The 494,775-nt window shown below is 46.1% G+C and overlaps 9 protein-coding genes and 1 long non-coding RNA gene across 17 annotated transcripts; 3 read left to right on the top strand and 7 right to left on the bottom strand.

Annotated features, from left to right (window-relative positions):
* Positions 1-7,054: 7,054 nt before the first annotated feature.
* SKIL (SKI like proto-oncogene) lies at positions 7,055-23,018 on the top strand. 2 transcript variants are annotated; one of them, XM_076341375.1, is made up of 7 exons: positions 7,055-7,161; positions 7,965-9,904; positions 14,854-14,951; positions 16,383-16,621; positions 16,833-17,074; positions 18,176-18,400; positions 21,404-23,018. In XM_076341375.1, exons 2-7 carry the CDS (start codon positions 8,798-8,800, stop codon positions 21,563-21,565), a joined length of 2,073 nt encoding a protein of 690 aa, XP_076197490.1. In that variant the 5' UTR covers positions 7,055-7,161; positions 7,965-8,797; the 3' UTR covers positions 21,566-23,018. The 2 variants fall into 2 exon arrangements, with proteins under 2 accessions (XP_076197490.1, XP_076197491.1); XM_076341376.1 differs by lacking the exon at positions 7,055-7,161 and adding an exon at positions 7,538-7,552.
* Positions 23,019-30,513: 7,495 nt separating this feature from the next.
* On the top strand, positions 30,514-41,275 carry CLDN11 (claudin 11). The gene is made up of 3 exons (XM_076340666.1): positions 30,514-30,932; positions 33,736-33,900; positions 40,094-41,275. Exons 1-3 carry the CDS (start codon positions 30,707-30,709, stop codon positions 40,324-40,326), a joined length of 624 nt encoding a protein of 207 aa, XP_076196781.1. The 5' UTR covers positions 30,514-30,706; the 3' UTR covers positions 40,327-41,275.
* A 2,807-nt stretch (positions 41,276-44,082) lies between these two features.
* On the bottom strand, positions 44,083-77,671 carry SLC7A14 (solute carrier family 7 member 14). The gene is made up of 8 exons (XM_076341374.1): positions 77,610-77,671; positions 63,025-63,424; positions 56,441-56,677; positions 55,446-55,663; positions 53,357-53,503; positions 52,107-52,315; positions 50,679-51,556; positions 44,083-48,188 (listed from the first exon to the last, which is right to left on the bottom strand). Exons 2-8 carry the CDS (start codon positions 63,326-63,328, stop codon positions 47,866-47,868), a joined length of 2,316 nt encoding a protein of 771 aa, XP_076197489.1. The 5' UTR covers positions 63,329-63,424; positions 77,610-77,671; the 3' UTR covers positions 44,083-47,865.
* Positions 77,672-132,234: 54,563 nt separating this feature from the next.
* RPL22L1 (ribosomal protein L22 like 1) lies at positions 132,235-134,333 on the bottom strand. The gene is made up of 4 exons (XM_076341373.1): positions 134,283-134,333; positions 133,788-133,880; positions 133,266-133,387; positions 132,235-132,482 (listed from the first exon to the last, which is right to left on the bottom strand). The coding sequence occupies exons 1-4, from the start codon at positions 134,289-134,291 to the stop codon at positions 132,338-132,340; spliced, it is 369 nt and encodes a 122-aa protein (XP_076197488.1). The 5' UTR covers positions 134,292-134,333; the 3' UTR covers positions 132,235-132,337.
* A 420-nt stretch (positions 134,334-134,753) lies between these two features.
* On the bottom strand, positions 134,754-143,013 carry EIF5A2 (eukaryotic translation initiation factor 5A2). The gene is made up of 4 exons (XM_076341372.1): positions 142,744-143,013; positions 141,134-141,238; positions 139,416-139,547; positions 134,754-138,737 (listed from the first exon to the last, which is right to left on the bottom strand). Exons 1-4 carry the CDS (start codon positions 142,906-142,908, stop codon positions 138,678-138,680), a joined length of 462 nt encoding a protein of 153 aa, XP_076197487.1. The 5' UTR covers positions 142,909-143,013; the 3' UTR covers positions 134,754-138,677.
* A 6,481-nt stretch (positions 143,014-149,494) lies between these two features.
* SLC2A2 (solute carrier family 2 member 2) lies at positions 149,495-161,998 on the bottom strand. Its single transcript, XM_076341370.1, has 11 exons — positions 161,869-161,998; positions 161,092-161,187; positions 160,287-160,555; positions 159,651-159,775; positions 158,765-158,880; positions 157,381-157,543; positions 156,326-156,513; positions 155,119-155,223; positions 153,093-153,194; positions 151,996-152,199; positions 149,495-151,788 (listed from the first exon to the last, which is right to left on the bottom strand). Exons 1-11 carry the CDS (start codon positions 161,899-161,901, stop codon positions 151,597-151,599), a joined length of 1,593 nt encoding a protein of 530 aa, XP_076197485.1. The 5' UTR covers positions 161,902-161,998; the 3' UTR covers positions 149,495-151,596.
* Positions 161,999-168,036: 6,038 nt separating this feature from the next.
* Positions 168,037-333,431, bottom strand: TNIK (TRAF2 and NCK interacting kinase). 6 transcript variants are annotated; one of them, XM_076341364.1, is made up of 32 exons: positions 333,249-333,431; positions 305,295-305,360; positions 245,758-245,814; positions 240,762-240,887; positions 232,226-232,336; positions 230,011-230,101; positions 228,516-228,646; positions 223,842-223,896; positions 223,071-223,149; positions 218,753-218,928; positions 217,066-217,132; positions 216,016-216,220; positions 207,201-207,311; positions 206,631-206,717; positions 205,230-205,430; positions 200,387-200,551; positions 198,319-198,558; positions 195,876-195,982; positions 192,977-193,140; positions 191,536-191,633; positions 187,098-187,282; positions 183,784-183,910; positions 181,347-181,511; positions 177,711-177,825; positions 176,900-177,070; positions 176,460-176,603; positions 175,661-175,795; positions 175,300-175,400; positions 173,633-173,782; positions 172,208-172,367; positions 171,451-171,590; positions 168,037-169,586 (listed from the first exon to the last, which is right to left on the bottom strand). In XM_076341364.1, exons 1-32 carry the CDS (start codon positions 333,303-333,305, stop codon positions 169,503-169,505), a joined length of 4,071 nt encoding a protein of 1,356 aa, XP_076197479.1. In that variant the 5' UTR covers positions 333,306-333,431; the 3' UTR covers positions 168,037-169,502. The 6 variants fall into 6 exon arrangements, with proteins under 6 accessions (XP_076197479.1, XP_076197480.1, XP_076197481.1 ...); XM_076341365.1 differs by having other exon boundaries at positions 207,201-207,308; XM_076341366.1 differs by lacking the exon at positions 206,631-206,717.
* Positions 333,432-349,810: 16,379 nt separating this feature from the next.
* PLD1 (phospholipase D1) lies at positions 349,811-416,458 on the bottom strand. Of its 2 annotated transcripts, XM_076341362.1 has the most exons (27): positions 416,332-416,458; positions 398,554-398,739; positions 398,083-398,210; positions 397,642-397,787; positions 396,736-396,844; positions 395,079-395,144; positions 388,799-388,857; positions 388,181-388,273; positions 385,376-385,528; positions 384,453-384,602; positions 383,042-383,125; positions 381,248-381,329; positions 378,069-378,179; positions 376,525-376,731; positions 375,611-375,827; positions 374,537-374,650; positions 372,324-372,452; positions 371,857-371,975; positions 371,585-371,698; positions 365,481-365,591; positions 364,662-364,750; positions 361,459-361,572; positions 359,927-359,976; positions 358,756-358,890; positions 356,174-356,327; positions 355,414-355,528; positions 349,811-354,846 (listed from the first exon to the last, which is right to left on the bottom strand). In XM_076341362.1, exons 2-27 carry the CDS (start codon positions 398,705-398,707, stop codon positions 354,622-354,624), a joined length of 3,228 nt encoding a protein of 1,075 aa, XP_076197477.1. In that variant the 5' UTR covers positions 398,708-398,739; positions 416,332-416,458; the 3' UTR covers positions 349,811-354,621. The 2 variants fall into 2 exon arrangements, with proteins under 2 accessions (XP_076197477.1, XP_076197478.1); XM_076341363.1 differs by lacking the exon at positions 374,537-374,650.
* Positions 416,459-427,645: 11,187 nt separating this feature from the next.
* LOC143161581 (uncharacterized) lies at positions 427,646-428,202 on the bottom strand. The gene is made up of 2 exons (XR_012995558.1): positions 428,071-428,202; positions 427,646-427,965 (listed from the first exon to the last, which is right to left on the bottom strand). It is a non-coding gene; the product is annotated as an uncharacterized LOC143161581 (long non-coding RNA).
* Positions 428,203-440,442: 12,240 nt separating this feature from the next.
* Positions 440,443-446,280, top strand: TMEM212 (transmembrane protein 212). Its single transcript, XM_076343289.1, is given in 2 exon segments — positions 440,443-440,610; positions 445,981-446,280. Coding segments are annotated over 2 exon segments (468 nt in total).
* Positions 446,281-494,775: the final 48,495 nt, after the last annotated feature.

Genomic DNA, 494,775 nt, shown 5'->3' with positions numbered 1-494,775 from the left:
CTCTCCAACGCAGTTCGCCAGCCTTGCATTCATCGTGCCCTATGGAGAAAAAGCATCCTTGTAAGGCTCTGTCTTTCGTTCCAACGCCGGTGATGAAACAAAAGTAAGTAGTGAGGCTTCAGTCAGCTGTGCAGATACAGAAAGCTTCAAGCAAAATATAAAATGCAATTCTAGCTTTCTTGACCAAGGACCTCTTTCAGCTGGAACTTCTAAGACGTCATCTCAGCTGCCAGAGCTGGGGATTTGGAGTTTAGAGCAACACTCATCTGCTGCGCTTGATTCTGCATGGTTTCTTTCTTTGTTTCTTCAACTCCTCCCCCGCATTCTCTTAGATTTCTGATACGGAGGGCAAGGCCACTTACCTCACACCCTGCTACAGATGCAGTACTTTAATATATCTGTATTTCAATGTCCGTGTATATGTATTTTAAAAGAGAGATCCTTTCGCAATCTGGCTTGTTATTAAAAGTATGTATTGGCAGTCCTAGGCACACACTACAGATGGTTGCGTATCTTAAATGCTTAACCTCCCCCCATGCGCGCTTCTTGTTTCCGTTCAGTTTGGTGGCCAGCTGCTCTCAGCTCAGTCTGAGCAATTGTTTATGCTAAGACACTCTATAAAAGAAATGAATAGCTTGTATAATGAGGTTCAACAAGGCCAAGTGCCGGGTCCTGCACTTGGGCCACAACAACCCCATGCAGCGCTACAGGCTTGGGGAAGAGTGGCTGGAAAGCTGCCCAGCAGAGAAGGACCTGGGGGTGTTGGTCGACAGCCGGCTGAACATGAGCCGGCAGTGTGCCCAGGCGGCCAAGAAGGCCAATGGCATCCTGGCCTGGATCAGAAATAGTGTGGCCAGTAGGAGTAGGGAAGTGATCGTGCCCCTGTACTCGGCACTGGTGAGGCCGCACCTCGAATACTGTGTTCAGTTTTGGGCCCCTCACTACAAGAAGGACGTTGAGGTGCTGGAGCGTGTCCAGAGAAGGGCAACGATGCTGGTGAGGGGTCTGGAGAACAAGTCTTATGAGGAGCGGCTGAGGGAACTGGGGTTGTTCAGCCTGGAGAAAAGGAGGCTGAGGGGAGACCTCATCGCTCTCTACGACTACCTGAAAGGAGGTTGTAGCGAGGTGGGTGTTGGTCTTTTCTCCGAAGTAACAAGCGATAGGACGAGAGGAAATGGCCTCAAGTTGCGGCAGGGGAGGTTTAGATTGGATGTAAGGAAAAATTTCTTTACTGAAAGAGTGGTGAAACATTGGAACAGGCTGCCCCGGGAAGTGGTGGAGTCCCCATCCCTGGAGGTATTTAAAAGACGTGTAGATGAGGCGCTTAGGGACATGGTTTAGTGGGCCTGGTGGTGTTGGGTTGATGGTTGGACTCGATGATCTTAGAGGTCTTTTCCAACCTCAATGATTCTATGATTCTATAATCTATATATACTTGATACTTGAACCGCTAAGCGTGAATCCTCACTTCATGATGGACGGCATAAGCAGTTTAAGCAAGAAAGGTACCTGAAATTGCCTATAGATTGATGATGTTTTCCTGGGAAGAGGGAGTTGGGGGTTGGAACCTCTTTCAGGAAAAGGGGATTTTACCCTATCTTGCATTTTCTTGAGAAGAGCTCAGTTAGGGTGTTGGGGTTTTTTTAAGACTTTTTTTTTTTTCCTGCTTATGATAAAGGGATCTGAACTGCATATTTGAAATGTCCAATCTTACCGTTATGTATTTAATTACCAGTGATTAAAGGCAGAGAAGCGTCTACCTCCTGGATCTGTTTGGCTTTTGCGGGAGGTGGGCTTTTTCAGGCATAAATAGAACCAGAAATCTGTTGCGGCTGCGTTTTGAGTTCTAACCTTGAACAAAGTGTCTGGGCTTATATCTCTCTTAACGTTGGGTCATGAAGCATCTAGCTGAACAGCTGAATTTTGACCATGAGTTCAGATGTAGAAACTAAGTCATAGTTCAAGTTCTTTATTAGCTGTAGTGTTTTGTACAGAACTGTTTCCAAAGTAACTTGTCCTGTAAGATGTGGTGCATGCTAAAATCTATCAACTTTCTGTGCTTATGATAAGATCTGTAATAGGGTATCTAATACGGTATCTTGTCTATGTTACTTAATCTGTCATAGGGGGTTTCACGAGAATGGTCTTAAGTATTAAAACTTACCATTAAAAATCGCCACTAAAATGATTTTTTTCTTCAAAATGCGCAAGCTAGTATCTTCAGAGAAAAAATGCACACTTTTTGTTCTCTGTTCAGTGTTAAATCGTGCTCTTTAGCATCTTTAGAGACTCTATATATGGAAACACTTTTTTAAAAAATACTTCTGTCTTTCTGTAGAAACCCCCTTGTTCATAAATATGCAACTTGAATCTTATGTACAAAACTGTGACAAAGTTCTTTACACACTTAGCAGTTTGACAAACAACTTTGTATGTTAACCAGCTCAATTGAAAGATCATTTTATTTTGTTTTAATATGGTACTGTTACTTCACTTTATATGCAGTAGTTCAAAGGATTTATTTTTATTTGCACTTAGAAATGCAGATTAGTTCGTCTCACTTGCCCCTCTTCCTAGTGTGCGAGTGGAAGAGGTATCGACCCCAGCAACTGTCAAAGATGGCCTGCAAGGAATTTAAAGGGGCATGTGTGTGGGGAGGATGGGACTTAGTCTTTTTTTAAACACCCTTTTTTTGCTTCATGGTATTTTGGAGGTCTGTATTTTTGAGTGTGTCCTGCTTGGTATTATCTTAGAAATGTATGAAAGAAAAATGGTATACTTTATAGGGAGCCTCTTGGTTTCCCGTATATTATTATATATCCCTCATTTTTTACTGTATCTGAAAAGGAAACTTTTACAGTCACTGTTTAAATTGTAAAGTAAGAAATTATTTTTTAAATAATAACTTTTCTTCCTTAGAGCTCACTTAGAGTAAAAACAAAAATTCTGTACAGGCTGCCTCAGTGTTAAACCTAAGGTGTTGAAACCAAGCAGTGAAGGTGCTACTTGTAAATTACATTTTTAAGACAACCTTAAATGTTAATTTTGTAAGCTTCCAAAGACCTTCAGCACTTCCTGAAAATTCAGAGGAGTTAATAATAAAAGAAAGATTCCTCCTATGCTCTTAGTGCGATTTATTACATCTTGCAAAGGTCTGTAACTCTGGTATTAGTTGCACAGTGTCTTTGGAACTGCTTTTCACAGTCTACAGTAGAAGTTGTAAACAGAGTTGACTTTTTTTTTTTAGACAATCCTCTACCTACAAACTTTGTCTTACACTGCCTGATTATTGTAGCTCTATAGCAACACTATCATTACAGCACAATGGTTACCAGAATTTGCAATCTGAAATGGAAAATGTGCAGCAGAACTTGAAAAACCCAAATTAAACAATGTCACTGAATTCCTAAGCTTCCATGACATCAATAGGTCTAATAAAAGATGTAATATCTTCCTACATATGTTGCTTTCCTTACATCCATAGATCAGTCCAGCTCTGGTGCAAATCTTGCATTTTCTGCAGTAAATTTAAAATGGAAACATGACGTAGTGCATTTCACTGATTGGTATTTGAAGATAATTTTTTTTTTATCAGATCCTGAACTCCTAGAGGGTGGACAAGACAGGAATGTCTGGCATGTCTGGACAATTGTATCACAGGTCCATGTCTTTCAGGATCAGCTCCAAAAGCTGGTAGATTGAGAAATCTTGTTCTGTTCTGCTATATTGTTGTGGCTTTTAAGCAAACCTTGTATCTGCTTAAGCAAAACTTGTATCTAACACACAAGTACAGTGTGTTAGTATTCTTCACAAATGTGTTTACCTTTTCATAAAGCTCTTTGTCCTACACTCAAATGTTTTATTGCAGAAGAGTAAAGCATTTAAACAGACAATGGAGATCAAACACGAAAGCACTTTTTTTGCATGTTCTCTATCACTTTCCCAATCTCCCTGCCCTGCACAAAAGCAGTTCACGTTTTTGTCCTGCAACTGCTTTGTCTTCTGTTGTTTGCTTAACTGTAAATGGAGGAAAAATACCAATATTTATAAAATCCTTCTGCAGGATCATTACATGAAGCAATCTTCTTTCCTATCTAAGGCTGGAAATGCTGCAGAAACATTTGATGTAGCAGCCTGAGTGAGACGATGCTTGTACAGTCCTATGTAGTTGTGTTGCTGCAGGCTAAAGAATAGCGTTTATGAAAAACACGGGGGTACTACACGTTGCTGCACAATGCTGGAATTCATTTAAACATGTTTATAATACTTCCCTGCTTTGAAAAGTACAAACAACAAGCCTAGATATAAAACTGCATATTGAGGTGGAATGACCAATATCTATTAACCACTGTGTGTTGCTAAATTACATCAAATGCTGTTGGGTGCAAAGATGAGCCAAGAGTAGGTTTATGGTCTAACACCCATGAAATTTCCTTAAATACACAAATCCTATTTGTGGTGAATCTCAAGTGGCTGGAAAGTACAGAGGTGTCAGTCCTGATCATCCTTCAGTTCATGAAACTCAACACATAGAGCCTGATATTTTTGTACCTATACGCGGAGGAGTCTGCTGCTGTGGAGGAGTTACACAGATGAAGTCTGGCAAAAGGAGCTAGAAAGTAGCAGGGTAAATGTAAGTAAGGAGAAATGCCCTCCCCATAATGGTAGTAGTTATTATGATAAATGCTCCCTGAGGAAAGACTGAGTCAATCTCTAGTGATTTACAATAAAAATAGAGAAACAAAATGACAATGGAAAAGGATAAATAGTAGAGTATTAAAGGGGGAAAAAAAATTGCATTTCTCCAATACTTGTGTTCTTCCCCAAGATTAAATCTTGGTTCCAATTTTTGGGAAGCTTTTATCTCTGCTTTGGCCTACATGGAATGGAAGGAATTTATGCCTTCCCTTCCTTCTCTGTTTTCTCTAGCCTGTGAAAAGAGAAGTTTCTGTAGGCATTCTATAAAATATCTATTTCAAGCAGCTGCAAGAAAGAGCACACTTAATTTCATTTGGAGGTTTACATCCCTCAGCAAAATGAAGGTTTCTTTCTGGTACCCCTTCGTTTGTAGGAAAGCCTTCTGCCCAAGTGTGCTGCAATATGGCAACAGTAAAACAATGATCCTTGTTGTTACAACACCTTCTGCTGAATATAAAAATTGAGGTCATGCTCTACTTCAGTTTTACGATTCCTTCATCTGTACCTGAATTCTTTAATGACAGAAAGGTCAAGTGGTTTTCTTTAGGTTTTAAAAAATAAATATAACTATTATCTTTGTGATCACAGAGTTATTGTTAAAAGCCCAGGCACTGCTATTTATATAGTTATTCTAAACCCTATTCTACTACTTAAACTGTCAGCAATTTATTATTTTTGCAATATAAAGCACCACGGGTCCCAAAGATTGCACTAGCTGCCGTGCAAACATAGAGTAGGATAGCTCCTACCTACAGATGTGACCATCTAAGGTTAGCAACAAGGGCAAAACCTGCACACAAAATAACATCAATAATCCCAGATCACTCTTTGCCCAGCCATCACGAGGAGGAATTGTTGTAGATATTGCAACTGATGTGGTGTTTTAAAAAAGAGTTACAAGGTGACTCAGGAAGCAGCTTTGCAGTGATTCTCAAGGCCCCCTACATCAATAAGCCCTGCCAGCCCAGAGGAAATCTGAGCGTATCAGAGGTGCAAAGTCAAGGATTAAAGTGTATCAAACCCCTCTGTTGATCAGCTGCTGAGCAGTGACAGGTTTTGTTTGCTCTGTGCTAATTCTTCTGGCGTGGCATTAGATGACACAGAATGGAGCCCGCTCACCGTGGGCAGTGCTGGCCAGTGTTAAGCGGTGCCTGGTGATTGTGCAACTGCCCCATTTTCATATGCTGTGCTTTTATACTCACTTTGCATCAAAATATGTAACTGTACGGGATGAAAGGCAATGGCAAATTGGGTTGTGCCTTAATCTCAGCTGAAGCGCTGTCTTTACAAAGGAGAGATGTAAACCAAAAAGCTTTAGGCTCCTTGCAGACAGAAGAAACTTGTAATACATAAACTAGTTGTGCAAAGACTAAGCAGTTCCTGAAGAGCATCTTCCCTTTCCAGCAACAAGCCTGAAGTGGGAGAAGCCCCTCACGTAAACCCCTCTCCGCAGAGCTGATCGTACCGCTTCCCAGCCGGGCTCCGCGACCGACTTTGAAACCTTCTCCCGCGCTTCGGGGTCTCTTTGCTCCTGGTGCCGCATGATGAGCCCGCCACTGGAAGGAGAGGTCTGTGAAGCCGCTTTGGGGACAGACACCATCATGCTCTCCTGCCTTCCCCACGTCTCCCCGTCCCCCAGTAGTGAGGTGTTAGAGCTGAGCCCACCTCGCGTGGGGACCCTCGCTGAGGGACAGTCGCTAAGGGAGGCTCGCTGAGGGACGCTCGCTGCTGGCCGCCGCCCCTCAGGGGAGCGGTACGCCTGACAGCTCCCTGTCAGCGTCCGGGCCTCGTCCCTCCTCTCCCGCCTTGGCTGCTGCCTGCGCGCTTGGCTCCTTCTCCCTTTCTGCCATGGCTGCTGTCGGCCCCCCCCCGCCTCCCCGCCCCAGCTGCCGCTCCAGGCCCCGGCCCTCAGCGCCTCGCCGGCCCCAGCAGCGGCGCCGCCCGGGCGCTCCCCGCCGCTGCGGGCCGCCTCCCCCGGCCCCGCACGCCCTCTCGGGCTCTAACGGCGGAGAAAAGGCGGCGGGGCGGCCCGGGGCTGGGTCTGACCCGGGTGGGCTGAAGGGAGGCGGCGAGAAGACGTGCGAACGCCAGTCAGAGATAACACTTTTTTTTTCCTGTGGGTCTGAATTTTTCCTCCTCCTTTTCCTGTCGGCGGGGGGGGCTGGGGGAGGGTTTCCCGGCGCTGAGGCGGCGGCGGCGGGCGGGGGAGGGGCGGCCGCTCCCGCCGCTGCCCCAGACAGTGGGCGGGGCTGCGGCGGCAGGAGGAGGAGGGGGAGGGGGCGGCGCGCGCCGCCTGCGGGTTCGTGCCCGCGCGCCGCCGCCGCCGTCTCCGCGGCTGTCTCCGCCGCCGTCGCCGTCGCCGTCTCCGTCTCCGTCTCCGTCTCCGCAGTGAGGTCACGGGTGGGCGGTGCGTGCGCGGCGCCTGTTCCGCTCCCCGGGCTGCCGGAGCCCCCGCGGCGCCGGGTGAGGAGCCGGGGAAGTTACCGGGGGGTGGGGGACGAAGAAGGCTTGTGGGGGAGGGGGCGCGGCCGGCCCCGCGGTGGGGGAGGGGCAGGAGCGCCGGAGGGGGATGGGGCTGAGCCGGGGGGAGGGGCGCGCCGTCCCCGGGGGGAGGGAGCGGCGGCGGCGGGCTGGGGGAAGGGGAAGGGGGGTGCGGGCGGGCGTAGCGCGGGGGTGACCGGGAGACGGGGACGGGGAGGGACCGAGGCGGCGGAGCGTCGCGGGTACGGCGGCGGGCTGCGCCCCCGGGGAGCCGGGCAGGGCGGAGCGGCGAGACCGGCGGCGGCGGGCATGGGAGGGGGAGGGGGAGGGGGTGAGGGTGAGCCCTGCCCGGAGCGGTGCCGGCGGGGCGGAGGTGAGTCACGGCGCGGGAGGGAGGGAGGGTGGCGCGAGCGGCGGGATGCGGCGTCCCGGGCCCTTCCGGGAAGGGGCTGCGGGGCGAGGGGCCGGTTCCCGGGCGGAGGAGATGGGGAGCGGCCCTCCTCTCTCCGGAGACCCCGTCCTTCCAGCGTGGGTACGCCGTGAGAGAGCCGCTCCGGTGCCGCCCCCAGCCTGCCCGCGGCTCGCCGGGCGGTGAATGCAGCGCTTCGGGAGTTGTCTGCTGCTGCCAGCTTCACCCATCTGCCAGCGGTTGTAATGGGGCTTACGGTCTTAAAGGAAAGCTCTCTGCGCGCTGATGTCTTGTAATTAATTGGGAAACGTATCCCTCCTTTGACATAGCAAACTCACATTTTGGGATTGCTTATGACCTCTTTCTCTTTTCACAGGTTATCTGGAAGGACTGACAGAACGCTGTTAGCACGAGGCATGAAATTAGCCGATGGCCTGGATCTTACCTCTATTACTAATATCTTAGGGTGGGAAAATTCTGACACACACCAGTGACATCTGTGCGAAAGGTGACTCTCTAGGGACGTTTAGTTTTGGCCGGCGATCTGGATCAGCCTTTAATTTGGGGATTTATTTGTGAACTGCCATAGTAACTCTCGTGATGGTGGTGAAATCATAAAGTTGGCAGCACAATAAAGCAAGCCCTTAAGATTGTGTTTGATATCCAGGAACTGAAAGTGCTGAATAAAATTTTCATACAACTCAAACTAAATTTTGGATCGGTTGCATTAAGATCAGCGTTCTTCAAACTGAGACCATTTTTCTATTTTAATATTTAAATAGAGACTTATTTGAAAAGACAGTATTTTTTTGAAGGAAAAAAATGATTGAGGTTGGACACTCTTGCATCCACTCATCGTTTTTTACTAAGTTGCTGTACAAGACTACTGTGTAAAATAGTGGGTAGGATATGAAGAAAAGCCTTTTGTATACATACCGTGGCAGGTTTTTTTATAGGAGAAAATTGAACAAATAACTATAAAACTAAAAGATAAATTTGTGTAATGTCTCCATTATTAATTTTATGGTATTACATGCAAAATGGGTTACAGTTTTTACTGCTGGAGGCTGAAGAAGTAACATTTTACTGAAAGGAGTGCAAGACTTGGTGTGCCTGAGGTAATCGAGATCACTTGAAATTGTTTTTCATATGAACAAGGAGGAAAATGCACACTCAAGACTCATTTAATTAAAGTTCTGGTGTTTAGCAATGGAAAGCCCACAAATAAACTTCCCTCTAGGTCTAGTTTCAGACCAAAAAAGGAGTGGGATCCAAGAGGATGGGAGTCCTCCATTAAAAAAAGCAATGACAGAAATGCATGTAAATAGCAAAGTACGAGTTGTAATAAATAAATTGCCAACAATAAAGAAGGAAAACCTGGATGAATATGATGAAACTCCTGTGGAGGCTGATGGGGAAACCGCCAAGCCAAACAATACTTCACTATCTGAGCCTTTGAATTTAAATCCAGGTTTGAAACACACGTTGGCACAGTTCCACTTAAGCAGCCAGAGTTCACTGGGTGGACCGGCAGCTTTTTCAGCTCGTTATTCCCAGGAAAGTATGTCACCCACTGTCTTCTTGCCTCTTCCATCGCCGCAAATACTTTCTGGTCCGCTGCTCATTCCTCCGGACAGCTCTACAGAACTCACCCAGACTATACTGGAGGGGGAATCTATCTCTTGTTTTAAAGTCGGAGGAGAAAAAAGACTTTGCCTGCCTCAAGTGTTGAATTCAGTTCTCCGAGACTTTTCATTGCAACAGATCAATACGGTGTGTGACGAACTGTATATATACTGCTCAAGGTGTACTTCTGACCAGCTTCATATTCTGAAGGTTTTGGGAATTCTTCCATTTAATGCTCCGTCCTGTGGGCTAATTACACTGACCGATGCTCAGAGACTATGCAATGCTTTACTACGTCCTCGCACTTTTCCACAAAATGGCAGTTTTCTCCCTGGTAAGAACACCTTGGCCCAATTGAAAGAGACTGGCAGTGCCTTTGAAGTAGAGCATGAATGCCTGGGCAAGTGCCAGGGGTTGTTTGCACCTCAGTTCTACCTTGCGCCGGATGACCCGTGTATCCAGTGTTTGGAGTGCTACGGGATGTTCTCACCCCAGACGTTTGTGATGCATTCACACAGATCCCCAGACAAGAGGACCTGCCACTGGGGATTTGAATCGGCCAAGTGGCACTGCTACCTGCATATTAACCAAAAATACCTAGGAACGTCAGAGGAGCGGGAACTGAAGCATCTCTTGGAGGAAATGAAGGAGAAATTTAGCGAGAAAAATCAGAAAAGAACTCAGTCCAAAGTAAGTTCACCTACTCTTGTAAAACTCCCAAATCTCTGTGCTCACATGTAAATACTTGTTTTGGAAGCGCGTTGCTTGCCTTTTGTGAATGGGAATGCTTGTTAAATCAAGCCTAAGTTAAATTTGTGAGAGCGCTTTACCATGGAAATACATTTCTCATTAAAAGGTGTGGTAATTTCTTTCCTATTTGGACTGTAAGTAACTTCATTCAAGCTGGTTTGGCTTTGTTGGTTCTTGTTCTATTCTGAGGTATGCAGTCTCTGGAAAATTCAGAGCTATTGTGGAAATTCTCATTCTCCCATTTGACCTTTGAGTATGTTTTATGCAGTGTGTGTTGCAGCAGCTGAGCAAAGCAGGAAGGAGCTTGAAAATCAAGTATTACGAATTAATTTTTCATTTGTTATCTTTACTCCAGCATGCACACGTGCAGTGTATGGCGACCTAGCTTGCTAACCACCCACCTCATGACTTTGCGTGTAGGGTAATGGTGCATTGATAAGTTGCTATTTAGAAGCCCAAAGTCTGCTTGTTCAGCAATAGCTTTCTGTTTAAACCACTTGCATAGAGAAATATGCCAAAAAGAGGGGGTTTTAAGCAGCCCAAGTAATGAGCTGTAGGCCAGTATCTTGACAATGGTTAATAATAGATGTAGTATTTTTTCCTAAAGTACTGCTGCAAGTCTGCGCTGTGGTTCAAAAATACAGAGCTTATTTTTCCCTTAGAGAGCTTCTACTTCAAATAATAAGACAAGCACCAGATAAGTATTGAACATCACAGATGTTTCCATTCGTAGAAGGTACAATTTTTTGGGTATAAGTTAAACTTCAGAGGTTTTTAAATGGTTCCTGCCCCATGACTATGTTTCTTTTCAGTGTATTTGGCATTTATATGTCTGTTTGATGGCTACTGGTTTGATTATATATCCATTTTGCCTGTTGGATGTTTTGTGGTGGATTTCAAAATAGCAGCAAGAGCAGTCCAGATGATTGAGCCCAAAAAGTTGTGCTATCAGTTGACACCTTTCAGCATAAACTTCGGAAAAGTGAGTATTGCAGAAAGGCTTACTGTAGTAACAGGTATTTTTACAGTTGTGCCAGTCTACAGTAAGGGATTTTGGCAGAAAATTTCCATGAAAGTCTGCAATATGGCATGCTTCCACGTGCTGAATTAGTTGAAGATGCATGTAAGTTCATAGCAAGGAGACTTTGCTTTTCATCCGATAAAGACATGGCAGTCTTTATCCTTGCAACGCCAGTGTAGGTAATAAACTACAGTATGGTGGGTGCATCAGTGGAAATAGTCTTCCATATTGATACCTATAATACTGCTTCCCTTTTCACAGTAGCAGATTTCAGACCACAAGATCTTTCAGTTTCATGTGTACAGATATAAAAAACAGCTGAAATTAGCAGTAACAGTAATTTGGGCTGGACCGGTGCAAATGAAATACAAAAACTTTGTGGAGTCTTCCGTTGCAGACCTGTGTAGTTCTTTCTTACAAAGCAGCATATGAAATCAGAATGAGAGAGAAACTGTGAAAACTTGAACAAAGATAAAATGGTGGGGGAGGGTTCTTTTTCTTTCTTTTGTCTCATGGATATTCGCCTGGAAAGTACAAAAGATTAAAAGAGTTTTATAGGGGAGTGTTGGAGCACAGCCTCCGTTTCCTTGTCCTGGGGAAGCTTGGGCTGCTTCAGTCGTCTTTTCTTTCCCTCATTTCTGTGGTGGGAGAGAGAGGTATTAGGTACAACGTGTAGACATTCCCTTTTCTTACACTCCTAGGGAAATTTATTTACAGGATGCTCCATTTGCTATTCTGTCACCTTACCACCTTTGCTGAGTCAGTCCTCGGAAGTGCCAGCGCATCTTTGAGGTTATCTTGGAGGGCCCAGGAAGAACAGTTGCCCTTGGCTAGGTCTTTGTCCATCCAGTAAAAATAAATTATTAATTAAATCCCATAGTCTTTGAAGCATCCTAGATACTGTGCGTTGCCTTTCTCCTTAGCCTTTTCACTCTGAGTTTACTTGCCTCACAGTGCAAGTATGCTTTTCCTTTCAATATTTCAAGAGCAGACAATGTAGACCCTCACCTGCTGTACTCACAAGCTTAATTCTTTTCTGTTCTTTGTGCTAATAAGAAAGCTGTAAACTGTGTGTTTGATTGTCACCGAGTTTCTCATTTTCTGTTGGGTTCTAGACCGCAGTGTAACATCCACTTGCTCTTCATGGGAACAGCTGTCACTAAGTCTCTGCTGCTGGTCTCTGCACTGTCAGATCCTCATTCCCTTTGACTTTGCGACAGTTTCTGATAATTGCTCTGCACTAAAACTTTGTCTTGCTTCTCAAACCAATTCCTTGAGTTCATCACCATGTGTGGGGAAAAGCTCGCAATGTGGAGAGTTAACATTTCTTCTGAGTATTTTTATAAATCCCATCTCTGCTAAAACAACTGGCTTAATGATTAGGCTGAAACCACTACTTATTTATATTTTTTTTCTTAACAGCTTTGTACAGCTAGCTTTAGAAGAAAAATAAGACATCCTTTTCATGTAGCCCTTTCAAACAGTTTATGTAGAAGTCATTCAATTTTAAATTTACTTGGATATATTGTGTTTATAGAATTTAGGAGCATCTAAACTAAACAGATTGTTAGGTAATGAAATACATGTGTATATATTGAAGTAGATGCTTTGTCTCTGTTTTATTAACCTAGATGATGAAGAAGGAATCGTGTTAGAAAAAGACTTCATGTTTATTTACGATTACCTTTCGTTTTCTTTCCTAAGTAAAAATTTGATCACAAGTTATGTAATTCATTTGCAAAGCGCACACTAATGGGTAGACAGTACAGTTGTTTTGCATTTGAAATAGGTGGGAATATAAAAATCTGACCTAATAACTTGAAAATACAGATTACCTGATATATAATTTCATATGTAAATATATAAACATGTTAAAATGTGAGTCCTAGAACATGGACAAGATGTGATTCAGAAGTTAAAATTGGATTACTGTGTACTAGCTGTAATGTAAGTAGAAGAATATATGTACATTATTTAAATTATTAGAATGATCTGAATAAGTAGAAAAAACTTGACAAGTGTCAGGGGATGAGGCCATTTTTCTAGAGATTATTTGCTGTATTTCAAATCTTTCTTATTTAAAGGCTTGATTATGAGTTTACTATTCTGAAGCTTAGCTTCCTTGTGCCCTCCCTCCTTTCTATCTGTGTTGGAACTGATTTGAGGAACTGCAGGGGTGGAGTTAAATTTCGGTTTCGTTGCTAGAGCTGAATTTAGTGGGCTGGAAGTTTTGACCAGAATATTGTAGATGGGATTTGGTCTCTCTCATGGTCAAGTGGCATTTGATTCTGCAGACCTTGGTACAAGCCGCACGTGTATAACTGGGTACTCTCTTGACTGCCAGAGATGAATTTCTGTGACAGTTTATTTCAGGGTGTGTAAATATAAACTTTTCTGATAATGTATCTTGTACCCAAGAAATGGTGAAGATGTTGGAACGCTAGATGAAGCCTTTGGTGCAGTAGGATTTTTTTTTTTAGCTTTATAGGCTTCTTTTTAATTGAGCAGCTTTCCAAAGGTACTGGGTCTGGCTGGAATGGTTAACTTTCTTCGTCGCAGTCTGTATGGTGCTGTGCTTTGGATTTGTGACTAAAACAGTGTTGGTAACACACCAGCGTTTTGGCTGCTGCTGAACAGTGCTTCTGCAGTGTCAAGGCTTTCTCTGTTTCATGCTCAGCCTCTGCAGCGAGTAGGCTGGGGGTGGGCAAGAGGCTGGCAGGGGCCAAAGAGATACTCGGTACTTTATAATGTCATGCTCAGCAATAAAAACTGGGATAGAAGGGAGAAGAAAGGGGGTTTTGTCATCCAAGGTGGACCTTGTTTGGAGACTGGCTGGGCATCAGTGCGCCTGTGGGGGGTGGTGAGTGATATCCTTTGCTTCACTTGCTTTTTTCTCTTTCCTTCACCTATTAAACTGTCTTTATCTTGACCCAGGAGCTTTCCTGCTTTTGCCCCCATCCCCCTGTGGCTGGTGGTGAGGGAGTGGCTGCTTGGGTGCTTGGCTGCTGGTTGGGGTCAACCACCCACGCCTTACCTGAAAGCCCGCTTCCCAAGGCTGTTTTAATACAATGAAATTAAGAATCAATTTCTTAGCTACGAGTCTTGTTTAAATATATGACAAGACACCTTTCACTTGAAATTAATAGTAACTTTGCAGTGGAGCACAAAGAATTACCGGTAACTTTGACTAAAGAGTAATTCCAAAAATGTTTCTTGAGACAAACAGAACAAGAATTGCTATCCAAATACAAAATGCACAGAAGTGTTTTAAGATTATATATGCTGATGCACCTGAGTTAATTTTGTTTGTTACTGCAAAGGGAATGGAGTTGTCATGTTACTGCAGCAGCTTTGCCCACTTCTGTAATAAAAATTCGTGACGACTAAAGAAAGTTCTGTCTCTGGAACACCAGTAATTGTTCCATTTTATTGACAGGTTTTATTTTGTAATAAAGTGTCTGACAGGTGCTTACTATGATGTGGATACTTTATTGCAAAAGGCTCCTACAGCCTTTTGGGAATCCTAGTTTCTGCTTTCTGTTCCTCCCAAGCGTTTGCAGCACGCCTCTGGCAGAGTTCTGGAAACTCGACAGAGCTTTTATATAGGTTTGTAAAGAGATTTTCTTTTAATTTCATTCCTACTTTGCCCATAATAGGAAATTGGAGATCGAAGAAACTTCTGTTGCTTGCATCGCCCCGTATCTCTGCCAAAGACTCTCCATTTTCCAGTACCCCGGTTTGTCTGGTGCTATGCACCTTTGTGTGTATGCATTAGTGGTGTAAATGCCATTCCACTGAGGAGTGTTTATGAAAATGTGAATAACATGTACCTGTCTTCCAAGTACCGATTTATTACCTTTTTTTTTAGGCAGATTCGCAGCAGAGCCTGGAATTATCGCAGTGGTATCCAGTTATCAAGCAAGAAGCAGAAACTGATCCTCAGCCGCCCTCCTTTTTCCATCCCAGGTAACTGAATTTCCTGTGCAGAACTATGAGTACCATATGTACAAGTTAAATACTTTCGGCTATTTAAAGATAATTTCAACTGGAAAAAAAGTACCTGAAACCTGAACTGTTAGGAAAACTCCAAGGGATTGCACAAGAATAATTGAACCCTAACTTTTTATGCATTTCTTGGTGTAAATATTGATGAACTGCTTATGAGTGATTTTTGGTACGGGACTCAAGCTGTGATCTGTGAGTGTTCTTCAGTAGCAATACAATTGAAATGTAATTACAATTTCCCTTTTCAGAGTAGCAGTGACAGAATGTAATTTTTAATCTTTCCTATTATAACATAATGCATGCATGTGGAAAGCTGCATAGTGCCTATTTACCATGAGTGCAACTTAATTTCCTTTCAAAAAAGACTTGTAAAAGGCATTTGAAGGCTTTATTCCACACTTGGACAATGGCTACAGCTGAATTGTCTGTTGATTAGTTTCCTAGTTTTAGAAACCAAGTGCATTTCCTTAATGTAGTACAAAGTTTGTCATCTGCATCAATGAGGGAAACAATTTTTCTTGACGTACCTCTTACCCTCATCCCCGTGTGGTTATGCATTTACCGTGTATGGGTGAGATCGGACTCTTTTGGCTAGCAGCATGCACCAAAGCAACACACACACATCAAACTAGTTCCCACGCAAACACGTGAATGGTGGAACTTCTGTGATAGTCCCTTGGTTTGCTGTTTCTATCGGTGCCTTCCTTCAGAACTAGGAGAAAGGAAAGTGTTGAAAACGGCAGTGTTGACTCCAGCATTGTGACACTGATTATCTTGGCACTGACCTTAACACATTTGTCACTCTTTTCCCTCTGTACTAGACAAAAGCTGAGTGGCTAAGGTTAGGGCGGTACAGAAGGATGCTCCCAGGAGTCCAGGAGCTGTGAAAATCCAGACGGATTGGTCAATATATGTGGGAAAGAAGGTCCAACATTGGTCTCAGACATGCCCCAGCACTGTCAGTACACAGCTTTGTTATTTAAAGAGTGATATGCTCGTTCCTACTACACTGATCACTTCCCCCATCCTCCATTGCCAACATAAGGATTATGAAAATGCTGGAGAGTCTGGATTCAGTGGCATTCTAATTTCACTCTTTGCGTTTAAATGAAGACTTCATATGATTTTCTGTATGATTTTTTTAATCAGCCATGTTTGGAAAATGCTCTTGTTTGATAGCCTCAAAACCTTATCTAGATAATCTACTCAGTAAAGATTAAGTGGATCATTACGATTTCCTTTTGCATAGGAAAAATTTAAAAAGGACGTGCTTATTTTTCATCTAAGCTTTTACAGTTTGAAATCACGTTAAATTAAACTTACTGCTCTCTACCAGTCATCATTTATTATGCCTTACCTTTCATTCTTAATTTTACTGTTCTACTGTTTCAGTTACTACCTTTTTATGTGTGATAAAGTGGTTGCCCCAAATGTATCTCTTGCATCACAATATAAGGATGTTGCAAAAACAGCAGTCAAAGCTTCAGAAGTAATTAAATCCTCACCTGGACAGTCAGAGAAGAAGCTCAGTAGTGGAAAGCACAAAAAAGCTGCCTCCTATCCAGAGCTTTCTCTTGAAGAACAGGAAAAAATTGACTTGAAAACTGGCGTGGAGCAGCATAAACGTTTAGGTGAGTAGTGAAAATTACGTTGAAATCTTTTCAATTTTTACACCATATAATTTTGGAAAGCTCAACACCAGGCTAGTATTTTGTGATGTCATTTCAGTTTTCCAAAAATTCTTTTTGACCTTTTTATGATCTTCAGTTTTCTTTGCATTTTTTTCACTCTGGAAGTTTAATTTTCTGTGATGATTATGCTGTGTTCTTCTTTTCTCTATAGATCTACCTGTGTCAGCTCGTTCTGCAAGGGGTGGAAAATCTGAACGTGTTTCTTCCAAAATCACTAGAGACTCTAGCCGTGTTGAAGTAGGTAATGATGTGCGAACCTTGTCCCCCACTCTTATGAAAGATATCAGTTGTGAAGATGACAAGGGAAGGATCATGGAAGAAGTAATGAAAACCTACGTTAAACAGCAAGAAAAGCTAAATACTATTTTGCGGAGGAAACAGCAGCTTCAAATGGTACAGTGCCAATCTGAGTGCATTTCACTTTTGACATCAGAAAACTGATGTTAGCTTGTTGGTTCGAGAATCAATATCACAGATTATATTCATTTAGAAAAACTGAAACACACAGGTAATTTTCCCCCCAGCTTGAATCCAGGCACCAAATCTTTAATATCCCTTATGCTCATTAGGTTTGAGTCTGCTAATAATTGGTGTCTTTTCAGTTTGCAACTACTGTGTTCAAGCAGCTCCTTCTTTTATTTTATCCAAATGAAAACTACTTTTTTCACTTTAAAATGTTTCCCAAACATTTAAGTATTTTGGCAAATATAGTTTAAGTCCTCTAAAATGTCTCAGTTTTCAGGATTTTAAAGATGCAGACATCAGTATTCTAGGATTGGTCTTATCACTGCTTTGTATAAAAAAGAATACCACCTTCCTGTTTCTATTTGATAAGTCCTTGGTTTTTGGAGGGATTTTGTTAGTCTTTTCTAATAATGGATGACATTAGAAGCTGGTGTTCATTTGTGATTTTGCCTCATTTCTGTTTTCTGAATTAAAGTAAATAACTGTCTTTGCTTCTTACATTCATAGAGCAGATCTAATAGTTTAGTTTAGTTTATTTAATGTTAAGCTCAGAATCTATGAGCTCAGATAGGGCCCTAGAGTTGCTACTTTTAAGTTGTTCTGCTGTTGTAGATAAAGCTTGTAGATAAGTTAAAAAAAAAATAAGACTTTAAAAAATGTCAAAATACTAGTGGAAAAAGAAATCAAACACATTTATTCTGTTTTCTGATGATGCACTCCTTACATCTTCAAAGTATATTTTAGTAAATCAGTGCTGCTGCTTTCTGAGGTTCACTGCTGGAAGTTGTGAATCTGTTTCTGGAAGCTCTGTGTACTTGGAAGTATAAATAATTTCTTAAAAACTAAATGCTTGCTACAGAATTCCAGGCTGTCATTGATAAGTAGATAAATACCATTATCAGGCTATTGTTATCAGTAGATAAATGTGCTCTTTTTGGCCTCATTGTTTCCAGGTACACATTTAAATTCAGTTGTTTACTTTTCTGCTCTTAGAACCAAGGTGTATGTGATCCTGATTTTTCTTTGCAGGAAGTGGAAATGTTAAGCAACTCTAAAGCTATGAAGGAACTAACTGAAGAGCAGCAGAATTTACAAAAAGAACTTGAATGTTTGCAAGCAGAGCATGCTCAAAGAATGGAAGAATTTTATTTTGAGCAGAGGGACTTGGAGAAGAAACTGGACCAAGTGATGAAGCAAAAGTGTAGCTGTGACTCCAATTTAGAAAAAGACAAAGAAGCTGAATATGCAGCACAGGTGAGAAGGGAAAGTTCATTTCAAACCAAACCATATTTAGTATATCAGGAAATTGTGAAGCTATTGCTCAGCCACTTTAAAGTTTCATCTTCTCCATGTGCTCTGGTACCACAGACGAATACCAAAATAGGTCACAGTGACAGCAATGTTTATTTCCCTGTTCCTTGATTGAAACTGAGGTAGAATGCAACTTACAGAAACATATGATGTTATTGATGAAACATTAGTCTTAAACATAAGGTCTGTTACATCCTCATTTAAAACAAATTGTGTTTTTAATGTATATAGGCTTGCCCGTGTTACAGAATTAAACATTCTCATTTTAGTTATAGAAATAAGCTATTCCTCTTTTTCTTCCTTTCATGTTAAAAAAAAAAAAATCAAAGCGCTCAACCACCTTTTTGTCAGATTAGTAGCATACCTTGCTGCTCTTTCTGTTCCTTGGTGGTAGAATCTTCTGCGCTATCTGATGAGACCCCCTTCTATGCTCTGTCAAAGCATTTGGTCAAGACTTCTTTTGGAAATGAAAATCATATTTTTGTCTCTTGTTGCTGCCACTTCAGTTCATATGTCAAAACCTATGGAGATTTTTTTTTTCCTTTCGCTTTCCTTTTAACTTTTACTATTGCTTCTTTATGTTGGAGGTTATTCATATCATTCTAATGGGAAAAATAATAGTTAATGCCAAAGGGAGCCTTGGAATGCCCCTTTTCAAAATCAGTTGCAGTTATGATTAAATGTAGAGTGATGTATTTTGTACTGTGTCACAGAAAACTAGTCTTCACAGGTTTTTTTTAAAGTAAACAAAATCTAAAACTTAAGCTCAGTAAAGCTTTGTGGTCATTTGATCATAGCTGTGTATATTTCCTGTTCTTACTGTATCAAACTTGCTGTACTTGAGAGACAGGGTTTGTATTTTTAGGGAGTAGGGCAGAGACTAGCATCATAAATCCTTCTCATGAATTTAATTTCGTGACATCCCACTCCACAGATCCCTAGCCTTTGCTGCCAGAAATAATCCTGTCTGACTAAGGTCTGATTTACTAAACATCTGGTACAAGCCCTCTTACTGCAAGTAACAACATGTTCTAATGTATGAAGATAATCATGTACAGCGTGTTTTATATGGCTGGTGTGGCTTACTTTTTTTAGAGGGTAAAAACCATAGATTGTTCCCCAAGGAGATTGGTTGATTGTTTCTTTTGAAGTTAGACTTTGAAAACTAAATACGTTCCTTGCATGAAAGTTTACTGTTATTACCTGTGTGGTAGAGCTATTCGCAACATATAATTTGAACCTTTTTCTCCATTTATCACATCTTACAATAGATTTTGGACCCTAGGTTCCAAGCAGTTGTCAGAAGTACCCGAGTTAAACAGAGGTCCTGGCAACAGGTAACTTCCCCAAGCTGTGTATACAGCATTTAAGAAAAGCCTTAATCTGATGTCGTCTTGAAGCAGTTGCCCAGGCTGCCCTTTCTCTCTGAGAACTGTGGACTGGGAGGAACCCTCTTTGTACATGAAACAAAATCAGTAATTTGGGTTTAGGAACTTGTTTAAATGTCTGTTGTTCTTTCTAGGCCTGCCTGAAGATGCACTAAGTGTCTTCTCCCCCTTTTTGACTTCTTTATTGAATTGTCTAGTTTAATTGTTGCTTTACCCTGTCAATCACAATAGGGCAGTATAACCAGTACTGGAACCTTTCCTTGGACCTGGAAATCAAAACTCAATCAGAGATGTGCTTATGTAGTACGTGCTGTAACATGCAGGCAAGTGGGCATTATCGTACTGCAACAGTTTACTTAAAGCAGTGGAGTCAGACGACTTGCATTAACAGCCTATTGCTGTCTAAGAACTGCTTAAATATTTCTGATTGTACTAAGAACCGTTTAAATATTTCCAATTATACAAGTGGAGATGAAAGTCCACTGAACGTGGTGTTTCTCTAAAATCAGCACAGCGGTTCCTTTGCCCAGTGCTTTTTACAGCAGTTGGTGAACACCAGTGGTCCTGTATGCTCCTGCTTCTTTCATTCTCATGAGCTGTCTTCCTCATTTTCAGTGAGATGTATGCTTAGCGATGATTTAGATGAGATAGATACCTATCATCATAAAGGCAGATGGATTTTTTAGATTCAGTGAGGTCTTTTTGTAAGAAATAACCCCTTAAATTAATGGTAGAGAAGATAACTGGTTTCTAGTCTCCTCCCTGTTTTAACTGCTGGTAGCATACCTATAAGCAATTTGACAGTAACTTTCCCACACTTGAAAAATTCATCAGACGTTTCCAGATCTCACTGTAAATAAGTTTTGATGATATTCTAGCAAGTTTGAGGTTTACTGTACTCCAAAGATGAAAAAATTATTTAATTTCTGTGTTTAAACACAAAATGTTTCACAAAAAAATTTGGGTAGACTCATGTTTAAATTTGAACACACACATAAATGCACAGGCAGTTATGTTCAAGATTTTCTGAATGTAATTTCTAGTAATTCTGTTTCATTTATGCTAAAGGGTATCAGAAAACAGTATTCTGTTTGTTCTAGAAATGCATTAAGGCTTTGAAATAAGTAATATTTTGTCAGGTAAGAGAAATGAACCTGGGAAATGAAAAAGTGCTGTTTATTCTGGGATTTGTGAAACATCTGATGCAGACATCATCACAATCTTCCTAACAGATTCTATGTATTATTGACATGGTCTAGTGTGACAGTTCATATAACTACAATTTATATGTATTTAAAAATCAGACTTTTCCATTTTTTTATAATACTATGAAGTCTATGCAACTTTCCATATTGATGTCATTTGCTAATGGTGTAGTAGGTAACTGCATAACTCTTGATAACTGTGGAAGATGAGCTGATGAATACTGGTGAACAGAAATATTTTTATCTGATGCATACGGTGGTCATCAGTGGCATCTTGAAATGAATACCTGACGTTTACCAATAAGTTTGCTAAAATTCGCTCTGCCTCTCTGTCTCTTCTCTCTATTTTACAGCTAGCAGAATTGAGACAGAGATTGGATCACGCAGAGGCAGATAGACAAGAGCTTCAAGATGAACTGAGACAAGAACGAGAGGCAAGGGAAAAGTTAGAGATGATGATAAAGGAATTGAAGCTACAGATCTTGAAATCTTCAAAAAATGGAAAAGGAAAATAGAAATTGGAAGAGGAAACAACTGCACCTTCAAACAGGGTGTTTTGGTTTTTAATGAAATGTTAGTAGTTTCTGTGTGATAAGAAAAAGTATTCTCTACAGATTTCTATTTCCCAGACAAGGCCAGATGAAGATATACATATATATAAATAAATAGAGATAGATAGGTATACATTTTTAGATTTTCCTAACCAATGAAAATCTGCATTTATTTGTACTGGTATTTTTCTCAAACAATGAAAAATATGAAACTCTTGATTTAGAGTGACCAGTTTCTGTCTATTTCTAATGCAGTCTTGAGGACTCTATACCTTTTAACATTGTCTGTTAAAATATATGTGGTGATCTTTATTTTGCTATCAGTTGCACATCCAGTTATAAAAGTACATTAAAAAGATTCTGAATTCTTCAAGGTCAAAAATAGTTTGGGTTTCAGTGAGAATTATGTGTTCTCGAACTGGGGAAAGTAACAGCAGCTTTTCATCTGTAAGGTAATAACTCAAAATTGCCACGATGATAGATGATTGATCATCGAAAGTGATTTACCAGCGTGAATTTTTCCCATCATTTCATTGTGTGAAGTCAAGCTGATATTTTCAGTATTTTCTATTTAACAACTCGTTATCAATCTAAAGAGTTTTAGAGCCAGAAGAAAACGTTAAGGGTTTTTTGTAAATTAAAAAAATTAACAATTACAATGGAATCTTTGGAAATTAAAAATTCACATATTTTCTTCTGTTTTCTTCTATATAGTAGATATGAAAGAAACGTTAATAAAAGGCTTAAAGGTGGGGCTTTTCCTTCTAGAAACTGAGAAAGCTTGACTTAACTGGTTTTCAGATACTAATGCTTTCAAGAAAAATAATATTTATTAAAAAATATGTATTAGTTTCTTTAGTACCCTAAGCCTCCACACTTCGAGCTTCTTGCCAACTTGTGGATTTTTCTTTCATTACATAGGACAGGCCTTAACTGACATTGCTATAACAGCTTAAAAAATAGAATTCTGAGATATGGCACTTTGAAAATCATTTTGATAGTCTCTGTATTTGAATGGCATGGTAATGTTACCATGAATTAAGAAATACAGCATGTTTGTTAAGCTATAACATTTGAAAATGTGTAATTGTACAGAATTACTGTTTTATGTGTATATAATGTTTGAGTACTTCAGAAGTCTGGTTCCTAGTGGATTAAACGCATGACTACAAAGTTGGATGAAGAAATACTTTTTTGCACTTCTCTCCAGAAAGTTTGATACAGCTGACAGATGTTAGCTGATTATGTCAGTGACTAGGAATATTTTAGTAGTTCTAGTATTTCACTACATAATTTTAACCTGTGCTTTAGCTTCTGTTTTTGAGGTACTTAAGTTTATTATTCTCTTAATAATTCAGTTAATTTTGGATGAAACCACTAGTAAAAGCCTACATTGATTTATTCCCCCCCCCCCCCCCCCCCCGAACTAGTGAAACTGAAAACTTTTGAGTTCTTTTTTGTTTCTCTTTTAGTGGTATAACAGGACTGAATATCACAGAGAAAGATAAAATTGCACATATCTTTAAATTGAATGAGAAATGAGGTGGTAAATTAAATGTCATGGAGTCATAGGATGATTCTTTTATAGCTGTGTATAATTTTGTTTATGAACTCTGTGTCATATTTACACTGACAATTAAAGCAGGTTAGATGAAAAAATACCAAACAATTTTCTTCGTCAGTGTTGATCAGCAAAGAAGACCCGGATTACATTTTTCCCTTCTTCAACTCCATCTCCAAATTTTTGCTTTAAAAAATAGGAAAAGGAAAAAGCCTGTCTTTGCAGCATGGTTTGGAAGGAAAGGTGCTGACTATAAACGATTCTAGTTGCGTATGCACCACTTGCTCTAAAAACACAATGTTTTATTGTAACAAGCACCAGAAACATGGCTACAGGGAGAGCAGGCAGGAATATTGGTAAAAATGTGATTATTAGACACTGGAGCTTGAAGTAGTCCAACTTGATTGGCAGAACCTACGTTGGATTAGCTAGATGGGCAAGTAAGAAAACACCATCCTGGGAAACTGAAAAGTTTCATCCGGGTATTATTAAAGGATCAGAAGATACCATTTCTAGTTGCTTTTCAGTATCGGTGTTTTGAACCAGACTTGTTGGATTGTCAGTGTAGATGAGGATTGTCAGTGTAGATGAGGCCATACAGACTCGTTTAATACAGCTGCAGTAACTAATTTACCACAGTATTTATAGCTTAGCCGTTGAATGTAGGGAATCCTGATGGGATTATTATATTAGAATACTGTATATTCCGTTTTCATTCAGGTCTTGTCTATGTTATGTGACTTCTGCTCAAATTTCCCCTTTTGCCGCCGGTTGATCTTCAGCAGTGGCAATTGCAGTGGAGCACTGGTATAGCCCGGGTTCCTGTGCCTCAGCCAGCACTTCAGCCATCTCTCAACCAGCTGTTAGCTGGCTTGTGCTGTAGGCTATTGAAATGCTGGTGGCCATAGTGTGTAATAATATTTTCACTGTTGCAAGAACTCAAGCAGCTATATGAAGTTTTAGCAATTCCAGCTGCAAGCAAGGCCTCCTGAGTGTTTTAAAACATCTGGCTGAAAAAGCTAATGGAACATTTATTAAAATGACTTTAAAAGTAGGTTTGTAAATATTCCATTTAGTTAATCTAAAGTTAGAATGCATTTTAAATTATTGTAATCCTCTTAAAATTCTTAAATATTACTTTCAGGCTCTTTACATAACATAAATAATTTTCATATGTGTAGATTTAATTTTATACTGATTTTAAGTAATAATGTACACATAAATGTGCCATAGATTTTGTGTGTTCACAGTCTTTGAAAGATAGTTTTTTAGTACATTGTAAATAATACTGTATAAGTTCTAGAACAAATATATGTTGACCTTTTTTCATTACTTTATACTAGTTACATCGAATGGTTTGTTTTACAGCCTAATATAGGAACTTGGAATGCACACTTAAGGGCCCTCACTCAAGTGCACACTTAATGGTGGAAACTAATTCTGTCATTAGGTCCTCGCTTTTAGTCATAGCATGCTCATTTTCTGTATTATTATTTGTTTTGCCTTCAGTTCTTGCTTGCTGATCTTTCAGGCAGGACGCCACTTTCCCAGATAGTTGACATGAAGCCTTTAGGAAAAAAAATCCTAAAATTGTCCATAATTTTGAAAGTTGCATTATTAAACACCGAGACCAAGTTCAAAGTTGCCTAGTGCGCCTTTTGGAACAAAGTAAGTAGGATTCAAGGTGAATATCTAGTTTGCTCCTATGCTTTTTTAGAAGAGGACTTTCACATGCTTTGTGTACTCTAATGAACGAGAAAATATATGAGCTTAGAGAGTAAAACTCCTGTAATTGCGGCAGTCTGAAAGCACCCTCGTTCGCCATGTAGCCATGGCGTAGCCTAGACGAAAGAGATTTTTATCTAAATCTCCAAACTTAACTAAGTCTATGTTTTAGTTTTTGTAAAGCATATCATTTAGCTTGAGTATTTAGATAAATGTAGTTATATTTCACATTCTTAAACTAATTTTATTCTATATTTAATATATTAATAGCTTAAGTGTAAAATCATTTGTATATAGTAAAGACATAATGCAATTAGTGAAGTAGGAAAAGTTGAATGGGAGCATAAAGCTACTGGTGGCCTGAAAAAACAAGGCCTGTATTTTAGAAGTCACGACGTTTTATTCATACATTCTTGTTTTATATCAGGGGAGGGGATAGCTAGAATGTGTTATGAAATTTTTTGAAAACTTTCCTAGCATTAGTCGTGAAGTTGGCCTTGAAATGCTGTCATGGTCAGCTTCCTAGAATTCACTTGTTTGTAGAGTATATATTTTGATTGTCAGTAAAGATAACAACTTTGTATTTTTTCTGCACTTAATTCGTGTAATTAATCCACACAACAGAGTTTTCTATAACATGGTGAAGTCGGCAAAAGATGTAATTACAGCTACCTGTTAATCTGTGCTTGCAATATTTCAGTAATTTTATTTAAGCTTTTGCTAGTAAGCAGCAGAAAGCTGCAAATTTCAGTTTTCTTTTTGCTCATTATATTTGTAGTGTGAGTATTCATCAGTTTTCATTACAGAAAGCTTGTAGAATTTTCTATTTGTTACATATTTCTGTTTCAAAAAGACATCCATTTTTTAGCTTTTGTGAAAGCAGTTACTGCTTACAAATTGTACGACAATTTTGTAGTGTGTCTCCATTAATTAGAAAATTGGGTTTTTTTCAGGGTTAGTGGTTCAGTTGGAAAATGCTTGAAAAATGAGTTTTAAGCACTTCATCAAGCACAGCAAACAAATGGTATAAAATTTTGCTATTTGAAAATTGATTAAATGTAACAATATCAATTGAAATTTTTTTCTTCAAATATAGATACCTCACTTAAAGGAAAGCACAGCTGTACTGTATTTAAACTAATTCTAGGAAATAATAAAAAGTTGGTCTAAAATATTTTGTTGCCATTTTGTTGCTTTCTGTGATTGACGAAATCTGTTTTTGTGTTTTCATACTCACTCTCGAAAGTATTTATTGATGTTGACATGCCAGTATAATTATCTTAATAAATTACAGAAAGTAGCTGCAAAACAACGGAGTCCGTGTTAGCTCAAGGCAACAGGTTGAATGACTATTCTGAAACCATAGTAAAAGCCTGTGAAAAACGATCAGTGCATTCAACCATTTTTAATACTTTGCCAATGATGTACAGTCTTATTGTTGGAGTTGCTGTGGTTGCATTACATGACACACAAAACTGTCCTCTACCTCACGTGAGATTTAACAGATATTTTATATGGTTTTAGTAAACAAGATGCATCTATCTGGTCACTTAGTTTACAAATTTTGAATTATATTTATTGACACATGACATACTGTGCTCTTAGCTTATACCTCAACTGTATTTTGTGCTGTTACCCATTTTCATGCCTTGTAAATACCTGTATAGATTGTGGATTCAAAAACAAATAAAGAACTGTAATGTCAGAACACTTGTCTTCGCATTATTTTTGAACACTGACTTCTAAACTTGACTTTTTGAAAGGTGTTTAACAGCAGTGCTTTTCTAAGGAGGACAGAGTCTTCCTTGCTTTGATTACAGTGAATTAAAACCCGATTATACTGAAACTTGACAGCAGAACTCCCAGTGCCTGCAGCAGGTCCCCGGTTTTCTAAAGGGCATTTTTAGCAAAATCTACAAGATGAATAGCCCTCCCTCACCGTGAGTCCATTTTCTAAACCTCTTACGGCTCTGTGAAGATATTACTGACACTGAGATTTCTATGTATCTTGACCTAAAGTTGGTGTTTGTATGTGTAAAATTTGGCATGTTCTCTGGTGCACAGCTTTTGTTGCTAGTTGACTACTCGAGCAGTGTTTGAGTTGTTCACACCTCTCCTTAATAGCTTAGTAATGAACAAGATAAAAATCGCACATCACCGTATAAAATGCTGAGATTTATAAGAAGTTAAAATCAGAAGTGAGAATTATACTTTATTTGCTGATGGAAAATATGCCCTACAGTGACTCTCAGGAGTTCTTCGTTGCTGTAAATCACATGATTATGTTGCTTAACATTTTTGTCTGCCATCGGGGAGCTTAAATAGCAGAAAATTCAGAAGAGAAGAGAGGAAGGAGGCAAGAAGAAAAGAGGGAGCTGTTCCTGTAAGCTATATATGAATGGGTTTTCTGTTTAGGTTGAACTTCCCCCACTTATAACAATAGGCTATATTCTGTTGGTCACTTAAAAAAATCAAGGTTGTAGTAGAAAAATACAACTTGTACTACAAATAATATTTTGGAGATTTTCTAGGTGATTTTATTCATACTATGGGTTTGGGATTTTTTGACAGATAAGCAAGTGCAGTCCCATACACACACAGATATTTTTCCTTCCCCTCAAATCAGAGCAAAAATGCTTTGTCCTTGTTTTAAGGTACTGGTCTTGCATATAGGAAATCCTGATTGTTTCAGATTATTGCAAACCCTTAATGCTACGATGTACTTGCCTGTATTTTACAGCTGAAGAGAGAAGTGAGCGGTATTAAGCAGGATGAAGATGAAATTGGTAGTATTTTGATGAGCTCACCTTTTAGTATGGAAGAAAATGAACAACTAGCTGTACCTCTTAAAGAGTTAACCCTGTTTATTTCTGCATCCCGTGTTATATTTTTATACTGCTGTATTTCTAAGCAAGGGAGAAGCTATGGGGCTGAAAACCCTGCAAATAAAAAGTTCAAGGTGAGTAATTTGTATGAGAAAAAGCCATAGGGTGTTGGTAGCTTGTGCAAGTATGACTAATTGCAACGCATGTCATTTGTCAGAGAAAACAATGCTGATTAAGGAAAAACTGCTTGAGTGACAGGGTAAAAAGATTGATTTTTAAGGTGTTCACACTGTTGCTGAAATAAATGCTTGTGTAGCACTTGCTTTAAAAATGGCAAATTTTAAGAATATTGCCCTAAGTGTATCAGTTTATTTAGCATATAGCTGGGAAGTCATTCTTCTTTGTTTCTTATTTTACTGATCTTGTGAATCATTGTTCACTTGTAGCATACTAACTTATATTCACTGAAATATCGGTGGTGTTATTTATAACACTGACAAAACAGTCCATGTTTCCTGTCTCTATTGTCATTAATGAAATAATTCAAACTGTACCCTACGGGCACCAGATGGAGTACTGTTGAATAGTACCGGTTGCTGAAGTGTAAAATTTACTTCTTGCCTGTGGAACTGCTGCACGCTCTTCGACATACACATTTGTGAAGGAAGACGTGGCAGTGTAAGACGCTTTTGTGGTTAAGGAAACCATAACTGTAGGAGACTGAATTACAGTAGGATGTATCCACAGCCTGCAAATTCATATCTCGCAGCATTTAAAAAAGTCTTTTTTTTGTGCATTAGGATGTGCCTGCACTATCACCATGTAAAACGCTTCTAATCTCAGCTTTGGGATGAAATGGGATATCAAGATGTTGCAAAATTTTCTGGTATTTTGAAGAAAAACAAAATACTTTGAAGTATATTAGATATCTAAGTATTAGCGTGATTTAGAGAATATGCATGGTTTTTAAACTCCAAAGGACTGTGTGGTGACAGTACCGTTAGACGACAGAGGTTGGGATCAGTCATCCCAAAGTGGTTAAGTATCCTTATGCCTGGTATTAATCAAAAAGCAGTATTAAGCTGTGTGCATTTATACTTGATACAAACAGATCAGATGCTTAATTTACAGAATGATTTAAAGTTAGATGGATGAAATGCTAGACTGAAAAAATGCAAACTGAGTCAGCGAAGGGGAGAAGCAGGAACGTGTTCATTTGTCAGCTCGTCTCCTTCCAAATTCAGGAGGTGACGCAATTGCGTGGTCCAAGAAGTGGAACAACACTTGTGCCACTCAAGAGATGACAAGTTTATCTTCTGAATAATAAATAAGCAGGAATATTGTTTGGGGAAAGATTAAATCCATCTAGAACTGAACCCTAGACAACATGAAAATGGTGGTTGGATATAGGTAACAGCTTGTTCCACCTGAAGTGGGTGCAGTAGAAGAATAAGCTATGTAGAAAGGTGGAATCGCATCAGGAAAGTCAGTGGCAGCATGGCTTCACAAAAATAACACAAACCAGGTACAGGAAAAAACCAAAGAGTAACCAACAATATAAAACAAATGTGAAAACAACTATTAAATTTCTATTTATTATAAAAGCTCATCTTCAGAGGTAATTTTCAACCGTTTATGTAGTAAGCCCAGTGTTCAGATGAAGCTTTGACAAAACAAAACTCTGGCCTCGTGTCCTTGAATTTTGAATCTAAGGAACATGTGACAAATGAAGCTTAGGATGGTCTTGTTCATGTTTTTAATTTTACTTGCTAAAGAATGGGAAAAAATACTGTTGGATGAGGAGCAGGGTATATTTCATTCCCGGCACCTTGATCTTGGAGTGTAGCTTCCAATATTTCTTTTTCACTAACAGCTCTAGGAATGAAGCAAATTCATTGTTCTGTCATTTTCTTGTCCAATTTTTCCCTTCCCTCGTGCAATGTGGACAGCTCTCCGCTAGTGGTCTCTCCAGGCATGTTTTATCTGTGTAGATCCAAACCTTCCCTTTGCAAAATTAGAAGCACTGGAAGACGCACAATGATGAAATTTCATTAGGAATGTGTTGGCACCCGATAACATATGTATGTGTTTGTGAAAATACAAAGTAAAGTTAGGAAAATATCCTGCCTGCCTATTTCTCCTGATGCAGAACGGGCTGTGATTTTTGTCTTCTTTTGGCACTTTGAAGTGGGCTGTTCCTTGTTCTATTAAGTAGACTAAAATTTACACCCATAATGAGTCTGAGTAAAAAGCTGCTCATTTTAATTTTAGCATTCAAAAGTGGAAATAAGGTGCTGTTAAACGCATATTTAAGACTCTGTGAGTGTTAGTTAATACTTCTGAAAACCCAGGCACAAGCAGAGAATGCAGTGATGGGTCTCTTACTTTTTTGCAGCTACTGAAAACATCAGGAAAGACCCAAGACTGATTTTGTCCTTCTGCTGCAGCCGCGCTGACACTTTTGATGAGATGATCAATTCCACCTCTTGAGTATCTCTGTCCACCATGTTTCTTGCCCTGTCTTTCCATGAAGAGGTACCAGTGTGATCATTTGTCTTCAGCTCGAAAACACTGCCTTAATTTTTCTGCCTTAATGCTAAATTTTGAATAGTCAGGCTGTTTGCATTTGAATAAAGCAGTCTGGTTTGTTTTTCAAGCATGGGTGGGTGTAATTCTGCGTCTCCTCCTCTCCACACCCTCCTTCCCCTCTGAGTCTCTTGATGAACTGGCAGAAGTTGGGGCTCCCTGCTCGCTCCTCCCATGCGTTATGGGGCTGGAGGCAGCCCTAACCCCTCCCAGGGAGGGAGCTGGGCAGAGGCAGCCGAGTGCCTGCAGCAGCACTCAGGGACCTCTTCCTACCAAACTCCCGTCCCTCCTGCTCGCAGCTCGCAGTAGGTCCCAGCAGCGGGGACCCGCAGCAGGGAGGTCGCCAGCCGGCTTTGCTGAACCCCTGTGGGCGCTCTCCTGTCCAGCTTGCCCCACCAAGGGATCGACATGGTGGCCACCTGCCTGCACCTGGCCGGATTTGTCTGCAGTTTTATAGGGTGGATCGGGGTGGTTGTGGCAACGGCCACCAATGACTGGGTGGTGACTTGCGGCTACACCATTACCACCTGCAGGAAAATGGATGAGCTGGGATCCAAGGGGCTGTGGGCAGACTGTGTCATGGCGACAGGTCTTTATCACTGCAAGCCCCTCGTGGACATCCTCATACTGCCAGGTACGTGTGCCCCGTCCTCCCCCTTCCCACCTGGAGGTGAGGAGTGAAGCCTTGCTCTGAGCAGTGCAGGTCCTGCTGCCGGAGGAATTGATGGTGAAGCTCCTTCAACTTCATGAGCGCAGGAGATGGTCCATTAAATACGCTAAAGAATGTGTATGGTAGTTTTTAACATGATTCTCATTAAATTATACCTGGTTTTAATCATACCGAGGTATCGTGTTATCTGTGGCGATTAAAGTCCAGTTAATGTTTAATCATTGCTCTTAGTAAATGCTTGCTGTTCCTTTCGCATCTCGTATCCAGATTGCATTGCAAAACATATATAGCATATTGAGGTATAATAGAGTACTTTGAGATATAAAAGAGTATTTTGAGTTTTGCTTTGAGATGATGATGAACTATGACAAATGTTAAGGTTCTATGCCTTAAAATGATTTTGAGTACAATGAATCTTCCAGCGTCTATTATTAATGCTGCTATGGCTTTTAATCTTTTGGAAGATTGTCATTAGTCTTGATGGTCTTGTGCTTCCCACATGTTCTAAGGCGAGACAGAACTTTTACATGGCAAACATGTAACTGCATTTAACTTGTCTTGATATTTTCTAATTTTATAGTAATTTTCATCTAGTTTACTGCAAAGCAGAAATTAAGCAAGGTGTTTCATCAGTATTAATACAACTTTTGAGCTGATTAAACCTGCCAAAGTCTTGTGTGGTCTTGACCTTGTAAGTTTAGTTAATGATCTTACCTGTTTCAATCACTGTTAGCTCTGTAGCGCTTCTTCATTCTGCTATGTTTTAGATTGCACCTCCTCTAGCATTTCAGAGATGCCTCTTCCAAAGCTGACAGGGTAGAAATAACCATTCCTTGTAGTTTTCTTTCATGTTTCCTTACTTATTTGTTTAAACTGTTGTGAAAATAATTTCACAAGAGGTTAGAAAGATTATTCCCAAATTTCTCTGTTACAGAGCGTAGTCTATATCACATATTGCTTAGCAATATTGAATTTCTCAGACTAGCTCCTATTCTCCCTTTCTCTGTGTATGTATACTTTTATTTTAGTAGGTTTACCTTCCTTATTGCTACTATTGTTCAATATGATCCGGCACAGAAGAACAAGAAAAGGCTTGCCCTGAAGAAACATTATTGAATGAAATTTAATAAATAGGTAAATAGGTCTTTCAGCAGCGGAAAGCAATGCTTCTCTCCAGCAGAAACAAATCACAAAGCAAGATGCTTCTGCTTGTAACCCATTTGATACCCACAGCTTTCCATGGGAGAAAAATTTATCCTGGTGTGCCTGATAGTTGAAATCTATTTAGAGTCTTTCATTGCCTGAGTCAAGTCTTTAAAACCAATGTGTGTGTGTGTATTCTTGTTTAATCGGGATTGATTGCGCAGAAACCACACTGGGCACTGCCAGCTCCTTTGTTTAGGGTCTCATTTTTTCCCCTGGACTCCTCAGGTAACTTCTTTTGTTAAGTTTCCTCCTGAAAAAATCAAGCAAATATACACAGAGTCTGCATTTCCAGGAACAGTAAAATCCTCATTCCTGGTGTCTTACCTGTACGTCAGCGGGACTTGCTTGAGGCCCGTTTGCTGATACTGTTTGAGGCATCACAAAACTCCATGTCTGCATGTGGCAGCCTCATTTCGTTGATAAGGGGGGAAAGAGAGCCAGCATACTCACTCTGCTGAGACTGTCCCAAAAGCTGGTGGAGAGTCACCAGGCCCTGGATCAAATCTGACACTGATTCTTCTTCTTTTGCATGCAAGTAATGACCTGTTTTTATTTACCTGTATTTTATATATAAATTATATATATAAACATATATAAAAATTATATATTAAAATTATATATACATAATCTATATATAAATATAAAAAGATTGATACAGTATTATACAAAGTTCCTCACAGACTGGTAGAAATAGCACGTCCCTGCCCAGCATGCCCACAGTCCCCGTCCCCTGTTGTTCCTCACTGCCTTGTGTTAGGCTGCTGCTGCACAGGGGCAGGCAGGAGAGGGGTGGTAACTGATGAAATGCCAGGGGATCCCGTGATGTCCGTAGGGACCCAGAGGAATAACGTGGCCCTTGGTTATGGCAGCTCAAGCAACTCTGCAAGGTGCAGTCATTTCGTCTCCTTAAGGAAGAGCTGTGCCAGTGGTCAGCTCGAGCCATGGGACCCCTCTGAAACCCCACTAGCAGGCTGGACTCCTGAGGTGCAGCATCAGGACGTGGCTGTGGTTGGTGAGCGTCCCTCCTCCTCCCAGGTCAACAGTCCTCAGCTCCTCAGGGCAGCTGGTGGTAGTATCTTATGGACCTGCATGTTTCAGTAGTGGGTCTTCGACTATTCAGCCCTCCTCTGGGTGACTCTGGACCTCCTCTGCTCGCAGCAAGCTGTTCTTTAAGACTTTAAATTCTTATTATTTAACCAAGGCTGTCTTTGTGAAGATATAGGAAAACTCCTTCCCAGCTGTTTCTCTTACTTTCCCTTCCCATATTTCCCAGCTCCATGATTTCTCAGTGTCTTGCTGGGAAGAGCTTGTGTTTTCCAGGCAGTGCTATTTGTTCGTTGGAAAATTTTGAGCTTGCACATCCCGTGTTCATGCACTAGCCACTGTACAGCAGTCTCACTGTCTTATGCCTGGTGAAGATTTAATTGTTTACACAAAGGATTGAACCTGTCTCCCGTACTCCATGCAAGTCTTGGGAGCTAATCAAACAGAGGCCTTTGTCCAAAGGTCTCCTTCTCTTGTGCCGAATAATCAAAAGCCTCTTTCCTTGCCTTGCCAACAGGGTATGTCCAAGCATGTCGAGCACTGATGATTGCCGCCTCTGTCCTGGGTCTTCCTGCTATCTTCTTGCTGATAACGGTCTTGCCCTGCATCCGGATGGGCCACGAGCCTGGAGCTGCCAAGTACCGGCGGTCCCAGCTGGGAGGGATCCTCATCATCCTCCTGGGTAAGGCGCCTGCCGGCCCCGCGTGTGTGCAGAGCTGGAGGTCGTCTTCTGCTCCAGGATGGTGTGGTGCAAGCTGGTTGCACATGTTCACCTGAAAGCATGGTTGTCCAGGCTGGGCTGACCCTGAAGCTCTCCAGCATCGCTGCAGTCTGTGGGGCAAACAAAAGGCAAGAGCAGGAGTGGGAGGACAGGCAGGAGGCAGGGAGCAAAGTAGAGAGAAGAGGGGAGGGCTGCGAAACCCTACTTGCATTGTCTTGTGGAGTCCTCGAGCACGGCCACCTCCTGTGCCTGTGGGAGGGCGACAGCCGTCGCAAACAGGCAGCTGCCTGCGGGCACTGGTTTTGCTGGTTCGCTGTGGAAGCGATGTTATTTTTGGAAAAGGGTCTAAACTCCCAAGCTGCTTACAGGGAAAGGATAGCCTCCGAATTTTCCCTGGGCATTGCAGATACAGCTGGGTCAAAGTAAGCTGAGGTGTTTGGTGAGGAAAGCCCGCGGCTGAGGGGGTGCTGGTGCTGTGGGGACAGCGGGGGAGGGAGCAAGGAGGTGGCATGGACCTGGGAAGAGGGCTGGCATGTCCCCTGTGCCTCCCAACCCCCTCTAGCCAGCCTTGCCCTTGGCCTCCAAGTTCCCCTGGGAATTTCTTGCCATCCTCAGTGCCTGCGGAGGAGATTGTTTTGAGCAGCACAAACTGTGGAGCTCATTGTCCCCAATGCAACACCTGCATGTTCTTGAAGCCTCGTCATCTCAGCAACAGGCTGCGGTGCCTTGTTTTCACCCGTCTGTGTGGCAGAGGAGGAGGGGTGAGGGAAAGTGGCCTCTTTGTGTGGCTCTGCTGGTCGCTGGCGGCCAGCGCTGACATCATGCCCGTCTTCTTTCTTCTTCTTCTTATTTTTTTTCAAGTGGGCACTGGATATAGCTGCACGCTCGGAGGGGCTGTCCTCTGGATGCTCCTTCCTTGCAAGCAGTCCCTCCTCTGGTGCCTTGGTGAGAAGCAGTTAGTACAAGTCAGTACATCTGAAATTTAAGGGACTGAGACCAAGGAGCTCTTTCCATGCCTGTGGGGTTTAAGGGCATGTTGCCACAGCTGGAAGTGCTGAAATCAGCTTTATAGGGCCTGTTTAGGACATCCTGATCATGAACGGCTGTGTCAGAGAGCTCTTGGAATGTGACGTTCATCCCTGTCCCGAAACCTTGAGTCACGTATTTGGGCTTGGGAAAGTGAAAGAAAAAGATTTTTCTGCCTGTGAATGAAATTTTAGTGCCAGAGGGGTCTGCTCTGCCGGATTTCCCCGGCGCAGGATGAGGGAGGCCTAGCAGAGCTGTACTTTGTCACAAACAAAAGTGACTTTTCGGTTCCAGCTGAGGAGAACCATGCTGTAGATCAGCCCCGTTTGCATGGCTGCAGACGTGGAGGCAAGAATATTGCCCTTAAATCTGCTTTGCCGAAGGGCATCAGGATTACAGGACCAGCACATGCGGCAAACAAATTGCAGTGGCAGTATTGGGTAACGCTGCATTAGAACAAGTGAAATCTCATATCTTGCAGTGTTGCACCAGCGGTTTGGGGTCTAGTGTGCCACTCTCCTATCCTGGTCTTGCTGTGGTATAACACCAGGGAGGAGAATAGATGTAAGAGGACGGAGGAGAGGGGTTGCAGTGCTCCATAAGCCAGGCTCCTCTCCGCCTCAGAACATGGTTTTCCCACTAAGTAGATCCTGTGAGGAAAGGAAATGTGTATTTACACAGACATTGGCAGACAAATGCTCTTTGGGTTGGATTTGGACTTACTGATTTTTACCCCTGTGAGTTTTGAAGCATCTGCAGGTGAAGTGGTTTGCCCATGTCACTGATGTCCTGAACGATCTGGGCTGGGAACAACAGCCTGGTCACAATGTTTTAGTCACAATTACAATAATGCTCTTTTTGTCAGATCACAAATGAAGAAAAAATAAGCTCCTTTTGCTCTTAAGTTTGTTCTTCTTTTAAAAAAAAACCAAACCAACCCACATTTATTTTTACAAATCCCAAATTTTTCCAGGCTGATCAGCAAGACAGTCCCTTTGGAAGAAGAATAATGTACAGAGCTTGGGACTTTGACATTATTTAAGCTGATTAATGATCTGTTATTTGCAAAATGAGGTGTTACCATTCCAGAGCATTTAATAAGCATGAATCAGGCCTCGAAAGTCATAATACTGACTTAAAATTAATTATATTATAGAAGTAATATGCCCTGGACTGTTCTTATTTACCCTCTGGCCACTGAACTCTCGTTCGTGGTTTTCCCCAACCGCATGGGTTCCAGCCTTTTCCTCTCAGTGGAGACCAACTCCCAGAGCTCTGGTTAAAAGAAAACAAACCCCAAAACGCTCACTAACATAGCAGAAGTAGAGAGTGGAGATGTGATCAGGAAAGCTGGCCCCATGGCAAACTTCACTTGCTGCTCGGGGAAGGGATGGCAATTTGTAACTGAAATTTATTAAAAAGGAAAACAGGGGTTGAAACAGTGTGGAAAAAAAAACCCAACCAAACAAAAAAAAGTTGAAAACTTGCCAGGAAAACAATGGGCTCAGATATTCCATTGATTTTTCTGTCTGCTGATAATAGCAGGCTGCAGAGTGCAACCGGTGTGCACACCCTCCTATCCTGCCTGCTGATGTATTTATGTCTTTGCTTGATCCTATCTGTCCAAGAGAATTGATTTATTGCCGAAAACACCCATCAGCAGAGGTTTGCTCTGAGCCAGTATGAAAACATTTCATACGCTAGTGTTGATGGAAAAACCCTGGCCCATCCTGTGCTGTTGATACTAATTCGGGGGACCCCGTGCTGGTAACCAAGCGGGCATTTTCCTAATGGAGGTGAGGGATTCAAGACACTGGAAAGCACAGATGAAAAATACATTAGTTATTGGCAATTACTACTGCAAAATGACCCTATTAGCTATTGTATACTAAATAAAGGATATTAGTAAGTTTTTCTGAACATTGCATGAGATTTACTTGTAAAACCATAGATATCAAGATAAAAAGATTGCCTTGAACATGAAAAAAAAAAATCATGGATATCTATTATTTCAACTAAATGCTTTGAAAGAGAAATCTGTGTGACTTTGAGCCAGCAACTCAGAATGATTAAATTTAGCTGCGAAAGAGAAGTATTCTTTCTTCTGCAGAAAGCCTTTAACTTACTGTTAAGGAATTTGGCAGGGACTCACTGTCCCTTGAGTTAGAGTAATCCTGCTCTATCTCCCCCACCTCTCCAAGCACCTTCTGTGCTTCTTGTCTATGTGTACTTCCATCTGATTAAAATATGCCTGTAATGTAGAATATTAAGAGTTTCAGCTCAACGGATTGAGCCACTGCAAATCTATAGTCAAAAAGGACTTAGAAATGCTGGGAGCCTGGGATGTGTCCCTATGGATTCACAGTGGTCTGACGGAGCAAGGACAACCATACCATCTATTACTGAGATGACTTTCACAGGTAGAGGCAGTGGCTTGTACAGGACTGCCTACTCTAGCTGCAAAAAGCAGGCAAGCTTTCTCATATGTGTGTGCCCCAAAACATGCCTGTTTTTCCAGCTAACATAGTTGGTCTAATAGAAAATATTCCTTCTGTTTGCAGACTTTCTTTTACTTTTCGGCTAGACTATATTGACTACAGCAGCTCTACTATCTGAAGACATTCATATTTAGGGAGAGGCAAAGGGTCTCTCAGTATCAGCACAAAAGAAAAGGAGTAATAATTTCTATTCAAAGAGTTCGCCCTTGTAGACAGCTATTTTAGTACTTGAAACTTGCCCTAAAATGCCTTTTCCAATCCCTTTGGGTTTCTTGGCAAATCAACTTTTTTTCAGCCTTCCTCTGTGATACAGCTAGACCAAAATTTGAGTTCACCAAGAAATGTTGCAATTGCAGACCGTCCTTTTCACATCTTCTCGGAGGATTTACAACCCAATCTAATCTATGCAGGGCGATGAAATCCAGTCCTGTTTCAGGGCGTTCCTCTTGCTGAGCAACGGGGTCACTGGTGACTGACGGCAGCTGGTAGCCTCCAAAGGCAGAGAGGTCAAACTAACCCGTGCAAAGTCCTTGGCCTGTGTTTCACAGCTTTCTAGTATTGTCAGCACTAAAATAAGGTGGTTTTACATGTAGTTGAGCCACATGCACAAGAGATGCCATTGTGTTAGCGTCCCTGAGAGCTCTTCTCACCCCAGCGCAAGTGTTTTCTTCGGTCCTGTGTTGTGGGGGAGGGTGTGGATAGATAAGGCTCTTATAGTCTATGGACATAAATATATATATATATATATATACTTACTGCTGACAGGAAAAGAAAAGATGATTGTGTTTTTTCGGACAACAAAGAAGCTTTTTCTCCAGAGCCCATTAGAATGCTTTGTGGATTCCCAACTGATACATTTTTGTTTTAAAGCATTAGAGGCTCGTGAGCTGTTTGCAGGACTGATCCACACACAGGAGAAATGCTGTTCTTCCCTCCCTGCCTTCTCCAAAAATTCCTTCCAAAGCCGCAGGGTCCTTACTTTGAGGAGGCCCAAAATTATTACTGGCTTTATTAGCATCCTTCAAATGTTCTTCTCTTTTCCATAAGAAAATATTTTCTCTCACAATAACTGCAGCTATTGGGGATGGGTTTTCTGCTGTACTGGCCAGGAGCCTATGGTTTGTTCTCCATTTTAACTAAACAATTTTATTTTTAATCTCACCCCCTTTTTTTTTCCTCTTGCAACCTTAACTTTTTGACACTGCCTCCAGATACCTTTTAACGCGGTCAGTGGAAATCTGTAATGCTGCCACGGTCCTGTTATTGTTTTGCTCTGATTCTCTGATAGCCACAAGGATGGAGTCTTGCACAGCTTGTCCCAGAGGCAAGTAAATATTGACAGATTAATTCTTCTCAGATGTACAGGCCATAAAGGGGTATTGTTTTAGGACCTGCTCCTGTGAGGTGATTAATACCATCAACTCCCGTTGCACTCAGTCCATGTGGGGACTTTGCAGGATGGAGGTAGGACCCTTAGTGAGGGTAGTGAGTATGACCTTGTGTAGCACAAGGAGAATGCAGGGCATGTGTTTTCTCCCTGCTTGGAGCAAACCGTGTGTGTGTACTGCACACTGAAAACATTGTGATCTCTAGCCTGGCTGCCCGCAAAGTGCTGAATTTGAACCTGCTTTACTGTCCTGAGGGTATCTACTTCACACGTTACCTGCCTAGCAGTCCTTGCAGCACCACCGTGGCAGCCTTCCTGCTTTTCATGGAAAAAAACTATGGAGTTTCAAGCAAAATTTGAAGTCCTCAGTCATTTTTTTACCCACTGTAGACTCTAGTTAAATACAGTTTTCCCTTCAGATGAGGTCCCATTTCTATTCAATTCAATAGGCTTCTGGAGAGCCCTGCTGGGTTTGTCCCCATCACTTGATATAGAGAATTTTCCATAGGGAAGTGGAATCTGCTTTCCAGAGTTTTGAGACACTTCCCTCTCCATAAAAACCCCCCAGCAATGCTGTACTGCTGCTTATTTTGTCTCTGCCCATTTTCTGCTTGTATTTTATAAACCTTACTCTGTCTTGCTAACTGCTGGGATATTTCGTTAATGTTTATGTGACCATTCAGTAGAGCAACTGCAGTGATGCTGGTTGACATGGGCTGAGGACATAGCACGTGAGTTCATGCAGAAATAGTGATTTAAACCAGTTGACTCTGGGCCACCGATTTTACTGTCTCACCAATGCATATGGCTTCCGTGGTCTTGCTTCATATCTAATCTATTCCTAATTCTGCAGCTCGCCAGAGCATCAATTTCAGGGATGACTTTCATTCTTCCCCCTTAAAGATCTTTCTAGGGAACAAATCTGTTTCCCTTGTAATAAATGTATCAGACTGTGTCAAGCAGCAGCTGGTTTTCCTTTTTGTTTCTTGGTGCCTGAGAGAGATGGCTGTTCTCTCTTGATCTCTCTCCCTGTGAGGCTCCCATGCTGCCTCCTGCTCGGAGATCTCTTGGACCAAGCCCTGATGCTGATGCTCCTGGGCCCCACCGTGGGACTGCAAGGGAGAAGGGATGGGCTTCCTCTCTGTCCCCTGTCCTGCAGAGCCTTCCCTCCCCTTTGGTGTGCTTTGTGTCCCCGTGGTGGGGTTACATGCTGGAGTTACCTTTCCTTTCCGTCTGTCCCCAGCCATGTGTGGCGTCGTTGCAACAATCTGGTTTCCCGTGTGCGCCCACCGTGAGACCACCATTATGAGCTTCGGCTACTCCCTGTACACGGGCTGGATCGGCTCTGCCCTCTGCCTCTTCGGCGGCTGCGTCATTGTCTGCTGCTCGGGGGATGCCCAGACATTTGGTGAAAACCGTTTCTACTACGCCTCAGGATCCAGTTCCCCTACCCACGCGAAGAGCGCTCATGTGTAAGCATCCTGGGGACGTCCCACAGCTGCCGTTGGATGCTTTGGCTGGTGGGTTTGTGTGCCCTGGGTTTGCTTCTACTGACACACACTGCTGTCAGGCTCCCAGGGGAAGATTTAGAAAAGCAGCGCAAATGTCTGGTAGTTTGAAGCATTATCCTCCCCATCTGTTCCCCCCTTCTCTAGAAAGAAAGCTCCAGCCGGCCCTACCTCTTGGTCCTCCCCATTTTGTCCTGACCACCTGCCCCATCTTCTTGCAGCCAGGATGACTCGGATGGTTTGGGGTTGTCATGTGGGTTTTAGGGTTTTTATTTTATTTTCTAGCTCCCCTGATTATAGGAGAGTTTAAAGCAATAAAACAGAAATGAGAGAGACACTTTCCCGTTGTTAGAAGGACTCTGGCAGCTTCTCCCACCATGTCACTATTTGCTTTCCCCTGTTCAAGGTCACTGCTTTGGCGCGGTTTGGGCAAGAGGGTAGGGAGGAAGGCTGTACTCTCCAACTGGGCAAATGTTTCTCTTTTGGAACAAGAGTAGGGGAATTTTTTCTGCCTTTCTCTGTAAATACTTTTGTATGAGTTTGATCATTTTAGTAACAGTATTTCCCCCACCCCCACAGTCATCAGTATGAAGGAAACAGAACCCAAGGGTCCTAATTACACGGTAGATAACAGTGCCTTTTTATATAGTTTTAAATGACTTCGGGGGCTCTAATCCCTGCACTCTGGTTTGGTTTCCTTTTTTCCTTTGTACAGATCAGTTACTAAAAATGTATTTTTACATTTTTTTAAACTCCTTGCTTTCTTCCTCTAAATTTGTGTTCTGTCTTGCATCATTAAAGTAGTACATATTAACATGCAGTATAATGTACCTGTTACAATACAATTCTGGTGAATACTGATGATGCCTTTGTACTTTCAGTGAAATACTGTACAATAAATAACAGAGTACCTGCAACCACTGGCTTCTTTTTTTCCTTCCTTCCTGTGTGTTTCCATAGCTAGCTTTTCCATGACAGGGGTTTCCCAATGATTTTGAAGAATTTTTTTCTTATAGCAGTTCAGGATGAGAGATTCTGCTCTGCTGTGGAATTAAGTGGACCTTTTGTTTTTTGGGGGAATGTTTAAAATATGAGTAATCTTCCTGCATGGTACTGACTGCTGTCTTATCCATTCGTTCTTTCAATGTTCCTGACAGCAGCTTGCCCCAGAGGTACCAACTCGTGGTACTCTTCATATCGGGGAGACTTAGAAACCCACTGAGGTGGTGGAGATACACCCCCAGCACTGCTTGGGTGTGCTGAAGTTGAGAAGTCATGTTGCTGGAAGTGCTCTCAACTAAAATAAGAGTCTGATCTGGGGTCATTGCTCAGATTAAAACCACGTAAGATCAAGATCTAACTCTGTCCTTACCAGAGGCTGTAGCAATTTAATTATGTCAATACAAAATCCCATCTGTTCCCGGAGATGTTAACTCAGTTCAAATAATTTGTGCAAGCCAGGCTTCAGGAGCAGGAAAAGATGAATAGCCACTGTTCAAGCATGGAAAAAGGGGAGACCCCAGGTAGTGTTGCATGTAGGAGGAGAGGGCACTGAGCAAGCAGAGGAGAGGACCAACCAAATTGTTTGGGATGATGGGGAAGAATTTGAAAACAAGGCTGCTGGTCAAGTCTCGGTGGATTAGGGACTGTCCTTTCATCTTGGTCTACTTCAGTTGGAGAATCCAAACTGGGTGACACAGCCATGGGCAAGGATGCTGCAGTTCCCACAACTTGCCTCCTCCATGTGGGAAGCCAAGGTGGGAACATTTAAAAGGAGTGAATAAGGAGGCTCCAGGAGGGGCTGGTCATGTCCCAGGCTGCCTGTGCATCACCTTCCAGCTCCGACACGCAACACCAGCATCTGCCTTTAAGGCCGAGCAGTCTTGAACATGTCTCTGTTGTGCAGGCTTTGCATCGCTGCCATCCTATACAATGTACCCGAGGTGGGCAGTGGCGCGGGACTGGCAGCAGGACACTTGTGCCCATTACATCACAGGCAGGGCACAGGCAGTTGTTGTATGCGCTGGAGAGACGCTATAAGTGCTGCCATTGATGTGCGGGTGCCACGGGCGAAGGGGTGGTGCACAGACGTGCCAGCTTGTGCAGGCTGCCCGGGGATTGTGGATTGTGCGCCGCTGCCTGTGGCTTTAGCCGAGCGGTAGCTCTGTCCGGTTAACCCCAGGGCCGACGGTGGCGTGGGAGACCTCAGAGCAGAAAGCTGCTGGAACGCTGCCCTGCAAATGGCCCTGGAGCAAAATGGGAGGGAAAAGCACAGGAAAACCTGTCTGGGATGCTTGAGGGGGGGTTTTGGCAAGGTGTTGGTGTTGCTGGAGGGGCCCGGGCAGCGGTGCATGACCCAATAAGGAATGAGCACTGCCAGGCAGCGCTTATGGGTTTTTTACTGCGCACACCATCGGGCTGCAACTTGACATCTTCAGCCACGCGGGGCTCAGGACCCTCGGCAAGGGCTGGTGCTGGGGCTCTGCTCGCCCTGCCCATGGTCACAGGTTACTGGTGGCCAATCCCAGATCCAGCCCTTAGAAGGCCCTGGGCAAGCTGCTCAGAGGAAGGAAGAAGCTTTATTTCAGGGAAGAGAAGAAAAATCCAAACAAAGCAAAACAACCCCGGAGCAGCTGCGGGGAAAACGGACATCTGCAACCGTGGGGCGTGAGGAGATGGGGCCAAGTATGGGACAGGATATTAGTGCTGGCACTGCAGAGGGGAAGTGTTTGGAGGAAGCACAAAGAACATTAAACTTTTCTAGTTTTCAAAGGATCGGAGCTGAAATACCTGCTTTACGCCCTCCCAAAACGCCCCAATCCCCTGTGGGGTTCTCCCAGGCTGGGTTGACCACAGCGCTGTTGGCTCTTGGAGGCTTTTGGTGCTCCTTTGCTGACCCGAAGCCTCAAAATAGAGTCAAATATAATTCTCCTGAATGGAAAAACTGCTCCACGCCATGCCTAATATCAGCTATGGAGTGGTGTGTGTGAGCTCTGGTGGTCACCCCGGTGTGGTGGTCCCCGATGCCCCAGTGGAGCCCTTCCCAGCTCCACCAGGACCAGCTATAGCTCCCCCTCACGGGGAGCATACCTGGCAGCCTCCCCATTCCTGAATAACAGGAATAACAGCAGGGAGCCCATGGGGGGACACTGGTGGCCCTGAGCACCCCAAAGGGGAGAGGTGACTGTGGTCCTGCGAGCAATGCCTGCCTCCCAGCAGCCTCGGTGCCCATGCAGGGGGGTGACGGTGCTGTGACACCCCAGTAACCCCAGGGAAAGGTGGGTGCCTGCAGCACCCTGAGCAGATGGGAAGACATCGATGCTCCCCGGGGCTTCACCCTGCAATAGTCAACCTGCGGTCATTTGCTTTAGGTTTTTTTCTTTTTTTTTTTTACTGTGATTACCATTTTTTTTTCACAACAGTGCAGGTAAATACCAAAGTCAGCCCATTGAAATGGATCTTCTACAAAGGAAATTTTGAAGCACTTACTTAAGGCAAGATTTGTTCATCTCTAGCTTCAATTTAGCACTGAAAAAATGTCAGACCTTCAGGTACTGTTTGGCTTAACAAAATTTATATGGGATTTTTTTTATTATTTTTTGATTTAGTCTTTCATTTGAAAGATTTACATTACTATGGAAACTGATACTAAGACACATTTGTCTCTGGCTTTCTTTAAAAATCCATTAGTTCCTGTTAGATTTTTAAATGTAAAGGCACACAATAAAGCTTTATGCATTTATTAAAATATACAGATTTTGGTAAATTTAGATTTGTTTCTTGGTATCTTGATAATATATATATATTATATGTATAGTTGTCAACAACACAATCATTTGAAAATAAAAATCACTCCATAACGTATCTGCAATTTTTTTTCTTTCTCATGACACACTACAAGATCCCATTGTACAATGCACCAATGGGCTTTTGGAAACCACAAAAAAAAAATTAATAGAACAAACTTTTTTTAACAAATACACCAATTTCATACCAGAACTGCAGAGAATTGTTACACCAGAAAGTACCATCTGCAAAAAATGCAAGATATACATCAGAAAGACCAAACAAAACAAAGTGAAGATCATTTACAAGCTGGATTTACAACATCCCATGTCGTTCGGGGCGTGATTTCTCTGCCACGTGGATGCCGGCGTGCTGGGCCTTGTAACCAAGTGGTCGTAACCGTGCGGAGTGAATTTGTGGAGGGACTGAGATCTTATATAGTCCGTCTGGAAGATTTGAGGTATTTACGCTCCGTCTGTATCACGCACCCGGGGGTGCGTGCCCTGCGGAGGGCTGTCAGGCGTAGGGGGGCTGTGTGCCTCTCACCGGCAGTGGGAGCAGCGTGGTACTGCTCTGCCTGTGTCCTCCTGATGGGTCAGGGGTGTGAGAACCTCCCTGAGGGGCACCCAGGGGGAAATTTGGATTTTGGGGTTACAGGAAAACAAGCACTTGCACCTCCTCCCAGCATCAGAAACCGCCCCTGGGGCCAGCGGTGCCCAGAGGTGATGGACACACCTGAACATTTTGGCCTTTGCAGCTTTTGTTTGTGCCCACTGAAGACTCCAACACCCGCTACAAGGGAAAGCGCCCGAGCTTCCAAACGGAGGCTGAACCCATGTGTCCCCCACACACTGCCGCTCGGAGCAGGGTGGGGATATCCAGGCAAGCCCCAGCCTGCGACTTGGCTGCCTTCTCCTTACACTCCAATGCTAGGTGGGATGTGGTGGGCTCAGGAGGAGGGAACAGCTCCCACCCCCTGCCACGGCAAAGGCTGACAGCAGCCCATCCACACCAGACAGTGCTGTGGCATCAAATGCTGTTTCCTGGTGGTCCTGGGGACATGGCACAGCCGTCCTGTCCTGGCACTTCCCTGGGAAGGGGAAGGAGGATGGGTGAACAGGAACAAGAGCAGCCGAAGGGCTTCACTCAATGCATGGGTCCAATGGAGAGGTTCCTACAGGCGCCAAAGAGCAAGGGATCAAGCCCTTGTCAAATTATACAGCATAACTAGAGCGGACATGACGACAGACACTGGTACTGGTAACTGCTCTGTAGCAAGAGATTAAGGCTGCAAAAGGAATAACGGGCTTCGATTTGACAGGGTACTTGGGCACAAGTTTGTGGTTCAGCAGATGCCTAAATACCATGTGGAAGCAGGACGAAGACGACTCCCTTGGATATGGTATAGTACAAGAGCTGGTAGGAAAATAGCATCAATCTTTCTCCCTGAAAATGTAAAGCCAGACCTGCGAGGTGCCATCTCTCTTGGGTACTTCTAAGGCATCGAGGACGAGAGCAGCCAAGCATGAGAGGTGACCTTTGCGAGAGGTGCTTGGCACCGCCAGAAAGGTTTCCCGAGCTGGCCCGTGAGTGGTGCACACATTGCAAACAGCTTTTCGGTGGGACATGCTCAGGATTTCTGCTTGTAGAAGCGTGGTAGGGGTGGGCAGTGGGAGGGGATGCCAGAGCGAAGCTTATGGGTCCTTTTGCCAAATCCTCGTTCCCATCCTGAAGTCCTCGTGGAGGCCAAACTTCTCTTGGTTTTCCTGGGGTGCTCCAGGTTAAAATCTGCAGAATAGGATGCTCTTCTCCACTGGGAAAAGGACTGTAGTTTGTGACTGTTTGAGACAGGAGCTGCAGGTGGGAAACTTTTGCAGCCATGGCCAGAGCCTCTCCATCGAGCCCTTGAGCCCCAGGAGCGATGGGGACGGGTGTGGGTCCAGGTACCCTCTGCATCTGACAGCCCCCTTGCCCACAAAGGGTGCCAGGCAGGCTCTGTGAGGTGTTTCAGGGGGCTGAGCCTCATCCAGTGAACCAAAGTGTTAATGGTTCTCAGCATCACATGTTGGAAATTCTGCCTCATGCCACTGCCTATGTTAAATTGTCTGCTGGGATGCCAGCAGCAGCCCCTGATACTGGGGGTTGGTTTGGGCTGATCCAGGGGAGCCCCAGGGATGGATCCGGCTGCAGCCTTCAGCAGCCGGCAGGAGGATGGGTGTCACTGTCTGATGGGGTGCTTCCTTGCTTATTATTTTTCAAAAAGATGTTCCTCTGTTGCAGTGTTTTAAACTAAGCATGTTGGTGATGGGCTCCAGAACTGGACCTGTTGCTAATTGCTGACTCAGCAGTGCAGCTGCCGTCTGTGCTGGGGGAGACGGTGGCTGCAACCAAACTCCATCACCACCGATAGTGCTGAGGAGACGCTGGCAGCAGGGAACCTGATGGCACTGCTGGGGGTCATGGCCATGCTTGGGCTGTACCGGAGAGTTTAACTACGAGAAATGTCCACCTGCAGACCACCTCTGCCCTGTGAGCCACCAGGTCTGTTTGGTTTCAAACTGAAATACAGACATTTATAGAATGAGCAGCGTTTTAGTATTTTTTCATACAGCATCCACCAAGCCAGGGTCAGAAACAGAGAAAATGGTACAAGGTGGAGACGGCAGGAGGGGAAGAGATTTCAGCAGCTGAGTCCTCGGCACTTGCCACATGTGGCCCAGCCCTGCCAAGACATGGCTGACCCATGGACGTTGCTATTTTGCAGGGGCACGGACACATCCCTGAAACACCGAGGCCAGAGCGAGCGCTGAAATGTGCCCACCACAATGAAGGAATTACAACGTAGTCATTTTTGTAAAAGACACAACGTGATGAAAACAGCGCTCAGCCTCAGACCGGTGATGCTCAGAGAAATGGCATGTGGTCCCCATTGACCATTCGCACAAGGTGGGTTGAGCCCTCACTGTGACCAGAAATGGGACCAGGCTCCCAACCGCAGATTTGGGATGTTCAGCCATGCTGGGATTTCAAGGTTTGATTGAGACACGGACTCATTTTGAATCACAGTATTTGGGATGCTTGGATTTGGGGTGTGGGGATGGACACGGGGGTAGCACTGCTGTGTGCACCGAGTGCCTTTGCTCCAGAACGGGCCACAGAAACGCTGTGTGATGGGACCAACATCCCTGGATCCACCTCTGAGCTACTCCCTTGAAAGGGGTTTGTCCATCTCCATTTTGTACCTACCTACCCATCTGTCCCTCTGGCTCAGCTATTACTTCTAAGGTGGTTCAAAGAAAAAAACCACACATGCTAAGAAAGTGCCAAAAATGTAAGAGTGGCATCTCACTGCTGTGGCCCTAGGGTGGACATTCCCTGGGCACAACTCGTCTCGTCCCCTCATGCGGCTCCTTCCACCTCTCAATGCCCTCCCAGTTTGGCACATCTCCCACTCCACCACCTCCGCTGGTGCAGCTGGTGCCAGGAGATCAACCGGTGCCGGGGCATCAGCTGGCATTCACCAAAGTGGGACCCGACCGGTGGAGCCGGGATGGGCCACGGGTGTGTTTGGTTCGTGGTCAACGGCAGTCGCAGAGCGTGTCCCGAGGACCGGAGGTGAGCGGGGTGGTGGTGGAGGACCCAGGGAGGATGGGACAGGACGGGGGAGCCGTGGGGACCCTTCCTCATCAGCTGGGCGCGCGGCGCCCCGCTGCCCGCCCCACTACTCGGGTGAGTAGTCCAACTCGTCGTTGGCGATGAGAGCCTCTGACGGCGGTTTGTGCCTTCCTTTGCTTTTCGACCTGCTACTCGTCCGATGGCTTTCCTTTGCTCCTGCCATTTGCTGGTACGAGAAGCCCTTGTCCTCAGAGGGACCCCAGCCCGGGTAGCCCTCACTCTCAGTGGCGTTGGAGAAGCCGTCGTCCATGGAGAAGGGGTCTACGTCCACATCGTAGCGTTGGTAGGTGCTCTGGTGGAGGGCCTCCTCCCTGGCACTGATCTCCAGCGTGCTGTTCCACATCCCATAGCCGAAGTAGATGAGCAGACCTGCAGTGGGTGAGAGGGAGAGGGTTGGACCCCAGCCACCCGCACCAGCACCGCGGCCCCTGGATAAAACATTGCTATAAACATGCCATGCCCCAAAATGGCACCTGCCCCCCAAAGCCCACGTCAGGGGTGGGTCGGGGATCCAACCTGTCTCACCGCCAGCCTCCTCCCACCCAGCGCTGGGCTGGCTCCAGCTGATGAGGGTTAAGCATAAGTAAATATACCTATATATTTTAAGCTAGTGTATGTTGTAGTTGATGTCTGTTCTTTGAAGCTGTCAGGGCTGTGTTTTCGGGTTGCCAGCTGTGACCTGAGGGCTGTATGTTTTAAACATCAGCTGGGATTGCTGCTGGCCACGTGATTGTGCCATCTGCAGCTTTGGTGGGACGGCAGCTCCCAGCAGACGTGTGGAGGCTCCCAAGTGCCGACAACCGGCATCTCCACCCTCTTACCCTCCCAGCTACCCTTTTCTCTCTGGAATTTTCTCATGCTCTCAGTCTCTGTCCTGCTGGTGCTCACAGCCACATGTGCTGCAGGGTTGTCAGGATGAGTGTATTGGGTATTAAAACAGCTCTGAAATCCTGTCCTCCTCCCCTCAAGAGTTTCATTTCATCTTCTCCCTCTAGCCCTACCTGTTCTCACCTTCCTGCACCAATGCTTTGCCCACAAGCAAATGTATCTGGAGATCTAATTTCCAGTGGATCCTGGGATTAACCTGCCCCAGACGTGTGCATAGAGAAACGCAGACTTCTCCATGTGCCATGGACTGGCCATGAGGGACTGCTTGTGAGGTTAAATCCAGAGTCTGTGTGGCAGGACTGTACATCTCCATCAGAAAAACAAATGGAATGTGCCTCCCCAACAGTCGAGCAGCCATGGATGGGGCTGGTGGAGTCCATCACACCTTAATAGAGTGGCTTAATTGACTTGTTGCCATTGCTGGCAGCTGAAGATGTATTAGATGTACCCACAGGGGAAAGTATTTAATCACAGCGGATTAAATTGGTGCTTTGGAGCCATCTTTGCTTCCAGGTAGAAGGGCTTTCCCTGGATTTGCAGCTTCACCTATTGCCTTTGAGGGCCAAAAAAACCACCAAGCATGTCTTCTCCAGCCCAAAGAGTGCATGTGGCAGCTACCGCCCAACAGCTCAGCTTGGGGTAAGTGGATTCTCAGAGATAGAGCTTTGCTATGGGACCTCAGTCGTGCAGGACTGACCCAGGATAACTGCAGTCCTCACCCCAAAGCAAAAGAGGGAATAGCAAAATGGGGGAAAAACGTGGTAACAGCCTCTCCCAAAAGGGTGGAAACCATGAGAATATTCTAAACTCTCTGAGACACCAGGGGGAGATCCAAGGTCTGTTCATGTCATCTCCTGGCTCTGACAACTGAGTTCAAACATCTACAAATGTCAGGAGGCACCTGAGAAAAGCACGAAGGCTGGTGAGCCTGGTGTGGTGGACTGTGCCTGCCCGCCCCTCCTTCAGGAGGGGTGATTCCTGCCTTTATGGGAGGTGGCAGCTGACTATGACCTTTGCATCAATCCTCATTCTCTTTCCCCACAACTTTCTCCCTCTCAACCCAGGACCCTCAACCCTGCTCCCAAAGGGGAGGGCTGCTGGTGGGATACTTGGCCAGGGATAGTCTTTTTGGGTGCTGGCACTATGCTCAGAGTCTGTTGTCTGCAACTGGGGCTCCTCTGGGCTGCTGCAATATATATGTTTACCCATAGGCTTATTATTTCTCTGTAAAGAGTCCTTGGCTTTGATATTGTCTTGTTGTTCCAGTTCTCTATAGTCCAGACTTGGGAGCCTTCAGGAGGAGCTATGAGAGCTGCTCTTTTTCTCCTGGGTTTGTGGAGTAAGTGGGTTGCAGTGTAAAGCAAGGGAAACTATGGACATGCCAGGCTCCTGGCTATGTGCCAGGAAGACTAAATTTGGCAAAAAAGGTCCACAACAGAGCCTGTGAATCCCGAGATCCCCCTGCCACAAAGTTAAGGACTTAGATGAAGAAAAGGAGATACAATCCACAGATCCCTTGGCTCTCTCTCTCCCAGGGCTGTTGGGGCTGGGCAGCTCTGGGCTTTGGAAACACAGTGCTGAGATTTTGGTGTGGGCTGCTGAAGAGCTCAAGTGGGTGAAATAGCAAGAAAGCAGGCAGATTTCTGTAGGAAACCTGCCTGCAAGGCAATTTCCAGAACCCACCTACTTTGCATCAAACGACTCATCAAAATAGTCACCTTTGCATGGAGCAGTTTACTTCCATCAAACTGACATTTTCTGGAGGTGTACTTTTCCATTTAGCTATGGTTTGGGGGCTTGATTAACTGAGGTTTCTAAGAACTTCAGGCTGACAAGGGGCAAATGCAAAGGACTAGGTATGTCAGAGCTGAAGAAGCATCAGCCTAAGCACTCTAATTAGGGAAGTTATTACTAACATCCTTTCAAAAAAGTGTCAGTTAAAAAATTAAAATAAATGAATCTGAGACTCACCCACAAAGCACCAGACGGCAAATCGGATCCACGTAACTGTGGAGAGCTTCAGCATGAGATAGATATTCACCAGCATAGCAAAGGCAGGGACGAAGGGGAGACAAGGTGCCATGTAGGGCAGCTTCTTGGGGTTTTCTGGCTGCTGCAAGATCACAAACACCAGCACGATGATGAGCAGGATCATCAGCACGACGAGGAGGACAGCCCACCAGCTCTGCTCATAGATGTAGTCTGCCCCAAAAATGATGAAGGAGCAGAAGATGAACATCAGGACGAAGAGCAGGAGCACACAGGTGGTCACTGTGTGGCCGGTGGCTGCCGTGGGGCGGTCCATTTTCCCCGGCAGTCCAAGGTGGATCCTCATTGTGTAGTAGCGAGGGCCAATCAACTTCTTCAGCTTGATGAGGTAGATGTTCTCAGACTCATCTGCCTCTATCCCTGAGGTCATGTCGACCGTGCCATAATTGGGGTGATTCACATTGTAGGTGGATTTATCAGATTTCCCAATTAGCATCTCGTTATCCCCCAGCGACGGCAGATTTTTTGCCCCGCATGTGTTGGTCGGTGGGCCAGTGAACTCTTCTCCTTCGCTCCCTGGGGAGCAAGCTTCCTTCTCGCAGTCAGCCAGGATGCCCTCCTTCTTCTTGGTGTGCTCCTCGGAGAGGAATTTGACAAAGCCATCGATGTCGCTCTCAGGCTGGTATCGGAGGAGCAGGACACAGACGGAGACCAATGTGTAGGCGAGCAGTGTGCCGATGGACATCATTTCTATCAGGTCCCTCAGGCTGACCAGCAAGGAGAGCAGTGCTGCAAGGAATCCGGAGACGATACAAGCCACTACGGGAGTTTCCGTGTAAGAACTGATGTGGGACAAAAATCTGGAGTGCAAAACAGTTGCAGAAGGTTAAATTGCAGATGGCAGTGGTTCCGTCACAATAACTCTTACTCGGCTAGAGGGGCCAGGCTCAGAGCTGTGATCCCTTCAGCTCTTGATGCTTTTTGGTGCTTAGACTCTGGACAGCTGGGGACTGGAAATACTGCTGAGACTGGCTCTGGGGTTAGATCTAGGTCTAACCAGATCTGAAATGGGCACTTGGACACTTGCAAATAAGCGCCAAGATTTTATGCATATAAGCTGCTCTCCTTTGCAAGTAACTCTTGAATTAAATGCTTATCCTCCCATAAGCTGAATCTCTAGGTACCAGCACCAAATGAGAAACTTTTCCGTAGATCTATCCTGATTTTTTTCCCCAGGATTTTGCTTTGGTGTGTGCCCTGTTCTGCAAGCACTGAGTCTGTGCATGCCTGCTGCTCCCTGCAGTCATGGCACCAGGCTGTCAGGGTGCAGGACAGTCCCTGTCCCTCCCAGTATACTTCCCTTTAGGTCCCAAGGGGGAAAAAATAAATGCCAGCACGGGCATGACTGACCTGAAGAGCAGCCCATCACCAGCCATGGCATAAATGACTCTCGGCATTGGGAAGAGGGAGCCCAGCAAGCTGACGGTCAGGCCAGCCACAGACCCGATGGCAACAATGAACTTGGCTGCGTAGAAGCCATGGGCCACAAACATTTCCATCAGTGGGGACTCGGTGTCGATGGCATCATAGGGCACCATGAGCGTGAGGATGATGCTCACCTGGGGAAGGCGAGAGGAACAGGACGTGGGTGTCAGCTGGGGACTCGCAGGGCACAGGGGCTGCTTCTCAAGGGTGGAAAGCCAAAAAATTTCAAGTCTGATTGAGATTATATCCCTATGTCCCCTGTGGAGGGGATGTAAAATGGTAGAGGTAAGGCCTCCGACGGCAACAAGGCGACACCTTGAGCCTTGCTGCAGTGGTGATGCAGAAGGCTGGTGGGACTCGGTGGGGTTAGTAACACTCGCATTGCCCATGTTCCTGTGTGGGGACAGCGCTGCCTGAGTCATGCCCTCCCCATGGGACAGACCCAAAACCCAAGATAGCACTGCCTGGGGCAACGCTCTAATCCTATTTGAGCCAAAGAGAAATTGGTTTCGAGGCAAGCCCACCACGCTGCAGGAGAGGCAGTGGGTGAGTTTCTTTGAAATGATCAGAACAATATTTTTTCTCCTTTGTGACTCAATTTTGCTCTTTTACAGGGAAAATCCCTGAGTACAGACATGCATTTATTGGGGTGCAGAGCAGCTGGATATCTCTTGCATGGCCATCCCTGCCCATCCTCCCCCTCACTTGGGCCCTCTCCCGTATCTCCAGCAGAGGCAGTGCTGCTTTTCCCAAAAACACGGAGAAAGGTTGCTGCAGTGCTGCTGCTCCTTCCGCTTTGCTGCACTCCTGAATGCAAAAATAGCTGCGGATGGGGATGAGGCGTGAGGAAAAAAACAGCCGCCACCATCTCCCTGCAGCTGGCAGAGGGATCTCGGCAGGGTGACAGGAGCCTGGGGACAAACTGGGCTGGGGCCGAGGGGAGCCTCGGCAGGACACTGCAGTCACACGGAAACACAGCTGTCTCAGTTCCCACCAAAGAAAGGGCCCTTGTCCGAGGGTCAGACTGGAACCCTGGCTCATGGGGAGGGGAGCCACACAGATGCCCAGAAGGGACACACTATATATATAGCGACACATGTATATTTTTGTGTGTGTGTATATATATGCATACATATATATTTATGTACATTTACGTATGTATAGCTAGTACTTACGGACACATATGCTGTCAAGCACGTGACAAGTGAGGCTGTGATGGCATAGGGGATGGAGGTGTTGGGACTCTTTGCTTCTTCTCCCGTGGTAGCAATGATGTCGAAGCCAATGAAGGCATAGAAACACGTCGCGGCCCCTTTGAGCACCTGTGTGGAGGATTGAGCATCTGAGTGCCAGGAGGAAGGCTGGCACCCAACCAAGGAGAGGGAACTGAGCAGAAATGAAGGAGCCCAGTTCTGCCTTGTCTGAGCTAAAGGGTGAGTGGGGCAGATCAGGGGTTGCACACGTCGAGTTGGGTGTTCCCATCTGGGGACTGACCCTGGGAACACCCATAACCCAGTGATCTGGACTAGGGAAAAGATTTCAACGTGCGGCCTGAGTCACTGGAGGCGTCTGCAGCTCACTCGTGGTGCACCACAAACCTGTGCCCGCGCAGTGCCCAAATCTGCTGGGAGATCCTGGCAGCGACAGAGGAGACAATTAACTAATTTCAGGTTTGCTTTCACAATACTCCGCCCCAAATCCATTTATATTAGTAGGGATTTGGAGCATGTTTACACATTCCATCTTAGCAAGATGTCTCATGTGGCAGCAAGATCTGCTAGCAGAGGAAGCAGAAGAGAGCAGCAACAGTCAGATGTGTGCCGCTTTCCAAACAACCTCTGTTTTGCTTGGAAGCTGCAGACAGGTTAGGAGCACACGTTGGAGCACTTGGATGAGGAATTATTTGTACTGTTTAGTTATTTTTTAATGTGATTTTAAAAAATATACAGTATTAGCAAGGTCATTTCTAGGGAAGAAACGCTGAAGCAGGCTAAAGACTGTGTGGCCGTAAGGAGTGAGATGATTTGCAGTTGTAAAACTCTCGCATACATCTAGCTAGCTAGCTGGGTACCACGTGTCCATCACATCTCTGTCATCTCAGCTGTCTAGTGATGGAGCAGACAGTAAAATTCACCTATTTCAGGGGACTACCTGTAATTACCTTTTTAAAGTATCCCCTATGCTCCTGGGGATCTCATGCTTGTGCTATGGCGGATTTACTTTTACAAACAATTTGGGAGTCAACCAACCAGCTGAAAATGATGGGAAGACCCTATTGATGTTGATGTGCTTCGGATTTGTATCTTTTAAAACTATGTATTTTTGCCAGGAGATATTTGGTGGATTGTACTAGAGCAAAGCAGCTATTTTCTATTTGCTCTTTTTCATTCCTATTGTATGGCATAAGACGCCAAGCACAATCCAAAGGTAAATATGACCTCTGCTCTCAAATGGGCCTCAGTGCTCTTCTCCTCACTGTTGTCCTCTGGCAGAGGTACTGATTTACTGAAGGGAGGTGCAGGGACTTTATGGCAGCTTGGGATCCTTTCAGTAATCAAGACTCTTGGTTTACTTTACTTTCTTGCTTATTTTTCTGCACAAAACCCCGATGGAGTCGAGCAGTGTAAATCTGAGAAATTATCTTGGGTTTAGGCCAGCTGAGATATTTTCAGTCTCTGTTCATCCTTGGATAAAAACCAGTGCAAGCAAGCTAAAAAAACCAAATATGTCCAAATTCTCAGTAAGCTTTGAGGGAACATCCATAAAATAAGTACTGGCAGGTGGCATTATGAAGTGCTCAAAACAAATGCTTGAGAACATTGTTGTTGAAAACCAGCCAACACAAGTATCTCCCCCTCCGCAGAGGCTGAGCCAGCTCCTCCTGAGCGCCCTGTCTCGGATGGCCACTGCATTTTGCTCCATTGCCTGGCAATTAGTGGCATTTCCTGGTGTATACTTTCACGTAGAGTTTGGCTCTCCAGAAGGGTATTTTGGAAAAGTTCTGAGTTTATTCTAAGAGCTGGCAGGAGATACAGGCAAAGCTTTGCCATACCATTTGGGTGTGGTGGAGCAAGGAGGTCTGGATCCAAGCCTGCAGTGGTGGAAGTTGGAGGTCCCTGGCCAAAGCGCAGGTGGGTTTGGCAGGGTTGAGATTTGGAGAGTACAGTGGAAGTAGGGTGTGTATAACATGAGCAAAGCTGAGCGTGTGGCAGGTGGGTGGCATCGCTTAGGTGCTGCATGTCCCTCCATGTGCCCAGGACTTACCCCCGGCCATCCGAACGGCAGGAATTGCCCTTCAGACCAGTTGTCACCTTTGACATAGAAGAGACCAGCAATCATGATGAAGATCCAGACTGCCAGGTTAATGACATTGAGCACGTTGTTCAGCCCCACCGAGTTCTTCACCCCCATGGCCACGATGATGGTGACAATGACAGCAATGACCAGAGCAAGAAGGTCAGGGTATGACTCTTCTCCTTTCCCTGGGTAAGAGAAAAGAGGTGTGTAACTCTCCATCCATAGCTGTGGACAGCATCTCCAGAAACTCTGTGGGGGCTTTTAAAAATGCTTCTTCAGACCCTGAGGCTTTGCAGAACTTGATCTCATTGCAAAGGTGGTCTCCAGATGCCCCTGCCTCTGCTAGCTAAAGCTGTTTTATTAAAGTGATAAATCCTGATGCCTCAAGACACTGTTAGGAGTTTTGGGAGAGCAGCAAACAAATGATCAGGTCCCATTTTGCATAACATGTATCTGCCAAGTACTAATTAAAACTCAATCAAACATTAAGTTTTCATGACACAGGTACAGGACAGCTAGCTGTTTTACTTACTGGTAGGAACCATGGACTGTTGCTGGAACTGCTGGTCATACAGCACCATCACAGCCCCGAGTTTCTACATGGCAGTGCTGCAGACACCAGCTTGTACTCTCTAACAAGGCTCTGCGTGTGCCTTAATGGGATCAAGCAGAGTGCTTGCACGGGGTGAAGTGCTCCTGCGCTGTCATTAGCCTCTGACATTCGACTAATTTTTCTGGGTGCTTATTCTGCTAAATGCCAGCTCATCCCAAAGGGGCTCAAAGTATCATGTATCCCATCCTCCCGAATCCCGTCTGTGAACCAGACTGCAAAGGCAATGTACCAGAGGCAGATGGATGGTAAATAATGAATGAAGCCTAATATCCACATCTGACTTCTGATGAGCTTCCAATTACTTTTCAGGCCCTAGTTAATGTGGGTAGCTATGCACGGCGTGACGCACCTAGTCCGTTCAACGTCCCGACACTGTTGATCATCCAGTGGCTGATGGTGTGGTTGGCCAGCGAGTCGAACATGCTGCTGAGGGCGCTGGCGCCCGCAGCCGTGCCAATAAGGTACTCCAGGATGAGGTTCCAGCCGATGAAGAATGCCACAAACTCCCCCACCGTCACGTAGCTGTAGGTGTAGGCAGAGCCTGTGGTCTTGGGGACCCGCACGCCAAACTCAGCGTAGCAAACGCCTGTTTAGAAAAATACGAAGCAACATAAAGAAAACGTGCTTGGAAAAGGAGAAAGTAAAACTGCCTTGGTCCCACCTGCCTGGAGATGCCAGGAGGTGCAGGCTGTAGTCAGCATCAGAATGCTGGCTGTAGTCAGCATCAGAAGGAGCCCAGAGACATCACAGGGGGCCGTGGTGACCCTCCCTCCCCAGTTGCTTGGCTTAAAAAGCAGCCCATTTTCCCATTAAAATCAAGCTGTGATGGAACATTTTTGAGGATACACAGTTCAAACTACCCAAATGTTTACAGCCTGTTGTAGAAGAGCCTTCTCACAGGTGTGTGTCCCTGATGTGGGACCCTCCGACACGGCCAGCTACAGCCCCCACAGACATACAACCGAAGCTGGGGGGAAATCCAGGCACAAGGAGCAGAACTGGGCAGTACTGGTGGTGCAGTCCTTGCAGCACCGCTTCCCTGCAGGAGCTTTGATGGTGATAGATACCTCTTCTTCCCCATCCAACAGTGACACCATAATATGATTTTTGCCAAGAATGTTTCTCTCAAATGTTTTATTCGTGGTACCTATATACTGACAAGCTCCCAGTGCTTTTGGCTGCAGAAAACATCATAGCCCTGGGAAAGGTGGTCACAGTGAGACCTGCCAGAGGACAGTGTTTGGCCACAAGGAGCTCAGGGATGGTTATAGCCACTGCATGAGATCCTGGACCAGTCTTGCCCAGCCTCATCCTAGAGCAAGATGCCACAGGAGGGGTCACACAAGGCTACACCTCTCCCTGCCCCGACTGTGCAATCTCCAAACACTTATCTTGGGCTATTGCTATGCAGATCCAGGCACTAGCACTGCCCTGATCATCCCTGCTCTCATCTGTACCCATGCAGGAGGAGTTTGAAGCCATCTTACATAGAGAATGTAAGTTATTTTAACACTTAAAAATGTTACATGTAAGTCTCATTCTGAAGAATAATTGCAAAACTAACTTTGTAGAAGAAAAGAAAAGCAAAAAGAAGTATTTAACTGCAACTGTTTGGGAGGAGATTTCAGTGGACTTTAATACTTTCCAAACTCCTTGTGTACTTACTATGTCAGGATACTTTTCAACAAATCCTGACCCTGACACATTGCTGTCTTAAAACAACCATTAGCTTTTATTTAAAAGGAATGGATGGATTTAGTCATAAATTCCCCAAATATTAGTCAGAACAAGTGCTGGAAGGCCACACTGCATCCTGCATGTTTAACACTGATTAAGCCCCTGCCCTGAAGACCCGAGTTCAGCTCATATGGGTTAACAGGTTAGTGCTGCTGCTATCGTTGTGTAAACACGTAGTAATTATCGAGTTCTTTATCAACTACTTTTCTCTATTTAGAAGATAATAATTGCTTCAAAACTGCAATCAGTTCAGTATAGATAGAAGAATGAATAATTTATAAAAATGTTATGAGGTCGCTGCTCTTACTGTAAGTGCAGTTTTTACGTAGTACAAACACAGAATTATTGAATCCCTAAGCTGAATTTGGTGGTGCTTCTTTTCTAGGTATTGGAGGATTTTTATATTCCATTCGCTGTTTAACTTGCATGCATGATTCTGGCAGTGCTTTTCAACGGGACTCTTCAAAACTCCATTTCTGTAAAGCAGGCCCAACTGCAGGAGCAGCAAGACATCCCCATCATCCAGCCCTACAGACAGTCATTATTCAAAGCTGATGAAAAAATGCATGCACGCGGCAAAGGTAAGACATTCACAGATAACTACAGGCCTGAATGATTTATGAAGCAGGTGCTCTGATGGGGACAAGTATCTAGTTTCTCTCTTTGATGGCCTTAAAAATCATATCATCTTTCTTGGAGGCAGCTCTACTTTTAGCCAATGATAAGATAAGGCTTAAAGAGGATTGTTATTGATACTGAATGATAATGGCAAAGCAAAGATATTAATATGTATAAAATGTTTGAGTTTTCAATTACTCTACTAGGATCCCAAAATAGAAGAGTAATCTTTCACTGTGCATTGTATACAGCAACATGTTGTGGATATCTCCATTAGGTATCAGCATATATTAAGAAAATAAACTATTTTTTATCATAGCATGAAGTATCCAGTCTGGGGGACATGCGATGCAAGATTTGCCATCCATCCCTGATTGCCACTGGCCGTATTGGATGGCATTAATCAAATCACTTTGCTTTGTGGTGCTGTAGGTCCTCCATCAGAAACAGGGTTCACAGCACTTCCCTCTTTGCTTAAAAAGGAAGATAATATCATAGTTTATTAGGGTGCAGATTTTATCTCACTAATCTCTGCTGCATCAGTAGTGTATTATTATTATTATTATTATTATTGTAATACAACTGCATAATAAAACTGTGTTACTCAGTTACTCAGTTGCTCGTTGGCAGCCCCGGCTATTTGGCACCTTGTCCGCCAGTACCCGGAGAGATGCAGCTCTCCTGGTGCCCCTGCACAGCCAGCCCAGCTCCGGGAGTGCAGGCTGAGGCTGGGCACGCTCTCCCCACCACGACTCTTTGAATTTGGAGACAGATTCCTTTTTTCCCCCCCAATCAAGAGTGATTGCAAGTTTCTGCAGAAAACAAACCAACACAATGGTTGTTTGGAAGAGCAGCCTTTTTGCAGAAAACCACTCCTTTTCCTTGAATATCAGCTACGCTGTGTAATTGGTGTGACAGTCATTATGCTGGTGTAATTATACAGTTATTGACATTATTCAGAAGGACATAAACACAGCTGAGCAGTTTGGTCCATGACATTGTCCCTTCCAAGATCCCATCTACAACACCCCATTTTTCAGGTTTAATTGACCTCTTCATTCTCTGATTTATCTTGTTTGGGGGTAGGAGGTGAGGCAGCCAGCAGCTTTCTATACAGCGCATGTATACGGGTTAGGTGTTTTTGTGTTAGCAGTGGCTTGGGGTCACACTGGGCATCCTGATCTGCCTGGTGGGGACTTCTGCTGGTGAGCAGTGCCTTGGCAGGGCAGGAGGAGGGACCACTAAGTCCGTGCTAGCTTCAACCTCAAACTCCAGTGCTGCAACAGCCGCTGGGCAGCACAACCCGTGGTACAAGGGGCTGGTGCAAGCGCCACAGCTCAGTGCACCCTCTTGGCTGCTGCCTTGCTTTCGGTGTGCTGGGGCAGTGGTGGCCGTGGTGTGGATGCTGACCATCCCACTGCCGCCTGGCATGAGGACACACAGGGACCATGAGACATCCCACAGGTTACTGGCACAATGGGAATGATGTTTCAGGTGAAACAAGCCTTTGGGGAGGGGCCTTTCAGCAGTTCTGGAGGTAACACCAATTAATTCATGCTACCACGCAACAAATCCAGAGGGACCATCCTTTGTTAAACAAGAACAGCCAATTTATCGCGGCAGGTATATGGCAAAATCCTATTTTCAGCAAGCCACTGAGCCTGTCCATTGTGTTTCATGATCACTGTGTGCAGATATATAAAAGGCAGCTCCACAAAGAAAGCTTCCTTAGAAAAAGAACTCCCAGTTCTCCAGCACTGCCCAAGCAGCTCATGATTAGCTGCAGCTGGAGCCCTCTGATCCCAGCCCTTGTCCTGCAGCCAGGCAGCACCTGAGGCATATGCTCAGCTGTCCCCTGCTCCATTGTGTACCCTGGCTGTCACTGAGCCTGCTCCCACATGGGTACCAGGTAAGAGCATGGCAAAGTGCTCCAAAACTGTGTGGCTTGGTGCTTGAAATCCCCATCCAGGGTTGCTGGGGTTGCAGAGCAGTTTCCGTGGGAGAGAGAGTCTCTTTGTTTCTTGCACAGCCTGGCACCAAAGCCTGCGGGGTTGTGTGGCAGGGAAAGCTATCCCACACTGGTAACCATCATGGGGGAGGACCTGACCCTTGCCTGCGCTCAAAGGAAGGAGTTTGCAAAATGTGATCAACAAGGTTGTTCTACTTTAGGAAAGGAGACCACTAAAAGGACAAGCAGCAGCTGGTGGAAAAGGCTGTGGAGAGGGTAATGGAGTTGGGTAAGATGCAAACTGCTGACTTCTGCCAAGAAGGGCTTTTGGTTAGAGACGGGAGTGAGAGTGGAGAAATCCCGGTGGTTGCAGCTGATGGAGGGAGCCTGCAGTGTCCCCTGTGCTAGAGGCTTTGTGGAGGGAAGTTGGGCAAACGTTTCTGTTTGAGACCTGAATAAAAGGCCTTCCAGTGAGAGGATGAAAGAGATATTGATTTAATTTATCAGTTTAATCAATGATGTCTGTAAGTACCTTGGCGGGGCACATGTTGCTTAAACCTAAGGGAAGTCATAACTGGAATTTGTCTGGTAGATGAAATTGGAAAAATCCCTATCTGAAACCGTGTTAAACAGCACGGAGGGATTTAGGGATTTCCCACTGGTGGGACCTGCCTGGCAGGGCTTCCCCGTGGCTGTTGCCCAGGGGAGCTTTCTGGAAGGGGCTTTTTTAACCAAAACCCTCCTGGGCTCACTTTGCAGGCAGTGGGATCTGACTCTGTGTTCTTCAATACATTATGGAAAAGCAGGTGATCTAGTGGTCCCATCTGGCCTTAAAACTGTGAGAAACTCCTTAAAATCTGTCTGTGCACACTTGCCCGAGCTCAGTGCCCGGTACACCGGGACTGACGCATGAGCTGAAATCACTTCCCCTGTAAGCCTGATAGCCCATCCGGCTCCTGAGCCCTTGCTCAGATTTGCCAAAATGTGTTGCTGTTATAAACAACAGCAGCGTCAACGATGAAGTGAGGAAGCAGCCAAGGAGACTATCAGAACACTGCATCATTTGCAAAACACCTTTCCAGGGCTACAAAAGCAAGCGGAGATGAAAGCTGAGCGGGAAGCAGTGCGCGCTTCTGTGGGCGAAGGCGGGAGGAGCTCCCTGCTGCGGGGCAGGGCTTGCGTCTGGGGTGAAAAAGCCCCTTTTGGAGGACAGTGTGGGTTTGGTTTTTTTTTAGGTGAGACCCACCCAGGATCTGTTTGCTCTTGGTTTGCATCATGGCCAGCGAAACCCCCACAGAGGAGAGAAAGTGGGCAGTGGGAAAGGATAAAGACACTGATGCTATCTACCACCTGGGTTAAAAAATGGGTGGTTTGGTTCATTTGTTGTGTTGGGATCTCAAATGAGCATTGGATCTCATCGCATGCTCTCAGCTCTTGTTCTGGACTGAACCAGTGGTAAATGGGTCTGAGCTGCCTTGTCACTGAGGGTCTAACTGGGGAGCAGGGAGGCAGGACTGTCAGTGTGGCGGTCCCCAGCCAGCTGTGCTGGGATCTTTTGCTGGCATGGCTTTGGGGAGAGCGTGACACGCATCCCCGTGCTGCGCCAGGGTTGTGCCTCTGGGCTGCAGGGGTGTAGGGGGTTCAAATTTGCATGGACTTTGGTGGGATCTCCATGGAGCAGCACTGTAACCTCCAGGGAAAGAGCATGATGTGCTTCCACCTTCCCCTACAAAAATCCAGACACCTGAAAAGCTGAGCCGGGTCATTTTGTTGTGTTTGCTGTTCCTGTCTTCTATCAAAGCTCTTTGCCATTTACTCAAGTTTCCTTATCCAACCCGCGGATAAAAGCTGGCTACCAGACTGACACAGCATGCAAAGTCCTCTGAGCAGGGCGAGCAGGAACATCACATCATCGTGTTAGCACTGATCTGGAAAGGACAAATGCCAGCAGTACTGCCTTCATGTGGAAACCACAGCTCGAGCCATATGCTCAGCTGGGTTCCTATGGAGGAGATGGAATTCACCGGCTTTTCACTGAAATACATAATTCCTCTCTCTCCGCACATTTGTTTGTTGGGGTTTTGTCTGGAAATTCAAAGAGCGATCCTGCATGAATAGGAGCCAATAAAATCAACTCCAAAACTAATTGAGGAATTTTTTAACTGTTAGCAATGTCCACAATAAAAGAAGCTGGCCCCGGTGCTACCCAAGCCACCGATATCCTTCCTGTTGAAGCAGGGTTTCCCACAAGCCACGTTGTGCTCTTGTTCCAGTGCTGTGGCTTGGCCACGCTCTCTGCTTGGGACACGTGCTGCAAAACTCTCAAATGTTTCAAAATGTATTGACCACAGGCTCCATCCTTGGGGAAGCCATCAGCAGCTCGTCGTGGTAATTATGCTTGGGCTGCTGGCTCCCGGTACAAGGTTTGGTCTGATATTTGGGAAATGAGAGACAGTGCACCTTGTGAGCTGGATAAGCCCAGTGTGAAAGGGTTTTTTAGTCTATGGGGAAGTTGCTACTCCTCATAGCTTGTGCTGCTGAGTATGGGTCCTGCCAGGCGTCCACCCATGAATGGAGCCAGAGAATGCACGAGATGGCACGTTACTCAAAAATCCACCCACACGACTCACCCGACAAGATGGAGGCAACAGCAGCGATGATGAAGGAAACGATGACCCCGGGCCCCGCCATCTCCTTGGCCACCAGGCCGGACACCACGTACATGCCAGTGCCCACGCAGCTCCCGACACCAAGGGAGATGAGGTCAAGGGTGGTGAGGACCTTGGCCAGCCTGGCACCCTGGGCGGTGGCAGTCCCCGTGCCCTCCAGCATTGACTCCACGGGCTTGGTGCGCAGGATGCGTGTGCGCAGGGCGTGGCCTGCCGCCCCCCACGGCACCCGCCGTGGGTCCAGGCGTGAGAAGAAGCTGCTCATGGCTGATGCTGGGTTTAGTGGAGGTGGGTCACGGATGGTTTCGGCAGCACCCGCTCAGGTCTGTGGCTGCATCTCTCTCCTGTGCTGGTGGCCTGGCTGCAAGAGAGAGGAACACAGTTTTTAACTGAAATAGCAAAGAAAGAGGGATGTGCTCCACAGGAACTGAAAGGGGCCCCTGAGCCAGTTTCTGGCTGGGCTCCAGTGCTGGGAGAGCCCTGGGGGCCGAGGGGAGCTTTGCTTTCACCAATGCTGCTGCTCCGGAGAAATCTCCTTTCTCCATCCCAATTGTTTTGTACAATAGAGATGCTCTGCCCCCCTTTGTGTTTGTCTGCATGGTTTTAGCCCCAGTTATTAATACAGCCCCATAAGCAGCAGGAACCTGATACTCTCCAAGTGCCCATTACATGGCTTAATTGCTACCAAAAGCGATGATGGCTATGTATAACCGCGAGGTGCTGGTGGCCACCGTGGCACCTTAGGTCCCGGTGGCGACCAAGCCCGGCCCCAAGCTTAGCAGCACCACAGTGTGTCCTGGGAGTGGGGATTCTCCTGTGGGCACCATGTGTCAGCCCACCATCGCTGTGCCCATCCACATGGGACCTTCTGTGGGACATTGCTGTGCTCCATCTGCACTGCAAAAAAAAGAGAGTCTGGGACCGTAGCTTTGCTCCTATATCCAGCGTGTTGAGACTGCTGCCTGCCTGTGTGCCAGACTGTGGCTGGCTACAGGGCTTGATCACCATGAATTGGCCCTTACAGTGACGGGTGATTTTTTTGGTACTATAAAAGTTGACTCTTACAGCTCTCTGGCTATTCCAGTTGGTTTTTATTTTTGCATGCTACCATTGTCCTGGTGAACCCTAAAGGGGAAAGTTTTAAAGGGTGCTGCTTGTTCAGGTCCCAGTGAATTGTGCGGTTAAAGAGAGTCCTTGGTGTGGTTTCTTCATTGAATTTATCACTTCATTTTTGTAGTTATTTAAATACTCTTTTAGGAACACTTTTTTTTTTTTTAATTAAGAGATGTTGTTTTTCTGGAGTAACTGCAATAAGCTTTGGGGTCTGGCTTCTGCATGGTTAAGGCAAGCTGAGAAAGTCGGCAGAAGATTTAAGACTGTCTTAAAATTGTCTTATGATTCCAAATCATGAGATTGTCTTAAAAATCATGACATTATCTTGTTCTGCTCTTTCTCTGTGTTTTTTTCATCTTAAGTCATATTTTCAAGAACTATTCAGCAACTGCCATTTCCCACTCTCTTTTCAGCTGTTTTTTAGCAAACTGCGTAGTTCTCAGGCAAGCTCCTAATACCAGCAGTAATGACTTCCTAGTGACACGTGATGACTTCTTGACTTTGAGGAAAATAACAAGAATTGACAATCTCTGAATGCTAATATAAGGGAACAGAAAAAATAGTTTATTAAATATGAATTTTAGCCTGGCAGCTTCCTTTCTATTAATACAGAAATCTTTTTTTTTTTTAATTGCCTTGAAGAAAAACAATTATTTCTCCACCTTTACATCCAAAACAAATTACATTTTGTCTACCAGGCAGCCTTGTGTTGCTGGAGTTTATTAAATAAAACACAGCATTCATTTTATGTTTTGATTGATCACAGTTCAAATTGTGCTGATTTTTTACCTTGAGCAACCACAAGCTGAAAGGCTGGATGTTCTAGCTAAGAATAATAATAAGAAAAAATTGTTACCGCTCTTGAGCAAATGTGCATCTTCGGGTTGAGAATAAAATCTGGGTTTGGCTTTTGGGTTGCTCAAGGAGTCAGCTGGTTTGCGGCATGGGCTGGATCTCAGGGTAGGTTTTACTTTCTGGTTTAAATGAAGGTTTGTGTTGGAAGGGGGCAGCTGAGCCAGAGCTCAGTGGGTCTGCGCCAGCTGAGACGAGGCAGAGCAGCCCTCGGGGCAGCGTGCCCACGTGCTGGTGCCTCCAGGGTGGCTCTGCTTTGCCAGGGCTGTGTTTCGGCCATGGAGGAAATAACTCCTCTAACCAAAGTGATCACCACCCAAAATTCATCCTCCTTTTATCCAAAGCACAGCATCTCTGAAGCACAGGCTGACAAAGAGGTCTTGCTGCACTTCACCCAACCACTTCCCATCCTTTAATTAATTATTTTCCTTACTGGGACTTTATGGATGCTCCTAGTTAAGTTTGAAAGACTGAGGTTGCTATGCTTAGGTTTGCACCAAATTGACTTAAACTAGCCAAGAAGCTGGGCAGAAGTATCCATCTGGTTTTTGAACCGTTACAATCTAGATGCCCTTATCTCTGTGCAATTTTCTCATGTAGTTTGTACAGTAAGAAAACATCTTGTCCAAGTGAGCCCGTCCTTGGTTTACTCATTGCAAAAACCTGTTGCAAGGTGAAAATAATAGATACTGAAGAGTCAGCTCTTAACTCTTCTAAGGAAAAGCATAACGAGAATCAATGGCTGGAAGTTGAGGCTGGACAAATAAAAGTTGGGTGATTAACTATGGGAAGAGATAAACAGTGGGAAGAGCCAATTTGTGTCTCTTGATGTCTTTATACCATTTCTGGATGCTTTTGTGAAGGCTGTGCTCATCACAGAGGAGCTGCTGGGCCACCAGAAGAGGTGGGATGGCATAGGATGGAGGTGCCAAGGCTGCAGGCTGGTCCTTGGTCCCATCACCAGCTTTGTGCTTTGGCATGGGCAGATCTGCCCTGTGTTTTAAGGGGGTTGGGACTGATGTGGTTTGAGATCAGCAGGTTTTCATCATCTTGCCTGTGGTGTCCATGGGTGGCTGATCAAGGGTTTGGGAAGGGTGGCATATGCTCAGGTCTCGCTGGAGGGATCCACATCCACACCAGAAAAATTAGTGCATCTCCCAAACTGAAGAAAGTTGAGCATGACTGATTCAGACATCCCAGTTCACTCTCAAGGCGCATCAGGGTACAGAAATTACTCTCACTTTTTGCAAAGAACCTCAAGGGAAGACATGGCAGTCTTGTCCAGGAATAATTTTCAACTGCTAAAATAATGAAAAACTTAAATATTTTAAATGGTTTAAATTTAAAGGAGGAACTGGCTGATGGATCTGTGATGTGCTCAGATTTAGGCTGCTGAGCTGTTCCAGTCGCCCGGGGCCAGGCTGGGACTGGGTCCTCCTGCATGGCTGCCCATTGTCATGGGGCAGCCCAACGTAGCCCTGGGATTCATACAACCCCTCCTAAGTCACCAAGGGGAAAAAACCTCCAAAACATCTGAAACAAAATAACTTTATAATTGCCGCTATATTCAATTAAAGCAATCATTCAAAACTATTCCAGATGTTTAAGTGAGATCAGCATATTGCTGCTCTGTAGCTTGGAAAACATCCTTTCACTCCACTTAAAGCCATAAAAAAAAAAATCTCTTGGATGGCAACCATTTACATGGGGCAGAGACGGTTTGTTTCTGCTCTGCTCCACTAACCTTGGCTAGCTAGAAGCACACAGCGAGAGGGAAGGAGAGCTTTTACTTGTGGTTTTTATTTGCTCTCTTCATTATAAACCTGGGAAGCTTAAGGGAGCTGTGGCTCAGAGGAGGCAAGCCCGACTCAGGGAGCTGCAGCTGGGTTTCGGAGCTGTGCAGCTCTCCATCATCAGGCAGTCTGGGTTGGTTTTCCCCGGCTGGCGCTTGCTGCTGCCACCGCGTGCTTGTTAGCAACCGCTGTTTGTACCGAAACACTCTTTTTCATTAGGGTAAATTAACTAAAACAGCAATCAAGTCGGAAGGAGAGGCCTAGGTACTTACAGGCATGGATCTTCCTTAGCGTCTGGTTTGGTGCTGAATGATTTCTGATGTAAAGCTGCTTTCTGCTGGCTACCCTGTGCCGGTGAGATGCAGCGCGGTGCCGCTCGGCCCACAGCATTGCCCATCCTTGTCACCCCCCGCAGCTCCAGCTTCCCCACGTGAGCTTCCCCATACCTTATCTGTGCTTTGGGATGGCTTATTTGATTTTTCTGTTAATGACTCCCCTCCATCCAGGAGTCCATAGGGGTATCCTTAAGCAAAGACCTCTGTTAAAAAATGCTGGGAATGCAACAAGAAACAGAACGTTGATGGTGATAAATGAAAAAGGAGAGCTCCTGTTGGTGTATTGATAGAAAGCCAGGCAGGGGCACTCACTAAGAGGAAAAGGTTGGATTTCCTCTGGTTTTCATGGCTCACAAAATTAATAATTATAGAGAAAACTTGCTGTTGTCCTGGCAGCAGCTGGGTGGGGATGGCCCCAACATGGGGCACAGCAGCGCCCAGTTTGCTGCAGGGGTTTTTATGGGGAAACCCCCTTCCTCCTTGCCCAGGGCAGATGTGCCCCAGATATGCAGGATTGAAGCAGGTTCCTATCAAACGCCGAGGCGGTGCCTGCTGTGGACCTCAGAAATAGTAATACAGATGTTTACAGTGCAGGAGCAACAGCCCTCAGACCTCCTGCCCGCTCTGCATAGAGGCTGCATGCAGAGCTGGGCTGCAGCATTGCCCCTGGGGAAAGGGAGCCCCAAAGGCTCAAGGGGATGCAAGAGGTGGCTCCTGGCAGCAAACCCGCTGCGGTCCCAGACGAAGGACAAAAGAAAGAGGAAGAAACGTGCTAGCCTGACTTCCCTGTTTCCCCCCCCCTTTTTATTTTAATTACTGGCTCAGTAGCAGTGAGGCAGACTTGTATGAAGACACACAAGATACTGAATTTCATTACAGCTCCTCCAGCAGGCAGAGAAATGATGTCAGCAGTGCGATGTGGTGCGGCGGGAGTCAGGCAACAGCTCCGGCGGCCGCCAACCAAAGGGATGCTGCTCGTCATGTTAATGTTTTCATTGCGAATGCAATTTGATTTGGAGTTTTATGTGCTTGTTTTTACAGTGTTGATCCCCAGCTGGCTGCCACTGTAAAAGCTGTCTCTGTCTCCATCATCAGCTCTCCTTAAAGGGATTTAAAAGCCAGGCACAGAGCCGGAACGAGGGCTGGTCCCTGCCAGTCCCAGTGCTGCTCATGCAGGTCCAGCTTCAGTGATCTGGCCTTGTGCCTTTGCTGTTAATTTTGGGCTCTTTTATTTTTAATCTTTCCATTTTTACCTCTACTTGAGCAATTCAAGTGGAGCTGTGGTTAATTTAAATTAAAATTCTCGCTAAATTAAACTAGTGGTATATTTCAGGCTTAAGACCAACTTTCTATGTTGTATCAACTCAAAAAATAGGTTCAGGGATTTTTTTTTTGTGTCTTCATAGTAAAATGGAAGTGGAGGGGTTGGACAGCACTTTTCTGTGTTACTTACATCTCTGTTACTTTAAGTGCTTTACCAACGTTAGTTCTGCTGTAAAATGGCTAAACATCATTATCTTCTTTGCACAAATAAGCAAAATAAAAGAGGAAATATTTAACTTGACCAAAGACATAAGGCAAGGGTGCCATGTATCCAGAGCCAGCCCCCAGGAGTCCTTAAACTTTGTATTCTAGTCTCTAGTGCAAGAAAGAGTCAAAAGAGCATAGACATGTAATCCAGTAAAATAATTAGCATGTACATAGGGATTACCCTTCTTGCCCCTCTCCAGTCTTCAGAGGGGTGATACAGTGTGCTGGTTTACCCACTGCCGTCTCTGGGGAGACACTGGGCTGCCTGAATAATCGGGAAAAAGGCGGAGGGAAGGACGGGAGACATGTCAAATCTCCTTTCTGTCTTGCAACTGGTGGGTCCCAATTCCTAAGCTAAATAGCTAATTCAGTATTTGAGCATCGATCTTTGGGCACCGTGTCCATGAAGGTGAGCAATGGGGAGGTTTAGGTGGCTGAGTGCTCATCTTCCTGCCTGTATGAGGAATAGGTGGGAGCTGAAGTAACACATTCAGAGATGAAATTGGAGCCAGTCACGGTGAAGGCCAGCAGATCCCTTGATATTGGGTTGTTCTAAACTTTGCCAGGGTTAATTACATGCCAACCTCACAAGCAGTTGGTCCAGGCTGTCAGGGTCCCTTGGGATTCTCTGGAGCATTAGGCTAGTGAGAAACAGCTCTGAGGCTGGAGGGATCGGTGTTTTCCTCCTTCCTAGGGGCTGGATGCATTTGGAGGTAGCACTTATAGCTCTCACCTATAGCCTGCAGGGGTTGGAAACCCAAAGGCACTGTTCTCCCTTTCAGAGATGCTCATGGGCATCCCTGCAGGTGCATCCCATCCCCTTAGGCAGTAAATCCACCTCCCCAAGACATCAGATTTTCTGCTGTCCTTCTCCCTTGTGCCTGTAGAAGGCAGTACTACGCCTGGCATTTTGGGTTTCCACTTGTTTTCTGCCCTTTTTGTATGGGTACCAACGATTCCTCATGGTGCAGAGTGGCGTAGGACTGAGTGCAGGGTGCTTATGACAGATACAACAGTCTGTGAGTGCCGAGCTGTAAGTAATGCAATATGCATGAAGTGCTCCATTTGTGTTTGCAAAAAAGCTATTTAATCACCAGAAGAGAGAAAAAAAAAGAAAGAATTACGGAGAAAGAGGTATAATCAATTTGCACATTTTCAAAAAGGTCTAGTTTGTCATTGTTGTCTTGAGATGGCAAAGTAAAAGCCTTAAAAAATGTAACAATACTGCTAATGCAGGGAAATGACAAATCAATAGATGAGTGAGCTGAGCAGGAGATGCGGAACCAGGAACTTCTTGGAGCTGCTCTGACAGGCTCCCTCTATGAGAGTGATGAAACCACATGAAATTAGTAAATTTGTTCCTCCATCAGTAAAATGGAGAAAGTAGCTACCTTACAGAAGTGCATGAGTAGTTAATTCAGTTGGGTTTTCTAAGGAAGTGGAAGAGAAACCATGTTAAAAACTATTAATGCTCCCCTAGCCGTACCTTGTTGAAAACAATATTGCTTTTGTACCTGCCCATGGTTATCTGCAGAAGGAGCCCTGTGGCTCTATGCACCTTCAAGCACTCATTTGTGGCAGCTGTGTGATTTTGCATTTGAAGTGCAGGTATTTATACCAATGCTCATGGCTATCAGATACTGCCTCCCCCATCCTTTTACAGTCACGAGTCACGGCATGATCGAACAAATGAAACTCCTAAAGGAAGCTGTGCTCACAGGTCTGGGTGCTCAGACTGCCTCAAGGACTAATGTGTTGACCTCTGAAATCCAGGCGTTTAAAACACTGTGAGGCGGGTGCCCAGGAACCAAGATTTGTCTCATGTGCTGGCACGTACTTCTGCAACCTTCCCTCTGGTTTTGACAGTAGCAGCTCCAGACCCTGAGCTCTCACAAGGGGAAAAAGGGGTCTTCCTGCTAGTATGGCATCTTCTCCGGATGACAGTGAGTTGCCTGTTTGCAATGCTAGGTAGATACTGTTCTAGCAGTACGATTGCTGTTGGCATCAGCAGAGTGGTTGCCTTGCGTTTGCAGCTCTGGGCTTTTTCCTGTTTTTGGGTAATGGGTTCTACTTTCAGTAATTATTACTGCTTTGATGAGATACACGTTTTCTGTAACGAATCTCACTGTCAGAGTGGACAAGGGCTGCCTTTGTATCACTGAGATGTTTAGACCCGGGTTACCAGACAGTGTCTTCTAGAATTATACTCGTTTAAAAACTGTCTTTGCTTTAACAACATGCAGGAGGAAATCTCTGTAGTTACTGGGTTGTGCTTTCTTTTTCTTTCCCCTGTGGATCCGTACTTTTACACTGCAGAATGAAAGTCATTATGGTTTGCTCCAGGCCAGCCATGAGAGCTTTTTTCATTTGACATAATTCACAGACCAGGTTATTTATTAATGTGTGAGGCGGTCTAAACAAAATGGATTTTTACTGTTGCGAGACTCAGGCTGATGCATCATTATGACAACTTATTTCATTTCTGGGTAGCATTCTGAATTTCAGTGGCAAAAACACAAATTAAATTTTTCAGTAAAGTACTGATTTAACACTTTGGCTTTGTCGTCCAAACCAGAAGAAAAAAGACCTGCATATCAAATACAGGACATGAAAAATCACTATTTTTAAGCCTCTCTTTTTATTTTGAAGATTGCTGTTTTTATAGAGGTTCCTTTATTCCCCACTAAGAAAACGGGTTTTTTCCTCTCAACACTGACTCTTGCTTACCAGCAGTCTTTCCGGCTTTCTGTAATAATTTAGTAGGAGTCTGAACTGGTCTTTTATGCTGTAAACACATCAGGCTTACAAACACAGTTCAGCTCTTGCTGGCTTTCAAATGCATTTCTCTTTTGTATGTGCACACGGTCTCATTAATTAGTTATCGTGTTCCATCAGCGGTTATACAAGTGTAATTGATTATGCCTCGCTGCCCCCTTTCCATGACTTTGTCTGTCAACTAATTAATGCAGGAGAGGTTCTCAAAGAAATACTTTCCTCAGAAGGAGCTGGAAAGACACATTCTTCAATCCCGAGCCTACTAAACGCTTCAGAAGAAGCAATAGCAGTATATGCAAATCAATGGGGTTTTGTTGCATGTGAAAAAGGGAGCCTAGAGCTGCAGGGTAATTTGGCTGGTTGTAGCCTGTGTCACTAAATTCCTCAACAGAAGTGTGAGGTAGATTCAACGCACTTCCAAGGAAGTGGAAGCATATATAAAGTGGAAGCATAAATAAAAGCAGCTCCTCCTGCTTTTATTACATGTTTGGCTGCTTATTCTTATTATTCACTAGGACAAAAAATCCTTGCCTTACATGAGTAATCCTCCTGCATTTCAACACAACCGATTATATGAGTAATGTGAGCACAAGTTGATCAAAGAAGATGATTTAGAATAGAGTTTCTGTGTTTAGTCATTTATCATCATCAGTCAGGCAAATGCACTGCAACACCTAAGCGGCGTGTAGTGTGAGTAATACCTGGCGTTGTAGCATGAGGGCTTTTTGACATTTCCCAGTAAGTGAGTTACAAATGCACATCTAAGACTAAATCAGCATCTAGGATGGTACTAGTGAAGCAGAATTAAATGAAGAATGATGTGTTCTTAAAAATGCTAATAGCATAAAAATTAGGGTATTATAGTATTCCTGAGTGATGTGCACACACTGACTGGAGATGTTCTTGTGTAGCAAGGGAATCAGCACAAGCCAACGTGATAACCTTTAGCTTAAAATTTGCTTGCCATTTAAGCCCTGGTAGTTAATTGCATATTTGCTCTTAGCATCCTTTACCAGCGAGACCCCAAAACCCAACATCTTTCACTAAGGCAACACATTTTTTTCTCCCAGCTACAGTAAGTAGAGTCTCCCCATGGTGCGCTGCCCTGCCTGGCAAATGTAACTCGACTGGTGTGCCTGCACACAATTAAGGGCAGAGAGTAGAGTTGCTGAAATATTATTGCTGTAGTTCTTGTTTGTGCTGGAGCTCTCAGCCAAAGGAACTTGACATATTCCTTCTTTTCTGTCTTAATTTACTTTGTGCAGAGCTGGTGACCCTAGTTATTAATTGCACATCTCCTGGTCCCTGTTGCTTCCGCAGCTGGTTAATGAGTGGAACACACCTGCTGTTGCCCATGTGCCTTTGACAAGGCACTGGTGTACCCAGATGCTTCCTGAGCACCTCACTGCGGGGCTGGAGCGGCGCAAGACCTGTCACCAATGCTTTCTGCCTGTTCCCAGCCAAGGACGAAGGACAGGCAGCAGAAGCATACATATCCTTCACTACCAGACTAGGGTGTCCAAATCCACGCTGGAGGCCACCCTGGCATTGCTGAGCACCACAGAGCAGTTGCTCATTTAGTACAGCTCAACAGGTCCATCATTAAGACCTGGTTCAATAATGCTCAAGCACACATTTAAAGCTAAGTTTTAATTGTACTGCTGTGGATGGAACATGCCCAGATGTGCAAGTGGTGTCTCAGCACAAGGGGGTGTCTCCAACCTCAGGTTTAAAAAACTTTGTTGTGTAAGACCCAGCCTGTACTGAGGGAACTGAGGACCTGCAGGAGGAGTGGACCAAACCACCAACTCAGGTCACGGTCACCAACGAGCAAGAGTCAGTGGCTGCTGAGATGGGCTGCCCCCAAACCCACATATCTGGTTTTATAGACGTTTACCTAAAGTTTTGACACAGATACTGGCAGCAAACCACTTGATCCTGTAACTCTGTCCTCTCAGAATTAGGATGTGGTGCTTAAAAAACCTGTGCCGCAAAAGCTCTTCTTCTGTTCACCTGCCAGGTGGATTTAATTTACAGTATCACGTATTTCCGTAAATTATTGATACAGTTGCCATGCAGAGGAACAGAAACAATAGAGTCACGTGCTGTGTGGCTCCACCTCACTGGTTTTGTTTCATAAGTGCCTGGGCTTCACTCTGACAGTTTTATTGTGGGAAAAAATAGTTTTCTCCTAGGGATGTTCCAGCCTGGTGACAGAAAGGGAAGGGCTGTGGTGGCAGTGTCAATACTAGCTGGAGCACCCAGCCCCGTGCCAATGACTGCCTAGTCTAGAGGCAGGGCCACTATTCCATGAGCCAAGGAAACATATACAAGAGAAAAATTGCTCAGTACTAGAAGGCAGTTCCCAGTTGACAACCACAGCTTAGCTACATCTCATCGCTTGTAAATGAAAAATGTTTTAGGAATCTCTGTGGCTCATTGTCGTGGTTTAACCACCACCGAAACCAGGACACTCATGGATCTAAGTTAGAATCTGCTCCCATTTACACCGTGGGTGGCTTAATGAGTTCAGCAGACTCACCCTGGACCGAGGTGAGACTCTGGCCAGGTTTTCATATCCATAGGAAGTAGCTTAAAAATGCCTACTATATTTCTTGACTCTGGATCCTTTTGCATCCCTAAATCTACTGTCTCTCACAAGAATGACAAGTTCAGGCCCAACCATGGCTTTACATTTTATAGAGAGTGCTGATCTAGGAGTGATTTTTTTTTTTATTATTTTTTTTTAATCAATGTGAAAGACACAAATGTTACCCACCTGCTAATGTTTTTTTGTGTGTGTGTGACATAGGGATCCCACTACCACACACAGATGAAGAAGTATTTGATTCTTTTTTACATTCTTACATTCTTATTTTTAAAACATCTTAATAATCCAAACAACAACATGTTGCTTAAACATATATATTAAGACGATCTTAATGGCTCAGGTGCTCCGAAAGCAAAGTTTCGATTATTTGGGGGCTAAGAAGTCTGAGGGACTAAGTATATTCTGCTACAGACTACTCTGTTATCATCTTTATTTTTCATGAAGAGCCTAGGATTGTATTTATGTTTGTGTAAGTTCTTACCATCCTATTTGCTTGAATGTTGCAGGGCTTCACAAGAAAACCATTAATTTAGCCATTGAGAGGTTATCCTGTTCTCATTGAATTTTCTAGAAAAACTCCTGTTGCCTTCAAGGGAAGATGGATGAAATCTTCTTATATGTGTGTGATTTCAGAACTGAGAAAACAGACTGTCTTGTGCTCAAGAAGGAAGTAGTGTCAAGTCAGCCTATAAATATATTCTTTAAAATATTTTGGGCTGGAATCCTTTCTGATATGATCCCAACTGAGACTCTGAAGTTTCATAAAGAATGAATTTTCATCATTTTCATATGATCCTAAAAAATTAGAGAAGGGTAAGATATGTCTTGACTTGGGAGTCATGACTGACTCCCTAAGGAGAACGATTTACGTTTTAAATTGCTTCACTTTCCTGCAATATGCACAAAGAAAGAGATTCTTTTTAGGGGGAGTTAATTAGTGAAACAAGTTGGAAAATTGGGGGATTCAAAATATAAGTTGGTCAGTCATTTGTTCTGTTTTTGGTATGTCGTCAGAAATCCCACCTGCTGGGAATGTTGTACTTGTCTAGAGGGGAGGCTGGGGCACCTGGGAGCAAAGTTGTACATCTCTGTGCCTAACTTGGGGAATTAAGGATCAAAGGTACCATTAAGTCCACTGAGTTCATTTTGTCTGAATTGCAGGCCATTAGCTTCCAGGCAATTACTCCTGCAGGGAGCCCAATGACTTGCTTTGGCTAAGTTGCATCTTTTGGGAGGACATCAAGTCTTGACATAAACAGATGGAGAATCCAGCAGGTTTTCTGATAGCTCCTTCATCAGGTCATCAGCCCTCCACTGTTCAAAAATGTGATCCCTCACTTAAATCAGAATGTTTTGGCTTTAGCATCTCGGCACTAGTTCATGTTGTGCCTTTCCTTGGCAGATGGAGGAATAACTCAGTGCCTAGTAATTTCTTTCTGTAGAGGCTCTTAGATTCAAGAATCAAGTCACCTCCCACCCTTCTTTTTAATGAAGTGAGTTGCTCAGGTGCTGTAGTCCCTCCATTGTAAGGGCCTTTGTCTGGTCCTTGACAGGCTTTGGCTTTTCTTTCTTTCTTTTTTTTTTTTTTTACTTCCAATTTTATTGTCATTTTTGTTGATGTCTACTGTATTCTAGCAGTCTCAGTTTCCAAGGGCTGAGGTAAAATTTCCTTCCTACATCTCCCCTTACTGAGCAGCAATTGAATGAGGCTTTTTTTTCCTTGGTCTTGTTCAACGGCTTGTCCTATTGCAGATATTGCCTCCATCCTGTCTTCTCAGATATTTACTGTACATTTGACTTTACTTTGAGAGGACCCAAGATTCTTTATTGGCATCATTTACTATTCATCAGTCTCTGTTTTGCTGGCAAAGTTCAGCACCTTTGATGGATGAAAATGGGAAATAGCACTTGGGCCTTGGATCCCTGCAAGAACCCCTTACTTCTCTGTTCTCATGCGACAAGGATTCCCCATGGAGCAGTACGTTTTAAGAAGAGATAATTAGTCAGTTTAATCTAGGTAACTTTTCACTCTAGTATTGTTTTTGGCTTGTTTGAGGGTTTTTTGTTTGTTTACAATATGTTGTTCAACTATGGTAAGTCATATGCCTTAGCAACATGTACCAATAAAATGAACACATGTAAATATCTTTAGCAATCAGACTTTCAGTCTCATAACAGTTTTTGGGCAACTAAACAAATGCCTTGGCACGCTAAAATGTACTTGCCTACTACTTAGGGACACTGGGAGGATTAATTAGTTAATATGCTAGATTAAATCAGTCATGGCCCTTTTGAGCCAAAAGTCTTCTCCGGGGTTGACCAGAGTAATACTGCTTCCTACTCCTCCCCAGAGTCTGAGTTGATTTAAGAAGCCCTATATTAGAGCTCTCTAGGTACAGCCTGTGACAGGAAGGCACTAAGTCGATCTGCATAAACTAGTATTTAATAGGCCACAAAACCTGAGCCGGAAAGCAATTCTGAGAAAAGAGATTAGGAGTTTCAATACAGCGATGCTGAAGCGCACCTACCCGGGGCTGAGGCGGGCAGACGGTTGATATTAGGTAGTTTGCAAATACCCGTGTGGAATCAATAAACAGCACCGAGTCGGGGGTGACGTAAAAAGGAAGCTAACTCCATTACCAGCCTCTAAGTCAGAGGGAGTTTTGCAGGCGCCGGCGGGAGGACGGAGCCGTCAATCGGGTCCGTGTGCGTGGGCCAGCCGCGTCCGTGGGGGGAGGCCTCGGCGGGGCCGGGGGCCGCCCGCGCCCGGGGGCGCCCCGTCGGGGCTTCAGCACCGCGGACAGCGCCCGCCCGCCCGGCGCTGCCCGGCCCCACGCGCGATCCGGCTCCAGCCCGCGGCCCCCGCCCGCCACCAGCACCCTCCCGTGCCGGCCCCCCGGCGGGTCTAACCTCCCCTCGCGTCTTTGCCCACCTCCCTCTCGGTTTCTCTTCCGCTCGGATTTCTTTTCTGCCTGTTGCCCCCCTGCCCGTAGCGTCCCGACCTTCCCCTCGCGTGTTTTGTGCGGTAACCTGTAGCGAAGAGCTGTCGCTTCGGTCAGGCCAGCCGGTATTTCTCCTCTCACTCTGTTTTTCCCTGTGTCCTATAAATCCTGTGCCGTCAGCCCTGACGCCCCCACCTCCTCCCCTCCGGTGAGTGCCCCGACACTTTGTAAACACGGGGCCGCAGCCTGGCCGGGGCAGTGGGACGCCCAAGCGGGTTGCGGTCCCCCGGCGTCGGTCCCCCGCGGCCCGGAGGAGCCGAGGCGCTCCCCTTGCCGCGCCGGCCCCGAGCGGGGCAGGAGCCGGCCCTGTGTGCGGTGGGGGGGGGGGGGGGGGCGCCTCGGCCGCTCTCACCCTCCCCCGCGGGGCGCCGGGCCAGACCTCTCCCGGGCTCGGAGCCGGGCCCCCGTGCACCCCGCACCCCGAGAGGCTCCGAGCCGCTGCCCCCGGGCAGGAGGGTGGCAGCGCGGGGAAGCGCCTTCCCCCCCTCCCTCCATCCCCCATCCCTTCCCCTCCCCGGTGGTTCGGGGCACTCACCGCCGGACGCAGAGGGCAGCGGGCGGGCGATGCTGCGGAGCCGCCGCGGGCGCGCACCCCGGCGGGGGCGGCTGCGCTGCTGCAGCCGGCGGGGGGGCTGCGCTGGGCACCGCCGGCCCCGGCTCCCGGCCGCGCACGCAGGGCGGAGGGAGGAGGCAGGGAGGGAGGAGGGAGGGAGGAGGGCGCTGCAGCTCCTCAATTATTCAGCGCTTCCCCCTCTCTGCGCTCTCCCCGCCTGCCGCAAGTGACCGCCCGGCAATACCCACGGATCGAGCCGAGCCGGGCTCCCTGCACGGGTCTGCCGCCCCCACGGCCACGTCCCCACCCATCGAGTCCTCTCTGCCTACTCAGGTGTCCTGAGGGCTGCGGGCGGCCCCCCCCAAATTGCCTGGCTGCTGAAAAATAACTCTCCGGGCTGCCTCCTCCAGAGCAGGGTTTTCCTCGCCCCAGGGAAAGAGGGTGGGGAACCCCCCCTTTGTTTTCTGCTTGAGCAGCACTGTGAGATTTGGGTGCTAATACTGTAATCCTGGAACAGGCAGAATTAGGACTAAAATAATGCCTCATGTATTGCAGCATGCCGTGTTGTCCAGCCCTCTGCATGGCCTGGCTGGGAGGAGTTAGATATCAGCTGCAGGATATATTTTATATTTTATATCCATAGCTGCTTTTTGAGGGTAGCTGGAATTCATGTTCAAGTTTATTCCTTATTTTTCCTTATCACATTTTTATTTCTTGATTCTTGCTATTTGGTTCCTTCTAGAAACACTCCCTCTCTGTACCCGTATTCTTACCATTTTGACATCAAATCCAAAATGGTTTCATCTCCAGTGATGTCTGGTGAAGATCAGATTTCAGTCTCCGTTACAGCTTCATGCTATAACTTCTAACAGGACCCATTCCCGGATGCGGGGTGTGCCTCAAGTGGAGAGAAGCTATTCATTCTCTAAACACTGAAATAGAAGTCTGCTGGTAAAAATGAAAGGTGTGATCCTTCAGCTTTGGGTCAGTTCGGGAAGCCAATGTTTGCCTAATGTGAGTGACCCCGACAGGAACCGCATCAATGGCAGTGACCTTCTGGGGACCTACAGACAGCCACACTGCACAGACAAACCTAGCCAGGATGTCCACAATCCTGCCTTTGCACAGGATAGAGGACCACATGTCATCTCTGATTTCCTTTCCAGCCCTGATTTCTGTGGTATTTTTTGTGGCTTTCTGGACAAGTGCCATCATTTTCCCAGTTTCTTACTAGGCTCCTTCCTCTCTCCAGCTTAGCTTTACCTCCCTCTCTTACCTCCCTCCCAGCAGTCTCTTTGCAGCCCCTCTCTTCCCAAACAAGAACAGAAAAGACCCCTCCCAGGTTATTGCTGGTCAGCAGAAGGTGTCATCACAGGATGACATGATACTCCGTTCCCTTCCTGCCGCTCTGGCCAGCACACAGCAGAAAAAGCCTCGCTGGAGCTAAAGTGCAGCCAGCTGATTACCCTCCTCACAACCAGCAGTTTTGAAACCCTGTTCTTATTCTTGTCCTTATTCTTCGATTGCCTGAAAGCAACACTCAGAGCTGCAGCTGCTCTCCTGTCTCTGTCTGTAGCCCCATGCTTCCCATTTGGTTGTTGTTTCTCTTCTCATTCGCTGGCTTCCCCCAGCTGCTTTTGCTCAGTCCATGGACACAAGATGCAGCTGTGGATGGCCGATCTCGGGAGCTTCCCTTTGACTAAATCTGAGCAAAAGAGAAAAGCTTCTCCATTTGCTATTGCATCTTGTTTTTGCAGTGAATGGAAGGAGTGTGTGAGTAAAGGACACGAGATGGGGTGTTTCTGAAATTATTGTCAGTGTGGCCAAGTTTTAATGGGACTTATGTGCGTGTGTGGGTCCAGAGTCATTCGACTCATACTTACTCCTTGGGGCTGGCGTACCTTCTTTATTTACTTCTCTCATAATCCCCTCGTACTTGTCTCATCCGTAACTAATTAATTGTGCCATTTAAATACCATGGTTCCTGCAGTTTTCTGGGCTATTTCTTTGTCTACAGATCATCTTATTAGGACAGTCAAGACACCCTTGGCCTGCTGGCATCCAAGTCCCTCTAGGGCTTCCAGCAACCTCGTGGGCCCTCTTTCCCACGGAAAGGCTCATCTCTAATTCCTTTATTTTGCTGAGTTTTCCTTAGTGCCATTTTTCAAAATGTTTTGACATCATCAAAACTGACTAATGGGCTGTTGAAGAGAAACAGCTTGGGTTCCCTTTGGATTTACATTGGGCTCCCAACCTGTGTGCTTGGTCATCCCATCACATTTTTGTTGGTTTTGCAAAGATGCACTGATTGGGTTATGTTTCCAAACAAAAACATATTTGAAACAAATGCAGTTGTAGAAGAAAAACTAGTTTGGAATAAAATAAAATTCCAGTCAGAAATTGCATTTGAAATTGGCATGAGAATTGAAAAATACTATGTATTTTCAAATGTTTGCTCCCGAACTCCACGGGGCATTAACAGGGAGAAGCCGTGGCATTTTTGCCTTGCCATTTCCATGTCCGTGTGCACTGGCTGCGGTTCCTCCAGCAGCTCCTGTTAGATGAGCAGGGCTGAAGGCACAGTCCTCATCACACACTTATCATTTGGCGAAGGCGGTTAGAGAGTGTCAGCTGGCTCTTAGGGAAGTTTGTTATTTCATAGAAAAGCGCTACTTTGGTCTGCAAGCACCAGGCTGCTTACAGGGACATCCTATTAAGCAGCTGCTGGGATGCAGTGATGGGAGCTGGTTAGACCTCCACCTGCTTACTCTGCATGTCCGATAATTCATGTCCATGGCTTTGGCAAGCATTCTCGCTCCCATTTGGTCTGGGGCATCACAAGATAACTCACTGAACAGCAGTAGCTCCTGGACATCCAGTGCAAAGTTCATTTGGCGGTGTCTCTGAGCAGAGACCAGATGGAGCCCTGCAGAAGTGCCGGTATTTTTAGAAATGTGGGCAGAATGCTTGGCCGCTTTTTTTCTTACTTTTCCATCAGTTGGAACCTCAGTGAGTACCCTATAGGGGTCAAAGTGATGGAGGCATTAATATAGGAGGATAAGAAGAGAGATTAATCTTGCTGTCTCATCTCCTGTTGATGACTGGTGGTACAATGAATATCAATGTGAGGAAGGATAGTCCTGTAATTAAAGCCCCAACTCAAGACTTAGAAAACCTCACTCAAGTTACCGACTCTGCGACAGGTTTCCTGGGTGAGCTTCGTTGTTCTTTGCAGTCCTAATGCTGAGAAATGACAGTGAAAATATTGTCCCGTCTCAGTGGATGTGTTGGCTGCATAGGCTGTAATTTCTTTGGGTGAGGGACTGTCTCTATGTTCTTTATGGGACCCTGACCTCACTGGGGCAACTCAGCTGGGCAGATGCAATTAGCTGGGCAGATGAAAGAAAGCACCTGGAGTAGCAAGCTGTACCTCCCTCCTCCCTGACCCCATGAGGTCTTACCCTGATGCACAGGGACTGCAGCCCTGATACAGCTGGGCAGGGAATGAGCCCAGTGCTCATGGGGCACTCTCTTCATTAAGTTACTTGTCTGTAGTGGAACTGGCCATGGGCTTAATCTCTACTTAGGGCAATGGAAAGGGTTATTCTGCCCTGCTAAGTGGCATCTTGGACAGGTTAAAAGAAAACAGCCTTGTGGACGTTTCTCATAAACCCGTATCAGGGCGCTTCCACGCTGTGTGGGAGGGGAACCTCAATGGTGTGTGGGTATAAACAGAAATTGGAGTAAAATCCCAGCACAGCGAAGCCTGGGGATGCTTTGCCATTTGATTTTATCCAGCTAAGATTTCTCCCAGCCTCTTCCTTTCTTGCTCCACATCCTCCATGCAAGGTTGAGTGGAGAAGACAGCAATGCATCCATCAGACACGTTCCCCGTTCAGATAGAGATGGGGTGACGTAGCATTAAAGAAGTCCTTTGCAGAGCTGTATGCGAATGTACAGCTCAAGTCTAGCTCCAGAATGAGCTGTGGCCTCTCCCCTGGCTGGAGGCTGTCACTGGTGCCTGCAAAAGAAGCGATGCCCTTTGGTTGTGCCATCACCGTCCTCAACACAGAGCTCCCACTGGCACCACAACAGCTGCATTAACCTCGGCCACGGGCAGATAAAAACCCATGTGATGAGGTCAGGGGCTGCATGGGGTGGGGGATACATGTGGGGACACCCCACCTTGCGGACAGGGAGCTGCAGTCCCCAGTGGGGCTCCCCTTCCCATGCTGGGACAGAGGCTGCAGCAGGGCTGCAGACGTGCCTTTGGGGAGGCTGGGTTAAAGCAGCCGCCAGCGAGAGCGGATTAAATGATTCAGTGTTTCGAGGCTGCTGCGTTATTTAAAGGACCACACACTATTTTTTCTTATCCAGAGAAGACTGCTTTTAACAACAAACCAGGCAGAAGCATGTTTGTTGCCTTCTCATTTTCTTCATCCCATGGTTTAACATTAATGCTTTGGGCCACTGTGTAGCTGATAAGTGCAACCTGTCCATCCAGGTCACACCATGTACGCCATGATGATTATGTCTTAATCAAGTGAAACTTGATACATTGCTGAATATCATTTCCCACTGTCCTACAGGTGGGTTTAGCTCTTCTGGATTTCAGTTAAAGTAACGGGTGCAGCTGGTGGCAGGATTTGGTCTTAGTTATCTGTTCCAAGAGCGACAGATAAAGTACCATAGCACAAAAATTATTCCAGTGCAGGGACGTTTGAATGATTTATTGGCAGATCATATGCAGGATGTGACTCTGGATGTAGAGTCACCACTGGGTAACATCTCTGTGTTAGGAATGAGTTTGACTCCCGTTGGGTACTCCCCAGAAGAGCAGCACCTACTTGATGTCTTTAAGCTCTCCAAAAGCTGTCAGCCACCTTGGGTTTGATGCGATGTACAACACGTAGTCTGTATCTGTTGGCACTGCCCTGTTCTGGAGGTTCAGTGCTTACTCCGGAGTGGTGTGTCGCCGTGTTTGCCACCCCTCACATGCCCTGTAAAGAGATGCCTCTCAAGCTGAAGAGGATTGCTTGGTGTAGCCATCTATTCACCTCAATAAAGCTGTGCTTCTAGCAGGAGCCATGCTGGGCTAGTTTTAGGCAGAAACTCACTGCATCAGTAAAGAGCTCAGAGAGAACATTTTTTCTTTGGTATAGGAGCAGATGCTGTAAATGGTTTTGTTAAAAGTGTGCTAATGCTTTGAGGGCAAGGCTTTGGCAAGAGGATGCATCTCATAGCCTGGTTCACCTGTAATGAGCAGGGGGCAGGAAAAGATGTGTTGCTGCAAGGGCTTCTTGTTCTGGGAGGGGCTGACTTGCTCTGCTGTGATGTTGCACACACCAGGCTGTTTGATCTCCATCGCTTTCCCCTGTTGCCTCTCATGGCTCCCATCCTGGACTCACTGCAGCTCCCTATCACCTTAATCTTGCTGTACATGGCTGGCAGAGCCAGGCTCTAGGTGGGCGGAGGTACCCCCGCGTGCTGCACACAGGGCTGGGGAGCATCCATTAGCCGTCTGTCCCCACTGCAACACGCTACGGTGACAGGTCCAGCTTACTCTCTGCTAGGCTGCCCACGCACAGGAGAAGCTGTTTCTGTTGTCCAGTAAAAATAGCGTTAGGCCACAGTATTTGTTTTGGGTTTGTACACAAATAGCTTACACGCTACTGCTGAGAAAGCCAGGTTAAGATTAGTGGTCTTCAGAGTATTTTAGCATTTACTTGCCAAATTTTAACCAGAGACTGAACTATTTCTGCTTGAATAAAGAAAAAAAAACCACAAACATTTTTTTCTGGAGGGAAAAAAAAGAAAAAGATGTGAATGCTTCCTTGGCATTTTACCTGGCTGCTTGATTTGTCCATCTTGCTGCTAATAATGGACAAGGCTTTGCCCATCCCGGGGTTTGAAGAGAGGCTGCTGTTTGTGCAAGTGCATTCGCTTTGCATGCAAATAAGAGGGTTTATTGTCTGTTGTTTGTTTTTCATAGAAGTGTAGCTTTTTGCATGTCCAGAATAACTGCTGTCGTCCCAGGAGCAGGCCTTGCAGGAAAGGAAAGGTTTATGAACATCCCACAGACTGAAACTAAGTGGCATCAGCTATTCAGCAGGAGAGCACTGCATGTCTGCTCTGAAACTGGCAGCACTGCAGGAAAAAAGAGGACTATATTGATCTGATAGTTTGTTGTCATTGATGTTTCTATTGATCTACTATTCCTGATGATTTCTTAATGCTAAAGCCAAAGGGCAGTGTTGGGAAGGGTCAGCACTGAAGGTGAAAACCTTACCCAAATGAAACCATAGTGCAGTTTTCCTTGGAGTAAACGCAATTTCTCAGTTGAAGTTCAGCCAAGATATTTCAGCTAGGTCATTCCAGGTCTGTTCAACCTGATTTGTACCTCAGCTGAAGGACGATGAGCCAAAGCCTACACCTCTGAAGTCACCATGGATTTAATATTGTAATGCAGCCTTGGCTGAGTGCTGCTTGAAAGAGCACAGTGGCACGGATTGAATTACCTGCAGCATATTAGTTGAAACCTCCTATTCAAGAACCGCAGGGCCTGATGCAGCTCAGCTTTCAGGGGAGGTTGATAAGATCATAGCCTGTGGTAGTATAGTTTTAGGTTTTAATTTGGTATTCATTATATCATTATCAGCGATCAGGGTCCCGGCTCGCTTATGAGCTGCTAATGGGATCTCGAGCCACACGGCTGCTGGCTCCGCTGGCTTTGGTGCAATGACTTGCCGCATGTCACGTCTCTGGTGTAGGTACCCGTGGCATGGGGCAACCATCCTTCAGTGACCCTCCTTTGATACATGGGGTGTGCTGTCCATAAGAGTACGCCAAAGATGCTTTAAAAATAAGTTAAAAGGAGGAACATGAACAAGATGGCTTCTCTAGAAAATGAAGATTGGATTTTTGGTTAGTTTGTGTATCTTCTAGTAACTTAAAATAGCCTCCTTTCTGTTTGTTGAGGCAAATAAGACAAGACATTAATACGCACATCCTAGCAGTAAACAGGTTTCGAGCAAGCTTCTGCAGTGCTGGGGAGGATATTAGGACAGCATGTTTTTCATCACTGATGTGCCAGCTAGTGTGCAGAAAGATTCTGCTCTTATAACACAGGGAAAGGATTGGAAAATTGAGGAAAAAAATGAGGTTTTCCACTAGTATGTCGACAGAAGAAAAGGTTGATCCAGAATGCAAACCAATAGTAGTATTGCTTCTAATTCAGTTAGATCTAATGCTAAAAAATACACATTTTGAGGAATGGTTTTTGGAGTGGGCCAGGTATAGAGATAATGTAGCCCTTGAAATCAGGTGGATTGTACATAAATGAAATACTGTTTACGTTGACACATTCTGCTTTTTTTTTTTTATTATTTTCCTGGCCCTTAACTTTGCACATTTATAAAGACAGGCTTTTAAAAATTACATCTCATGAAAAAATCCACTGGGCTTTTCCACAGAGGAGTTAATGGCTTTTATGAAAAGGTTTACCTAATCTGAGGTGATGTTTTCTGTCTCATGAAACCAGCACTGAATGGAGCTGGAAACGAGTGCTGAAGAAGGAGCTGGTGCCATCTCCTCTGTGCAGAACACACAGGAAAATGAAGAGTTTTGCTTTGTTTCCTGCTTTTGGGTACAGAAAGGTAGATTTCAATTAAAAACCAGGAGGAGTGAATGAGTAACTTCTTAATGTATCCAGTCAGCAAAAGAGAAATGAAGACATCAATTAGACAAACCAGATTGATGCTAGGTGTGTCCTCACTGTCCACATAAAGTATTGACAGCCTGGCTTCTGCTAAAATATACCCTGATAAACCCAGGCAATAACTGATCTATATTTACCTTCTTGATTTATGAGAACAGAGATTAGCAAGGACTCTGAAGCATATGATTCAATCACGTTTCTCATGGCTTATACAACTGCTGGTTAGAAAATTATTCCTATTGCAGGTAGGGGAGGAGGTGAGGGAAAGCCCTCCCCTTCAATCCCCACTCCAGCTTCTCAAGGAGGGTGTAAGTCTTCAGTGGTCCTCACCACCCAGTGCTGGAGATGGCATTTACCTCCTGGATCCACCGAGTGCAGTCACCTTCATCCACAGTCTTCTTGTTTGGGTATTGCGTTTGACTTGGCCTGTGAAAAATACAATATTTGAACTACATTTTGATGACCTGCATCGAGCCATGAGCCAGGGCTGCGGGCTCACTGCATTTGCTGCAGGAAAAGGAGATATGCCACAGCTCAATGGCCTCCCTTGGGGACAACAGGGACCCCAGGTGCCCCAGCCAGGCTCAGGACACACAGCATGTGCTGAGGACTTCATGGGGTGGGCAAAGCTAATGGCAGGCAGTTTTTAACCAAACAGGAGCATGAGAAAACAAGCAAACAAACCTAAGCAGCGGAGGAATCATGTAGCACTACAAAGGGAAGAAGGAAAAGCCCTCTGCTTAGCGTTCATCATCATCTCATACATACACAGTATCACAAGCAATTAAAACATGCTAGTGCTTCAGTATTTTCCCACCGGTCTAATAAAAATGGTTTTAATCCCAGTTTCTTATTGCCATTGCTTTTACGCTGGTTGACAGCTAGGTGCTGAACTGTTGGGTGCAGTGCTGAGTTTTCTGCAGCCCAGATAACTGGGGCTGGCCACTAAGTCCTTCCCGCTGGGAAGCATCAAGCTGAGGGACTGGGGGCAGGGGGTGAAAGCTGCTCTGTGCTTTGTGGAAATGGCAACCGGTTGCTGCTGACCCAGAAGCTGCTCCTGTACAGTGCCACCGGTCACCCCATGGGACAGCGGGGACCTGCCCGGCTTTCACTGCTACCCGCTGCCTGCACAGAAGCAGCCTCACAGTGGGGCTGAGCTCGGGCAGGAGGAACAGGAGTACCAATTTCAGCAGAAGGGATTAAAACCAATATGCTTTTCAGAGCAGATCGATGCTTTAAGGAGAAATTAAAATTGGTCTTCTATTAACAACTTTACTGTGCTGATATAGGATTATTTCTAGTTCGAGATCTGAATGGAGACTTGGCTGCTAATTTTAGCATTACAGAATTTCCTGGGGTGTTTTTATTGCACAGATAGGAGTAAGGAGAGTTATGCATATTGAAATTTTGCTGTAGGATAGCACATATTATAGTGTGTAACAGTTATTTAACCCCCCCTCCCACCCTGCTGACTAACATGCATAAACAGTCTTCACCCAGCCTGAATTCCCACTTTCCTTTCCCATTCACTGGGGAGCACAAGCTGCCTGACGCTCTGTGCCGCACATGGGGCACGTGGTGCCCGACAACACTGGTTCCTTAAATACATTATAGATGTGCACGCCTGCAGGCAATTTGTATCATCCTGTGCCCACACCAAACCACAAAGCCAGTTCATCCTGGGGTTTCTATGAAGTTTCTGGTGTTGAAGCATGCAGGAGGGGATGCAGGAAGATGTGGTTTACTGGGTGTTTCACTCTTTCCACTTTCTGATCTGGAAATACCTGTTTAGCAGAGTAATTTCCCTTTTCCTGCTGGGGATGAGTCTGGAGGTGTGTTACGCTTCAACACAGTTGCTGTGGAGCATCACCAGCCATTGGTAGGTGACTCGTCCCAGGTCGCTCTCCACCAGCTGGTGTTTGGAGAGGGCGACGGTGAACAGGGCACTGGCATTGGCTTCACAACATGTGTATTTTCCTTTTTTTTTTTTTCAGCAAGAAACCCCAGTGTTTTGTTGACACAGAGCGTAACAGTTCATTTGCAATTCCCCACGTGAAGCTGAATTACTCTGAATAAATTTAATGTTAAAGCAACATCTGAGCAAACCCAATCTCCTGATGGATGGTTTAGTCCTACTTGGAAATGCAGACGTTCAGCCTAACGGGTTTCTCAAAGATAACCAGCGACAGCCCTCCCCCCCCCAAGTCCCTATTCATAGCACTTATCCAAGTCTATCCTCCATTTTTTCTGGGTTTTTCCATGACTTATAAAATATTATTTCCTGCTGGCAGTGGATTGTCTGAATATTTCCATGTCTGAGTATATTCCCAAGTGGAATACTACCAGTTGGTCTCCTTGCACAGCGGCGCGGCAGCTCAGGTCTGGATGATGAAAACAAATGAACGCTTAAATTGAAGAGTCATTTGACATTGTGCAGTTAAAGGAGATGTTCTTCCTTATGATAATGATTTTGAAGGCAGGCAGCAAGGGACGGGCAGCCCAGGTTGCTGTTGGCAGGGGAGAGCAGGAGGGGAGCAATGGCCCTGGCAGGCTGTGGCTGGCCAGGGAACCCATCGTGGGCCCCTCTCTGCGGGAGAAGCAGTAGACATCTGTGGGGAGGGAAGAAATTCATACCCAACACTGAAGTAAAACTCTACAGCCAGAGCCATGCCATCTCTAAGGAAATTTGTGATTTTGCCTCTGGTAGGAAGGACCGCTGGGTAATATATAGCTGTCAGTGGGTGCCAAGTGGCCAAATCCAGCAGCGGAGCCATATTAAATCAGAGCTGAATTTGCCCTGCTTGTTCTGCTTTATTGGTGCCCTTTCCCGACATTTCCCCCTGTTGAGGTTGTAATTTTCTGTCAAAATGTAACTGCAGAGCTGTGCATTTTAAGCCTGTGTAATTACAGTCCTTGGGAACTCAGTCATCCCCTGCATCACACAACCACCGTCCCCCCTTGCCCCTGCAGAAGCAGATTGAAGTGCTATTACAGGAGGCAGCTGAAAGGGGGGTCTTGTTCTCAGAGGCCTTTCTCGTTCCTCCCACTATTATTTTTAGAGCTCTGACTCGAGGTTAACTGCGGCAGAGACAACCTCCTCCCCGGCACTCCCTCCTGAGGCGGGGAGGGGGTGACACAAAAGCCACCCCACTCCTACCTTCAAAGCAGATGTGACTCAGCCTGCAGTTTGGGGGCTCTTTGTTTATTTCGGAAGAGGATGAGTCACAGGAGGCGAAGGCAGAGGCTCAGCTGGCAGGAATCAGCTGACGGCCTCACAAGTCGGCTCAGCTGGGCTGATTCACGCCGGTGGAGGGTCCGCTGCTTCCTACAGCAATCCCACCCACCCACTGCTTGGGCTGGGTAAACACCATAAATATGGCAGCTGATCTGAGAGGTACGTATTATCATCAAGTTGATTGTGGTGGAAAGAAATTTAAAAAATCTTCCTGCTCAATTTAAAGGACTGGGAAAAACAGTTCTCTGTTAACAAAACCCTCGTCAGCTTTCTGCAGCAGGGGCACGGGGGTATTTCCAGGCAGCATCAGGGAAAAAGCAAACGCGCTGCATGCAAGCACACAGCCTGCAGCCCAATAGCTCTGACCTGCAATTTTTCAAATCAAGCCAGTGAAACAGGATTTGGCCTGATCAGCACTTAAATGAGGCTCACATGAAAGCAATAGCCTGATTAGACTTTGTGCTTTGTGGCTGGCTGCCTTGGTGCTAGCTGGGGTCACACCTTACCCCATCAGGAGGTGATGCTTCACCCAGTTGTAGGTACCACCCCAGGAGATGTGTGTGGGGGACAACCAAGTCCTGGGGAAGCAGCAGAGGAAACCTCCCTGTGTACAGCTGCAGACTGGTGCTGTCCCAGCAGGATGTGGAGAGTCCCGCTTGTCCAGCAGCATGGTAGGTGTGGGCCTGTGAGGGCTTGCAGCAAGTCTCTCCTTCCTGTGTTTCAATTCTAAATGTCTTGCTTTAGAGGAACAAAAATGCTATGTATAAGATTTATTTTCTTTACAAGCATTAAAGATGAGGATAGCAGTCAGAAATGTGGGGAAAAAAACAAGTAAAAACCTAGGTCTAAACCTAATTGTTTTATTGAGAGCATAAAGAGGATTTTTATTTTATTTATTTTTGTCTCCAGTGTTGCTGTTGGTTTCCAGTTCATTCAGTGTATTTAGTCCACTCACATCTTAATTTTCCTTGCTCTTTCAGCTGGGTGTTGTATTCTCCCTCTTCTCTAAATCATGTTAGATTGCTTCATCCCACAGATGATGCAACTCAGAGTCAATAATCCTCTTGTGGAGAAATTTCTTCGAATAGGATGGAGACCCTACGAAACAAAAGGCACCTAGGGAGTAGTGTGCTTTCCTTTGGGCTGGGCTCATAGCACTTTCCTGTATGGGAGGTGGGATGTGACTCAGAAGGCGACTCCTGAATGAGCTGTCCAAAAACTATCACTGATGAAAAACAATTTTTGTACGCTAATATAGAAGCAGAATCGCCATTAGTTTTGTATCGGGTTGGTTGTCAAACAGGGGCCACTTGGCTGCTGATGGGAAATGGTCTCGGTCCTGTTCCCATCCTGAACTGAATACCGAGGCTCTTTTGTGGAGGGAGCACAAGGAGAGTAGAACTATTGAATAATATATCCAATGGATCAATTGTCATTGCGTAACATGGTATACAAAATAGCTTCATGTATACCTGCCACTAGTGGTAACTACTCTTGTCAACCATCTGCTTATAGAACCTTAATTAAAAACTGTGTTATTTATAGAACAGATTGCAACAGGGCACCCCATAAAACCAAAATAAGTCAATTTGGCATCGTGATAAACATTGCTATTGGGTTTTGTGGACAGTAGACATGCAACAAAACCAACCTTTTTCATAATGAAAATACTGAAAGATAAGTACCTACGTGGAAGTGATGTTGGTTTGAAGCATGCAAAATGGCCATGTTCTTGCTCTTTCACCTTGACCTACCTTAGCAAAGATTTAATGGGAAATGCACGTGCGCTATTGTCCAAAAGTCCTGGGTGTAAGCAGGATGAGAAAGCCCAGGTTGTGTGGATGGGTGCAGAAGAGCCCAATGGGTTTTGACAGAGCGGGATCAGGATGAGACCCTCTTGCTCTGAGCCAGGATGGGCTTTGGCTCAGAGGAGCCAGACGGAGCGTTTCCATTAGCTTTACCAAAGCTTCAGGTCAGGATCTTTCTTGGCATGTCTCTGCTGTTGTGGCTCAAAGGTGAGTGACTCCTCCTTGCATAGTCTTAGTTTCCTGCAGCTTTTTGAGCAGAAAGGCTGTTGTGCTTGTAGACATCTTCTCCATAACATCTTCATTCCTGTGGAAAATTAATGTTTTAGAAAAGACTGATTTTAGCCGTTAATCAGGTTTTGATGGAAGACTTTGTTGTAGCTGTGAAAGACCTTACAAAAGAAAGTTGCAAGCATAATTGTTGGCTTTTTGAGCAAGGATAAAAGTTTAAAATACATGGCACAGAGTGAATAAAAACAAACCAAGAGCAGTCCTGCTGTCAAGTGTCCTGTGTATGCAGGAGCAAGGCGAGAGCCCATGGCGAATGCAGCACATTGCTGGCAGACTTCTCTTGTTGGGTCTGTAAATTCTTGTCCAAAGCCCAGAAAAATCAAGGGGCTCCTATTGAGTTCCTTGACCTTGGGACTAGGCAGGATGTAAAATAGGAGGACACGGATAGTGATAACATGTTTTGAAAAAGTTATGCAAATGATGTTAAAATACACGATTTAAAATATTAGCTCTGGCAGGGAAAGACTGCTGAAGATTCAGTCAAGGGGAACAAATATTCAGTAAATTAAAAAGTCAGGAGTTGGCTTTAAAACAATTGCTTTGTAAACAAATATTCCCTTTTGTGGTCGGCATGAAATGTGCTACAGGAAGGGATACAGCTCAGCTACTTTCTTAGGGGATAGATATTGCCATCATCAAATCTGCCTGAAGAAATAGCTCAAGTTTGCACTTTTGTTGGCATTCAGGAACCTGACAGAGGTTCAGCAAGTCTTTTTTTTTTTTTTTTTTTTTTCCTCTTTTAATAGAGGGGATCTTCCCAGAAAGGAGCTGGGGTCCATTTGTAACTGTAGGAGAAAAAACTGCATCATTACAGCCGGGTCAGAGTCCCCTCAGTGCCAGCCCAGTGCTATCATGAGCAAGGGCTGACTCGTGTTTTAAAATTAAAAGCCATATCTAGTCCAAGATGTAAATTTTTTTTTTAAAGCTCACTTTTTTTTTTAATGCTGTAAATATGCATGTCTCTGATGGTTTCAAGGCAAAGTCTAGAGTGTATAACACTATTTTCTGTGATGATTTCAATTATCCAGTAAATCTGCAGTGCTTTTATCCACCGTGGCTTTGTTTCTCTGGGAGAAAAGAGGTCACAGATTACAGAGGGAGCTGGCAAAAACAAGTCAATTTTAGGCGGCACAAGTAACACTTAATGGCAAGGAGCAAATTTATAAAATTTAAAAAAAAACCCAACAAACATGCTAGTCAGTGGTAAATTGCTTCTGGGCAGAACAGTGTTGGTTCAGTTTGTTTCTTCCCCTCCCAGGTTCAGCATTTCCAGCATCTTGCACAGTTTCTTTTCTTTTTTTTGATGTTTAATGAATGCTGTCCCTGAACTCTCACCTGAGGACCCAGTGGACAAGCTAAGGGGAAGGTAGGTCCAAACCATGCGCTTGAGATATACCCTAAAAATGCTATGCCAAAGTTTTTGAGTATGCAAAATCTTGACCCGGACCTGGATGCATTTTTTTCCACTGCCTTGCTTATCCCTGACAGGCTGATCCGTGGTCCAGAGAGAGTAAACTTCAGCCAAATAGCGGGCAGAAATTAAGGAAGGAGAAGCAATAAGTACAGATTGGAAATAATAAATAAATAAACCCAAACCCAGAGTTAAATTACCACATTGCTTAGTTAATTTGATTAAGTAGCTTTTTAAAATCTCTTCTTGCTTTTCCCTAAGCTGAACATACCTGCTCCCTGCCCACAGTCTGTGGCTGGCAGGGGGTACCACTCCAACAGCAAAAGCAACCAGCACATCCTTGCATCAGTATCGGCAAGGAACAAGTGAATGGTCAACACTTCGTTCTGGGGATGCACAACACTTCTGAGGTCCAGACCAGAACCCACTTTGACCCCAGACCTTCAGGTCTGTTCCACTATCTTTATAATTACCTGCCTTTATGACTAACCTTTTACTCAATTACTTCCAAGAGGCTTTTGGAGATGAACTCAGTAATGCTTACGGAGTGATACCGATGTACTGAGACCCTCTGGTCTTTCAAACATTTACAAGAAAAGCAAGATACGTGTTAAAGTCTTCACTTTTGTTTTGAAATTATTGAAACAACATTGGAGTAGGAGAAATTAGCCTTATATTGCTGAAGAACACTGAATTTGATTAGTCCATGCTCTACTTTTCTTTTGGCTGAAAAAAAACCCAAACTATTTCTCTTGCAGAAACAGTTTATTTGCACTGTCTAATAGCAGAGCACTGGGACATGCTTTGTCCCATTTTCAGGTTTTGTGTTAGGGAGTAACAACTTCATGTTGCTTTTTCTTGCCTGGATCTTTAACGCTCATGTTCCTCTGTGATTTCTGCCAGCTGTGTTTTTTCAACTGAGCATTTCTGTACTAGAAGGAGATCACTGGCCTCCTGTCTCATGCGCAGGGCTCTGACTGTAACCCTGGAGCCTGATGCTGACGGGACTCCACCTTGCTCACAGAGGTGCAGACAGTGACTTCAGGTGATCGTGCAGTGATGACCATCCCTTGGGTTGTGCTGACCTGGCCATGGGGAGACTGGCAGCTCTGAGTGATTGCAAAGCCTGCTGTGAAACCTCATGGAGACTTACCCTGTTCCTTCCTGAAAGGTCAAGGCAAACGAGGAGCAAGCTCGGTGACAATCAGCTCTGTTTAACAGCAGGAAGATGCTAATGATGACCTTGTCCATCACAGCTCTCAAGAGCAAAAGAAAATTCTACAGAATTTCTTCTGGAGATATTGCTAAGGTGCTAACCCATCACTCATCCACAGTGTCTCCCTGCAGTTACTTTTTTTTTTTTTAGTGCACTAAAAAAATAAGAAAAATTTCTGTCTTTCTTGTCTAATGCAGTTGCTTTACTTCCTGTCCATGTTCAATTCTGTGCTTGATGAATCCCTCAGCCTGTCAGGGCTCTGCTGAGAGTCACTTCATGCAGGTAAAGGGGCCTTGCTGGGTAGCACTGGAGCTGGAGTCTCGTGAAGTGTCCCTCCTTGGGACAGGAGGACTGGGTGGCATTTTTCAAGGATGACTCTGAGTGAAAAGACTATGTGCCTGTCACCTGGTGAGTGTCCCCTAAAGCTTTCCTGCAAGCAGGTACCACTGACTGCTAGCTCTCCAGAAGAACAAAACCCCTGACAAATAAAGCACTGCAGTTCCTGCTGGTGGTGGCAGGGTTATCTGCTGCATCGCTCGGCTGATTATTGTGACCATCCTGTGGGCTTTGGCAAAGGCTACTCTGGACAGACTATAGCATGGGGCTACAGGGACAACAAATGTAAAGTGATCAGAAGAGCAACGCGGTGGGTTTGTTGTCCCAAGAAGAACTCTAAAGAACTGAAAATTGGTAAAGGAGGAGAGAATGAACCATCTTCTCATAACTAACAGCATCAGCATGGGGTCAGAAATTGTTACTCACGGCTCTCCAAGCCCAGCCTGCTGCTCCATAATGTTTTTTTTTTTTTTCCTTAAGTTTGAAAAGAACTGGGTGTAGATTAGTTTCTCATTTTAATGCTGAAGTTGCAGCACACACTGTGTAATCTCATGGTGGTGTCTGGGGGTGAGGGATTGAACTGCTGCTCTTCATGCCCCAGCCATGGAGCAGCCTTCACTTGCAGAGCTGACAGCATGGGGGAAACAGCACATCAGCTTTGATAAATTGGGATATTGGGACCCTTGTTATCCCAAACTACCACAGCCATTTCCCTGCCTCCATTTTCTGTACTCTGGCCAAATCACAATGGAGCCGCAGTCTCGTCCCTGCAGCAAGCTCATTCCAATGGACACCTCTGCCTGGTGAAGGCATGTGTGTTCCCTGTGTTTTCCCATTTTGTTTGTGCTGCAGATCAGAATGTACAAGTGCAGCAAACAAAGGGAAAATTAATCTCTGTCCAAAAGAGATCTGTGCAGTCGGCCTTCCTGGTCCCTGCAGGATGCACAGAGCTGTGCTATGCGCAGGGCATGTGCTCACGGGCTACATGGGAGGGCAGTGAACACGTGTGAAGCCATGGCTTAATGCACCTGCATACAATTTCCAGCTCCTCTGAGGCTGCTGCAGCAGTGCTTGTGGGTTAAATGTCTTCAGGAACTGGGAAACAGCTCAGCACACAAGAGAAACCCAATTCGTTGTACAATAGCCTGGAAATTTTTCTTTGATCAAGTGGTTTCACTTTCATATCATCCTAAACTCTGTAGAAATACAAACTGTGGGTTACTGGATGTTTTTTTCCATTGCTCCATTTAATTTAATAGCCTTTCCTTGGGTATATCAGTGCTCTCTGCCTCTCTTTCCCTGAATGTGAAATGCAGATGGTACAATACTGTCTGTATCACATGGACGATAGAAGTTATTTAATGGTTTTTTAAGTACTTCGAGCAATAGAGAAGAAAAGCCATCGTCTGAGGTTTTGAGACATCCTTTAACATAGTGCTTGGCCTGGAGAAGTAATGGACTAGATGAGTAAGATGAGAACCAGAAGAAAGGTGCTAAATAGAGGTTATGTTGCAAAACACAGCTCTGGGTCCGTGTTTAACGCTCCCCTTGGTGGTGTTGTGAGAGCTCTGAATGGAGCAGATGCTGGAGCAAGCAGTGAATACTTTGAAATAATTGATTTAAATTAAAGGTGCTGTCTTGAACAGGACTGCGGTGCCCTTCAGGGAGGATGACTTCTGAGCCACCAGCAAGAAGCTGATGACTGGTGATGAGCCCCAGAGTCCCTCTAGCTTTGGCTGTCCTTCTCACGTCTTCAGTACAGGTTCTCCCTGTTCAGATTCAAATATAAATCTCCATTGCAGTATAGAGAATGTAAAGCCATATTAAAGAAATTGAATGTTGCATTAGTCATTCCTTACACAAAAGCTGTGCCTGAGGAGGAGGAGGCAAGCGGAGCAAGGCGTCACACCAAGGTTTCTGTGCAGTGCCAAGGCAGCCAAAGCCCAGATATATCCCTCGCTGCTGCTGCTCAGGGGCAGCAATGTGTTCAATACTGAACATATTGAATCAGCTGGATTATTTCACAACATTGTTTTGTCAATAGTCAGTGTGAATTTATCCTACTCTGTTCATGCTTCCTCTTGCTGTTATCCATGAGGGATTAAGTGAAGAAATAGAGTAATGTGGTGGATCGTACAAGAATTAATCATGTTTTCCTATCAACTGCATCAAGAAAGTATTATGACTGGAAAACTTTGCAAGTTCAAGCTTCCAAGATTAACCCAAAGAGTGTAATATTTTGCTAAACTCAGAAGCTTTGGCTCACTTTTTGCATTTGGATTCAATGATAGTTTCCCTGATTAAGGACCATGCAAATTTAGCAACAAGTGTTGATCCAAGTTGGACTTTGAGGCTACATTTGTGCTCGTGTTCAAGGAGTTTGGAGTCACGTTCCCTGGTGCAGGAGGTCAGTCCTTGATACCATTCAGATGTTAGATCCGTCCATGGCACACTTTTGGCCCGTGCCAGGCAGCACTCCCTGGGTATGGTGCAGAAGTCAGTATGGGTCAACCCTTCTGGTAGGCAATTTGCACACAACCTTTTTGTTTTGCAGGTTGAGAGAGTTAAGCATTATGGACATGGGTCATCCTATGCCAGCCGGCCAATAACTGAGAGAATGGTCCCACGCGTATTTAATTTATTAGCAGAGAGGTAGCCTGATTGAATTGACAGTTTGCTTATGGGGGACTGAGGATTCGTTCAAGATTTGGTCATTTAGAGGCAATGAATCTTTACCTCAATAAAGACTTCTGGATTTGACCCAAAGTAAATTAGTTCAGATGAGCCAAAAAGCCAAACAAAAAAGGCTCAGAGGGCCTCATACAAATCGTAAGTTGTGTATGAAGGGTTATGAAGGCAGCCTCTTCAGTGTCCTCTTTCTTTTGGTGTTCCAGGGAATACATTGGGCAAATACCATGGGAACAAAGGAAATATTTTTGTCAACAGAAAATCCACAGATAGTCTCAAAAGGGCAACCCTGCTAACAAATTTGTTGAGGGTATGTTCTGCCTTGGGCAGAAACTGCTGAGTGTTATGTACAGTGCTTAAACTTGATTACTTCATGTTGTGCAACTCTAATAACTTCAGTGTTAATGTATGTGAATTAGGAACAGGATTAAAATTATTCTTGGGAGTGAAATGTGTTCTTTCTGATGAAGAATAAAATTAGTTTTCTCTCAGTAAGGGCCCAGTTGAACTGTTGTTTATAGGGGTTTCTTTCAGAATTGGGGCATTGATGGTTTGAGTCCAGATTTTATTGAAAAAAAGAAAATATTTGTAATATGTTCAGGACCACTGTGTGATGTTTTGCTTGCTGACGGTGATGTTGCTTGCTGCAAGATAACACCAAGTTATCCTGGGGTTTCTTCTCCACTGTTGCTTAACTTACAATGGGCATCTCTTTCCAGGTAGAGAACAGTCTCCCTTGTTAAGGAAGGTGAGAAACTGTATGATTTGAAAAAACAATTTAAATAAGGCAGCTGCTGTGCAGGCAGTCCAAGAGGAGAGCACGAAGGCACACAGACTGTGGGCATGAGAAGCAGGATAACAGGACTAAAGTGGCCGTGCTTAAACGCAAGGGAAACACTAGGGCAGAGTAAGAAACCACTCTGTATTGCCCCCCTGCCTCTGATTGTCATGCTTGTATGGATAAATGAGTCAGGCTTTGTTTCAAAGATACTGTACATTGTCACCGCATTTTCCGAAACAAGAAAATCTGTAGGGAAGCGTCAAAGCTAGTAACCATCCTTAGAAAGACGCCTGTTTCGTTTCATTCAAAATGACCTTCACGTTAACTTTTACCACATAGGCTATGACCAGTATAATCATTTAAGAGCTGAGTCACTAGACACTTATGTTTAGGTACCTGAATCACCCCATGAGTCATGTCTAATCCAAGATATTGCTGTGGGATCCCTGGAGCTCATGCCAGTGTAGGGCAGATGGCTGGGGCAGGTGAGATGCATTGTCCTCAGGAAGTGCTACCATCCCTCTGTTGGCTGCAGAGAACCTGGCTGAGGTCTTAGACTAGACAGGAACCTTTCAGGCAGCCATGTCTTGTAGTGTTATGATATGAAGCACCCTACATCTGCCCTTTGCCCAAGCAGAGATGAACACAGTGACAGGGCTGGGAGTGATGCTTGGGGCAAGTGTACTGAAATCCAAAGACCACCTAGGCAGCAGTAATGTGCTGCTGGAGGACTACCAGAGTACAGGCACCTCCTCTTCCAAATGCTCTGACAATGGTACATTTTATGACCGCTGTTCTCAGTAAGTTCCCAGCTGAACGTACTTATGATCTACAGCAGCTCTGTTAATTCCTGCTTTTGTAGTTGTGCTGCAGCTCAGCGTGCAATGACTAGGTGTAGCCTCTCAGGAACGTGTGCCAGTGGCATTAGTGCACACTGCTCAGCTATTGTAGGGAATGGGTAGTTTTCACAATGGGGTTTGCAATTTTATACTAAAATTTAATGTTTAGAAAATAAGTGGTTTGCAGTTTTAATCCAAGTATCTCTACGCAGGTAAGGTTTGCATTGTAAAGATTGATAAGGTTGAGCCCTTAGGTAGATTAGCGCTTTAGGAACAACTAGAAGAGGTTCACAGGTCAGAGGCTGATTAGTGCCCCTTGGTGGGGTTACTGCCTCCGTGGCCAGGTCACCACTGCTGCGTGGGCACACATGGTTTCTTCTGCACAAAGTCAGCTGGTTAATTTACCCTCCAGAGCAGAGATCAAACACTTCTTGTGAGTCTGAGTGGGTCTGTGAGTATCCTGTGCTCAAAGTCTGTAGGAAGAGGTTGTCTTATTTTTGTGATAACTACAGGTTGGAGCTACTGGGCATTAACTTGTGTGATGCTGCTGTAAGAGAGTGAAAAGTCATGAGAGCCTGCTCAGAGGATTTACGGATGAGCCAAAGGTCTTAGGGCAGTGAGGAACTGAACACGCAGTTCCTGGCATCCTCATCATTCTCCAAACGCAGAGCATTGTATTCCTTTCTGTTCATTTAGAAATGTTTTATGAGTTCAAAACCATATTCAGGTGGTCATCTGAGCCTGTAGGCTGCCATTTTCTCATGTGAGTCATTTGTTTTGGCATTAGGTTTAGTCTGCAGCTCAGGCTGCAATAAGGAATAGAGAGATTCACCATAAAGAGATCACCAGTTAGTGTAAACCCAAGGCCCTTGCAAGCAGCCTCCAACTAGCCCACTGGGCTGGTCTGCAGTGTCAGCATCATTAAAGCTCCATGATAGCATCTAAAATTGCTCCAAATAACCCCAAATCAACATTTTTCCCAGATGAATGAAGGGTGTTTGGGGTTATAACTTTGTTTTATGGATGCTGTCCTGTCTTCCAGTTCTTTGTGTTTTTTTGTTGTTTTTTTTTAATCGAGAGATAACCAGCTTATTCAAAGGGTGGAGGAGACTTGCCAGAGATAACACTGTTGGTTTAATTTCCTTCTATGTAATCACTTCTGTACTCATCTTTCATTAAAATTTATTTCCATTTCATCTTCCCCAAACCAAATGTATCTTTTTGAAGATATGCCAGGACAACAAAAAGAACACCGCAAGGCCACAGCGATGTCACATATGGACTTCATCGGCCATTTACAACGGAAATATCTGTGACAGCATTAGATTGGCATTCCAGGGGCTAAACTGGACTTCCAGGGGCTGGCGTACTTTCAGCTGCATGTTACTCTCTTCTGTCTGTCACCAGAGTGGTCAGGTTTTAATTGCAGTTCCATGTCATGCAAAGTTGGACATGGTGTTTAATACCAAATAATGGAAGTTTAGCTATTCTTTTGTAACTTTAGAAAAAAAATCCTAGTTATAATGCCTGGCAAAGAAGCTTGAAACTTGACTCTGTATGGTGGGTCTTCATGGATCGTGGGGACCACGAATCTCACTGAGAGGGTGAGCTGCTCTGTTCATCTCCATGAGAAACTGTTAAGAAGCTCAGACAAAAGGATGAGGACGCCCCTATCTGCATTTAAATGTCTTTTTGCTTTCATCCACCACTGGTCTGTGTAGTGGTTGCTGCTGGAAGGAGTCGAGGCTTGCCAAGGATTAGACAACGAATGCTAAACCTCTGCTGAAACACTATATCTCAAAGTAGGGACGAAGAACGCTGGAAGCCCAAACTGTCTCTGCTGCTAAAGTTGAAGTTGCCTCTTATACAGTGTGACTTAAGTCCTCACTCATCCAGTTTCTAGCTGTGGAGTAAATAAGAAGTGGTGTAGTTAGGCACACAGTTAAGAACAACATTGGATTTAATATTCCCAGTATGTCCAAACAAGAAAACTTTCCATAGCAGTTACTCTCAATTAGAAACAAAGAAATAAAGATCTTAAAATACACCGAGGACAGATTTAATTCAAGAAGGGCTTTCTGTACTTCAGTTTACTGGAAGCCATACAAAAATGCTGTGGTGTTGAATCTAGCTTCACAGTGAAGCAGCTTGAAATCCAGCTTTCTGAATGACCCCGCCTTCGCTGTTACCACCATGGAGGGGAATGAGCAGCTTAATTCAGCCCTCTAGCCAAAGTCCTTTTACTGGCTGGGTTCTCTGTTCACAAGGACAAACACCTGCTTCCAGCCTCCCAGCTCTTACCCGATGGCCACATCAACCAGCAGTAGGAAACCCGCTTTCTGTGCAAAACGCCCTTCAGTGCCCAGAGGAAGGCTGCTCTTCCAGATCCGACTTTCCCTGCTAAACTTCCTTTTTTGCTCTGACTCGAGCGGTAACACTCCTAGAGCTGCTCCGATCCCTGTCACCTTACAGGAGAGATTGAATCCTGTGTTTGCCTTCACCTGCAGCAGGCTGGGGCAGCCACGATCATCGCAAAGGTAAAGCTGGGAGTGAGCCCTGCACCCTCCCTCTGGAAGCGCTAAGGGGGCAACGCAAAATCCAAAATGCAAACCCTTTGGACAAAGGTGGAAAGGATTAGATGCACTGGTTTAGATCTTTGAGCTCTTCTAATAGGAACTCAAATTTTGCAATTTCAGGAAGCATGAGTTTTGTACAGCCTCTAATAAACTGGAGGTTTGATGCCTTGCAAGGCATAGGTGACAAATACTATGTCCAGCTGAAATCACCTGGGAAACAGGTGGCCACGTTCAAATCCACCCCTCACCATCATTCAGAAGAGGACACCAGGGTCTTCTCTTAAAAACTGCCTCTCTAGAAAATAAACCAGACCATTCATCCCAACTTTCTGGCACCAGCTCTGAATGCAAATTTCAGGTTGCACAGCCTGCCCTTCTCTGCCTTGCATGCTCCAAACTGGGAGTCTTTTTGTGTGCAATGCCTCCTGCAGCTGGCAAGTCCCCATTTTGTACTAGACAAACACTGACAGCTTTATTTCTTGTTTGTTCGGTCGCAAAGATCCTCAGCATCCTGGTTTGAATTGAGTATTGTGGTTCCTCGCTAGCAGAAATGTAAATAACAAAGAAATTTCATGTATTTAAAACAGACGCCTTCAGGTAATTAAATCTGGTGAATCCTCTTCTGTGATAAAAGTAACATTGCTATGGGAACCCTATCTTACAGGAAAGGTAGTACCAGTCTGCATGTAAACAATTAGGAAATTGGTGCAGTGAAGGGATTTTTCAGGCACTTGGCATAGAACTGACTTCACAGTGAAAGTTTAGACCGGTGTTATGTTTTCATATGTGTACGTATGAGTGAGAGAGGCATAGATTTAACTGGGAGGATCCCCTTCAGGCATCTTGGAAGTGCACGTAAATGTTTCTCCCATATATTCACCAAAATACAGCCCACTGCCACCAGCAGCGCATTTATATACTGTGACTCTCTCATCAGTATTTATTAAGTGCTTTATCTCGGTAACGTGTAAGTCTGCTCAGGAGTGAGACACGCACTGAATTAAGCCCTGAAAGCTAAATCCTACCCAGTAACATACTTGTGCATCTCTGATGCAGGCAAAGAGCCATATCGGAGCCCTGAGAGCAGAGCCGGGAGTGTGGGTCCCCTCTCGGTCACCCCCAACAGTGGTTGGTGTGACACCAGCTCCTGCCATGGTTTTGGCTGGAATTTGCAGGTCAAGAGTTTAGTACCTGGATATGGTCCTGTTTGTCTTTAAATCACCAAATCTCTTTGCTTTGTGTAAAGCCTCCAAAGACAGCAGTGCTGCCCAGCTGGGCACGTGCCTGCTGGCAGGTCCCCGACGGGCAGGACGGGCATCCTCTGCCTTGCCTGGAGCTCTGCTCTCTCATCCCAGCCTGCGGGTAGCATTTGTGCCAGAGCTGCGTCATGAAAGGGTTTATTCATTTACCAATTGGATGTGCTGATAAGAGCCCTGCGATAACTGGCAATAAAACAATAATGACAATATGTTTCAATATATTAGCAAATTTTCCATGCTATGAAATCTTTTTCCCTTTTCTTAGATTAAAAGGAACTGACTACAAGGATATTTCTCATTTTAGTTCACTTAAGTACATAATATTCAGTATATGTCTACTACATTTTAGGATAGACCTGGTTTATGAGGAACTTGCTTTCCTCCAAGGCAATCCTTATGCCCTGTGTGCTGGTCCAGACCACTATTGAAAAGGATGCTCCCGTTATAAGTTTGGAAGAGATATTGAGTCACTCTCAAGTCTGGCATGCAAAGGCAGGGGAAAAGATGAAATGTGCTATTCACTAAATACTTCTAAATTAATTAAATTCACTACACACTAAAGAGAACTCATTGTTTGCCCTATAACTGTATAGTGATCACTGAAAAACAAGTAAACTTTGTTTCAGAAACTGAAAAACTATATATCAATCTACGCCATGTACTGCTCATCCACAGTGATGGGTAACATACTTCTGTCTCATCGCATGTCAATAATAGAGTTTCCATGGACAACGTTTCCATGAGGAATTGTAAATTTTTGTCAACCAAGTATTTAGTCTGCAAAGAAAACCCTTGTAGAGGCAACCATAAGATATATATGCTGCATAAATACATTTGTTTTACAGATTATTATTTCAGTCAACACTGTCAATGTGCTGACATGATTTGAATACAATTATTACTTTAATATAGGGTGAGATTTGTAATAACTGAATAGAAATGCTTGAACTTTTCCTACAAGCTTGACTGCCAAGAAAGGGACATTCAGAAGGAAACTCCAACACCTGAGGTAACATCAGCGATTTTTTTCAGAGACTGCTCCGGGTAGGAGCATCTTGTGGACCAGTTTCAGTATAAGGTTTCAGTGATCTTATGGATTTTATCCAGCCTGAACAACTAGATGATCATATTGTAATAAATTGAGTCTCAAAATTCATAATCAGGTTCATGGAAAATCACCTCACTACCCCAACTATTTCAGTTTGAACCTGCATCATTGCAAACAACATTAAGGACAATTAGCTGTTGTTCACGTTGTGCAGGTAATCTCCAAATGCCCTTGTCTGAGATGGTGATTTGGGGAGAAGGGGCGGGGAGGGGAGAGGCAGCGCACTGGGAGCATCTGATTCCTGGGCATAAAAATATTGCAAAACATGTTTTGGTACTGCAGTATTAGGTTAAATTAGAGTCGTGTTCCTGACATAGCTCCTTCCCAGCCAGATGTGAATCATTTGTACAAAAACAATTTCCTAATTATCTTTCCATTGCAACGTAATGCAATGAATTTTGTAAAGCTGTAATTTTATCCTGGTTTATTTCCATGTCCTCTATTTTCTCTAGAGACATGCTCTGTTCTCTTCTGAGGTTATTTCTGACGTGATCTTTGGCAGCAGGAAAGGTGGTGGTGTGTGGATGAATTCATTGTCAGCTGCTTTCCCAAATTCCCGGGGAAGTCTCACTGGGAATGTATAAACTTGTACGGGTGTTGGATGGTCTCTAGCCAAGCAAATAATCTGCCTTAATGGTTGAATTGATCTTCATGGCGGATAATAGGAACACTTTTGTAGCTGACCTGCCATAGCATGCTACAGGTATTTTTAGGTGGTTTATATAAAACATTTAAAAAACACAACAGAGGACCAAGTTAGGAGGAGGTTCCTGAAAAGTCTTTGTGTTAATAGACATTTCTTTCAGTACCTGTAGATACTGGAAAGGTTAATTAATGGAATTTGTGAAAAAAACCTGAAGGAGGAAAGTGTTGAAGCAGGTACTTCTGGCACTCCTCACCCTCTGAAAGCATGGACATTCCTGTGCTCACTTGCACAGGGCTACATTGGTTGGGTTCAAAAACACGTCCTCTCTATAGAAAAAGGGGAAAGACCTCAAACTTACGTGTTGGAAAGCAAGCAACATACCATCGCCCTTGCCTGCCCGTGGGCAAGCTGTGGGCCAGTGTGGGTCTGTGTGAGCTGCAGCCACGTTGCCAGAGATGACCCTGCCACTTCGTCTGTGGAGGAAAATAAATGTGTTGGCACCATCCCGGGAGGGGAAGCATGGGAGAGTCCCCAGCTCCACTTAGTGGGCAAAGCATAAACAACATGTAACAGCTCAGCAACAACAATTGAAGCCAACTGAATAGTATGTTTAAAACCTTCAGCTAAGCCGTGCGTAGGAAAAGGCTTTATTTGGCCTTGAAAGACCATCCTGAAGCCCTGGGTCCCCAGAGGAGGACCCATAGGAAGTGTCACCACACGGACTCATCTGCAGCATCTGGGTTTCTTTTGGAGTTACAGAGGGATGCGGTGGAGCGGTCATGTTCCTGCTTAGGCAGATATTACTTAATTAACCATGGTCAGATTTTCTAATGTTTTTTCTTCAAAGCTCCTGTGATACGTACCCACAAGGAACATCAGGAAACAAATCTTCCGAAGGCAAAGCTTCACCCTGGCAGCAAGGGTCAGCCTGCCCAGCAGTGTGGCAGTCTCCAAGGAACAAGAAGGAAGTTTGGTCCTTCAGGCTGCAGGGGCCGCTGCACGGGGATTTCCAGGAGGTCATCAGAGCCAGGAGAAAAGAAAAATCAGGATTTTTGTGCAATCATCTTTTCTGCTTGCAGATATGTCAGTAGCTCTGTTGATGAGTTAAGGGCAGTTCATTAAGTGATTTCCATTGGGTAGACGACATACATCTCGCCTGAATCACTTGCTTCATTATCTAGTGCTCCAACTTTTGGCATTTCATCAAGAAGACCTTTTTAGGGATATGGCTTAATTAAAAGCATCCCCCAGCCTGGCTGCAGCTCTCCCCGAAATGCTCCTCAAGCAACAGCACTTTGTGTGCCATTAGCTACCCCAACCCCTCTCCTCTCCTGGTGACCAAGTCCAGTTAAGATGATAAAACAGAAAATTAACACAAATCATACAAATGTGGCACATTTTGAGGGGCCATTTGCCATTGCACATTTTCCTGTACTCCACAGGGATTTGGTGTGTGTTTCCTATACTCCCACAGGGATCTTGTTATTGAACGGTCCCTTGCATCAGAAATAAAGAATCCTGGACCAGGGTTTCAGGATTACTTGCACAGACAGGACGGCTCTCGTGGCATATAAAGTTTCATATAAACAAGTGTTTCCCTCTTTCACCATGTCAGGGCCTGCCGGCACATTGGAGAGGAGGGGGAACTAAAAGTGCTTTAGCAAAGAGGGAGAGCATCTGATACTGTTTTTTCTTTATTCATTTTTAAGAAAAAGGGTTGCAGGGGAATCAGAAAAAAATGGAAGTGGTGCCCCCTGCATTTGGAGAGGATGCAAAGAGAGGATAACACTTGGTGGGTTTGGGTTGCACTCTACTTTGGATGTCCAATTTTTATATATATGTATATAGATATATTTTTTTTTATCCTTTCCTGTGAAATTCAGGTTAGAGACACTCCCAAGCCGCTAGTGTTTCCAAAAGTTGCTGGATTTTTTTTTCCCATCCTCTCTGTATCTCTGCTGCTGCTCCACCCCTACTGCAATCACCCTGGGAAGCTGATGAGCACTGAGGTAGCTGCACAGCAGATACTGGATCCTCAGTATAATTTTCAGCAGTTAATTAGCAGCTCTGCTACTTGCATCAAAAAAATTGAAAGCTTTAATTAGTCTCACAAAGGGACTGTGAAAAACGAGCTGGCAAGTAGCCCCTCTGTGGTTGGGTACGTGAGGGACTGACACTGAAACGTAGCTGTGCTTGTAACCTCTGCAGCTCTCAGAGGAAACAATTTTATTAGAGAAAAAGGAGAAAAGGGGGTGGAAAAGTTTTTTCTGTTTACAGTCAGAAGTGTGTTTTCTCTACTCGGTGCCCTACACTGGCTCCAAACGTAGTCTTACCTGTCACTATTCTGTACCCACTGTCAGGGAGTGTCCGCTGCTGCTCCTGCTCTTGCTTCATTTTTTTGCATGGGATGTAACTCTTTGTCCTCTCTGGTGATCTTTGCTCATTTCAGTGTCTCTCGACACTGGCAGCTTTCAGGTTTCCTTTTCAATTTTGTGTCTGAACAATGCGTGCCTGCTTTGAAGATCAGAAGTAGAACACATCAGTCTTGTGTCGTGATGGGCCCCAATTAAAATGAAAAGCTGGATGGTGTTTGGGGAGGGGAAATATGGGAGGGTCTTAACAGCAGTTTGCGTAGTCTTAAGTTCTATGCTGATGCCAATATCTACTGTAGAAAGGTTTTGTTTTGAGATTGGAAAAGAATTATTGCTTTGGGAATCCAGACTAGGACACTGCCTTACAGCTTACATTTAAAATATATTATTACTCCATTGTATGATTTAATTAGTTTATGCATTTAACAGTTTTGAATAATGCTGTTACTAGTATTTTCAGAGTCTCTCTAAGGTATTATTTGCTTGCCTTGAAGCCTTTAGCAATCCTCTGGCCTTAAACCGGACGAGCCATTTCAAGCCTGAGGCAATGTGAAGGGTGAAACACAGATCCAGCTCTTGCACAGCCTTGTTCGAAGGGCAGCCAGGGTGCAGGGTCTGCATTTGGGCTCTCCATGTGTAGGTAATGCTGTGATGCTGAAATATCCTGTGTGCTCAGGGTTTGTTTCATGCTCTTCATCCTGCTGGAGTTTACTCAATTTGCAGTAATTTAAAATAAATTCATCAGTGCAAAGGATTTCCATTATATATTGTCTGCCATCAAGCAGATGAGCCAAGGCTGAACAAGGGAGGCAGCTCCTGGCTCACTGTGCTGCAGAGGGGCAGGGGACCCCCACCTGAGGGTGCAGGATCGAGGGAGCGGGGATCACTGACACTCCCCATGCGCCTCCAGCCTCCTGGGCTGGGCTCTGCCGGCTTCCCCACCAGTCCCGTGGCACTGAAGGAAACTTTGCTTTTTCCTTCTGCTGTTTGGGTGGCTGGTTCAGCCTGCAAAATCCACTTAGCTGCTGTGCATCTGCCAGTGCTCTGCTCGAGAGAGACATTATTACATTAAGCTGCAGATCGGAGAGATTGCAGTAATATTTTTACACTAAAAGATGTGTTGTCCCAAGATGCCCCTGATGGCGGGGGACCGACGGCCACCATGCATATTTATCTCCTGCCCTAATTACTTTTGAGCTGAGCATTTGCAGCCATGCATTGCTGGCAAAGCTTGTTATTTTGGAAAGCAGAGTGAAGCTGCGGGACAGGGAACAACCCCAGAAGCAGGATGAATGCTTTTTGTCTCTCTCCAAAATCAAAACCTATTTTTGGACCAGTCATTGAGAGGATTACAATTTTATTAGCTGAAATAACCACAAACTGCAGCTACTCACCAAATGGCTGCAGCTTTCTACCTGCATTTTGGCCTCCTTCTCTAGGGGTTAGTGTTTGCAACCTGGAACAGGCTGTGACCTGTTGCTCGCTGCCAGCCGGGACAATGCGGTCACTGCTGCAAGGTACATGCACACAGTTAGGTAAGCCCATATGGGGGTTTAATGTTGTGCTGCTCCTCATCTTCTTTAGACTCCACATGCAAAAATAAAATAGAAAAAAAGACAAAGAAGGATGCCATTTAAAGGAGAAAGGGCTAATGGCTTTATTTCCGTTATTTTCCTCTGTTCTACTATCTCCAGATGCCAGCTATACTTGAGTATCAGTGGGAGGTGGGTACCGAACTCCTTCTTGTATCCCCTGAGAGTCCTTTCTCTTACCTTCATCTTCAAAACAGCTCTGTGATATAGACAAGAAGCTGGTGTTACAGGTTGACAGAAACAAGAAAACCAAGTCATTTGCCCCAAATTGTACAACTAGATCCTGCCTAGGAATCACTCCCCACTAAATGATGGTGCAGGTCAAGGCTGGGCAGGGAAGCACCAGCAGCTGTTCATGTGTGGCTGTCCTGCTGAGGGTCCCCACTGTGCTGCCGAGTCCCCCCCCACCACCCTTTTGTGTTATGGGCTGATTTTAACGCCACAGTGGAGCCAGATCACATGCAGAAAGGAAATGTCTAGCTTTAATCACTCAAGTCATGCAATGCTGGGCTGTGTGGAAGCTCCCAGTGTTATTTTATCAACCGTGTGCCACTGGTTTTGCATTAAACAAGCAATTACTGCGCAGCCTGGCACAGGCTCCAGCATGGTGCTGAGGCTACCCAGCCTGGAGCAGGGTCACACAACCCAGCCGGGACGGCAGTGCTGGGGTAGCTCATGCTCTCTTGATGCCATGACCTTCCTGCCCAGGAAAGTTAGGCTTCATCTACCACATCCCTGTGGGTTTCAGGCAGGGTCATTCAAAAAGAAGTAGAGTTTGTTTGTTTGTTTTTATCTGTCTCAGTACAATAAAATATTAGCAATAGCTTTGTGTGCAAACTCTGAGCTTCAGAGAAGTCCAGAGTCTCAGGATGGAGATGATCTGTTTCAGGGTGTCTTCATGTTTCAGAGGACCCTAGATCCATCCTGAAATTCAGCATTTGGTCTGTCTGGAGCCATGATTGTCCCCTCCACACATGTTCACCTGCAGGCCACCTAAATAAGATGTACATCGCTATACGGACTCCTTAACTCAGTAGCTGAGGGACCAGCACTCATAATCTGCCTTTGCCCATGAAGATACCACACTTTTGACCAGCAGCATACAGATAAATTCGCCTGTAGCTTGTGAAGTGCAGGGTTTAGCAGACATCTCCTGATGTTTATGTTGTTTATGAGGCTGCAGTTCTGTCCTCAGGCTGGGGCAAAGATTTTGTAAAACGGTATAGCAAGTTGGGAAGCCAGGGGAGGCTTTGTCTGCTCTGCAGCCTGCGATATTCTACAGTGACTCAGAAAGGGAAATTTTCTGCCTGAGGAATCTGGCAAGATGCTACAAGCCATGAAAAGGGACTTGTCATTGTGGTGGTGGCGAGGAAGGTGAAAGAGAGATTGGTGCAGGAGCTGAAATATTCCTCTGGCATGAGAAGGCATGAGACGTTTGAAACCTCTGAATATTAGATTGCAGTCTGAGTGGCTCTTTGCAGTTAATGATCTGACCAGAAGCACACCTTGACGGAATAAATCCATGTAATTAGAGGCATCTTCTACTTTTCCTTCTGTTTTGGATGACAGTCTCTTCTCACACAATTCTCCAGCATAATTTGCATGTACATGTTAATTAATTCCTGCTGTAGCATGGAAAAATGTAGGAGCCCATGTGGCGGTCTATACTGCAGACCTTCCTTGGAGGTGGAAGACCTGCTGCATGCACTGCAGGGCTGCTCTCCCAGTGCCTAGGGCTGGGTGGGGGCATCAGACAGAGCAATCTCATTTTGCAACCCACAATTCTACCAGCAAGGGAGCAAGGCATTTTGGCATTTAGTACTCAAACAATTTTTAAAAATTATAAGAAGGCTTAGATAGGTCATGATGGAGTGATGCAAAGGAAGAGCCTTACAGGAGCGTGGAGCCTTTTGGGTCCTTTGGGACAGGGGAGCTGCGCTGGCTGCCCAGAAGCATCCTGCAGGTCCACACTCACGGCAAGGAGAGCAGGGAACATGCTGACCTGCAGAGACCGTGGTCCCTGCCCAGAGCTTTTGAATTGCTGCCACTTGCTGTTCCTCATGGGAAGAAGCAGCACGGGAAGAGCTGGGAAAAAAAAAAAGAAAAGAAAATCCCAGCATAGTTATTAGGATGAACTGCTTGGAGTTTTTGATAACAAGAAATGAGTTGCTAAGCAATGCTCAGGGAAAATGATTTGGAGAGAAAGACACAGTGTGCGATACCTAAGGAGCATCCACGAGCCAACGTTGATCTGCGGGAGGGAACACGTGTTTTAGCAGAAAGTGTGTTCAGGTACAATAGCCCAGCAAACCGGGCGCTGGGGCCATTTCGGAGATGTAATGCAGCATTTTGCTCTATGGATTATTACTTTTATTGTTTACTGCTTTATTGTTCATTCCTTGACGGGTTCTGGAATTTGCAAATTTTGAGTTTGCAGAGGAGCTCATCTTGAAGATTGCAACCTCACTCTTCTGTCCTCAGATCCACACAAATATATTTACTCCTTAGTTAAACACATTTTTGTTGTCCTCAAAACCTGTCAAAACCATTTAGCTATGAAAAATCACTAACCAGTACAGATATCTTCAGAAGGAGGATGTATTTATGGCACTAATTAGCTCCTATCAACATGTCATGTACGCCTTTTCTCTACCTACTCCAGTGTGCAAGTTTCTAACCCTTCAATCCCAAACCTGAGAGACACCGGCCAGCATCAGGTCACTATGGGCTTGGAGGGGGATGAGATCTCTGCTGTGCAGTTTATGGTTCCCTGGCTGCCCACACTTGAAGTGGAAACAATTTAAGGATTTTTGTGTCCAGATCCAGCCCTTGGTACAGACCAAGCTGCAAAGTAGTTAATCAGCAATAGCCTTATCAGTAAAATTGAAACTCTTTTTCTCCTGGCATTTATCCATGGCATCTATTTGCAACCCCTTGTCTCTTTAGCCCAAGCAAAAATATGAGTAGTAGCTAATGACTCAGGGAGCATTTATGATATCATTGTGCTTGGCTTTTCTTCTCCCGCCATCCACTGTGCATCTGCAGCCCGTCCTTGGTGCCTTTTCCTTAGATAAACTCTGCGTGGAGCGATACAAAACGCTGACTCCCTGCAGCCTCGCTTGTCCTGCACACTGGGAAAGCAAGCCTGGCCCACGCCGCCTCGTATCAAATAATCAGCGACATTGGTTTGAATGGCCACAAACAGCAGCTCCCCCATGTGAGACCCTCTCTCCCATCAGCAGATTTCCCAGGGAACAGAGGTGGGTGTATCTGTGTTATCTCCGGGCTGGAATTGCCTCTCCCAGACACATCGCCTGGCTTGCACAGAAATGTTTCTTGTTTAGGCAAGAGAGACAGAAAGCACTGTGAAGAGTGTCCTTGTTCATAAGGGATATGCTGGGCTAAGCAAGCCTGGCATTTCTACAGGCCAAGTCCTCCATCGAGGTGGATGAAGGCGATTCTGCCAAGCTCATGCTTAACGGGCACCGGCTGACCCCAGACAGGGGCTGATCCGTAGCAGCTCGTTAAAGGATGATCTGCGTGTGCAGGGAGGGATTTGTCATCAGTGAAAGTTCTGTGGTCAAACATCAGCACTTCATCTGCTGAGTGACATGTGGAAGTGGGAATGTGCCCTGAAGCCCTTACCCTTCTGGGTTTCGGGTGGCTAAGGGAGAAAAGATTTGGGATGGCTGTAAAGAAATCTGGTCATGCCATGTTTTCTGTGTGGAGAAGCTGGTGGGCTTATCTGGGGGGATCTGGTTTTAAAGGGGAGCTTGGGGTGGTGGTAAGGAGGGGAGTGTATGCCCGGGGGAACCCCAGGTCCTTAGGGACACCCAAAGGGTCACCATTACTCGTTAGGACCAAACCAGGAGCTGGTTGTTAGAACTTGTTAGGACCAAACCACCTTGGAAAGAGATACTGCGAGCTCCAAACCTTTCCAGCTGGGTTTTCCCATCCTATGTTGCACCTTTGCCTTTTGCAATGACCCACTGTGAAGCAGGGTGATGGGTGGGAGCTGCAGGCCGTGGTTCTGGGTATCCACAAGCTGGCGGCACAGCAAAGTCCGGCGATCGGCACTTTGCCGGAGAACAGACTTCCAGGCCTAGCCTGGTGTGGTTTTGCATTTTTTTGCTATAAAATAGCAATGCAACTGATCTGAGGCAGGGCAGGGCTCCTTCGGCCGAGCCGTGACATACCCTGTGCTAATCAGTTAATCTCCGCCTGCTTCGCTTTCTCTGGGTGTAACAGCCTTATGAGGGCTTTGTGAGAATTAATGTCTAAAAACTGCTTTGATGACTGCTACAATTAAAGATGCTTTGTAAGTTCAAGGAATTACAATCAACCAGCTTGGGAATATATTGCAGGTTGCTGGCGGTTGTCCCTCAGGTGCTGTATTTTCTGAAGAGCAAAGGGAGATTTATCTATTAATCCCTCCGGTAGGATCCAGACCCCTGAGAGCTAGGGGACTGCCTTCAAGCCCACTGCCACCGGGAGGGGACAACGTCATGCCCGCAGCACTATAGCAGAAGGGATGTTGCTCAAAACCACCCTCTGCTTGCCAATTATGCTTATTTTTTGCTTTCTAGGAATCTTTTCTGGTCAGAAGATCACAGGTCACCAGCATTGCCTGCTTTCAGGACAGCGAGAGCGAGATAATACTAATGAACCCTTCATTCCCAAGAACTTTCTTCCAATTTTGGCATTTAAATTAGCCTCAGACTGCAGTTGGCCACCCCAATCTTTCCCGTGCCCTGACCCTGCTTTTAGATGAGGGCCACAGTGCTGTCTTATTAAAGTTTCACGGAGACATTTCATAAGGAACAGTTTAAGAAAATAATAGTTTATTTAATGAACCTATTTTTACTCTGACTATGCTGTGATTTGCCCCCAGACCATCCTACAAAATGCCTGAGGATCCTTAATGACAGTGATAAAGAAATCATAAAGTAAGAGGAGCCAAGGATGTTGGCCATTTCTTCCCCAAGACTGTTCGTTAGTCCGTAGTTTGTGTATTTGTGTGTCGGGCCGTGCTCGTGTACTTGCTGCCTTGTATAAACAGGCTTTTACTCTGCTGCTGCTGCCATTCACTGCCAGACCGTGCTGGGGTCTGATCCTGCCTGGGGCATTCGCTGCTGTGCTGGGGGTCCGGCCACCCTTGGAACTCAAAGGGGGAGGCTGGGGGCTCGGATGCGTTAATGATTTGGCTCTTGGTGGACTGAGCTGCCATCAAAATAGGGACCTGCTCGAGAAACATTAGAGGTGTCCAAGTCTCCTTTGTGCTGTGTGACAGCTTGTTTTGTCTTAAATAGCTGCATTACTGCATTGGGGAGCTTTGCTTGCCAGAGTAGAGGACAAATTACAGAAAAGCCTGAGCCAAAAGTTTAGACCCTGATTTACATACAAAAGGTAGAGGTGCAAACTCATTTCCACTGCTAGCCTGGGCCCTTCATAGTAAAACACAATGTCAACTCAAGGGACGGTAAAATTGGGACGGAAAAGGGAAATAAAAGAAATGCCAGGACATATATTGTAAAACACATATAAATATTTCCCAGCTCCTGTTTATTGGCAAAGGGTCTTCAGTTGTTTAACCTAAAGAAAGCAATGCAGGTGCGTGCCTTTCAGTGTCTTTGAAAGCTTTCAGAATGAAATTTCAATAATTTTTCACTCTCCAGCTGGTACCTGCGCCGATGTGGCTGCCCCTTCCCAGGAAGGGACCCCAGCGCTGCACCCTGCCTTCGCTAATGCAGATGAGGCTGAGATGGGACCGGGGTGTCTCCGGGGTATGTCCTCCTCTGGTGCTCAGCAACTTGGGAGGAGGCATTCAGGTCATGGCTTGAAAATATAACAACCCTCCCATGATATTTTAGACTAATTGGAGGCAAGAATTGATGTTTTTCTGGAGATTTCCTTTAATGGTGTGAACCTTCTTCTTATTTCCATCCTGAATTATTTATGGCCGGCTCATTCCCACTAGTTCTTGTGGTGTTAGCTTAATTATTTTCTTTTCCTGCTGTTACTCCTTATATACTTATAAACAGTAATTATATCCTTTTTCAACCTATTTTTTTTTCAGCTAAATAAGCCAAACTTCTCTAATCGCCTCATAAAGTTGTGCTCTCTTATTTCAGGCAATAAAATGATTAAACCCATAAATGAAGAACCTGATCATCACCTGTCCCAGTTTATCTCTGCTCAGTGGGTGAAATGGTGACGCGTGGAGCTGCTGAGCAAACCTCCACTGGTTTTAACTTGACCACGATTTCCCTTGCCAAATGTAAGTGCTTGTAAAGTCAAACAGAAAAGCTTAAATAAATAAACTGCTTTCTAAATGTGGGGTTATATATGTATAACCACAGAAAGGAGGTTAGGCCATTGATTATCTGCAGAGCAGTTGCAAAGAAGAGCCATCTGCATTGCTGATGTCCAAGCCTGACTTTCAAAGGTTAGAGGTCTTTCAGGTTGCATTTCTGACTAATTTTCACTGATGAAACTAATTTACGTTAAATTGTATGACACCAGAGGGATTTTTGTGAGAGCTACTTCTACAGTGCCTTTCACAGAAGGCATTTCCTTCTAAAGAGGTAAGAGGTTCCACCAAACCTTCTTAGTTGTGTCATGAGGTCTGCATTTAGCATATTGCAAAATTTAGCATTTGCAGGTGTTTTCCTGAGCCTTAGAGCAGAGTGGTTTGGTTTGTTGGCATCAGGAGCATGGCTGTGCATGGGAACCATGTCATGATACTTCATCCAGTTTTGGATTCTCCTGTTCTCTTTCCTGGAGTTATCCATATTTCATATTTGGAGCTATAAATGGATCATTTCAGAAAAGAAAATGCAACTAAAACTCAGGGAGAACACGTATTTGGCATCCATCTCCGACATGTTAGGTCTGTGCAAAATCTGCCGCTTTCCTTTGAGGCACCAAGACAATGTCCCCATTTTCTCTAGCAGCCGTCAGCAGGCACTGAGCACTTCAGAAATCTGATCTATTTTCTTCTGAAAATCTGATGGAGTGTTTGAAATACATTTTGAGAAATTGTGCTAGGTGGTCTTACTTGCTCTCTGAAATAATTTGAAAACACCAGTTTTAGGAAAACAAACCACAACCGTAGCAGAAAGATTAATTCACCTGTTTTCTTAAGGAAAAATAATTACTATGGATCTTTCAAAGCTTACAAGGAGTAAGCAGTAAAACCTTCCCCAGAGCTGTCATCTGTGACTGCAGATCTGGCTGTGATACTGCAAAATCAATCATTCCTCTTCACTGGGGCCAGTGATTGGGAGGAGGCACCTCTGCGCTGGCATCTGGACAGTCAAAGCTGCTGCTGAGGCTTTCCCTTCGCTGAATATGTTGAGAGATGCAGCATCTGCTGTGGTTGGTGGCTATGAATATATATGAGGGAGATGGTTTTCATTTAAAATATGCTAGTTCTTCATTACTGGAGGTGCGTGATACCCGGATGGAGGATGCCCAAAGGGGAAGTGAAGCTCAGCACTGGTGGTGGTGGTCCCTGGTGCCTGGCAGTGGGCGGGTGGGTGCACAGGGTGGGTGGGAAATTAAGCATTTTGCATCTGAGTGAAACTACTGGGAAAATTGAATCAAACAGTGGTGGCAAAGAGCGGCGGGGAAACAACCTGGAGAAAAGCCTTGCAGGAAAGCTGGGCGCAGAGCAGGGCATTAGTGCTGGGGCTTCAGAGAGCTCAGAGACACCTCGGAGCACTGCAGGGTGATGAGGATGCTCCTGATGGAGATGTGACAGATGCTGGCAGGGAAGAGCCTGATGGGACTTGAATAGCTATCAGAATGCTCGTATAAAATATAAGTCCTCCTGGGAGGTGAGCCCTGGGCAAATGCAAATAAGAAGAAGAAAAGAAAAAAAAAAAAGCCTCTCTGGAGGGCATTGAGTGTTTAGAAGAGAGGGGGAGGCAGCAGAGCTGGGCTGGGTGGCTGAGCATCATGGCACTCAGCTCACCTCCACCTGCTGCAAAGCCTGTGGCCCTGCTCCGGGGTGGGTGGGATGGCTTGTTGGCAGGGACTGAATTTCTTGAGTTGCTTTCCCACTGAAAAAGACATTTTTCCACTTCACATTTTCACAGGAAAATGTCAGTTCCCAAAAAAAAGAAAAAAAGAAATTCTTGTTTTTATTGTTATCTGCTGTCAGTTTTTCCTTTAGGCTCTCCCTTTCCTCACTGTAAGCTCTCCAGGCAGGGATTTATTCACCATTTTCAAAAGACTGGCTTGAAGGTACCATGCCAGCAGAAATAAATATCCATAATGATATGAATTACCATCTTATTTTGATATTTTCCTTTTGGAAAGAGCTGAAAAAACTTAAAAACCAAAATGCAAATTGCTTTTGAATTAATTTAAAACTTCTTTTTAATTGGTTGGTTTCAAACTTTTTTTGGGGGAAGCATATTGTTTCTACCAAAAACCTGTAAGCAAGGATTTTTCACCAGGCATGTTGTCATGTGAATTTTATCAGGTCTCCAGACAGCAAAGTTTTGCCAAACAAAAAGGTCAGGTAAGTGACAGCGGAGGTGGGAGTGACTCTTTTGCTCAAGGAGATCTCATCTTTGCAGCTTTGAAGATCTTTCTGGTTTTGAAGAAGACCTCACATGTTTCTTCTTCCTAATTCTCAGCTCGCAGCTTCTTGCTTGTTGAGAGATGTTGGACATTTGGAGCTCTTTGGCCGCTAAACCTTCAGGAAAATCAATTTGCCTGCAGCCAGGAGAAAGGAGATTACAGCTCCTCTTTTAGGTATTTGTGAAATCATCATGTTACTCCTCTGAGTTTTTGTTCAAAGCCCTTGAAAATAAATTGTTCTGTGAGCAGCCGAGCTGACAGCTTGTGGTTTGCCTGGTCCCCCAGGTCCCCTGTCCTGCCCTGCCGCCTCTCCCTCCCCAGGTCCCCATGGGTCTCCATGGGTCTCTATGGGTCCCCAGTGCTCCTGCCATGTCCCCTGGTGCCATTGGGCCAGGCTGGCCAGGAGGTGCTCTCACCTCTCCCCATTTTCCTTCTTGGTTTAGTCACCGCTTTCTTGAAATGTGAGCAAATGCAACACGCTGGGAGCACTACTGCCACGCCAAATTTGGAACAACACTGGCAAATAGGTTCAAAACCCGTTAGGAGAAGCGCAGCGGGGAGGTGGACAGGTCAAGGCAGGGGAGTATCCTGCCCTGCTTGGCACACTGGAGGACATCTGCGTTCATCTGTCTGGATGGCTGCTGCATCCCTTCATTTGCAGAGCACAGCACAGACGTTCCCGAGCACAGTCCTGCTGCCTCCGAGAGCCTGCATGCTCCAGCGTATCCCCGTCCCTGCTCGGCACAAGGGCTTGGGGTCGCCTTTGTAGTGGGTTTGTTCAACGATTAACAGAGAAGCGTGGGGGATATTCTGTTTGTGTTGGCATCCACTGTTTTGTTAAAAAAAAGGTTTAATTGTGTGGGTGGTAGATGGAGGTGATAAGTGCTGACTTCAAAGGCTGCTCCGGCTCTGGTGGTGTTGACACGGTCCACTTCGTCATACAGCTGTTTAATTACAACGGTATGATGATGTTGGAAGCATGCCCATCGGGTCCACTGGGCTCTCTGGATAACAATCCCAGCAGCTCTTTAACATGGTGACTGTGAGAGGCCTGAGCCAAAGCTGTGGAGCTGATTCTCCTGGGAGTTTAGGGTTGTTTGGAACCAAAACATAGCTGGGACCTGACCACGGAGCCAGATCGTGTCCCAGCTTTGGCTGTGTCCCAGATAGATGTATAGCCACCTATGTTTAGTGACTTACACCAGTGTCTGAGTAGACCTTGGAGTAGCAGGACTTCCTAATTTGCTTGAAAAGCAGAATTAAGCATGATGAGTGATTTCTTGGCAGGAATATCAAGTATTGCCGAGGCCATGGAAACAAAACTCTTCTACTAGCAAGAAGGCTTTAAAGTCCCAGATCCTCTTCACCCATCCCACTCCTACTGCCCATGCCCATTGTTGGTGGATCTTGGTGGTCCCTGAACCTCCAAAACCTTGCTCAGGTGTTGCGGTGATGGAGCACAGTCCATCTGGGGGCACACACAGCTCCCCACCCAGGGCAATGGCCCCGCATCTCTGACAATGTCCAGGCTGCATGTGCCTGTCCTCATGCAGTCTTGGGTCTGACTGGCCCTTGGGTAGATCTGCAGGAACCTGAGCAGGTCCCAAGGACCGATGCTGCTCATTGCATCTACAGCTGCTGAGTATCCTGCAGGAGGGCGATGGGACGTTGCTAAGCCACAGCCACAACTCGCTTTCCCCAATTCTTTTCCTTCTGCCTCCCCACTCCTGCCTCTGTGAGCAGCAGAGCGTGTGGCACCCTCTCCTTCATGACTCAATGCCACTGCAGATTCAGTCTCCACATCTCCGCTTAGAGTCTGCAAATGGAAATAAAAAAGCCTCTGAAAGAAACTGTAAGTAATTTCTAACGATCCTTTCCAGGACATTTTAAAAAATGAAAAACCCCTCTGCTCTGTCTGTAGTTAACCAAGGTCCTTTGGAGCCAGGAGACTACTGAATATTTTAAGAGCAACGTTATTTTGCAGCAGCTCATAGCTAATGAATTCCCAATTCATATTTCGCTGTAGGTGAAGAAGAAAAGAAAAATCCATTTTCATCACAGCTGCAATGTATTTTCCAGTCGCTTGTGGAACAGATTGTGCTCAGACCTTCAGCTTTAACCACTGACATGGCTGAGACGGGGATGGAGGTGGTGGAGACTGTGCTAAAGATGCTCTCCTGCCTCCGGCACAGTGTGGTGTGTCCAGATTGCTGCAAATTTTGTCTTTCTTGTGGGTTTTTATAGCTCATTTCACTCCAAAGCATTTGAGTGCTCACTGCAGCTCAGGTGCTGCAGTTGGGTGGTGGTTGATGTGCTGGAGGTGTCTCTGGTGGGCTCCTGGCTTGCGGTCGGCCAAGGAGGTTACTCCTGCCACAGGACCCTCCATTCCCTGGGGATATCACAGTGCAAAGCTGCCCTCACCAGTGGTGCATGTGGCTGTTGTCATCTGGGCTGGCTAAGCCCCGGATGCTGGCTGTCCAGGACACTGCAGGCACAAGGAGATGAGCTGCAGCTGGCACCGTCGGGGAAGTCGGGCACGGCGGGTCAGCTCCTGGCTGCACAGCCTGTCCAAGAGCAATCTGTCCAAATACATCCCACACAGATTAAGCTATTTTGGAGCAAGCCATTTTTTGAGAAAGGGTTTTGATCAGAATGGCTGTTAAGTAATAATTCCACCTGCAGGCAAGCCCTCGTGCCCAGGTGGACGCATTTTCCCAAACTCGATGGGCTCAGACATCGGGCATTGAGAGCTGGCTGGCTCCAGACCAACGTGAGTATTCCCAACACCAGGGCTGGCAATGGAGAAGGAGCTTCAGCCATGGGACAGGTTCCCCTGGGGACGCATGGCACCAGGGATGGGTTGCGTGCAGGTGACCACAGGAGAGCTCCCTTATGGCACCGGGCACAGTTTGCTGCTGGCTGCTGGCAGAGGGTGTTCATCTTTGCCCTTTGGTTCTGCATTGCACTCCCTGGCTAGAAGATGAGATAAGAAGTGCAGACACATCGGTACTTCTCTCAAAGCATAAAAAAACACAGCTAGAGTTTGGCTACTTCAGGACCAGGGTCCATCATCCACTCCATGCTCTAATTGTATTAAAAGTGTGCATCTCAGAGGCTGCCAGAGGCTCCATTTTCATATTATTTTGCTGGGTGCTCTCCCCATTTCTCCCATTTCTGCTTTTGTTAAGTGCCTGCAAAACAAATTACAGCAAATATTCCCTCATCAGGGCAACGTTTCTTAATTCACGGTGCATTTTTGTTTGTACATGTTAATGTATCCACCTAAATCGTGCTGGCAGAGACCTTGAAGGGAGTCACAGAAGTACAATGGTCATTAGGAAATTTCATCTGCTGGGTGATCAACCATCTTTCATTCATCCTGGTCCCTCAGATTCAGGATGAAAGGAGAGAGGCGTAATCACCTCTTTCAGTGGTGAGCGCATAGGTTAGAGAAACAGATTTAATATATTCTGTCTCTAGCAATGAAACCTGTGTATGACTGGATATGGGCTGCTGCTATATCCAGGTGTATATGTGGGTATCACATAGACCTTTCCATGCCACACTTTACCTTCCTGTGATGGGGCCCAACCAGGCTTGGGAAGTTCATTCAGGGAAAGGGTTAACCAACTTAAGTTCATTATGATATTTTAAATATCCCTACTGTAAACAAAAGCTGGCGTTTAACTATTTCCCAGCAAAAAGTCAAGGAGGTTTCTTGGTGCATCTTGGAAGCTCCAGGCATGGAGCTGGATGTGATGACCTTTGCTGGACACGGCTCGTCCTGCACGACCGCAGGGCCATGTGAGGAACCCTCTGCACTGCGTTGGAAGGACTGGGCTCAGGACATGCGAACCTGACCTTGGGTATCTCGGCAAAGCAAGTGTGTGCTGCCCTCGAGGCTGCTGCCCACCAGAGTCAGAGGGGCTTGCTGCCACTGTAGTGTGACACTGCAGCATTGTGTTGGTCCCGTATGCTGGGCTGCGGCAGTGAACAGATGGCAGGGACACAAGAACTGCCTATCAGTAGATGATGAAGCAACTTTTGGCATCTGCGCTCGCTCTTAGGCAGCAGCCGGCACAGAATGGCACACGGGCAAGGGGTCTCTGCTGGTGAGGTGGCAAACAGAGCTGGTGTGACCTGATTGTGGCTGCATGGCTTTTTCAAGGTATTTAATTAGTCTGTCAAACACGACAACAAAACTCCTGTGTGTTATTCTGGCTGGGTATTTGAGGCTAGTGGACTGCCGGGATGCAGCCAGACTCAGACCAGCCTCTCCAGGTCACAGTCCTTCCCTTGCCTCCTCTTTGTCCCCAGGAGCTGCCTTGGGAAGACTCCTGTGTCTGCTGGGTGCTTAAAAATTTAGGAAAAATATTAGTTTCCAATCAATCAGTGAGATAAACTGCCCAGAGAAATAGATATGGGAGGAAACCTCCCCAATTTCTGTAAACATTTCACCAAAATTGAGGAGTTTCCAAGGAATGTTTTGATTTTGGTCAATCAACCAAGAAATAGTCTGTCAACAATTCCCCCCAGCTCTTGGTCCTGGAGATCCATTGTTTGCTCTTGGGCTGTGCTAAAGCGCTTTCCCATAAATGCAATACTTTTGGGCAGCTACTTCAGCAAGTGAGTTGGAGCATCGCATCAGCTTATTCTCAGTAAGCATTTTGCTCGGATCTAGACTATGAGTTTCCAACTTCACTTGGGATCTAGCTTTACCATATCTTATCTCTTCCATGTGATTCTGGATTTTAAAGGCTTGGCATAAAGTAATTGTAGTTCTGCCTGTGCCAGTCTGGGCTGTCACAGTTAATAGACAAACATCCCATGATGTGGATGTTAACTCACATCCTAGCTCTGCTTCTCACTTGCCTATTGTTTTCATTCGGTCATTATTTTTGCATCTGCAATGAATCAAAGTGTGATCTCATTAATAGTAGGATCTTGAAGCATTTTAGCATCAATATTTGGGCTTCAAGGTATTGTAAATAATACCTAGATGGTGAAATCAATGCACTTCCTTAGAAATAGGAGCAAAGGAGGAATCTGAAAGTACATGCATGTGCACACCAACATGTTAATTCTTGAAGTTAGTTGAGAAAAATGCCCAGGGAAATGTAAAATTGGTTATGGATAATGCACGCAGCTGAAAAAGTATATTGTGCACGTCTGGAATATTGTGCACCAGCTGGGCAAGTAGCTCTTTTCCATAATCCTGGATTCACCTTAGAACTTTTAATTACTAAACGCAAATTTCAAATTATTTGCAAGGCAGTGTTGCAGAACCTAAAATAATCCTGTTGCATGTAACCCAGCAGAACACCTGCCTTGAGAGCTGTAAACACTCCTAGCTATGGCTCCGCACCATGCAGGCGCTGCAAGAGGTGTAATAACATCTAAAACTCATAGAGCTGATTGCTAAAGGACCAAGAAGAGCCTTCAGTGGTTACTTAGGTCAGGGTGCGTTGGCACAGCCTTGTAAGCTTCTTTCCTTGCGTGCCCATGTGCCTTGGTTTTAATCCAAGCACTCACTGCAAGCGTCAGTTCAGAGTTTTCCCCAGACACCACGCATGGACATTAGCATGGCGTTCATCGTACTACTCCTTGCTGCAAGACCTAGATCTTTTCCCTGGCTTTTCATTTTATTGTTAAAAGTCTAGAGTGATCAGTCATGAGTGATGCTTAAAACCTGGGCAGGCAGCTGGCACAGTGGTGCTGCACTCGTTTCCTAGCCAAGGACCTTCTCCCTCTGCTGACTCTCTGGCACGTGGTCAAGTGGATCTGAGCACAGAAGCTCATGTTACTATGATGCTTTACACAGAGACTCTCCAATAAGGCATGAGCCTTATTATTATAGTTTATTTGTAGGCCAGTTTTAGTTAAAATGAAAAAAGGTTTCCAAATTATCATCAAATTCCAAATATCCGCATCAATCAATCCATTTTGGAATGTATTGCCCATTGTCTGAGTTGCAATTGCAGGTGAACATGCCATGGGAAACCCGGGCACCTTTCTGTGCTCATTGGCAAGACATTGTCACACCCCTGCACTTTCTAGATGACACTTAGGATCTGAAAAAGGAGAGAAATTTTCATTTAGGTTGATCAAGCCCTGTTTTTTTAGTACTGATCTACCCAATCCACCAGTTACCTGAGAATAACCAATTTAATTGTAATTACTCTTGATCAGTGCAGGGAGCTTCCTGGTGCATGTGCTGTTATTATGAACGATACTTTATTGCTGGTCAAACCTCTGCTTTCTGTAGTTTCATTTTCCTGGGCTGATTTCAGATTGTTCCTGCACATTTCAAGCCCACCCTGTGCTTTTGGTAGATTTGATGGCAGAACATGAGAGCAACTGCGCTCAGCTGGACCCAAGTGTCGCAGTCAGTGTCTCATCTCCATCAGTGTCCCGGTATGACCCGAGACGATATTTTGGTGCAGCTGAGTAGCAACATGAGTGAGGACAAGGTGTCCTGGATCTCAGCTGCTGGTGGGGCCAAGCCTGGACCATCAGCCCATGGCTGCTGTTGCCCATCCAGGCTGGAGCCGGGTGATTTGGGTCATCTCCTGCCTACAGTGGGGGGTCCTGGGCAGGTCACGGCTGCAGGTATTTGGGGCAAAATGTGATCTTCCCCCTGTGCAGCTGAGATGGAGTTTGCTGCTGCATTTTACATTTCGGAAGTGAGCTCTCCTGTTATCACACCCTGACATGAGCAATGGATCAGATACGTTGTCACACCCTGGGGAAGGTTTATGAAAAATGAGTGCAGCGTTGCTTAACCTCTACTTCCAAGTTCAGATAAACACTCGTGCAATGAATTTCAAATTAAAAGATAAACCACAGAGCTGTCCCAAATATCAAGCTAAGTAATGAATTAACAGTCCTTGTTGCCTCATATGGACTGCCCATTGCAACTCCCTAAGTGCATTGCTTTAATATTATTCACTCAAGCATTTTGGCAACTAACTCTTGCTCCACGGGTTGTTTGTGACCAGTTCACCATCAGCTTGCTCGGTTTGCAGCCCAGACCGGGGTTACGCTGCTCAGCGCGGGCAACCAGCCCTGCCACCCCTGCCCCTGGCTTCCAGCAAGGCATTTTCCTGCAAACCAGCAAGCACGTCTTCAAGCACTGTGCCTTAAACCTTGGTGGCTCGGGGAGCTGTCTGGTAAGGAGAAGAGCAATGGGCAAACTGGGGCGGGGGGACGACGACACACCTTACCTGCACCCCCATGTTCACTCATCCCTCCGTCACCCAGATCCTAGTGTAAAAGATCAGCACTTACGCTGCAAACACTGCTCCTACCTTCCCTCTTTCCCCAGGGCAGAGTAATGGTGCCAGCTGTACCTGCCCTGGCGGACTCAGTTTTTGAGCTCATATGTGTAAAGTCCATTTGCAAAACTATCATCTTGGGGGTGGGGGTGGGGTGTGTGCGGAGGATGTGGCACCGGCATGCTATTTGTTTTAAAGGGAATTAGGCATCCCAGCTGCTTCTGGGGCTTAGCAAAGCTCAGTATAATATACATAAATATTCTTATAATCATGACCCTCTTTACTTTGCTGTGTACAACATGAGAGACCCAAAGGAATTAGGCAAGCGACAGCAATAACTTTTCAATGAGCAAGCAGAGCTCTCCCCAGAGGTTTTGTGTAAGGCAGCAAAATGCCCTTTCTACACCGGGTCCCAGCAATCCCACCCCGGCAAAGAGTGTCCGAGCTGTGGGGAGGGAGGCAGCCCATGCTGCGCACCCCTCCCAGGGCACCCCTGCTAATAGCATTGCTTTGTAAAGCGCTTCAGAGAAGCCCCCCCAAAATGTGCTGGAACAAAAGCTCGGGTTTTTTGTCCGGTTTCTAATTTCATGGGCTTTATTGATTTTTTGATCACTGGGCTGATGTTAGAAACAGGCTCCTGCTAAAGGTGAGCAGAAAAGTTGCAGCTTTATATCACAATCTCTGCAGTTTGCTCTCCCAACAGATAATTCTGCACCTGCAAAAACATCGGTCGCTTTGTGCCTCTTTATTATGTTTGAGGGAAGAGGAAAAGAGCCCTCCTGAGCTTCCCAGGGTGGATTTGAAGGTCAGAAGTCAGTGAGAAAAAGCAGATTTCCTCTGCTTACTAACCTCCAAGTGCATACTGCTCGTCCCGGACCCAAGGTACCTCCAGACTCCAGCTGTGGTGCTCAGGATTGCCACCAAATACATGGTTATACTTCTATGGCCACAGCGTGTAATTACGGAGATACCCTGACGGTGTTTGGAGCCGTGCGGTGGCCCGGTGCTCATTGCAAGCTCGAATGCAGCGCAGTGCTGTCAGCACCCTGCTGCTGTCATCCCTGTCTGCTGAGAGTCACTTTCCCTGGGGTTATACATATAATATACATACATATATTTTTATTTATACATTATCTATATATATTTTTATATATTATGTTACTATAAATAATAGCTATTATATAGAATAACTATGTAAAATATATTTGTGGTTTTTATATAGCTGTGCCATGGTCACGTTCATGCCCAGTGCTGGGCTCTGCGCATGCACTTGGGCTTGGATTGATCCTGTGCAAAAATTAATTAATTAAGGGCTTTTTCCTCCAAAGAGCCAAGTGGGCTGCAGCAGGTGGGAGGTGGGCAAACCAACCCATTTTGTGCCTGAATTGGGGCACTCATTTTAATTCTCCTTTAATGAATGGATGTGTTTTTGCCCATGGAGAAGGAGCAGAGGAATGCAGTTGGAGCCAGCAATGCTCAGGCAGATAACCCTCCTCCCTGGTCATCCCTCCTTCCCTAGGAGAGCAGCGCTCATCTCTGCTTCAGAACATGCCTGCTTTATTTGGCTCCATCTTCTGCTGGGTTGGCAGATATACTCCTGCTTTTGTATAACTGCAAGCCTGGCAATAACTGGTGTTTGGAGAAATAATTGGACAAATTTATGGTAGGAAAGGAATCTAGCGATGGTTATTGAACACACAGATACCAGTTCTGGCTTGGAAAGTCCCTAAGTACGAGCTGCTGCAATCTGGTGGGTATGGCTGATGCTGCCTCCTATTCCTGACCCCTGCTGAAGGGAGGGCACTGGGGTCCAGGACCTTCGGTCAGACCCACTACAACTTTTTCCGTCTATTTAGGTTAAAACTTCAGCCCTTGGCATCACACGATTTCCTGAAGCTTTCCTTTAAAAAGCAAATTAATTTCTAACTCTCCTGCCAAGAAGAGTTGGGAAATACTACTCCTCGAACTCCAGAAGAGTAGAAAATAATTCATTATTCAACCTCATAACTTTTAAGCCAATACCACAAATTTTGGTGCCCTTCTATGTTTCTCGACTACTTTGCTGCTGCAGTGTTGCTAGCAAAGACCTCCTGGCACAGAGCTGTAACCTGTCAGCCGGGTCAGCGGGGTCTGGCAGGCCTGAAAGCAAACACCAGGGCAATCTAAATTTAACAGCAAAGCTGGCGTAATGAGTGGGCTCCTGTGTTTGGTTTTCATTAGTATTTTTCAGCTCCAATATAGTTTCTCACGGAAACACCCATATGTCACAGCAGTGTGGAAGCACACCTGTCACCTCCAGAGGGTTAATGCTCCCTGGGATGCTCTACAGCAGCATCCCCGGTCCTGCGTTCCTGAGGCTATCCAGAGAAAAGAAGACGATCCCTGCTGCCAGCATATACCCATTTGCCCCAAAAACCTGCGTGTGGGGAAAAAACGTGGGTCCCTGGAGCATGTGGTGGGTGCTGCACAGCCAGGAGCGATGGCAGGACCCTCCTGCTTTGGGCTTCGCACTGATCAACCTGGTTGAGCTGCCCCTTGCTGACCAGGCTCTGCAAGTTATTTCTGCCAGCCCCACGCCATGCCCCATTGCAGCTGGGTGCCATGGGGAGGGTCTTTACCCCACCCCAGGGGTCTCAGCATCCCAGGCTGGGGCAGGAGAAAGAGCCCTGAAACGACTACTGGGGAGAAGCGTGGAAGCTTTACAGGTCCCAGCCCGCTGTGTCAGCAAAACTACCCCTATCTCAGGGCTGTTATCATCCAACAGTGTAAATATTTTCTAAATGAGCTGTAAGGAGGAGGACTGACAAATGCAGTTTTGCTGGAAAATGTTACCGAGTTGGGAACAGGGATGGCTGAACACCCCCCTTATCCCTTATCTGTCCTGGCCGAAGAGCAGGGGGCAGCTGGGGGCTCCCCCTCCAGAGCCAGTGGCAGCACTGCACACAGAAGCATCTTGCCTTTCTGCATCAAACTGAAGCACTTTAGTTATTTGCTTTCAGTTCTGCTGTTTGTGCACCTTGCTGTATTTATCATTCAGTGCTGTCTTTCTTCTCCCTGCCCCGTGCACCAGCGACTAAGAAGATGCTGATGCCATTGCTGGCTTTGGCACCCAGAGGTTTGGCTCAGAGCATCCCGTCAGCATGTGGGGAACATCGGTGCAGCGATCAAGTCACTCTGTGGGCAGTGGGCCACTGAAAAAAATGCCCGTTGTCCCACATCCCCATTTAAAATCCCTACCAAAACCCTAACCTGATGGCAAGAACATTATAACAAAGCTGAGACTTAAATCATGCTTAATATCTGCTGTTGTGGGGATGGGGGTGTTTGAATTGCCTTGCCAAGCTAAACTACTTCATAAAACAAAAAAAATGTTAATAGACTATTAAAGCATTGCTCTTTTAATTGCTTGTTAAAATCCAGCATGGATGGACAGCAACAGAAAATCCTTTGCAGCTGGTGGCTCGCTCTTTGGTACTTTGTGAATTTATTAGTCCCTGGAGCAAAGGGATTCAGGTGCAAAAAGCTGCTAAGGGCAGTTTCCAGGCTCAGAGGGGTCATGGAAACACTCCCTTGGACACCACCCCCACCCCCCCACCCCCCCACCCCCAACCCCCTTCGTGAGAGCTTCATAGGATCCTGCCTGAAAGGTGTTTGGGGCATGTTTTAGCCACCTGGCCCGGTTATCCCCTGGCCACTCCTCCCACCTATGGTTTGTGCTCTGCAACAGCATTTCTCTCGAGCAGCAGCTTGAGACTGAGTTAGGACTCAAATAGCAGCTGCAGTGCCAAGGCAAACCTAAAAGTGGTTCTATGCCAGCATCCTGCCAAAAATGTACGTGCCATGGGAATTTAGAAATTCATGTGTCCGTGGGACAGCTGGCAGCGATCCGGAGGGTAGCAGAAGGACGTGCCTGGTGGATTTAGACAGTGAAAGAGGATGGTGCTTACACAAGTCCCTGCCGAGCCCTGCAGCCCCGTGCCACCCCCTGGGCTGGTGGCCACACCGTGCCCCTCGGGGTTACCCTGTCAGCATGGCCTGGGGCAGCCCCAGCACCTTCCCTGGAGGACCTGCCATCGCAGGCCGTAACATGCTGCTGGCTGAAATGTTCTTCCCAGCCAGCCCTGCCTAGGGGGGTGCACATCTGCTCCAGTTGTGTGACATCTCCTTCTTCCACTTCTTCAACCTTGGGGTCTTTCTGTATTGAGTTATGGCTTCTGTGCCTATGAATCTCTTCTCTATTGCTCAGAGAGCGGTTCTTGCGACAGGCATCAGCAAGAATAAAGTCTTAACCTGCTAAAGGGACTCGCAGCCCCTTACTCATGGGATTGGGATCATGCCAGGACACTTCACCTGACGTAGCTATTAAAGGCCATGGGACAAAGACTCTACTTTCAATTTCAAGCATATCCATATAAAATAAACCATATTTTATTGCCCTAAGTGGGAAGCATGGGCTGTGAGAATTAATTACAACAGTGGGAAGGTGGAAAAGGCCTCCAAAGGCCACGGATGCCCACCTCGCTGCCCACCTTCCTGCTGCTGCGGGATGCAGGGCACCATCTTGGAGCATCGTCAGGAAAACCATTGGCTTCCACGCGGGCCGAGCACTTTTCAAACTGATATTTGTGTGCTGCTGCAAGGGCTGACAGGCTGGTCGGGGAACTGGGACACTGGGATGGGGCGAGGCGGAAACTCGATGGGGCATCACGACACGGACAGGGCACGGAGGCATTCGATCCCTTCTGATCTGCCCGATAAGAAGTCTTCGTTTTGGTTTTGTCTTTAAAAAGAAACACAATTTTTCCTTATTTTTATCTCTATTTGGTGTAATCAGATCACTCCCACCACTGAAGCTCATTTCCTGCTGTTGGGTACATTGAAGCTATTATTATTATTTTTCCATGGGCCTCTCTGTTTCTAATTACTCTGTGGTGATTTTATGTGAATATGTTGAGTCTGTGCCTCCTTTAATACCTGCCTCATGCTGGGTCTATTGTATACGTTAGTACCCCGACACATTTTTCAGATATTTCCTGCTATTATTTACCTCTTTATTTCTGATCTTACTACTTTTGGGTATATGATAAAGCTGTTTTCTGATGGGGCCAGAAGGGCAAGCAGACAGAAAGCATACGGCTACGCAAGGCCATTTAGAAGTAACTCTTACTAGTGGTGGTTATGATTGATGAAATCCTGTGGGATCTGTTGTTCTTTTTTTTAATGGAAGTGAGAGTTTTGCTGCAGTAGAGGCGATAGAGACTGATTTTGCAGAAATATAATCTCTCTGTATGCTCACACATAAATAGCCTATGTGGTGCTGCTACTGCTGCTCTGGCAACAGCCGTGTAGCTCTTGTGCTTATAAATCACTGCTTCTTTTTTTTTATTTGCCAGACATTGAAATTTTCCATGTGTGGGAGGTCTCTCATAAACTGATTTTATTTGGAAGAGAGCAGCAAAAATGTTTTTTGAGACATGAAGGGGAGAAACATTTATTGGAAAATGAAAGGGGGGAGAATACATATATATCAATTTTTGGCTATATTAAAGCCTTGTAAGATTTATGGTGCCATTGCCCTCCTGAGCCCCGAGCTCACAGGCGCGGGCCCTGGCCCATCTGCTGCACTACCAGTGCAACTGGTGCTTTGCAGAGATTATTCCACTTCCCAAATTAAACTTCTGTCTTGATGAACCGGGGCTCTCAGCTGGGTGGAGGCAAAGCGGTGCTCTGAAAGCACTCACTCCTGCTGGATTTTATGCTTATCCCTTCTGAAAATCCTAAAGCACCCCGAGCATTGTCCGAGACCTGAGCATGTTACTGTGGGGCCACGGGGACCAAACTTGGCAGCAGCCCTGGTCACCTGCGAAACTTTCATGCTGTGGGTGCATTATTTTTCCCAGCAGCTTCATCGCCTGACTGACGCAGGAGAGTGCGTCTCTGCAGCTGCGAGGAGAGCCTGTCCCTCCCTCGAGCAGGGCTTTTCTGGGCTCTTGTCCAGCACTAAATATGGAAAATTCCAACAATCCTGTCCATTTTCAAGCTGTTCGGGATCTTTTAACTTGCAAAACAAAGATAAATGAAACTGGTTATTTTACAGCAGATTCTAGTTGGAAAAAAACAACTGCCATGCCAGATGCCCCGATGAAGGTACCTGGTAGCTCCTGGCACAGCAGAGCTGCCATCTCAGTGAGTTAGACCCCACCAAAGACCAGAGATACGCTGACCTGTGGCTTTTAAAAAAGCTCCCTTTGATTCTAATCTGGATAATTTGTGAACAGTAACAGGCCGTTTCCTGCCTGTCACCTGCATTACACCTGGCCTCTTCAGCTGTGAGATATGTGAAATTATGAAAGAATCACCCTTTTTCTGAAGCTTTGTCTGAGGTCAGCTTCTCATTTGTGTACTCCAGCTATTTTTCTCCATGAAACTTTAACAATCTTATTGTAAACACTCCATTTAGGTTTACCCCCCCCGCCTTTGTAGTTTCTACGTGTAACACGCATATATGCACTTTGACTGATCCCGCTGACCCGATAACGCTCATAACTGCACGAGAAAGCTCTAACAGCCCACAGGCTCCAAAGAGCAGAGCTGGACAGGAGGCTCTGGGTATGGCCAGCAGAGCTTGGGCAGCAATGCAGGTATATAACAGAAATTTCTGGCTGGTATGTAAAGGAAGGAAGATTTTCCTAAATATATTAAGCACTCTAGAGCCACACTTATCAGAAATTCGGAGTTTTGTTTTTTCAAAGTTTAACATGTTTTCAAGAATTGGGGAAAGGAATTCCTAGATTCCATGCTCGCTGCAGTGAAGCTCAGCAAGTAACACAACTCACACGAGCACTTTGGCAGTTTTCCTCCAAACCCAGCTATGAAGTAAGTTGCTTCGCTCGAAATCCCAGGCCTTGTTTTCCTGTCTTTTGACTAATGACAATCTGCATCTGCTAGGCTATACAGCTACACATGTAGCTGCCAGCCTGCTTTAAAAGGAATGATAACAAGGCAGCATGATCCTATTAGCTCTGATTGTGTTTGTGCTTGTTCCATTTAATCAGAACAGTTTTGTTGTGTCAGTCTAGTGTAAAGGATATATCGTCACATAGAAGCGCAACTCTGAAAAAACAGGTGGGGATGTATTTTGAAATACAACTGTTAGCCATGCCCTTTGCTTAACTTAGTGCAGCAAAGAAAACAGACCAGAGGTTTTCAAATATTTGCAGCTTTACTGTGTGTTGCTTGTTCAACACAGTATTAACTACCAATACTGTAACTACTTTAAGAAAGCATTAGCAACCTTTTGGATTTCCAGAAAAGGAAGAACCCAGCCACCTTTAATTGTTGCTTCAAAACTGCCTGATTTTTCTCAAATAGGAAATTCCAAGGCAGCACTCTGGCATTATCTAGTGCCCCAGATCAGGGGACAGGGCTTCAGGTGTTACTTCCACAGAAGCATATAAAGCTCAACATACATGAGCTAGGAAATAATCCTTAGCCTTGGAGCCAGTTACACACGCTGCTCCCTTCCTTTTGCTGGTTCTGAAACAGCAAAATGCAACAAATCAATAAGGCAGAGATTACACAAGTAGCTGTTTGTTCCACTGCTGCTTCCTCTCATCTCCCTGGGCCACGCTTCAGGAACAGCTGCTCAAGCAAACTGAAAAATGAAAAACGAGACCCCAAGGCTGCTGACAACATTCATCTCCCCTTCTGTACTTTTCATTTAGATTTAGGGGGTGTCATGCAACTGTTAATGCATTGCTTTGTGTTTGGCAACTCTCTTAACAGTCTGTCTCAGAGGTTTGCCAGCAAAAACAATGCTGAAATAATAAAAAAATCATCAGGAAATTAAACAATTTAGTAGGCACACTTCAGCCTAAACTAGCAGATTTGTTCAAGCACAAAAAGTTCAGTATCAGAGCCTACGTGCATCCCTGTTTTATGATATTAAACAAATACGGCATTACGAATTCCAGAGTTCACCATTGCACTGGAACTGGAGAGTAAATATTCTACTTAATCACATGCAGAGCATACTACCAGTTTGATAGAATACGGTACTGAAATGCATATGCACGCAATAGTTACTGCAACTGCGGGCTCACACATACCACTTTTTCATAGCAAAAACTCATCAAATTTCTCTTGATATTACATGAACAGAACTAGTTTACAGGATCTGGATTGATTCGTGTTTCAATGAAGAACCCACCACTTGTACTAAAGAAATACTTCGTTTAAAGGAATAATCCCAGAAGTCAAATACAAGAACCATAAATAAAAGCGGGACCACCACCATAAGAGCAGGAACATCTGTATGGATTTAGTGGAATTCAGTCACTGTCAACATTAAAGCACATCTCACTGCTTCCTTTAAGTTGCTGTAGCTGGATGCTGGCAATGAGATTCATCTCTACCTCCTTACTTGTCAATCTAATATAAACCTGGCTAACAAATCTTTATTTGCTATGCTCCAGTTTGACTTGTGGTCAAAGGAATACTACATACACAGGAATACTACAACCAATTAATGATTTAGATAAATCACACAGAAGTAAAATCTTTCTCTTTTAAAATATGTGAGCCTGTTTTTTAACCAAAATAATTAAAAGTAAACTTTTTAAATATTTTGTCATTAGCTCCACATAAATTAGCAGAAGGAGCTAGTACTTTTCACCACAAAAAGCTCTAGCATTATTCGTAAAAATATAATTAAACGCCAGTGTAACTGTTCTACATATGTACTGGGCAAAGGGCTCAGTTCTTTTCTACTTGGACTTTCTAGCAATGGAAGAAAAACTGCAGATCAAATGATTCCCTGTGATGGTTTTTAATTAGAATTTAAGAAAAAGGCTAGAAAACTAACCACGCTCTGTTAAACAGGGTACAAAATCTTTATTCACCAATAAGTTAAGTGTTCTTATAAATAGATGTTCTAGTCTTTTGTACACTGTATTGAGTATAAAGCTAAGCTTCAATTATTCCTCAGACTCTGATCCTTCTTCATCTTGACTGATTTGGAAGTAGCGTAGTTCGTATGTCTCCTTGTCAGATGCGACGACACGAAGCCAGTCACGCAGATTGTTCTTCTTGAGGTACTTCTTTGTGAGGTATTTTAGGTACCTTAAAACCAGTAATTATGCATTAGAACCTTCTCATTTAACCCTTACTGCTGTCTGTGCTCCACCCAAGACATGGTCCTTGCAGGGCAACAACACACTAATTATATCCAGAAATGAAAAAATATCTTCTATAACAGATAATAAACATGTATTTTCATTCCAGATACATAAGAATTTATTATTTGATACTTTTTGACTACATAGCACAACGTCAGTAACTCAAAAGCATTGAGTACTGGTTCTAAACCTTGGTCTAACACAATAGATATCGGTGCACCTGTATCAGTGAAATGAAGGGGGGGATGCAGGGAAGGAACCGTACCTCTAACCAGTGCACTCGCCTGTTGTGTGCCCTAACGCACTAAGCAGTTTAAGGCTTCGTTCGACTTAAGGGGTTCTTTTGCAACAACAAGTATTGCGTACACATACATTATAATACAGCCAATTAAGTAACAAAACAGCCACTCGTGACATGAATTCAGTATGACTTCTAAAAGCACCTCTTTCCTTGATATACTTCTAACGACCTACATAAAGCATCGCTGCGTTACGATGTTTATACTAGAGGAAGCATTAATTTGCAATCAAGTCCCGTCTTTTAAAAAGCAGTTTTTAAAATATCTAATATTATAAATTTATTTGAATTACATCTTTCACTAATATTTATAAGCGCTATGAAGGTTAGCGCTAACCTTCTCTGCACGTATCAGAAGTGTGTCACGTTCAACATATGACTGTTCAAAATCCACTGTTGCAAGTACCACAAAAGGAAACCTGTGCCAACCTTTTAGAAAATTGTTTCTCGGATGTCACTGTGATCTTGTTCTTCAGACGTTCAATGTGAACTGTGTTGCCCAAGTTTCCAGTTTTTCCATTGACCTTAACCTTCTCCTTGAGGAACTGTTCCTGTTTCAACATTAAAGAAATAGAACACTAGGGAATGGCACCCTAGGTATGAACTAGGGAAGGGACCCTAGCCATATGGCAATATTAAAAATCACCGTTTACTTATGTCCTGATAGCAAGTACTTACAATGCAGTAAGATTTTACAGTGTGTAATCAATCACCCCCGTGTTAAAACAGGATTCAATTTAAAGTAGTTCTATTCATGGATAGGTATGAACCATCTTGTCTGTAAGAGACATCTAAACCCAAGAAACTTTCAAAAAGTGACAATAATTTAAAGAACAGCTACTGATTTTACTAGCTTAAAATGTAACTTTTCAGTTGTAATTCAGTTGTTGTACTGTATGTACTAAGGCTGTTATACTGTGCACGAGAATTACGAGCAAAACAACGACTTACAAAATTCCCAGAATCAAAAATTCCATCTTCCACAGGATGGGTCAAGTCAAGGCAGAACTTCCAGGTTGACTTTTTAGATTTTCTGTCCTTTTGCTACAACACAAAAACCCCCGACGTTAGCGGTTAACAACCCACACCCGAAAAACGCCTGTAAGAGCGATGGGGGACACGGCAGAGGGTGCCCCCGCGGCGGCGGCGGGCACCGGCCCAGGCCGACACCGCCTGGAGAGCGGTGCTCACTGCAGCCAGCTCGGCCAGGCCCCGGCCCCGGCCCCGTCCCCGTCCCCGGCCGCCACCCACTCGAGGCCCTCTCGGGGGAGGCCCGCTCGTCACCGGCAGCGGGAAGGCCGGCAGCTCCCCACCAGCCGCAGCCGCTTCACAGATCCCCCAAGCCCCCGCCTCGTCGCAGCCCCCGCCGCGCCCGGGAGGCGCCCCACGGCCGCCAGACAACCGCCCCTCCGCGGGGGCGACGCGGCCCGCGGCCCCCGCCCTCACCGGCGGCATGCTGCCGGCCCGCCGCGCTCGCAGAAAGGGAGAGGCGCCCCCCCACGCCACGCTTTTATTCCCCGGCCGGTGACGTCATCACGCAGGCGCGCGGGGTGGGGCGGCGCGCCTGCGCGGCAAGGGGCATGCCGGGAGGCGGCGGGCCCTCGCGAGGCCCCCGTTTTCTCCGAGGCAGGAAGAGGCGCCGCGCGTCTTTAGCACGAATGAGTCACCGTTTTATTCATTTTCTGATTTTTATTTCTGTCGGACAGGAACGCAAGCGTTTCTCTTGCTCTCGTACAAGTGGCAGGCCGCGCCGCTCTAGCGGCGAAGCGTTTCTCCTCCGGGGAGCCGAGGGCGCCGGCCGACGGCAGGGGACCGAGCACCGCGAGAAGAGACTGTCCTCGCTGCACCGAAGTCGGAGCTGGAGCTTGCGGGTCCATTCAACAACTCCACCGAAGCGTTAAAGACTCTCCAGCGGTCCCCGTGATCTCAGCCAGCACCCTGCTCCCCGCAGCACTGGCATCTTTATTGTTTCTGGAGCAAAACACACGTTTACATCTTTCCCCCCCGGATCGTTTGCATGGTGTCAAAACCAATACAGCTTCCAAAACGGATACACGTCTCAACCGCAAGGACTACCGTTCCCGGTTTGCACGATTTACAGGGTTTGGGTTTTGCTATGATCAGTAAAATGAATCGGCGCCATCATTCCTCTTTCCCCATTTTGAAAGCCACACCGAACAATAGCGACGCTTACAATATACAGCACAGGACAACTGAGAACAGGGGGTTTCTGCAACACAGCGCTACACAGCAAACATTTCGTTTTAAGTTCACAAACCAAGTTACTCTCAGATGCCAGATACTGTGGGACCAGACGGCAGATGCTGGAGACTTCCGATGCTCTCGGCGTACCGTGCTGAACGCTCCACCACAACGCCTCCATTAACATTCTCAGCATACAAGCGAGATACTCAAAATATCCTTAACAAGGCCTTTTTTTTTTTTCTTCCTGAAGTTTGGTTCTACTGTAACAAACTACATTCTAATTACTCAACCAAAAAAGTGGGGTTTATTGAATTTTGAATTCTGTGAGACTGACCTGCAGTAACCATAGGAGTTTGAACTGTCAACAAATTTGACTTCTTTACAGATTATGTAAAATTACCTGTACTGTGAAACTACAGACTGTGCACCATTTCTGGGTACATCGTGGATTAGAAAAACCTGCAGGAGGCTTGAAAGCAGTTACGTTAAAACAATGAAATTCAGCTAACTTCTTAAAAAAAACAGCCCTGAGAACATGGCTCAACTAGCAAGAGCCTAGTTGAAAAACCACCATTATAAGCAAAAATTAGAAGGATCTATTGAAATCTTAAAGTATTATTTGCCAACATTTGAAGGCAGGAAACACTGCAGTCTTTCCAACTCTGTAAAGTAGTACGAGAAACTCAATGAATTGGAGCCATAAAAAAAAAAATGCATTATTTGGAGTGGAAATACATTTCTTCACCTGTTTTTTTCACAGCCTTTACTCTAAGCAATTGCTTCAGCTATTACAAGTTTATAGTTTTCAGTTTTGACACACTTTAAGTATTAAGACAGTACTACAGAACAAGTACATTGGTAAGATTTGTTTTAAAGTAAAGCTATGAAAGGATAATTTCCCTAAGCATTTGGTTAGGGATCTTAAAAATACACATCTATATGGACTATTTATCACAAACAAAGTTTGTTGCAAACGATTCTGACAGTAAACTGAAACATCTTACTTTGGAAAAAATGCCTCAAATACATGTTCTAATTTAGAAGCAACTTTTAACCTTACTGAAACTTGGAGATTATGCTTAAGACTCATGCTTATGTATCACCTATGGGAAACTTCATGCATGACGAGCCAATGCTCTGCACTTCCATAGTGTTTGAAGTGCTTCACAAAAGACAACTAAGTATATAAGAACAAACCTATAATGAAGTACTTAATCATTTAAATCTTGCAGAACTGAAGGTTGCGATAGGAGGACATCCATATGTCCCAAGGAGGGCTCTTCCAGCCAGCTGGAGGTCATAAAACCTCTATCTTTAGATTGCTGTAGTACCTGAAAACTCCAGTCAGACCAGGACCCCACCTGTAGGAACAGGACAAAAACCAGCCCTCGTCCCGGAGAGCTTAGAGTCTAAGTAAATGCTCAGATTGTGGGCCAGGGACATCAAGTGCCTGTCTTCCTTCCAACAAGGTTTTAGAGGACAGATAGGCACCTGAAAGTAGTCTAAAGCACTACCAGAACAAGGACAAATCCAAGTCTTGTAGTTATCAAGCATATTAGAAGCATTCATAATGCGGTGATAGCATTAGAATTTGTATTAGTTTGACATAGCAACCTATGACTTCCCATTTGACATCACACAGCTCAGCTTGCTTGCAAGACCATCATCAATGGTTTCACAGTCACCTCCAAAGCCAACAAAGCCTGTCTTTCAGGTACCAGTTCGATGGAGAGGCAGAAAGGAGCACAGTGCAGACTAGCTTGAACTATTAAGCATGCACTTCAAAACTATTCGGAATGCATTTCAATCTCTTGCATCTACAGCTTTTTTTTTTTATAAGCGGTTTTGCTGTTTCAGTCAAGGTGCTATTTATGGAGTTCACCTGCAATGTGTACTGTGCTAGGCAAGAGCGTGTGGCAGTATCCTACTTCTGCCAGGTGTCCCAGGTAACTGTGCTTTATTACCAGAGTATATTTATTGCTGTCTTTACCTTCACTGTACTGCTCTCCCTGTCATGAGAAGTCGGTTTTGCCATCTACGTTAGACCTCCAAGATTTGCTAAGCCCTGCCACAGTATGTACAAGGGCAGTTCAGGACAGTTGCCATGAGCCCTTTGGGGATTAGAGAGTACATACTACTAAGCTGAAAACATTTTAAGCAGTTAACAGCAGTGTGAAGTCTGACTCTCACTGCCAATAGAGTGTGAACTGTGCGTGCTGTCCAGGGCAGCATGCCATGTGTTTACAAGTTGTCCTCCATTAGCCAACAGCCACTGAAGCTTAAGGCAAGTTCATGAAACAATTTAGCAACTGCAAAGAGAGGTCTGAGCCACGGACTAAGGAAGTTTCCCACTCATGAAGAGTCACCAAGTCTTAGAATTCAAGTTGAACGCCTTAAACAGGAGCAGGCTAGTTATCCTTCCATGACTAGTTCTGTGAAGCCCTGTGTTTGCCTGTTAAGCTACTAAATAGTTAGAGGCACGTATGCATGTTTCAGTGACTCAGAACTCCCTTGGAGAGGAGCTAGCTTTCATAACTATGTAGCAATTTATTTACTTTTATAGTTAAGCCATGGTTGTTCAGTATTGTCTGTCAAGTCTATAATTTGAAAATACAATAGTTGTATTTTTTTAAAAAGAATCATGCATTTAGTTTAGGCTCAATGCTACAGTTTGTCCCACTTTTTGAAAAACATGTGGTCTCTGTGCTACAAAAATATGGTCTGAACCTGAAGATTAAAACCTAAAGCTGGAAGCACTGCAACAGATTCCCATGGAGTTTGTGACCCTTTTATAGTTTAAGATAAATACAATAAAGGAAAGCAATTGAACTGCATTTTTCTATTTTATTTTTCAAGTCTGACAAAGGCCTCGAGTGAAAGTCTATAGCTTTAACATCCATTCTCACCTTTGTGTCCCCTTGACCTATCTATGTCTTATCTACCCAATATTCCAACTGCCTGCCTAAACCACAGGTAGGCTTTGACACCATTTTATCCTTACATTAAGCCAACAAGTTGGCAAAGAAGAATACAGAGGTAATACAGTTAAGTTGCACATGGCCACTGGGGGCTTGGTCAAGCCAGCTGGCATTTTTGATCACTTGAGTTTCTTGGTCTAAAAGTTGCGATTGGCACCTACAGTTCTGCAAGAGTCCCAATCCACAAAATAGTTAAGCTTTAAAAAAAAAAAAAAAATGCTACTTTTATTGTCAGTTCTACCTAAACATGTCAAGAAAAATACTATTTGTGCTCTAGGTCACTTTATAATCCTAGATACCTACCAGCTTATCTAAAAGCCCCTGAATACTGTATTTTGTCTGTTCATACAGACAAACACTGTTTTGCTCAAGCAAATAAAAATATATCCACTAGTAACACCTGATTGGTTTCTAAGATCCATAGCTGAAACCCACAGGAATGTTAAAATAGTTACAATTAAGGAATTAAAATCTCAGTGATTTTGAAAACTGCCAGTTAGCCTGCAACACTAATCCAGAATCCAGCACTGCTTTTTAACAATTCAAAAAAGAAATGAGGTTGCTTGTGAAGGCCAGAGCTTTGGTGACAATAAGAACCAAATTTATAGATCTGTGGTTTGTCCAGACCTGAGCAGTTGCCCGAGCCTGGTGATCCTCTTTATTTGCAAGGCTTTATGGCTACAGCACATTCTTCGTTCATTGCACTTATGACGGATATCTGGAAGAAAAGACAGATGGTGAGCTCCAACCCATGCCAGAGGAAGCGCTCCTAGAAGTTATAGACTTTCACATTTTAATATGTAACCCATCTCTCTTGAGAAGAAAAAAGGAAGTTGAAGCTAGTAAAATTCAGTCATTAGAAGAATTTTCACAACATCTGCCCTTCCCACCAGTTTGCTCTTCTGCTGCCTTCTCTTTGCCATATCGCCTTGGCTGACAGCGTGAGGTTCATACAACAGAGGAAGATGAACAAGCTCCTGCAATAGAGCCAAACTAGCAACTGGTGTGGCCCAGTATAGACTACAGTCTGCAGAGCTCCTTGCAGACAGGTTTGCTAACATAGCAAATTAGACTACTCAGACTACATCACAAAACTCTACGCTTGGTCCCTATTAAGAAAGCCTGGAGGCTCCAATCCACACCGTGCAGACAGCACTGTTATGGTTTATCTAGACATTTGAGAGACACCCATATCACCTCACTGTCAACTGAGCTGGGCCTCAGTGCCATATTGAGTGCTCCAGTACAAAAGTCCTACATCTCAAAGGACCAATTCCCGTGCTTCTAACCTGCTCTTCACGGAGAGATACAAATGGTCAATATCAGAATAAGACTTCTTCATTGTATAATCAAGTGGAATTAACCATAACTCTTCTTGTCTGCCCTCTATACTTACCTGCACATCTTCATTGGCATTGAATTTTCCTTCTATTTCTTTGCCAAGATCCCCTTCTGGCAACTTTAGATCCTCACGAACTTCACCACTTTCTGTCAGCAGGGAGAGATACCCATCCTGAATACCTATCAGCTGTGAAGAGAAGTTCACTTTTAGAAAGTTTAACATCAGTCGTCACTAGTAGGCAGCAGCTGAAGATAAGTAGAAGGCAGTGAACTCTACCTGTTAATTAATTCTTTAGAACTGTGTTTGTAACAGTTAAGAACCTAATTTAAGTCAATTTTTAACAACAGTTTAGATGGCTGAGTCAGGCCAACTGTAGCAAAAGCCAGTCTGCTATCAAGGACCGCCAGAACCCTGCTGGTTACTTCCTAGTATGTGGGGCACTGCAAAACCCATCCTTATGATTTAGAAAATGTACTGCTTCCAGGTCACTGGTTCAGCTTTTTACATGGGTGAGTTAGAAACACTAACTGGAACGGTGTTCACTGAACAGCACTGCTTTTATAAAGTGTACAAAGTACACGACGGTTGAACTGTACACTTCTATACCTTCATTTGTACAATGACATACTACCATTTACATTAAAGGCTAATGAACGAATTAGGAAACATCCACCAAGCTCTGGACCACTTTTATAATGCTGTTTTCAGCCTAACCGAAAGCCTGAACTAAGGGGAACGGCTATTTTGACAGAGCAGGTTAGGGAACTTAGAACACGTAACAGTAAACCTAAAAGGCAGCCCTAGCAAGTCTGATAAACAGCAAGAATTTCAGTAGCAATAAGAACCCAAGAGAAAGATCACCAAGAAAACAGTAAGAATCTCTTGGAAGGTCTGAGCCCTAAGACAGGCTAGTCACACTTTATTCAAACAGCTTCAGCTGTCCTGAAGTGTTGCTAACACTCTGAACTTTGGCTTTGTCAAGCAATTGCAGCTTTCCAACTGACGTGGATGAATCAGTTCCTGACCAGAACTACTCCCAAGACAACGGGAAGACAGCCGACATTACAACTCAGAACCTGAGTTGTGCTGCTTTCAAGAGTTCACTATCCATATCACAGAAGGCATTACAGAAGTTACAGAAGTCTGCCAAGTTCCCTCCATACATCTATTTCAGAGCAGAGCTCAGGAGCACCAAAATTACTCGAGATCAACTAAAGCCAGCATCCACACAAGGAGCAGAAAGCACTGTAGCAAGTTAGAATTGGCATCAGATGCAGTTTAAGACTGTCTTGTTGATTCATCTACCCTATGTAAGGGTGAAATTATAAATGACAATATATACTTAGATTCAAATTTACTTGAAGTGAGATCCTGATATCTTTTAACTAATAATAACTTGCAGCAGGGATAACCTCTCTCCAGATTCTAAAGGATGCCAGTATGACAAAGAATAAAGAAGTGACCTTACAACATGAGCTAGAAAAAACATGGTTCTGAATTATGTCTATTACCTGCCATTTCTAAAGATTGCTACTATAACATGAGGTTGTTAGTACAGTAAGGAGCTCTCCCTCAGTGAGCTCCGACAGTTTTAACAATTCAGTAAATGCTATGAGTTCAGCAATGTCATGTCTAGACAGGCAAATTCCATTAATTCTGACAACAGGACTTTATTAATTGAGAGGCAAGTTTTGGGATGAAGAGAGTTTACGTGTGCTATTAGGAGTATAAAGCCTCTTAATGTGTGGAGGACACAGTGACTGTTCACTCACCTGGTAATCATTCCTCTTGATATTTGGAACATCCATGTTATGAGTTGATGGGCAAATATCTTCGTATTTTTTACCAGTGAAGATATCAATACCAACCAAGTGGACCTATAAGAGAAGAAAAATAACATCAGTTACTGTTGGTCCTAGAGAAGCAAGATGGTATTGCTGGTTCCACGAAGAGATCACGTGTAATACCAGATTCTGCCTAGACCCTTTTGCTTGCAGTATGAAAGCAGCCCAAGGACCGAAAAAAGGCCTCTCTCACCCTTTCATAGCACACTATGGAAACACTACATGAGAACAAAGATCAGCCACTGTTATCTTCCATAGCCATAGCCTTCTGTAGTTTTACAGCAGCAAGCTGGAGCTCAGGGTATGCAGCTGTTAAGAAAACGTTTACTTCAAGTTCTAGCTGTTCTGAGAAACAACCGTGTCGGTGACAACGTGAAGGTTAAGAGGAAAAGAAGAGGTGGTCGTGCACAGAAATTAAAGCAGCTCCCACTTCCCTTTTTGCTAGCAGCAGCTATCCACTGCAGCTAGCACTTGGATTACCAGTTCATAGCCTGCTCTTCTCAGATCCTTTCACTCTCACAACTGTTTCAGTATTTAAGAAAACTGGATCTGTCTAATAAAACAAGCCATAAAAAAAGCAAGGGAAGGGAAAAAGGAAAAAAAACTGGCAAGGGCTTGGTATACTCTAGCTTTGACAAATCCTAAATACTTTACCCACCTACATGTATTGTACAAGGTTGTGGAAACTGACAACTCTAATTAGTCTATGCTTGTAACAGATCTGTCTCTAAACTTTAATATACCCACCATGAAGTGTTGTTGAATGAACGAAGGGGCGTTCAGCCTTGGTCCAAGCTCTGGACAGCTGCATAAGCCAACTGCTTAGGCAGCAGGCCTGCAGCCTCAGACAGCAGCCTAAGAATATCCCTGCTGGGACGCAGGAGGGGGAAGGTACTCCTCACTCAGTGCTGAAAAAAGCAAAGAAGCAGCGAGGCAAGCTAGCAAAATAGGGCCAGAGCAGGCCCACAGAGGTAACGATTGTCCGCTGAGCTCTTCTAGATTATGTAACAGAACGTGGGCAATTCTAGTAAGCGCTTAAGTCGAGCGCTGCAATAGTGAAAGTCTGCTAGCACAGGCAGACACAAAAGTGCTTTGGTGGGTAGCGACAGCACAATCCAACCACGCCCTAGTGATTTCATCAGCCCCCCCTTCCAGAACTTACTCTACCCTCACTACAGAAACAGGTTTTATCGCTACCAGCGGTAAAGCTTTTTAACAAGTTGGGAGAAAAAAAACCAACCCAACCCCCTGTCCTCAATCCTTCCTCCTTTACATTACTGGAAATCCTTGAGCTAACTGTAGACTGAAGAGACTCACGAGACACTGCTGCAAGAAAAGCAAAGGCAGGATACAGAACACTCTGCCAAATGAAATGCTACACCCTTCCTTCTCGGCCAGCCACGCAACGAGACAGCGATACTGTTCGACAGCGATGCCACTCGACAGCAATGCCGCTTGGAGGGCCGGGAGCCGCAGGAGCACAGACTGCGGGCTGTGCAACAGACTGGGGCTTGCAGAGCCTGCCTGGGGCCGCTCACCTTGGCGTGGCCGTGCTTGCCCGTCTTGGAGGTGGACATCTCCACGATCTTGCAGGGGCGCCCCTTGAGCACCACGAAGCCGTTCTTCCGCAGCGCCGAGCACTGCATGGGGTAGGTGAAGGAGGCGCCGGCATCGCCCGTGGTGAAGTCGAGCTCGTCGGCCATGGCGGTGGGGGGCTGGCGGCGGGGGGGGCTGCACGCAAGCGAGAGCGTCGGTTCGGAGCCCCGGCGGCGGGCAGGGCCGGGCTGGGGAGGAAGACGGGGGAACCCAACCACCTCACCCCGCCGGGGGCAGCGCGATGGCGGCGCCCCGGGGCGGGGAGGGCGGACCGCGCCCGCCTCGCTCCGCCACACGTGCCCGGCGGGCGGAGAGCCGCCGCGCGCCCCGCCACGTGCCAAGGCCCCCCAGCCTCTCCCCCCGCAGCCTCTTCCCCTCCCCCTCCCCCGCTGGCGGCGGCGCCCGCCCCCGGGCTTGCCTCGCCCTCCCTCCCCCGTCCCCTCAGCGCCGCGGCCCAACCGCCAACCGCGCGCAGCTCCGGGCTCTGGCCCCGCGGCCCCTCTTACCTCGCGAGGACGGTCGGGGAGGCCGGGCGGGCGGGGGCCGGGCCGAGCCGGGGCGGGGCGGGGCGGGGGCACGGCGGGGCACGGCGCCGCGCACACGCGCCCGACCACTGCGGCGGGCGGCGGGAAGGGGCGGCGGGCGGCGGGGAGCGCGCGCACCGCACCCCGCCCAGCCCCGCCCTCCCGCTTCCGCCGGCCGCCGCGCTCATTGGCCCGTGCCCCCTCGAGGGGGCGGGGCCGGCCTCCTCGCCCCCTGCCCCCCCGCCCGCCGGCTGACCACGTGCTGGAGGCGCTTCCCGCGTTCGCCCACCCAGCGCGTTCACCCCGCCCCCCGCCGGCGCCTACGGAGAGCGGTTGGGCTCAGCGCGCCCTCTCGCCAATCGCGCGGCGCCGGCGCCATTGCTACCGAGGCGACCCCTCCGCCCCCGCCACCCCGGCTGGCGCAGGCGCGGGGCGGCCCCTCGGCCGCCAGGCGGCGCCGCGCGCCTCATCCCGAGCGCCTCCCCCCCCCCCCCCCCCCCCCCGCCATCTTGGCGATAGGGTGGCTCTGGCGGCCGCTTCCTCGGGAGGGCCGTCAGGTGGCTCCCGGCGTCAAAAGTAGGTTTTAAGCGAATTGGAGAAGAAGTGGGTGTTGCTACGGCCCGGCGGGATAAGGCTGCCTCGTGAGATGTGGTTAACTGTCAATACAAAACTAATTTGTCCACTTAATGTTTCCCCTTTTGGAGTAATCAGAAACGAGCGTTTTGCAAGTGCACAGTAATCAATCAAAAGGGCCTGAAACCGCCTGGAAGCCATGGTGAAAGCTTGTTTTCGTTAATGGACATGGGACTCGGATGGCTCCATGCCCTACCCCTTAGCTGCAACGCTAATGGCGCAGCCCTCGTTAGCCTCCGGCATCCACCCCCCGCGCTGAGGAGAGGTGTGTGGTGATGAACGTAGCCACCAGGCCAGACAGATGGATCCCGAGCAAAATGAGGCCAAATGGTTATTTCTGTTAAAACTCTTCAAGTCAGATGCCATAATACCTTCAGCTGTTTGACCAAATTCACCGAATTCACCTGAAGACCATTCTGTGGAGCTGCCAGTGGATGGGGCCTGGCCCTGCCCGGTGCCATGCAGATCACCTACTTTAAACACCAGACAAACGGTAAAATGCAGAAATTTGGAGGTGTGTGCGGCAGCACTGTCAGAGCTGGCCTCTGCTGTCAGCACTGTGGGCTGCAGCGTGCTGTCCTATGTTTTCTGCCCCAAGATCCTGAGTTTATTGTCTCTGTTCCAATGGGTGGCTACAGGAGCCAGTTTTAAAGTCAAATCTTAAATTGGTTTCTAAGGGATCTTTTATTTAATTCATGTTAATCTGTGTGATCTGTTTGCCTGTGGTCCTGCCCTTGGTTACATAGATCCCACTCCAAATTGCACAGCATGTACCAAGGAGATAGGTTTGGCTTTCATTTACACGGGACCCCTTTATAATGCTCCAGCAGGTCGAGATGCTGGCTCTCTTCTGTTACAGGGGTTTTCAGTGGATGCTGCCTCACCCAGCCCACCCTAGAGATGATATGCATTACCCTGGGGAACTTGCCCATTTTTCTTCTGTGTCAGTTGATAAGCAGAGTCTGGGCCATTCTGTTAAGTGTTTTTACATGTGCAGTGTGTGTTTGTTTATCTACAAGTGCATGACTAGTTGCACATGCTCTGTGGCTTTTTTCTTTTAATAAAATACTTTGCAAGAGAACTACCAACTGTTCTGAGCCCAAACCAGGGCAGCCTGGGGCTAAGCACTAGTGATAATTTCTTGTCTCAAGTATCAGATAATAAATTTGGTTGATTTTCCACAATTAACAGATTCATTTTGGATGACTTGAGAGATCTTCTGTACTACACCAAGTCTTGCTGAAGTGCAGCTGTAGATGATATTTATTTCTGAGACACAAAACAAATATTCCAAGGCAGCCTTTATCAGAGATTCGGTAAAAACTTGGAAATCAGCTCCGTCAGTCATTGCTTGCAGGCATCATTCCTTTGTCTGGATCAACATTTATTTTCTAAAACATGTTTCTTGATAATACTAATGTGATTATCCCACTTTTCTATACAACAAAAGCAATTTGATTTCAAAGCATATTTGTAAATGCCATGGCCTTTCACATTTAAATGTATTTCCTTTTATTCATGTGTGTGTAGAGTGTTGCACAGCTGGATCACACACACATCTTTTCTTTTGAGTAGACTCAGTATGTTATCAAGCTTTGGTTCTGCTATCGAAGTCTTCATATGAATTGCTTTGCAGAAATGGTTGGAGTTAGAAAACTTTTGGAAGGTTTAAAGTGAGCAAGTTGTATCTGTTCTCAGTTATGTTCTGGAGAAATGTCTGATGCCTTAAAACACCTCATTAAAGCCTTGCCTCGAGAGTATGCATTTCAGCCAGCACTGGGGTAAACATCCCACCTTGTTTCCAGCAAACCCACCAGAATGCAGGAGGTGGTGTTTACACCAACATAAGCCGTGGGTGCAGCCTAGCTTACGCTGCCTCCTCACTCCAGCTACTTGCCTGGTGCATCGCTAGCTTCTGGGAGAAATCTCTCTGGGGAACATCAAGGAGGGCAGCACTGTCCTGGGACATCAAAGGTGGAGGCCTCGGTGCTCGGAAGACAGAAGAGGGTGCTGAAGGAAAGCCCTTCAGGCTAGCTGAGAGAGGGCCAGTTGCAGAGCGGCGGTGAGCAGTTTACGCAGCCTTGCTCCCCTCGACGCTGGGTGAGCACCACAGGAAAGTAGAGGGAGGCTCATTCAGCACGACTTGGTTCAGGTCACAAGATTAGAAATAATGGGTCACGAGCAAAGCAGTGTAAACAAACCTATTCCAACTTGAGCAAGCGTCTCTCAACTGCTGAGCTGTCTTACCTGGGATCCCACCGACGTGTCCTGACTGTTGGGGGTGAGGGTTCACACTGGCTTCTGGGCACAGCCTTGAGCAGCAGGACATAAGAGAGGCTGGGGACCGATGATCCCCACCTCCACAGGCCAGTGCCGTGCCTAGCAGACCCTCTGAGCTCCTGCATACAATCTCTCCATGTAGCGTGAACCCAGTAGTGACTTTGCCATAGGCACCCACTCTGCTCCAGGCACTGCTTTAACCCTGTTGTTCACCGTCTGGCTCCTACGAAGAATGAATGCAGTGCCAGTGACTCACCTTGCATTTGCATCGGCCTTGAGAAAGGGATGCTGGGATGCTGGATGGTTCCTACAATTATTAGGGGCTAAATGCCCCAGGACGCTTAAAAACTACCACAGTACTGCCTCTGCCTGCTCCGTGGTCACCCTTACCTCTTCGGTGGTCCACACAACAGCCCAGCCAGACAAATGTGCTCAAATGAGGTGTGCGCAGACAGCCGCACTGTCTGAATTATCCAGGGAATTACCCTGGGCCCACACCGGAGATCAGAGGCAAGCGGTGACAGTGCAGGGACATTGAGCTAGTGGGAGCCACCTGTAACTCCCACTAGGAAGAGAGAAAGCACATAGTAACTCTGGCTGTTCCCTCCTCCTGGGGCTGCAATGGTGCTAGAACAGTGATATCCCACCCATGACCTGGGGGGCCCTGATGCTTTTCATAGTCACGAGAGCCGCTCTCTGCTGAACAGAATACAGGGGGGCGAAACCACAAGGCACTGCCCAAGCCTCAGGTCTGCAGTTATACCTACAGCCTGTAAAATTTAGGGACTGCTGATCTACAGCCAGGATCTATTGCTACTCTGCTGGGGAGGAGATTCTTTCCCTTTCAGCACAGCTGTTCAGGCTGTGCCTCTGGGTAAAATTTGCCAGTGTTGCTTCAGGATTTAGTGAAACACTTGAGCATAGGCTCAGTTACCTTAAATTAAATCTCATGCTTACATGTGCTGCTGGATCCAGACCTGACATCCTGCCTTGTAATCCCTCAGGTCCCATAGATTTCAGTGAAAGATAAGGACATTGAGCACCTCAGAAAATGCATCATACCTCAAAGGCTTGGTCCCTGCATATGTAGTACTTGATTCAGCTTCATCCTCATCAGCTGTTTGACTCAGGAGATGGAGGGTAGCACTTCTCAGTGATGAAAAACAAGTTGAAGTGAGGCAGAAAAATCTGTGATAAATTAGTGTGGAAAGTGTTAATGGGGCCAAATGTCCTGAGTTTATTGGATTAGGGAAGTCAAACTAATTTTAAAATTATGCCTAGAGAGTGGGAAACTAGATATCGTTAGCCATTTATCTGACACAACAGAAAAGTCTTAATGGCTGTCATCTCAGCACATTAGGAAAACACTGTCAAAGCTCTGGCTGACAAGATGCTTTCTCAGGGATTATTAATTATATAGCATTATTAGCCAGCCACAGTATGGGAACATATTTCCCATGTTAACTAAAGTGTAACGACCATTTAGCTAATAAGTATGACTCAGCCTTTTAAATTTTCTTAATGATTAGCAACTTAGTAAAACTGTAACACTGAGAGATAAAAATAATGATTCAACTAGCTGTGTCTCAAGAACAAGTTTTAACTGGAACTTGCATGTAGCAAGGACAGATAAAGTGTACAGTTCTAATTACCAGCCTGATGTGACAAGACAAAAGTAAACATATCTGCAAATTTAACCAACTCGTATGACCCCTTCCTGCATCATCATACATGCTAAAAGTGTACTTGTGGTAGTTCAGCGCAGCGTATCAGCTTGATCCTTCCACCGCAGCTCTGGTGAGGACAGGGGTTGCTGCAGCCTTCAGCAGCGCCGAGCTCTGCACATCCTGTCCCAGGCTGCAGCCTGCCCCACTGCAACCATTAGCAGAATTGATTTGAAACATCCCAGGATGAGCGAGGCATCATCTCCAGGGGAATATAAAATACATGAAATGATAGTAGTAAAATGCATGAAGGCACGTTGTCCAGTTACGGCCTAAGAAGGTCAGAGAGGGTCCCAACCTGGAAGGAGAAGACTGACTTCCCTTATATGCAGCAGCTGCTGCAAGGAAGCACAACCTGAAACTCGGCACTGACCAAGTGCAGGGTGTGCCTTGTTAGCCAGCAGGATTCACAGCATGCTGGCAGCAGACCGGGGAAAAAAAATCAATTATTGGCATGTGAAGTCTGCTGGCTCTGAGACTCCTGCTTCAAGCTACGTGGTCTTTACTATAGCTCAGCCAAAAGCTTCACAGAGGTGTGGGATGAAATGAGGAGAGAAAGTCTGATTAAATGTACACATAGCTTTCAGCTGACAACTGTTTTTACAGAGTCATTTTATTTAAGGGCCTCTAAACCCCCAGGTAGATCTTCTGGGAAGTTCAGGAATATAACTATGGGTAATGTTAGTGTTGTGGGCTTTGTTAAACTAATGTATGTGCTGTACTAAAGTAATTGGATCAGGCTTTCTATTATCATTCACCTAGTAACACACAGGAAAACAAAGACTGGCTGCTCAGAGTGTTGCTAAATAAATGACCCCTCACTGCTGAGTTACTGACAGTGTCACTGGCTGGTGCCCCTCAGGCATTAGGATGAAGCTCAGCAGAAGTTTAGCGAAGCAGTTTTGAACAGCCTTTCTCATGTTAAACCACCTGTACAGCTGTTGTGCAGCCATAGTTCGAGCTGTTCTGTTTGTACAGACTGGCCGGCTCAGAATGACCGAGTGGGGATGTCCAGGACCCTGGTACCAGCACCCTCACTGCCACCCTGCCTCTGCTGTCTCATCCTCCTGTTCCTGGAGGGAACCTAGCCTGGCTCTGCCCTCAGAGCAGGGACAAATCTGCTTCAAACCCCATGGCGCCCCAAATGCTCCTCCTGCCTATCGTGCCTAGAGAGGCCCCAGCACCAAGTTTTGAGCTGCATGAGCGTCCATGCAAGCAGAGGTGTGCTTTACAGTGGGCTTTTACAGGTGGGTGGTGGGGACAGCTGGGGTTAGATGCTGGCACACCTCCAGTGAGGGTTCATCCCAACACAGAGCCAGCTCCCACCGGCTCCAGGGCTGCTTCCCAACCCTGCAGTCTCACCTCTGGACCATCCATTTCAAAGGGATTTAGCTGAGGGCTTGCACAGCAATTACCACCCATGGAGCAAATGTGCCCTGCCAGGAAAATACCTCCCATCTGGAGTTGGACATACGTCCGAGATGTACAGAGGGAAAAAAAAAACAACAGCGCAAGCCAACACATGCCGTAGATGTTGTTCATTGTCACCTTTATGTAACAGACATTGATAACATTACTGAAAGCAAGAACCCATCTCTTTTTTTTTTTTTCCTTTTTTTTACATTCAGACAATCCATTATAATATTTAACTAACTGCAGTAGACACCATGGAGAGCTTCTGAGCCTGCCGTCTTAGCTAGTCTCACCTGGGGAGACCTGTTTGCAGCACACAGACTGACGGTTCGACCCAGAGCCTGCGCCCCAGCTCTGCTGCTCTCTTCTGTGCACTGCAGCCTGGGCCCTGGTTCCCACCCGCCCTGCATGCCCCATGTCAGTCCCAGGTCCCCTGCTGCTGTAGCACATGACAGCATTGACCCAGTTCTCCTCTAGTTAAATCCCAGCAGTCACTCCAGGAAAGCCTTTGGTGCAATCTTACTGCTTCAGTGCATATACCAGGGCCAGACACTTGTCCCAGTGCACCTCATGGCTACACTTCCAGCCACTTGGAACGGACCAGCATTTGCTTTAAGGTCTTAATACCAAGAGAGTAAAGTCTACAAAGGAAAGAAGTTCAGGCACATGGAAAGGAGCACGAACCTTCCCTAAAACCAAACCCATAGCAGCAGCCTATGATCCTCCTTGGCCCATCTATTCTCATGCTTTTCATTATGCTTGATCCTCTGTTACGTTACGGTCACTGTTTCACTGGCAGTTGCGATGAGCTTGCAGTGACCAAGCAGTGCTGGTGTTTCATCTCTAAATAAATAATGGGTTTCTATCCTGAGAAAGTTGCTAGAAAGTAACCTGGTATCACGACAAGGAACATGCAAATCTTAAAAGTCAAGCAAACGAGAGCAGGCTTTTACAATGATTCCAACATATCCCCCCAAAAAGGAAGAAAAATCCTTGCAGTTTGATTTTGTCACATAAAAGTATCTCATAAAGAAGGAAAACGAGCACAAACAAGGCTATAGAAACAACACAACCTCCTGCTTGCACACTATCTTGGCTGAAGCACATTCAGCCAGCAAAACCCTAAGTGGCGCAAAGTGTGGGTCAGATCAGTGGGGCACCTTCCAGTTAATGCTGCAATACCCATTTCCCCTCTGGGTTATCATTAACTGTTACGGTACGGGCAGCCTGAGGCCTCAGCTGAAGCTGGAGCCTGTGGGTCTAAGCATTGTACAAAAGGAAGGGAAGGCAGACACAGAGGGTGGGGAAGGAGGAGCAGTGAGGGGGGTGACCTGGTGATGGTCACACCATGGGCGGGATGGCAGCAGGACTTGAGTCTCCTGACCTGGGGGCCCGGAGTGCCTGGGCCCATTGTGTGGTCAATGATGTGCTGTATCTTGTGCTGCAGCAGGGATAAAGGAGGGAGGAAAGGCTTCCTAGGAGGAAAGAGGAGGTAAATAGTCTGGCTGAAACAAAAGAAGAAAAATGCACATCAGCCCAGCCAGAGTTTCTAAGATTCTCTTAAAAAATGTTGTGACTTAGAGAAATCCTTTTGAGATTGGACAGCATTTCCATAATGCACGGATAGCAAAGCAAGCCAGGTGCATCCCAACCGATTCAGGTGGGATCCACCTTCTTCCTCTACACAGGCAAGAGTAAGGGGGAGTTTGCTCAGTCTGTTTTCCTTAGCACCTCAGGCGATCAGTGCTGTGTGCTGGTGGCACAACTGCATTCTCAAGTCATGAGATCACTCAGCAGAAGGAAGCAGCAAGCATGGGACAAAAAGGTGAAAACATGAGACTACAGCATCAGCCAACCCCTCTTTCCTTCATTCCAGCTGAGTGATGACCCTGCTCAATGTAATGCTTTGCCAACTAGTAAGATCGTTGTCCCACCGGGCTTTTCCAGTGGGGCACGGAGACACACATGTAACATATTCCTCCTGTCCTTCCCTGGCTTTTCCTGCAGCCCAGTTGTACCGAGTATTTCAGAGTAAAATGCCAGGTTAGCACCTGTGGCTTGGAGGTGTGAGCCTCAGCAGCCAGAAGGCACCTGACAAATGGGTCCTTCTGGTCTGCCAGCTGCAAGGTTTTTGTGAAATTAGACTTTTGCTCAACGTTCTTCCTGCAGTGCCTGAAGGAGGTCCATGCTCAGTCCCTCCTTTCTGGGTGCGTGGCGATGTCTATGCCTCCTCACTGCCTCGCAGGTTTTCCAGCTCAGTCATGGCTTTGTGCAGGAGCTTCTTGCGGCGGAATACAGCCGCGATCTCCTCAAAGGACTTTCCTTTCGTCTCCGGTACTTTGAAGTATGCAAACAGAAAGAAGACTAGAAGCAGAGCCGCAAAGATCACAAACACGTATGGTCCACACAGATCCTGCAGTGGGGGAAGCGAGAACAGGGGACACCACCATCAGCACCACAGGGATGGCTTCCCCTTCTTACCCTGGGTGGCTGAGGTGCCCAGTGGGGCTTGGGGATGGAAATCTGGGAGGCATGTCCACATCCCGCTGGGTTGCTTCGGGAGCCCAGCAGTGAGGTTGTGCCAGTCACTTATTTGTATGGTTTTAGAGGGATTTCTTACCGCTATGTACTGGAAACACATTCCCACGATGAAGTTGCAGGCCCAGTTGCAGAAACCGGCGACGGCAATGGCGGCGGGGCGCGGGCCTTGGCTGAACAGTTCGGCTACGATAAACCAGGGGATGGGCCCGGGCCCAACTTCAAAGAAGATGACGAAGAGGAAGATCGCGACCATGCTGACATAGCTCATCCAGGCAAACTGGCTCTGCAAGAGGGTGCACTCGGTGTTACAGTCCCAACATGACTCTCATTAATTATCTCTAATTACTTTAATTAGCCTTCTTTTTCAGAAATTTCTTTCTATTCAGACAAGCGGAGGCTGGACATGAATAATTAAAGCTTTAAACTCTTGTGTCGGGTGCTGGCTGGGTGTGTGGTGCCAGCGTTGCTGCTTGCAGAGAGATGTTTGAGCTCACAGTTATCAGCTCAGCTGTACCCTTGAGCCCTCTCCTTGCCTGCAGCATGGCCAGGAAGAGGCAGGATGGTGTTGTCTTTAATAACCAGGGTGTTCAGTAAAGGAGGCCACCCCTTATTTGGTTTTACATCTTGACAGGGGCTTGCACCAGTGGTTTGGACTGAATTTGATGGGGGCTGGCTCCATCCTCTGCCTGTTTTGCCCCTTGTCTCACAGCCTGACCCCTCTCCTGGGTGTCAGAAGAATAATTTGTCCCTTTTTTTATGACAAGATGCTAGTCTAGCATCCCTGCACCGAGCCAGGGAGATGCAGGTTGAGGGTTTAGGGCACACACTGCGCGTGGAGGTATGCCCTGGGTTTTCTTAGCAGCCATGGGATTATGCCGTGGGAATAGCGCAGTTGCTGTGTAAGGAGCTGAGGTTGTCAGCAGGCTCAGGGAGAGGACAGGGGACACACGTCCTTTCTAGCAGCATTGGGGTATCTCAGGGGCCAAAAAGTGCAATGTCCTCAGGCACTGCTGTAACCAGAGGTGGCTCCAGCTATGGCCACTTTGAAGTGTCCCTTCTAAGGACAAATGTTTTCTGAACTTCTTTGAGATGAAAATGCAAAACATTCACTTTAAAGGGTGGTTTGTCTTCTCTTGTTTGCAAACCATGGAGAAAAAAATGGGGAGAAATCCTTACCAGGAGCACAAGTCCAACTGTCATGGCCACGGCGCTTATTAACATGCCCATCAAACCAGCCAGGAACAGGGACCGCCTGCCCGCCTTCTCTACCAGAAAGACCTGTAGAAACACGTGCAGCAGCTCAGTCTCCAGCACTGAAGCTCTCAGGAGGTTTGATCAGGTCCATTAGCAATGAGCAACCTGTTACCACTACAACACCACACTCCTGCTCTTTTAGGTCTCATGGTAGAGATTTATGTGCTGGTTTCCAAGTGTCAGAAACTGCTGGTGGCTGTTAGGGGGCTAGACTGAGCAGCCACCCTGCCGAGGGCAAGGCAAAACCACATATACTCAGAGCTCATGCATTTCCAAGCTCTCAAGACTTCCCACCACTCCTACGCATGTATTGCTATGGACTTTTTTCCGTTCTTTTTTTTGTTCTTTTTTTTTTCAGGAAGAATAAACTTACTAGGTCTGCATTAGTTTGGAAGCAGCCTTCAAAATGTAGCATGATTCAAGTCACATCACAGGCCATTGCACCTTGCCTGTCTTAGGGGAGGGATAGTTGTGTCGCAGCTGGAGTCAGGATTTTTCCTCCAGTTGCTCTCAGACTCCTTTTGCTTCCCTGGTAGCCACAAGGCTTAGTTTGCTCCTTCTCAACTTCTCTTGGTGGACTCCAGTCATCTCACCCAACTTTTGACATCTAAGTCTGTACCAATCACTTCACGCAATGGGGAGATGTAGGTAACTCCAGAGGACAGTGCATCTGGCCTGCCCTAAGATACCATGCACTAGCCTCTGAGGCTGCCTGCTCCTTCCCCTCTGCTCGGAAGGACACTTTGGCCATCAGCTCAACTTTTCCTGCCATTACAACAAGTGATTTATGCTTCCAAGAGACCATCTCTTTTGCTGGAGGCAGTTCATCCTGCTAACTCATGAAGTTGCAGAGGGTGAGCCTCTGTGCTCCCTTCTCCCCTTGCCAAGGTCCACCCAGCTGTCAGTGCTTCTGCCTTTTGATCGGGGTCTGTCATTTATTGACAAATGCAGGTAATTTTTAAGTGCTCATGGTTCATGGCCAAAAGAAGCAAAGAGCAAATGCCCGAGGCTGCAAGTACCACAGCCCTGGGGTGGAGATCGAATTGCAGGAGAGCCTCCAAGCTGGAGAAAGACCTCTTTCAGCCGCATGCCTTCGTGCCTTATTTCACAATAAACATCACGTTTTCTCCTCTGTACGGGACCTGTGATGGCAGGTTCACCCCAAGACCTCCTCTCTCATGCATGCTGGACTAAGATCTCTTAGGGCTGTGTATTTCTACCTTGCAGCTAGTCCTGCTTTGTGGTGGGTGGAAGTCCTTTGCTCCCTAAGTCTCTCTAGAGATGTGAGGGAAATGGGCTTGGCATTTCCTGATCTTCTTATATTAATGGCCACATTAAAAAAATAATTGCCTGCTGATAGGAATTGTGTTAATACTCTCAGGAGAGAGACAAATGAAAGGAAAGGCTGTGAAAACAGAACCATCCTTTTATTGCTGCGGAGTACTGCATAGATACCATGAGGATAGGTGCTAGATTACTTTTATTACTGTGGAATAGCCTTTGGATATCACTCATGCTGGTGCTATGTACATGCAGAAAACAATTTGAAAGATAACAGGTAAGAGGGAGATTGTGAGCTGCTGGCGTCCCCATCACAACCCCAATCCCTTGCCTTCTCCCCGAGGGGAACAGGACCCACAGGATTTCAATCTCAAAGGCAACTTTTATTCTGGGGGGAAATACTGAGCTGCCAGAGCTTCCCTGAACCCGGTGATGCAGTTTTCACTCATGAGGCATTTAGCAGTGCTGTTTGATAGCAACGGGCTGTATTTCAAGGCTTGATTTTTCAAATGACACTTGCCCAGGGAATGATTTTTCCTGTAAGGTGGGCAGGGTCAGCCCTGCAAAACTGCAAATCCCAGCCCCAGCTCCAGGATAAACTCATGTTTCAAAACCACATTGTGGCTTACGTGTTTTTGTAGTCTAGGGGGCAGAAATATTTACTTACAGAGATAACAGTGAAGACTGTGTTCACCACTCCAACACCAATGGTTGCGTAAACTGGTTGGTCAACTCCAGCTCTCTCAAAAATGTTTGTAGAGTAGTAAAATATCTATCAAAATACATTAGGATGAAGGATTAGGCAACAGGGCTGGTGGAACTTTTTGTTCTCTTGAGGGAAGAGTTGCACTTGCTTGGCTGAGATGTGAAGTAATTTAATTATGATTAGTTTTTCAACTTTTAATGGCTTGTTATAATAATTAAAGCTGAAACTTTCAAAGGAGCCCGAGGGAGTTAAAAATCCCATTGAAATTCCCCTCCTGAGCTACTGCATTTGCACATTTAAAACTGTTTTCTTCCATGTAGTCCCGTGTTTAATCTTGAAAACCAGATCACCAGCACTGAGCGCTGGAGACAAATACCTTAATATGACCGAGTTTTACATGAATTTTAAAATATTCTTGCTATGCTGGAATGACTCAAATTTCTCCCTTCTCTCCAAGAATAAGGCAATTCCTACCTGGTGGAAGTTAAGGGCAGGAGGTAAATGGGTGGCTGACCCCGTGGCTGGTGGATGGGGCTGGGCATGGCCTCGAGCCACGGCAGCTGGGCTCCATGGGGCTGCTCATCCCCAGCTCAGCCCCACGAGGCTGGGCATCCCCGCGTGCTGCTCCACCTTGCAATGCAGAAATGCTCTTAGAGTTTTGAAAGCCGGTAGGACAGAGGCCTCAACCTTTTTAAAGTTGCCACCAGACTTTCAAGAATTTGAGTCTTAGCCGATTTTGAAAAGGAAGCTCTATGGTCCTGGGTGTAAATGGTGATTTCTGGTATCCCAGGAGGTGATGCAAAAACTGTTTAGCGAAAAATAGCTAGAAGATAGTGATTCTGCGGTTCCTGGGGTGAGCATGTAGTGATTAAAGAGAACAAACTGCTGACGAACTCAGGTAGGCGGAGGGTCACGGGAGAGCTCAGCATGGACCCACCGTACCAGCTGGTTTTGTGCTGAACTCCCTCGCACCCTTCTCCGCTCCTGCCCTCCCGCAGCCCGGCTTGGTGGTGAGGTCCACCTTCAATACCAATGACGGTGGCCTAGGAGCCTACTGCACTCACGGGAAAGCCTTCTCTTCACCTCTGCATGGCTTGGACAGAGCCAGCATTGCCTTTTCATGGTCAGTGTGGATTTCTTTAAAGACAAATGTTTTTGGGAGACTCACCGCGTTGATTCCTGAGAACTGTTGAGATACTTGCACCATCAGCGCCACGATGACAGCCTGCCTGTACTTTGAAGAGGTGAAAAGCTGTCTTATGGAGACTTTCTTTTCACTAGCAGCTTCTTGCTTTTCCTTTTCCATCTCAGCAATCTCTTTCATCGGGTCACAGTTTCCTCTGAGCCTTTTCAAACCTTAAGAAAAAAAAGATTGACATTTTATTTTCAATGGTAGATAAGGAGTAGAGTAAGGACAAGAATCTCTCTAGCCAAAACTCAGGGTAAGCCAACCACATGGACAGTAGTGTCCTCTTGCTCTGAGAACTCCTATGGCACATCAAGGATCAAAGGTGTGTCTGCTTGGCAAGGGGCAGCAGCACATTAGTTCTACGAAAGCTCTGAGACACCACGCTCAAGCCTCATCCCTCAGCAATGCTTATTAGTCCCATGCAAACATATCTCAATAGTTTCTGGTCCAGAGCTAATTTATACTTCAGCAGCTCAGAGCATGGGCATGCAACTCTGCCCCCAAGCATGTGGACGTACTCTGTTTTACTCGATCCTGGGTTCTCACCTCAGTTTCAGCTGTGTCCTATCATTGACTGCTCTTACTCCTTGTAGAGACGGCTGGAACCAACTAAGGAGGGCCACGCTGGAAGATGTATAAGCGGTTGCAGTAACTGCTATGGGTTTGCTGTGTAGTTGCAAATAGCACCACGGATAGAGAGGTCAGCTGTCTCCCAGAAGATGTCATTTTTACACCTGGTTGAAATTCCTTCCAACTGAATGGGCTTTTGGGGGTGGCATCTGCTAGATGCAATCTCTCTGATGGAAAGGAGTAACATGCTAAGGCTCACACCACCCGCAACAACGTAGAAGCAAGCATGCCTTAGGCAGTGACTATATGCAGGTATCCAAAATCCCTCGTGCAAATGTGCTGCGTGGGATGGAGCAACTATACCCAGTTACATGTGTGAGCCCTCAGCCGGGCTTTTCCTTCTGTGTTTAATACTATGTATAGTATAAAAACAATTCCAGACAAGACCAGAACGTGTGTCTTACTTTTTTTAGCTTCTTCCACCTTCCCCAGTTTGATGTAAAGGTATCGGGGGCTCTCGGGGCACAGTAAGAGCAGGAAGAACTGCAGGAGGGCAGCCACACCGGACAGACCGAGGAGCAGGGGCCACATCTCGTCGTTGCCCAGGAGGAAGTCTAGTCCGAGGACCTGGAATAATTGAGGCATGTTTGAATGGCTTATTTTGCACCCTAGAAAAAGAAAGTGATTGACCACTATGGCATTTCGAAGCAACAACCTGGAGGAAAACTAGAAGCAAATACCAATTCTCAGTCCTAACAATTTGATTTCTTTAGTTATGATGCACATTTACAAGGAGGGAATGAACAGATGGCGTAAAAATGTCATGAGCAAGACTTTGGCTTACAGGTGCTGTGGGACAAACCTCTGCAAGCCTGTTCCCCACTCTGGGGTGACTCAGTCCTCCTTGGGATGTGCCACCAGCAGGAGACCTGTGCCTGGCCAGAACCATTGCGTAAACAGCTCAGCAAATACACATATGCCAATGAAATGTTTTCTCCTCAGACCTTGCTCTCCTGGGTTTTTAGGGTATGGGTTTTTATGGGCATATGTGTCCTAAGCAGTCCCACAAAGGTGCAGAGCTTGGATGGAGGTCCACACAGTGTGGGATGCCCCAGCTGCCTGGCTGCTAACCAGCAGAGTCTGAGCACCGGGGCCGCAGTGCAGCGAGAGGCTCAGCAAATAGGCTGACTTGAGCTTTGCTTCAGTGTGTGATTATGGCATTGAAAAAGATGTTCCAGAGGGGTTGTGAGTACTTGCAACTTTTTTCCTTCCACAATTTGCAAAGCATTTTTTGTGCTCCCGCAGCCAGTGAAGCTGGCAGGACCTACCTTGTGAGCTTTTTTCCCCCATGGTCTGTCCGTAGTCTTTGGCTAAGTCAGATTAGATGAACTTTGTGGTTACGTTAAGTTTTTCTGGATGTGTTGGTTCTCAGTACATTTATATGTCAGCCTGTCATGTAGCTGGGACTCCTGCCATGGTGGGAAATGCTGATGGGGATGTTGGACTCCCTGCTTCTCTGATGAAGCCATTTTTGAGCACCTGAATATCAGGGATCTCATGTTCAGGATCCAGCCTGACTCTGATGAGATGCGTACAAAAACTTCACAGGGGAGGGGAGAAATTGTTTGCAGTAGTACTTTTTAGTTCATGAGAAGTCATGAAAAAGTCATAAGTCCTTAACAAAGTCATCTTTGTTAAGGACACCTCTGACTCAAGGTAGGAGTTTAAGCCCATTAGAGCAGATTGCTTCACACTCTCCCTCAGTTTTGGAGTGACACCCCAGTCTATCACTGGGGTATCCCTAATCTCTGAAGTACCCTCTCTGGACTTGTGCACTTTCCTTCTTACCTGGCTGATGAGGATACCTGTGACGATAGCAAGCTGGTGCAACGTTCCCAGCGCTCCTCGAAGGGCCGTGGGAGAGACCTCGCTGACGTACATGGGCACGAGTCCGGAGGAGAGCCCTGCACCAAGCATATGTGGGCATCACCTCTTCTAGACCACAGCTCAGCAACCAGCAGAAACCGCTTCCCGAACGGGAAAGGAGGATGGAGCCCATGTGCTGCATCCCACATCCCACCAAGTCCCTTGTGCCTGGCTGGGAACCACCCGCATCCTGCAAAGGTGCTCGGATATCCCCGGATTCAGAGCCCCGAGCCAGGAAGCCTTTACACTTGAACACCTACATATGAGCATGGAGCTGGGAGAAGTTATCACAGAGTAAAGAGCTTTATTAAAACTTGCCTTGAACCTTCAGAGTGGAGTATTGTATTTGCATACCAGTAATAGTGATCATGAGCTGTTATTTCTAAGCTAATTCTAATGTAATTCCATATTATTTGCCTACTATCTTATCCTCTCTATGTACAGTGCTGCTATACTATCTGCTAGATACTACTGTTGTCTAGGGAACCTGTTAAACAGCATGGCTACTAACATACTGTTACAACAGCCACCACCAAGATCGAGCCTTGAGATACAGAGGAGGGACTCGCTCCTTTCTAGGATACGTAAAATAATCTGACTTCATGATAGAGCCAAACTAAATACTTCTGGGAAAGATCCTTGATTGAGAAGGACAGACATAGGGAGAAGAGGGAAACTCCCACCTGTGAAACCGCTTCTGAACTAAAAAAAAGATTAAAAAAATATAGGAAACTTTTAACTGCAGCCTTGGAGCACCCAGCACCCACCAAGGGGCTGGTTCGCAGTGCTTGACCCTGCTTGGACTTACCGCAGTACAGCCCCGTGACTGCTCTCCCAGTGATGATGAGCATGTGAGACGGCCCGAATTTCGCCAGCCCCATGAGGAGGTTCCCAGCGATGGAGAGGACGTTCACCACCAGCATGGCTTTCACTCTGCAAGGCAGCAGCAGCACAGCTCGTTCTGGCACCTCTCTCAGCCAAAGCAGCCATCGCAACATACAATCAGAGCTACTAAGTGACTTAATCAGCACTACAGGTGAAAAAATAATGATCGTAGGCACTGAAAAATATCAGGCAGGGGTGCAATCACAGTAGCTAAAAGTATATTATACATCCTCTGCAAACTCCATTCAGATGCCCTCCTCTCCCTTTTGCCATGGAAAGAAAGGGGGGAATTCAGAACTTAGTCAAGGCTGCTCATCAGCTGCTTGTCTGAAGCACTAAAAGTTGCAATAAAACATCTGATTTATAATTGAGGATTTTAATAAGCCAGACCTCTGTGGTCGTTGGAACAGTATTTTGGAGGTTTGAGGGTTTTTTTTCATTAAATTGGGGAAAATAACACAAATTGTATTTCTACGGGGAGGAAATGGTTCAAGGGGAAAAATCAAACAAAAAGGCTTGGGCTGTGGCAGGCGACTCACAGCACACAAGGTCCTCTCACCTCCCCAGCTGGTCGCCGATCCACCCCACGGTGAAGGAGGAGACCATGCCGCCGACGGCAAACATGGAGACGGAGAGGGACCAGTACATGGTGAGGATGTGCGGGGAGGTGGCGAGGTCCTCGCCGTTGTCAGCTGAGGGTGTGAGCGTGCCCTCGGTGCCACCCCAGGGCTCCATGCTGGGGACGGTGCCATCCTCCCCAGAGGCGTTGGTGGCATGTCTGTCCAGGGGGGCAATGCCCAACACATGCCCGTAGTGGGCTTCTATCACCTGTGATGGGCAAAGAGGAAAAACGCCATCAGCTCAAATGTATAAACACCTCCAACCCCTGTTTTGGGCTTTTTTCTGCCCCAGGACAAGCTTTGCATCACAGGCTCCACAGGGGTGAAATTTTGGGGTTCCCCACAGCTCCCAAGCACCCACACCCCCAGCAGGGAGGGACCACGAGGGCAGGCGCAGAGCATCCCCCCTCATCCAATGCTGCCTCCTGGGGATGGGGTGAGCATGGTGTCCGGATTCAGCACCTGCAGAGAGGTGCTATCCCTTGGTCTGGGCACAGGGACTGTGTTGCAGTGGGGATGGCACCATGATGTGCGGAGCCCCGTGCCTTTCACTGCGGGGGTGGCAGCAGGGGGCCCTCACTGTTGTCTTACCCTACTACCTTATCATGGGGGCTTTGTACTGCAGGAGATAGTGCCTGGGAAGGGACAGAGCCCTCCTGAGGGCTTCTGCAAGGGACAAACCAGCCATAGCTGCCCTGAAGCCCTCGTCCCTTGGCTGTGCATGGCTTGGGGGGCTTGGCTTACCTTCTGGGGGGCGTTAATGACACCCAGGCTGTAGCCGTACTGGAAGAAGCCCAATACCGCAGTGAAGACAGAGAGGACCAGTGTTCCCGTGAGGTGCTGGGGGAGGAAGCAGAGAACAGCCTCACCCCACTGTCCTAGCCCTGCCCAAACCTGGGGGGCTGCACCCCATCCCTGTCTCAAGGGACCCCGCTGCCCAGCTGGCCGGGACAGTGGCACCCAGGGATGCTGCTGCAGCAGCACAGGCACTTTGGCTGTCTCCAAAGGAGAAGGGAAAGCCCTTGGGGGCAGGCAGGATCAGGCCCCCGGGGAAGAATGGCGTTGCCCCACAAACAGCAATGTGTGCTGGGGGTCTCCCTGCTGCGCTGCCCGTCCCCGCCCCGGTACTCGCAGCGAGCGGGAGCTCTGCCTGGTACAGCAGCGCAGGCAGCAGCAGCAACGTGCCCTTCCCCATCCCCAGTGCACGGTCAGCACCACCGCTGAAGCAGAACAGCTAGGAAAAAATGACCAAAACGCTGTTTTTCACAGCAATGCTGTTTCAAGCATTATTTCCTTCTGTCACAGTTAAAATTATCTGATGAGCTGATGGAGCTCTTAAAAATAAAAAATAATCCCTTGACCCCTTTGCCCCTGTGCTCAGTACGCAGACATCAAAGAGCAATTAATTAGGGGAGGGGATTTTTTTTTTTGGTTTTGGTCTTGGCAAGCAATAAATGCCATTGCTCAGTGCTGGGCTCCTGCAGAAATTCTAGTGCAAAAATACCACCGAGCCATGGTTACCTTCTCTGCTTGCATTTTGCTTTTCTTGTCCATCCCGCAGCTCCTCCGCTGTCCTCCCGGGAGCGGTCACTGTCCTGGGCTGCAGAGCGAGGTGAGAGCTTGGGCAGGGAAGGAGGGACAGCAGGGCTGGGATGGAGGCAGCAAAACTGGCTGGTGCTCCGAGAGATGGGACTATATCAACTCTGGAGTTAATGAGAAACCCAAGCCTTCCATGTGTTATTTGGCCACTGCTTGGCTCAGAGCAGCCACTACCAATCCCTGTATTTGGGGGGACAAACAAAACAACGGGAGACCTGCAAAGACATAGAGTGGACCTGGGAAATTGAAATGATCCAGCTGAAAGGCTGATTTGGGGCTGTCCCTCAGTTGAACAGTCTGATGTGACATGCCAGGGACTTGGGTACATGCTACAGCCTATTTCGAGATGTTCAACACCTTTCTTGGCTTCTGTGCTGGGTTTATGTGCTACATTACAAATCTCTTGCTGAATTAGCAAGAAGAAACCTTTCCAGCATATGTAGCAAAGAAGCTAGAAAATGACTAAGAGTGTTTTATTTAGATAGCACTTGGCATCTGCTTTAGAATATATTTATGATGTGAGTATATATAACATACACAGCCAAACATACATAAATACGGATGTATACAGGTCTCTCTCTCTCTATGTACATACATACCTGCACGCACACAGCCCCCTCAACACGTAGCTGTAATGCTAGTACACACCTGTACATATGCATCCCGAGCATTCAGAGGAGACGGCTGTATGTGTATGTGGAGATATAACACAGCAAAATTACCCAGAATATTACAATAACCTATGTTTTCGTTAAAAAGCCCACAATGGCCTGAATGCTGAGCCTTTCAGCACCACCAGCCGATTGCTGCGCTGTCAAATACTGCTGATGCTGCCAAATATTGCAGCCCTTTGGCTTGGCTCACTCGGTAGTCACGAACTTTGCACATCTGCAAAAGCTGGTCTGAGCTGGTCTCGCTCGGGCTTGGGCTTTGCTGTCCTTGACGTTGTCAGCGAGAGGAGCTGCAGGGCCAGGGCGGATGGCAGCATCCATAGCAGACATGCCAAAGTCTGAATCAGCTGAGAAGGTGATTAATGCTGATTAATGCCTTTACCTTCCAGATAAGCCCCGGATGGATCCAGCAGCCAAGTTACGGCGACTCTTTGGATGATGCTCTCAGTCAGCCAGGCTTCACATGGGCACAAAATGTACTTTCTACAGAGGAAGGGGAAAAAAAAAAAAAAAAAAAAAAAAAAAAAAAAAAAAAGAGGAGCGTAAGACCACTAATCTTTGCACTGGTCTCCTCCAGTAAAGTAAAACTTTAACTGGAGGAGAAAAGTTCATTGCATTAATGCAGGCATTGATTCCAGCCGCAGCACCTGCATTCCCCTCTTGGGCTGGTGTAGCTGCAAGGGGGAGGGCCTCGAGGCTGAGCTTTTTGAAGTTTTCCCCAATATTTGTCCTTCCAGCTGAGATCTTTGTCCATCGTGTTTGTTTGCTTGCTGTGTGTGGATACCCAGGCATTTACAAGCACTGTTTCTTTGCATTGTGGTTAAATGCCTCCACAATGGGGGCTGGCAGGATTAGACAATTAACAGGCTGCTCAAGTTTGAATCAGAAAACAAATGAGAGCCCTGACCCAATATCCCAAATTGAAACCCTCAGGCACTGTGAAACTCCTGGCCAGGACCAATGTCCCCCTCCAGGATCCCCATCCCGTTGTGGGTCCCCGGCCAAGGGAGGATGATGCTTTTATCCCCCTACTCTTCCCAGCCTGCTGGAGGCAGTTTGAGGGGGCAAAGGCCATCTACATACCGAAAGGAGAGAGCCAGGTGGCCTTTCCGTGGCTTGTAGCCTGTCGTGTCCTCCCCGCTGCTGCTTACAGAGCGGAACCCTGCCTTAATCCGGCTTCCCAGGGAGGGGGTGCGGAGTGGCTGGTGCAGCAGTGGGGAGGCATGGGTGAGCATCAGTCACCTCCCCAGGAGCAGCCCGGTGACTTCCATGGAAACCTTGGATGCCAAAGGCTGGAAGCCCCACGGCCACCAGCCTCCCTTGGCCAGGTCTGCTGGCAAAAGGCATGAAGTTATCCCAGGGCTCTCCCATCCCTTCCTGGCCCCTCTTAGCCTCCCTGCTGGGCTGGATGCTGCAAGCCAGTGCCCAGGGCTGCCTCGCCAGCTGGGCTGTAATACACTCCTCCAGAGCCTTGCCCCTGGGCAGTTTAAGCACATATTTAGGTCTCAGTGACACTAACGGATTCAGGCCCCTCTGTTTTTCCGAACGGGTGTCTGGATGTGGATGTGCCAGTTAGCAGAGGCCAGCTCGAGGCTGGTCCCAAGGCTCACGGATGGGAAAGGTCAGTGTGTAAATCTGCCTCCCACTGCAGTCACTTCCCAAAGGGGCTGTCAGAGCATCACACCTTGACTGCTAGCTTGGAAAACTGAAGCACAACGCTCCTACATGCTAGAGCACCACACCCGACTCCACCAGGATGATCAGCCCGTCCATCTCTTTCATGTTTGACAGCTGGTTGTGGGACCGCAGGCTGTAGGATATAGGTTTCAACACAGCACAGCTCAGGAGCAATACTGACCCACCCCATGGCTGGCGAGCCATGCCAGGCAGCAGTTAAGTGATTTGACCAAGGGCACAGAGATCGAAAGGGCAAAGGGGAAATGGCAGCTGGCCCACGGGCATCTTCCTGGTGGGGCCAGCCTGGCCATCCTCATCTTCATTGCTAGGACCCCAGCTTTGCCAACCTGGAGCTTGTTTGTACTTTCTCTTGTCCACGTTCAGATGATCTTTGAATATGTCTGAGGGTAACAAGGGCATGTGTGTTTCATGCGGCTTGTAAACACAGGGCTTTCCTTGCCAGGGCAAACAGAGCAGCTCAGCCAGATAGATTCATCCCACAGTTATCCAGGGAACGTGGTGTGATGCAGAGGTGAAACATGCAGATGACAGATGTGTCTCCACGTGCGTGGCTGAGCACCGCCGTGGGTCCAGGCAACTCTCAGCCTGAAGGCATCACTGCTGTTCCCAGGTAAAGCACTCTAGAAATACCAATTTCACTGTTTTCCGGACAGCAGCACACGCCGCACCCTTGTTAGTGCTTTGGGGGTGTGCTGTAGTGCCGCAGGGTTTTGTGGCTTTTCTCCAGGGCTCCTGGCAAGAAGCTGCTCCAAACTGCTCTCGTAGCTTCTCATTACCTGAGTGTGCAAAATAGGTAAATGCCAGGAATCCTAAACACAGCATCCAGCCCCTCAACCCTGGGTGACTGCACCTTGTAGCATGAATCTTAACGTTTTGTGATGGGCATCATTTACATTATTTGCAAACATTGCTTGCATTATTGCTAAGTATGTTACTTATTAATGAAGTGTAAGAACTATGTATAATGCTACTGTCATACAGAATTGCCGTGCTTATTGCCTACTATATGTCGCGTTTACTATAATTGGTGGTGTTACTAAATTTAATGCTATGTGATAAAAGCGATGGGTTAAAGTTTATGGTCGGGCTTTGCTTTTGAACAACTGAACGTGCCATCACATCAGTGGAAGTAATTTAAAGACTCGATAAGGACAGTGAGGCTTTCTCTGTGGCTGGGGTAATTTGCACACCTGTTTTACTGCCTTTGGGTCATCCAGAGGCAGTTTTGATGTTAAAAAAAAAGGAAAAAAGCAAAACATTAACCAAAACAAAAAGGAAAAAAAAGGAAGATCCAGACCATAAGGTTGTGGCTCTCCAGGTAAGAGCAGGCTGATGGGGCACATCAGAGGTTGGCACAAAAAGAACACGATATATGTTCATTTTTTTTCTATATATGTGCAGCAGCTGGGGCAGGCAGCAGTGCTGGGGTCACCCGCAGGACAGGGGCTTCAGGCTGACAAAACACATTGGAGAGGGAGAATTTGGTGCATTTACAGCACAGTTGTAAAGATCTCGGTGTGTTGGCCTTGTACCCTTCCAGCAAAAACTAGTGGCATTAAAGCAGGGGAGTTCAATGGGGCCCTTCCCACTCCCCTAGCTCTAGGTGGTGCAGCATCTGCCAGAAAAGAAAAATTGGGAAGCAAACCCAGCAAACATCTGCAGTAGTTCGCGACAGCCAAGATGGGAAGCAGCAGCTCTGCAGCAGGGCAGTAAACAGATGCCGCAGGGGTGCAGTGGTTGCAACAGGCATCCTATGCCTTGAACTGCATCCTTATTGCTGAGGACATCTCTGCTGGATCTCCTTAGAGGAGCCGTGTCCCCCAGGCAGGTGGCTTATCATCCTGGGCACAGGCACGGTATGGTATGGAGGTCCACCCCACACCTTCAGGAACAAGAAGATTCAGTCCCTGCTGCTGCTCACTGCTGGCCTATGTGATGCTCACGTTGGCCCCAGTTACGGAGCGTCACTGCACAAATTGTGCAGCAATGGACCTGCGTGGGCTCAGGTCGAGACAAGAAATTGCAGCACAGCAACGTCAGCTGTACCAGCAACCAGCCCAGCTCTGGGGCCGAGGCCAGGGTCACCTCAAGCATCCCCATTCTGTCCCAAAATACTTATATGATCAACCCCAAAATCATCTCGCAACAAGAAAAATGCCATTTGATAATAATTCTGAAACAGGTTTGAAAACACATTCAGTTCCCGTAAGTAGCTGCTACAGCCTTACCTCTGAGCATCCTTTACCTTGGGAATGGTACCCAGCATCTCCCCGGTGTCCGCAGCATGCTGGGGGGTAGCCCCGTGGCCAAGCACGGCCTCACGCCAGCTCTCGGGGCTTTTATTTCATTTACCGCGGAGGGTATGACTTGTCGCTGAAGTTCATGCAGTATTTCACAGCAACTCTGTAAATAATTGAATCTGCAACGGGCTCAAGTGACTCCTGCATGCACGGACGTTATTTCTCTCTTTCCTCCTCCAGCACTGCTCAGCTGAACGAGTAAGTTTCCTTTCCCGGGTAAAAACTCCCAGAAACAGGCTGTTAAAAAGAGCCCCAGGTTTTATTTCTTTAAACACTAAAATTAAGTAGCTTCTGATAGCATTGATCAACCACAAGCGTATTTTACTTACAACAAAAGACAAGCAAACCAAAGCTAGGAATATTTCGAGGGGAAAGCATATCTCTATAATAATCATGGGTTGATTTTGTGGAAGAGCAGAAGTTTTCAGGTGGTGATGGTCCATCGAGACATCCCTCAGCCACTGCTCATTGCCGGGCAGCATCGCAGAGGACATGCCCTGTCCCCCTGCACTCATCCTGCCCAACATGCCCTGTCCCCCTGCACTCATCCTGCCCAAAACCACCGCTTTCCTGAGACCCTCCAGGCAAAGGGACTTGGAGCCCTGAAAAGCCGCTTTACCTCCGTGACCTGCTAATGGTTAACACCCCAGGTTTTATTTACAAAAATAGAAAAGGCATGGCTTAACGTTGAATTTTTGTGTTTTATTGGCACCAGAAACGCGTTTGCTCTATGTCCATGTACACACTCTGTAGACAAAGACCGTGTTAATACTGGTTTCTTACGCTTTTTGTTTCAAATGACTCTAAGATTTTAAAAAATACATTCACTAACTACCTTATGTTTAAACACAACGATTCCCTTCTATTTTGTCACTGTACCCAAAAACCCACAATAAAAAAAATAACCATCCAAAGCTGTGTATTTGTCACTTGAAGGGGAGTTAAAAAAAAAAAAAAGTTATCAGTTTGCAGCATAACTTAATAAAAAGCTCTGGTTTTTATTTTATTCATATTTTAACCAGTGAAGAGCTGGTGGCAATCAGTGTCTGTGATGGGACTTGCATGGGGTTTTAACTCCAGTATTGTGGTCTTATGGCTGTCCCTACACTCTGCAGGGCGCTTGGCCAGGCGCTGGGCAGGCTGCACTGGACCAGTGGGAAGGTGCCCGATGCCCGGTGGGTGAAGAAGGCACCTGCAAAGCGCCTCTTGCCCGTGCTCCTCTGGATGCCGCGTCCCGCTGGGAGACCCGCAGCTGGCAATCCCTGCCAGTACCAAACCGTGACGCCCGGCCCGCGCGGGTACCGCTGCTGCACAGCCCTGCCCGCAGGATGCTTCAGGCGAGGGTGGCCCATCCCATCCTGTCCCCGCCACCCCGCATTGCCTCTTACCCTTGATAAAGATTCAAGTTTGACCAAGTCCTGTTGATTTAATCATTTTTTAATAAAGCCATCGTTACTGAGTACACCAAGATTGCCAGTTAAGCTCTCTATATGTCGCTGGAGGTAACAGCGCTGTGATCGACAGCGGAACGGGGAAAAAAAAAAAAAAACAAACCAAAAAACAAACCCCAACCGAAACGAGGTAGGTTAAAACCAGCAACACAGACCTTGTTATGCGACACCCCAACACCACAGGCAGCCATGCTTGCAGCTACTGAGAAAGAAAACCCCAGATACGCACTGAAAACTGAAATCAACTGAGCAGAGTTTATAAGGACCACGATTCAACCTGAACTAAACACACACACACACACACGGTTCGGCACAGATGTTGTCTTTCACTGTATGTTGGGTAATTCCTAGGGAGTGGAGGGGGCGGAAAACGACTAGAGATTCAGACCCTTGGCCGAAGAAACCACACACATATATATATTTTTTAAGCTCTTTACAAGCCCAATCCAGCAACGCAGGGGATGGGCAGCTCGTTTCGTGGTCCCCGTCCCTGCACCGGCTGCCTCTGCACGCCAGTGCCCGGCTCCGGGCTCAGGGGGGACGAACGCCCACAGCTCGCACCAGCTTCGGCATCGGGGTCTGGTGCCTGCGGCATCCCAGGAGCTGTCTGCGGCCGCAAATCCCACCTCGGGGGCGAGCGCGGGGCTCCTCCGACCGCTCCGCTGTCCTCTCCTCCTCTGATCCCCTGTCCCGGCACCCACAGCCAAGCCCCGGGGCAGGCGGGCACCTCCGGAGCAACAACAAATGGCACCTCTGTCCCTATCAAGACACACCATTATGTGAAGATCCATATAGAAATATGGATTGACAGACTTGACAAAAATGGTAGCTGATTTTTATTAGTCTAAGGCTAGTAGTTTAGCCATTTAAAATCCATTTCCCAAAAGAGGGGAAAAAAACCTATTATTTTTTCTCTTCTTTAAAAATCCGTTAAGCCGTTGCTGCCAAAAGCAACATGTAAATGTTGGTGAAGGCAAAAGATTTCTAAAATTACCCAGCTATACGGTTATGGCCTTCATCACAAAGATAAAAGGTACATTTATTGTGCTGTCTCTCACCAGATTTAATTGGTAACTTTACAACATACTATATATTTGATGCTAGCAGGCAGACAGAATTAAAAACAGACTTTTTGACACAGTTTCTTTCCCCGTTCTTACAAAGTAGGGGACAAAGAAAAAGTAAAATAAAAAAAAAAAAAAAAGGAAAACTTATAACCCACTATAACACAGCGTAATCAGGAGACCTTGCGGGGTCCAAGCATGAAAGTCCATCCCTGCCCGCAGCCCCTGCCCCAGGGCTGACGGCACCGGGGGAGTGTGGGGAGCGGTGTTCCTTGGGGCCCTCCGCATCTGCCTCTACAGTGTTAGTCCATGTGTTTAATGTCCTTTAAATTAGAAATAATGCCATGGCGGTGAGTGCCAAATGCTCCTCTGTTACCAGTTCATCATGGAGTTTCTGTTGAGGGTCATGAAAAACACTTGGCTGCTTCCTCCGGACCTCACCGATGCAAAAAATACCTGTTTGGAAGCAAGAAAACTTTATTAATAGTTTTTATTATTATAAGAAAAAGTCTGTTAATTGTCTTAGTGAGCGAGGAAAGCGGGAGCTGCCCCTCACCCCGTGGTTTCCTCTGCCTAAACCTCCCTCCCTGCTCCTTTTCTCCAGTTGACAGCAGAAATTTTACGCAGACCCATTGCCCGGTTCTCAGTTTTCTGCGAGCGCAGGGGCCGGAGCTAACCCACACAAGACTCGGATCAAATCAAACCACTTATTAGTAAACATGGTAGTGACACCTCCCTCACTATCCCTACCAAAGAGAGCAAGGTTTGGAACGCCTTAAAAATACCAAGTTTATCACATTTTACTGCCACGGCACCATTTATTATGCAGTATTAATAAGACTGCTGTCAGTGGTTTGGATCTTGCTAAAGGTTAACCATTTGGGTCAATATCCTGCATGGGAGTTTGAAATGGTTTTCTTCGGAAAAGTTAGTCCCGGTATTTCAGCTGTTTCTGAAAATAAAGCTCTGGAAAACTACTTTCCTTCAATACGCTCAAAGCACAGAAACGTATCAGGACTCTCTGTGAAGAACACACCTTTTGGTGCTTCTGTCAGGATCCACCAGCATTTGACCCCAATGGAAGTAAGTTGTAAGTTGCAAATATTTAAGGGGACAATCTGAAGCTTCTGTCTTTTTTAAAACCAAAAAATTATTCAGTCTTCACACAACTTTAATTGTTAACCATTTCTCCAGAAAGAGAAACATCTGCAGTATTTCAAACCCACCAGCGATCAGTTGGTTCCAGTATTTTAGAAAGATTGAGGTGGGTTTTGTTCCAGTTTTCTTAGAAAAGGAAAGAAACTCAATAGGAGCAAACCAGAAGAACAACCCTTTAAAAACAGTATAAAACCTGCAGAGTCAAGTACTCAAAAGTTAGAAAAAAGCAAACTAGGGGTATTTGAGCAACTTAAACTCAGCTTCTTGGGCAGCTTCCCACGGTATACTCAGTTGCAAGGTTAGGATACATTTTTTCTGCAGAGCTCCAGCCTAACTCCATGCAACAGGTAGGGCAATGCTCAACTAATGAGCAGCTGTTCAATAAACCGATCGTGGCCTCAAACCTTATTTATTGCATGTTATTAACCCTGCTCTGGGGATAGAGCAACCAGTTTCTTCACGTGTTTCATGATCGTGCTCATTACGAAAGAACTCCCTGCTGCATGGTCCTGATTTATCTCAGTGAAACCTTGTGAGATGAGGAAATACCAATAGCGGAAACAGACCTCGGCATTCATCCACCTTCCATGCAAATACTCCTTTTCCTCCAGCAATTTCTCCTTCCCTCATTCCCTGCACCCCTTGCCCATCAGCAACACCCGCGGCAGGGGTCATCTACATGACAGCCGCATTCCCCGTGCAACTCTGGTGCTCCTCCAGAGCAGTATTTATCAATGTCCACAGAAATAGATGGGGCTCCACGGAGAAAATGGTTTTAAGATCACAGAACTAAAAATGCACCAAAATGTTTCTGCACCAGAGCTCAAATCAGGGTCACTTACACATCCTTAGCGCTACCATTTCTCAGCTTTTGCAGAGTTTACTTGGCAGCCTCAATAGTTAATGTTCAGATGCAAGACTTGGGAGAAAGGCAAGCCAAGTCAACGGAGATCTCAGCTTGAGGTGGAAGAGATCTTGCAGATCTTCCCACCACAAGCTGAGGTCTGCATCCACTGGAGAGAATTAATCGGGAGTGGGTTTATTAAAACCCTGCTTATTAAACAGGACCTTCAGATTAATTATGAACCTCAAGATAAACCAAAGTCTAAGTAGCAGCTGGCTGTAGCTTAAAGCATGGATGCAAGCTTTGAAGTGGACTTACCTTATCATTTCTTTCACATAGAAACTTTAACCTTTGAGCTCGCTTGTGCATAAATACTCCATCCAAATGTCCCGTCTCCACTGATCGGATTTCAATAGCTTTCTCTCCCCAGCCCATTATTTGATTGGAATGAATGTAGGCTGTCAAAAGGAAGCATTTGGTAGGTGTTACAACGTGTGTTGAGCTAAATATTACGCAACAGGCAGAAAAGCTCTCATCAGCTGTTTTTCAAAGCTTATGTAGATCAATGGCAGAGTTCTGACTGCCGGAGGCACAGGCGGCCAGGCGTGTGCCCGCAGGGATAATAGCCTCTGCATAGCACTTTTCATCCAGAAATTGCTGAGTAATTTAAACAGAAGTAGTATAACTTCTTCCGATTTCTGTGGGCGAGGAGCTGGGCAGTGGCTTGCCTCCATGGGCTGTGGAGCTGAGCAACAGCAGAGCCAGAAGATCAACCCAAGCGCTCCCAGCTCCACACTCAGCCCCTCTTCCACTCAACACAGTATCCCACCAGTGCAACAGCTTATATTATCTTACACTTATCTTATACTTAAGATGAACCAGAGCTCAAATCTTCAAGATTTGCTCTTATTGCACAGGACCAAATCGTAGAAATTTAGCAATTGCATCTCTTATGTGGCTGAGAGAAATCTCCTTTGATAAACAAAAGCCCAAATGACTCCATCTCAGCATCCTCGACTCCTCATCTTACTTGTCATTTGTATTTTATGCAGGTGAAGAGGAAGGGTTGACCTACCCACGGAAGTAGGCATTTCTCCCCACTGGAGCACCACATCTTTAGTTATCCGTCCATAGGTGTTCACATATACGCCTTCATCCTCATAGCACACAAGCATCTCCATCCCATCTGTTTTAGGCAGGATGACAATGGCGTGAGGAGTAATATTGCCCTGAATCTGCAGTTAAAATAAACGCTAAAAGTCAGAATTACACTGAAAGGAGAAAGGGGTAGGGGGAAGGAGCAGAGCCTTAGAAACACAAAACCCCAAACCAACCTGAGGACAAAACCCTCCCTCGATTCAACAAACAGGCATTGGCTTTCAGAGATAAGCTGGAAGGGGAATAAACTGTCATGTTTACCCTACCATCAAAGCTGTCTGATACGTCAAGGATAAACAGGTTCAGCAATTACAGAGAGATCCCAACACAAGCCCCCGAGACTGACGGCTGACACTTGGCTGTAACACAAATAAGTGACTGCTGAATCCATCTCTTATTCAAATTAAGGCAAATAAACCCAGAATTTTACAGGCAGCCCTAGGGAGTAAATATTCCCATTTTTTTTAGCAATCAGTCTCTAGCTCCAAGGGCAGCTACAGTGACTTTCCACCCATGTCTGCCTTTCCATAGCTAAGACAACAAAACCATCCCAAACCGCCCCAGTATTTCTCCCTACAATTCTTGCCAGCTCTCACAGAGGAAGCTCTGCGGCTCAGATCAGATTCAGCAGTCCCTGGATTTGATTAGTGCCCCCGTTTCTCCTAGACCAGTTTCTCATGCTGCTTGGGCCAACAGCATGGATGGAGCTTAAATAAGCCAACAAGAAAATCCTCATCTACAGTATTTTTTGTAGCACTGGCTCTCTCTTGAAATAGCTGATGGAGCTGAGAGAGGTCCTGTGGTGAGTCCCTGCTGTCAGGGAGTTTGGGAGTTTTGAGCAGCAGGCTTACTGAGATTTGGGCTACCTTAATCCTGCAACCCTTGCCTGGGCAAACTATACTGCCTCAGCAGGAACAAGTAAGCGCTGGTGAGCACATCTGGGACACCGTGCAATGGGACAGTGCGCTGGGCATCCAGCTCTTGGTGGGGCTATGTGGTCCAACAACCAAGAACCAGGTTTCATGTTACCTTGCCCTACAGAGAGCTCCATTACCACTCCACGCAGCCTATGGACAGATTTTCCTTTCTGTGGGACATGGCAACCTTAAGCCTGATTGCTTGGGCTCGAGGACAGAAATAGCCTGTGCGAATAATGAACATGAAGTATGTGATACCTCCGAGTCCTCTTTAAGCAAGTATCAATGAAGATGGCACCGGATAATGTCATACCCATGGCAAGATGTCACCTGACTGGTCACCATTTCTAAGACCACCAAGGGCCCATCCAAACCTTGCTGGTGACCGGCATTAGCCATGCAGCAGCACTCCCCTGTGTACTCACGTGAGATGGTATGTAGATATCATAAGAGTTCCCAGAATCTACATCAATCACATGGAAACCAGTGTGTGATCCAAAGATAACCTTGAGTCTCTGACCCTCTTCTACAGTGAGATCCACGAGCAACGGCTTGTGCTGGAGATCTGCAAAAGACTTTTATAATCCCTTCAGTGAGTATCACAGAAAACCAACAAATCCCCATAGCAGCAGCGTTACACGGTTTTGAAATCATGTTTGTTTGACTGTTTCTCCTACTAAATATGTGGTTATTTATGTTCCTGTCTCTCTGTTCCTATGTCAGATGCCTCAGAGGGTATTACCCACTCGCTCCAGCCATCCCAACAGATAAGCGCTCACCCTTGCCAAGCACAGCTCTTTTCCCCCAGGAGCCCAAGGCCAGCCTGAGGATTTGGACTCTAAAGGAAGGTGACAGCTCAATTTTACATGAGCACGCGTGCAGCCAGCGTGCGGGGACTGCCTGATGCTGGTGCTGCTCAGGGTAACAAGATCAAAGTCTGCAGAGAGCTGTGACCACCCACCTCCTCTCTCGGCAGGGATCACCGCTCTGGTTTGGGCAGCTGAAATGAGTTACATTAGCAAAGACCTACTTATTCCTGTTCAATCTAACCTGCTGGATGCAGGCTGGGACCAGCTCCCTGGCATGGACCGATCCAGGACAGAGTATCTCTCCATGGCTTAGGTCCTCAGCAGGAGGGTGAACACCCCCAGGGAGAGAAAAGGGCTCCTGGCTCTCTGTGCAAGGACCACTCTGACTCCTGACAGGGAAAATCAGTGAGTGGTATTTCCCACCATCCTGACAGATCCCTGCCTACAAGGCAAGTAAAGGATGCTCAGCCCCCCGAGACTGGAGGAGCAGCACCAGGAGCACTAACCAGCGCCCTCACCAGAGCCGGCGGAGGCTGGATCCCAGGCTATTTTAATGATGCTGAGCTCTCCATGCTACTGAGCCCATTTATTCTGGCTTTTGTTCAGAAAAAACAAATGTGACCTAATACTGAATAAGCCCATTTGTGCTGGAAGGGTGCAAAATGAGATTACTCGGCATGAATGTCTCCAGAAGGCATTGCGCCTTGTGACTTGTCTCTGCACAGAGCTTAGGATGAAAAGAGCTTTAAAGTACTAAGTACAAAATACCCGTTGGCAGGTTATAGAGGAGAAAGGTCTCACTGAAGGAAACTGAGGTAGATGAAAAGAGAGAGAAAAAGAGAAAGAGTGGGTCATTCTCCTGGACTTTCTGTCTTGAAACAGAATCCACATTGCAGAAGGGGAGAGGACCTTGCAAAATAAAAATGGAAAATAATGCCAACCTGTTTTCATACTATATGTGAAAAATTAGTCAGAAGTTAACCCCCCACCCCCCCCACCCCCCCAAAAAAAAACCCAACTCAATTTTACTCATGGACACTTGGTCAGCTTTCTGCAAACTTTCCAAGTAAAGCCTGCCAACATAAGCTAATATTAACGCTTAATTGCTAGCCATAAGCAGAATGTATCCCATCTCTTCAGCCAGAATGTATCCCATCTCCCATGCCTGTCAGGTATCCCGAGGAGCTCAGCTACGTAAGCAAGATGCTTTCCTGCTCTGCATAGTACAGAAATCTCATGTATTTACAATTACAAAGTGTATTCTGGTTAAAAGATAAACATACCTTAAATGCCATAAACTTATGATATGGTTTAGGAGCCCAAGCGTAGATCTCTACAGCATTCTTTAAGGCAATCACCAAGAACTTGATTCTTTCATATTTCACTAAAATAAAAATAAAACCAATTTTTAAAACATTCACTTTCTTTCCAACAAGACTGAACAACTTATCTCCAGGAACAGCTTCTCAGGCTATCTGTTGGTTCTCATTTGGTAAAGTGTCCACCTAATACATATAGATGAGTATCAAATTTCTTTGTGGCTGTGGTCTACCCATACTTTTAAGAGAAACTGTCAGGTCAGATCTAAGACTAGAGAACAAAAATGCATCCTTCCAGACATTTTTTTCTGGAGAGGCCACTCACCGACTTTGTAGTGGATGCATCCCTCCAGGTCCCCAACTGTGATCCAGCCCTGCTTCTTCTCCACTTCAGGGTCATTGTGTAAAATCCTGTTTCTCAGCCAGGAGAGATAGTACACGCGCAGCTTGTTCTTCTTTCCTGTTGGCAAAGGAAACTTCCCTGTCAGAGCAGTGCACGTGTGCATGGAACATCTTGAGATTTCAGTGCTTATTTTTGCTCACAAGATGATAAAGTTTGTTTCACAATGAAGTTGAAAATAGCAATTCAATTGTTTTTTTTTTTTTCCTTGGGAAAAAAGGAATGGAAAGCAGAGCCCAGAAATCACCCCATGAGCCTGATTCAAGAGCTCCGGAGCTCCTGGCTGAGCCCGGGGACAGTGACAAGCCCATGGCCCTCACGATGCTCGGGGGACCCCGAGCACAGCCATGGTCTGAGCTGCAGCCCTGAAGCCATGGTTCATGGCTTCCTTGGCTAGAGCCGAAGAGACCCAAAAGCAGAGCTCACTGCCCCCTCAAGCCGTGACTACCCACCTTGCCGGGGTACCTGCCTGTATTTTGCACCTTTCGTTCCCTGCTGAAGGAGGATGGAGTGTTGCAGATGAAGCGGAGCTGGCAGGCAACAGGAGCAAATTGCTCTCAGAGGCATTCTTGCAGACCTAACGCCTTTGATTCTGGAATAAACCACCTCCAACCTCCCCTGGGAGCTTCCCTCTGACAGCGGTGCGCAGGTTTTGTCTGAGCTGGAACTGCTCAAGAATATGGCCAAGAAGGTTAACGATGAGGTGAGAGCACGAGAGGCGTACCTGATATTGTCACAAGGACGTTAAGACCCTCGAGTACGTCCATCTGTTGAAATCGCCTTCTGTTGATCAGGTTGTAGACCTTCCCTTGTCCGCTTCGATCCAGCAGCATCAGGCCATTTTCTGTGCCCACTAGCAGATTCACACCTGAAGAGGAGAGGGCAATGGGCACCGGGAGCCATGGCTGCTCCCAAGGACAACACCCCGAGCTCGTCTCTGCCACCACCGAGAGAGTGACTGATCCCAGCTAAGGCTGTGATCTTCCCATGAACATGAAGAGTCACTCTTACAGCGCAGGGACTCGGGGACATTAGCCTTGCCCAGGATGGAGAAGGGGACAACCAGAGGCAGGGGCTCGGTTCTGTGATAACACATTCATGTTTCATCGCCAGCCACACGCTCTGGAGAGCTTTGCTGAGGGCATGGTGTGATAAGGGGCTTACCCCACAAAGCAGCACAAAGTATCTCCGAGTTGAAGCGCTTCTTGTATTTCCTGATCTCCGGGGTGTCGCTGTGGGGACGGATGTTGGTGGGGTTGACGTTCACCACCGAGATCTTCCGGGCTTCGTTCAGCTTGGCCTGCTCCTGTCTGAGCAGCTCGCTGGTGAACAGGGCTTGCAAGCAAACACAACAAAACAGTGAGGTGTGATGGATTAATTGTATGTACCTCTTTCTGTCAGGTTTTTTTTTGGAATAGGAAGACAATACTTGGTTTATTTTCTGATGTCATTACTATGTTACGAGCTATTAGTTTGAAGAGGGATCATCTATTAGTTTGAAGAGGGATCATCTATTAGTTTGAAGAGGGATCATCAGGATTTTCTTGTGGGTTGGAACCACCACCAAACCCGTCAGCAGGTGATGACCCCAGACCTCTAGCCCTGCCTACTGAGCTGACTAGCACTATTTGCTGCCCGCCTGCCCACATCCAGCCATTTTCAATGGCTTCTGAGCAACTGCCAGCTTTTTGGAGCGATTACCACCTCCCAGTTCTGCCAAGAGCGTTTCTCCCGGCTGCCCAGGCAGACAGGTGGGTGGATTTCTGCTGTTCTCTGTTTTCTCCTGGACCTTTCTGGTGGCGTTTCACTGCTGGGGGAGAAGAAGTTGGAAACTGGAGAGCACAAGGATGCAGACACGAGCAATGTTAGGACAAGAGTAAGTGAAATGTAGAAGAGGTTCAGCGGGGTTATTCAGGCTCCATGACCTGGTTTCCATGAGGCCCTCCCCTCTCAAACTGGCCCCATTGCCTCCTACCAGTAGCAGATGACTCTTCGTCCTCATCTTCATCTTCATCAGTAGGTGAGGTCTGATACACTCTGGTGTCCACAAAGGGGGTGAAAGAGGCTTTGGTGCTACTTCCCATACCATACTGGAAAATAAACAGCAAAGAGGGAGCTCAGAGCACTGAAATAACAATAATTTTGTGTATGTGTGTGTATGTAAGACTTTCTAATTAGCAGACCCAGTGCCTGCCCCTGCGATGCCCTTTTTGAGCCCTCTATGAACATTTGCTCCTCCTCCCCCATAACTAATCAGGAAAAACATTAAATTGGATTTGTGAGTGTCCATGAGCAACAGAAAATGAGAGGAGCAGGGCCCGGCTCTGCTCTCGTCTCGCAGGCAGAAGCACAGCACAGCCATGAGACTGGTTAGCGGAGAAGCCGCAGGGCCAGAGGCAAAAGTCAACGCAGGTAAAAACCAACTTGTCTGCACGTAACACACCTGTCTTAAAAGCCCGCTCTGCGATGTCAGGCAGGTGAGAGTTTGCTTTTCCCACTCTCCCACCTTGCAGCTGAGCTTGGCAGGATGGCGCTGGGAGCCCCCGGAAAGCCCTGGCATGGGGCAGCTGACACAGACCAGCGACCACCGGAGTAATTCAGAGCTGGAAAAGGTGGGACTGTTGCTTTCCTTGTGCCAAAGCCAAACGCTAACTAGCACAGTCTGAGCAAAGATTTTATTTCAACAGGTCATGGAAATCTATTTTAGGACCTGTAAAGCATAGGCAGGAGAGCTCGTACGGCCGTAATACCGCTCTACTTTTGCTGCCCGTTATCTAGGGGTTCGTTGGGCTAAGCCCAAAACATTGATGCCCCTGGGAAAGTGGGTGAAGTCAGCTCTTCAGCAAAATGTCTACTTTTCGTTCTGCTGGGCTGTTATCGCTGGTCCTCACACCTATCGCTGAGGCAGGACCCAGCAATGCCCCTCAGTATGCCTGGCTGCTCCTGTTTTAGGAGGATCTGAAGTGCTGGAGATGGGGAAGGCTTGGGGTGAGCTATGCAATGCTTTAAGGAAAGCTTTTGAACAGGGGGTGTTTGGAAATGCCTCGGATACTCAAGCTCATCTGAAGATGGCATCTCCCACATTGCTCCATCCCCGCCAAAGTCTGGTCTTCAGCACACCTCATGGGGGCATCACACACAGGTCGCTTGCAATTTCAGTAAAGTGTTTTAAATTATCTACAGCATTTCAGGTGGGACTGCAGAAAGGGCCGTTTCTAAGCTACCAAAACCTAACCTGAAGGTATCACAGGGAATGTCAGAGCCAATACTTTGCCAAGGGAATTTGGAGAGGAACAAACTGCAACATCGCATTGCTTTCTTTTTAAAGCCATTGCTTTGTTAAGGCAGAAAACAGGGCTAAGACCTTCTCCCAGGAAAAAGGAAATCCCTGCCTTGGGAATCAAAGTGATGTGATTTTCCCCCCACGTTGAGCAGCTTATTTTTCCTACTCCAGTATTTACCCAGGATATGCTTTATGTATGACCTCTGTTACGAGCTGTAACAGCAGCAAAACCCAAGTCCTTCTGCAGCAACAGTACTGCTCACACTTTTCTTCCTCAGGACATTTTCCTTCCCTGAAATAAATCTTTCTCAGCTTTCACATCACCGAGTCACCAGAGCCCAGGCTGCTCCCTGCGCCCAATGCCACTGCCACAGCCCCTGGATGGACAACTACCATGGGGACAAGCCCGTGCCGCAGGAACACGTGCCATGGGGAACACCACCACCCCGGCACATCTGTACCGAAACTGGGCTGGGCTCGTACCTGTCCTCCGGTGGGTGACGAAAAGGTTTAGGAGCAAAAACTTTCCAAGCGTTTTGGGGCTGGCATCCATGGGCGAGCTGGCATCCATGCCCTGCGCCTGCCAAAACCATGCTGCGCATCCCGCTTCCCTCCCGTCTCTATATCCCTGAGAACCCGCCTGTTTCCATAGAAATGGGATGGATTTCCAGAAAGTACATAGTAACCGAGACCCATGGAAGGAGTTAACAGCCTGAGGCAGGGAAGGCTGCAGGAACAGATATCACATTTACATACACGGTACGCCATGATATTTGTGTGTGCATGTAAGATAAACTCATTACTTTATGCTTCTTTCACATCCAAGAAATACGCATTTCTTTTCCTGCACTGGATGCCTTTTCCATAAAGCACCAACAATTCAAGGAGGGGAAAAATTCAGTATTTACAGGGATGCCTTCCAGCTGAGGGGCAGGTGCTTTCCGACAAATGCATTACGAAGAAACACCTCATTCCAATGCACCGAGCATTTCTTTTCTTTGCTCAGATTCAGCTATTCTCCTAAGAAGCTGGCACTTTAACAACTTCCAAGTCCCTTATTTAAATGTTAAGACCTCATCTTCCTCCAGGTCCTGGAGGAAATCTCCGTGGTGGCCTACAGAGACAGCATCAAGCTGCAGGGTGAGGTCGTGCTTGCTCCCTTCTTTTTGTTCGCAGCACCATGAGTCACCTGGAAGCCTGAGAACTAAATCCCCAAGTTTCCACTTACACCCACTCCCGGCTCAGTCAGCCCTAAAAATGCAGTTTTAGAAATGGAAAAGATCATCTTGGTTGGTATTCTATAAATGAATATATTTAAACCCAATCTTTGCATACTGTCTGCCTGTGTTTAAGCAGTCCCAGGATGACCGTGGAAGGTGCTACTTTCAGGATCAACTCTCTCATCACTGCTTTTAAAGGCAATGAGGAAACAGATAAAACCTTGAGGTCAAGTCACGCACCATCTGTTTTTACGTTTTATCAATGCCCAATTGCAAGCAATTTTTATTTTTATACTGCTAGTAAAAGTAAACTGTAAAATGAGTACATCATTTCTATGAAAGAGAATATGATGACAGAACTTTTGATGTATAACCAACAAAATGAAAAGAAAAAACTAAATAAAATAGCTTATTTAGCACCAAATGGGCTGATTTTTCACGGGGAAAAAAGCGAATTGTGCCTGATTCCCACAGCTGGTGATAGTAAGCAAGAAACACCAATTCCCTTGTCTTATGTGTCACATCTTGTACTTTCTAGACTTTTTACACCTTATACAATGTTAATGTTCAATCGTGTCCCTGTAAAACAGCTGCCAGGGAGAAATACTTTGCCATGACTGGAAACACACAATTTTAAAGGTGTGCAGATTTTTGCTAGTGTGAAGAACTATCCAGAATTTTGTTGACTTTGGTTTTTGCTAACCTTTTGAGTCATGTTAAGTATCAGAGATCTCACAGGTGGAAGCTGGGCCCAATTGAAGTTAATGGCATCTCTGGCTCTCATAATTTTCTCTTATTTCCAAGTGCAAAAAAAACCCCAATGGGGACTTTCACATCAGTTGGCAGCATTCAAGCCATCACCACCAAAACTCCAGCTGGTGGGCTTGAGAGAAGACCTAATATAAATTTCTACCATCAGCCACAGGAATAACCCATCAGATTCCCTTGTATTTCATTTCCACTACACTCACCCACATGGACCAGAAACAAAGAGAGAGAAGAGCCAAGAAAGCCAGGGAGGAAAGCAGGAAAGCCCTTTTATGGGGCAGAGATGTTAATACTTGTTTAAAGCGATGCAAAGGAGAAAGAGGAGCCCCCCAGCACCTACTTCAGGCACCGAGTCCATGTCCTGCGCATGCGTGGAGACTCGCCCCAGGGCCTCGGTCGGTGTGCCCGCAGGCGAGTGGCTTTGCTGCACCAGGTCAGGTAGATTGATGTGACCTGCAAAGCCATTGCTGGCTGCGTGGCCAGAACGCTTTTTTTCACCAGAGGTCTGCAGAGACACAAGGCATGAAGAAGAAAGAGAAGGGGGGAAAAAAGAGAGAAAGGAGAGAAAAAAACCAAACAAAACCAAGTCGTTGGCAGTCCCCCAGTTCCCAGAGCCAGCGCAGGAGAAGGATCCTCTCTGTTTCCATCCCCATGCAATCCGGCAAGCAGCAAACCAACCCCCCCGCCCCAGGAGAATTTAAAGACAGGATTAATCACAAAGTCAATACAGAGTCATTAGCCACGTTACAGCGAGAGAAGCCTGATCACCATTGTTTTGAGACAAGGAACATAGGGCAGATTCTGCTCTTGCCACCATGGGTGCAAACCCCATGGCCAGCTCTCCTCCCCTGCAGCCACCAACCATAGTGACAGCAGAATCTGACCCCTCGATCAGCATTAGCCGTAACAGCTTTGCACAGCTACGGCGGTGAGTAGCCTGACTGCAAATGCCAACACAGCCCCCGTTGCATGTTTCTGTAACCCAAAACAGCAGTGAACAGCGGCAGCATCGGCAGAACAATTGGCATCTTGCTCTGCGCACAAGGTTCCCGGGGCTTCCCCGGGGCTCCCCTTCCTCTCCATCCCCAGCTTGTGCAAGGCAGGTGCTGGGAAGTTTCTCCCTTCCCTACCTATCGTTTTGAGGTATTTGCCATTTTGATGAATCCCACCTACCTGGAGCACATCAACGAGATCGTTACAGAGACTTGCCCAATTACTGGGATTAGTGGAAGACTCCTTCTGAATAGGCTCACCAAGTTTCTGATCAGTCCTGACAACATTTGTCTTTTGATCACTCGTTACCATCACCTTGAACCACCTTGCCATCCCGCCAACGAGTGAAAAGCCCATTGCCCAAAGCCCACTGACCTCAGTGAGTCTGTCCTCTGATGGCTACGGTGGTGGTGGTGAGCAAACAATAGCACTCAGCAAGAGGCTGCAGTTTGGGTTTCTTATCACGCTCCCTCCTCCCAAAGGAGTTTCCCAGCTGCTTGTCTCACCTGTGGCTTTTAAACCCTTCTGCATCACTGTGTTCTCAAACGGCCTTGCTGGTGTGGCATGTGTTCTACAGTTGTGATGCTTAACACCAAGCTCATTTCAGAAATGGCTGCCTGTTATAGCAGTGACTTGTTCTCCTGCTCAACCGCATCACCCTCACTGCTACAAGGATGCGCAGAGGGCTGCCCAGGCTGTGGGGATCCCTGCTCTGAACAGCTCCATGTCAGTGATGGGTTAGGTGGGCTATGCATTGCTGCCCAGCTCCAAAACTTGTGGAGGAAGGCAGCAAATATGCTGCAACTTCTTTTGCTAACTCCTTCCTCTCTTTCAAAGTTGTATTCTTTTTTTTCCCCCTTCATATATGAGTATTTTATATAAATTGAATTAATAATTAAAATGCTGCTCAAGCCTAGTTTGCATTTGATCTAAACATTCCTCCTTTATGATTGCTGACTCCAACCTTCCCTCCCTCCTCCTCCTCTCCCATCCACCTCCTTTACATGCTGGCAGGAGAGTGACTCCCCTGTTTTACTAACTGCCAGAGCCTCCTGCCCCCTCACCAGGAGACCTGCTACCCGTCTGCATTTCCAGCAGCATCGCCAGCATGTTCCAGCAACCAGGAAACTGAGAAACACCGGGGGAGATCTTCCACAGCCAACTGAACGTGCCTCCTCTGCCTCACTCCTGCAGTACCATCAATCAGGATTGCTCCCACTGCAGTCTTACCTCCGCAAGGCCAGAGCTGGGGACGGGGGCTCACATCCATGTGGGATGCCCAGTGCACCCTGCAGTTGGCTCCTGGGCGAGCGCAGGACGGCTGGCTGCTGGGGAGGAGGGCTGGGCCCTCCCCGAGCAGGACCAGCCCCTGGTAAAAGCCTCCAAATGCTATACAAACACTGCACGCCTCTGACGGTTACACGGTGGCAAAGGTTGGGAAGAAGAGGGGAAACTTTGGGCCAGGTTCCAAGTGTATCAGCTAAATGCTGTAAACTGAAGATAACTTCTGTTGCCTGGAGCTATTGTGGGATTACGGCAGAGTAATTTGTACGAGCATCCTCCCCGCCATGCCCTGGCATTACTATTCACTGCTGTTTGTAGTTCTGAGAAACATTTGCACTTGTCACATTTGCTCCGAGTGTAAATTGTATTAACGAGAGCGCTAAGGAGCACAATTTACTCAGTCATTTTGTGTTCCGAACACACAGCACTGTTAGTTTTTGTGCTTACATGGGCAAAACCTCCTGAAGATGCTCCATGGAAATACTTGTTTTACAACTTACCTCCCTCACCATTAAAGTCCCTTCCCTTGAAATATTGCTAAACGTATCTGCATGGGAAGTCTCTAGCCCGTGGGTTGTCACCATTCCCAGGTTGTACGGCTCATTGCTTCCAGGAATTCCTGTTGGTCTGAGGACAGAACGGAAAAGCATTAATGATGAGTACTTCCTTTGCTAAACTAGATGAAAAATCCTCTAATACAGTATTATTTCAATAAGGGTAAGGCTTTGTATCTCACAGGAAGAAAAATTAGAAAATATATCCACTTAAATGTATGGGGAAATTATTTATGTTGTCAAATACAGCAGCAGGGTCAGGTTGATACACTACAGATAGAACATGGAGACCAAAGAGAAGGGCCTTTCTCGTCCCAAGGTGCCCTAAGAGGAGCACTGCCGAACAGGTAACGAGGAGTTGCAGTCCTGCTCTACCTCACATCATTTTTTCTACTTAAGAAAGTTTGGGTGGAAAAAAAAAAAAATTCACTCCCTTTATTCCCCATCTCAACCCCTGAAAAGGGAACAGTGCATCAGAGCATCTGATGACAAAAGACAACAAGGGAGGGGATGGGGTTTGGAGGAGGTGCGGGCAGGAGTACAAGTTATGTCCTGTAGCTCTCTGCTGTTTCCCAGGTGAAAATGTAGCCCTAATCCACGATTTCACCTTGAGTTTATTTCTGTGCTCCTATGTCAAGAGAGAGGCTGGAATTTATTCTTAAACACATTAAATTTTAGGACTCCCTGAGAGTGGATGTCACAGGTGGTGAGGAGCCACCATTACTTTATTATTACATTCTTAGCAGACCAGTTGCTTAAATATAACTCAAACAAATCCAAAAGCAAATGGCGAAGTGCCTCTGAATTACCGAGCCCTGCCTGTACGCCAGAAAATGTCAATGGTGGTTATGAAGATGTTGCTGATGAGACCTGTTACTTTGCATTTAAAAGCCATACGGACTGGTTGCTTTCCATCAATATGAAGTAATTCACTCTTTAACACGTCATCCCCATGCACACCTACTTGTCAATGCCCAGAGGCTCACAAGGGAGCCTGGTAATGTGAAAAGCCAAAGGAAGCCTGCATTGATCCAACGTGAGATGTGAGCCCCGGGGACCCCAAGGTGGGACTGGCTCGATGATGGATCCTCGCCTGCATCGTATCAAACGTACGACTGCACAGGCATCACCAAAGCACTCCAAACAACAGCATGCCATACTTCTGCCGTACCTTTCACATGAGGAGCTCACACCTCCTTTCCTACCATTAGGGCTTCAACACCGCCAAAGGATGGGAAAATAACACAATTATTCCAGTTTTAGAAATAATAAACCAGAGGCAAAGGAGGTTATGTTAATTCTGAGACCATACAGCAAGTGAATGAATGGCTGTGGTAGCCCCGAGGTCCCAAATTTCAGTGTCAGCCTGCAAAAAGTCCCTGGACATGAGCAAGAGCTGGCTCATATAGCCCAGAGAAGAGGGAGGTGAAGGGAGTCATCATAGTCTTCAGATGCAGAAAAGGTATCTGTAGAGATGGAAGGAGTAATCGGTCCCTCCTATCCACTGGGACACAAAGCGATGGATGGGCTTACCCCACAGCAGGAGAGACCTGGACAGAGTTGGAATGAAGAGCAGCCCAGTGCTCAGGGAGGATGCCCAGGGAAGTTTAAAAATAGGTTATACAAAGATCACTCGGAAGGTGCAGGAGAAGATGAGATGATCTCTCTCGGTCCCAGTTTCTAATGGAAAAACACTGAACATATGAAAAATAAAGTTTGACAGAAAAATGCCCAACTACATCTAGTCTGAACTTGAGTTAAGGTTCCTTTTGTGAAACAAGGTTGTAAAGCCAAGTATTCGCTTTCTTTTTACCCAGACACACAGCGGCGCAGCCATGCCCGCAGATACCCATGAAGGCTTAGATACGGACAGAGCTCCTGCCACCTCACTGTGACACCAAGGGTTCGCACCTCAACGTTCAGTCTCGGGGGCACGTTCATGGACAGGATGTTACAGAGCAAGCAGTGTTCGGCTGGCAGTGGGTTTGGGGCATCCGTCTCACCACCATGCCTGTCGTCCGACACATCTGGCTGCAAAGCATTCAGCGAGGTATTTTATCCACTGAAAAGTGCTGTGTCAAACACAAGGTGTTTGGTGGAAAGATGTCAGCACAGATTAACCACTCCTGATTAAAATCCTCTTCTGCGAGCAGTCTGAGACCTCTTCTTGCACGCATGACTGCCCATCTGACTGCTGCATATTCATAGCCATCCCTCCATCTCCTGACTTTCTCCAACAAATTCCAAGAGCTCTGATTTTTCTTCTTCTGCTGGAAGGAAGCTCCAACCCAGGAGCTTAGTCTCCTTGGGGTCTCCTTGCCACCCGGAGGGCTTCCCTACTGCTCCACGCCCCACCAGTATGAAGCCAGGTATACCTATATTGACTAATAATTCATTTAGCAGGAAGAATGGAAATGAACTCATTAAAATGCAAATAATCCCCTAAAGCCTTCCCACAACTCCTCTACGAATTCAAAGGGGCAGGAGTCAGGCCCCACTGCCAGGCGGAGAGCTCCCAGAAACGCCCCTGCAGTGCTAGTGCTGCAAAGCACTGGGTAGGGAGGCTGGGAAGGGATGCTCCATGAGCTCATTCTGCATGATGACAGCTGTTTTGTGTGTGTTGAAGCTATGCTGCCCTCCTCCCTCATCTAGAGATATTCAAAAGCACAAGTGTCCCACGACCTATAATGGGGACGCAATAGTATAGTCTGCTGACTTTTTTGTTTCAACATTTTAGCCCACCATGTTTTGCTGCCTGCACAGTGACTGAGCCAAGGACAAAAATCAAAGACAAAGATTCAGGATTATTATAATCCTAGGTCTAACAGTTGGCACTGGGCAGGCCAACAAGTACTGCGCTTCTGCATGGCTTGATTTGGGGCAAGACCAGGCTCAAGAGCAGGCAGAGCTTTAACACGCCAACCCTGTGGGCAGGACCCAAGGTGTGGATGAAGTCAGGTGCGTCCACTCTGGCCAAAAACCTGCCTTGCTCATCAGCAGGAACAGGTCCATCAGCTTGGAGTCCAAGTTCACTGAACGTGCAGTGGAAATAATTCAGTTTTCCCATTAAGTATCTCTAGTTTGGACCAGGAAAAAGACCCATCTGAATAAATTATCCCTTGCAACCATGATGCCATTCCCAGTGCCAGCCACCGAACACCGACGTGCTTCAGACATGTCCCATATCACAGCTACAGCTCCTCCAGACCAAGACATGCTGTGCTTTCACGGTTTGCCCCCCAAAAGAAAGCGTTTCTTACATAAGCCGTGGGATGTCACTGACAGGCACGGTCCCATCATGTGTCTCGTTTTCCCCATCCTCCTCCTCCTCCTCGCTGCTTTCTGACTCCTCGCTGGAGGAGGAGTAGTCCGTCACCTTCTTCAGGGGGCGATTGGTTTCTTCGATGCGCAGCTCCCTCAACTCTTTGGCTAAGGCCGTCAGATCCTAAAGGGCATGGGGGCAAGAAAACAAGGAGGTGATGGTTATTATATTTAAAGCGAGGAGAATGTCACATACATCTCTTCAAAAGCCAATGCTAACAGCACAAGCAACAAGAAATAGCTTTACAGAGTCGTTACAAACATGAGACGAACGTAAGACAATGTTTGTAGCATGTAGCATTTATTAAACAAAACAAAACTGATTTATGCTCACTGAAAAATCAATAGCCAACCTCTTTTGTTTCCTGTTTGGAACGTGTATGTGCATATATATACACACACATATGTATATACACGACAAAGTTATATTTGTTGGAAAAGGTGAAGTTCAGTCACCATCATAGTAAACTGGAAAACAACGTCATTTCAAAGATTGGCTCAGAGAATTTCTCCTGCAGGGTTTTCTCTTCTTTCAAACTTTGCAAAGAAACCCTGTAATTGTATTTATTCTGTAATAAATGCATTTGGGAGGGAAGCAATGACAGCATCTCCCATGGAGTGGTGCAATCCCCACGTCAAGAGCTGCTTCTGTGGTGAGTCTCCGCCGTCGGGCAGCTGCCAAGAGGCGGTGAGGAGCACAAGGAGAAGCGCCCAGCTCAGCCAGACTTTGGAGTCACAGCTCTGAGTCAGCCACACAATCAAAAAAAAAAAAAAAAAAAAAAAAAAAATCCCTCAGCGGGACCCATTAAGCACTTTATGTGAAATGTGGCAGCCTACAAGCTAAGGGAAAAAAGAAAAAAAAAAAAAGCCTTGAAACAAGAAAAAAAGATAGGAGGAGTCCCAAAGCCTAGTAATAATTTTTCAGTTTACCATGACTTTGATGAGGCCTCAGACCCGACAGTCATATAAAATAGACACTGCTATTTCAAAACAAGGAACATGGCAGGCACCGTGTAGAAAAGAGACTTTTTGTTATCTTACATGCTTTTATAGCAATGCAGGGGGAAGCAGTAGGGCAGAAAAGCATGAGAGCTCGAATTAGAATGGGTTAGAGAACTCTGTTGCACAAGACATGCACATGACGAACAAAGCATCGCAATTGTCAGTCTTACCATTTCTCCCTATATTAGTGACCGAGGTAGGCATCAGTGCATTCGGTCAGAGATAAAGGATTAGGGAGAAAGAAACTCATTGAAAAAGACTAAATTCCACAATTGTCTTACGGCCATACTCTCATTTACTGCATTTCCAGTTTACCGTTCCAGCAGGGCGACTACAGCAATATTAATTATGGTTGCAAAGGGAGCTCTTAAAATCTATCCCGTCGACACGTGAAGAAAACAATGGAAAACTTCTATGGCTGAGATGCAAACCCAGTTTATTTTTTTAATTGTGAAGCAGGAGTATTTTGCAAGCAATTTGTACTTTGGTTGTTGGTGACCCACACCTCCCGGCGGGCTCCCACCGGTGGACAGCCACACATTCTGCTCCCAGGTCTGCCCTCCCTGCCCTGCCTGCCTGGCCTCTGACGTAGGGCAGAGACTCCCACGGACATCAGAGGGCTTTGCATCAGACCCGTAAATATTAGTATACCAAAAAAAGCTAGTTTTTTAACAAAAGGATCAATCCCTGCTTCCCAGCAGGTACCTGTGATGGGTATTACAGATCCGTCTCCAAATCCAAACGCTCTCTGTACCTTTAAAGAAAGGCTCCTTATCATGGTTAAAGAGAGAATGTGGTATTACAAGAGTTTATTTTTGATGCCAACATGTTTGGAATTGAAATGCAGTCAAATTTGCAGTCATGACAACAAATGATTTTAATTAGTGCTGCAGCAGCTTCTATGATATGATTGTTTCTTTTCCTAAGTAAGAATCAATGAAAATTTGAACAGCTTAACAATGCTTTCCATTTAGAGTATAAAATACGCTCTTTATTGAGCACTTGCCTTTGAGTTGGATTAGAGCTTTCTCAACTTTGAAAAGGACTTTAGGACTGCATAAAAGCCTCTTAAAATTGCAGCTGAAATTCCTGCAGTGCAGGACTAGCACTAAACCCTTCACTATCACAGCAATGGACCGTGAAAATTACTTCTTTTTGGCACCTTCCATTTCTAACGTGCTTCAAGGCACCCTATCAGCCTTCTTTGGTCATCACTAGAAGATAGTCAAGTATTTTAAAAATCAGCTTGATTAGTTTTTAATAACTAATTTGGAAGTTATAACAGCAATAATACTCCCAGACAATATCATCAGATAACTTGTATTTCCTAGTTAAAGCTTTGCCTCGGGATGGTTAATTCTTTGATGCTATCATTTTCTCTAAGTAATGAGCACTTTGTAGGATTAAACGGCTTCACTGAGTTGCTCTTGGACCAAAAACAATCTGACAACTAGAAAGAACGTGCTCTGTAGTTCCACATGTGTTTGAAATGTTATTACTGAGGGTGACATAATACATAAGTTAGCAGTATCAGTGCTCTTTAATTACTTTTAATTACAAAGACTTCTTGAGATTTAATATTTGCTGGAATCAAGTCAGATTGGTTTCCAAAATCACACAGCTCATTGAACTTGAATTAAGCACACATGCTGCCTCTATTTAGACACTGATTTATGTGCTTTTTTCTTAACAAAGCACCTCATTAAACAAAATGCATTGCTCATGTTTTATCCAAGAGAACAAGTTAACTAACCAGCACATCTTCCTTCTTTCGTATCTTTTATTTTTAGAGGAAAGAGGCTGCAGGAGAGGCTGCTGGTACAAGTGCTTTCCATTACAGCCCCGCAGTTACCAGTATGAGCAGTGTGTGCACAGCAATGCATGTGTGAGGCAAGTTAAATGCTAAATCAGGAATGTTTGGTCTCTTCCCATGAAATTTAAACATTCACCATTGCCAGATGCACACACTTTTAAAATATTATCATATGGTGAAGAAGGTGTAATTCAGGACTCTTATTTTTTTAAGAAGATGGATGAAGACTACCATTGCCCGTCAACATGCAAGACGGCTCCGCTGACTCTGGCTTTACAGCTCATGGTTTGGTCCCTGAGAATGAATTACCCACTGTATTCCACTGCTCTGTTTTCCTTTATTTGCCAAGTGCCTTCGTTCCAATTAGGCTTAAAATGCATTTCAAATAGTGTTCGATGGCCCCTCTGAAATCAGTGGGTGGCCAGGGGCTGTAGCTGAGAGCAGAATGTGGTGAGCGGTGCAGGCTGCCTGGACCACCGCCACAAGAAACCTCCGCTCTCTCTCTTTCAAATACGCCCAACAACGGCAGCACCCTTTGCTCCACGCATGAAAGTTGGAGTGCTTCTTGCCACGGCCTCCATGCAAGTGGTCTGGCCAGCAGGTTTCAGGCAGCCCACGGCTGAGCAGAACACACCGGCAGTGCCGCTCCCCTCCCCGCGGGCAGGCTCCCTACGCCGAAACGCAATCGTTTGGTCTCCCATCTGACCCAAGATTGCATCGCCACCTTTTTCAATGTCAGCACCAAGAAAACCCGGTTCGATATTAAGCGCTAACTAGTCAACCTTGCATAGGCATGACCCACTGAGAAAAGATATCACTAACCTCATCTATAGCTTTCTTATAGCTCTGTGGGTAAAGGAAGAATAATCAGCATCAGAGGAAACAGATCGGGACAGGAAAAAGCCAGAGGAAGGGCAAGCAGGTTAGAAATAAAATTAGAATTGTTAGCTCAATGCTGTGGAGTGTAGAGAAAAAAAACATCAACAAAACATTAATACACATTAAAAAAGAGAAGCAGTGGAAATTCATTTTGTTATTAGGCCGACTCTGCAGTTTTAAAATACAAATGTCAACAGCATTAAACCAGGAGGAAACACTTCGGATGAGATTTTGCTCAGAATAATAAAAAGGGAGCGTACAGAAACCACTACCAGCTTTGGTTTTAAGCTGTGAAGGCTGTCGGGGGCCAGTCGCCCAGCCTTCCCGAGCAGAGCATCCCTCCGCCGGGCTGCTGTGGGGGGACATGCAGCACGGAACACAACAATGTGCCATCGGCAACCACCGCGCCCAAGTTAGCAAAGCCCTTAAGCATCTGCTTCACATGAAAACACAGGCTTAAGTGCTTTCCCCTAGACTTGGGCTCCTGATAAAAACTCATGCACTCTCTTAAGCATCCAAATCTCCCACGGGCTCTCACCGTACCACCGCTTTCCAGTCTCTCCGCTGGAGGAGCAATGGTACTAGCCTCTTTTTTGGGGTCCCCACGGTTGTGCTACTGCACCGAAGGGAAATGTGGCCAAGCCAGCTAGGAATGTTCCCACGGAAAATAATTTAAGACTCACAGCGGGTCGGCTTGGTCGCGTCACGTCCCTGTTGTCTTCCTGCTTTACCTTGGCGGGCTCGTGGGAGAGCACAGGGGACCCTTCGGGCTTGGCGTTCCCTGGGTGAAAGGTAAGCAGAGAGAGTGGGAATTAAAACACTGCCGAAAGCCATCACTGCATCCCATCGCCTGGGATGGGTGGGTGTGGGGGGCTTCACTGTCCTCCTCCTTGTGCCGAGGCACTGGCAGCCCCTTCCCCAGCTGTTTGCCCATGAAGCGCAGGAAGATGGTGGTGAAAGCAGACAAGGACATCTCAGGCTCAGGACTGGATGCCCTGTAAATAGGTAATTTTTGTCCAACTAAAAGTTTCACTACGTTTTGCTTCTGTTGTCTCGAAAAATACTCCTGGCTCCTCTCTACCTAACTGTATGGAGTGTCCCTCCACAGAGCGACAGAAACCATAATCCAGCCCAGCCTCCACTGACAGCCTTCTTGCAGCGTGACTGCCCTTTTTTCTACTAAAGAAACAAATTCACTCTGCAAAAGAGCAGGGCATGTGATAAATTAAAAGCTCTGCAGCATCTGACATTGCTAGGACATTATTTGTCACAGGATTCCTCATTAGTAAAAAACAAAACCAAACCAAAAAGGACAATTAGCGATAAACTGCTTTTATTGACTACCTAGAGAAGTGATGATTTCAACAACAGACATGTCATCTTACGGCCAAGTCATAAAAAATTCAAAGCATGGAGGCAGTATTTGTTTTAATGCGCTTCAGCCCTGGGGATTTATACTGCGGGGCTGTACTAGAAATGCAGATGTATGGCCTGTATGTGCTTTAGCAACTCCTACTGCGATTAAACGGGGGAATGGAATATCTTTAGGAGTTGCTCTAAGATGAGAGGAAACAATTCGGCTAGGAACATAAACCCAGTGTAAGCACGGCTGCCTGGTGAAAGCATTTCAGAGAAAGCTTCTTACGGGCTAATTCACTCCTCTGCTCCCATCTCAGGCTTTGCACAAAGATGAAGCTCAAAAAAAAAAAAAAGGAAAAAAAGAGATACCCACCCAAAGTGAAACACAATCCCAAAGCAACCATCACAGAAGTAGTGAGCTGGGGTCAATGAAGATAGGAAGCACGCTGGTATTCCTTTTTTTTTTTTTACCCTACAGCATAACCCCCATCTCCTTTTGTCTAAGTTACTTGGCACTGCGATGCTTCAGTAGAGTGCAGGAAAAGCGCAGGCTGCCATCGGCATCCTACATCAGCATCCAGGCAAAAGGGAGTGTCGGCATCTCTGTTTGCAAGGAGGCCAGCTGGTCACAGAAGTACATCAGAAATGATGAATCCTTTGATTTTTTGAAAAGCATACGTGAGATCACAGACCTCTTGTCCTTCCTGCTATCAAACAAGCCTCAGAAAGCACACCCGGTGCCAAGGGACATTTTCAAGAACTCACCTCTGACTCTGTTGCGCTCGCTGGAGCCAGCCTGAGAGCCGGGCTGGGACCCGCCCTGGGAGCTGGGCTGGGAGCTGGGAGTGCTGGAGCTGGAGGAGCTGCCGCTGCTGGTCCTCTGCAGCGGGCTCTCCACGATGGGCTCCGTCCTCCTCAGGTCCGGGTTGCTGCGGGAGCACAAAACAGAGGGACACTGTCAGATGGTGCTGCGTGTACCTCCGGGGCTTCAGATCCTTCCCACACTGACAGGGACAGTTGGAAGGTGAGGAGACACCTCCTCTGCTGGAGAAGACAGGGCTGAGGTCTTCTCTTCTGAAGCTATTGAGCCTGCAAGCCCCACTGAAATCCATGGGAGGTGAATTCGGCACTCAACATCTTTATGGAGGTGGACCAAAACCATGATGAAAAATTGGCTAGAGGAGCTTTCTACTCTTATTTTGCCAAATTCAGCAAAAATTAAAAGGTTCTTTGCTCAGAACTCCCCTTCAGCCTGTAGATGTGCAATGCTGGCGATATCTGTATTAATCACCAATACTCATCATAAAAGCAGGAATTGGCAAATCGCTGTTAGAGAAATAAATATTTCAGCGAAGAAAGGATCTCAAGTTTGCAACAAGGCTGCAGATCACTTTTGCCACTTAATCACGTCCCCAATTTTCATGGCTTCACTTTAAACTCGCTTAAGATACCCACTTTTCTTCCTTGATTTTTTTCACCCTTGTGAACATACACAACTCTAGAATAAAAAGCATCCTGGACACACGAAGAGTGAATAATAACTCTTAGAGTATCAGATGCCTTTAGGAAATTAATTCTTATTTGGCACTGAAATGACATCAGAAGACATGTTCAATGCAGAGTTATGCAATTTGGTTTTATACAATATTCCTGTTAAGTGATCTTATTCAAAGTCCCGTTAAAAATTTATAGAAAGCTTTCTCCATTGAGTCCAATTAGGACCATGCGTATGTAAAAATGCGGTAATACTGCCACATGACATAATGCAATTGGAGGGTGTGCACATGAAGTGCAAGGTGTGCGGACTGTGCATGCCCTTGGAGAATGACCAGAATTGTGTAAATTGTGCAGAGGCCCATTGCCGTAATGGCGTTGTTGGCAGAATCGTTTGGACACTGCTTAGCATGGATATTATATAAAATGACTGCCCAGTGGTATCTTGCATTGACACAGGTGGGTATTAAAATGATGAGAGCAAGACAGTAACTTTCTGTGTGCAAGGAAATATCCCCTCATTTGTTACAATAGGGTAATAAATAAAAGAAAGCATATTTTAATAATATTTAAATTTATGCATGGGAGGAATCAAGAACCAATAGGAGAGGTGGTTAAAAAGGAAAATTGGAGAAACGCTACATTACTGTGAGAGAAATGAAATGTGAAACTGTTTCACTGAATACTTAGTTTAATGGACATGGTAGCATCCTAGTCATTTCGAATTTTCATCAGACTGAAGGCCTCCAGCTCATGCTGTACAGCTGACATGTCCTTAGCTAAATTAATTCATGAAACGTATTTGAATAAAACAATACTAGTGTATTTACCTGTACTGACCAGGACTGGGACCGGGAGGCTGAAGGAAACACTGGGCAACCTTCAACTTGAATCCCACAGACTCCCATTATCCTTTTTACTTTCAATACTATCACTTACTAGGACCATGCAGTCCAACACCCCTCCGCATTTTAAATTGTCCTTCAAGCAACAGCTAATTAAAAGAACATTTTCAAGAATTCAAAGTGCTTCAGCCTTAAGCAATAAAGAGGAACCAACCATGATATGCATGTTTTTTGTCTAATTTAAACAACAACAACAACAAAAAAGATTCCTCCTCCTTCTGCTACCCCTGCCAGCTACTCTAAGCTGCTGCCCGCTGTACAGGAGTTTGCTGATGCATGGTGGGGCACTGAGCTGGAAAGAAAGGCGTATGCTGAAAACCGGTGACAGCACATGGCTACAAACATCCCAGTGTTCGCTTTTTGACCTCACCCTAAAAGGACAAAGCAGGAAGAAGAAACCAAGGAGCTCCACCACGCAAGGCTATGTGGAACACGTATTTACCCTGAGATCTGCCTGTCTGAGGTCCAGATCTGCCCATGATGCTCTGCAAACCAGAGACAAGCTCTCGCATGACTAAGCCACATTTTTTCCATCCGGCTCGGAGCAGAGCCTGTCAACTCCCTGCTTGTTTTAAACACGCCCAGGGATAGCTCTGGCATGGCAGATGTCAGATGCGGTGCAACATCCTTCGTTGGGGTGCTACAAGCACGCCCTGCACACCACTGTGCTGGAGAGCTCGATCCGGCTAAGCTAAAGGCCCTAGTCCTAGGAAGCTGAAAGGAATTTAATCCTTGATCTACAACTAAGGAAGATCTCACCAAGCTGTATCGGTGTCTGTCCCCTGGCACATTCCTCGGTCATTATCTGTGAAAAGCTGCTCTGACGGTAGGAAATGTATGGTATGTATCACTGAGATCTCTCCACTGGCTTATATGGATCCCCTTATATGCAAGAGGTGACACTGGAAGAACCAGAACCTAATTCCACTAAAGGGAGTGTCCAAATTCCGATTTGACCCCATAGCAGCAGATGCAGCATCCACCTCCAAACCCTGCAATGCCCAGGAACGTATTCAGCCCAGGGAGCAAAAGCTCCAGGGATCCAAGCGCTCATGGCCTTTGCTGTTTTTACAAAATACTAACGAATGCAAAACTAGTTCATCCCAGTGATAAGAGAAGCATTGCAAATCTCATGTTGTTACCAGTGAGCAAAAGCAGGGCTAGACCCCAGCCCATGTTCGGGCTCCCCAGCTGGGCGATGCCAGGAGAAGCGCAGGCAGTAGCACACTGGGATCACTCCTGCTTGTCCCCCCTGGTGTCCGTACCTTGCCCGAATGGGCTGGGAGCCCAGCCGGGGCCCCAGGGCGCTACCATTCCCTGGGGAGTTCTTCCTCGCCAGAGCAGGGGATATGGAAGTGGTTCGTTGAGGCACCTGGAAAGGAATGGAGATGTTCACCGTCACCGAGTCTGCCCCACCATGTCAGGCAGCCGTTGGCACATCTGAGAGATCACCTTTCAGCACTGCCTTAAGACTTGATTTACAGTTGATTTCCCACTGAGAGATACGCAATATTTATAGCAATTATAAAACACAAAGCTCTCAGCTTTTAGAAGGAATCACCTTAGAGTGAGAGAGAAACGAGCTGCAAAGGTGCAGTCAGGGATGCTCCTGGCAGAGAAGCCCTGAGCAGCACACAGAGCAGCCCGGCTACCATCAAACAGGGCATTTACTTTTTCAAAAGCTGAATGTACACACACACGTATATAATCTAAATCCAACAAACCCCAGAAAAGTAATTTATAAGGTAAAATTCAGACTGAAGTGCATTTCAGCAGCTACGGTGGAGCTTTTAGCATCTCTAGTTCAGATACAACATGCACCAGCCGAGAGAAGGTGTTGACTGGTGGACAAACAAGAGGATTGACAGTGGAAAGATCCAGATTGAACCACCTAACACTCTCAATTAAACCCTGTGGCCTTTGCTGAGCTTTGGATGCTGCTGCCAAAACCCCGCTGCCGGCAGGACAGCTCACCACCAACACCGCCAGCAGAAACCCAAAGCCAACCACAATCTACAGGTGCTATGGCAGGTAACCCCAGAGGCCTGCCTCTTCCTGTGGGAGCATGGGCATCGCCATGTGGCCACAGGCGTGGTGGTCTCATCCCCCCCAGCAGCGCAGGCTGACGTGGAGAGGCACAATGATACTCACCATGCAATACCTTGCACCAGATAACAGAGAGGCCAAGGGCTTGGCGGGATTAGCAAAAAAAGAATTAGGCATTTTTTTCGAGAATAAACACGCAGTTATGTTAGGCAAGATAAAAAGATTTAGAAAGTGAGCGAGCTTTATATTCTGCGACATCGCTAGCTACAGCTTGTCTCATTGAAAAACAACATCCCCTCCGGGTAGGGTAGTCTGCAGTCGGGACCTGGGGAGTTTTTTACCTTCCTCTGAAGCATCCAGCCATAAGCACTGGCAGAAACAAGACCCTGGACCACAGAGACAGCCGGCCCTGCCTCACGGGGCAGTCCTTTCGTTCCCGCTTACAAACACATCAAACGCACTTTGGGCAGTAAAATGTGGTCAGACTCCTCATGGGTACTACTGCCGACACGACAGCCTTCAATGTGATCTGGTGGGGACCCCTTCCACAGCTCATGTTCCCCCAGTTGAGGGGGAGAATACTCCATAGTGCTGGAAAACAGCTTTTCTCCAAGGAGCAGGTGCTGTGGTCTCACCGCGTAGCACATTAGTGCAGTTAAGAGATGCTCTTCTCAAAGGACTCAAGGGAAAAGCCAACCTTAAATTGCAAGGGGTTTCTCAAAACTGGGTTAAAACCAGGCAGCCACCCTTCTGCACTACTGAGGAACAAAGCACACGAACAACTCCAGGAGCTGTTGGCTTGCTTTTCCTCTTAAGTAAGCACCAATGTCTCTTATCACTTGGTGGTAGGAGAAATAGGAATATTATTAACATATGTGACATGCCACCATAGATCCCTTGCACAGGGAGGCTTACCTCGTAGCTGATAATTTGGTCTTAAAAAGGCAAGTCACTTACTTTGTTAACACACAGAAATACTGCCTCTCAATCAGGGACAAATACTGCCTCACTGTCACTAATCAATTTGTAATCATTTTTTCTCTGTAAAAATCCTCCCAGGCTGAGCACTGATTCACTCTAAGAGGAGCTTCAATGGCCAAGTTATAACTTTTCCAAAATGAAGGTGTATAAACAATGCGATCGAAATACTGGTCCAGAAGAGTCTTAATTAAAGAGGTACTGCCAGATGCTGCCAAAATGTCAATGAAGGTATAAAGCTGCTGGAGCCTTTACAAGTCTTCCATCAAATATTGATTGCAACTGGAGGCACTGTACCTGACTAAAAAGGACCCGTCTCATTGAGTATGACAAATTTTATGTTCCTATAATTCTATTTAAACAGAAGGTTGTTTTTTATCCTAGGGAAAAGAGAAATTAATTTGCTTTGGCCTCTGTCCAGGCTCAAGAACTTTCTTTGCTGGAGGGCAACACTATTTTGCAGCCCTGTGTGTGCACCTGAGAGCAGCTCCCAGCATCTCGAGCAAAACCTGCCGTGGGAAATGCAGCCCCCTGGCAGGTCGGTACCCACTGTGGAGCCACAGCGGTGGGCTCAGTCTTGCCCTCTCTGCTTTGCTGGAGGTGCTGAGCACAGCACCGTCCCGCGGAGACTTAGCTCTGGGATTGCCTCTTTGACGTGCTGAAAGTGAGGAGCGATAGTGTTACCTTTGGTGGAATGTCTTCCTCCTGCCGTAACCAAGAACTTCGGTCAAACTTTTCAATGCGAGGGGGCAGAGGAGGGTTTTCTGAGGTGGGGTCCGAGTTCTGCCTTGGCATCTCAGTGCGGTGAGAGGTCACCGTCAGAGCCTCCTGAAACCCAGCCAGTCCCTTTGCAGGCTGTTCATGCAGTGACTGAGACCCAGACAAGGAGCTTCCTTGGGATTTCACAGTGACCAGATGTGGAATCTAAGCACCAAGTCAAAACAGAACTATCAGTACAAAATGGAAAAAAAAAAAAGGAATAAAAAAAAATATTTAAAAATTTGATTTAAAAAAAAAGTTGATTAGCACTTTGGATGCACTAAAAAGCCCCCTCGGTTTGAGATCAGCACTGCCTTGGTTTCAGGAACTTCTGACTTCAGTGCAAGATCTATTAAAAATCATGCTCGCACAGCTCAGCCTTTTAAAATCAGGCAATGTCATGCTTCAGTCCTGACCGCTCCTGCATGTGCACGCTGATACGGCTCGTACCGACAGCCCCGCACCATTCTGTGAGTACCACCCCAGGAGCAGGGGCAGGCTGCTCCCTCCTGCCAGCTCCCGCACACTCCATGCCCACCCCAGGCTCTGCCTGCCGCTGGCCGCATTTCCAGCTCCTACGCCTGCACCTCTAAGGTTGTGCTAATGAGGTTTGGCATGGATTTTCCTTGTTAAAAATGAAAAAAGAAGGAAACGATAATAAATAATAATTAATAAAAAAAATTGTCAGGAATTCTGAGGCCTAAATGGCTTAAAAAAAAATAATCTTGAGGCATGAGTTTCTATACGTCTAGGTAGCCCATATCCCATGGATCAGCCCTATAGATCTAAAGGTTACAAGTGAAAGGAATACTGACATCCGTTTTGGGAAATCTGAGAAATTCACAAAGTTAAGAGTTTGTGAAATCAGAGCTTCTTCCCACGACCCTGTGAAGCTGCACTTCCTTGATACAGGGGGGTTGTAACTTTTATTTGACATTTCTACATACATGTTTATGTACACGTACTTATAGCATGTGTATATGTGTATGCATGCATACATTTACATGGGTCTCTGGGTTTCAAACAACCTTTTCATTAGTATTTTATTGCCAAACAAAAGTCTTTGTAGCTGTTGACAATATAGGTTGTCAAACAGGTCACTGAAAAGTATTTGGTCAATCAGAGAGATTACGGTGAAGTGGGATTTTACCCATTTCCCAACATATATAGACCATGTACATTGGGGAAAAATGAACTGTATGTTTAAGGGCTTTCCTGCATGTATTTTGTTTAAAGCTGGCATCGTACTGCTGACCTAGAGGTGCGCATACCACACGTGGATGGCACTTAGTTGGCACATTTTCCCATAGGAAGCCCACATGGACAGGGAGCAAAGGCTTTGTGCTTCCCTCTGAAATCTCCGCTGGAGTCTGTGGATCTGTGGGAGCACTTCCAGGGGCTGGACCAGAGCCAGCACTGACACTCGGTGCAGAGCTTTCGGTGGCAGAGTACTTACAGACCTCGCGGCTGGGAGGAATTTTTAGATGGTCATGGTGATCTATGCCCTCTCCAGATGTGTTTGTGACTGATGTCAGCTCAATGGAAAACCAAAACAAAACCTTGAATTAAAGCGGCAAAGAAAGCAAAATCTCCTTCTGATGATCCTCAGCATCAAAGCGTCCCCGGTCTTTTGTACCAGGTACTGTGTTTTTTTAGTCCTTTACATAAACCAGATCCAAAGAGGAACAGAGCAACTGCCGCACTGGACCAGACCAGCGGTTCCTCTCGGTCCTCCAGCTTGTTTCTGGCAGTAACCAGTACGTGATGCTTCAAAGGAAGGTATAAACCAGCGTGATGTTTCTAACACATGGAGGCGACAAGAGGAATCCACTCATGAATGTAAATGCTGCTCTTACTTACGAATACGCTTAAGGCTGAGAAACCAGGGAGCAAGGCACTATTTCCCTCTAATCCGCTCTTTTTCTTGTTACCTTACCAGCACCCCCAGCATCCTGGCTCCGGTAGGTGAGCCTGCCGGGGGAAGCACCATTACCTGCGGGTCCACAGGTCGGAGCAGGGGTGGGGTCCGGGCCGGCTGCACACTGCTAATGCTGAAAGACTCCGACCGAGGAGGCAGGTTGGGGTCAGAAATCCTGTTGGCCACCTTATGGGGCATGGCCGGCGAGCTCTGGCGATTGAGCCGGGAGCGCTCCTCCACCTGTGGCGAGACAGGGAGAATGGGTGAATGCTCCATAAAAAGCCATTTCCAATTGAAAAGCAAGGTATGCATATATATAGGAAGCTCTTTTCTCTTTCTCTTTCTCTCTCTCATATATTGTATGATCATGGAATCCAGGTTACCAGCAGATTGTGCAATAAATGCATTTTAAAGACACTGAAAGGACTATCTGTATTTATGTACATAATAAATTTCTGAATATGAAATGGAAAAATAAAGAAAAGGCAACATGCCTCAGAGGTGTTTCTAGAAGATGACTCCTGAGAAACTCTTGCTTCTTCTCAAATGTATCTTTAAGCAAGGGGACCCTTTTCCTTCACTACTATAAACACCACGAGGACTGCTTTTGTTTGATCTGAATAAAAGAATAAACATGGCAGCCAGAAAATGGCTGGCTTTGATCTAGATTTAGTGAGTCTGGCACCTTGTCATGTATGGAAGGGGATAAGCCTCTATTACTGATAGAGAAATAAACCCAAAGCCCACTGCTTTCAATTACCCTTGATCGAAACACAGTGCTTTCAGCTAATCCAGACATATGTGCAATCTGGGTGCTCCTGCAGTTAGACTCTATGCATTGATATTCATGCAGCATATGCTATGCAGAATTTTTGATACCTCGAGATCTGACGTATATTTTCATTTACGTATCATTAACATGTTAAATACCCTTAGCGTGTCTTGATTCCATTATGTACAATGTCATGTTAAAAGGCAATCTTTAAAACAGGTTTGCCTGGAAAGAACCACAGCTCTTCTTTAAGTAAATAAATACTCATGAAACAAAAGAGCCATTATATTAATAAAAATGGATCTTTTCCTCTTTCAGGTACTGCGCAGGAGTCAGAGTAAAATTTAGATAAGAGATTTGTTTATGGACTCTTTCCTTTCTAGTTCATGAGGAACCACCCGGGCCACTGCTGTGTCCCAAGAGGTCATCACAACTTCCCTAGGCACTGCCCACCAGCTAGTAGAGGCCATGCAGAGCTCTGTTCAGTGATGTCCACGACAGCGGAAGCAAGGATGGAGAGCAGGGCAGGAAGGAGACCTCGCTCTGAACAAGGGAGCAGCAGCCAAGCCTTGGCACAAACGACAGCAGGCAGAGACAGTGCCGCCACCGCATCCTCCGACTGTTTGCAGGTGCTCTCCGGCACGCTGCCAAGCCGTAATGCACGGCTGATTACGGAGGACTTCAAAGCTTGCATGGAGGAGAAGACAGGAGAGTGATGAAATGGGGATGTCTGTGTACTGGGAAGGAGAAAGGGGCTTGGTTTTCCCACTGCCAGCATCTCCTCACTAGCACTTTGTTGCACCAGCACAGCAGAGGATGCTCTTGGGACTCTCCAGCTGTATTTCATAGAGCCTTACTGACTCCACCATTAAGCAGAGAGGGGGAAAAAGCAGCAAAACCCTGCAGGAATTCATCATCGCTCCAGTTCCAGCCATCTCTAATTGAACTCAAGATTCCCCTCAAATAGGAAACATCCCTAGCAGCTTCTGTGCAGGTCCCAGTGGAAGGCTGCTAATGTTTAAAACATCACTTCAAAGCAAGAGATGGATAAAAGCCATGGGGACTGAAGGAGGAGCTGATGTGCGCATTGGCTGCTGCAGAGAACAGCACAGCTCGTGACGCACAGCCGAGCCCCAAGCACCTGGGAAGCTCTGAGCTGCGGGAAAGCACCACAGGGCCCAGCCACCACGTGGAAAACATCCAATTAAACCTGTCCTCTCCTTTATGCATGGTCATGTATGACATATACCTGCCCAAACCCATCCTTCAGCTGACCAAGCTTCTTTGTCACTGAGAAGTTAGACCTGGCTATCTGCATCACTTTGTTTAGCAAATACTGGTCCATAACAGAAGAATCAGTAACGGAGAGAGCTGCTAATTACAGTACTACTGCTTAGAGTGCTAATGCCACGTCCCTGGCTGGATCATCAGGGGGTCCCAACATGATGTCCGAAAAGGCCCAGCTAGTCCTTGATTATAAGAACAGATGTGCCTGGGTAAACAGGGCAGGTCTGGGACAGCACCCAGGCTACATCCCAAGTTAACTTCCAGTGGATAACCCTTCACTCTCAAGAAGATGAGTAGAACAGACAGCAGATGGGGATGTGCATCCATGCATGTTGGTAGGACTATTTGATCAGACTGTTTTGTTTAGCATAAAAAAAAAGATAAATCCTTGACTGTGCTTTGGGAAAGCTATGAAAGATGCGGTACAGCCTGGTTCCTAAGCCAGAGCTTTGTCTTCACCAACAGGCCAGTCCTCCCCCCGGAGACGCAGGGACACAACTGCAATGGGAGTGGCCACAGCCTCACCTTTATGCTTCACCCCATGTCTGCAGGATCTTGCAGTCACCATGTGAAGATGAGTGAGGTGGGAAAATAAGTGCATAAAGGAGAGCTATGAAAAGCAGAGAGGGGCATGGCACCAGGAGAACTCAGCTGTGGTGATCAAGCTCCTGAGAGAGAAGACTTGAGACCAAAGAGCATAAAAACAAGGATGGTATGGGATATAATGCAAAATCCTCTGGAAATATCCCAATAAGCTCTGCAGAGCCTCCAGAAGTTGTAGGCTGAGCACCAGACTTGTCTCTTCCTTGTTCCCAAAGGAAAACAAAGTCTCAATATTTCTGTTAAATTAGCATTCATGGGTTGCGTATGGAAATTTCTAAACTACAGCAAGAACCATGGTAGGCTGATTAAGTATCAGCACAAGTCTATCTGTATAGCCAGCAAGGATGGTACTTCAATATACGCAAAGTAGCTGAATTGTTCTAAAAGTGGGACTATGCAGTAGATAAAACAGAGGATGGAGGCAAGAGGAGTAGTTTTGGGAAGTTCCCAAGGGTGTTGTGTCAAGGCAGTACATCAAACTACTGCTCTCGAGAGGATAAAGGTGCCACAGTTGCTGCTTTGAGCATTTCATTAGAAAGCAGACAGAGTGACACAGGTAAAGAATAAATGGTTTGAAGAGCTAATTGGTGGAAGCTGGAGATGTTCCCCAACAACAGGAAACCTCACCTTCCCTATGATTTCAGCAAAGGGTATGAGGCCACATTCTGCTGCTCTTATTCACATTGTACAGTTCCCAACGCCCTGCTTCCAGTGACGGCATCAAAAAAAGACGCCTCCCCCACGGAATAGAAGAAATGGGCCTTTGAGTTTGAAATGGAAAGCTAAATCCAGCACTTTTCTCCTTCACCCCAGATATGTAAAAAGTAATCTTATTCTTTATCTTTGTTATAGTTTTGAAGACAGTGCCAGAGGTACTTTAGCAACGTTCTACAGGATTTATTTAAAACCAGACAATGAAAGACAGAGTTTACTCCCTTTTTCAGGCCTGCTACCTACTCTCAGCACTTCTGCAGATGGAAAGTGGAGACCCAGTTCTGCAGAAAGCCGCAGAGACACCACCCAGGTGGAGGCCTCTCCTGTCAAAGGTGGCTCAGCACATCTGGAACATCTCGTCTACAGACCTACCTACCAAACCTCCCCTTCCACTGGAAGGGCTGGAGAATGATACTGCAACTCCATGAAAATACGTTGTCTGGTGCATCACCACCAAAAGACTGAAGACTAAATTGGAAAGGAAAGAAGGAGAAACCCAAGGGAGTATAAAGAGGTGAAAAGAGTTTTTGACACGCACACCTCTCTCTGGACTGTTTGTATTATTGGCCTTTGCTTAGCAATGGATAGCTGATTGAATTTCTTGAGCATTTGATGCTTGCAGGTATTGTGGATGCAGCTGAGGGTTGTCAAGAGGAAAGACCAGGAGACAGCTACGTGTTGGATGCACATTGCATCTCTGCCAGGACTAAAGGGTACCAGACATTTGGCAGCAGAGCGATTATCCTGTTTAGTTGGAAGAATAGGTGAGTTATTAAAAGATCTTTCTGCCCAGGAGTAGGGTTACAAAATTAAACCAACTAAACACAAAGAACTTTAGAAAAATTAATAGCAAGAGTGGGCACCAGTCTTACTGGAGCCACCACAAAGAGATTAAGGGGAAAGAGTTTGCACATGATCCTGAAACCTCACTGCAGACAATGCATACCTTCATCTTTTCAAGACTATTCAGCCAGGCAATAATTAATATTCAAGATCTCACAATTGTTACAGTATTTCCCTCTTTTTGCTGGAGATAAAGAAAATTGGCAATATGGCTTGCCTTCCTGAAAATCATGAAAGAAGAGCCACTCCAAGAGATACAGTCCCGAGCACGGGCGGAAAAGCTGTCTGGTCCCCGTTTGATTATGGGGAACTGAATTAGTGCCCAGCAAGGAACCCTGTACAACCACCCTCTGCATTTGCCCCTGACCCCAGCAGACTTGTAAACGTGCCAGGAAGGAGCATCAGGAGCTCCTGGCATGTCCACAAGTCCCCAGCTATGGCTGAACCCCTCCAGGAGGGATCCATCCTCCTCCTTGTACGCCCTCAGGGAAAAACCTCTTTCCTCCACTTTGCCTGCACAAACATATGGAGACGCACACATATTGCATTGAACTGGGAGTGTTTCCAGCACAGCTAATGGCATCTGCTGGAGGCTGACCCAGCAGAGCACAATCATCTGACGTATGTATTTTGGACCAACCTGCATGCCCAGCCCTGCAGATGCAGACAAGCATCACCACGCTCCTCGCTCTCACCTACCTCCTTGGCCCACGCTGGTTTCTCGCTGGCATTTATCCCTTCTTTGTAATGGTAGAGGGGTTTCTTCTCTGCCGGCCTCTGGTCTTGCCGCTGTTGCTGCTGCTGCTGCTGCAGGGAGACCAGGTAGTCACGCTCCTGCTGGAGCTGCCTCTGCAGCCTCTCTGCTTGCCGCTGCTCCTCCAGCTGCTTGCGCTTATACTCCTACCCAGAAGAAAACACAGTGACACGGGTGCCCGGCCAGCCTGTAAATGCAGGGCTGCAAACTGCAGGTTTATCTGTTTGGGTGGAAAATTGGGCCTGAGTATCTGAAAGGCTGTTTTCTGGCAAAGCTCATTGATTTGAAGGACTTTGGGGACTGAGCTGTAAAGCATCCTGGAAGAGAGACAGTTGGGAGGACAAAGCCAGCAAATTCAGAGTTGTGACCCTGGCGCCGGCACTTTGCGGCTGTTGAACTGCACTGTCTGCTGGGATAGGGGTGTGCCAGCGCTGCCTCACCAGGGAAACACTGTGAGACCCCCTGAGGGCTCAGACATTCCCTTATGAGTTACCATTGACTTTGCCCAGATTTTTCTGGATGGGAAGAACAAAGCCTCAATCCAATGAGGTGCCAAACACCACCGGGTCAGACAAAACCCAAATGAAGCCAAGTCCTCTGTAGGACGAATTTATTGTTTGTGAGAAGGGCCGCACAGCAGAGCCAACTGTATGATCTTTCTGAATCCCTACGGCTCTATGAGGTTTAATGAGTAAATAATTTTGAAAGGGCCTTTTTAAAAGGCCAGGGCTTGTGTGAGGGCTTTTCTTTTCCCTAAATAAAATTAATAGCAAGAGAGAAAAAGAATAATCCCTGGGGATTAAAAGAAAATGCAGCGAGAGTAACAGCTACCAGCATTAAAAAAGGATAACTCAAAAGTAAATTAAATAAAAAAAGAGGACATCTAGAACGCAAACAGCACAAGAGGGAATATACAGTGTTCCTGTGAGGAAATTAAAACAAAAGCCTTCACTCAGAATATGAAAACCCGCATGGCAGGGTAGGTTTGCCGGGTGCAGGCACGCGAGAGCTCGACCATGCTCCAACATGCTGCCAACAGCCTTCAAAGTTACGTGGCAACAAAAAGGGCTGCTCCTCTCATGAAGGCATAAGTATACCGATGCCGCGGAAGGGATGCAACGAGCGAGGCGTGCACCGTGAGGGGACCCAGCCCAAAGCGGTGGTGGGGGAATCGAGGCATGCTCATGGCCATGGAGCGAGACAGGAGGCTCCGGGTCTGGCAGTGACAGCGGCGTCTCCCATGTCTCGGCACAGCAGGAGGCACTCGGGGGACATGGGTACACGTGGGCACATGCGGACGCAACACGGGCAGAAAGCAGCAAGCGTGGCCGGGGCCTCCCATTTACCAGAAGTAGCGCTTGCTCCTGCAACAACTGCTGCTGCAGGATCTCTAACTGTCTCTGCTCCTCCTCTAACTGTCGCCTGATGTACTCCTGGAGGCATGGGCAGCAAGGATCAAAGGAAAAAGAGAGAGAAGGTAAAAGAGACAGTATTTCCCAAGAGGAAGGAAAATGAGGTGGGCACCCACATCCATCCCGCCCGAGAGCCGACACTGATCAATCAGCCTGGGCACCCTCCATCCCAGCCCAAAGAGTCTGGGGCATCCATCACTCTACAAGGGACCTCTGAGGGTAAAGGGTGAAAACCACTGGGAAATGGCAAACATTAACTGGGAATACCACAGAATCCCACCCCAGGAACCAGCGGGTGGGAAAAACCTGCATCAAGTGTCTCCACACCTGCAGGCCAGCAAGTGGATCCATGATAAATGATGGCGGTGGAAAGCGACACACGTGGTGTTAGCAATTAAGCAATTTGCTCTCAAGTGGCAAAAAACGAGAGTTTATGCGAAAAATCTCTGATTAGAGGAAGAGGAATCCGTGCTGAAGGTGATAGCCCTGCTCCTGCTGGGTTACCTGCTCGTGCTCCGCACGCCGCCGCTCCTCCTCCCGCCGCATCTGCTCCTCATAGTGCCGCCGCTGCTCCCGCTCCTGCTGCTTCCGCAGCTCCTTCTCCCGCCTCTGCTGCTGTGGGGGCAGGAGGCACAGGTCAGCACCCCCACTCCTCTCCCTGGAAGCTCAAAGTCCTTTTTCCTCACAGTTTTTGGGGAGCCACCTCACCCAGTGATCCGCAATGCTCCTGCCCACCCGAGGAGATGCCCTGCCAGCAGGCAGGTCTGTTTGGCAAGGTAGAGGGGCCTGTCGATCCCACCTCATCCTCATGTGCTCTGGTGCCCGGCACCGGCTACAGAGAACCCACAGCATCCTCCCGGCCAGCACCGGACCATGCAGGCAACCCCATTTCTTCTCCCACTTGCAGGTGAAGCCACGTGGGCAGTGCATGGTCCCCACTTACCAGTGTGCCCAACTGGTGGGTTAATCAGGCCCCAGGGGCAGGGTGGGGGCTCACCCCAGGAGCCGCGTGAGCCCATTGCTTACGGGGAACTCATGTCTCAGCCCCAAACCCACCCACGAGGATGAGAAAGGGTGCTGGGGGAGCTACTGCCTGCCGACAGGGGTACGTGTCCCTCTTATGTTTGCTGAGACCAGAAGCTAACACAGAAGACCCAAAATCCGAGGGTTTTTCCCTTTTGAAACACAAAACGAGCGGAGTGGAGGGGCTTCCCTTGCTGTCCTCAGGCCACCCCTGCCCTCTGCCTCCTGGGCCACATCCCTGCTTGCTCGGCTCTGTAGCATCTTTGCCAACAGCAACCCATGGGATTTTGGGGTGATGACGACCTACAGCCTGCTGTGAGCCATCCAGGGTGCACCCCGGTGACACCCGCAGCCCCCACACCCCCTGCTTTTAACCCAGCATAACTCCTCCAGCTACCCGAACCACCCTGCTCTCCCACCCTGGGGAGCAGGGGCTCACAGCGAACTGCTGCAATACTCTGCCATGAAGCAGAGGGGCCGCAGGCTGCTCTGCACCGCAGTCCCGCAGCCGGCGCATCAGCAGAGGGCACTCAAATGCCAATATTGGCTACTGGGGCTCTGCAGCCTGCCGTAACTCCATCATGCGCTGGGTGCAGCAAAATGCGTGCAGCACTAACGGGGAGGCAACCCACTGAAGCATACACCTGGTCCTTTTTTCTCCCTTTTTTTCCCTTTTTTTTTTTTTCCCCGTTGCCAACACGCAGCGGCTGAGCAGACTGCAGTGGCGAGGCAGGCACCGGAGGGGCTGGCAACGCCATGTGTTCACTAAATCACGTGGAGGTCTGGAGCTGGCAGCTGACTATGGTGGCTCTGCCCAAGGAGCTGGCTGAGCCATACGGAGACAAAGATGCATCCACTTTAAACTCCTGCTCTGCAGTAAAGCTGCACTGTATATACAGATGAATTTGATATCTATATCTATCTACAGATATATATCTATATAGGTATCTTCTATATAGATATCTATCTATAGAGATACTATATAGATATTATATAGATCTATCTCTATAATAGATATCTCATACAATAGATCCATCTCTAATATATATATTTATAATAGGTATCTATCTAATAGATAGATCTACTCTATTAGATATCTATTATAGATATTATAATTCTATTATGTATCTATTCTATATTCTACTCTATATTCTATTACATATCTCTATATATCTCCCTAGAGATAGATATCTACAGGTATCTTTATAGATAGATGCCTATAAAGATAGATATATCTATAGATATTTTAAAAAACATTTAAAGACACCCCCACATTTCAATATAGGGAGGAGCCATTGCCTGATTTGCTGCTATCTCCTCATCCACAGGTAACAACCACAGCCGTGCTGCACAGGGATTCTGCTGATTTCCTCTAGCTTAACGTTTGAGCTGCAGCACAGCTTTAGTGCCACCTATAGCCATATTTATCAGTGCTGTTCCACTCGCCTCAGGGAAGGAAAATCGCATCCAACCTGAAATAACCTGCCAGCTCCAGACTCCGGCGTGTCCCATGCCAGGCGCAGTCACTCGCACTGCCCACGTAAGCTGAGGATGCATGTGTTACTCTGCGCGTACGCCTATCCTCACTGAGCGCAACGCAAACATAGGGCTGTTTGTATTTTTTTGAACTCTATACCAGAAATTGCAGGGGATACACCACCGGGACGTGGCAACTCAGCAGTAACGGTAATACATCGGATTTCTTGGCTTCACCAGTGCTCCCTGACCTCCTTAGGCAAGTGCTGTTGGTGATGGTCACTGCTCCCGTGCACTCAGGAGCATGGATCTTTTGACTAATGGGTTGAATACACATTACCCTGAGCTTCCAGTCATAGTATGTATCACTCTGGGTTTGTGGTGGGTTTTAATGTTGTTTTTTTTAGTTAAAATAGCACGCTGCTGAATAAAGCTCATAATGCTTGTGTAGGCTGGGTTTGGCTGGCAGGAGGGGAGGCCCTGAATACCACAGCTATTTCTTAACTAAAAATCACCCAATTGCCAATCTGGCAGACGAACAAAGCCAAACCCCTCCAAGGAAGGAGACAAAAGCATTGTTCCCAGGGAGGGAGCCGCACACCTCCATCCTTCCAGGGGACCACCCAGCCAGCAGCCCATTTCCACACCAAAAAGCCTATTTAACACCAGGAGCTGGGAACTGAGCCCCCCAGGCACAGTTTTCTTTCGAAGCCAGGCCTGATGCTCTTCTGGATATTTAAAGGACCTCTGCACCCTGCCGCAGCCAGGCTCTTCGAGCTGAGGCTGTGAGCAGCATGAAATAAATACATTTATCGAGGCCAGAAGTACAGAGCTTCCCTCCAGCTCAACAGCGTTTTTGTCAGGTCACATTATAAGCAAGTAATTTGACATGGTCTTATTACGAGCACCTTCAGCTAAACACTGCACTGCCATCTCAGCAGAGCGGGGCTGAATTGGCAGCGGCACAGCCTCCCGGCGCACTCAGCTGCCTTCCTCGTACGGCCCCGCTTCGGCAGCTGGCAAACATCTGGAGAGGACCTGGCACTGCAGTGGGCGAAGCCTCCAGCAATGCACCCATCTCCCCTCTACCTCTGCTTGCGCTGGTGCCAAGCAGCGCCGGGGTGACGGGGACCCTGTTTAAAGCAGGGATTGGGCTCAGTGAGATGCAGCCGAAAACTGCATGTGGAAAGTGCATGTAGAAAGGAGGAAAAAAAAAAAAAAAAAGGGAGAGATTCAAAGATCTCTCTGTATTTGCCTCCTTTTCTCCCTGTTTTCTGCCCTCCCTCTCTCACTGCAAATGCATACTTCCCATGTTTCTCCAAGCCTGAAACTGCTGTGTGTATTTACACTATCCAGACCTATTATTCATGCAAGGCAAGAGCGCCAATTAATTAGGACTGCATTTATATAACTCTGCAGGTAAAGCTATATGTAGCTGCTTGTAAGCCAGAATGGGACCTTATTTGTGCTGCACTAGAAATGACAGGCTTTAAATATTGATGAGGGAAGACACACGAAGGCAAAACCTCTGGTGGGAAGGCCCTTGGAGGCCTGGCATGAAACAAGGACTTCAAAGAGCAAACTCACTTTGTTAGATCAGACACATTCAGGACTACAAGCAATCAGCGAGCTGGAGCTGCCCCGTGACCCTGGCAAGCTCGGAGAGGTACCAACACTTGCAAGAAGAGGCTCCTGGAAACCTTGGCTGCTGCTCCCAAACACAAGCATGACCCAGCAAAGTGGAAGGGGAATTCCAAGTGACAAATGAAAACTAATATTCTAGATGGTTGCGTTGTTGTGACAGACTCATTTATCTGAGCCACCAGGGAAAGAGTGACTGTGGCTGGAACATCATCTTTCCTGACACACCAAGCACTGGAGCATGAAGAGGTGTTTCCCACTGGTAGAGAAACTGGGTCAGAACTTCCCACCATGGCAAACGGGGATCTGATATGCTCTGAACCGTCGCAGGAGCTTTTAGTCAGGATCATCGTGAAGGGATGCTCCATGCAGGAAAAGGCTCATGCTTCAGAATCTGAGTTCTACATGCTTTCTAACCAAAGAAAAACTAGAGAGATGTAAGGCTTACCACATACGTGTACTACAGGAGCTGCTGTAACGCAGCGCTCCTTGGAAATGGGTACAGGACTGCTGCCAGGACCACTGCAGTACCCCCATGTACCATACTACTGCGAGGGGGCTGTCGTCTTCATGAAAATGTTTCTAAAAGCTACATGACACCTGCATATGCAGAAGAAAATAACAACCACCATTTTAGCTAACCTACGTTTATCTACAATTAATTGCTGGAATTTTTTTGCACTGCTTTATAAGAGCTTCCAGTAGACGGTCTTCTGCTGGTTAACATATAAAGGAGCTGCAGCAATTTTTTATCCCCTGAACATCCAGCTCTATAACTGCACTGAATGAAACCTCACATGCAAACAGCAAGATGCTTAGATTTGCCTTGTACATTCCCTGTGAAGATCTGACCTTCATTTTATACCTAGAAAGGACAAAAATCCACAACATGGCAAAAAAATGAGGTTATGTAAACCCCTCCCTGACTACATCTGCCCACTGCTGCCAAGGGGTCTGGCACAGAGATTTGTCTCGCAGGATCCCTAATGCTCCTGACCAGGAGATGTGTTATTCCTACAGCTCAGCTGGAGTTTTGGTGGTTAAACTGGTGCATCAAGGCTCATTCTGTGCCAGCAACAAATGGAGGGTTTCTTAGGGAACTATGTATCTCTAATATATGTATATATAGGGAAAAATTAAAATATATTCAAGCCTATTCACCTTTCTGCATTACACAGATATTTTCCTTAGTGCTATTTGATCTATTGATCTTTAATTCTCTAATTTGGGGTTTTTTTCAGTTAGTTCTGGTGCACGTTTTGAATTCATGAGACCAACTTTCTGCACGAGGGAAAACAAAGCTGCAACTCTACTCCCATGAAAGTCCCGGTTTCAAAGCTAGCTTGGGGATTTTTACTTTCACCACAATTAAAGACAGCTGCAAATCTAAATCTCTCTGGCTGCCTGGAAGAAGATTCAGCCTTAAAGAAGGAAATTGGTCAGCTGTTGAAAAAGGAGACTCAGGTGTCTGACAGATGCAAGGAGGCATGCTAAGGATGGCAGCAGGTCTCAGGGGCAGCATGAGGTGCACCAGGTGACCACTAGCAGACTTCCTTACTTGACTTTTTTATATACGCATTTAGTGTTATTGCCAGAGCAACATTAGGAGATGGTGGATTTCCCCAAAAAGGCCCTAAAATGAGAGGTACTTTGTGGGAGGTTCAGAAATCCTGGTTTAGGAAGATCAAGATGACAGAAAAAATGGGATTCCTTCATTATGAGCTCTGCTGCGTGAGGGAACAGAAATGGTGGGAGCTCTATCCCTGGCAGTATTTAAAAATGAGATTGGAAAACAACAAGAAAATATTCTGAAGGTCTGCTCTGACAGAGGAATGGACCAGTTATCCCACTAACAGCCTTTCTCCAGCTCTTTTGCTGTGCATCTCCAGTACAAATTAACTCCAGGCATTTTTGAGCTTGGCATCCTCTGAAGTCAATCCTTTTGGTGCTGTGCTGGGGCCCAGCTGATGCGCTCGCTCAGCCTGGCCACCTTCACGGCGTCTTATTATGAGTCAGAGCTCTTTCTATAAACACAGTAATATGCCTGGCAGTACTAAACAGTCTGACTTAGGAGCCCCAAAAGCCACCAGTTCCAAGTGTTTATTTGTCCCGGATGCTCTACTGGGTTTTAAAGGTCAACTTTATTTTGAAAATACAGTAATCTGAGTCTTCCACTCATCTCTCCTCCCAGAGATCTGCTAGTACAGTGCTGCCTATTGGAGGCACACCCCGTCTTAGTCAGACCATAAAGAAGCATGGAAGAAACCATGTTCCCATTAACCAAAATAAATCCAGAGCCAAGAGTCAACAACTGAAGTTAGTGCAAAGCTAGCGTAAGAAAACACTGAGAGGCCAAAAGGCCTGGCTTCTGCTGAAGGGTTTGGGTGCCGTTGTGATGGGTAGGAGAGCTGGAGCAGCGTTGCTCTCTGGAGCAAAACTGCAGCAACATAGAAGGAGTGTGCTGGGAGCCGCCAGGCAGTACTAGCAAACTCGGCACAGCTGTGACAGCCGCTGTTTGGTACCTCTGTCTGGCCATCAGATGCTTCCTGCCCCAAAATACATGGGAAGAACACAAAGACCAAACTATATCCACTACTGGCTGGCTGTGCTAGAAATAGTGGGTCAGCCTGAGGGTACAAACCCCTTCCCATGTCCCTGGGCAGAGGGAGCATCCCTCCCCAGGGCGGACACTAGAACTCCTCCATGAGCAGGAAGCTCAAGGGGAAGATGCTCAAAGCTGCTTGTGCAGCTCCTCTATCCCACTCCCTGCAGAAGCGACAAAACTTTCTGTTTGCTAATCTCTGCCTCTATTTTTCTGGTTTTCCTACAGCAGCCCACGGCAGATACATGACACCTTGCAGCTGGCAAAGCCACAGCCAGCCGCGCTGGGGAGCATCCCCTCCTAACTGCTGCCACAACCCACCGCATTTGCAACAGAAAGTTTGTACCTCTTCAAGGACTCCTGCTTTAATCCTCATCATAGCAACTCAGCTATGTTTCTTGCTCGCCACACAAATGGTGTCTAACAGAGAGGAGAGCTCATTTTACTCCGTGGCTGGAGATGCAGGTGAGGCTAAACCTAGCTAGATCTGAGGTAGGCACCTGAGAAGATGCTGGGGACACCGCAGCCACCTGTGAGCAGCTGCCTGCTCTGCCCTAATCCTGGCTGAACCCACAGGGCTGATCACGCCAGTGGCCCCACACCGGGGTGGACAGAGGATGCCCCTCAGTTACAGTCCCACTGTCTTTCCCCACTTCTCCAACACGGCAAGAGCATGAAAATGCCTCTTCACCGGCTTTGCCCCAGCAGATCTCTCTCTCTCAATTTAGGTCCAAAAATTGTAAGGCAGCTGGGAAGAAGGCAATGGGTGAAGAGCCCAGGGGGGCTGTTAGAGCCACCAGAAACAGAGGCATTGATTTTAAATCCTGGCTATGGTGGCATTAGCTTTTAATGACATGGGGTAAAGCATGGGGGGATCAGCAGAGCCTGGGAGGGCTGCGCACAGCCGGGCCCTGCAAGGCAGCGCCTCTGTAGCTCAGGGCAGAGCTCACCAGCTTAGCAAGGGGATTAGTCCTCCATTCAAAACCTGCCTGGGAAGCGGCAAAGAGAGAGAACAATTTTCTTCTATGTGAAGAGAACGTATTAATACTGCAGCAAGCATTGTATTCATTACAGGATTGCAGCTAATCTGGTGTCTGCTTTTATTCTGCTGTTGTTCTGCTCCTGTACCGCTTGCAGCAAGCAGACTGGGACAAAGGCAGAGCCAGGCTTCCTTACAACAGTCCTCAGATCTACTGGGGCAGGGGACTTCGGGGTGCGTCTACGTGCAAACCCCATCCTCTCTCAAAGCAGCTCTCCAGCTTTGGGAAGGGTGCAGGACGCAAGCAAAACCTGACCTACAATGTATTGAACGCGCAATGCTCTGTGCTCTGACAACACAACAGACCTACATATTTACCAGACTGAAAAAATGCTTTGCCTGGGATTTGCCTGTTGTTTTTTGCCCTGGCGGGGCTCAGAGGACCACCTCGAAGAGAGGCTGTACTATCCCCATCATCATCACCATCAGCTGCCTGAAATTCCTTCCTGTCTGTGCCCCTGGTCTGGGGGTATCACCCACCACACCAAGAGTCAGGTTAAATGTAAGAGACACTCTGGCTTGTGCAAATTAAGGGGGTGACTGCTCTAATAGCCCATTTACTCCAAGTCCTTTTTTTCAGATATATCAGTGACCTCTTTGGAAAGCTAATTTAATTACCCTTAATGTATGAGCTCTTCAACGAGACACTTGGGATGAGTTCAGTGCGAGGCAATGGGTTTCTTTGTGCAAAACCACATCAAAACCCCCAAAACAGGAGAAACTGCCCCTTATTCTTTGGTGGACTTCTGCAATCCAGGAAACTGAGAGCTAAACCAAAAGTGAGCACTTCATACAGAGAATGCAGCTGGGCTGTGCAAATCAGACACCCAAAGTCACCCGGTCAAATCCTGCAGCTGGATTTTAAATGGGGTGGATAATTTTATGACCGATCGCATTTGTAGCTGGTATGTTAAGACAAGGGTAGTGAAATCTTATGCTTCAGGGCACATATGGATCATTGCACAAGTCAGGCAGGCATCTGCCCCTCCCTTGCAAGAGAAATTGTAATTGGCAGGGACTGGAAGGACTAAAGTTGAAATTGGGGATTAAAAGGGACACAAGTGGCACATGGATCTGGGGAAAGGGCAAACGGAGCTATTCAGCAGCTTCTCAACTGTAACAGTCCACAGCAGCAAATAACGATAACGAACTTGATGCCTGGACCAGTAAGAGTTTTGCCCACCTTGACTGAATAAGCTATCACCCCAACAATGGGCTAACTCTGCTCAGTAGTTCCAGGGATCCTTTTAAGTTTGGTATTTCAAGGGTTTATTTATAGCAAACCAGCTCTATTACCTTCACAGGAGTTGGCAACACTTAACTATGGTGAGGAGGGTGGCTGAAGGCTGGTATGCAAAAAGCATGAGTGGAGTGTTTGTCCAGCGTAACAAAACATTTGGGGTTACCAACTAGAGAGGTTAGGGCATGATCATCTTAAACCAGGCTGAGAACAGTCACTTGGGACCTGCTACCAGAAATCCCGCTGTTCCACCCAAAACCAGCCTTTGCCAGCCCACTGCTCAGCTCTGGCCAGTTACCTCCTCCAGCCTTCGCCTCTGCTCCTTCTGCTCCTCAATCCGCTTCTGCCGCTCAGCCAGCAACTGCCGCTTGTGCTCCTCATTCTCCCGCTGCTGCTGCTCCAGCTGCTGCCGGCGCAGCGCCTCCGACCGCTCCTTGTTCGCCAGCTGCAGCCTCAAGAAATCCCGTCTCAGCGTTGACTCCCCAGGCAGGTTTAGGATGGAGCTGCATAGGAGAGAAGCATCAGAGAAGATTCCCACCTCGCATCCTTAAACCTCTTGCCAGGTGAAGTTCTGTGTGATTTTCTGCTGTGGCTCCTCTCCCCTTCATCCCGACAGCATCTCAACACCCGACAGAGCTTAGGCAGCAGCGGATGGAGGGATGGGGGGACCACAAATGTCAGGGCAGGGCAGCAGACACAGCGCTCTGTTCACAGCTGACCAGCAATTTATTTGCTAAAGGTTTCCTTTACGTTAAGTTTCTAACCAAAGCCTCTTGTGCTGCAGTGGCACACACTATATTTAGCTGTTCACAAAGCACATCTAGCATGAATCATTGCCAGCTATTAAAATACTACATTATCTCAGTGAAATAATGGAATAACCTGATACTAATTACAACGGGTCTGAAAAGTGTCACCAAAGAAAGTTCCAGCCCTACCGCGCTTGCAGCAGCACCGGGGAGGTTTCATGGCGAAAAGTTACACGAAAATAGGGAGTTACACTTGGATGTACGGAAGTACATTTTAAAGAGTCTTCTTTAATTTCACCTCACATTTTTACCACATCTGAATACCCATATTCCCATGACAGCACCACACCGCGCTGCAGATCCCACAGGCAATGGGGTACCCGGGTCTTCTTCCCCAGCTTTTGGCCAAGGTGACCTGTAGCATCATTTTATACCCACGCACCATCTAGCAGAGGGAATATACTCTGTTCTGCCAGGGAACGGGACTGAGTGCTCAAACTGTCCTTTTTCCATCTCTAGTTCATACGAGCCTGTAATCCAAGCCTATTTTATACAGAGTTAGAGAGATGTAAGGGCAGAAATGAAATGCTGATTCTTACCTGGGCTCTCCAGAGTCATTTTCCTCCTCCTCCTCCTCACTTCCACTGTACTCATACTCTGTCTCATCTAGGAACAGAATTGCTCATCAGTGTCCTTTGCTGGACTCATTTGTTTTTCCAGTGGTTGAAAACCCCAGAGCTCTGAAGGCAGAACAGACAACTCTGTCCTTCTCGCGTGACAAGGAATAAGCAGCATTATTTCTCTCCATTTTCTGTTTTTATGGGGGGCTGCAAGGCCAGGGAAGCATGGGTGGTCTCCCTGGGTGCTGGCACCTTGCACGCCTGTGCTGGCCAGGAAGAGGGCTGCAGTCCTGGCCGGAGCACCATGGGCAGCACCAGCACAGTGGGCAACAGCCCCAACCACTGAAGACATTCGATGTAAAGATGGGCGGTGTCCATAAAATAAGAATTTATCCCCTTATGACAGTGAGTGACCCTCTTCTTCAGGAGGGTTCTTCAAAGGGAGGCGCACCACAAGCTATTGAAGCCACAGGCACTGGAAGGTGGGATTTAACTATGGCTCTGAAGGCACCAACTCCTCTCTCTCTAAGCATATGCTCTTCCTATGCAAATCCATGTATTTTCCAGGCAACGAAGACATCTACATAAAAGCCCAACTGCAATGTTGCGCTACATACTGTGATTTCTGTTGGGATATCATCTTTATCAGATGAAGCAAATGATAGTAAAAGAAAGGCTTGCTCTTATCCAATTACTCTCCATCTCTAGGGTCCAACCTTCATTTGCCAGACTAAACACATTTAATACTTCAGTGGGATCCCATTTTGTTGTTTTGATTGTAGTGAAATCTATTACAAGGGGCTGGAAGGTACACATGAAAAATTAATACCGCGACCAATAAGAAGAGAAATAGCAACGTATTAATTTGCTGGATTATACAAATGAGCTTTCAGTTAAAACTCAGTTCACAAGCAGCTGAATACTTTAACAAGTTTCTTCGCCTATCTGATCTTCCTTTCAGAAGACTTTGATAGGGCCTGGAGAGTTCACTGAAAACATTCAGTTTAATAGGTTATTCCTGGTCAACAGAATAGCTTTGGGGCAAGGGCCTTATCTAGATCTTCATTTGCACAACTCTGCTCACGCTGGTGCAGCATGAATGTCACGTAGATCAACAGACTTGGCATGAGACGTGAGCTGGGAAAAATTCAGCTTAGCAGTTTCTCCCTCCCACATGCCAGTACGTATATATGCAGATGTAAATTTTATACACACATTTTAATGAATCAAAGCTTAAATGTTCCATGTGGAAATTACCACTTGGACAAAAAAGACACCATTTTTCACCAGAAAAAGAAAAGATTTAAAAACACTGCTTAGCTCCGATGACAATCACCTGTAGATTTTGTATGAACACCTATTGTTTTGTAATGGATATTTATTTTTGTTTCAGTGACTGAGAAGAATCAAATCAAACCAAATAATCTGACCTCAAAACCATAAGAAGCGTGGTCACACAGAAGGACCGCACCTATTTAATTCAACCAGTTTGTGAACAAACTTAGTCATCTGAATAAGGGAAACTGAGACCATGAGCAAGCCAGTCCTCTTTGCCTTCCTTCTACCCGTATGTTTCGCCCTCACAGATGCGCCTTGGTCTACCCTAGGGATCTCCAAGCACATGGCAGAGGTCAAGGATTGCCCAGAGCACTGCTTCTCCACTAACCTTTCTCGCCTCGCTTCTTTTTAGTCCTGTCGATGTGGTCCTTGAGCTGGATGCGGACCTGCCTTTCGTTGGGCTGGTCTCGGATGAAGGGGTGCTTCATCAGCTGCTCTGTGGTTGGTCTCTGGCTGTGGTTCTTCACTAGGCAGCTCTCAATGAAGGACTGAAACTTTTTAGACCTGGCCCAAGAAACAAAAGGAAGGTATTGAAAAAACAGGTAACTATATTGATTCTTGTATTAGAAAGTGAGAAACTTGTGGGCATTTGAGATCGTTTGGCTGCTACACAGTTCTTGCTCAGATGCAGCCTTCCAAGCGGATTCACATGACTTCTCTGTTGATGCTTAGCACGGTCTCAAAGCAGGACCATCACATGTGCCCTCTCTCACTTTATCCTCTCCTACCCTTTCCATGCATGCTCCTATCTATGCCTTCCTGGTGCAACTAGGGGAAATCACCATTCTGCTGAGTCTGGAGAAAGCTGGGAACCATCAGTATGACTGGGGAATCACCAAAGCCAGATGTCATCAATGGCAACCAAGAAGATGCAAGGAAGTGTTCCTCCTCCCTTCCCTTTGCCCTGTGAAAGTGCAGGTAGAAACAAGAGACACCACATACAGATATAAATGCAATTCCTTAATGGATTGTTTCCATATTTTGTGGCCACGGGTGGTGTTTCAAGAGATGTACCTTTCTGAAGATGAGTGGAACAAGCTAGGTTGATGGTTTTTTTTAGATTTAACCACCCAACATTACATGTCTTGTTAAAGATCAGACAACCTCTGGGCGATGCTCGCTGCATGCAGCCCTTCCCTGCTCTCTCAGGGTGAGCCCCAGCAGCATTACTGACCCACCAAGTCCTGGGGGCCACCATGTCCCGGTCTCCCCAATCACAAACCCAGGCAAATGAGATGTGCTCTTCGGGCAGCACAGCTTGGGCAGAGGTGGGAACGCGGCTGTGGGTGGCAGAGCCCAGTCCCTCCTCAACAGCTTGCCTTCCCGGAAACAGTTAAATCCAATCTTAGCTAAAACAATTTCAGCCAAATCTTTAATAAACAAATTTCTCTTAGTCTCAAGTGTTGCATATCAAAAGTTTTCCTGCAACTAATTTCACTACATTATAAACCCAAGAGAACAGGGATTTACAAGAAAGAAAGATGTTGACAGGCCACTCTACTCTATGTTGCTATAGCAAATAGAAAAATGAGTGTAAATTAATGTCAGAAGCCAATAGATACTACAGAATTGCATTAGAAGTAAAACAATAAGCTTTCAGGGATTTTACTTTTAAGCTGTCAGACTAAAAGTGATTTATCTTTTAAGTGCTAATCCATACAAATTGAGATGCAAAAATAAAATAAGCTACTAGATCCAATTAAATCCTCCCTCCAGCTTTATTAATGAACAAATCTTCCTTCCCCACCTTGCCTCAAGAAACAAATATGGTCAAGCTAAAGTAGCTAAAAAGTTATCCTCCAGTAAGTGATGGGTTTGCCCATCTCTTGGGGATGGGGGTCCCAGAGCCCTGCGATGCCCTAAGACACCTTTGCATCCCCGAGCTGGCTGAGCAGCTATGGAGAGGGACCAGCTCACGCCTCTGGTTTTCCTGAAATCTTCCTCTCCAAAAAAGCAAGCCTGTCCAGTGTGGCACAGTTCAGCCCTCACCAGGGCTGGAGCAGAAGACAAGGGCTTTCTCCCTGGCTCTGATCCAGGAGGACACCATCACACGTCTCATCCCCTCCCCGGGCGCAGGTCAGTTCATCTTCATGAACCACGAGCTTCTTCGGCTCCTGGGGTTTGTAAAGCTTAAATCAATGTTTGCAAAGTCTTTGCAGCTGCTGGGATGAAAAGTGGTATCATAGTGCAAATATCACCTCATTAACACAGAGGTTTTGCCATCTTATACAAGGCAGGGCTGAGGATTGTTTGTGGGAATAACATCACTAAAGTTCGTTTTATCTGTGAAACGCGGGAAGAAGAAAATAAAGCTTTGTTGCTGGCTGGTTTTAATTGGGAAAGAAAACGATACCAAAGACACTTTAATTTTCATAGGAACACAGCACTATTTTAAAAGCTAGTTCAAGGATTTAGTATACAGCAAAAGTATCTTCCTCTCTGGGACTTTCGATTCGGGCCAGCTCCCATGCATGCTTTCCCTCTCGGCTTTCTGTGACTTACCCTCAAAGGTGCTGGAGTCACTTCGCTATTTCTTTCACATAAGGAAAAAGATGGTCTACCCACTTGGTGTACTTTCATGTGTTGTTGCACACAGAAGCAAGGATGAACTCAAGGTTCAAGTTGAACCTTTCTTTATTTTGTTTTTCTCTTGTGATCTGTGCTTGTGAAAACCACTGACTGCCAGAGAGCCACTGTGAAAGCCTGGTTAAACACCTCCAGTCTTCTTGGGTCAGGCTTGCAGAGCTCCGGGACCCATTCTGGCCGGGCCCAAAACCTCCAGCTGAGAAATGAGCCAAGGACAGCAAGTTTGCCTGATGTCCCACTGAAAATGCTGAAAAAAAAATTGCTCTTAAGGAATCGGTGGAGTCGTACTGGCTTGGAGCTTCATCTGGGTCCTATGGAGTTTCTCATTGCAATGAAAGCTTGGAAGATGAATATAGGTTTGAGCTGCCCAGGGTACACGTGTCCCAGCTCTGCTGGAGACCAGAGATCCCTGCTTGCTCATGGAGGGGCAGCAGAGGCCAGGTGAGCACCACGCTCCCCTGGAGGTGTTCAAAGCTGGAGTTTCATTAAACTATGAGTTCCAAAGTGATCCCTTTCTCAAAGCAGCTGGGATGCAGTCCCTAGCATGGGCAGAGCACAGCCCTGGATGGACCAGCTGACCCTGGACAGACACCACCATGGTTCATCACCACAAGATGTGCAAACCTGAGACAGCCACCGGCCATGCGAGGGGAAGGTGGTGCCAAGCAACACCCTGGCTTGCACAAAGCACATCCCGGTATCTCAGAGCAGGCACTAAAATACAACTTCCACCCCAGCTCAGCTTTTACTTTAAGGAGATGCGGAAATGTTCTGCTCAAAACCTTCTTTCATCAGCTCCCTTCTGCCTGGAGGCTGAGGAAGCCTTTGCTGAATAAATAGCACTTTTGTATGAAAAATAAACCCTAAATTCTGACAATCCATTTTGTGCTGTAGCAGTGAGGATAATGAAGTAGGAGACTGGTGATCTGGCAGAAAACAAGTGTATAAACTGTTTTCTCAGCTGACTAATGGTATCCTCAAAAGGCTGTGCAAGGAGAGTGAGCACCTTTGACACCCTCGGCAGAACCAGCCGGGAAAGGTCTCTCTCCTCCTGGTTTGGTTCTAGAGCAGCTGATGATCAGGCTGACAAAATTAACATGCCTCCTGTCAAAGCCTCGGTGAGTTTTTATGGGGCTGGTCCTAAAACCCCAACACCATGCATCTGATGCAGAGGACTCCAAGCCCCTGTCGCTCCTCTCCCAGCAACAAAATATCTGCTGCTTTGGCACAAAGTGTTTTCAATACTTAGCAATTACTCTTCTCCTTTTTTTTGTGTGTCTTAAATAAGATAATAAGCATAATTTCAAGGAGTAAGGCAAACCTTCCCTCTGTGAGCTCAGCCTATCTAGGACCAATGGGCAGTGCTGTCTCTCTAACATCTGGTAGGTCTTTCCTGACCAAACCACTGCTGAACCTGGGGCAGGCAAACAGCACGAACCAAAGATGAGTGTTTTTAAGGACTCCAGCTCCATCAGTACAGAACATACAGTAACAAAACAACATCTGCTGGGCTTCAGGAATATTTTTCCTACGGGTTTTTATTGGCGTGCCCTGCCTTTTTTTTTTTTTCTTCCTTCAAAACAGTGATGTATTTTTTCCTGCAAAATTGTAAAATAAAGCCCAACTAAGTACAAATCCCCGCATTCCTGGGCCTTCAAGATAAACTATCCTTTTTTTGGCACAGATACACGTTTCCACTTGAAAAGGGAACCTGACTGGAAAGATTCGGGAGCCAAGCAAAGTGTCATCTGGCTTCAGGCTGCACGAACTGCCTTGGAAAAGCTGACTCCGTGCTGTGCAATGGCAGCATTAGAGCGCGTTCCCCTCTCTGCCTACCTAGGAAGCCCTCCATCCCATGGTACATGACTCCTTCAGACCAAACTGCCTCTCCGTAGGCGATCAAGACCCAAACTTGCACTCACCGGAGTGATGCTGGAGACCATCACTGACCCTCGAAGCTATATAAATGTAAACACCAAATCCCCAGCGTGCCCGGGCTGCAGAAACAAGTTGCTCCAGAGACATTTTTACAGCCATTGAAGATTCAGAAAGAGACTCACCACTTCTTTGATTTCAACCTCGGGGCTGGGTTGCGGGGGATGAGGAAGAGGGCTCTCATGGGATGCATGTCACAGAGAGCTGCAATGTGCAAGAATAGGCATTAAATATGGCACAGCATCTTGCAGACCCCCCGGGCTTCCTAAAAAGTCTACACGCCCAACTGGGGAGACCCAAGTTTCCTCTGAAGCTACAAGACCTGCAGGACAGGAGGATTTGCAGTGACAACCCCCTGCAGACCCTGGCCCAGCAGCAGCCTGGAGCTTAGGTGAAAGCCAACGTCCTCAGTCAACTGGCGTGTGTGTCCCCAGCACGGCTGGGCTCAGCAGCAGGGGTTGGCTGGGGACACCTGCACTCCTGCAGCTGCGTGTCCCCAGCACCCTGCCAGGTGCTGACAGCAACGGGCCCACATGCCACTACGCTCTGCTTTATTTACTTGCATTTACCAGCACGCAAGGACGGTCCCAGGATAACACTGAAAAACCATGGCAGTATGCAGAGGCACCAGCTGAACCCAGTGTGCCACTATCTGTGTCACCGTGGAGGTCAGCAAAACACCAGCGCTGAGGAGCAGTGTTTTACTTGCTTCCAGTCCTCCACCTCTTCTTCATATGTATTTTATTTGAGGAAACTGAGTCCCAGAGTGCTTAAGTGGCATGACAGGAGTCACTGCACAGTGTTTCTTGCACAGAACCGAGCGCTGGCTGGTGCTCAGCAAAACCCAGCATGTTACAACCCAGGGTTAATTAAAGCAGAGCAATGCATCTACTTACGGGGAGCGCCTTCCGCCATCTCGATGGCCGTTATCCCCAAAGACCACAAGTCGCTCTGTAAAAGAATGCAGAGGGACATACGTGATGCAGGGGATCATTCTCACAGAAGTGGGCACTGGGCGAGGGGGAAAGCATGGCTCTCCCCAGCCCGGGGGGCTCAGCCCTGTGAGCCGGGTGTCCATGTCCTCTGTAAACCCCTGGACCCGCACCTGAGGAGCTTGTCTCATCCTCCTGCCATGTGTTGGGGCTTTAGAAGAGGCTCCCAACCCTGCTGTTTATCCCAAGATTCATTTCAAAACCTTCAAGGTGTTTTCAGCGTGGGACATGGTCACCTCACTGGAGCACTGCTCCCAGTAGCTGTGGTGAGGACACTGCCCGGGGAGATGCTGAGGACCTGAAGGTCCCCCAGTGGAGGCATCTTAACGAGCCCTGTGCACTAATGAATGAATCCCCAGCTCCTAGATGAGCTGGTGACCAACTACTGCCCAGCTTCACATCTGGGGTAAGCAGCAAACCTGGCTGCCGGCTCCCTGCTTAAAGCTGGGTGATACATCCAGGGATTTGATATAGCTCCACAAAAACCAGGCTGCCTGGAATAGATTAAAAACATGAAGTATCTTGAGATACCTCAGGAGACTCTTGTATCATGGACTGCTCCTTAAATGGAAGCCTGACAAGTGGTGTTTCACCAGTGGAAGGAGAAATGCGCACTTTTATTTACCCTCTTCCCAAGCCCTGCTCAGCCCACATGGTTGGTTGAGTCTCCTGAATGATCAGAGCACAGAGTATGCACCTATTTGGAAAACTCTCTGATTTCATACTTGTATCACTTTTCCTTCCATTTTCTCCCTTGCAAATAGAGACATTTATATCCCCAGCTCCCTGCCAGAGAGCAGTGGTGAGCTCCCCTCCAGCGCCTCCTCCCCACCCCAACATCACTAATGAGCTGCGGCTGCACCTCTCAATCTGGTAACGAGCCCCAAAGGATGGCTTGGCTCTCCCGGACAGCAGCAGAGGCACAGACACTACGTGCCCAGAGAGAAAAAACGAGCACCTTCCCTAGCGGCACTGCTGCAACTTGGTTTTTGGCAGAAGGCGGCTAATTTATTAATCTGGACACCATGTATAGGGTTGCTAATGATTCATAACTCAGCACCCGATGCAGCAGGAACAGGACCCGGACTAATTTTGGTGCCTTCACCTGAAGCATGCATGGGCAGAGAGCTGCACTCTCCGCGGGTCTCATGGAGATGGCTTTGCACCCCAGTCCTTGTCCACCTGCAGACCTCACTGACCACATCTGCTCAGCTCCCTGCAACAAGCCGCAACCTCAGGCTTCTCCGGGAGGTCGGTGCAAAAGCTGTAACGCTGAAGTCATGGTCCATTCCATGCTGATGATGAGTAAGAGGACTTACTCTGCCTACACCAGGAGACCTGCCTGAGATGGGAGAGCGGCAAGGGCAGAAGCCACAGGTGCACAAGGGACTAGACCAAGCCTGATGCTACGCAGCTGCAGCTGATGTTTGCTGGAGACCAGCTAGCACATCACAACCAGTAAATGTTGTAAACAGGTATACCCCAGGGTAGAAAGGGTGGACTCTGCCTTCCATCCTTCCTCCTGTACCTCCAGCTCTTGCATCATGCTCTTCCTTTGCCCTGCTCTCTGCCACATCCCTGCAGTCCCTCTTCATTTCTGCTCTTCCTTTCAAGAGCTGGCCTTTCCGAACCACCTCAAGCCTCTAAACCTGCAATTTAGTGAGTAAATCCCAGAAAGGTTGTTCTTCCCAGCACAGACCTCCAAAAGCTCAGCCAGAGCTAGAGAGAGCGTCTAGGGACCACAAGCACCTTTTCACATACACCATCCAGGAAAGACAACTTGGCCTTTCAATTTCAAGGCACTTTTCCTCCTTTTTAACTCAAGTTCTCCCTTAACAAATGCTGTCCTTGCTATGCATCTTTGTACCTGCTTAAAAATTCTCTCTCAAATCTTATTTCCAGCCCTTTCACAGGACAGTCTCATCCATTCTTTGTTTCTGGTCAGCTGGGATTTCTGCTGCATACTTAATTATCACAGTCTTTCCACATGATTCAGCACATATGACCCCTTCCCTTTGGGTTGCTGCTGAACTCCTTCCAAATTCCTAGTGTGTCTTTCCATATTGAGGTGCCCAGTATTATACGCAAGATGCCAAGTGATCTTAAAGCTGGAGCAATATAGAAAGGGATTATCACCTCCCTAAGTCTCCCAGAGAAAGCAGAAAACTCAGTGGGAAGCACACATTTTATAATGATCTGGAATTCAGGGTTTTTTTTGTGTGGAGTTTTTATTTTTGAGTCTGAAAACCTTTTCAGTCTACCCAGCAAAAAGATGCCGTGCTAATATATTTGCACTGTCTTGACTTGGGAAGGGAAGCAAGCTTCCTATTTTTCCCTGCTTTTGATTCTAAGCTTATTGACAAGATATCTCTAAAGAAAAAAGGAAAACCGGCTGGGGGAAAAACCAACAAATAACCTCAACAATGTGGGGTTTCTATTTGTTCTTTTTTAAAGTGGTTTATTTTTGTGAGGAGATATTTACTGCCTCCTTCCATAGATTACACAGGCATCTCTTTCTGGCTAAGAAAACAGTGAGATCAGAGGCTTTTTGTCCAACAGATTAAGCCTGCGAGGACTCTTTTTCACCCTATAAATCTCATCTTTTGTATTTGCTATTTTAAGCCAGTCAGCTAAACCTGAGAGCATCTGATTTGCATCCCTTTAAAAAAAAAAAATCATTTACATTCCCCCCACACACACTTCAAAGCAAGAGCATCAGGTGCAGGGATGTGATTTGGGGTACGGACTAATGTCCAGTGGCTCCCACATCACCATGAGCTCCGAAAACAGCCTGCAGTGAGTGTGTCGGCAGCAATCAGCTTTCTGTTTCACACCCCCAGCCAAGGGAAAATGGTCAATGCCAACTTCAGAGATGCAAGCGCCCGACTCGCTACGAGCGTTTGATCCTCAGGGACAATAGAGGGATTCTGGTCCTGGCGCTTGTGCATCAGTCAACGGCATATTAAGTGCCCTAGTTATTCTGGAAAGAGAAAAAACATCAGGGATTTCTGAGGGTAGAAAGTAGCCTATGAAGATATCAGTCCTTTTTTAAAAAAAAATAATAATAAAAAGCTGTGATTAATTAGAGCGTTGCACCGTCAGAGCCAGGCAGCTGTCAGCGGAGAAACAGCAAGAGCAGCTAGCGCAGGCTGCAGCCCTGCTACAAAGCGCTGCCATCAGCAGAGTTGAGGAAACGCCTGTTGTAATTGGTTAATCAAAGAGAATTAAGTAATTGCAGATTAAACTATTTCTACATGTCCTTATCATTAACGATTTATGTAACCCGGAGTCTGAACTCAGACTGGAGAGCTGCTCTCTGGAAAACCATCAGTTCAAAAGTTGACATGCACTTAAATAGCTGCAATACCAAAGCATTGCTTGGTTACTTAAAATCCTTCATCTCTCAAAAATTTCTCTGAGTGATTGGTAATTGCACCCCAAATCGTACCACGATGGTGGGCTGTTGCACTATTATGTTGTAGTGTCCTACTGTTAGAAAGCAGCTACCTAGCTCCACACCACAGGATCTCAAAGCCCTTTTTAAACATTACCTTGTAAAGTGACCTCTCAGCATGCACATGAACAGAGGTACAGCAAGCTTTATATATGTCTCAGCTTCTCCCCCAAAAGCCCACGTCACTGTCTTGCTCTGCTCCCTGGACACAGTCTGTGGACCTTAGGGGGTTTGGAGCTAGGAATTCAAGTTCTGGATGCTTCAAAAAACCAAGGGACAAAAACCAAGGGACATTTCTACAGATGTGTGTCCAGAAACTTGCAGTAAGGCAGAAACAGGATAAAATATATTAAGCTCTCCTTGCTTTAAACATCAGACCTTGCAGTAGTTTGAATGGGCAGGTGGGACTCATAACCCTCCTGCTGACCTGTTGCGTGGCATGGGGCTTTGTGCCACATTGTAACTCAGCAGCAACATTGTGCTGCCACCCATCCAAAAATAAACTTCAAACAGGCAAGAGAGACAGTGAAAAGTAGGTCAGCCCCCCAAACGTCTGATTGTGTGGCAGCCTTCAGATCTCCCTGCGAATACCAGCCTGCAGGCCAGAAGATGTGATTTTGCCCTTTCTAAACCCGACCTGACTTCTCTCCGGAGTAAATAGAGCAAATACAGCATGTTTGACTGTAGTATTTAAACATGCATCACTGAAAAGCAGGCTAGCAGGTAGGAAGCCTCCGTCTGACACCTTTCCCAGCATGGGGAAAAACATCTTCACAGTAAATTTGGATACGTGAACAGCACAACAAAGATTCATGTTGGACCTGAACTGGCATCTCAAAATTCACAGCCAGAAAGCAGGAGGAGACTACGCCGCCTGTCAACATATTCTGCAAAGCTGCAAGAATATAATAAATTCCTGAGTGCTCAAGTTCATGGTACTGGGGCATAAAATCTGAGATCATACCAAGCACCTTCTTCAGATGTTTATGATCACAACTCTCACTGCAAGCACTGATAAGTGCTGCTTTCATTCTTTGCCTACGTTATTTGTGAACGTGATAGACTTTGCAAATATTATATCTGTAATGACATATAAAAGAGTAGGAAGATGCTCGTTTAGGTACCTTGAAGTCATAAGTGGCATCGGGATTTTCATCGCAGGCAATAACCTCAGGGGCCATCCAGTAAGGCGTTCCAATGAAGGTGTTTCTCCTGCCCACTGTTCTGTCCAGCTGAGCGCTGACACCAAAATCCACTGTGGATCAGAGAGACAACAGGGCATCGTAAGGCCGGAGAAAAACCAAGCAACTCTTCTGTTGACTGTAAAACATTAAATTCATTCAGACCAACTTCTCCACACAGTCAGGAGAGAAAGACGGAGCCAGAGACATTCCTGTTTGATCTCTGCTGGGGTCAACAGAGGTCAATCAAGGACAAACCTGATCATCTGATGTCCAGGTTTTGTAAGAAACCCTGTGCCTTTTCCTCCTTGCCAGGAGGCAATGAAAAGAAATCACAGCTCCTCATACTAATGAGGAACAGGGCTAGCAACATGAATAAGCAGCAGCCTTTGTTCTACGCTTTCTCATTTGAATTAAAGCCTGCCAAATATTGGTAGAAGCCTCATTTTTCTACCTAAATTCTTGCTGGAAATGGCAGAAATGCAAAAGACTTAAGGAATTAAGGGCCAAGGACAAAGGCCCATAGCAAAATGTCAAGCAGAGCGCTGCAAAATGAAGCAAAAACAGATGAAATCAAATCAATGAGAGAATACTCTATGGTCCACTAAGTTCACTTTGCGCAACATAGTGGTTGGAGATTTGCCCTGGAGAATTTCCCCTTGGAGGGGAATCTTCACCAGCATAAAGCCAAACGAGCTGGTGGTGCCATCTGTTAAGCTGGGGTTTTATTCTGCTGTAAAGAGAGAGGAGAGACATGGGAAAAAGAAGGCTTGCACCTCACTTTACCAGTGTAAGGAATCTTTCATCACTAGCATAAATTAAAACGCACAAAGACAGCCTTAACATTGGTGCTGGACAACTGAGGATATCAGCACATCGTCTCTGCTGATCTGCTGTCTTCCAGATGATCTTCACGTGAACACCTGGTCTTCTCCAGGGTGACTAACATCGCATATGAAATTCAGAGTAGTTCTTGCAAATTAAGCTCTCTCCAACAGATTGGCTTGGTAAAAAAATCTGGATTATGTGACACTAAATTGACTGGACTATGATCCTGTAGGACACTACTATGGAGGTGTGAGGGAACAGCCTTCAATAATGGCTGGTGATGCACAGAGACCAGTTTTCAATCCAGGGCATGAAAAAGTGGTCTTGATTGCTTAACCTGTATCTGATGGCAGAGCTGCCCAAACTACCTGTCTGAACAGAAACACAACTGCAAGTACATCTTTGCATGCAGAACTTGGCCATCAACCACCGGCAGTTTAGTGCACGGCACTTGGTCAACACCCAAGGTCATGTTATTGAGGCTGGCACAAGAAAAAACAGAGTAGCTCTTAGTATCCATCCCCTTTCTCCAAGTCATGTACAAGTCTGTTTTGCTGCTTCTCTCCAGCCAGCCCACTTGCAGTTTCCAAGAGCTCTAACCCACTCTTACCTAGTTTAACTTCTGCATTTTCTGTCAGCAATACATTCTGTCCCTTGATGTCTCGATGAATTACTTTGTGCTGGTGTAGATGACTCAAGCCCTAGAGAATTCAGAGAAAGGTTAGAGGAATCCAAGTTCAAAGCATATTATTTTCTGACATTCCTCCTCAACCAATTATGCTCCAGAAATGAAAGATTCACAGTTGGAGTTAAGCACTTGAGAACACTTTTGTTTATCATGTGTTCAAAATACTGTTCCATGTCACATGCTGGGAGGACATGCCCGGCAAGCGAGATGCCCACCGACGGGCTGTATGTGTTGCAGTGGGTGTTCTCCATAGCAAGAGACAGGAACCATCAATTCTATAGGGATTAAATCCAATATTTCAGTTTCTGCAGGAACCCATATTAACCCAAATTCCTCCGTATCTCTAGACGTATTTTCCCCCATGTGCTCTCTTGCCTTAGGGAGCCATTTCTGTGGCAGAAACAATAGAATGGTTTTGTCTCCTTTCTGTGTTTCCATCATCCAGAAACTGAAGAAAACAATTCTCTTGTTATATCGGTCCAATAAACGGGACTTCAATACACTGATAAGCTTGTATTAAAAAAGCTACCATGCAAATACAAATGTTATAACTTGCACGTATCCCTAATGGAGATATAGCTCAAATTAAAAGCCTGTCTCAAAGGCTAAAGGTAAACTAGTTTTTCTGTTGTGCTTTTTTATTAGCTCATTAATTTCTTTTTGCAACCTACATTTTTATTTCATTCACTTATTATTTGAAAGTAACATCCACCTATATTTCCAGCTCAGTAAAAACATGGATTACTTCAAAAACTAATTTTGCATTAGGTTTACATTTCACATTAAACATTCATATCTGAGAAAGAAAATAATTTCTGCTATCACTACTGGTAGTTATCAGTCATTTTACACTCATTACCTTGGGACAACACCATGGAATAGATTATATCTGTATGGGACCCCTTTTTTAGCCATGTTATACCCAGTTAGAGGCACCTTTGTGCACTGGAGGCAAAGCAAAAATTTCATTGAATTTCAGAAAATCCTTTAACAACGCAGGATCGAGCCTCATGTTAGAATTACAACCAGTCCTCAACGTCTGAACCAAGAATGAGCCACCTTCTGCAGCATGAAAGGTGGGAGCCTTTCATCACCTGAAACCCTATGGAGGTCACCAACCAACCGCCCCGACGCGTGGCCAAAACGCGAGTGATGACACGTGATGGTGGCCCTGGGACATGAGTCAGTCGCTGTGTTCTGACTCACTGCCAGGGTCTGTTTTAAGAAGTAGGCTCATAGAGCTCAGACATTTAAAATAAGCCCGTGTAACTGTCGTTTCCTGGCACCAAAAGCAGTGTCTGTACAAGTGATTAGCTACAGCGCCAGCGTCTTCTGTACATCGTGTTGATGCGGACGGTGGCATTCAGGGTCAACAGAGAAGTGCTGTGTCACCCCTGGACACCAGCAGCAGCCTCAGTGGCAGTGTCAGACACCGCATTTTGGAGCAGTCATTTTGCATTGTTTTCTTTTAATGGCTCTTTTACAGTTTTCCTTCACATGCTCAGTATTTCTGTTTCCTCCTGAACAAAATCTTGGTTCACGGAGTGATAAATTTTAATGTCGAAGCAACTGTTATGATCACATCATCTGACCTCAGTTGTGCAAAATGCAAGCAAGCCTTTGCTGAAGCTGCCATCTCCCAGTACATGAAACTCTGGAGCAGCCCATTTTAAGACATTCCAGTCAAACATTTACCTTGTGGGTATAAAAGCTGCAGCATCCTCATTAAAGCCAGAGACATGTGGATTTAATAAAACCTGGGGTGCTTTTTAATCATGAAGAATCTTTCCACCGACTTTATTAAAGTCCTCACCTTTCTGTTAATTGAAAATGTAATTCTAATGTAAATAAATCTTTGCCCTATTAATACTAAAGAAAATTATGTTTTTGTTGAAGGAAAAAGAGGGTTAAAAGTCAGGGAACTAACAGAGCTAAAGGGCATTAAATAGGGCTTATTTATTATGCATCATACAAGCACATGAATCATTCATGCCTACTGGCACTGAAGAGGCTCCAGCCCATGGCAGCGTGGCAGCCACAAAGCCTGCCGAGCCAAAGGCTTTACTTATCCCCCGAGCACCGAGTGAGATACTCCAACAGCTCCCAACATTTAGCTCCCTCTGGACACGACACGTACCCGTAAAATCTCTCTGCAGATGTAGGCAATCCACTCCTCCTTCAAGGTGTTCCCCTTCGTGTTCTTGATGAGGTCGGTGACGGAGCCCGCGCCACAGAACTCCATCACCAGCTGCCAAACGGAACAAAAATGCAATTACTGCAATGACACCAACAGCATCCTCTGGGCTGCCCGACTCCAGGGTAGGACCCCGAGGCTGGCAATGCAGCTGTGGGGCCACCACAGCGCTACGCAGAGCCACCAGGATATAATCTTGAACCTATCAGCTTTTAATCATGTGGTTTTTGTTATAAAAATGAAACGATAAAAGGCTGGAAGGCTTGAAAGGCTTGTTGCTCTCCAGAAGGATGGGAACAAGAAACAGGATCAGTCCAGTGCTGAAAATCAGCAGAGGAAATTGGAAACCTTGAAATCTCAGACCCCACCGCTACACACCCTACTTTATACTTATGATCAACCTTTAGTATCAACAGCAATACAAGCAAAACTCTACCTCTTACATGTAAGTTCTTCAACTCTGAAAATGTGAAGGCAACAAGACAGATGTTTGAAAGCTTCCTACAACCTTAAAAACCAGGTATACTTTTCAATTTTTTTTTTACCAGGAAGTCTTTGCTTTTGAGCACTTTTTTGAGCAGGAAACCTTTCTCGAGGGCAAGCTTGCCGTGCAGCTGCAGGCTCTCCGGGAGAGAGCTGGTGTCCTCCTGCTCAGGTTGGTTCAAATGAGACTGGGCACCACTGCTTGTACCACTTCCAAAGTTTCATAATATCAAAGTACAAGGATCTAACCTGGGCCTGAACTTAATCTTGTCATGGAGCAACTGTGAAATAAACCTTCTAAAAATAGCACGGGATGCAAGTCTGCCTCCCAGGGACATCACGGATCCCCAGGGCGTGCAGGAGCTGTCAGCGTGCTCCAGAAAGCGAGCACAGCCCGTGTATGCAACAAGCCTCCTCCAAGACCTGTAGAAGTGTTTCTCTCAGGTGTGAAACCATGTTTTCCAATTAGATCAGCTTGCTACTAAAAGATACTCCCTTGTAAGTCGTGCCTTGCCAGATTCTTCAATGTGCATGTTTAAAGTTTCTTATCACATGAAGCTTACATGGCATTTAATGTTCTCCAAGCAAGTGACGTGACTTTATTAAAAGCATGGGCCAAGAGGAGAAGAGAAAGAAACAGCAGAAGGGTTACTTCCAACCAAATTGCTCAAACGCAATGATTTAAAAGACTATCATAAATAATCACTCATAAAATCCAGACAGAGTACTGCTATAAACCTTCATGTTAAATAAAATACTTGAGCGGACTATACCTTAGTTGGCTTTGACCCTGCTCCTATCTTTAGTTTTGGTATTAAGTTTCTCTTCTCTTTCTAAACTGACAGCTGAAAAATTCTTTGTATACCCCTGTTACGTCAGGAAACTGGCTTCAAGAAAGAGATGCGTGACTGGCCAAAGCCTGTCCTGTGCAAAGGCAAAGAACACTGCTGCAGCACTTGCAGCTCTTCCACCCCAGCAGGAGACCAGCAATCCAGCTGGGTCACTGGGACATCATGGCCTAAGTCATGGGTTACACATTGCTCACTGCATGGGGAATAATGGAACAACTGGTTTCAAAGTCGCTTTTCCTCTCTTTCTTCCCTTTGGACGATTGACACGTGTAAGTGTCTGCACGTGTTTCTGATTAAATGAACGTTTGGGATACCACAGCAGCAAGCATGGAAATGAAAACCCTGGATAGCTGAACCAGCCACAAACACTTTCCAGCCCAAAAGCCTGACCCTCTCCAGTCCCTTTCCATGGAAATTCATCCACAGGCTCTCACCAGGGTTTGGAGCAGGAGGAAGAGGAAGGGCATGCTATGCTATGTGCGGCAATCACAATGCTTAAAAGAAGATGGAAGAAATCCCATTAAAAGTACACAATGCATCCATTAATTTGCCAGATTATCTTTATGGAGCTGGCAGTTCACTCGATCCTCTAACCTGTCCTTGAATTTCCATAGAGCAAAGATTTATTTTGCACCAGGAGGTGAATAATATGGCCACCTGCTGATGTATCCCAAATCTGTAATTGTGAAATCTCCTGGAGATTAAAGAAAAAAAAACAGAGAGAGGGAAAGAGAAACTCCCACAAGGAGTGTTCCAACTCGGCTTTTTAAGAGCTGCACAGTCCCGTAACATCCATAGGAAAATATCCAGCACCAGCTGGATATCTCTGGCAGTACCAGCAGGCTCCAGGTCCAGTTGGGCAGGGGCCAAGGGGCCTCAGCAGCGCACACGTGCTGCTAACAGCAAGGCTCTTCCCAAAAGCTCTGCCACGAGTTCTCCAAGAAAACGAGCAACAGAAAGACAACAAAGCTGTCTGAGTATCCCTGTCTGCAATGGAGAGCTGATGGACATCCAATGTGAAAAAACACTGTTTCCAGAAGGTTTGGATGGAATGGGAGGAAAGTTGGCAGCACACTGCTGTGGCACTTAGCGGCACTGCAATCCCCTTTGATCCTCAGATGGAAGGATGCTACAAAAGTCCCAACTACAGCTCACACAGTGGAGCCTCCAAAGAGAGGAGAAACAGGTGATGGCTAAGGATTCACACCAACAGGCCAGGTGAGACCTCACCCACAGCACTGCGTGTCCTGCTGGGTGATAGAGCCCAAGAACGAGAAACACACACTGGAGCAGGTACAGGAAGATGAATAGGTCTTCTCAGAGGACCTGAGGACTTTTTCAGCCAGCCAGGGGATGGATGGCTATGGGATATGAGTGTATACTGTCAACAGTACAGACAGGTAAGCACCAGAGAGGGAGAAGAACAAGGTAGATACTGGCATAATATCCATATATCAACACCCTATGGGTATATTTAGGTTGGAAATCAACAAACAGCCTTCCAGGAGAAAAGAAAAGGGAACAAAAGTTTCAGCTGATTTTAGGACAGAGCTTAGTATACTCAGGAAAGGCTTCAAATGGCACTTATACTAAGATACTTTCTTGCCAGTCCCATGTCTCTAGGTGAGAGTTTTGCCCTGCACACACTTGCATCATTACCAATCTTGTTAAAGGATGAAGTCATGATGGGGTAAGACAATAAACTTGAAATGCAGATTGAATTTGTATTAACCATAATTAAAATTATCATCAAGATGGGCTAAAGGTAAGATCATCTTCTGAAATTTAATTTGCAAGGCCATTTATTGAGGAAGTATTTTTAAATACAGTTCACTTAGCATTTACTTAGCTCTTCATATCAGAGTGACAGCAAACTTCAGAAGCAAGGCAAATTCAGAAGCAGCAGCTGTAAATCTCTGTGTCCTGCTGTCTCACAAATTTTTTGTTTGAAGAGCCTTCGCAGCTTCCAAATCAACCACCACCTTCCCCAGTCTGGGAATGGCCAGTAAGACCTCTGTTCCCATTGCCACTGTACATTACCTGGAAGGGCTCAAACCTGAGCATCCCCAGCACAGAAACCCCAATCCAGCTGATGGTGAACCGCTTCAGCCTGTCAAGAGGAACCCCCCAAAATCATCGAACTCCTTTATTCTGCAAGCCAAATCCTTCTGTGTTCCTATTCCTCACCCCACAAACAATTCGACTTCTCTTTTACAGAAAAGAAGCACACAACATCCCCAGGCTAAATGCTGCTGGAAATCCTTCTTCCTGCTGTGTGTGTAAACAGAACCCGGGTGCAATGCAATCCTGTATGCCCAGGCCACCCAAGCCTCTCATCTCACCCCACAGCCTGGCTCCCTTGCAAAAGGGTCCCTCATCACACACATCGTGGCACCTGGAGCCAGTGATGGAGCATTAAAAAAAAAAAAAAAAAAAAAAAAAAAAAATGCAGAGACCTTCACTGGGTGGATCAGCAAAGCTGATGCCCATTTCAGAAACAGAAATATTGATTGAATTGGTGTTAAGCAATGACTAAAATATTCTGTAGCAAGATAAGCACAGGTTTTAATTGCCTGTGTCGGTGCTACAGCAGGAGCAGGCTGCTATGCTGTAGCAGCACATCTGGGTCGGAGCAGCGGGGCCAGCGCTGCTACGCTCTCCCCTCTCCGACGGCAGCATCAAACTGCTCTTGCACATGTTCATAAATAAACGACTCGCCTGGCTGCGCCCTGCCCGCACCTCCCTACACTTTGAGGCCAGCCAAGCAATCCCTGCCCCGAGGGAGCCGGCGGGCAGCTGCTGCCATGGGTCCTGAGCAGGCTGAAAGCTTTGGGCTTCGGGACAGCAGTGAAAGGAGCTGGGCTCACAGCCTTGCAGTGTTTACAGCACTGACATCACTTTGAAGAGGAGTGAGAATGAAATAGCGTTGGCTTACTCAGCCAGACAGCAGCAGAAAGCCTCTCTGCTAACGCCGGGCTCTCAGTCAGGGGCCAGAAGAGCAGCCCTGCTCCCCCCGCACTCTCCCGGGACTGCAGGGCTTGGAGGGACGAGAGAGAATTACAGCTCAACCGAAAACTGTCCCCTCTCAAATGTTTAATGATTTAGTTCCTGTGATGCAAGGTATCAGCAACTGCCAAAAAATATTCTTCAGTGCCTACAAGCAGATTAAGAGCAATCCTGCTCTGAGCTGCACAGGTACAACCCAGTGCTTCGATGGCTTGTGCTCCATTTTCAATGGAGTCTCGCTGCCCCCATTTTTGCTCTCCAGATCCCTGGTGTGACCCTGTTTGTACCACCCTGCAGCAATTCAATGGGCCCCTACGGCTGGACATGGTGAAAAAGCGCATTACAACTACACGGCGACAGCCCTGAGTGTTGCGTAGCTGCAGCGGTGCTATCCTGACATAGCCTCTGGCCCTAAATCACCCGAATTCCTTCTTCCCCAAAACTGCCCCAGATTACCCGCTGCAGAGGATGCACCGGAGGCTGCCCCACTGGCTCTGTCCCCAAGGGGTCCCTGTCCGTGCTCACCACGAGCAGGTATTTGGCAACCTGCCTGTTAGCAATTTTCCCCCCTTCATGACAGATGCAGCTCCGGGCACAGGCATGGTTGCCATGGCAACCCTGCCTTCAGCAGCCAGCGCTGCTGCCCCCCGGGGACCCCAGCGCGGGCTCTGCCCTAGGTGGGCTCTGCCCTGGGCTGCTGCCAGCCGCCGCTCAGCCCCCGCTCTCTGCAAACCCCCCTCTGCCCACCACCCCAAACCTGGTGCCACTGCCCACGCATGGCGCGACTTCTCCGTTAATGGTTTCAGTGCACCATGGCCGGCAAGGGCAGATGACAAACACCCAGCACAGTGGCATCCCTATTGCCCTGCGGATGTATACAGTGTGTTAATGTATGGGAACGAAGCAGAAAGCCTGCAACTTCCAGCAGCCATCGGGGCAGGCGATGTGCTGGGGAGGGGGTCCTTTGGGATGGGGTCACCTCCGCCATCAAGTTTGTGCTTCCTAATGAATGCCCCATCTTCCACCACCAAAAAAAACCCCCAAAATCTCAAAACGTGCCCCCCCCACCCCCCTGGGTTATGCGCAGCCTGGTAACCTATACCTTAGGTCTGAGATGTGCAAGGGGAATTTAATGAGTTTAACTCCGAGAAGCAGCAGTTAACTGATTAACTGGGTCCTCACTGTCCCCTGGGTCATTTCCCCAGTTTCTGCAGCCCACCCTCTCTTTAGCCCCTTGCACCACAGGCTCCCCCGGCCACAACCCCCTTGTCTCAGTTAGAGATGAGCACAATCCCTCTCAAAGGACCATGGCACCCCCAGAAAGCAACACTTTATCCAACACAGGAATAAGCCTACCTCCTATTTTTAATTTTTTTTTAAAATGTTCCCTAAAGGTTGTCCCTATGACTTTTACTTACTTTTTTTCCTTATGTATAAGATTTGTGATACACAACTCCATTGTCATCTGCTAAAATATCCTCCATGCAGCTCTTAAATTTCAGGAAAACTCACTTGTTTAGTAAGCTCGTCTTTCAGGGCAAGTGGCTGCTATCGAATGGAGCAGCAGCACCTTAAGACCTGCTCATCATGCGGCAGAAATGATGACAATACTTCATGTCAGAAGCCTGCCGTGTTTCTGAGAGATCTTAATCTCCACTGAAAGAGCGCTCTGTTTTTTATTTCCGTATCAGCCTCCTGAATGTCGATAAAAAGAATTACTTGGGCATTATCAGAAACCGTTTTATTTCAACAAAGGGCCAATGAAAAATAAACAAGCCTTTATCTGTGCAGCAAGACTGATAGAGTTCGCACAAGTCCTAATTCAATCAGATCCTGAAACAACAGCTATTTAACACAGCAACACCAGCACACCTCTCCTCCACTCCAGGGAGCTTTCCCATGAATACCTCCACCAGCCCCAGCACTGGGCATAGACTTAAAAAAACCCTCACACCCCAGCACTCTTCAGTGCAAGGAAAGCAGCTTTTGCAACAATTTTTTTCACTAGCCCATGAGAAAGGCCCCAAAATTGAGAGGAGAGGTAGCTGGTCTGGAAGGGAATTTAGATTATCTAGTCTGCCTTTCCCATGGGGCAAGAGACAAGCAGCACAGCTAGGTGATGAACACCTTCCCTTGCACGGCTGGGTGACCCGCCGGGGGAAAGCCCAGGTTCTCCTCCTGACTTTGGCCATCTGAAGGTGATACAGCATGTACAGCATCCTCTGCTGTTTCATGATGATGGGAATGGATGAAAGGGCCTCTCTTAATCCAAGGAGTTTTCTACTGAGCTTTTCTTGTTGGAAGTTTGGGCTGCTCTGGATGGGCAAATCATTTAAAAAACCCCACATTATTTTATTAACACTTGTATACGCCAATAGCTCTTTGCACTGGAGCTAGAGGAAAGAAAAAACCCCTCTCTTCCCTGGTCAGACTGTGCTAACCCCAGATCCAAGCAGCGTAAAGGCACTGGGCAGAGCCCAGCTCCGGGGAGGGCTTCTCTCACTATTGAGGGCTTTGGCACACAGTTGGTGGGGCTTTTTTCCCCTAGGCACTCCAGCAGCACAAGGGGAAATGCTGTGGGTTGGTTTTCTATTTTATTTGGTTTTTTTAAACAGATTATAAACCAGCTAAAGCCAAATGGAATTTCATGGGATGAAAAGGCATTTCTCAGCTTGACAGCTTTCTCCTCACTGAATCCCAGGTCAGCTGTAAAGAACATGTTTTTTAAGAGTTCCCACCAAAAATAACCCCAACACCCAAGTAAGAAAAGCCCCTGGAGTCCAAGCCCCCAAGTCTTCCCAATAATTCAGTGTACCACAAAGTCTTGGGTAGCAAAGCAGTGCAGAAGCCCATCAGCTCCATTTTTGTCCCAGGAGGAATGTCCTCTGAAACCCCCTGGTTCCCACAACCCCCAGATGCTCTGGCATGTGGACACAGGGGCAAACAGCTGAAGCCACTGAACCTTTTGCTAAAATAAAGCCTAGGTTATACAGAAAGTAAAGGAAAGGACGTTCTGCTGCCCTCCAGCATCTCCATGGCCTCCTGGCTGAACCATGGATATTTGTTACCCCTGAAAAATTAGTCTCTAGCAATCTTGTGCAGGCACAGAAAACCTTTGGAAACCACCTGTGGATAACCTAGAACTGACTGGATTTACAAGACTGTGAGGAAATAAATGCTATTTAGATCACAAGACAACATCCAGGTCATTACATTTAAGATAACTCAAATGTAGCCTTCTCTTCAACGCTGCCCTAACGAAAGCAGGGTCTCAAACTGCTGGTCAGACACCCACGGGCACTGCAGACTGCTGCTCCACAGACTTAGATCAGCACAGCTGAGCTCAGAATACAGCACAGTAACTTTAGTTAATTTTTCACCCTGCTTATGGCAGTGCCCGGAGCCCCGACCCGCAGTGCCTGCTGCCCTGCCCAGCCCCTGAGAGCATCAGCTGCCAGCGAGGAGGTGGGCTCCAACGCTCCAGCTGCCTCCGGAGATAGACGGTGGATTTAAACTCTATCCTCTGTGGTCTGGGAATGCTGAATTATTAACCGAGAAGCCACTGACAAGGGAAGCAGCGGGAGGAGGCAGGCAAGGATTTATGGAGAGGCAAAGCAGCTTGCAGCCCTTCAGCAAGACGAGGCGATCTTCACCGAAATGCCTGAACAGCCATAGACCTTCCTGCCTGCCCTTCACTGTCCCCCTCCTCTTTATTCACCTACACTGGCTCTGTGAAACATTAAGCATGAGAAGCAGTGCCGAGAGCTGGCAGGAATCATGCGTGCCCAGCATCCCTTGTCCAGCCTCTGTCTTCCCAGTAACACTCCCGGCTCCCTCCAACTGATTTTTTTGATGCATTTATTTTCATAGGACGGAATCATTTTCAATTAAATTTTGTAACAAAGATGTTGTTAATGACAATTCAGAATAAAAATGGTTTTATCATCAGTCTGCAAAGATTTTATGGCAAAATGGAGAAGCATTTTGCAGCGCAGGAAGAGCCTTTTCAAAGCCATGACTTCAAAAAAGATGGATGCAAAATAAGGCTTTTGTGCAATATAGGTCGTGGTAAGAGGACAACATGGAGTAAATCATTTGTGTCAAACCCCAGTTAATTTAGAGAAAAGAAAGCAACTTACCCAGAGCTGATCATCCATTCCTGGTGGGTTCTTTTTAATAAAAGCACCATAATACGTAGCGATATTTCGGTGGTGAGAATACTTCTTCAGCATGTTAATTTCTTGTTTGATCTCTTCCTCTTCATCCTGGGATGAGGCGAAAAGAAAAAGAAAACCAGAGACACTAAGAGGATGCACTTCACAGGTTCCTGTTTCCCTTTGTACATGGGTGAACTTCCACGCACCCCATTTCTGACCAACCTCACCTGTTTCCTTGCATCATTTTTTACAGCCGCTTTTTGCACCATGGAACTGATACCAGAGCCCTGGGAGCCTGCAGCCTGGACTGAAGACTAATGGGTTAAACTAAAAAAAAACAACTAATGGGTTAAACTAAAAAGCTAAGATGACCGGAACTGGAGAAAACACATGCTTTGCCACATTGCCCACTGCATTTCTGAACCCTGAACTGGACAAATCTTCAGGTGGTGCAGAAATCAGGTGGTTTACAAATGGTTCAGATCATGCTGTCTCCTCCAGAACGGGATCCTGAAGGTGCTGGCAGAGTTTAAGGGTGGGCAGCAGCCCTCTCACATGGGTTAATGACCCACCATCCCTGTGCACTGCTTCAAACCTCGTGGCACGAGTGGGAGCGGAGACCCCAGGAACCTCCTGAGGAGCCAAATAAATACCTGCACATGCCACAGGTGTAAACTGGGCTGGCCAAGGGCACTGATCTGCAGGGTGGGAGCAAGGCAAGGTCTGGCCAGGAACTGAGCCCTCTCATGGAGACATGCTCTACATCCAGAGGGCCACCAGTGCCGAACTTTGGCATCACAGCCAAATTACATGTTTTCAGCAGTTTAGACATTCCTCCACCTTTTAAACTCATTCCTTTAATAATTCATATCATAATTTACATCAGTATCGCATTGCTCTGAAGCTTAACAATACTTGTGTTACGCCAGTAATGCATCAGCACACCCTCCCAGACCCATCAAAGGCCCAAGAGGATGGTTTTCTAGAAACCACTGCACAGCAGAAGTGCTCCTGCACTGTGCATCCCAGCCGTGTGACACACCGCTCCTGCCCTCTCTGGAAGCAGCACAAGACATTTGGGGACACCAGGTGTCATTGGTGGTGCAGTGGCACCATGCAGGGAGCAGGCAGATGCTGCCTGTCCACAAACTCTCTGCCAGACTAACTCAGTCCTGGTGACAAGCATCATTCCCGTGGACTGTCACGGCCCCTCTCCGTCCCATCCGCAAAGCTGCAACAGCTGAAGCACCTGAGGCAGGGGAACTGCACCAATACCTGTTTTGATGTCCTACCTCTTTGCTTTCACGACCACCAAACATGCCCTGGTTTTATTTTAAGCTGACCGAATTCCAGCCCACTGTAATTCCACGGGCTGTGGAGCAGCAGTTAGTGCCTTGCTGTCGATGAGCTTTATTATAAAAGGACCAGCAGGGCTGTTACTTCTTTCTTACCCTTGTGTCCCTCACCTGCTTCATCCTGACTTCAGTTTTACAAATCAGCAAGGGACAAGACACCCTGGTGAACAGCGAAGCTGCAGGAGCAGCTCTTCTTGAAGATGCTCCCTGACCAGGTGTCACGCAACACGGACAGAAACACAGCTTTCTTCCCAAACTACCACAGAAAGCGATTTAATGACTACAGTCTTCCAGAGAGAATTCAGGGAAGAACAGTGAAGATGAGGACAGGAGGAACAAATAAAAGAAGTAGCTAGGTGGAGCTTGTATAAATAACCTCCAATTTTATCTTTGGTAAGAACATGGAGAGCATAAGCACCAAAGAGGATGAGGAATGGGCCCAAATGTTACAAGGAAAACCCATTCTGGAAGACCTTTATCACCTCTTTCCTTTAAGCAATTGACACAACTTTGCTTGTTTTCATTTGCCCAGGAAACCACGGAATAGAACACTTAGTTTATCAGGCCCCAGAGATTTTTTTTTTTTAATTGAAGCCCTTTGCAACAAAAAAAGCAGCTGGATGCTCAGTGGTGCTGGGAACAAGGAGGAACGGTCAGTGCAAAACCCCACCAGCTCCCTGAGTACCACTAGCCAGCTCTTCAGTCATCCCCTGCCTCATACCCGGCTCTCTAGGAAAAATGGAGATAAGCCACAGAGTACACTTGATCTAAGGTTTTATCTTGAGTCCCTCTTTAGGTTGAAGTATTCAAAATGGGGGAGGGGAACAAAACAAAAAATCAGAGCTGTGGATGGCACCTGAGGACATCTGCATGGTCAGGCTCAGGGGTCTCCAGCCCAACCTCCTGCTCCAAGCAGGACTATCACCAGTGATCACCACCAGCAAATCCAGCGAGGGAGGGAAGAAAAAATGAACTATCATAGCGAGCTGCTGTAACTACTTCAACCCCAAAACCAACAAAACCCAAAGACCAGGTTTTGCTGCCACACTTTGCCTCCATCCATCAATTCTTTTACATCCATCACTGGAAGTAGGGCATGCAGCAGGACCAGCCCCTGGAAAATGAATCCAAATCCTTAATTCAGAGATAGTGGCTGCCCAAACTGATCAAGTGCTGTAATTTGAGGGCCTCTATGCTGCCATCTTCCCTAACAGATAATTAGGGAATATATAATAATCTATGCAAGAGCATAGATGAGTTAAAGCATCGTTGTCAGGAGTCTTTGAGGGTTTAGTGCAAGGCACGTGGTCGGGATGAGATGCTGGCTGGGAGCTCACTTAGCATGTGGGGGCTTTACACTCTAAAAACTTCCTCCATGAAACTGCAGATGGCTATGGTTGGGATGACCGCACTAGTTTGGTTCTCTGTAGGCTTCTGAAAGACATGTTGTCATCAGGGACATCCCAGAAAAAAAAAAATGGGATGGAAGAACTGGATAAAACCAAGCAGCGGCAACACTGAAATCAGTGTGTGTCAGGACGTGGTAAAGGGCTGGAGTGGACATGTTTGGGTTTTCACCAGCAGCCTTCGCACTGAGCCTGGACCAGGTGCCAAATGTGGCTGTAGGCATAATTCAGGGACCAGCTTTAGAGATTACTCCAGAAGTGACTCCCAGGACCATTCCTGCGGTGGCTGGAGGACATGGTTCTAGATCTGACTTCAGCATCAACAGCTATGAAGCACAGTCAGTCCCCTACCACATCACAGGTTTGCTGTGTCTTCACTGTGGTCATTGCCTGTCCTGCCCAAGCCTGGTCCTGTTCCCTGAGCAGCCTTCTTTCAGTGACTAAGGGCCGGTGGCATCCCTTCAGAGGACATGGAGGTCTTACCTCTGCACCTTAGCTGATCGTGCTACTGCCTGCTAGATAGCTGCTTCTCCACTCATGCAATATTGGTGTCACCCAAGGCTGAGAAGCCACCACACAGGGTATTCAGTGGGGTAGGGAGAAGTAGAAGAGAGCAGAAGTTCGGTTAGGGGTTTTTTTTAGAGGACTGACTTAAAAAATCTGCGCATTATATATTAAAAGAAAAATAACCTATGTGTTTTAATATGGCTAAAAGCAGCTTAAGGGAAAAATAATTAAATATCCAAATAACACATCCCACACCAAATATCTGATTTACTACCTTGGACGTTCAGAGACCCTACCTGAGACCCTACTTTGGAAGGTAAAGGTTTAGATCTGGGATATCTACTTAAAGACGTGGCTGAAAATATTAGTTATTGGGCAGGATCATATTTGGGCTACTTTTCTCCAACATCTTTGCTTGGAAGTGATGATATTTTAAAACCACAGAACTAACCGTGGACTCAAATTTAAGCCCCTGTTTGGCTTAAAATATTCTGATTTCTCAGCTTAAATTTGTTGTGACCTCAGACTTCATCCATGGGAATCTCACTGCCATTTATGCCATGGGATTACGTTTGGTGGGTCTACCTATTCCCTTACAGCCTGCTTCCTACAAGAACTAGATAAACGGCACTCGTAGATGTTGCAAGTAAACAAAACCAAACATGATTCACATTTACAGACTTATTTCCATGCATCATTTCACCTGTTAGCACAAAAAAAGAACCTGAATGAAGGTCCTGTAGAAATTAATACCACACCGCAACATCTAAGGTATTTCAAAACATACTCCTGAGGCCAGCTGACTGCTTTCACAGCAAGTCAATTCTGTATGTGCTGAACTCCTGAAAGCTAATTAAAAGCATTAATTCAAAAAAATAAGGTGGGTAGATTGGGATAAAGTCCTAAATTTTGAAATGTGTTATTTCAGTAAAAAACCCCACCACAATAAAACACATTCTTCTTCCCAAACCTGGTCGTGTTTATGTAAGCAGGAACTTTGGGAGGTATAATACTGCACTTAAAAAAAATTATTCAAGAAAAAGCAGGGTCACAATTTCATGTGACCCTCCTAAATGCATCTGTTAGGTTTATAGGGATCATAGCAGTTCCACTCACTTTTTCTTCCATGGCCGTTGGGAAATGGTGAAACCATTTTTTCCCCTAAATCCTGTTATTCATTTAATAATTTGTAAATTCTTGGTTTTCTTAGTCTGATACAAGTTTCCAAAGAGCCACGTTTCTGAGACCAGGGTGGTGCATTCTTTCCTCTGTATCAGCAGGATGCACAGGAGTAATTTAACTTGCCTAGTAAAGTTATTCATAACAATACCTGCACATAGTTTTGGTGAACAAAAGCTTTTTCAGTGAAAAACATGGATTTGGAAAAACCGAAATGTGTTATGAATACATGATTCTGTTGCTCCAATTTTCTTCAGATTTTATTAACACATTCAAAAGAGCCACTGCTGGAACTGGATGCTGCTTTGTTTCAGCATAAAATTACTTAATCTCCAAAACTCTTCCAGATTTATTTTTCTCTCACACATTTATTAAAACCAAAACCTCTTAATGGCACATTTCACATTAAGGCAAAGGGGATCTGATTCCCAGAAATACAAGGCTTCCACCAACCCCCACACGTTATCACACCCCATCCCCTTTCCCCTCTTATCTATAATTTAAGGATGCAGGAGGAGGAGGATACATTACCCCGGTGACGTCCATAACCTTAATAGCAGCAAGCTGGCCTGTTTTAACATGACGACCCTGCAAAAGAAAAGCGAGAAGTTTGTTTGTTTTTGCTCAGTGGCAGTGTTTTCCTTGCAGTGAACAATATTCTTCAACAACCTCCTCACCCTGGCAGCATCCACACATATTTTTGCTTTTTCAAGAGCATCTTCACAGCAGCCATGATGGGAAAGCAATTCCCTCCCCTTCCTCCTGCCATTACAATTAATTAGTAAAGGGCCTTCGATGCATTTTCCTGGCAAACAAGTGCTGGAAATATCTTTTAATGCTCAGCCATGCAAAAAACCAGCTCGGGGCCTCTCCTGAGCACAGAGCATGACTCAGCTGGAAATGGTCTGCTGGAGCTGTGATGATGAGTATGTGCTGACTGGAGTACCCACACGGCACTTACTTCGGTCCCCTCGTGTTCGAGACCCAGCTCTCATGGTCCTGGGGACACCCAAGGGACTCCAAGCCTGCAGGACACCATTATACACTCTGTCCACTAATTTATTTATTTTGCAAATGCCTCGGTTAGCAGGCTAGAGCGGTTTTTAAAATCAGATTTGCTTCTTGGCTATGGAAGTGACCCCATCTTCAGCGCTGGCACAAGCAGGGAGCGTGCATCTAGAGGAGATGCTCGAGAGCCAGCGCGGAAACAGAAGCTCCTTGACACATACGGCCTCCTCCGTTTTCAGCAACTGAAAAATTAGCAAATTACTGCAATAAACTGCTTGTTGCACAGTGCTTGACTACATTAATCCTAATAGAAAAATGCCTGGAAGTGATGGGGAAAACTATAAAAGGGCCCAAACTGTTGATGGGGTCTTAAAACCAGCATAACTGCTATCAAGCAAGCCAATTCCCAGCCATTCCTCCTCTCCCAAGAAATGGATCACCCAACATCGTATCAAAATTGCTCATACCAAATCATTTCCCCCCCCTCCATTTGAGGGCACATGCTCTGCTTACAAACCGGGCAGAGCCAGAGGAAAAGATGCTGCTTCTCCAGAAAAAACAGCAGGCGCTGATCCCGGCAGGAGAGCCAGGAGGCAAAGGGAAGCATCCCTGTTTCCCAGTCACTTCTTCCTATGGGAGCAGCCCAAGGCCCCATCACATGAGATACGGTGTGGAGGACACACAGGGAACAGCAGCTCCTGCCCTGCAGCATTGATAATTAACGCACCAAGGACACAACAAGGAGCAGAGGCTGAGAGGGGACAAGCCACAGTATGGCAGAAACAGGGAAAAATATGAGCATTTCCTAAATTGCAGGCTCCTCCGCCCCCCCCCCAGGGTGCTTGCTGATGAGCTGGGGTTTCTGCCCAGGTTTCCCAGCCCTCCTGCAGGCTGGAGATGGTCTTTCATACCATCTCACCTCCAGCAGGAACGCCAAATTACCAGACACAGGGACCTCTCCCCGGCCCCTTGGGTTTCCAGGCACAGCATTGGGAAGCAAACCCACGTGCCGGCTGCAGAGCAAGGCAGCATCATCCTCTCCAAATTTATGACTTCACCAGGAAGCCAAGTCACCCACCAGGGCTCCTCACTCATTTATTAACACAATTTATATGTCCTGAGCAATCGCATGGTCTAACAACAGGAAAAAAAAGCTTTATTTTAAAATGTGCAACATAAAAAGTAATAGAATAAAGCACAGCCCAGCAGCATCAGGCTGTGGCTGAAGCACCCCCTGGATGTGGCTGTCGGGAAGGAGAGGCACATTGCTAGACACAACAGAGCTCAGGGGATAGCCTCAGACACAACCATGGCACACTGCATCCTCCATGAAATGGAGGGAGATGGGGAAGCAGGTTGGGGCATTTCAAGCCATGTATTTGCTAGTTATAGCCGCCTTCATCTGACATATCACCACCTCATTTTGTATTTTAAGGAAATGCCCCAGCCTTGCTGTGGTGGAGTGCTGCAGCCTACCTCTGATACTGGCCAAGGGCAAAAAGGAGCCCTGTGTGCCCACACCATCTTTCTCTCAGGGATCTGCCACCACCCCGTATACCTCCCAAGTATTTACAAATGAAGGTAAGATCTTAATATTGTGTGAACATTTACCAAAACAAAATAAACCGCTTTGAAATGTATGTTAATGTAAGCCGTGAGGGACACTTAGTCATGCAAAAGCCAGGCAAAGTAGTACCAATAAGTATTTAGCCTTGGAACTTTAGAACAAAGATTTGCTTTTCATATAGTTTGTTTGCAGTGATGGATCGTTGAGCTTCATCCTGGCAGACTTCCACCTCTGTCCAGGGAAACCAGGGGTTTCCTCACCAGTTAACTGTCCCTTTTAATTCAACATACCTAAGCGCTCAGCATTGATATTTGCAGTGAAACCATCATATATAGTTTAGAAAACCAGTTGATTTTCACCCTACTGCAGGCATCCTTGGTTTCGCAATACAGATACAGACAGGCTGAAGAAAGACACTGAGAACTGAAAGCAATAGATGCAATACAGGAATAAAATTAGCATCTGACCTGTACATGTTAAAAGATGTCAAGGCAGCAACAAGCCCTTTTGATGGCATTAGCCACCAACTGCCTCCTGCACATTGGCCATGCAGAAGTCAGTGCCTGTGCCCAAAGGCTGGAAGCGGGACTGGGAGCGCCCATATCCCTGCAGCCTTTCCAAAGGAACCAGCCTGGACCAGGCAGCAGAGCCATTTCTGCCAAAGCCAAGGCAAGCTGAAATTGTTCATTAATGAGTGGTAAGCGCTAAATTCTCCAGTGTGAACCTTGCACTGCTGTTAAGAAGATACAAAAGGAGAATGGGGTAGCAAGACCAAGAAAAGCACCAGAAAGCCCCTGTTGCAATATGCTTTTACATCTTGTGTGTCCTCCACCCATCAAAACTTGTTGGCTTTTTCCTTTAAACCATTGCCAGAGCAGGGACCTCCACTACAAAACCACACAACAACCGAGCCCAACTCCTGCTCCTGGGGTTGCCTCTGATCCCCCAACAGCAAAAGATGTGGGTCAAAACAGGTAAGACTGCAGGTGCCTACACAGAATTTCAACAGAAATTCTCTGCTTTTTCAAAATTCCTGCTTTTTGGTGCCCCTGTACTTGGGAGCTCACCCTGGGGATGCTGGAGAGGGTGCAGATGCCCAGAGGCAAAGCATTCATGAGGATGAGACCCTTCCAGGTAAGACAGTCACTTCTAAGCCTTCAGACCACACCACTACCGACGTTTTTGGCAACGGGAGCAAAGGAAGCCAGAGGGGAGCAGCAATGCTTGCAGCCACCCTTGCTCCCCGCGCCCTCCTCGCCTCCTGTCTGCTTAATAATCTATGCCAACAGCCCTCAGTTGTCTGTCTGCCTGCGGAAAAGGAGTTGATCTGCTTTTTAGCGATCTGTAACATTTTGTCTTCTCGCCTTCTTTGTCTCCTGGCATTGTTCGGGATTTTTCCGCTTGTTGGTGGTGGGTGAGCTGCTTCCAGCTGCTTGTACATAAGAGTGAGAGGTGTAAGAGGACCGGCATCCTCCCAAAGCCCAAGCTGCCACGATATCCCAGCATCCGAAATGTGGTACCACCAGCCCCATCCTGCTGTGGGACTCAAGCTCCTGCATGTCATTGCCTTTGCTTTGGACATAAGCATGGGTTTACCCTCCTCTTCCTCCCCGCTCACACAGGGCAGTGACTGAATCCCCCAGAAGTTCAAGGAGATGGAGGAGAAGAGATTTCCAGGAGGCACTTTCACCGCCCCATGTTGGCTGTTCACAGTAAGCACTGCAAGGTTTGAAGGACCACCGCCAGCATCACCTGGAGTACGGCTCCCGGAGGTCTCAAATACACAAGTATCCTCCATCCCTGCTCCTTTCCCCGAAGCAGGTTTTACATCTGGCTACGTGATGTCCTGGCTGAACTGCAAGTTCTGCTTTCATCTTCATAAATTCAGCACCGTTACAGATGCTGTGATGGCTCTGACAGCGTAAAACAAATAGGAGGAAATCGGAGCTACTAAAGCATTTTTCCCCATCTCCAGATTTGCTGTCAAGGTTCACTTGGGTATAAACCCACATTTCAGCCTCAAGATTGTTCAAGCATGAACTTCAAAACTGCCACAGTTTTTAATTAAACATCCATCTGAGCATAAATTCATGCTCCTAATTACTCTTAAAATGTTATATCAACTATCACTAACTTGATAATGTCAAGTATTAAGACTAATTTCTGCAAATGAAGCAGGCACCACAAGTTTTTCTTCAAAGGTTGTGGTCCTCACACTCCATAAAGCATAATGGACCGGCACATGATGGGAACATTGGTAAATGCCTTTAAACATCAATTGATGCATTCAAGCATTATATATATTTACTAAATAAATAAACCCTGGCCTCAATATCAGCCTTTGTATACAAAACCTGCATATTCTGGCCCAAAATTAAAGTCCACATTTTAAGGACAGAAAGAAGATGATTGATTGTTGCTTTTTAAAATTTTGCTTGCACAAGCATGACTTTCACCTTTAAGCAAAAACTGCAATTTCTGTACCCAGAAATGTATCCCACCACATTTACTTAACTTCTGCTGTCTGCTCCTATTTGTTCAACAAAATACATGACCCACCACCTGCTGCAACCAGCAGGACACAACCAGAACTGTCACTCTTTTGAGCAAGGCAGAGGTCCCATTTCCTTCAGCCGGGCAGAGCATCGTCTCTTAAACCTCCCAACCAGAGCACCCCCCCATGCATACATAACCCCCATAGCAGGCATTTAATGGAGTAACCCTGTTGCAGGTCTGATACTTTAAAGCAAAACACTTGGGATCCAGCCATTTTGCAATGCCCTTAGTCATGTGACAGGTAAATATTAAATAAGTGGAATTAGGGTGCTCTTGCAAGGCACTGCAGAAATTTCGACTCAGACAGCTTTGCTGGGACCAGACCACAATGCCACCCCTCACTGCTGAGAAAGTATAACCTGAGGAACACTCCATTTCATACAGAAATCTCAGTAAACTCACACAAATAACAAAGTCTCATAAAAGTCTGAATATTACCACTTTGGCAGGACAGAAGCCTCCTAACTAATTTTCTTCCATTACATTTTTGTTGCAGTTAAAATACCAAGCTGATGCCAGCAACCCAACAACTGCCCTTTCTACTGGCCAACTCCTGCCTCTAAACCATGCCATTAGACAGCATGTCCTTGACACCACCAACTCCAGCACACACATAATCTTCCTACAGCAGAAACGGCGTGGGGCACTAGAGGTTTTGCCAGGTGAGAAATCATCAGTTCATTTTTCTACATTAACATATAATTTGCTACCCATGACAAACTCTTTGTCAAGCCTTACTTCTGCAGACACATCGTAGGTGTTCACAGGTGAGTCTCATCTCCTCCAGACTCCATTTCTGCATCCTAGACCTTCTGCAACAGAGATCTCCTGGGGTGGGCCAGAACTTCACACAGGTCCCTGGTCCAGGTCCTGCTAGCTCCTTGTTTTCCTGTAGTTCAAGGCAATTTAGAGACTCGGTCCAAGATTTTTAGCATGAAGGCACTTTAGCACTAATGCACCGAAAATTGCATCCAATTTTTCCTGGTAGAAGGAACTTTGCCTTCCAACAGGAGCTGTGCATCCGAACTGCCACCCTGCAGTAAATTAGACCATTTATAGCAGCCAGTGTGACTCGTCCTCAGCTTTTACAGAGTATAGGCACGTTTATGTACTTCATTTCCCATTGAAAACAATCTTGAGGGTGCCAAAAAAATCCCTTCCAATTAGTTTAAAGGGACTAAAATACTTATTGATGGAAAAACAGGCTTATCCTAGTGTGGAAATTCAGCAATCTCCAAAAGAAGCTGTTTTTATAAACGACGTACTCTAGCTTTGCACTTGGTTTACACATCTCTTCAAACATATCTGAAATAAATCCATGTCTCTGAGAAGGTAATTAAAACATCAGATACTCTAAATATCAGGTCAGCGTAAGAAAAAGTGAGTCATAGAACAGGATGGGAAAAATGTTTACTTTAACAAAGAGTAAAATACCTGTTTGATTAAAACACAGTGATCATGGGCCAAACCGTATTGTTCCTGCCTGCACTTAATCCCAGCTACTGGCAGGGGGATTTCAAGCCAGTGGGGACTCAGGACAACCCTGCAGACTGGGGACCACGTCCTCACCCTGGCCAGGACTCAGCCCCATGTCTCTGCCTTTCGGCCAAACACTGCAGCAAAACCTCTGCCCTTTACAGCGGGAGCTTGTGCTGCCCTTTCTGAGAGAAATAGCATGACCATGACACCAGTGCATTTCCCTCCAACGGCACACATCTCCACCTCTCCATCATCTTTTGGGTTCACAAACAGCTTTGCGAGAGCTTCAAAGTGACCCCACTGCCCCAAGGAACTAAAGGACACGACTGACTTGAAGCGGTTTCTTTCCACTTCGGGCAAATTTCACTTGTTTATGGGGCTACCTAAAACACCCTCTGTTCCCCCCAGGCTTCAACACACTCTCTGCAAATGGCATCCTCCCATATACACAGCATGCCTGAAATTCCAATGCTTTGACACCAGAAATGGAAAATCTATGAAAAAGATAGAAAGGTGGATCCAATTATTTGACATCTCATTTGCTGGCCACGTGACATTTCCAGAGTTGCTCCTCTGTCCTCCTGAGCTCTCCTGCAGAAAGCTGGTTGCTCGCTCAGGCACAGCTCTTTCCCTTGGGGTGCTTTCAGAGAGCAGAAGACCTTCACTGAGCAGGACAAGCACAAGTTTTACTTATAGCCAATCCTCCCTCACATCTGTCATCTTTTCCAACATTTTAAGAAGTAAAACCCTGGAAAACATTCAAAAAACTCAGAGAGAAACAAAAATAAATAGAGTGGAATTTTTTTTTGGGGGGGTTCTCCTCAGCTGATCATTTTTATTAATACTTCAGTTTGGATTGAACAACCAGAGCTTCCCCTTGGAAAGGCGTAAATCCTCTCCCAGCACAGACGTCTAACTGCTCAGGGCCAAGCTAATACTCTGTGTTGACTGAACAAAGCCGACCTTTGGACTGAAATATTTCTAATCCTCTCTATCAATCCAAGCTCTGATCGGGGCCGTACAGCTGGCAGAGCTGCAATTCCATTACTGCAGCTCACAATAGGTCTGACATTAAGTAAAGAAGGCAGGATTATTAGATTAACAAGCTAAATTGTTAAATTAGCATATTATTCATCTCCAGAAATAACACTCACTATAGCACATAGGTGAGCAAGACTACAATCTTATATTCCCTTATATATAAGGGAAACACATCCCTTACACCAATGCTTGCACCTATGCCATCCCCCATCTCTCTTGTAGTTCAAAGGACAGTGGAGACAGCAGCCCTCCTCCAGCTCAGGAAGAACTGAGAGGTTTCCCTCTTCCATGGATAAAACCGCCGGCGTAAGAGGTCCTAAGTCAGCATCAGAGATCCCACATCCTTCCAGAAGTTTCTGTAGACAGTTCCTCTAGATGTGGCTTGCACCCCTTCTAATTCCCACCCAAGGAAAACCACTGGTTAGAAAGTGCTTCCCCCCTCTCTGCAGCATTGCCACCATTTAACACCAGCAAACTGGCAATGGGGGGTTGTGTATCTGCTTCACGCTCACAGAAAGGACTGTGTACAGATTTTGTCCACAAGTGTTTGAAGCTGTAGGTTTTGAAGAGCTGTGCCTCACGGTCACAGAAAACCTTGCAGCAGACCAGATTTCAAGATGTTTCTGCATCTGGCACGGCCTTCCCAGGACACAGGAACAAACACCACTCTCCTAAAGGGAGGTCAAAGCCTCAACAGGGGCAGGTCTAGGCTGGAAGATGAGTGGACCAAGCATAACAGCATAGAGCAGACAGAGATAGAGATAAATAACAGACAGCAAATACACCAAAAGTGGGTTTAAGGAGCAGCCTACGGAAACCTGAGGCACCAGAGGACTAAGGAGAGATGTTCCTGACAAAGAGCAATGTATTAAAAAAAAAAAAAAAAAAAAAAAAAAAAGAGGACAAACAGTACCTTAGGAAAACATTCTCAGAGCTGGTCCCACACTGAAGGCAGCAAGATTCAAAGGAGCACCAGTGGGATGGAGGAGGAAAGGGATGCCACCGGTTACTGCTGGACCCCTTGCAACTTTCCCAGCCCCTCTGCGAGCTTTGCTCTTTGCTCTGGCACCCCCAGCACATGCAGGTCCGACACTGCAGCTCCCAGCGTGGGGGCAATCCCCACGGTGCTCTGCCAAGGGGAGCAGCCCATCGCCTGCAGCTCCCCAGGGCAGGGAGTGGCAGCGGACGGTCCCTGGGGGTCCTCCTTCCCCTCCCGCACAGCTCATCCTCCCTTTGCCCCCGGCACCTCTGCTTCTCTGCAAATACACGTTTTTGCAGCTGAAAGAAGGCAGTACAGTCTGTTCCCAATAACATTAGTTCATGACAGCCATGTTATTACCACCCTTTAACACCCCCACTGTGCTTCTGTTTCACATCACTGCCTATTCAACACTGCAGTATTCATAACTAAAATTAAATCTCCGTTTAGGAGACCCACAAGGCACCCTTTCACACACAGGCCACGTCTCTGATAGCAGCACCAGGTTGCTCCTTCCAGCGGGAAGCACTAAGCCATGGAGGGAACGAGGCTGCCCACATGTGCCGGGACCACACAGTCTTCTGAAGGGAGATGCTTGGGTCTCAAGGGTGGCCCAAGAAAGACACAGCCTCCTCCAATGAGCCAGGCTATCCCACAGGCTGACACCTTCCTCCAGACCCTTGCTGCTTGACGTGTAGCAGGGGACCACCACAAACCTGGCCAGGTCTGGACCGCAGCAGGGATCTTTCGCATCTGCAAACACCAGACAGACCCCAATTTCCATGTGCTTTTGCTGTATGCAACCCAGTTTGCCTCACAGCCAACCTTTTCTGCATGGTCGCAGGGCACCTTGGCTTTATCGTGGCCACAACCACACCGGTTTCAACGTTCAAACCCAAACTCCAGGATGAGCTCACCAGCTTCAGGGCACCAGCTCCCATCACAGGTGAAGCTGGCTCTGTGTGGGATACAGGAACGGACGTCCCAGGGCATGAGGGAGCTCTCTAAGCCCTTCCCTGTAATTACTGGGGCTGCTCATGACCTCAGACCATATGCTTCGGGATGAGAGCAAGCTGCTGTGTCCAGAGCTCAGGGGCACCAGCACGGTCTCCACCACGCAATGTGCTCTGGTAGAGCTGCTGCTGTTTCTTCTGTATTTGTAGAAAAAATGGTCCCTTCAAAACAGATTGCTTCTAACGTGCTCCATGCTGCAGGGCAGACAGGGCTTAATACCTGCAAATGCGTGCTGTTGCCTCCCATGGCAATTCATCCCAGAACACTGGACAGACGTAGGCACCCCTCAGTCTCCTCAGGCTTTTGGTACCCCATTTATCTGTACCACACATTAAGTAGCTGCATTTCAACACGTGAAGTTTCACTGGCTCTTTAACCCATGCTCCAAATCAGTAACTGTCTTGCAAACTGCAGCTGAGTTAAAAAAATGGCCCTTGCGGAAAAAACACTTCACATGCTGATGGAAATGTGGCTTCCTGAAACACCTCTTCAGTGCCATCTGCTTGACTTCGGCTCTAGTTTCATAGTAGCAAGATCCAATTTTGGAGGTGGCATGTAAAGTGCAAGGTGGTTGTTCAACCAACAAGCAGCGGGGAGAACCACCTCCCGCAAACCTGAGTGCTCAGAATCCTCTCCGGCAGTGAGGACGGACAGCACTGGTGGCAGGACACAGCCACAGGGAAGTCAGGTAACACTGAGGTATCTGTTATCTAAAGCTGATTGAGATATTTTTATATTTTTTTTGTCCCTGTGTAAGGAAAACTGCGTATGAAGGAAAGCCCAAATCTCTTCTCAGTGATTTCCCAACCATTTAATCCAGGAAATTCAGCTCTATGGCTGTTGATGGTTTTCCATGAAGGGCTTCCATTGCCTTTCATTGAATTGCCAATGGCATAAACCGACCGTGTCCATGTCCACATGAATTACCCAAGCTGACTGAGCAGCCCAGCCTGCTTTTCCAGCCCAAGTCTTTCCTGTTCCCTCTGTTTCTCCATGTTACTGCAGGGCAGTATTTCTTTTATCTCAGCTCACAGCATGGTATAGCTGCATATGCTGCCCCACATCCCCCCATGGCCCTATGTTTCTCTGCAGACACGATGACCCAGGATGAGCTCCTGGGGTCCCACCTTGAATCTCTCTGGATATCATAACCAGACACTTCAGCAGTGGTTATCAAGGCAGTTAAATGGGGCTCTCGCGTCTTTCACCCCCACCTGCCCCACATCTCTCAGCTCACAGAAAGGAGCCTGAACACAAACCCAACGAGTTCTTCTGTGCACCAACCCTAACACCCCAAATCCAGGAGAAATTTGGGCTGAACTTCTGATGTCCAGTCCCACTGCTGGCAATGGCTGAACCTGCACAGCAGGAGCGAGGACATTTGCCCGGTACCTTGAACCAATTTCTAAGCAAGCCATCCTTACAACCCTTCCACTGCCTCACTCCTTGAGTCTCTCCAATCCTGCTAACACTTGGATCAGTTCAGGTCTAGCCACCTTGATTCCTGACCACGTGGCAAGGCTGACTGGCATCTGAGCCAATTCATACGTCCAGGCTCCACACATTCATCACTGTAAGCAAGACTCCAAGTCCCTGTCTCAGAGTGGTAGAAATAACAGAAGCAAGCTGATAAAGATACTTCTGTTTCAGGAGGCTTAGGATAAAATGCCAGAGCTGCCAGAAGCTTTCACGTGTATCTCTTGGGGTGACTCAGGTCTTAGCATTAGGAAAATAAGCATAAGAATGACATAAGTAACCCCACATCTAGTGCTATGGAGGGCTGAGGTGCTCCCCTAAGCCCAATGACTTGTAACTCAAGATACTGCAGACCCCGTGTTGCACAATTCTATCTATGTCAGCTCAAATATAAATTTTAGACCTCACATACTTGAAGGCAGATGGGCATCACACTGTCTTTTATCCAGAGTTGCCTCCAGGGTTTTTGTCTGCCCTGAGCAGCCTTGACAACTTACTGTCCATCCTACCCTACTCCAAGTCACTTACTGTCAGTAGTCAATAAACATTTTGCAATGCCTGTGTTCTACTGATTTAAAAGACTCAGCCATGCCTAGAGCAATACTATGTGATATACATACTAATTTGGCTGTACACAGCTACATCAAGACTTTCATGTTGTCTGCTGCTTTAAGCAAGTCAGGTATTGGGTAGCAAGTTTTTAGAACTGCTTATTGGAAAAGGGAGTCCGAGAAATGACATGTAGACCCTTTATCCTTATATTTGCTTTATGTATGTCATACGTGCATTTTGCTGCTTTGTCTGGGATAAAGATGGGATTTCCGACTCTGCTGCTGAACAGCCCCACTGTGGCTCACCTTCTGAGCCAGCCTTGCAGGTTAGGATCAACAGAGTTTATCAGCAGATTAAATTTCATTGCTTTCATAGCTTCTCACTTTCCAAGCCTCCCCTCTCAAGCAGGAATTTCCTACCCTTACACTGGCTAGGCAAAGCTCTTCTATTAAGAAATAAGGCAGCCAGATCACTACCTTTCCCTGCCTTCCCCAACAGACCTGCAAAATGGACCTCACTGCACCCAAGGGCAATGCCATGCTGCCCTTGCTTGGCAGAGAACCCTCCTTCCCAGGACACCCAGTGCTCAGTGGTTCTCATTTCTCCGCAAAATGGATAAACTGGGGTGCAAGGGCTCCTCTAGGAAAGGAGGGAGCCCTAAAAGACCCCACAAAGCAAAAGATCCCCCCCAGCCCTGCACGCGATCCCTATCCAGCCTCACAGCAAGCAGCACAGCCGAAGGGGGTGCTTTAGCCAGAGATTTGAAAGCAGTGAGGAGAGGAGGAGGATTTGGGATTAGCAGGGGAAGGTTAAACAGATACCAGGGATTGCATGGGAACAGTACCAGGGATTGCACAGGAACAATACGGCTCAGGAATGAGTGGGAGGAGGCCAAAAAGGACTCAGTGTCCCTGCTACCTTCGGCACTCTGGGACACAAGGGACCAGCCCAGCACTGGCGCAGCATGTTGCTATTTGGTAATTAAGGGACTCCAGCCACTGCAGCCACTGCCTGAAGTGGTTATCATCGCAGGAGGGCTATCTAGCCATTAAGGGTCCTATTTACACAGAAATAACATGTATAGACACAAATCGATGCTGTACAGTTTAAAGGAACCATCTGAAGGCTACGGATTTTACTCGCTGTTATTTGCAAAGTGAAACAAAGCAGACAAAAAAGCTCTCAAAGCAGCCTGAAAAGCTGCCTGCAGGCAGGGCGCCTGCCGGAACGTGGGCAGCTCAGAGGCTGCCTGCAGCTTTGCAGGGAGAACACATATGGGCAGGGGGTGATGGCCTTTTATTCCACTGGATAAAGATCTTAGTGGAAATCTGAAGGGCTCAGTGTGAAACCTCATCCACAGCTAATCCAAACCTCACATGGACTATGCCACGCTATAGGCGTGTCAGGAAGGATCCAAGGCCAGGTGCTGCATCGAATCAAACCGCAAACCTGCAATTTCGGCTGTACTAAGAAAAAGATGATATGATATTGCTTTATAAGCGTCCCTCCAGACCAGCTGCTTCCTTCTCCTACCTAAAGGCAGCTCAGGCCACCCACTCGCCCTATCCCCTATGGCCAGGACAACATGCCACCCCTCCGGGGCTTTTAACCCTTTTCCAGCAGCATCAATGCTGGCTAAACACTAAAAGCCACTGATATACAGGCAGATTCATATTAGAAATTCAAGATCTTTCCCAGCAATGAGAGCTGGCTGCAGGACAGAACCACAGTTTGGTTTTGCTGCTTGGTATTCAGGGTCTGCGCATCTGTAACAGAGCAGGCAAAGGCAGTATGTAAAAGTCCACCACTGCACAGGAACAGGGAGAGACCTCCCTGCAATTTTCCGGGGGGGCGAACCAATGAAAAAACAACCCTGCCAATTTGCCCACTCCTTTGAACCCGCACAGCTGGGGGTAAGTTTTGATACACTTAACAGGATGTATAAATTCCCTTTATAGTAGAGCCTTGATTAAGTTAATGTTGATTTTTAAGTACACTGCTGAGTCGTAAACTCCAAGGAAGGAGAGAAAGCACAGCCAGCGATGTGCGGCGTGGGCCGATTTCCCGGGAAGCGGGGCCAAGGCCGTGCCGAGCAGCTGGGTGCTATTCCTGGATCCCCACCAACTGCACTCGACCTTGGGCGAGAGACCGGGCTCTTTGCTGCTCAACTTTGTCCCCCAATAAAAGGGGTAAAGTAATACTGCAGCTACCCCATAAAGATGATGCAAGGCTTGGTGCTATATTGCAAAAAGCCTCCAAAGCCTTGCCTAGACGTAGAAGCATGTTTGAGAATAAAAAGGAGTTGTTCCTCATGCAGCCATAGTCTACATTAGGGCCCTGATTTGCACCTTCAAACAATAGTGCTCTATAAATTCTTAATTATTTGTTTTTCTATAGCAGAGGGCTTTCGTTTTCCCAGCAGCCTTAAAAAAAAAAAAAAATAGCACAATTTCTTTATATTTGTAATTCAAATGCTCCTACACAGCATTTCCACAAGACTGCTTAAAAAGTGCACTGGAAATTGTAATTAAAAGCTGATCTTCTTTATGAGATGACTCAGGCTTCTGCAGGCTTCAGCCCTGGCCTCAGACAGCTCTGCCAGCGGAGCACTGTTTGAGCATAGTGAGCTGCCAGCATTTATTGAAGATTAGGGGAAGGTTTGCTTAAAAATGAAGGGCAAAAGATAAAATGAAGTTATTATCACCTAATTTCTGGGCGGCATTGGAGGGGAAACGAGCAGCCCATGAGAGCAAAGGATCAAACCCTTCTCTAGTGCTGGAGGAGGTGGCTCTGCAAATAGGGAAACTATGTTTTTGCTAATGATTTTAATCAGAGAAGCCTTGTCACAGAGTGAAAGGATTTTCCCACAGTACCTGGCAAGGGTCAGATTAAAACCCTCAATGCAAACAGCCGGCGAGCCCAGCGAGGGTGCCAGCACCGCAGTGAATGCAAGAGACTTGGCTCCCTCCTGTTTAGACACAAGGATTGGCTGGTCTTCAGCATCTCCAAAGAAACCACCGAGCAAGGGCTCCTGCCTGCAGAAGGGATCAGAAAGGCTGAGTTGGAGGCAGAGAGGGGATCGGGGAGGGGTAAATCCAGGGCATCTTCATTTCCAGGGTCCTTCCCCAAACCCAAGGGGATCCCAAGATCAACTCAAGCCAATTGCAAAAGATGAGAAGAGATGGGAACAACCTCGCAACCCACCAGCGAACCACTGCTGAGGACCTGGCTCTCCTCTCCAGTTTCTCCATCTTTTACAGCAGCCCAAATGCTGCCTTGTATGAATCTCATTCGCTTTCCTCAATGGCCTCACCCTCCACCTGACCACCCCTGCGTGAGCCGAGGGGGCTGGTGCTGACACGGCGCTGAGGAAGATGCGAGGGCTCCATCGCTCATCCCACGCTCCCTGGCATAGTGTGCAGTGCCAAGCCCAGACAGAGATGCAGAGAGGGCTCAGGAGATGACAAGGGCTCATCTACCAGATCAAAGGCAGCATTGCCATACAGAGACCAAGGAAAGCCCCTCTCCTCCGAGCCACCTCCTCGCAACCCAACCCATAACCAAGGCGTTCATTTACTATTGGTCTACCCCATGGGAAACCATAAGGCAGGGGGTTAGCCACACCGAAATGGGGTGTTGAAGCCCCCTGAACCACCAAGGGAAGGAGGAAGGGCAGGTGACGGCAGCACCCCAGGCAGCAAGAGGCAACGCTGAGCCACCCCGCATCCCTGCTCCCCCAGGGCCGGCAGCAGCAATCCAGTCCTTCACAGACAGAGGGTTTTATGGCTGTGTGCTGCGTGTTAACTGGCAGAAGGCAACAGATTATTTTCCACACGCTCTCCCTGGTCTTCAGGCACTAAACCACCATGTCAGCTGTAACCAAACTGGCATGCCCTTAAAAACAACCAGAAACTGAACTGTGCTGTTAGCCTTTAAAACCGGCATTAAAATGCCCATAAAAATAATGTAAAGCCCATCAACACGTGTTTTTCTGTATAAATACCATCATCAGTGTTAACCTGCCCCTTTGCCTTCAGAGCAAAAAACTGACTTGTCAAACTGCCTGGTATTTCTCACCCCTCCCACCGCTGTAGCTCAGCAGGACACATTGGCCACAGGAATATCACCCTGGAATTTAATTTCTAATATTTCCACAGGCATCACATTTCCCTGAGGGAGCTACAAGATGTGCCTGGCCCTTTTTTTTTCTGTTGTTTCAGTAATGACGTGGGTGAGGAGCAGAGATGAGGCAGAGATGGTGCGTCCTGGTGCTCCTCACAGTGATGGCTTCTGCAAGAGGGGAACCTCTGATGGGGACTCCCAGGCAGGCAAAGGTAGCTTGGAGACTCCAAGAGGGTAATGAAATGCCAGGGCTGCATTTGTTCAGACAGGAGCAGTGCTGTGAGAAGCAGAGGACATTTACAGCAAAGGCACCAGGCGGCTACGAACTTAAACCTCTGGATGTGTCTCTACATCGGGTCATTCTTCTCCCGTTCTCCAGGGTGCATTTGTACAAGCTGGGTCCTCGTGAGAGGTGAAAGACGTTCCTTCCCTCAAATCACAAAAGAGCATACAGATCCCTTTGAACAGAACAGCTCTTCCAAAAGACTCATTCAAAGATGAGTCCATGCTGAATAGGAATACACCTTTTTAACATGCGAAGTGCAGCACAGGCAAATGGGCAGAGAGGCAGAGTTCTGTCACGGTACAAGTACTGCAGAGCTGTGTCTGAAGAGAGTCAGACCCAAGTGCTGTTCAAGTATCAGACTTGCAAGATAGAACCCGTGTTCAGGGTACGGTAGAGAAGGTCAACATAACCCTGAAATGTATCTGCCATTCAATTAATCACACAAAACCAGAAGAAGATTAGACAGTGGAGGACACAGACAACAAAACAAATGTGACAGATCATTTTTGTTCCCTCCCAGCACCCAACTTGTCTGCATTCAGGTCACCACCCTCAAGAGGCAAGACACCAGGAGGAAGACTTCTCAATCGAGCGTTTCCTGATGGAAATCAAGACCACAGCAAATGGGAAGCACGCATTGAGCAGGAACCAGCCCCCCTACCAAGCACTGGGTCTTCACACCTATTCCTCAGACTGACAGCTCGCAGGTCAGTACAGATTAGATTAACGCCACTGCAAAGTTATGGGCCACTTTCTGCGTGGGTGATGTAGCAGCCTCCTCACCTGCAGACGTTCATGGTACCACCATCACTGTCCCTAAACAAAACGGCTTTCAAAGTCCCCCCGGGATAGATGTAAGCGCTCCTCAACACTTGGCTTGGGACCCGCCAGTCTGGCCTTTAAACCTCGTCCCTCCCCCTCCCACTATTTGGGGATTTAAAAGTTGCATAAGCTAATTCTCACAAATGAAACATGGAAGTGCGGAGAGAATCTTTTAGCTGGGAAAAAGCACACCTAGGACAGACATTTCCCCTAATTCAGGCCCTCCTTTCCAGCCCTCTGCTCCTGCCTTTCACTCGGGTAGGCTTGCTGACCCCAGTGTAATTTCTCTAGATGTTGCCTCCAACCAAGCTAACTCCAGAGAGCCTGCAACACCGTTACAAATCCATCCTGGCTATTTAATTACAAGGAATAGTTGTGGTTAATGCTCACAGCGGTGATGCGACTGAAGAGTGAAGTCACTGGCAATACCAGCAGCACCAGCGACTGCACAGGAGATGACTGCAGAACCCACAGCTCATCAGCGCTGCCTAGAAGCCGTGAGCCTCCAGCACTTTAAACAAAGGAGGAAGATGAGTAATTTCAGACAAAAGAATGAGCCCTCATCAAAACTTCTGAAATACAAATCCCTGGACTGGATTAGGTACCTGTGCTACAACTCTTTCTTTTTTTCTTCTTTTTTAAGCTTTTCACATTTTGTTTCCCTCCTCCAGATTTCCAAATTCCTACCCATCTCTGAAAGAGGTAAGCTGAAGTATTCCCTGAAGACTGCTGTTCCCAGTACCTTTCAGATCAAGAAGAACGAGAGATTTCAATAAATCTAGTTCCTATTCACCCCACATGCATCCCCTAAAATTTCTGTTGCAATATCTTTCCTTGTCTCCATGGGATCTCAAAGCATTAATGTGATAGACCAGAAAGAAATGGGACTCAGCAAGTAAAAACTACCCTGAACATAAATGGCAATACAGAGGGGATAAACCACCTCCGTGTAGATGTAGATCCACCTGAAGAGATTGGTCACCACTAAGTTGACCTGAATGATGGCCAAGTCAGGCTGTTCCCTGCAGGAAAGGCTGACGGGCAGTTGGGTTTCATGGTCGTGGAGGATAGTTGTTAAGAATAAGAGATTTCAGCAGCACTTGAAGACTGGGAAAAGCTCCTTACACCTGCTCAGGACATACCATCTGTAGCAGCCTCTTAACGTGTTCTGAAACAATGGTCCTGTCCCTCCTGAAAAGGCTTATGCTGATGATAAATGAAACTCATCCTCGTAGTCCTGTCTTAAATGCTAATGGGGGAAGAGTTTTTTTTAAAAGCGCTCTTAAAACCTGCCTCAACAAAACTATCAGTAACGCACAATGTTGTTATTTAATGTAAATGTGTCCCAGTTCTGCTAAAAAATAAGTCAGAAAGAAGAAGTGAAAAACACCCGATGCGACAACAGAAAAGATGATCTTGGTCTCCCTTGAAACTCCTGGACAGCTTGAAATCACTTCGAGGAAATCTGAAATCATTTCTCCTTCTGAAAGCTTAGTGAACAGGTCACAAATACAGCTGTCCTTCCAAACATGACAAACACCCTGTTTTCCTGAACAATTTTATGCAAATCGGATTAACCACCCGTTGCTCTTCTGCTCTGAGCTGAGAGCTGGTTGAAATGCAAACATTGACTTAGGAACATAAAGGAAAGATCTTCTGAGATACAGCAAACCTGGTCCTGGGTCAGGAAGCTGCCGATTTGGTAAGTCACTATTAAACAACTGACTGAATGAACTAGTTTTCTGGGAGATGGGCTGGGTCCTTGCCCACCCCATGCAGTACGTGGTGGCTCCCCGGCTCATGTGCCACCTTGAAATGCTCCGCTGCGCTGAGGACGAGTGCCAGGAGTGATGGGGTGGGAGGATGCTAATGCCTCGTACTCTGCAAAATGCTGAGGTTGGGAGGAAGGAAAACGGAAGTGAAACAAAGCCTAGCAGAACAGGCAGCAGGAAGAGCAGTCATTTCTCACCCTCTTCCCCCAAACCCATTATTTACAGTAAAGTATAAAACCAAGTGTCCCTAAAAATACAAGTTCAGGCTTCCTGTGGCATTGTCTGACAGCTGCTTGTCTCCAGCTTTCGAAGCCCCGTGAGACCACGCTGCCTCCTTGCTACCTTCCTCCTCTCTCCCCTTTATTTTCGTTCTTTCCATTTTCCTCCCCTTCTCGCACCCCACTTTTCCCCATTTCCTCTTCCACTGCTGTCCTGGTAGGGATGGTGAGGTATCCATCCGATACCAGGTATCCACCTGGTAAGGTATCTATCTGATAAGGATGCCGGAGGACTTGGTCAAAGCCACTCACCCCGCAGTTTCGTCTCAAGGGGGGTGCAGGGACAGGGCTGATGGGATGATTCCTCCTTTCCCCCCACCCATACTTCTCTGATTGTGGCACCTGGACACAACAGAAACTAAAACTAAAAGCACCTAAAGGCAGGCAGAGTAAATCAGAAAATTCAGAAAAGGAACAGTACATCTAATTTAGTTAATGAGAAATGAACAAATGGCAATTCCAAGGGTGCAAAATTACCCCGTCCTGTAGAAGAACATCTATACCTTTAAGAAAGGGCAAAAAGGTGGGCTGAGAACATTTTCTATTTATGCAATTACTTTTGTAGGACCAGGCCGTGCTGCCATACCAGTATTAAGCAATTCCCTCGTCTTGCCATATACACAAATATAAAGATTCACATTTCTCAGGTAACTCACCTTTCACTGCAGTCCTAAGGTTGTCTCCACACCCTTGTGTTGTTTTTTTGTTTGTTTTTAATAAAGAAAAAGGTTAATTGAGCATTGTTGCCACCTCTTAAGCCAGAGCATTATATGCACATGGGTATCTGCCATGCAAGGTCTCGATTTTCCAATCTCTTCTAAACCACCAAGCCTGACCCAGCATTTCAGACTGAAGATTGATTGCCAGCAAGAATTACAATCATTCCAGGATTTTTGTAACATACGGAGGAATACCTCACACCACCCTTCAACCTACTAACTTGCCTTCTTGACCCTACTACAGGACATAGTCCCCACAGCCTTGTATCATGCACGCTTCTACTGAAAGCTCTTGCAATGCTCCTCGGGGTAAGGGCTCCCGAAATGCACATCAAGACCCCGTATGGTCCAACGTGGAGAGACCCAGGAGGCTCAGCTTGGAGGATCTCCTGCTCAGAGGGCGTCGCTCTTTCTCAGGTGGGGACGAGGGCAGCGGGGCTTACAAACGAAGCGCATTCCAGGGGGCTATGAGACACTTTATTCCTACTGATGTCTATGCTGTGGCACTCTCAGAGAAGCAACTTTGCTTTCACACGGGCTCAACTGCCGCCCGCCTGCCCCGAAATCAGTAAGGTTTACCCTGGCACTCAGGCACTTGATTTTCAAGGCACAGCCTGATTTTCTGGGTACAGACCATATTTGGGAAGCTGGTGCTTACACAAAAAACCCCCAGCGTTCACTTGTAAGCTGATTTCCCTTACATACAGTACTACTAAAGCACAAGTGCACAAAGCACCATGCCATTTCACAACTGCCAAACCACACTTTAACGTGCTGACCGTACACATTCTTCGCCTTCCGAAGCAAAAGCGCGCAACCCAGAATCTTCAGCGCTTGGCTTGGACTAAAAAGACACCATCCCTCCACCATTTTATCCCAGCTTCCTTGGCAACAAGCTGACCCAGAGATCCAACTCACGTGGGTGCATGCATGCATGCTTGTGAGTTTTAACGCTATTAGGTAGCTTCAAAGACATCAAAGATAATTATTTTCTACCAACTTCATGGAAACAGGCAGCTGGGTAGCAATGGATGCTGGACGCAGCCATTCACGAGGTTTATCTCCAACAGCTTTTAATCCTGTCGGCCCCTTTCTCCAGTCAATTATAGCAGCCTCTATGTTGCCAGAAAAGTAATGGGAGGGAAAGACTATAGGTATAAGCAGACATAATAGAATCCTAATTTAATTAGGGAAGTACTCAATCAACCAAGAGACATAAATACAAAGGAAACCAGGTTTATTAGTTCTGGTGCTTGCAGAAATGCCCATTTGGTTCCTGATTACTGGGGGAGGAATAAAAAAAAAAACCCACAGTAATCTTAATAGCACAGTCCTAGTTTGCTCTTTCAGAAAAAGTTAATAACAAAAACAACCAAAACTCAAGAGTTTCTAGAAACACGGCACGCATGATGGACAAGTAACTGAGCTCATTACAGGGGGAGCCTGGTTCTGGTTTAACTGCGGTTACAAAATACAAATTACAGCTTGGCCAGCCTCAAGGGAAGAAGTTTTTGACCCTGGTTCTCAGGTCTGATTTACACCAGTGCTCCTCAGTGACTCTGACACCTCACTTTTCCCCAGGGAAGAGGAAAGTCAGGATCACCGCATCTAACAGCACACACCAACAGGCTTTGAGAAGGAGAAGGTGAAGCCGCCAACTCCCCACGGCAGTGCTGAGCCCACTGAGGGTCATTTCATCTGCAGAAAGCTCCATCCTTTGCCACCCCATCCTTCTTTGGGGTCTGCAGGTTCAGAGCCAGCTTAGCGAAACAGCGGGCGTATTTAACATTCATGCTTTAATGCCTGGATAAAGGTTTTGCTGAGAACGTAATAGCACAAAGTGACTAACAAGGGGCTGGGGAACTATTTGCAGATTAACTAACTGATTTCGTGTTATGAAAGGGCAGGTTGTAATTTTAGGATTAGAAATCCGTATTTTGGATGTCAATACCTTGCACAAGAAAAGGGCCAGGAGCAGTGGCAGGGCAAGCGGAGAATGAGCCATCCATGCCAAGAAACTCTAAAAAAATATAATGAAACTGCTGCAAACACCACTTTCTTCTCCAGTAAAATGGTCCCTCACTGGGGAAGCTAACATGCACCGTCATGCAGACTCCCACTGCCTCCGTTGGGATTCTCCAGCTACAGCCACAAGATTTGAGCGCCTACTCAGCGATGTGGCAGGGTCCAGCCTACCGTCAGATGGGTCCAAGAGGAGTCCTCCACTGGCCAACCATCCCCACCTCTCCCTGCAGCCCTCCAGGTACTACTGACAGCACTCACAGGTGCCCCCCAAAATATAATTAAATGCCAGAGAGAGAAAAAAACCTATATATGCAAAGCCATGTGGTAAGACTGTCTGAGCATCCCATTCTGGCACTAATTTAGTGAGACTGAAACCACGCAACCGCACCGTTATTCTTCCATCCCTGCCTCAGTTTAAAGGAGATACTTAACAAGCCCCAAAGGGCTCTGACCTTCTGACATCCCAAGAAGTCCAGCTTCAGTGTGCCCTTTGGGTTTATCCATCCAGGATAAGGAAGAACCCTTCGCTACATCATGGCGAAGTACTCAGCACCCTGCACGGGTGCATCTCCACCAGCTCAGCCTTCTCTAGTCTCCAGTAAAAACCAGCGGTTCCCCATTACCCCAGTAAAGCTGCAGGGCAGCAGTGGATCACTCTCGACACTCACTATGCATATACAGACATATATACCCACACATATATGTGCATATATATAATATACAAAGTGCTGAACCAGCACTGCACATCCTACCTGCTTTCCATCAGTGCCATCACAGCTGCTGGCTCATCAGGATAACCCCCAGAGGGGTCAGGGGTGAAGTTTGATAAAACCATGACTATTTAAGCAGAAAAACGGTCCTCTCTGCAGTATCCAGGGCACTGTCTGAAGGTACGTTAAACACAGTATTTATCTTACCAGGCGCTTAGTGCTTTGTTTTGAGATTTTTTAGCTTCCAGTTAGAGAGAATTTTGCAGGCTCATAAAAAGAAAAAACTCACTGTAATGCGGACATAACTTACCGACATATCTGTCATTTAATTTGGTTCATTTTTCCTCCTTCCTTCCTATTTTCATCCAGATTTTCCTCTTTCTCCCCACCTCCTCCAGTTTAGGTTACTTAAAATTTACAAAGTTTGAAACAAATAAAGCCAGACTGAAAATACACAGGAAGTCTTCAACACAGCAGAGGTAAAAATAGGCTTTAAACCAGCTAATGTCAGCATCAGCATAAAAGAAAGGACACCCTGACAGCTCTAATTATTACATTCTCTTGTTTTGCACTTGTGAAGAGCAGCAATTAAATCTCTGCTTGGGCTTATAAGGAAAAAGTAAAGTGCTCTGCACCTGCAAAACGGATTCTGTTCCATCGGAGGATTTCAGCTCCCCAAAGCACATTATCCAGGGCAGCCTGCAGAACAAAACCCATCCTCCCCTTTCCAGCAACTGAGGATTTTGCAGCCGGTTCACGGGGAAGAACACCAATAATGGCAACCCCTCCTCTTCTGCCTTTGCTAGACAGATTTATTTAAGAGAAAGCTCACCACTTCTGGACAAAATGGTCGCAGACTATGTACGTGTGCAATGCCTGAAACTGCCATATGGTGATAAAAGTATTTTTATTCATAATCATTTTTATTGCAGTAGCCTCCGGGGACTTGAAATAGGTCACTTTCCCATCAAGGCTCACTACAAGCCGTTAAATAAGTGGTGCACGCAGGGTCCTTTAAGCATCTTTTATAAACGAGTGATTCTATTCATTAAAAAGGTAAAGAGAAACAAGCATCACAGTTTATGAAACCTATTTTCTGCCACTCATAAATATAAATTCTTTGATGTTCAATAACCTAATTGAGTTTAGTATTTGCAGCTGTTCCCTCAGAAGCATCGGGGGCCTCTCGTTTATTCTGATTACCTGTCCTTGGGAAATCTGCTGGAACTGCCCATCTCAGAGACGTCTACTCTTTTGTCAAATCTGGCTGGGATCAGACAGGAGGCTGGAAATCTCTCTGACTTGGAGACGGAGTCTCACTGATAGCCATGCAAATTGCAGCAGCTTCATTTCTTTAGGAAATTCAGCGAAAAACCGTATCATCGCTTTCATGCTCAATTCCAGGCTGGCACCAAATAAAGATGGCTTAAAAAACCCCCCAAAACATAAAACCAAAAGAAACCCCAAACAAAACTTTCCTGCAGATTCATTTCCCCAAAAAATTTAAATCCTGGAACATTTCACTAAAAATATTCAGAATATTTCACTCTGGAGGCACGGGCAGGGTGCTGCAGGGAGCCAGGGGCCAGGTGTCCATCCTCCCTGGTGGGCTGAGGGACATGTCTCACCAGGGTGGCACCTATAGGCTCTGGGTTTTGGCTGCACACACTCACTCCCCACCCTCCCTTCCCAGAAACTACATGAAAACGAAGTCAAGCCTCTCCATGGAAAACAAACTTTTAATTTGCATAAAAGTGTATTTTATTTTTTTTTCTAATGCAAACCAGTTTTGACCAAGAGTATCTGAGCAGCCCCTATCAGTGACGAAGGGAGGACTTGGTATGCACAGGAAGGGCAGGCACCAGCTGGGACGCCAGGAGAAGAAAGGCACAGTGTTTCTATAAAGCCAGTGGGGAAAAAAAAAAAAAAGCTGGGAACATTTTTCTGGCAGAAAACATTCACTCATGGAAGCGAACCACTGATAGCCAAGGAGAAAGCTAAGCTCGCTGAGCCAGCTCTCCCCTTCCCAGGGACACCTGCAAGTGGTCTGCTGTGGGAGCAGCTGGATGGGGATGTAAATAAGGCTGCCCGTGCTCCGTCCCCAAACCCAAGCGACCACTAACACCTTCCAATTGATCTCAGTGGGTTTCACATCAGCCATTAATCCAAAGATCTCATATGTCCTGATGGAGGTAGATAAATGCCATCCATCCTGTGTAGAGTGGGAAAGGTTGGTCCATCTCTAACTGAATCACCCCCCTGGGACACTGATTTAGATCCTGCCTAACGCAGTCAGCAGTCTGCTTAAAATATTTTCATCGTCTTTTTCCAGACTGAGGAAAAGACTGAGCATGCCCTAAAGCTCAGGCAGCTTCTCCAGCTCTGCCGGCTGTTCTAATAAAAGACATTACCTCTTGCTACAAACCTGGCTTTTCTTCTGTCCCTGATTCATGGCTACAACAAACACTACTTTCAAATGTTTTGCTTATTAAGTACACAAAAAGATTACATAGAAAAGCTACCTCTGTTCCAGACATTTTTAATTTACTCCTCATTTTACAGGTCTTGAAAACTTTTAATGCAACTTATCAGTCGGGGGGGGGGAAGAGTTATCCCTATTAAGCTCACTGAGCAATACAAAAATGCCGTATCCCTCTGCAGCCCTCTATTGCTGTCCTTATAATGGAGCAAAACGCTGTGATAACGTCCTTGCAAGGTACTTCATCACAGCAATAATGTCATACAAGATAACTCAAGGGTGTGCTTCTGGTGTTTGTCTTTACCCTGTAAGTCACCAGTTTATCTTCTGGTTGCAAGGGCCAAGAATAAAAGAGCATATTTGAAGGTGCGCGTCATGCTCAGCCCCGCTCGCTGGGGAAGCCTCGCATTCCTCATGTCACAGACTGCTCTGCAGTTGCTGCTGGGCTGTGGCACACAGCGGGGCAGGCAGCAAACACCCGCTGCCTGCATGTCCCCCCAGAGCTCCCACCGCTCAGCAGTACCTGGGACCACTTCAAAGCATTGCCAGGTCTCAGAAAGCTGAAGAGCATCACCGAACAACTCATGAAACAACTCATGATTTTAACTCATGAAGCTGAGGGAAGCACAGGTGAAAAAAACCCCAACCCCACGAACATAAGAGCCAGCAGCTCTACCTGTCCTTGCACCAGGACCCTGGATTTTCCGAATGAGAAGAGCAGTGGAAGGCTGTGCACCTTCCAGCCATGCACGAAGCACTAATAACCCCAATGCAAATACAGCTGCCGTAATTTGTCCCTAAATGATGAGAAGTACCTTAGACTTGCTTAGTACTAGTACTAAGTACCAAAAATTTAGTACTTAGATTTTTCTGGGTGTAAAACACCTGCTTTATTTTTTAAGCCTGATGTTTGCCCTGACAGAGCTCCTCTAATACTTCTGAAATATTTTTCATACCTCACAGATTGTTACAAAAGCCTTATTGACCCTACACAGTATCACTTATCAATTCCAGGTAGATCGCTCTCGTGTCGAGACAGGGCTGGAAGTTAAAATAAGTCCTGAAAGATGTTCTTTTTTTGGCAGGTCTTAGGAGCCAGCTCAGCACATTCCCATGTCCTGCTTCATCTAAAAATAATAAACCCTCCAAAGTGAGCAGTCGGGATGATCTGTGCTGAGCGCAGGCATGTGGCATGCCCAGTCAGCTCTGCTGCTCCCGCCTCCAGCCCTGCCCAGGAAACACCAGCAGCTTGAACCGGGGCCGGTGGCCAGCCAGCACTGCCAGCAAAAGGTCATGGTGCTAGGCATGACATGGAGATCTTCCCTTCGCTTCCCGGTGGCTGGCCATTGTCCATAGGTGAAGGGGTGGCGAGGGGAACGTGCACCACATCCCGCGGTACTGATGGTGCAGAAATGGGACATTCACCTGGCTGTCGGATTCACCCACTCCCTGGGCCTGCTGGTTGGGATGTCATCTGGTAACCCACCTCAGATGTGGGGATAGTCAGAAATCAGAGTTAAAACAAGACTTTCTGTGCTCACCTGGAGTTACTCATATCTTCTGAGTTCACTGACAAAACCAGTGTCCTCACTTTTTTCTTTTTTAAACATATAAGGGTATAGGTTGGAAGGGACCTCCATCTGGTCCAACCCGCAACACAAGGCAGGGCCACCGTGGACCATGACTGCCCAGGTGCCAGAGCAGACCCATGGGAGGGAGCAGGGCTCTGTCCCAACTCCAGCTAGTCAGAAGGAAGCTCAACTGCTGTCAGAGACAAAAACTCCTCCACACAGTGATCCCTCAAGGATCATTACGGATTTTATTTTTCCTTTTTTCAAGTCCTTTGGAGTGGGGATGATATCTTTGAATGGGGGCTGCAAAAAGCCAAATGCAACAGAAGTACTGATCCACAGCTACACACCAAAGGCTCCTACGTGCCACACCACCATGAAGAGGTCCTTGTATCATCATAAGCATCAGCAGAGACTTGGTTAAAGCCATGTGTGTTGCTCTTCATTTTTAACTGATCTACAGAAGAAAAAGCACTGAGCACCAACAAGACCGTACTTCCAAAGGTACGATGGCCTGTACGATCCCCTCAGTTAGGGGCAAGGCTCTCCTCAAGTGTGATCCTGGCCCTCATGTTTGGATGCTGCGCCTCAAAGCCCCTCACGGCATCTCCAGGTCAAAGGCTATGTCAAACAGCCCCAACACACAAGTGACGAGGATGCCAAGCAAAGCTGAGAGATTCAGCTGCATAAGAAGAGGGAAGCGCCCTTCATGATGCACAACATGATGAATTAAAGGTCAAAACTCAAAAAGTGGTTGGGATTTTACCATCAGTAACTCACTTAAGAAGCCATCCCTCCTCGCTGAAGGACAGAGACCTCCAGCCAAAAGGCAATAGCAGTTCCACCCCGAGCTGCTCCATCAGCACCAGCAGAGCCTTGGGCAGCACCAGCACACACAAGTGCATGGCACTGCTCTGCAAACGCAGCACACAAGCCGCTGCAGCACAGAGACGCTGGTGGACGCTCTACCAGCCTCCACCACCTCCACCAGGTCACCAGCATGCTCCCGTAACTAGCTGTAAATTCAGACTTTCAATAAAACCAAGAGCTATCGAGTTTTAATGCTCTATTATTGGCACAACTGTATCTAAATTCCAGGAGGCATTCTCCAGGCTGGTAAACCTAATCTACCCACGACTTCTCAATTTGCTGCTGTAATATAGGTGCATCCTGCTTCTCTGAACAGCAAGTACGAGGTTGCTCTCTCCTTCGGGGTGATATAAGAGCACCCGTCCCACTTACAGTCCCTTCTGCCCATCCATTCCTTGCAAATACACAACTGAACACACTCTGGGATTCTCCTATAACAGTGTGTGAGAACATGCTGGTTCATTAGAGGGATTTTTTTCATTATAGTAGTTTGCTCCCTGACTCCTGCAGCGGTTAGTGTACATGTACAGTGCTCAGAAGAGAAAGTGGTCTCAATCTTTTAGGACGTTCTTGTTTGAACCTCGATCCTGAGACTGATGCCATTCATTCCCAAGGTATTAAGAAGAAAACAAGTATTAAGGGATTAAGAAGGACAAGAAAACACCACAGGCAGGGCTTTGCAACTTGCACAGGGCATGGGCACCAGCAATGCACAGGGTCCACCAGGTCCTTCTGTGATCGTCACTTGTCTATTAGAGAAGTCACTCATTCATCTCTTCACATTGCTGCTGCCTTTTTGTTCTCAAGAGACACCGTCCCTTGCTGTTCTCAAAGTGGGCAGAAAAAGCAAAGCTGACTGGGTAAAATGCTGTTTATTTAGGAGGCACAAATGAACCCTCATGCTACGCTGAGCTCAGCTGACCTGACACATCAAAGCCTTTGATTGCTTTCCAAGCGCTGACAGCAAGGACCCCACCACAGCAATGCTGTCAGCACTTGGAGAGGCACCACGACGTACAACGTTACTAACAACCCTACAGTTACGGATGAGAAGGAAAAAAACCCACGAAGAGCGATGCTTACCAAAGAAGAGGATGCTTTTGGCACAAGAGGAGCACTACAATGCTGTGATGGTCTTCCCTGAGGTCACCATCAGTTCTTCCTGGTTCAAAAGCAACCAGTTTGGCAGCAAAAGCAGGAGAGCAGGACGTATAATAAAAAAAAAAAAAAAAAAAAGTGTTTTGGGTGATACCTTACCTGTCCATAGCTGAACCCACCCGTGGGTCAGGGCATGGTACCTGTTGGGTTTTGCTGCTTACTGGAGAAAAAGGACCAGCAGTCCTGCTGCTTCTACAGCAAACCCATACTACGGTGTATGCTCTCTCCAGAAAATAACATGCCCCTGGACATTTGGGAGAGGAAGGAGCAGCACAATTCAGTCGTTCATCCCAACAGAGGGAATGTGTTTTAAGCAAACAGTCAAGGAAGCAAAGGGGGGATGAGGGGAGGGATGCAAAACAGTTGCCTCAGAGTTTAGTCTTTAATTAAAAGGGTCAAGCAGAATGTTTCAAACACCACGTGGGTATAATTTAAAGAGCCGTTTGTAAGATGAGTTTTCATCTTCAGCGTGGGTTTTCATGTATTAGCAATAAATAGAATTTTCATATTATTTCCATGAACTCCAGCCTTTGTAAAAATCACAGCTTTTTTATAGTGGCACAGCCAAGGTTGACATCAAACCATCCATACAAAAGTCATTCTTTGAAGATCACAGATAAGTCCTGGGTATTCGGTCAGAAAAATAGCATCTCTCAGTGCCACACTGAAAAAGGACTCTGTTTTCCTTACAGTAAGAAGCCTGTGCTGCAGACAGGTACGAATGGAGCAGGATCCGGCCTGGTGACACACATAGGCCACAAACTGCAGAGGGCACAGGGACAGCTCTGACCCTGCTGGCCCCACTTCGTTTAAAACTGCCACAAAGCTTTTCTATCCACACCAGTATTTTTTAAAGGGTGCTTCACAGATCACCTCCAGCTAAATTCACTGTGCTCCTACTGCAGTCATCTATTACCTGCTCATCCTCTCCTGCGCTCTCCCTGCGGGGCCGCAGTGAGGCTGAGTAATGTGGTCCCTAATAGAGTATTACATATTGTAATTAGTGCAACACCAGCACCCAGATCAAGATGTTTTATCACAGAGACCTACCCTTTCCTTTACGGGATGGCTCACAGAAGAGCACGAGGCTGCTCCTGTAACCAAGCATATTCCCAAACAACAAACTGCCACGCTGCCCAGGTTTTAAAACCTGTTCCCGTGGTGGGGCATGTGCCATAAGTTCATGGAAGCAAGAGCAGCCTCTGCTCCCTCCCAGGAACAAGTACACTCGCTCGCTAGACCCGACCCTTCCATCTGCATAGGTAAAAATGGGTCCATGACTGAGTCTTCTCCATGGGAGATGTGATCTCCCCCAAATGCTACTGAAATGTGGACCCAGAGCCAGAGCTCAGAGCTGTCGACACCCCCATGAAGGCTGTGGAGCTCCTTCTCAGCTACAGGCACATTGCTCTGCACCGATGCACATCTGCAGGGACCGATGCCTGTGGGGACTGATGCCCACGGAGCCCTCCTGCAGCTGAGGACCCGGGTCCCCCATGACCCCCTTCTGAACCAGACCCTACATACTACACCAAGGACCCACCCAGAGCTTCGCAAGGCTGACAAGCCCATTCAGCAACTCCCTGGGGAGACAGGAGGACAGACTAGAAAATGCGGTTTTGGCAACAATTACCCAAGAAATGTAATAAAGTGAGCAATGTCCCCACTGGGCTGACGGTACCAATGAGCCAAGGGAGGCACAGAAAGGTCAACAGCCCATCATACCGAAAACACGTGGCACCACAGAAACATTCAGCTCTTCAATCTTAGTCCTGTGCTTTAACCACATACATCTGCCCCTTTTCAAGCTGTAGCCCCACTGGGCATTATCTGACGAATCCTGCAGCAAGGAAAACCCAAAAGCTCCCTTTTCCACAAACGAAAGTTTCTCACCACAGTTCAATGACTTAAACAGCAAAAAAAGTCACAAGGAGACACTATTGAAAGCCTTTCAGAAAGATGCCCAGTTAATTACCAAACCACCACAGAGCCCAAAGTCATCCCAAATGCATCAACATGGCAAGAGATGAGTCATCTCAGGAAATGCCAGGAGCTCCTCTGTCACCAGCCACAAAGGCAAGGCCAGTTTTTGCTCCAGACAGGAAGAAAAACACTGGATAACATGAAATGGACCACATCAGTCACTGGACACAAGGTAGCAGAACATTAGGATGGCCTACAAAATTTGTTCCTGTCACTGAAAAAGTAGTGGAGATGTTTTTCAATGTGCTGCTGTGTAGGAGAAGCGTCCTACTTCCTTCCTTATCATCGCTTCGGAGAGCACACAAAGAATGCTCCTCCAAGAGTAAATTATTTAGGCAGTCATCTCAGCAAGTTATTTCCGCTCATTTCCAAGGAACAATACAGCTCAACCTGGGATTTAAACCAGCAGTAATGAAATGGTACCCAGTTGACTCCACCTCCAGAAAACAACCAGAGGACAGACACAGAGCACCATGAAGCCACCACTAATACTGGAAGATGCAGCATAGACTTGATGTGGCTTAAACACAGGCATGCAACTAGAGGAGCTCTGGCTCTCCAGCAAAACCTGCTCCATATTCTGCACAGCTTTCCTCCTAGAAGACAGCTGGGTTTTCTACTTTCACGTGAATTACTCTAATCTTGTTGTGACAGTCTAGAGCAACCAGAGGATGCTGCAAGTTAAACGTCATTATTTGTCTGCAAGTTTTAAGAGGGAATAGGGCTGCCAAATCAGAGCACTGCAAAGCTAGAGTATGACAGCTGTAACTAGGGCAATTTCAGTTTAGGGAAAGATAAAAATAAATATATAAAGGAAAAAAGAAAAAACAGAGAAACTATACACTACAAGAGGAGAGGGAAGCAAGAAATGCAGCTACTATTAAAGACAAAAGTTGGATATTTGCCTATTTTGATGCTCTCATCAAACCAATATTGTGTTCCTTGTGTGCCCACTGCACAGCTGTTTAAGAGCAGCCTGGAAGAGAGGCAACAGAAGAGAGAAAATCCCAGGGTCAAAACACAGCATCTGGTTGCCCGATTACAGTCTTTTTAAACGTTACAGAACCACAGAGAAGACTCCACCAAAGCCCCCAGCAGCACTGATGGAGGCTCACACATCTCCCAGTGTTTATTGAAATGGTTTCAAGTCTCAAGCACGTGAACCATGCACGGAAAAAGTCTGTGCTACGACGTGACAGCCAAAGCAGGCAACAACCTCATACCCCGATTCACTCTGAATTCTAGATGACTCAAAGAGGCTCCGTAATTAATGAGACTACAAGAAAATCAGATCTACCTAAGCCTTCTCCAAAACAGAGGCCAAGCCTCTCTGCTGCCACCAAACTCCCGCGGGATTATAAAACATTAAGCCAGAGGGAAAAAGAAATAAAATAAAATAATTTCAGAATTGTCAGTAAATTCAGATCTGCTGCCATCTAAATAAGGTTGCAATTCTTTTCAAGAAATATTTTCTTAAGAACCAGTTTTGAGAATTAAAAATAGATGCAGACACCATCTAGCTCCTTCCCTTTATCCTTCTATCTTTCTCAGCATTAAACCCAGAGTCCAGCTCAGGCAAGCAGTCACCGAGGCTGGCCCCCATCTGCCCAGCCAAAACAATCCCACCACAGAGGCCCCTGTTCTTCAGGGTACCTGGCTGAGCATCCAAGAGGGACTCGCTGCTGCACAGCTCATCTTTCAAATATTCTACTTGGGAAGAAGTTCTCTATAAATCCTTTCTGGTTTTATGTTCATCTCAAAGGCATGTACATTCAGGAGTCAAAGATTAGAAGCATTCTGAGTCCAGAAATACTCTTTTCTTTTTTTTCCTTCCAAAAAGAGGAATCCAGTTTTAAAGCCAGAGAGCCCTTGGTGTATGCGGATGGTTTGGAAACGGGGCTGAAGCCTGGTGGTGAAGAAGTGTATTTTTAAAACCTGCACTTTGCAAGGTTTTGGCAACATTTCTTTTTCATCCAGACCTTGTCACAATTATTTTTCTGTTTCTGCTCAAGACCAGCTCATCACAACAGTCTCTGTCAGGAACTAACCCTGAAGACAACTTTTGGAAGCGTCAAGCAGTGTCATGGGAGAACTGCTGTCTCTCAAGGAAAGAGGGAGGGGACCCTCCCCAGTGCCCAGCACAGCTCGCGGCCTGGACACAGACTGCATGAATAAGAGTGATTGAAAAAAGTAATTTATCCAATGTAGTGTATTAAAATCGCAGACACCCAGTAGCAGAAGCCCTTCTACGGCATGTTCAGAAGTTCAGCTCTCAGCTGTTACTACAGAGAGACAGTCACATTGGGCTGATTCCCTGACACTCGGCTGACAACACTCAGTTGTCCTGCTAGGTCCATGATATCTAGACTCAAGATCTCTTGTAACCAGCAACCAAATACATACCAACATGCGGCAGAGCCGTCATCCCCAGGGATGGCTTGGGCAACAGAGTTGAAGCCTCCAGCTGTAGGTCCTATGCCAGAGAAACTTCACGTTTGCCTTCCAGCAACATCCATGTTAGCCCTAATGAAGATGTATATTGAAGACGATTCCTTTCTGATGTCCTCATCTGCTACACGTACCAATCCCCATTGTAAGACAGCTGGTGCCCATCAGGATTGAAAGGGAACGGCAGTCGAACGTGACCTTGAGCTGCCTCCAGGCACTGTAGCTGAACCCACAGGCAGGCTCCCCGTAGCAGGCAGCAGTGAAGCCTCTGAGCTGCCCACGCTTCCCCGTGACCCAGTTCCACGCTGCAAAACTGGATTACGGCTCCCATTGATCCACTTGGTTTTCCACTTCGATTTTGCTGGTGAAGCAGTGAAAGAGGTCATCCCTCTCTGCTGCGACTGCTGAGGCAGCTTCCTACCTACTGAAGAGTGGAGCTTATCTCCTTGGAACTCCTTGCTAGTAACCAAGAGCCAGACAGCAAAAATATCTTGGAACTGTTAAAAAAAGAAAGTGCGACAAACAAGACATGTTCCTGGATACACAGAGCACCATCTCAATCTGTACTCACAAGGCTTAAAAAAAAAAAAAAAAAAAAAAGGGGCTGCCAGTACGTACTACAGACAGTATTTTATATTATCTCTACAGTGTAGTCCACACCAGCATTCATCACCATGATACTGATGATGTACTGAAGGATAGACATTTATTGTCAGCAGGAGATACCCATCGCAGCTGAAGATTCTGTAATTACTGTTTCTTAGAGAAAATGAAAGATTTATTATTCACATAATAGTCAATGAAGGTCTTTTCTGGACTAGAATAGTGGTTTACTTACAGGTCTTCGTCTGTATGTCACATTGTATTATGCAAGATTAAACAGTTTAATTTTTTCAAGCTGTGATTTTAGGTAATGTGTGGATTCTCCAGCAGTAATTAAAAGGACAGAGGCTACTTTTAGTCTCTGCTGTGCCCTCCCCAGGCAGCCTGGTACGGGGTACCAGTGGGGACTCTTCTCCTCCTACCCAGTTAGTTCCTGGCTTTATTTCTTTAAATTATGAAACCAGAGGTAGAGAAGACTTATATTCTGTCATTGGATAAAGGTCTTCAGCTGAGATCAAAGCAGTTAGCTATAATTGCAAAGAGAAGGTTGCAAAACAAATCCTAATTTATCAGTAGGGATTTTTCACCCCCTTAAAGTACGTACCATTTACAGCAGGCAGAAGAGATAGGAAGGCAGGAAAAAAAAAAAAATCATCAATCATTAGTGAAGCTGCCCTCATTCACAGTTTTGCCATTAGCTATGACAGAAATCCTAAACACAAGATAAAATCTCAGTGCTGTATGTTATTACATGTCTCCCTTAAAAAAGTCTTTTAAATTAAAAACACCGCATGCACAAAGCCATGGGATCCCACCGCTGCAACGCTTCTCCCTTCTCTCCATTCTCTTCCTCCCAGCTTCTTGCTAAAGCTGAGACCAGATTGTTTAACCCCAGCAGAAACTTCAGGAGAAATCACAATACCAGAAAGAGGCAGAACATGGCAGACAAAGACCACAAGATCATCCAATGACTACAAACTGAAGACAGACAAAGTCTAATGGGAAATAAAGTGCATAATTTTTAAGTGAGAGTAATTAATCACCAGCAGGGACTGATGGAGGAGCAGTGGAACCGCTGATGCTTGAAGGCTTTACACCAAAATTAAGTTTGATCTGAATAAGGTGCCCGACCTGCAGTTGTGCCCACGTCGTAGAAATTAACAGGTGGAGTCCATCATCTGCCAGATGACGAGGTAGGTCTGACCGCCCCGAAATCCAGGATTTCACAAAACCAGAAAACTATTTCGCAAGGAGGGAACCCCGCTGCCAGAGAGCTCTCACACCTTCGTGTTTTAAGCACTGAGCTCCCCAGCCGCAGGATGGCAGACAGGCGCTACCCAGTGCGACTGCCCTCGCTTACAGCAGGTGAACATCTGGCCTACAGTTCCCTTTTATTCCTTTCCCACCAGAAAAGCATCCTCCCTGCGTGCAGTAAGTCATGTCAAAAGAAGCTGCTGCAAGCTGTAACCAAATGGTCAAATGAACTTAAGAAGCTGCACCCCCTTGTTTACACTCCCAAATCCTAATTAGTGCATTTACTTCTCAGTTAAAAAGCCCAGGAGGCATCCTGCACTAGCACTGGAGGCTAAGACCTACCTCATCTCATCTCCTCTGCAGTATCTCAGGGCTACAACATCCATCACGTCATTAAAGTCTTCCGTCATCATCGTTAAAATATGGAAACTAATTCCAACCTTATAAAAAAGGATAGAAATGATCAGCATAGCCAGCCCCAAGCCCTGCCAGCGATGGGTATCAAGCACAGAGTCACTGTCCTCACTGCCCCTTGTTCACCACCAGCCTTGGCCATTCAAACCCATCCCTCATGTTCTCCAAGATGTATTGCATGTCATCTCAAATGCTGGCCGAGTCTGTTGAAGAATGAGTTACTATGCTGTGGTTTTCACTCCCGCTCTCAGCGCATCCCAAAGACACCCCAATTTAAGTACCTCCCACTGAAGAGTTTCACCAGACCTCCTGCCTTGGTCCATGAGTGTTCCCACCCAGTCACGTCTCAGGAGCAACAGCCCCATGGCAGTAAGGACAGGGACTGGACCAGCTGGGCTGTTTGGGAAGGAATCTGACCAGTTCATCCTGAGTACAAGTATCTAACCTGCAGCATGCTAACAAAGCTCAATAGTCATGGCTCTGGTGCTTGGATGCTGGAAATCCTCCCCGCCACATCCCCCCTTTTCCAGCCTGACTCCTGTCCCTCCCTTCTCCATGCACCACCATGGGAACGTGGTTCAAACTCCCCAAATTTGGAAATCCAGGGGTTGGTGCTAGATCATTTAGAAATATCAGATCTAGATGTTTCCAGGATTTATTTGCCATTTTATTTGCTACTTTATGTACGTATCCTGTCAACTGGCCTTGTAGAAAGTCCTTCTGAAGTCATCTAAATGGGGTCTGAGCTACAGTGACTCACTTGTGGGTCCCACAGTCACACTTGTATGTGGTTATCCCACCCACATTACCTGTTAGCCTTGGACTGCTCTGCAGTAAGCCAACCACACTGACTTACATTTAACATTACAAATAGAAGATAATTCATCTGATCACGTGGCTATGAGACAGAGGGCACAGAAGTTACCTGAAACCCCCATGCACACACCTCCCACACCAAGCCTGCACCCAGCCAGGTTTGTCCTATCAACAGTACAGGGACAGTGACAGCAGTCAATCCAAACCCCAGCCAGATTGGTCTAAAAGTCCAATATTTTAGCAAAATCAATAAAGCGTTGCTCCTAACATTCCCAAATATTCAGCTATTCAGTGCCCAAAACCACCTACTCCCCCCTGCCCCGTTCTCAGAGATTTCTGGGAAGTAGCATGCTGTTGCTGCAGCCCCACACTGCCAAAACAAACAAACAGGGGCTAAATTAGTGATAGCATAATAAATGCAACCCAAATATGAATTAAAAACTCCAGGTTAACTCTCAGGATTGCAACAGGCTGCTGTGTTGGTGATGAAACCTTCACAAATGTGGCTGCACAGCTGGGTCCCTCTTCCTCCCTTGCATACAGCAGAGTCCAACCTGCAGCTCTATAAAACAAGCTTCTACAAGGATTTTCATTTGTGCTTCTTCTCAGATAACTGAAGTGAATCTCATAAATGAGGGGCAACAAGAAAATCTTCCTTTTGAAAAAACCTGACACCCTCTGGACCTGTGAATGTCCCCCACAGCCCACCTCAGCACAGCCATCCAGGATCCTCTCAACATTACAGCACAATAAACAGGGTTGGAGACCCCAAACATCATTGGTCCAAGTGTGTTTCCTCGGTTCAGTGGGGCACTAAGGAGGAGATGCAGTGCAATCCATCTGCCTGCAGACACGCACCACACCACCACTTCAACCCTTCATGGAAGTTTTAGGAAGAATTTAGGTGTTGCATAAACTTTTGGGACCAGGCTGAATTCCCACTTGTGAACGTACTATGGGAGTTTGATCATCACTTAAGCAGTTCTTCAGTGCAGGAGAATAAAAGAATAAACAAACAGTAAGGGCATCCATCATACACTCGACTACCTCAAACAGGCAAGCTAAAAGGGAGGGGATAAAGAACAGTATTTCCCCTTTTTACCTCAGCCTAGCATTAACAAGACAAGATACATTCCTAACTATAAGCCTCTATGAGTGAAAAACTGGCAGAGTCAATAAAATGTGAAGTAAACTTAATTCATTTTTACTATATGACCTACTTTCAGCAGGTTTTGATTCACACGAGCAACTAGAGATTCAAGGTGGTGATTCGGCAAGGTCTGTTCATTAAAGTCATTCTTTTCTTTATGGCTTTCAGCTTCAAGGGACAAGAAAATACATTTCTGTCAGAGGCATTCTCCAAAAAGGCCCCCTCGGCACAAATCTCGCAGCAGCCGGGGAAAAAAAATGGATACAAATGCAAATGCTGCTTCAGAACTGAAAGAAGATGGGAGTGAAGAAAGTCTTAATTGCTAGAGGTAATACCCCCTCTGCCACCCTCAAACACCTGCTGGGTCCCACCTGAAGCCCTGTGGGGCGGGCAGGGATGCTCTGGCAGGGATGAGCGTGACGGTCCCTGCTCTCCAAGCATCCCCTCACTGCAGCCGTGACTCAGCTGCCGGCCTCACAGATGCCCAGTCACCACGGATCCCTGCCTGCCCTACAAAGGAACAACAATGTCAGTGCCTGTTTGCTCTGACAGGCCAGGATGCGACCCCAGAGCACAGGGCCAGGACCCCTGTAACACCACCCTGGCAGTAGCAAACCCCTTGGGGTTTCCACACAGCACTCCCTCCCGCCTTCTCACTCTTTGGTAATTGATACAGCCCTGACAGCTTAAAAGTGACATTTTTTTTTCCCCCTCCTGTCTCCAGAATAAAAAAGGAATTTGAAATAATCCGCTGGCTTTTAGTTCTTCACCACACTCAACTAGTCCTGGAGCAGTAACTGGGACTGGATCTTAGATAAGATGCTGTGGAAAGTAATTTTCCATTTTGACTCGAGCATCCTCTTCTCCCTGCGCTGCAGCAGGGGCGTTTGCAGGGTCTCCTTGGCCACCACCTCTGCCAAAGGAGGCGGCTTTCTTCTTTGTGGTGCATCTATACCTGTCTGTCCCTGGCTTATATACCCATGCAGTCTCACAGGAGAAAAACATAATATAATTTTATCTCCTGACCATGTGAGGGACAATAAAATAAAGGGGAGCACAGTTAACTTGGATGAGGCTCACAAAACACTTCCCCAGTATTCACCCTTATACACCCAAGCAGCCCCATTTGATTTCAAAAGGGTTGTTCATATGCTTGAGCTGAGCATGTAAATAACCATATTAGGAACTAATACGGATGAGATCGAGCCAGTCATCATTAAATAACTAGAGGTGATCTCCTTTCCTTACTGCAACACCAAGCAAGCTGGGTGCCTCGCCTCTACACAGCCCAAAATTTGTGAACCTGTGCGGAGCTCAAGTTAACCAACAAAAGTTGTTTGCTTTGCAAGCAGATACCCCATTCTGTTCAAAATAATATGTTTCAACATTTTTCACAGGCTAACCCTGACATCAGGGTAGCTATTCCAGAGGGTGCATGTAGCATCCCTATTCCCTGTGCTGCCTGGGGCAGCCGGGGATCCCACGGGGCAGGGAAGAATGGATGAACACACGGATCCCTCCACTGCAGTTTTCACTGGCTGCTCAGTCCCAGCTTCATTACCTCCAACAGCATTACACAAATTAGCAAGAAACAGTATTTTGATAAAGGCTGTGAACGCCGTACCGGGACAACGTGGCTCTGCAGCCGAGGCTGGAGTGAGCCACCGCTCACCAAAGTCACTGCGGCAGAGATCGGTTACAGGTCCTTCAGAAGAATCTGCCCAAATAATAGTAATTAGAAAATAAATGGTTCACTTCTGTGCTCTCATGCCACTGGCTAACAGCTTTGCTCCGTCTGGCAGACGAAGGGCACTGTCACCTCCGCAGCCACTGCCAATTAGCTGCTCCTGCAAAGGGCGCTCCTGCGTTCCTCGAGGAGCAGAGATGCTTAACCTCGGGCCAGGGCGCAGAGGCAGGAAAAGGCATTTGGTGAGAAAGGGGAGCCTTGGAAGACCTCTCATTAACTGTCTCCATGTCGAGCAAGGAGAGAGAGCTGGAACTGCAGCAGCTCCCGCTGCAGAGACACATTAAAAACAAAGTAAAACCCCAGAATGGGGACCAAAGCTCAAAAATAGTGCACGTTTCCCAGACAGGTATTGCACTATACACACATTTTGGGACAAGCCAAAAAAAAAAAAGCAAAGCAAAAAAAAAAGAAGTTAAGTTCCTTACTACCAGGAAACCATCATTTGAATATTTTGGATTAGAAGAGTTTCCCTCCCCCATCACCAGAGCCAAGGATCTGGGAGAAAATGTCCTTTCTGCAAAAAGGGGAAAAATAATTTCTGGGTTGAGCCCTGAGAATGAAGCAATAAACCCTGTAAAGCTCAACTGAATGAAATGCCATGTGAGCTTTTAGGGGGAGCCAACACTGACCTTCAAGCATGGCCTGGCTAACCATAGCCTTCTCATAAGGGAGATTAAATAAAAATAAAAAATCATGCCCTGTGCCTTGGTGTTCTGATGGACACAAATACCCTTCTGGCATCAGCCCTGCATTGCCAACAGTCAGTACATTTAAGACTTAACTTACTTTTGTCACCTTGAAGCAAAATACGCATTTATACAAGAGTATATTTTTTCATATTTTGAATGCAATTGGGAGATTATTCAAAAATAAGTTGCTATCGGCCTCCTAGGAGCCATGAAAAGGTCGTAGAGCAGGCTGCAGAATATTTTCCCAGCCTTCCTCAAAAATATTTAAACCTACATGATTTCTCTATTTTAAGGCCTTGTTTGGGACTTTTTCCAAAAGTTCTAAAAAATAATCAATTAAAGTGAAAGCGCTTCACAAAAGGAGGATGCGTAAGGACAGCAAGTATCGGCAGGAAAACAGATTTCGGTACTTCTATGAACTCTGGCAGCAAAGACACAGGCAGATGGAAGAAGCAGCGAGGGAGCTCAGCTCAGCTTATCGTGTGCCTGAACCCAGCAGGAGGGTATCTGTGCCACCCAGCACCGGGCATCTTGCTTCGGCGCCACAATTACCATTCCTCGATCTCACCGCTCTCCGCAGCCGGAGCAAAGAGCAACCTCTGTGCGCAGGCAGGGGCTGATCTGGGCATCGTCTAGAGGCAGACCTGCAGTGCCTGCGCTGCAGGCAGGAGACACGGGGCTGGAAACAAGAGTGGAGGAGGGATGAAGGGGACGGGGAAAGCGGCACAGCCCTCCGGCCTTGCTGCCTCCCCGGCTGCCAGGAAGCTGCCAAGCCCATCAGCGGAGATGCTGCAGTATTGCGTTCGCTTGGCTCGGCACACGTCAGGAGCGGAGCTGCCTCTGAGTCACAGCTCTGCACCACTTGCTGCCCGCTTCCCTCCCCTTCTAACTGGCTTGAGTATTACTTTTATTATTATTCCTCTCTCCTTTCTTTGTTTTTTTTCCTCCTCCTTTTTTGACTCACTGGCTGTTTCACTGCTAGCCAAAATATCTTCTGCTCAAGGGAGGGAGCTGCGGAGAGCGAAAGGCAGGGCTGATGGGGGAGCCTGCCAGCCCCAGCCCCAGCAAGCCCCCCACGGCCGCAGTGGAGAAGCATGTGGGATGTAGACTTTTATTTTCCACTCATTCAATCACAGAAACTCCTTGAAGGAGATTTGCTAGTTCTGTTAAAGCTGCAATAACAAAGCAGGTTTTCAGCGTTTGATTCACGACACTGACTCAGGCTCTAAAAGCCTCTAATTTTTCCATTAGCTCCCGGCTAACGGGATGTCTCCAATCTCGCCAGTGGGTTCCTTTGTGCAGGGACTCAAGTAACCTCTGGCACAGGCTGAAGACATTCTTTTTCTTCTCCTTACACCTTAATTATTATAGGGGTTTTGGTTTGTTTGTTTGGGTTTTTTTAATATTAAACCGAGTTCACAGAGCCAGGAAGACTAAGTGCCCCCGCTGTGGCACTCCTGCTGATACCTATGGGAATGTGCCTACCCAGAAGTTGATGGGAACAGGTTCACAGCGCTGCCCTCCAGATACCATAGCTCAGTGCAAATCTTTGTCCTATGAGATCATTTTTCAGGATGACATTTGATGAAGATGCAGGCTGGGGACGTGCTCCAGCTGGGACACGGTAGACCAAGCGACAGCTAACATGGCCATTGGTGTTGCGGTTGGATGCACAAACGTGCCGGGGTTTGAAAGGGCAAAGGCAAGTACATCATCCATGTTCAGTGTTTGCATAGGACCCGCCATGTGCCAGCTTATCGAAAGAGCTCATGGATGGTACCAAAAGGTAAGCGTTCATCGTGAACACACCATAAAAAGAGGTATTTGAAGCTATTTGAAAAGAGCAGATGCCACCCATCTTTGAACATCTGATGGACACAGCCTAGGCAAACACACACAAATGCTTTAGGTCTAACCACCAGCCGACAGACAGCATCTAAAGTCAATTGGGTACTTCAGTCTTGTCTCCCCATCTTGGCTGCTGGCAGAGGGGTTGATGAGTTACTTTCAGAAAAAGAGGTTTGTCCCATTCCAACAGCCTATACAGGCCACAGACACAGAGACAAAGATGCCACCAGCAGAGCAGAGTCAGGCCAGGCTCTGCAGAAAGAGGTTTGCTGCTCTGACTGGCAGCTACGGTTTCCATGGTTAAGCTTTCATCCAGACGTCAAAGCTACCTGCATACAAAGTGAACTAAATCAGTTTTAAACAGTGAACCCCATAGCACTACACAGTCACCTTCATCTTTAGAAAAACGCTGCTCTCCACAGATGCCTTCTGCTTGTTGAGATCTAAGACATGTTTGCATCCTCCATAAGAGACCACAGCCAGTGCCAGGCCCTGCGAATGCACAGATTGTGTGTGACGCCACCAGAAACCATCCCGGGTCCAGGTAATCTGTGTCCACAGCTGCCCTCTCACTCAGCTCCTTTTTATTAATTCTTCAAAGTATCCCCCAATTCTGTTAAATGTGACCTCGTTCCTATACCGAGCAAGTCAAAATACAATTTGTTAGCATCAATTCTGCACTGGAGCAGGCTTTCTCCTCCACTGCTGAAGACAGACCAACATCTCTGTAGGAACTCAAGTCCTGCAGGGACCACAGCCAAATCTGCAGCTACCGGAAGGGCCTCCTTCCTTTGCACTATTTGCACCAGCAAAGGCTCTTTAGAGGACGGAGCAACTGCAAAGCTCATCCCCTCCAGCTAACAGCCTACTCTATACTGAATGTTGAACCAAAGATGTGCTGAGACTCATCTTTTTTTCACCAGCAGTTTCCCCTCAATACTGACCCCAAAGCCAGTTTCTCCTTCCTTGAGGATTCAGGGTCAGTCAGACCTTGGGAGAGGCAGAGGGTATCTTCTGTAGGATGGTTTGTGCACATACAGGGCACGTATCTCAGGTGAACAGAGTAATCTGGATACTTTAGTAAATGAGTTGGTGCTTACCCGAACATATCCTACAACCCTCATGCCTCTTAACCTAGTTGCTAAATACAGCGTTTTCTGCTTCAGTTGCACCTCTGCTTTTTCCTCTGGGTGAATCTTTTCTTTCACAGTATTTTCCGCACTTCCATTCCTTTTGCTAAAATCGGTAGTATATCTTTTGGTAGCCCCCAACGGTGGGCATCAATAAAACATGACCAGCCTTCCAAGTCTTTTGTTTTCCAGTGAAACATATATTTGCTTTCTCCCTTTCAGTACTATTTTCCTCTAGCACTGGCTCAGCTGGGGGACTTCTGCATCACCGCTGCTGGGCTGACATCATTCAGACGGATGTTGTGGGACCGGTCACCCCTGAGAGCTGCCTTACTCCTCCATCATTTGGAGGTGCACATCTACTACAAACATTTCCCTTCACATTTTCCTTCGCCACTCTAACAAAATATTAACATCCCTATCAGATGCATTATATTTGCTACACATTCTTAGGTAACTCTGCTCCACGCTATTTTATTAGAAGCCTTTGTACCCATTAACGCCTGAAAGAATGAGTGCCAATGGCCTTTTGTAGGTTAATCCACAAGAGATCAAAAAAAGTGCAAGACATTCTGTCTATTCAAATTACTCATTTTACAGTATAAGAGTATGAATATTAATATTGTCCATTGAAAAAGTGTGTTAATTAGGATGCTGGCAGTTTTCTGGACCACTGCCACCTAAAGTAAGCACTCAGGAGTATGTGACTATTCAAGCCGAGGTCCCGAATCACTGTTAATGACAGCAGCATGCTCAGTTCCACCACAAGAGCCAAATAACCGAAATAATTAATGAGGGAACAACCTACAGAGGGTTAATGTTACTTATTTTTCCTCTACTAATTTCTGTTATTCCCCTTCCTAGAAAAACAGTATTTAACCAGACCACAAATAATTTGCATAGTGCACATGTGCTAGCTGCTGGGAGGTTTTTAAGCAAATAGAACAAATGCCTCATTAATAACTAAGCACCAAGAAATGCTGAAAGAATTTTGTACCAGACTACCGAAAACCATAGTAGCTTATTCTTCTGACGCTTGCCTCAGATTAAACACTATCCTCCTTTGATAAGACTAGTTCGGGCACATGAGAAAATGGAGAAGGCAAGGTCCACGTATGTACAAGAAGGACACATACCTGGGACGTCATTATAGTTCATACACAATTTATGCAGGTAAAGCTTCCACAAGCTCAGGATGAGACCTGGTCACTGGTACGTTAATAGCACATAGATGATCTTTAACAGCTACGATACGCTCCCTTTCCAGTTTCTGCATCTGTTTTAATCCTATAGCATGGGTGTGCAGTCTTCACTGTAGTCTCCTGATCTCAAGGTTAATCCTCATTTTCTGCTAGCAAAATGAAAGGTCAGCTACAGACCAGACACCAGTAAGGCCTCCCAGACGTCTGGGTATTTACAGCCCTGATGAATCGGGTGTCAGTAAGCATCTTGCCACAGAGGAAGCAAGCAGACGTGCGGTTCTGGGTACCGCTGACCCTAGGACACCACCACCAGTTCCCCAAAATGCTTGAGATTTGCATTTTTCTTTCACTACAGAATAAACCCCAAACCTTTTGGAATTTTTTGCAAGAATAAGATTTGCATTGAAGGGTCCGATTTGAATGAAAAACCCGTAAGTTCTGTTTGGCTGTGGTGTTTTCCCAAGGTGCAGGAAAAGCACATTACATCCCTTGGACTTTGCTTGTTCTGCTTCAGGGGAGGTATTTTCCTTTGGGATCACTAAGTTGGGAACACGAATCCAAGTCTCCCACCTGTGAAGCCACTGACATGGTTATAAACGGTTGAGTCCTTCTACTCCTCGAAGAGGTTGTAGCCAAAACCTATTTTCACAAACTGGGGTTTCTCAGCATGGTGGGACTGACAAAACTTACAGTATCACCCTCTTCAACATATTAAGAAATGCTAATTTCGGCTCATATCCATCAGTCAAGAGATCCAGTTTCTCTTGCAGGACCTTTAGCAAAGCTTTCTAGCCCCATTTACCAAAGCAGAAACTTGAAAACATCTGTCAAGACATGAGGACTTCATTTTCAGAAGCTCTCAGCGCCCTGACCCGCAACGTATGCCAACAAAAGAAAGAGGTCTACCAGCATAGCTGAAGGTCAGGTCCCTTTTTGCCTCAATGTAAACTAAGGCGTCTGAAATTAAAGCAGAATTCTGCAAGCATGGATGACCAGGGCCTCTGGTTTTTGGATTCCCAGCCTGACATATGGGGCTGCAGATGAGATTTTTGCATGTGCATGTACACACATAGGCACGGGGTGAGAGAGAGGTTCAAACACAAAGAATTTCAGGCTGTTGAAGACCATCAGTTGGTAGTGGCTGCAGAAACCTCTGATAATTCCCCAGGTTACTGAGCACTTTGCTGCTTAAATCTCTCCCTGGCCAGAGCTATCGCTTGTCACCCACCAAAAGCTAATCCTCTTTTTTCCCCGATTTCGCCTCTATCTTCTCTTTTTCCCTCCCTCTCCGTACGAGTGCAAAGCACCTTTAATCTTAATTTCAGATGTACTTTCCATGATGCTGCAGATGTGTTATCTGCAATTGACAGTATTCGCCACCTATTTCTCCTTAAGGACACTGCTTGACCTTGTAACAGCTTCCATGCCTCCAGCTTTAGAGGCTGAGCCTTTCTATTTGAATGGATCACAAGTAATCACTTTTCTGTATCCATTATTACCAGTGAACCAGCTACCCAGAGAGCTCCTGCTTTAGGTTTTTTTCCCCTCTGAATGCAGCATTTTTCCCAGGCAGAGACATATTATGGCAATTCAGACATTGACAACTGTGTAAATCACATCCAGGCAAAAGTTATTGATGACCTCATTCCAGCAAAGTATGAGATGATCAGACTGCCCCACGGTATTTTGATCATCTGAGAACCCTGAAATTGAAAGTCGCAGGCTCCATTTTGCTTGGAAGTCTAACAAAAGGCATTAACTGTGACAAAAGGCACTTAGAGCATTTCTCTTAAATTATCTCATTTCACACCAGCAGTAACAAATACTCATTTTCCTTTATTAATACACTCTCCTTGCCCATAACTGTTCTCATTTTTCTAATTTTGAATTAGAATGCTTTCAAGTTATTGATCCCTTCTGCTAGAAATCTTTTCTTCTGCTTTTATTAGGCTGTGTACAAGAACTAATTTTAACGATATGAACAGTGCATCCAACACAACCACCTTTTTGGCAGACCTGTCTCCCGGGAGTCGACACGATTAATCTCTCCCGTGAAACACAAGTCACGTTCTACAGCCCCAGCTCCTCCAACATTGCCAGCGTGCTTAGATTGGTACTCTCACATCTTTTATTAAATTATGTAATTAGCTTATTTCTTCTCAAGTGCCTTCCCAAATAGGTTGTGAACAGTCACCAATAAGGGAACAAAAAAAAAAACCCCAATGCTCGGAGTGTATGCTGGAGCTTTTAAGAGCATGTGCTCTTCCCCACCATTGGGTTTCTCCCCATGCCACCTCATCCGCAGGCTCACGCAGCCCAAGCGCTATTCCCTAGTATCAGAATAGGGCTGAAGGCAGTAACCAGCAGAGGCTAAGGCGCACACTGCCGTAGCTCTGCCAGGAGCCGCATCCCCTCCCCAGGGATGCATGCTGCCCTTGCAGCCCGGCCGGGGCTTCCTGGACCCTCACTGGCGGGCACATCCCACTGCTGGGGGCTCAGCCAGCACAAGGGATGGGGCTCACACACTGCCCACGCACCAGCCTCTTCCCCCACTGTATTTAAATCCAACTGGTGACATGCTGAGTCCTCGCTAAACACAACCCCAGGCACTGTATTACAGGTTTAGGGCTTTTTCTAGAAGAAAGGCGACAGATTTGGAAGAAGGCGGCTCATCGTTGTCACATGGGCTAGTCCAAAATTGTGCTTTTACCGTCAGCCCTTTGACTAATCCATGTCCCTTGCTACATGCCCTTGCTGGCTGCTGGCACCACTGTGCATGCAAGCCTGTATCTGCTGCAGAACAGCATGGGAAAGGCACCAATTTTCCTTGGCTGTGCCAAGTTTCAGCTAATACCAGCAAATGAAAAAAAAAAAAACCAAAAAACCAAAAACACCAAGTTAGCCATAAGGAAGAAAAAGGCTGCAAGGCGGAGGTGCAGCCCTGGCACAGTGCTGTACTGTTTAACCCTCATGAACAAATAGGCTGTACATACTCTGCAGCAAAGGTAAATGCAAATGATTCGCAGAGCCCAAGTCAACCCGGCCAAAGACACATGCATAACTTGAGAGCAAGCCTCTCCCTGCCCCTGGTGCCCTTCCTCAAGCAGAAAGCTGTAACCTGAATCTTCTGTGCCCTGCACAACCCGGCACGCCAGCACAGCAGCACGCATGCAAATCCATTTACAGTCCGAGGAGTTACATGGCAGCTAGCGTGAAGGAACAACCCACCCCGTCAATGCTGGCTTTTAAAGGCTAGACAGCGACAGACCTCCAATCCAACTGTTCCCATGGGAGTTGAACTCTGCAGGCAGTGGTCACTGCTCAGGGTGGGGAGCATGTCCTGGACCACCCCCAGCCAAGCAGCTCCCCTGCAGTACCCACTGCCCCCCTAAACCCCCAACTCTGTGCAGATGGTAAAGGCAGAGTACCCCAAACCATGCCACGACTGCCATGGCTCTTCTATCCCAACAGGTGCTGTTCTTTGTCAATTAAAAAAAATAAAAGATACTGGAGGAGCCCTTTTAGTTCAAGGGACCAGCTTGCTGCTCGAGTACTATAGGATTTTAAGCAGATGCTGAGCGTTTTCTGCATGACTGGGAGGATTCACCCCCTGGATGCTGCCCTTCAGCACCAGGTATCAAGACTTTATTATTCTGCATTTTGGGCAGTTTCATGACTACAGCAAACATTATTTTTTTGAAGTCCAAAAGTGCAGTTTTACATTGCGTTTCAGAAGCCTGCTCCTCTAACACAAGATTTCCATTTTCTTTTGCAAACTACCCTTCGCGTTAGCCCTACTGGCATTCGGATACACAATTCTCAATTCATCTGGAACAGGCTATTTACAGAAATTCTGCTGAATTGGCTGTCTTTCTATTAGTTACATAGAGAAGAAAAGCTTTGGCCTCGATCCTGGACCTGCTGAATTAAAGTGTGAAAGAGAAAATCTCTGAAGCACAGGAACGCGAAGGCATTTCCACTGTGCACCAGCAGTACTGCCGACTTCGGCTATAACCGTAATTGCTCTAACAAAACAAGAGACTAATGGCAAATCCAGTGGTATTTGCAATTTTTCCTAAGCCCTGATAGCTGCTTACATGTGAATTTCTACTTCCATAAAACATAAAGATGCGTTTCCAGCCTTTCATGTTGTCTGTAAGAACTTCAAACTCTAAAGAGGTTTTTATGTGCCAGGCAGGGAGGGAGGAGGTTGGCTGGAGACTTCTGAATCCTCAAGTTAGATACTTAATGAGACATCATATTCCCAACTAATGGTTTTGCTCAGGGACAAATTGCAACACCAAGGAAAGTATTAGCATAAAGACTTATCAACTGCAAGATGTGCCAGAGCAGAAACATCCCATCTTTTCAAAAGGGGATGCAAAGCAGGAAAAGAGAGTAAACTGGAAGGATTAAATGGCTCCCTGTCTGCATCTCACCGCTGCCAACATGGGGCTGACCCCAGAGACACTGGCAGGAGAGATGATGGTCTCTCCCAGCACATCCCCTCCGCTTGCTGGACCTCAGCCCCAGCACCAGCAGCGTGCCGGAGCCCAGGGATGCCGGTGCCAGAGCCCAGGGACAGCACGCTGTGCTGCTGACTCCCACGGATGCCACCAGCTGCTCACCACTTGGAAGACCACACCACAAATTGAACGCTCAACTCCTCACTACGCTTCGTAGGGATTTTTCCTTTGTCATACAGAAGTGGTGAAATATTAGGATTAAACCTAGTAGGTCTGAATGTGAATATATAGGTGTCAGAAAACGTGGGCAGAGACCTGAGCAATTCATGAAAAATGGGACTGCTACCATGAATGTCCCACTGCAGTGACTTGCTTTTCTTTCTGCTCCTTGGTGTGAAGCAAACCAGCTTAATTCACAGCAGAGATAAGTGCAGTACTGCTCGCCGTGGCCGTGCCTCAGTCCTGGCTCTGCGGGGACAGATCCATCATGTGGAGTTTAAAAGAAAAAAGTTGAAAAATCTGCTTAAATTTGTTTTCTTTGTCATTGAGGTTAACATGTTCAACCTTCCTCAGCAACAGTCACCTATAAGTTTGGGGATTTTTTAAATGCAAACCAGCACTGCCACACACGACACTGACCCACCTGCAGGCACACAGCCCCGCCAGCCCAGCGCCCTGGCTGTTACACCCTCACTGGGAAAATCAAGGATAAATGGACAGGGGGAAGGGGAGGCCTTGGAACAAGCTCCAGGCTTTCCTTTCCAACCCTCTGTCTGGCACGCCAACCACTACTTACCATCACAACAGGGTTTCTGGAGGAGGAGCTTGGATGAGAGCTCAGCAGCAGAGGCTCCCATCCCACCATCTTGGGGCCTCCACCAGGAATCCCTGCAGACACCCCAGGGTTGCTTGCCCAGATGGAGGAACCACCCTGAAGTTCACACACCAACAGTTATTTCAAGGAAAACACAATGCCAGCCTGTGAGGAGTGAACCACACCTTTTAACTAATCAGGAGGCATCCACGAGTTAATTTTTTTTTAATATAGCTGTTTTACTACGTAAGCCTGATGTCATTTGATCTAGATACCATGCAGGCAAACATAAAATACATTTCTTCACACTGACCTTGTTAATAACTATTTCTTGAGGGAGAAGAACTGTAACGAGCTAACACTGTTTATTTGGAACTCAATAACTAGACTTATTGAAAGAATATCCCCACCCAGCACTAGCTGGAAAAAACATTAAAAATTACATCAAGCTAAGGCAACATCCACTGAAATGCAATCAGACGGGAACGCGGTGCATCGCCCATTCCCTGCAGCCAAGGTTAAGCATCAGCTCCAGTGCAAGAAGCATGTTGTACTAATGGGCCTGCCCAGATAAGGTGCTTCTGCCTCTAGATCTCCTGTGGACAGCTAACAAAGCCAGCACAGCTTCCAGACTGGGCTTGTGGGCAGCGTTGTAAAATTAGCTATGGACATCTGAAATCCAATTCTCTGTCATTTATGCAACTCCCTCCCCTCCCCAACTCTCATTTTTAAACACATTGGGGCAGATCACCTCCCTGTCCTTCCTTCCCCTGCACACCCAGGTCATTTCAAGTATCATTTGCCATCAGGTTCAGCTTTACAGTGGATTAAAAAAAATAATAATGACCTGCAGAAGGCTATTAATTTTGGAAACTCACTGCCACAGGCTGCAAGCGCAGCTATAAAACTGGGGCAGAGCAGCATCCCTCCCACTCCGGGGTGCTCCTGCTGCTGATCCTATTATGGCCCTTGATGAAACCCCCCCAAACCCCACAACTGATGTAAATCCAACAACCCAGGAGGTTCCTACAGCCCCTGAGTCCAACCGCCACACTCAAGCAGAGATTCACACCAAGAGAAAGCCCACCAGCCCCAACCCAGCACCTGGATTTCTCATCCTCTTGCAGACCTGCGAGCCACAGCTGAGTCTCCTGGATGCATCCTATACTTCATGTCTTCTCTGCTGGGAAAACTAAAGCAACGCATGAAGAAGGAGCATGTACCAATGCTACTTCTTTAAGAGCACTGCCCTGCCCCAGTGGAGAGCAAAAAATCTTGGGGGGGGGGGGGGGGGGGGGAGTTTGAGAATACAAGTAATCCCTGGGACATCAACACACAGGTCTGTAGCTCAGCCCAGCCCAAGGTAGATGACCACTGGCAGGGACCAGTGAGCCCCAAGACGTGTGGAGGTGAGCCCACAGGCAGCGATGCTGTGCACCCACAGGCAGGCGCCAAGCCCTGCATCTCCACTGGGGCACAGGGAGAGGAGCAGCCGTGGCATCTCACCATGCTCCTGGTACCACACAGGACTCCCTGGGCTGGATCACCACAGCTCGTGCTAACGAAGGCTCAAGTTCCCCCACATCCCTCTCCAGCTGATTGCAGTGCAGTCTGAAGCCCTAATTGACCTCCTTCTCAGCCACCTACGCAAGGAGCCAAGGGAGACAGGGGCTGGGAGACAAGGGCTGCGTGGTGGGGACATGGGGATGGAGCTGGGCTCCTAGCCACACGCTTCCATAAGCACATTCAAACACAAGAATTTAGAGACCTAAGCACACAAAAAAATTTAAAGACCTAAACAAAAAAAAAATATTATGCCAATCTGCCATTCTTATGTGAGGGGAGGAAAAAAAGCCCACAACATTTGGAAGCAGGCTGTGTTTGCTTGGCACTTTCCATCTTTAGGTAATTAGTGTAAAGGGCTTCCCAGGTAAACCTAAGAATAAACTGTAGATTTCAAGAAAGACACACTTCTTGCTGCAGCGAGCCTTCAAAGCGTAACCAGGAGAAGATGTAGAGCTCCAACCAACTCCCCATAGGCATTGCCTGCCTTCAAGTCTTCAGAGTCAGCTGCAAGTCAAGCTGCATCACAATTTGAAAAGGTATAAAAAATGACAAGCAAGAAACGTCTCTGAAGACAAACACTCCGGCAACCGTGAACGCCTTGAATGCACAGCCTGGACCAATGTTCACAGGCTACTGCTCCCCCCATCCCCTTCTCTAAACCTTCCAAAAAGTCCTCTCTTGCCTTCTTAGCTGAGAGTGGCACCTTCAGAGCCAGGAGGAACAAAATACTTCCTAGCTCTGAAACCCACTTTTCAGTGCTTCTTTAGATTGTTTTGCTCGGCTAACCTACTAACAGCTAACCGCTGTTGTACTTTGCTCCTCTGGGAACCAGCCTCACTCCCAACCTTTTGTTATCAAAATGTTGGTGCAGGGGCACCTAGCGCACCATCTCCTCATAGATGGCTTTCCAATGCTGGTACCACCAAGCAGCTCCCAGCTCTGCCCCCAGACCATCCTGGCATTGCCCTGTTTCTGATTTTATGGGGAGAGGGGTGAGGACAGGGATGGAAAAGGAGGAGAGGAATCATTCAGCAAAGGTCACCAAAGAAGTCCGCAACAGTGGGGACTTGGCCCTAGGCTTCCTGTACACTGCATTAGGCTCCAGTTCACTAGACTAACCCAATACTCCTTAAGTAGTATAAACAAGTCAACAACAAAAATCAGCAGGTACCAACTTCTACTTAGAGCAAGATGCTCCTAATCTGCTGCCTTGCAGCCCAGGGTTACCATTAGATCGATATATCCTAACAGCAAATGCTTTTTATAATCCACCCAAGCCTTACAGCATCTATACCTCACCCGCTGGCCATGACCACACCCTTGTAACATACTACATACTATTGTAAGATATTACAGTGAGCAGAGCAATGAAAACTTCAGTAGGACAAGAAGCTGCACCTCCCAAAAGGGAGAGCGATGCTTTCACATGGAATAACCCCGATTCTGAAGAGTTGGCTATTTTCTCAACAGCTCCCCCCCGCACTCCCATCTCTCAGGTCGAGCAATGCAGATGGTAGCTGGATGCCCAAGTACATCATCATGAACAGACCCAAAGAGGCTGACCAAACTCAAGGGACTTAGAGCAACCTCAAGAGCAGCCGCACAAGCACAGACCAGCCCAACAACTCACGTGGACCAATTTCTCCTGGGGAGCTTGAAGACCTCTAGGCAGCAAGTCTTCTCAGATCTCAGTATTAAGTATAACTACGTGCATCCACATCCTCGTCTTCTCAGACTGTTCTGCTGCACCTCCACTTGCATAAAACAGGCCACACATCCAGCAGCACTGGTACACAACCATGAAACCTATGGATACTGAGGCTGGACAGCCAACCAGTGAATTGGCCCACCTTAAGTGTCCCCACAGAAAACCTGAGAAGAGACAGGTCCGAGTTCCTAGTCCAGTCATTCCTATGGGATAGAAGGTGGCACTGGAAACGGTGCTTGCTCTGCAGACCTCTGCAGAGCAGGTGCTTGCACAGAGCATCTTCTAACCCTCACAAGTCACGGAGAGGGCTCTCCCTCCATCCCTATCCATGCCTGGCACCCACACAAAGAGCGTTGCAAGACCCACCACCACATTCCCCATGCTCTGCAGCACGCCATTGACTTTACTTAGCATCTTCAAAGGTAGCTTTTTTCCCCCTATGCCATTGCAGATATTTTTTTGTCCTGCAAAATTGTGCATTATTTACAGAAGCAGAGTACCCAGCAACACAAATGAGAGTGGACAAATGTCACTTCACAGATGCATCGGTCTGCTCCTGACCTTCACCCTGCTCTTTCCCATCACAAACTCCGGAGGCGGGGAAAGGGAACAGAGATTAAAAGGGAGGCAATACAGGAACATTTTTAATCACCTTTTATAACCTGCATTCTATAGGATTGAAATGTAAAAAGCACCTTTCCCTTATATTATTCAGAAAGCAGCGAAGTTAATGTGACATATTGGTGCGTAGGTGTGTGTGGGCTGGTTTCTTGGGAGGAGGGAGGGAGGGAGGGCTTAGGGCTCTCTGTGTTTCAGAGAAATGAAGCAGCACAAGATGTACCAGTTGCTCTGGTAACAAAGCTTTTTCTTTTTTTTTGCCCTCCCCCCCCCCTTTTTTTTTTTCCAAAAAGAGTGGAACATCATTTTAAGCATTTTCCAGTTAAGACTTCCTTGCCTACATGGCAAAAACAAGTCCCCGTTTCAGAAACACACACACCTCATTTGAGTCAGCAAGGAAAGGACCTTCTCTTCTAGAGATATTTTAACATCGTAGGGAAAATGATAAATTGAGGTCACCCGTTTTCCTTCTGATAAAGCCAGCACATGTTATCACATATCAGTATGCCAGCCCAGCCCCTTCCTGCAACCCAATAAGAGCTGATAAAAAGCCCAGCACCACCTGTGAGCTGGAGCCTATGGGAGCAGCAAGCATCCTCGCACGATGGCACTGCCGTCCTCGCCACCAGCACAGGGAGCCATCCCAGTGGAAACAATGGCTTAATATTTAACACTGTGCTTGTAATATGGAAGGATTATAAAGCAGCTTGTTAAGTCTCGTAAATCCATTCACATTCGCACGGCCCTTACGCAACCTTGAAGATGCCGGGCGGCCGGTGACTGCCCACGCGGGTCAGTATCTGGATGTGGATGTGAGTGGTCCCAGCCACCACCAAAACCATCCCAGTGGAAAGAAGAGCCCGGGATGGGGCATGTCAGCTCGGCACTGGTTAACTGCTCTGCTGCCCCAGCAGGGTAGAGGCAAGGTGCTTCCCTGTCTCAGCCCTATGGAGCAGGCTCTTAGCGCAGCACCAAATCATGGGGAAAGCCGAGGACTACCCAAATCAGAGGGTACCAACCCCTCATGTGTTTGCCTCAGTCTGCAGCAACCGTCAGACCATGACGAGGGATGGCTATATGCATACATGCGCATGCGGTTACACTCAGCCCGCCCTGCCATGCAGCAAAAGCTCTCTCTGAAGAGGCTGAAAACAAAAAGAAGGACCCAAAGCCAAGGATACAACGCTAGAAGAACCTATCTGGCTCAAGTCACACCCAGCCTCACAACACCACAGTTCATTTTATAAACAACAAGAAGGTGGGAAAAGGGAAATGCTTACAATGCACCTTCAAATGCAATAGCTGGCTGTCTAGGGTTAGAGCTGTTTAGACTGCAAGACGATGGAGCTCTGAATTCCTTCAGTGACCCGTGAAAGCGAGCACCAGGTGCCCTTGGCATGCTCAGGACCACCACATAGCAGCCGCCACCACCGCAGGATGGGTGTTTGGACAAAGGGTGGCCAGCAGCATGACCCAGTCTGCAGGCAGTGCGCATGGTTTGCATGCGTTCAGCCCAGTCTCTCAAGCAAGGCACAGCAGTCAGTCTTCAGCTATAAAAGCTGTGTATATAAACTAAGATTAATTCTTTACAGCAACAATCCCCAGGAAATATTAATTGTGTGCAGCATGGTAACTTCTTCCACACGGCTAAAAGCAACAGTGACTAATTATCAAACTATTGACCATCAGCGTTTCGGAAAGAGAGACAATAAAACAACTGATTATGAAAAACAATTAATGTCATTCTTGACTCAGGCTAATTATCTGAACTGCTAATAATGACCCAGGAACCTGCAGAATCTCTGTTCTCACCAGGGCTGATGCAAGGACCCAGCACTTGATCAGTGGCAGCCGGGCTGAACCAGACTTTGGGCGGACTAAACATGGCACAGACTACACATTAGTTATTTTCTCATACCTCCCCTCCAAAAAAAATGTAAAAGAAAAAAAAATCTTCTGAAAGCCTTTATTTAGCGTATTCACCTGCTACCCCATCAGCCTGCAGCAGTGAGATGCCCAGGGGTACCACGAGGAAGGATGCCGCTGTGCAGGGGAGCGCACGAACAGCAGCCAGGAGGGCAGGACACGCGTTATCCCTCCTCATTTGGCATCTGCAAACTCCAGGACAATGCTACCGAGAACAGGCTTGTGCCCGGAACATTCTCAGGGGTTTGACTCGGGGACCAAAGTGTCCCAGCAGCCCTGCTGCTCCCAGCTCTCCAGAAACAGGTGACCTTGGATTTCAAATGCTTTATTCACTTTCTCATACCCACACACCTCAACATCTTCATCTACTGGCTCAAACCTGGGGGTTTGCCTCCAGGCGGATCAGTCCTGGCCTCTGGCAAATGCCAGCTGGGTAATAAATAAATAAACCCTAACAAAAGACCTTGGGATGCATTTCTTCATCCTTTTCCCCCATGTATTGTACCCCAGACAGACACAACATAGTGCAACAAAGAGCAATTGCAAAAACCATGTCCTCTTCAAATGGCTGCCTAACTTGGCCTGGCAGGGGATAGGGACAGCCCGTGGCCAGGCGCCCTGCCTGGAGGTGGCTGGTGGCAGCCCAAGGTGGCTCCTGGGGGTGAACCCTGCTCTGCCCCATCGTGTCATAATGGTGGAGGAGCTCCCTGGGGAGCCACAGCTGTGAGACTTGCAGCTTGCAGAACCCACATGCTCTAAATTAGAGCACAGAATAATGCTGCATAGTGGCTTAGCGATTATATGGCATTTACCAGCTAATTAAACAATCAATAGTTATTGTGCAGTTATGGAGTTAGCCCACAGTATTGTATCTTGTACCCTGTAAAATAAAGTCTTGCTAAAGCTGTAAATGGACAGCCACATCCCCAGGGCACTCAGCAAAGCAGCACTTGACATTAATGATCGTTGTCCTCCTGGTACGGTTGGGAAGAAGCATGTGAGTATGTAATCTCACATCATTCGTTTCCCTGTTCAATGTTGTAAAACTATAAGGTGAGAGAGGCAAAGGTTACCATCCGACCTATTTACTGATTTTTTTCACTATTGCAAAGGCTTGCATCAAAATCCTGCTTTGGTGATGCTATGCACAGGCCAGCATGTGAACACCCATGGCTAAACAGGTCTAAAAAGACCAGGGGATTGCTTTGGTTTTTAACATACTCAGTGCACAATAAGTAGCCCACTGCATGTCTTCCCCCAGCTTTGTAACGATCTGTTGGAAGGTATTTTTGAGTAACCTAGTGTACCTTTTACTTTCAACCTGCGTATTTGTTGGTGTGTGACACACCAACAGTTGTGGCCCTGATGCTGTGATTTATCCAGGCAATCTAAGCATACACAGTATTTTAAGGACTTTTTGCTTGCTCTCCAATGCAAAGTAGAGACAAGCAGCAATAATAATGTTCTGGAACATAAAAGCAGCATTTCCTCACACTTTAGATAATGCTCTAAAGGGTCTTAGTGATTTTTACGTTTACAGTTTTGCTTTCAGCCATCAGCTACCTGCTAAAAAACACTGAGGCAATGGCTCAATTCCCCAAGTCCAAATCACTGTATTCCTGTTAGCCATTTCTTTAAACACCTTAAATAAAAAAAAAAAAAAAATCTAAGGACACAAAAATCCCCTACTGCAACAGTGTCTGACACAGGAGCTAGCAAGCTCTCAGTCTTTTATCAAAAAGAGTTTACAATCTGTAACATTAGATGCAGGATTATTAGAAAATAAAGAAAAGCTTCTGATTCAATTAGAGAGATAAACCATCACCAGCGCGGTCCCTCATGAAAATAAAAATCAAGCTATTCACAAGAGATTGTTAACAAGGAATGTTATTTCTCTCTGCAATTATCCAAAGTGAAGAGCTTATGGTTGGGGTTAGAGGAGAGCAAGCAGAGCAGGTCGCTGCTGAGGGCTCCTGCAGCGTTCAGGTGCCCCTGGGGTATGGCCAGAGCTGGGAAGCACCACAGCAACATTTTAACCTGCAGTCCTGAGCAAAGAAAGGCCTTTACTTAAAAATACAGAGATCAATCCGAACAAGTTACCTTTGCCTCTGGAGCAGAAGCCTCAGAGAACAAGGCTTTGATTTACAGAAGCATTGTATACCACCTGAAAGGGATCTTCAAATCATGACCCAGAAAGCAGGACCAAAGCAACTTGCACAGCGAGCTTCATCCCAGTGCCCACGCTTCGGCAGAGGGGTGCACTCCCTTTGGGAGCTCTTAATGTGCACCAGACTTGGCCAATGTATCTTTTCTCCTACAAGCAAGGAGAAGGCATGTGCTGTGGCAGGGGCTCCCAACGCAGCAGATCCTGAGGTTGGCTCCATGAACCACTGCTCTCTGATGGCTCCTGTTACTGTGGTACAACCAGATATTTCTCAGGCTCCCCACCCTGTCAGGCTGCGATACCATTCAGTTGTCAGAACAACGTAACCGTGCACTTTATCCCATGGGATCAATGGGAGGTTTGCACCTTGCACATGTCCCTCCAAGTCCTGGGCAGGCCAACTGGTTACCACCAGGACACTTGTAGTCTCCAACACAAATATGGCCACGCGGCAGTATTAGAGCTGGCTGCTACATCAGGTTTTCAGGGGGAAACATCAGGGCTGCAATCCTGTTTCGGCAGTCTTGCAGCACACAAACATAAGATGCTCTCCCCTGACTGGTATAAGCATTTCACTTCTGCTTCTTCCCAACGGGAGAGCTGCTCTACTCACTTCAGAGAGGGACCAGTCGTGCGAAGGGGAGGTGGTGCTCACCAGGTGACTGCTCCTAGCAGAGAGCACAGGGGTTGGACCTGCAAAGCCCAGGCTAGGAAGCCAGCACCAGAGCAGGCACCACAATGAATTACTCCTTCCACATCTAAAAATATAACTTGAGACACACACAGCCTCTAAGACGTCAGCAATGGTGCACCTCGGGTAGCACCAGCACAGAGGGGTGGGAAAACCCCAGCCCCACCTGAGATGGGTTTGAAATGGCAGTGGAACAAACATCTGATTACAGAGGACACTGCTCCTAGGTATGGACCACTTCTAAAGGCTGTTTTAGAAGGGAGCCAGAAGATCTGTGTGTTATGAAAGTTGATCCATTTGTTTTGCTGCAAGACATAAATACAGCAGTGGTATCTGGAGGAAAAGAATCACAGAGATCTTATTTCCGCGCTAGGTTTTAGGGTGGGACACCATAAACAGTTATGTATGCTTTATATCAAAGTCTCCTTTTGTTTATAGAGTGGCTGCTACTCCAAGACTTCAGTTTAAGAGAGCTCTGAAGTCAGTCTTAACCTGAACTCATACCTCATTACTTACTAGTTTGGTTTGGACAGCAGCATTCCGCCCCCCCCCGGTACCACCCTGTCTGGCACTGGTACCAAGTGAATCACACCAAGGACAGTCCGATTACTCCAGCAAGTTAAGAACAGTTAAGAGGAGGATTTTTTCTTGTACATCAGGAGAAAAAGGGAACACAGAAGTGCTCACCTCCCAGAAAGCCTACACTTGGACGTTTCTGCATGGTTTTCCCCCACTTTGAGGTAACACACAGACGCACTGAAAGAATCAAAGACAGCAAGAGGAAACCTGATCAGCAGAGCCCTGCAACCAGCAGTGCCAGCACCAGCTAGCTTATTTCCCTTTTCTGCTCTCCACAAAAACATGACGCTTTCAAAAGGCCATTAAAGGCGCATAGTTTCCACTGATTGTTAGAAATATGCACCAGTTAAAATTAGGTCACCCTCTACCATTATTTTAGCAACTGAGAAGAAAAACAGTTCAGAAGGGAGCTCCCGTGGCGGGGAGTGCACGGTGGAAAAACAACCAGTACCAGAGGAGAAGGCTCCCTGGAATATAACCTTGATAAGAACAGTTTTGGTGTGGCTTTGGGTTTTTTTTCCTTTGTTTTTGTTTGTTTTTTGTTTTTTTTTTTTAAACTTACTCCAGTTCAAAAATTCACACATTTGAAACTCCAGAAGTTCCAGTTCATCTTCAGTTCACTTCAATCCCTCTATCCTTGTACTGATGGGATTAGCCTACAGCAGTGGGAGGAGGGGGAAACCAGAATTCAGAACAAATATTTCCTGACAGGTAGCTTTTTAAGCATCCTTCTCTTCTCTTCAGCAGGGACAGCTCGCTGTCTTTTACCGCGTGACAGGCAAGAGCTGTGCCTTCCAAGCAACCAAGTAAGAACACATGAATATATTCTTTTCTACAGTCAAAAGAGAATATGGGCACGATAGGTAAACAGGATCTCTGTGTGCACACACACATATACGAGTACACATACATACAGAACTTATGCCCACGCATACAGAAGTTTTTGGAGAATGGGGCCCAGGGGAACTATTGTCTCCCAGCAGACCCGAAATATTTGGCAAATTCCTCATGCAATCATGCCGAGAAACATCTCCCCACCAAAATATTCAGTGCAGATAAACCCAGACTTTGAAATAATTCAATCCCTCCCCAACCCCACAAAAATCATCCACAAAAAAACCCCACCGAGACGACAAATTCTGGAAATCCCCCAAGCTAAGGTGTTTGGGACAGGTGATGTAACTTAGCAGAGGGTGGACATTTTAAACATTTCTGTAAAGAAGTTAATGGGTTTAAAATTCTGTTCTCCACAATCCCCTCACTATTCTCATCCGGAAAGCTGCTTCCAGATGTTTACAGAAATTTAAAGCAAGCCTACTGACTGTTGTGTTTTTTCTCCTGCAGCAGGTTTCTGCCAGTGGAAAGGGTGGCAGCCAGCCCGTGTCCGAGCAGAGCACTGGACTGTAGCAAACTCATTTGGCAGCCTATTGCAGCTGTAAACTCAGCTCTTTAGAAGAGATCGAGGTTTATCTATTAAAGTGCAGACTTTTCACTCCCTCCTCATCATATAATCAATAAAAAGCAACTGGGGGGAGAGAAAAAAAAAGTTATTTATTTTCTAGTGACAGTTTCAGAACTAATATGAATTGCTTATTATAAGAGCTCTGTGTACTACACCGTACTTGCACACAAGACCAAAAAGCCGGAACTCAGCCAGGCTTCTTGTTAGGCCAGAAACAGGTCAAACCCAGCCAAGATGATGTGCTGGGATGCTCCATGTTCAACACAAGGCCAAGGCAAACGGGATCGCTTCAGGTGGAGCCCTTACCTTATAGACCTGCCCATAGGTACCATTGCCAACAAGCTCCACCAGTTCAAAGATTCCTGCAGGATCCTAGGAGAAACGGAAGAAAAAAAGATACATTTAATAAGCAATACTTACAGATTTCTGCAAAAATAAACATTCAACAAAGATCAACATTTCACTGACAAATGTTTTGAGTGTTTTAAGCTTTTTAGGCTGCCCAGGGACTAGCACTACAGTGACAATAAGCAGAAGCGTGGCACTGCCCAGTGGCAGCCCTGCCGAGCCCTGCCGGCGCGGGCAGCTGCAGCACTGCTGGCAGCACGGCTCTGCCCAGCGCTGCCCACCTCCAGCACCTGGGCTGGGAGATACCAGGCTGGTGCCTGTGAATGAGCACTGACCTGTTTGACTGTCATCTGCTTGAAATGGGAACCCTCAGTGTACATTTTAAATGCAATAGCAATTATTTGCTATTAAAACTTAGGTTTTCTTATGCATCCACTTTGGAATAAAACAAGCTAAGTGGCAGGATGTCACCTTTGGGCTCAAAACAGGATTTTCCAGGTCTATTCCTGAGGTCAGCAGCATTAGCGTTACTTGGCCTAAATGTCTTTTTTGGTTTGGTGCATCGTGGCCGCTGACGTTCTGGTTTGTCAACTGAGATGAGCAGATCTAGGGCAGCGCTACATGAGGACACAATGACTTGGAAGGTGGCACCAAAGCACCAGAACCCGTCCCCAGACCCCCCTCCACCCAGTGCGTGCCCACTAGGGGAAGGGCAGTCGCACACAAGCGCACACATGTGCAGAAGCCGGAGCACACCCGCCGGCACAGTTAAAAGACGATACAAGCCGAGAGGTACGAGGGAGGGTGGGGAGAGAATAAACTGGCGCCGCTATTTTCTCCTCTTCGTGGGTTTTCCCCTCCAGAAGCTTTATTTATATTTTTCCGCTCCTCCTCCTTCTCCCATACTCATCACTCCAATTTCAGATAGCGCGGTCCCCCTGGAAGCCGGTGGATGCAGAGTCATCCAGCACCCCAGGGGTCTGTGCACCCCTGTGACCATCCAGCCCACCCACCCACGGCACAGGCGACCCCAGCACCACCCATCCTCACTGCTGGATTTTGAGTCACTTGAGCTATCGAACAACTTGGCATCCCAGTGAGCAAAGGGCTGCCAGCTGCGATCCGAGAGGATGCAGACGAGTCAATTAACGGCTCTAACAGGCAAATGAGGATCAGCCAGCAGCATTCCTTGGGAGACAGGAGAGGGACACCCACCACCGCGTTATGGACAGAGGTTTCATTCATTACAAAGCCTGCATCAGTTCAAGATGACTTCTGGGTCCAAAAGTCAAACACTGGGTCTTTGTGAGCAGCTGAGAAGCAAGGTTCAACATATTAGTAACACCGCAAGTCAATTAATCCAAGTCTTGACGTGACTGAGGCACCTTTCCACCCAGCCCAGAACATGCGCTGCCATATACTTGCTGAGGTTCGGCATGCCTCCATGCCAGGGTCACAGCAACCCCTCTGATCACCCCATACATTTAGAAATGCCACATCCCGCTTCTGCCTGTTTCTCCATCATATGTGCAGCTTCCTCGGGCTGCCGCGTGGAAAGCCCCAGGGAGCCCAAGCTCAGCCTTTGGTGGTACCATCTGCAGCAAAGGCTGGGGAAGCTACTCTGGCAGAAGGTTTGGAGACCACTGAGGACACGTCTGCCCTGATGCAAATATACCCCAACAAACCTTCAACCAGACACTCAGGCAACATGGGTGAAGCTGCGGCACAACAGGTTTCTAGCACCCAGCATCTCGTCCGGGTGCAGACATCCCATGGCTTTACTGCCTTGGTACCAGGCAGGGAAATGCCATCAACGGATGGGAAAGGGAACCAGTGGTGCACTGGGTTTCCACAAACTGGGTGAGAAAGGAGGGGGGAAACATGGCAGCAGCTACTGTTTATTTTTTGAGTTTCTTTCCTAAGGGTTGCTCTCTGCAGTGCTGAAACAACTCTGAAAGAGGCTCTTCCAGTGCTACAAGTGTATCTGGTTTTGAATATTCACTAGGAGATTAAGGGAGAAGAAAGCTGTGCCTAGGGCAGATGATCAGGAGGTTTGAAGAAACATCCAGGGAAACAGCTGGCCATTTCCGATAAAGAGAACTGCTCTTCACAATATGTTTTCCAACCTCTTTCCACAAATCCTCAAACCAAAGAGTACCCCCTCCCACCATCCCAGGTCACTTCTCACTCCTCTAGCATGTGCAAACATCAGGTGTGCTGTGGCTCCACCAGATTTATCCAAGTCCACCCACCACTTGGTTGCAGACCCGCCAGCCCCGTGTCTGCCTCTGCTGCCACCACCCCACTTTGGCCAGGGCAGGTTTATGCTAGCCAGGGGCAGCTCATGCACCAGGAGGGCTTTCCCCCACTGCTCCCACCATCCACAGCTCCCACTCCAGCTCCCACCCGCCAAGCAATTTCTCTGCTGCAAGTCTCCCCTCCATCCCCTCTCCTCTCCACATTTTTCCAGAAGCATCGCCAAGGTAACTGGGCATCTTGCAGCATGGTGCTGAGTGACACTTCTCCCCTGACTGCTGGCACAAGCTGCCCCATCTCAGCACAGCCATGGCAACACACTGGGAATGCCGGCAACGTGCTGGCTGCAAGCTCAGTGCAGGGGCTGATCTCTCCTCCCAGCCATGCTGCCCTCCTCGGCCCATGCAGCAGGGAGTCGGAGGGACAATGTTTCTCCCCAACAGCCACTCTTCGTGCCCAGGAGTAATGTGGTGTTAATGGCCTTTCCAGAAAATACACAGCAGAGGATGGGGCGGGCAGGGGGGAAAAAGAAATCCCTCTTTCCACTCCTGGACTGGCTCCTACGTGGAGATGAGCTTTGCATCTTAATGGCTGCTGGGGAATAGGCTGTCCCTGGTACCGGGGGGTGGGACATCTTGCACCTTGCACCCTGCGAAGCCCCAGCTGAGATGCTTCAGGAGGGTACCAGCGAGCAGCGACAGCAGCTCAGGCAGGCTGGAGTGGGCAGCAAGGGAAGAAAATATGGAGGCACACTGCATGGGGGCTTTTACGTTAGCTAGGGGAGAAAAAAATCCACCCTGCAGAGCCCTGACAGGGACCAATCCAGGCCAAGCAGGGTGTAATCTCGGACCAAATATAGCCTGCGCTGCAGATCAGGGCTCACAGCAGCGTGCTGCGTTGCACTTGGCTGGGGGTGGCCTCAAAGCTCATTACACACAGCTGCTTCCAGCCTGGCGCCTACCACCTTCTGCCGATGCCCTCTCCCCCATTGAATAGAGACACACAGTCGACGAGGCTGCGACCCTCCTGCTACAGCAGCCTCCTCTTCCCACACCTCAGACTGCCTTCACAAACTGTATTTATTTTTCTTTAACTGAAAACATCTGGACTAAATAACAAGCCCATAAATAAAGGGAAAAAAATTGAGGTGATCTGTTTGTTTAGGAAAAGAAGATGCACTGTTTAAAATGGGGGAAAAGAACCAGCATTTAAGACAAACCCACAAACAATTTTCAGCTCTACATTAGCTTCAGGCAGAAAGAGATTTGTATGGTTGTAGTAGCACTAGGGCTCTGCCAAGAGCCCTTGTACCAAGGTAGTATCCCTCCCTCCTCCCCTGTCAGCCTGCCTGAACAAAGGAGGGGAGCAGAAAGGCAGGCAGGAGCAAGGGCAGAGCCAAAACGCAGCGCCAGCCGGGGCTGTGCTCGGGAGACCCCGACACCCAGGCACCGCGGCAAGGCAGGGCTGGTTTCAGCCCACATTAACCTCATCCTGGCTCCGTAGGGGCCAGCAGCACCCACCGCCCCGCATGCCAGCTCCAGGAGGGGCGGACAGGGCAGGGGCAGCCGCACAGGCCCAGGCAGGGCTTCCAGAGCTGCAGGGATGCCGGCGGACATTTGCACATCACCCACTACCAGCTATTCCCGTTTTAGACCTGCAGTGATGCACAGCTCGACCGTTTCCTGCTAAGGAAAGAAAGAGCTTATTTTTAGTTTTAAAAAGTAAGCTTTCTGGGATGGTGCAGGCTCAGCACCCGGCTCCCAGAAGAGCCCAGCTGTAGCTTTCTCCAAACGAAGGTGCCACCAGCCCCGGCACAGCCACTCACCCGCCATGGCACACAAAGCCTCGAGGAGGACGAGTTACTCGGAATTTGTGCCAGAAGACACAGGAGCAAACTCAGGCATGGGGCTCTTCATAAAGCAGCGGAACACTCAACAAGAGGTTCTTTCAGTTGCTCGTGAGATGGGAAATGCTTTACTTAGTGGCACCCGTGGCAAGAGCCGCGCAGACCCGGTGGTCCTTCCACCAGGAACAGGCTGGCACCCGAACTCTCCCGTGCTGGGATCTGACCCTGCTTCCACAGCTGCAGGCAGGACAGGCTCAAATTCATGTGGGAAATTGTAATGCTCCTCACCCATCTCCCAGGAAAATCAGCGGTACTAAAGTCTCAGTGGCTAAAACCGTTCTGTGTCTCAGACTAAGGCAAGAGCATCGTCTTTTCCAGCTATATCATGGAAAAAAAAAAGTCCACTTTATTTTGATAAACAGTATATTTAAAACTGCTGCATTATCAGAAAAGGGACTTCTGTACATGGATGATAAAGCAGGATGTATCCGAATTTCAGCAACAAAACAGGCATCCCTTTTGAAGGACTTATCAGTGTGGAGCACACAGCAGCGGGGCTCGCAGCAAAAGCATGCCCCTGGTTAAAACCGCTCTGCTCTGCCTAACCCAGACCCCGCAAAATTAAAGCTGAAAAACGTCCTTGCCTACACCACGATGTCTCAACGAGTCCAAGGCACAAAAGAGCCAACACTTTGCTTGAGGAGACTATTTAGAGAGTAATATCACTATCCAGGGCTAAGTCAGCTAAGGGTTGAGGGCTGCAGGTGGGTATCGGTGTTGGCCACGGTGACCACTGAGTTAGCAGATCACCAGTTAGCTGTCCTTAAATATGGCCATGCAGATGTCCACAAACACAAGAAGCATTTATACACAGCCTGTACACCAAGCTTGCTTGTTTTCCTTGACGGAGCCTCATTTTTCTCCCTTCTAGCCCACACAAAAAGTATGTAACAGAAAGGGTTACATAAGGAGTCAGTGGAGAGATGCTTGGAGGAACCAAGGGGCACACCAATTAAACCATGATTGCCATGAATGCACGGGAGGGGAAATGAGAGATCAGAGCCTCTATAATCATTGTGCACTTAGTCCCCCAATTCTGAGCAGCTAATGACAACTTCCAGCCAAAAAATCATGGAGATAACCAGTCATTAAGCAAATGTTATAACCCTAGAGAAGGAAAACACACTGCATAACTGGAGGCAGCACAGTTATGGGTCAGTAACAGAGGAGCATCCCCAGGCACTAGTTAGCGGAAGCAACTCCATGGCACTAGGAGAGTTTTTTTAATCTCCACTAAGAATAAAGCCTGTGCAACTAATGTTCTCAAACATCAGGATTTTATGAGCCTCTGCCTTACAGCTCCATAATAAAACAGCCTCAACAGGAGATCCCATTAAACTGATCAGGCATCCTCAAGAACCAAAGCAGGCTTACAAAGCCATTTACTCACCACCCTCAATACTAGACCCAGTAAGCTCTGTCTGTGCACAGGTGCCTCTGCTTAGACAAGTCCTGGCAGTCATAAGGAGAGATTTTGACACTGGGAAGCACCAAAGGGTCATTCTTCCCAAACAGTTGGCTCTTGTAAATTAAGGGCAATGCCACGGCACACAGACAGCACAGGAGAGCCGTAATCCCACCCAGCATCACACAGCTTGGCATGACGGCAATGGGCACCACTCTCAACACAAGTGGTTGTCTTGAGATGTAGTGTATGTACACAACTGCCTGGAGAAAGTCAAGTCTTCTAACCCCACCAAGCTCCAACCAGGAAAGGAAGATCATTAATTCAGAGTGTGAGAAAGGCTTTGCAAGGAATGCAGGAGAGACAGAAAAGCCCTTCAGCAGTACAGTTCGATACGTAAAATTGTCATCAGGGTAATGTATTTCTCATTATGCAAAACATCACTATGAGGAACAAGTATAAGGATCAAACCTTTAGTTCACATACTATATACTTGTCCAGATTTTGTTTCCCAAGGCCAAATGCCTGAGCTGGGCCATGCTCTGCGAAGCCATCCTTCATGTTAGCAAAGTCAGAAGCTCTGTAGACATCCATGCATATCTCCCAAGCATCAGGACCCAAGTAACCTCAAGCTCTACGAAGTTAACTGCCATGCCTTCTGAAGACACATGAACTCACCCCCATTTTTCCATACTTTTTCCACTGGCTTCTACAGCAGGAATTGAAGCACTTGTATGATTTGACAAAATGAGGTCTGGATCACCTTGGGGAAGCTACCCCAAATGGCATGTAGTTTGGAGAAAAGTGGAGGGGTTTGAAGAGTACTTGAAGACACAGTTGCTTTTTAGTAATCAACTAGTTGTCTCCATCTCCAAGGCACTTCTATTTAACAGCCCTGTGAGTAATATGAAGATGGACTGCACAAGCCAGGAGAGGACTGCTTATTAGCTACAGACAACAGCAAGCAAAGCACAACGGCAGAGGCCAAGGCAACAAAATATTGATCGAGTTACCGAGAGCTTCCAGAAAAAGAGGTTGGGGACATTACCTTTTTGAGCTTCAAACACTGCCTTCCCATCACACAGGCATAGCCCTAAGCCTGCCCATTAATTAAAGCAGTGCAAAAAACCTCAACAGGCTGCATAGGTATTTTTGAGATATTTTGCTTCAGTTATAAGCCAAGTAATGAAGCAGAACCATGCTGGGCTACTGGGTGCTATTCAGCCCTCACAGGGATTGCTTAATCTCACATCTTCTCCTCCTAGCTTTGGTACTTTTCCCCTCCTTCGCCCACCCATCCAGAGACTCACAAGACAAGCTATCATCAATGCCATCTACCACTGCACCTCCTGCCTACTCAAGCAATACAAGCTGCTCTACTTGGAAGAGTAATAAGGAACTCGCCGAGGGTTTTGTTTTCATTTTGAAGAAGTAGTTTGTCCTCCCTCACCCCCAAACACCCAGCTCCGTATCTTAAACGAAGATGTTAGTCAAGAAACAACACTCCTATACAGCATAAGAAAAACTGTTGTCAAGGCTAAGTATTAACAGAAGAAAAATTTCTCCACTTGACAGCTGAGAAAAGCCTGTTTACAAATCTATTTGAACCATTCCTCTTCAGTATCTCACGAGGAGCCATTCCTCCAGCCCCTACTGAGAGCCACTTCTGCGCTCTGCCCATCTCCTCTTCCTAAACCATAAATCAGCTCTCCCAGGTCTCCAACACTCCTCTCCCTAGCTTCATGCTGCAGTAAAGCTCCAGTCACCACACATGCATCTCCTTCCTTTCCAAAATGTTAAGACCTGCCAATAGTTGGCAACAGCAAAATTAAATAAGAACTAATCACCACATTGGGCTTTTCAGTCAGTAAAGCTGGATTACTTCTTCAACTATTATCTGTTCAATTTAAGACGTAAGTGTGGATTTGTCGCCACCAGCCAGCAAAGGTATAGCCAACACCACTACTGAAGGAAGTAAGAAAAAAAAAACCCATGCACATACGCAGTCCACTCCCACTTGGTCCTGCTGAGGGCAAGCCACTGAAGCTACAATATATTGACCTATTCCAGATTTCCTGCTCACAGACTAGCACTTGCACACACAAAGTTAGAGTTCTTCTGACCTAGTTTCTCCTTCCTACCATGTCAATAGAAAAAGCAGCCATTCTGTCCACCCTCCACAAATACAAAACATGGGAGCTCCAAGGCAGTAAGGAACACGTATAGACCTGGAAACAAAGATTTTCCAAACCAAGACGATGCATTTGTACCACTGCAGACAGTGGGTCCCACAGCCCAAGATGCAGTAGTGATACCAGGAGAGGACAACAATGACTACACTGACATATATAAAGTTAACCTTCCCCCAACAGGGCACGCTGGAGCAGCCCAGTCTAAGGAAGCGCCATCCACAAGCTACACACTTACACTAATCAAAACAAGGGTCCAAACCTCCTCTCCCTTCCTTCAAATGCCTGACCTAAACATCGCTAGCAACAAGGTGACTCCATCTCATCCTGATGTCACTCAAGCAAGAGGCAACAAGTTTTGACTTGAAGCTAATGAAGATCAACATCTAGCCTCCATGAGTCTCGCCATGGTAAGAAGATGCTGACTGAGATATTCAGCATCTATCAGCATATATCTCAGATATATAAGACAATACAATTCTACTTATTCTTCATTTGAAGTTGGACTCCCTCCAAATCAGACAATCCTCTCTCATTTTTAAAGCTCTACAGCACATCCCATAGATCCCCAGGATGGACTCTACAAATTGTTTGCAGTTGTATGATAAGCCCTCCTTCCAGTTCACAGAAGACTGTTCATCTAGAAGAGTTAGAAATCAATCAGTCCAGAAGCACCAGCAAAAGCACTACTGCTAAGTGAACCCTGAGGTTTTCAATGCTGTGTTAGATGAATGCAGCCTCAGTACCATCAGCCACTTCAACATATGCCTAATTCAAGCATACAACTTCAACGGGACAGTATATAAAAGCTCAGTGTCTCTAAAAAGCTACAGTGCCAATTATAAATCATATCTATAGTCCCCAGAAGATCTAAAGTCGCTACTAGTATTGTAACCACACTTCTTCCGATGCAGACATCAATTAGAGCATAGCAGCTGGACACTCTCCTCACTGGAAGTCACTCATCCGCAGTTTCAAACCAATAAGATATTATTCCTAAATGTTTAGATCTCATTCCTCTGAGAAATAGAGTTTCACCTCGGCCAGCAAATGTTTGCATCAAGCTGAAATTGCTACCTACTAGTAAATGCTGTCAAAGGTTTATGGGGTCTCAGAGGAGTTGGTTTAATTACTTACCAAAGCAGCTGTTTCGGGAACTACAGCCTCTTAACATACCACTCCTAGAGGCACACTTTGAAAAGCAAGGTTGCTGCCAAGCTCACACCAAAAGTAGAGAGCCCTCTCTCGCATGCAGGCAAAAATTCAGTCTCCAACAGCAGGTCACATTTATGGTTTGGCCTGTGGGTGTCTGCAGCGGTGACAGCTCAGAAACCAGTTTGCACCTTTCCAAGTCACTGCAGACTGGACATCCCAGCTTCTGCAGCCCTCACAGGAGACTGCTGAGGTCAGCCATCTGGGATTGCCTTTGTCAAGAAAAGACAGCCTTGCTCCTTCCTTGTAGTGAGAGGAATGCCTTAAAATGGGAGAATGTCTCACTTCCAGATGCATTTAGGAACAAAAAAAGCAAAGCAATCTTAAAACCCTTTGCTTTTTAAAAGTAGGATGGTTTTGCACCTCTGTGTCTGTTTTTAAGTTATGGTTGAGGATGTGGGCTGAGCTGACCAGGGAAAAGTTGACAGGGATGAAACAGTTGTGTTATTGTGGCACCAACAACCTACAGGCTACAGCCTTCAACAGCAGGGATCTGTGCAACAAACAACATACAGGCCGGGCATGTATGCATGCACGCCAAGGAGCCTCAGGGAGACTTAAAGCCAAGGGAGAGCTGAGAAGGCATCTGGGCCAGAGCTGTGATCATTCATGTTCACCCAGCAGCAGCAGATGAGTGTTACAGCCAAAGATACCGCACCTGGGAGGGCTTGGTCTTGTGGAGTTGCTGGGAACCCTTCATGCCATCTGAACATAGCAGGAGTCAGTTACACATTGGTCTTAAGAGAGACAACGTGGGTGGAGAGCCTTACCCATCAGAAATCACTACATCCCAGTTTAAAGCGATTGCCATTACTTTTTAGTGTTTTGTTGAAAACAAGGCAGAGTCCCTATATATGTGTCTGGAGAAATATCACCTCCCTGCTAGATTCAGTCAAATTTCTCACACCAGTCCAATTTTCACAGATTATCTTGAAATGGAGTTACCTGCTGGTTTTTCAGCTTTTTTCAAAGAGTTTACCCACTGCCTGTCACTTTTCATCAGCTCCTTACAGTTGGTTCTGCAAGGGCTGGTTAGCAGGAGAGGATCAGGTAACTCTCCAGTAGCAATAGTTTCAAAAAAGGACAATATGGGGAGCAAATCACATCAAATTATTGAGCATTCAACTGTTGCAGAACTCCGCAAGATGCAGCCAACGGACTGTAAAAAACAACTAACTCAACAAGCTCCCAAAACCGCACATTATAAACATGTATTTTCATAGAATTGTCTTGACAAAGCAGCAAAATTATTTAAAAGAATATCAAATACATGTTAATTTGTATGTTTCATATCTGGAAAAACCTTTCTCACCCAAGAGTTAACAAGTTGCAGGGAAGGGGAAGAGAAGGCTTCTCACCTTTTTCCTGTATTTCACAGGCTGCCTCGAGTAATGCCAGACTTGGCAGGGAGTCTGAGGGTTTGGTCTTGACAGACACTCACTTAAACTGGGGAGGAAACAAGGTCCCACAGCAAAAAGCAAGCTCCTGCCTGATGCATGCCAAAAAAACGGCCTGAAAGTCAGAGACACAGTCGCTGAAATGATTTGCGATAATTTTTTGCCAGGTCGTAAAGTATTTCCCATAGCGAGACTTCTGCATTTCTTGGTGGCTTCTTACATTGTGAAATGCTCTTGTAAATTCAGGAAGATGCTTTTTATTTCAAATCCCAATGCCCCAAGTTACTAAACTTGGGGTGGGGGCAAGGATTATTTAGTTTAGTTCATTTGAGATATGCATTACAATAGTACTTCAGCCAAGACAAAGCAGAGGGACCCTTCTCACACAGGTATCCTAGGAAGATGCACTTGCTTTGCAAGACACCATGACACCCCGTAAATCCAACCACTACCTTTTGCTTTACGGGATTAGTTGAGCTCCCTGTCAAATTACAGCCTCGTGACATCCCCCTGCCTTGGGAGCTCTCTGCTAGCTCTGGTCCCTGGAGCCAGCCGTGACATTATCTGGCCTCTGCCTAGCAAAACGCTCTTGCTAGAGCTCCAGTTTTATCAGCTCTCACAAACAGGCTGGAAAACACTAACACAACATGCACACAGCAGCAAAGCAAGCCCTGTAAGACCACAGGTACCAGCCTGCTGAAGACCAGTACAAAATGGGAAAACAAAGCAGGCGGAGAAGTCCATAATACTCAGATTTTCAACAGAGAAATCCCATCCAGCAGCAGACCAAGCCCTCCTGCAGGCACAAGGTGCCCCAGGAGCCCAGCATCCACCAGCTGCCTATCTCACCCCTGCCCATGGTCCTTTCCCATGCTCAGGCATGGAGGAAGCTCTTCAGGTCCACCTTCTCCAACCCAAAAAGAGACAACTGCACATCCCCAAGCAGGATTTGGCCCACAGTCATAAGTGATTAGATTAATCATGAACGTGTAGGGATGTGAAAAGGGGATGGGAAACATTCGTAACTGCTTGTAAATTACTTGCCATTATTGTTATTTGATTTGCTAAACCCTCCAGGGCTAGATTTTATTTTAGAAAACTATGAACATATCAGATTAATGAACTTAAAATAAATGGGCTCGATTTATTTATTTCTGCTGTATCTACTCCTCTTTAAGCTTGGCAAATCACTGCATTCTTTCCACCCTGTGAAAGAAAGAGAACAGGAGGTTTGATTTATTATTATTTTAAAAGAACCTCTACAAAGCTTTGCGAGTTTAAATCACGGCAAAGGTATGCTGTGAAGGAGGACAACTGCAAGGCTGGAGCTGGTTTCCATATGCCGCAGACACTGCCTCTGTGCTGGGAGCCCACCAGGAGAGTCTCCACACACAGTCCAAGCAAATCAGATCTATTCACCAATATTTTAAGACATCCAGAGAGCGGAAAGATACCTTACCACACAGCAAAGCCCGATGAGCAAACACAACAGGGACCATCCCAGTGCAAGACAACTAGTCCCAGCCATACTTCTTGCAGAAAAGTCCTGCCAGTGAGGGAGAAGTTTAATCTTCTCTAGACAGATTTCATTGTTCCTGAATCCTCTAGAAGTTGGGTCAGCATCCTTCTCCCTCCTAATCCCCTGCCCTCAGCTTTAGCAATGCAGTGATGCCTCTGCCAGCAAACTAAAAAGAAAAGCCCTCACATATATTATGCCGAAGAAAATTAATCTTGTGTTCCACAGAATATTAAGTGGATTACATCTACTGCCTCCAAGGAGAAAAATGTTGATTTCCATGTATCTTGTGCTATTATTCACTTCTATTAGCTTTTCTACCAGCATAACATTAGTCATGATAATTTCCCATTATTCAGTGCAGAGCTCAACTGGCTCAACAGACCAAGCAACGAGAGCAAGAGTGGGACCTCTCAGTGGCCACAAGAAAGATCAAACCACTGTGGCATTGTTGCTGCACAGGACAACGTTCAAGGTGAAGAACAAAGCCAGCTTTTTTTTTTTTTTTCTTTATGATTTCATGGCGGGATCACCCTTGAACATCAATTGTCTCCTTGTAAAGGTAATAGCATAGCACAGATCCTTTAAAAGAGAATTGCTAACATCAGTTGAAGCCTGCGATTAAACTAGATACAGCAAATATGGTGAGATGGACATTTCTGACCCCTGGGGAATCATGGGGGTCGGTGCGGGGGAACACCAATAAAAACTCGAGGTACCAGATCTCACACCCAGAAGGGAGCCCCGGCCCCCAGCCGAAGGACAACACCACCTCCCGAGGGTGATCCCTGCCATGCATGGGAGCACCAGCTCCCCACCTGTGGGCACTGCAGCCACCACCAGCACCCTTCCTAAACACCCTCACCAGCGCGGGAAGCCCAGCCCGCTGTTCCCCACATTCCGGGTAACCATTCAAACCATTGCAAAGTGCCAGCCACCAGCTGACTTACTAGAGTTTTACACTTTCTTTGCAGAGGTGTTAATGACTCTAAAAAAGCACAAGACTCAGATAAGCAGCTTTAATACCATTTAAATGCTTACCATTAGGAGAAACTGAGAGAGCTTGCAAGGGCCAGACTCTCAGAGGGCGGCATATCCATTGAAGCTGCTGCTCATGTGAGAGGAGTGTAAATTACTCAGCACGGAGTAAGCAAGATCAAAGCCACTCCGAAAGGATGCAACCCACTGCCAGTGATGCAAACTCAGCCCAAGCTTTTCTGAATATTTCACAAGCAGGCTGATGAGTTTAAAAGGCCAAAAGGAATGTTTTGATGATGCTGCACAAAGGAAGGAAAGCAAAAGAAATATCAGATGTGCTTCTTTCTAGACATGATACACGACCAAGAACTCAGCCCCAGCTTGATGCATGGAGAGACTCATACTTTCCATTTACATCTCGCTGGTCCGCGCAGGGAAGAGGAACAACTTCTCAGCTGTAACTCCCAGGCTCCATCCCCTTTTTTATAGTTCCTAGAATAATTTGAATTCTACACAATAAACGTCAGAGCTGATAAGAAAAGCCTTATCGGATGAAGTGACTTACAGCTTCCCACATGGGCAAGACAAAGAGCTAATGGCTACAGAAGCAGATAAGGGTGCTCATAACCAGAAATCAAATCCATGCAAGAGTTTCAGCAACACCACACTGTCTCAGAAAGTAAAACAAATAGCACAACAAACTCTGCCCGGTCACACTAAATCCTCAGAGAGCTGTCTGCGGCACCCAGCATCACCTCACCCCACCTAGCAGACCTGACTGGCCCATCACCGTCTCTCCTGGTCAGAGGGGAGGGCAGCTGCAGCAGTTTTATTGTGAGCCACTGTGGTGCGTGCTCAGCTGAGCTCCGATCCACCTTGCAGCCTCAGGCTGCAGCGAGGAAGACAAATTACTAGAGACCAAGATGCCCTTGTAATCCTTTCCTCCTCTGAAGACCTGACATATTGGAAAGGAATATTTCATTATGCTGGGAAACCAGTTCAGCCATCAGTGTTTCCCCAGACTGCAAGTGCTCTGAAGCCAGGACGGAGTTTTTGGTCAGGGTGACACGGAGTACCGTGCTGCTACAATTCACACTAAGAAAATTCAGAGTTCTGCAACTGGATCCATCAAGAACCCCAACATTCAGACATAAACTTAACCCTGTTAACTTTAGCATCTATCCCGGGGCCCAAACAATCTCCAGCACCGTGTCTTGCCATTGCCAGAGATCCAGATTGTTCAGTAATATTGAAAGTCATGGCAGGCTGCCAGCAGCACGGTCGCACCTTGGGTTCCCCACATCCCTTACTCTAAAGCAGAGATGCAGGATGCGATCCTCACCACTGAGTTCATCAAAGAACTCTAACCTGTTGGGTATTATCTCTCCATCTGATTTTCCTCCTGAAAATTGACACCTGCAAGTTATTTCCCTTCCCTCATGTCCCAAATCTCACTCTGTATTGGCAAAAATACAAGAAAAGCATTTATTCAAAGGAATTTGCTCATCAAGTCTTGCAGACACCAAAACCACATTATCTAATCTTAGGAGAGCGTAGCTTAATGGCTACAGCACAGGATGAGAGGCCAGAGGGTTTGACTTCTACTCCCAACTCTGCCAGGGCTGCATCGCCTGTAAGTGAATCTAGAGAAGATGCTTGACCCCTCCTCACCTTGATTTCCCCTGCTATGAGACTATCCTAGCATTCCTTTCCTCACAGGGGATCTTATCTACAAACTCCTCATTAGCATCTGAAAAGAGTTACGCATCTCCGGGTGTATATGTAAAGCGAAGTATTAAAGAGTGGAGAAGCAGCACTGGCCACGGAGCCTGGAGACACATCCTCTTCAGTGTATTCTGGCAAACTGAACTGCACTGCACTCCACATCTGTGCTTAGAGAGAAATTTTCATTCTTGCCCTCTAAAGGGAAGAAAAGAAAAGGAAAAAAAAAAAATCAAACAATTTCTTTCTTCTTGAGAAAACTCAGAGAAGAGATTATAATTCTGGGTCTCTAAGTCAAGGAAATCATGCGAGATTCTTCCAGTAAAGTATCCAGAGACCCCACGACCTCTAGCTAGTCACCTGCAGAATTGCCCCATAGACAACACCGCCACAAAACAAAACAACCGTCCCTTTCCCACCCTTGCTCTGGATGCCACTAAGTGGCAGAACTGAACTGAACTGATCAGAGGAAAAGCTAAAAGTCTACTCTCACTGTCCTACAAAAAGCTGGATGTGGAGATGGGGTAAATCCAGACCCAGCACAGATGCTCCCACAGACAAAGACCAGAGCCCAGCTCATAGAGCCTTGTTTACAGCACAGCTCCTGCTCTGCTTTGCCCTGGCACTGCAGCCTTTGGGGGGGGCGCTCCAAGCACTTCTAGTGGGGTACAGAAAGGGCTTCTTCTAGTGTTAATAGAAACTTCTAGTTGGAAAACAACTCAGTATCAACAAGCAAGGTAATATTTCAGCTCTTTTGGGGATGAAGTAAAGTCACTCCGTCCTGACCTGTTCCCATCTTTCCCAGTTGCCTCAGCTAACCTTGTAGGTCGATCACATCAACCACACCAGTGCCAGCAACAGCCAGTGCACCAGCTGGGACTGCTCCAGTATGGCAAGACCTTTGCTCCTAGATGGGTCTACAAACCTCCTGCTTCCCCCCCGAGTGGCAAAAGACAGTGCAGTGAAGGACAGAAGATATGTCCACTCTGGTCTAGCTACAAACAGAAAGGTCTCAGAGGATCAGCTGGCCCAAGAACTTGAAGAAAAAAGAAAAAAAAAGGCTCAGCTCTTTTTAAAAGAGAAGAGGAAAATGTCCTATTGTTCCATAATTAATGGAAAGCAGAAGAGGTTTTATGGACTCATTGAGAAACAGAGGGTGAGCATTAGAAAGCACATTTCAGTATTTCATGATCACAAGGTGAGCTGCTTGCATAATACTGACAAAGAACATAAATGCTGATATCACAAGGCAGTTATGAAACTTGGGTTTTAAATGCTGAATAACAATAACACAGTAATTAAGTCTCATAAGTGATTATTTTTTTTTCCTTAACTGCAAAGTAGATGCTGCAACCTTCAATTGAGGCATGACTCTCTCTGGTGAGGTGCACACATGATGAATGTCCCCTGCTCCCACCACCTCGCAGCACCAGGGATCCATCCCACCCCACAGCCTCGCCGCCAGTCACATCGCTTCTTCAGACCTGCCCCAGGAGAGACTTCAAGATCACACCAAGGGAGAGGCTGTGAACCTGCAAGGAGCATGAGAATGAGGGAATAAACCTGAATTACTGCACTTTGTGAGTTAACTGCTAAACCCTGAACAAGCTTCTCAGCCTTCCTCCCCGATGGTTTTTGACATGAGCACGTGCTCTCATGAATTGCTCCAGTGTGACCAGGACACACAGTCTCCCCTACAAGATACATAATATAGAGCAGCAAAATGTCATGAAAATCAAGGGCAAACGAACACAGAAGACAGTCCCTCCCCCTACCACCACTTCTATTTTTAGGCAGCCAGATTAGCTTGGAGCAGTTTTACTCATTCCTGATAATGAGCAGGGCTCTTGCATCTTCTCTCGAGGACGTTTCCTCTGTGCAGGCACTTTGCTTTATGCCAGCAGCACAGAAGAGGTCACGTCAACCGGTGAAAGCAAAACCACAACTTATTGCAAAAAGGTCTTGAGAAAGAGACTCCAGCTTTGAACTTATGTCCCACCTCCCTTGTCAACAACACTGCTTCGTTTTTTGGGGGGTATGGTCTGTCCACCTACAAGGCATCCCTCCCTTTGAACCACATGATAAAGCCTTTGCCTATTCAGAAGTGTAATGCTTTCACTCCACCTGCTTCTCAGAAGATGTGAGCTGGTACACCTTGGAAGCACAGGTCTCCATGTAAAGGACATCTGGCCTTCCCAGGCCTGAACACATGTAAGACGTGATGGAGAGGCAGCTCAGCCATCTTTCAGCCTGTAGTGCTCTACCCCAACACAGCAACCCCAACTCCACTCATGGCAAAGAAACTATGGTCCTCTCGGGGCACCCCCAGGTCTAAGGGCCAGTGTGGAGATCACCCCAGGAGGAGCTGGCACCCAGGATCCAGCTGCTCAGTGAAAACCAACAGCACTGGTTTGCTCTACCAAAGAGCAAAACCCCTCCCTATTGTGGGTCCCCTCTGGTGCTGAAGCTGACAAGGATGGCAAGAGAGGCATGATGAGAGCTCACGAGAGCTGCCACAGCAGCAGGACCACTACACTAATGGTGGGAACTTGCTAAAGAAGTTAAAAACCCTTTCCCAGGAGGAAGGTGCTCCTCTGCCGTACCTTCCTCTTACCCCTCTGCTATGTGAAATGGCACAGAAGAGCATGCCTGGGGCACCGACCCCCAGGCTGAGCCCAGGAGTTAGTCCACCTATCGTTTCTTGGTGAGCTCCCGCCCATGGTCACAAGCACCTTCACACTAGGCTCTCGCTTTCTTCTGTGGATTGCAAAACCTCATTTATTGAGGAAAAACACTAGTTCAATACGAGGAAGCATTTAAGACAGCTAGTAGATGATTAACAAGTGAATGCTCAAGTCAGTTGCTACAGGAGCAACACAGGTTCCTTATAGCCATAAAAAACTTCTCATCCTGCACCCATTTGGCAGACATTGGAGGCGAGGAGTTCACGGAGAGATTGTGCCTGGCAAAGCCCTCGCTACAGGGGATGACATGGCCACAGACTGTTAGTTCTTCACCTCCCTCTACCCTAGCCCCCGGGCTCCTAACTGCAGGTCTCCAGCCCAGGGCTCCCCATCAGTGGCACCCCAGGGACCTTCCCATGGAGGATCTTGTTCCTACCTTCCTGCCCTCCCATCAGCCAGGCTGCCCCCAAGACCTCCCTCCCCGTGCTAAGCCCTTGCCGGGCAGCCTTTGCAAAGATGGCCATGGCTTTCCATGCTCACTGCACAACTTAGCACCTACCCCCCTCCCTCCCACCATCAGGCACTTGCCCTCCGGCCAGCTGAACCGTCTGGCAGGAAGGAGAGCTATCAGGGTCCCCACCCTGGGGCAACATCACGTCAACACAGAAGGCTGGGGAGGAGAGGTACAAAGTGTGTTGTGTGGCTCTTTTAAACTGAGGCCAAAGAAGAAGTAGCATTTCTGCTCAGGGCCTTTGCCTTTTCATGCTAGAGTCCCCCAGAGCCAAGTAAAGGTGCTTCGGCACTCTTAAGTATCAGCTATTTTTAGGCAACAATATCCTGAACACCCTTCCTCATCCTGGCTTTTATATCGCACAATGAAGAAGTTACCGGGATTTGGCACTTTCTCCTTAACAGGCCATCATTAACAAGTGACTCATATTATATTGCAGCATGAGTCATCTTGGCAGAGGTCACCATCATAAGCAACAACTAGTCTTCAATTACTTCCTTCAAGTTGAATTAAAGGTATATTGTTATGCTAATTTTACATCTGCTCCATCCTATCTTTCCATCCACTGTCTCTGGAGCAACCTGGGATTTCACCTCATGGCCCAAACTGCCTCTGGAAGAGCTTTTCCACCACGGTGTAGTTACAGGTTGTCACAAAACGTGGGCACTCCCATGGGAAGTCTGTTGGATGGGTTTTCACCTATGGCATCTAATATTTAAAGCAGCTCTCCATCCCTCCTCCCACTGCTGCTCCATGAGGACAACAAGCTGCTGTCCCTGCCACCTTCCTGCTCTATTCATATTTTATCATGACAATTTTCCAAGGATCCGGGGCTTGCCCAGTGCTCAAACACAACCACCTTCAGGCTGCTACACCACATCATTGCCTCCAAGAGCAGGGGCAAAGCCCAACAAACAAAATCACTTCAAACTATGCCCAGCGACACATGAATATTGAAGAAACTATTACAAGCCATGAGTGGGGCAGGTAGAAAAGGAGGCATTTTCAGCCTTTTTCCATTTCCTAGCCAAGCAGCCCCACACTTCAACAGGACTCCAGCCTCTCCCCTCCATTCGTGCTCCCCTCACTCACCCCCCACACAATGTACCCATCACAGCTCCCCAGCCAGTGAACCAGGAGAAGACAGCATCCCTGCCAAGGTAGAGCACAGTCACTGCAGGGCACTTGGCACAGGGAATGCAGTTTTGCCCATTAGAAAACACGGCCATTACCAGCCCAGTCAACAGTGGAGCACTCTGTGTTTATATTTACAGCAGTCAAACACAGTCACACTGGCTGCGAGGTTCACTTTGGAGAGCATTTGTAAACCACTCTCACTACTGGAATCCCACTTAGCTATTACAGCCTTTTCAGCCATACTAACACACCGATCCCCACAGAATAGCAATAGGAAGAGCAGAGTCATCACACTATTTACTGCAGCTAATCAATACGTAAAGGCTGAAGATTTATTGCAGTGAAGACAGCCTGTCTGCATAGCCAGAAAATGCATTTAAAGCCCTTTTAATTTTGTTGCCTTGGCCTCTGGTTTTGCTCCAGGAACACAGTTTCCTTGCACACCCATCTTTCTTTCCTCCAAAAATGGTGGCATCTGCAGACACACGAGAGAAGCCCCCCATGAACACCTACCATGAGTATTCAGTGGGAGGATACAACACAAAAACCACAAGTTTAAGGGCAGTGCCCCTTCTTTTCCAGCCAGGTTTCACGTGCAACAACAGGTCTATGGCTAATTCAGCATCTCCCATGTAAGTGCGTAGCTTGGAAAATTTTGGCCTGTGTTTTGAAGAAGGTCTATATGCCAGGTTCAGGGACACAGGCTGTGTCATTCATAGGCACACTAGTCCACCATGCCGTCCTACCCCACTGAAGAGGGAACAGTTAGATCCATGCTTATTTTTTTACATATAATATATATTTTATAGATATAAAAAATATATATATAAAAACTTTAAGTGCCTCCACAAAGCACACAGCATTCCTGACTTGCTGTGTTTTAGGGGTAACCACCTGCAAAGCTGAGATACCACCTGGGTATCATGACTAGTGAGCCACAACTGGAGAGATCCTACAAACTGCACCATCAAAGCTCATTCTCTGGTTTCATCTTGGTGCATGCTTTGGGGAGCAGAAGCACGGTAGGCAATAATCAGCAGCCTTAGTGCTCCTGGAGCACCAACATTAGGACCACCAGCTACTGGGAAAATGCAGTTGTTTTGGTCACTGTATCAGCTATATGGCCCACAGTGTTAATACAGCTAAGAAAGATGGCAGTGAGGTACAGAGGAGGTCTGTACCTTCACTTTTGCCAGTTTATCTCAAAATCATACCAAGCTTTTATGCTTATGTACAAAAGAGAAAGGAAGAGGCAAATATATTCCGATTTACAGGGAGATTTCTATTGTTGCCTGGACATCAAACAGCACCCAATTAGTCCTGCAAGGATCTGACCCACAAATTATGAAAATAAATGCCTCCAAAGCTTTGATCTCTTGTATTTCTGTAGCATGCTACAGTGGTTATTAGACACATTTTATTAGATTCAAGCTGTGCGATCTCTTCCTCAGCAAAGACTCTACCGCCTCCAATGCATCCTAAAGTCTCCATCCAGCAGATTAAGGGCATGGTCTCAAGCAGTCACTTCTGTCATGCACTAAACACATGACTCAGCTGGCAGTAGGCTTTTTCCTGCTGAGTTTCAAAATTAGGAGCAAAGAGAATTTTTAAAAGGGGGAGGGAAGTGTCAGCCACCTAAATTAAATTTTTGATTCATTGTTAGTCTATAAAGGAATACACAACCTATGCAATATCCTTGGCTTCTCAGAAGTGTTGCTTTCAGGAAAGCTAAACAATTTATTTCGTTTTGCACTCTGAAATACCATTGCTGGAGGAAGCAAGCAAAAACTGTAACAAAAGGTTTCATGTACTCTGAAGCTGGAAACCACACGTGCACTCACGTGAACAGAAACACATCTGCCCACCCCCGCTGCAGCAACAGCACTTAAAACCAAGAGGATGTTAAACTCAGATTGCTAAGGCTTTACTCAGAAGAGCAACTCACTGTTCACAGCCCGCTGCACAAACTAGGCAGCTACTGCACTTGCCAGAGGCCATGGTTGTTTTCAGCCTGAGCATGTATGTAGGAAGGATGGGACCATGCGAACCGCCCAGGTCTCACCTACTGGCAAGAGGGTGGTGTTTGCACAAAGCCATTAGTATCTACTAGGGTTTCTGTAGCAGAGGAGAGCTGGTTATCTGCAGCAGAGCAAAGTGCATACCTTCTGCTGCGCTCGGGGTAACTCGGCAGCTGAGCACGGGGCAGTACACACTGTTTGCTCACCTAGTGTGGAAGGAGGAAATGCCAGCTCTCAGCTACGCAAGACTCATCTGGATACTCCAGTGCTGCCCACCTGATTACAATCATCCATCATTTACTACCAACAACCAACCTTGAACTTCTGGCAAGCACTGCAGAAATTGAACATAGAAAAGCAACATTCTCGATCAAAGGGGAGGAAGGTTTTCTGATTTGCCATTACAAAATAAAATCAGGCGTGCAGAGAGATATAACTGAGTTCCGACTAAACTTCTTATCGGTGTTTTCCAACCTTGGTGGCTTTTCCTCTCCTTTCACTAACGAGCCATTGCAGGAGCACCCCAGGGCTGGGGCGCTACATGCTGAGCATCCTCATCCCTCTGCGGGAAGGGGATGCTCGGCCCCTCACAGGGCTCATCTTGAAACCACCATGGAGGGGGAACACGGAGAGAGGGGGAGTCTCTGCTTCCCAAGGACTGTGTTGGTTAGACAATCCTCCTTTAGAAATCATAAGCGATTTACATTGAGAACATCAAACCTCGCTTACATAAATTGTTTTCCTGAGCCCAGAGCACACAGCCCGTCGGTTTCAATGTGCAGCCACGGTTCAAAGTGATGAAAGGGGACAGGAGGAGGGGGTCGGGGGGGAAGAAAAATCAAAGCTACTGGCTTTATAAGTGTGAAATACAACCCCTCATTTAATGGAGCTATCAATGACTTAGGCTAGTGGTTTTCAACCTGCAGCCTGCTTTAATGGCTCCGTGAAAGGTAGAGAAGATGCCTGAGCATCAGCAAACAGAAACCTCATGTGATGGAGGCTCTACACTTGCCGTGGGTGAGCAGGGCACCTGCAGAGCAGCCGGGGCCGAAACCACTGGCGGTGGGGAGCAAGAGTCAGCCAAAGCCTTGGGAGAAGGAACAGTGCCAACTCCCAGCACAGCTCTACCGTGGGTCTGCGCTTCTCTCCGCAATGCTCCTGGTCTCTTCTGCAGCTGGCAGCAAGAGGGGAAACTGCATGTATCCTCCCCGGGTACCCCTGGGTGAGAAGCTGCCTTCAGGAGGTAGGTCCTGAACCCTCAACACCATCCTCCCCACCCCAAGACACAACAGCTTTTACTGATGCTGTTCGTCCACACCATGCACCCTTTTGCCTGTTGATAGCTTTTTACTGGGGGAAGCATGGGAAATCTAACAGGATTCTCTCCATTTATATTTAAGGCATGAAGAAATGAGACAGGGATCAATACTCCGTCCTGCAGGTCGGAAGCAGAGAACTCACGCTGATGTCTATAATTACCCTTGCAAAATGACTGGGGGTGAATTAGATGGAGTCGGGCAAGGGTTTGCAGAGAGCAGCTTGGAGCCCAAGCCCAGGAGGTGACAGCAGCTTTGGTATGACCTGGCCCCACGTGAATGATGACTTCCAAGGACACCTCTTCCTTAGCCAGGTGATTCACTCCTGGAGATTTACATACAGATCAAATGGAAACCGTTTCCCCCCTCACCCCATACAAACTGTACCACTACATCTACTAGAGACTGGCAGATAAAAACTAGCTTCACGTAGCAAGGATAAAAGCCTCCTCTAACTACTCCTTCTTGCATGGATTAAAAATAAGACACTTTATTTTAAATATGCACACCAACCAAATACTCTTTCTTGCTTCAAACTCGATTCAACAAAATGCTTGTGCTCAAACTTAAACCTGCTCAAGCACATGTTTTGCTGTAAGTTCACTCCAAATTATTAATTTTTACGGCTGACCAGCACAGGAACACTAGTGAGAACATAGAGACTCTCCATGCCTTTGAAAACACCATATACTTTTGTGTTGTGGAAGATCTCCAAAGATGAGGAAGAGTAACCACAGCACCAGTGCTGAAGGACACATGGAGAACTGCAGAAGAGCAGCATCTGGGCTGCACAACTCCAAAAGGTGGGGGGGGAGGGGGGGGGGGGGAATCAACCATGCAAAAGGATTAGACAGAAGACAGCCTTGTTTCTGTTGTAACTTTTAATGAGCACACACACACAAGAATATGCATGCATGTGTAGAAGATAAATGTTTGCACCACTATCACCAGTCCTGGCTCAAGGAATGGAAGCGAGATGCAGAAAAAAGGCTTAGAGTTTGATATTGTCATCCCTTTGGGATGATTCAGAGACCAATATTGTGCTGCCAAGGTTTTACGGCTTAAAAAAAAAAAAAAGGCTCAAAAATATATGAAGTACATGGACACAGTCATGGTCCATAGCTTACACATGCACTGAATCACAATGGAAGAGGACAGATGAAGTCCCTGATGGAAGACCCCCAAGAGCGTCCATCCTCAGGAACTGTGGCTATATATACATTTGTTGAAGAGATGTCCCAAATTTTGCATGGTAGCATATTATGTAAAACACAGCACAAATAAATAAGCTTTTCATGTCTTTTTTTAATCTCCAGAAGTCATCTCTAGTCGAATTTGTTCCTCTTTCTATTTAGGAAGAAGGTGACCTTTGCAAAAGCTGCCCAAATTCTGTCGAGCTACACAGTTTTTTAAAAGGTGCTGGAAGAAGAAACCTAACATAATGCTGCCAGGATAATGCTCCTGAGTGGTGGCTTGCAGTGCTGATCCCCCATTAGAACTTCTCCTAAATCTTTAATGATGCTGAAATATGCCATAAATTTATGAAGTTCTGGAAACAGGACAATGCCAGTATGTTTGTTTGGGTTTTGTGCATTTTTTAACTTCTTTTTTTAACTTAACTTTTATCTTCATTGACAATGATCAACTAATGCAAACAAATGGCCACTGAAACTTCACTTCTATACAAAGCAAAGCTAAAGGAAGAGTAGTGGAATTTTTGGGTTTCATCCAATTCTTCCCAGCAACAGCTAATACCCACCGGCTCCTTAATTCTGTGCTGTCTCCTCTCCAAGCCTGAGCATTAAAGGCCAGGCGTTTCCAAAACAACTAACGATTTTAGGATCCAGTTTCCAGAGAGTGCACGGTCAGCACTTTACTAAAGTAAGTAACAAAAGTTCAGGTTTTTTTTAATGAGTTCAAAACAAAAGCAACGTCCAGGTACATGAAGAAAACAATTACTCCTTCCCCAAAAAGGCTCTTTTTAAATTCCCAGCTTTGCAGCAAACCCTTAGCCAAGCCATACAACCCAGGTGAACCTTGCAAGCCCCCAGCCTTCAGCTGGGACCCAAGCCCAGAGCAAGCCCCTCACCAAGCAGACAAGGAACAGCTGAGAGCAGGGGGGGTTGCTTGCCCCAAGTCGGTTCTACCCTGGGGGTTATCAGCTCCCTGAGAAAGGTTTTCCTCCCAGAGAGCTTTTATCACCTCCCACGCACCTTGCAAAGTGTCCCAAATGCATCCAGCTGTGGCAGCTACTGCAGAAGAGCCCACTGCCATCACCAGTACATCAGCTGGAGGCCCGTCCCCGCAGATGGATGCAGCAGAGGAAAAGTGTTACTAATAGAGTGCTTACTATTGACCTGAATATTTTAGAAGGATCAAGGCCACTGCCTTCAGCAAGAGATAACAGGCTCTTGCATTTGCTGAGACAAAAAAAAAAAAAAGGGTGGAAAAAACCCCAAAACCCAGCCCCATCTTTCTGCTTGCTCTCCTATTGGGATCAGCTGTGCATTTACCACCAGAGAGCATGGCCCACTGCATCCCTCCTCACACTCATTCACATTTTATTGCAAAAATCTGCTTCTCAAACACGCCTGTCAACAGCCTGTGCAAATCCCCATGTTAATCATTATTCTGCTAATAGCACTGCCAGGTCATTTGGCTATTAAACATGCCGAGTGGACTAGCAAAAATATCTCCTTGCCCGTACAAAAGAACATTATAATGTAGTTTATCTTATCCCCTTGTCAGTATAATATGCAGCACTACCTGTTCAATGGCCTCATAATTTTAAATTACAGTTTTCTGCAACATTAACAATACTCATTACCAGCACCACCACCAGAAGATCTCTATTTTAAGAATCCTTCTGATGTTGAAGGCTTCACCCTGCACCAACACAGGGACAGTTGGGTACCATGGCAATGAGCACGGTGCACAATAATGGATAGAAATATGTCGCAAAGAAGGCAGGAGAGAGCCCGAAGTGTGCTTACTTGATGCACCAGGCCGTGCATTTTAATCAGAATTCAGTGCTTTGTTCCTGGCCCAGCCGCCAGCACATCAAGCAGACGCACTGCTGCGGTGGAGCTCAACTGTGTGGCCAAGATAAACTCTAGCACAGCAAAAACAGAAGCGCCTGCTACCTCCTATGTTACCTTTAATCCCAGCTCTACAAATCCTACCCCGTAAGCTAGCGGGCAGAGCCAAAGCTGAAATGAACTTGGGTACTATGGCAATGAGCACGGTGCACACACAACGGTGTGCAGGGTTCTGCTTGTGGCAAGCCGTGCTCAGCCTTCAACAGCACGCTCTTGTCCTGCGAATCCACCTTCCTCCCTTGTGACTGAAGTAGGGAAGCCAAAGCAAAGGACAGGGCGAACCGGCAGTCAAAGGTCCACCTTTATAAATGCATTTGCTTGTTGTTCATAAAACCCAGCCTCCTGGAACATTTCGGTGACTCAAACTTGGAGATAAGCGGCCCAAGCATTTCCTTTCCCCACTGCTGGGAACAAATCATCCCCTCTGAGAGATTTTGAGTCACTACCTGCTCCCAGCATTTCACACAGCCATCCCTCACCCCTTCAAACACATAGGCACAAGAGTAACGTCTCCTCCATCCAGACTCATCTACAAACCCGCAGCAACGTGACACTTCTTTTATAATAAATGAAATTTTGCAAGGCTTGGGGAATTACTCCTCCCTGCCATGTTTTGTGCTCAGGCAGCAAATTTACTATTGATTTCTGATTCAGACTCCGTGGAATGATTCATGCTTCTTGCCCTATCTGCTGAATTTATGACCTTTAACAATTATTCTAAGTGCTAAAAGAGCTTAGTTCAGAAGAAGATCTATTCCTTGGCAAACTAAGCTCCTATTCTTGTCTCACTTACAAACCAACACATCTCTCGTCATTTACAGGAAAGCGCCATAGCAGGTGTCCCCCCTTGAGAGGGGGCAGAGGTCCAAGTGGCAGGAGCACCATGCTGCCCGCAGGCAGGCAGTGGGAAGCGAGCAGCCCCGCTGCAGTCCCCGGGGTCCTGCCGGAGCAGCCACCACTGGGCAGGGGGACACGGTTTTGCACTCCCACCCCACCATCGGTTGGGGTTTCAGGTCCCCTTGTCTCCAGTTACCCTGAAACGCCAGCACCGCTCTGCTCGCAGACCAGGCGCTGCCAGGGGAGGGAGGGAATATATATTTCCTCCTAAAGCGAAAACAAAACCCTGACTGTATCTGGTGCGCATTGCTATTAAAAAGCCACAAACACAGAATAAAAACTAAGCATGTGTGGATACGGTTTTAAAAAGAAATGGTGCCCTAGTTCAAATAAACTTCCTAGCGCAGATGTTAAAAAAAAAAAAATCTGATTTTCAGAGGGTGGGGAGAAGGAGAGGGCCCCCTCCCCCGCCAAATGATACTGCTTTCCTGGATAATTCCACCAGCTTCAGCAACCTCTCTCCCAAGGCACCTTCCACCTAAGAGGGGAAACAAGAGCTCCAGGTCTGTTTTTAAGCTGGATGGTCCCCCCGCTCCAACGTCATCTACACTGTGTATTGCTGAGCAATCATTTACACTATTAATCAACCAGAAACTCACCAGGAAGAAAGTAGGGCAAGTGAATAGACTTTTTTTTTTTTGTCACTGAAGCAAATAATATTTCTAAAAATACACTTGTGCAAGTCTTCAGCGGATTCTGCTTAATTTTATTTATTTATCTATGCCAGCAGGTTGAGAGAAGCAGCCTTGCTGTTGCCCCCTGAATAAACACTCCTTCTCTAAATGACTCCCCATGCTCTATACCAACTAGCTGTTCTTACGACCAAAAGGATGAAGAAGAAAGGGGTAAAAGGAAAAAAGTTATAGGAAAAATAGACCGGGGGGGGACATCAGGCCACAGCCCATGCAGAGGCTGACACGTCTGATGAGCCCGACATTTCAAGGGTACATGACAAGCTTCATTTTCAAGGGGAGGTGAGGAGGAGACAGAGCGAAGGTGCACAGCGGGAGACGGATGGAAAGGCTGCGGGGTCCGTGCCGGTGTGGAAAAGCTGGGTCTGGGGAGCCCCGCTCCCGCATCCCGGAGATGTCCGGCTCCACGATCCCTGTCCGTGTGTCCGTGTGTGCATGCGTGCTGCACGGTGTATGAGCGGAGCGCAGGCACTACCCAGCCCTGCCGCCAAACGGGGGGCTCCGGGGTGCCCCCACCCCAAGCGCCGGCCGCAGGGGGCCGTCCCCGCGCCCCCCCCGGCGCCCCCCGCCCACAACCGATGCCCGGCGGCCCCCGCCGGAGGGGCCGGGCAGCCGCAGCCGCACACCCACCCGGCCGTACGCACCCGCGTACACACGCTCCTATGTGCATGTGTGCGTACACACACCTGCGTACACGCGTCCATACATGGGTGTGCGTACAGAGCTATGCACGTACACACGGCTATATGCATGCACATGCACACGTTTATATATCGGTATTTACATACGTGCAGGCGCACATACACATACATCCGCGCGCACACACGCATGCACACACACACACAGAGCCCGCACCCCACCGCGCACACCCGCGCCCCTCCAGCCCCAGCCCCCCCACACTGGGGGATGGATGGATGGATGGGGGGGAAGGGCGCTCCCGCATCCCCCTCCGGGCCCCGACCCGGCGGCGCGCCTCACCCGCAGCGCCGAGAGGTCGATCTCGTCCAGGCTCCGCGCCGGGGAGTCGCTCGCCATGTTTCCGCCGCCACCGAGCGGGCAGTGGCGGCCGCCGCGGCGCTGGCGCTATTTAACGCCTCTCCTCATGCGGAGCGCCGGGAAGGAGAAGCCGCCGCCGCCCCTGCCCCTCCGCCTGCAGCGCGGCTAGGGGCGGCCGCGGGCTGCCGGCAGGCAGGGCACGCCGCGGGCTGCGCCGGGATGGCGGCGGCGGCGGCGCATCGCATCGCCGCCTCCCCGGCCGAGCGCGCCGCCGGAGCTGTCTGTCACGGCGCGGGGAGGGGGCGGCCGCGGCGCGGGGCGGGGGCGGGGGCCGGGCCCCGCCGCCAGGGGGCGGGGGCGGGCAGGGCGCGGGCAGCCCGGCGGGCAGAGCCCCGCGGCCGCGCCGAGCGCCTCGGCCGCCCCGCAGCCCCCCCTGAGGGCGGGCGTGGGGGCTCGGTCCCCTGCCCCCGCCCTGCCGCCTCCCGGGGTGGGCTCCGCCGCCGCGTCCGCGACGGTCCCCAGCCAGCCGGGGGGGGACGGGGAGCGACGGGGCTCGGGGCTGGGGAAGAGCCTCGGCAGCGCGTGCCGCTTGCTCGTGGCACCGGGACCCTCCGGAAGGACGCGCTGATTCGGCCCGAGGTGTCGTGCGCCGAGGACAACACCTGCGTGTCCCGCGGGCTCCCAGCCCTGGTGCGCCTCATCGCAAAGCCCCACAAACGGGTTTATTTAGCACAAAGACCCCCGTGACAGATAGTGGGCAGAAAAATCCAGGCTCCCTGGATCCCTACCCCAGTACCAGAGCAGTTGTGCCTGCCAAGTCTGGTGGCAAAAGTTGCCGAATTTCAGGTGCTGAACCCAAATTCTTCCAGGCTGGAGTGTCAGGAAGCGCTAGGGCCTGGTCTCGCTTGGTGCCAAAGGAGCGGCCAGCCATCTGCTTTATGCACCTCAGGATGCTCAGGTCAAGAAATGGCCCTTGTCCAGCTGGATCCAGATGTCAGATCTGGTTTTGTGACCTCTTCCCTCTGCACTCGGGAGCCATCCTAGCCCTATCGACTCCTATGTCATTCCTGAGTAAGAGTAAGAGATTTATGCTGTCTTTGGAATTGGCCAAAACCCCTCCAAAGCCAGCAATAGCTAGGTAGATTCAGCTTTTACTGTTTTACTTACTTCCCTTTTTCGGATGTGGTTTCTGCCAAACCAGGTGCCATATATAAATATATATGTATAAAAAAATCTGTTGCCTTTGAGAGAACCGTATGGAAGCTGTACTTACAACATCAACTTGTGTCAGGAGCTTACAATATGCAGATCTGGGAAGCGGAAACCCTACACATGAGTCAATTGGCAGGCGGATGGGATTTTCTTACGCTTTCTGGTTGGAGATGTGCTTCCAAAAAAAAAAAAAAAAATTGTATTACAAACAATCGTGCGGTCGTGGGGAGGCTGCGTGCTGCAGCTGGTGCCGGAGGTGCAGCCTCTCCGGGCTGGGCTAGGAGGGACAGGCGGACGAAAGGCCAGAAGGAGCTGTGGAAATCTCCCCAGGAGCAACAGGATCTGCTGAGGCGGTTGCAGAAGTCGGGGCCGCCAGTGCCTCCGCCCTCTGCTCGCTGGATAGCCCGCAGCGGAGGGACTGCATCAATGGCTTATTAGCGTTATTGGTCCTGATAGCAGCAGGTCTGATAGGGGCTGGGGACGGGAGCGGCAGCGCCGGCGTTTTGGCTTGCAGGGCTGCGAGGGCGCAGCAGAATGTGATTTTTTTTTTTTAATGAACTGCTGAAGTGGCAGGTAGCGGAAGTCGCCTTCCGTGGGTGAGGTGCACAGGGCTGCACAGCGCCCGCAGCGATGGCAGCCTGCCTGGATTTATCCTCTTTTTCCAAGTCACAAATCATCACTTCTCGATATCTTGCATAGTCATTGGTCCTCAAAATTTGATCAAAATGCTAAACTCAATAAAATAAACACCAGGGACCGCCTCATTGCCTCTGAGCACCCTCCTGAATCTTTAGTGGTGCTGGGGTGTTTTTTTAAACCAGATGTTTTCTGTGTCTGTTCAAACCTAGGTATTGCAATGTTTTGCTCATAGTTGTGAAGCTGGAAGCAAAACTGCCTGGAAACTAGTAACAAACCAATGCGAGACTTCCTCCTGCTTTCGTTGTTCTCAGGGAGAGAAGGGAAGAACAAACAGAATGAGATAGGACACTGGCTTGCTCTAATGTGCTTGCCATCCAAGAATACATGGGATTATTTGTGAAACACATAAGGATTTTAAAAAATAAATAATACATGCCCAGTCCTGCAAATAGACGGATTGCCCTGCTCCTCAGCATGAATGCAAAGTCCCAAGCTAAACTGTGATTTAATTATGATCTATCCCCTGTCTATCAAGAAGGCAAAAATGTAGAGGACCCTTCTCTTATCACTGACATAAGAAATGCATAAAGTGATAGCGGGAGGTGAAAGGAAAATCCCAGTGAGGGCTGTCGTTTCCAGGCTGCATGGGGGAAAGGCGCGGTCTCAGCATGGAGGCGTGTGCATGGTGACCACTCGAGATGCTGGGGTTGCTGTGCAGGCTGCACCGGTGCCCGACCAGGCTGCAGGAGGACATCCACAGCTAGAGCTGGGCAGTCATTTTCTACAGGAGGCTTTTTCTGTAGAAAATGAAGTTTCCAAGATGTTACTTTTTTTTTTTTTTACAAGGAGGTGTATATTTGTGTCTCCCTGTATACTGTTTTTCTGCCAGGAGCATCTAAACAAAATCTTGCAGTTGGAGTCACTATGACCCGAAACAGAGTACTAGTTGAATCGGCCCAAAATATTTTGCTGTGAGTCAGTTCAGCGTGAAATTGTGTTTCCACCTGGTGGTACCCCCCTGGGAATGGTGGCTGGACCTTGTTGTGTCTCACCATGGTCCCTCTCGCCACAGGGTGCCCTGTGCTCCAGCCAGCCTGGCTGCGTCGCAGCACTGGCATGGCTATACGTGAGCCGCAGCATGGGCAGGGCACTGCTGAGCCAAACGAAGGCATAAAGCTGCCACATCCCATCCTTCATGAAGCAAGAGCCATGGAAGAAGAGCACAACCCCTCCTAGCTCAGCTCCCCGCCTCTCTCATCAGCTCCATACCTGGCATTTCTACTGCTGCAGAAGCTGGGACCGTTTTGTGGCAAGTCATTGTTTTTTGCCATTTCATCCCCATTTGGAAAGGGAATAAACATGAAAATGTCATTTTTTCCTACAGAGTGGCAGTCCCAGCCTTGGTCAGCCCCGGTGAGCAACGAGCACCTTAATGAACTGAAGCTCGGCTGTTGGTAGTGGGGGCCTAATGTCAGGGTCAGTATTTTTGATTTATTCATTGAAGGGCATCGGCTCACGTATAAACCATCCAGGTCATTTGACCTCTGCATAAAACTAAATTTAATTATCTAACAGTGCCACCACTGTTAATTATATCATGAGGGGTTATACATAGAATGAGTAAATCTAAATGATACATAAGGCCTTGTCTGATTAGCAAGAGCTTCAGGTGCTCTGGGCTTTGAATCATTCTCCAAAAGATTAGCGAGAAAAGGAACAAAGCAAACAAGAAAGCACGTTTGGGCCCTATTTTGGGCCCTGTCGCATGATTTATTCTGCCAGCACATGTGGGTCACTTGTTCCCAATAATTCTGTGACTGCTTGGCCCCATGGTTGGCGTCAGTGTAATTTTTCTGGTTCCCTACATCCAGGCTGGTTTACCCCAGTGTTTGCCCATGTAATGCAGCAGTTAAAGGACTCTGCCCAAATTGCATGGAGGATGCTGAAAAATTAATACTCTATTAAATGCATAATAATTGGGTTTTAAGCTAACATGATAACACGCAGCTGTGTTAAAAGACACTCAGAAATGAATGGCTACATGTGTCCTAACCTGCATCTATTGATCTTCTCAAATGCACTTTAACTGATTCATTATCACTTTCTGATTTCTCGTCCTTCTGCTGATACGGACTCCTCTCAAGGGAGAGAAGTGTTTTTCCATTGCATCCTTGGAGCTGAGCGGGACTATGTGTGTGAACCTTGCTGCCAGGATTTTTCCTATAGCTATATACAACCCCCCCCCCCCCCAAATAGTTAATCGCTCCCTCACTTAAGCATTGTTCAACTACAAACCCCTGTAATCACTGCAATGGGGGAGTAAATGGAAAATCAGCAAGGGCTCTTTGAAAAAAAACCCTACCTCCGCAGATTCATACCCAGGGAACAGCATGGTGCATTTAAATAGCAAAGTCCTGGGGCACTGCAGAGAAAGAGACGGTAGATGGTACACTTCCAGGAGCTTAACTCGCCCACAGCACCCCTCCAAGCTGCTGTTTTTCCCCAAAATATTTGGCACCAAGGGCCAGCACTGTGTTGCCTTTATGCTCCTTCCACTGCAGTTGCATTTGCCTTCTTTTGAGGGCTGTCACCATGGGCCAAAGTCACCAAGGGGACAACAGCCTAGAAGCACTCCCCAGCAAGGCCAGCAAGGTGCTAAAAGAAGCAGGACTGCTTGCTGTGCCCTTCCCTGGTTTATGTAGATCAGATTGGCTATCTGCCTTGCATGAGTTAAAGGAGGCTTTTCCAGGGTAGCAAGCACCCGCACCCTTTGAAGCGCTACTGTATTATTTATGAGAATACTAAAATTTAATTGTAAAGTTGCAATTTTTAGGTAAAGCAGAATTGTGCATAATAATGCGTGTGCCTCCCCAGCAGATGCAAGCAGGCATTGATGTGTTTGTTGGTCTCCCATCAGCCTGGCTATAGCATCGGAGGCCTAATGTGTTGTTGATTTGGGCAACACATTTCCATGTCGCTATTTGGGAACATGCCACACTAGCGATGTAGGACTTTGTTTTGTCAATTAATCTCTTTCCTTTGTGCCTCTTCTGCGAAGAAAAAAAAAAAACCATCAAAGGGCAGCCCTGCTCTTCAGGAGGGTGTCAAGTCTTTTATAGTAATTTAAAATGTGCCAATTGTGACTGTTTAGAAACCAATCAAAATCCCATTTTTGCACTGCTTACAGAAAACCTAATGCAGCCTTGCCCCCAGCAAACCATGTTCCCACAGTCCCACAGAGGAATACTAAATTCTCCTTTCTTTGCTGAGATCTCAAGGATAATATCAGTATGCGTAAGGTCCAGAATGTGGGAGCTGCTGGATCAGAGACGTTCTCCAGAACCCACCTGCCACAGCAGGAAAGTCCTCTGGGGACCTCTGCCCATAAATACCTGCTTTGCAACCCTGTCCATGGGCCGGAACATCTGCTCCTTTTTTCAAGTGCCTTTTATCAAAATTATTTAGCATCCCAATATGTTTTTTATGCTGATCAGTCTGGAGCTAAGCTACCCTAAGTCAAGCAGTATTTAGACTTTCTCTTTTCCTCTTCTTTCTTGGCTTGTCTTGCAGACCAAAGGCAGCCGCAGGCCTGGGAAACACCTGACCTGAAGCCACCCCCATCTGGCATTAAGCATAGATCAGTAGAACAAGAGAAACTGGCTCTGTCTTTTGTCAAATGCAAATTGCTGAGAGTTAATTAAGACACATTTCAGGAACAGTGAGGTTGTTTTTTTTAAAATGATAATCTGTCCTGAGGTGTGGGTAGGGTTCTACATCTCTCCTCGGGAAAGGGGTTACAAAACCGGAACTGCGCATTGCAGTTAGCAAAGGTACTGACAACAAAGGTCCGACAGGGCTTCAGCAGCGGCCAGACATACAGGGTGTTCAGAGACCTGTGAGATTGGAGGCAATCCAGGCCCAAAACCTCCTTGGCATATATATTTTTCCAGATTTTCATTTATTTTTAGGGATCAGTGTCTTCACCATGGCTTGTGAGATGTGTTGTTCTGCAAAGAAGGTAGAGCCACAAAGGCACGATGCTTCTGCCTTTTTGGAAGCATGTTGAATACTTATCATTTTGCCCTGCAAAAGGCAAAAAGTCTTTTATATGCAAAAAAAGAAGAAAGGTTAAACCAGAGAACAGACTTTCTAAGTCTGATATTTCAGGCTTCCCACTCATAGTCAATGACCAAAGCAGAAGCGAGTCAGAAAACAACTGGAGGTACTTAAAGCAACTTAAAGTACTCATCTGAGTAGTGCTTAAAGTGTTAGTGTCTGAGTAGGCAGATAGGGTTTGAGCCAACTGCAGTTGCCTTTCTGTGGAGGCTTCGCTCAGAGGTGTTTACTTCCTCATGCCTTCAAGGAGATGTGGCAGTCTATGAAAGCACTCCTCCTGGAATTAGATGAAAATGGTTTAAAAAAAAAAGGGGTTTCTAGATCCTGTCATAATAGGGAAAAGCTTAAAAAAGCTAACCCAAATGTTCACTGAAGGCAAGATATGCTGCACTCTGATGAAATGGATGGAGAATTTCAAAGGCATGGAACTTTCTGACTTGCTGAAAGACAAAATCATCATCAGAGCACCCAAAAATATCACTTCACCATCTCAGGAAGGAGCTGCTTGGGTCTGCACTTTATGTATGGAAGGTCTTCTGCAGCATGCTGCTGCATGGCAAGGATGTGGATGCAGGCTGACTTCAGGCCCAGGAGATACTGTAGAGTTTAGATACTCTGATTTACAGATCATATCAGAAAACGATGCAGAAACAGCAGACTTCCTTCAACATCAGTTTTTGTGACCCTCAGAAGCCATTTTTCAGCCTGCGATATGGAACAGCCTTCACTCCTACAAATCCCAGCTAAAGTCGTTAATGTCACCTACAGATGGAAAAGTCTCCGAAAAGGTGAAGAGCCAGACAAGAGCCCTAGCCAATATGGCCATGTCCTCACCACTGCCATTTAGCCTAATGACTAATGCTGTTAATGCAACTGCAAACATAGCACGAACGGATGGCTAACCCCTCGAGGGCCGTGAAGATTACACCATGCCACCAAGAAATACCTCCAGAAAGCCACAAAGACAGACAAGCAGGACTCTGAGTAATTATAGCAGGGAAAAAGTCCTTGAAATACAAGTGTCAGGTAGTACTAGGAGCCAAACCCATAAAGAAGGGAGAAGGGTTCACCTAGCTGTGCAGAATCTCACTGGTCAACAGAGACCTGGAAACAAAGTGACATCCAGGATGGGAAAAGCATGGTCAACACTTGGTTCAGCTCAGGGATATATAGAACGAAAGAAAACGGGTATATTTAAACAAGTTGATGATTTTAGTGTTAACACGTGATTTCTGAGAAACTGCCAAAACACCAGGCAGGAAACTAGGTGGTTTTGAAAATTTCTATGAAAGGCGTGCTGCATGTTCAGTGGAATGACTCCATCTTCAGTTAAGAGAACAGAAAAGAGTGGGCCGGTCCTTGGAGCCGGGGGAAACCCTGCCCACACCTGAGCCTGCAGTCTGGGCTCTCACAAGTAGGTTACAACAAGGAAGCCATCAGCTGAGAACTAAATAGGACAGTCAGAAAAACCTTGGCAAGAAAGGTAGATCAACCCCAAATGACAAAGACGTGACCGAGCCCAAATTCCCCTGTGCACCAGTGCTGGTGTGGGAAGGATGAACTGGAAAATTTCCTTTGAAATTCTGGCCCCTACAGGCTCAAAGCAGCCAGCGTATTAGAGAGACTTTTAAAAGCGATGTTATATGTTTAATTACTCTTGGGGTTTCAGAAGTTTGTGATTCTCAGCTTGTGGCTCCTGGCACCAGCAGTACTGTAGCCTGAACTGAGGTTACCGAGAACTTTGCCCCCTCAATGGTTACAAGATCAGGCCCTTGAAAGCATGCATTGATGAGTGGGAAGAGACACACCACAGATGATGGCCACTGGAGAGTGACTTCTTTGTCCATCACTACTGTCTGACACTGTCAAAGCGGTGCTCCAGCCATATCCAGTGCAAGGCTCTGGAGAGCTGAGACACCAACTCTACCAGGAGCTTCTCTCATTGCTCTGTTCACAGAAAACATTTTGAGAAGTCACATCAAGTTTAATATGCATCATTGAAATTTCTGTTTTATAGTTTAGTTTGGAGGTAGGACCACTTCTTTGATACTGGTGTATTAACACGATGTTTGTCCATACACTGCACCGTTACTGGTGCTTTTCTAAACCGGCCTCTGCTGAGGAGCCAGCTGAAAGGCTTGGGGCAGAGGCAAAGGCAAGAGATATTTTTGTGCCCTTGTCTACTGGATGAGATCAAATCTGTTCTGACAGTAAATGTCCTCCTCCCTGGTGCCCATCAAGGGGGCTGTAAAATTGAGCCAGTGTCTCAGTCCACTTCCAGGTACTACTTGACCAAAACTAATTGCACCGAGTTGTGTCCTGTTGTCCCCCTCCGCCATGGGCATGTGCACGGGCAGAGGGCGAGCGTAGCTGGGCTGTGAGATGGGCTCTGCAATGCCACTGGGGCGGGAAGTCTGTCCTGCTGCTGCGTGGGATGAGCTAGAACCCGCAGTGGGACTAGACCACACACATCACCTATTGGCCCCTTTCCATGTCCTCCTATCCTGGCTCTGTTCGGCGCATCTCAGTGAGAGAGGTCCCTGGCTACATGACATGGAAGAAAGATTGGTGAGGAGGGTGCAGCAATGACTTGAGGGAAACTGAGGATACTTCCCAAACTTTTCATTTCTTGCTATCTGTTCTAGGCCACTTGACTTCTAAAAACATATATGCTATGCACTCAACTGGAAATAAGTAGTGGAAAAGAAAGAGTCCTGAGTGCTGAAAACATGCCATTTCCCTTACCTGGGATAAATGACAGCCCAGTAATGGCATGAAATAAAGTCACAAGATGTTTCCGTAAAATAACTAATACATCATTAAAATGAACAGGGAACAATCTGCACATGTGCCTTGACTGATGAAGGCAGGACTGGACCTAGTCTGCCCTGAAGAAGTGCGGAGTGACAGCTAATGGCACAGATTCAGGCTGTCACAGCAACAGGAGGTAAACAAGGGGACACAGACATGGCTGAGGCAGTGAGACAAGCCGGACAGAGATGATAAGCCAAAGTGATGTGCAGTGGAGATATTTTGAAGATACTGAGCTGGATTCGCTGGTGAGCAGCGTTGTCCGGAGGTTGCTTGGCACGTGGTCAGTAGATGCAGTGAGCTCACTGGTGCTGCCCACTCTGGTCCCATCGCCAGCCCCTCCTGCCCTGCTGCCTCTGTCCCCTGCCCCTCGCCTCGCTCCCCATCCCACGTGCCCTCCTCCCCCTCTACCACCTCCAGATCTCAAATGGGGGTGAATAAATAGATCTTCATCTGGAGCTTTCCACCTGGAGAGATGTCAGTAGGAGCCGAGTGTCGGTCGGAAAGAAATACTCACAGGATTAAATACTAAAGCTCATCTCCTACAAGCAGTGCTTGCACTGATTTCAGCCAGTCATCAGTAGTGGGGCCTAACCAAAGACACTCATTGCTAAAACTCATTAGTGAAATCCTCAAGCCTTAAGACAACAGCAAGCTGCAGACATCTCCAGAGGGATAAATCCCCTCTGTACCACAGCAGCTCACCAAAATGCACGGAGGGGAGGTGCCGACAGCTCTGCAAGAGACCTCTCTGCAAAATTTCTCTGGATTATTTAGTTAGTGGATTATTATAGGGAATTAGCCTTTTCCTCTGCAAAACTGAGCATTAAGAGCTAGTCTGACTGCTAGTCAATGGCAATTAGGCCGCTAAAAACCCAGGTTGCTTTTGGAAAATAGGACTTGGACTCCTGGAACAAGCAGACCCTCTTTCAGTCTTGTTTTGCCTTTCTTTTCTGTCTCTAACTTGAGCTAGTGTAAGAGCTGAGATGCAGCTGACCTGAAATTACCCATTAAAAATAATGAAAAAAACCTGTAAGATAACTGTAAGACAACAGTTTCTTCCAGGCATGCAAAACAGCCATGTTCACCCTTACCGGTGTTGCCTGTGTTTTGTTTCAGGTCCTGGCATTGCAGATTAAGCCATTTGGGAACATAATGAGTGCATCAGCCTAATACCGAGTTCAGATTAAACACAGCAAAACCACCAAAAGCGGTAGCCATTTAATCAGAAAGAAGCATATAGGGTCAAAATGATGTTATCTCACGTGGCATTGGAAAATGTCCACTTCAGTTTTATCAACAAGATGCTGGGCACCTGCTGAACACACCCAGACGGTGAAATCAGAAAACTGGTAAAAAGCCTGTGTACCAGTAAATCCCATATTAACTTCTTTTTGTAGAAGTTAATGTGAACACAGTATAACAGAAGTTATAATGAACAAAAGGAAAGTGCATAAGCCCATTCAGAAAGGATGGTTCTTCCAAGCAGCATGTCTGGGTGTTACTGTGGGGAGGGGATGGGGCCAGCTCGCTTGATTTTTGTCCCAACTCTCACTATATTCAGCACTTTTGCAGATCCTGGAACCACACGTCTATACGTGACTTTTAGTTCTTACTTAAAAAGAAATAAACAACTGAAAGTCGTAGCCTTAGGAAAACGATAGAATACTATCCTTAAGAGGGTTAAAGAAACTAAAGGTAAGTTCAGATGACCTGAGGGTGGAGGTGATGTGACCTGTGAGGTCCCAGGTCGCAGAGACCATCTCATCCTGCATGAGGAGGGCTCTCCAGCACTTTGGCTCCATTCCAGCCTTGCTGTAGCCTTACCAGAAGTAAAATATTGGAAATGTGGGTGACAGCTTAGATTACACATCGTTGGAATCAGCCAGGATAATCTGCCACCAGCTCCCTAAAAGGAAATCTTTAGCTAACAAATATGCTCCAGTGTTTTGAGCTGGCAGATAATGATGAAACAGTGAATAAAATATAGCTGGATTTCAGGGAAGCGGTTGACACAGTGCCATGCAGGGGGCTGCTTCACCAGGCCAGAGCGAGTGGTGCGGAGCAGGAGAGCTGCTTCTGGCATGACTCAGCCAGGAAGAGGAAGAGGAAGAGGAAGAGGAAGAGGAAGGTGGCAGTTCAGTTTTGCAGGGTGTTGCAACATGCCACGCTGCAGCCCCGGCACTGTGGCTGCGCCAGCACCCTGTGCTCGGGGACGGTCAGCATGGCCTGATGGGCTTTGTGCTCCTCACCGGGGGGGTTTCATCATGTCCATGCATCATCTCCATGTCCTCCCTATGACACTACAACACGTGTTTTTGCTAGAGGGATCCAATAGTTGGTCAAAGAAATTCATAAGCTTACTTGTTTATAGAAAAAACCCTGCACGTGAGATCCCTACCCATCATGAGGACAAGTAGCATCTCCATGTTTCCAATTGGCTCTGTCCTATATAAGGCTGTCAGATTTCCAGGGCAGGGAAATGTTGTGGTTTTAGGTCCCTTAGCATCCCAGGATCCTGGAAAGGTGCACCACAGTCCTGCAATGCAAATGCATAATAGTGCTGCTGCTGCTGCTACAAGTGATACTGGTCTGAGTCTGTTCTGAGGACAGGAATGTTGTGGACATGGACAACTGGATTTTGTTCCTGCTGAGAAAGTCTCTGTTTGAAACAGCACATCTCAGCTCAGGGAGACTTATTCTGCTGAGACATTTTGAATAAATTCTGCATAAACCTTTCTGATATGGTAAAAATAATAATAATGAAATGGCAAGACACAGAAAGTGTACAGACACAGTGGAAACCAAATTTGGAATGATTTAGATGATTCAGGCTTTTTTTTAGGGTAATAAGCAGCTAGAGCAGCTCACCACATGCTCGCAAAACCCAAGAGCTTGAAGTTAGCGCGGAGGTTTGAATGAATGATTCATTATTCCACACACGCTCCGGCTCCTCCGCCACTCCAGCCTGTACCCAGCTGGATCTCAGGAGAAATTCCTAGAGTATGTAATTGTGTATAATGTGATCATCCTGCAGCAGGAAATAGGTTTGTAAGCATTCTTAGCCAGTACAATTGATGTCATACAGATATGGTCTGCAAGGAAACAAAGTGGAGATCTATATTGCAGCGAGTCATTTGAGAGCTAATACAGCCTTCTGGGAGTAACATTTTAGGCAGGGAATGTATTTAAGCCCAAACAGGCAAGGTATACGTAGTATTTCATTTTAAAATGGCTCAATGTGACCATGTTCAGGGGAAAGGGGAAGGCGCTGACCTGCGAGCCCCCGCAGCAGCCTGCCTTTGGTGCAGCCAGCAAGACCAAATTTGGGGGTGCACCCCAGGGGTTTTGCATCCCTTTGAGAGAGGTTCCCACGGGGGTTAGGGCACCGTGGAGGAGGGAGCCCGATGGGGTTACGTACTGTAGCTGCAACCTCCTCCTCCCGCATAGCTGTGGCCGTAGAGTCCTGCAGGCACGGCAGGACCCAGCACCCCAGGTCAGGGCTTGCAGCCGCCCGGTAAAGCAGGCACCCATCTTGCGGGTGAGCACGTTGAGCCCGCAGCACCCTCTAGAGGACCGCAGCCACCCAGCCCATGTTTTCAGGGAGGATTTGGATGCACTGAAAAGCATCTCTCTCCAACAATGATTTCTCAGGCAAGTTTAATCCATCGCTGTGCACCAGCTCGTCTTGGGGATGCATCACTGCTGAGCCCTGTGCATCTCTGCCAAGCGGCATCAGGCCTCCAGCTTGTCCCTCCTGGTGCTGGAGGGGATGGAGATGGGCAGCATTGCAGGCAAGAGCTGGGGTGGAGAGGGTGAGGTAGAGCAGGGGCTCCCCACCAAGCCAGGGAGCAGCGCCCAGGGAAAAGTCCTTCCAGCTCCTGTCTTGCAGGGCTCCAGGTTCCCAGTGTGTCCTCAGCTGCAGCCAACATTGTCTTGATGGCAGGTTTAACCCAAATTGGAAGTTGTGTCCTAGCACGTGCAGAGATGGACACTTCACTCCCATCACGCGGTCCCCAGAGGACTATAGGCTGCAGCTCAGTTTAGCCCAGCATCCCTCAGCCGCTGGCACAGCATCCCTACACTCACCTCGACAGGGTGGCTGCTCTCCCTTGGGCTGTGGCAGGCGCAAGAGAAGTTAGGTTGAATGTTGTCTAAAAGTGACCTATCAGGGAAATCACATTTTAGTCTGGCCCCAAGGAAAGATAGCTTAAATTCCTACACGTAATTAAATGCACAGGTTACATCCAGATGAAGTAATTCTGTTACCAGTATCTGCTATACTCTTTCCAGTCAGTATGTGCTGGTCAATACATGTATATATGTGTGACCCCTAACATATATATGGGGTTTGCCTGGGATTTGCCATGTAGAGGACATGAGACAACTGAGGCCATACATCCTCCAACTGCTGTATTGTGCTGGTCTGTGGCTTGTGGCTACACCTGCCTTCATTTCTGGAGTTCCCCAGTTCCACATCTGATACTGGCCAAAATGGGGCTTTTCTGTATAAAGAAAGCCATTAACTATGCCTAAAATTAATTCCGTATGCAGTATCTAGGTCATATTTCTGAAGTTACAGTGCTTCATATTTTATTTCATAAACCACGTATCTATTTCAAGAAGAAGCATGTCTGAAACATGAAATCCTAAAATGTAAAACCGCCCCCAAAATCTGAAGTCTCAAACGCATCTTTCAAGTCAAAATTAAAAAATGCTGGGCAAACAGATCGAGTCCTCTCCTGAAGGATATATTTTCTGTTTCTGTCTTGGATGTACAACAGCCTACTACTGAGGCTTGGTTGGGGTCCTTTAATGTACACGTAAAGGAAAAGAATGAAATAAGGAAGGCAACCCAGAGAAGACAATATAAATACTTTTCTGCCTGTTTTGTGAGATAAACTGGAGGAATCAGATAAATTCCGAAGGCAGCACACCAGGAGCAGGGCAGGGCTCCAAAGTTGTGGGCAGGAGGGAGATTGGTGTGTCTCTGGGTGACAGCTCAGCCTGCCTGTCCCCTCTCTCCCAGCTGGTCCCAGCTCTCCCATCCCGGGAAGGACCCGAAGTGAGAGAGCAGCCATCCGTCTGGAAACGCCGGAGCATCTGTGTGGCACACCTGCTTTTAAGCTGTGCCTTTTGCAGGAAGGTAAGGGAGTGTACAAGGACCTGGCAAGGATAAAAGAAGCTGAAGACCAAGGTGGCAGGATGGCATCTGCTTGGACAGCGTGGTGCACCTGGGGGTGCCAAAGCCCTGGTGCAATGACCACACAGCTTGGCCCTGGTGGTTTCTCCAGCTGAAGAGGTGGGTCCAACTCTTACCTAAACTTCTCTGGTGTCCACACCACCTTCAGCATCCCTCAGCTTCCCTCCCAGATAGGGGACTTCCAGCAGGACTCCAGTGCTCCTCTGCCTCATTACCTGCACAACCCTTGGCCCAGGGCAGGTTTCCCAGTAGGGAGGTACCGTATGGACAGGCCATCAGCAGAGCACTACAAAGCTCCTGAGCAGCATGCAGATGGCTCCTCCACTTCCGCTGGGCACCAGTAATCTCCAGGTAATAGAAACCTGTGAAGCCATGATAACACTATCTCCCTGGCCTCCTCTCCTTTGTCCTCAAATGGGAACTCATAGGACGTTTAATTATTGAGATCAGGCTGAATATAGAGAGATTACTCATCACTGATTCTGGGTATAAACAGTTTCCTTTGCAGAATAATTTCTTTTTTAAGAACCACCCCCCCTTTCTCCAAATTAATTTCCATCCCAGCCATGAGCCTCAGTAGAAAATCTTACCATAATCATTTTGAGCTAAATATTCTGAGTAATCAATCAAAGCAGTGGAACCAATTTTGAAACTGTCACTTTTAATTTTTCCAATAAAAAAAAATTGAGCATTTCACTCACAGTGCTGTTGTGATTCAAGCTCTTAAAACCTTCGCTCCACTGCATCAGCGCTTCAGAGATGTACTTGAAAATCTGAAGAGCCGGCACAATTGCAGAGAAACTAAAACAGATTGATTTTTTAGTAGTGAGAAGAAACCTGTTTCTTCATATGCCTTTAGACCTGTCTCACAAAACCTTTTCTTTCTTCCCTACTTTCCTCTTTTACAAAAATAACTAGAGAGTATTAGTAATTTCATACACGCAAAAGGCTGGCACTAATTAAAAAGTTGACACATTATTGAGAGCTCAGTGCATAAATGCATGGCTAATGCAGGCCCAAACAGCAGATCTGCTTGGTGCTGGGGTGGAAGAGGGATTTTTCCAGCCTCCGGTGCGGGATGCCTGTGGACACATCAGTGATGGAGGAGCTGACCTGTGAGAGGAGGCAGGAACGGCCTCGGTACAAAAGTGGCTGGAGAATCCATGCTGGAAAGAACAGATCTATTAAACATACTAGCAATGTTGCTTTGTGTTCAGGGCACACGTGGGCTGCATTTCTGCTCAGCAAGGAGCCGTCAAATTAGAGGCTTTGCAAGTCATTCATCAAGTGAATGCTTTGGCTCTAGGAAAGTCAAAGGGAGTTTTGCCATTGCCCTCGATGGAGGCAGCACGTTCCTGCCTCGCCTGCACAGCTTGTGCCAGCTATAGCCCATAAGCTGGCATTCACTTGTATTTTTCATGAGCTGATGGATGTGGGTGAAGTTGTGCCCAGTAAAAGCATTGTGTGGCTACGTGTAGGAGAGGGAAAACAGCAAAAACAGCAACAGTGCCCTCAAGTTGGGCCCCTACATCATGTAGGAAAGGGAAAGGATCCTTCCTACAAACTGATACCTAAACTCTCTAGATTCAGGACCACTTCAAGCTTCACATTAATTTCACACTGAGATAAGCTTGCATTGAGATAACATGGCTCCCCTGCGCTGCTAGCACAGAAACCAAGCAATGCTGGCAAGACGGAGTCAGCAACGGCTGCCAACCTCAGCTGCAGCTGCCCTGCGTTACCCTCATGCCTGCACTGCTGCCAGCCAGCACCTCCGTGCCCAGCGGTGACTGGCAGGTCTCCGCATCACCCCTGCTTGCTGTTATCTTTGCTTGCAAGACCTCATAAGCATGATGCAGCAAGCATGTAATTAGCTCCGAGATGTCGGAGTGGCAGCATAAGCTGACAGTGTCAATCAGCAGCTGCCTGCCTTTTACCAACACCCCCCCAACACCCTGAAGCTCCGGCTCCCTTATCGTGGTTTATTGTGTTTATCAAGGGCACAGATTGGATCTGGAAGTTTTAAAGATGTGGAAAGCCCTTTGGCACTTGAGGAAGGAGATGAAACCTAAGAAACAGAGAAGTTAGTATGTTTTCAGTTTGCAAGAGAGCTTCGAAATGCCACTAATGCTTTATTCATCTCTTCTCCCCCTGGAGGACAACAGTAATCTGCTTTTTCCTCTGTCTATGCTGAATTTCCTTTACTGAAAGTTAAAAGGGACAGTGGCAAGCTAATTCTATTTTGCAGACAGACTGTTTTTGTCTGTGCCTTTCATAATGCCTTTGGATTATTAAAACTCCTTTAAAACAGGATTTTTTAGTTTGTTTATTTTAAGAAGTCCAATTTTCTCTTTCTATGCTGTTTCACTTCAGCAATTTCTCTCTCCCAGGAAAACCCAAATGACTCAAGTCTAGCCATTTTTATTGTGACCCTGGGCCTTTTCCATCACGTCTCGGCTGCTGGGGCAGCACTGCCAACGCAAGGCAAGGGCAGAACTCAGCCCACAAGTGGGATGCGGCCACAGTCCCCAAAACAAGCAGAAACGAGACCAAAGCCAAAATGTTTCGACACATGATGATCAGTTGTATTTTCAGTCCATTAATACACATTCATTTACCAGATACAAACAGAGCGGAAAGGAAAGCAATCATTAGCAGAAACGAGGATACAAAACTCAATTCCAGCAGCCTTCACAGAAGGGATATTCAGTGTTCACAACTGCACTGTCAGAAGGTAGAGATGCACGGAGACCTGCACTCACACTCGAAGTGCAAACTCTCCTTTTGTTGATTAGTTTAGCTAGAGACACAATTTAGAAAAAAAAACATTCCCAGAACTGTGACCTCTGACACTTTTTCTCGTTTCCCGAGTGTCAAGAAAGAGTCAGGTAAGTCAGAATTATTTACATGGAGGAGATTTTATGAACACACAGTGGGAGGTTAAAAATAGAATAATCACAAATACTGGAAAATACAACAAGAAAGCAGGCAGGGGGGAGACGGGACACAGAGAAACCCCCAAGAGGATCATTGCATTCAGTGGTCAATGTACAGTTTGTGGCTCTGCTCCACTTTGATCTACCTTAATTTTGCATGCTTAACTTGATTAATGTAATGCCTTGGCATTACACTCCTGGTTTAAACCTCGATTCTGCAAAGCTCCTGGTTTCAGTAGGATCTCAGCTGTGCAAAAGGGATGGCCCATTTGAGACAATGCTGCAAAATGTGAGAAGGCATTTGCATCTTGTGGGCCACCAAAGAGATGCCAAACTCTACCCATATACCTGGTCTGAAGACCACTTGCTTTCTTCACCTCAACCGCCACCATGTCCTACAGACCAAGTCCTTTCTGCCAGAAAACCAGTGCAGCAGCTCCGCAGCTGATGGAGGTGTGTCAGTTTAGACCAGCGTGGATTTGGGTCTTTACATTCGGCAGGAGGAGAAGGAAATGGCATTAACCTAAAGGACCATTCATTTAAATGTCCCCCCAAATGCAGCCTCTGTGCACAGATTACAACCCCTTGACTGTCCTAACTACAAGTGCACAAAAGACTTGTTACACTGAAATAATGACCGCAAACCACATCTGAACTTGATTGTACATGGATGTTTCCTTGGAAGGAATGAAGATATTATAAGTTATTACCGCCAGGGTCCCAGCTAGGCAAAACCCGCACTGAGGTCTCCCCCAGGGACAGCACCAGGATTGCGAAATCATGTTGTGAAACCTGATCAACAGAAAGGAAAATGGAGTGTTTGGGGTTTAATCCAGCAAAGGTCACATCAAGTCAGGCAACAAACTGAGACCAAGAGACCAGAAACTGAGCTGAGCACTTTGCATCTGCCTTGGAGTACTGGAGTAGTTCTCCTACAAATTATTTTTTAGTAAAGTTCTTACATACGATGACATTTTATCCCTCATTTTTTAAACCACGCATTAATTTTACAGTGAAACATTTATCCAGTCCAACATCTATGCAACAAAACACATTTAAGAATATCAGAATATTAAAAAGATATGGTAAGGAGCGTGAGTTCTCAAAGTGGCACATGTTAAGGAATAAATTAAAGGGAAAAAAGTGTTCTACTCAGGTTGAACTACAAATAAAGTCTGAGCCTGGGAGAAGTTACCTCATTTCCTATAGTTCTAACAAATAAATGCCACAAGAAACAGTTCATGTTTCCAGGTTTGCTAGTGCTTGAATCCACATCACTTGTCACAGTACTGTATATTTGTGAGTGATCCTCTCCGGTTTGAAGGTATTAAAAATAAACCCACGCTGGTATTGCAGACTAAGAAGTAGTGATTGTTTAGGTGCAGAAATTAACTCTCTCAAGGTGTTCAACCTCACAGGCTTCTTAATATAAGAAATAAAACCCAAGGAGCCAGCTCCGAACAGCACAGCCCGTGGGTGCGAACAAGAGTTGTGCCTTCACTGGAAATGGCTCCAGCTCCATCATCTGTTCAGGGTGAGCAGTGCCGTACTCATGGGGGGGGTTCGGTGGCCCAATGAGCCCCTGGGGACGCAGGGCTCTCCCTGCACTGTACCAAGGCTGCCTTGCACACCTTGCTTGCATTTGAAGGCTACTAAATTCCTGGTATTAGGAATTTAGCACCAACACAGGGAAGGGATGTTCAGTGCGGCTCCTCTGTTCCCACAGAGGGAAACCTCCTCCTGGACAGAGAGCCAATGCAAGGCCCATCTGCTACTTTAGTAACAAAAGACCTTCTTAATTAGCACCTTTTCATACAGACTCAGTCAATTAAATCTCTCCTCCATGGCTCTGCTGTGTCGCTTGGGACCAGCAGCCATCACATGGTGGGCTGAGCATTGCAGAACCTGGGTGGTTTTTCCCCAAAGCAGCCTGGCAGAGGGGGACTTAATGCCACTGGAGTTATGAAGCCCCAATAATTAGCTACCTACCACCTTAAAAGACAATATAAGGATAATTTAATGATTACAAGAATCTTTGCTAATATAAGGTTGGGGACAATAAGAGCACTTAGAAGATGACAGGAGTCTTGCACTTCTTCAAGGTTCACGTGTACGGGTGGCGGGGTTGAATGCTTCCTTTTCAACTATGAATACAGATCTGTGTGACTTACAATGATTCTCTGACAGGCTGTAATTGTTTAAAGTTAGCAGCTTTGTTCAAATTAAAACAGCTAAAAACTTATCAAGAGATAAAAAGCTCTGAACTAGCACTGACCTGAAATAACAAGACACCTTTGATCTTTCTTGATTGCAAATGGTCGGGGCACATATTGCTCTGGCTCTGCAGGGGGTGACCCCAGGTCAATTTTTTTAAGGGAAAAAAATCAAGGGAACATACTTATCTGCTTACAGCGTGCCAGCTAAAAGCATCAATCCCCCGGACCAAAGATCATAACATAAAATGCTGCACATGCACTTCCAACAGGCTAACCAGACCACAGATGCACCAACCAGCAAGGAGTGTAATTGGCAATCGCTCTACAAAACAGGAGCGTAAAACAGTGGAAACTGTAGGAAGGGGCCGAGACTCAGGCTGCCCTGGAGGAACGTCTGGGGTTGTTACTTACTTGGCTGATGCAGCAGGTACAGAATTACCTGGTGCCTATTTTCAGGTCTAAAGACACAGAAGACAATCGGCTAAAATGTGGGGACAGCTATGTTTTGGGGATAGCTAGGCAACCGGTGTGATTCTTTTCCAGTTAAAACCAGGCAAGACTGTTGGAAGAGCCAAAAAAAGGAAAAAAGAAACTTGCTTTTGAACTAAAGTAAATACCAGTTCGCCTGGTCTTTTGACCAAGGACAGTTGGGCACAGGATTAAACCCAGCTTGTGAAGGGATCCCCCCAGACACGCTGGCAGTAGAGGAGCTCAGCCTCCCACTTCTCCAGATCCAACTCTCCTTAGGTGTTTCTAACTGTCTGATCTCTTAGTGTTTGACAGAGCATTGCTGCCTGCCGGGGAACACCTCTCCCGGGACTGCGACTGGAGCTGGACATGAAATCGGGAGATGCAGCTCATTGTGAGATGGAGGATGGTGTGAAGACCCAGGATGGCACCCACCACGTGAGGTCCCAAGACCCAGGAGCAGTAGTGTTTTGCCCAGGGATGCTCAATCGAATTGCTGCTTCGCTGCACAGTGAGATGCAAAATAGTTTTGGAAACCGTCTTACAGAAATGGAAAACAGGACTGGGCATGCTGTGTTTTACTTGTGCTTGGGAAGACACATCCTGCACAACTGAGCTCAAGATTGTGGCTGGTCTAATAGCAAAGTAGACCAGAGACAAGGCTTTGCTAACTGCTTCCCTTCCCCCTTACATTCACCGCATCTACAAAGCAACACGTCAGCTCAGTTTGAGCATGACTTCAGCTCTAGCTTAATGGCCTTTCCCTTCTTTTAAATAGGGAGGAAAGGGATGGGAAGAAAAGTCTACCTATGTACTGCACTCTAAATGCACGAATGGAGGACCCAGAGCACAGAGCTTAGTCCAGCCCACGCTGGCTTTCAAGTTTCTGTCCCATTACACGCAGTGCCTCGCTTTCCTTCAGCTCCAGAGATCTAAGGCTTGAGTTTAAACCCTGATCCTCTCCTGGAAAAAGCCTTTACGCACAGTTTCTGTAAAAGGCCAGCAAACTCCAGTGACTTCCAGCACCTCTGGCTCCACCGAGGCTGCCCTTTGCCAAGACCTAGGCAGCACCACGCTGCGCGGGAGGACTGCTGATTGCTCTAGCTGTGGTAGAAACAGGTTTTTTCTCCCCCAGAGGGGAGAAGAGATGAAAATGCTGATTCTGATACAAGATTGTTAGTCCGTTTCCATTTAAGAAGTGAAACAGCTACACTTGTCAAGCTGTAGGACAGCCCAAGGCAGCACCAAGCAGCACTTCCCGACAGCGCCAGAGCTGCATGACGTGCTCTGAAGGCATACAAAGTGATGAGATGGGGGGACTCCAGCAAGCCAAGGCATGGATACCTGAAAGCCTTAGAAGCACACACAGCCCACAACTCCTGCGCAGCTACAGCATGATCACAGTACATATGCAACCACAGTATACAGCTGGCAGTAGTAACAACATCGATCGGGATTTGTTTCTTATCCTAGGAAGTGGCCTGCATCCTTTAGGTGCTCAGAACATGTCTTAAGTAACTCCTTCAGAGGTTAAACTTCTCATTTGCCGTAATTTCCAAGTCTTTCTGCTCCTCTCCTTTGCTAGTGTTGATTTGCTTCAAGTTCCTCCACCAAAATCCTTAAGAAAGGCACATTAGCTTGGTGGAGATCTTTTTCAGCTCCCTTAGCAATAAAAAGCTTTCTGAAATCCCATATTGTTCATCAACTTGTCTCTAGAGAACCAGACTTTAAAACGTAAAGCAGTCTGCATCTTCTTAAGTCCAAACCTCCATGGGTACCATGGACTCCTTTGTTCCGACAGAGGGAAGCAAGTACTCTTCCTCCAGAAAATGAAAGGGGAATTGTACTAAAAACCCACGAATCTTTTTTAATTCTTCTGCTGCTTTCACAGGATCATCATTCGCTAATTTGGGCTTGTTGATGAAATCACGCAGTTGGGTTAAATTATTCACCTGGTCACTGGGAAGGCATCGAAAAACCTGATCAAAACAGAAAGAAAAAGTGGCATGTCAGTGCAGGGGAAATACTGCAATGCAGAGTTCCCGAGAAAGACCAAAACATCTAATACAAATTCCCCAGGATGGGAGTGACTTAATTAACAGCCTGGAGAATGGGGAGGGAAGAGGTATGTGCCTATCTGTGATATGGCTAGAGCAGGCAGAGGGGAAGCTCCAGGGCTTTTTCTGATCACTGCAAAAGCTCATTCGAAATGAGAAGTAAAATTTGCTTCTAAGCCAGTTAGGCTATGGCGAGCTAGAAGCAATAAGTACACCGTGGCGATTAACTGGAGCTACAGCTGATACAAATAGAAGGAAAAATCAGAACTGTTGCCTTCTTGGGCTACTGTCACACTTTGAGGATGCACAAACTCCAGTTTCTTGTTCACAGCTCTTGTATCCGACACTACTCATTCCTTCAAAGCATCTCTGAAGGTTTAACTCCAGGAGCTGGACCAGCTGCCCTTGCCCTCCCTGTGCTGCTTCTCCCGTTGGCATCTGCTGCCACTACGCGGGAAGGAGGGAGGGGAAAGGCACTGCGTTCCTCACCTTATCAAAGACGGTGGCATTGCGAGCCGCTGTAGAAATCCACACCTCCTTGAAGAATTTCTCGCAGACGGGATCCTGGTGTTCCAGACTGAGATCGGAGCCGCCAAGGACAACCCTGAGAAGACAAAGGGATCGATGCTCATGGAGGCTGAAGCACCAGGTGCTCCTCTCAAGAAATGCCAGCAGAGGAAAAGTTTCCTTGGGACTTGCCAAACGCTGCGTGCCCCCAGCACCCTCCCACTCCCGTCCCCTGCAATAGTCTGTCAGCCTTAACGCTGCCTGAGTTTCTCCTTTTTTTTTCTTGTACAATAACTGTCCAGATGGGAAACAGGGTGGGGGGAAAAAAAAAAGGGAAGGAAAAAGGTCTTAATGAAAAAACAGCCATGTTGTGGGCCAGATGGCTGCTCCAAGTGAGGAAACTTCCATTAGAAAGAGACACCGCCACCCAAAATTAAGAGTGTGAAAACAGGATCTGGAGACAAGATACCACTGTCTTGTTTGTGAGCTTTCCTAGTGAAATCCTTCAGCAAAACAATTTGTAAGTCAAGCTGCCGAGCTGAAGACACGAGTGGCATGAGAAAGGCTAATGCCAGTGAAATGGCAGCAAAACTCTGGGCCAAATCCAGGCCAGGCAATGCTAAATCTGAGCAGGCAGCAGCAGCCCCATTGACTTGAAAGGCTGCAGGCAGGTGTAAGCCTGAGCAAGCCCTGCCTGCATCCCCACTCGCTGCCTGCGCTCGGCCAGCCCCGCATGTCCCACCTGAAGCACCGCAGCCGGAGGGACTGGGCAAACTTCCCAGCACTGTAATCCTCCCCATCCATCACAGAGGGGATGGTCTCGGTGTCCTGCACGATGATGGCCATCTCGCTGTCCCGCTTCCCCAGCATGCTGCGGTCATTGATGTTGGCAGAGCCTGGCCAGGAGGAAAATGAAGCACCAGCAATGCATCACCTGCCGCACGAGATGCTCCTGCACACCCTCCATCACCACCCACTGCCCCCCAGGCCCTCCACATCCCTCATCTCCATGGGAGACCAGCTATGGCTTCGCTAGGTAAAACCCCAACCAGAGTGCTTCCTTATGGAAACACAGATCCCAAGAACCAGGATGAGGGGGTAAGGCAAAAAAACCTAATTTTTGCAGGCTTCAAAAGCTCCAGGCTTGGAAGAAGGTTAAATCATAGCCAAGTCCAGGCCAACATTTTCAAAAGTTCACTCCCTCTGTAACTTCCCAGATGCTTTTGCTGAAGGATGCCACAGCTTTCAAAGGTCTCTACCGCATTTGGTTTGGATACCAAGTTACCTGACACAGGATGGGCTCCATAGGTAAATCCACTCGTATCTTTAGTAGTGTAAAGAGGGGAAGTTTTTCATTTGCATTTGGGAGGTAGGGGTTTTTCGGGAGGGGGATCTAGGAAGAAGGACATCATCTCCTCACTGTGGGTAACCAACAACCAGACCCTCCTGTCCTGCCTGGACCACACTTTTGTGTCCGCAGATGCAAGAGCTCAGGCACCGTCCCTGCTAACGCAGCAAGGCAGCAGCAGACCCCAGGGCTCTGGGGGACCTTCCGCCCACGGGAGATGTTTCTTCTCTACTCCTTGCCCTGTGCTTGCTGCAGCACTACTGCATGCTGTGTAAAACCCAAATGCCAGAAAAGAGAGGGGTGCTTTCCAGAGGGGTGCTGGGGGGACGCCTTCCCTAGCGGTGGGAGCCATGTGTGTCCTGTGTACAGCTCTCCCCTTGCACCCTGTGAAATAACCACTTCAGACCCCACCAAAGCTGATGGAGGGCAGCAGAAGTTTCCCCCCATTGCATTTCTACCACATGGCTCTGGCTGTGCCTTTCACCAGGGGGTCCCTCTCCAAAATGCACCACTCCGTGCATGTAAGGGTCTGGGTGCTGGGCTCGCACAGTGGCTCCAGCCCTGACTCTGCACCGTGGTGGGAGCTCCCCAGCCCACACGTGCCATGCAGGGTCTGACACCTGCAGCATTGCTTGAGACCAGGTGAAGCTTTATCCCCCAAACAGGTTTCTCTGTCCCACGCAGCTGTCAGAAGGCAAGGGATGGAGCCACAGCGCTTGTTGGCTCCAAGGGAACAGCAAGATGCAGCCAGCGATAGGAGTCACCAGGTCATTAACCCACAGAAATGACCAAACAACAACAACAACAAAATCTCCAGACACAGCCCCCAGCTCCCAGGCACTAGGTAGCCATTTAGCCTTCCCAGTGACTGAATTAACCCAAGGGGAGCTAACAACTCCAGAGGAAAAATGAGCTAAGCCCCTCTCCATCCTTTCACCTCACTCTCCTGCACAGTGGCCCCATTAGCTTTTTATTTCCATGCACCATCTCTTTCTTGGGTGGAAAAGGGATGACACTGGCTCCCTATCACCTCACCAGCTGGCACGGATGCACATGCTGTATAAAAATCTGTCCTCAGGCTTACAGGTACAGAAAATAGAAATTAAGAGCTGTCTTAGGCCCCCAGACTATCACAGTTGCAACAACACTGCTTATGCTGTAATATTAAAACCACCTCTGAGCCGCTCTGCGTGCTGCAGACGGGATCTGACCCCTGAGAGGGTAACAGAGGAACAAACCTAACCACAGGTCATCTGAGACTACAGGCTGAACTGCTGCTTTGAAGGAGGGGAGTATTTTGAGTCTTGCAAAATCTGGTATTAAGTTATTCTTTGGCAAAGTTTTTGTTACTGATATAACAGATCAAAAAGGGTTTCTCTATAAAGAAACAGGCTAAAATTCTGCTTTTCTGCTGCAGTGGAGAACTCTGAGCCTGAAGCCTCTTGTCTTTGCTTCGTGATCTCATAATAAATATGGTAAGAGAAATGGATGAAATGGTATCTATTACTCATTATAACATATTTCCCCATTCTTAGGAAATGGAGCTGATAAATGACACATGTTGTCCAAACCTTCCAAATTTTACGGCACATTCTGTTCTTTAAGGCACAGATGACAAGTCTCACAAGTCTTCCTGCTAGAGCAGAGTTTGATACAAGACAGATGGACAATATTCCCTGCACTGGGATTCTCTTCACTGTTACACAGAGATTTAAACCATTTTAGAAAAACAAATTAAACAACAGCCCCCCAAATCCTTTCCTCCCTCCTACCTACCCTCCTGATGAATTTATGAGTCTGTTTTTTTGTGGATTTTTTTTGTTTGTTTAAACAGCAAAATATTTCACAAGAAAGAAATCACAACATAGAAAAGCACACGGCACCACAGCCTGCACTGAGTACAGGGCAGAGAAGCAACAGGATTAATCCAGGTATAATCAAGTGGTCCAAACCCCTCCCACAAGCCCCCTGCTCACCGATTATAACTGTGTTGTCATCAGCAATAAGCAGTTTGCTGTGAACATAGATGAGCTCCGTGACTAGTTTTCCTTCCAACTCTGCATATGTTCGAAGTCCACAGAATGATATGTAGTTTATCCACTTATTTCCAACTGAAAATTAAAAGAAAACAAAACTGATGGGATGAGAGAGGTGGAAGAGAGAAGAAAGAGAAAAGACCCTCTTTACGTAAAGACCCATATGAATAACAGTTCACTTTTGACTTTTTAAAAAAAAATAAACAAACAGATAATGGAAATAAGTTTCTTTAAAAATAGACTTTAAAAGCTGCCTGTGGGCTCTCTGTGCTGTTCTGATCTGCTGCCTGCTCAGATACTTCCACTTTGGTGAGAAATGACCCCAATCTCCCTTGCACAGCATGCAAGAGCTCACAATTGATCTGAACATCTTAAAATAACTGGACTGTGCGACTGTTCTTCTGCAGATCCTGCAGAAAGGAGGCTGGAAGCAGGTGTTTTGTGCATGCACAGTACGGAAAATATGTCCTAATGTACTTGTCTGCAGTTCAGATTTACACAAAGACCTAGAACAAATGAGGCAATATGTATGCCCCTAGTATTTGTGATACATGGGTTTTCATGGTGCTGCGATTCCCAGCAGAGCAAATTCAAAGCAGGCATCCTCATGGCAAGGAAGCAACTCAGAAACAGCATCCTACTTAGGCAGGTTTTTCCTCTCCATGTTTGACAAGTGCCAGAAACAAACCCAGGGTGGGATTCACGGGGGAGGCTGAGGGCTCGTTGCTCCCAGAAGCGTGACCCTGCTCAGGACTTTTCCCCAATAACACGATCCTGAGCAGCTGCAACCATGCCGTGCTCCTCCCTGGGGTCCTCCCCTCCTCCGGATCAGGGCTGCATCCAAGCGCGAAGTCTGATAACTGGCCAAGGCTCGTGTGACCCAACAGACCTCGCCATGGGATGACGGCAGAGGAGGTCATCGCTCACCAGCCCCACGAGCCCGTAGCACACACTGCTGTGAGATGCCCCCGTCCATGCCTGAACCCCTCAACCACAGCAAGCCCACGTTAATAAGCAGCTGGAGAATCTGATTTATGTTTTATAGATGTATCCATCGAACAGCAGCATCCCAAGACTAAGCAACATAGAGGAGAGGAATAAAGCTCTTAACTCTCTGTCTTCAGCTGGCCCAGGATTGAGTTTTCTCCACGGCACATGGTCCTGGAAAGAAGGTAGGCAGCCATCAGCACCACCACAACTCGAGGCAATGGCATATGCTGAAGCAGAATCGGGTGAGGTAAATCACAAACACAGATGCCTCTTAAATACCCCGTGAAAGCAGAAGAAACATGGTGCTTCCAGAGCACACATTTTTCCCGAACGACTGCTGATATATCAAGGACTGCTCATTTCCTAAAAGACCTCGTACCAATTCGCGTAGGAGCTGAGGAGCATTTTTGCCTTCTAGAACACACCGCAATGATGATAAACATGTTACAAACAGGGCTGCTACCGTCTGTGCTGCAGGTCTGAACAGGAAGTGATATCAAAACCAAAAGCCAACACATGCAGAACACCAGGTTTGCCTGATTACAGCTAGGCTAGAAAAGCCACAGCCAGCATCTCATTCAAAAAAAAAAACAAACCACCCCACAAAGAACCAACCCATGGGCAATTTCTAAAGACCTATGGGTGCCCTTGCAAAAGAAAGGTCAGGCAGAAGGGCCTGGTTAGGAAGACATGCTGCTTTCCTTCTGCTTGTGTCTCCTGCCCCACTTGTCCTTATGGAGGTGCGGTAGGACCCCTGCAGACCAGCAGACAAGGGACATTTCACTCCGGAGGTAGCAGTAGCCTCCACAGACTGACTGTGCCCTGGCCATACCATAACACAGCAGTTTTCCAGTAAAACCAGCTTGTCTTGGGCCATTTTGCCTTCCTCTACACCCTATTCCCAGTGCAGGGCTACCTGGCACTGCTGCATGTAAGTCCTTCCCGTGAGACCTGCTGTGTTGCAAGTACCCCCAAAACCAGCAATCCTGGAGCAGAGGAACAGCATCGGGGAAGATGCCATTGCCTTCGCGGGGCCGACAGGCAGAGCCAGGTGAAGCATTGGCTGAAAAGGCAGCTTTGGAGACAAAGCCCAGCTCTTCCACCCGACAGAGTGGGTGCGGATCCCCTGAGCTAACGAACCTGCAGGGCTGCGTGCTCCCTCCCGGCTGCAGCGGTGATGGGGACGCTGCCAGGAGGAACTGTGGTAAAAGCCACGGTAAGTGCCTACAGGAGAGCACAACTGTTGAGCAGGAGGGTAGAGACCTCAGGGGTGAGTAAGTCCTGGTTTGATGAGCTAAAAGGAAAGTGGCTGAGAGTCAGGAATCAGGGGGTTTGTGTAAGGGATTGGGGGACATGCCGTGCCAGGCAGAGGCAGGGATTTCCCTGCAGAGAGCACCTGGCTTTACCCACTGCACTTCCCCGCTCAGCTAACATTGCCTCACCTCCTAATGCAAATCCCGAAGCTAGCAAATAAATGAGTTAAAAGTACAAACAGTTTTCTTCTCTTTTTCCAAACACTGTGTGCTCGTGTGGATGACACCTAGCGTGATGCCATGCTGATGGCAGCTGGAGCCTTGGGCACCACCCGCAGCAGGCAGAGGAGACCGGGGAGGTCTCCGACAGCCCTGCCCACAGCGGGGCTGCCTGCAGTACCTGTAGTTGAAGTGCATTATGGCCTGCAGTGCGTTCCCCCCGCCGGTTGAAATGTCTCCTTCAAACCCAGGCAGCAGCGGGATCACCACGTATACTCGGAAACGCTTGTTTTCCCTGAAATGATAGTTTGGGGTAATATTAGCCTGCAAATGTTACAGCTTTGTACAAGGTGAGTCCCCTTGGTTTCCCTTTCTCTGTGTTGACCAACTTGGTTTCCATCCAAGGCTACTACACAAATTTTAAGGGAACAAAGTGTGAAGCGTATTTCCAGTTTCAGGTCTTCATCACCTGCCATCAGTACTTCAGCTAGTGCTCAGACCTTCAGGGGGAGAAGGAATAATTTACTCTCAGCAGACAACAAAAGCTAAAGGAAAAGAATCACTGAAGTTCAAGGAAAGGCAAATTATTTTGCAGATTGTGTCTGCCACTATAAAGTTCGTTTGAGCACCCCGACAGCCCAGTTACACGGATACTGGTGCAGACTGGTGCATATGACTGTCTGGCAAAGCACAGCAAAGATTAGAGAGCTATCGCAGGCAGAACACCAAAATCTAACCTGACGTTCCCACTACATCCTGTTTTTTAGAAGTCAGAAACATCACAAAAGGTGGAAAAAGCTCCAGGCACAAACAAAACATTGATCATTCAGGAAGGCGAGTATTCGATCAATACATTACAGCCTACAAAAACTCAGTTCCACTGGACATCCACAAATTAAACTGTACCCTAACCATGATCTGATCCAGGATTACCAAAGCTACGATCGCAGCACTGCCTAGGCTTTTCTTACAGCCCACCTTTGGGTTTTCTTTGCTGACAAATGCCAGGCACATCTGCTCTGCCAGCGCTTTCCAGGCACCCCTGGGTGTCGGCAATCCCCTGGCCTGCACCCCGGAGGAGGATGCTCCATTGAAGGGTGCTGCCACTAGATGGCAAACACACTTTAGCCAGGACAAAACCATTTCAGGAGCAGTCTCAAGATGAGCCGGCCTGGAGTTTTTGTTAAAAGTATTCCTTCCTCAAGCAAGTCGTGCCTGTGGATTTAAGGGCACAGGAATCATGAAGAATTAGGGTTTCGTCTGAGCTGCGAGGGAGACATTGAGGACCTGTGTTTCTTTAATTTCAACAGCTGTGCTATACACTGTAAACTAGCTTTAGTCTTGGAAGCTTCCGAGGAAGACCTCAGAAACAGCTAATGAGGTCTTACCCATACACAACAAGAGACTTTGAAATGAAGCTTGTTTGTATCATGAAAAACATCTACCAACAAAAGCATTCCCAAAAAAGCAGCTTATTTGTCTAAGCTCAGTGTTTATTAAACTAGAGAGCCACCCATGAAAAAAAGAGGAAACCAAGAAAAGAATGTTATTAATTACATCAGTAGAAAATATTTAGTCTAGAACAGTGAGAAGTGTACAAGCTTAACTAAAGAACTTAATTTACAATTAAACATCTGTGTGTCACCTATGCTGTTTTCCCAGGGCAGTTCGGAACATGAGCAGTTAATACAAACCATTTAGGTCTGAATTTACTTTTAATCTTACTTAGGCAATGCCAAGCACTCTGGAATGTGCAGAATTTGAATCTTATATTCAGTTAGGAATCACTGACGTTAAGCTGGCACAATATTGGCATAAAATTGGAGTAATACAGAAGTGAATCAAGCATCACATATGAAAATGGGTTGCTGAAGCATTTGTGCGACTCCCTTTTGTGCTAGTCTTTTTGATGTCTGGACAGAATGACACCCTTTACGTAAACTTTATATAAACAGGAAAATCTTAACAGATTACCTGGAGAATTTGCTGCTACCTCAGTAGCATTGCTAAAAGCAGCCAACTGATGCAAAGGGCCCATGGCATTCAGTTCCCAAAGGCAGGAAAGGCAATCCAGAGCGGCCTTCCGGGAGGACATTGCATTCAGCTGCCCGCAAGCCTCGAGGTTGCAAAGCGAACACCAGCAACGCCATTTCCAGCAGCACTGGCACCACTGCTTGTTTACCCCGGGTGAGAAAATCCACTCCATCTTTTCATTCTTAGCTAATTTCAATTATTTGGGCTATGCATTGCAGCTCACAGATTACAAGCAACTCCACCCTGTTACTCTGCCCTGTTGTTAATGGCATAGCAGATAACACCCATGCTCTCCCGGTTTGAATAGTGCTCCTCTTTCCACAGTGCCTCTGAACAAAGCCAGTCTCATGGCAGCTCCCGTGGCCTTGCAGATATTACCCATACCTCAGTGTCTGCGAGGCAGGAGCTACTGTCTGTCTCTGCTCGGTGGCCTTTACCCAAGTGGGAATTTCCAAGCTCAAGTGCCAAAGAAAGAGAAATTTCTGCAACTCTGGAGAGAGCACCTCTGAGAAAGCAGTCCCTGCGTGGCTCTGGACAACTACGATACGGGAAAAAATAATCATTGCAAGAAACTTCCTGATGCATGGTGAAAAAGCACATGAGATGAAAGGAAGATATCTGGAAAGTTTTCTGTATATCAGCCCAGCAAGATCAGGATACAGTTTTAGACTATGACATACATGTATCTTAAAGAGAGACTCCAGGAGAGCAACCTTAAGCAAGGCTGTCCAGGATCAAAGTGAAGACAAGCCACTACCTGTGGTATTAATGTTAACACAGGGTTAGGCATGCTCGGGTAAAAGGAGTGTCTAAAACACAGTTGGATTTGATCCATCCAGGAACAAATGATGGTCCCCTGCAATGGCTGGAGGTTGTAAATACCCTCCAGCACTTACCAGAAAAGAGTTGTTCAAACAATAGCTGAACCCTGCAGTCAAATCCTCGAAATGTGTTTGCTTCCCCCATTTGAAGCCAATCCTCTCTATAGACAATTTAAATAAGCCACAAATCCCAGTTCAACCTTTTCATCCATTAACTTGCCTTACCACACAGTTCAAGACTGGTGGGCTATGGAGCAAAGGTGTCACTGAACCAGAATATAAAGGACTTGCTTTTAAACAAGTTCCATAACTAAAAATATATTTGCATCAGGGTAAGTCCAGAAAATCACTTTCTGGCTGCAAAGAAACCACTACAGAGTCTCACTGCTGCAAACGCAAGTGGATATTCGACCGCATCGGTTCTGCATTGGAAAAGCTATTGTACAGTTGTGTCCACTAGATATTATTTTGCACCACACCATATAAATGCACCTGGAAGACTTTCATTGCCTTGTTAAGAACAGGTTACCTGTGAGCTTTAAGAATCCTCTGAGCAATTGCATCGCCGATCTTGTTCCAGACAACTTTGTCATCAGCACAGCTAATAAAAAACTGGTTCTACGGGAAAAGCAAGCAAAGCTACTGTCAGACACTGCCAGAGACAAACAAAAAAATATTTGCATGCTTTATTTCAGACCAAGAGCAACTAAAGATAGCCGGGTTTCATGTGCCATTTGAGTTGATGCTTTTTTTTTTAATTATTATTAAATGATGTGTGTGTGCTCACTTAGGGATGAATTAGCTCTTATTAATCACACTCCTTAGAAAGTTCATGTAAAGAGCAACCTAACTGAGGCTAAAAAAAAGAAAAAAAAAAAAAAAGAAAAGAGAGGAGAATAAGCATCTCCATTCAGCCAGCGCTGAGAGTCACTCTGACACAGGAGATTCCTGCAGCTCCAGGCTGTATGGATGCGAGACCAGCCCTGTGTGCAGGAGGTTTGGGCATGCACAGGGGACACTGCAAAGCTATGGAGGGGACAGGAAGACTATTGCATAGGCCGTGAAAGTTGCTGGCAATTTTGCAAAGAGGCTTATGAAGGAGAGGTCTACTTTTTTTCCACCTTGCGGTCAGAAGGCTGTCAGGGTACGTACCCATCAGCCTGGTCTGAAGACCACTGAAGTCAATGGAAACAGCCCCAAAAATTCAGAGCAGATGCTATATTAATATCCATGTGTGTCTAAATTCATAAAAAATTAAGACCAAACCTCAAGAAGAACTACCCTCCTGATGGCTGCAAGCCATGCCCAGAACATCAGGACCCCCCTGCTTTCCCTCATTGCCACTCACTTCTATATATATGTAGTGCTTGCTGTTTTTTATCACGCTGACGTAGGCATTGTGGATGGACTCCTCATGGTATTTAATGCCAGCCGACCAGTCAGCAGCAGAACGGATCACCTGGAAAGGAAGAGATTAACATTTTCAGCTCTCTCCCATCCAGGACGGCACAGAATTGCAACTGAATTATTTAAGAGGCAATGCTCTTCCCTGGCACCGCTTGCCTGTCAGGATTTCACTAAATAAGGTAATACGTGCAGCATTAACCATTTATACTGCATTTGTAACAAGGAGAAAGGATGCTCAAAAATAGTATTAATGCTTAATAACATTTTGATTAAAAACATAAGTGCCCTGTCCCATTGCTGCATTACTGCCCTCTCCCACCTGAGCAGTTTTAGATGCAATAGAAGCAGCACAGAAGTTCTGTTCTTGCTCAAGTTCTCATGATAAACTGCTTTTAAAACAACCTAAATTTCCAAGCTTTAGGGGTACACATCCAATCGGTGATCTCCTCTCTAGCAATATTTAAAGCTGGTCTCCAGCTGGGGCAATGCATTTTTCCCACAAACAGGCAGTACATAATTATACAGTCAGTCTGGTAACACAGGCCATATCTTCGTCCTGAGCACTGGAGGTCATTCATTTCTTCTGCCGCATTCTTGCACAAGCCATCCAATTTGTGATGATACAACTTTTAAAATTTATAGCAGTTCACTGCATAGCATGCCCACACTTATTTATTAATTTTTACTGGAAATCTGTATTTAAAGTAGATACTGCGAGATCCCCGGGGCACGTTCTCCCCTGCCTCCTGCAGTTATTGTGCAAGCAAGCCAAACCAATATGAGAAACAACCTTTGTTCATGCTCTCAGCCAGGCTGAGCAATCCCCACGGCAGGCAGCTTCCCATCCCCAACAGCCAGAGATGCCATGGCATCTCCCACTCCTGAACTTCGAGTCAAGAAGCAGCCACGCTATGCCCTGAGTGACATTTTCCTAGATGGAAATGTAGTTTTTAATTAAGTGTTGGCAAGATACATGCTCAGGGGAAATAATTACTCATGATTAGCCTCTGTCTTTAAACATCATCAAGACAAAAACATTGAAACAATAGCCCTAAAATATCTCAGCACTATTACACCAGCTCTCAGGGCCAGTCACACACAGGACAAGATCCAAATGCTGAGGATCTGTGGAATGTGTGTGTCAGTACATGCAAAATCCTGATCTCTTTCGGGGCTCAACAACATTTTTCCCTGGAAATCCCTCCCATGGATTTCTTTTAATTCTCTGTGTCCAGCTTCTGTTTTGCTCCATGTTACTCTCCTTGTCCCCCCGACATCACTGATAACCCTGACCCGGAGCTCTGCTGTCACATTGTCATCACAGCCTCTATCGGTCCCAAACAGCCGCCTTTTGCTCGCAGAAACCTCCACAAGGCGATGCTGCTCAAGCCCGTGTGGTTTTAATTGCCCATTTGGTTTGCAAAGCCAACACTTCGTGCTCCCCAGGCTGGGCACTGCTGAAACCCCACCGAGCACCACGGCAGACAGAGTTCCTGAACAAAATTCCACCATTTGCATTAATAAAGACAGAAAAACAGCTTTTCTGGGTAGAAAGCAGGCTAATTCTTCTGTACATACAGCTCAGGCTGCAGCCTGGACAGGAGCTCGCAGCGCTCCCACCTTCACCGCCACAGCCAGCGATGAGCAGCCAACGCTGCCCCTTCCCTGCCTTTTGTCCCGCTGTGGTGAAAACCTGGGGCCACAAAGCACATCCCTGTGGGCTGGGGACCTCCAGCAAATGCAGTCTGGAATTGCACTTCAGAAAGCTGCAGATTGTAGCTTCCTCGTGTACGAAGTACTGATACTGAATTTTTTTTTTTTTTGCTAGTTAACTTTGTCCACGCTCCGAAGAGCCGCTTCTCTTTTCAAGATAAGCTGCTGAGCCCTGCACTGAACAAAGTAACTTCCACACCCCCATTTACAGCAGCAATAGCTGTAACTGCTGGGGACGAGGAATAAGTGTCCTTTTCTGAATTGGGAGCTTGATAGCACCAAAGCCCCTCGCTTTGAAAGACAACTTTACTGATGGGAGACAAGTTTATTCCATACCAGGGATGCCACCTGATGCAACAGAACCATCACTCAGTACCATCCCTTTCCAGCTCCACAGCTTCCCAGTACATCTTCCACCTGCCCTTCCCTGCCTTCCTCTTCACCCCTCCACACATCAGCACCCCAGCTCCCTCCACACACCAGGCTGCCTGCTGTTACAGGACCATCATCCCTCTGCCATCACCCCAGAACAATGTATCATGGCTTGTCCTAAAAAGGTGGCTCAGCATCACCCAAAAAGCTTACATTAGGTACAACCTCGAATCTACGTGCGCAGGGAAGAAGAGGTGTCAGAAGATGCTGGCTGGGGCAGCAGAACAGGTGTAAGGTGTTCCAGCTTGGACTTCCTCAAAATAAAGTTGTTTTTAACCTGGATCACTTCAGTGGCCAGCACCGATCATGGTGCAGCTCTGCAGCCACAGCGACAGGTGAGGAGGTAGCAGGACAAGGCCGCCAACAATGGTGGCTCTGTGGCCACCCATGGCAGCATTGCATGGATGCAGCATGCACCCCGAAGAAATGAAGCTGCAGCTGTGGCACTCAAAGGCAAATACACACCTTGAAGTTTCCTACGCTAAGGCCTTCCCTTATCACTGATGTTTCATCTCACACTTCTGGCCATCTCTCCTTTCCTGTCAAGGTATTTAAAGTGAGCTGGTTCAAACACAACCTATTTTCCTGGGGAGAAAAGGCCATGCACTGCCCAGCAGAGCCTACCAACCAGAGCTGGTGTCTCCATGCTCCTTCCTCTCCTCTCCCTCAAGCCTCTCAATAGCAGCGCCGAGTGCTGTGCTGGGCTTGTTATCTCTTTAACTTCTTTAACCAATACAACAGTAATAAATTTGATGTTTGCTGTGGGCTAGTGCATAAATCTTGAACAATGCAAGCTCTCACACAGACTTCAAAGAGGTAAGGGCATTAGCCATTGCCAGAGCATTAAATTTTCATTGCATTTACATCAGGAACTGGATCTTGCCTCACCACGTCACATCTTTTGCAGCACTGGCTTTGGCTGATAACTGCAAACTCCGGAATGGAAATAGAGAGATGGAAAAAACCTGGGACTGCCTTTGGCAGACAGCTATTTGACCCTTGCAAAAATCAATGTGCAATCACATTACTATTGTGAGCAAAGCCCAAAGTTCAAACGAAAGAGGATGAGAGACCATGTCTGACTAACTCGTGGAGCTGATAGGCTCCTTTCCTCCTTCCCAGCCTGTACCTCCACATTGTTTCCCATGCACGCTGCATTCATTATCCCTGCCCAGGGGAAAGCCCCTGTCAGTGCCACTCCTGCTATCCCCACCCTCCCAAAAATGCTTTTCTGCTCCTCTCCTCTGACAAAGGAGGGCAAAAACCAGATGGTACAATGAGGTCAAAATTTGTTGCTGACAGGTCAGTGGCTCGGGCTTGCAGCAATGTTGCAATCCCCACAGATCCTTTGTTTTTTTCCTTCCTCTGATCTGCCCATGATTGAAGACAGATTTGCCAACAAGCTCAGAAACAAGAAAAGCAGCAGCCAGACTTTCTTCAATCACCCCACAGCCAAGGACAGACACTGGATGCTGGACTTTACCTCAGGGCAGTAACTTCTACCTATAAAATCCCTACACAGCACCAAAACAGCGATAACACGGGTTTGGCTGTTGGCCAGCCAAAGGATTCAATATCAAGAATAATAATAATATTGCTCTAGTTTTTCTGGATAAAAAAAAATGGTGAAAGATTTGAGGGTATCCGCTTATTTCTGCGCTGGACTGAAAGGAGACACGAGCACCTGCAGCCCTCTGGTCTGAAACTACTATATTGGACAGGCAAGAGGTTGATATTCCTGTGACTGCAGGAAAGGAGAAGCTACACAGGGACACCCCGATGCACACCCCAGGAGCTCCAGAAAAAGGCAACTGAGAGGAGGGGGGGTTCAGATCTAGGCTGCTGGTGTCATCCCCTCTCCCAACCTCCTGCAGCAGCCAAATCTGAAACCTTCATCAAGAGGAGAGCCTGAGCCGCTCACTGACCCGCAGCAGGGGCTTCAGGGATGCTCAGGGCATTTGTGTCATACAGGTATCGATGGAAACCAGGCCAGTGTCAGCAGTATGGAGGAGACAGCCAAAATTACAGCGTGTGCATGCAAAACCATGCCTCGGAGCCCAAGGAGATCATCCAGAGACCATAAACCAGCTGCAAGCAGCCCGGGGCCACGGGACCTGCACCCACAGGCAGGGTGCACCAGCCTGGGCAGAGGAGCCACCCTCACCACTTCTACTGCGCTTGGTGCTGCAAACACTCTTCCCCCCCAGTCTTCCCTTGTACCGAGAAGGCTGGTACATTGCAGGGCAACATGTTTTCAGCCTAATATCATATAGTTTTATTTATCTGGCTATATGCAGGGCTGTGCTACCCTGACAGGTCTCTAAAAGCTGCAATTGGACATAAATTAGAAATGAGCAAGATAGTTTCAAATTAATAATTTACAAGACAAACCTGCTCTCTTTTCGCTGTTTATGGCATCACTGAGAACAGCCCCTCATTTCCTGGAATGTATCAGTTATTTGCAATGCCCCAACAATGTCGTAATGAGGCTAGTTTTCAAACAGCTCACCCATCACTCAGCATTGGTGTATGCAGCATTTAGCAGTCACTGAGCTTCATCCTCCTCTCCCACGGGCTGATGCCCTGAGCCAGCAGCTCTGCAGTATGGACTGAAGGAAGGTTGGACCTAGACTGTGCTCAGTTTAGTTTCTCCTTTGGGAACTGCTTCCAGTTCTGTAATCAGTAGAGCTTCACTTTTTGCTAGAACAAACCCCATGATTTAGAAGTTGAGGCTTATCTTGCAGTTAGAGCGCACTCAGGGGACACAAGCCCCCTCACTTCTATGAGAACAAAACTTCCAAAAAAGCTGGTGTCACAGACGCAGCCAAGGAGGCATTTACAGCCACAGGGAAGCATGATGATGCCTGAAGTGAGACTATTTCTCAACAAGCCACGAGCATTGTTTTGGAGGCTGATTTAAAACGCCCGAGATCCATGACACAAGATCCCTGTGCTGGCCATCCCTCACACCATGCAGGGAGGAGCAGACAATGCCCTGGCAACCCACAAACCCAGAAAAATGCATCTTGTTACACTAAGCTTCCCCAAGTGTTGCTGTCATCTGGGTGGACCACTCCTTACAAAAAGCAAAGGCATGCATTTTTCCTGGTTTTGGTCTAATTGCTCTTATTTCATACATCTTTCATCCACAGAGACACACAATTGTTTTGCTGCTTCAGCATAACTATTTTGACTTTGTATTCTTCAACAAGTCCATGTTTCTGCTGGGTGACAGTATATTTAATATATGCACTCAATATAGCTAACAGGGTTTTAAATATAGGTATCTTCGCAATTGTGACTGCGACGATGATTGTCACAAACGAGACTGTGGGCTGACTGTGCAGAACTGCAGAGGACCCACAGGGCTGAGTGGTTGCATAATAAAACGCAGATGAAGTTCAATGCAGAAAGCAACAGCCCTGAGACTCCACTTAATGCTGGGCTCTAGCTGACCACTACCCGTCTGAGCAAGGCATCGGGAGCCTGGTAGACTGCTCCAAGATCTGGGATAAATACCCAGTGGGCAACCTCAACCCATCAGGCCTTCCCAAAACATAAAACACAAATGTTAAGCATTAGAAGGAGAGCAGCAGAAAACGAAATGGAAAATTACACAGCTATACAAAGTCATGGTGTTCCCACAATTTGAGTACTGCATATAGCTTGGTCCTCTTATCTCAAAGACGGAGGTATAAATTAATGCATCTCTTCTGAAAGAGTTGCATTATTTTACTATAATTGAGGATCCAACCTTCTATGCTGTGAGCTAAATTAAATAATTTTCATTTTATATTTTCAAGTTCTGCAGAGGGTCTGTCAGGCATCGACACTTCTTGCTGGAAAGATCCAAAACAAGCTCTCTTAGGAGCAGGTGAGCAGGAGACCATCAACACCCACCTGGACTGTGGCATGAACAGCCTCAGGCACCTGATACTTCAACTCGTTAGCAGTTTGCTGAGATTTTGGCAACAGGAATGGGTAGGACAGGGATCGGTATTTGGGCTTCATAATCTGCCCAGGGAAAAAAGAAAAAAAAAGAAATCCTTGAAGAGATTGCAACATAGCAGAGTAACATAAAAAAATAATAAAATGCATGCCTAGGGAGGGCATGTGGATGAGGCAGGGTCTGTATTTATCTCTGCGCCCCAGCAGCGATGCCCACACCCCACCTTGGTGAAGTTCCAGCGCTGGATGAAGTGTCGGGCAACATCACGCGCAGCTTTGCCGTGCACCACAGAGGAGATGTCGTGCCAGGGCATCCTCGGGGTGGTGTATCTATCAATGAAGTCTACGGGACAGGAAAGCACGCTTGGACCTCCTCAGACAAAGGACATGAATGTGGGAAAGCACAGCGTCCCCCTCCTCAAACTGAAGTTTCTGGGACACGACACCAAGGGCTTGCGCGGATCAATTTAGACTTATCATGCAATCGCCAGCAGTCCAAGTCCATGGACCGTAACAGCGTAATTGGCCCTGGAACCTCTCAAAGGGTGTTTTGCTGCTTCTTCCTAGCAGCCAAACCAAAATAGCCTTATTCCCTCTGGCTCAGAAGCAGAAAAAATACAGTTTGAGACTGAGAAAATACGGAACAGGGTTTGGGGGAAAGTAATGACTTCCAGAGTACAAAGGCACCTACCAGCAAAAGGTTTGTCAAGTTGAACCCAGTCTTTAAAGACGAAGTTGCAATAGTCTTTTCCGTGCCAGAATCTGGTTTCCCCAATCAGCTCGCCAACACCCGTCTTCAAGCTGCGGATGGATCCTTTATCTGTCACAGGCAAACAAGATAACAAAAACACATGCTCCAAAGTCACGGCTGTCCATTGCACACTGCTGGTTAGAGACACACTGCCACGCAAAAGCATTGGTGGGACTTGCCCATCCCTGTTGCCGTCCCTGTTGGCTGAAGCTGTTTTCTCCCTGGTCTTCCTGTTGCTTTCAAAGGATGCATATTAGTATTTTTTCTTCCCTATTTTAATATTTGTTATACAATCAGGACAGGTAATATATAGGAGTCTGTTATGGAAACAAAAAGTGGATGCTGAATTCTCTCTACATTGGACTAAAAAAAAAAAAAAATCACTATATTGTCTTTCCGCAGTCCTATGCCACCTAAGTATTACCATGTGGCAGTCCACTCCCAGCTGCGACTGACCTTAGTGGATATATGTACAGGAACATCACATATATCATCTACTTAATATATTTTACAATACTAATGAACTAATTCCGACTTCTCTGCTAGGGGTTTTATTATTTTGCCTCTATAGCAGGGTGTATCTCCTCTAACAGAAGCTAGTCTTTATTAACTAGAATGAGATGATTAAAAAGCTCATGTTCCCTCATTAAGTATTGTGGGTTTTGTTTGTTTTATTCTGTTTTTCCAAATAACAATGTCATCTTTTGATACATTTTTACATGTTGAACAAAGGGACCCTGAATTCCAAATTGATGGTGATTAAAATGGTCTAAAATACTGTAGACAGGGATATTTCCTCCTAACAGGATCACATAATTTGGTGCAGAGTGAACTCTTTTCTCTCACTGTTAAGAAAACCAAAACTGTTGGCCTAGACCATCAGCATTTAACTAGCGTTATTTCCCGACCCTGAGAGTAGCCTTCATCTACTCTACCAAATACTAGTGCAGTAATTACACAGTAACATGCCAACAGCAGAAGCCTTCTCCTAACCTGACCACATCACTAGGTAACCACGAAAACCCCTTAGCACAAAAAAAACCCTTTCAACAGTCAACAAAATGCACATCGGCAGCAGTGCAACAAGACCAGTTTACACAAAGCAAGCCCTGCCAGCACTGCTGTAATCCCACCGAGCTGAGCTGAGCCAAGCCATGCTAAAAGTGCCATGCAGCAGGTATGCACCACAGCTGCCTGGGGAACCATGAGTTTCCAGTGAGAGTCCAGGTGGAGCTGGGGAATCGCTGAGTCTGCATGCTCGAATGGGAATGGGTGGGACACGCTGTCCGGCCAAAACACAGTTCATGTACCGAGCTTCGATGACTGCATACCAACTCATGAATGAGCATGAGGTGACCACAGGAGAGACCGCACTTCATTTCCATCAAGAAAATGCATCTCTTCCTTGTTCCCTGCCACTGCTTTGTAGTCTATATTTTATAATTGGCAATTAATGCTTTAGAGGAAGACGTTAGGAAGAGGAAGATGTTGAAGAACTGCTCCTCGCTCCGTTCCAGCACTTAAAGGCATCTTGATGAGGTACCATACTGAAACAGGCCCTTTCAACATCAGTCCAGAGATCCAAACAACTCAGTGCTCTTAACCACCCAACTGCTTTCTCAATCAAGTATGCTTTCATTGACTTTAATAAGGGGCAAAACTGGGGCCCCAAGTCTTCATCCAAATGTAGGTTTGGCAACAGCCACTTCGCTGTTTCCTCTCTCTGTTTGCATTTGTCTTCCTGCATCAGGCTTATTTCAAAATATCCAGTGCAGAAGTTCCCAATTCCAGTAATAAGTCCCTTTCTTTACAGGAAGGGAACTGCTGAAATAATCATATACCAGAATCAGAGCTATTTCCTCAACTATTCCCTGCTGTCATTATTGCAAATTTGTTTGGATTTTTTATTTTGGGGTGGGGTTTGTTGTTGGATTTTTTTTTTAAATTATTATTTATTTATGCTGGAGTTTTTGTAGCTTCTGGAGAAGCATCTTCTGCCAGGATGTCCTCAGAGGGGTGCTAAAAATGCTGGGAGAACAACAAGCAGTGAAGCCTGATCCTGGCACCCAACCTAACTCTCACCATCGTTACAACACAAAAACATCGGCAGCTAAAACCTGAAGGGGTCTGCACCTCTGCCTTCCTCCACTTACCCTCCTGAGGCTCAGCAAGCCCCTGTTTGGATTCACTGTGGTGATGGAACACTTTCAGATGGGGCTTTAAACTCTGGATTATATTCGGTTGACTGCTAGTGGGGTTACAGTAACCTGCAGAAAGTCAAGATGCTCTGTTTATGGCAAAACCACACATCCACTTCTGCTACGCTGGTGCCAGATCCTATTTGAAGACACTTTGCATGACAGGAGCTCAAACGAGACGTCAATTTGCCAAAACTACAAGTGACCAACAGGCAAAGGACCAAATTCAAGACCTGGCTGGTTTTAAACCGAACAGATACATTGAAGCAGCAAAGCCATGGCTATGTCCTGAGCTGACTGCAACCAATGCAAATGATGCTCCAGCCAGGCTTCCTCAGGCCACAGGCAGGAGAAAGATCTGCAGGGAGTGATGGAAACTCAAATAAGTTCCCACCTTGAGCAATTTACAGCTTCAGCAGCTGAGGATGTTAGGAACAGATTTCAGGAAGGACTCCATGCTGGAACACATGTCAAGCTGATCCTTGTAATTTTAGCTTTGAAGCTGTTTTTAATGTGGGGAATTAAAAGCTGCATTCAAATATTCAGCTGTTGAATAGTCTCTCCTCTCTAGTAAGTGGGTAAATCGGGAATATTTCCATTTAAGTGAACTGATTTAAACCTAGGTAACACTAGCCTATGAGAGGGAATAATCACACTGAGTAACTGTTTTGCTTGTTATAATAAATACAAGTTGAAAAATGAAAGATTTGTTTCTCCCTTGCAGAATAAAAAATTTCCAGCAGTATAAACACTAGATATCACATACACTATATCACGTCATCTGATGGCTCATGACAATTGCTAATTAACTAAATGCAAATCCACTTAAAACTTTTCTTGTACATTTTGCAGTGGCACAAATTTACATATTGAATACACAGTTATTATTCTGATAGTTAAGAAATTCATCAACTTTCCTTCCTTACAAAGAATACATTACCCTAGAAATTATGTGAATCTGCATGTAACCCACCCACCCACCTCCACACGTGCTTTATATATGTTATTTAGTTGAAAAACATTACTTACTTGATTCACTGTCTATGCTGCTGACGCTGTCAGCATGGTGCATGCCGTGTTTATGGAGATGCTTGTAAATACTGAACCTTGAAAACTTTTTGGGTTTTCCTACTCCTTTCATTTTTGGTATGTCTGGGGCATCATCAGCATTTCTCTGGAACAAGTGGCTTTCTGGGGACAGAGCTTGAGACTGCAGGGGGACACATTCAGACGACTCCACTGCAGACTTAAGAGACACAGGACATTGCTGCAGGTGATGTACAGACAGGTTTCCCCTTTAATTACAGATTATCATGCATAATCAATGCTCAGAAACAACCACGAGCCAAACTTCACTCCATGACAAAGACACACTTTGGTGGGAACTACAAATGCTTTTGAGGGAGAGGGTCTGTACTGAGGAGACACTCGACAGAAAAATCCATTAATGCTAGCAGTACATTCTTCAATCCCATAAATTTACTCTAGATTGTTACTCCCCTTGAAATTCTCATAAATTTAGACCTCTCTACATTTTTTAGAGATCTCTGGATGCATACAAACCCAGGTTAGCAGAAAGCTCAGCAAGCAAGGCACCTGCTGAGGGCCCAATTATCCAAAGGTTCGGAGCACTCTGCAAGTGCCTACTGTGCATTTCTAGCTAAGTTTTATTAAGAACATAGCCTCCAAATTGTGACTGCTGCTCCAAGCTCCAGAGGAAACCCAGCTGTCTATCTCCATGCCCTAGCAAGGGCTGGTCAGGATCTAGCCCCTGAAGAGTCATTCGAAACTCGGATACTTCTGTCTTTCCATTACTATTCCTCTTTAAACCTCCTAAACCGAACCCTATGCTTAGAAGTGGACACGGCTTGTTCATCCCCACCGCAAACCTGACGTGCAGATGATGAAGGTGGCCACCAGCTGGATGGAACAAGCTTACTTACTGCCAGGTTGGTCGTCGACACCGACTTCACTGCCGCCATTCGTTTGACACTGCCCACATCGGTCAGGCGATGCTCATCATCATCCCACCTACCATACGCCAAGTCGATGCCACCCACAAATGCCACAGACTGGTCAACGATGACGAGCTTCTCGTGGTGGGCCCAGAGGTACACGGAGGAGGACACGTGGTCTGGGTGTCTCATCACCTGGGGAGAGAAGCAGCACTCAAGCTCAGCGTCATTGCCCAATTTACATCTCTCCAGCCAGAGAGCTGCCCAGCTTTTTTTTTTGGCTGCTCAGGATGGTGGGGTAACACTGGAGTTTTTAGAAGATGCCTCCACACAGACTGCTGTAATTACTGAAGCTATATGACTCCCCCGAGTCAGGCTCAGCCTTACTGGCAGTCAGGTGCTTCCCCATGATGCGGGTATTCCCAAGCAGCGATGGTTACTGATGCTGGGATAGGTCACACTTACAACAACTGTGTTCATAAGAGGACTATAGTCAAGGAAACTGTTTCAACAAATAAAATCACACTTTCAATAGAGCTATAACAGATGAGCTTTCAAACACAGAGCCTGCTCTAAAAGAAAACAACATATTGGCGATCTGACTCACTTCTTTGGTTGTTGCCACTACATAAGTAAAATGAGAAATTGGCTGGTTTTTTCCCCATTTAAAATCAGCAAATTGTTTGACATTTGTTCATGAGATTCTTTTTTGACATGTGTTTATGGCAAAGTAATTTCTATATCTAGAGCATTCAGTATATAGTTTAATTTTTTTTATGTTAGAGGAGAGCCATTAGGCCAGCTTCCTGGGGAAAAAGCTAGAGAGTTTCACCTGGCTGCTGCCAAAAATCTTACACACATAGTGCATATCTTCCAGTTACACCTTCCAGTCTTGCTGCAAAGATGATGGTGAATGGATGCTTCCCTTCACCATGACAACTGGTCAAGTGACAATAAATCTATTATTCTAGCAGTTTGTTAGTCACCCTCATGCATAACATATATCTTATTGCTCATTAAAATGTATATGTTTCTAAATTCAAGAGACTGGATCTAGCCTTATCTACTGGTTTGAGTGCCACAACTCATTTTCTGCTCAGTGGCAGAGCAGCAGTGAAACAGCACAGGACAGCGCAATGCTGTTCATTTACAATGGAAACATAAACATCCAGTGTTGACTCTCGTCATCTACGTATGAACAGAAATACTGAAATGAGATAACATTCTCGAACTGTAATTTTCCATTTGATGTAACCCCATTAACTTGTCACATGAAATATGTTCCCTCTGAATTAGATGAATAGTTGCTTTGGCAAGTCTAAACTAAGCAATTTTATGTTCAGTTATAACCTAAAGAAATTAAGTTGCCAGATGTGGTAATCACTGTATGGGTATGTCTTCTCAGACTATTCCTACTGTAATGGTGGGAATGGTTCTCCCAGTTCACACCCAAATACACTGAAGGTCAACACTAGCTATCAAGAGCAAATGAATGCAAATGTCCTTCTTACAACTGCCTGATGCACAATTACCTTAATGTTTGGATGGAGGTGCATGAGAGTCCGCTTGCTGTATTCACTGTTGATCCCTAGGGCAAGCTCCACCTCTTTGTACAGCATAACAAAAATTCTCACTCCTTGTTGCTGTCAGAAATAAAAAGAAACACATGGTATGCAGGTATTTCAATGGATGCAGTCCATTTCTGAAGCGAGGAAAAGCTAAGAGGCAGTAAGCATGTTGTGTCTGCAGACAGAAACGCAGGCTGAGGTTACTTGTTCTTAATTATGCTCTTCCAGATCCACCATGGTGACCCCACAGCGTGCAAGGACCCGTGCTGCTAAGGAAAGCTCTTCAGCTTCCAGAGAAGGGCTCAGTACCTGGATTCCTGTGTGAAGAGCTGAGCTATGCCAAAGCCCATCAACAGGTCATTCTTACAGTAGCCCCTTTTAAACATCCTTTGAGGTAAAATTCTGCAAACGTGATTCACTCCACATATAATAGTGTTGCACACGTCCACTGAAGTTCAGTTTTCTGCTGTTTCATGTTGCCTTGAGGTTTGCCTACAGCTACAAGCATCTGCAGGACAATGATGCCAGTGTGGTCATACAGACATCCCTCTCCTGAAGCGGATGCAACCGACCCAATGCCAGCAAACAAGTTCTTTCTGCTGGTAGAGCTAAACAAGCTCCTGGAATACAATGAGCAGTGCTCAAAGGATGGTGCTTTTCTTGAGTAGAATGGTACCCCCAGGAGGGTTTCTAAGGACACTTGTTAAAGCACTTTCAAGAGTGCCAAGTACTTCCCAAACCTCAGCAGATGCTGGCCACGCGCTGAACTGCTGCCATAAGTCAACATGGCTTCAAATCTTGCAGTGGAGCTTAAACTTGGGACCTAAGCTTTCCACAGCCTTTTAAGCTTCTATTTCCATATAGCTGCTACTGATACCTTGAGCAGTATCCAAACTGTGGATGATATTCTGCTCCCCACTGCACCCAGAGAAGTCCAAGGCAGCACCGTACATACATAAAGGACAGCCTTACCCCTACACCTAGACATCAGCTTGCCAACTGCGCTGCTGAATCAAAGAAATGCCACAAGTGAGAGAGCAGGCAAATATTTCCAGGAACTAACCTTAAAACACTCCTCACTCTTACAAGGTATTTATAGCCATAGGAAAATCCATGTCAACATGACAAACAAAGCCGAATTCTTCCTGTGGTCACGTTTCATTTGCCAGAACATAAGACTACTTCCAAATCAACAACAGTCAGACACAAAAAAATCTATTTTTTTTTCTAGGCATGCAGAGGGGTGAGGACTGTGACGACAACTGGTTTGGAAGGGGAGGGAGTCAAAGACTACTTCAGGACATCCACCTGGACTCGTGCCCTTCTACCACACTAAGAGTTCAAGAGACTTCCCTGGCCACACTTCCCTTCCTGACTCATCACTCATGTGGGGCAAGCTACCATTTCTAGCACTGGTGTTATCACAGGTTGAGTGAACAACCGAAGTACAGCCCACATTCATAAACACCTCACACTCAGCTCCTCTGTCTGCCTCGCTTGGCTCCATGAAACATGTTCTCTATAGCCTGGATCCAGATGTGTTATTGGAAAGCAGAGTACAACCAACAACGAAATAAACTGTTTTCTGAGATGAAAACGCTTAAAGAAAAGAGAAACAGAGCTAGTAGTTGCAGTTGCTTGCTCATATCTCAAAGCGCTGCACAAGAAAGCAGAGCATGCAACAGCACAGAGCTTTGCATGGGAATCCTGACCAGGAGAGCCAGGAAAGGCACCAAGTCAACAGCAGGTCCGAGCTTTTCTGTTCAGGAGGAACAGCAGGAAGAAAGAAATTAAAACATAGGGAAAAAAGCCTTATCAAGTTTATACAAGCATTTGATTACTGAACATGAGCATTTATTAACTCAGATAACATGGCAATGCAAATAGGAGCCCAAGTCTCTAAGCCACGTTTATCACCTCCCGGTAAACAAGTTGAACACCACAACCCAGCTCTGGGAAACGTGATGCTGCTTGTGTTTGCACACTTTTTTCATGCTTTGCTGAAACCCCTTCTCCACATCCCTTCTCCACAGCAATGCACCAGGACCCTCATAACCAGTCTCCACCTGAGAAGGGACAGGCAGGGAGGACACAGCTGATCTTCCTCCTCTTAGTGGCCACAAGAGCCATGAGAATATAGAAAGGGGTGGGTAGGAACAAAGAAAACCAGGAGACATACAGGTAGTAAGAGACAGCTACCAAAAAAAAAATAAAGCCTTTTTTAATCATATAAGTTAACCTTGGAAATAAAAATAGTAATAAGAAAACACAAAAACGTTTTAGATTTTGGCCTGCCTTATGCTCCACTAAAATTCATTATTACCAATGGTAGCAGCTGTGAAAGAGCTATGGCAAGAAGAGCTTTGGGCAGCCTGGCCCGGGCAGGACGAAGGCAAGAGGGGTTCCACCAGGGATAACAGGGCTTGGGGACACTAGAATGATGTTTAATGTCAACAGGCACTTCTTTACTACAGCAAGGAATGATGGGTGAACAGGAAGAACATCAGTTCTTCACTGTTTAGTTGTAGCAAGGACCTATGCAATGTATCAAGTATGGAAAACCCAATGAGAAGGCTGTTGTGAGATAGCATGAACCTCTGGATGATACCAAGTGACTTTTTGCTAATGACATCCTGATCTTCTGGGAAGACTGATGGTATCTTTCACAGCTTCAGCTCCGAAAAAGCCGCAACACAGACACACAATACATGGTAATAACAGACAGGATCTGCACAACACAGTAACGTACAAATCACCTACCAAGAGCCACCACAAAGTGCTTAGTCCTTCCCATACCTCTAAATTATATATGCCACAAGCAAAGTACCCAGCAGCAACAGCTCTTTGACCCCACCAGGAGCTGGGGCAGTCACAATGCAAGGTTGAAGCAACCCAAACCTGAGGACTCAAAGGGGCAATCAGAGGATCTACCCTTCTGCCTCCGAGCTCTTCCAAACCCAAACGGGGGGAGCAAATCAAGACACGTAGTTTTCCAAGGCCATCTGAAGTGAGGCTTGGCCAGCTTTAACTTTCATCCCTACCAAAATGAATGGTGCAAACGCTCCGGTCCCAGTATGACCCTGTAACTGTGTGGGTGCATGGGGTTTTCTGCAGAGCAATGGTTGAAGCTGGAGCTCACTTACTGCTTTCCGCTTGAGAATGCAGTCCAGCCGCCAGCGATTTCCTTCCACAACAGGTCGTTTCATGAAGATTTCTGGGCTCAGCCTAAGAAAATAAAGGGGTGGAAAAAACACAGCCTATGTAGTCTGCAAACAAAGCATTGGCCTAAATAATCAGCTCCGTAAGTAAAGAAATCAAAAGGTTTATATAAAAGTGGATGTGAAGGCTCATGTCCCAGAGTGATGCATTCTCCAACGTCATGCTCTTTGTTTTTTAATAACAGATCATTACAGAGGGCAGCGGACATGTCCAGCACATTCATCTTAGTATCCAACAACCCATGAAACCAAGTTTAACAGTGATGTATAAATGGGGAAACTTGGATTCTGTATATCAAAAAGATGCAACAAAAGAAAACCCCAAGGTAGATTTGAAAGAAATGTGTAGACATAAAAAATAAATAAGAGTGGGATTTCAGTTCTTCTGGTACTTAGGCTATCTGAGTAGCATAGATTTGTGCTGAATTTTCCTTGCTGCCTAAAGACAAAGCAGTATGATCTCTCAACAGGACATTTTATTGATTCATAGCCTTCAGGATTACAAGGAATAATTAAGCAATCTCATCTAACTCCTGCAAAGCAAGGTGACAGAATTTCATTCCTTTACTTTTGTACCGAGCATGGGAACTTGTCCGTGGTTAAAGCATAAACATGCTTCTGACTACAGCATTTTTATCTTAAACTCCAAGTTTCAGATACGTTTTGCAATTCCAAGATACATTAACAATTGTCTGAATAAAGCGTTAAATAAGAGACAATGGGTCTGAAATGCGATGCTCTTGCAGTGCTACTTGATGTTGCACGTGGGGATCCAGGAGCATTGTGTTTATCTGTGGTCATGTTAGGAAACAGGTTTACCCCAGTAAACGCTAATATAGTATTTAGTTTTCTCATAATTGCCACCTAAGAATTAATCCTCCCAGTTCCTACGGGCAGTGGATTAGTAACAAGATGTTCATTTTACAGATGGAGAAAGAGGAGCACAGAGACGTGCCCAAGATTAAAGAGGACCTCTGAGCCGTGGCTTGGGAGCCTGCCCTACCATCCTGCTGACAAGCTCCAGGCTGGCTCAGCCAGATTAACCTCCACAAAGGCAAGACACAGGCAGCCGCAAGCAGCATCCAGCTAAGAAACTCTGCCCTAAGTTTGTGAGAGCACCCTTTTTCCACCTCAAACAGGAACCAGAGCACTGCATAAATATATTGAATTACTAGTTAAGAAGTAGGCAGAGCCAGGCCCAAAAACTCCCCCCTCCATTGCCTGGCCCATTTAAGAGCAGAGCAAAATTACACCCCGCCAAGATGCTCTCATCGCTGGCACGAGGCTTCCCAAAACAGTGAGGAGGAGCTGACAGGAGGGTCCCATGCAGGATCACACAGGAAGAGCACTGTCAGAGGTGTTTGAGTGTCCATGTTCCCTTACAAGAATGTTTTTGAGTGTGTCCCTTGGGTTTGCAGCGATTTACACTCCTGATGAGCACCTCAAGCCATAACATTTGCAATTCAGGTGGTGCCTTCATGCAGTTTCAGGACTTTCCTTGGAAGGAGACAAACAAGCTGTTGATTTCAAGCATGCACTTTTGCTGCCAACCCTCCTGAAAAGGCCTTTGAATACAACACAAGGAGATGTTTGGGTGTGCTGCCAAACCATCTGGCTGCACGGCTAGTTGCCATACTGTAGGGCCTCTGAACAGTGCCACATTGTCGGGAACGTCCCAAGAGAGGCGGCTGGTCAACATCGAAATACATAAGTACGAACCACCAATCTGTGATGAAAATTTCTTCTTTAGCAGCTTCCATGGCATTTGCGACATCTTCAAAGTACCACTTAGCATTTACATACCTGTAGAAGCAAACACAGCACATAGATCTAGGTTTCCTCCCCTCCATTAAACAAAGTCCATAGCTGAAGACCGACAGGGTTCTGTGTTAACGCCATTTACATTCTCTTCTCAAAAGCAAACACAAACCTATTTTCAAGAATTGGGACAACACGCAGGGAGAATTTCATGCTGCTATTAGTAGCTTAATGAAACAGCACAATAAGGTATTATTAAGTGCCACTTGGTACTTCTGCCAACCGCACACAATATTCTTGTGTTTTGCTTGATGTGTGAGCTAGGTTTGGCTCTCAGGAAAGGATGGCAGAGTGGTGTTTGCTTTGACTTACAGAAACTATTTGGGCAGCAGTTGCTGCAAGGCAGAAGCTGCAAGTGACAGCACTGCAAGGGTTTGCTTCCAACTATAGCCAATTTTTTTGAGGTGCTTCTGGGAATGTCTTAGTGCAATCAGGTTACCGTATGGACGGGAGGATTTCTCATGGGACTGCTGTTTGCCTAAAGCCCAGTCACACTTAGACTATACCCAAATTTGCATTTGCTGATTCTCTTTCATTGCAAAGCCAATCTGCAAGGCCTGAATCTAATGCTGCTCTTCAACAAGATGAGTGACATTTGCATCTGAACACATCCATGGTGCCTGGAAGGGCAATGCTGCCTTACAGAATGAGAATCAGCCTTGCAAATGTGGTGAGCAGGACCTATCTTGCATTTCAGAGCATGAAGGACTGTGGCGGGACCGTCAGTCACAGAGGAGCATGGGCAGGACAGGCTGCAGCACAGCTGCTTTGGAAGGGAGCTATGGAGAAGGGAGTAGCCAAAGAGGCAGACATTTTCAGTAGCACCTGTGTTACCATGGGCTTACAATCCAGAGCCCAAAGACCTAAACCTTAGGAAACAGCATTTCCAGAATCAGAAACTGGGATAAAATTGAAGCCAGGAATATCTTAATGAAAGAGCAGTTCTGGTTTTAACTCATAAGCATCCTGCCAATTATATGTGCATCAAAATACCATTTTTATCATTACAATCATAAATACCCAATGTGTTCAAATTCAAACAAAACTTGATGTTTCAAAACGCTGTTAACTGTGATGCAAAGACGTTAACAGGATCAAAGCACTCCTGTCACCAGTACTGCTATTCTGTTGCCGGTGAAGGAAGCCTCATTTTTTGCAACTTCTCTAATTATCATCGGTCCCTACAGCTACCGAATACAAACAGCTTTATCCATCAGACCTGGGCTAACACAGGCAGGCGTGTGCCATTGCTGCTTCGGGTAACAGTGCCCAAGGCACCGTCATCCAGTTGCAGCCTCGCCACGGTCCTCACCACTTGGCCAGCGTGTTCTCCTGCACAGCTGCGTAAGAGCCGAAGCGGTGCTCTGTGAGGAAGTCCTTGCCATGTTTCCGAATGAACTCGTCTATGCCCTGCCTCCACCACTGGGCATGTCTGTAGCTGTTACACTTCAAAATCAGTGACCTGTAAAACAGACGACGCATGGGGCAGGATGCTGAAGCCAGGTATGTTTAATTGGGCTGCTCCTCTCTGCCTACCCACGTTGATAAATGCACCTGTATCAGTCATATTTTATTTAAGCAAAAAGTAAGGACTTTGCTTTGTTGTTTTGTTTGCAAATGAATACATCAGCACTGAGCTGCTCCGAGTGACTACCACAGCATTGCACTGCCAAGCATAAAAAAAAACATACCCCACATTTAAATTAATAGCATCAGCGTAACTCGGAGGAGAGCTGGACCTAGCTAATGCTGTATTTTTTAAAAGATGAATTGATACTGTATGCTGTCATAAAAATACTAAATACCTCTTTATACCAACTAGCATGTCTTTTGGGTAATACTCTGGTTGGGATGTAGAGGAACGTGTCCCTGCTTGCAGCATAGAGGAACAGAGGGCCTAGAAAATTACTGTAAGCAATTGCTGCAAAAACAGACTGTGCAACTCAACATGCACCATGCCCTCCGGCCTGAGCAATAACCACAAGGATGGACGAGTGGTGGCTGAGGCTCCAAGTGCCTCATTAAGACATTGGAAATGATCAGCATTACACAGGCCAAATCCCCAGCAGGTATAAGCACACCAGCAGCTGCCCAGGCACTGAGCCCTGTGGGAAGCTGAGCTGCACCAAACCAGCCTGCATACCTTGTTAACCCCTCCTGGAGAGGAGCATCAATTCTTCCTTAAAAGAAGCAAAAGCAGAGAAAAAAAAAGGGTCTACAGACTGTATTTCTTACCTAGAGAGATTGTCGATCTGCAACCCGTATTTAGTTTCTGTTTCTTTCTGGCCTATCTTAATGTTGAATTCCTTATCTACCAGCAGGACAAAGGCAATGGCCCCGGAGTCTGGCTTCATGTACAGCAGGAAAGAGTCCTTCACCACCAACCACCTGTACGGGCACAGCAACCAGGTAACCTGTATTTCACCCATGCCGGTCTTCAACACATGAGCCATAAAAGACTAACAAAGTGAGAAGTGTTTCCTTCAAAACAAGTGCAAATCATTTATCAGGGAAAGGAAAGCGTTCAACTAAAAGGTAAAATTTTTTTCCAGGGGTTAGTCCAGGGTATGGTTTTCTTGAGCAGAAAAGTGCCTATTTTATTAACTTGGGTAATGAGTTTGACTTCAATATAAGACTTTTAGAGTTATTTGCATGACTCCTTTTTAGAGGAGTCTTTGAAAAGATAGGTTCTCGTGTCTAACGAAATCAGTGAGAACTTCCCTGCCCACAAACCTCCCAGCCAGGTGCCCCAGCACCGGGCAAGGTGCAATAACGATCCCTCCATCCCAGATTTTTATCAGCTTGTATGTTATACCTAGAGGCAATATGGGAATTACTTGACACTTCTAACATTAATTATGATGCTAGGATCACTTTCACTCCTATCAAAATATACGAACGAGGCGTTTTAGAAAGCTTTTATTGCCAAGCAACAGGCACCCGGTTAGAAACACATGATGAGAAATGACCGGCAGGTTTTACATAAATACCGTAGCCTGAAGGCAACTCTGGGAAAACACACTTTTTTTTTTTACTGTGAATGGTAAACCACGACAATGGCATTTCTAATTTTTTCTTCCCCTGCGGCGTAGCTGGGGTAATCGGCCCCCTCTGTCTCACACAGGTCTCCACCACCAGACCTTTGCCTCATTATTCTGCACACTCAAACATACAAAACAACAGAAAACACTGCAAAAATCTGTTCATTCTTGGATCTTTAGTAACAGCCCCAGCTCCTCATCAACTTCCAGATCCCATAATTTTTCTTTACTTTCAGGGTCCTGAAAGTTATCCCAGCATCCCCTCTCATTTGGTGCCAAAATACCTCCCCCATCATTTGGCCCATAATTTCACTCCCAAACATACCCACAAACTACATTTTCAAGTGTTCCCCATGCCCGAGAAGTCCTGTCCATACACATTCACAGCAACACCCCACCGTTCTTCTCTGTGTCCCTTTCCACAACCCCCGTGGCCGTAACACACCCAACCTACTATAATAAGTGAAATGAATTTGGGGTATAAAACCCCAATGCCTATGGCAAAGCTGTTGTGGGAGAAGGATGGCCATGGTCTGCCCCGTGCTCAGGGGGAGCTCTGCCCCCAGCTTGACATGTCCTTAAATCCTTCACTTAAATAACCCTCTCTGGGAAATATTACTGTTATTTGCTTATTTATTGACGCACAGGCTGTCAGTTCCAGCAGGCCGTGGCAGGGATCCGGTGCCCTCTGGTGTTACTCTGCACATAATCCCACTCAAATACTTGTCCCATCCCCTTTTTAGGCTCTAGAGGAAAACCGAAATCCATTGGAGCTGTATGTGCTCCTGTACCCACTAAAGCTTGAGCTCTGCATAACATAGGGAAGAGTTAACTGAGGGGTATTGAGAGGAAAAGGCATTTTTTTTCCATAAAAGAGAAAAAAAGAATTGGAGACAATTTAATGATTTGACCTGAAAGAAGGTCACATCTTCATCTCCTTGTGCACTCATTATAGAGATCTTCTGTAAAATTACATTAAGAAATGTTGGAAGGACTATAAAGAAATAGGACCTTTTCTTCACAAGAATGCAGAAAGATTCTGTTGGAAAACAGAATTTTTTTTTAAGATAAACTAACGACAGCCCATTGGCGATGCTGAAATCCAAAGGCAGATAATACTTTGGGAAACTCTCACAGACCAAGAAATTGCTTCTAGAAGGTAGATATGTGCTATTTGGATTTTCAAAAGGAAAGATTTGCCTGGGAAGGGCAAGCTCCAGGAAATCCCCCTTGCATTTTTTGGCTGCTAGCTGGTAACACACATACTCCTCCATAGCAAACGCCTCCCTGCGCTGCAGCCCCAGGAAACACTGAGATCTAACACAGAAGGTAAAGGGATGGGAACAGTAAGTTACATCTGTCTGCAGCGGGAAGGGACATGGGAACAGGGTGCCTTGTGAAAACTCCCATGAAAACACCAGCATTTAAGCACGTGCAGTAATAAGGAAGAGGCGACGTATTTAATTCCAAGGTTAATTGCACCAAACAGAGCTCCTTACTGCTGCAGGTCACGTCTGATTTAATCCAGCTCCAAAACAGCTCAGACAGTGTTTCAATTAATTGATTTTCTTTTTGTAAATTGAAGAAGGGAAGCTCACAAAACCGGGCTGAAATCTGGCCGGGGCAGTGGAACCAGCCACGTCCCCTCCCGAAGGCACGGAGGCCCTGGGCACGCCCACAGCAGGGAAAGCTGGGCACAGACCAGGGAATTATTGCCATTCCTGCCAGCTCAGCGCTGTAGGAAATCCAAATTTTCCTCTGGAGCAATGTGTCCCTTCTGCTATGAACTCCAATGCAAAAGAAAAAAAACTCACCACCCTCCACACAGGAGGGCAAGAGGGCATAACCTGCAGACCCTTTTGGCCTGAAAATCTGTGGCTTTTGTAAAAAAGCAAGACTCTCCCTCACAGACTTTTTGGGAGGAAAAAACAAATGGGAATTTTTCTATGTGTGCCCGAGGAACACAGAGCATCGTCGCCTCCGCCCGCCTCAGCAGTACCTTTTGGACCATCGGTAGCACATCCTTCCTTGGCCACAGCAGTTCAGGCCAGGTATGCGGTGGCCCCCAGAGCGCTTCATGATCAACCCTTCTCTGCAAGGACAGAAACACAGTCAGGACAGGCGGCACGGCTCTCCTGGAGGTGCAGGGCAGCTCTCGGGTGGACGATGCTTGCTGAACCCCCTAGCCCCTGTGCTCAGGGATGGCTCCTGCCACCTCCAGCCATGCCCGAGCAGCCTCTGCGCCACTGCCCTGAAAGCTGGAAGAAGGGCAAAAATATCCCCACCAGAAGGAAATCACGGAGATTTAGGAAATGCAGGGCCCTGTTTTATAGCACAAGCAGGATAACAAGCGGGTAGACAGGTTGTGGGGAGGGAAGGGGAGAAACCTCGTGAGCCAGCCAATGGGCTGCAGCCTGCATCGCGCAGAGCAGACCACTCCCAAGGCTATTTCCCAAAGTTGTAGCATTTCTGTCTGAACATCAACACATTCTTATACCCAGATGGCAAAATACTCTCCAGTCAGTTATTGGCGAGAAAGGAAAGCCATCAATTTGAACAATATTTATTTATAAAGCCATGCTCTTGGTGAACCACAACTCACAAAGACACAACTCACATGCCCTTTGGTCCCAGGTCGTGGATGAATGACAGCTGGCTTACTCCTATGAACTCCATCTGGGGAAAGAAAAAAAAGATTCCCCCATCTTTCATACTCTGAAATCCACAAAATACTTTGCTTCATCTAAGTGACTTGTCATAAAGGCATAACCTACAGAAGATCCTGAGCAGAAGTTACCCACCATCACTTAAGCATCTTCAAGAAGACCAAGAAAAGTAGTTTGGTTGGGTTTTTTGTTTGTTTGCTTATTTATTTTAAATGTGCTTTGAAGAACACATTTCAGGCAACCAGGACAATCAAGATCAAATGTATCACAGGGACCCACCAGTATCCTCCCTCCTGGATCACTGGCTGAAATGAGGACTCAAGTTTGACACTGTTTGGGGGCCTGTGTGAACTTGGCTGGCTGCCTCAATGCTCTCCTTCCTCCAGTGGCCCTCATAGAAAGGCTGGAAAGGGAATGAGCACACATACCCAGGGCTGAGAGCATCCTATTCCCTTCGAGTCCCCTACCCTGTGGACACACACCACATGGGGGTTCACCCCCTCAACCCACAAGCATCCTCCAAGACCATCGCAGCAGGTTGCTCCCACTCAGTGCTGCACACACCCCTGCCCCACATCCATTGCTCCATCTTGACACTGGGAGCTGGAAATCCACAGAAAAGCCACAGTGGGGCAGGAGGAGAGCGAGACCAATCCATGACTCATGCCAGTCTGCGTGCAGCAGGGTCAGCCCCGATGGAGCCCCATGGCAGGCGCAGGCTGGGAGACCCACGTGGCATGCTATCAAGTTTACTAGCAAATCTCAAATTCAAGCAACCTGCTTCCTTGCAGCTTCTCCTGCTTCAGCAGAGATTGCAGAGGAATGTAACAACAAGCAAAGCTGGTGAGAAAGCACAGCATGATTACGTTCACCTCTAAAAATAGGACACCAGGCAATTTCGACCGAGCAGGCTTTTCTTGGCACAGCAGGACATTCCTGACAGTCTGCTGGTTATGAGCCCTGGGCTCCATTAGCAGGGAGAAATGCCTGCCTTGGGCACCCCGTGCGGGACAGGTCTCCGGCAGGAGCAGCTCTGCGAAGGAGCTGCCTTGCACGGTGAAGGCTTGCCTACACCCAGGCACTTTTAACTTATTATTGCATAAAACTGTTCAAGTGCAGAAAGGTGCTCAGGGCAGTGTGAGGGCAGGAGCTGCTCTCCCCTTTGGTCAGGCAGCAAGCCGGAGGGAACCCTCTAACCACATGTTTTGGCAGTGAAGCTTGCTGGGACCAAAGCTCAGGACTTAACCCACACTCCTGACCACCATCGGGACATGAGACAGCCTCGTGGCCAGCTTCGGGCCATGCCCGCCCATGCCCCACCGCAGCTCAGGTGCCAGCACTCAAGGAAGGGCTCTCCTCCAAAGTGGCCACTGTCACCTGCTCTTTGGAAAACCAACCTCAGGGCCCTCGTTGGCAAAATCCAATTTTGCACAGGAATTACATGGGTGGACCCGTAAGTCGGAGATATTTTCAAACACTAAGTGTAACAAAGAGTATCAGTCAATTTTGGACAAGAGTCTGTCTTGCAGTTATGGTGAGGCTGGCTCAGGATCCCTTCCCAACACCATCATTTTTGCCCCACAGAAGCAGCAGTAGGACAGAAGATCCTTCCTCCTCCTCACGCTCTGCTGCTCCTTCCCAAACTTCTCACATCAATAAGGTCATGGAGAATAACAAAGGATCTGTTGTTCTCCTCTGAGTAGCTCAAGGACATAAAGTAACCTCTATTCAGTAGAAGCAAATTTAATGCCCTCATTTTTGGGCGATTTCAGCCTGTTTTCAGAAAGTGGCTAGAATAAGTTATTCTATGCTTTTACTAACAATCTTGCCATCACTACTCTCACTGCACATTCTGGAAAAGCACCAGGTGTGACCTACAAAAGTTTCAGCTGTTTCTGCAGTGACAGTCGGAGCGGGATGGGGAGTGTCTGAAAACCCAGCATATCCTACAAGCTCTTATCAGAGGTCCCAAGCGAAGTCTCAGGCCAGTTCTTTGCCCTGGATCCCATTTTCATTTCTTCAGAAAATGGCTGGCATTCCCCATCAGACGAATCAGAAACCCAGACATCTCTCTCACAGTGGGCACACAAAAAAACCCCGCACACGAATGTCAAAACCCTTTGAAAACGTTGGCTGCAACCAGAACGCTGGCAGCAATTTGAGGAGCACTGCATGCAGAGAAATAATTGTCCTCAAAGAAGCAAAAAGAAAAACCAGGAAGAAAAATTACTTGCAGAAACAGAACTACTACTACATAAAAATGAAAGAAAGTTTGTCTGGCAGCACAGCAACCTGCTCTTCAAGCAAGGATTCTTTGAAACGGCAACGACAGTCACAAGAGCCCATCCAACATGTTGATCAAGCAGCGCCAATTAGGAGCTTTGGTTTGTAAAAGAACCATAAATAAATTCCACCAGTTAGAAGGAAAATTCCTCAGTGCAGTGGAAAATATCTGATGGAATGATTTATTATTGTTATTATTGCTGCATTAACTATTTTTACTGTTACAGTGCCTTTCATTCGAGGTGCTCATCATTCACAGAAAAACCAAGAGGGGAATGCAGAGCAGCGAGGCGCTTTCATCTCCTTCACATCTGAATTCCTGCGCTGCCCAGCTGCCTCCCCGGGGAGCCGGCATCCCGCTCTGGTTTCAGAGCGATCTGCAGCAGAATATTTTAAGTATGAGGCATGGGCCTACAGAATGCAGTTTCAATGACATTGTTGTAGCAATAAAAAGAAAAAAAAAACACAGACGGGAGTGATCAGCTGCAGAAAGACAAGCTATGAAAGGTGGAGAACCAGCTGCAAGGTGCACGAGCCACGGTTTTAAACCGTCCCATTCTGCTAGCGATGTCAAGCAAGCATGATTTATGTAAGCAAAAATTTCATAAAGCATCTGCATTTCAGAAAGAATTCAGCAGCTCCACACTGCATTTTCATTTCAACTCTTGTTTTTAATTTAGTGGGTTAAAAAACCCATAGAGAGTTGATTAGCAGCTGTGGCTAGCAATAAAATGAAATTACACCACTGTTCAGAATCGTATTGTTCAGCAGCAAGATGCCAGCTATTTCTTACACACGCAAAAAAAAAATCGGCTTACACTAAACCCAAATTTAAAAAAATATTAAATGTGCAAAAGTTCAAGTGCAATAACTAAAAATACTGAAGGATTGGGTGGGGACCTTTGCAATGGTCTGCAGATCCAAGTGCCATATCAGAGGCAAAACAGCAGCCACTCTCACGTATCTGAGTTGTTCTTACATTGTACTACTTTCACCTAAAACAAGTTTTTTTACACTCGCTTACTATAGCTCATCCAAAATGTTAGACACACACACTTCGGTTCAACCAAATCTTATTTTTTTATTTTGCTTAGGTATCTTTCAACTATTGCAGCTCATACAAAAAAATGATGCGAAGGTCCAATTAATAAAATTTTTATATGGAATACAATCAAGCCCACGGGCCCCGTTTCCTAATGTTCTTGGGCTATATTCCCCCAATTTCCCAGAAAAAAAGCGTGGACAATTAACACACTGAGATTCCCACAACATTCATTTTAACTGTAATTGTCTGAAGCACTTCAGCCCAGAAGTACTATAAAAAGGTTTTGGAAAGGACTAGAAGACGCGAGATTTAATCACAATCCACATAGGCAAAAGGGGGGGAAGAAAAAAAAAAAAGGCTATGAAGTCTGGGGTCTGATCACAAAATACAATGCATCTACCAAACTATTTGTGAACTCCACACAAAATGCTCTGTTACTGTGAATGCTGAGAAATTAAGGGAAATGTGAGAAGACCGTAAATTTTATCATTCAGTGCTAAGTAGTCAAAGCAAGGGACGCTTGGTACATCTCTAAATGATGCTGCTTCAGGAGGTTTATTACCACAGCCTGTAGGAGCATCACCTAGGAAGGCTAGAGGATGTACAACCTCTACAATGTCATGTGGTCACCATGGACCTGATCCTCAACCCACCAGGGACTTCAGGTCTGCAAAGCCACTACAAGCTCAACTTGCAGGCTTGACTCTCCCAATGCACAGCACGTCCTTGAGACAGCATAGAAAGTGGTAATCCCCTCACTGACAAATAATAAATTAACCACAAATGCAAAATAAAAGAAGCAAAAAAGTGAATTAAATTGTGCAGGTCAGATGTAAAAATGTCTCTGAGGAAATGTGATTGACCCAAGCAGGCTTTTCACAAGGACCAAGAGTTACATATCAGGTGGGTTGCAGCTTACCATTGCAACTCCATGTCTGACTTCACAAAGAATTTAGGATTTTAAAAAACACCTTGGTGCACGGATTTGATGAGAAGAACACACAGGAGTCAAAATGTGCTCCGAGATTAAGACAGCTGCAGTATTTGTCAGCGTCCAGGCACAAGCCTTCTCAACCACAGGAAGAGCAAAGTCCTCATTTTGCTCTAAGGAGGATAAATACACTTCCAAGGAAAACGCCAGAAATCTTCACTTCAGTCTCTTGTCTGAGAATGGTGGGGGCTGTTTTGGTGTGGTTTTTTTAAAGCAAACATTTTGCTCCCTGTGCTTTCTTCCAGCATTGCCTGCAGGACCCCCTTAGCAGCACCACCATTAGCAGAAAAGTCCTCACTGAATGCTTTGCTGCAGCCAAATCCAGCGAAAGCCAACAGTAAACTGAGAATTTATGTGCAAAGTGACATCTGGCTCCGGGGGCCGGGGACAGAAGGACGATTCAGTGCAGGGGGAGGGGAGCACCCCACAGCTGCCCAGGCAAGACAGGACTGCTCGTCTCCTCACCCGACCCGCACCATGGCAGCCCGCCTCGAACCACAGAGCCTGGTCAAAAGATCACCCATGTTCTTATATGAGCAGAAATTCTCCAAAATATTTGAAAAAAGCAATGCCTGCCTAAGAATGACAAGACAGATCCACACTGTAAAATAACTCTCCCTCACTTTGCATATGCTACTGATCAAAATTGCCAAGTTATCCCAATCTTGCCTTTAGAACAGAAGATAACTATTTTCCACATGCAGACTAACACAGCCCTTGACTGCACTGGACTTAAGGTCTACAGCCTGTCCCCAAAAGAAGCACTCTAAGAAACACAGTTCCTCTCAGTCCAGATCTGAGGACTTCTTGCAACCCAAAGCACCCTGCCCAACCCAAAGCACGATGGCCAAGGCTGGACGAGCACTTTGTCTCATGTAACAAGCAGTGCTCAACACACCGAGCTCTGCAACAAGAGCACACACAGCTTTTGGGCACAACATCCAGCTACATGCTGCCCAACACCTCTACACAACTGAAATCCTGCAAAAGAGCAGAATACCTACCAAACAACAACAACAAAAGTTGAACAGAAGAACTGGCTGCTACAGATACCCTAAGTGTAGTCTACATTTCTGCCATGTTTGAAAAGCACGTGTTCCCAGTTGTCACCCCTTGCTCAGATATGTCACTAAGCTCTACAGCTACTCGATGCATGCATCAGGTTTTGCTGATAATGCAAGAGATGGAGTAACAGTCATTATGCTGCCAAAAAAGGGGAAATAAATTACCATCCCAGGGAGATGTTACAGCTGCAGCTGACAGGTGAGGACTACTGAAGAAACATTTGACGATGGCTTTCAAAGGAAATATTTTTGTTCAGAATAGGCCTGATGTTGGATTTGACATCTCTCATCATTTCAAAAAGACTACTGACTTGGGGAAATAAGCCAATTACCATCTCCCTTTGGAAGTGACAAAATACCCGCAGAGGTGAATGGGTATCACTCATATGAACTCAACGTTGCTGATGTCCAGTGAAAGTGCACAGAATAGGAACCTGAGACAAATTTGCACCCAGTACCACACACAAAGCCCAAACTGAAGGAGCAATTACAAATATGGTTTGGACTCTAATTGTTTAAGTATTTAAAACTTCAACTTATCATCGTAAACACTCCCCAGAATTGAAGAGAAACCCACTACATTATACATGTGCAAGCAGCTTTTGGGGCTGGACTGCCTTGAGGAGGTTATCGCTGTGTTATAACAGCAACCTCCAGGAGTGAGCCATTCACTCTCTTCCTTTTGTTTTAATCATATTACATCCATGTCAGAGAAATCAGCTAAGCCAAAATACTTGTAAAACGGCTGTAAAATGTTTCTTACATAAGCTCCATGTCTTCTTCCAATGAATTCAACATTTGTAAACCTAATATTCTTTAAGCATTTAAGCAAACTAATTTCTACTTACGGTTCCATGGTAGTTCCTGTACATCGGCATTTTTAGGATCTTTGTCAAGTAGTCTTCCAGCTGTTTCTACAATTAAAACATTGAGACTTTAGATAAGATGCAGGAATGTTCAAGAAAAAAAAACCCCAATCCAACTGTCTGGCATTAGGATGCAACGAAGAAATCAGACATGCTTTTCAGCTTGAATGGATAAATAAATACATTATTATGTGCTCATGGAAGATTAGTGCTCAGCAGCATAAACAGTTTGATCACAGGTTGTTGACTGTTCACAGATCCGCGTTTGTACCTTCCACCAGCAGACCTGTTGCTTGGCACTGTCATTTTAGAGGTCAACTTTCTTGACTGAGCCCAAGTTTCAGAACAATTTTCAATACAAGAATCAGTCCCAACTGTTTCTGACCCACACGAATTAGCTTCGTGAGAAAACACAGTCTCAGACACAACCGAGAGCACCTGTTTAACCAAAACATCGGGCTCATGGGGTGAAGAGCACGGTGACCATGCTGCCCTGTCCCAAAGCCACAGAGAGGGCAGTGGCCAGGCCACCAGGTGCTTGAGAGGCTGTCCTCCTCAGCCAGGACAGAGGAAGAGGAAAAACCATTACAGGAGAGAGAATCTCTTCCCATCCTCATGGTAACTGGGCAAAGAACAGATTAAGCTGTTTGGGCATGGGAAATCGGGCAGAGTCCTATAGGACACAAAACAAACCGAAAAGAAACAAATGTCATTGGGACTTTTGCCCTTCTCAGCATTAGCATCACAGCACTGAGCTACCCAGCTGGGCAGCGGGGGTGTACATCCCCATGGTGAAAGCTGTAGGATTCCCACAAGGAAACCAAGGGGGGGGGAAGGATCTACAAAACATTTTTCTTCCTCTTTTAAACCAACATCTCTCTCCTGAAACTTCCCACACAGCATCAAAGCTGTGCACAGCAAGGAGGGTTATCCGCACTGCACAGCCATGAGACACAACCTTTTAGGACTTGAGGCTTCAGCAGCAGAAAGCCCAGGGAGGGAGTGAACAACAGAAAGAGAACAATAAGCGCAGGGTGAACGAACATGGTGGGTTTTCACAGACTTTTTTTTTTTCCTTCTTCTTTTTTGCAAACAGAGAAGCTGCAATGAAGAGGTAGGAAGACATCCACCCTCTTCATAGAAGGGCCCATCTGTTAACATCTGATGAAGTTACACAGAACACGTGTGCCTCGGCTAAAATTACCCACTTCAGTATCAAGAGCCTGACTGTCATCTCCTCTTTCAGAGGGGGACAGGACTGAAATCTCTCAGATTTTGATGGCCGTGGGGCTGCCTCCATCACGCAACTTGACTCTGTGAACTGCCTCTTCTATCTGTAAGTTGGAGCACGTGGGAGGAGGGGAACCGCCACTCTGGGCATCGTGGTTTTCCTCAACTGCAGAGGAAGATTTTGCCTATATGAACCCCGGGAGCAGCATCCTCCTCTTTGCATGGAGAAGAATTTGGCGTTAAAGCTGGACTTATCAAAGCCTAAGTTTGTCAAGCAAGAGACTTTAATGGTAATAAAACAAGGGCTTTGATAGCATGTGGCTTCACAAGCAAGCTGCCTGGCATCTCTGCACCTCAGAAGCCCTCCCAGAGCATCCCTCCGGCCCCGCAGACCAAGCCGGGCACTTACCCTCCTGCTGGAGAAGTGCTCTTCCCGCACCGTGCTCTCCGCAGTGTGCGGCAGACTCGGCATCTGCCTCGGTTCCCCCCTTTTGATGGATTGTCTTCTCACCGTGTGACTGGAAGGAAAAACAAACCCAGACGTCGAGTCTAAGTGCTGCAAGTGTGTGTGTGCCTTGCTCTGTAACCCTTCTTGTGAGATGCTTTTATTTTTCCCATCCAAATTCTTAAAAACCGAGAGATGGGTGGGCAGGAAAGCAAAAAAAAGCAAGTGTGGATTCATTTAAGAAACCAGTGTGCTCCAACTGACTCCCAAACAAAAATACAACACAGAAATATCAGAGCTTGATTTTTCAGGGTCCCCTTTTGCCCTTTTAAGGAAAGGGAGCCTAAACCCTATTTTTAGGGCATTATGTTCCCCCAGCCCTTAACCCCTCATAATTTCACCTTTCCTAATATCATCTCCCCACATTTCTCCACATCAGGAGGCTCGTACCAGCCCACACCACTTCTCTTCCCACTTCTCTTTCCCCTTATGCTTCCAGCCACTCCGAGCACCAAGGGCAGCCCAGGCAGGGCTGACCACCCATGCCAAGGACCCCCACACCTCCCGCATGCAGCCTGTGCTGGCAGAAAGCAACATCGCACCAACAATTTCCATTAGCATTAGCATAACCCCCAATTTCAAGGCAAATTCAGCTCAAAAGTTGATAATCCGGGACCCAACACGCTTTCTGAGTCAGCAGGGAGATGCTTGCACCACTTAGGTTAGACCTGCTAAACATGTAGAGATTGAACTAAAGTCTCCTTACAGCAAAGAAACGGGATTGGTGAAGCCACACTGATATACTATTAAAAGAGAAAAGAAAATCCTGTCTTCCCAAAGCCCACAGCGTCTGCAGGGCTGCACACTCACCTCCTGGTAGGGATAGGGATGCGCACGAAGGCTTTGTACCTCAGCAGCTCCCTGTGAAACTCCTGGAAGTGCTTGAACTTCCTTTTCACCTGCCATGTGAACTCTCCATGGGTCAGCTCGATCGTGTAAACATTGGGGCTTGGTACCTGCAGAGGAAAACACCACCACAAGGGCTGCAGCTTTGAAATAAGTAATTTTCCTGCAGCTGCTCATCTAAAGAGCCCTCATTCAATTTTACTTAAAGATCATTCTGTCTCACAGTTTCTTGTTCTGCTTTATTAGGTTTTGTAAACAGGCAGGAAACCTTCTCTCTTGAGCGTTTTTCTGAGACACAGGCATTCCTGCTTCCTCAGCTCACGAACAAGCATGCGCAAAAATGGTGTTGTGGGTTAATTTAATACAGTTCTATGGAAATTAAATGAAACTTCTGGAGGTTCTGACCTTCTTTGTGGAAGTAAAGCGTTCAACTTCCAACACACGCACTCGAACAGGACATCCCGTGAGGTACGTCTGCGTGCCCGGCTCTTTGAACCCATGGGTGTGATAGATGGCAGAGAAGGGAATGCACACTGGAAGGACCACAAACCCCATTAGCTCAACAGCCTTGTAACCATCAACGAGGGCATGAAAGCCAGCAGGTAGTTGCAATACTTTAACATAGGAGCACTTACACAGCAGCAGTAATTCCACTAAAATATACCAGGTTTTATTTAAGAGAGCTTAAAGACAAGCTTTCACAGAAGTGACTTGACTTGAAGAGCTCAAGTGTTAAGACTAATGCCACCTGGTCCTAAAACAGGGCCAACGGCTGGGCTTGGTAAAACCACTGAGGTTGTACCCTATCTGTCAACGGATTATCGGTTATTAAATCCAGGCGGGACATGGGGTGAGAATGTACGGGCGTCAACTCACCAGCACCTTTTGGGTCATTTACCACCTCCGAGTCGACCTCCTCCCCCTCGAAGTGGAGCTCCCTGGTGTCCAGGCTCTCAATGATGTTGCTCATGTCTGCAGCGATCTTCTTCAGCGTCGATGTACCTGCATGGCTTCCAGCTCTCAGTGACATCTCAGGGACCCAAACGCCAGAGCCACGCGGGGCTGGGGAGGAGGAAGGAGCAGGGCTGTCATCGCCCCTTCCACAACACCGGCACAGCGGAGCCGAGGGAAACCTCCAGCAGCATGTGGCCTCATCTTCCCTCCAGCCCCTTACTCCCATTCATCCCAACTATCCCCATCCTACACGCCCAATGCAAAACGCCCAGCCCTGCAGCTACAGTAAACCACTGCCCAGAGCAGTGATAAAGCACAGGTAGCTTCAGGCTACAAAAGAAAATTCTCCCTGATGCCAGTGACCACAGGACTCGTACACTCCAGTTGTACTTTAAAATGGAAAATACATAATATTTCACTTTCCGGCTACAAAAACCTGCAGGGGGTTGGTTGTGGCTTAGGAGTACCTTCACATATTGATTTCAAACGGAAAGCAAGGAAGCTTCTGCATCAACTCGCCTGGTCATCTCGGCTATCTCTGTAATAATGACGATGCACCAGAAAAAGCACAAACTGTATTAATGCCTGGCCAAATCCTAGACCTAATTCACACAACGCTGTTTCCCAGGTTAGGCTGCACGGAGGAAAAGCTCACTCAGAAAATCAGTAGGCATTTTGTTAAGTGTTCTTCCTTTGATTGAAATAGTTATATTAACTCCTGGCATTACTAATATTTCCTCTATTTCTATGCACCTTACACAATCGCCCGTGGTATCTGCGTGTCTCGTGCTCTCCCACGGATCCATCCTCTCAGAAGGCTCAGAAGTCACAGCCATGAGGGCTCCCGTCCATGGAGCAGAGCAGGGTCGGGAGTACCCCGATGCCCACAGAAAGCCTGGGAGCAACACAGGTGGATGCTGCAGCTTGTCCTCACCCCTCCAACAGCCCCCCAGGGAGCTCACACCCCTTATACAGCCCAGGGGGCTGCAGGGGACCAGCCCACCGCCCATCCATGACAGGGACAGTGAGCGCAGGGAAGGCTGTTGTGCGCTCAGGACAGTCAGGCAGTGGCACTTGGAGATGTTTGGGCACTGACAACTACAGCACTTCCCACCTTTATCCCCACCAACCCATGCCAGGAGCCTGAGTCAGGACAAAAACAGGGAAGGAAGAAAAAAAAAAATTAAATAAAAAACCCCACACCCAAGATGCAAGGCATGCCCACTAACACTGACGCAACCTTTCAGCGCTTGTGAGTATTTGCAAAGCTGCTTCTTTCTCCTCCTTCAGGCTCTGCAACTCGTCATGGGGCTGCAGACCCAGCTGCTGGTCCCTACACACAGCCAAGCTCCAGCTCCTGAGCATCTACGTGATAAAAAGTTCCTCCAATCTTTGTTCTGCTCTGCAATAAATGTCACAGCTTGACAGCTACGCTGAAAAAATACAGATGGGACAAACTGGCAATGTTTTACAGAAGCCAATACAAGGATGCCCATTTATACCCATGGAAGCTCTTACATTGTGTGAATGAATGATTTTAAAAAAAGAAAAATAAGTGCAACATTTCTGATGTTAAACTCCGCAAAGAACACTGTGCAATTATTCTTGAGTGAGCTCCACAGAAAGAGCTGGATATGCTGTAATTTGGAAATAATTTAACATTTTAATAATTCATGTGTTTAGCTGCTTTTGAAAGAACATTCTTTATTATCGTTTCCTCTTGAAACAAGTACATAGTTTTATTACTACATAAGGCTGATATCATGTAAGCCTAAAAACGTTAAAATCAGTTGCCTAAAAAAAAAAAAAAGAAATCCATTTGCACACAGACTTGAATCAAGAAAAACTGGGTCAATCTCTTCTCTTATACCAAAGTAAATGCAGAATCAACAGCTTCATCTTGGAAGCAAGGGCTCTGAGGGTCTTGGTGGCTCTGCCACCTTCCACTGGTGGCTGGGAATGGCACCACAGCACAGAAGGCTTTAGGACCAGACCGGGGTCTCGCTGGACTAGCACGTCACTTCAGGAGATGCAGCTGTATAATTCAAACACAAACCCACACATGTATACCCCTGGGTACCTCATTCCCCTCCTGTCCAGAGAGCGCAAAAAAGGAATTTGCATTAATCCTCACAGGTGGAGATGCACTGAAACGTGGGACAATCAAGGCACTGATGTTACCCACTGCTCTACCAAGTTTGCACAGCTTCCCTGCAGTGGGAACTCCACGCCTCCTGTTCGGCACTCCACGCAGAGAAATTTTTTGGCCATGTCTAGCTGGAAATAAAGCAGCATCTTGCTTTGTATTTCTTCTGCCTGCATTCCCATTTGGAAACAAAGCACAGTTTGGTTTTTTTTTAGTCTGAAGAGATGCTCTTGCTTCATGGAAACTTAATGCACTTTCCAAAAGAAGAGGTTTGCACAGTCAAAGAGAAGACAAGCCCGAACACACTTTATATGTGCCGTGCCAGCAATTACACTTGAAGGAAATCAGCTAACAAATACCACATCGACAGGGCTGGAGGAAGAGCACACAGACAGGAGCCAACACGGAAAGGATGTGCATCCTCCCTCTTCCTCCTCCTCCCCTCCGTGCCAGGTACGGCCAGCCTTCTCTTGTCAGATTAATTGACGCAGTCAGTTAATGGATAAACAATTAACCAGTGTACGCAATGATTATTTGCTAAGGACCACAGCAGGGCTGCATAACTCAGGATTTTTTTTTTTTTTTTAAAGCTAAAGCTGTTTTCACAGCTGGCACAGACGAGTCCTGGGATAAAGCATAGTCGAAACGCAGTTGGACCTAAGTGAGTCCCAGCAGCAAGAGAGGAAGATTCCCCCTGTTGAGATTAGAAGCAGATTATGGGCTCGAGAGGGAAAACGTGACTTGCCTACAGCCCAGCCAGAAGCCCCACGAACATGGGCAGCGGCTGAGCACCCCCGTCACAGCCGGCTGCTGCGGAGTCGGAGGGTATGGGGCAAACCCAGCCCCGGGCAGGGAGGGCAGCATGGGGATCTGCTGGAAAGACGGGACATACCACATCCCTCTGAAAGCTTCTGCAAATTGCTTTATATGGCTCTGCTCAGCAAGAGCTATTTAACCTCTTGGCCAGAGCTCTCCATGTGGACACCGCCTGCATTCCCATAGGCAAGCTGAGGAATGTGCCCAGGTTAATCTGCAACAGGCTGGGTGTAAACACGTGCCAAGCACGGTTATCCGTGATTCAGCAGCAAAATAGAAGGGCTGCATCAAGAAGGCTGTGTCTATCCAGTGCCACTCTGCTTGCACTAATGATGGACTAGAGAACAGGCTTATAAAACTTATGATATTGCCAGCTTTGGAGGCTGCAATTATGTGAAAGACAGAAAGAGAACTCAAATGATACTGGCAAATTGCAGGAGGGTGGAAATAATAGGATGAAATTTATTAGAAACAAGTGCTACACTTCAGTATTTGGCTGTTGCCATCCAGGACAAAAAATAAGCAGCAGTTTGTTAGAGGAAAAAAAGAAAAACAAAAAGAAAAACAAAAACAAAGACCAGGGTTTCAGTGGGTCAAGAATCGGCAACCCAAACAAAGGCAAAAACTGCCAAGATGCACAAACAGGGCTACTGCCTGCAAGCTAAAAAGGAAGATAGGGTGCAGAAGATGGGAAGAGTCAGATCTAAAACACTTGACCCGTGAGAACACAGTGTCAGGACTGAGAGAAGGAAGAGACTTGGATGAAACAAGACAGCAGTCTGCAAATGTGTAGAAGACTGCTGTGAGCAGGGCAGACAAGAGATAATTGCTCTGAATTGCAGGTTTCAAGCAGAGACTAGGGAGAAAAACTGTCTAATGGCAAAGGCATGGGACTGTCCAAGGAGGGGTTTGCAGAGTCCCCAGGGCCAGAGGTCTGTAAGGGCAGGCTGCCCTTACTGACCTTCCCGGGGCAGGGGAGGAGGAACAGCTGCCCCAGCTCCCTCCAGAGACCTCCAGCACCCACGTGCCCAAACCTGCCACCTGGGCAGCCAGGAGCTGGCAGGATGACCTGCATACCAACAGAGGGAAGGCGCTGCTCCGGCTTTATCTGGCTCCAAGTCTGCCTGGGCAGAAGTAGCGAGGAGGAAAAACCAATGAAAAAGTCAGCGGTAGAGGAAAACTTTGGAAACAATGAACAAACAAGGAAAAAGGACGATAGTAAAAAATTGGGGAAAAAAAGGGAAAAAACATACTAAAAACCCCCACAAACACTTCTGACACCACGTTCATCCAGCCCGGTTTTCAGATTAATTATTTCCTCTTCCAAGCACAACTTAAACTCTCTGCCTCCCTTTGCCTGGCTGTCCTCACATGGGGCCCAAACCTCTTGAACTAGTACAATATACACATCGGAAATAGTGACTGCACCAAGAATCAAGGTTTCAACTACAGGAAAAATGACTATAAAAATCAAAGTTAACTATATGAATCCCTGAGCCCTTGTGAATGTATTGCAAACCCCTAGCTCAACCCTGCAACTTGGCAAGCCCGATACCTATTTTTGTTATTTGCCATTTTGGTTATGCCTTAACCTCAAGTTATTACTTAGGGGATCATACGACAACCTCAGCCTTTGCTAAAGAAACAGTTTTTTTCTACTTGTTGCATAGGACGACAAAAGCATGGCTTCAAAGGCATGGAAATTGGAAGGCAGAAAATTCATATTTCAGTAAATATTCATGAACAGTTCTGTGTTTGAAGACATTCAAGTCCTGATGTGAAAACGTATGCAGCTGGTAATAGCACTACCTAAAATTTGGTCAGCCCAAGTTTATTCTCTTACATGTATCATGGCAGATCTGCAACAAGCTCAGATACTCATTGTTCCTTAATGAGGCTGTGATGCTGACAAGCACCACACAGAGCTATGAAACCGAGAAAGCCTTCATTTGTGAAACAGGAAAGGAGGGAAGAGAAAATACATCCAGTAAAAACAAGCATTTCCTGCTAATGCCTCCCAGGGTTTGATGCTCTACATCAACTCCCATCCCCACAGCGAGAAACACTATAATCCCTGAAAAATACCCTCATTCCAGTTCTCATGACATCTCTCCCAGTACAGTGACCTTTTGGCAAGGGCTGTGACAAGCAACCTCTGTTCCCATACTTGGTTTTGTCCCGCAGGCAGCACCGGTGGCGGGACCCACGCGAGCCTCCCTGGCCCCACTGTTCAAAACAGACAGGCTCGGGCTGGAACAGGGCAATGAGATGGTGGTTTTAAAAAAAAAACCAAAACAAACCAAAACCCAAACGACTTGAGCCATGAATTTCCTCTCTCCTCCTGCTGCTGCCAGGAGCCTGGGTGCCATACAGGCACTGAGAGCCCAGACGAGATGCCAAGGAAATCCTACGCACGATGCCCTCCACAGCTATTTCCCCTGCCTGGTGGTGATAAAGCTTTTCTACGTAAATGTTTTCCCGATTCCTCACATTTTAAGTGTAAAATTAGCTTTGGACCACTCCTTCACGGAGAAATACTCTCGGCTGACAAGAGCCCTTTTTGAGGAGTTATTTGCATCCCCCAGGAGGAGCCAGGCTTGTCACCAGCCCCAGATTTACACCCTGGCACACCTTCCTTCCATGGTCCTTGGCAGGTGTCAGACCTCCACCGAGCAGCCGGGAAGTGTCCCCTGGGCTCAGGGTGCCCAACTGTGAAGAGGATCCTGCTTTTCCAGCCCAGGAAATCCACATACCCACACAAAGCAAAAGAGACACGCTTTTTTTTTTTTTATTTTTCAGTATACCCTCCCCCACTACTTAATCAAAATCCAAGGGCTCTTGTAGACAGCAGGTAGCATGTTACATTCCTTAAGTATGAAATAAAGTCAAGGGAGTTCAAAAATGCTCAGCAGTGACTTAACCCTGCTCTTAAAGTTCAGTACATGGAAGTCATTTAGCCAAATGAGCAAGTGGCCAGCACAACACATGGAGATGCCCCCTGAAAAAATCTGCCCTTCTGGATGCTCATACTACAGGGACAATGCAAGAGGATTAGGGTTTATTTTCTAAAAACACACAAAACAACCCTTGAACAATAAATAAAGCATTGCTTCCATCCTGGAAAGATCTGGAGCTGAAAAAGAACTGAAATACGAATCCAAATCAACAATAAACATCATGTTCAGACATCATCCTGACCTAAATTTCTGATCTTTGGCCTAATCCTGATGAAAGCAAAATATTTTAAAACACTGTTTCCAAAACAATTATTTTCACAAAGTTCCTACATTTAATAGTAATACTTCTAAAAGCAGGAACCAATTAGCACTTCCCACTTTAATGACTGCAGCACAGTTCCCTGGTTCTGCTTTATTGATTTCCATGGTCCTTTCCACGTGAGGCTTACTGCCAAGCCACCAGCCTGCCCAGAGGAAAAGCTAAGTCATGGGAATCCGCATGGCCTGTTTGCAATAGGGGACGAGATGCTTCAAGACTGGGATTGTCTGTAAATAACAAGTAAATCTATGGAGGTCCCTGCTGTGCTATCTGTACCGGGGCAGAGCCCCTTCTGCCCCCATACTGGGTCCTGCAGCATCTGTCCCGCCGCGTTCATGCTAGAGAAAAGACAACAGAAAAACTAGGCAGGTCAAGGGAAACAATGAGGTAAGGCAATGGTCATCACAACGGGCAGTGCTGTCATTACACTGTGACTAACCCACTGCTGTAGTCAGAAAACCCCTCTGTGCTGCGTTTTTCCCCACACCCAGGACCAGCCTAAGCATCAGGCCCCTCCCAAGGACTCATTTTATTTGCTTTACGGAACAGTGACACAAAAGGAAAAACATAAACATCCACAGATGAGCATCGGCTGCTGATCTCACGCCAATGTGCTGGTTATTCTGGCTCCCATTCCCTCTAGCACGGGGCTCCCGCTCCCCCCGTCCAGCAGCACACCCGCAGCACAGCCCCCACTCCCCACGCTGCCACGGGAAGCGCAGCCTCCCCTGGGAAGCCAATCATTAGGTATTTATCAGGGATTAATGCCGGCCCTTCACGTACGTATTCATCACCATGTTTTGGATTCCTCAGGCACAGATGAGAGTGTTTAAGTACAGCGCTTGCACCTCGTGCTGTGCATCCTCCAGAGAGCTGTGCTCAACCCCTGGATCACTATAAACCCTCCACTCTAATGTGGTCACGGCACACACTCTGCACCCCTAAACCCAGGAGCACTGTGCATAACGCCCTTGAAAGCAAGGACAGGGGATGCCCAAAGCCTCCAGCACCCAGTTATCTACCCCTAGAGACCCGCTAGTGCTGTAGCTGCAGAGGGCGAAGGGAACTGGTTGACAACACCCTGGATATCAGCACCATCTCAGCATCACCAAACCCCGCAACAGAGGGTGGCAAAGGGAGTCCTGAGCTGAGGGAAAAGAGAGGCTGGAAAAAGTACCTCCTTCAAAGAGCACAAACAGTAGGAAGGTCAAAGAATGCAGCGCTTCAGCGTGCTGGCAGACACACAGAGCTTGGCCATAAAAGCTTTATATAAAATGCTAAAACCGAGAAGCTTGCCAGGGTGATAGTGTAATGCAAAGGACTCTCAGAGGTGCCCGTGGGATGGTAAGCATTGCTGCCGCTCTTATATATGGTTGAACATGTCATATAAATACAGGACATATTTTCATGATCTAAACGTATAGATGTCTACACGGCTGATATCCTGTACATCACTCAATGATTCTGGTATCTCCCGGTGCCATGTCTGCTCCAGCGACCGCCACCTGCCAAGCCACATTTCTGCAGGGAATTTCGGCAGCTCGGAGCCAAGCGGGCACGCTGGAAGGCAGCCCAGCACCTCCAACCCCCCCAGCGGGTTAGGTGGCAGCTGATAAATGCAAACACTTACAGATCTTCGCATAACTCCCGCCAGCCAAGCTAAACCCAGGGAAAGCACTGCAGCCTGCGCTCGGGGAGGGATTTGGGCGACTAAAACAGGATCTCTCAGCCATCACACTCCAGCCCTGCCTGCTCTCATCTCCCTACACAGGCACTCGCTCCTGGCAGCTGCTGCTCTATATCAAGGCAGAGAGCACAGGTACGTGTCAGGAGGTCACCATCCCTGCTCCAGATGCAACCCTGCTGCTTATTGCCAAGTTTCCATTAAGTGGGAAGATGATTTTTCTTTTCTCCTCCTGCTGTCAAAAACCACACACGAAAGCACATGAAGGTGCTAACTTTTTGTTGACCCTTTACGTGACTTGCTCAAAGAAATGAGAAATTTCTGTGGGTATCACAGCAACAAGGAGTAGCAGATTGAGAACATGTATTTTTACTAATAGTTTATTGCTTTAATAAAATGCCATTTCTGTTGTCTTGATTTGGTTTTTTGGGGTTTTTTGTTTGTTTTAATGGAATTCCTCAAATAATTTTCATTGGAAAAAAAACAGTTGGCATGAGCAGAAGGCCACAGGGGAGCAGGAAGGTAGCACCACAGTGCAGGACTCTGAGCACTCCTGTGTGAGCAGCAGCCAAGTCCAGCTCCCTCCCCTGCCTGGGGGGTTCAAGGCACAGGCTCATCTCCCAGGGTGGCTTCCCTGGGGCACAACCAGCTTCAGGGACAACCACTGCAGGGTGGCCACCACCTAGGTTTTGTTGCTGCTTTTGTCCCGCTTACAGAAAGCCCCCAAGTGCAGGGTGCACGGCTGGGACCCACATGCAGTACCGACGGCTGCTGCACGTCCACCCACCCAGGCAGCCCCTGGGTCTGTGCAGGTAATTGCACGGTGCCGTCCCATGCTGATGCTTCCTGGTGGTGTGAATCAACCCTGTCACCACACACGCTGAACATTAACCTCTGCCAAGCTGTTTGCTTACTGTGCGTACAGCATGTCATGGATGTACTTTGGTAAACCCAAAGCACAGGATGAACGTCAGGTTCATGGGAGCAGTTTGGAGCTGTGGCACCTTGGGGACACCGTGCACCTACAACCATCCCAGCAAGGGTATGTCGCAGCTCCTCTCTCTGCTCCTCGTCCAGCACCCCGCTGCCTCCCCATCCCAAATGGGACCCTACACCACCTCAAGAGCACTGTCACCTGCTGTCCCTGCCCTGGGCAGGGACAGGCTGGAGTCACTGGTGCAAAGCCCCATGAAATGGTGCAACTACTCGCATCACCCCAAAACACTACCATACCCCTGCATGCAAACCTGGGTTTAGCACCTTTCCAAACTGAAGCTCCCTAATGATTTTTTTTTTTTGAGCAATGCTTTTAAAGACATTTCATGCATTCTGGCTAATAAACTCCACAAGAATTTGATGTCTCCATCCTCGGCCAACTTCCATTCTTTAGCCTGCCCCTAAAGCTACAGCACTCAATGGCCTCAGCTCCCACCGTCGAGCTGGGACACCCAGCACCACATGCCCATTGTACAATAAGGCATCATGCCCAAAGAGCTAGAAACAACATGTGCCAGAGGAGATGACAGGCAGGTGCATGCCTGCTCCTGTTCTGCATTTCCAAAAGCAGCTGCTTATCCTCAGCCATGGCCAACAGCAAGCACCGACACGGGCAAACATCAGCCCTTGGCCTCCCTTTCACACCCAGAAATCTCCTACCAGTTCACCAACAGCTTCATCTGTGGATCTAGGATAATATTAAGGCCTCTCAAGAACTGCATTTTCCTTTCCCCGGCCAGCTAAAACATATATTTGAGAACTTCTAGTTTACAAGAAAACAGTTGGCTTGGGGAAGTCCCAGAAGTGATTGTAAGAGAAGCTGTGAGCCGAGCTCAGAGAGCAAAGGTGATGCTGTCCCCAAGACTTTACAGAGGGCTTCAGGTGGCTTTGCAAATCAGCCTCTCCCAAGGACACCCTCCATGGGATCTCCATATGACCCTCCATCGGATCATAACAGCACTCAGGACACAGGGTACTCGAGTTACTGAAAAGTTAATTTTTCTATACCTTGAAGTGTTTGATTCATTACCAGAATTAAGGATGAGCAAATAATTACAGAAGTTCGGTTCTGATTTCACAAGTAACTTTGGAACGATGGCTGAGGTTTCAGGTCGGTACCTGCTGAACTAAGATCAAACCCAGGCAAATTCAATGGAAAATTGCTCATTATAAAGAAGTCACTTGCAGAAACAAAATAGCTCTCCTATGTTTCTTGCTTAAATACAACTAGACACCTGCAAATTTATGCAAAATAGCTCATTTACACACATTGACAATACTGACAGCTTCCTTAGAACAAAATAGATGCCTCGGATATAGGTGGGGTTTTTTTTCCTCCTTCCCCAGAGGGGAAAAAAAAATGCCTCCATCAAGCCAGCACAGAAGCACACTGACGGCAGGCAGTGAAAGATGATGCTCGTGTCTGAACTCAAATTGAGCCTCAGCTGCCTCCTCACTCCTCTCTCCCCTACCCACATACCCAGACCTCCAGCACCTTACAAGCAACATGGGTGTCTGGACAAGCCAGAGGTGCCCTGCAGCTCTTTGTTTTGTGAAAACTCCTGTATAGTATTTTTCCACACATTCCTAGAGGAAATCAGAGCATGAAAGTTACAACTTACAAGCTTAATCCTCCAGACCTCAGCACAAGATAGGCAGCTGCACACAATGAGCCAAAAATTAAATATTATTTTTCCCTCAACTGCCACAACCTTCTGGAGCAGTGCTGCTCAGAAAGGTGTCTGCAGACAGTTTTCTACATGTACAAAAAAGCTGTTTGGCAGAAAGAAAAGCAATAGCTTTGGGAGAAAGAAAAAAACCTGAACAGGCTCAGACAGCAGTTCCCATCTCGCTGGTTCTTTCTCCCAGTGAACAAAATGGCTCATTTGCCATAATTGCTGCCAAAACTCAGCAGGATCAGGTCTAACCGCAGGAATTTCAACAGCACCGTGAGTCATCTACTATTCTTTCTTGGTAAGACTTAATGCTGGGTGGGACACTTACCAAAAAAAAATTTCGATTTGCAGGAAACCTCTGTCATGGAAAAATACACTTCAGAACATCTCATGGGGACTACATAAATAGACATTTAGAAAAAGAGGCGTGGAGACCAAAGCATTTATTTCTGAAAAGACTATATGATACACTGCCTGCTCTCCAAATTGTTTCAGCAGCCCTTTAGCTGTGACAGAGAGAGGACAGCTGAGCTTCCTGGGAGACCCCAGCGCCCACAGGTGCTTCTCACCACACCCAAGAAAACACCAAACAAGGCAGATTTGCATTCTTCACGTGGAAAAGCCAACCACATCACGTAACTGCATTTTACTTGAATTAAAAGAGAAAATGCAGGCCAAAAAAATCCACTTGTTTTACCTCGTCTCTGTCACATTCAAAGTTTGTTGAGGGAGAGAGAGAAAACTTTTTTAAATTAAAAAAAAAAAAAAAAAAGCAGTGAGGTTGCCTTTAGCCAGATAGTAGGGCACAGTTACGAGGTACCGCCATGGCCACGACACTCCAGATTATTGAAAGTGTTGGAAATGTGCAATTAATTACTATTGCTGTTTATTTTTACCCCGGGGATCCCTGAGGCTGCGAGCAGGAGTCAGCCCAGCTGATAGTGAGAGAAGCCTGTGCTGTGACATGCATCTGATCCGAGAGCAATGCAGCTAGCGGTGTGTGTTCACGAGAAGGCTGTGTTCTGGGTGGGGGAAATAAAGACCAGGGGGAAGAACAAGAAATGAGGATTTCTGATTAAAACAATCCTCCCAAAAGTCCGGCTGGTAAAATAGGAGAAGTTTCTGGGAAGTCGCACGGTGATGTGTCAGCGCCAGTGGCATGGAGGAGCCCCGGGGCTCGCCGCCAGTGGGACCCTGATGGGAGAAGAGCCAAGAAGCAAGTTCCCGCACAGCAAGACAACCAGAAACACCAACTGGCTGTGAATCACCCGCTTGCACAGGCTTGGACAGAGACCATCAGAGTGCTGCTCTGTGGGACATTGTCTGCCTGATACTGCTTGTTGTCTCTGTGCACTGGAACGCTCATCCCAGAGAAGAGCGGTCCCTCTGTGCCCAGACCACCTTTCCCTGCTGTGGGGAGGCAGCTGCAAACAGCCCCCAGAGGTGGGGAGCAGCACCAGGATCCCCCCGCCAGCCCTGGGGGAGCCCAGGAAAGCACCAGGCGTTTATCAGCAGGTTTATCTTACTTCACAAAAAAAAAAAAAAGAGCCCTCATGTGAGGGCTGCACACGAGGGCTCATTGCACTGGCAGAAATAAAAATCTAAAACAGGAATCAGGCCCACTCCGCAGCTTGACCTGAAAAATGCAATCAAGGAAATTACAATTTAATTCTTCTTCCACCAACAGAGGTGTAAACCAGAAAAATAACTCCCAACACCATGAATATTCTGAATATTTGCTGCTGTCAGTATAGTGTAAACAGGACTCCACACCCAGGGAAAAAGTCTTTCTGTTGAGTAAACCTGCAAATAGTGATGAGATTTTTCATCTTCAGCTCTGCACCTCCTCTCTCAGAAGCTTTCTATACCTGACCCCAGCTTGCCCAGGCAGGCAATGGAGCAATGCTCTTTCTCTTCTGCAAAATGCCCACCCCATCACTATTCACATTGCCTTTTTATTACATCCTTTCTCCCTAGAGAGTCAGTTCCTTAGGACAGAGGACCATTTCTTATTTTATCTGTGTCTTCTCTGCCAAAAAATAAGGGGATAGAGGAAAAAGAGACCATGTTATTACACTAAGATAACTAATGCAAACTGGCTACTTTACTGTCAAATCGTACTAGAGGTGTTGAACAATTTTATTTGCTGGAGCTCAATATGGTCAGCACTGCATCCCCAGAGTGCAAAGGGGATATTTCAAGGGAAAATGGTTGCAGAAACACGATCAACCAAAGAGCACAGAGGTGTGAACGCTGCACATGGCTGCAGCCAGCTTCAGTGCTGACTTGGCACAGTCGAGCAGATGCATGCCAAGGACATGCTGCCAGGTTCATTCCCACCATGTCCCCCACTCTCGGACATGTTTTCTTGGCAAAGCAACCACATTAGCCCAATAAGATTGCTATCTCGAGGTGATTATCTTGATATTAAAATCTTACATCCCTTTTTGGCAATAAACCCTGACTACATACTGCATTGTCACCCTGCCTGCCGCGCCGGCATGCCACGCTCACTGCTGGAGCAGCAGCAGGTCCTTCTGGTAGTTGCTCCATCCCCCTCCCTGACCCCTTTTTAGCAAGTTTTGCCTCACTGGTGTCTATTAGACTTGTGCGAACCAGAGCTGCTTTTAAATTGCAAGATTTTATTCTCAGAGGCAAAACTCTTTCCTGCCGGGACGCGTGGCTTCCTCTCTTCCCCTGGCGAGGAGGCAGCACATGCCGGGGGGATGCCTGGCACCATCCCATCTCCTTTTGGGGTCCCAGCTCTCCAGCGTGGGAGCAGCAGCCACCAGACGGCTTCTCCCCCCATCCCCACGCCAGCAGATGGGTGCCTGAGGGACGCGGCCCCCCAGCGCAGGCGAGCTGTCTGACAGACATGAGCCCCACTCCCACTTTGTTACGTAAACCCCCAGGTTGCAGTGTTGTTTATCTGCTTTAAGGATCTAGAAAGCACTAAATGCCACCACAGTGCGTGGGCACGAGGAGCGAGGGATGCGTGAAGCGCTCAGGGCAGTGGCAATGGCACGCAATGCCAACTCCAGTGATTAGATACCTCCCACTATTATTGCATGGAAACAGAACACTCTGAATCCTGAAGACACAAGTGTGTGTGTGTGTGTGTGTGTGTATATATATATATATATATAAAAAAAAATCATGATCTGCAAATCCACGTTTCCCTCCTGTTTGCTCCCCCCAGGCACAGGAGCCAGGGTAAGAGTGCATGTCCCCTGCGCAAGGGACCACGGCTGCCTCCTGCCACCCTGGACACCCTGTGACAAGCAGGTGGGGAAGCAGCATGGCAAATATTTTGGACAGAGAAGTTGGCAAGCAGAGCTTTTTCTTCCCCCAGTCCCTCCACCACCCTCTGCTTTCCAGGGTGTCTGCGCATGTGGAGCTGGTATGTGCATCTGGCAGATGCTCACAAGTCCATGAAAGTGAGTGGCAGGGCAGGGGCACCTGGCTAAATATCTGTCAAAAGTTATATTTTTTTATATATATATCTATATACACAAACAAAAAATTAAATTGATAATATATATGTATCATCATCCTGCAACTCAGCAGGGCTGAGGTCTGGCCCTGCACAGCATGCTGCAAAGAAGCCAGGCTGCGTGCCAGCTACTCACACATCCCACATCTCAGAGTGCAGAAAAAGCATGGCAAGCAGCACCTGAATAAGGACTGAAAAAACCTTCTTTTTGGCAAAAATAAAGGCTGGCCAAGGTTTTGTGAAGGGAAAGAAAAAAAAAAAAAAGAACCCAACCACAACTTCCATCAGACACATGGCCATGACCGAATCGATCCTGGTCCCTGCAGGAGAGTTTCCAGGGTACAGGGCATGTGAGAACAAGTTAAAAACACACATCATCAATTGTCAGCCAGACAATAGGAGGAAAAGGCATGAAGTGTTCACTCTCACCGACCTCAGCCTTGGCTAAGACCAGATGCTTACTGACATTAGACACTCCAGCAACTAAACACCCAGGAAAAAAAAAAAAAAATCAAATTGCTTCCTCAGCTCTGTTATACACAGATTCAGGGCCGCTGTACAATGCTCATTCCCACTCAAACTTTTTTTTTAATTATTTTTTAAATGACTTGCTACAAAACAGCTGTTTCAATGTGAAATTAAGGAACCACCTGTTTGCAACAAAGGCAATAGGAGAAGGGAGCTTCTGATAACAGAGCATGATGGCTTGCTGCAGTACTCCAGGGCTTCAGTTATTTCAGAGACTGAGTTTCTCCTTTGGTATGTTCATTAGGCAGAGATAGATAAGATAAATCTAGAAGCCTGTATGAACATTGATAACTGATATCTTCTTTATAATTTCATTTCAAGGGAATAAAATTTGTAGCAACGTTGGCATTAAGGGCATTTTCCTCATGTTTCTTTCCCTGAATATTTGCTAACTTGCTTTAAATCAATTACCAGAGAAGGAATAACTAAAAACCCAAGTTCAGTTCATAATTAACAGATAAAGGAGACACAACTGCACTTTGCATGGTTTATCAAGGAAGAGATTTCTCAAATCACTGCTCAAGAGCAGACCCACTGTAAACATGGGATCTTTCCTTTACTGCAGACACACCTGCAGTCTAAAGATCACTTCATAAATTACAGGGGATAACAATGTCAAGTTGACACAAGCCTTTACACTTTTCTTACTACTCTTCCTAAGAGTAGCAATTTCTAGGTGAGGCATGGGATTTCAGCCTGCTTCATGAAAGAATGATTTCACCAGCATAGATTACCTACCTAGCGCTTACAATTTTTTTGTGTGTGTGTGTGTGTGTAAAAAAAAAAAACCAGTATCTTCAGCAGTTTAAAGAAGCTGCCATTCTGATCCCAGAAAACTCTTCCTCACTGCAAGAGCTCAGGAGACACCTGCCAGCAACAGCATTATTTGTGGCAGGAGTTCAAGCCTCTCAAAATAAAAGCATCACGGCCCCCAGGAGAAGTCACTTTATTAAGTCTTTTCCAGTAAGTCCAAAGCCTCAACACTAATTTTCAATAATCTTGAAAAGGAGGATGTTATGTGTCTAGACAAAATTAAATGTGCAAATGGGTATTTAAGTGACACCCTTTGATCTTCTCTAAGTAGGAAAGTTAAATCTTAGAAAAAAATTCAACAGATGTACCTCTCTTCATAAACTTTCATTTACACTAGTACCTGGCTGCAGAGATAATCGGACTGATTCCCTATGTGCTGAACCACAGCCTATAGGAATCTCTGTAAATTGTAATAAAGAGGGATCTGGGTTTTTTTCCCCAGCCTGTTTTGATAAACCTCAACCCTCTCCCCCATGCAGCCACAAAGCTCTGACCAAGGCCTGGGGCTGGCCCCCTCTCTGGAGGGGAGGACAGTGCCAGGGCTCAGCCCCCCCAGCCAGCTAAACCCTGCACAAAGATGGGTGATGGGGATGCTGTGGCGGTGCAGGCACCACAACTCTCCCACGTGCTGCACCCCCAGCTCCAGGGAAGGCCAGACACTCTCCCACCGCAAGAAAACTGATTTTACAGGTTTGGTGGTATCTCACAGCAAAAGGACAGGAGGAAGGACCCCTTTCAGCTGCAGGTGAGCGCAGGACAGTTGCACAAGAGGGGCTGGCGGCCACCAGCCCACAGAGGTGCTCAGTGCTCATCCCCTGAGCAGGGATCAGGGATCCCAGCATCCCTGGGCAGCACTCAGTATCACACAGTAACACTTACACTGAAGGAAGGGGCTTTCTGCATATTCACAGCAAATACAGTGCAGACCAATGACAAGCTGAAAAGGAAGGGTAGCCCAGGGCCCAAGGGCTTAAACTTGGAGCTTCCCAACTTCTGGCAGAGCTGGGCAGGATTTGGCCACGAGACCCAAGCCACAGAGCTAACACTCCTGTGAGCACCATGAGAAGGGGTGGTCAGAAATTAAATTCCCCAGTTACCTGCGAGCCTCTGGCATGAGCTCACACTATCAAATGCCAGAGATGGCACGGGGAGGAAAACATGAATTCTTGAGCGATTAAAGACACTCAAAACAGTTCCCACCCCTCAAGCTGCAAACACAGGCCGCTACAAAACAGAGGGCATTTGTCCCAGCGGCCTTGGACGTACCAGCCTCGCCGTGACATCCCATTACTTACGATCTTCAACTGAATGTCAAACCAGCAGAGCTTCATCCACCCAGTTAAACTATCAGCATCTGTCCCCCAAACAGCCACGTAATTCTACTGACTTCAGAGGCATCGTGCAGATTTACTGAAAGGAGGGATCTGGAGACCACACAGACCTGGACACACAACACACATTATCCTGCTGTGTACAGACAGCCCATGTCAACCCCGACCACGCAGGCAAAACACTCCCAAAGTCAATGGAGCTGCACCGGCTTGAATCATTGCCCAGGCCAGGTCTGAGGCATTTGGGGGCTGAAGATTTCTGAAGAGCAGCCTCCTATACCAAGGAAGAGCATCATGCCAAATAAAGAAAAGTAGCAACAGGCAGAAAAGGCTTCCGTTGCAAGAAATCGAGCCGGCAGCTCAGCAGAATGGGTTGTGTCAGCCAGCTGCTAGGATGTTGGGAAACTCTCAGGTTTTTCCCCACGTCCCAAAAAGGCGGCTGCTAAAAAGGACAGGGCAGCGACGCAGTTTCACCAGCTTTGGAGACACACCAGCCAAATCTCACAAACACTGAAGTCCACAGCAAACGTAAAGCTACCACCTCCGAATTCCCTGATCCAGAGCCCTCCCGGCTGACTCCAGCCCAGCGTAGGGCTCATCAGCCTCGCTGGATCCAAACTTACCCATTTCAAAGCATGAAAATTTAATAAGTCATCCCAAGTATGTCCTACAGGGCTGATAAACACCTCCCATTGGCAAAGTTCGCTGCCCAGCCTCAGCAGAGAGCCCAAGCAGGGAATCAACTTGAAAACAAGCGTCTTGTGTTTAAGCATCTGCCTTTTTCTCCCCCAAAACCGTCCCAGAGCCAGCCGCCCACCCCCGCGACCCCTCCCCGCGGCGGGCCGGGGCAGCCCGGGGAGCGCATCAGCCTCCCCCCGCCCGCCGCCGGGAACCCAACCGCTCCGCACAGAGCCGGCAACTCCGGCTCCTTCTCTACCAACCTCCAGCCCCCGTGAAAGCGGGTGCCTCATGGTGCTGTTACAACCGGCAAGGCGTTTTCCCAGCGAAGCGGCGGCCCCGCGCCGAGGAGGAGCCGCCCCGCACCCCGGCACCGCCCGCCCGGCCCCGGCGCCTCGGTTCAAGCATCCAGGCTGGCTCCCCAAAGGCAAAATGAAGCGCGACCCAACCCCCGAGGCACTCCAGCCTATGAGCACTTGCTCATTAAGGGGAAACCACTCCCCGCGAGTTAAGGAGAACGTAGGGAGGGTGGAGGAAAAGGGCAGGGTGGTTTGCTGGGTTCTGTTCCTTTTTTGTGGCAGGCACTTCTTATTAGAGGAAAAGCAAAACCTATCAAGAAATGATCCGTTAACGGTAAGGAAAAAGTCTGCTTTTTTATTTCAGCTTCCCAGCCCTGCGAGTACAGGGATTCAAAGTGATTTGCTCCACTCTCATGCAAATGCAGCTTTCACAGGGAGCACAATTTTTCCCCTTTTGTACTCTTCTCACAGAAGCCCAATTACTTCAACAGGGAGAAGTCATTGGCGGCGGTATGGGAAAGCTAAATTACATTTGGCGAGGGGAACAAATGAAAAAGTCAGTGCAAATTAACAATGAATTAAGTACACATGCAATATTATTTTTAGCATAAGACAACCTAATAATTATGGTCACATATTGTTTGTATCTGAGTAGTACTCGTCTGCAGATGCTGCATTTTTCATACTACTTTCCATACGCCCTTTTTAATATGCAAAGAAGCAGATTTTTTAGCGAGAGGGTGAGAAAATTTTTGTGCTTATAGAAGCATGGAACTGACAAGCGGAGAAGCAAAAATCCCCCATACGTTAAACAGCTATAACACAGTCTTGCATACTGGCATGCCAGTAAAATGCCTGAAACCTGTCTGCAGTACTACAGCTTCTGCCGCTGCAGCTGTACAGGGGACATCTCGCTGACTTTTTCCAGGGAATTCAGTGTTCCCACTTCTGCCTCTACAGCAAGATTTCACTATGGTTGTTACGATATTTTTCTTCCTTAAAGGATTTTTTTTTTTTTTAAATTAGTGAGAAACTGAACCATGATTCTCAAATCTACGTGAGAGAAATAACCCAACTCTGGTCATTGCTAATGCAGGGCAGACTCTACCCCATTCTGGCAGTGCAGTATTGAAGCATCTCCATGTTCTCCACCAGAACAGTACCTGCTTTGTCTATGGGCACACCTGCAGCACATCGGCTCAGCTCGTTTACACTGGATTTACTAGGACTTGGCTTACCAACAGCTTACTAAAACTAGTGTGAGTGATGTGCTTCACATTTAAAATCAAACTGAGAAATCTAAGGTGGGTTCCCTTGCACACGGCTTGCATTGCAACACGGCTTCTCTCAGCTCACGGTGTTGAGCTCAAACACTGCTACACTCAGCATCTATGGAGAGCTGTGAGTCAGGGTTGCTCACCAGTGCTGTCTGTATTGAGCAAGGGAAAAGAGAGCACAGACACTTCTAACACTCAGTGTCATGGGAGAACAAAGCAACAATCAGGGTGGAATTCTGCAGGAAAGAATAGGGGCAATGGGAAATAAGAAAAGTCACCCTATATCACTGACATCACCTTTCCACCACAAAGAGCGGGCAAAGCCATGCTTGAGAAGGACATGTTACCCCACACTGCAGAGGGGTTTCATGCTAACACCAACATACGGGATGGGAATCGGTGGACAGATGGCACAGGGGGCATCATTCAGGGCACCTGCCTGCCCGGGATGCCCCATCTCTGCCATACTCTCCAGCCCCACCTCTGCTAACCCCGTAGCTTCCTTGGGCAGGAGGCCAGCGGGCTGCAGGGGGCTTCCACCACCTCACATCTCTGTGCACCTCTCCGTGCGTGTTGGTGCGGAGAGGGGACATCTCAGACGCAGAGAAGAACAACTGTCTCTGCAGACAAACCCCTGCCCATCCACCCAGTGCTCATTTCAGCGCTCATCACCTATGCAACTGGCTGGCTGAATTCTAGCAAATCTTTACAAATCCATAAACCTTAGTTCAGTTAATGCACATTTAATTTCTCTGCTGGTAGGTTTATTTTGGCAGCCGCTGTGAGCCAGGCTAGATCAACAGCAGAAGAGAGCAGACACTCTTAAAGAGCGTTTTGGCATCTACGTAGCACAATTCCCCTCTCCTGAGCACCACAACAGAGCAGGTTCTCCACCCACAGTTATCATCTCTTCCAGAAGAAACACCATTGTGCCCGTGTCCATTAGTGATTTACTACACTTCCCATAACTTTCCCTGTCCCAGAGGCAATTCATAAAGTGGATACTCGGCACGTACCTTCAAAAATATCTCGAGCTCTGAAGAAACACAATATTGTCTGTCAGGGGTTTCTTTGGTTCTCTGTTCCCACCTGCTTTTTGATCTTCAGGAACTTCCACGCATCCCTTGGAGGACACTGACTGCTGTCACAGGGAGTGCAAAGTCGTCTTATTTAACACGAGGTGCCGGTGCAAGGAGCGCGCTGCATGGCAGTCACACAGGGATCGATGCTGCTGCAGTCTGTAAAACCAAGGTGCGAATACCAGGAATCTTTTTAAAAATTTTATTTAGTCGCACTTCATTCATGTTTTTTCTTCTCTTTAAAATTTTTCATTGCCATGCCTAATGAGCTGGCCAAAAGTGGGGATACATGAGGCATATAGAGACATCTGCAGAAGGGCTTTTTGAGGACTAAGAGCCTACGCTGCTGTACATCAAACCCAAACCTCCAGCTGAAAGATAACACAGGAAAAGAAAAAGGGATTTTTTTTTTTTAAATATGGACCTCATCCTCAATCTTGGTCACCAGTTGGCATCACAAACACAGGGAGAGGGGAGAAGCAGAGGGACAGTGGCTGCTAGACACTAGAAAAATGCCAAACTACAGCCTCAGAGCAGGCAGGAGTGAGCATGTGACAGCACAAAGAAGCCATCAACTTCTCCAAGCCTCTCAAACCATTTTCTTGCACCCGGAAAAGCACTCTCCCCTTTCACTCTGTGGCAAAAAGCAGTTTTGCCCAAGGGTTGGAGTGCAGGAGGGCCCTCAGCGGTTTCAGCGGAACCATGGCAGGGTTCTGACGTATCGAACACAGATGTCATCTAAATACAGGGGTTTACCTATAGAGTTTTTCTCACCAGGTTGCTTTTCCCTTGTTAAATCAGCACAGCTATACTACTACAAACTCCAGTGCTGTGTTATTTACGGTGTTACAAATAACAGGCTATTCCCCAGCCTGGTGCTGCTGAACTGCTGCGCTTCAGCTGACACGGTTCACAGCAACCAACACATTCTTGGTTAAGTGAAGTATCAAAGATGGCAAAGACAAAAAAGACAAACAAACCATCAGTTGCTTGACTTGAGCATTTTTCTGCCTGTCTTTCATGTCTACAGACAACTTGCAGGACTTTTTTCCTCCTTGTATTTCCCCTTTAGCTGCACAGACACTCCCTGGCCCCAAGCATGGGTGATGCTGGTGCCTCTGCAAAGCCAGGGGGGCCAAAGGGGAACTAAGGGAACAACCTGGGGGGTAGTTTTTCCCCCAGTTGGGTCCCATTTAGGAAGGAGCCTGCAGAGTCCTGGGGGAGGGAGGAACTGGCTGCATTGCCCGGCGGTGAAACGAGGGCTGGCTTTGGCATTGCATGAGGCTTGCAAGCTCCAGCATAGGACATCACCATGCCTCCTGCTCCTGCACCCTGTCCCCAACCTGTGCTGAAGCCATACTGCCTGTAGAGCAACAGGTCTGCGAGTGGTGGTGGTTCTACCACTCCTCTGCCAGGTTTTCAAATGGGCATTTACTTTCCACATAACACAGTGACTCTGCAGCTTTTTAGGACAACAGGGTTGGTGTACCCTGCATACCTGAGTGTCACCTCACTAGGGACTGGAAATGTATTTTGCTGTAGCCATTTCAGAGCAGTGCAATGAGAAAGGGCCTGAACATGCTCCCATGAGGTGCACGGAGGGATGGGGCAGAACGGCGCTCAGCTCCAACTACCAAGACCACCACAACACCCACAACGGACAGATGGAGCCCCATGGATGTGTGCACCAGACACGCCAGGAAAACCCCACAGGGTCCATGCTGGGGCAGCCACTGCTGATGCTGCCAAGGATGGAGCAGTCCAGAGACCACCTAACATGGGCCAACTGGCATTAAGCCACATACATACACAAAAAAGCGATTTTTATTGTTTTGTCCCATAAGACTAGTATTCCAAAAGGAAAAGGGAGGGGGGATATTTGCGGAAATCACATTGTCAAGTACTTCCCCCTCCCCCCTTCAAGGACCGCAATTGTCCTCCTAACTTTGGAGGAAGAGGCAGGGGAGGAAGTTTTGGTGAAAGGCATTTAGACCTGACGGCCTGACTTGGCCACGGTGCCTCCTGGGAGTTGTAGTCATATCTTCTCCCACCCAAATTGCTTTTTCTGGCGCAGCTCCGCAGCACAGTAATGCTCCCCATGACACAGCAGCAGCTGCAGCCCCATCCCAGCCCTCCCCACCTGCATGGCCAGGGGACAGTGGGACCCCTGGCCTTCAGTTGCTACGAGACAGACCAGGGGCTGCTCAGGATCCAAACCTTATTGGGTTGAGCCAGAATATTTCAGTTTTCTTTCACGCTCTCCCCCTCTCACAGAATTCCCATGGAAACAAAAAAAAAAGCTCTCGCTGTTTGGGTTTGGTTGGGGTTTTTTTCCTCCTCTCGAGGGGGGTGAATGAAATCAGTAAATAAATAAAAAAAATTAAATTAAAAAAGTATGGAATAAAACATGAGATACCACTTCTAGCTTGATCTTCCCTGCGGCAGTGCATCTGCGATCTGTGCCACCCCTTAAGAGCCTCAGGGGACAGAAACGGGCCTCAGAGCTAAAACAATGCATTATTTCTTGTATTGCAAACTTGCTTTTGGGCAGGAAAAACACAAACCCAAACCCTCCCACCCGTTTCCTCCCTGGCACATCATTCCGCAGATACCTGGATGCCACCGTGTGGCAGCTGGCCCGTGCAGCCCGCAGCTGCCGAGGCCGCAGCGGGCAGCGGTGGAGGGGCAGGGGCAGGGCTGCAGGGCAATGCACAGCTTTAAGGGGAAAAAAAGGGGGGGGAAATAAAAAGGACGGTTTTCGCAGCAATTCACAAAACTTAAAGGAATGCCAGGCACGTCAGTATATGAAGCACAGTATCTGGAGGAAAGAGAAAGTGCAAACCGTCTCCTTATGGTGTTAAGCTAAGACACACACTGTCTTTCTATTTAAAGCCCTACAGTAAAATGAATGCCAGGTTTGAGTGAGCTCAACAAGTCCATCGGAAAACAATTTACATGGTCCTCCTTACCACAGGATCTGGGCACCTGGCAGCTTTTAATGCCTTACCATTCCCACACAGCGGGATACGACCCACCTTTATCTGCTGGAGAACTGAAGCCCTGATCTGGAAAGGCATGTAGTTAACCACAGGGACCAGTGTAACCTCCCTGGGATCCAAAGCAGCTTTGGGATGGGGACACCAGCCACAGGGCGCTCAGTGCTGCTGCCCCCCTCCCCTTTCCCTCCGCCTGGGAACCAATGCTGGGCGTAACCCTGGCTGTGCTGAAGATGAGGGTTTTGCTAGCACCACCGGGTACCCAGGCATGTCCTGCAGGGCAACCCATCCTGGAAAGGCCAAACCATCCTTCCTCCCCTACCAGCACCCCCAAACTGTCTCCTGCCAGGAGGGGGCAAGAAGAAAGCAAGATGCAACCTGGGACCAGGGTTTGGGGTATGCCTCGGTTTTTCCTTGTCTACCTCAGCAGCACTGTTGCTAATGTATTCTAAGATGAAGTTCATTAAATGGTGAATTACACATTTTATCATTTGTCCATAACAGGTTGTCAAGTCGGTACTTTCTTACTGGCAACAGGAAAGGAACTAACTAAAATAGTCTTAAAGTATGAAATGAGCACTTGAGTTAAGAGTTAAGTAACAAGCGTTTCTTTAGCAAGGAATCTAAGCAAGACACGCTCCACCCATTTTGTTAACAGACAAAGGCTTATATAAGCTGGATGTTACATAAAATCCTAAAATAAGGAGCCGAAGAACTCCCCCACCTTTGGATGTTAGTGCGACTGCAGCCCACATATACCTGAGCTGACATTGAACTAGCTCTGAGCTAACATGCAGCTGATGGCCAGGCCTGGAGCTGGCAGAAGCAAGCAGCACAGACAGACGTGTCCTGCGTGTGCTTACACTAGCTTGGGCTACGAGTCTGGATTTGCCTGCACACTTCTCCAGAAACAGCCTGTATAGTAACACACTCCAAGCAGCTTTATCATCGCTGAGATGATCAAAGAACATATATCCGTTCCCGTGTTCTCTTGTGTGCCAGGTCAGGCTAAACACCATCTGATCCCAGGATGCCATCCCAAGTGAGTTATAACTGATGCTTAGGAAGGAGTACGCAAACGGGTTATGGGGAAACTTCTCCGGGGCTCTCCCTGTCTCCAGGGATTTGCTAGCAAGGGACTTTCCGAGCCAGAAGTGCTTTCTTTGCAATTTTACAGTGCCTGGCAGCTATTTCTTTCAATAAATTGTCCAGTTGGGTTTCGAGTTCACATGAAATTTCAACTTCTGCAATATCATGCAACAAGAAACACCACAATTTACCATACCATAATTTATCTGCAGAGAAAAGGGAATCCGTATCTTGCAAGATCAAGTACTATAGCTAAAAAAGGCAGGCTGTCAGGGGGTACAACCTCTTCATCAGGTCTTGTATGCCTGAAAGCCTGGCTATCTGTCTCTAGACAAATCATCTGCCTCAGTAAAAAAAATACTTTTTCTCCCTAGACACCTTGCATCCCACCTTAAAATGCACTAGTCCAGCACTCAGACAATAAATTCAGCCCACACCAATGGTTGCTTCCGAGACACGAGGTCAAAAAAAGGCTCAGAGAAGAGGATTTGCAACTCTCTTCACAACCCAGACACTCAATCCTCCTTCTAATGCAGATATCAGATGCAGTTTCATGAGATGTCAGAGATACTTAGCCGTTTGGGGGAAAAATAGGGGGACAAAGATCTTCAGACATGGGATTGTTGGTCAGGCAGAGCAAAACGTATCAGGAGTTACACTCTGGAATACAAGGGTCCTATTCATTACAGTAATCAGTTTGCTCTGCGGTACTTGCAGAAACATGCCAAGGCTGTTATGTGATTCTGCCTGACTTACTTAGCGTTTGTGATTTGCCTAACCTTTGCTCTAAATAAATGGGAGCTGCATAGGGAATTCTGATGCAACTCCCCTGCTTCTACAGCATCCTCCCTGGCTGCGTCCCACAGGCTTCCCTGGGGTTTGTTTTAAGGGAGAGACAGACAGAAGGCAGGCAGGAAGAGAAAACGAAGAAATGAAATGCAAGCTGTCTGGCCCACCAAAAAAAAAAAAAAAAAAAAAAAATCAGAATAGCCTGGCTTTGGTTTCTATCATGTTATTTATCTTACTTCAGAATTAAATCCAGATGACATAGATAAGACAGTGGTGACCCCTAGTGCCCTCTCCAGCTGCAGCTTCCACTGTTATTCCCTGTATTGATATTTGAGCATAAACAGAGGGAAGAAGCAGCACCTTTCAGATTTGTTCTTCATTCACAAAGCCTCACTCTCTCTCCCCTTTCAGAAACAGGATCCAATTTCCTCTCCCTACTCAAACTCTATCATTGTAAGGCATTCACTGCAGCGTTCCTTTGTCACTGTTGTCTGGGAACAAAATTAAACAAATTTACCTGTGTAAGAACTTACTGTATTCCATTGGCTCTATCATAGTACATTTATGTTTATTATGCTTGTAGAAAAGAAAGAAGAACCTATTTTGCTAACTCCAAGCTTGTCAATAGCTAAGAACAGCCATTCAAACTCCTGAGAAGAGACCTTTGTTTTGTATAAAGTGTATTTTGCAGCACCAAGGCGCTGAAAGGAGCAAGTCTTTCCTGTGACAGCCATCAGTAGGCGCCGTTTTTTTTTTTTTTCCTAGCAATGTCAAAACTCTCTGTTCCTGTGACTCAACCCGCACCAGATGTAACCTGCTCGCTGAGCTGCAGGATGCTCGTCAGGGGCTTTTCCTGCTGGTGTCGTGGGGGAACAACACCTCTTTTAGAAAAATCCCAAGACACCTCCTTGCAGCTTACTTTGGGATGCAGGATTTTTCTCGAGGAAATAGATTATATTAGCATAAGCCTGAAAGATCTTTAGCTTCCTGATAACGGAGGGCTTTGGGCATCTCCCCTCTTGCACAGGCTTCCTGCCCTGCTGGGGTAAGGGTCTATGCTCCACCACCACCCCGGCTGCGTGGTACCACCCCGATGCACTGCTCTGGGGAACAGGGTTGTGCTTTTCATCATTTGGCATCTCAGAATTTCACATATTTAATAGGATCTTGTCACCATCTCCTCAGCCAAGGAAACCACCACACCGATATCTCCATCCTCAAGAGAGCAGCAAATGCCCCTGCGCAGCCTTACAGCCTGCTGCAACTTTGCCTAATGCCTCTTCAGCTCTGTATTTCTTCCCTGCCCCTTGCAGGCAGGCGTCAGCATTGGCAGCCATCGCACCAGCACCCCTTGTGCTGCATCATGCTGGCCGCACCGAGGCTCCTCCACAGAGCCCAGAGCTGCCACCAACTTCCACCCTCGCCACTCAAGCCCCGAGAACGGTTTAGCACTTCCCAAACCAAAAGTAACTCCCCAGCTCAGAGTCAGGGAGCCCTTCCTGGGGCTGCATTTAAACCCCCGAGCTCTGCATGGAGCACAGCATGGCCCCTACCCCACACGCAGCCCAAACTTGCTCCATCGGCCTCGCTCCCCTGGCAGATACTCACAGTGCCACTGCAGCTCGCGGTGCCATTGCCACATGGCCGGCACCTCCTTCCCCTTTCGCTGCCCGCCAGCCTGTTTCTTCAACAGAAACAACTTCCAAGTCTCGGCCAGCCCTTCCTCCCCAACATCTTCTCGCTTTCGCACAGAACCCCCGGTCACTCATCCCCAGACTTCCTTCCCCTAAAGCCTCCAGGCTTCCTGCAACCCTCTCCAGCCCCCCAACCAGGAAAGCACCACCACCCTTCTTCCCAACGAGCCCTTTGCTGGCCTTTATACCTGTGACTCAGCCCAGCTGAGGATGGATCAGCCGGAGTTGAGGCTGGTTGATGCCTCTGCAACATGTGTTTTACTCATTGCAGGGCTAGGCGGGCGTGCTGTAACTGAAGCGACTGCATTTTTTCCAGTTTTAGTGCAATTTCTTGATCTGTTCTAGACATAACATTGTTCTGCTTATGTACCTACTCTCTGAATCATTTTCCCCTGGTTTTCTCTCTCTAGGTGCGCATGTTCACTTGTTTAAATTAAAAGCAACAGTTTCTGAGTTGAAGTTCCTCCTAATGTTTTATTTTTAAAGTAGGCTTCAAGGGGGGGGTAGGAAATGTGCTAGTCATTGCATAATTTTAAGTTGGTTTTATCTGGTGTAAATCTCACTTTCTTTTCTTGTATAGTGCTGAGATACCCTGTGCTACCCAGCACACCACCAACTCTGCGTTGCTCTCATGTCTCTGGATCCAGCACTGCTCCAACCTTCTCACTTTATTTTCTTTTTCCCCTCTGTTTTAATTAAGTATATGCAAAAATCTCATCCTCTGAACCACTGTTTGCTTCTTTCACAATGTTCCATATTGTTTCTCCTGAGTTTCTTTTCCTTGTTAGCTTTAGCAAACACCATTTTCTCTTTATTGCTGTTCTGACTGCATATGATCCCATATAGAGAGGGCACTACAAAATCTCTCTCTATAGCACACATATCTTTCTATAGGTGCATTTTTTTAAATAGTGTATTTTTCTCTATATTCTCATTTTTGCTTGGTGCTAGCTCTGTGTATTCCAGTTATGCTCTGCATCTAAAACAACTCTGTCAGGCTTACATGTGCCTATAGCTACTGGAAGTATTAGTTCTGAATATTTTCATTTAAACTCTGGCTTTGTTCACTCATGCTATTAAAATGCTCAAAATTAGCTCATCACTTTAATTTTTATTATCACATGAATCAGCTTTTTTGCATGCTTTTGCAATATGCTACTTTTCTGGTTCCTCGGATCCTTGTTTATACTATTGGAAAGTTACTCTTGTGAAGTGAAAACGCTTTCTTGGATGTCACCTGAATGTCAGAATCTGAACCAGGCAAAGCTGGATTTCACACAAATCCAGACAGTGAAACAGTCCATCATCAGGTGAAGTAGAATCATCATCGTTAAAAATACCTTTATCAAAGACTGGAGTTTTTTTCCTTCCAAAGGCTACACTTGTTCAAGGAAACTATAAATCCTGTGGCTTGCCTGACACTGCAGGTCAGACCAGATGATCAGAATAGTTTATTCTGGCTTTCATACTTAAAAACTTACAAATATCCAGGCAAACTGCAACTGCATCTGGTAGAGAGATGGTCGGACAAGATAAGGGAGTTGCTGCTTCTGATCTTAAATGCTCCGAATTCGCCTACAGTCCTGCTGAGACACCCACTTCTCTCACAGCAACTAGTAATGTAGCTGCTTTTACTTTTTGTTTTCTTTTTTATCTGAGCTCTGTTATAACTTTCAAAACTTTCCTGTTCAAAACTTTGTTAGAAAACTGGCCTAATACATCGTATACCACTTCACCTCCATCTTCCTGGTGACGGACAGCCAGAGTTCTACCACGATTATCGTTGCATTAGTGTCTCCCCAGCTTCTGGCTCATGTAAATCAGAAGATGACTCACTCAGAGGAGTTTGTTCAGTGCTCCAGAGAAGAGGAGATGGTGCCAAGCTGGAGGCAGCTCTCAGACTTTGCTCCTTAACGTGCTCAGTAGCGAGTGCTTCCTCTGAAGTCCCCGTGCTGGGGCCATGCAGCTTAACAGCCAGGTTGGCTCTGTTCCCTCCTGCCACCGCTCCGTCTCCTGCGCGATGCTGCACACACCACCTTGCTGGTAGCCCACGGGCAGGGTGGCCGGAGGAAAGAGGATTTTTATGTCATGGCCCATTTGATGGATCGCAACAGGAGAAAAAATGGGGTTGAACGAATCATGAAAGTTTCGAGACACCATGAGCTGGAAAAACCCACAGGCTCTGCAGGGGAGGCAGAAGGAGCAGCAGCCGGCACAGCGGAATGCAGTGGTCTGAGGTGACCAGCAAGTCCCCCAGGGAAGGACCAGACGCCCCGCGGCACCTCACAGCAAAGGCGTGCAGACACACAGGAGGAAAACGCAGGCTGGAGCAGATGCCACCCCCTAACAGAAGACACGCTGGAAAGGTTTTATTTTTCCTTCAGAAAATCTATCAGGAAGCATAAAGCTAGTCTCAAAAAAGTTATTTTACTCTTTGACAAGCAGACATGCAAGAAGGCAATAACAAATGCTGTGCACTGCCTTTCCAGAGTTTAAACCGAACCCAAAGCTGCCATCAGTTCCAGTTCCCCAGTACTCTGCTCCCAGTTTGCTCAAGCCCTCCACTAAAACCAGTAGCATAATTCTCTATTCCTCTTTTTTCACTCCAGACTCCCAGTCATTTTGCACAGTCCAAGTAAAACATGTAAAACCAGGCTTTGCCATAGGACGAAAACTGAAAAAGGAAGAACAAGTGGAAAAAAAAAAAAATTAAAGAAACACAAAATCTTGCATTCAAAACCCCAGCAGAGTCCATGCAATCGTTTCTATTTATACTCACCAACGTGTGAGCTGCACAGACCTCAGAAGAGCACTGCTGGGCATATATTCTCACCTTCCTTTAATTCCTTGCATAAATCTGGGAAGACCAGAGTATTACAAATCACAGCATGCTCAGCAACGATACCCAAGTGTACAATACAGGATGAGTCGCCTTCACATGGAAATCATTTTCAAGGAAATAACTGGACACAAGAGTGTATCTGAGGTTTGGGATCAACGTGCCGAGCAGCACAGTATTTACCTACGTGTACCGCAACGCCCATTTGCCTGGCTAATCCATCAGGTCCTCTTTCAACAGAGGAAAACATTAAAGGAAAAGCATTGAAAATTTTTGCATTTCATCCAGTTTTTGCACTCTCTCAGCTGGCATCAGCTCTCAGAGGTGTCAGTCATTATTAAACCTTTAAATGAAAGTGTCCGTGAAGTGCCAGACTACCCTGTTTTACCCTCTGTCACACTTACTGAGGGAACATAAACCTAAACCAGAACCGGTTCTTCAGCAATTTAATTATAAATATCACGTACAGCAGCCTGTAACGCACACCCAGAGATGGGCTGCTTGGTTTTTACTTTCTTTATTTTTTAACTTCCTTTGTTTTTTAACTTTCTGCCAGTTCCTAATGGATACCTGGATACCCATTTATCTCAGGTTGGCTGGAGGAAGGTCATTGCTGGGAGTTTTCCGGCTCTCCCGCATGTAGATGAATGACATGAGTGCGAGGTGTTTGGTCGGCATCTGCTCCACAGCTACAGCCCCCATTTCCAGCTGAGGACACCAGAGGTTTCTGTGCTCATACAAGAAGGGCTGGCATTTATTTAGGGTCACGGCATCATTACTGGCATCTCTCCAGGCAGATCCGTATGCAAACGACCAGCAACTGAAAAGCTGCTTCGGAAGACACCCGTTTCCCAATCTTCGGGTTCTCCCAGTAACCAAACATCTCCAGGCTGGTTTATGCAAGTGAAGGTTGCAGCTGGGTGTGATTCCCAGCTGTACGTCTGTATTTAGCATTGACTTAAGTAACTGTGAGCAAACTGCCCATCCCAGATGCAAACACCCTTATCTCCTGCCAGCACTGTTCCTTCTGTGTTTAAAGCAAAACCACCCTTTGGAGTCAGGAATGGAATTAAGCTGATGAGGGAGAGGACAATTTCACAACATTTTCTCCTGCTGTTAGTGGAATTCCCAAAATTAAACCTCGTCCCAACAAGTGCCCTGCTGAGCCAGCCCCAGCGAACTCCCGCTCCAGCCAGCTGACACTTACCTGGGTCTGAACTAAATTCACTGCAAAGTCCCCAGAAACGATGTGACATGCCACGGTCAGGCGTTAATCTGTGGGACACAGCCAGCAGCGTGAACTTCCAGCACTGCACCGTAGATGCAGCTATTTCTGGAGTCCTTCTGGAGCCTGCAGAGAGGACCGTAGCGCCTCTGGAGGCAGTTGACCCACAAGATGGGTGAAGTTAAGAGATAAGCGGGTGAAGCTACACCAGCAGCAGTGCGAGATCGCCCATTGCCGCTCCAGCTCTGAGGCGCTTACTCTTTCTGACGTCACTTTAGTGTTACACTGAAGACCAAAAGCAAGCAAGCAGCTCATGGCCTTTTTTTTCTTCTTTTTTAATAACTAGTTCATTTTTATTGTTTTAAAGGTAGGAAGAAGTGACTTTTTATCTCAAAGCAGTGGGAAAAAAATTGTGTAACATACCTGCATCTAATCATATTAAATGGAAAGGAAAAATCCCCTGCAGTTTTCAGAAAAGCAGGCAAAACTAGGACTCTGGCCAGCCACTCTCATCATCATTTTTAACAGATCTGTGCTGTGAGGGTATTCACATTACTTTAGAAGTGGGTGAACAGAGGTAGGGAAGTGAGGGGCTGCATGGTGATGGCAGAGGAAAAGGTGCTTCCGGATTGCAAGTCCTGGCTCAAAACGCCTGGCCCACGACACAGCGTGCTCATCCAGTATGAAACCACTCAGCTATTTCAAATTTGCTAAAATGTCTTGACAGGGTACCTCTGCTTTTCTTCTGCTGTCCATCTGTTCCTGGGGGAGCCATGCACATACAGCATCCCAATCCCAAGAGGGACATGGCTGGCCCTGGGAGGCTTTCTAAGAATAAACTGGGGAGGGAGCACACTCCTTCCCCACGATCATCGAGCAAGATGGTTGTGGCATATTTAGGTGTCCAAATATTGATTTTCTTGCAAATAGCCCCGGCTTGCATGGCCCCTCTGGGTGGGGGTCCCACCGCTCACCTGCATTTCCTTGTGTGCATCTCACCCAGCCATCACATGCCATGGTGCACAGCTACTTATAGCCAGCTGGCTAATTATTTCATATAAATACTCAGCATCACATACGATGTTCACTGAAATGACAGCCTTTCAGGGAAGAGGGAGCAAAGGTTCATGCCGTGTTAGTGGCTGAGCTTCAGCAACTAAAACTTGCTTCACCAAAATTGGAGCACAATGAGGCTTCCCTGCCAGCAGCAATTAGAAACGAGCATTATCTGATTGCTCTCTGTTAATTGCACTTCGTTATTTTCCCCCTGTGAGGGACAGGGAAATGTCATAAATGGAAGGGGTGCAATACCTTTCACAGATTTACTCTTGGCAAGCGGGGATATTTCTTATGAACTCTTCAGAAGTGCTTGATTCAGGGTTTTTGAAAGGTTGTCTCAACTCCACTCTGAATCACTTTTCTTTTCCATCTTCTAGTTCCTGACACAGCAGCTTTTGTCAGGCTGGTGGTTCAGGCTGAAGTCACAGAGCAAAGCTTTCCTGAAGCTTCATTTAGCGATGAAATGGGATGCTGAGATTCCCTGGGAGAGATCTGAGCAAAAACCCTCTGGAAACAGTATGTTCCAGAGGGGGGGAAAAACAGACAAGGGTTAGGTTTATTGTATTTACATTAGTATTTGTATTAGTACTAGTATTTGTTTAAAGGTCTTTATTTATTTCAGTAAACTATCGCTATCAGTGAGCAGCTAAGTCCTCCTGCCTTGCTTAGCTGGGGAAAATGTGGTATTCTTGAAATGCCAGGCTGACTTTTCACATTTGCACCTGTGCTGGTTTTGGCTGGGATAGAGTTAATTTTCTTTATAGTAGCTAGTATGGGGCTATGTTTTGGATTTGTCCTGGAAACAGCATTGATAATACAGGGATGTTTTAGTTACTGCTGAGCAGTGCTGACACACAGTCATGGCCTTCTCTGCTTCTCACCCCACCCCACCAGCGAGTAGGCTGGGGGTGCACAAGAAGCTGGGAAGGGACACAGCCGGGACAGCTGACCCCAACTGACCAAAGGGGTACTCCACACCATATGACGTCATGCTCAGCATAGAAAGCCGGGGGAAGAAGAAGGAAGGGGGGGTATTTTCAAAGTTATGGTGTTTTGTCTTCCCAAGTCACCGTTACGCGTGATGGAGCCCTGCTTTCCTGGAGATGGCTGAACACCTGCCTGCCGATGGGAAGTGGTGAATGAATTCCTTGTTTTGCTTTGGTTGTGTGCGCAGCTTTTGCTTTACCTATTAAACTGCCTTTATCTCAACCCACGAGTTTTCTCACTTTTACCCTTCCGATTCTCTCCCCCATCCCACTGTGGGGGGAGTGAGTGAGCGGCTGCGTGGTGCTGAGTTGCCAGCTGGGGTTAAACCACGACAGCACCCCAAGTCCCACTGCATTTTTAAAGCACTGAAGAAATGATGCTGCTCGTTACCCAACTCCTTTGGCTTGCTGGAAACCAAGCCTAACCTTTCTGCGCTGCAAATGCCAGCCTTGGACCTTTTAAGCTGCCGATGACGTACTCCGCTATCTGCTTTTTGGGAGGCTGCTCGTGACTCCAAACACAGTTCTAAGCGTTCAGCGTTTTGAAAGCAGACTTTAGAAGGATGTCGTAAAAGGAGCACCTTTGACTTCTGATTGCAAAAACCAGAGATCACTTCAGGAGATTACAGCCCCTGCACAAGTAGGTTTGTTCAGGGTGGTACGGCTAGTAATGACTTTACTGACTGAGACAGCACTCGCACAGCAATAGTCTGGGCAAGGACTGGTTTTAATTAGGAGCACTAAGGCTTGTTAAGTGACCAAATATGGTACTGAGTCACATCACATGAAACGATACGGAGACTGCTTAGGGCCATGGAGTTAAGTCCTTCCTCAAAATCTTTCCTAAGACTGCTCCCCTGGGAGGAGGAAGCCAGCGAGGCGTTTGGCATTGCAGCAGTCCGTTCAAGCAGGTACCACAAACATGCCTGATCAGGGGCTAAAAAACAGGATTTTGTGCACTCCTAAGAACAGACATGCTGAAATATTACTTTAGTGGAGATACATGGCTGAGGAGGGCATTTCTTCCATTCTCACACAGTCCCTAAAACACTTCATTTAACACCAGCCAGCCCTTTAAACACCATGCTTTTGCCTGGGATTTTGGGAGTTCTATTTTGTCTATTTGCTTTTGCCTGGGATTTTGTAGTTCTATGTGAGCGGAAGCAGTGCCTTCAGACAGTGACCTTACGATGCTCTCCCCCGACTTTGCACGGAGCTCTGAACGAGCAGCGGCTGTGCTGAGACGGATGCAGAATGGCAGCGGCAGGACCTGCCTCTCCCCATGCACGCTCTCCTCCTGCCCAGCCTGCCTGCGCTGGGCAGCTTGCTCCAGGAGGCCTCGTCCCTTACTCAGTCATCACCGTGTAGGGAAGAGGAAGCCTTTTGAAAGATGTGACAGAGCCAGCGGGCCTCGGTTCCTGGTTTGGGGGAAGATAAGATGTCTTCTGGGAATTGTAGTTCTCAGGAAACACGAATTTTCAGCCTTCCTCAAAAGGCGAGCCAGGAAGGCCAGCAGCCTGTGACTGTTTCCATTGCTCCGGTGCAAGGGAAAATGTGTTCAAATTAAGAGAGGGAAATTTTTACAGGCAACTCTGCTTGGAAATTAGCAGACTGCAGTAGGAAAACTTGAATATGCTTAGGAGAATTAGACACTAAGGAAGAAACTCCTTTTGCCTTGACGAGAATCGGAAAGGGGTGGTATTTCTTGGACTCTGCAGTCAAAGGGAAACTAGCCTTGGGGTTCACCAGGAAATATAAAGGCTGCTTGAGGAGAAAGCGTTGGCTGGCCAGAGAACGAGGCACAGCTAAGCCCTCATGGCTTAAAGGGGATGACAATATCCTGGCAGAGTTGGAGAAAGTAGTTTTGCATAAAGGAGATGCAGAGTTTGGACCCCAACCTCCACCTGCCCAGTGGAGGACAAGAGCTCCTCTACCTGCTGCTTTTGGCTAAGGATGAGGCTTTGGGGCAACGCATGCTGCAGAGCTGTTAAACAGAAACTGCAGATACTGCTAAAACAGGAACCTGTTGGTATGAACTAAGAATTACTGACAAAAAGTGTACAGCGGTTGTTTGTGGTTTACATAAGTTACCACAGCGTTTGTATGCTGAAAGAGGCGGAGGAAGCGTTTCTAAGGATGACGGTGAAGAACTGAACACAGCACAGGAGTCAGGCTGATGAATCAAAGAGCAGACACTACGTTTGCCCAAAGTTTCAAATACTACTTTTGGGAAAGTGCTTTATATTCTTATTCTGGAAAAGACTGTTATGTCCTTGTTTGTAAGAAGAAATGCTATCCTCTGGCTATGCAAAATTCAGTACAGTATGTTCTCTGGAAAGTCCGAATGCATTAGCTAAAAGTCACTGGGTGAATAACCACCTTTCATTACCTTGCTCAAACTCACCTGCACAGCCACCAGCCCTGCAAACCCAGACCCTTTGGTCCATGCCTAGTCTTGGCCCTGTGCTATACAGGTCCCAGCAGGATGGGCTCTTGCTGAAAAACCATATTTACGTGCAAGCAACTCAGCCGTGGAGGTCTTGGTTTCATTACTGACATTGGTTCACGTGTGGCTGCTGCAGCACGTCCTCTGTAGCCTCTCTGGTCTTGGTTAGAGGGCTCTGTATGCACAGAGCTGTTTGAGAAACTGCAATTACTTACCCTGCTCTCCTGGTTTGGGGTACAGCATCAATGGGAGTATTGCACTTACAAACTGAACACTAAATAACTGGAAATAATAACCAGTGAAGACATTTATGAGCTGAGTGGGACCCTAGGACAATAAAGGATGGTTGATGGTAGCTCATTCGTTACCATCTTCACATATTGGCAGTAAAGCTGACACCAGCAGTCAGAATCACAGCCTTACAAAGACCTCTTAGACATTATTTTCCACTTTTACAAATTTAATTAGCTCTTTTCCCCTCAAGCAGCACAATACAAAATTATTTTTCCAGGTAATGTAGCCATTTTCTAGTTAAAGAAGTGGGGAGAACGTTAGAGCAAAAAAGCATGCCTAAATTAAAACTGTTATTCTCATTTTCTACATGGACATTTTGGCAATTGCTGCTTCTCTGCAAGGAACAATCTTTTTGTTTAGTGCTGTAATTCATGGGCTTCTAAACAAGAACGCTGATGGATGAATTCTCGAAAGATGGAGTTTAATCTGAATCCCCGTGTCCTTCTCTGGATCTACCAGGCTGGCATAAGTTTAGACGGTAACAGTCACATTTTCTTTTTGAAGAATAAGCTGTTGTGATCTCTGGTTCTCCTTCCCCACAGCTGGCAGGTTTGCAGGGCTTTTGCATTTTTGGGAGTGGGACATTTCGCATTATAGGAGAGTGCTGAACAAAACTGTAAGGAAAGGATCAGAAGAAGGAAGAGCAATATGATAACAACACATAGTCCAGAAGCACCTCCCGATCGAACCATCCCTTTTCTTTCTTCAGAAATCAGAGCTGGCCACAAAGGGTTTGGGCTGAAGCAGCAGCCGAGAGGGGCAAGGTGAGGCAAGGGCAGCAGCTCTGAGTACCCCAATTAAGCTGCTGTTGAAATCACAGCTTTGGGATGGCTGTAGCCAACCCCAGGGTGTTCCCAGATAACAAACCCGCGCCGAGGCACAGATAGCAGTGCACTGCGCGGCCCGGAGCACCCTGTTCAAGGTCTGGGTCTGAGCCCAGAAAGCCATCCGTTCATGTGGGTGTGTATTGATTTCTGCATGAAGGTAATCTTTGTGCCATTAATGCAGCTGAGCGTCTGGTTTGCAGAACCTGGTAACGGAGTTATTCTTTTTGTTAATTGTACGATCCAAATAGAAACTTATGGACCTGATTTTCTGCTGGTAAGAAGCAGAAAATTAATTATACCAGCATAGAAATGACAAGATTGAGTAAAGACTCGGCTATTGTACCGGCAGTTCAGCCTGTCTTTCCCAGAAAGAAAATGTTTCACATATTCCATGACACTATCCTGACATGTAGTTTTCCTGGGGTCCTGAATTTCCCAACACTGTGATGTCTGCCCCCAGTTTGTGGTGAATAAAGTGATGATGACTGACCAATTATGCAGCATATCATCTCAGTGGTAGCATTAATACCTTCCCCATTCAGTGCTGTAATATTTTATGTGCAAAATGCATCTGAGGCTCAGTAAGCCTTACTAGCCTTACTTCTGAGCCTTACTAAATCCTTACCAGGATTGGGGAAAGCCAGCATTTGTAGAGAGGGTACTTCCTGCACTGAGCTGCTGGTGGAAAGAGGCAGATGAAGAACCACCCTCGAACCCATGAGCTCAAACCAGCTCCTCTCCAAAACAGCCCTTCTCTGCCATGTCCAGAAGGTGCTGAGCAAGAGTTGTCGTCCAGATGCTGGAGATGCTCAGCAGAGATGCTCCTCAGATGAGCTGGTAGCTCTGTGCAGCTCTGCTGCAAGGGGTCTAAGGTGCAAGAAGACAGATACGGCCATTAAGGCTGACCTCCTGAGCATATAGTATAGCTTACCTCTTCGTCCTACAAGTTGGACTGAAGCTTGTCTTTCACAGCAACACCTCATCTGGATTTAAGGACTCCAAGTGATAATGGTTCCACCGTCCTTGCTCAGAAACCACTCTCCCTAATTACCCTGTCACCTAGGATAATTAAGCTTTCAAAGCCGAATATTTCTATTTCAGCCTTTCCTGTGCGATCGTGTTATGACTTCCCCAGCAATACAGCAATGCACTTCTGCCATCAGATATCTTTTTCGTACGTAGGGGCCTGGAAACCCTGCTCATACCTGCTGTCCCCTCACCGGGCTGCATTTGTGAACGAATCGTTCCTCTATTGCACGCACAGTTTATTGCACGTAATTCAAGGGGTGTGTGTGTTTAAACTGAAAGCATGGAAGTGCCCCGTTGGACCACTGGATGCAGGGTGAGGAGGACCAAGCAGTAGGACACCCACCAGCAGCTCACCCCATGGGTGCTGCATCACCTGCGTCCCAGGGACACTCTGGGTTTGCCCTCCAGCGGCACAGGGACGGAGAGCACGCAGGCACATTTGCCTTATGCAATAAAAGAATCGCCAAAAGTCTCCGGCTCTGTCTTTCTTTGATAAAAAGGCAGCCAGAGAATTGCCCTCTCCCACGAGCCCCAGCGCTCAGCCTATGAGATAATATAGGCTGGCCTTTTCTTTGCAGCTGTATTGTTTTAGTGCTTGCAAAATAGCAGCAGGCTGAGCAATGAGTCATCTGTCACTAGATGGGGTTAAAGTAATTTCCGTTTTCTGTTGCCATGGGGAAATCAACTCCTAAGATTTGTCCTTTCTCCCACTCAAACATGTGGGAGTAGAAAGCCTGAAACCCAGCAGGGCTAAACAGTTTTTTTATTTTTTTATATATTTTTTTTTCCACTTATAAACAAACTTCCCTCCGTGGCCTTGCAGCTGTCAGTCTGTTCCCGGAATCGTCCGGTTAACAATGTCATTCCCCTTGGATTGCAAAAAATCCAGAAGCAGAGTTTAAGTAAATATTTGACATTCATATAGGAGTTGCTTCATGTTATCACTTATAAAAGTCTGTGGCTTGTAAAGTTTTATGTGTACATTCAAGGGGGTTATAAACTTGATATTATACAAATAAAATTGAAACTTCAAAAAAAAGTAAATTAAAGTAGCAGCTCACCCAGCATTCACAATCTAGTGAATAACAGAAACAGGAAAGAGGAAATTGCAGTAAATACCGTTTAAAAGCCTCACTAATGTATAGCTTATATGAGTAGCAGCATAGCAACATCTAGTGTTGATCAGGGATATAGCTGAAAGTTATCATCGTACTTCATTAATGGCAGTTGCATGAAATCTGCAGGCAGGGAACTGGCTTTTCCCGGACCACCAAACCACTCCCCAGCCACAACCTCAGCTCTTTCTCCTGTGTGTTTCATAACATGCCATTTTTTTCATGCTCTGTGTCACTGCCTTCGTTAGCTTTGCAGAAGTGCAGTCATCTGGTAGGGCTCTCAGTCTGTCTAGGTCGTTATGAAAATTATTGCGGTTTTATTTAAGAGCCGACTCAATAGATCTACAGGTTTAAATGCGATTCAGTGCAACGGTGGCCAAAACTGTTAGCATCTGAACTGAAATTAAGAAGCAATGCCTACCTGACAGCTGGTCACGTTACCAACTGTATCGTAAAACCCAGGACCAGTTAAACATTGCTGTCGAATGTGTACAGTGCTCAGAATTACTCTTTTCCCTAGAAATGAGCATGCAAGTGTAAGGTTGCAATGCTGAGGTGGTATGTCAGAGAAGGCTGTGTTTTCACTCTCCTGTATTAGCCCGTGAATGCAGGGAATACTGTATTATGCATGGTTTAAGACCATCTATAGAAAAATTGATTGAGGTGCATTTTGAATCTATCACCATATCCAGGTAAACACTTCTTTTCATTTAAAAGACACCTGATGCTCAAAGTTCCTTGCTACTTAGCTCCTTTGTAGGTATACATTATGGATTAACATTAGTTTAGTTTTGATTATTTAAGTTTAACTAATTTAGTTAAGTTTAACGAAACTAATCAAGTTTAACTTAACATTAGTTTGCTTTTTTAGTTTAGGTTGAATTCTTTTTAATGGCTTTGTTAAAGTCTCACAGTTTTTTTCATTTAAGCAAGCCCTTTTATCAGGGCTCACTGAAGACTATTTAAATAAAATAATTCGTCTCCTTAGACTACAGCTCCTATTACATGGGGTTTGCTTCATCTTCAGTAAAATAACATCCTTTGGGTTTTCTCAAACAGAACAAAATTCATGAATGGCTGCTTTCCAAATCCAGCTCTGTCTTGCAACACCATGTGAACAGATTTTTTGCCACGTTTAAGTTTATTACATTATCTAATTAGCATGACTGTGTAGGTGCGTGGAATGCACTGGGGGAGAGGAAAAACACAAGTGTACAAAATGCTGTTATATAATTTGCTATGGGGACACGCTTATTAAAGACAGAGACCTGGATCACTCTCCGGATACTTTTCAGCAGGATTTTGGGAGCGAGCAGTTGGGCAAGGGAAAAGAAAGGACGTTCAAGTCTATAGCAGAGGAAATGGTAAGAGCAGGAAAGACTGAATGCCACCTGATTTTTGTGACTTAAAAATACAATTGCAATTTAAAAAAGGTATTAATTCTATACTCACGTTTGTTGCTTTTATCTCCAGATAAAACAATTCAGTAAAATTCAATGCATGACTCAAAGCGAGGACTGCAACCTTGTCAGCTACACTGCGAGGCTCACTCTTCATCAGGGAATGAAATACAACTTCTAATTAATAGCAAGAAAATACAGATTGTTAACCACTCCGGCCATGAGAAAGGCATTAGGGTGTCTATTGGAAACATGCAGCCAGAACAGAGATCAGAGCTCTGCTTCGTGTTATTAAGACATTCACACCGCCCTAACCAAATTAAATGGGAAGCTAAGTAACATAAAGCTATCGGGCTCTCTTTCTTCCTTCTGCATGCATGAAATGACATTTTAAAGTCACGTGTGATCTTTCACAGCCTTTAAAGGGGTCAGGCACTAGACACATCTGGCATGCCGATCTTCTCATTCAGGGACATGAAGTCATCCTCCAATTTGCATTCCTGAGTCAAGAACGTGTAATTTTCCACGTGTCACTTTACTGACTTGCACATTGAACAGAGATTAATATTAATTTCATAGAAGATTGGGCACATTTAAGAAAATTGCAAGCCCTGCTAATTGTGTTTTAATTAAACTAGAAGTGGAATAGTGTTTGATGAAGAGGGCTGATGTTATTTGAATAAACATGTTCCACACAGCCCGCTGCACTACGCCATAAATCAGTTTAGTGCCAAATCTCACCCAACGGGGTGAATTAGGTATTATAGGATCTTCAAAGGCCTAAGTTAATTACCACTTCTTAAAATTGCCACTCTGCTTTCCCCCGCTGTGCAGAGGGGGCATTGTCATTGCAGTGGCCTGAGAAGCCACCACCATGTAAGCTGGCTTGCCCTGAAGCACAAGTCTCCTTTAGGAGGATTGGGATGTGCCCTGGGGCACATGATAGTACCCAGTGCCACCCTGGCTGGTGGCAGCACTCCAGCAGCGGGGGGGGGTGGGGAGACAACGGACGGATGATGACAACAGGGGGGGTGGACAGACACCACAGGTCTGAAATGAGTCTGATGGTTATCAGCAGTATGCCTTGGGGATTGCATATGATGGAGTACACAACATGATTGCTTTGGCTCTTGCGATCAAAATATTTGCTGTGGCAGGTAGGGAGAAATAGGGCTCCAGTCTGACGAGCAGTGGAAGGCACCCAGCCCTAATCCCTTTGAAATCAAAGGCCTTTCCCCCACCGTGCCCAGGAACAGATCCTAGGAGTGACCTCCAGCCTCCAAAGTGCCTCTCAAAGCTCTCAGTGACCTTATCTTTCACATTTGGAACAAAGACACCAACAGCATTAGCTGTGCAATACCCTAGATTTCAAGTCACAGGCTAGAGCCTATTCCCGCTAAATTTCCCTGCGACAAACACATTCTATCAACAATAACGCTCCCTGGGGAGAAGGTGGTCCTGCTCTGGAGGACGCATCTGTGTCCTGCAGACACTGCTGGCACTGAGGGTGCCGGTTTCATTCTGGCTGCGATGGGCAGGTCAGCATTGGAAACAACAACCCCAGTTGCTGTCAACAAGTTTCTGCCGCTCTCTGCACCGGGAAGCGGTCTGTCCTCGTGGGAAAATGGATGAAGGAGTAATTCAAAAATCACAGGATGGGCTTTCTGCAGCTGAAAGTGAAGAGCAATGAGTCTGGGAAAAAAACCCCACCTTATTCCTGGGGGGGAAGGGGCCTTATTTACTACACTGTAATACCTTCTGTTTCTGTAGGAACATCTGAAGATAAACAGAATAGTGCTTCATCGTGCTAGGTAAACAGCTCTCACATGCCATGGCTACAGTCTCTAAGGAGTTTCTGTTTATTATGAACTGTCTCTGCCTCAGCTTTAGCTACAAACCCTCGCTGTGAATCCAACAGGGAGAGTCTCACAATGAAAGTGAAGAGCTTGTATGAAGTTACCAGAGAGATACTTATTACCTTTGGGTTTAAAAGCATTTTTTTCCAGAATTTTTGCTTTTTTCCCCTGTTTTTTTCTTATAAGCCCTGGTTCGTTGGATAGAGTGTTTGCCTCGCCAGTCCCATTTGGAACAGAGCTTTGGTAGGCAGAACAAAAGTGTTATCAAAGGAAAGATGCTAGTGATGCTACAGAGACTTTAAAAAGTCAACTGTGTTTGAATTATTTATTTCCCAGCTCCTGTGAACTCTCTTTAAACAGAGAAATGCTTGGAATTACATGAAACTAAAGCAAGAGGCTCCCTAGAGGCTCTTGATAAGATTTAAATTTGCAGTAAATATTGGTGTATTGATTATTATCATGACGTGCTGATTTTTAATTTCCCTTTACAGAGAAAACCCAAACTTCCTTGTTCTGAACCAAATTTGGATTGTTAAAAGGACATAAATGTAAATTAACATCCCCAGGGTTATGCTGGTGTAATTGAGATCATCGTTTAGCTCTTTTCTTTGGTTCATTTCCTAAGCTTTTGCATTTCCAAAGGGATGTAAGTGATGCAATGAGACAAGTACAACACGCTTTACAGAGTAAAAGCTCAGGTAGGCACACAGCCAGGCGTGAAATCCTCATCCTCCCCACTCAGAGGGCGATGCACACCTGGTTCCTCCTCATGGAAACTGGCTGCTTGCACAATGTAAAAGCCGATAAGGTTTTTTGGGACGAGGTCCTGTAGCTGCGAGGGTTAAGAGGTGCTGGTGGCCCTGTGGCAGCAGGTGAAGCACTGAGGAAGCTGAGTCAAAAGGGGGGTTGGAGGAAGGGTGAGTCTTCTTCCCCTCACCCCAACGGTTGGAGGGGAAGATCTCCAAGGGACTCCTACCTTTGGTTTTCCAGTGGACTTGATAGTATTCTTGTGATTTGGATGGTAATGATTTAGCCATGGGGTTTTATACCCATGTATTCCCACCACATGGCTGGTAAACCACGCGCCAGTTTGTTCTTTCCTTTTTAATCCAAAAGGAGAGAGAAAATAAAGGGTTTTTTCATGGCACACTCATTTCTGATGTCCTCATACCAGGGATTTGAGTACAGTACTTTATGGCTTTCCTACCCTTCCATCAACCTTGGGATGTTTATTTTTCTTCAAACATAGCTATTTGCAGCATGCTAACAAGAACTGAAGATCTTTTAACACTGCTATTTGTTTACTGAAGACATCAAAGCCTTTTTTTTCCTCAAGCCTTCGAGTCGGTATAATCTGCAAACAGCCATGCAAAACCAAGGTGTGCTTTGTGTAGAGCAAAATAAAACCACAGAGCACTGAAGATACAGATATTTTCTTATCTGAGATTCTAAATTTAGCTCTGCTTCATCTCTCATTCCTCAGCTTCTCAAACTATTTGTTCCTAACCGAGAGCCCTGCAGTTTCGGCAGACCTTCCTATCGCCTTCAGCTTCAAGTTGGGTGGAAGAATACGACTGCAAATGTGGACAGTGGCAGTGATAGCAGCTAATCTAAAACAAATATTTTGTAACATCTCTGAGCAGATGTATTTCCTTGTTTCACTTTGATGGTCGAGATGCTATACCACGCGAACAAAGAGCAGTGCTCTGAATTTTTTGCATCAGGTCCTGTGAGCTTTCGGTTCAGATCCAGGCTGTGGAGGAAACGACAGATGTTGGCAGCAAATTAAATAACAAGACCTGCTGAAAATAATGTCCTAAGAAATACTGGGGCATTCCTTTTTATGGATTTCATAGATGTGTTGAGGCTATTTTAAGGCCAATTGAACTCCCACTCCTTACACTATAAACAAGATTATTCCTTGCATGGAACAAAGGGAGCGTAAATGTCACTGTTTGTGTATCATTGGTATTTCCAGTCATACTTCAAGTATTGCCTCACCCCAAACTTGTATCCCACTGTTCAGAACCTAGTGGCAGTCTTCAGAGAGCATTAAGCATTGGTAGTGCATCACAGGAAGCATCTCCATGGAGAAAACCTAAAGTCTCTCCGTGGAGGAGGACCTCTTAGAATGGTACCAACTGACAAGCTCCCTCAGGAGCTATTCAACTTGTTGGCTGTGGTACGGACAACAGGGAAGACGAGGGCAACAAGGAGGGAGGACAGGACAAGGACTGACCAATAGGGTTTTTTTTCTACAAGGAAGCAACTCACCCCAAGCTGAGTTGGCTGAAGGTTACAGAGCAGGCAAATACCCAAGGCTTTCCGGGAATCGGGAAGCACAACTTGCAAGGTCAGTAATGCAGATCTGCATGGACAAAGTACAGGTCATGAGAAATGCTGACTACCTCTGTTGGGGAGGGATGGTGTGTTAAGGGCATTTTCAGCAACATACATTTTACACAGCAACAGGCATTTTAATCACCTGGCTGTGGGTGTAGTTCACCCCGTCACAGCAGGGGAAGACATGCTGCCTGACCTGGTGTTCGTGGCAGCTTTGGAGACTTGGCGCAAGGAAGAGACCCATGCAGGAGGGGTTAGGTGGTGAGAGGATGTGCTGTTCAGCAGCTCTTAACCTCAAAAACACCAAAAGGAGATGCAAGGGGTAAGCAATACAAACCTTTCCCCTTTCACTAGCTTTAAACCAGGCAAGTGGTGCCGATACAACAGGGTGCAGCCGAAGAGGCTGCAAGTCTGTGGGGAACAGTGGTTTTGGCCACTTCCCTTGACTTTGGGTGCTGCTGAGCTTAGATATAACCTCTGGCTCAGCAAGACAGGGCTCAGCCTCCCAGGGGTGAGGGAGAAAAGGAGCAACTGTTCCCTGGTCCCAGGGTCCTCACAGGTTGGGAGCAGGGACATGGCCTGATCAGTGACACAGCCAGGCTGCCCCTCCACTCCCAGCACTCAGGTGACTCCTGCAGAGCTCTTTCAGAGTCTTGCCTTAAGAAATAAAACAAAATGGCAGAGCCTTTAAAAAAAAAAAGTTTTAAGCACATCCAACTTTGGGATACAGCATAAAATTTCTTGCCAGAGAATTTAAAACAAACTGGAAACTAATCATCTACTCATTTAAATGATGTGCCTGGAGCTAAACCAGCAAGGCTGAATAATCTCTGCACTGCTTTCATCCTTCTTCAATTTTTTCTTTGTTCCATCAGCCACATGTGTGTTAAGTGTAAATTGAAGGGCTCTTAGCTGGAAAAGCAGATTGTGAAAAGGGCTTGGCCCTCATCTTATAATTCAGCTTCAGTATTACAATTACTCTTAATAGCACTCTTATTTTGTTGTATTATTTATTCTGGCTAGAACCCTCTAGGATCCCTTGAAGACTTTTTTTTTCTGGTGGATTTAGCCAACATCCACTCATGAATCCAGATGTTTCTGCTTTTATCCACAGGAATTTTATGGTATGGATATGCCAAGATTATAACTTCAGGCTCAGCCTCCAGACAAGTATTTTTCAAATTCCCTAAATCAAAAATGGAAAGTGCCATGAAAAACCTGGGCCTTACTGCATTTAGCGTGCCAGGATGGAAATCAAACCGCAGGACAATATTGCTCAAGGTTCTGGATCTGTGTTGATACGGTCTCCTACGTCGCACCAGAAATTACAGCCCAGATGGTGCTCTTTTCTGTGTCCTCGGACACAGACTCTTGCCTTCAGCACATCTTCAGCTCTTCTTTCCATTCACCAGCCTGAAGTTAGGAGCAAAGATACATGTGGGTCCAAGATGCTTACACTGGAAAAAAGATTACTCACTGCAAGCCAGAGTCACTGCTGGTGTATTTAAATGAATGAAAATGTGCCTGTGTATGTCAGCTCCCCATCACCAACACATATACTTTCCCAGTCAAAATTGGTTCTGAAATAAGGACAATGACGAAATGTACCCTGCCCTGATGGAGACCTGGTGAATAAAGCAAGTGTCTGCTGTGCCTTTGACAGCACTTTGGAAGAATAACCAAACCCAAACTCATTCTTTGTCCAGAGTGACAAAAGCAGCTTGAAGCAGACACTAAATAACCTTAACCTTCCTTTCTGTGCTGCCTGGGGTTTCCTTCAGGCACTCCCATTGGTAGTGTCCTGGGTGTCTTCCCTGCTCCCCATTTGTCAGCAGGAGAGTCCTGATCAAAGTCACTATGCAGTGGTGGTCAGTACCAGCATGGTGGCTTGGCCGGTATCATACCCCGTTGGGGATGGTTGTGTCCCTCCAAGTGCCCCAAAGTCGCTCAGGAGCACGAGAATAACAAACGCAGGAGATGCACAGAATAGTTTTCGTTGGCCTTTTGGCAACAAACAGCAACCATCATCTGTCTGTGGCCATGCTGTGCACAAAAAGGATGCGGTATTATGCCTGAGTCCACAAAAGGTGAATTTTAACACTTCCTCCAGGACACTCCCAGCTGGCCTTGAATGCACACCGGCAGGGCCCTGCTCCTGCCTCTGCTGTGCATGATCCACCCCCTTTTAAAGCCACTCTCCGTGCACTGGACCAGGGAGAAACACAGAGTAGTTATTCCAGCCTGGTAGTGAAGAGCCCGTTCCCCTCCTGCACAGCAGCTAGTTATTGCTTGCTCTAATAGCCTTAGTTCTTTACCTGCAGAGTTCCTGGATGAAAGGAAATGTAAATTATTCCTAAAAGCTCTTCTAAGGCTTCCCCCAGCATGGAGAAGCCTCTCAGCTGGCACAAAGGATGGAGCTGGCTCCACAGCAAACCTCTCCGGGGCAGATACACGCCAGGACAAGAAGGAGGCACGAGAGCAGGGGAGCAGAGGGCTGAGCACCTGGCACCCAGCAGTGAGTCAGCTCCTGCCAGCTCAAGCAGCAAAGCTTTCCACCCACCTACCCCAGAGCTGAGCTCAGCCACCTCGAAATCCCGCTGCATGGAGCTGCTGAGGGCAGGGGTAGGTGGTAACTCAGTGCAAGGTGCCATCAGTCGGGGTGACAAGTCCAGGAGTCTACATGGTGTCACATGCAGGAGGTGGCAAGGGAATGGCAGAGTTAATCTGGACGATGCATTCAAAGAGGAAAGCACTTTTCTTGCTGATATTGTGGATCAAGTGTGCTGTGCAGGGCTTACAGAGGGTGCACATTAAATATCCCACCAGCACAGTAGTTGTGCCAGTTCCTGTCACATTTTCTGTTTTATAATGAGGAACTTTGTTATTATTCAAATATGCAGTTTAAATTTTAAAGGCTACCCACTGTACTTATATGCTATATGACAAACTACATAAGTATACCTGTTTCAACTTATTCTTCTAGTATTTTTAGTAAAATATGGTTTCAATGACTTTGTCTTCCCTGTAAAAAAAAAAATCCACATTTTTCTTTAATAAGTTCATGACATTCAAGCTACTAATTTTCCTTACCATCACATCTCTTTTTGGACACAGAATAAAGGAGATTGAATATAAAAAACAGGGTTTTTTTTTTTCCCAAGTTGGAAATGAAGAAATACAAAAATACTGAGCTCTTTAGTTTTTAAAGTTTTTTTAAAAATCATCTCAGCAGGTCAGACAAGTGATAAAATGCTTTTGTCTCCATTTCAGTGGGTAGCTAGTTTCGCCTTCAGCATACTGAGCATCATGGGCGCCTCAGTGCAAATTGCTGCTGCCACTGCATCTCCTCTCCTTGGCCCATACTGCTGCTGCTGCTCGCTCGCTGGGACCAACTACCTGGATTACGCAGTCCTGTTCCCTTTTCCCTACACTGACTTTCCAAACCCCTGCAAAGACCCATCGCGTTATGAGTGGTACCATATCACCCTGCAAATACTAGACCTGTGTTTGAGTTTGGCCATATTCTGTGTATCTTTGGTTTTTGTGACGACTTTTGTGAGACTGCTCTAGTTTGGACATTTAAACATGAGCATCGGTCACGGCGGGGAAGGTGGACTGCTGCCTGTAATGCCATAATGGCAGCCAGGAGGGCTGCACAGCTGTGCAAGGACAGACAAATCCTGAATGCACTCGCACTGCATTTGTGCTTCAGTAGTGCCCCTGAAGCCATGTACATAATTCCATGCTTAAATCACTTTACTAAATAGTAATTTGGCCCTTTAGTTGAAATGATACTGGGACGTAAAGGGTACAAAGGGACACATCTTTAGCATACATAGCCTGGGCCTCTGAATTTAAAGGCTGGGCAAAATTTTATGGAAATTATACAATTTGCTTTTGACATTACAGAAGGCAGAACCTGAAGATTTGCATTTCTGCTCTTCCTTACAACAGTGAAAGCTGCATTGCCATTAGTGCACAGAGCCATTAAAACCTGCACAGACATAGATCTGCTACCTGACCAGCAAAAGAGGTGTCAAAAATAACCACCATCCAGCACATATCATCTCTGCTTTAGGTAAAGCCTCAGGCAGCAGCACTTTGATGGCATAGGAGGGTGAGAGGTGAGGGTAGGAGCAGTATGAGGAGGAGGAACAGGCCTTTGGGTGACCCAGAGCACAGCCAGAGCCCAAGCACCACGCTCCCGACCGGCTCCCGCATGAGGCACAGCATCCATTTTCCAGCCCCGGCGTACCTCCAGCCCACATGCCTTGGAGGACTCACTGCTGGTTCAGACATTTGCAAATTTTGCTGTGCTGAGGAAAATCTTACCTTCCATGCATCCGATCCCTTGGATTTTTTTCTTCCCTTTAACCTTTGTTTGGAGCCAGTCTTGAATCCACAAAAATAACAGTGTTTCCATGACAACAGCCCAGCAGAGGACTCCTCCGGGGCATCTGAGGAATTAAAACATGGCCAGTGCTTCCTCCTGCTCCAGCATCACACCCCATGGTACCACAGCCCCATCCTATTACCTCTCCCTCTTCTCATGCTGAAGTAGACAGCAAACTACTTTGGGCAGACCTCTGTCTGCTTTGGTAGTATTGGCATTTACTGAATGGTAAGTCACACTGCACAAGTGAGGTATGAGCAGGTATCAGCTTATGGGAGGGTAGAAAGACCAAGAGGGTCTGCAGTCTAAAGGACTGGACAGCTGTTGGATTTTGTAATCCCCTAAGCTCTATTAATAAGATTCATAATTTTCATGCCCTCCCTGGTATTTTACAGAGGATATGAAATGATCCTTCGTTATTCACAGTCACTGCTTTGCTTCCAATACACAGCATTTCTCCTGCCCTCCTTCAGCAAAGCCCTGCAACTGCTGAACCCTCTGGTCCCGACCCAGCAAAGCATGCAAAGGGCCCCACCGATACCAGAAGCATACCCAGAGGTGTCCTCTCCTCGAGCAGGGCAGGATATTGGCCCTTTGCCGAATCAGGCCCTGCTTGCTCAAGCATTTTCTCCTGTGGGCCGCACAGCTGGTACCTTGCCCAGAGACCAGCTCCAACCGAGTGCCCGATTGATCCCCCGCTCTTGAGGCCGTGCCAAAACCCCATCCCTTCCCTGCAGCACTTGTCTGCCCTCAGACCAAGATTTATGAGGGTTATCCATGGATGCAGTTGCAAGAAAAGTCCAAAAGCTTTTGTTGCAATGCCACAAGCAGCACTAAAACAGCAAAATGCTCTTTGCATACCTGATCCTCACTGAAGGGTGACGAGCAGGACACCCAAGCACAGACAGCAAGCTCTGAAGCCGGACCTGAGGAGGCAGCGTGGATGCATGCCAACCTGACAATGGGGTTTCATTTAACAAGTGCAGATTTAAGTGTGGAAATCAAATATGAAACAGTCGTAGCCAGCATTGTCTGCATTCTTGGAGTGGCACTAAACTAGCAGAAAGAAAAGAACTGAGACACGGGCCCAGACACGCTCCAGCTGTCTGGGACTACCTCTTCCCTCCTCCACTGGATGTAACTATTCAGCTTGTTTCCATTTCATTATTGGATGTTATTTTTGCAACCTGGGAAAAGAATAGAAAGGGGGGGGGGGGGGGAAGTCCTTAAAATGCTTTTGGGTTTATTTTAAGAACTAGACCATTTCTTTCCTTTTTGTCAGAGATAAAGTACACTTTAAAAAGTGCATAAGGCCTATGGTATTATTAGTTAAGCATTTGTTTCTCAGATGAAGTCCTTTATCTCAGAGGCAGCGGCATTTGCGTTGCTGTGGTTATTCACGTAAGTTGTACTCATTTAGGACTGAGCAACATGCAATTAAATAGCCATATAAAACACCCACAGGGTGAACAACAGCTGCCTACAGGTAACCTTAAATTTCATGCACTCACGTGCCAAATGTTTCAGCTCTAGCCATGTAAATCCTCATTTGCATGTGGGAGCAGGGCAGGCCCTTTCCTCCATCGCCATGGGTAGGTAAACAGGAGGCACTCCTCCACCAGGCACAGCACAAATCAAGCTTTTAATGAGTTGGTTAAAAGCCTGATGCTGCAGATAGCTATCAACAGGAGTGCTTCTCGACCCACCACAGGGTCAGCCCTTCCCTGGCTTCCCTTCCCTCCTCTGCCTTCCTCTCAAGAGCACAGCTTATCCATTTTTAATGTTAAAAAGAATTCGTATCCAAGATCTGATAATAATTTATTTTCTCTCTCTTTACGCCAATTTTGCTTGACGGGGAAATGCCAGCATGCACCGCCCGTCCCCCCCAGCTGGGGACACTCCACCCTATGAAAAAGCCAAACACTTGCCAAATGAAGGGCCAGGATTATATAGTTTCCCCCTGAGCATTGTGGGAATTCTTAGTTTGTGCTGGACTTCTCTGGAAAAATCTCCCCTCCGTTTTGATGCTGATACACTTCAGCACAGCAGCAAATTTTCAATGGTGCTTCAAGGGAAAGGCAGGATTCAGAGTGTTTCTTACCATTTTATTTATCTATCTTCCTCTTGGGGACAAAGGCGTATACGCTAAACCAGAAGCTCTCTTCATATCAGCTTTTGCACACTCCTGCAGTATTCTTGGCAGGAGAAGGTCAGATATGCTTTAATGTGAGTTGCTGTCTCTCCAAACATTGTTTTGTAGCATCCAAAGCAGGTCTGTAATTCTGAATTTGGATATTTTAAGCTCCAACCAAGATTCTGAAGTGCACATAAAATAACTGCTCACTACATGCAAATCGTTGCTTCCTAATGAATGGCATTGCTCTAAGGATTTGCATGGAAAAAAGTTTTAATCTTATTACATTATTCCAGCCAGTTCAGTGAGGGGAGAGCCCTTCCTACCTCCTCCTCCAGTGTGGTCCTCCCCTGTGCTGGCCCGACCTGAGCATGGCATTCACCAGCGATACTAGAGACATCCACACACGGCAATCCGCTGCCCAAGGCGCTGAGCCAACCCTGCCAGGCAATCTGGGGGCCTGAATAGGTTTTAAAGCGGGTTGGAAGATGGGAAAGAAATTTTGGAATGTTTCTTGAAATTATGTTCTTTCCATTTTATGGCATTCAATTTAGATTATTTCCTTTTTCATCCTGACTTTTTTACATTTTAGTAGTTTTTAATTTTTCGTTTAATGAAAATTAATTCTCATACTAGAATCTAATTTCCGTTCATTAAGGATAAAAGATGATGATTTCAAGCAATGAGTTTCTCCAAATCCAGAAACCCTAAACATATGCTCAACACCAAGCTTATGAGCAACTCCATGTACCTTAATATGTGTGCTTATCTCTTAGCATGTGCTTAAGTGGTTTGTTGGCAAAAGCTAGAGTGCTTATCCCTTTCCAGATGACCCTATTTAATATTTACCAGCATTAATCTGCTCAATAACTATAAACACCAGAAAAAACCCCCCACCATTGAATTAGCTTTTCCAAATGTGATTTCTAGATTACCCAAGAGGGTCAAACTGTTCCATGCTCAAGGGCTGACCCCAAAGCCATGGGAATCAGTGGAAGGGTGTTGACCAATTACACCAGTTTGGGGATGAGATCCCCTGTGAGAAGAAACACCTTTTTGATTTTGGCACTGTGACTAACAGGGATAACAAAGGCTCTATGCTGACATTAAGAAAATTGGTTTTATGTTTTGACATCCTGTTGACCTCCAGTGCACTTAAAGGAAGCTGTTAATTTAATGGTTGCGTCAGAAAGATACGGCAGAACATGTATTGCTGAGCAACGAAGGAAATTTCCAAGCCTAATGTCAGCATTAACACCTGCACAGGACAGTACTGACAGCAGGCACCCCTGTACAGAGCATAAATTTAAAGAATCTGCCCTTGACAAGGAGAAAATTTTCAAAACAAAGCAGTAGCAGCTGATACAGACTCTAGATACAGGCTTTGGTATTTGCCTCCACCATGAAAGCTGTCCTCCGGCAGCAAAGCCTCTCTAGATCCTACATGTCCTTCCAGTTGGATTTGATGCAAAATGAATGGATTAATCCTCGCCCACCGCTTGCAGTAAGAGGCTGCACACAGGGTCTTATCTTGCCCTGTTGTAAAGGGTTCTCAGCAGCCCTCAAGAACCAGAAAAGCTTATTTTGCTATTAAGTCTGAGCAGTGCCGTGATTTCACTGCAATTGAATTTGACTACAGGTGGTATCCATTTTACTGAGACATCAAACTTATATCATGCATACATGCAAAGGTAAAAGTGGAAGGTAATGGTTAGACACTTACCTAAAATGAGATGCTTGACCTAAAAATATAGAAAGATATAAAGGCCCTGACTCAACAAAATACTTCAGCACGTACCTAGCAGCAGACACGCAGGTGATGCTGTTGAACTCAGCCTGACACAGGTGCTGTAACTAGTACTAAGATAATCAGGATTCATTACAAGTTGGATGGGATCTGAATTACAACTGTGCTGTAAAACCATGTTTTTAATCCGTGAATGCCAGTGTATCACTTGAAGTGATGAAGCTATAGTCTTTCCATTGCCTGCTCAGACACTGGCTTATATTTATACCCCAGAAAATACCTTAATTTACAAAAGCAAAGTAGAAAGATTATTTGGGTTGTTGCATTACTTTTAAGAAGAAAACCTTTATCTTTGTGTGTCAGGCTGGCACTCACACTCAAGCTGAGTCCCAGCTCACTGACCCATACTTGATGCTTCTACAGATTTGAGCACTGACCTTCCAGGCACGAGATCATGGACTTGTGTCCTTGATTCCTACAACTCACAGCATTGCTCCAAACGTTCCCAATTGTGGGTCACTTTTGACTTGGACTCATTCTCTGTTAAACAGCCCACCACCTCCATTCACCCAATCTCCCCATCTGTCTCCTGCACAGCTATCACTGTCCTTTCCCTGACTCTACTCCCCACTCTTCAACCTGTGGCTCAGGGTCAGCATCATCCTGCAATCCTTTACCTTGCTGCTTACACTTTTCATCCACTAGCTCCTTACAAGAAATGGAAAGGAAAGTTCCTTGCAGCTTCAGCCAACCTAACCTCCTAAGGTCTTTCTGCCCAGAGAGACAATAACTATGGTTCAAGCCAAGATACTATCTCTTCCAGACGAGGGAAGTCTGGCAACCCTGATAGCTAATGACCTACGTAAGCCTGTGTTACAATTTCACTTTCCATAATTCAACTACAGTTTCTCAACTGTGTGGAAATGCTATATGGTATTTATGGAAACATTAATGTTACTTAGATTTTGGAAACAGTAACGCTGTTTTCAGTAGTCTTGGTTAACCACAGTCTTGAACTATCTCATTCACTTGATAAAGCTTAGAGATGCTTAGAGGCATTTCCACCAAAATAGAAAGGAAAAATTTGTGAGGCGTTTCAGAAAAAATCACTCCTGGGTGCGGGTTCCTCCTCTCATCTGGCTGCAGTCAGTGCAGGTGTCCATCTGCACACAGAGCAGACGGCAGAATTAAAGCCTAAACCTATAATCATTAGTCAGGCAAAATTACAGTGGGTGATGGTCTGCTCAGCTGAACCGAGTGCTTTAGGCACGTAATCAGCACACTCCTGCCCGATAACCTTTTTAATCTCTTGGGTTTCTAGTCAGCAGTTCTGCTCGTGTGGGCAGCAACATACAAAAGCTCTTTTCTCTGCAAGTGTTATAATTTCTATTCCAGTTCAGCATGCTTCCTTATTGAACTGTCATTGCCTACAAATGAGTTTTCTGAGCAATTAATACTACAGGGGCTCTAATGAAGATGCCATGTAAGATTTTGCTACAGCAACTCCAGGTGATATTACCAGTCTGTCGCCCTTTTCCAGCTCTTCAAAAACATGTCTCCTTAGATCCTGATTTGTCCTGCTAAATAGTGCTACAGCACTGAGGCACAGGTTATTTTGCTTGTGTTTAAAAAAGATAACTCTAGCACTAGATACATCATTCTAGAGAATAAAATCTACCATTTATCAAGTCAGGAGGAAAGTATTAGCAGCAGCGCTCCAGCTTTCCACAGGCCATCCTCATGTCTCTGGGCTGTGTTTGCTTTAGATGTTTTTCACCTCAAATGTTTACCATGGACACCTTGCCACCACTGTCACCCACGCAGCTCCACTTCTGGTAGCAACCAGGAAAGCAAAAATGAAGTGCTGCCAACTCTTGCTCTGATCAGAGCAAAGGAGATCGAGCAGCCTACTAAAATATGCCAGCTACTGTATGGCTGTAAATGGTAGAGCAGGAAGGGTGATAACAGTGCGAACGTTTGTGAGGGGAAGGACTGGATCCAACTGCCGTGACACGCATTCAATGCAGAAAACTGACCTGAGACCACTTGCTCCTCGCACAGATGGAGGGGTTTAATTCTGATAGTACATCATGTAAATAAGCGAAGCCAAGTAATCCTTATACAGGAAAAACACTAAGGAAGCTGTGGTTACCAAATATGCAGTGCTTACAGATTTTACTGAAGGCTTGGAAACGTGGGCTCAACAAACTAGCAGTTAAGGGACATATTTTCAAGCATGTGAAGTGCAATTGTGTTTCTTTGTGCACAGGGAGGTTATACAAGTTCACATTCCCCAACCCAGCTAAGAGCATGTCTGGTTCTGCTGGGGGAGTCGTGCGGGCGTTTCACCACCACGCCATGCTGCCTGCCTGGCTGTGGCACTTGCTTCTGAGCAAATCATGACACTTCCATCCAAGTTCAAGCTTTTATGTTTGACTCACCTCAGAAAACATCGAACATTAATCCTACCGTGCAGGTACTAATAACAGAGAAGAAAACATCACTGAAGCCCCCGTCAACCTTTTCCTCCTCCAGGACACCTGATTTATTATTGACAAAGTGTTTCCTGCTTTGTCTTAACATCCGACTTGACTGTAAATGCCCGTCAGAGTAAGGAGCAGTTCATCTCTCATCTTTTACCTTCGGGGCAGTTTAGGTTAAAGCCAAACCACATGAAAGGAGACAGTGTTTGCCTGACTTTACAGCTCTACAAAAATTGCCTTTTTATGATATTGGATGGCAATTTTTGTAACTGGCTCTGATAATTAATTGGAAACTAATCCAGGAACAAATAAGTGAGCATGCCACAAACTGTATATGGAAGAAAGACTACAGAAGAAATTCAAGAAAGAAATTTTGCTGGCAAAGATCAAAGAAAAGTAAAGGCATTAGTTAATAGCCGTATTTTCTTAAAACAAGAAGCCCTTCCTTTGAAGGCAACAGCTGATGAATCAGAATCTGAAGAAGCTGATTCCTGTAAAGTTTCTTCGAAACAAGGTATATGTACACCCTCAGAAAGAAAGTAATTTCAAAACCCTGGCAATATTATACATGTCTTCTGAAAACTTTTAGTTACAGTAACTTCTCTACTGTGTGAATAGCCTTCAAGGAGAAAAACATGCACCTACTCCACAGATTAAATAAACAAACCAATTGCAAAGCTGGTATAACATTTTCTTTTCCCTGCAAGTTACAAGTTATGAGATTTATCCCTATCCTACTGAAATATTCTACTTTGACTTCAGCTAATAATTGGCCCATTTACGGAAGCTCAGACCCAGCAGAAAACTGATGCCCACATAGCTGATACCAGAGTGCCTGGCTGTTAGGTGTCTGCCTCCCAGGGTGAATTCCCATCAACACCAGTAATGCTAAGTTACTGGAGTCTCCATACATGGCAGAAGTCACGCACTTCATAGAAGGCCCAAAGCCCCAGATGTTGAGCTAGGCAACAGAAAGAAGCAAGAACAAAGGAGGAGAAAGCAGGTACAGGATGGAAAAGTTTGAAATCCTGGCTCTTTCCAGGGCTTTAAGACCAGGACTGAGGCTTTAGGGTGGCACTGGCTGAAAACAGAGCCCAGCACCCACCCTGGGTGGGTGCTTACAGCTGCTCTTGGGGAAGGCTAAGCAGATCTTACTCTTCTTTTAACTCCTAATTGCCAGAGGAGGGACTGATGATGCCAAGGTTTGCCACAGGCTAGAGGCTAAAGCCAAGAAACTGAGAAACACAAGAATTATACCCTCAATTTCTTGGAGGGGGAAGATGTCAGCAGCAGCTGAATTCTGCTTATAGAGTAGGGAGGAGAGGCTCTTTTGGTACCTCTGTCCTTATTGGAAACCTCCCCTCAGCCTCAGCAATGACTATCTTCACCACAAGAATGGTGCAAGGTGAGAAGTTTCCACCTTGAACTGTGGCACCACTCTTATCACAAGATGCCTGGTGGCAAGCAAGAACAAGAACTCTAAGTAAAATTAGCTCTTATGTGGGAGGACTACCTCAAGGCCCGTCTCAGAGGGCTTAAATAGATCCTTACAGGATTGCTTCGAAAGGGAAGGAGACACATGGAAGCTTTTCCACAGCTATCACCGTGCTGTTGGTCTCCGCTGTCTGGGTTGGGGTTTTGCCCTGTGGAACTAACCCAATGTATCTGTTTTCCTACACACAGCCCAGTGACTAGCTAGGCTGAATAAAACCTCAGTAATCCCATTTCTACCCACAATTTGGATGTGCTGACCCCTGAAGGGATCCACCTCCCGGATGACTTGGGGCATGGGGGAATTAATCTCACGAAGCTCTAGGAAAATTCCTCAGGCTGGAGTGTCTGCCCTGGTTGAACTTAGAGTTAGCTTCAGCAGATGCATTCTAGCTACCTTTTATAACCGGAATATAATTACACAGAATGGTTTCTTCAGTGCAAAGCCAGTTTAATGATTTCTGCCACAGTCCACAGCCGTCTGGGCTGGTGGCACTGATACAGAAATGCTCCAGTCTGAGAAAACCCTCAGGAAAAAGCCTCAAAACAAGGGTGGAAGGTAGCACAGTTTAACCAGGATTACCTCACTGACTGGGTTTTACAGTAAAATTCCCAAAACAGTGGCATAATGGAATGGGAAAATATCAAATATAGCTGAAGCATGCCTAGAGATGGGCAGGTCTTAAGTGACTGGACAAACGGGTGCCGTGCAGTAACTTCCCAACAAGTCTGCTGGTTTTGAGACTAAATACTGTCTCTTGGTCTGAATCAGAAACTGGCCCTCTACTGTCTTAGACTTTCCCCTCTGTTCCTCACCCCAGTGCTGGTGTCTAAGGGTGAGGTGTCATGAGGTACCTGAGTCACGTTAACAGCTCAGTGTCACCAAAAGAAGCAGTGCTGGTCCCAGCCAAATATTCCTACCAATTTCCTTGCACCTTGCCTGTCTGACCCCTTGGCGAGATGATTCAGCTTGCTAAATCATCCAAACTATTCAGTCTTGTGCTTTGGGAGGGCTCCCGCCCTGCCCACGCTCCGAGCTGCAGGGCAAAGGTATGTGACACGCATACAGCTGGTGGACCAGCTCCAAAACAAACGCAGCTCGGCTGGCACAAGAAATATAAAAAGCTAGACAAATAATACATACCCCAAGCACATTTTCCTACCTTTGTGGGATTAAAATCCCTCCCTGCATGTCTAGTCCTCTGCTCTGAAGCTTGTTGCTCTCTGTATAGGCAGGAGATCCCTGTAAAAAAGGAATACTTCATTATGAGAGCATTCCTGCCTCTTCCTCCCTCACCTACCTGCTTCTCTTGAAAAGAGCACCTCCCCGCCGCCATTTTCCCCCCTTTCCTAAAACTACTTGGGAGAAACCCCCTTTTTATTTTAAAAAAATCAGTCTCCCAACCCTTTTGCCAGTGAGGTTCAATGAGGAGCATCGGGGGATGCCTGGCACCCGTATATAAACCTTAGGCAGCCTCCAACACTTTGTCTCTGGGTACCCCACCCAGGCAAATCACCAAAGTTTAGTGATGCTTTTTGTTACCCCTGTGCTAGGTGCAGATGCTTCTCTTATCTTTACATTTCTAAGGAGGGGAAAGACAGAAAAACACAAGCCCCAGATCCCAAACGGAGTTGGAGCTTGACACTGCTGCAGACACCCCTGTTACTGAGCCCTGCTGAGTGAGACTTCCCAAATTATCATAGTTCATTGCCTTTCTGGTACAAGGAGGCTTGTACCAGAAAACCTACCCCAAATTTGATTTTATTTTATGGAGTGTGCCATCATCATCCTTCTTCCCAAGTGGAGGTTTGTTTTTGCTGGGAATGTGCTAAGTCTCACACATATTGCTGTTATTGTGTGGCTTTCCCTTCCTCTCACAGCTACTAAGCTCAGGAAGCCTTACATTGAAGTAATAAATATTATTGACTGATTGCAGTCAGATATAGCAGAGAGTATTAGAAAAGCGTCTGATAAACCTTCAATGTCAGACATCTGTACTCACTGAGGGCCATTGAGAAAGACAGACTTGGAAAAAGTGAGTAGAAAAGATGAATATGTTGGATTTTATTAGTCTACACATACCAAGAAGGCACCAAAATACTGATTTAATGAGGCTATCTAAAAGCAGACGTGCAGAAATAGCTGTGTTGAAGGATTCCCACAGATAGATAAATACCTTATAAAAATACCAGCAATAAAATACAAGTGAAACGGCTGTGTTGATACACTGAGCTCACATCATTAAGTAACAGTGCTATGAGGTTAGCGATAAAGTGATTCTCTTGTTTAAATCTAAACTGGAAGAGCTATTTCCAATTTTAAGAAGCCTGAAGGAGTCTCAGGGGTACTCGGATACTAACAGCTCACTAGAAATGTCACCACTAATTCTTTGCTGTCCTCTAGGCTCTAATTGACAGCATTGATAAAGGATCAAAGATGACTTTTCTTGTCTAGTCGTGGTTTTAGAGGACCAACATTCAGATTTCAAGTGATGTCTGCCAAATTCAGAGGTTTTTGTAACTGGATTTTGGGGTAATATTCATAATACAGCTGTGAATTTTAACTTCAAAGTCCATTCTCATTCTTCCTTTCCATGTCAGTGCTATTGAGATTACAGCTAGACTATGAATTTAGAGAAAACTCAGAAGAGAACATGCTTTCTTCATTTCCCCTCTAGGAACATCAAAGAGCAGAGCTGACTTTGTGCTCCACAGTGTCTAGCCACCAAACCTTCCCCAGGTGATTCAGTGCAATGACAAACGGGTGACAGGGCAGCTGGCACAGTGCTGGGTACACCTAGAGCACTGTTTCAGCTCACTGAATCCAAGAGGGGAAGGTCTTAGCCCCTGTGCCCTCCTCACAGATCCACAAAACCACGCCAGACTATGTGCCACATCTCAAACCAAGGTGACTGTTGTGCTACCTTCTCCCAGTTCAGTTCCTAGACCTTCAGTTCAGCACTTTTTCTAAGTATGCCGAAATTCAAGAAATTAGTGGAATTAGCAGTGCTGAAAGAAATCAGGACCCAGCTGAGTAATCTGAGATACATAAATTCCTGTGACAATTAAAAACAGAATCTCAGCACAGAGCAAGCATCAGCAGCTTCTAGTAATGTGTTCAGTTTATCTCTCTTCTTCATTCCCAATTTGCACAGATAATGGAGCTGAATGACTGAGAGACACTGCATCCTCCAGAGTCTTGGAAATTGTACTGCTGTTCACAAGACTAGAGATACATCCCGTCTCATAGCAATCAATATAACAACTGCTTAATGTATGCAAAGCAAGGGAGATACACAGTTATTCAGAATTTCACATCCTCTGCGGGGCTGCTGTATCCCACGTAGGTGGGTTTGTTAAAGTCCCCAGCAGTCATGCCACAGTACTGTTTTCTGTAGAGCTCCCAAAGTGAAAACTCATACATGGCTATTATATGAACGCTGGCTGTGAACATATGGAAACCCACCTTATTGCCACAGGTCCTCCACTACACACACCTCTGATTAAATGGGATCCCTCTTCCCAGCTGGAGCAGAAAGGCTCTGGCTCTCATGCAGGGGAGCTAACAGGCTCTGGCTGCCTGGACCAAAGGGCTGGGGCAGTGAGACACGCAGGGCTCATCTGCACAGCGTAATGAAGCCCCACAAAGGCGCTTGCTTGCACAGTAGTCTCTGGACACAGTTAAAATGTGAGCTATGTTTTGCTGGGGATTACCATGTTGTTACTGGTTCCCCTGATAGCATCAGCTCTGAAGTGTAGATACGGCCAAGGGGAATGCTTAAAGAATCCAGATGCACTCCTCAGCTTTAATGTGTTTTCCTTTCCCCAAAATATTACTATACATTTTCTACAGTGACAGCCATGACTCAGATACCTCAGCAGAGAAGAGGACCAGTTTATTTGGTGTCTGCTTGTATTTTTCAACTGAATACCAAAAAGCATGAAGCACTTGGCCCTCAATACATGATTTTATGGAAATTATATGACTATACTGTACAGTATACAGTAGCCTCTTGCCATCAAGAAGGCAACTTTTCTTAATAGTTATGCTAGTGAGGAATATTAAATGGAGCAATATATATCTTGCCCTGTTAAAGGGCTTCACAGAAGACCATAATAAAGTTTTCCGAGAGATGTGACTCTGGACTGGTTCAGACAATCTCTTCCCCAGTACTCCTCTCCTTTAAGTACCAGAAATGAGCTTCCACATGGACAAGGGGTGGTTTAGGAAAAATAAACAGACTAGGAGGCATTTATATGAAAAGCACTTAAATAATCTAATCTCTGTAGCTAATTTAAGAACTCCTAGGGAAAGAGAAGGTAGAGATAAGGAATCTTAATGAGGTCAGGCCAAAAATCAACACATGATCAACAATCAAATGCTTGCTGACTGCTGCCTGCTCATTATACGTGATGAGTTTGACAGTTTCTCAAGAGGGGACACCATTACAAAAATAGTAAAAACATTCTGCTAAAAAAACCTACTGAGCCAGTATTAAAGTCTTAGTAAACAGTAAAAGCCTGGTAAAACATTGTTAGTCATCGCTAAAGTATTGCTAAGCAACCCTTTATCCTCCTTAGGACTGGATTAGCTTCATCATGGCAATAACTAACAGCCCTTCATCCTTGCTTGCAATGCTTAGTTTGAAGTGCTATGTAATTTTCTTTGAAACTCAAGTGAGAGTTGCCACTCTAATTCCCAGCCCCTGCCGAGGCGTGGGGGAAGCTGCACGTCTGCAGGGAAACCTGTCTGCAGCTCCCAGTGGTTTCAGTAGCCAGGCTGCAGGACACAGCAACTAATTAATCTTAAAAGACAAGCAATACTTATTCACCCTCACGCTTTAATTCTTTGCTGATTGATAATCAGCAGCTAATATCCCTCTTTAGTACTGATTTAAAGAAGCTCAGCCTTGCTCTTGCCTGAAGCTAGACTAGCCGCTGTCAGGATTTCTACTAAAGCTCTATTTAACTGCAGTAAAACACTGAGACCAGGAAACTCCTGGGCATAGACCCCAAGTGGACTATTGCTCTGAGGTAACAGCTTACTGCTAGGCATTGCCACTATCTTCCATCTTTATTTTGTACACCATTTACATTTGTATCATCTCAGCAGGACCTCCAAAGTGCTCCTTCCCTGGATATTAGTAATAAATCACCTACCAGAGTGAATTCAGCCAGCGTGTTAGCTCACCTAGTCTAATCTCCAAGAAAACTCCAAAGGAAGACGAGGAATAAGGGACTTGACCTGCCTCACCCTGATCTGAAACCCAATGTGATGAGGGGTCAATTAGAGACCAGCACCAATAAACGGATACTTCAGAAAAGCCAGAGAGCCTAAGAAAAATAAGTTAGGTGAGTCTTGAAGGTCTTGCCTATTGCTGCCTCCCCTGTGGTCACAGGTGTTGGGGAAGCAGCATCCAGCAATCCATACACTTTTCCAGACTATAGCCAGAAAGGGTGGGGGAGTTCCCAGACACCTTCCCAGCCTTTCTTTGTCTCCATCTGAATTTCATTCTCAGATTAGCATATATATATACTAACAATAGCTCTCCTTGGCCTACACGGTGCTTTAACAAAGGTACAGCCACTTTTGTCTTTAGTGTGACAGACACGGTTTGTCACCAGCTAGAGCCGCAGTGCAGTTTTAATGAGCGGCTAGGATTTACTCACATAGCTGTCTGCTTCAATTGGTAAGACGAAAATTTCTTGTGAACTAGAATTATTTGTTCACTCCAAAAGTTAAAGTCCATGCCTACAAGAGATTTACTAACAGTAATTTTTATAACTGAAAAAAAAATCAGTTAGATAGCGGGAAACTTGCTTTTTAGGGAAAGCAGGGCGACAGCTACAGAAATATGTATTCAGGTATTGTCCCTTTGTCAGAATGAACATCTCAGAGCAGGAAAGAGGTGCCATATAAGTCAAAAACTATTAAATATTATCTTTGGTTTAAGAAGAGCTCAAAAAATTGGTGCCCTTTCTCAGAACCTGAGGTCTGAAGCAGACAGGGTCAGCTCATGTGCTCTTGCTCACACGGATGAAGAGATGGTCTCCCAGGAATAAGAGGGCTATCAACAAGACAGTCAGGGGGAACTCCTTGCTGATTTAAGCAATTCACCTCCCAGCTCATGAGGGTTTTTTTTTTTTTTTTCTTTATTTCCTGAAAAGACAACGCACATAAACAACACATAAGATAGTTTAGTTTTGTTAGAGCAAGGGCTCCAGCTGCTCCCTGAGGGAAGGGAACCAAGGGCAACCCCAGCGAGGGCACTGCCTTACTCCCACAGAGCCTGAGCACAGCAGCCAGAGCCAGCAAGGAATTAACAGGTCCAGGGGCCACCCAAAGAACCCAGTCAGGAGCAAAAGGAGATAGGACCAAATAAGCTGCAATGCACACGCAAGGGGCCATCCAGGAGACAGCTACCTACAGCATCAGTCCAAGGAACACGGGCAACAACAAGGCTGCAGCCCAACAATCCTGCAGCATAGCTCAGACAGGAGGGAAAAGCCCTGGGCTGAACTTAAATAGGGTCCAGGGCCCATGGTCAGGGTGTGGATGAGGTCCCAGGTGAGGCTGCTCGGGACCATTAAGTCCACATGGGGCCCTGACACATATACCCGCTGATGATATTCATTTTAAACATGGTTTAAATACCCATTTATTCCTGTATGAGACCAAAAGCAGACAACAGTCACATATCAGAACCTCCCCCAAAATGATCCTGTGATAAAGTCCCGTGGCTCCACTGAACCACGGGTCTCTGATTGTGAGCAGCCCGCTCCCAGATTAGACCTCACCCTGGCTGATGAAAATGCTGGGCTGGTAACAGGCAGTGGCAGCGTGGTCAAATTTAAGTGGGTTTTTTTCTGAGTTCCCAAATTTCCCAGGTTAATGCCACCTCAGAAAAAGCATATCACTCAGTTTAAAAAATAAGCCCCCTTCACTTGGTTTGACTTTCTCGCACACCAGCTCCCCTGGGGCAGAGCTCAGAGGAACAGAAATGCCTGGCTTTAGGCAGTCAGATTTGAATAAGTGCACGATAAATTTATTTATTTCCTAAAATCCAGCATGTATAGACAGTGTAGCCCACCCTTCCTTCCACATCTTCCCTGTCTGGGGCCAAGTCTTCTTCCTTATCTTCAGCGAGCGGTTCTGACATTCTCCAGATACGCACATGAGGTCATGCAGAGACTTTTTGGCTAAGTACCCTGCTTATCCACAACGTTTGCACGTAAAGGAGGTTGGGGACATCTTTCCATATTTGAACCAAAGGGAGAGTTTTATCTCTGCAGGAGCCCCAAAGACACAACACAAATGTTTGCCTTATGCTGTTTTGCTCCTTAACAAGGCCCTTATGGCTTTCAAGGGAATAGATTGCAGGGCTGTGCCAAAACTGGCAGCTTCCTGGAGAATTTGCAGTAGATAACTTTAAACAGGTTGAAGGTAAAGAAGACACCCAGTAAACCACAAGTCGCGGTGAAATGGAATAATGAAACAAAAGAGAAGACTGGGAAAAACTATGTGCTAAAGAAATGGTTTCTTCGGCAAAGCCAGACTGGGGCTTTTTGCAAATAACACTGATTGCTAATTAAACTGCTCCTACTCTTTATATTTTCTTTTTACAAACTTGCTTCTCTCTGGTATAGAGACAATGAAGAACTCGCATTTTCAAGCAAAGCTGATGTGCCAAATTGTGATCTCAGTGAAACTGGTGGAAACACACATAAAACATTCCCTTAGGGGAATGGGAAATGTGGGGTTCGGAAAAGAGCCCTGGTCACATAAATGGAATTTCATTATTTGGTATGTGAGTTCATTATAAGTGGGTTCAATTATATTTCATCAGTGAAGAGAAAATAGCCTTTTCATCCAATGTATCTAGTTGAGTTGAATGCTAAGCACATCTGACGCAGCTTTTGGAAAAAAAACAAAACAAGAACAGTAGCCATGTGAAAAAACAAACAAAATGACGAAGGCATCTCGGTGCCTCAGCAAGCTCTCTTTTCTCACGGAGCCGTCGGATAAAGAAGTGAATGAAGTACAGTAGCTTAACATGCACCGCATGAGTGTGTGCGGTGCCACATTTGCTGATTTACTAACTCGTTTTGTTTGAGGGGCACTTGAAAGGCTTTGACATTTACAGCTCTGTAGGCAAATGTGAAAGGAAAGAATAGATGCTGTATCTCCAAGCTCCCAGCTGCTGGTAAATGTCTACTCAAAGCGCCAGCAATCCACAGGAAATCAGGAGGCACTATTAGCCACAGAGCGTCCCAGGTTTGTCTGCGAACACTATTAGAGCAAATACGTCAACAGTCAGTAGGGTTAAAAATGTAAATCGACCTCTCAGTGAGATGTGAAGTCTCTCAATGGAAAGTTGTAATGCCTTTACCAAGTTTTCTATTCAAGCACTGTGCAATCTGGATTCAGAAACAGCCCAGAGCCTGAGGTTAGCAGCCGTGTATCAGTTACTGAGCATACACTGGGTATCCTAAGATACTTCAGTCAAAGGGGTTTTAGGATGCTTTCCTGGACTTTAATTGCAAGGACAGTTTTGTTTCCATGAGTCACACACTATACAAATGTTTGTTCTACTGTGTGTCTCCTGCTTCACAAGGGCCTCACAGTTTTCGAGGATGTAGCGCACACAGACATATCAGGAGCAGGACAAGCACATCTCATGAAGTTTCAAGTACTGTACTCAGCCATGTTATTTCTCATGGATGTAGCTGTTACATTTTGATTTGTCAAGCCTGAAAGCTTTTTGTCTTTCTAAATCAATCAGTGGAACCCATTTTCGATAGCGTGGGTGTTTTGAAGCTCTTCAATTCAGCCTTAGCAGTCTTGGTGTCGGATTCGTTGGTACAGCATCATTTTTCTACTCTACAATGCAACTCAGCCTCTGTTTGTCTGCCACTTGCTGACAGGCAGCACTGTAAGACTCTGCAGTTGTCCGTACATCCAGTTATTCTCTGTCAGTCCTTCCCACCTATTTGGCAGGACCCTGCCTATTCAGTTAGGATTTTTCATCCACATGAGGAGTAGCATGGTAAAGACTGAGGGGAGCAAGGGGGGAAGCAGGGTGGAGCAGGAGGTGAAATGAGATGGAGAAGCGGAAAAATCAAAGATAGCAATGCAGTAGGAAAGCAATGAAAAGATACAAGGGAAATGCAATGATTAAGACTGGCAGGGAGTGACAGAGAGATGATGACAACTGTTTTCACAAGAGGGACGGGGCGGTGCTGATTCTGTAACATGTAGACTGTGTGCGAAATATTCTTTACAGATTTTTCGTGCAGTCTTGCTCAATTGGAAACCTGCATAGAGAGTAATTGCCTGCATTTCCTTCCCATGGAGACCAGAATATAGGGGAAGAAAGTAGAAAGTTGCATGCTTGGATGTAATCCAGAATTAGAAAGCACTGCTGGTCCTGTAGTTTAGACATGGCCTGTCTTAAATACGCTCAGATGGACAAGAAATGGAAGGCAGCCCTACTCTCTGCCAAGCTAATTTGGAGAATTAATCTGAAAGAAGTTTGAAAGATGGTTTCAGAGGTCACTAATAATATCCATTCTTCCAGTTACACTTTGTCCTCTCCATCATCTCAGAGACTCATGTGGAAGACCAACTCCTAATCGAAAGCGTATGTGAATTTGCACTCTTCCTCCAGGAAGAGCTCAGCTAAAACCACTCAACTACAAAACTCATTCAGCCTTCCCTGGACTAGGCATTATTAAGATTCATTGCTTTCTCCTGCACTCACATTAACGATGCCTACAAAATCAGTGTGGGAGGGATGCCATGGGGCATATAGGCATGTGTCCACTGTCCTTTACCTCGTCTTGTGAAGAAGGGTTGCTGCATGCTGAAACAGCTGATCCCTGGTTTTTCTTTTTCAGCCTCACAATCTGGTCCCGTCCCTGCCCTTCCTGTGTGCAGTGGCTCTGCAGAAGGAAATTCCACTTAACTGCTAACTTTTGGGGAGGAGGCATCAAGGGGAAATTCGTTCCCTTCCTCAAGACTGCCAAAACAAAACCTCCTGTTTCCCATTCTACTGCAAGAGAAGACGGCAGAGGTCCTTGGGAAAGCACATGGCTCTTGTAGTGCCAGATTCAGCACCGGTGAGTTGTTATAGTGAAAAGCGTTACAGAAAAGTGGGATATTTAATTTATGTTTCTATCTAGATAGTATTGTTTAACAAATAAGGACAAATTCCCCAGAACTGTTTGCTGAAACACAAATCACACATAGTTTGGATTATTCTTAGAATATTCACTTTATTTCTCTTCTTAGAGGTTCATATTCATCACATCTCACGCTCAAAATATTTTTAATTAAGAAACAATGCTGTCAACATACTCTTTTGCAAACTAAAACAATGCAGTGGAAGAAAGGCTGCTTTCCTCATTTTCTATCATGTATAAATGACTAATGCCATTCTGTGAGAATGCCTTTTGAAGTGCACAGTTGACCACTACCACCCACCATGCACAGATCAGTTCTGATTCCCTCCATGCACAGATCAATTCCCTAGGCTTTATGTTTCTTGAAAATCTGTATGACATCTTTAGATTGGAGATAAGGTCAACACCATATTCCTTGCCTTGTTTCTAGGCTTGATTCATGTTGACTTCTATGAAAAGAGAATATAAAAAGAATTGTAACTGGCCTGCAAGAAAAAAAAATTAAGTAAAACAAATCATTCTTTTCATCTGCTCTGATCCTGGCAATAAACATCACTGTAGCTGTGAAATGCAAATGAGTAAGGGCTTTCACTCACTGACAGCAGACATCACATCACCAGAGAGATGGCCTTGAGATCCCTGCCAGTCGCAGTCACAAGCCATCCCTATGGCAACTAAAGCAGGGGCTTGCATGGAGGAGTAATACTGGGAAAAGGCAGATTTAAAATGCTCTAGCAGCTGAAAATAAGAGAAAAGTCAGCACCACAGGAGCAGCCTGGTTTCTGCAGATCACATCAAGGGCTTCGTCCCCTCCAGGCAGTAAGGACTACTACCAGGTGACAATTCAGCTGAGCTGTGGGGACATACCACTGGATGTCCCAGGGTCTTGGTCCTTGATTATCCTGCTCCAGAATCTGATTATACCACACAGTGACTTTAATCTGGCCCACACGTACAAATTTCCTTTCTATAAAACGAAAATACAGAGAAAAGCCTGGAACTTGGGCACTGAGCAGACAACACACCCAGGCTGAGGAGCTGTCTGAATGCTATGAAATCCACATTCCTCCTTCCAGACATAGCCAGGGGACTAAAACTGCTTCCAATGCACCCTTTTACAGTCTACTTTCCACCCAGTAGATACAGGCCTTTGCAGAACAATGCTAAAATGCTGAAATGGTCCAGAATCTCAGAACTGCCTGAGCTGGAAAAGAGCAGGTGTGGGGGCAAGGAGAGCAATTAAAATCTGTTCTGGACTTCATGTTGATGCTAGAGGTTGCTGTCAAGAGAACTAGAAGAGTGTTCCCACCATGTGATGCCACCACTCTTTGGGGAACACAGGTTTGTCTTTGTTCCTCATGCCTTCAAGCTCTTACAGCCAGTAATTGTTCTATGGATTGCTTTTTTCATACGTCCACTCAAATACTGAACAACAAAAACCTACAAGGACCCACTGTTGTTTCAACATCTACCTCTCATTTTTCATTAGCAATGATCATAGGAAAGGTGAGCATGATTAAAAGTAGGAGTAAGATAGCAAAATTTACCTGTTAGAAGCAAAAACAATGGACAAAAATTAATTAAACTCCAATAGGAAAACTGTGATTTGCTTTGAGTATTCTAAATGGAGGCTTAAATAAGGCAGGAGCTTAAATTTACAATCATGTTTCAATGTCATATTTAGTAAATATTAATGGGAATCAGTTACATAGGAGTAAGACAAGTTTAGGAGAAAAAGCTCTGAAAGAAGAAAAAAAGAAAGAAAAAAGATGAAAAAATTCCAACAAGCTGAAGTATTTGTAGCAATTTAAAATAAACTAGTGAGATGAGAAGTGTGCCAGTCACCACTGCTGCTTTGGAGCTCACCCCCCCCGACTCCCGGAGCAGCCCTGCCCCAGCCGGGGAGGCAGTCGGCCGGCCGTGTGCATGCTGCGCTCCTAGCTCAGTCCTGCTTTCTGCAAGCAGCAAGAACTCCCGGAGAAATTGTGACTGGCCAATAACAAGAGCGGCTGAGAAGAAAGTACTGAATTAGGTAAGATGCCCAGACACATTACAAAAGGAAGTGGAGAACTAGTGTAAGTAATCTTCAGTGAATCACCAACCAGAGCAACCATGGAAAAAGAGTTTATTATCTGATAGTTACAAGTGTTGGGGAGGGACTGGATCACCAGAGGACATCTGCACAGTGTTTTCATCAGCCTAATTGTGCCAACATTAACATTAGCCAACAGGAACTGAGCTCAGTGTATTAAATAAACTTGCCAGTATTAACCTGTTAAAACTCTGAGTACTCAACCGAGCCAAATCCTTCTTCAGCCCACCTGGAGCAGCATATGGCACCACCAACCAGATTAATCCTTTTAATCCGTATATTGTGGCAACTTGTAATGAGATACAGAGTTTTCCACTGTTTCTAATTCAGCTTTTGTCGGTAATGGTTTTCAGTCCCTGCTGCCTCATGGAAAGCTTTTCTGAAGTTATTCCAGTTACTGTTGTGACTTCATTTCCTTGTAGACTTGTGATTACCGTCCTGATTGGCAAATTGGCCAGTAATGTCAGCAGAGTGTCTAAGGCTGAGAGGGCCCCAGAAGTGAAGCAGGGTCCCCAGCATGAAGGCTCCAGGTCAGGACGCAAACAGCAGGACACCAGCAGATGAAACTCCAGAGACTTTTTGCAGCAATGGGTCCATGTAGGCTCTCATTTCTCATAGGAGAGCCATGCATCTCTGTGTCTTTTGTTAGGTGTATCTAAAGGTGCACCCTTTAGCTTGGTCTACCAACCCTCCTCCTCTCGTTTCAGTGAGCAGTGAAGGTGTGCTCACAGGGAGCAGAGAATGGAATTAGGTTTTCCTGGACCTGTGATTTTTCCTTCTCTGATTGTTGGTCTATGATAAAGATGAAAGAGGTCTTTCTTCTAATGGCAGATCACAGAGCTCTGCTGTAAGGTGAGGTCAAAGAAAAAAATGGGGCTTCTCTGGAGTAGAGAAATTATCCTCCCATGCCACATATACCTGTCAAAATTTAGTTCAGTAGTTTCACACAGACGTGCAGCCTGTGTGCAGCCAGACACCATTCACAGGGGAAGCTTTGGGTCTGAGCACCAGCTTGGACAAATTTAGTTGTCTGAGACGTTAAGTAGAGAAGGAAGTCGACAAGGAGGAGAAGCAAATATTGAATCTGACTTCACTGTCCTTCCCAGAGAAACAGCTTTCTCCTCCGTGGCCAGGACTGGCACAGGCAACTTCCTCCCTGAGTCTTGGTTTTCTTGGCAAAAGCTGTTTATTTTATTGCGTAATTTTTCTCCCGACGGCTCCAACCCCTGACTTGTTTCAAAACTATTTGGCAATCTCTTTCTCATCACCCTTTTGGTTGCCTCTGTGTTCTGGGACTGCTCGTGGGGTGATGCATTGCTGCTGGGTGACATTTGCAGACACATTACTGAGGAACAGAGAGCCACAATGATTTCCTGAGGTGAAACTTCCCGTTAATCTGTGTGTGTCTGTGTTTATGAATGTGTTATTTCTTATTTTTCTTTGACTTTCATGTGATGTCCCAGCTGCACAAATTACATCACCATCACCCCGATATAAATTGCAGTTATTCACACTCCGGACAGTCCTGCTGCTCGCATCTCAGAGCTGGGGCTGAGGAGTTTCTAATGGTCTGCCCCAGATTCAGGTACTTGATCCAGACCCATCATCTCTTGAAATCAAAGGTTATCTCTGTAGATAATTTTGTAAAACAGTAAGAATACACGAAGCAGAAGCAGCTGAGCTGTATTTGCAGGTGACAAGTTTCAGAGTTAATTTAATCTCTTTAAGTGAGCCTTCTAGATACAATTTTCACTTTCCATGAAAAATGTTCCTGTAAAGGATATGTTTAATTCTTGACTTGACTAGGGCTCTGGTGAAACGAGAGTGGTGTTATGGGAGGCCAAGATCACGTAACGAGGGGCTAAAGCAAAGATATTTTACATTGTCTGGTGTTCAGCGAAATGCAGTGAACAAAAAGAGTATGAATGTCGGATGCTCTATGTGAGCAGTGCCGCTGAGCTGACGAGCTCTCCTGTAGACTGACTTCCATAGCAGCTAACCTATAAAAGACTTTAAATTGGAAGAAGGATTCAGTTCTCAACAGGAAAATAAGAGGTCCCTTTCAGAACTTGACTCACTGGATGGGCCTATATTTAAATGATAAATCAAGATGATAGTATTTTATATTTATATATACCATGTATTATATGTCTGTAATTTACACAAAATCTAACACAGAGGAAAAAATGGTAAAAACAATGAAGTTTTATTTTTTAATATTTGCAACATAATTTAACATGATAAACCCCAGCTTCCAATCCTCTGCCACTTTGCCCCAGATCTCTTCCTTTCCAACCCCATTAATCCCCACTAAAACCCTCATCTCAGCCACAAACCTGAGGAGCCCCTGAGACTGCAAGACACAGAGGTTAAATCAGACAGAAATCAGAAGTCACCTCCTTGATGAACTCGCTAGCTAAGAGATTCATGCAAACAAGATAAGGTGTATTAGGAAAGCCAGAAAAAGGTCGGTTTGGGAAAGCCGGAACAGAGTCGCTTTAGGTTTATGTTGTTTGAGCATGGCATGGCAGCAGTATTTTGAATGTCTATGAAACTGTTGAGTCTTAAAGAAAACACTGAGCTGGTGGCTGGAAGTAGTGGAGGAAAAATGAAAAAGAAGCAGGAGCAGTATATTACTAAGATGTATAAAACTATTGCCAGAAAGAGTATTGATTGAACTAGCATTCAATCTAGTATTGAATATTGAATATTGAATATTGAATATTGAGAGTATTGAACTATTGATTGACAGAAGGAGTAAGCTTGTACACAATGCAAGATACAATATGATGTGTATTGGGAGTTATCTTCATATCTTACCATCTTACCATCACTAACCGCACAGACAACGCACTACAGCACCAGCATCCACTAACCCACCATATCTATCTTCAGTTATGCTGTCCCATGCAAAGCTATCTGTATGTAGTGTGTGTCGTTAAGAAAAATGACCATAATAATAAGATCATTAATATACAATAATAGATTAAAATAATACACTTTGTTTTCATGTGCAGACAGTTTGGTACAGAATTAGGAAAATAAGTTCAAGTCTGCCAGAGTGAGCTGGTGGTAGCAAGCCGAGGGCTAAAAACTTTCTTGGATAAAAATCTTAACTGCATTTCACTGCATTCTTCCAGGAACCAAGGCAGGCTGGGGCGGAAGCTGCAATAATCAAGAAAGGCAGTATGCAAGCTAACAAGAAGCTGTTGAATGAGAGCTGTTCTATGGCCATGCTCATTTATAACTAGTTTCATGGGTTTTATTGTCTGTAGAGGTAGAATGCTTTTTCTATGGAAACAGAACATCAGCCTGGAACCAAAAGCCCAGAGAACAGCAAACACACTGCAGTAATGGCACTGACTGTTTCGAATACAAACTACATTTTTGCTTTGGCTGCAGATCAAATTGTGGGTAGAATTTCAGGTCATTTCTTTTTCTATTCAGATGAGTCTTCCATTCCTAGCTAGCTGTTGGCCTTGCCATTTCCATCTAAGAGTTGCTAATACAGCAATGTCTTCTGTAGCATATTTTAGACTCCCTGTCATTACTGCCTCTGCAGTTTGTCACTTGCAGTCCATTGCTTCCATTTTTTCCCTTCCCATTCTGAGAGACTTTTCAGAACGGAGATGAAGTGCTGGATTTGATGGGCCAAATCCATTTTCTTACAGACAGCTTGTCATGGTAGGATACACAGTGTCATGATTGTCATCCATTTCTGCCGAGTATTACAGAAACCCAGGCGTTTCTCTGAATGCTCAGTCCTCAGACTCTTCTATGCACTTTGTTTACCCGACTTAATAACACAACAGAAATCTCGACATCCTGGACTGCCATTATGGCAACGGCACTTTTAATTAAGAAGAGAGTTCACTACTGCATCAGTAGGAAAAAAGAAAAAGACTTGTTTTCTTAATTTGATATGTGGTGTGGGATATTGACACATGAGTTTAGGCCAATAAACTTTCCTTTTTTGCAAGTAGAACTCTTATTATTTCATTTACCCTTTATGATTCTATAAATGGAAATATCATAAAGGTAATATTCAAAACAAAGATGTTACAAAAAGCATGAAGCAAGTATAGATTTTTTAAATGCTTTTAATTAGAGTCATAAAATTTTAGAGTAGAAAATTTCCATTTGAATGACTCATGTTATTAAGTACAGGACTGTATGTTCCCATGGCTCAGCAACGTTAGTAAATATATCAGCAGTGGTCCATAGAGAGAATGGATAGTTTGGTGTTGGTGTTCTTATTTTCAGCAGCTTAACACATTAATGATATAACTGCCATTATTTTTCCATAAATGTTGTTGTCCCTGCCAGAGTATGTTGTGTGATCAGAGATGCAAGGGGAAGGGATTCACATGATTGTCCATGATTCACATTAAGACTGGCTTTCCATAGTCCGTTAAAATCTAGTCCACCTTATGGAAGGCTGAAAACCATTAATATAATACATATTCTGTAACTGTAACAGGCAACTCAGACTCCTTTCCATGAATCTATATGTTAAAATCATGTAATATTTTCCTGCCTTTTTAATATAACATGAAACATATCAGTGGGAGGAAAAGTAAAAGATAGTTGGTCTCAGAACTTTTTCTGTTCAGGAAAAGGTTAACACTGTACAGCACAACTTAAGCCAAGGCATTAGTCTTTTATTGGATCTCAGAAGCATGAATATGTGGACTTGTGCGAAATGCTAATTAGTGACTATGCCTGTCTACAGGTGCTATGATTGCAGTCTATTGATCTGTTGATCTGATTATTCATCTTCAGCGCTTGGTCCTCATCTACTTAAATATTAATGGTCTCATCATATCATTGTCCCTCCAGTCGAAATAGTTGGTGAGGTTGATGCTTCACACTGCCAGTAAGTTGTTGATGTATATGTTCAGACGTGGATTTACATGATATAGGAAAATACCACATGATAAGACCAGAGATACTCCTCTCCAGCAGTGGTGTCAGGGCTATGAGGGCTTTAGTAAGCCTTGTTGGCCCTGATCGGCCTCAGCCGGCACCTCCACCCACACCCATGGCCCCAGCAGCTCTATTTAAGCTGAGCCTGGGGACCCTCAGCTCCTGCCTGAGCTGTGTTGGAGAGGTGCTAGTCTCCAGCTTGGCAATGCCTCTACCTGTTTGTAGAGCTCATTGGTCCAGACCTCAACCTGCAGACTGATCTCCTGACTTGACTTCAGCCCTGTCTTGCTGCTGTGGACCTATCTGGCAACCACTGGACCTGATCCTAGCCCTGACATGTGGATTGACTTATTGACCTTGGACCTGTCTCATCACCATGGTATTGCCTTATGGTCTGAACTCTTGGTTGAACCTGCCCTATCCACCTTGCCCAGGTACTGTGGGAATGGGCTGTGGCTGGAGATGTTTTGCCTGTCCTGCTGGCCCTGTTATCCCCCTTGGTGTCCATCCCTTAAGGAGCAGTAGGCCCTTGCTTCTCCCTGACAAGTAGTCAAAAGCAAAAATTAATGGAAGACTGTAAGAGTAGTTGACTGGGCATAGGCTGATGGTGAAGTGATATTTTCCCAATGTATTCCTTTAATCTCTGACCATTTGCAGCTCAGTGAACCAGAGCTGATGCCTTTATATTTAATAACTGTCAATGGATTTCCCTTATCTGAATTTTTCAAGTCTTCCCTTGAACCCATGTAAACCTTTAGCATCCACAATGTCCTGTAGCAAGGAGTTCAGTGACATTAATAGATGATGTGAAGAACAACATCTTTGTTTTGAACCTGGTATCTGCTAGCTTTGTATGACACCCATCACTTCTTGAAGTGATATAATGTGAACAATCAGTTCTTATTTGCCTTCTGTGTGTCATTTTACACTGTGAACTTCTACTGTACTCCTTTCTTAGTCATGTCTTTTGGGGCCAAAGAGTTGTAGTTTACTTAGTTATTCTATATTTACATACAGAAATGGATGTAGGCACAAGCATATGTGTGCACACCCTTCTACTTATTAGTACTGAAATTAATTAGGAGATGAGGGATGCCTAAGAACTTGTGCCTCCATGGTTTTAGTGATTTGGTATCCAAAAGAATATATTCATTGGTATGGGTTTAAACTCTTGCAAGCTTTGTTAGCAAATCAGACAGAGAAAAGTGCAACAGCATAACTTATTTACAGATGTCTTGGCAGCCCTGCAGAGCAGCATTTAGGGAAGTACCTGTTTCTCCCCAGTCAATAGGGCTGCTCTGTTGTGAGATGCATTGTTCCTTTCTACTGTTACTATGTAAGTGAAAATAATTTAAAGAAGAAATAGCACAAAGTTTTTAAACATTAATAATTGATCTGTAAAACATAGAATCATTATTTTTGCTAGTAAGTGGTTTCTAGTCTCTACAAAGCCTTCTAAGTGAAGAACACACAGGGTATGCAATTAAAACTAAAAAGGGTATAGACTGTATCTGACAAATCAAGCTCAAGTACAGCTATTCCATTGTGTTCCCATAAGTATATCAAGGTCAGTTTTTGGAGAATGCAGCACAGCCCAGACTTTCAAGTTGGATATTGAATTGGTTGGAAAAAAGTTATTGTATTGGGAGCTGCTGTATGCTTAGCTCTTGTTGGAGCTTGACCTTAAAGGATTAAGAAAGTGTAATCTGTGCAGCCCAAATTGTTCCACCCGAACACACACATCGGGAAGGAGGTGGTGGGAGATGGGTCAGCGGTGTGTTCCTGGTGGGGACAAACAACACCACTTTTCCTGCTGGCACAGAACAAGGAGAGGCAGTGCAGAGCTCTGTCAGCCTGTGCAGCTTGTGTGTCACAGTAAATATCCACTAACGCTCCCATTCCAATGGAAAAAAATAGAGCCTCCCTGACTTAGGAAAGAACTTATTGGGAGCTGTAAATTTGGTTTCATGAGTGAGCTGTGTCACACCAGCTCAACAGATCTCACAGCCCGATGCTGCTGAAAGACCCTTTTTCCCAGTTACCTTATAACTGTGTAAGTTAAAATAAGTACTTCCTATTCCCATCAGTGATGACCCACAGCTCCTAAAAGGAGTGGGACCTCTCACCCTGCTCCACTATTGACTATGTCTGCTTGTTGCCAAGCTCAGACTATTAGTCTGTCTTCTCTAATGAGGCACTTCAGAGAAAGAAGAACACACAGTAACTGCTAGCATGAAATAACTTTGCAATGTGAAAATAACTGCTTCTTGACCCTGGTGAGCATAGCTGGTTTTGAGGTATTCTGCAGAAAATCTTGTGGATCTGGAAGAACTATTGCTTGCTGCATCATCTGACCTACATCCATCTGTTAGCCTAACTAAAACTTTGTAAGTGTTGTGCCTCACTACTACCACTGGCAGTACATTGGAGGTCAGAGCCACGTTATGGTCCTGGAGGTGAACTCCTTGTTAGTTAATAGTAGCTAATAATGAGGAAAAAAACAATACTATAAACAAAACAGCATCCATGGCAACAGCCGTTTACTCTTGAACTTCTCAAAATAGGAATAATTAATTTAACCTTTTCCTTCAGTTTTTGTATTTTAAAAGCTTACACAGGCATATGTGGGCATGTTCTGGCAATTAATAATGAGCTGAGTCAGAGGTCTTCAAGGGAGCTTGTAATCAAGTGCCAGGAAGTATCCTCCTCTTTTACATTTAAGTTCTTATATCCAGAATGCAGTCTGAATTGTTCAGCACAGTGTCTTTGGCTTTTTGGGCTATATCAAACAGATCTATGCAATTGTTTCAAAGGAAATACTTTTCCTATTGCCTTTGACAGTTAAAAATGAGGAACCTGAGTGTTCACTTGCTGGAGTACCTGAGTGTATAAATCATACAAATCTGATCTGGTGACACATCCCCCCAAGGAGGATGGTCCCTACAACTATACCAGCTCAGTACATTTGTCCTATTTTAGAGTAACAAATGAGCATAAAGATCAACCAGTTCATGTTGGGAATAGGAGTGTACACATACTGATGGGTCATAGCCTGATTCCCCAAACTACATCCTCCTTCCCCAGTCTTTAGTTAGGCTTCTTGGTTGCAAACTAGGCAGAGACATGTCAGGGAAGATTTCCTTGCAAAGGCTCCACTTCTGTGGCGTTGTATCAGGAAAATAAGGTTACAAGACTCTTCCAAATGAAGGACTTGTTCCAAGAGACCTATATTTAGGGTCCATGATGTGGATTCACACTTCCAAATGCACTAATACAACAATGGCTGAACATGCTAGCAAAACTAATAGTAATACCGCAAGCATCTACAGACCAATTTGAAACATACACCTTATTGTTTTCAAGGTAAAAGATCTGCATCCTTGGGTAACTGAGGACTCTGGAAATATATAGATTAATTTTGGGCTCAGGATTTGAATTTGGCTCTGCACTTCACTGACCTGAATAAGGTAAAAGACAGTATGAGCAAGGTCATCACTTGGCTCAATAAGCTTACACAGTTCCTTACAGCCTTTATCATCAGGCCTCCTTATCTTGCTCCATCTGCTCCATTCCAGTGATATTTTTAGCATGCATTCACTGTACAGTTTTTCCAGTCTGGCTGCCTGACCCTTTGGTCTCCTAACAATGCAGCTGCAATGGAAGTGGTGCATGAGCAAAGGCTGCCAGTGAAGTGGGATTTTTTCCAGGTCCCAGAATAACCCCCAAATTTGACCAATCCTGTCCCCTTGGAGCTGTTTTTTAAGGAGTCAAGCTGGGAGGCTTTTTCTGTAAGGTTCTGTTAACCTATAAATGGCTGCAGCTCAGCTTTGAAGTTTACACTTCATTAAGATTAATTGGGGAAGTTCACACCTCTGCTGGCAGTTTGTCTAGCAGACTCTGCAAGACAGAAGAGGGCTGATATACACGCTGATGCATGGCTTTGTAGCCATTAAAGCAAGGACAGTAACTGGCTCAAGGAACAGTGCAAGAGCTGAAAAATGACCCTGCTTCCACCGGCTCAGCTCCTCCTGCTCCTGAACCTAGTAAAGTGAATGGATGCTGATGACAACAGCCCTGAACTTGCATTACAATTTCAGGTGCCAATCTTGCGGCACTGAATGACTGGGGATATAGGATTAAACCTTACGTTACTGGTGGTGGATAAACAAAGAGGTAAATTTTTCCATTTAGCTACTGCTGACTGGTATGAGCTGGAGATTATTCACTGCAAGGAGGAGAAGGGAAACGGGGCTGGCTCCTGCTGACACACAGGCTGTGTCCGGTGCACTATGTCCATGGGAGAGGTCTCCAGGAGGATGTGGGGGGGGAGGAGAGCTGCGCAATTCTGTCTCTTCCCATTGTGTCAGGCCACATAATGAGACAGAAGAACCCTGCAACGTCAGGTCCATCAGGACCAGGAAAGCTGGTGCCCTTTTAGCCTCTGGTGTATCTGTGAGCATTATTCTTGGTGCCTTCAAACCTGTGGTGCTTGCAACAAGCAGAAATCAAAATTGGAAACAAATCAGGTATAGTTTAAATCTCTTGTTATGGAGGAAGTTTTTGAAAAGCCTTACCTGTCAATGTGGTTTTTTATGGGGACAAAAAGGGGAAAAACCTGTGTCAGCATCCTTCTAGAAAAGGAGCACCAAACCAATCAATGACCCCTCTGTCATACTTGTGACGGAAAATGGCTGAAATCTCTAGCTGCTCTTCTCTCCTCCCTGGCCCTGCTGTTGCCAACTGCCCCTTGCCAGAATCTTGCTGTGCAGTTCGGTGTAATGTCTCGAGGCAAATTCCTGATGGTCTCAGTTAATATGCCAGACCTTAGGCTGTGCAGTGCAGACAGGTGAGCTGCCAGCTCTGCTGGAAAGGCAGTAGCCTACAGCAGCAAGGTAACACAAGTCCTTGTGGTTTCCTCAGCTCTGACTTCTTTATCCTTGTGATGATTCTCTTGGACCAGTAACTCATCAATGGTTGGTTGAGGTCAAACGGTCATTTCTCTAGGATTTCTAGATGACAGCCAGAGCTGGGATGATCCCAGGTAAAAGAAAGCCTCAAACAAATGGATGCTTCACCTATACATTATCTCGTAAGCAGTGGGTTGTATACCTCTGGGATACACCTGATCAGCTGTGACAGTGTAAGTGTTTGTCCTAAGCAGGACAGACAGCTGTGACCAGTAATGTCCTAAAATCACCAGTTTTTCTGATAGAGCCCTCCAGTAGAATAACACAGTGGTAATGATATTTATACCAGCACTTAGGAAAAGCTGTGTGATGAAGCCCTTTTCCGTTGCCAAAGTATGGAGAAACAGTATATCAAAGCTATGGTAGTGTTATGTATGGCATAGTAAATAAGTCAGATCTTGGGAGTGTGTCAAAGTTCATATTCAGAACAGTTCTTGCCCATAATCAATTTTCATTCTCAAGAGCAGATGAGTTGCAAAGTCCTGTACAACAATGCATATAAACCACAGCTGAAGTGGTTTAAGTGAACTCTCCAATCTAGCAGTGATTACCTTCCACAGTAATGACAGCATGGTGCTTTCCATAATATCTGGTCAGCATTTTGAAAGGGTTATGATTAGCTGTGATATGACAAAACAAACAATGGTGTGTAGTGTTTGCACAACGGCTTTCATACTTACTGCTTTGTGCAAGATAATCTTGTGGCCTGAAGCTAGGAGAAACATCCCTTGTAGCACAGTCAGCTTCTTTGATACATCTTTATCTTACTTTTTACTGTGTTTATTGCTGGCAGAAAACAAGAGTAAATGTATAGATAAACTTCAGGGTCTTATCATCTTGGCTAGAGGGGTAATCCTAGCTCCATTCATGTAAACAGCTAAATTCCTTCTGATTCCATTTGGACCAGGGTTTCATCTCTTTGAGTACTTTTTTCCCCTCTATTTGCAGTCCTTGAAGTAATTACAGACTGCTGTCTACCACCTGCATTCCACCGGGTGCAGGGATTGCAGCTGAAGACTCAGCAGTGAGTGTAGGGAGAAACATCCTCCTCTAAACTTTCAGATCTTTAAGCATTTCTGGGGTGGGGAGCGTGGGAGGATCCATGAACCAGGGGCTGAAAACCCATCAGGCACCAGAGTGAGCAGCTGGAAGAAAGGGGCAAGTCCAGCTGCAAACTCATCCTCTGATGTGGCTGCTAAAATAGGCACAGTTCCCTGCATTACCAGTGAAGCATGAAGGCTCATATCTAATGCTAGGGAGACAGCAATAAGCATGACGTATTAGAGTTTTAATATCTTAATATTGTTTCTATGGTACCGGTACCTGGAATCTTTAGAAAAATAAAATGATAGCAATCAGGGAGCCACTGCCCTATTTCTATATAGAAGCCCTCTGTTGTCTTATCATGGCTTTATATCTAGTCAGGAAATTTCCAGTTCTGTGAAATGATCTTTGGTGTCTACGGCTTATAGGTGGAAATACAACTTGTACATTTATAATGTGTATTTTTTTTCAAAATATGTTTTCTACTTTTCAGGACAAATATTTGTACAGATGAAGGTTATGATACTGGCTGTACTAGAACTTGAAATCTCCTATTTGTTTACAGGTCAGATATAGTTCAGAGATCTACAGCACAAACCACCCTAGCATTGACCTTAGCTTGCCAGTGCTCCCAGACAAGATCTGATTCAATGGAGTCCGGGCTAATGTAAGTCTAAGTTGTCCATAGGAGTCTGGGCTCTCTTGGTGTAGTGAGAGGTCCTGCTCCCCCTTCACAGTAACCCAGAGCTCCATGGGAGTTTTAAATTCCCCTTTCTGCTTTACTAGCCTCTTCTATCCAGAGTTATGCTGTAAACGGCTTTCAGCAGTCAAATCACTCATAAAGATGGATATATCAAGAGCTCCTTTTATATAAGAAATGTTTTGCTACATAAAACCAGTAAGACTGGCTTGTTAGAAGTGGTGACTTCTACAAGTACCCCCTTTTTCTTAATGACTATGGATGCTAGCAGTACAATGACCACTGCTGCCTTCCCGATTCTATTTGCATTTTGGTGTAACACCTCTCATTTAGAAGAACTGGAGACCACATAGTTTTATCTGGATCTCTATTGCCTGGAAACTGAAATACAACTATGTTTTAGAAACAGGTTAGACAAATTCTTGCTCCACAACATTGGTTAAGGATAAATAAAAAGTAATGTCCTATGTAAAATATCATTGGAAATGTAGGTTTAGCTACCTGAGTTTGAATTCAGGAGAGGCAGCTGGCTCTTGAATAAGTTCAGTCATAACTACTTGCAGGTGAGCCTGTGGGATTCACTAGTCCAGGCTGGGCTAACCAAATGAAAAGATATTTTCTGGCCTGGACCGGGAGACTTCATGATTAAGGAAGAAGTGTCCTGTGTTACACAATCCATCAGAAAGACAGCACTTGCCCAAACATAATACCCTTAGTAGCACAGTAGGAGAACTTCTTGCTTTTAGACTCCATGGTGAAAATGGTCTGTAGGATTGGTTACAGGTGTTCCTATCAGGGCAACAACAGATGCATTTCTGCTTAACTTAGTTGAAAAGTCTCTTTCTGTGCCTTCTCTCTGGTGGGCAGCATCATGTTTCACTCCAAAAATTTAGTTCAATTTATGGGGCTACAGCAGAACTCAGAAATATTGCAGACAAGTTGATTACCCTCTCTCTTGAAGATCAGACAAGAGGAAAAAGTACTGCCTAATTGACATGATGGGTTGTCCCAACAGAGTCTTTATCCTAAGATAGTTTTCATATTTCCAAATGTAAAAACCTAAAACAGTGGTGAAGGAGGCTAGGGGTTTTTTTTTTGCTTGATCAGCTAACCTGAAAAGGTACGTCTGTGAAGTCAGTCAGGAAAGTAGCGAAATTCCTCATTGTAGCTCTTGGAAATCGTTGCAGAAGCAAAGCCAGGTTATTTCTATAGAGGTTGTGTTATCATCAGAAATAGTCTGGAAAGAACATGTTAAGATCTGGGTTTGATTTATTCTAGGACCTAGGGTTCAAGTTCAAATCCAAATCAGGATTAAAAAGGACTAGAGTATTCAGCAGGAGATTTTGGCTTCAAATGATAGAAACAGTGAGAAATCTAGCTGGCTTTGGTGATAGGCCAGGTTTTTAAATCACCTTGATTTTTGCACACCTCCTCTTACAGATAATTGAAGCCATATTGTGTTACACATATGCAGCATAAATTTCTATTGGTAACATGTCTTTATCCTGAGAAATTACATTTTTTTCCCTGTAACTGAGACAAAGAAGCTCCTTTTTTTGGATCCCTGACATCCTCCTTCCAGCTCCTGTCAAACAGTCTGGGCCTAATTTGAATTCAGTGATGAGGAATAACCTGATATTTTGCTTACCTTAGTGAATGAAAGGTTAATTCTGTATATCTAAGTTTTATACTGCATGCTAGTTTGTTAAAGGCATTTTACCACACAGCTGGTGAGGGATTTTCAAAAATACAAGAGAGGCCTGTATGTTATTTGTTTTAACTTTTCCTTTCAACTCCTTTTTCATTAAGTTCCCAGATGACTGCACGCTCTTGAATGCAGCAATCTGTTTAATCTAGTTTTAGCCTTCCTTTTCCTGTTTTGCTGTTTACTTTTCATTCCATGCCAGTAGCTATTGAGGCAATACTGTGGGTCCATTATCTGTTTCAGGCCTCTTGGAATATATGTGTTGGCTTTGCTCTGTGTGTGCATGCATGAGAAGGGGAATAAACATACATGTGGCCAATTAGTTAGTACACTTAAATTAATGAAGAGCAATCTATGAATCTCCTTTTTCTGAGAATTTGGAAATGCTGAGAACGTTTGCCATGTAGCCTTCAAAAACTTCAAAAGCAGCTATAAGGTCACAGTCTAATACTCTGTTCTGTATACTCATGTCTTTTCTAAAAATATTTCCCAACTTAATCTTCAGTATATGGAACAGGAGGGCAGAGGGGGAATGGCAGTGTTTAAGACCAAAGTGCAAAGACGAGGAAGAAAATGAAATCCACAAAAAAGCAAATCTTTTGATCTCTGCTTCATTTTCCTCATTATGAACTTAACTGTACCAGCAGTTATGTTTTAACTAAACATTGAGTTTATGGACCCATGTCTCTTGTCTACAGATAAGGGAAGGTCAAGAGGAACTCTGCTAATGCCGCCTTCGCTTTTGCAGATTTTCCTTGAATTGGGACACCCAAACAAGTCAGTGGGAGTCTAAACAACATCAGTGATTTGGATGTGTTGCTCCTTGTAGTAGGTAGAATATGATCAAAGATGTCTGCTCTGGATATATACAATCCTGATAGAAAAGAGTCTCGGTAATATCACAGGTAAAGGGCCTTTAGGATCCGTGAAACTTGAGATAAAATACCACAATAAAACCAAGAAGAACAAAATTAACACAGCTAGTGGAATTTAGGAAGAAGGGTAAAAAAGCAGGGTTTTGTATGTCTTTTTCTCTTTTTGGGTCTTGAATTGTGAAAAAACCCTCAGGGGTCAGAAAAGCTGAAAATGAAAGCAGGAGGAAGGCCTAGGAGGACCTCTGCTCTGTAGGAAAGCTCATCTGTCAAACCACCCTCCAGAGCAGGAAGGAGAAACTCTGGTTTCCAGCAAGGTTTCTGCCTCTGGTTCCACAAAATAAAAACAAAGGAGAGACTCAATTTTGCCCTGTCTCTTTGCCTTCATAACTAAGCTTACTGATTCTTGCCTGTGAAAGTAGTTCCTTGTCTGGTTGATAAACACATCTATCATTTGATAACTCTACCAAGTGATCACATCCTCTTCATCACATTCCCACTGTCTGGCTTCACAGACTTGCTTTGTCTTCTGTAAATCCTAACAGAGATAGTGAGTTGAGCTTGCACAGTGTGTCCTGACAGCCTAGCAGTGCCTGAGGGATGCCTTGAAGGGTCATTCCAAAACACTGACCCATCATACTTCATCCTCCAGGTGGGATGAAGTCCTTGGAAAACCCATGTGCACCAGAAAGGAGTTTGGTCTGTCTTTGACTTCCTCATTACATAGCTAGAGGTCCCAAAGAAGAACTAAAATATGACCTAGTCTGCAACTAGCACTGATACCATCCAAGGAAAATAAAAATCTTCCTCTCTTTCTTTCTGTGCTTTCTTACAAAGCACAGAAAAATAAGGTAGCTAGATTCTACCCTCCCTGAAATTACTCTGAGACATATAAACAAATAACTTGGTACTGGACATTAAGGAGAACTTACATTAGGGCAATACCCAAAGGGAAACAGCTCCAACAGGCATGTGTATTGGAGAAGTAAGGCATGTCCCTTATCACTGCTGATCATTTATAATTTAAGCTCTAAGCTTAATACAACTACTTCTGAACTAGTTCCAAAAATAAAAAGAAGAGAAAAAATAATAGTTCCTGAGAAGTCAGTATGCTGGCTCTGACTGACATTGGCTACGAACATGCCTGGGTGAACAGCACTGAACTGAATCTGGTGTTTAAGCACAGACAGGTCATTTCAAACAGTCCTGCAGTTAAGCAACACTCTTCACCCTAGGGAAGTCTCCCTTCCAAACACTTCCAGCATTCCACATGGGCTTTCTTTCAAAGTTGTTGGCTGTTCTCAGTGGTTTTTCTTCATCTTTACTCTTTTTCAAGATTTGGGGATGTTTAGGGAAGCTGCTGCATTAATTTTCTCAGATGTTTTGAGTTCTGGAAAACTTTCACCTGCAAAGGATTTATCCTGATGAAGAATTCCAGCTTTATTTGCAGAAGAAAGAGAACTGTATACAAAGTGAAGGATGCTCGGCAGCTTCTCAGACACTAACATGAGTAGTTCTGAATGGATATCTGTTAGGGCGTTCTGGATATTTGCATGTCAGCATGCAGAAAAAGCAAGCAAATGCAAATGAATGTTCCTGAAAACAGCAGTGGAAAGCAAATATTTTTTTTTTACATACCCTAAAAAGACCTTGTTATAAGGATCACGATAGCAAGAGCCCAATACCAAGAGACAGAAGTACTAAACTTCCAGAGCAGGAGATGATGAGAACTGGCTGGCTCACAGCAGTGGAATCTGGACCCTTCCCTCCTAGGTAACAACTGTACCCCAGGGCAGTTGGCTATGGCACCACTCTGTCACCAGTTGGTGCTACCATCAGCTTACCAGGTGCAGTATGGTTCACAAATATATAAGAAGACAGTTAACATAAAATAGCTGCACCATTGATGCTATCAGAAGAGAGATTCATAATTAGACCCTTCATCTATGAGGGAGAGTTTGGGGCCAGGGTGAATAATGGAGAGATGGAGAATTTGCCAAGTATCAGGATAAAGAAGTTGAGCAGAGTAGAGGGCTAACAGGCAGCAGAGGAGCTCTCCTAAACAAAAAAATAAAGGACAAATAATGGATAGAGGCAGCAAAGATGATGAGGGCAGTGAAACCCTGGCACAGGTTGCCCAGAGAGGTGGTGGATGCCCCATCCCTGGAAACATTCAAGGTCAGGTTGGACGGGGCTCTGAGCAACCTGATCTAGTTGAAGATGTCACTGCCCACGGCAGGGGGGTTGGACTAGATGACCTTTAGAGGTCCCTTCCAACCCAAACCATTCTATGAAGTACACAAAAACCAGCAAAAGCTGCATATCTAAAGGGAGCAGCTATTTATACTTCCTGTGTACCTACAACAAGCTAGACCCCCATGACCAGATTCTTCTTGCTTAGACTCCACTGAGATCCCTAGTTTTATTTTAGATGCATCTCAGCATCCAGAAGCATTTAAGCCTTAGAAAACTCCTTTAGGCAGAATTTGGGCTGCATAAATCTGAATGCAGGAAGCCTTCCTGAACCCCACAGTGTGTGGTTTGTGCACATATGCATGTGAGTGCATGCATGTGCTCATCAGGGAAGCAAAAAGAAGGAACTGAGGCAGCAGACACATGACTCAGGGTGTGGGCGAGATTGGTAATATAACCCCAGTATTGCTGGATTATCAGCAAGTTTGGATCTTCATTCTGCAGCAGCTGGGCTACTTCCCAACGGAAAATGCTGCAGGCAACATTTGTGCTTAGTAGTCAATTATCCATGGGAGCAGGTAAGGGATTAGTGACCAGGTAGGGTTTCATGCCTGTCAACAGGGCGAACACCATAGCTGCTCAGAAATATTTAGCAAGTGAGAGGAAATTATACAGCTTTTTCTGTTCTAAACCACAAGTCCCTTGCATTTGAACTGAAGGAGAATTGTCTCCCTTTGGTGGAATTTGGTATGTGATGTGCCTGGACAAGATGTGGTTCAAAGTCATGTTGCTGCATGCACTTAACACATAGCTGTCGTCCCCTTCCATCCATGCCTGCCTCAGTACTGCAGCCTACTACCCCTGCTTTTGGGTCACTGCTTCTTCTGCCGTGTGAAACCAATCATGGAGATATCTGGCTGGAAAAAAAAAGTAAATTTTTTTTTCTAGGAATGCTGTTTTTCAGCCAGATCCATTTCCCAACCATCCATTTCCTAACCTGATTCACAGCATTGATGCAAAAACCAGGAGGACCAGTGCAACCGAGAGGGCAGAGCACAGAGGTACCAACTAGCAGTGAGGGGCAGCAATAGCTTAAGTCTGAATTGCTGCCAAAGACTTTGCATCATGAGCCTATAGCTGGAGCTGCAGTTTGGGGAACAAAGATCAGCCTAACCGAATTTGTATTCTGAACAATGCAGAAATACCACAGGTTTAGCTGTTTTTTACCTCTGTCTTTGAATTAAGGGGCATAAATTTAGATTTGCATCTTTCACCAAAGAAACCTTATTAAGCAGCTCGTTTCCGCCAATGTAATTAATCAAGAGACAGCAAAAGATCACTTTGTTTCATCCCAGATTTCAGACCCCATTTGTCTGCTCTTCCCTGGCCTGTCGGGACTCTCCCACATGCTGCGTGTTCTGGGCAGTGTATGGTCTCTTATTTTTAGCTATAGGTGATATAGCAACACATCTTCTTTAAAGAAATCCCACTAATAATGTCTGTTAGTCTTTGAAAGCAATCAGGTGTTAACAAGCTTATCTTAAAGTTTACCTGCCTAAAATTTCTTCTGCTCTCACTTTCTTAGCTTTCATTCTCTTAACCTGTGTCCCAAGTGAAAAAACACCTGATCATTTAATTGATTTATTACAAAAAATAAAAATGTACTTGTTTTTCCCTTCTTTAGCGGTATCTTTTGGCTCTTTAAAATGTAGCATTTGCATCAGCTCACTTTAAATGTTTCCTCCATCCCCTGAATAACGTAGCTAAGTTTTTGTAAGTTTTGGATGCATAATTTACAGATTGCAAGAATTTTCTCTTTTAAATTCAGTGAATTATATTTAAAATACTCAGGTGCCATTTTTTATTACTAAAATGGAGTCACAAAGTCAATCGATGAATGGAACTGAGCAGCTTTCAGGATCAAGTTCAAGCCTGTAAAAAGAGATGAGTTACTAAAACTTAAAAAAAATATATTATCTAAAGCTCAAATCTTTCCCCAACAAGAATAACTGTAGCGCTCGCTCTCTCTTTACAGGCATACCATTATACAAGAAATGTAATGTAAGATATGGGCATATCTTGAGTATTTGTTGAAATTAGCATTCTATTCTTCATTGGATTTACTTTGTGCCAGGCAGAACTATGTTTTTTCCACATTACTCCATCTTGGACCCTGGTCCTGCATGTGCTTACTTGATTATTCTGAATACTTCAGAGTACTCTCATAACTGTCTCATATAATGAACAGCCAAGCCTATTTTGAATATGTTACTCTCAGGGTAAAGTTAATCCCCAGCACTCTGAAGGATTGATGTATTTTCGCGTTAATCTCTGAGGATTTTAGTGCCAGTCAGAAGAAATGATCAGTATCAGTTCAGTATTGCTTCCAAGCAGGTGCACACTTTCATGAGAAATTTATGTGAATCCCATTACAGAAATGCTAGGATCCCTATTTTATAGTTACAGAAGAACCGAAACACCAAAGGACTAAGGGAGTGGTGTTACAACACAATACATTTATTTTTTTGGACAGGGACAGGACAGGACTAAAAAGTGCTGCCATATGAGACCAAGTATTTCTGTGGTCTAAACTCTCTCTGCCAGTTCCAGTTTATTTTAAAAATTCTGATGGATTAACTTTGAACAGCCAGGCTTTATGCCAGATCAGGCACTGTCCATCACTTCCACCCCAACTGTATGTTGAATCCCAGAGCAGATGCAGGGTTAGCATAAAGGTGTCACACTGACAGGAACTGTATCAGGCACTCTGTTAAATTCAACAGACAAGCCCACTCCAGGATAAATATGCTGAGAAGAAATCTGGAAGTACACAGATCCATTATTACTGCTCACGTAACCATGGCTTTACAACCTTGGCTGAGAAGAGATGTGGCCTGTGGTAAGGGAGACCATGGCTATTGGGGCATCTTTGCCCTTTCTCATCCTCATTCAGCAGCAAGCAGAGCTGGGAGAAACCAGAGAGGTTATAAACAAGATGGACCACAGACTGTGAGACCCCAAGGATGTTTGTGAATTTGGGACAGTAAAAAGGGCTCGGTAGTAAAAAAGGACCAGGGGAACCAAAGTGGATTGCTGAAGGCATGGGGAGAAAGACCAAGGCAGCTTGAAAAAAGACATGTTAGGTGGCATGGATGGCAGAACCAGCTGGCACGGGAATGCAGAGGAAGCTGGACTCCTGGGGAAGTCTTGAGATAATCCCTTCATTTGGGTCTCTTACTAGCATTTCCAAGTGTCTAAGAGTCTAAAACCTGACCGAAACCCAGGCACTGTAGTGCTGCCTGGCTGCAGCGAGGCTGAGATCTCGGCTGGGGGCTGACAGTCGTGAGAGCTGCAAAACTGTCCCGTGGCTGTCACAGGCGAGGCAGCGTTAACCACACACACACGTACACCTCGTTATCTGCCACCTGCTAGCGTTCATAGTTAAGCTACTTTCAACAGAGACATTTAACAACTCTGCATAGGGCAGGGTAGAAACGTCACTTGAAACTGAAGTCTCTTCTGCTTCGATGTGTGGGATAGCACCGAGTTGAGTCAAGGGACAGGAGAAGCATTAGACACATCTACTGCCACGGCAGGGATGAGCCTACAAGCACTGCTGAGCCTACAGCACTGCCCTGCCTCCGGCTGGCAGCTGTGACCGGGCTCTGGGCTGGGGGGTCACGGATGAGAGGAGGACTGCTGTGTCCTACTTCAAATGTAGGCTGGCTGTGGGCATTGGGAATCAGCTCTGTAAATCTTGCAGATAATTTAATTCAGGGAAACAGAAATACATGCTCCGTGGTGAGGAACTGGTGAACAGTGCAACCCAAAGCAGACTGCTCTTTATTTCGCAACTCCATTTCTAAAGCTGAAGTAATGTGGGGAGAGGGGAATAAGAAACATCTGAAATACATATGAAAGCTTTGTCACTCCTTCTACAATGTCTATTATATTTATTTAATCTTTATTGTATGTGGCATAAGATTTATATCATAACAGGAATAAATGGCATTTTTATGGTACCTTTCCTCTGTAACAACTTTATTTTGGAGATCACAAAGCATATTTATAAATACCCATCAATTAAGCCTCACATAATCATCGTGTGGGTAATTAAAGTTATTCTATTTGCTTTCCTGTCACTTCAAGATTTGTTTAAATCACACGAATCTTCAAGGCTTAAAAGAAAAACAGCTGCAGAAACCTGTGAAGAATCCACCTGCCTTCTTATTTTAACATGCTACAATCATTCCTCCAGCTCTGTATCAGCTCTGTGGTCAGCCTTCAGGTGAGATATAAGTTCATCTTCGACCTCTCAGCCATCGAATGACTGAGGACCTACGTGGACACCATTTCACATCACTGCATATCACAGCTGTGGTCTGCCAGGGTGCACACAATAAGGCGGGAGCTGAGACAGCACGCTGCCCATATTGCTTTGTTTGTAGCGGTTGCTCCTCCCTTAGTCAAAAATAATTCCAGGTTTTGTTGATCTTCAGGGCATGCTGCTAGATCTTCACTTTGTTAAAAAAATGTTAAAGGTGGGTAGAATTTGGGTGCGATAGTGTGTGTGACAGAGCATGACGGAGAGGTTAAGCCTGGCTATTTATTGTAGATAAAAGAAGTAATGGAGTTGTAAAATATGCATTATTTTTTTAAATCATTCTAGCCTGAGGCACAGTTAGCTGGAGAGATTTTTCCAAGGCCATACCAAAGCATTTGTATTCCAGACTCATTTATTTATCGACATGAAGTAGATACATTATCTCAGGCATCACATTTTAAGTCTGGAAAAGTTAGCAACTTGGTAAATAATTTTAAAAACGTGACTGCTTTTCAAAGCAATACCTTATCTATTTCCATGCAGTTTTGGGGAAGCTCTAGGAAAAGTCATTGATGGAGAAGAATCAGAAGTGAAACTTTCTTAAATTGTTCCATGCTTTTTTTTGAGATAATATATTGAAACTTGGGTGATTTTTTTTTCATAAGGGTCTCCCACCTGGCATGAAGTATCTTGTTTTATTGCAGATACATAAAGCTTTTGAGGAGCTCTGTCTCGGTTCTTTGAAAATCATCATGCTTTTCCATGATGTTTTCAAAGAGGACTTGTAGATGAGCATGACTGGGCATCTCCATTCAAAAGCAGTGAGCCTTCTGCTTCCACACTGTCAGCCAGGGAATCGGAGATGCTCACTGATGGCTAGAAAAAAAAAAAAAGACATTGTCTAGGTGTATTTCTGCTGCATTTGTGACTAAAAATACACTTAGCAAAATTCTGAAAAGAGAAGGAAACCACAAGTGCACAGCAACGTGGCTGAGGCTCCCCTGGATAAGAAGCGTCAGGAGGAAGGCTGGGATGAGGGCTGGCTCTTCCCTAATCTCTCGCTGGGATTTACGGTAATCTTGTGATCTAGGGGCTGGAACTGCCATTCCAGCACCAGAGGGGTTTATGACTCTTTTGTTGTTTTAAACTTATTTGTGCATTCACTGTACGCATTATGAAATTGCTGTGGGTTTTTTTTATCTCTGAAAAGCCAGACTTCTGAGCCACTGGTGTAGCTTCCTAATCACAGGCATGGAAACTCCTGAACTTTAACTAGCAGTGTTATCTAAGTAGTTTTCTTTTTGGTTTTCCCAGGTGCTTTTTTAAATTACTTTGGGGAAAAAGCAGTAATAATGATTGTTTAAAAAGCTTATATTTAATACTTCGCTATTGCAGAGCAAACCTGCTGAGTCACTGTAACGATTTAATTCCAAAGCTGGCAATGTTTCTCATCGACTGCCTCGTGTACAAAAATCTCCCCATTGCATATGTATGTAATTAACAGTAGATAAAGCTGTTCTATTTAAAGTCTATGAAAAGAAGAAAAATCCTTCAAGTTGTACCCTGACTGATTTAAAATGAATATGAATTTTTGACAAAACACCATTTGTAGCATGCAGTATGAAGATTCCCAGTGTGCAGGGAAAGGCTTTTATGATACCACTAGAGAAGTCAAAATAAAGAGCAGAAACTACTTAGGAAGTCACTAGAAACCTTGGAGGGCGCTAGGAATAAAACCCCCATGTACAGTGCTTCCATTTGGCAAGAAAAATAAATGTTTACTTACTAAAGTGTTTATTTCTAAATTGTCAGGTGTGGCTGCCCTTTACAGGAAAACGGGTGCATGACTGGCAAGGAAAAAGAAAAAAATAACTGACAAAATAAATACTGTGAAGAGGAAGGAGATACAGCACAGAGGAAAAGTACTGTGATAGAAAAGGGCAATGGATCAGAAGTAGTTTGCTGGTATGTGCAGAAATGACAACATCTCTTTTTTTTTACAGTGAGAAGAAACTATTAAGCATATTTTAAGTCATTCCTGCCTGTATTTTCTCCCCCACTTCTTCCTTTGTAGTTGTGTTTTTTGTTGGTTGGGTTTTTTTTTAACGACAAGAAAGAAGATAAATTGCTAGTTGTAAAGAGTGCTGCAGGGGAAACACTGGGGATATAACCACCTAATTATGAATTTCCTGAATGTGCAACATGACCAGGAGCAACTGGACAGGATTAGTGCTGTACATTTCATCTCCAGCTGTTTCATGAATACCAATCTACAAAATCTTCCAAGAAGAACATTTTTTTTCTCCTCCATGGTCCTACTTTTGGCTTTAACAATGCAAGCAGTACTGCTTTGTTTTCTTTAGAGCCTGAACTGAAACAAGAGCTTTCAACAAAACAAAACCAAAGCAAACCTAAGGAGCCAAAGAACTGCACAGTGTTAAGGAGATTTAGCTGAAATATTTGTAAAATATCAAAAGGAACATCCTTCTTATTGGCAAAAGTGGAACTAACACTGCAGAGATGCGTGATTATGAGACAATAAATGAGAGTATTTTCTTCTGATGCAGTGGTCAGAAGTTATTATTTTGAATAAGCACAACTGGTGTGTAATCTTCATGGCAAGCTTCTTGAATTGGTTAAGCGCCAATGCTCTTTGGAAGCTCTTGGCAGATGGGAACTTATTTAAACTTATAAAACCAACGTAGATGAAAAAATGTAAAAAATGCCCTGTGTAAGTCCTCAGCTTGCAAGCAGACAAACTATGAAGACAATGGTGCTTCTCATGGAAGGGAGGGCAATAGGAACATTTCCTTTCCATGATGCCTTTGTAAAGCTTAAGAAACAACTAATAGAATAATAGCCCTGACAAACAACAGCTTCTGTTGTGTCAGAAATCACATCTTTAGAATAATGGCACTGGCGTTTAGAGGGCCTCTTCTAGCTGCTGTTGAAGTCCCTGGGTCTTTTGTGACTTCTAGTAGAGTTTGACTGGGCATATTTATTGCTTAGTAGTAGTCTGAGAGATTCAAAGACCAAATTAAGGACTTGCCCATTAAATGTAATAAAAGGATGTCCAGTAGGTAACTGGTTTTATCACAGATTGATGTGCAATGCAAAGTTACCATGCACCCCAATAACAAGAGAGGCAAATAATTTTTATTTCCGAGTCTTACAGCGATTAGTCCTTTATCTTATCTCAAGAATAAGATTTTTGGGGCTTAATTTCTGCATGTGTTATTGAGCATGAGAAATACTGACCTGTGTCCTAAAAAGGGAAAAATCTGCTAATTAATACCATGAATACAAGCTCCTCACCAAACTTAGTCAGTTCATGAATGCAAAAACATGAATATACGCTCAGTGAATAACTGGCATTCATTTCCTCTAAATAGAGAGGTACAGATTGAAATCCTGGTTCATGCTAATGTTTACATGCCCTAGTTTTTTTAAAAAAGCGTCCTGTAGAATTCTGGATTCCCCACAGTAAAAGTGACCATTATGAACTGCGAACTATGCTTACCCAGATCTTCTTGCTTGTGCCAGTCTCCATGGGCACTATCTCAAAAATAAAACACTGTAAAGATTGAAGGAATTCAATATGTTTTAATCTGTACAACCTAATCTGCCTTTAGCTTTCATTTTTTCACTAACTTTAATGGTTTGTGATACATAAAAAGACAAGGGCCCCAAAAAGGGTTTATTAGCAAGAAAAAACAGACTATATGGTCCCGTCTTTATTCTGTGGAAGGAGTAAGTTATGTGATCACAAAGGGGAGGGAGGAGAGGCGCTACATCATTTTGTTCTGGATGTTTTCATAAGGAGATCATCCAGCTGTTTGCCTTGCACATCCTGCCCTTCCCACCTCGCAGAGCCCTTCCCCTGGCAGAGCGAGGTCCGAGTAAGGGATGCCGCAGCGCCTGCTCTCAGCCTGCTGAGAGGTGTTTCTTGCCGAGTACGTCTTTTTCTCTGTCCAAGTTGCTGCTGGCCCTGGGAGTAAGAGTCTGAACCCGGAGCTCTGGGTAAATGCTACCTGTTAGACACTGAGTCCTGAGCCAGCCCACCCCACAGCTGCTCAGAGATGTAATAATGTATATGGAGAGAACTCCTGTGGCCACAGTCCATCCAGTGTTTGAGCAGAACCATCCACCCTATGTGCTGGTGCTACGTGGTATTAAAAAAGACTGAGGGCAGTACACCCCAGGTGAAAAAAATCAAACAGTATTCAGCAAATAAATCAATCAAAGCATTCTCTGTATACTGTCAAACAGCACTAATGACAAGATCTCAGCCTGCCTGCCCTCCAGAATACAGAACATGCAGCTTGTGGGAACAGTAAAAGTTTAACTTGAATCCCATCAGAAACGTGAGGGAAAGTATCCTGTGAGAATAAAGACCGTCTTCGCAGCCTTTACAATGATGTCTGCAGGCCCCTTTCTGGGATTTGTCACCAAATAGGAGAGGATGGACGACAGGAATGATGGCAGAATACAGGATTTAGAATTGGTTTGGATCCAACCCCAGGGCCTAAATCTTTACTGTGTGATGGCTAAATAATTGCTGCTTGAAAGGAGTTAGGGGTTTCAGTCTGGTCCCAGTGGATCTGCAGCTTGGGAATGACTGTTCTGGGATACATGGGTCCAAGAGAAAGGCCAAAGGAGACAGCATCGTCCCTTCATCCCACTCCTCTGCCACAGGCACATGTGAGAAGGAGGATGGAAGAGACGCGCTATTGCGTTTCTGACGCCACTTGCTTCCTGAATAAACAGAAAGATCTCACCGTGATAAAAGAAAAATATGCATGTTATTGAAAGCACAGGCTCACAAAAACACAGAACTCATCAAAATAGAAAAGTTAAGTTCATGGCTTTGGTCTGTATTTATTTGGATGACAGTTTAGGTCAGTCATTTTCTCCAGAGTAATTTGTCCGTCCCTGCTGTGTCACCACTTAACCTAATCCTTTTCCTTTTTCAGGGGCAAAAGACGCTTCCTCCTGATCTGATTAATGCTCTTCCTAGATGAGCTGGCTCAGGGAGTAAACCATTAAAGAAATAGTTTTATCTGGTATTTATGTAGGAACTTTCTGAGGAAAAATGGTCCTTGCTTCATTGTCCCCTGCCCTCTTCCTGGGTTTATAAGCCATGCCCAGTTTCCATTGAACCACTTTACAGTTGCTGTTAACCGTATCTGCTCTTCCAGTTCATCAGAGCAGAGTGGCTGAACAGAAAGTGCTCCAAGGAGAAGGTACACATTTGCTCCAGACCCAGGCTGGCTTTGCTCTATTTTTTGTGGGTCCGGCCACTTCTACAGTTCCAGGTGGGACTGGAAATGTCCCCGTACCTGGGGCCTCTGTTTTGACTCTCCAAATGAGGACCTAGGCTTCCTCTGGCCTGTTGGATAGAAAAGCTACAAATCAATCTAGTAGTTTCATTTCCTTCCTCTTCTTTATTTATTTTCATTTTGCTTTCTTCAGGTTTGATTTTGTTTACTCTTCAATTGAAATTTTATCTTTTTTGTCATTTTCCAACTCAGGACAGTGATTTTTTCCTTTCTAAACCAACACATTCCCTCTCGCCTTCACTCCCTCCCTCTGTCCCTTTTCTCTATCTTTTCCTTCACAAAACAGTCTACAGAATCAAGTAAAGGCTTTACCACCCTAGTGAATAATTAATCTCATCTGACTCTGTAACTCAATCCAGGATCATCAAAAAGTCTGCGTGTTTTGGGTCACTAATAAAACAAAACATTTTTCTACTTTTAGATTTTACTCATTACAAAAGTTTTTGCAATTAACGATGAACAATACTTAGTGCTGGCTGACCATTTTACATTGAAAAATCTTTCCCATGGGAAGATGCTAATTTGTTATTTTTGTAGGAATTATCTATTTCAAATAACTTTATTTTCATTTTTCTGTGTTTTGGTCACTTAAAAAAAAAAAAAAAACAGCCTAGTTGGGCATGATGTTTTGATTTTACCGAACTTTTATGTCAAACCAATTTTTCTGTAGTGTGAGTTTCAACAAGAAGTAGAACACCAAGGAGTCCTGTGGGAAAAAATGTTTCTGTTTATATTTTGATGGAAGCTGATGAAAATACACCTGGGCTGCCTAAGACTCCACAGGGTTTTCTAGTTTCTGAAAGGAAACCTTGCTCTGGCGGATAAAGCAAATCAACTGCTGAGAAAAGCTGTAAGGAAAAATAACATTAAAGAATACAGTGATGGAGAGGAGGCAGAGCACAAGAGGTATGGGTGATGAGCTTTTGCTGAAGATTAGCTAACCAAAGGACTAAGGCCAAATCAAAGGACCCTTCATAGCGTGGCTGTGATCTGTGGTGTGGTGAGGCCAAGTCCTATTTTAAGCTTTTCCTGTAACCAGATAAAAGCTCTAGTCATGATTCCCACATTGCTTGGATGCAGTGCCGAGAGGTAAATGACCACCATGGATCCTCGGGGCTCTCTTCCAGAGCCAGGGGATAAACTTCTCTTCTTTTGGGCTGCAACAATTTAAGTAAGTCAGAGCATTTCTTAAGCTCTGGGAAACATTGCCTAGAACTTCTCCTCCTCACTCCTAATGGATGGAAACGTAGGAACGACCACACTGATGGGACCAAGGGTTCTTCTGTATCTGTGTCTTGCCACCCACAGCAGATGCCTAGGAGAGGACATACAGAACAGCACAGGAGATGTACACAGATCCCAGCCTTAAACTATTTGGACGAGGTACTTCCCCGGTCAGAAATGGCATTTCTGTGACAACAGGGACCAACCTCTGCCACGACCGTGGGGGCCGCTGACTGGGCATGAGGAAGG

Source organism: Aptenodytes patagonicus, chromosome 6 (assembly GCF_965638725.1).
Source record: "Aptenodytes patagonicus chromosome 6, bAptPat1.pri.cur, whole genome shotgun sequence".
Taxonomy (NCBI): domain Eukaryota; kingdom Metazoa; phylum Chordata; class Aves; order Sphenisciformes; family Spheniscidae; genus Aptenodytes; species Aptenodytes patagonicus.
Note: the sequence above shows the minus strand (reverse complement) of the source record. Positions and strands in the feature narration are given on the sequence as shown.

What these genes read in the sequence shown, in the direction of transcription:
- SKIL (XM_076341375.1), top strand. Translation starts at nt 8,798, where the DNA reads ATGGAAAGCCCACAAATAAACTTCCCTCTAGGTCTAGTTTCAGACCAA. An exon ending in GGAAACAGCAGCTTCAAATG is followed by an intron (nt 17,075 to 18,175) that starts GTACAGTGCCAA and finishes TTTTCTTTGCAG; the next exon opens with GAAGTGGAAATGTTAAGCAA. An exon ending in AAGCTGAATATGCAGCACAG is followed by an intron (nt 18,401 to 21,403) that starts GTGAGAAGGGAA and finishes TCTATTTTACAG; the next exon opens with CTAGCAGAATTGAGACAGAG.
- CLDN11 (XM_076340666.1), top strand. Translation starts at nt 30,707, where the DNA reads ATGGTGGCCACCTGCCTGCACCTGGCCGGATTTGTCTGCAGTTTTATA. An exon ending in GGACATCCTCATACTGCCAG is followed by an intron (nt 30,933 to 33,735) that starts GTACGTGTGCCC and finishes CCTTGCCAACAG; the next exon opens with GGTATGTCCAAGCATGTCGA. An exon ending in GATCCTCATCATCCTCCTGG is followed by an intron (nt 33,901 to 40,093) that starts GTAAGGCGCCTG and finishes GTCTGTCCCCAG; the next exon opens with CCATGTGTGGCGTCGTTGCA.
- SLC7A14 (XM_076341374.1), bottom strand. Translation starts at nt 63,328, where the DNA reads ATGAGCAGCTTCTTCTCACGCCTGGACCCACGGCGGGTGCCGTGGGGG. An exon ending in TGCCGTTCGGATGGCCGGGG is followed by an intron (nt 53,504 to 55,445) that starts GTAAGTCCTGGG and finishes TCCTCCACACAG; the next exon opens with GTGCTCAAAGGGGCCGCGAC. An exon ending in GCTTGACAGCATATGTGTCC is followed by an intron (nt 52,316 to 53,356) that starts GTAAGTACTAGC and finishes CGCCTTCCCCAG; the next exon opens with GTGAGCATCATCCTCACGCT.
- RPL22L1 (XM_076341373.1), bottom strand. An exon ending in TTTTTGATTCTGGGAATTTT is followed by an intron (nt 133,388 to 133,787) that starts GTAAGTCGTTGT and finishes ATGTTGAAACAG; the next exon opens with GAACAGTTCCTCAAGGAGAA. An exon ending in GAGAAACAATTTTCTAAAAG is followed by an intron (nt 132,483 to 133,265) that starts GTTGGCACAGGT and finishes ACTGGTTTTAAG; the next exon opens with GTACCTAAAATACCTCACAA.
- EIF5A2 (XM_076341372.1), bottom strand. Translation starts at nt 142,908, where the DNA reads ATGGCCGACGAGCTCGACTTCACCACGGGCGATGCCGGCGCCTCCTTC. An exon ending in GCAAGCACGGCCACGCCAAG is followed by an intron (nt 141,239 to 142,743) that starts GTGAGCGGCCCC and finishes CTTCTCTTATAG; the next exon opens with GTCCACTTGGTTGGTATTGA. An exon ending in TCAAGAGGAATGATTACCAG is followed by an intron (nt 139,548 to 141,133) that starts GTGAGTGAACAG and finishes TTCTCTTCACAG; the next exon opens with CTGATAGGTATTCAGGATGG.
- SLC2A2 (XM_076341370.1), bottom strand. Translation starts at nt 161,901, where the DNA reads ATGGACAAGAAAAGCAAAATGCAAGCAGAGAAG. An exon ending in TCATTAACGCCCCCCAGAAG is followed by an intron (nt 160,556 to 161,091) that starts GTAAGCCAAGCC and finishes TGCCCATCACAG; the next exon opens with GTGATAGAAGCCCACTACGG. An exon ending in ATCGGCGACCAGCTGGGGAG is followed by an intron (nt 159,776 to 160,286) that starts GTGAGAGGACCT and finishes GCTGCCTTGCAG; the next exon opens with AGTGAAAGCCATGCTGGTGG.
- TNIK (XM_076341364.1), bottom strand. Translation starts at nt 333,305, where the DNA reads ATGGCGAGCGACTCCCCGGCGCGGAGCCTGGACGAGATCGACCTCTCG. An exon ending in CGAAGAGTCATCTGCTACTG is followed by an intron (nt 177,071 to 177,710) that starts GTAGGAGGCAAT and finishes TTTGCTTGCAAG; the next exon opens with CCCTGTTCACCAGCGAGCTG. An exon ending in ATATCTACATACCATCTCAC is followed by an intron (nt 172,368 to 173,632) that starts GTGAGTACACAG and finishes TTTTAACTGCAG; the next exon opens with ATTCAGGGCAATATTACTCC.
- PLD1 (XM_076341362.1), bottom strand. Translation starts at nt 398,707, where the DNA reads ATGTCACTGAGAGCTGGAAGCCATGCAGGTACATCGACGCTGAAGAAG. An exon ending in GACCTGGGACCAAAGGGCAT is followed by an intron (nt 388,274 to 388,798) that starts GTGAGTTGTGTC and finishes CTGTCCTTGCAG; the next exon opens with AGAAGGGTTGATCATGAAGC. An exon ending in AGGATTCTTAAAGCTCACAG is followed by an intron (nt 361,573 to 364,661) that starts GTAACCTGTTCT and finishes CTATCATTTCAG; the next exon opens with GGAAAACAAGCGTTTCCGAG.